Source organism: Bos indicus, chromosome 14 (genome assembly GCF_029378745.1).
Source record: "Bos indicus isolate NIAB-ARS_2022 breed Sahiwal x Tharparkar chromosome 14, NIAB-ARS_B.indTharparkar_mat_pri_1.0, whole genome shotgun sequence".
Lineage (NCBI taxonomy): Eukaryota > Metazoa > Chordata > Mammalia > Artiodactyla > Bovidae > Bos > Bos indicus.
In genome coordinates this window covers 73,194,977-73,740,807 of record NC_091773.1, presented here as the reverse complement: position 1 = coordinate 73,740,807, position 545,831 = coordinate 73,194,977, and the positions used below count along the sequence as shown (strand labels likewise).

Genomic DNA, 545,831 nt, shown 5'->3' with positions numbered 1-545,831 from the left:
AAGTGCTGCACTCAATCTGTCAGCAAATATGGAAAACTCAGCAGTGGCTACAGGACTGGAGTCTGTAAAACACTAAAAGGTGTTTTCATTCCAATCCCAAAGAAGGACAAGCTGAAGAAAGTTCAAACTACCATATAACTGCACTCATTTCACATGCCAGCAAGGTTATGCTTAAAATCCTTCAAGTTATACTTCAGCAGTACATGAACCAAGAACTTCAGGTGTGCAAGCTGGGTGTTAAAGAGGCAGAGGAACCAGAGATCAAATTGCCAACATTATTGGATCATGGAGAAAGCAAAGGAGTTCCAGAAAAACATTTACTTCTGCTTCATTGACCATGCTAAAGCCTTTGTGTGGACCAAAACAACTGTGGAAAATTCTTAAAGAAATGGGAGTACCAGATCACTTTACCTGTCTCCTAAGAGACCTGTATGCAGGTCAAGAAGCAACAGTTAGAATTGGGTATGGAACAACTGACTGGTTCAACACTAAGAAAGAATACAACAACACTGTATGTTGTCATCTTGCTTATTTAACTTACATGCGTAGTACACCATGTGAAATGCCAGGCTGGATGAATCACAAGCTGGAATTAAGATTGCCAGGAGAAATATCAACAACCTCAGATATGCAGATGATACACCCTAATGGCAGAAAGTGAAGAGGAGCTAAAGAAACTCTTGATGAGGTTGAAAGAGGAGAGTGAAAAAGCTGGCTTAAAACTCAACATTTAAAAAACTAAGATCATGGCATCTGGTCCCATCACTTCTTGGCAAATAGATGGGGAAACAATGGAAACAGTGACAGACTTTATTTTCTTGGGCTCCAAAATCCCTGCGGATGGTGACTGCAGCCATGAAATTAAAAGATGCTTGCTCTTTGGAAGGAAAGCTCTGACAAACCTGGACAGCGTATTAAAAAGCAGAGATATCACTTCACCAACATAGGTCCATGTAGTCAAAGCTATGTTTTTTCAGTAGTTATGAACAGACCTGAGAGTTGGACCATAAAGAAGACTGAATGCTTTTGAATTATGGTGCTAGAGAAGAATCTTGAGAGTCCCTTGAACTGCAAGGAAATCAAACAAGTCAATCCTAAAGGCAATCAACTTTGACTATTTCATTCGAAGGACCGATGTTGAAATTGAAGCTCCAATATGTTGCCCACCTGATGTGAAGTCAACTCATCAGAAAAGACCCTAATGCTGGAAAAGATTGATGGCAAAAGGAGAAGGAGGTGATGGAGGATGAGATGGTTAGATAGTATCACCTACTCAGTGGACATGAATTTGAGCAGACTCTGGGCAATAGTGAAGGACAGTGAAGCCTGGCATGATGCAGTTCATTGGGTCTCAAAGGGTGAGATACAAATAGCGACTGAACAATAGCAACATGTACTGTTAAGATAAAATGAAATAAAATTAATAAAGTTTGATATAATAAAGTAAAAATTTTTAAGCTATAGTATTCTATTGTTTGTGAAATAAATATGTAGGACAAGTATTTTCTTCCCTTTCCAGAGATGAGTTACACACAGTGAACAGCAGGGGACACAACATTCAGAAGTTATTCTCTACATAGCAACGCACAATGAAATCTCAAGTTGCAGTGGAAAGCAGATGAATTTTGGAGGCAGACAGACTGTTTGATTTCAGCTTGCTCCATCACACGTAAGCTGTGTGTGTTGTGCTCAGTCTCTTAGCCATTTCTGACTTTTTGTGACCATTTGGACTGTAGCCTGCCAGGCACCTCTATCCATGGGATTTTTCAGGCAAGAATACTAGAGTGCGTTGCCATTTCCTCCTCCAGGGGGTCTTCCAGACCCAGGGACGGAACTTGTGTCTCCTGCATTGAGAGCAGACTCTTCACCACAAACCATTGGGGATGCCCACATATAAGCTGAGTGACCTTTAATTATTTAACCTCTCTTGACTTCTTGGAATTATGATAACTATAACATGGAGATTAAACCAGTATATGTAAGGCAGCTCAATAAACATTAGGGTTTTTTTCCTCCGGTGCTTACTATATAAATATGTGCGTGTACACCGAAACCACACTGAACAAATGCAAACTTAGATTTTATAGTAATTTTTCCAAACCATGAACATGGAAATGGCTATAGTTTCATGACAGAACAGAAACACAAGTATAGCTAGATCAAAAATAAAAGCTAAGCAAAAGAAATGAGTTGTGTATGAGTTGCTACTCACATCCAATCAAGGCTTTTTCTATATATTAAAATGTGAGTGCCAGAGAAAGTGCACCTGAACATGTGCTGTGTACATTTTCAGCAAGGCTTAGTACAGAGTATGGTCCAGGAAAACCCAGGATCTCTACTGATCCAGGAAAACCCAGCATCAGAATTAACAGGGCGTGCTTGTTGTCTGCAGTTGCCTATTCTACACAAAATCTTTTTCAGATCTTTGGGAATGGCACGTCAATTTCCTCTGGCAAAGGAGAAACAAGAATACTTCCTTCTTAGGATTCCTGTGAATATTAAACAGCACATGTGAAGCTAGCACCGTATTTGCCATATATCACTAGAATTCTTTCTTTTCTTCCAAATTGACACATGTATACTCACAAATGACTTGCTCAAAAACACCTGATCATGGTTCTATCTTTTCCCTCTTTAATAAGAACTAAGGCCTTTTTTTGTTTGTTTGTTTTTTTGCTACTTTGGTGCACAGGGGACAAATAAATCCTTCCTTTTCTGACTAGTGGCTATATTATATTCTTTCCAATAATATTTTCCCAGCACTTTGTGTTCCACTTCTGTTCTAGTCACTGGAAGATATGTTCTATTTTAAATAACACTAGTATAAGGTGTCATAAATTTGGATGTTCAGTTCAGTTCAGTTTAGTCACTCAGTCGTGTCCGACTCTTTGCGACCCCATGAATCGCAGCACGCCAGGCCTCCCTGTCCATCACCATCTCCCGGAGTTCACTCAGACTCACGTCCATCAAGTCAGTGATGCCATCCAGCCATCTCATCCTCTGTCGTCCCCTTCTCCTCCTGCCCCTAATCCCTCCCAGCATCAGAGTCTTTTCCAATGAGTCAACTCTTCGCATGAGGTGGCCAAAGTACTGGAGTTTCAGCTTTAGCATCATTCCTTCCAATGAAATCCCAGAGCTGATCTCCTTCAGAATGGACTGGTTGGATCTCCTTGCAGTCCAAGGGACTCTCAAGAGTCTTCTCCAACGCCTCAGTTCAAAAGCATCAATTCTTCGGCGCTCAGCCTTCTTCACAGTCCAACTCTCACATCCATATATTTGGATGTAGTTACTTAAAAATATAATTCATATATGACTAAGCTTGAATATATAATGTGCTAATTTTAAACTTAAAGTTTTAGGAATTAAATTCATTGGCTTGGATTTTAATAAATTTATTTTAACTCTTTAAGAATCTAAATGACAATGTAACAAATATTGATGTGATCATCACTTAGCATTTGTACCTGTTTATCAAAAGGAAACTTATGACTTTCCAACTATTAATCTAGTACAGAAATAAAGTAAAAATCAGTTATCTTTTATCATGCACAGAAAACTAATTCTTACATTTAGTGTTTAATTATCCTTAGTTTCTTCAACACATAATATATAAAACTACTTTTAAGAAATGAATTATACTCTACAGATTCTGACCTGATTTTGTCTCACAATATTTTGTAAACCATTCCAATTGAACAGATGAAAAATTTAATTACTGCGTGTTGTTTTACAGTATAGATATACCATAAATTATTTCACCTGTGCATGCTCAGTTACTAAGTCATGTCCATCTCTTTGCGACCCCATGGACTGTAGCCCACTAGCCTCCGCTGTCCATGGGATTTCCCAGGCAAGAATACTGCAGTGGGTTGTCATTTCCTCCTCTAGGGAATCTTCCTGCCCCAGAGATTGAACTGGGGTCTCCTGCATTGGCAGGCAGATTCCTTACCACTGAGCCACCTAGGAAACCCTGATTTATTTCACCTAGTCCACATGATTGAATTTTTAGACATTTTCTTCTTTTAACCCCCATTTTAAATAAAAATGTGATAAACATTGTTGTACATACATATTTAATATTTTATCCATAACATCTTTAGGATAAATTCTTAAGAGATAGAATTACTAGGTGCAAGAATGTGTGTATTTGCCCATATCTTCAAAACTGCAGGAATATTCCAATACTTCTGCTCTATTTTACTTTTGTTATGGTAGGTTAAATTTTTTTCATATAGTTTTTAATATATAGTCTTTGACTGTTAGCAAATTTTTAAAAGATGATGTTTATTAACTACTGTATTTCTTCTTTTTTGAATGGCTTTAGCATATTAAAACGGAGAAGGCAACGGCACCCAACTCCAGTACTCTTGCCTGGAAAAATCCTATGGATGTAAGAGCCTGGAAGGCTGCAGTCCATGGGGTCGCTGAGGGTCAGAAACGACTGAGCGACTTCACTTTCACTTTTCACTTTCATGCAATGGCGAAGGAAATGGCAACCCACTCCAGTGTTCTTGCCTGGAGAATCCCAGGGACAGGAGAGCCTGGTGGGCTGCCGTCTATGGGGTCGCACAGAGTTGGACACTACTGAAATGACTTAGCAGCAGCAGCAGCAGCCTATTAAAAAACAGAGACATTACTTTGTCAACAAAGGTCCGTCTAGTCAAGGCTATGGTTTTTCCAGTAGTCATGTATGGATGTGAGAGTTGGACTATAAAGAAAGCTGAGCGCCGAAGAATTGATGCTTTTGAACTGTGGTGTTGGAGAAGACTCTTGAGAGTCCCTTGGACTGCAAGGAGATCCAACCAGTCCATCCTAAAAGAGATCAGTCCTGGGTGTTCATTGGTAGGACTGATGCTGAAGCTGAAACTCCCATAATTTGGCCACCTCATGTGAAGAGCTGACTCATTTGAAAAGACCCTGATGCTGGGAAAGATTGAAGGCGGGAGGAGAAGGGGATGACAGAGGATGAGATAATTGGATGGCATCACCGACTCAATGGACATGAGTTTAGGTAAGCTCCAGGAATTGGTGATGGACAAGGAGGCCTGGTGTGCTGCCATTCATGGGGTCGCAGAGAGTCAGACACAACTGAGTGACTGAACTGAACTGAATCATGCCTTTAGTCCCTTCTCATATCAAAAAGATTAATTCTTTATACTATTTTTTAAAAGATCTTCCCCAGTTTGTCCTTTGGATTTACTTATGATTTTTTCTTTTAATCATACAAGTTATTACTCCTTTCTATTAATTTTTTAAAACTGAAGTATTATAATGACTTACAATATATTTCAGGCATGCAACATAATGATTTGATATTTTAATACACCACAAAATGATCACCATAAAAAATCTAGTTACCACCTATAACTATATTACTATTAAATATTATTTACTATATGCCCTATATTAAGTTATTGATCATGACTTATTATATTCCCTATGTTATACATCACATCCCTGTGACTTATTTATTTTGTAATTGAAAGTCTGTACGTACCTCTTAATCTCTCTCATCTATTTCACTTATCTCCCTCAGACCCTACTTATTTGCTTTCTGTATCAATGAATCTGTTTCTGTTTTGTTTGCTTTGTTTTTTAGACTTCACATATAAGTGAAATCACATGGTATTTGTGTTTTTCTGACTTATTTCACTTAGCATAATACTCTCTAGGTCTATGCATGTTGTCACAAATGGCAAGACTTCATTCTTCTTTCACAGCTGAGTAGCATTCCATTTACTATGCATGCCACATCCTCTTTATCCATTCATCCTTTAATTGACACTTAGGCTTCACCCATGTCCTGGCTATCATAAATAATGCTACACTGAAAATAGGAGTACATATACCTAATGCTTTTCTTTCCTTCACAAAATACCCAGAAGTGAAATTGCAGCATCCCATGGTAGTTCTATTTTTAGTTTTTTGAGGAACCTAAATACTGTGTTCCATGTGTCTGTACCTATTTGCATTCACACCAACAGTGATCAGTAATTCCCTTTGATTCACATCCTCACCAATACTTGTTATCATTTTTATAATAAATATTCTGTAAGTTTGTATCTTGTAGCTCTGGTTTGCATTTCCCTGATATTAGTGATACTGAGCATCTCCTCATGTGTCTGTTGACCATCTATATGTCTTCTTTGAAAAATGTCTATTCAGGTCTTCAGCCCACTTTTTTTTTTTTTTTTTGATGTTAAGTAGTATGAGTTTTTTGTATATTTTGGGTATTAACCTAGTATCAGATGTATTGTTTGCAAAGATCTTCTCCCATTCAGTAGGTTGCTTTTTGTTCTGTTGATAGTTTCCTTTGCTGAGAAAAAGCTTTAGCTTGATGTGGTCGCATTTGTTCATTTCTGACTTTGTTTCCCTTGCCTGATGAGACATACCCATGAAAATATTGCTAAGACTCAACTCAAAGAACATACTGCCTATGTTTCTTCTAGGAGTTTTATGGTTTCAGGTCTTACATTTAAGTCTTTAACTCATTTTGAGTTTATTTTTGTATGTGATATGAGCAAGTAGTCCAGTTTGATTCTTTTGCATCTAACTGTTCACCATTTATTGAAGACATTGTCTTTACCCATTGTATATACTTGCCTTCCTTCCAGATTAACTGACCACATACGTGTGGATTTATTTCTAGCTCTTGATTCTTGATTCTATTAATAATGTGTTTGTTTATTTGCCAGCATCATACTGTTTTGATTACAGCAGCTTTGTAGTATAGTTTGAAATTGGGGAGCATAATATCTCCAGTTTTGTTCATTTTTCTCACAATTATTTTGGCTATTCAAGGTCTTTGTGTTTCTGTAAAATTTTAGAATTATTTGTCTTAGTTCTGTGAAAAATGCCATTGGTGCTTTGATAGGGATTACAATGAATCTTATTTTAGCAGCATTAATTCTTCCAATATATGAGGATGGCATATCTTTTCATTTGTTTGTGTGGTCTTCAATTTCTTTCATTAATGTCATAGTTTAATGAGTATAAGTCTTTCACCTCTTGTAAAAGATTGATTAGATTTAGTCCTGGGTGTTTTATTCTTTTTGATACAATTACAAAGGGATCATTTACAAATGATCCATTACAAAAATGGGGTTTTCTTTCTGATCAGTTCAGTTCAGTCGCTCAGCTGTGTCCGACTCTTTGCAACCCCATGAATTGCAGCACGCCAGGCCTCCCTGTCCATCACCAACTCCCGGAGTTCACTCAGACTCACGTCCATCGAGTCAGTGATGCCATCCAGCCATCTCATCCTCTGTCGTCCCCTTTTCCTCCTGCCCCCAATCCCTCCCAGCATCCGAGTCTTTTCCAATGAGTCAACTGATAGTGTATACAATTCAACAGATTTCTATATATTAATCTTTTGTCCTGCAAGTTACTGAATTCATTTATTAGTTTTAGTAGTTTTTTGGTGGTGTCTTTAGCATTTTCTGTATTTGCCTACCAGGCTCCTCTGTCCATGGGATTTTCCAGGCAATAGTACTGGGGTGGATTGCCATTTCCTTCTCCAGGGGATCTTCTCAACCCAGGGCTCAAACCTGGGTCTCCAGCAATGTACACAGATGCTTTACTGTCTGACCCACTAGGGAAGTCCATTTATATATATAGTATCATATAATTGGTAAACAGTGACAGTTTTACTTCTTCCTTTCCAGTTTGGATTCCTTTTATGTCTTTTCTTTATCTGATTGCTGTAGCTGTGTGTGTGTGTGTGTGTGTGTACGCGCACTCAGTCGCATCCAACTCATTGCAACTCCATGGACTGTAGCCTGCCAGGGTCTTCTGTCCATGGGATGTTCCAGGCAAGAATACTGGAGCGGGTTGCCGTTTCCTACTCCAGGTGATCTTCCCTGCCTTGGGATCATATCCACCTCTCTTGCATTTCCTGCATTGGCAGGCGGATTCTTTACCACTAGCGCCACCTGGTGGCGGAAGCCCCGATTGCCATAGCTAGGACTTGCAGTACTATGTTGAGTAAAAGTGCCAAGAGTGGACACCTTGTCTTTTCCGTTATCTTTGAGGAAAGGCTTTCAGCTTTTCACTGTTGACTACGATATTTCTGTAGGCTTGTCATATATGGCTTTTCTTATCTTGAGGTATGTTCCCTCTACACCCACATAGTCGAGAGTTTTTTTTTAATCACAAATGGGTGTTGAATTTCTTATTAATATCTGCTTTGAGGTTCTACTTGGAAAGTCTTTCCTTATCACAAGTCTATACAAATATTTACCTACACATAGTATATAAGAATTTAACATACCAATTCATTCAATCATTTATTCACTTGTGCAACAAGCATCTATTGAACACATACACACTAAGCATTGTTCAAAATGCTGGAAATAAAGCAACAAATAAGACCAAGTTTCTTGCTATCATGGAGTTATATTCCAAAAGAAATATGATCATACAGGATATAATTTAATGTGGTTTAAAGTTAATGGGGGAAGGAATGTATTATTCAGTATACAATGCTGCTACAACTAGTCAACCATTGAGAAAAAAATAGATTATTTCATACCTAGGATCAAGTATATTACAAATGGATTTAAAATCTTTATGTTTAAATATTTAAAATAAAGCACAAAAATACTGGAAAAATGTAACTGAATATTATATAAAGGAACATCATATGCATTCTTGAACATGACAACTTTAGAGTAAGATCTCAAGGCAACTTTGGAAAGACTTTTTTTTTTTAATGGAATAGAACAAGGTAATTTTTGAACAATAATCTTTATTAGTGTATTTTCAAAGATACATACAATCCTGAGCTAGTGCATTTATACATTTATCATTTACTCCGTGAAGTTTATGTGCATTTTGCCCCAAACCCTCTGATGAGTACATTGTTATACTAATCAGGAACATAAATAGTTAAAAATATTATTCTTATCCCTGGAATAGCCAACTGATTTACTCAGATCACCTCATTATCTAATTCTATTCAGTACTACTTCAAAAGCTTTAGAATATTACCTTTCAGCTAAGTAATTTCTTTTTAAAACTACAAAGATGGGCAGTGCAAGAGGTGATTCTTTAAATCCTAGTCAATTCCTAGAAAAGAACATTGCTTTTTGTCTTTGATCTGTATTTGGAATAAATTTGGCAATCATTTTGACCAGCTATCTTTGAGAAGGATGATAAAATTAACTACATTTAATCTTGATATTTTAGCCCGTGTACAACGTCACAGGCTTCCTTCACATTTCAGTATTCCATGTGTGTGTGCAGTTGTGTCTGACTCTGTGTCTCCGTGGAACTGTAGCCCTCCAGGCTCCTCTGTCTGTGGGATTTTCCAGGCAAGAATACTGGAGTGGGTTGCCATTTCCCCCTCCAGGGAATCTTCTCAACCCAGGCATCGAACCCAAGTCTCTTGCATCTCCTGCACTGGCAAGCAGATTCTTTACCACTGTGCCACCTGGGAAGCCCCAAGTATTCCATAAAGTAGGGTTAGGGTTAGGGTTGGGCATGGCATGGGTAGGGCATGGCAACCCACTCCAGTATTCCTGCCTGAAGAACTCCATGGACAGAGGAGGTGGCAGGCTACAGTCCATGGGGGTGCAAAGAATCAGACACGACTGAGCGACTAAAACACACACACCCCCCCAATAAGAAAAATTAACCATGATCTAATGAAAAGGAGGACAATTTGATATAGATACATTTTTGTAAACTGTTAAATATTATGAAACATGTTATGTGAAACACTTTCTTCAAGTTCCATAAAGGAATACATAGAGCTGGTTAATATTAAATTTCATAAATCTAGGCCAGAACTTTTATAACTAGAACATTTTCAAACAATAACAAAAATGAAAGACAAAAGTCCTGTGATCTTTGAGAACAGACATTTATCCAACATATCTCCAACGGTGGACAAATAAATATTTTTATTCTTATATATTAAATTACTATCAAAATATTATTTATTTCTACAAACAACATAAAACAAGCATACAGTATCTAGAAATGGTCTTTATCTGACAAGAATGTCAAGTCTTTGAAGGTACACTAAACATTTTTTTTTCCTGAACAATGTCACTATGATCTTAGGTTAAAGTTACTATAAGCAGTTCAAGCAAAATGCATATTGCTTAGATTTAAAGCAAGCAAGTGTGATAGCTTAATTAAAAAGTGAGTATAAATGTGAAGCTATTACAGCAATATTTATAAACACTCCTTGAGAATACTCACAGACCAGCAAGTAATAGAATAATTGATTTAAAAATAATGAAAGTGTGGTGTTAAGTGTAATGATTGGGAACAAATCAAAAATACCTTTAAGAGATGTAAAAGAACATGAAGACCAAGCTTTATTATTTGGAGCTTGAAAACTTAGCAGCAAAACAAACTATTTGCTTATAATGTAGTACAATAAACGTTTGTTCATCTAAGGCTCCCAGTCTTAAAACTTCATACATAAATGAAAATGAAATCCATTAGGTAAATGATTTAAAGATGTCCAGAGTAGCTTATCAAGAACTGCTAGATACCCTCAACTGCATCACAAAGTCATAAATAAGCTTATGCAAAACTGTGTTCTGGATAACTCACTCTTATGGCTCCCCAGTAACAAGCTCGGATAAGGCAGACCAAACCTAAGAGATAAGCAATTGCCCAAGAAACATAGGTTGCATGAAATCGTCTTGCAAAATCTTGGGTGCCAACCTAAAATAAAAAGCAATATAAAAATAAGAGGTTACAAACTCAGAATTTGTGTTGGCTTTTTTGGTGATTTTTATGAAACATATTCCCGAGATGACAAAACATGAGTTGCTGCATTTGCTGACTAACACTGACAGAGCGAAATTTCATAAAATGACATAGCAGGTTATGTTAATTATAGATTTTATCAAATCAACAAAAATTCCATTAAAACATTTATAAAGGAATTTAATCTATATCCCTGATGCCATCCCCATGTTGATGATAAATCTTTGTTTGACTTGAATAAAAAGAATTTTTTTAGACCATCGTAGCTGAATGAGTATTGCTTCAGCTCTGGCCATGGCAAAACTGGTGCTGGCACTAAATAAAACAAATGGACTTTTTGTTAAATGGATGATAAAAGTTCCCATATCAAGAACCTTCAGAGGGATCCCAAGACATGACTTCACCCGGATGGGCAAACTCTGCTGAGAACAAGCCCATGGATTGCCTTCAGATTGCTCAAAATTTTTTAGAAGCTTCTGGCCTGGTATGTTAGGGAGGCAGGTTCTTTAGGGCTCAATGGAAGTTGTTCCAAACCTCACCATTTACTACTGATCAAGTTAAGAGGAAAGAATTCTAACAATGAACAGAGTAATACTCACAGTTAATCCAATTCCAATGAAAATGCACATCATTCCAATGGTAATATATGCACAGCAGCGCCTTCGAGGCAGTGCACTACCCACTGAAGAACTGTAAATTCAGGAGAACAAAACAGAATACTAAGTATTTACATGAAGGTTCTCCATATCATCATTGCGAGTACTAATTCACAGCTTCAGTAACACATATACTTCCATTTATTTCTTCAACTTGAGAGACAAGAACGTGCATAATAAGAATGATATTTTGGGGGACTTCCCTGGTGGTCCGGTGGTTTAGAATTCACCTTTCAATGCGGGGGACATGGGTTCAATCCCTGGTCAGGGAACTAAGAACCCACATACCGCAGGGCAATTAAGCCCTCGAGCCAGAACTAGAGAAGCCCGCAAACTGCAACAAGAGAAGCCTTCTCCCTGCAACTGGAGAAAGCCTGCGCACCGCAACAAAGAGCTTGCAGGCCACAACGAAGAGCCAGCGCAACCAGAACAAAAATGGTAAAAAAGAATGATATTTTTAATGAGCTATCTAAATCATAATTAGTGAGTTTGTGTGTGACTCGTTGTAGTTTTAAACAAAATACAAGTCTTGGTCATTGACAATATCCACAAAAACCCACAATAGAATGATTTTCCAAAATAAAATTTTATTTCCAAAAAACTCTATTTCAGAATGGAAAATAGGTGCTATCTTAAAAATAGCATTTGATTCTCTTACATTTATAACTGTTGGCATATGTTTAGTGTAGAAAATAAGAATAAAGAATAAAAAGGAAAATTACCTATAATTTCACTACCATGAATACTACTGAACATTTTGCCTATTTTTCTACAGCCATCTTTTCTAACTTACCAGTTTAGCATAAGCATTTTCTTACATCATTAGGTATTCTCAAACTAGAACTCTGAAAGATGAATATAAGATAACTTAATGAATTCCCTACTATTGGACACTTAGCATTTTCCTTCTTGTAAATAATGCCAGCCAAGCTTCCTTGGTGGCTCAGCTGGTAAAGAATCCACCTGCAATGTGGGAGACCTGGGTTCAATCCCTGGGTTGGCAAGATCCCCTGGAGAAGGGAACAGCTACCCACTCCAGTATTCTGGCTGGAGAATTTCATGGACTGTATAGTTCACGGGGTCACAAAGAGTCGGACATGACTGAGTTACTTTCACAAGCAACATCTAAAATCATTCTGCTTTTTAAAAAATGGAAGTAGAGGTGATTTACAATGTTTTTTTTTTTTAATTTCTGCTGGCCAGCAAAGTGACTCAATTTTACATATATATATATATATATATATAAGTTCTTCTTTACATTCTTTTCCATTATGGTTTATCACAGGATATTGAATATAGTTCCCTGTGATACATAGCTGGGCCTTGTTGCTTATCCATTCTATATATACTAGTTTGCATATGCTGACCCCAAACTCCCAATCTGTTTCTCCCCTACCCCACCACTATGGCACCAACTTACCCTCCCAGGAACAGTGTAGGAGGGCTCCCTTTTCTCCACTCCTCTCCAGTATTTGTTATTTGCAGAATTTTTAACAATTTCTATTCTGACCAGTGTGAGATGGGACCTCACTGTAGTTTTGCTTGCATTTCTCTAATAATTAGCCATGCTGAACATCTTATAACGTGCTTTTTGGCCATTTGTCTGTCTTTGGAAAATGCCTATTTAGGTCTTTTGCCCGTTTTTCAATTGGGTTGTTTTGCTGCTGTTGAGTTCTTTGCATATTTTGAAAATTTAGCTCTTGTCAGTCACATCATTTGCAAGTCATTTTCTCCCAGCCATTAGTTTTTCTTTTCATTTTCTTAATGGTTCTTTTGCTGTAAGTTTCATTAGGCCCGTTGTTTATTTTTGCTCTTATTTCTATTGCCTTGGGAGACTGACCTAAGAAAATATTGGTACAATTTATACTGGAGGATGTTTTGCCTATGTTCTCTTCTAGGAGTTTTATGGTGTCATGTCTAATATTTAAGTCTTTAAGTCATTTTGAGGTTATTTTTGCACATGGTATGACAGTGTTTCTAATTTCATTAGAGATATAGCTGTTCAACCTTCCCAACACCCCTTGCTGGACAGACTGTTTTTTCCCTATTGTATATTTTTGCCTCCTTTGTTGACGATGAATTGACCATAGGTGTGTGGATTTGTTTGGGGGCTCTCTATTCTGTTTCATTGATCCATATAAGTTTTTGTGTCAATATCTTGCTGTTTTGGTTACTGTAATTTTGTAGTGTAGTCTGAAGTCTGGGAGCATTATGCCTTCAGCTTTGTTCTTTTTCTTCAGGATTGCTTTGGCAATTCTGGGTCCTTTATGATTCCATATGAATGTAAGAATTATTTGTTCTAGTTCTGTGAAAAAGGTCATAGGTAATTTGATAGGGATCTCTTTAAATCTGTATATTGCTTTGGGTAGTATGGCCATTTTAACAATACTGATTTTTTGCATTGTTAGAATTAGGATTACAAAATTAAAGAGGTTAAACTTTTAAAAATCTTAAATACATATGCAAGAAGCCTATGGGAAATTCATAAAATATATCTCTCAACTGAAATTCTAAATTCAATAGTTTTCAGATCTCTCTATTTCTAATTTTTTAAAAAATTTCAGAATAGTAAAAGTATAGCAAAGGTCAAAAAGCCAAACTGGTACTTTCTCCTTTCCTAAACAAACATACATTAACACATATCATATATCACATATTGTGTTAGTGGATGATATTACTGTTGTTCAGTTGCCCTGTTGTGTCTGACTCTTTGGGATCCCATGGACTGCAACACACCAGGCCTCTCTGTCCCTCACCATCTCCCGAAGTTTGCCCAAGTTCATGTCCATTGCATCAGTGATGCCATCCAGCCATCTCACCTTCTGATGCCCTCTTCTCCTTCTGCCCTCAATCTTTCCCAACATCAGGGACTTTTCCAATGAGTTGACTATTTGCATCAGGTGACCAAAATACTGGAGTTTCAGCTTCAGCATCAGTCATTCCAATGAGTATTCAGGGTTGATTTCTTTTAAAATTGACTTGTTTGATCTCCTTGCTGTCCAAGGGACTCTCAAGAGTCTTCTCCAGCACCACAGTTGGAACGCATCAATTCTTTGGCTCTCTGCCTTCTTTATGGTCCAGCTCTCACAACCACACAAGGCCACGGGAAGACTATAGCCTTGATTATACGGACCTCTGTCGGCAGAGTAATGTCTCTGCTTTTCAGCACGCTGTCTAGGTTTGTCATAGCTTTCCTGCCAAGAAGCAGTGGTCTTCTGATTTCATGACTGCAGTCACCATCTGCAGTGATTTTAGAGCCCAACAGGAGGAAATGTTATTATTTCCACCTTTTCCCCTTCTATTTGCCATGAAGTAATGCAGCCAGATGCTATGATCTTAGTTTTTTTAATATCTAGTTTTAATCTGGCTCTTTCGCTTTCCTCCTTCACCCTCATCAAGAGGCTCTTTAGTTCCTCTTTGCTTTCTGCCCTTAGAGTGGTGTCATTCTCACATCTGAGGCTGGTGGTGTTCCTCCCACCTGTCTTGATTCCAGCTTGTAACTCATCCAGCTTGGCATTCTCATATTGTCCTCAGTGAACAGGTAAAACAGGGTGAGAGCAGACAGCTATATATATGTGTGTGTATATATATATATATATATATATATATATATATATATAATTATCTGATTTGTCTGTGTCCAGCCAGGGTCAACATTATACCTACCATGTGGTAAATTACTCATAGAATGTCTATTGAATAAATGAAATATAGAAATGCATCACTTACTAGGCATAATTTAGGAGTGTGCTATTCCAAAAAGGTTACTTTTGCATAACAGAAAAGTAACTTCCTTTAAGTCCCAAATCTTTTTTAAAATTGATGAACATTGTTGCAAATATGTATCATAAAAATTCCTGCATACTTGAACCAAAACAGAAACATCTGGATGATCTGGGGGTGGGGGTGGTTATTATTAATTGGGTAGTATACAGCCTATTATCTGGAGTTAATAGGGAATCTGTGATTCACTCCCTATATGTTATATTTAACCTTTGACTACTTTTAATAACCATGTGTGCATTTGGTTATTTCTGTGTTATATCTCACAGGTGGCTATCATTTCTCATTTACCTACGTATCTGCGTTTGGCAGTCTAATCTACAATGGAAGTGAAAATGAAAGTTGCTCAGTTGTGTCTGACTCTTTGTGACCCCATGGGCTATACAGTCCATGGAATTCTCCCAGCCAGAATACTGGAGTGGGTAGCCTTTCCCTTCTCCAGGGGATCTTCCCAACCCAGGGATCAAACCCAGATCTCTCTCATTGCAGGCAGATTCTTTACCAGCTGAGCCACAAGGGAAGCCCAATCTACCAAGGATTAGAAGGCAACTGAATTTACTAGAATAAGTCAAACGTTTCTAAGTGAATGTTGTAGCAGCTTTTCTATGAGGCAAAGGAACACACTTTTGTGTTTAAAGTGTGTTTAAAAACACACTTTAGTTTTCTAATACTTAGAAAACCATGCTCATTTTTCATCACTCAACGTAAACAGTCTCTACCTCTGGAAAATCTTCACAGGAAAGAAATAATTTACCGCTACTTTACAACCCAAGTGCCATCTTATCACAAGGAAAGGCAATGACCAAAAACACCTACTGCATGGATAATAAAATCTCTTATACATTTAATACAAATGTGGTATCTGTATGTAACACATAATATTGTTTTGCAAGTGTTAAAACTTTTTACAGATACATGTATTAAACTGTTTGCTTCTGTGACTTGTTTTTATTCCCCTTGATACTCTACATGACTTTTCCATATTCACATGCAGAAATTTACTTCATTCATTTCCACAACTATCTTCCATTATACACACACACACACACACACACACACACACAGAGCTTGCTCATTCTTCTTGTTGATGGACAGTCAGGGACTTAAAAAATTTTTTTTTTTGCTATTATAACAAGACTGTTTCAAATACACTCTAAATGTTTCCTTACGTAAATATGCAGGAATTTATCAAACATATACCTAGGAATAGAATCGCTGGATTGTACGTTAGACATATCTTTAATTTTAACAAATGCCAAATTTATATCTCACCAACACTATATGAAAACTTTCATAGTTCTACCTATATCCTCATTAACAGTTCAAAACTTGGTAATGTTCTCAGGTTTGAGAATTTCATGAATGTGAATGGTATTTCATTGTGGATTTATTCTGTATTAATATAGAACTAATTTGTAGTGAGGTTGGACATCTTCTCATATGCAGGTTGACTACTGATTTTTTCTATTAATTGCTTGTTCATATCTATTGTCTCTTTGTCTTGGGCTGTATTTAGATAATTCATAGATGATATTTATATAATCTGCATACTATTCCACACAGCTATATATACCACACATATCTCTTTTTTTAAAGGATTTTTTTAATATGGACTATTTTTAAAGTTTTTATTGAATCTGTTACAACAGTGCTTCTGTTTTGCGTTTTGTTTTTTTGGCCACGAGGCACGTGAGGTCTCAGCTCCCTGACCTGTGATTGAAGCCACAGCCCCTGCACTGGAAGGCAAAGTCTTAGCCACTCGACTGCCAGGGAAGTCCCCATACGTATCTTCTTATAGTCTGTTTTTACAAATTCATCTTTAATAACATATTTTGATATGAGTATTTACTAGTGATACCAATGTAATACAAAGTACTTCTAATATAGTCAAAACTACCAATCTTTTCCTTTAAGGTTTGTACTTTTTTAGGAAATTCTTTTCTACTTCCGTCATAAAAATATTTTTCTACCTTTTCTTCTAAAAGTATTACAATTTTGCTTTTTGCATCGCCAGTTACAAATTGGCACTTGCCAGAGACCTCTACAAGGATTAAATCATGAGCTGCTGCAGCTTACTGACCTTCAACACTCCCTGAAAGGAGTTCAGGGTGGAGTTCCGGAATGAGACACTGTTCTCTGAGAAAATCTGGCAGACCGGGTCTTCAGATAAATCTTTTCAGGAGAAGATTTTATGAGCCCAATTCTTGCAGCTCCTCATTTCTAGAAAAGCACTAATGTCTACTCTTCTTATGTCTACTAGCGGTAGTAAGAGTCACTAGTAGCAACTAATGACTTCATAAGACCAGTAGCAATCTTCTGCAAAAATCGGTGCTTGATTGCACGTACTCCCCCTTCACCAAAATCACACATATACTGACCTTCCTCCCTACCTCTCTGGAGCAGTATCTATCCCTGATAAAACTTAACTCTGAACTCTCACACTGTGCCTTTTTTTTAGTTGACAGCATTTATGTTGATTGTCAAGAGCACAGTTCTTATAATTATTCATTTTTATTTTATATGTATCAAAGTTAGATTACTTGTTGCACACAAGTTTGGAATTTAAATTTCCAATGAAGTGACCATAATGACAATAATACCCTAAAGCATATGAGATAATTAAGGTATATGCTAAAATGCTATAACAGAGAAATCTATAAAACAGCAGCTTTATTTCTCTTGCATATAAGAATTCAAAGGTGAATGTACACCCAAGGGCTGGTAACCGTTCTGTTCCATGACTGCCCCTCACTCAATATGGTAACAAACATCCTGTTGCAGTTACCTTCTCCAAACAACTGGAAGAAGGGAGTAAAAAAGCAGGACAAGCAGGTTTTGTCTTTAAATAGAGTCCCAGGAAGATGTATTCATCACTTGTGTTCATATTCCATGGTCCTCAACACAAACACATGGTCACAACCATCTATCTGCAAGAGAGGTTAGGAAGTGGAGTCTCTAGCTGAGCAGCCGTTAAGACTGACAGTTCCACTGCAAGGAAGAAAAGAACAGCAGTGTCTGCGATTTTACCTGGTATTACTATTGCTCTTTTACTGTTGGTTAGTGTTTGCCTGGTATACCTTTCCTTTCGGTTAGCGTTTCACGGTTTCACCTTTTACTTTTATTCTATGTTCTCATATTTTATGTTTCATCTTCAAATTGAATATAGATGTACTTAAATCTAGTCTGACAATTTCTCACAAGTTTTATTAAGTTTATATATATTCTGACAACTAATATATGTTGATTATTTCTTCTTATTTTGGTTTTCTACTCTCTGTTTTATTTACCCTCCCATCCCCTTTTCTAGATTTCTTTTGGATTGACTCTGACGCTCTTCAGAGAAGGCAATGGCACCCCACTCCAGTCCTCTTGGCTGGAAAATCCCATGGACAGAGGAGCCTGGTGGGCTGCAGTCCATGGGGTCACTAAGAGTCGGACATGACTGAGCGATTTCACTTTCACTTTTCAATTTCATGCATTGGAGAAGGAAATGGCAACCCATGCCAGTGTTCTTGCCTGGAGAATCCCAGGGACGGGAGAGCCTGGTGGGCTGCTGTCTATGGGGTTGCACAGAGTCGGACACGACTGGACCGACTTACCAGCAGCAGCTGATGCTCCTATTTCATTTGCTGCCTACTATTTTGAATTTTAAAGATGTATCAGTTCAGTTCAGTTCACTTGCTCAGCTGTGTCTGACTGTTTGCGACCCCATGAATTGCAGCACGCCAGGCCTCACTGTCCATCACTAACTCCCGGAGTTTACTCAAACTCATGTCCATTGAGTCAGTGATGCCATCCAGCCATCTCATCCTCTGTCGTCCCCTTCTCCTCCTACCCCCAATCTCTCCCAGCATCAGGGTCTTTTCCAATGAATCAACTCTTCACATGAGGTGGCCAAAGTATTGGAGTTTCAGCTTTAGCATCAGTCCTTCCAGTGAACACCCAGGACTGATCTCCTTTAGGATGGACTGGTTGGATCTCCTTGCAGTCCAAGGGACTCTCAAGAGTCTTGTCCAACACCACAGTTCAAAAGCATCAATTCTTCGGCGCTCAGCTTTCTTCACAGTCCAATTCTCACATCCACACATGACCACTGGAAAAACCATAGCCTTGACTAGATGGACTTTTGTTGACAAAGTAATGTCTCTGCTTTTTAATATGCTATCTAGGTTGGTCATAACTTTCCTTCCAAGGAGTAAGCATCTTTTAATTTCATGGCTGCAATCACCATCTGCAGTGATTCTGAAGCCCCCCAAAATAAAGTCTGACACTGTTTCCCCATCTATTTCCTATGAAGTGATGGGACCAGATGCCATGATCTTAGTTTTCTGAATGTTGAGCTTTAAGCCAAATTTTTCACTCTCCTCTTTCACTTTCATCAAGAGGCTTTTAGTTCCTCTTCACTTTCTGCCATAAGGGTGGTGTCATCTGCATATCTGAGGTTATTGATACTTCTCCCAGCAATCTTGATTTCAGCTTGTGCTTCCTCCAGCCCAGTGTTTCTCATGATGTACTCTGCATATAAGTTAAATAAGCAGGGTGACAATATACAGCCTTGACGTACTCCTTTTCCTATTTGGAACCAGTCTGTTGTTCCATGTCCAGTTCTAACTGTTGCTTCCTGACCTGCATACGGGTTTCTCAAGAAGCAGGTCAGGTGGTCTGGTATGCCCATCTCTTTCAGAATTTTCCACAATTTATTGTGATCCACCCAGTCAAAGGTTTTGGCATAGCCAATAAAGCAGAAATAGATGTTTTTCTGAAACTCTCTTGCTTTTCGATGATCCAGCGGATGTTGGCAATTTGATCTCTGGTTCCTCTTTCCTTTTCTAAAACCAGCTTGAACATCTGGAAGTTCACAGTTCATGTATTACTGAAGCCTGGCTTGGAAAATTTTGAGCATTCCTTTACTAGCATGTGAGATGAGTGCAATTGTGCGGTAGTTTGAGCATTCTTTAGCATTGCCTTTCTTTGGGATTGGAATGAAAACGGACCTTTTCCAGTCCTGTGGCCACTGCTGAGTTTTCCAAATTTGCTGGCATAATGATGTATATTTCTATTTAATTAACAGTGGAACTTAATTTTTAATATGGATACCTTTTAAAAATTATAATCATTTGAAAAATCTATCTTTCCAACAAATGCAAGGATCTTAGGAAGCTTTAACTCCAAATACTCCACTCCCATGTTACGTGTTTTTGTTCTTCAATGTGTCAGTTCAATTCTATTTTTGTTTCTCCAATTTTGTTAGCATTAACAGTATTTCTGTTATTGTTTTCTCATAATTTTATTATTTATCTATTTTTATTAAACAAATAATTTACATTTATTGAATTAATAAATTAAATCTATTAAATAAAATTATTAAATTAATAAATTAAATTTATTAAACAAAAATGAAAACTTTTATTATTTATTTATTTATTTAGGCTGCTCTGGGTGTTTGTTGCTGTGTGGGTTTTTCTCCGGTTGTGGCAAGCAGGGGCCACTCTCCAGTTGTAGGGTGCAGGCTTCTCACTGTGGGGGCCTGGCCTGTTACAGAGCAGGGCTCCTGGGCATGTGGGCCTCAGTCCTTACAGCGCATGGGCTTCTTTGCTCCAGGGCAGGTGGGATTCTCCCCGACCAGGAATCAAACCCACGTATCCTGCAACTGACAGATGGATTCTCTCCCACTGAGCCACCAGGGAAGCCCCTGTTATTGTTTTTTTTTAATTTATTCATTTTGGCTGCGCTAGGTCTTCGCTGCTGCGCACAGGCTCTCTAGTCGCAGTGAGCCGGATCTATGCTCTGGCTGTGCTGTGCAGACTTCTCACTGCCTGGCTTTCCCTGTGCTGGAGGACAGTCTCTCGGGCGTGTGGGCTTCAGCATATGCCGGGCGTGCGCTCAGTCGCTGGGGCTCACGGCCTCCAGAGCACAGGCTCAGTACCGTTAGCGCTGGGACTTACTTGCCTCCCGGCATGTGGAGAAGGAAATGGCAACCCACTCCAGTATCCTTGCCTGGAAAATCCCATGGACAGAGGAGCCTGGCGGGCTACAGACCATAGGGTCGCAAAGAGTCGACACGACTAAGCGACTTCACTCACTCACTCACTCACGTGGGATCTTCGTTCCCAGATCAGGGATGAAACCTGTGTCCCCTGCACCGGCAGGTGGACTCTTAACCACTGGACCTCCCGGGAAGTCCCATTGTTGCTGTGTTTGCTATTTTACAGTCAGTGCTTCTGACGAATGTTTAGCATTTACTGGTTCATACTTTCTTTACTCGTGGAGTGCAGAAATTTCTTCAGGGATATTTCCCCTAACTTCATCTTTCATCAGTCTCTTTAGTGAGGGTTTCAGAATGGTAACCACTCTGTTTTGGTTTTTACTGCTGGTGGGAATCTGCCTACAACGTGGGAGACCTGGGTTCGATCCCTGGGTTGGGAAGATAGTTCTGACTAGTTGGTTAGTTCTACATTTGCCAATATCTTTTTTTAAACTTCATTAGCCTGTGATGGTTTAGATAGGTCTACAACAGTTTGACAGTTGATTTCTCTTAGAACTTTGAAGTATTTTTAAACTTTTTGGCTTCCCTTGTTGCTATTGAGAGGCTTGCTGCCAGAACTGCTATCTTTTTCACACTAAAAATCTGCCTTTTCTGTCTCTGCTTTTAATATCTTCTATTTATCTTAGTTGTCTGCAATTTCACTATAACTCATTTATTTATTGGGTTTCATTGTGCTTTTTGAATCTACGGGAGCATATCTATCATATCTCTGAAAATCCTTAGGGATTATCTCTTCACAATACCTCTATCCCATTCTCTAGTTTTTCCTCCTAAATTAGAAATATATCAGATGTTCTTACATATATTCCTTTTAATTTTATTTTTATATTTCTCTCTGATGGATTCTAGGTAATTTACTTGATTCTGTCTTCCAATCCACAGCTTCATCTGTCAAATTAATCCGATCTGCTGTTTAGCTTGTTCTACCGTATTTTCACTTCTATAACTTTTAATTTCTAGAAGTTTCATTGTGTTTTTAAAAACCTGCCTGCTTATTGTTTGGGTTAATTAATTTTTTTTGTTTTAGACAAATGTCGACTCAAAAGCCATTAAAAGAAACAATTCAGAGAGATATCATTTGTTCTCTAACCAGTTTCCCCAATGGTAACATTTATACAGTATTATAACCAATGTATTAACAGTAATACAATCCACTGATATTCATATTTCCTATTTTATTTATATTCATTTGTGTGTCAGTACTGAAATCAGATTGATTATATTATATTCTTTGCAGCCAAAGATGGAGACGCTCTACAGTCAGGAAAAACAAGACCAGGAGCTGACTGTGGCTCAGATCATGAACTCCTTATTGCAAAATTCAGACAAAGTGAAGAAAGTAGGGAAAACCACTAGGCCATTCAAGTATAACCTAAATCAAACCCCTTATGATTATACAGTGAAAGTGACAAACAGATTCAAGAGATTCACTCTGACAGACAGAGTGCCCGAAGAACTGTGGACGGAGGTTCACAACATGGTACAGGAGGCTGTGATCAGAACCACCCCAGGAAAAAGAAATGCAACAGGCAAAACGGCTGTCTGAGGAGGCCTTACAAATAATGAGAAAAGAAGAGAAGCGAAACGCGAAGGAGAAAAGGAAAGATATGCCCATCTGAATGCTGAGTTCCAAAGAAGAACAAGGAGAGATAAGAAAGCCTTCTTAAGGGAGCAATGCAAAGAAACAAAAAAACAACAGAATGGGAAAGACTACAGACCTCTTCAAGAAAATTAGAGATACCAAGGGAACATTTCATGCAAAGAAGGGCACAATAAAAGACAGAAACTGTATGGACCTAACAGAAACAGAGAGATTTAAGAAGAATACATAGAAGAACTGTATAAAAAAGGTCTTAATGACCCAGATAACCATGATGGTGTGATCACTCAGCCAAAGCCAGATATCCTGGAATGTGAAGTCAAGTAGGCCTTCCAAAAGCATCACTATGAACAAAGCTAGTGGAGGAGATGAAATACCAGAGGAGCTATCTCAAATCTTAAAAGATGATGCTGTTAAAGTGCTGCACTCAATATGCCAGCTAGTTTGCTCATTATAATCTCATCTGGAGTTTTCAAAAAAGTAACAATACCTGGGCTTTTGTATTTTTCAGAAAATTCCAAGATAATTATAATGTACATCTGGATTTTAAAGAGTGATTATAGATTTTTATACTAAATGATAGTGTTAGTGATATATAATTCTATTATTTTCTGTGATATATAATTATAAGCATAATTAGATACATATAGAGTGATATATAATTCCATCATTTAGTTCAACATATTAAAATGAATAATAGTTACATAATCACTATCGGAGAAGGCAATGGCAACCCACTCCAGTCCTCTTGCCTGGAAAATCCCATGGACTGAGGGGCCTGGTGGGCTGCAGTCCATGGGGTCGCTAAGAGTCGGGCATGACAGAGAGACTTCACTGTCACTTTTCACTTGCATGCACTGGAGAAGGAAATGGCAACCCACTCCAGTGTTCTTGCCTGGAGAATCCCAGGGATGGGGGAGCCTGGTGGGCTGCCGTCTATGGTGTTGCACAGAGTTGCTGAAGCGACTTAGCAGCAATCACTATAGTAAAAGATATTTATCATTTTCACAATCAATAGCCAAACAACAAAAAAAGATAATTACAGTTGCAAGCCATAATGGAAACATGATTAACCCAATAGCACTGACACGTGTACATTACCATATGTAAAACAGATGGCCAGTGCAAGTTCGATGCAGGAAGCAGGGCACCCAAAACTGGTGCTCTGGGGCAACCCAGAGGGACGGGGTGGAGAGGGAGCTGCAAGCAGAGTTCAGGGTCGGGGGACACATGTATACCTGAGGCTGATTCATGATGAAGGAGGGCAAAAACACCACAATGTTGTCAAGTAATTGTCCTCCAATTAAAATAAATAAATTTTTAAAATATTTATATACGATTTGGGGGGTTAAGTAGAGTGATGTGGTGAGTGGAAGTGCATACATGTACATTTTCATCTACCCAGCCAGTCTAGGTCTTTTGGTTAGTGCGTGCATGCTAAGTCGCTTCAGTCGTGTCCGACTCTTTGTGACCCTATGGACTGTAGCCCGCCAGGCTCCTCTGTCCATGGAGATTCTCCAGGCAAGAATACTGGAGTGGGTTGCCATGTTCTCCTCCAGGGGATCTTCCCGACCCAGGGATCGAACCAGTGACTCCCATGGCTCCTGCATTGCAGGCGGATTCTTTTCCACTGAGCCACTGGGGAAGCCCTTGGTTAGTGCATGTAATCCATTTACATTTAAGTTAGTTATCAGTGTGTATGATTCTATTACAATTTTCTTAATTGTTTTGGGTTTATTTTTTATAGGTCTTTCCCTTCTCTTGTGTTTCCTGCCTTGAAAAACTGCTTTAGCACTTGTTGTAAAGCTGGTTCAATGGTGCTGAATTCTCTTAACTTCTGCTTGCCTGGAAAGCTTTTGACTTCTCTGTCAAATCTGAACTAGAGTCTTGCTGGGTAGAGTATTCTGGGTTGTAGCTTCTTCCCTTTCTTCACTTAAGTATATTGCATCACCAGTCACCTTTAATATCCCTCTTTCCTGGAAGCTTCCTTTCATATTCCCTTTCCCTCCAGTCTGGATTAGGATCTCTTCAGAGCAGAACATGCTAGGTATAACCTTCCAAAGCACTTTATCGTACAACTTTATTGTAATTGTCTGTTCTCTTCCACATATCCATAAGATAAAGTTCCTTAAAGGCAAGATTATATCTTTATTTTGAGCAGCTAGTACCCAGCACAGGACTGTTGAATTAATGAGTAATTATAAAAGAAAGCACTAACCAGAAAAGTAAAATGATAATTTATGAGAATTTATTGCTGTTGTTTAGTTGCTAAGTCATCTCTGAGCCCTTTGAAATCCTGCAGACTGTAGCCTGCCAGGCTCCTTCATCCCTGGGATTTCCCAGGCAAGAATACTGGAGTGAGTTGCCATTTCCTTCTCCAGGGGATATTTCTGATCAGGAATCGAACCCGTCTCCTGCACTAGGAGGCAGGTTCTTTACCACTGAGGCACCAGGGAAGCCCCAGCTTATGAGAATAAGAAGTTTTAAATTGCTCTTGTTTAAAATGGTAGAAAGAGATCCACACAAAAGTACCTCAGTGATGTAAAAGGAATGATATTCATTGATAATTATCATGGATTAAGTCATCATGTCACTAATTGTAAATCCATCAAAACATTTTCATGGAAAAATGGTCCAGGTTGTCATTTCAGAATGCTAGGACTACAACCCCTGTCCAGCATTAGCCACAAGTTGCCTCATCGAAAGAGAAACCTCACCATTAGCTGTTATAGCCTCAGTGATTGTGTGAATAAGAAACAGTGAGATTAAAAACTGTTTCTTGGTCTCTGGAGCCCTGGGGGAAGGTACTCCCCCAACTTGTGAGATAGAAAAATAATGCTAGTTCCATAGCAATGATTTAGTAATTTCTATAAGAAAAAAATAATTTTAGGATATTTGCTATTTGAGTTTAAAAAATAAAAATCTCAGAATCTAACTTCAATAGATGACTCATCATTTTGTTAAGAAAAATATTCAAAGAGAAAAGAAATCTATATACGACCCGTGAGTGTTCATGTGATAACATGATCTTTCCTCAAATAAGTAATGAATGTCCTAAGTCCTCTTGTGTTCAGCATGTGATTCCAATTCTATACACATTCCTCTAAGAATGACATTTAAGCTGATTTATTTCAAGTGAATTTCTAGGCAAATTGTTCCTTAAGAAAGAGATACGAATTCTTCTTACACTAAAACACAGCCTTCTTTTAGAATATCTAAACATTCAATACTTCTTTCTTATTAGCAAAATATTGCCATTGTTCTAAAATAAACCAACCAAGCAAATCACTTGAGCAAAATCATTATCCTTTCTAACAGCTCCTCATTTATAAAATGAGGATAATAATTCCTCCTACCCAGGACCTGTAAAGACTACAAATAATATATGTACATACAAAGGAATGATCACCATGCTTAGCACACAATCTGCTAATCACAAGAAGTCTCTGTTTTTTATTTTCTAAAAGATTTTTTAAAATCCAATTTAATCCTTCTGGTGAGGATGCAATTTAATTGTCTTCATTTTGGGGAAAATATAGGTAACATACAGAAATACGGATTATTCACACACATATTCACACACATGTGTTTGGTATGTCCCTGAAGTATCCATTTTCTGTGCACTTATCTGAGGTTATCCACTTTGCTTCACCATGTGCAGACTTGTCTCAGATTCAGCTAAGTTAAACATTCAGATGATTAATTTCAGAAATAAATAAAAAAGGGAATATCTGTTCCTTTGAAGCTAGAAATATGCTGTAAAGTTATTCTCATAGGATTATATTTAGCTGGAATCATAGCAAGCGCAAATAAAAGGAGATATCTCATTACATATGTTCTACTTCTCAGACATTTTTAAATTCTTTCCTCCTATAAACCATTCTTAGAATTACTTTACTCTCAAAATAGATACAGTATTTACTTCATTCAAAGGATCACAAAAATTTAACTATGAGTTCATACTTTTCAGTTTAAATATTGAATTACCAAAACATTCCAGTTTAATTTCCTTTGCTTACTTTCCACACATGTAAGTGGAAAACAGTAATTTTTGAATTGAAATTTTATTATCAAAATAGATGTTATGCAGAAAACAGTTAATATAGCTGGCCTAAGATTGCTATTCTTAGACAAGCTGGCTGACTCCTGGGAACTTAGATTTCAAAATAGTTCTAACTATTCCCTTGCTGATGAGTGGTTTGCTATGCCTAAATTGCTTGTGCAAAGCAAACTATGGTTTATGTCGAATACTCGCTTTCCTTCTGGGAGTACGGAATTGTGGTATGTGGTATGCAACAGGTGTCTATGTGACCAGCTCCAATTATACCTTGGACACTGAGTCTCCAATAAGCTTCTCTTGTCAAAAACATTTCACGTGCGTGTATGCTTAGGCATGCCCGACTCTAAAAGACTTCATAGACTGTATGCAGTCCACTAGGCTCTTCTATCCATGGAATTTTCCAGGCAAGAACACTGGATGGGTTACCATTTCCTCCTCAGGGGATCTTCCTGACCCACAGATACAACCCACATCTCCTGCATTGCAGGCAGATTCTTTACTGCTGAGCCAAGGGGGAAGTCCCCCAAAACATTTCACATGTTTTGTAACAGTTTACTGATGGAGGAATAAAGCCTGTGTGACTCCACTGGGAGAGGACTCTTGAAAGCTTGCTCCTGGTTTCCTCCAGATGTTGCCGCAAGTGCCTTTTTTCTTTCGCTGATCTTACTTTGCATACGTTCACCATAAAGCTGTGAGTAAACTGTATACTAATTCCTACTAGTTCTCCTAAAATGTCAAAAACTCTTAGGGTTACTTGGGGACTCTCAACACAGATGGCATAAAATGATCAAAATACCTTCTACTTTTTCCCACTTTTATATTGCCTTTTGTTATTTTTTCCTAGGTACACCATTTAGGAACACAGAGAAATTGAACAGTTAAGAGAGATAAATAATTATAAAAACGTTGCCATCCAATGACCTAATTATTAACTCCCCGAAATCTGGCTTTCTCCTAGATTACAGCCCACTTTTAAAAATATAAATTTTAGATTATTTAAAACAAATTATAACTACTTAGAACATTTGAAAATCCTTACTAGGTTACTGTTAGTTTTTGTAATGTCCACCTTCTTAGAAATTGCTTTACCTTTAGAGAACAGGTTAAGTCCAATCATTTTAATTGCAAAATGGAATATATTAATCAGTTCAAAGATGTATTTTTTTTTTAGTTTTGAAAATCATAAACATGTTAACCATGCATACATTCTGAACTATATCTTAAAATCGAAATTGACTTTAGTGAAAATTCTGAACTGTTTAAATTGTTCTCAAATATTTCCCAGTAGTATTGCCAGTGGTACAGAACTTACATTTTTTTGCAGTGTGGGCATTTTGCCAGAGTGTTGAACCTCAATTCCATCCACTGTAAAATAAATGAGAAGAGAGGTTGACAAGAAAAACAACTGAAAACTATCCAATCTGATAAGGTGTTTCTTTTAGTTCAAAGGTTCTCAGGGATCACGACAGAAGCCATCAACCTTTTCATGTTTATATGAGCTTTCCCCCTCCAGCTCATGTCCCCCTCCCTTAAAATAAAGGTTACACTTCCCCTCCGAAACAGTTCCCAAGGTTTCCCCAGTTTTCTGACGCAATCTCGGTTTGCTTTACAATGAAAACTGAATGTCATGTCATAATTGGGTCATTTTATTCAGCTCTATGTCTCACTCCACTGCCAGAAAATAAAAACATATGTCATGTATCTCCAAAGTTGTTTCTTCTCCGAATATTAATGCCTAGATTTTTAAAATACATGGATATTGAGTCAATACTAAAATACAATTATTCTATTTATGAAGAAAATCCACAAGGTAAATAAATAAAACAAATTAGATACAAGTAGAACTAGTGGCCACCTGATGTGAAGAACGGACTTATTTGAAAAGACCCTGATGCTGGGAAAGAGTGAAGGCAGGAGAAAAAGGGGACGACAGAGGATGAAATGGTTGGATGGCATCACCGACTCGATGGACATGGGTTTGAGTAAACCCCAAGAGTTGGTGAGGGACAGGGAGGCCTGGCATGCTGCAGTCCATGGGGTCACAAAGAGTCGGACGCGACTGAGCTGAACTGAGAACTAATGCGAGGAAACTGCTTTCAGCTTATAGTTGCTTATTCTACGTAAAAAAATACACTCCTATAAACAACTTTCTTTCAGTTTTCTTCCCTGTGTTGTTGTTGTTCAGTCAGTCGTTGTGATCCCATGGACTGCAGCATGCCAGGCTTCCCTGTCCTTCATTATCTCCTGGAGTTTGCTCAAACTCAACGTCCATTGAGTCAATGATGCCCTCCAACTATCTCATCCTGTGTTGCCCTCTTTTCCTCCTGCCTTTAATTTTTCCCAGCATCTGGGTCTTTTCCAATGAGTCAGTTCTTCATATCAGGTGGCCAAAGTATTAGCGCTTCAGCTTCAGCCTCAGTCCTTCCAATGAACACTCAGGACTGATTTCCTTTAGGATTGACTGGTTGGATCTCCTTGCAGTCCAAGGACTCTTGAGAGTCTACTCCAGCACCACAGTTCAAAAGCATCAATTCTTTGGTGCTCAGCCTTCTTTATGCTCCAACTCTCACCTCTGTACATGACTACTGGAAAAATCATAGCTTCGACTTTATTACGTATATCTTCCCTGTAATATAGGCAGTAATGTGGGCTACCTTCCCCACAGTACTGTTATTCAGATGCTTGAAACAGCTTACTGGTATTAAAAGTAGGTTAAAGTGTTTGAACAGATGTGCAATATAAGTTTAAAATAAGTATTAATAGCACTGACATATATACACTACCATGTGCAAAATTGCTAGCTACTGGGAAGATGCTATATAGCATGGGGGGATGGTAGGATGGCAGTCAAGAGGGAAAGGATATATGTATGTATAAGTATATATACATATATATATATATATGGCCAAATTGCCAGGGGCTCAGAGGTTAAAGCGTCTTCCTGGAATGTGGGAGACCCAGGTTCGATCCCTGGGTCAGGAAGATCCCCTGGAGAAGGAAATGGCAACCCACTCCAGTACTCTTGCCTGGAGAATCCCGTGGAGGGAGGAGCCTGGTAGGCTACAGTCCATGGGGTCCCAAAGAGTTGGACATGACTGAGTGACTTCACTTTACTTCACATATATATATATATACATATATATATGTATATTCAAAAGTAGAGACATTACTTTGCCAACAAAGGTCTGTCTAATCAAGGCTATGGTTTTTCCAGTGGTCATGTATGGATGTGAGAGTTGGACTGTGAAGAAAGCTGAGCACCGAAGAATTGATGCTTTTGAACTATGGGTTGGAGAAGACTCTTGAGAGTCCCTTGGACTGCAAGGAGATCCAACCAGTCCATTCTAAAGGAGATCAGTCCTGGGTGTTCTTTGGAAGGACTGATGCTAAAGCTGAAACTCCAATACTTTGGCCACCTCATGCGAAGAGTTGACTTATTGGAAAAGTCCTCTGATGCTGGGAGGGATTCGGGGCAGGAGGAGAAGGAGATGACAGAGGATGAGATGGCTGGATGGCATCACTGACTCGATGGACGTGAGTTTGAGTGAACTCCAGGAGTTGGTGATGGACAGGGAGGCCTGGTGTGCTGCAATTAATGGGGTTGCAGAGTCGTACATGACTGAGCGACTGAACTGAACTGAACTGATATACATATAGTTCTGAGTGATTTTCATTGTTGTATGGTAGAAACCAACGCAGCATTGTAAAGAAATTATCCTCCAATTAAAAAATAATAAAAAAGTAACTCTTCACCACAAAAAAATGTATTTCCTCAGCCACTTTGCTTCTTTTAACACAGAAAAACTTAAATTTGTTATTTATAAATAACATTTGCAATGACATTACAAGTTCAACAAGGGTTTCCCTTGTGGCTCATCTGGTAAAGAATCTGTCTGCAATGCTTTTGCCTCCCATCATTTGCTTTTCTATATATCTTCTTGTAAAGTGTACACTTCCTTTATAGAATTCCTTCAAGTACATTAACAGTTTTATCATCAACATAACCTTTCTTTCATTAATATTAATTTTTGTTAATTATTCTGGGTCACTCCTTTTTTCTTCATAACTCTCAAGTTTTAGGTATAGTGGGGCTTCAATAAGTCATGCATATTCAAATGTTTTCCACACAATAGAAGATAATGTTCAGAAAATATCTGATACATGATTTTTTTCTTTTTAATTTTTTAATGATTAACTTTTAAAAAGACAAATCTGAGTTTGGACTTCTTTTTAGTCATTTTAATTTCAAACTTTCTGAAAGTTATGTAACCTTGAAATAGTCTCTCTCAATCACAGTAGGAATATACAGACCCAAGGTAAACAAACTAGAAATGAAACTTTACATGAATGTTCACTCTTTTCACAGTGATTATTTTTCAATATTTGAGAAAGCTAAACCAAGGCTACAGTTCTTTCAAGCACCATTAACTGTTTCTTTCGCTACTTATTTTGTAATGAATTTATTTCAAAGCTTATTATTAATAGTAAAAATGCTAAAATTAATGCACTAAACAGAGACTTACATAGATATCTACAGAAATTGGCATAGAACATTAAGAAGTGAAGAATACAGAAATCTTACTAATTACTTTTCTGTATTTGTAGTTATAAGATAGTTGTTGAACTTGTAGTGAGAGTGCAAGTCACTCAGTCATGTCCGACTCTTTGCAATTCCATGGACTATATAGTTCAAGAAATTCTCTAGGCCTGAATACTGGAGTGGGTAGCCTTTCCCTTCTCTAGGTGATTTTCCCAACCCAGGGATCAAACCCAGGTCTCCCGCATTGCAAGCGGATTATTAAACAGATGAGCCACAAGGGAAACCCTTGTTGAACTTGTAATGTCATTGCAAATGTTATTTATAAATAACAAATTTAAGTTTTTCTTTGTTAAAAGAAGCAAAGTGGCTGAGGAAGCAATTATGAAACCCCTTAAAGCTGAAAGCTGAAGCCGAAACTCCAATACTTTGGCCACCTGATCCAAAGAACTGACTCATTTGAAAAGACCCTGATGCTGGCAAAGATTAAAGATGGGAGGAGAAAGGGACAACAGAGGATAAGATGGTTGGATGGCATCATCAACTCGATGGACATGAGTTTGAGTAAACTCTGGGAATTGGTGATGGAAGAGAGGCCTGGTGTGCTGCAGTCCATGGGGTCACAGTCACACATGACTGAGGGACTGAACTGAACTCAAAATCCAAGTTTGAAGGCTAATACATTGGCAAAGAAATTCTAGAATTTTTAGATGACCAACCTACAGGAGATTAGTCAGGTTTTATCATTTCAGCACAGATTATGCATGATGCTTTTGAACTGTGGTGTTGCAGAAGACTCTTGAGAGTCCCATGGACTGCAAGGAGATCCAATCAGTCCATTCTAAAGGAGATCAGTCCTGGGTGTTCTTTGGAAGGAATGATGCTAAAGCTGAAACTCCAGTACTTTGGCCACCTCATGCAAAGAGTTGACTGATTGGAAAAGACTCTGATGCTGGGAGGGACTGGGGGCAGGAGGAAAAGGGGACGACAGAGGATGAGATGGCTGGATGGCATCACCGACTTGATGGACATGGGTTTGGGTGAACTCCGGGAGTTGGTGATGGACTAGGAGGCCTGGCATGCTGCAGTTCATGGGGTCGCAAAGAGTCGGACACGACTGAGCGACTGAACTGAACAGAACTGAACTGATGCATGATAAATTTGATTACAACTGACAACTAAGACTCAGTTGTATAATTAGTAACATACAGGGAGCAACTTAGCATATCTGGTTTTGTTGTTATCTATAAGAATTCTTTTAAATGTAGCAAACTAAGACTAGAAAAACATGTATTATTAGAAATAACTTTGTCATAATCTATTTGAATGAATGCAAATACCTGTCCTTTTGAAAGGATTTACCACTGTTCTCTTATCTAAAATGCAGCCTCTGCACTCTTAAATAAATTTTATTGCCAAACCTTGAAGTGTCAATATAAAAAAATATCTGATTTTTCCTGTTTTTAATTGGATAAATTTGATAGGTAACATTGTGTAAATTTAAGGTGTACAGTCTACTACTTTGATACATTTATATCTTGTAACATGGTTGTCACTGTAGTGACATTTATCACATTACATAATTATAATACAATATTACTGTCTATATTCATTATAAACTCCAGGAGATAGTGAAGGACAGGGAAGCCTAGCATGCTGCACTCCATGGGGTTGCAGAGTTGGATACAACTGAGCCCCGAACTACAACAACAATATTCATTATGCTGTGCTTTATTTAGATCTCCATGACTTATTTACTAATTGTTACAAGTTTGTACCATGAGTCTTATCCCCCACCTCCCATGTTCTGATATCTTCTGGTACCTACAATTTTCCTATTTTTACAGGTTCAATTTTTTTCCACTCTATAATTAAGGGATATCATGCAGCACTTCTCTTTCTCTGTCTGACTTACCTTTTTTAGCAAATGTGCTCAAGGTCCTCTGTGTTGTCATAAATGGCAGAATACCCTGATTCCTTGTAGGAGTAGTGTTAGTTGCTCAGTAGTATCCGACTCTGTGATCCCATGGACTACAGCCCGCCAGGATCCTCTGTCCATGGGATTCTCCAGGCAAGGATACTGGAGTGGGTTGCCATGCCCTTCTCCAAATCATTTCCTGTGGCTGAATAATATTCCACTGTGTATTTTTGTTTGCGCTCAGTCACTCAGTCATGTCCAACTCTCTGCGGCCCCAGGGACTGTAGCCCACCAGGCTCCTCTGTCCATGGAATTTTCCAGGCAAGAATACTGGGGAGGGTTTGCCATTTCCTACTCCAGGGGATCTTCCAGACCCAGGGATCGAACTCACATCTCTTGCATCTCCTACACTGGCAGGCAGGTTCTTTACCACTAACGCCACCTGGGAAGCCCCACATCCTTTTTATCCATTCATCCATTGTGGGCATTTGCATTGTTTCCACATTTTGGCTATTATGAAAATTATTTTCTATCAGAAAGGTTAAAAGCAACTTCTCTAAAACCCAATTGTTTTTAGTAGAGGTCTTCCAATGTTTGGCTTATTTCTAACCATTCTATAATATATAATAGATAACTTAGATTCACCAAGGTATATTTTTAAATTGATCATAGGAGGCACATAAGAAAGTTATACTACTAAAAACTAGTCAGCTGATAGTACCCTACTAGATTTTATTTTCTAATGGGTTCAACACACAACTGGGGTCATTTGATCTCTGGGTTGGAAAGACCCCCTGGAGCAGGAAAAGGCAACCCATTCCAGTATTCTGGCCTGGATAACTCCATGGACAGAGGCGCCTGGGAGGCTTCAGTCCATGGGGTCACAAAGAGTCAGGCCAACTGAGCGACTGAGCACACACACATGTCATTACTTTAAAGTGTGTTCACTGCTGTCACTCTGCTGAGCAACCGAACTATAGAACCCTATGAACAAGTGAAGAAAATCGAAACCTGTCTGAAGGTACTATACTGGCCCACTTCAGGGCAAAGTTTGAACTATCATCTATGATTCAGGTATGTATGATAGGTTGTGTTAGATTTTCTGGGAAATGCCAACCGTACCCAGCACGTGGACCTGCCTTCCATCAGTAACGGAAAACACCTAGCCCACACAGACGCAGTTAAACTCTCTGCTGTTTAATTGTCTTAAGAAACCTCTTTATGTTCATGTAGAACCAGTCTGTAACACTTTTATTCTTCTGGAAAAATACTTTCTAAACAAAGTCCCCCAAACATTAGTCTGGTTAGACAATCCCCTCAAAACTGTTTCGACATCTTAAAATGTTTATACATACTACATAAAGCTTCCTCTTGGATCTGAATATTATTTAATCATTTATAAGAAATTAAGTTTAATTATTTTAATTGTAATAATTATTTAATAGTTTAACATTAATATTTAATTATTATTATTTTAACACATTATATACTAAAAGTGCTAAAGAATATACCTATAAAAATTCTGCTTAATTTTTTTATCCTAGCAATTCCTTATAATCTTGGAACTCTTTACTCACATAATACTTATTATTATCCTGTAAAATGAGCATTCTAATGAATATGCTTTGGAAAATGCAAATTTAGCTTTTCTCAACACTATCCACGGTTCCAGACAGGCTGTTAAATGAATACTGTGAATAGTGTGAATTTCTAGTAAATACAATTTTAGCATTATGGCAGTGATATTATATTACATTGTATTATTTGTTATAAATGAAAAATATCATTGAGGACACAGTCCATTATAATTTTAACCCATGGGAATGATTTTGTCTTAGGTCTCAGTATTCCAGTAAAAGCTGTGAAGTTTTCAGAAAACATCACAAATATCTTGTAATAGATCATGTTTTCTTCTTTTTATTAACCATAGAAGGCTCACTGTTAAAATTCAGTCAAATTTTAACAACTGCACAGGACTGAATATTATGCATACTTATATTCTTATATATGACTTCATCATATTTCTGCCCTATTTTTCATCTTCTTGATTTTGCATGTTTTAATTTTCAAAGCTACTGGACTTTGTAACTTGTCTCAGTTGCTTATGGGCCTTGTAAACCAAGGCTGAAACAAGGTATGGAATAAGTAGATGAATTTTCCTATTAGTTAAAAGTCTGAAGGACAAAGACTAACACGGAGAATCTAAGATTACTTGGATTGGCATAATAATAATAATGATGAGGTGATGTTCTCAAGTGAGAATGGAGGGCTTATTCTTTGTAACCCTCAGCATCCATCATTAGTCTGAGACTCTCAAAGGTAATAGCCACCCTAGAAGTATCACCAAAAACTTTGTTTTCTGGGAATTTTGAAATCATCTTTAAATACCATGGGTGTTAATACAAAACACCCGTTCCTGCCAAAGACATAAAATTTTAAAATCATAATTACTATGCTAATAAGATTCACGTGCTTGCACTGAATGTTAAGTAAGTTACAAGTTCATTTCTGGCTTACATAAAACTTAGTGATTTTCTTCCAAGGGGAAAATATTTAAACCCCAAATTTTTTACGCATAAATGTATAAAGTTATGTCACATATATCTATTTAACCTCTTGACTTAGATCATTCTCTAGAATTCATTTCTAGATGATTCCAAAAATTAAATATAAAGCTTTATAACAGCTGTTTTTAATTTTATTTTTTCCTCATACCCTTATCTATCCTAATATCAGTTTGGCCAATTCTCTCTCAAATTCTTTATGCTATTCATAACCACTGTCATCATTTTTCTGAATAATAAAGCCTAAATATCTTATGTCTCTTCAGACTTGCCCATATGCAATAAATTATATACATAACATCCACAAATACATTTTAATTATAAATCTCTGTTTTAGCTTTCCATTACTCTTAGGATAATGTCACTTCAGCTAGCCTAGATGCTTCTATATATACACTAAGAACATTCTGTATTTCCCTGCTGCAGCCTAAATGCTGCTGGTGCTGCTGATGCTAAGTTGCTTCAGTCATGTCTGACTCTGTGCGACCCCATAGATGGAAGCCCACCAGGCTCCGACGTCCCTGGGATTCTCCAGACAAGAACACTGGAGTGGGTTGCCATGTCCTTCTCCAATGCATGAAAGTGAAAAGTGAAAGTGAAGTTGCTCAGTCGTGTCTGACTCCTGGCGACCCCATGGACTGCAGCCCACCAGGCTCCTCCGTTCATGGGATTTTCCAGCACATAATTCTTGTTTTAACTGTCTTTCTCCTGCTATTATTGGAAAATCCCATGAGGGCAGGAACTGCACTTTCCTGTTTCCCAAGCATGTAACCCAGTGTCTGGTACACACTCAATATTTATTTTTGAACAACTGAAGTCAGCTCACTTATAATGTGGTTTGCAAAGATGGGCTCGATAAAGGACAGAAATGGTAGGGACCTAACAGAAGCAGAAGATATTAAGAAGAGGTGGCAAGAATACACAGAAGAACTGTACAAAAAAGATCTTCACGACCCAGATAATCACGATGGTGTGATCACTGACCTACAGCCAGACATCCTGGAATGTGAAGTCAAGTGGGCTTTAGAAAGCATCACTAAGAACAAAGCTAGTGGAGGTGATGGAATTCCAGTTGAGCTATTTCAAATCCTAAAAGATGATGCTGTGAAAGTGCTGCACTCAATATGACAGCAAATTTGGGAAATTCAACAGTGGCCACAGGACTGGAAAAGGTCAGTTTTCATTCCAATCCCAAAGAAAGGCAATGCCAAAGAATGCTCAAACTACTGCACAATTGCACTCATCTCACATGCTAGTAAAGGAATGCTCACAATTCTCCAAGCCAGGCTTCAGCAATATGTGAACTGTGAACTTCCTGATGTTCAAGCTGGTTATAGAAAAGGCAGATGAACCAGAGATCAAATTGTCAACATCCACTGGATCATGGAAAAAGCAAGAGAGTTCCAGAAAAACATCTATTTCTGCTTTATTGACTATGCCAAAGCCTTTGACTGTGTAGATCACAATAAACTGTGGACAATTCTGAAAGAGATGGGAATACCAGAACACCTGATCTGCCTCTTGAGAAATTTGTATGCAGGTCAGGAAGCAACAGTTAGAACTGGACACGGAACAACAGACTGGTTCCAAATAGGAAAAGGAGTATGTCAAGGCTGTATATTGTCACCCTGCTTATTTAACTTACATGCAGAGTACATCATGAGAATCACCGGACTGGAAGAAACACAAGCTGGACTCAAGATTGCCGGGAGAAATATCAATAACCTCAGATATGCAGATGACACCACCCTTATGGCAGAAAGTGAAGAGGAACTGAAAAGCCTCTTGATGAAAGTGAAAGAGGAGAGTGAAAAAGTTGGCTTAAAGCTCAGCATTCAGAAAACGAAGATCACGGCACCCAGTCCCATCACTTCATGGGAAATAGATAGGGAAACAGTGGAAACAGTGTCAGACTTTATTTTTTTGGGCTCCAAAATCACTGAAGATGGTAAGTGCAGCCATGAAATTAAAAGACACTTGCTCCTTGGAAGAAAAGCTATGAGAAAGTTCAATAGCATATTAAAAAGCAGAGACATTACTTTACCAATAAAGGTCCGTATTGTCAAAGCTATGGTTATTCCAGTACTCATGTACGGAGGTGAGAGTTGGATCATAAAGAAGGCTGAGTTCTGAAGAATTGATGCTTTTGAACTGTGGTGTTGGAGAAGACTCTTGAGAGTCCCTTGGACTGCAAGGAGATCCAACCAGTCAATCCTAAAGGAAATCAGTGCTGAATACTCATTGGAGGGACTGATGCTGAAGCTGAAACTCCAATACTTTGGCCACCCAATGTGAAGAACTGACTCATTTGAAAAGACCTTGATTCTGGGAAAGATTGAAGGCAGGAGGAGAAGGGGATGACAGAGGATGAGATGGTTGGATGGCATCACTGACTCAATGGACATGAGTTTGAGCAAGCTCTGGGTGTTGGTGATGGACAGGGAAGCCTGGCGTGCTGCAGTCCATGGGGTTGCAAACAGCTGGACTCAGAGACTGAACTGAAATGAACTGAGTTTATTCCCTTAACTCCAAGTTTCATATTTAAAAATCAGAAAAATTTTGATAAATTGTAATAAGAATATTTCTTGAATCTAGAATCAAGCAAGGCCATTGCATGAGGCTGTACGTTTTGTGCTCTACTAAGGAGGTGAGGGTAGGAGGTAGGTTCAATTGCTCACTAAGCCAAGATACCCAAGTTGCTCTGCCTAGAGGACAAGGTGCTTGTTTATTATTGGCCTATCCAGAGAGGCCCTTTTTGCAAATGAATGAGTCAGAGGATTCACCTTATATGTAATTTACAAATAATGCAGTATATTATTAACTGCAGTTCTGATTAACTATCTTTCTTTAAAAAAAGGCTTTATTTTAATCTGTTGGTCAATTTGCACTTGGACCAAACTATAAGACTACAAGCAGTGGTCAAATCTGTGTGATCATGACCTACATTGAACAGACTGATGTCTCTGACAGATGTCTTGTTACATACCAGGAATGTGTTTCCACAGTGCCCACACACGACCCTTGTACCTTCTGGTTGCACGGGCAATGCAGGTTGAGCGGGCTGCTCTTCAGAAACAAGCATTACTGGGCCAAGGTTAATTATGCGTCTACTGTGGAAAGAGAAAGGGAAAACCTCATTATCCCACAAATGGAGAGAGGGCAAAACCTATAATATACGGCCCAAACATGTGATACAGCATTGAAAATAAGATACTCTTGCTTTATAAATTAAGTGAATTAAGTTTCAGCTTTTAGGGCCAAAATCATAGAAAATAGCAATAGTCAATATTTTAAAAGTAACAAAATAAGATGGAATTGGACCTAATCAAATCACCTTAGTGAGTGAGTATAGTGAAGTCACTCAGTTGCGTCCAGTCTTTGCGACCCCATGGACTGTAGCCTACCAGGCTCCTCCCTCCATGGGATTCTCCAGGCAAGAGTACTGGAGTGGGTTGCCATTTTCTTCTCCAGGGGATCTTCCCGACCCAGGGATTGAACCTGGGTCTCCCGCATTGCAGGCAGACACTTTAACCTCTGAGCCACCAGGGAAGCCCTTAGGAACCATTTAACTGCTCCATATAATTTCAAATCTTATCATTCCTCATCTTACCTTATCTTATCCTATCTAGGAAGACAACCTGAGTTTGATAAAAGACTAAAGAAGTTAAAATATTCTAAATTAACATTTATATGTGAGCCATGAAGATACCAAAGTGCTGAGTCAAACAAAATTTTTCTGGGTAGGCCAGTACTCCTTAATATGTATTTAATAAGAGTTGGACAGAAAAGAAAATGGTAGGCTCCTTTCCTTTCTGTTTCCCCCGCTACCATTACCTAGGGTTTCAACTGACTAACATTAAAAATGACAGAAATCACAGGGAAAAAGTACAGTTAAGGTTTTGATATACTCCTGTTTGGGCACTACATATGGCATTTGGCAGGGGCAAATAACTATAGAATTTATTTAAGTAGATTATACTTAACAAGGACTTCCCTGGTGGCTCAGACGGTAAAGCGTCTGCCTACAATGCGGGAGACCTGGGTTCAATCCCTGGGTCAGGAAGATCTCCTGGAGAAGGAAATGGCAACCCACTCCAGTATCCTTGCCTGGAAAATCCCATGGACGGAGGATTGTGGTGGGCTACAGTCCATGGGATAGCAAAGAGTCGGACACGACTGAGCAACTTCACTCACTCACTCACTCATACTTAGCAAAGACTAGTGTATTAACATGTGGTAAAGTGCACAATGATTACTAAAACACTTCCAAATCAAGATGAAATATGTCAAAGGTTCAAAGATAAACTAATCAGTTATTTTTAGTTAAATATAATGAGTCACTGATTTATTACAGTGCATTAAATAGTTATATAACATCAAGATAACTTGAATTGTTCATTCAAGAATATTGGTTTATGAATACTTGTAACCATTAATTTCAAACTAAGCAGTATCACTCCTTTAACAAAGAAAAAATACTGAAGGTCTTATAATTACTTTGAGGATAAAGACTGTTTAGAACAAACCCTGCCACATAATGAATCTTTAATAAGGACTTGTCAAATGAACAAATGAATGAATAGATGAATCTTTATGTCTTACCAATTGGGTCTTGGACATCCTATTCGCCGTGATGTGTCCTTACAAATGAGGAGACAATTACAAGGGCATCTAACGTATTTCTTCCCTGCTGGGGGATTTTTGATTGGCTAGATAAGAGAAGAAAATACAAACGAAGCGAATTAACTGAAGTACAGATTGCCAAAGCTTGCTTGTGTATAAAGAGGAAATGAATCCTAAAAACCTAAAGCTGCACATAGTGCTACCAAAGTACAAATTAAGGAAAATTGCATCATAAATGATTTATTTCATTGAAATATAGTTGATTCACAACATTGTGTTAACTTCCACTGTACAGCAAAGTGACTTGGTCATACACATACATATTCTTTTTCATATTCTCTTCCATCATGGTTTGTTGATGGAATGTTTCACATTCTCTTCCATCATGGTTTGCTGACAGAATAGTGAATATAGTCCCTGGTGCTATACAGTAGTGCCTTGTGTACCCATCATATATACCAGCGGTCCACATCCTTTTTGGTACCAGGGGCTCGTTTTGTGGAAGACAATTTTTCCATAGCCTGGGGGGAGGGTGCGGTGCCAGATGTTTCAGGTGTATTACATTCATTGTCCTGCTGCTGATCTGACAAGAGGTGGAATTCAGGCAATAATGTGAGCGATGGGGAGCAGCTGCAAATATAGAGGGAGCTTTGCTCACTCTGCCGCACTCACCTCCTGCAGCGTGGCCCAGTTCCTGACAGGCCACAGACCAGCACCAGTCCGTGGCCCAGGGGCTGGGGACACTGGGGACCCCTGCTGGGTCTAAGAGTTCGCATCTGCTAGTCCCAACCTCCCAGTCCTTCCCTTCCAACCCCCTGCCCTTTGACAAGCGCAAGTCTGTCCTCCATGTCTGTGAGTCTGTTTCTGTATCATGTCTTAGACTTGCCACTTGTAAATGGCATCAGATGGTGTTTGCCTTTGTCTTTCTGACTTACTTCTCTTAGTATGGTAATCTCTAGGTCTAGACATATGTATATCTCACCTCTTCTGTATCCATCCATCCATCAGTGGATGTTTAGGCTGTTTCCATGTCTTGGCTATGGTAAACAGTGCTGCTATTCTACCTTTCCAGTTTAGATATATGACTAGATATACGCCCAAGAGTAGAACTGCTTGATCATATGGCAACTCTGATTTTAGTTTTTTTGAGGAACCTGCCACACTCTTTTCCATAGTGGCTGCACCAGTTTCCATTCCCACTAACAGCGCATGCTGCTGCTGCTAAGTTGCTTCAGTCGTGTCCGACTCTGTGCGACCCTATAGACGGCAGCCCACCAGGCTCCGACATCCCTGGGATTCTCCAGGCAAGAACACCGGAGTGGGTTGCCATTTCCTTCTCCAATGCATGAAAGTGAAAAGTGAAAATGAAGTTGCTCAGTCGTGTTCGACTCTTCGCGACCCCATGGACTGCAGCCTACCAGGCTCCTCTGTCCATGGGATTTTCCAGGCAAGAGTACTGGAGTGTGTGGCCATTGCCTTCTCCAAACAGTGCATGAGGGTCCCTTTTTCTCCACACCCTCTCCAGCAATTATTACTTGTAGTCTTTTTAATAATGGCCATTCTGACAGGTGTGAACTCATTGTAGCTTTGATGTGTATTTCTCTAATAATTAGCGATGAATCATAAGTGATTTTAAACAGCTCAAGTATTTGGAAACACTCTATAAAATCTGGGGGACCGCAGAGATTGAATTATGAAGGGCATGTTTCAAAATTAGTTTGTATTGGCCTGGAATTGTTTTCCATTTGAAGTTCACAAGACAGGATCATCTATCTGCCTGGCCAAGGGTTTCTGCACATGTCTGAGGAAAGCAAGCTCAAGAAGAATAGTAGGGAAAGAGGAGCTTATCACAAATTTGAGACTTATTATAGCTCTTAATGCAAGTATTTCTTCACAGTAAATTTAAAAGCTAGACTAAGTAACACTAAAGAAAACACTCCTTTCATTACAAGGATGTAAGCTTGTTAAAGTAAATAAGCTATAGTGCAGAGAGAGGAACAGAACACCACTCCTGTGGCATACTTGCCAAAGATGTATAAGCTGAATCTAATCATGAGAGAGCATCAGACAAACCCGAACAAGGAACATTCTACAGAATATCTTACCTGTATGTATAAACTCGAACCCAAAACAATAAAGTAAATGGCATTGGGATCATACTTATCAGTAATTACCTTAAACGTAAATGGGTTGAATGCCCCAACCAAAAGACAAAGACTGGCTGAATGGATACAAAAACAAGACCCCTACATATGTTGTCTGCAGGAGACCCACCTCAAAACAGGGGACACATACAGACTGAAAGTGAAGGGCTGGAAAAAGATTTTCCATGCAAATAGGGACCAAAAGAAAGCAGGAGTAGCAATACTCATATCAGATAAAATAGACTTTAAAACAAAGGCTGTGAAAAGAGACAAAGAAGGTCACTACATAATGATCAAAGGATCAATCCAAGAAGAAGATATAACAATTATAAATATATATGCACCCAACACGGGAGCACCACAGTATGTAAGACAAATGCTAGCAAGTATGAAAGGAGAAATTAACAATAACACAATAATAGTGGGAGACTTTAATACCCCACTCACACCTATGGATAGATCAACTAAACAGAAAATTAACAAGGAAACACAAACTTTAAATGATACAATAGACCAGTTAGACCTAATTGATATCTATAGGACATTTCATCCCAAAACAATGAATTTCACCTTTTTCTCAAGCGCACATGGAACCTTCTCCAGGATAGATCACATCCTGGGCCATAAAGCTAGCCTTGGTAAATTCAAAAAAATAGAAATCATTCCAAGCGTCTTTTCTGACCACAATGCAGTAAGATTAGATCGCAATTACAGGAGAAAAACTATTAAAAATTCCAACATATGGAGGCTGAACAACACGCTGCTGAATAACCAACAAATCACAGAAGAAATCACAGAAGAAATCAAAATTTGCATAGAAACGAATGAAAATGAAAACACAACAACCCAAACCTGTGGGACACGGTAAAAGCAGTCCTAAGGGGAAAGTTCATAGCAATACAGGCACACCTCAAGAAACAAGAAAAAAGTCAAATAAATAACCTAACGCTACACCTAAAGCAACTAGAGAAGGAAGAAATGAAGAACCCCAGGGTTAGTAGAAGGAAAGAAATCTTAAAAATTAGAGCAGAAATAAATGCAAAAGAAACAAAAGAAACCATAGCAAAAATCAACAAAGCCAAAAGCTGGTTCTTTGAAAGGATAAATAAAATTGACAAACCATTAGCCAGACTCATCAAGAAACAAAGGGAGAAAAATCAAATCAATAAAATTAGAAACGAAAATGGAGAGATCACAACAGACAACACAGAAATACAAAGGATCATAAGAGACTACTATCAACAATTATATGCCAATAAAATGGACAACGAGGAAGAAATGGACAAATTCTTAGAAAAGTACAACTTTCCAAAACTCGACCAGGAAGAAATAGAAAACCTTAACAGACCCATCACAAGCACAGAAATTGAAACTGTAATCAAAAATCTTCCAGCAAACAAAAGCCCAGGTCCAGACAGCTTCACAGCTGAATTCTACCAAAAACTTAGAGAAGAGCTAACACCTATCCTGCTCAAACTCTTCCAGAAAATTGCAGAGGAAGGTAAACTTCCAAACTCATTCTATGAGGCCACCATCACCCTAATACCAAAACCTGACAAAGATCCCACAAAAAAAGGAAACTACAGGCCAATATCACTGATGAACATAGATGCAAAAATCCTAAACAAAATCCTAGCAATCAGAATCCAACAACACATTAAAAAGGTCATACACCATGACCAAGTGGGCTTTATCCCAGGGATGCAAGGATTCTTCAATATCCACAAATCAATCAATGTAATACACCACATTAACAAATTGAAAAACAAAAACCATATGATTATCTCAATAGATGCAGAGAAAGCCTTTGACAAAATTCAACATCCATTTATGATAAAAACTCTCCAGAAAGCAGGAATAGAAGGAACATACCTCAACATAATAAAAGCTATATATGACAAACCCACAGCAAACATTATCCTCAATGGTGAAAAATTGAAAGCATTTCCTCTAAAGTCAGGAACAAGACAAGGGTGCCCACTTTCACCATTACTATTCAACATAGTTTTGGAAGTTTTGGCCACAGCAATCAGAGCAGAAAAAGAAATAAAAGGAATCCAAATTGGAAAAGAAGTAAAACTCTCACTATTTGCAGATGACATGATCCTCTATATAGAAAACCCTAAAGACTCCACCAGAAAATTACTAGAACTAATCAATGACTATAGTAAAGTTGCAGGATATAAAATCAACACACAGAAATCCCTTGCATTCCTATACACTAATAGTGAAAAAACAGAAAGAGAAATTAAGGAAACAATTCCATTCACCATTGCAACGGAAAGAATAAAATACTTAGGAATATATCTACCTAAAGAAACTAAAGACCTATATATAGAAAACTATAAAACACTGGTGAAAGAAATCAAAGAGGACACTAATAGATGGAGAAATATACCATGTTCATGGATTGGAAGAATCAATATAGTGAAAATGAGTATACTACCCAAAGCAATTTATAGATTCAATGCAATCCCTATCAAGCTACCAACAGTATTCTTCACAGAGCTAGAACAAATAATTTCACAATTTGTATGGAAATACAAAAAACCTCGAATAGCCAAAGCGATCTTGAGAAAGAAGAATGGAACTGGAGGAATCAACCTACCTGACTTCAGGCTCTACTACAAAGCCACAGTTATCAAGACAGTATGGTACTGGCACAAAGACAGAAATATAGATCAATGGAACAAAATAGAAAGCCCAGAGATAAATCCACGCACATATGGACACCTTATCTTTGACAAAGGAGGCAAGAATATACAATGGATTAAAGACAATCTCTTTAACAAGTGGTGCTGGGAAATCTGGTCAACCACTTGTAAAAGAATGAAACTAGAACACTTTCTAACACCATACACAAAAATAAACTCAAAGTGGATTAAAGATCTCAACGTAAGACCAGAAACTATAAAACTCCTAGAGGAGAACATAGGCAAAACACTCTCTGACATTCATCACAGCAGGATCCTCTATGACCCACCTCCCAGAATATTGGAAATAAAAGCAAAAATAAACAAATGGGACCTAATTAACCTTAAAAGCTTCTGCACATCAAAGGAAACTATTAGCAAGGTGAAAAGACAGCCTTCAGAATGGGAGAAAATAATAGCAAATGAAGCAACCGACAAACAACTAATCTCAAAAATATACAAGCAACTCCTACAGCTCAACTCCAGAAAAATAAATGACCCAATCAAAAAATGGGCCAAAGATCTAAATAGACATTTCTCCAAAGAAGACATACAGATGGCTAACAAACACATGAAAAGATGCTCAACATCACTCATTATCAGAGAAATGCAAATCAAGACCACTATGAGGTACCATTTCACACCAGTCAGAATGGCTGCGATCCAAAAGTCTACAAATAATAAATGCTGGAGAGGGTGTGGAGAAAAGGGAACTCTCTTACACTGTTGGTGGGAATGCAAACTAGTACAGCCACTATGGAGAACAGTGTGGAGATTCCTTAAAAAACTGGAAATAGAACTGCCTTATGATCCAGCAATCCCACTGCTGGGCATACACACTGAGGAAACCAGAAGGGAAAGAGACACGTGTATCCCAATGTTCATCGCAGCACTGTTTATAATAGCCAGGACATGGAAGCAACCTAGATGTCCATCAGCAGATGAATGGATAAGAAAGCTGTGGTACATATACACAATGGAGTATTACTCAGCCATTAAAAAGAATACATTTGAATCAATTCTAATGAGGTGGATGAAACTGGAGCCTATTATACACAGTGAAGTAAGCCAGAAGGAAAAACACCAATACAGTATACTAACGCATATATATGGAATTTAGAAAGATGGTAACAATAACCCTGTGTACGAGACAGCAAAAGAGACACTGATGTATAGAACAGTCTTAAGGACTCTATGGGAGAGGGAGAGGGTGGGAAGATTTGGGAGAATGGCATGGAAACGTAAAATATCATGTATGAAATGAGATGCCAGTCCAGGTTCGATGCACGATACTGGATGCTTGGGGCTGGTGCACTGGGACGACCCAGAGGGATGGTATGGGGAGGGAGGAGGGAGGAGGGTTCAGGATGGGGAACACATGTATACCTGTGGCGGATTCATTTTGATATTTGGCAAAACTAATACAATTATGTAAAGTTTAAAAATAAAATAAAAGTAATTAAAAAAAAATAATATCTTACCTGTACTCTTCAAAATTGTCAAGGCAATAGAAGACTAAATTTCAGATTAAGGAAGATTAAAGAAACATAGTAACCAAATGCAATATATAATTTGTATATAATTTTATAATTTTAATAGTATTAAATATACTTATATTTATATATCATATAACATATTAAATGTATTTAAATTTTAAAAATATTTTTTAATTGACTTCTGGATCTGATTTTCTTTTTTCACTGAAACAATTGGGCAAACATGAATTAACTCGGGACACTCCCAGCGGTCCAACGACTAAGACTCTGCACAGAGCTGGGGTTTGCTAACTGGCCAGGGAGCTAGATCCCACATGCACAACTAAAGGTCCTGTGTGCTACAACTAAGACCCAGGACAGCCAAATAAATACATAAAAATAAATATTAAAAAAAATCATGAATTAAGTCAAAAGATTAGATAACTATTATATCAATGTTAATTTCTGATTTTATAATTTACTATAATTATATAAGTGAATGCTCTTTTTATTTTTTTAAGGAAATTCACATATTTAGGGCTTGAAGTGCACAATGTCCACAATTACCTTAAAAGGTTCTTAAAAAATTATTTATTTATTTGGAGACAGAAAGCTACTTTGTAAAATATCAATATTTACAGAATGTGGGTAAAGAACCTACCCTATGGGAATTCTCCATACTATGTACTATTATTGTTCTAGCTTTCTATAAGTCTACAATATGTGTTTTTTTTAAGATTTAAAAATTTTAAGTAAATAACCTTGGGAGAAATATGTATAAGTCAGCAATACATCAACTGTAATTTATTAAACGATATTATAATAGAATCTGACAATATAAAATATCCAGAATATATTGCTATACAATATAAAGTATCAAGAACCAGAATTTGTGTTAATTTCTCTAAATTCATATTTACCATTAAGTAAACATGTTGACAGAGCTTCCCTGGTGGCTCAGACAGTAAACAATCTCCCTGCAATGCAGGAGATTCGGGTTCTATCCTGGATTGAACCAGGGGTTCTCCATGGGTTGGGAAGATCCCCTGGAGAAGGCAATGGCAACCCACTCCAGTATTCTTGCCTAGAGAATTCCATGGACAGAGGAGCCTGGTGGGACATGACTGAGCAACTGACTGACTGACAATGGAATGTTACCCAGCCATAAAAAGAATAAATAATGCCATATGCAGCCACATGGATGGCCCTAGACATTATCATACTAAGTGAAATGTCAGGCAAAAAAAAAAAAGGCCCATATCATACATTATTGCTTGTACATGCAGTCTGAAAAAAATGATACAAATGAAGTTATATGCAAAATATAAATAGACCCATAGACGTAGAAAACAAACTGATGGTCATCAAAGTGGAAAAGGTGGAGGAATGAAGGATAAATTAGGAGTTTTGGATTAAATACACATACATACCATATATAAAACAGATAACCAATAAGTACCAACTGTATAGCACAGAGAATACACTCAATATTTTATAATAACCTATAAGGTAAATGAAGATGAAAATTTATGTATATATATATATATATATATATATATATGAATCACTTTGCTATACACTTCGAAGTATCTCAGCTGGTAAAGAATCCCCCTGCAATGCAGGAGACCCCGGTTTGATGCCTGGATCAGGAAGATCTGCTGGAGAAGGGATAGGCTACCGACTCCAGTATTTTTGGGCTTCTCTGGTGGCTCAGCTGGTAAAGAGTCCGCCTGCCATTAGGGAGACCTGGGTTTGACCCCTGGGTTGCTAAGATCCCCTGGAGAAGGGAAAGGCTACCCACTCCAGTATTGTGGCCTGGAGAATTCCATGGACTGTACAGTCCATGGGGTCGAAAAGAGTCAGACACAACTGAGCGACTTTCACTTTCACTTTCAAACTAATACAACATTGTAAATCATACTTCAGTAAAAAAAAAAAAAAATTGCAAGGTAAAGTAACAAGTTCTGATGTAGAAACTGCAGCAAGCTATTCAGAAGATCTAGCTAAGCTAATTAATGAAAGTGGCTACACTAAACAACATAGTTTCAACATATTTTCTTCTTCCCTATATAGTAAAAACATGTTATCTAGGATCTTCACTTTCACTTTTCACTTTCATGCATTGGAGAAGGAAATGGCAACCCACTCCAGTGTTCTTGCCTGGAGAATCCCAGGGACGGGGAAGCCTGGTGGGCTGCCGTCTGTGGGGTCGCACAGAGTCGGACACAACTGAAGCGACTTAGCAGCAGCAGCAGCAGCAGGATCTTCATAGACAAAAAGGAAAAAATAGTGCCTGATTTCAAAGCTTCAAAGGACAGGCTGACTCTCTTGCTAGGGGCTAATGCAGCTGGTGACTAAGTCGAAGCCAACGCTCATTTACCGTTCTGAAAATCCCAGGGCCCTTAAAGAATTATGCTAAAACTGCACTGCCACTAGAACAAAGTCTGGACGACAGCACATCTGTTTACAGAATGGTTTATTGAACATTCTAAGTCCACTGTTGAAACCTACAGCTGAAAAAAGATTCCTTTCAAAATACTACCTCCTATTGATAATGCACCTGGTCACCCAAGAGCTCTTATGGAGATGTACAATAAAATTAAGTTGTTTTTCATGCTTGCTAACACAACATCCATTCTGCAGTCGATGGATCAAGAAGCAATTTCGACTTTCAAGTTTCATTTTTTAGGAAATAGATTTTATAAGGCTACAGCTGCCAGAGATAGTGATTCCCTTGATAGATGTGTCACTGTGGATTTAACCAACAGTCTAAATCCAGTTCTCTGAAGTGATGAGTTCATACAGGATCAATAAAATTTGGCTACTTCTGGACATAAAGACGGAGAAGGCAATGGCAGCCCACTCCAGTACTCTTGCCTGGAAAATCCCATGGACGGAGGAGCCTGGTGGGCTGCAGTCCATGCAGTCGCTAAGAGTTGGACACAACTGAGTGACTTCACTTTCACGCATTGGAGAAGGAAATGGCAACCCACTCCAGTGTTCTTGCCTGGAGAATCCTAGGGATGGGGGAGCCTGGTGGGCTGCTGTGTATGGGATCGCACAGAGTCGGACACGACTGAAGCGACTTAGCAGCAGGACATAAAGAAAACTGGACTGGAATTTTTATATGATTGGTTGTTGTTCAGTCACTCAGATATGTCTGACTGACTGTGACCGCTTGGACTGCAGCACGCCAGGCTTCCCTGTCTTTTACTATCTCCCAGAGTTTGCTCAAACTTACGTCCATCAAGTCAATGATGCCATCCAACCATCTCCTCCTCTATCATCCCCTTCTCCTCCTACCTTCAATCTTTCCCAGCATCAGGGTCTTTCCCAATGAGTCAGCTCTTAGCATCAGGTGGCCAAAGTATTGGAGTTTAGGCTTTAGCATCAGTCCTTCCAATGAAAATTCAGAGCTGATTTCCTTTAGGATTGACTGGTTTGTTCCCCTTGCTGTCCAAGGGACTCTCAAGAGTCTTCTCCAGCACCACAGTTCAAAAGCACCAATTCTTTGTCGCTCAAACTTCTTTATGGTCCAACTCTCACCTCCTTACATGGATACTGGAAAACCCATAGCTTTGACTAGAGGAATCTTTGTAGGCAAAGTGATGTGTCTGCTTTTTAAAATATGCTGTCTAGGTTTCTCATAATTTTTCTTCCAAGGAGCAAGTGTCTTAATTTCATGGCTGCAGTCACCATCCAATGTCACTTTGGAGCCCAAGAAAATCAAGTCTGTAACTGTTTCCATTTCCCCCCATCTATTTGCCATGAAGTGATGGGACCAGATGCCATGATCTTAGTTTTTTGAATGGTGAGTTTTAAGCCATCTTTCTCACTCTCCTCTTTCATTTTCATCAAGAGGTTCTTTAATTCTTCTTTGCTTTCTCCCATTAAGATGGTAAAGTATCTGCCTGCAATGCAGGTAGACCCGGGTTTGATCCTTGGGTTGGGAAGATCCCCTGGAGAAGGGAATGGCAGCCCACTCCCAATATTCTTGCCTGGAGTATTTTGTGGACAGAAGAGCCTGGTGGGCTACAGTCCTTCAGGTGGCAAAGAGCTGGACACGACTGAGCAACTAACACTTTACATGATTACTACCCCTAATAAATAAAGAAACGTAAATAATTGTGAATATTCTAGAGAAAATGAATAATATTTAATTAGATTGCCTTGTATGGAGTTAGTAATATTACAAGGGAGGAAAATAAGGTGGAAAGAGAGAACCCAACACTTTAAGGAATGCTCTCAGGCTTCCCAGGTAGCACTAATGATAAAGAGCCTGCCTGCCAATGCAGGAGAGGTAAGAGATGCGGGTTCAAACCCTGGCTTGGGGAGATCCCCTGGAGGAGGGCATGGCAACCCACTCCAGTATTCTTGCCTGGAGAATCCCATGGACAGAGGAGCCTGGCAGGCAACAGTCCACAGGCTCCTCTGGAAAGAGTCAGACACAAATGAAGTGACTTAGCATGTACGTATATTTAAGTGTTCAACTGAAAAAGAAAATAGCTGGTTTTGTAGGTATGATTTATTTATAAAATAAAGTTCCCTAAATGATATCCCTTATAAAAATGAAATATATTGCTTCATGACTGAAGGTTTTATTTTATAACTTTTCCATAAAACATATAAAGTCCTCCATATTCATCTTTTATGGTTCTTAGAGACACAATAATCATTGGTTGACTTTTTAAAGACTTTTTCTAAGGAGAAAAAAATGCAAATGCCAAAAATAAAATTATTAATTAATTCCAAATTTTGAGAGATTGAAAATTTTAAACTAAAGCCTAACCATGAAAGCAGAAATATATTTAATTTAACCAGTATACACTTAACCAGTTTATTACTTAAAATCTTAAAAATCTTACTTAAAATTTAGTTGCTCTTCCCAAAGTTCAGGAAAAAAAAAATGCCCTTAAATTTTTTAAAATATTTCACTAAATTAATATAAAAAATGGAATAATATACAAGCTGTTAATAAGCACTTCAACACAAATGTCAGTAACAAACTCACAGTCACAAAGTCCCAGAAAAACTATATATCCTACAGGTGTAAACAAGTTTAAATAATTTTCCACATAAGAAGTACAAAGTTCACATTTATAGGAACTTCAGTATATTTCATTTTGGTAAAAACCAGAATAGATTCAGTTCCGATGTGGATAACACTGAAGATAATTATAAACGATTGTTCACATTCAGCCTTATTTTTGAAAATAAAGAGCCAAATGGCATTACATTTAAATAATTCCTCATGAAATTTTCATAATGGAGTTAGCTTTAAACACTGGAGGCATCCTTGTATGATAAAAGAGAAACAGCCAGAGAGAAGAAAGAAACATTAAAAAAAAAAAAAAAGGCCATCTCTGTATCCAGCCCACATCTACTTTTAAGTAACATTATTGACACACTTTTTTAGGGACAAGGTTTTAAATAATAATTTGGGCTTTATTAATGAAAATCCCCACTTACCGTAGCTTCATTGCAAACTGTGCACTTAACCACATGCTGGTGAAGCTTGCCATCCAAATTGATGAGAGACTGGCACACACGGCAGTTTATGACTGGGATTCCGCTGGCATCTGGGCTGACAATGGCTGTATACGGAGGCGGGAGTTCCGCTGAAAAGACAGTAGCCACCGAATCAGAGTCTCAGAGCTATTACGACTGATTTGAGCATATGAGCAATAGAAGTAAAGCAGGAATCTATTAATAAATATCTCCGGTTCTTTATGTTTTTAAAGCTGGCCAACATTATATAGTTTCAGAACAGAAACACACATAGAACTATATCATAAAGTAGAATAATTCCTAACTCCTAAAATCCAAATCACACTTACCTGGGTTCACACCTTTTATTAGCCTATACTCAAACCATCCACTCCATTCCCATGTGCAAATGCCTAGAGTTTATAATAGGAAAGTGATGATTTATGTCTAAAGTAAAAAATCTTACACTAATGATCTGACTCCTATGAAACAGAAATAGTCAATGAGGACAGAGTTTCTAAATCACTTATATATATGCATAAATGGTGTAGTTGCTGAGCTCTGTTTATACTAGAACCAGTGTAATAACTGCTGAGTATGACAAGAACAAAACAGGGGTTTGGTGGCAGTCAAGAAGAGATAAAAATGAACTTAGGAAAACTAAACTTATCAACAAGGAACATGTTCTAATTTAATGGAACTATGCTAGTTTCAGACAAAAACAAGAATGAAATAAATTCAACAATTTTTGTCTCAAACTTTCACCTAACATTAAAATTCTAGGAAATGCTTCAATGTATTTATGGGTAAAAATATGTTACTTGGGATTTAGTAGAAATGCTGCAAGAAAAAAATGGTTTAATAGATGAAACAAAAGCAGCAAAATGATGATATTTATGAATATAAAGACACAGAAGATATTTTCTTCTTACTACTTTGTGTGTGTTTGAAAATTCCCAGAATACAAAGATACACAAGCACACACACACAAACATACATGCACACACACAGACACACTGTTTTTTGAGAGTCCTTAAGTTGACCGATTGGGTGATTGGGTAAAGGGTAGAAGCCCAACTTCAGAATTGTGTTCCTCAACCAGAAGTATTATTTGTTACAAAAGTCAGAGGAAAGGAAATTAAATATACTATACCAGGATGGAATTTCTAAAGGGGACTTGCCTAACCTCATTGTGTGGCTATTTTAACTGCAGGCATAGGAGGCCCTTTCAAGGCAAAGTCTTGTCACAGGCCACCTAGAAAAGGCTACACCTCAATACATGATCGAATCCCCGGTAAAGAGAACTGATACATTCAGAGGCTTCTGTGACACTATAAAATACAATCACTGTAGCTAATCATGAAAGGAGATATTTTTGAAATAGAGATTTTTCTATCCACTGGATTAGATTCTGAACTCTGTGATACTTTGAGCTGATAGAACTGAGTTAGAGAACAGCACATTATGGTATGTTCAAAATACCACATCTTACACCTGGCATGCTTGGGGTACATCATGGAGATATTTTTAGACTTAAAAAGGATTAGCAACAAGTGATATTCATTCAAATATTCATAATAAGCCAAATTTCTGCAGCAGCCAAGGCTCTGAAAGAGGCCACATTGGAAATGATAATATGCACACATCTCTGGGAGGCTTATACCAGAATTCTGCCAAACACTGAACTTAAAAAGAAGCTATAGATATCTAAATTATAAAAATAGTTTTAAATCCTTGGAAGAATTTAAGGCTCATACACAGTGACCTGTAATGTATTAATGAAGAAGAAAAAAATGGGTTAAAGGATCAATGTGTTAGCAGTACATTTGAGCCCTTGCAATTTGTAGATTACTTTATCAGAACTCAATAAAGAAAGGATTGTCCCGGCAAATAGAATACACACCTTACTAGAAATTCAAGACACACTGCCTGGTATGCAACAATAAATATTGTTTTAATAATATTAGCAATACCATTATTAATAAAAGCTTCTTCTTTTGCCTTGAGGATGAGGGGGAAAGGCCACATATTAAAGCCACAAATAAGGATGGCAAAATCCATCCATTTCAACAGGCAAAAGTTTTGCTCAATGGAATCTCCTAAAGAGTTCAATGGTTGATCTTCTGAAGCATTTGAAGTCTATCAGAACCAACAAAATCCTGTGAACTTTTCCTTTAAGATTTGCACTACTTAATTTTTACCCTGTAAAAAAAGAAAAACTTTCAATGACAAAAATACGCTCAAACCTTCTGGAGGTTTGGGAAATCGAAGGAATGTGTAAAGAATGAGTGAGGATGAGAAGTCTAATGGGACTCATGGGAGAGACTAAAGCCTCCACGAGGCTAGGGCCATATCTGACTTGCTCAGGTCAGATTCAGTGCTTGTCATAGTGCCTGGTCTATGGCAGATGCTCACTACACATTTATGGAATGAATGGTGGGTGAATAAGTGAATCACTGAAATTTAATGGACTCATCTATTTCTCTTGGGAAAGTGACACTAAGTATATTACCACCACTCTCCTTAAAGAGGAGCTGGGATCCTAGCACCGGAGCACAGCTTGATTGTGAAAAAGGCTTTCTCCTACATGTAGACTAACCTCTCCAAAACATGCAGAGACCGGGAGGGGATTAGGAGACACTGGCCTGGTCCACCATATAAGTACAATCAATCCAAGAGATCAATAGAATGACAGATGTTACAGCCTAATTGCTCCACTAAACAGTGCTTTCAGGCCTACCGATTCAATTTTCTGTCCGTTATTTCAGCCCTAAACTGATTTAGAGATATATCTTGTACTTTTATCTTAAGGAAACCTTTACCTACAACTACAACTCCTCTTGAAAAGGACTTGTGATTCTAGAAATTTGTGTCACAGTCTGTAAACCTGCAGTAATTAGCAACTTAGATGGTTCATTTTATTTCCTTTCACTTTAAAGCAGCCAACAGATCACCACTATTATATCTATTTTAAATGTTTGCCCTGGATAAAAAGTCCACGGCAATTTCAGAATGTGGGATCATTGGATATTAAGAGACACAAAAGTTCTTCATTTTGGAAGAGTCTTACTTGTTATTTAAACAATGATCATTTTTTCTATGGAGGTTGTCTATGTGAAAAATCTTTTTCCTCCATATGAACAGTATTTATTAGAGCAGTAGTCTTCAAAGCTGAAACCACCCCCTACAAAGTTCCAGAATTATACAATGTTAGAAATTTATGCAATCTTAGTCTAATACATAGCCTAATTTATTCATTTTATGGAAGATAAAACTGAAGCCCTAAAATTCTACCTTTTGGATAGACTTTTATACAGCACTTCAGCAAAACCAAGAGCTGACTCTTCCCTAGAGGTCTCTCCATGATGAAAGCTACTTCTCTTAATGAATAATGATTTAATATATGGAAAAGACGTAAGGACTAGTTAAAGGGGATTTGGGGATAAGAAAGAATACTCAGGGAAAATGAAGATTAGAATATGATATGAATAAACAATTAGTTCATGATAAAAATTTCATAGAAAAACAGACTCGATAAAATAATATACACCACAAGGCACACATAATGGTCTTCCTTAAAGCACTCAAAAAGAGCCATTATTATTCTGTAAACCCAAGTGATCAAATTACACTTTCCCATCATAAACAATGACCTGAAACGTATCTATTTCATGCCAAAAAAGTCCCTCTTTCCAGCTAAGTCATTCTGGTAAAATAATCCCTACTTCATTTTTTACCAGATGTACCCAGATACAGCATTTTAAAGGTTGAAAATGTTTTGCTGTAGAACTCTGGTCTTTATTACCTCAGTTATCCCTTTATAAATCTCTGCAATGACAATATTGTCCAGTTTAATTCACTTACTTCACTAATATACTCTTTATATGCAGTCGTTCAGGCTCTTGACAAAGATATTGTATTGGAATCGAAAAGTAACGTCAGATTAAACTAAGAGATATTTTATAACACTATGATTATAAGATGAGCAAGAAAAGTATAAAGAACCAGCCAGTAAGGAAAACTCTGGCTTTATCTCCTCATAGGATCTTTGTAAAGAGTCAAGATAGGGACAGGGTGCACCCAGGTGCTATGGAATACGTACTTTCTGTATAAAATGTCTCCAGTCCAGCTCAACACAAAGAAAGGGAAGACCACCTTCTGTTCCTACCCTCTCTGAAACCAAAGGAATAAGATTATTCCAAGAGACTCCTTGGTTCTTCTAGAACCATTATTCTCTCAGAAGGATTCATCTGGCTAAAGCCAGTTTGCAAGGTAAATGAGCTAGCTATTAGGTTATCAACTCTCAGCTCCAAATTCACATTCTACACTTTGTCATACTGGAACTAAAACTCTGCAAACCACATTTTTTCTTTGCCAGTTGGCTGCAGCTTATATTCTGTTAATAGAGGTGATTAAACAGAAACTGCAAGGTTAAAGAAAAAAGAAGGGACTCGCAGCACGTTCCCCAGGTATATAAAGTCTTTCTCCAGAGCTCAGAGACATCAGCACCAGCTGGTTGGTCCCTCTTGGAAGTCATGTTTCAATTATGTTCCACTAAATTACTAAATTTTTTTTTTAATTTATTTTTTAATTGGAGGAAAACTGCTTTACAACATTGTGCTGGTTCCCGCTATACAACAATGAAAATCAGTCATAATTTTATATATATATATATATATATATATATATATATATATATATATATATATATATAAATGCTCAAAATTCTCCAAGCCAGGCTTCAGCAATATGTGAACCCTGAACTTTCTGATGTTCAAGCTGGTTTTAGAAAAGGCAGAGGAACCACAGTTCAAATTGCCAACATCCACTGGATCATGGAAAAAGCAAGAGAGTTCCAGAAAAACATCTACTTCTGCTTTATTGACTATGCTAAAGCCTTTGACTGTGTTGATCACAATAAACTGTGAAAAATTCTGAAAGAGATGGGAATACCAGACCACCTGATCTGCCTCTTGAGAAATTTGTATGCAGGTCAGGAAGCAACAGTTAGAACTGGACATGGAACAACAGACTGGTTCCAAATAGGAAAAGGAGTATGTCAAGGCTGTATATTGCCACCCTGCTTATTTAACTTATATGCAGAGCACATCATGAGAAATGCTGGACTGGAAGAAACACAAAGCTGGAATCAAGACTGCCAGGAGAAATATCAATAACCTCAGATATGCAGATGACACCACCCTTATGGCAGAAAGTGAAGAGGAACTCAAAAGCCTCTTGATGAAAGTGAAAGTGGAGAGTGAAAAAGTTGGCTTAAAGCTCAACATTCAGAAAACGAAGATCATGGCATCCGGTCCCACCACTTCATGGGAAATAGATGGGGAAACAGTGTCAGACTTTATTTTTCTGGGCTCCAAAATCACTGCAGATGGTGACTGCAGCCATGAAATTAAAAGACGCTTACTCCTTGGAAGGAAAGTTATGACCAACCTAGATAGCATATTCAAAAGCAGAGACATTACTTTGCCAACAAAGGTCTGCCTAGTCAAGGCTATGGTTTTTCCTGTGGTCATGTATGGATGTGAGAGTTGGACTGTGAAGAAGGCTGAGCGCCGAAGAATTGATGCTTTTGAACTGTGTTGTTGGAGAAGACTCTTGAGAGTCCCTTGGACTGCAAGGAGATCCAACCAGTCCATTCTGAAGGAGATCAGCCCTGGGATTTCTTTGGAAGGAATGATGCTAAAGCTGAAACTCCAGTACTTTGGCCACCTCATGTGAAGAGTTGACTCATTGGAAAAGACTCTGATGCTGGGAGGGATTGGGGGCAGGAGGAGAAGGGGACGACAGAGGATGAGATGGCTGGATGGCATCACTGACTCCATGGACGTGAGTCTGAGTGAACTCCGGGAGTTGGTGATGGACAGGGAGGCCTGGCGTGCTGCGCTTCATGGGGTCGCAAGGAGTCGGACACGACTGAGCGCCTGATCTGATCTGATATACACACCCTCTGTCTGTCCCAGCTCCAGACCGGGCTCCCTGTATCATACTGCAGCTTCTCACTAGCCATCTGTTTCACGCATGATCGTGTATATATGTCAATGCTGTTTTCCCAATTTGCCCCATCCTCTGCTTTCCTTGCCACAAGATCATTCTCTACATCCGTGTCTCCATTTCTTGCATGCAAATAGGTTCAACAGTACTCTATTTCTAGATTCCATATATATGTTTTAATATACGTTATTTGTTTCATTTCACCCTAGGTTCATCCACCTCTCTACAACAGACTCAAATTTGTTCCATTTTATTTTCCAGCAAAGGTCCATCTAGTCAAGGCTATGGTTTTTCCAGTGGTCATGTATGGATGTGAGAGTTGGACTGTGAAGAAAGCTGAGCACCAAAGAATTGATGCTTTTGAGCTGTGGTGTTGGAGAAGACTCTTGAGAGTCCCTTGGACTGCAAGGAGATCCAACCAGTCCATCCTAAAGGAGATCAGTCCTGGGTGTTCATTGGAAGGACTGATGCTAAAGCTGAAACTCCAGTACTTTGGTCAGCTGATTCGAAGAGTTGACTCATTTGAAAAGACCCTGATGCTGGGAGGGATTGGGGGCAGGAGGATAAGGGGATTACAGAGGATGAAATGGCTGGATGGCATCACCGACTCAATGGAGATGAGTTTGGGTGAACTCCGGGAGCTGGTGATGGACAGGGAGGCCTGGTGTGCTGCGATTCACGGGGTCACAAAGAGTTGGACACGACTGAGTGATTGAACTGAACTGAACTGATGGTTGAGCAATATTTCAATCCTCTTCATCCATTCATCTGTTGATGGACATCTAGGTTGATTCCATGTCCTGGCTCTTGTAAATAGTGCTGAAATGAACACTGGGGCACATGTGCCTTTTTGAATTGTGGTTTTCTCAGGGTATATGTACAGTAGTAGGATTGCTTGGCGATATGGTAGATTTATTCTTAAGTTTTTTATGGAATCTCCATACTGTTCTCCACAATGGCTATATAAGTTTGTATTTCCACCAACAGTGCAGGAGGATTCCCTTTTCTCCACATCTTCTCCAGCATTTATTTGTAGAATTTTTAATGATGGTCATTCTGATTGGTGTCAGATGATACCTCATTTTAGTTTTGACTTGCATTTCTCTACTAATGAGTGATCTTGTGCATCATTTCATGTGTTTATTGGCCCTCTGTATGTCTTCCATGGAGAAATGTCTGTATGTCTTCTGTCAATTTTTTTATTGAATTATTTGTTTTTCTGATATTGAGCTGCATGCATGTATATTTTGTATATATTTGGCGGATTAATCCATTGTCAGTGGCTTTGTTTACAATTATTTTCTCCCAATCTGAAGGTTGTGTTTTCACCTTATTTATAGTCTCCTTTGCTGTGCAAAAGCGTTTAAGTATAATTAGGTCCCATTTGTTTATCTTTGTTATTGTTTCCACTACTCTAGGAGGTGGGTCAGATAGGATCCTGCTGTGATTTATGTCAAAGAGTATCAGTTCAGTTCAGTTGCTCAGTCGTGTCTAACTCTTTGCGAGGCCAGGCCTCCCTGTCCATCACCAACTCCCGGAGTTTACTCAGACTCATGTCCATTGAGTCTGTGATGCCATCCAACCATCTCATCCTCTGTAATCCCCTTCTCCTCCAGCTTTCAATCTTTCCCAGCATCAGGGTCTTTTCAAACACCCGTGTTTTCTTCTAAGAGCTTCATGTGGTGGTTTAGTTGCTCAGTCATGTCCAACTCTTGCAACCCCATAGACTGTAGTCTGCCAGGCTCCTCTGTCTAGGATTTCCCAGGCAAGAATACTGGACTGGGTTACCATTTCCTTCTCCAGGGGATCTCTCTGGCCCAGGTATTGAACCCAGGTTTTATACTTTATGGTATTACACTTAAGTTGTTAATCCAGTCTGAGTTTATTATTTTCATATGGTGTTAAGAAGTATTCTAATTTCATTGTTTTACATGTAGCTCTCCAGTTTTCCCAGCGCCACTTGTTGAAGAGGCTAGCTTTTCTCCACTGTATATTCTTGCATCCTTTCTCAAAGATAAGGTACACACATATGTGTGGGTTTATCTCTAGGTTATATATATTTTTCCATTGGTCCATATTTCTGTTTTTGTGCCAATACCATACTGTCTTGATGACTGTAGCTTTGTAGTAGAGTCTGAAGTCAGGCTGATTTCTCCAATCTGTTTTTCTTTCAGAAAGATTGCTTTGGCTATTTGGGGTCTTTTGTGATTCCACACAAATTGTAAAATGTTTTTGTTCTAGTTCTATGAAAACACCATTGATAATTTGATAAAGATTGCATTGAATATGCTGATTGCTTTAGGCAGTATAGTCATTTTCACAATATTGCTTCTTCCAACATAAGAACATATTATATCTCTCCATCTGTTCATGTTATATTTTATTTATCAGTGTCTTATAGTTTTCTGCATACAGGTCTTTTGTTACTTTATGTAGGTTTACTCTGAGATATTTTATTCTTTTTGTTACAATGATGAATGGGATTCTTTCCTTACTTTCCCTTTCTTATTTTTCAATGTTAGTGTTTAAGATTACAAGGGGTTTTTGTGTATTAATTTTATATCCTGAGCCTTTGCTGTATTCATTGATTTGTTCTAGGGATTTTCTGGTGGCCTTTTTTGGGTTTTCTATGTATAGTATCCTGGAGAAGGCAATGGCACCCCACTCCAGTACTCTTGCCTGGAAAGTCCCATGGGCGGAAGAGCCTGGTGGGCTGCAGTCCATGGGGTCACTGAGGGTCGGACACGACTGAAGCGACTTAGCACCAGCAGCAGCAGCCTGTATAGTATCATGTCAGCTGCAAACAGTGACAGTTATATTTTTCTTCTCCAATCTGAATTTCTTTTATTTCTTTTTCTTCTCTGATTGCTGTGGCTAGGACTTTCAAAACTATGTGGAATAACAGTGGTGAAAGTGGGAAACTTTGTCCTCTTCCTGATCTTAGAGGAAATGATTTCAGTATGTAACCACCGAGAACAATGTTTGCAGTGGGTTTGTTGTATATGGCCTTTATTATATTGAGGTAATTGTTTCTATGTTGATTTTCTAGAGGGTTTTTTTTTTTTTAATCACAAATGAGTATTGAATTTTGTTGAAAGTTTCTCTTCATCTATTGAGATGATCTATGGTTTTTGTCTTTCAGTTTGTTAATATGGAGTATCACATTGATTGACTTGGGTATATTGAAAATCCTTGCATCCTTGGGAATAACCCCACTTGATCATGCTGGATGATCCTTTCATATGTTGTTAAATTCTGTTTGCTAGAATTTTGTTCAGGATTCTTACATCTATGTTCATCAGTGATACTAGCTTATAAGTTTATTTTTTTTTTTTGATGTCTTTATCTGGTTTTGCTATCAGAGTGATGGTGGCCTCATAGAATGAGTTCAGAGTTTTCTTCCATCTGTAATTTTTTGGAAGAGTTTGAGCAGGAAAGGTATTCAGTTCAGTCGCTCAGTCGTGTCTGATTCTTTGTGACCCCATGAATCACAGCAAGCCAGGCCTCCCTGTCCATCACCAACTCCCAGAGTTTACTCATACTCATGTCTATCGAATCAGTGATACCATCCAGCTATCTCATCCTCTGTCGTCCCCTTCTCCTCCTGCCCCAAGTCCCTCCCAGCATCAGGGTCTTTTCCAATGAGTCAACTCTTTGCATCAGCTGGCCAAAGTATTGGAGTTTCAGCTTTAGCATCAGTCCTTCCAATGAACACCCAGGACTGATCTCCTTTAGGATGGACTGGTTGGATCTCCATGCAGTCCAAGGGACTCTCAAGAGTCTTCTCCAACACCACAGTTCAAAAGCATCAATTCTTCGGTGCTCAGCTTTCTTTATAGTCCAACTCTCGCATTCATACATGACCACTGGAAAAACCATAGCCTTGACTAGACGGACCTTTGTTTACAAAGTAATGTCTCTGCATTTTAATATGCTACAACTTTCCTTCCAAGGAGTAAGCGTCTTCTAATGCCATGGCTGCAAAAAAAAAAAAAATAGTCTGACACTGTTTCCACTGTTTCCCCATACATTTCCCATGAAGTGATGGGACTAGATGTCATGATCTTCATTTTCTGAATGTTGAGCCAACTTTTTCACTCTCCACTTTCACTTTCATCAGGAGGCTTTTTAGTTCCGCTTCACTTTCTGCCATAAGGGTGGTGTCATCTGCATATCTGAGGTTATTGATATTTCTCCCAGCAATCTTGATTTCAGCTTGTGTTTCTTCCAGCCCAGAGTTTCTCATGATGTACTCTGCATATAAGTTAAATAAACAGGGTGACAATATACAGCCTTGACGTACTCCTTTTCCTATTTGGAACCAGTCTGTTGTTCCGTGTCCAGTTCTAACTGTTGCTTCCTGACCTGCATACAGGTTTCTCAAGAGGCAGGTCAGGTGGTCTGGTATTCCCATCTCTTTCAGAATTTCCCACAGTTTATTGTGATCCACACAGTCAAAGGTTTTGGCATAGTCAATAAAGCAGAAATAGATGTTTTTCTGGAACTCTCTTGCTTTTTTGATGATCCAGCAGATGTTGGCAATTTGATCTCTGGTTCCTCTGCCTTTTCTAAAATACTGCTATATAACTGGAGATACTGGCATGAAATGCCCAACGATCTGCCAATGACCAATTCCTGGATGACAAAAGCTTCTGCTCCATCTATGTCTCATTAAGCAATGTTTTTATCTCATTCTAGTGCCTTTCATCAGTGGCACTAGTGCTTCCTTCAAGTATTGAGAGCTAATCAATTACATATTCTTCTCTCATTTCATCAACTACTACACTTATTTTTATTGAAAAAAGGAATTTTTTCTGACCCTATATATGTGAAATCATACTGTTTGTATGCATGGCTCCATTCTTAACTTGTTGTTTACAATATTGCTTCCAAGAAAGTATGTGTTTCAAGAAAAATAGAGACTCTTTTTTAGTACAGAAAAATAATTTCCAAGGCAAAAAAACACTTGCCTAGAAATTTAGACGCTTCTCCTACAGCATGAGGAGAAAACAAATTCCTCCCCTGTCACTCTTCCTAGACAGCTCATTTTCACTGTCACAGATTGTGCTCATTTTCTGAGAGAAAGCCAGCCACTCCTTTGCATACAACTAGGTATACACGCTAAATGACAACTTGCAGGTCACAAGTATTCATGAGTCACAGCTTTAAAATACATGATATGCAGATGACACCACCCTTATGGCAGAAAGTGAAGAGGAACTCAAAAGCCTCTTGATGAAAGTGAAAGTGGAGAGTGAAAAAGTTGGCTTAAAGCTCAACATTCAGAAAACGAAGATCATGGCATCTGGTCCCACCACTTCATGGGAAATAGATGGGGAAACAGTGGAAACAGTGTCAGACTTTATTTTTCTGGGCTCCAAAATCACTACAGATGGTGACTACAGCCATGAAATTAAAAGACGATTACTCCTTGGAAGGAAAGTTATGACCAACCTAGATAGCATATTCAAAAGCAGAGACATTACTTTGCCAACAAAGGTCTGCCTAGTCAAGGCTATGGTTTTTCCTGTGGTCATGTATGGATGTGAGAGTTGGACTGTGAAGAAGGCTGAGCGCCAAAGAATTGATGCTTTTGAACTGTGGTGTTGGAGAAGACTCTTGAGAGTCCCTTGGACTGCAAGGAGATCCAACTAGTCCATTCTGAAGGAGATCAGCCCTGGGATTTCTTTGGAAGGAATGATGCTGAAGCTGAAACTCCAGTACTTTGGCCACCTCATGCGAAGAGTTGACTCATTTGAAAAGACCCTGATGCTGGCAGGCATTGGGGGCAGGAGGATAAGGGGACGACAAAGGATGAGATGGCTGGATGGCATCACTGACTCGATGGACATGAGTCTCAGTGAACTCTGGGAGTTGGTGATGGACAGGGAGGCCTGGCGTGCTGCGATTCATGGGGTCGCAAAGAGTCGGACACAACTGAGCGACTGATCTGATCTGATCTGAAATATAACTGATCCCAAAATTTGCTTTAAAACATTTTAGATGAGAAAATATGGGGAGATAAACTCAGTGTGTGGAAGGGAACAAGCTCAACTGGATTTGTGATGTGTTATTTGCTTAAACACATGAAACAGCACAGCATAATGTTAAGCTCTGATGAAATTAGATGATACGATAGATGAAGGATAATATTACACTCAATAGTTTTCCATTTTGAAATATTTCACTCATTAAAAAAAAAAAGACCTAAGGATTAATAGATTATAGACAAAAGTTGTTGTTCAGTCACTAAGTCTTGTCCGACTCTTTGTGACCCTGTGAACTGCAGCATGCTAGACTTCTCTGTCCTTCAGTATCTCCTGAAATTTGCTCAAACTCATGTCCTTTAAGTTGGTGATGCCATCCAACCATCTCATCTTGTCACGCCCTTATCTTCCTGCCCTCAGTCTTTCCCAGAATAAAGATCTTTTCCAACGTGTCATCTCTTTGCATCAGGCAGCCAAAGTATTAAAGCTTCAGCTTCAGCATCAGTCCTTCCAATGAGTATTCAGGGTTGATTTCCTTTAGCATTACCTGGTCTAATCTCTTTCCTGTCCTAGGGACTCTCAAGAGTCTTCTCCAGCACCACAATTCAAAAGCATCCATCCTCTGGTACTCAGCCTTCTTTGTGGTCCAACTCTCACATCAGTACATGACTACTGGAAAAACCATAGCTTTGACTCTACAGACTATTATCAGCAAAGTGATGTCTCTGCTTTCTAATATGTTTTCTAGGTTTGTTGTAACTTTCCTTCCAAGGACCAAGTATCTTTTAATTTCATGGCTGCAGTCACCGTCCAAATTGATTTTGGAGCCCAAGAAAATAAAACATTACTGCTCCCACTTTTCCATTTCTATTAAAATATAAAAACTGAGAAGCCACTAAAAAAAAAATCCAAAAGTTAATCTATTAAGTGTGGGGAGTTCCTCATTGTAGCCAGCTGGAAGTACAATGGTGGAGCTCCTATCCACGTTTTCTTCTCATGTTCTTCCAGCTCCTTATAAAACCTTCACTCCCTGAGTGACTTCAAAATCACCAGCAGCATCCTTCTTTGTTTTCTCATCCTTTCATTCATACAACTGATAACTTGTTTAATGCCTAGAAATATAAGATCAAGTGCAAGGGAACAGAGATGAAAGATCCAAGAATCCTGTCTCCCTCCTTGTCTTCCTCGATAAGGTCATGCACACAAATAAGTTTTAAAATATATAGTAGAAACATTGAGAGATATTGGTTTGGGAACAAATATTGTCCAGTAACAGAGATTAGAAAGGATTACACAGAAAGAAAGGACTTTGATGAATGGATAGAATTTGAATGCTTCATTTTCCAAAATCCCTTTCCTACTAACCTACCCACAGTAAGCAAAAAGTCAATCTTTGTCTAGAGTAGACTAGAAGTGGCTAATAAATGACACTGGTGTGAAGCAGTGAGTGTGGTCTTAGGAAAAACACACACATAGTGATACATGTGCATCTGCACGATCCCCATGTGAAAACAGGGTCCTTCCTATTAAAGTCTTGACCAGTTGGAGCAATGGACTAAATCAAACACAAAGAAATGCAAGGTTCCACTCCAGGGGCCAGTACAGAGGGGTAGGGATAGGGTCTAAAAAATAGCACATGCTAAAGTACTCAGGGTCCCAGTCAAGGATAAAATCTACAAGAATCAATAACACCATGTGGCCAAAGTGCTTTCTAATACATTAAATTTTTATAAGTAACACATTTTCATGACCCAAAAATCAATATTCATGCAAAAAATGTATACTTAGAAGTGTTACTCCAATTTCTGTGTTAATTTATCATGGCCCACTTCAAAGATTTCCAGGTAAATCATTTTTTTTAAGTCCTTTCAGTGTTTCTTAAGCCCAGTACAGGTAATATTAATACACACACACACACACACATTCTCATTTCTCCGTTTTTGTTAAAAAGAAAAAAAAAAGGCCTTCATCGTTCTTCACCTGACGTTTTTCATTTTATTTTATATCCTGGCAATCTTTCCATAAAGGTATGTAGGACTTCCTCATTTCTTTTCCAGCTGCACAGTGTCTCCATTTGTGTATATGTCACAGATTATTGTGGTGGTTTTACATATGGCTGCAAAATTCTTTGACACTCATCTACACTTGAGTTAGATTTGAAGTCTATATTTCTTCACCTTACATGCAGGTGACTTATAACTGTTTTGACCAATTAAGTGTGGCAGAAGTGACTTCTTAGACTAGGTCATAAAAGATGTATGTCTTCCATGAAGCCCAGCTTATTTTCAGGCATGTCTGGTAGATTTAAAAATAACCTATGTTCTCATTAGAGACTGTCAGTAAATGGAAATACTACTTTTGTTGTGCAAGGCATTGCACAAAGCTTTCTATGTAGAGAACCAGAACAGGATCCCTGAATTCTGTAAATCTGGAAAATAGTTTTCTTATAAATTTAAAAAATAATTTTGTATTAACTGGTAGAACCTATACAGCTCAGTAGAGATCAGTGTTTATTTGGGAAATTCCTATGTGTGTGTATGTGTTCGTTGCTTAGTCATGGCCGACTCTTTGCAACCCCATAGACTGCAGCCCACAAGGCCCCTCTGTCCATTGGATTCTCCAGGCAAGAACACTTGAGTGGGTTGCCATTTCCTTCTTCAAAAGGAACTATAAAAAGAAAGAAAGTAATGTCGCTCAATCGTGTCTGACTCTTTGCAACCCCATGGACTGTAGCCTACCTGGCTCCTCCATCCATGGAATTTTCCAGGCAAGAGTACTGGAGTGGGTTGCCATTTCCTTCTCTGGGAAATTCCTATGCTCTAGGATTAATAACCACTCAGGTGTTGGTGAAAGTCTCTTATTTTAAGTCTGTTCACTATCATTTCTAAGTATTGCTTTTCCTCTGGATGGTGAATCTTAGCACTTTAATCTCTGAAATTTTAAAACTTCACCTGTTCAGATGCAACTATTAGAAGCTTTCTGTATACAGGTTTTAAATTTGTATTATGGATATGCAAAGCTTAAATATCTCAACTTGACAAAGCATGGGAGGAAAAGAGATTTTTCCACTGCCTTTAGAAATACATGCTTTGAATCAAATGCTCTAATGGTCATATGGCACATACAAATACTTTCTACAGAAGAAAAAATATCATATGCTAGTTGGCCTTCTGATGCTTAAAAGAGCTATGTAGCACTCCTTAATGCTCAATATATTGTCTTTGCAATTTTCAAAAGTATACTGGAAGAAATAGTAATTTTAGTTAAAAAGGGACATTGGCAGTGAAAGAGTGAAGTAAAAACAAAGATAATAACCAGTCCCTTGGACAGCAAGGAGACCAAATCAGTCAATCCTAAAGGAAATTAATCCTAAATATTCACTGGAAGGACTGATACTGAAGCTGAAGCTCCAGTGCTTTGGCCACCTGATGTCAAGAACCGACTCATTAGAAAAAACCCTGATGCTGGGAAAGACTGAAGCCAGGAGGAGAAGGGGACAACAGAGGATGAGATGATTGGATGGCATCACTGACTCAACTCAATGGACATGAGTTTGAGCAAGCTCCAGGAGATGGTGATGGACAGGGAGGCCTGGTGTGCTGCAGTCCATGGGGTCGCAAAGAGTCGGACACGACTGAGCAACTGAACAATGACAATATTTTAAAGTTATAGATATTTTTATCTTAGGTATATCTAGATTCCTTACCAAGAACAATTATGTCATGAGATGAAAAAGCAAAAGGGAACACATTGTACTACTTCTTCTCAAGTGAAAACGGAGGCCTAGAGTTGTAAAGTAACTACTCTGAGGTCACAGCTATTAACTGGCTGAAAGATTTCAAAAGTGTCAGGTCCCTGTAGGCCAAACTACACCCGGTGGCGAAGGCAATGGCACCCCACTCCAGAACTCTTGCCTGGCAAATCCCATGGATGGAGGAGCCTCGTGGGCTGCAGTCCATGGGGTCGCTAAGAGTAGGACACGACTGAGCGACTTCACTTTCACTTTTCACTTTCCTTCATTGGAGAAGGAAATGGCAACCCACTCCAGTATCCTTGCCTGGAAAATCCCATGGATGCAGGAGCCTGCTGGGCTACAGTCCACGGGGTCACAAAGAGTCGGACACTGAGCGACTTCACTTTCATGCATTGGAGAAGGAAATGGCAACCCACTCCAGTGTTATTGCCTGGAGAATCCCAGGGGCGGGGGAGCCTGGTGGGCTGCCATCTATGGGGTCGCACAGAGTCGGACACGACTGAAGCGACTTAGCAGCAGCAGCAGCAGCACAGCCGGTGGCAGATTATCTCAGGCTACTCAGGAATTCAGTTACACAATGCCTGAGGAACTTACCTGAAGACCAGGAAGAGGAGACACATTTTTCATTTATTTTTTACATATTTATTTGTATTCTTTCGGAGAAAAAGAAATTCACTTTATAATAGGAAAAGGAAAAAATCTAGGGACATGCCAAAGCAACACAAACTCTGATGCACTCTCCACCCAACCTCAAAAAAAGAAAAGTAGAAATTCTCTCAAAAGAACAGAGCAGCAGGCAGAATGCATTCCCTTTTAAAATTGATTAAAGGGTTGTCATTCTTAGGTTGTACAATATCTCTTCATCCTTATAAAAAGGAAACTTGTAACAGCTGAGCATAAAGCTGTATTCAGGGTTGTCGGCTTTCCTCCAAAGTGGAAGGCTTAGGGTTTCCACTGATCACTTCCCAGACAGATGCTTACTGCTCTGAAATATAGTTGTGAACATACATCCTGCTATGAGTCTCCTCTCTAACATCTGTATATATCTATCTAACATCTGTATCCATCTGGCAAATCTTGCAAGATTTTAACAGAATGCTGTATCCTAAAAGTCTGACATTTCTGAAGAGTATGAAGAATCCTTGGGAATAGATGAGAAGCTGAAAATATCATCTCCCACTACAGCAAAGCCTTACCATACATCTAATAGGTAACTGTTGAATGAAATGTATTTCTCAGGCCTGATCTCTCCCCAGATTCCAGACTTGCATATCCAACTGCATACTGGACACTTTCAATAGAATGATGACTGAAGGTATTTCACACTCAACTTGTCTGAAACAAAATATTTATTTCCACTGTCCTTCTTTCTTCTCATCCCCCTCCACACACCAAACTCTTTCAGTTTTCCCACTTTAGAAAAAAAGTACATTTTTTACCTAGCTTTTTAGCTCAGTTTTGGACATGTGTGATTCCTTTCTTTCCACTGATTCAATCCTTCACCAAGTCCTGCTGCTCTTTGCTTAAAATATGTCTTGAATCTAACCATATTTTACTGCTTCCATCACCTCTACCTTGGTTCAGAGCACCATTACCTCTTGCCTATTTCACTCCAACAGCCTCCTGATTAGTTTCATGTCTTATTAGCCTCTTCTCATTCCCTGCCCTCCCCCCCAATAATTCATTCTCTAAACATCAACCAGGATGATCTACTTAAAGCTAAAACATTTCACATTTCATGTCTCTCATTTGCTTCAAAATTTCCATGGCTTCCATTACCCTGAGCACACAGTCCCGTCTCTGATGGTGGCCAACAAAGCTGCCATGAAACCTATTACCCGCCATCTGCCTCTACAAGGATGAAGTCCTAGCCCCTGTAGTTGCTGACTTTCAGCACGCCCTGAAAGGAGGTCAGGGAGGCGATCAGGAATGAGGCATTCTGTATTTGGGGGACAAACTGGCAGAACAGGCCTTTAGAGAGGTAGGTATTCTCAAGAGAAGATTTTACGAGCACATTTTCTTGCATCTTTTTTTTAAACAGATGATTTTATTGATTTCATTTATTTTTCTTTTTTGACTGTGCTGCATTTTTGTTGCTCTAGTTGTGGCAAATGGGTGCTACCCTCTAGTCGCTGTGTGGGGGCTTCTTGCTGTGGAGGCCCCTCTTGTTGTGGAACACGGACTCTGGGGGCACAGGCTTCAGCAGCTGTGGGGCCTAGGCTCTAGGGCAGATGCTCAGTGGTTGTGGTGCATGGGCTGAGTTGCTCCAAGACATGCGGGATCTTCCCAGCACGTGAGATCTGGGATCTTCCTGCCCCGGGGACTGAACCTGTGCCTCCTGTACTGCAAGGCAGATCCTCTACCACTGAGACACTAGGGAAAGCCCTTGCATCTTCTCATATCTAGAAAAAAGACTAAAATCAGTAATGGAGAGACTTCTGCTCCTCATGACTAGCAGCAACATTCTGCCAAAAGGAGTGCTTCGCTGCACGCACACCCCTTTCACTAAAATCACATATGTGGGACTGCTCCCTTACCTCTCTGGAGCAGTTCCTCAGGGCTATCTGAGGGGCTGTCTCCCAGGCTATGTTCCCCATTTAGCCCCAAAGAAAGCTTAACTCATAACTTTCACTTTTTGCATTTTTTCATCAACAAAGCTCTCCTGGTGTATGCTAGCCTAGACCCATAACACTTTCTACCATACTTCCCCCAAGTCACTACACTAGGAACAACTGTCCTCTGCTTTAAAACAGAATGTTTTGTGCCCGTTGTTCCAGCTGCCTGACACACTCCTCCCTTAATCTTCCAACGACTGATCTCAATTTCTTTTTCAGGTGTCTGAGCAATGGTCATCTCTGAGATACCTTTTCTGAACACATTGCCTGAAATACTCCCCACACGGCCAGTTAACTATCCTCATGATACTTAATTCTCTTCAGTTTCTGGAACTGTAAAGCTTAGCAAAGGCATTTGTCATGTTACACTGAAATGTAAGCTCCTTGTCATCTGGATCTGTGTAACAGGTGCTCAAATATTTGAAATGGTTGAATGAAATATGCCTTGATTAATGTTTTCAAGATGTTTGGTAGAGCCAGGAGGCTATGCGGGCATTATAAAATGGAATAAAAGAATCATGGAGCTTTATTCATGGAGCCTGCTGAATAGGATTATAACAGAAAAGGATTATAATAGGAAACAGGCTTGCCAGAATATTGGAAACCTGGAAGAAGATATACTTCAGTAATGTTTGGGCTCTATTTTCCCTTCATAAGGATATGGTCTCAGTGAAGCAGATTTTGATTCAAGAACTGTTCTGTACAAGCAGAGCACAGGGACCTATATTCAATATCTTGTTAAATTATAATGGAAAAGAATCTTAAAATTATATATATATACATATGCTGCTAAGTCGCTTCAGTCATGTCCAACTCTGTGCGACCCCATAGATGGCAGCCCACCAGGCTCCCCTGTCCCTAGGATTCTCCAGGCAAGAGCACTGGAGTGGGTTGCCATTTCCTTCTCCAATGCATGAAAGTGAAAAGTGAAAGTGGAGTTGCGCAGTCGTGTCCGACTTTTTGCGACCCCGTGGACTGCAGCCCACCAGGCTCCTTCATCCATGGGATTTTCCAGGCAATATATATATATAACTGAATCACTTGCCTATACACCTGAAACAACATTGTAAATCAACTATATTTCAGTAAAAAAACAAACAAAAAAAGAATTATTGGGGAAAAAATCTCCTTAAATGGAGGATGAGCTTCAGCACAGCACAAAATCAAGCTTTCCTACCTTCTCAGTATCACAGCAGATACACACCCTTACTGGGAGCTTCAGGTAGCTGCTTTTAAATATGCTGCATCTATTTCCCCTCATGGTGACAACTGGTTTCTAGTGGGTTTTCAGAAACCTTGGCAAATAAAATGAGAATTTAATTTAATCTTACAGGAGGTAAGTGTAGGTCTCTGGGTCGACCTTATCTGTTCCTGCCAATCCACAGCCAACCTTAAACTCTGCAAGGATGCAAGGTTCAGAAACTTAAGACTGTCCCAAGAGATTACAGAATGCTAGCTCAGTGCAATGGACTGAATGTTGTGATCCCCTCACCATTCATATGTTGGATCCTACCCACCTCCAATATGATGGTATTAGGAGGTGGGAACTTTGGGAGATAATTAGGTCACGAGAATGGAGATCTCATGACTGAGACTGGTGTTCTTCTGAAAAGAACCCAAGAGAGCTTTCTTGCCCTCTTTCTGCCACAGTGAGGATACAAGGAGAGGTTGGGGGCTCTGCAACCCAGAAGAGAGCTCTCACTAGACACCGAATCTGCTGGATCCTCCACCCTGGACTTTCCAGACTCCAGAACTGTGAGAAATAAATGTTTGCTGTTTAAGCCATCCAGTCCATGGTATTCTGTTATAACAGCCTGAATCAAGGCACTCTACAGCGTCTAGTGAAACTCTAGCCTAGTGTAGGACGTAGCTCTAAGTGAAATAAACTTTGCCCCACTGTAAAGACGTTGAAGTGAGGAACCATTTTCACTTAGATTTCTTCAGGGAGAGGACTTAAGAGAACCACTAAAATATACCTTCCTTATTGTACAATTTCTAAGTAAGATGTACAAAGGCTCATATTAAATAACTTATCTCTCCAACCAGGAGTCAATTTATTTTCTAGTCACTGAAAACATTTCCTCAAGCAACTATGAATTTATACACTTTTTAAAGAGAAACAAGGTGAAAAGGAAATGTCAATGCCTTCTAAAATGTTTCATAGGTAATCTAAGCTTGTTTTCACAATAAAGGAGTATTAACCTCTTTATTGAAGTTGATTTGAGGTAATTTTATGATTAAAATAAATGTAATTAGCATATTACATTAGATGGAAATGAACAGTTCCTCAGTTCTCTTAAAAAGGATTTGCATATAAACATATCTAAACAATTCTCAACAAGGTCACTGATAACTTTCATGACACTAAATTCAAATGACATTTTTTAGATTATATCTGTTTGTCCTTTCTTGTAGCTTTTGACATGTTTGATCATTCCCTTTTTGAAGTGTTTTCTTCTCCTTGATTCTGTAAGAGTACAGTCTCCTGGTTTTCACCCTACGTCACTGGAAGAAACTTATCAGCCTTTTTGCAGGTTCATCTTAATGTAACTGGTCATTGAATGTGGGAGTTTCTCAAAGCTTTGTCCAAGGCTCTCTCCTCTTCTCATGTTGTTCTTTCTCTCTAAGTGGGCTCAGATAAAGCTTCCAACTTTTAAACATTTTGGTACACAGAGAAAATGAAAATCTTTGTATAGATACTCAAAGCTGGAGGCCACTGGCCTAAAGGCTTCTGCTACTCCACAGATAGAGGATAATTAACATCTTAACACATGTATGTTCTATCTCATCACAATCTGTGTGGATCTGGGCAACTCTAAATTAAGATCCATGTATTTGGCTATCACCAATATGTGACACAATTTTATATTTTCAGCCCAGTCCTCATTATTAGCCCTGCACCCCTAGATCCAATTGCCTATGTGAGATCTTTTTTTGGATATTGGAAAGTACTTTAAATACATCATGTCTAAAACTAAGCTCATGATTTGTGTTCTTCAAAACTTGGTCCTCTTCTGGTATTCTCTATGTCTCAGTGTAAGCATACCAGGCTGTACAAGCCAGAGTTCTAGGAAATAGCCTGACACTTCCTTCTCATTCCTACATTTAATCTATCATCAGCCCCACGTCAGCAATCCCTAATGTCTTCTTATCTCTCCACCTCTACCACTACCTGAGTCCAGGTTATCATCATGGCATCCAGTCCCATGACTTCGTGGCAAATAGATGGGGAAAAAACAGAAACAGACTTTATTTTCTTGGGCTCCAAAATCACTGTGGTTGGTGACTGCAGCCATGAAATTAAAAGACACTTGCTCCTTGGAAGAAAAACTATGACAAACCTAGATGGCGTATTACAAAGCAAAGACATTACTTTAAAGGCAAATGTCTGTATAGTTGAAGCTATGATTTTTCCAGTAGTCATGCATGGATGTGAAGTTGGACCATAAAGAAGGCTGAGTACAGAAGAATTGTTGCTTTTGAACTGTGGTGTTGGAGAGGACTCTCAAGAGTCCCTTGGACTGCAAGGATACCAAATGAGTCAATTCTAAAGGAAATCAACTCTTAATACTGGAAGGATCGATGCTGAAGCTGAAGCTCCAATACTTTGGCCACCTGAAGAGAAGAGCTGACTCACTGGAAAAGACCCTGATGCTGGGAAAGATTGAGGGCAGGAGGAGAAGGGGACCACAGAGGATGAGATGGTTGGATGGCATCACTGACTCAATGGACATGAGTCTGCGCAAGCTCCAGGAGAGGGTGAAGGACAGGGAAGCCTGGCACGCTGCAGTCCGTGGGGTCGCAAAGAGCCGGACACAACTGAGTGATGGAACAACAAACGCTACAGGAGAAGAGCAAAGTAATACCTCCAGGAGGAATGAAGAGTCTGAGCCAAAGCAGAAACAATGCCGAGTTGCGGATGTGTCTGGTAGTGAAAGTAAACTCCGACGCTACCACAAACAATACTGCATAGGAACTGGAATGTTAGATCCATGAGTCAAGGTAAATTGGACGTGGTCAAACAGGAGATGGCAAGAGTGAACACTGACTTTTTTAAACTCAGTGAACTAAAATGAACCAGAATGGGCGTATTTAATTCAGATGATTGTTATATCTATGACCATGGGCAAGAATCCCTTAAAAGAAATGGAGTATCCTTCATAGTCAACAAAAGACTCTAAATGCAGTACTTGGATCCAAACTCAAAAATGACAGAATGATTTCAGTTCATATCCAAGGTAAAAAACTCAACATCACAGTAATCCAACTCTATGCCTGAAGCACTAATGAAGATGAAGCTGAAGTTGAACGGTTCTATGAAGACCTACAACACATTTTAGAACTAAAGGAAAAAAGATGCCCTTTGAAACACCGGGGACTAGAATGAAAAAGCAGGAAGTTAAGAGATATCTGGAGTAACAGGCAAGTTTGGCCTTGGAGTACAGAACGAAGCAGGGCATAGGCTAACAGAGTTTTGCCAAGAAAACACTCGTCACAGCAAACACCCTCTTCCAACAACACAAGAGAAGACTACATGTGGACATCACCAGATGGTCAATATCAAAATCTGACTGATTATATTCTTTGCAGCTGAAGATGAGAATCTCTATAGAGTCAGCAAAAACAAAACCAGGAGCTGACTGTAGCTCAGATCATGAACTCCTTATTGCCAAATTCAGACTAAATTGAAGAAAGTAGGGAAAACCACTAGGCAATTAAATCATGAACTAAGTCAAATCCCTTATAATTATACAGCGGATGTGACAAATAGGTTCAAGGGATCAGATTTGATAGACAGTGTGTCAGAAGAACTAGGGACAGACGTTCGTAACATTGTACAGGAGGTGGTGATAAAAACCATCCCCAAGAAAAAGAAATGCAAAAAGGCAAAATGGTTTTCTGAGAAGGCCTTATATATAGCTGAGAAAAGTAGAGAAGCAAAAGGCAAAGGAGAAAAGAAAAGATATACCCATCTGAATGCAGAGTTTCAAAGAATAGCAAGGAGAGAGAGTCTTCCTAAGCGAACAATGCAAAGAAATAGAGGAAAACAACAGAATGGGAAAGACTAGAGATCTCTTCAAGAAAATTAGAGATATCAAGGGAATATTTCATGCAAAGATGGGCACAATAAAGGACAGAAATAGCATGGACCTAACAGAAGCAGAAGAGTTTAAGAAGAGGTGGCAAGAATACTCAGAATCTAACTATACAAAACAGGTTTTAATGACCCAGATAACCATGATAGTGTGGTCACTCACCTAGAGCCACAGACATCCTGGAATGTGAAGTCAAGTGGGCCTTCAAAAGCACTACTATGAACAAAGCTAGTAGAGCTATTTCAAATCCTAAAAGATGATGCTGTTAAAGTGCTACACTCAATGTGCCAGCAAACTTGGAAAACTCAGCAGTGGCCACAGGACTGGAAAGGGTCAGATTTAATTCTAATCCCAAAGAAGGGCAATGCCAAAAAATGTTCAAACTACCATGCAGTTGCACTCCATTCACATGCTATCAAGGTAATGCTAAAAATCCTTCAAGCCTGACATCAACTATATATGAACTGAGAACTTCCAGATGTACAAGCTGGATTTAGAAAAAGCAGAGGAACCAGAGATCAAATTGCAAACATCCATGGATCATAGAAAAAGCAAGAGAGTTCCAGAAAAACATCTACTTCTGCTTCACTGACTACACTAAAGTCTTTGACTGTGTGGATCACAACAAACTGGCTTAAAGAGACGGGAATACCAGACCACCTTACCTGCCTTTTGAGAAACCTGTATGCAACTCAAGGAAGTAATAGTTAGAACTGGACATGGAACAACAGACTGATTCAAAATGGGGAAAGCAGTACGTCAAGGCTGTATAATATCACCCTGCTTATTTAACTGATATGCAGAGTACATCACGCGAAATGCTGGACTTGAGGAACTCAAGCTAGAATCAAGATTGTTGGAAGAAATATCAATAACCTCAGATATGCAGATGATACCACCCTTATGGCAGAAAGCAAAGAGGAACTAAAGAGCCTCTTGATGAAAGTGAAAGAGTAGAGTGAAAACCTGGCTTAAAACTCAACATTCAGAAAACTAAAATCATGGCATCCAGGCCCATAAGTTCATGGCTAATGGATGGGGAAAAAATGGAAACAATGACAGACTTTACTTTCTTGGGCTCCAAAATCACTGTGGACAATGACTGCAGCCATGAAATTAGAACGCACTTGCTCCTTGGAAGAAAAGCTACGAGAAGCCTAGACAGTGTAGCAAGGACATCACTTTGCCGACCAAAGTCCATCTAGTCAAAACTATGCTTTTTCTTGTAGGCATGTATGGATGTGAAAATTGGACCCTAAAGAAGGCTGAACAGAAAAGAATTGATGCTTTTGAACTGTGGTGTTGGAGAAGGCTCTTGAGAGTCCCTTGGACAGCAAAGAGATCAAACGAGTCAATCCTAAAGGAAATCAACCCTGAATATTCATTGGAAGGACTGATGTTGAAGCTGAAACTCCAATACTGTGGTTACCTAATGCAAAGTACTGACTCATTTGAAAAGACCCTGATGCTGGGAAAGATTGAGGGCAGGAGGAGAAGGGACAACAGAGGATGAGATGGTTGGATGGCATCACCAATTCAATGGACATCAGTCTGAGCAAACTCCAGGAGATAGTGAAGGACAGGGAGGCCTGGCGAGCTGCAGTCCACGGGGTTGCAGATAGTCGGATACAACTGAGCTTCTGAACAACAGCAAAGCAAAAGCTAGAAGACTTCTTGTGGCCTAGTCTCCAGTCATCCAGGTCTCTATTACAATATTCTGTGGCCTAAAAGCAATCACAATATCAGTCCAGATTCAAAGAGAAGAACTATTCTAGGAGTTGAATATCAAAAAGCATAGTTCTTAGGAGAGGAGGAAAGTCTTTGGAGAACATGAACCACAGCACCCTCTCTCCTCCCATTCTGCATTTCATCTCCTATTGCTGTTTCTGCTTTCACCACACTGGCCTTCTCTCTGGTCCTGGTACTCACCATCCTCTATCCTGCTACAGGCTTTTGCACACACCCCCCCCTTTTTTTTTTTTGCTTAGAGTGTTCTTTTGATCCCCAGTTTGACAAATGAACTACTGTTCAGTTTTCATACCTAAATCAAGTCTGACGAAAGCCTTTCCTAATCAGGCTAAATCTTTTCATGATATCTTCTATACTCTCAGGGCATGGGATATATTTTTAGCACTGTCCTCTTCCCCACTGCACTTTGTATTTGTCTGAATGACTATGTAATTTTTGTCTTAATATCCCCCACTAACCTGGAAGAAGAGCCATGTCTGTTTTTTCCTTTCTTACCACAAAGCCTGGCTAGTAGTCCAGTATTTATTTTCTGAATAAATAACAAACAGAAATAAACTACACAAATGAAATATCTCTGCATAACAAAGTACCCTTTTCCCTACAGAATTATAGTGAAGTAGATAATCACATTCCCATATTCCATGCATAAATAATTAGACAACCCAAATATAAACCATTTTTCACAGATGACGTCTCATGAATTTAGATGTCATATTCATTTGCCACATCCTATCTATAAAATTAGCAGATGTATAAAGAAAGCAAGTACATATAGCTAAACTGAATAAGTTTTGCGGTATGTTTCTAATCTCCTTTCAAATGAGGCTAAAACTCTTTGACTTTAATTTCTATGATTTAAAAAAAGCAGAAAAGTATACCAAATGGAGAGGTGATTTCCTACTCTACACAGGAATCCAGTACTGATAGCAAAGACCACTAGAAGCATTCTACTTAGAAACCCAGGGGGATTTGATACACAAGTGAAACGAGACCCAAATACGAACTGCCTCTCACAATATTATCAATAAAAAAGTGAAAGTGTCAGTCGCTCAGTCATGTCTGACTTTTTGTGACCCCGTGGACTGTAGCCTGCCAGCTCCTCTGTCCAGGGAATTCTCCTGGCAATAATACTGTAGTGGGTAGCCACTCCCTTCTCCAGAGGATCTTCCTGACCCAAGGATTGATCCTGTGTCTCCTGCACTGCAGGCAGACTCTTTACCATCTGAGCCATAACTTGTCTACAAGTAAACATTCTATCAAGTTTCTATTTGAAATGAAATATTTCATCTTCTGGTGGGATCTCACATCCCTGTTCTTAGAAAGTTACACAAAGGGTGGAAGGTTAAATTGGAGGAAATATTCACTGTGCTTAGTCATTCAGCTGTGTCCGACTCTTTGTGACCCCCATGGACTGTAGCGCACCAGGCTCCTCTGTCCATGAGGATTCTCCAGGCAAGAATACTGGAGTGCATTGCCATGCCTTCCTCCGGGAATCAAACTCAGGTCTCCCGCATTGCAAGCAGATCTTTTATCATCTGAGCCACCAGGGAAGCCAAATATTCACTAGTTATGGCTATTAACCCACCTATAACTACCCAGACTTTAAACATTTTTTTTTGTAGAAGTGGTTAGTAGCTGTAATATTCACTAGTTATGGCTTTTAACCACTTCTACAAAAATTTTTTTAAAGTCTGGATAATTATAGATGGTAATTATCATAAGCCAAAGTTCTTTATCAAAAAGTACGTTTTATTTCTGGTCTTTTGAATCCCAAGCCTCTCAACTCTGATTGATGTCAACTACTGAAAATATTTGGCCTAGTGAAAGACTGTTTCTTGCAATCGGAAGTGATTCAACCACGTTTGTACTTATGCTTTCTCCACATTACAGTGTGGATTCCGTGACGGCATGAATTCGGTTAGTTTTGTTTACCTAGAGCAATCTCTGGCACATGGTCCTGACCAATGAATTACTGAATGAGTGACTAGCACTGGTCTTCTAGAATCAGATCCTATGTATTTCGCAAAATATTTATCAATATTCTTATTTGTTATTTATTAAGAAAAAATATTTTGCCAAAAATTAAAAAAAAAAAAAGCCTTTTACTTATCATTTATGCTTCTTGCTTCCTGGGTATTATGCCATATAAAATTAGTGTTTCTAATTATCTAACTCGTCTCAATGACCAGTTAAGAAAAAAATTCTACAATAGGTGAAAAGAGCGTTTGGCTAAGTCAATTGTTAAGAACAAGACAACAAGCCCGAACTGGAATCACTTATGTAGACCTGGGTTCAACCTCTGGGTCAGGAAGATCCCCTGGAGAAGGAAATGGCAACCCACTCTTACCTGGAAAATCCCATGGTCAGAGCAGCCTGGTAGGTTACAGTCCATCAAAAAGAGTCGGACACGGCTGAGTGACTTCACTTTCACCTTTCACCTTTCATGCTTCTCCCAGAAATGAAATGTTAACCTAATCAATCAGGAATCTCCTGATCAGCACTAGTGAGACAACCTGCCTGATAGAGACCTGCCATCCTTTAAAGAAAAGTGACCTTGCCACAATCAATCCACTTTTTGCTAGTATAATTTCCCTGTCCCACTGCCTTTTGCCTATATCAGTCTTTAAACTTTGTATGGATAGCTCTCTGGAGTTCCTTTCTATATGCTAGATGGGAGGCTGCCTGATTCATGAATCAATAAATGAAGCCAATAAGACTTTAAAAATTTACTCAGTTGAATTTTATAACACATTGAATTTCTTTGATTGTTAAAAGTTTTCTGGAATAAAACTTCATTTTCTTAGTGCCTTAGCTGGAACTTTTACCTTAGTGTGTGATTTCAGAAGTCTTATCAGATTAAACAACTGCATGGCAAATGATAAAGAAATCTACAAGCAGATCCATGAGTATGACCATTTTTGTGGGATGATTTAGCTACTATTTGACTAAAAATTAAAAAAAAAAGATGCCAGATAGAAGGCATGAAAATCTGTTATAAAACAGTTTCTTAAATCTAAACTCTGTCTCTCAATAAACTGTCAAATATTTTCTTAAAAAGGTGACTTGATAAGTTGAAACAGTCATTAATAAGTGTTTAAACCTAATGGAGACTATAAAATTTAGATAATAGTAAATATATTAACATCAAATTTGCCCAGTAAAGGAAATTCCCCCAAGTGGTCCTCTAACACATCTTTAATGCTGGCCAACAAACATGACTTGCGGGTTTTCAGTGTGTGAGTATCTGTACAGTTCACACCTTATTTCTCAACTCATCAATCACACTAAATTATTCACAACTAAACATCTTTTTCCTTTGTCCTGCTTCTTGTTAAGTGTGGATTAAGAACTAGATTGCTGTTCTTAAAGTTATACAGTGCTAAACAGAAATTTTAAATACTCGACAAGTTCAACTTGCTCTACAGCTGCTCCAATTTCAGACTTGAACTTAGAAAAAGTTGTGTTACAAGAAACATGATCCACTCACATTTTCAAAAGCATTATTGTGTGCTTCCTTAAACCTCTCACATTTATCCAAAAAAGAGAGATACACAACCTACATTTGCAAGAGCCATATTTGACCAATCTTTTCACTAGTCTAAGTGTTTTTTCAGTCTAGCCTTCCATTTCCTATAACCCCTGACTCTGCTTTCCAGTTATCTTTAACTCCTGACTCCGCCTTATTTCTACTACAGGCTTAGAACAAGGATAGTTACTGGAATAATTGAATGGTTTGCTAAATAGATTCCCCCTCATTTTCTTCAGATCCCACTGCCATCAAATCTTTCTTGATTCCACCTTGAGAAAAGAAATAAAGAGAAATATGCAATGTTATAGAGTCCATTTCAGTCTTAGATATGCATCAAAAATATTCCATCTTGCCTTCTATTCCTTTGCATTTACGACTCAAATTAACACATACTCCTTACAAGCAGGAGTAATAAGGACAGAGGTTTCAGATATATTAGTAACGTCCATTCCTTTTGGTAAGGCAACTCCCTGATTGAACGGAGTATGGTAGAAGATGCATATTTTTTCAAACTAAGCCCTTTCAAGGACAGACGCCAAGGTTGAGCAGTACTCCCGGCTTCTCGGCCACCCAAAGGAACTGTGAATGACTACGGAAGATCTGCACCAAATCATCCAGATGCAGTTCAGGAGCTGCTGTGAAACAGCAAAGCCCAGCCTGGGAAATTCATGTCACATCCCGTACGTGGGTCAGAAGTGGCGAAGTACAGACACACAGAGCAGTGGATAAGACAGGGTGCACACGCACACATCCCATACCGGTGGGGAGGAAGGGGCGAAACACACATACACACACACCCCCCAAACTACACCCCGAGAAAGCCCCTGGGGGGCCTCCCGGGCAGGCGGGCTCCCCTTCAGGGGGCACCGCCAGCCTCCGTCTTTCCCAGCCTCCGCCTCCCAAATCGCGGTCTATTGAACGTCCGAGGCTTCTCCCCTGTGAAGTGGAGAGGTGCACGCCGGCCTTACCTCGGGGGCTGCTGTCCTGGAGGTACGGGGGCGCCGTGGGAGTGACACTCCCCGAGTGGGACGCGGACAGCAGCGGCGAGCGCTCGTCCACGCCGTCAGCAGCCATGACTGCGGCAGAGGCGGCCGCGCAGGCCGAGTCCGCGGCCCCTGGAGGCGGTGTCGGCGCCGCGGCCGCTCGGAGGACCGGGCTGTGTCACACGGTAGGAGGCGGCGGGGCGGGGCGGGGAACTGGGGGCGGAGGAGGGCGGGGTGCGGAGAGGGGAGGGCCCACTGGGGAAGACCGCGAGGGAAAGGGGCCAAGTCACCGAAAGCACCGAGGAGCTAATGGAGGCAAGGGCTACCAAAACCTCAGAGGAGCCGAGTGGGATGCAAGGGTCACCAAAAACACAGAGGAGCTAATGGGATGGAAGGGTCAGCAAAACCTCAGAGAAGCAAGTGGGATGGAAGGGCTACCAAAAGCAGAGGAGCTAAGTAGGATGCAAGGGCTACCAAAACTTCAGAGGAGCCGAGTGGGATGCAAGGGTCACCAAAAACACAGAGGAGCCAAGTGGGATGGAAGGGTCACCAAAACCTCACAGGAGCTAAGTGGGATGCAAGGGTACGACTCTTTCCTCTTTGTACTTGACTTTTCCTTGGCTAAGGAGAAAGAAGGGGAAAGAGGAAGCCTGTATGGGGATAAAAAGGCCTGTGGCTTGATGACAGGAAAACTACAGCCAGCACAAATCCACGTTTAACTCCTCCAGGGCGGAAAGAGGAGTTCTTTGCTGTCAAACTTGCTGCGGTTATCTGAAGAGACCATATTTAACCCTAAGAAAGCTTAGGGTTATGAATTCCTTCTCGAGGGCTGCTGGTTTTGTCGGGAAATCATTTTTCAACCTCTGATAGCTAAGAGGAAGTAGATTTTTGGAGTATCAGTGCCATTCCCTGCTTTTCCTTGTTAATTTTTAAATATGTTTGGCGCTCTAGTAACAGTACCTTATGGAGACGATGCATAGTGTGTTGGCTTTTACAAGTTTCATTTTACAAAATGGATTGTCATGTTAGTTTTGTTTTTGTACTGTATTGTCGCTGACACACATATGATAATAAGTTTATGAATAATGCAAGACAAAACTGTTTTCTTTAGCTAGTGGTTTAAAATAATCTGTCACATGTAAAAGAGAGCATAGAAAACAAGTTAGGTCACAATTCTCATCTTGCTTGTTTTCTTTTTCTTTTCTTATTTTGGTGGCTCACTAGAATGGCTTTAAATCAAAGTTTTGACCATGCCCAGATTAAAAAAAAATGCAATGGGAAAATAGTCATCATCTCAAACCAATAATTTTTCTGCAACAGTTCTGAGTCATTCATCACATATTTATCACGTGGTCACTGGTCTGCAAAGATGAGTAGGGCATGGCCTTCATCTTCAAGATGCCCATGAGGCAGCAGAGTCAAAAACAAATGAAAAAATGGGGTCGGTAGTCTTTAAATGGGCTGTGGCTTTAAAGGAGCAAGGGGGAAAGCAAACTGTAGACATTTGAAACTACCTCTTATATTACATGCCCTCTGAGGATGTTCTTTATTCTGAAAAACCCATTTAGGCGTCAGCCAGAAATTCTAAGGGAAAATCAAAGTATAATGTTTTCTATTATGTAACATCTTTCGTGGGTCAGTAGTATCAGAATACAATAAAATATAAGGATTCCTATAGGATATAATCAAAGGGCATTTATAGGTCTCTGAAACCTGGAATGTGAGGGCTCAAGATGTAGCACTCACTGCAAGAGGGAACAATTTACAAAAGAAACAGCATTGTTTTTACATTTGCAGCCTAGAAGCTATGGAGATAAAGAAACCTTTAAGACGAATCAACAAAATCCTATTTCTATAAAGTCAGTCCTTCATATATGTGGGTTTCCACATCCACAGATTCAACCACAGTTATTTTTGGAGAGAATTTTTTGGAGAAAAGATTTCAGAAAATTGAAAAAAGCAAAATATAAATTTGTCAGGTTTAGGCAATTGTTTGCATATCATCTACATTGTATTTTACAAATATTTACATATCGTTTACATTATATCAATATTAGGTATATTGCAAGCAATGTAGAGATGATTTAAAGTACATGGGAAGATGTACATAGGTCACAAGCAATACTGTGTAATACTGTGCCATTTTATGTAAGGGACTTGAGCATCCAAAGATTTCGGTATCCTTTAGGGGTGGGATGGGATGGTCTGGAACCAATCCCCCAGGGACAGAGAAGGACAAGGGGCGACTGTAGTGTCTTATCCTGTCATCTATCCCACTTTATTGTAATACTGTGTTTACATTTTCATGACCCACTCACCTTTTACCCCCAGCTGACTTTGTGAGATCAGAAACCAACTCTATATCATTCACTATTACATCTCCAGTATCTAATACAAGGCACAGCACATTAATAAGCACTCAATAAATGCTTGCCAAATAAATAACAAATGAGTGTATGAACAAATGCCACGCAGTCCCAGAATCTTACTAAAATAAATCGTTAACAGGAAAAAAGTGAAAAGAGTATTTCTTGACGTTTTGATATCAGAAGACTAGAGTTTTGTCATCTGACTATGTTATTGTTGTTATATTTTTACAACTAGAGTTCCTTTATTGCCCAGGTATAATGATCAGTATCAATTCTTTTTCATTCTTTATTTCTTTATGTGATTTCTCTATTCATTTCAGAATTCATATGAGGATGATACAGGTAATGGGTATATTGAGATTATATTTGCCACAATGTCAAATTTTACCAAAAGTAAAAAAACTTTTTTTAGATGAGTATCACTTCATTCTAGTTTAAAGATAATATTATAGTTTATGGTTACTCAGTAAATGTTAAATGGTGGTGGTTTAGTCGCTAAGTCGTGTCTGACTCTTGCAACCCGGTGGACAGAGGAGCCTGGCAAGCTGCAGTTCATGGGATTCTCCAGGCCAGAATACTGGAGTGGGTTGCCATTTCCTTCTCCAGGGGATCTTCCCAACCCAGGGATCGAACCCAGGTCTCCTGCATTGGAGGCAGATTCTTCACCAACTGAGCTGCAAGGGAAGCCCAAAATACTGATCAATCTAAGGCATTTTATGATTATGACATTTTGCCATCACTATTTACTTTCACTTTTGGAATAATAGCATGGTATAAGCAGATATGTATGTAATAACAGTATGGGATAAGCATCTTCGTGCATCTTGTCATCTGAATCAATCCAGGTTTAGACAAAGTTCTTTGAATATGATTCCGCAGATTCAGCTCCTTGAGCGCAGCACTTGTTTATTCAGGGAGCCACGAACTGAAAAAAGACAAATGATGTGCCTTCCTCGTCTCCGTCTGCCCCAGTCTCCAGCATTTAACAGTGAAACTGAAGAGGATAACAGCCATAAACACTCCGGTTCCGTCAGGGGAGGGGAGGGAGATGACTTGCATTTAGAATGGGAAAAGCGTAACATACGCTGAACCACAGACTCCTGAAATCCAGTTGAGCATATGTCACTAGTCGCCTTCCACTGAAGCCAGGGAACGCTCCTCTATTAGGGGTGATTCTGCTCCCGGTGTCCTTAAGCTTCCTCACCTATTGCTCTCCTTGCCTCTTTGCTCTGTCACTGAGTTCCTTCTTGTCCATAAGGTATGGCTCCTGTTTGCAGCTGAATAACTTCTCAGCCTGCCTCCTGTCTAACACTGGAGGCCCAGAGGTCTTTTAAAAATTGTGGGGAACACACGTATACCTGTGGCGGATTCATTTTGATATTTGGCAAAACTAATACAATTATGTAAAGTTTAAAAATAAAATTAGAAAAAAAAAAAGAAAGAAAAAAAATAAAAAATAAAAATTGTGAAATGTCTCTTTTCCTTTTAATCCAAGTTTATAAACTCCATTAAAATCTTTACAGGCTTCTTATAAATCTGATTAGGGTTTACTTCCTACTCCCACAGCTACAGACATAATACTTTATGGAAGTGAAGCTAAGCCAGATTTGAGACGCTTCAGATTTGTGGAAACTCCTTTGTCTTAGCTAAGGAAGTCTTCAGGTCACTGCTTGAATCTTTCTGGTGCCTTCACAAGGGGTTTTATAGCCATCCCTTGGATTAAAATTTTATCCTGAGGCCATTTCTTGTTAAAAATCTCTTACTGGACTGGTCTGAGCCCCCTCTGCTTTTCCTCTAAATACTGTTGTAAACTCAAAGTTCTTTTTTTAGTTCATCTCTGTGATAGGCAAAATAACGACCCCTCAAAAGATGTCTAATGCGAATCCCTGGAACCTGGGAAACTTTACATGGCAAAAGAGATTTAGCACATGTGATTATGGAATGCAGATCTTACCATAGGGAGGCTAACCTAGATTATCCAGGTGGGCCAGTGAGTCTTTAAAAGCTGAGAACCTTCCTGGTCGTAGTTAGCAGTATTCACAGAAGGAGGAGGAGAGATTAGAGGTGTGAGAAGGATACAGCCTACCACTGCTGACTTTGGGGGTGGAGGTAAAGAGTATGGGTGGCCTTTAGAGCTAAGAGTGACTCTCAGCTGACAAGCAGCAAGGAAGTGGGGATTTCAGTCCCACAGCCACAAAGAACTATATTCTATAAACAACTTTAATGAGCAAAGAAATCGTGAGCAAAGAAGAATAAAAAGCATCACTCATCACCCACCTATACAAGGGTTAAGCTGAAACCCACTGCAGTGTCTCCTGAGAGGAATCCAAAATGAAAAGCAGGATGAGGCACTCTGTGCTTTGGATAAACAGGCCCCTAGATCGAAGCACGTCGTAGGAAGAATTTCAATGACCCCAGGTTCTTGCATCTTCCATATATGGAAAAGCAGTAAAATAATTAACCTGAGATGTTTGTTCTTTGTGATTAGCAATAATCTTTTATCAAGATTTAAGTTTGACTGTTTGTATTTCCTAGTGCTTCCTCCCCACCCCACCTCCCCAAAAAACATATATATATTCTGGCTCCTCCTCTACTTCTTTGGAGCACTTCCTCAGAGCTGTCTCCCAGGCTACACTCCTCAGTAAGACTCTGAATAAAACTTAAACTCACAACCCTTTATGTCTTGTGTTTTTTCCAAGGTGACATACAGATCTTCCCCTAGAGCTTGTAAGGTAGAACACAGCCCTGCTAATCCCTTGACTGTGGGCCAGGGAGAACTACTGGACTTCTGACCTACAGAAGCATTAAATTAGAACAAAAGAGAAACCAGGTTTGAAAATCCCACATGCAGACAAAAAAATCATTTAAGTTACATAAGCAAAATAAATCTAGCTTATTTCATGAACAAAAGTAAAAATCAACTTAGGTTTTTTCTTATAAGTGACTTATAATCATCTTCCTAAAATGGTATAAGATAATCACTTTAACCAATCCTCTACTACCTGGAAACCCCCATTGTAATAGCCAATCACTGTAAAAGTTAAACAATTTTCTTGCTTCCACTTTATAAAATCATCCTGTGATGTCATGCCTCTGAGCTTTACCTCAGTGTTGGATCTGAAGATGCCCAGTTTGCAAACTATCCTTTCGTACAACAAAACTCTTACTTAATATTATTTTAGTTATCTAGTTTAAATTTTTATCATCCCTAGACTTTGACAGAATTATAAAATGATAAAATTATGTTGTTTAACCTTCTAAGTTTGTGATAATTTTTATGGCAGCAATATAAAATGCCACCTTTTATCAAACACCTTTATCTTATCAAATACCTTTATCTTATAAATGAAGCTAATTGTTACTTTCTGTATCATGGATGGAAATTAGCAAGATCAACAAGTTCATTATGTGCATTTTCTACCTTCCAAGTTACCACAAGCAGTAGTTCATTGGTAAACCTCTGTTATCACGTCTTTGTAGCAATTTCCTCCCTGCTTTTATAGCTTCTACTAAAAGTTTCCCCTCTACACCTTCCAGCATTCTCAGTCTCCCTGGTCAGTGGCATACCATAAACTTGGGTTTTGTTAGAGCAATACCAATTTCTGTTGCATTTATTTATTTATTCGCACTTTAAGTACCAATCTCTGTTGGATTTATCTTTTGATTTGTACTTTCAGTGAGTGAAGTCGCTCAGTTGTGTCCGACTCTTTGCAACTCTGTGGACTGTAGCCCATCAGGCTCCTCCATCCATGGGAGGAATGAATACTGGAGTGGGTTGCCATTTCCTTCTTCAGGGGATCTTCCCAATCCAGGGATCGAACCCGGTTCTCCCGCATTGCAGGCAGACTCTTTAACCTCTGAGCCACCAGGGAAGCCCTGGTACTTTCAGTACCACTTTTTATTGCTTTGTAAAAATCCAGCTTCTTACAACCTCGTTGGTTAAAACAGCAATGCTTTACTTTTCAGAAAGATGCTTTCACCTGGTGGATGAGCTGGGTACTAAGAAAGCTGCATTAGCTAAATCCCTGTCTACAAATGCACTTTTACCCTGGGCTTCTTCATTCCATGTCAGTCTCAAAACAGGGTACCTAGAGGGCAAAGACACAGCTGCCAAGGCTTTACAAGCCCAAGGTTTTGGAACATGTACAATGTTACTTCTTCCATATTATATTGGTCAAAGCAAAGCACAAGGCCCGCCCACATTCAGACAGGCAGAGGGACAGATTCAGTCTCTTGCTGGAAGATGTGGCATGTTACATGCAGAGGAGCATGTATGCAGAGAGGTGTAATTCACTGGAGGTCATTTCATAATCTATCACAAACACACAAAGTATTTTGTGTAAAAAAAAAAAAAAATCCATTAAGAAAGACAAAGGAGAGTTCTTCAAGGGACATAATGCTTTGGAGAAGTTCGATTTGAAATTCTTTGCTTCTTTCTATCTTTCTCTCCACGAATCGGCACTGAGGAAATACCATGAGAATAAACAGTGAGAAGACAGCTGTCTGCAAGTCAGGAAAAGAGTCTTTACCAGAAACGGAGCTCCTGCTCTGAGACTTCCACAGATTTCCAACTGTGAGGAAAGAAACTTCTGTTGTGTAAGCTGTCTTTTGCATTTTGTTGTGGCAGCTTGAACTAATGCAATCTACTAGAATAAAGCTGCTTTGTAAAAATCCTTTTAGCCCTCGGAGACACACATACACACATTTCATAGAGAAACCTATTTAAGACCACAGAAGCAGTTGATTAATGTAAAAACACATTTTATGATAAGAAACCTACTTTTCCCACGGCTTCAGAAGCCAGCTGTGTTACTGAGCTGGGCCCTGTGGGACCTTCCCCACCCTCCTCTGCTTTAGCTTCTCTCTGAAGCACCTAGGTAACAGTATTGGCTGCATAATTCCCCAGCTGTTCTGCAGAAGTGAAACCCCCCCACCAAATGGAAACTGTTAACTACTTGATGACCATAAGCACATAGCCCTAGGCCTCCTGGAGCCTAAGGACTGATAAAATTAACCCCACCACGCTGTTCCCTCACCATCAGCCAGTCAGGGAACTGGGCATGAGCTGATCAGCTGACCACAAACCCTGCGACCACGCCACCACCTGGCATTCAAAAGTGTTTTGTCAAAACCCTTTGGAGAGCTCAGGGCTTTTTAGGGCGTGACTCACCAGTCTCCTTGCTGGGCCCTGCATTAAACCTTTCTCTGCTCCAGACTGACGTTTGGATTTGTTTGGCCTCATTGTGCATCAAGGAGTGTGTGTGTGTCCCCAGGAGCCTAACACTGCACGCTGGTCCCCTGCCCTCCCCCACCCCTCATCTCCCTGCATCCTCCGCACCCCCCTTGTCTCCCTTCCACCCTCTGGTATTTGGGATAGTCCTGCTCCAGGCTTCCTTCTCAAGTGGAAGCCAAGAGGAGGATCAGGATGAGTGAGTCTCAGATTTCAGCAGTGATTGCGACAGTTCACAACTCAATAAACGGTGATGAGGTTAAAAAAAAAAAACAAAAACACAAAACTTAAACACATGAACTTACAAGAACAGTTCTGGTGAATGAGCGCAAGTCTGGTTCTGTGCCCGTGGCAGGTCGACCTTGGCTGGGGATAGGCCCTTCCCTGAGCCCCCTGCAGCTGCTGGAACCGGTTTTGCTCCAGGGATCTCAGAGGGACTATCCCCAAAGGGCACCAGCGACCCATGGCACGAGGCTGTCTGGAGCCGGGGAAAGTCTGGATCTGCAGGCCACGTTTGGTGTCTTTGGGAGTGACTCACTCCAACTTGCCCAGGCTGGGAATTCTCTCCACTCCATTTGGGCTGCTTCCTTTGTGAGAAGTGGGCAACTTGATCAGTGCTCTTTCTCGATCTGGGTCTATGTGTTTGGAGACCTCCGTCTGGGAATAGAGGTGGAATTTGAGATTATACTTCCTTTGATTTTTTGTTTTGGTGACCACAGCTTAGTTGTTGTTTGTGTTTTTGTGGGTATCATTCTGGGGTGAGCCACTTGTCCTTCATTCTTTTTTTTTGGGAGTCAGGCTACTCTGCAGCCTCTGTCTACTTAAAAAAAAAAAGATGCACAACATGTTATGAGAAGCTTTATTTGGGGCAAAATGAGGACTGCAGCCCAGGAGAAAGCACCTCAGATAGCTCGGAAGTGCTCAAAGAGGTAGGAGGGAAGGTCAATACATGTGATTTTGGTGAAGGGGGAGTTCATGTGATCAAGCACTTATCTTACGAAAGATTTTCTGCTAGTCACGTGGAGCTGAAGTCACCATGAAGGCATTTAGTGGTTTTCTAGATGTGAGGCGATGCAAGGATTGGGCTTGTAAAGTCAGATCCTGAAAATATCTAACTGTTCCACACTTTTCCTGGAGCACAAAGCTCCTCAATCCTGTTATCCATGCTGGATTCCCTTCAGGGTGTGTGGAAGGTCATCAGCTGTAGCAGCTTACGAGTCAGTCCCCTCAGAGGTAGATGGCAAATCCCCTTGGCAAGTGACAATTTGTAATTGATAGGACCCCCTTGTGTTCACAAATGCAACCATACTTTGGGAAGCATTTCATGACGATTTCCTCCCCTGGGGCTAGGAAGGCTCTTTCCTAGGTCTGGTGAAGATTTTTCTGATAGGCCACTACTGGACTAAGTCTTAATAGTCAAAGGTCTCTGGACACCTATCTTCTAGCTATAGAACAGAAAGGTGTTCCCTCATATTGCACCTTCCCATGTCTAGAGTTGCACGCCTATAATCATTGATCACATAACAAGCTATATATTTGATCAACTGCTACAAGTCACCTGCTGCTGCTGCTGCTGCTGCTGCTAAGTCGCTTCAGTCATGTCCAACTCTGTGCGACCCCATAGACGGCAGCCCAACAGGCTCCCCTCTCCCTGGGATTCTCCAGGCAAGAACACTGGAGTGAGTTGCCATTTCCTTCTCCAATGCATGAAAGTGAAAAGTGAAAGTGAAGTTGCTCAGTCGTGTCTACTCTGTGCGACCCCATAGATGGCAGCCCACCAGGCTCCCCCATCCATGGGATTTTCCAGGCAAGAGTACTGGAGTGGGGTGCCATTGCCTTCTCTAACAAGTCACCTAGTCATCATTATTTTTGTTGGAGGCTTAGTTAGATATTTGGTAATTGCAAGAAACAACAATCTTGTAAAATAAGCAAATACCAATAACACAGCTAGCCATATTATTAAAGTCATAAATGAGAATTATGACAAGAACTTCCATTACGTGGAGCCCAGTGTATCCTTAGGTTGTCTGAGTTGGTCTATTCTGTACCAATCTTTATTTTTTATTTTTTTTAGGGAAATTATACATTGGCACTCCTAACCCAATTTTCCAGTGTTACTAGGCTGATTATCCTTCAGTTCAGTTCAGTCGCTCAGTCATGTCCAACTCTTTGCAACCTCATGAATTGCAGTACGCCAGGCCTCCCTGTCCATCACCAACTCCCGGAGTTCACTCATACTCATGTCTATCACATTGGTGATGTCATCCAGCCATCTCATCCTCTGTTGTCCCCTTTTCCTCCTGCCCCCAATCCCTCCCAGCATCAGGGTCTTTTCCAGTGAGTCAACTCTCCGCATGAGGTGGCCAAAGTATTGGAGTTTCAGCTTCAGCATCAGTCCTTCCAATGAACACCCAGGACTGATCTCCTTTAGGATGGACTGTTTGGATCTCCTTGCAGTCCAAGGGACTCTCAAGAGTCTTCTCCAACACCACAGTTCAAAAGCATCAATCCTTCAGTGCTCAGCTTTCTTTATAGTCCAACTCTCACATTCATACATGACCATTGGAAAAAACCATAGCCTTGACTAGATGGACCTTTGTTGGCAAAGTAATGTCTCTGCTTTTGAATATGCTATCTAGGTTGGTTATAACTTTCCTTCCAAGGAGTAAGCGGCTTTTAATTTCATGGCTGCAGTCACCATCTGCACTGATTTTGGAGCCCCCCAAAATAAAATCTGACACTGTTTCCACTGTTTCCCCATCTATTTCCCATGAAGTGATGGGACCAGATGCCGTGATCTTCGTTTTCTGAATGTTGAGCTTTAAGCCAACTTTTTCACTCTCCTCTTTCACTTTCATCAAGAGGCTTTTGAGTTCCTCTTCACTTTCTGCCATAAGGGTGGTGTCATCTGCATATCTAAGGTTATTGATATTTCTCCTGGCAATCTTGAGTCTAGCTTGTGCTTCTTCCAGCCCAGAGTTTCTCATGATGTACTCTTCATATAAATTAAATAAGCAGGGTGACAATATACAGCCTTGATGTACTCCTTTTCCTATTTGGGACCAGTCTGTTGTTCCATGTCCAGTTCTAACTGTTGCTTCCTGACCTGCATACAGGTTTCTCAAGAGGCAGGTCAGGTGGTCTGGTATTCCCATCTCTTGAAGAATTTTCCACAGTTTATTGTGATCCACACAAAGGGTTAGTATAATTTTATTGTTCCCAAGATAAAGGAGGGGGGCTTTAGAATGTAAACGACCACAGTCAGGTGTTAACCACATCAAGCAATCCCATAATGGTTGGAGGTTTTATTCCTTGGCTGAATTTTTGCTTATTGTTCTGATTGAGCTTGAGTAACTTTGGAAGAAAATTCATATTTCTGGCCATGGTCAGAACAGGCATTACTAGTTGGCCAGGTAAGAGGATCCTATCTACTAATATCAAGAGTAGCCTAAACAAAATTGAACTTTCTTTCTTCTAAATAAATTTCCTAAAGGCCATTTTCCAATTAGAGCCTTGGAGTTGAGTGAAGCACCAAGGTAATTTAGAAACACTTGACACAGGTAACTAGCCAAACACTCAACAGTTCGCTTCCCTGATCACTCAGTTGGGCTTCCCTGATAGTTCAGTTGGTAAAGAATCTGCCTTCAATGCTCAAGACCCTGGTTCAATTCCTGGGTCGGGAAGATCCCCTAGAGAAGGGATAGGCTGTCCATTCCAGTATTCTTGGGCTTCCCTGGTGGCTCAGCTAGTAAAGAATCCGCCCACAATGCGGGAGGTCTGGGTTCAATCCCTGGATTGGGAAGATCCCCTCAAGAAGAGAGAGGCTACCCAGTCCAGTATTCTGATAGTCCATGGGGTTGCAAAGAGTCAGACATGACTGAGTGAATTTCACTTTAACTTTTCAACAACTGGACTGATTTTTTAAAATTAGCATAGGGTCATGTTCACGATAGAAAACTTTTGATTCATATGTAAAGATCCAAGAAGTCAGGAAAACATTGTAAACGATCATGAGTCAAGTCCAGCATCTTGGGTAAGCTGTCTACTTCTGATGTCTTCTCAGTTCTTTACCAAATTACTGTAAGTCATAATTAGTTTGAGGAGAAGGTATTCCTTACACCTGGAAAACACAGATTCAAATCAGTAATTTTTCAGATGGAAACCATAAAAGTTATAAGCCTGTTCACCAGTTCAGTCCTTTTGTTAACCTTTCGTGATACCATCAAGTTTCCCATTAGTTTCCTTTAATTTCTTACCCAAGTCAGCATTATGGTCTTAAAGTTAGAAACTTGTGTTTATCTGTAAGTCCTTTCTATAAATCTTCTTGAAAGGAATCATTTTTGCAGAGGAATTAGAATAAAACAATAACTGTATATAATGACAAAAGTCTTAAGACATGTTTAAAATATTTTTTATTTAAATTCATTTATTTTAATTAGAGGCTAATTACTTTACAATATTGTATTGGGTTTGCCATACATCAACATGATCTGCCATGGGTGTACAGGTGTTCCCAATCCTGAACCCTCCTCCCACCTCCCTCCCCATACCATCCCTCTGGGTCATCCCAGTGCACCAGCCCCAAGCTTCCTGTATCCTGCATCAAACCTGGACTGGCAATTCGTTTCTTATATGATATACATGTTTCAATGCCATTCTCCCAAATCATCCCACCCTCTCCCTCTCCCACAGAGTCCAAAAGACTGTTCTATACCTCTGTGTCTCTTTTGCTGTTTCGCATACAGGGTTATCATTATCATCTTCCTAAATTCCATATATATGTGTTAGTATACTGTATTGGTGTTTTTCTTTCTGGCTTACTTCACTGTGTATAATAGGCTCCAGTTTCATCCACCTCATTAGAACTGATTCAAATGTATTCTTTTTAATGGCTGAGTAATACTCCATTGTGTATATGTACCACAGCTTTCTTATCCATTCATGATTATAATGCAATTGACAAAGAAATTTGGTTACTGTAGTGACAACACTTTAAGATAGTAACTCTAATTATGACTGATAGCATTGTTTATCAGGATGTATCAGAATTTTAAGAACTCCATATAGTTCTAGGATATCCATATTAGTAACATTTACCATTTAATGTAACCTGAGGAGACTTATTACTCATTTGACAATCCTTCCCATGCAATTAAACATACTAAATGAACCTAATTAGTTTAATATCTCTCTTTTGGATGTTTCAGGGGCCCTTTGAGGCATCCCAAAGTTAGCTAGAGGTTAAAGGGCTTCATTAGAACTTGATTTAGGAAGTTTTGTCAATAGATATCAAAATGGGTTTATAACAGTCAGTCAGATAGGATTACAGGTCACTGTAAAACAGTATTTATTGCCTAGCCAAAATAACAATAAAAGATTTCAAAGGCATATACATAACAGATCAATTAAGAGGTAATGAAGCATAAAATCTATTATTGAAGACAGTTTAACATCTGAAGAAAGCTTGTCCTCTTCACAGAGAGAAAAGCCAAATTCAAGCTTTGCACCAGCTTACTTTTAAATTGATTTACTTAGCGAAATTTATTTTAAGCTTAGTCAATCCTGAACATACACAAAACTCTCTTATTAGGGTCAACTGTCCACAAATATTTTTATCACTTTCTATGTTAATAACTTTGTTCTTCCATTCAGAAACAGACATCCGTGTCAAACCTACTTCCTTTTCGCCTAACAAAATGCAATTCCATTCTTCATACCTTTACTAAAACACACATTCTACTTTCCTTCAGCAACCATGAATGGTCCTTTATGCTAACATTCTGTAGATTGGTCAACATAACTACCGCTGATAATTTCTAAAAAAACTTTTGGTTTCTTATAGAGAATGTCTTAGGATGGCACCAAACATATTCATTAATAGTACAAAATCACTTTAGTTTCTCTGTAAGAGGAAGTTCAGTTCAGTTCAGTCGCTCAGTCATGTCTGACTCTTTGCAACCCCATGAATTACAGCACGCCAGGCCTCCCTGTCCATCACCAACTCCCAACTCATGTCCATCGAGTTGGTGATGCCAGTGTTCAGTAATTAATGTTTCAGGGTCTTATTATATTTGGAAATGACCTAGCTATTCAATAATCTTCTATCACTTAGTTTAGGATAACCCTAGAAATTCAAGTTACCAAAATCTAGAGAGACTATTTTAGACAGAAATTCTGGTCCAACATGATTGTTCTTAATAGCATTTATCTGAAAGTTCTTATCTCATTTACATTTTCTTTCCTAAGAAGTTTCTTCACATCAGGTTACTTTCTTTGGTGACAAATTTATAACAGATATAACAAGATTTTATTTGACTTATATTAAACCTAGGAAAAATGAAAATACTATGCTTAACGTTAATGACTCTTAGACATATCTGTATTAATTAGATCAACAAACAAACATTGATTTGCTGTTGTTCAGTCACTCAGTCATGTCTGACTCTTTGTGAATCAATGTGACAGCACCCCAGGCTTCCCTGTCCTTCACTATCTCCCAGAGTTTGCTCAAATTCATGTCCATTGAGTCAGTGATATTATCTAACTTTCTCATCCTCTGCTGCTCTTTCCTCCTTTGACTGGTCTTCAGTCTTTCCCAGCATCAGGGTCTTTTCCAATGAGTCAGCTCTTCACATCAGGTGGCCCAAGTATTGGAGCTTCAGCTTCAGTATCAGTCCTTCCAGTGAATATTCAGGGTTGATTGCCTTTAGAATGGACTGGTTTGATCTCCAAAGGACTCTTGAGTCTTCTCCAGCACCACATTTGAAAGCGTTAATTCTTTGGTGCTCAGCCTTCTTCGGAGAAGGCAATGGCAACCCACTCCAGTACTCTTGCCTGGAAAATTCCATGCACAGAGGAGCTTGGTAGGCTGCAGTCCATGGGGTCGCTAAGAGTAGGACATGACTGAATGACTTCACTTTCACTTTTCACTTTCATGCACTGGAGAAGGAAATGGCAACCCACTACAGTGTTCTTGCCTGGAGAATCCCAGGGATGGCGGAGCCTGGTGGGCTGCCGTCTATGGGGTCGCACAGAGTTGGACACGACTGAAGCGACTTAGCAGCAGCAGCAGCCTTCTTTATGGTCCACCTCTCACATCCATACATGACTACTGGAAAAACCGTAGCTTGGACTATACGACCTTTGTCAGGAAAGTGATGTCTCTGCTTTTTCATACATGTCTAGGTTTGTCATAGCTGTTCTTCCAAGGAGCAAGCATCTTTTAATTTCATGGCAGCAGTCACTGTCTGCATTGATTTTGGAGCCCAAGAACATGAAATCTGCCACTGTTGCCTCATTTTCCCCATCTATTTGCCATGAAGTGATAGACTAGATGCCATGATCTTAGTTTTTTGGATGTTGAATTTTAAGCTAGCTTTTTCACTTTCCTCTTTCACCTTTATCAAGAGGCTCTTTAATTCCTCTTCACTTTCTGTCATTAAAGTGGTGTCATCTGCATATCTCAGGTTGTTGCTATTTCTCCTAGAAATCTTGATTCCAGCTTATGATTCATCCAGCCTGGTATTTCACTTGATGTAGTCTGCATATAAGTCAAATAAGCAGGTGACAGTGTACAATCTTGACATACTCCTTTCTCAAGTTTGAACCAGTCCATTGTTCCATGTCTGGTTCTGTTACTTCTTGTCCTGCATACAGGTTTCTCAGGAGGCAGATAAGACGGTCTGGTATTCCCATCTCTTTAGGAATATTCCACAGTTTCTTGGGATCCACACAGAAGCTTTAGCATAACCAGTGAAGCAGAAGTATATATATATATATATATATATTTAATTCCCTTGCTTTTTGTATAATCCATGGATGTTGGCAATTTTATCTCTGGTTCCTCTGCCTTTTCTAAATCCAGCTTGTACATGTGGAAGTTCTCAGTTCATGTACTGTTGAAGCCTAGCTTGAAGGATTTTGAGCATAATCTTCTAGCATGTGAAATGAATGCAACTGTCCTGTAATTTGAACATTCTTTGGCATTGCCTTTCTTTGGGATTGGGATGACAATTGACCTTTTCCAGTCCTGTGGCCATAGTATGATAAAATGATAGTATGCTGCTAGTTTTCTTTTTAATTTTTGTTGGAATATAATTGATTTACAATGTTGTGTTAGTTTCAGATGTACAGCAAAGTGAATAAGTTCTGCATATACACATGCCCACTTTATTCATTATTTTTAACTTTTTATTTTATTTTGGCGCATAGCCGATTAACAATTTTGTGATGGTTCCAGGTGCACAGCAGAGTGACTCGGCCACACGCATACACGCACCCATTGTCTCCCAGCCTTGCCTCCCATCCATGCTGCCACACACCTAGTAGAGCGTCCTGTGCTTCCTGGTAGGTCCTTGTTGATTATCCATTTTAGGTACAGGAGTGTGTACATGACTATCTTATAACCCCGAAGTATGTTTCCCCCACTCTTCCCCCAGATAACCATAAGTTCCTTCTCATAGTCTGTGAGTTTGTTTCTGTTTTGTGAATAAGTTCATTTGTGTTGTTTCTTTTTAGATTTTGCTTACAAGGGATGTCATACAATATTTCTCCTTCTCTGCGTAAAACTTACTTCACTCGGACGACAACCTCTAGGTCCGCCTATGTTGCTGCAAATGGCGTTATTTCATTCTTTTTAATGACTAATATTCCATTGTATATATGGACCATATCTTCCTTTTCCATTCCTATGTCAGTGGGCATTTAGGTTGCTTCTGTGTCTTGGCTGTTGTAAACAGCGTACAGTGACCACTGGGGTGCACATATACTTTTGGACAATGTTTTTCTCTGGATATACGCCCAGGAGTAGAATTGCAGGGCCATATGGAAGCTGTATTTTAGTTTTTTAAGGAACCTTCATACTGTTCTTCATAGTGGCTATACCAGTGTACATTCCCACCAACAGCGTAGAAGGCCTGCCTTCTCATGACTTCTTATCATGACTTCTCATGATAGTCACTTTGACTGATGTTAGGTGATATCTCATTGTAATTTTGATTTGCATGTCTCTGATAACTAGTGGGGTTGCTCCTCCCGGCCGCCACCCCTGACCTCGGATGTGAGGTAGCTCCTCCCGGCTGCCGCCCCAGACCTCAGACATGGGGTAGCTCCTCTTGGCCGCTGCCCCTTGGGCATGGGGTCCTCCTGGCTTCTGCCCCTGACCTTGGACATGGGGTAGCTCCTCTGGGCCATGCTTGTGCGCCGTCGCAGCCGACATCCGCTGGACCATTGCAAAAGCAAGGGCGTTCCAGAAAAACATCTATTTCTGCTTTATTGACTATGGCAAAGCCTTTGACTGTGTGGATCACAGTAAACGGTGGAAAATTTTGAAAGAGATGGGCATACCAGACCATCTGACCTGCCTCTTGAGAGACCTATATGCAGGTCAGGAAGCAACAGTTAGAACTGGACATGGAACAACAGACTGGTTCCAAATAGGAAAAGGAGTACATCAAGGCTGTATATTGTCACCCTGCTTATTTAACTTATATGCAGAGTACATCATGAGAAACGCTGGGCTGGAAGAAGCACAAGCTGGAATCAAGATTGCTGGGAGAAATATCAATAACCTCAGATATGCAGATGATACCACCCTTATGGCAGAAAGTGAAGAGGAACTAAAAGCCTCTTGATGAAAGTGAAAGAGGAGAGTCAAAAAGTTGGCTTAAAGCTCAACATTCAGAAAACGAAGATCATGGCATCTGGTCCCATCACTTCATGGGAAATAGATGGGGAAACAGTGGAAACAGTGTCAGACTTTATTTTTTTGGGCTCCAAAATCAGTGCAGATGGTGACTGCAGCCATGAAATTAAAAGACACTTACTCCTTGGAAGGAAAGTTATGACCAACCTAGGTAGCATATTCAAAAGCAGAGATATTACTTTGCCAAGAAAGGTCCATCTAGTCAAGGCTATGGTTTTTCCCGTGGTCATGTATGGATGTGAGAGTTGGACTGTGAAGAAAGCTGAGTGCTGAAGAATTGATGCTCTTGAACTGTGGTGTTGGAGAGTCCCTTGGACTGCAAGGAGATCCAACCAGTCCATTCTGAAGGAGATCAGCCCTGGGATTTCTTTGGAAGGAATGATGCTAAAGCTGAAACTCCAGTACTTTGGCCACCTCATGCGAAGAGTTGACTCATTGGAAAAGACTCTGATGCTGGGAGGGATTGGGGCCAGGAGGAAAAAGGGGATGACAGAGGATGAGATGGCTGGATGGCATCACCGACTCAATGGACGTGAGTCTCAGTGAACTCTGGGAGTTGGTGATGGACAGGGAGGCCTGGCGTGCTGCGATTCATGGCGTCGCAAAGAATCGGACATGACTGAGCGACTGAACTGAACTGAACTGAACTGAATAATTAGTGATAGTGAACATCTTTTCATGTGTCTCTCAACCATCTGTTTGTCTTTTTTGGAGAAATGTCAGTTTAGACCTTTGACCATTATTTATTTATTTATTTTTTATTGAAGGATAATTGCTTTACAGAATTTTGTTTTCTGTTTTTTTTTTTTTTTTTTTTTGATTGTTTTCATAATATTAAGCCTCATGAACTGTTTGTAAATTTTGGAGAATATTTTATCCCTGTCTTTTGGTTGTTTTTTCATTTTGCTTGTGATTTCCTTTGCTTTGCAAAATACTTTGAGTTTAATTAGGCCTCATTTGTTTATTTTTTGTTTTTATTTCTGTTATTCTGGGAGATGGGTCAAAAAAGATCTTATCACAATTTATGCCAGAGTGTTATGCCTATATTTTTCTCTGGGAGTTTTATACTGTCTGGTCTCACATTTAGAGCTTCCCTGATAGCTCAGTTGGTAAAGAATCCACCTGTAATGCAGGAGAGCCTGGTTCAATTCCTGGGTTGGGAAGATCTGCTGGAGAAGGGATAGGCTACCCACTCCGTTTTTCTTGGGCTTCTCATGTAGCTCAGCTGGTAAAGAATCCACCTGCAGTGTGAGAGACCTGGGTTCAAACCTTGGGTTGGGAAGATCCCCTGGAGAAGGGAAAGGCTACCCGCTCCAGTATTCTGGCCTGGAGAATTCCATGAATTGTATAGTCCATGGGGTCACAAGGAGTCAGACACAACTAAGTGACTTTCATTTTTCTGTGCATTCTTGACAGATCTTCTTAATCTCTTCTGCTTCCATTAGTTCCTTACCATTTCTGTCCTTTATTGTGCCCATCCTTGCATTAAAGGCTCTGTCGATATCTCCAATTTTCTTGATGAGATCTCTGATCTTTAGTCTTTCCTATTCTGTTGTTTTCCTCAATTTCTTTGCAATGTTTATTTAAGAAGGTCTTCTTATCTCTCCTTGCTATTCTCTGGAACTCTGCATTTACTTGGATTCCTCTTTCCCTTTCTCCCTTGCCTTTCACTTCTCTTCTTTTCTCAGCTATTTGTGAAGCCTTTTCACACAACCACTTTGTATTCTTGCATTTCTTTTTCTTGGGGATGATTTGATCACTGCCTCCTGCACAATGTTACGAACCTCTGTCCATAGTTCTTCTGGTCTAATCCCTTGAATATATTCATTACTTCCACTGTATAATCATAATGGATTTGATTTAGTTCATACCTGAATGGTCCAGGTCTTCTCTGGTGGCTCAGGGCAGTGCAGGAGACTCTGCACTCAATTCCTGCATAGGGAAGATTCTGTGGAGGAGGGCATGGCAACCCACACCAGTATTCTTGCCTGGAGAATCCCATGGACAGAAGAGTGTGGCAGGCTACAGTACATGGGGTAGCAAAGAGTAGGGCACGACTGAGTGGCTAAACCTACCTATCTGAATGGCCTAGTGGTTTCCCCTTCTTTCTTCAATTTAAGCCTGAAGTTTGCAATAAGGAGCTCATGATCTGCGCCACAATCGGATCCAGGTCTTATTTTTGCTGACTGTATAGAGAGTCTCCATCTTTAGCAGCAAAGTATATAATCAATATGACTCTAGCATTGACCATTTGGTGATGCCCATGTGTAGAGTCATCTTTTGTGTTATTGGAAGTGGGTGTTTGCTATGACCAGTGTATTCTCCTGGCAAAACTGTTAGCCTTTGCCCTGCTTCATTTTGTACTCCAAGGCCAAACGTGGCTGTTACTCCAGGTATCTCTTGACTTTTTACTTTTGCATCCCAATCCCTTATGGAGAAAAGGACATCTTTTATGGTGTTAGTTCTAGAAGTTCTTTTAGGTCTTCATAGAATAAGTCAACTTCAGCTTTATTTGGCATTAGTGGTTGGGGCATAGACTTGGATTACTGTGGTGTTTAATGATTTGCCTTGGAAACAAACTGAGATGATTCTGTCATTTTTGAGACTGCATCCAAGTATTGCATTTTGGACTCTTTTGTTGGCTATGAGGGCTACTCTGTTTCTTCTAAGGGATTCTTGCCCACATTAGTATACATAATGGTCATCTGAATTAATTCACCCATTCCCATCCATTTTAGTTCACTGATTCCTAAGATGTCAGTGTTCACTCTTGCCATCTCCTGCTTGACCACGTCCAACTTTCCTTCATTCATGGACCCAACATTCCCAGTTCCTATGCAGTGTTGTTCCTTACAGCATCAGACTTTATTTTCATCACCAGACACATCCACAACTGAGCGTGATTTCTGCTTAGACCCACCAGCTTCTTTCTGGAGCTCTTAGTAATTGCCTTCCACTCTTCCCCAGTAGCATATTGGACCCCTTTGACCTGTGAGGCTTATCTTCTGGTGCCATAACTTTTTGCCTGTTCATATTGTTCATGGGGTTCTCTTGGCAAGAATCCTTGAGTGGGTTGCCATTCCCTCCTCCAGTGAACCATGTTTTTTCAGAACTCTTCACTGTGACCCGTCCATCTTGAGTTGCACTGCATGCCATGGCTCACAGCTTCGTTGAGTTATGCAAGTCCTTTTGCCACCGCAAGGCTGTGATCCATGGAGGGATTTTTTTTTTTTTTTAATGATAGGTTAAAGAAAAAATTTCATGAAAGAAGAAGAAAAGTAATTTAGCAAAAAGGATTCAGAAATGGGCAAGAAATGAAAATGTGAGATTTTGAAACATTGTAACTTAAAATATTTGAACAAAGTAAAACAGAATATAAATCAGAAGACGCCCTAGAAAGTTAAAAGACCAAAAGAGAAAGTTCTTTAAGGTGTTTCTTTTTATTTAATGGCATTCTATTATTTGCCATTGGGTAAAAGCTCATTGATGAGACAAGATCTGATCTTTCATCTTATAATCACGGCTGAGAAATAGTGAAGGTAAAATGTAAGAAAATATTTCTATAACTGTTGAATTCAAAGATAAGAGAAACCTTAAATGCTCTTTTATCTGCGTTTGCTATTGCTAAGTGATTATCAGTTCAAGTTTGATTTATTAAAATGTTTACTGAAGGGCTTCTATATACCAGACACCATACTAGGTAATGAGAACACACACGAAGAAGACAGATCTAGTTAGTCCATGCTTCATGGAAATATATCTAAGTGCAGGATTCAGAGAAGACAAAAATATTACAAAGAAGAAAAATAAGGCACTTGCAATAGAGAATGAATGTATAAGATTGTGAATTACTTTTGATAGTGTGGTGAGAGAGTGATAACAGATCTATATTTGCAGTGTTGAGAAATCACTGTTTCCAAAGGTATTCCATTCCTGGGAAAAAAAGCATGGTAGTTCAAGATACCAAATTCCAGATGGCTTAATCAGATTGTAACAGAGTGTGGCATGGGATGAGACTGGTGATGGCCCTGAGAAGCAAGCTAAAAGCTACACACTTATTGAAAAACTAAAGAGTTGGAAATCTTAAATACGGCTTGAATTTTTAAAGATCACTCTGTTGTGTTATAAAGAATAAACACGAGAGCAGCATGTTTTTGTAGTACAGGTGAGAAGTGGTTAAGGCTCAGACTTGGACAGGTGCCAGTGAAAGTTGAGGAAAGTGGGTTGATATAAGATATAGTTAAAAAGTAAGACTTAATGATTTGTTGTAAGTAAAGTAGTCAAGAATGATACCCAGGGTTTTTTTTTTTTTTTTTAATTGAAGGATAATTGCTTTACAATATTGTGTTGGTTTCTGCCATACATCAACATGAATCTGCCATAGGTCTACATATGACCCCTCCCTCTTGAGCCTCCCTCCACCTCCCACCGCTCTAGGCTGTCCCAGAGCCCCAGTTTGTTCCCTGAGTCATACAGCAAATTCCCACTGGCTGCCCATTTTACATACGATAGTGTACATGGTGGGTGTCCCAGGTGGCACTAGTGGTAAATGCAGGAGACATAAGAGATGTGGGTTTGATCCCTGGGCTGGGAAGATCCCCTGGAGGAGGGCATGGCAACCCACTCCAGAATTCTTGCCAGCAGAATCCCACGGACAGAGGAGCCTGGAGGGCTACAGTCCATAGGGTTGTGAAGAGTCAGACACAAGTACTCCATGGACGCACGCAGTCTATATGTTCCCACGCCACTCTCTCCATTTGTCACACCCTCTCCTTCCCCCGCTCCCACGTCCATAAGTCTGTTCTCTACGTCTGTATTTCCATCACTGCCCTGACAACAGGTCCATTGGTGCCCTCTTTCTAGATTCTTCATATATGTTAATCTACAGTACTAGTTTTTCTCTTTCTGACCTACTTCACTCTGTATAATAGGCTCTAGGTTCATCCACCTCATTAGCACTGACTCAAATGTGTTCCTTTTTATAGCTGAGAGGTATTCCATCATATCCACGTACCACAGCTGATAACATTCATCTGTCAGAGAATACCCAGGTTGCTTCCACGTACTATCTATTGTAATAGTGCTAGACTGGGGGTACATGTGTCTCTTTCAATTATGGTTTTCTCAGGGCACATGCCAAGTAGTGGGATTGTTGGGTCATATGGTAGTTTTATTCTTAGTTTTTAAAGGAATCTCCATATTGCCTTCCTTAGTGGCTGTATCAGTTTACATTCCCACCAAAAGTGCAAGAGGGATACCCAGGTTTTTGATGTAAGTAACTGAGGACAGTTATTTATTGATTGATTTGTTATAATTTACTGTATGTCAATTATACCTCAATGGATAAAGCTTTAAAAAGATAAAAGGTTAAAAGAAGATGCTATCAGAGAGGAAGCAGGGGACAGCAGGTAAAGCGATTGGCAGTGCCTTGAGAGAGGTGCTATATAGTTGATGGCAGGGGTGCCATGTAGGTTTTGAGGCATCTTTGACAAAGTGAAACGTATGCATTTTTACCTGAATAGAAGGCTAGCTTTAAAAAATTTGTATTTTTCCCAATTTGTAAAAGTACCTTGAGAAAAACTTCTGTGGCAAGAAGAAACAGAGAAAAAGATCAAAATTGCTAAGGTCTGGGATTGGGAGTAGATGGGATCAGACGTGAATGCAGGAACAAAAACAGGTGGGGTCTTCTAAGATATGGAGTGATGCCATTTAATGAGTTCTTAAAAAATCCTGAAAATATGTAAATTTTTTCAAAAAAGAAAAAAAACCAAACCAAAAAATCTGGAGGACAGACTTAGAGGACTTTAAGTACGTTAAGTCTGAAGTGCCTGTGGGGCGATCCAAGTGAAGTCAGCCAGGAAGCTGTGTATGTACGTCTGAGCCTGGCACTTGGAAGACAGGTTCAGTTGGCACATAGATGCAGTGGTTACAGCCGTGGGAAATGAAATTGGCAGGAAGAGTAAAGAGTGACAGGTGTGCTTGGGAAAGAACCCAAAGGCATCCAGCAAATCGTAGTGAGTGATAGAGAAACAGCAAAGGAGAAAAAGCAGGAGAGGCTGTGTCACAGAGGCCAAGGGGGAGATAGACGACGCTGAAGGAAGTGTATATATATGTATGTATTCCACATAGTGATAACTGTTAGCATTAAGCAGGTTAAGCAAGGCAATAGGAAAGCTAGGTGGGGAGGGCACATTGCTTTTGGTTTTGTTTTGTGTAGAGGGACAAGGGCAGGCTTATTCATGTTTGAGTAGAAGTGTGGACAGGAGGGATAGTCAATGGTGTCCAATATTACTTAGAAAGTAAGCAAGTTACAGGCTGAAAAGTGATGGTTTTGACAGTTGTCTTATGTTATGGGAAAATATGCAGTATTAAAAATGCTTTACTGCAAGTGAACAAAAAGCAGAAATTTATATATATATTTTATATCATCTAAATATGAAAAGTAATTTAAAAGTAATTTCCAGTAAGAAATATCCTGTTCTCAGGACATCCTTGCATGGTGGGTAACACTTATCATCATCTACAATTTGTTCAAAATTTCTGCAGAAATATTTTAATTAAAAAGGTAAAATAACTTTATTTTTCTGTTAACATGAACATGCTGATGAAAGATAAAGAGATAAAAAATTATCCAAAAGGCTACCACTCAGATGTAGGTACTGTTAAATTTGCAATATCCAAATATTTTTCTACATTTTCTAGATAGATGGAGAGACAAAGACATTGAACATTAAAAAAAAGTAAAAGAAGTATTATTATATCTGCTTTTGACTTTTATTTAGACTTTTTCTTTCCTGTATGTCATGAGACCCTTTCCTTTATCCATCAGTAGAGAGCTCTCTCTTCTTAACAGTTACACATTAATGTATGTAACTAACATCTTATACCTGGACATACACATTGTCTCTAATTTTTATGGATTTTCACATACTCTTCTATTGTTATCCAGGATAAATTTCAAGAGATTAAGTAGTTGGTTTTGGTATAAATTATTATGCTACCTTCAAAAGTGTAAAAGGTTAATCACACTGAAATAATTTATTGATCATTTCATCACTATTGTATTATTTGCTCCATTTCAAATCACTTGGACCCTATTTTCTTTATCTCTAGCATAGGATTGATGATGGTAATAGTTTTTTCTTATCTTAGTGAACTGAGATTTTAAAATAGTAATAATATATAAGGACTTTATAATCATAGAGCACTGTGCCCATTTTAGCAATCATAGAAGGCATATGATGGAAATTAATTGAATATCTGCAGTTCTTCTTTAAAGAAAACTGTGTAGAAGTTCAGTTAAAATCTCTTAAACTCAAACTTCCAAGTTGATTTTCATTCCATGTTTTTATTATTATAAAATATTTAGTGTATAATAGCTGAGTAGGCAGGTTGCTGCCTAAGGGCTCAGTGTTGGTAAACTAGTAGTTGCTTAGGGCTGCGCGTCTCAAAATGCATGGCCTTCCCATTTTGCTGTAGGTTTAACTGGTGGTGGTGGTTGTTTAGTCTTGGTTTCCCCGCTAAATTCATATGTGGTGGTGGTAATTTAGTAGCTAAGTTATGTCCGACTCTTGTGATCCCACGGACTATAGCCCTCCAGGCTCCTCTGTCCATGGGATTTCCCAGGCGGGAATGCAGGAGTGGGTTGCCATTTCCTTCTCCAAGGGAGCTTCCTAATTCTGGTATGGCTGCATAAGGAAGTAATTAAATGAGGTGATAAGGGTGGAACCTTAATTCAATCAGATTTGCCTGTCTGACGTGACCCCATGGACGAATACTGGAGTGGGTAGCCTTTCCCTTCTCCAGGGGATCTTCCCAACCCAGGGATTGAACCCAGGTCTCCTGCATTGCAGGGGGGTTCTTTACCAGCTGAGCCACAAGGGAAGCCCAAGAATACTGCAGTGGGTAGCCTTTCCCTTCTCCAGCATCTTCCCGAACTATCAATCAAACTGGGGTCTCCTGCATTGCAGGCGAATTCCATAGCTCTGACTATATGAATCTTTGCTGACTAAGTGATGTCTTTCCTTTTTAATAAGCTGTCTAGGTTTGACACCTATTCTTCCAAGGAGCAAGTGTCTTTTAATTTCATGGCTGCAGTCACCATCTGCAGTGATTTTGGAGTGCAAGAAAGTAAAATCTGTCACCACTCCCACTTTTTCCCCTTCTATTTACCATGATGTGATGGGACCAGATGCCATAATCTTAGTTTTTTGAATGGTGAGTTCCAAGCCAACTTTTTCACTCTCCTCTTTCACCTTCATCAAGAGGCTCTTTACTTCATCTCCACTTTCTGCCATTAGAGTGGTGTCATCTGCATATCTGAGGTTGTTGATATTTCTCCCAGCAACCTTGATTCCCGCTTGAGTGTCATCCAGCCTGGCATTTCACATCATCTACTCTGCATATAAGTTAAATAAACAGGGTGACAATGCACAGTCTTGACATACTCCTTTCCCAAATTTGAACCAGTTAGTTATTCCCTATAAAGTTCTAACTGTTGCTTATTGACCTGCATACAGGTTTCTCAGGAGACAGGTAAGGTAGTCTGGTATTCCCATCTCTTGAAGAATTTTCCACAGTTTGTTGTGATCCATATAGTCAAGGCTTTCTCATAGTCAATGAAGCAGATATTTTTCTAGAATTCCCTTGATTTCTCTGTGATCCAACGAATGTTGGCAATTTGATCTCTGGTTCCTCTGCCTTTTTTAAACCCAACTGGTACATCTGGAAGTTTTCATTTCACATACTGCTGAAGCCTAGCTTGAAGGATTTTGAGCATAACCTTACAAGTATGCAAAATGAGTGCAATTGTTGGGTAGTTTGAACATTTTTTGGCACTGCCCTTCTTTGGGATTGGAATGAAAATTGACCTTTCCAGGGTCAATAGGGGCTTCCCTGGTAGCTCAGCTGGTAAAGAATCTGTCTGCAAAGCAGGAGACCCCAGTTCAATTCCTGGGTTGGGAGGTTCCCTTGGAGAAGGGATAGGCTACACACGCCAATATTCTTGGGCTTCCCTGGTGGCTCAGATGGCAAAAAATCTGCCTGCAATGTGGGAGACCTGGATTTGATCCCTGGGTTGGGAAGATCCCCTGGAGGAGGAGGGCATGGCAACCCACTCCAGTATTCTTGCCTGAAGAATCCTCATGGACAGAGGAGCCTGGCGGGCTATAGTCCATGGGATTGCAAAGAATTGGACACAACTGAGCTAGCGACTAAGCACAGCACAAGAAGATGCCAGAGAGCACATTCTCTCTCCCATTCCTGTATCTTTCCCTCCCTTCTCCTCACCCTGAAACACATCAGGAAACAATGAGAAGGCTGCTGTCTACAAGTCAGGGAGAGAGTGCTCATCAGAAACAGAATCTCTTGGCATTTTGACCTTGGACTTGTCAGCATCCAGAACAGTGAGAAATAAATGTTGTTTAAGCTACCCAGTCTATGGTATTTTGTTATGGCAGCCCACATAGACTAAGAAATATTATTTTATTTTCCTTTTTATCATCATTAGTCTTTAGGATGACTGGCTCAAAATTGCCAACTAATAAAAACTAAGGCCCACTTCCCTTCTGCTGTGTGTAACCCTGCTGAGGTAATTTGTGACCCCTGACTATCAATCTCATTTCATAAATAGTTGCAGTCTAGCCAACCAAACAGAAAATGGAAACCCTCAATTTTCCTGTAATTTTTTTTGGCATATAGATTCATACCATCGTTTAATCCTCCTGCGAGTTCTTTAAAATGAACAGTTGGGATCAGGTATTTTAGATTTCAACTCCTCCTGTTTCTTATTGGGAATATTCTCCTGCCATCCTAGAGAGGATAATGAAATAATGATGCTAGTAAGCTGGATTTTCTGGCTCAGTGCCAACAGAAGAGCATACAGCAAAGTCTGCTGAGCAGTTCATGGTAACCATGGACAAGTCCTTCAGAACCTTTGTATTGATCCTTGAATCTGTGGCAGTCATCAGTGTTGTACTCTCTACCAAAAAAAAAAAAAAAAAGCCAGAATTTTTAGGTTTCATTAGTAGAAATATGGCTTCCCAAACTCAAGTTGAAAAAATACTGAACAAAGCATGTTGTTAGCATATACTTATTTTTCACAGATTGTGAATTCATTTACTAAAATTAGTAACTCTGAAATCAGAACTAATGGCATATTGATGTGCAGAGCAGCAAAAAAAAAAAAAAAAAAAAAGTCACCTGATGAAATGGAACAAGGTGACAGCCTATCTTGTCTCAGTTCTCATACTGTAAACAGGTGTCCTTCTCAGAATACAATTACTGTGATTTTTGGAATTTTGTGCTTTTTATGAGTGATTTTGCTGTTTTAAATGGTCCCTAAGGGTAGTGTATTGTTCTTAAGTACTTCATAGAGAAAATATGTGTTAGGTAAGATTAACTGCCTAGAGCAAAGTCAAGTCCTGGAATGCAAAGTCAAGTGGGCCTTAGGAAGCATCACTATGAACAAAGCTAGTGGAGGTGATAGAATTCCAGTTGAGCTACTGCAAATCCTAAAAGATGATGCTGTGAAAGTGCTGCACTCAATATGCCAGCAAATTTGGAAAACTCCGAAGTGGCTACAGGACTGGAAAAGGTCAGTTTGCATTCCAATCCCAAAGAAAGGCAATGCCAAAGAATGCTCAAACTACCACACAACTGCACTCATCTCACACGCTAGTAAAGGAATACTCAAAATTCTCCAAGCCAGCCTTCAACAGTACATGAACTGTGAACTTCCAGATGTTCAAGCTGATTTTAGGAAAGGCAGAGGAACCAGAGATCAAATTGCCAACATCTATTGGATCATTGAAAAAGCAAGAGAGTTCCAGAAAAACATCTACTTATGCTTTATTGACTATGCCAAAGCCTTTGACTTTGGCAAAGTCAAACTCTGGAAAATTCTTAAGAGATGGGAATACCAGACCACCTGACCTGCCTCTTGAGAAATATGTATGCAGGTCAGGAAGCAACAGTTAGAACTGGACATGGAACAACAGACTGGTTCCAAATTGGGAAAGGAGTACGTCAAGACTGTATATTATCACCCTGCTTACTTAACTTATATGCAGAGTACATTATGAGAAACGCTGGGCTACATGAAGCAGAAGCTGGAATCAAGATTGCTGGGAGAAATATCAATAACCTCAGATATGCAGATGACACCACCCTTATGGCAGAAAGCAAAGAAGCACTAAAGAGCCTCTTGATGAAAGTGAAAGAGGAGAGTGAAGAAGTTGGCTTAAAACTGAACATTCTGAAAATGAAGATCATGGCATCTGGTCCCATCACTTCATGGCAAATAGATGGGGAAACAGTGGAAACAGTGGCTGACTTTAATTTTTTGGGCTCCAAAATCACTGCAGATGGTGACTGCAGCCTTGAAATTAAGACACTTGTGCCTTGGAAGAAAAGCTATGACCAACCTAGATAGCATAGTAAAAAGCAGAGACATTACTTTGCCGACAAAGTTCCATCTAGTCAAAGCTATGGTTTTTCCAGTGGTCATGTATGGATGTCAGAGTTGGACTGTAAAGAAAGCTGAACACCAAAGAATTGATGCTTTTGAACTGTGGTGTTGGAGAAGACTTTTGAGAGTCCCTTGGACTGCAAGAAGATCCAACCAGTCCATCCTAAAGGAAATCAGTCCTGAATATTCATTAGAAGGACTGATGCTGAGGCTGAAACTCCAATCCTTTGGCCACCTGATGCAAAGAACTGACTCACTTGAAAAGACCCTGATGCTGAGAAAGATTGAAGGCAGGAAGAGAAGGGGAAGACAGAGGGTGAGATGGTTGGATGACGTCACTGACACAATGGACGTGAGTTGGGAGTTGTGATGGACAGGGAGGCCTGGTGTGCTGTGGTTCATGGGGTCACAGAGAGTCAGACACGACTGGGCGGCTGGACTGAACTGAATGAAGATTAACTGAAGCCATGAGTTACAGTTCTATTGGCCATGGGTTTGATGTCAGTGAATTAACAACAGTACTAAATAAGGTATCTTAAAACAAGGTTATGCATCCATCATTTGGTGATAGTAATGTGATCAGAGGCTTGTAGAAACCTAATTCTGTATTTCTTCTAGGGACAGTGATATAGTATTCACTAATTCAGTGTTTCTTAAGAAACTTTAGAGAACATAACTACCACCAGTTGCAAAAATTAACTAGATACAGACATGTAGTAGTGAATCACAAAATTAGAATCAATAATGGAATAATGTGTGCTACTACAGATTTTCTATAAAGTTAAAAAATCTAAAGTGTTAGCACAGTTGTGTCTGACTCTTTGCGATCCCATGAACTGTAGCCCACCAGGCTTCTCTGTCCATGGAATTCTCCAGGGAAGAATACTGGAGTGGGTTGCCATTCCCTTCTCCAGGGGATCTTCCTGATCCAGGGAATGAACCCAGGTCTCCTGCATCACGTAATTCTTTAAAGATAAAATGTTCTCCTACTCATTATTTAACTCAGTGATTGTAGTGCATTATTTTTGGTTTAATTCAGTTGAAACTATAAGTTTGAATATATTTCATTCTTCTTTAACAACTACCCATCAAATATAGGTATAGCCCTTAAGGTTTAACCTCCTTTTCTTTTTCTTCTATTTCCTATCATTGTTTCCAGGGTGATTTCTGATGGATACAAATGCCGGCTTCAAGTCAGAAAGCTAAAACCTAAATTTCCAATCATGACATCTCTTCTGGCTCTGGACCTGAATTTCTAAATACCTGTCTGACTTATTCAGAAATGTCCCTGTCATAAATCATGCTCAACATGTTACAAACAAAATTCATTTTCCCCTCCATGAGCCAATATTTTCTGAACTATGTACCTTACCTGAAGTAATGAGCTTTATTCATTATGTGAATTTTTTCCTCACAACAATCTTCTACGTAGGTGTTGTAGTATGGATGAAGACAGGATTGTATAGATGGTATAAACTGACCTTGAGGTCACATTTGGTTCTGATACTTACTATGTGGTCTTAAGCCAATTACCTTTTTTGAGCCTCATTTTCATGGACAGTAGATACAACATAGTTTTTATTATTGTTCTTCTTGAAAGTGTGGTAGGTACTCAAAGTGGCAGCAACAACACCCCACAGGGACTCACAAGAAATCTCAACTTTACCCTAAACTTAGTGAATCAATATTTGCATCTTAATATGATCTTCCCTCATAGCTCAGTTGATAATCTGCCTGCAATGCAGGAGACCAGGGTTTGATTCCTGGGTCGGAAAGATCCCCTGGAGAAGGAAATGGCAATCAACTCCAGTATTCTTGCCTGGAGAATCCCATGGACAGAAGCACCTGGCGGGCTACAGTCCATGGAGTTGTAACAGTCAGATACGACTTAGTGACTAAACCACCACCATGATCTTCCCAGGCAACTGGTTTGCATATTTAAATTTGAGCATCACTGGTCTGGTTTTCCATTGCTAACAGAAAGGTGTTATATTGCCTTCAGGGGAATAGATCATTCACGAGTCAAAAAGTCCTGTAACTTACTAAAGCTATTATTACAATTATCACCAATGCTCTTATCTACCTGTTATCAATTATATATAGCTGCTGTAAATGGGTATTTTATTCAGAAACCTTGAAATATCTAATTTCAATCTACTTCATGGTTATTTTATTTACTAGAGAAAGGTTCATTCTTTCATTCTCCTTTATCTTTTTTATGCATTTTTGGGCTGTTCTGGGTCTTTGTTGCGGTGTGGAGGCTTCTCCTGTTGCAATGCAGTGCAAAGACTTCTCTTCGGGCTTCTCTGTGCGTGGGCTGAGTGAGCACGCACACCCAGTAGTTGTGGCATGTGGGTGTGGCATGTGGGATCTTAGTTCCGTGACCAGTGACCAAACCAGCATCCCCTGCATTGGGAAGTGGATTCCTAAGCACTGGACCACTGGGGAAATTGTCTTCCTACCATTTTACATTGGACTCCTTCAACGTTTTAAAATTTGGATTGCTCAGTGAGTTTTCCTTGTGTTCCCTCTTTACAAAGAAAAGCAGAAGCACTAGTTCTCATCTGAAGTATTTAGAAAATGAGCCCAAATTGTTGATTTAAAGAGGGATGCTGCAACAGCCTAGTTTAATCACAAAATCTCTCATACAATAACACTGCTTGAACGAACCTGTTTCTAGATTCTAACACTATTTAACACTTACTAAATGTTCATAATGTACAATGCACTGTGTGGACTGAGCTTTATAGATGCTTAATAATACAGTTCATAATCTAATCTGTGCCACTGTTACCTTGATGTACCACGTTCCTAACAAGCTCCTAGGCAATGCTCACGCTGCTTTTCTGAGGAGGATACTTTTCAATAGATTGTAGAGCAAGAAGAATTATATAGATGTCTGAGAAAGGAATAACAAAACAGTGATGGGGAGAGGGGCAGGTTGGTGGTGAGGGTTGAGAATTTAGCTTCTCTTTCTTTAAAGAGTCAACTGTTAAGTCCTTAGAATTCATTATGGTAAAATTCAGTTGTGAAAAATCTGCCACTATGGTTTTTACAGTAGTCATTACAGACTGTGAGCACTGGACCGTAAAAAAGGCTTGAGCACTGAAAAAACGGATGCTTTAGAATTGTGGAGCTGGCTCTTCAGAGTCCCTTGGACTGCAAGGAGATGAAACCAGTCCATCCTAAAGGAAATCAGTCCTGAATATTCATTAGAAGGACTGATGCTGAAGCTGAAACTCCAATCCTTTGGCCACCTGATGCAAAGAACTGACTCACTTGAAAAGACCCTGATGCTGGGAAAGAGTGAAGGCAGGAGGAGAAGGGGGCTACAGAGGATGAGATGGCTGGATGGCCTCAATGACTCGAAGGACATGAATTTGAACAAACTCTGGGAGATAGTGAAGGACAGGGAAACCTAGTGTGCTGCAGTCCATGGCGTTGTAACTGAACAAGTTAGCAACTGAACAAGAAGTTAACTGTGGCACTTAGAAAAGTTTATATTGAAGTAAATCCACTACTTAGAATTGGAAGGTAGCAAAATTTACAAAGTTCAGTAACTAGGTCTTTCCTAGGTGCATATGCCATTCTTCACCTAGTATTCTCCTTCCTAGCTCCCTGCCTTTTGTACATCCATCCCAGAATATACAACACATAATGTTCTTATTGTTGCAGTTCCTAAATTATCACCATTTATTATAATCTATTTCATAACAGTAAAAATTTTCAAATATGTTATTTTTCAGCATTTAACTTAGCTCCTAGGCTTTTTTGTAATGTGATAATTTGTGATTTCTAGAAATATATTAAAGTTTTCTCTGCACCCTAGTATAAGATCACTTAGAAATGTTTCAGGACAATTTGAAAATAATGTAAATGCACATACACCTCTAAACTATTTACTTAATTATCTCAACTTTTCATTTATTTGGCTTACTAAATGGTTTAAGTATTGAAGTCACAGTCTAACAGTTTTTGCGATGTGTATTTTCTTTAAAGGATTACTTTACTAATTCTAAGTACATAAAGTGTACCAATTATAAATGTACAATTTTTAAAAACATGTATACATCAGTAAAGCTATCACTCATAGGAAGACATTGAACATTTATTTTACAATGAATGCCATGTTATCTACCACATAAAGCATCTTAACTGTACAGTATATTTTATAAATATGTTATAGCTTGAGTTGTCTAATAAAAATATTGCTTCCTTATAACTCATTGTTTTCATTACCTTTAAACTCTTTTACGGTTTTCTACAAATGTGGGTATCCAGGATTATAGATCGATTTTTGACCCAATTTCAATCTTTTAAAATAGGAATATTTAACCAGTTTGAGTGTGGTAACTCAGCAGTACCTGTATCAATCTATTTTATGCCAATTTTAATGCTTCCTTGCTGTTTTTCACCACTTCCCCTACAATTTGAATATGTCCTATTTGTAGCATTTATTGTCAAATTTACCTACAATGATCTACTACATAAAGCAGTAGGTACTGATTTTCCACAGGCAAGATGTACTTTAAATAAGGTTTCAATCCACTACCACCCCAATCAATGATTTATAAAGTTTCTTTTTACACTACTAGTATTAGCATTACAAATTTGCTACTTCCCCACTCCTATAATTAAAACTAGAGGAAATAAAACTGTACTACTGGTTTTCCCATTTTGTTAGGTTAACATTTGATATGCCTTTATTCTACAGGTTCTGTCCACAGTGACAAAGTCCTTTTATTTTACATGTTTAACTTAAGAACATGCATATCTTTACATGCTAAAAATAAAGCAGTATTTTTTTTTTACATATTGAACATTTAGCATGCCTTTTAAGCTTATAAAGACATAAGCTGAAATTTTAGACCCAGTTTACATATTTGTTTGCATTTAGTTTTATAATTCTATGTAACATTGTAACCTTAAGGCTGTTTAACTAAATCTTACACCAATTTTTTTATACCGTTGCTTCCTTACTCTTATTATTTTAATCCATGTTATTTGTTGGCTGCAATACATCACTTAACAAAGTTTTCAATGGCAGTACTTAAAAGATATACCTTCTCAACCTCTGCATATGTGTGAATGCTTCCAATTGCCTTGGTACAGAAATAACTTGTCAGGACATCTAATTGGTTCAAAACTATTCTCCCTTAAAACCATAGATGGGCTTCCCACGTGGTAAAGAATCCACCTGCCACCAATGAATGAGGCAAAAGAGACACCTGTTCCATCTTTGGGTGGGGAAGATCCTCTGGAGGAGAAAATGGCACCCCACTCCACTATTCCTGCTCGGAGAATCCCACGGTCCAAGGAGCCTGACAGTCCATGGGGTCGTAAAGAGCAGGATAATACTGAGCCTCTGAGCGAAAACTGTAGACATTGTTTTCTGGCATTTACAGTTCCAAGGGAAAAATGTGAGGTCAGGCTAACTTTCATCCTTTTATAAGTGGCTTGTCTTCTCTGAGATACTTGTGGACTTTTTTTCTTTACCCTTCCAATTTAAAAAAACTAGCAGGATATATCTAGGTACTGCTTTCTTTTCACTAAAACTTAATGGCACCCTTCGAGCCTTTTCTACTTGTAGATCTAGTTTGTTAACTCTGAAAATATTTCTTCAGTTAGTTCCTTAATTACAGTTTGACCTTCATTTGCTTTGTCCTCTGTTTCAGGTATTCCTATTATGCGTAGATTTTATCACCTGGACAGGTCATCGAGGTCTTCCTTCTTCTCTTTACTTGATTCTTTCTTCTGTTTTTCTTTTTCTTTTTTCTGCATGCTGTGAAAATTTCTCGTTTTGCGTTCACTTCAGTAATTCGATTTTGTGCCCCATCAGACTTGAACATTTCTGTTCTCTCAGCTCTCTCACACTTTTCAAGTGCTCCGACAAGAGCAATTTTGATCATTAAGCACAGGTCTTTAAGCTCTGGTGCGATATGATACTTAATCCTTGCTATATCTGTTTCCACCGCTATACTCGTTTCAAGAGGCGGCATTTTCTCAATTAGCTGTTTTCCTTTGGACCTACGGTATCAGGACCTTGAAAATAAGAAAAAGAACTTAATTCCCTACTGTTTGACTGAATCAACACAAAGATTTCCAATGAGAATTATTCAAGCTTTTGTTGAAATGTTTTTTCTTTCTTACCTTTTGAACAACTCTTCTGAACAATGGCACCAAAAGGGAAAGATGTTTTGATTAACGAACAAAACAAACGTCCAAAACGGTTCCTCTCTACGTAATCTCTGCACGCCTCAAGCTACGTCATCTCTGCACGCCTCAAGTCAGGGCCAATAGACTAGCGCTCACATGCAAACATCAGCTGACGGAGCCACCCCGCCGCCCCGCCCAATCAGCGCGGGTCAAGGGAGTGCGCACGCGCATCCTCTTTACTTGCGCTCCTGTACCGCCTTAAGGCGGGGCTGGATGCCAGTCGCGTCCAATGGCGCGCGGGGTGAAGGTTGAAAGGTGGAAGGAGGCGCTAGGCCGTGGCTCTGGTTCTCAGCGCGTGTGTTGGGCTGCCTACCTGTCATGGAGGCAGTCTTGACTGAGGAGCTTGATGAAGAGGAACAGCTGGTGAGACGGCATCGCAAAGAGAAGAAGGAGCTGCAAGGTGACGGGGGAGTGGGGAACCCAGGAGTCGCCAGGACCCAGGGAAGGGAGCGTGGCGCGTCGGTTCTGGGGAACGTTGAGGGACTTCTGAACCCTTCTAGGGTTCTTCAGGGTAGCCAGTGACCTACATCCCAGGCCCCCTTAATCCCCTCGACCTTCAAAAGCTTCCTCTCTTCGGGTGCACCACGTTCCCCCATCCTGCGAGGCCGCCGGGGTGCGGGTTTCTGAAAATCCTTGTAAGCCACCGCCTTGGACTCAGGCCCCCCCTTTCCTGTTCCTGCCCTAGTTAACCGACACTTGACCCTAATGGGTGCGTTTCGAAATATCTCACCTCAGTTTTAAGGACTCGGAAAGGACAGTTGAAAGATTTAAACGTTTAAGTTTCCTCCCCGCCGCCCGCCCTTTCCTCATCCCATACCAAACTCACGGTTATGTTATTATTATTATTTTTTTTTTGAGAGAGGGTCTCGGCTTCTTCTGGACTCTTCTCTGTAGCTGTCTGTTTTGTAATTTGTCTTTTTACTTTCATAATTACCTTTTTTCCTGTATCCTTTTCTTCTTACCATCTCCTTACTGCTATTATTTCTTATTTCCTCTTAATCCCTGGGTTTTTGACGTAATGATTTTGGTGGCTTTTCAGCCAAAATACAGAGTATGAAGAATGCTGTTCCCAGGAATGACAAAAAGAGGAGGAAGCAACTTACAGAAGATGTTGCTAAGTTAGAAGCAGAAATGGAACAGAAACATAGAGAGGAGCTGGATCAGTTGAAGTTGACTTCTAAAGAGAGTAAAGTATGTGAAATTAATGTTTCTCCTTGTCTACAACATCGGAAAACAGTCGGCCACTTCTGTTACACGGTTAACTATGAAATCGTAAAACCGGAGGGAAAGAAGGCACTTAGTCATGCTCAGGCATCACCTTTCATTGTTATTTTTGTGATCAGATTTATATGGTAGTGTGTTTTTTAAGGAAGGTCAGCAAAGAAAGTCTACTGCCCCAAAGATGAACAGATTCATAAAATGGGCTAGAGGAAGCTTTACCAAAAGAAGGTGAAAGACCAGTCTCCTAGTGTCAGAATTGCTATTAAGTAGTATTTGAACCTGGGCAAATTTACGTAATCTTCTCGAGCATCAATTTCTTCACATATATGATAGAAATACTACTGCTGTTTAAGCACAAGATTTTTCTAAGAAATAGAATAAATGTGACATCATTTTTTAAGTTATGAAAGTGCTTTATGAGCAAGTTGTAATAAATAGAAATGTACTGATGTTTCTTGGGTAAATTGGAGCATGTTAACTGTCATCAGTTTAGCCAATAGTATTTCATCATTATAGCTGCACAGTGTTTTGTATGCCACATACTTTGTTTAACATATTGCATTCATTTTCTCAGATAATTCTCACAATAACACACTAGTCAGTGTTACCTCTGAAGTAAGTGTAGATAATCCCATTTTTAAAGTGGGAGACAGATTCAGAGAGATTAAAAACTTCCTTCTAAATTTATAACAACTCTTAAGTACCAAAGCCCGAATTCAAATTTAGAGCTGTCTTACTCCAGAAGGTAAATACTGAATTCGGTTATAATTTTTATCTAGAGTGATAATTTATTTCATGGGTTTTAGATGTCAAATATCATAGACTCCCTAATCTCACTCTCATTTTTGATAGTTGAAAAGTTCTTATGTCTATGCAAGATTTTATCTAGTAGTAGTAGTCGTAGTGAAGTCGCTAAGTCGGGTCCAACTCTTGTGACCCCATGGACTGTAGCCTGCCAGGCTCCTCTGTCCGTGGGATTCTCCAGACAAGAATACTGGACTGGGTTGCCATTTCCTTCTCCAGGGGATCTTCCCAACCTAGGAATCGAACCCAGGTCTCCTGCATTGCAGGCAGATTCTTTACCAACTGAGTTATAAGGGAAGCCCAAGACTTTATCTACCATAAATAAATTTCATTTGGTTTATTTTTGGTCTGCTGTTGACAGGGAAAATGGCTTGTTTATACTAATTTACAGGTATTGAACTTAGTTTTATTTTCTTGAAGTTTTTTTGCCATTCATCAAGATCCTGGCCTTCCTTGCATTTAACACACTTTATTAAAATCCAAGTAACAAGGCATGCTTCCAGATGTTTGTATTGTTAGAGTCATGGCATTCCTAATTATCTCCATATCTTTTCTGTTAGTGAGATAGTTTAGTTTCAGGCCCTTCAATTGTGAGATTTCTTTCCTAGGTCTCGAAGGTGAAAAATGTTTGATTGTTAAGCTACATATTGTCCAACTGTTAAAATACAAACTCCCCTCCTACTTTGAACTATTATCTTTTTTTAATTTTAACTGAAACTTGTTTTCTTCTAGAATGTCATCTGAATTCTTTTGTCGTTTCTTTCTCTTTTTTTCCCCAGTTGTTTCTTTGTATCTTGCCTTCAGTATGGCAGTTTGTTAAATTTTAGCACATTCCTCTGAAAAACTGTAAGAATCCTATTTCACTCTTTGAAGTCTTAATCTTATTTTGACATTTTGATCATTTGGGCCAAAGAGATGTAGAGACTGCTGACTCTTGTTATTAGAGGCTTTGATATGTTCCATGTATGGGTCACCTAAAAACTAGCTTAATATATAGTTGTGGTAATAAAATACTAGCTGTTAATCCTGATAGTAAATAAGTCTAACATCTGTTTTCTTTAGCAAACATATAACAGTCATTTGATGATTCAGACTGGTTGTAATGTATTAATGATAACTATAAATTAATAAATTTCTACTAGGGTCAAGAAGCATTGCTGCTCAGGTTCTGGCTAATTATGATGGAGGAAGGCCTTTGCCCCCACTTTTGAGGTTATGAAAGTAGTATAAACTGAGCCAGCACGGTAATATATTACTTTATATGTTCTATAAAGTAAAACATTTAGAGATGGGAAGGGTGGCGCGCTGAATGAATTGGCACTTGTAGGAAGTATTTATACGAATGGAGTAGGCATTCTGAGAAGGAAGGAAACCATGCAGAAATAAGCATTGTCTTGGTAGAGCTATAAGGAAAGTTCTTGGGAACCTGACAAATTCTCTCTAAAATATAGAGAAAGTATATACAAGCATGTCATTTAGTATTGTATCTAGTGCTGTTATTCAGATTTGAATTGTGGAATGACACATAATATGTGATTTGCAATAATAATTTAATAATCTAATACTTTGAATAATAACTTAAAGGTATTTTTCCTTAACTTGGTAATGTTTTTTGTTTCCTTTAGATCGATTCTGTTGCTGTTAATATTTCAAACTTGGTTCTTGAGAATCAGCCACTTCGGATATCAAAAGCACAAAAGAGACGGGTATGAAAGTCGCCTAGTATTTATTAGTGCTGTATGTGTAATACTATCTTAGGTGTTGTATTGGAAGGGAATAGAAAAAAAAAGGGAATTCCCTTGCCAAAGGACCTAAACTAACATTTATTAGGCTTTGAAGTGAACTCGCTCAGTCGTGTCCAACTCTTTGCGACCCCGTAGACTGTAGCCTACAAGGCTCCTCCGTCTTTGGGATTCTCCAGGCAAGAATACTGAAGTGGATTGCCATTTCCTTCTCCACGAGATCTTCCCGACCCAGGGATTGAACCGAGGTCTCCCACATTGCGGGCAGACACTTTTACTTTCTGAGCCACCAGGGAAGCCCTATTATTAGGCTTTAGATTATATGAAATCTCATTTAGTCTTGACAGTAATCCTGTGAAGTAGGATTTCTTATCCTCATTTTATAGATAAGAAAATAGGCATATGTCCAGTCTGCAGTTCTCATAGGAGGGTGGATCTAGGAAAGGGGGTGTGAAAAGGATATTTTTTACAAATATATTATTCCAGACTTAATTTAGAATCTGAAGAGTGTGAGCGCAGGTGATTCTGATGTACAGTTTTGGTTAAAAACTATGATATTAAGTGGTAAAAGAAGAATTTGAACCTAGAAAATTGACAGGATTATGTAGTTATATATGTATTGGTTAGTTGTGATGAAAATTTAGAGAAGGAAAGATTCACTCTGCTACGTGTTAAATAGTTGGTATTTGGTGGAAATATAATTATTTAGTTAGGCTATTTGGAGTGAGACATCTTGCACAAAAACAAATGGGAGAATGAAATTTTGCATCATCAAAGAGCTATAAGGAAACTGATTTATTGGATGTAATAAGTTTATGATATCAAAATTATGGGAATGCAATTAGATAGGAAAGGGCTTTTCACTTTGAAAAAGAACAAGAAGTTTAAATCCAGTCTTTTTATTCTCAAATATTGTTTTTATTAATACAGTGTTTTCTAGAATTTAAATGTTTATTTTTAAACTAGCTTGTATCTTATAATTTAGTAGTAAATATAATTTAGTATGTACATTTAATTGCACATGGAATTGATGTCAGTCAGGTGGAGATTTTAATCCCACTGTGGTGGCTTTGGATAAGATTCTTAACCTTTCTAAGCCTTAGTTTCATATGTATGAAATGACAGTGGAAGTGTTAGTTGCTCAGCCGTGTCTGATCCTTTGGACTCTTTGCCACCCCTTGGACTGTAGCCCTCCAGACTTCTCTGTCCATGGAATTTTAAAGGCAAGAATACCAGAGTGGGTTGATACTCCCTTCTCCAGGGGATCTTCCTGACCCAGGGATTGAATCTGGGTCTCCAGCATTGCAGGCAGATTCTTTACCATCTGAGCCACCAAGGAAGCCCATGTATACAATAGGAGAAAATAGTACCTACTTCATAGAGTTATTGTGAATGTTAAATAATTTACTGTTTCTAGAGCCCTAACACAAGGCCTGAAGAATGCTGGGCCAACAAATGATACTGTTTGCACTGTGTTTAAGCACTGCATCGTGTACCGCTTAAGAAATTCAACCTAAGACAATTTGTTTGAAAGTTGCTTAAGTTGCAAATTGTCAAGCATTTCTTGTACTAATGTAAAATTTTATTCTTGAGTAATTATTGTGAACTTCATAGACTTCATAGAAATTTAGGTTTTATGGTATCTTAGAGGTTATCTTGGAGAAGGCACTGGTGACCTACTCCAGTACCCTTGCCTGGAAAATCCCATGGACGGAGGAGCCTGGTAGGCTGCAGTCCATGGGGTCGCTAAGAGTCGGACAGGACTGAGCGACTTCACTTTCACTTTTCACTTTCATGCATTGGAGAAGGAAATGGCAACCCACTCCAGTGTTCTTGCCTGGAGAATCCCAGGGACGGGGGAGCCTGGTGGGCTGCCGTCTATGGGGTCGAACAGAGTCGGACACGACTGACGTGACCTAGCAGCAGCAGAGGTTATCTAATTCACCAGCTCTCTACTTAACGACATATGTTCTTTCTGTTATAGTCTTATAATTGTCATCTATTTTCTATAGGTCAGAAGTGAAGGGCAGAAATTTTGCATAACAAAATATTTGCTGGAATTGCCTCTGCTTAGTGTATAGTAGTATATAGTATATACATAACTTAGAGTGTGTGTGCTCAGTCATGTCGTGTCCAACTCTTTGCAACACCATGGACTGCAGTCCGCCAGGCTCCTCTGGGATTTCCCAGGCAAGAATACTGGAATGGGTTGCCATTTCCTTCTCCAGGGGATCTTTCCCACCCAGGTCTCCTGCATTGCAGACAGACTATTTACTGTCTGAGCCACCATGGAAGCCCCTGTATCTTATTAGAGTAGCAACTATTTAGTTCTAGAAAACAATACAACTCCTTTCTATCAAAATTTGTTCACTCTACCTTGTCCCTTAGGCAACAAAACAAAGGCTTACCTTTCTCAAACGTTTTGTTACTTCTAAAATATTGCATAGCTGAAATGCATACTTTTTCCAGCTAAAGTGTCAAAAAATGTATATTTTTATAGTCAGCAGATTGGCAACACTTCTCTGCCAAGTCAACACTTGGCAGAGAAAACACCCACGTAAGTAACGCCCAAAGTTTCTTCCTGCTTTGTTGTGTTAATAGGATTTTGGAGCAGAAAACACTGAGTTTATAGTATTTGAGAAAATGGGACCTGAAAACAAGGGTAGATAATTGGGTCTTAGACTTATATTGAACTACTTCCCACCCCACTCCCCACTCCTGCCCACCCAGAGGCACCAAGGAATGAAAAGTCAGTTAACTAATGATGTTTATCTTTGTGAGAGATACAACTCTCTGGTAGAAAAACAAGCAAAATTTTATGCAGATTTATTACTGGGATATCTTAAGAGCAAATCCCATATTTTCAATTTAGAAAAGCATAGGGAGTATTTTATTTATCTCAGACAGCTTCAGTGAAAACTCATTGGTGTGGTAGAAACAGCCTGAAATAGAACGTAGAACTGGGTTCCAAAAATTTGAAATTTGAGAGCTGGAATGAGATCTCCTTCAGTTTCTTTATATTATAAACAAGAAAGCTGAGGAGGCTCAAGCTGTCTCAGTGGCATGCTAAAAGTTTACAACTGCTGCACTAGTTCCCAGCTCTTAAGATTTATCTTCAGATTTGTTTTTGCTGTTGCTATACCAGAATGACTTGAGTTTTACTGAGAGTGTATTTTTGAGTTATTGTGCTATTGTGCTATTTTCACCTTACATACATTTTCATTAGAGTTTATTGATGCAGTTCTATCTCCAGGACTAGGGCTGTAAAATGAAAATTGCTCATGCCATGGAAAACTGCCGTTGGAAAACTTCATATAGTAGAAGAATGTTGGGAAAACAATCCTGTGTGTTTTTTACCTGGTGTCCTGGAAAGGAAATATAGTTGCTTTGTAATATTGAAGCAGAGCATGAGGGAAAAAAAATGAGATTCTTGGATGAGTATTTTAGAGGCTTAACTTAAGGTTTTACAGATAGTGTAAAGTTCCAGTTTTCCGGTAGTGCTTGACATCATTAACTCCAGCTCCCATCTGCTCCAACTTTGATTCAGGTGCCTGGATAGAAGGAGCTCTCTGTGTTGTCCCTGGTCCCTGCTCAGCTTCTAACCAACTCTAAGGCCTTTGGAAATCTTTCTTCATGCTGTTTTGGAAATCTTCCTTTCCTCAGAAGAGGAAAATGAGGGGTTTTGGCTTAGATGATATTCACGGTGCTTATTCTTCCTCTCCCCTCTGAAAAGTGTTTTCTGTGGTCTTTTAAAGTAATAGTGCCACCTTGTGTTTTAAGGTTTTATGCCACTGTGATCCACACTTGCAGATATGCTGTGAAATAAATTGTATCATGTTACTTTTGGCATGGTTTGAGTTGGAAAGAAAACATTTAAATAGGTTTATGTTTTATTAAGATAATGTGCTTTTGATTCAGGTAACTTAGGAAGCACTAGCTTTATCTGGCATGGCATATAACAAGCATATAGTAGAAGCAGGTGGCATTAAATCAAATTGGAATGAAATTTGCCTTTCCATTCATATTTTCTGCCCTTAAGGAAAGGTTAGAGCTGGGGATATAAAAATTTTTACCTGTATCTTCTTTTTCTTGGTTTATCCAAATCCTTCACTGTAGTTTGCTATCAGTACATCAAAATTTATAGAATGTAGTTTAACTTTTTATTCTCTTAAGTTGAAAATATTTGCTCTCAGCGTACAAATAAAACATACCATGGACAGCTAGAGAGCTGTTTACACGCACAGACAGGCACATGTGCTACGTGCTCAGTTGTATCTGACGCTTTGTGACCCCATGGATTGTAGCCTGCCAGGCTCTTCTGTCTGTGGAATTTTCCAGGCAAGGGTACTGGAGTGGGTTGCCATTTCCTCTTCCAGGGGATCTTCCCCACCCAGGGATCGAATCCCATCTCCTGCATTGACATTTTACCATTGAGCCACCTGGGAAGAGACCGTGGTACCCAAAAGGAACTGTGGGGATTCAGAAACATGTTCACACACACACACATGCAGGCTCACACACAAAACAAAACTTACTTTGTAATCCTACCATCCAGAGAAAAGCACTGTTGTATGGATGTCCTTCTGGTGCTTTTTGAACTATGTATGCGTAGACTTTCATATTATTAACTATGCACCGTCTTTTGCCTCCCACCTCATCTCTTGACACTTTTCTCTGGTATTCTAGCTATATGAACTGTGTTCAGCCATGAATGAAGCATACAGTGCTTTCTGTCTTTTGATCCTTGTTATTCCAAGTGTCAGGAATTTTCTCTCTTTTTCCTAGCCTTCCCACTCTTCTTCCTATCCATCCTTCATGTCATAAATCTCTCTTTACCTTCTCCTCATCCCATCTTTGCATATGTTGGCATGGGAAGATTTCTTAGGAAATTTGAATAGAAGGAAAGCAAGTTGAAGAATGTAATGTATGATAGCACTTTTGTTAAAATACTGTTTTCTATAGATTTTCTATGAGTACATCTGTATTTATTAAAATGCATAGGAAAAAAGTCTAGAGGGATACATATCATATCTCTAGAGCAGGCCCTGAGAGATTGGCAGTGGTCCTTAAGGGGGACTTTAGATTATCTGTAATAATTTTTTTTAATAGAGAAGAATGTTTTTATCTGTTACTTAAGCTAAATGTGTGTGTGTTTGTATGTGGTCATTTTTGTTAAATGCCAGCTAAATAGAGCTGCTATACCCTTCTAAAGACCTGAACAAATTAATGCCTTGCTCATGAGCTGGTGATCTAGCACATTAAGACCTCACTGGTGGAATAATAAGTTATAAAGCTTGGACTTAAGTATGATAATGATGTTACTTTAAGGCCTAGGACAGCTCAATCTACCATAGTACTTTGAAATCAGTAAGTCAAGTTTTTAGAAACTTGGCATGTAGTTTCAGACAGACTTCACAGAAAAATTTGAGAGCCTTCTTTTGTTCCAAGACAGAGCTCAGTGCTGGGTACGCACAGATGAGAAATATTGTTTGCCTTTAGAAGAGTTCACAGTATCGAAAATTCTACAGGTGATGAGATCATCTATCTCATAGTGCTTGTGGGAGAAGGGAGAAAAATGTTTTTGAGAATCTTATATTTCTGTCCCCAGGATAAATGTAAATGAGTCTTAATTATTAGGAATTAACTTTCCTACATTTTACCCTCTGCATAGGACAAAAAGGCTGCATTGGAAAAGGAGCGGGAAGAAAGGATAGCCGAAGCTGAAATTGAAAACTTAACCGGAGCTAGACATGTAGAAAGTGAAAAACTTGCTCAAATATTGGCAGCTAGACAGTTGGAAATTAAACAGATTCCATCTGATGGGCACTGTATGTATAGAGCCATTGAAGATCAGCTGAAAGAGCAGAACGGCGTTCTGACTGTGGCTGCCTTAAGATGTCAGACTGCTAACTATATGCAGAGTCATGTGGAAGACTTTCTGCCATTTTTAACAAATCCTAATACAGGAGAAATGTATACTCCAGGTAATTTATTTTTCTCTGCTACGTCTTGTTGCTGTTGTAGCTGTGATGGTTATTAAGTAAAGTGGTTTCTGTAACTGAGAATGAAAAAAAAAAGAAAGCCTGAATAGTCCTATGGGGGGAAAAACATCTAACATTTAGGCAAAATTATTTTCTATGACTTTAGTAGATGAGAGCACATTTTTGTTTATCAAGATCTTTTTAAGTACTTAACTATTTTGTAGTTGAAATATTAATCTTAAGATAAAAATAGGAATAGGGTTCGTATTACTAGTTTAAAAAGTGTGTGAATAAGTTCATATTTCACAAAGTTAAGCTTTGTCTAGTCTCTGCAAGTATCGGGTCTGAAGATGATCAGTAGAGAATGGTTAGGAAAACTAATTCCTCCTCTTATCCTGTACTTTGGAAGATTTAATTTTATTTTTGATAAGTCATAATATTCAGGCAGAATTTGACTGCAAAACCTGCCTTATTATTCTGTATAATATCTTTGATAGTTGGGAAAGTTAAAAAAAAATGCATAACTAGCAAATAAAGGAGGAAACAAGTAAAAATTTGAAAAGTTTCTGAAAGCGAAAGGGGAGTAAGGGAGAAAAAGTTAGTCCTTGAGATAAGACAGCAGACATGGCAGTATTCCCTGAGAGTAAGTCCTATGTTCAGGGTGGATTGAAGAGGGGAAGGCTAGGGTTGACTTTTGTTTAATGAAGTCCCCAGCTGTGCTAGTTGTAGGGCAGGGGAGAGGAGGTGATACCTCAGCTTGGTGAATCAAAGAAAAAGACAAAAGCTGTAATTATCCCCAGTCCTTCAGTCAATGTTTATTGAGGGCTGCAGCATGCTGATGCACTGTTCTCATCACTGGGAATGTGAGACAGTGAATAAGATGAGCACACGGGACGTGTTTTCTCCTAGATGCCCATATTTTTTTTTCCTCTTCCTCTAAACACCAAGGGTATTAGTGTTTTTTCTGACTTTAACTTTCTGTATAACAGCAGTGTGTATGCTCAAGATATGCCATTATAAACTCTGAAGTTAGGTCTTTTACCTCCTCTCAAGCCTGATACAGGAAGACCTTTTTTTGGCTAGAATAATAAATATTTCCAAAATATGTAGGCACTGTTTGATGTCACTGTCACTGTCATCAAATAGTCACGGGAAAGGAGTTTCAGCTCATTTGTACTTTAATTCTCTTCTCACATTTCTTATAGGGTTTTTCAGAGGATGCATCTTTTAATCTTTTAGCATATTCTTTCAGATGCAGATTTGGATTTTACAATGTGAATGTGGTGGCAGTTTTGGGGTCAGTGCTTGGATCAAGAGAGAGGTAGGCTTATAATTTAGTTGAGATTGCTAGACCTCAGGTTGAGGGAGAGAAACAGAGATGAATTGCTTTGCTCTTAGATGGAAAGTTGGAGTGAGTTAAGTTTGGATTTGGGAAATGGATTAAATTCTGGAGGATATAGGTGAAGAAGGAGGAAGTTCGTAACTTGGGCAGTTTCATCAGGCATTGTGGGAGTTACAAAAGGGATCTAATACGAATTCTAAAAAGTGCTGTATTCTGATCTGTTTCCAACAGAAGAGTTTGGAAAGTATTGTGATGATATTGTAAACACAGCTGCTTGGGGGGGTCAACTTGAGGTAAGTTTGTTATTCATCGTGAAATTGTTAAATTATTTTTAAATCCCTTCTATAGTTTTTAGACATATTTTTCAGGTGATCCAAATTTTTCTTCGACAATTCCTTTTCTTTATTTATTTGCTATTTCTCTACTGATAAAACATTGATATAAGGAGTTAATATTCTTAGGCCTTTAATTTAATTATGTACCTTTGGGAACTGAGGCACTATTTAATTTTAAATAGCCCAGTGTTTGATCTGTGAGTTGGTGAAGCTAGTGTTGTGTCTGCATTTTTCCATTTGTGATCTTGCTACAGGCAATATATTTGAGTTTATGGACTTATGAAAGTGAAGATTTTCTCAAATACAGTAAAATTTTACCCAAGATGAAAATCACATTGGAAAACGTCAGAAATAGAAAACAATATTTTAATGTGAGATTACAGGTCAAATCCTACCATAACACATCTATTACAATTGTGTCTTGAGTTCCTAGTTGATACTGACTGATTTGAAAGCAATATTTAATGCATTAAAATTTACTTACAAGGAAATATGTTAGTCATTTGTAGGGAGTTAATAATGATTTTTTTTAAAGCTCTAATTATTTATCTTAACTGTTATCTTTGTTTCATTAAAGGAAAATAAAACCCCTGAGTGTGCAGGTGGTGATGAGGTAGCTTGGGGTGTTAGAAGTCAGGGAGTAACAGGGAAAGTCTGGGGGCTGGGTGCTGGTTCCTTCTACTTCTCAGTTTTCTGACTTTGGGGGAGTCAGCCAACCTCCTGAGCTCCAGTTTCCTGATGATTGAATGAGGATAATAAAACCCCATGTGTACGTGATAGTTCATTTGTATATATTAAACAAAGCAAAGGCTATATGCATTGAAGTTTGAAGCTAAAGTGCTACATGGATGAATCTAACAGTATTATTAATATTACTGTGTAATGATGATATGCTGCTGCTGCTAAGTTGCTTCACTTGTGTCCGACTCTGTGTGGCCCCATAGACGGCAGCCCACCAGGCTCCACCACCCCTGGGATTCTCCAGGCGAGAACACTGGAGTGGGTTGCCATTCCCTTCTCCAGTGCATGAAAGTGAAAAGTGGAAGTGAAGTTGCTCAGTCGCGTCCGACTCTTCACGACCCCATGGACTGCAGCCTACCAGGCTCCTCCATCCATGGGATTCTCCAGGCAAGAGTACTGGAGTGGGGTGCCATTGCCTTCTCTGGTAATGATGATTAGCCATCTCAAATAGTTTGTGGCTTTGAATATTTCACTTCAAGAGTTAAATTTGAAGATAGGACATGATTGCTTCATCAAAGTGTTTTTCTTAGCAGTCCTATATTTGTACCTCTTCTCAGCCACCAGAGGGAACTTGTTTTATATGCCTTAATGTTGTATATGCCTCTCCTGGGTCTTTGAAACTTGGGAAGGTTAGCTTTGTGACTACATTAGGAGTAATTAAAGGTGCTTGAACTTTTAATAAGAATCTCAAATCAATGTGAGTTCTAGAGACATAAGTGACTCTTTTTAAATTGAGAAAAACCTTTAAACATCTTTTGAAGGACATTTTCTCTTAAATCATTTGTGAATTCATTTGAAATAAGAGTTGCTGTTTTCACAATGGAGTAAATTTAAATTATTAAAGAGAAATTCTGTGTATGATTTCTGAAGACTTAGATGGGATGCTGGGAGAAGGCAATGGCACCCTACTCCAGTACTCTTGCCTGGAAAATCCCATGGACGGAGGAGCCTGGTGGGCTGCAGTCCATGGGGTTGCTGAGGGTCAGACATGACTGAGTGACTTCACTTTCACTTTTCACTTTCCTGCATTGGAGGAGGAAATGGCAACGCATTCCAGTATTCTTGCCTGGAGAATCCCAAGGACGGCGGAGCCTGGTGGGCTGCCGTCTAAGGGGCTGCACAGAGTTGGACACGCAGCAGCAGCAGCAGCAGCAGCAGATGGGATGCTAAGATGTCCAGAGCTTGTTTTGTACCCTCCATTCCGTGCCCTTTTACTGAGCTCTTGATGTGTATTAAGGAATAGAAGTAGATGCCTGCTCTGACTGGTTGCCCTGTTCATGCATCAACTCAGTAGTTTATGATTTGAATAAGATTTACCTCTATTTCTCTTATATATGTATATATATAGTTTCCATTTTGTCTTTTATAGCTAAGAGCCCTGTCTCACATTTTACGAACACCAATAGAGATAATACAGGCAGATTCTCCTCCTATAGTAGTTGGTGAAGAATATCCAGAAAATCCATTAATACTTGTGTAAGTACCTAGAAATTCCTGATGTTAATATTTTTCATAATTAAGACAAAAGGGATTATGAAAAATTTTAGGTTATGTATGTTGATTAATCAAAACAAGTCTATTTTCAGCAGCATTAATTATGCTTATTTCATGTTAAAGGTAATTACAGAATTAGAAAGCATTGTCAAAATACATGGTTTAGATAACTGTTTAAACCTTTTGTGATTTATTCTTATGTATGTGTTAACAATAAAGTCATTTCTAAAGGTTACAAAATTTTAGGATTATTTTTAATGTTTTTCTGGTTTGACATTAATAATGCTAAAAGTTTTAGCAAGTGTAAAAGCTGAAATACACTCATGTTGCCTTATTGTTTATTCTTTAGAGATTTTTTTCTTCATATTGTCAAAGTATTTTACATAATTGAGAGTTCTCTGAAACACAGCATGGAGAATTCGCCATCTCAGTCTTTTTTTTCACTCTAATGATTGTGTTTTACCGGACAACCTCAGCAGAGTTATTGAACCATATTTTACTCACTGATGATGCTTTTTAAATGGTGTTAAAGTTTTAAGTAGTGAAGTCTATTGAATGGTACTGCTGTGAAGTGATTAATTCAGAGTACTTGGTTTTAAATACATAAAACATTTATATACAGTGAAATACTTTTGTCTAAATTACTTATTTCTCCTTTTTCCATTTCAGTTATATGAGACATGCATATGGCTTAGGAGAACACTACAATTCTGTTACACGGTTGGTGAACACAGCTACTGAAAATTGCAGCTAGTCTATAAAATGTTGCTATTATGTCAGTGTGCTGATCTGAGTATTAATACCAAGTATTGGATTATTCTCAGTGTTTCTGAAAAAACACAACTACCTTAAAAGAGTTTTATGGCAAAGCTACTAATAGGTTTTAAAAAAACGTGTCCGAGAGAAACTTTAACCAGTGTCCCCTTAATGGTGTTTTAAAAAACACTTGTAAGTTCTTTGTGGAGAATATCATTTATAGACCAAGATGGTACCCTGATTGTTGATATTTTTATTAAATATAAGATTCTGAACATTCTATTCTGTGTTGAAGTTGTTAAAAAATTTTTTTTCCTCCTTATTACCGAAAGCTTTCAGTAACCATATCAATGTAAATTTTCGTGAAGAAGTGAAATGACTCAGTCTCTTTGACATTGCAATAATGTGATGGTGATAACAAATTTAATTAATGTTTATAAATAATTCGATTGCAGTAACATTGCTGTTGATGGGATTAATGCTGTGACTTTTTAACATTTATTTTTAATTGGAGGATAATTGCTTTAGAACGTGTTGGTTTCTGCCATGTAACAACATGAATCAGCCCTACGTATACATATAGCCCTTCCCTCTGGAACCTCCCTCCCATCCCTACCCTTCCCACCCCTTTAGGTTGATGCTGTGACATTTTTGTAACCCCATCAAAGTGCAGCTAAGAAGGTTGCTTTAATAAAAATAAAAATAAGTCTTTTATTTGTATATAACTTTAAAAGATGCAGCACATTATTGCTTTTCTAATTCATTGATTATTCCGTGTTATTTCTCAACTTCAGAATGGTTGTGACAACATCATTTCTTGATTATCTTAACTATAAATTTTTATATTCTTTGTTGTACTTTCTCCATCACTACTCAGCTGCTTTGCTTTCCTTGCACCCTTTTCCACTGAGAAATAGTTATTAGCTTCTGTTATTCTTTAACTTGTGCAAATTGAAGGAGTAGCAATTTGTAAATTTGTAAAAGGGTCCAAGGCCAAATTTACTTCAAATTCTTCTTTTCCAATTTGTCTCATAAGGTCTCTCTTTTTGCTTCATTCTCTAGGATTAGGGAAAGCCTTTGTTACTTACTATTTTATTAGCCTTATTAATTTTATCTTTCCTCAAATATTTGAAAATATTTGTTTCAAATATCTGGGAATTTTTATGTTTTATATATAGGGATAAAGCTGAAAGCCACTGTTGAGTCAAGACTGTATAATAAAATCAGTACAGTACTTTTCAGTTGAATGATTTGTCAGATCAGATTTTAAGTTATTTATAAAAATATTTTAAGAAGATGGTACACCCATATGTACAAATGTTTGTGATAATTTGTTATGTAAGGGGTTTTATGCTAATGAGACCTTTTTGGTTGATCTGTTTTTCTCAGATAAGTAACTAATAACATTTTACATCAAGTGTATATAAAGTTTGAATTTTTTCTCCATGAATGCAACTAATTTTTCTAAGTAAATACTGGGTTTTATGAGCTTCCCCAGTGGCTCAGTGGTAAAGAATCCACCTGCAATGCAGGAGATATGGAGACCAGTGTTTGATCCCTGGGTCGGGAAGATCCCCTGTAATGGGAAATGGCAACCCACTCCAGTAATCTTGCCTGGAAAATTCCATGGACAGAGGAGCCTGGTGGGCTGTATAGTCTGTGGTGTCACAGAGTTGGACACTCCTGGATAACTAAGTAACAACAACTGGGTTTTATAACATAAAAAACAGGGTATCAGTGTTATGTATTCAGCAGGCAACAGTGTGTGGAACTATTGAGCAGATAAATACTGCATGAAAGTATTATACACTTGCAAAGATTAAGAACCATTCTGCCTGCTAAGCAAAATATATTCTGAAGCCTGCTTGTTTTGTAATGCTGGATCTGGATTTCTTTGCAAAGGAGGGGCGGTGGGTAATCTGTTACTTTAAAATTAAAAGAGAAGCATTAAGCAATAAAATAAGATACAGTGAAATCTAGTTATTGTAAATTCCCACTATACTTAAAGTATTGTAAAATAACTTATTGGCTTTTTTTTTTCTAGCAGGGTGAATAGAATTTTCTTGATTATAGGTATATTTTTTATTTTTAAATGGCCAATATGGTTATGGACAGGATTTGTATGTTTCAGCCTCTGTTCTTTCATAAAACTTGAGATAAAAATTATTTTAGCTGTGACCTAAAATTAAAGTCTGAAAAATGGCACGTATTAAGTTAAAAGCAGCATATACTAGTTTAGTTTGCTGTATGATGCTGATCTTGTAGGAAAATCTGATAAGCTTTCTTTTGTCCTGACTTAGAAAAGTATGTGTCAGAGTTCTGGAATATGTCTAATTTACTTCAGTGAATTTATCTGCTTAAGTATGTTTATAACATATAAAGCAAATAAGGATGTGTAACTATAGTTAACAGTACAATTTTGTCCATATTATCTAAACGTTTGCTAAAAGAAAAAATAAAAGATGAATTAAATCAGCATTGTTCAAATTGTTATTCTTTAATACTTTTAGAATATAGAAGTAGAGAAAACTTTTTGAGAATTTTATTTAGTTTTTATTTTGTCCTCATGTATAATTGAAAATAATAGAGATTCTAATATTTATGTATTATTTTGTTATTTTAAAATAAGAAAGGGCAAATTAGAAGACTATCCAAAACTCTTGGATGTTAAAAATGAATACACATGAGTAAGAAAATGAAGCAGTAAGAAGGAAATCTGTGCAAGTTACTGCAGGCACATACTTGTTTATACATGGTCTTGGTAGAAGTTGTTAGGAACTAGCTGAAGCAATAGGTCAGGGTTTTTTTTTTTTGAAATTTAATTTGTAATTTCATACTCTTTTTACTGTTACTGAACAAATGAGCTTTTTCTTCCTGTCTTGTGTATTTATATACATTGATTTTTCTAAGTCTTATTTGAAATATATCTTTCTCCATCTTGTGGAAAAGTAGAACTCACAGGGTTTCTAATTCTGTTTTTAAAGTAAGTTTCAGAAGCAGCAGTTCTTTATATTATCCCACCTCGTTCCCTCCTGCAAAGCTTTTGAACTAACACTTGAAGTTGGGTTCAACTTGCTTCACCTAGTTTATTGTCTTCCTGGTCTCAGCTTAAATAGCTCCTACTTAGGTAAGCTCCCCAGACTTCTCCCACCTGGGCTAGGTTAGGGACCCCGGGTCATACATGTTACTTTCTACTAACTATACACTTAATAATAGTTATTTGCATTTAGTTGTTTATTATTATTGTTATTGTTTTCCCTTAGTCTTTAAGTGCTTAGAAACAAGGACTTCACTATTAAATGTCTATCACATTGCTAGGCCTATATATTATAAAGTGCTTAAGGTTTGTTAATAGTTATAAGATCAATTCAGTGGGTAGGATATGACTTTTAGGAGTTTCATTAGGCTAATAGACTGTTAAGAATAAATGAGATAGTGACTTAGAATTCTTCTTGCTCACAGAAGGGCTGTCTTTTAATTTTTATTACCCTTGGTGAATTCTTAAGTCTTCTGGTTAGTTGAAGAATGGAACCCAAGAGAGTTTTCCTTTTTTAAAACTTCTGATAGTGCGTTACAGTTAATTTACCTTCATGTGTTGATTAGGACAATCTGATTTTAACAAACCTAAAAAACAGTAACTTCTGAAATAAGTGTGGGTATGTGTGTGTGCTCAGTTGTGTCTGACTCTTTACGACTCCATGGACTATAGCCCACCAGGCTCCTCTGTCCATGGAATTCTAGGGAAGAATACTGGAGTGGGTTGTCATTTCCTCCTGCAAGGGATCTTCCTGACCCAGGGGTTGCTGAAAATAAATATACAGACCCAAATAAAAAGCTTTGTTAATATACTGAACAGGAAAAAGTTTATGATTGTCTTCTTTCAGTATACTTGGGTGACTAATATGGCTTACTGAAACAAACTACTGCTTTTGCACAAGGCTGCTGAATTTATTATTTTTTTTAACAGGAATGACTTACAATCTTGCTCTTGATTTAAAAAAAAAAAAAAATACCAAGCCCTGCCTTTGATAAGGACTAAGTAAGTCCACTTCCATAAAGAATTTAGCACACTGCCTGATATGTAATAAATGCTCAGTAAAAGTAGTTATTTTTTGTGCTGTTTCCTGTAGACGTTTAAATAGAAATCTTTAGCTTTTGTTAACTCTCAAGTGTGCAGGCACTACTCTTGGGACTTAGAGAGGTGCTAACACCATGGAGCACTGAGGCACTAGGGACATAGAAATGAACAGGACAGGGCACTTTTTTCATGAAGCCTGTAGCTTCTCCCACTTCTACCAGATCTTTTGCTTGAGCTTCTCTGAATTCTGGGGTAGGCACAGCACCAGACACAAAGGCAACAGACCTACACAGATGGCTTCCCCAGCTTCTGTAATTACCTAAAGTCAAACTGTGTGGTTCCTAGTTGGTCTTTTTCGCTGATTGAGCCCTGAAAAGAATTTGGTACCGTAACAAAATACTTAAACCATGAAATGAGCTTTGGGACTGGGCCTCGGGTGTAAGTTAAAAAGCCCTAGAAGAGATTGTTAGCAGGAGCCTGATGTTGGTAAGGAATATGAGGAAACTATTAGAATTTGGAAGAAAAGTAACTTCTGTTACATAGTAGAAGAAAGTTTAATAATGATGGCAGTAAGCATTAACATGGAAAATAAGTATATCTCATCAGCTTGGGTGATCTCCCTGAGGAGATTTCTAGAGAGTATTGAAGGTGCTATCTGGATTCTTCTAGATGGAGGAGAAAGGCAAGCAATAGGGAATGGAGTGAATTATGAACTGTTTCAAGGCAAACTTAACAAAATTTTTTAAAGGGATTGATTGTATCAATTTGGGTCAAAAGCGACAGTAAAAAATGAAAAGATAAGCTTTTATACATTGCTGGTAGGAATATAAACTGATGAAGCCACTTTGGTAAACAATCTGGCAGTTCCTGAAAGGGTACCATATGACCTCTCCTAGGTATACTCCCAAGAAAACTGTACATAGCACTGTTTGTAGTAGCCAAAAAGCAGAAACAATCTAAATGTCCATCAACTGATAAGTGGATAAATAAATATAGTATAGGATGGAGAATTTTTATTCAATAAAAAGGACTGAGGTACTGGTGCATGCTATAACTCTGGATGAACCTTGAAAGCATTATGTTGAGTGAAAGACACATATATTCTCATCTGTATAAAATGTTTGGACTAGGCAAACATATAGAAAGGAGATTAGTAGTTACCTAGGGTCTGGGGTTGGTCATCCTGGTGGCTCAGCAGTAAAGAATCTGCCTGCAATGCAAGAGACCCGGGTTCAATCCCTGAGTCCAGAAGATCTCCTGGAGAAGGGAATGGCACCCACTTCAGCATTCTTGCCTGGAGAATCCTCTCGGCAGAGGAGCCTGGACAGAGAAGGAGAAATTAAAGATGTTTACCAGATTTTCTAGGTTAGGAAAATTAATTAAAAAAAAAAAAAAGCAGTAGTAGATTGTATTGGCCTGTTCACCCATTTAAAGCAGGGAAAAAATGGCCCATTTAGACAGTGTCAGCTGGAGTCCTAGCCATGCAGCATTACTTTAGAGGAGGTGAGTATTATGAGATTTCTTTTTTTTAAAACAAAGTTTTATAATTTGTTCAGATAGTAACATCATGATTGTTCTTAGGAAACTAAAACAGTATAAAAATAAAGACACTGGAAGATAGGTTTGGAAGGTTTGGGAGAGATATTTGAATAAAAAGAGCAGTGATTAAGTACCTAAAAAATGATGATTCTAGCAATTGGAACTCTATTAATCAGCACCTTTTATTTTACTGTTATGATGATACCGATGTTCATTATAATAACCTGTATAAATTTAATGATTCTTCTTTGGGCCTTTGGCACTTGCTTCACCATCTTATTTGGAAAAGCTCCCATCTCTGATAGCACCCTTGCAGTGAAGCCTTCTCAGGTTACCCTAAAATTGCAAACTCCTTACCTGTTTTATTATTTTTTTCCATAGCATCTAATGCCGTCTAACGCCTAGGTTTACTTATTTGCTTGTTTTTTCTCCTCCTAGAATGTAATTTCATTGAGATATTTTTGTCATTTTAATTCATTCTTCTATCCCCAGTGGAACAGTGTTGCACATAGTAGGTACTTCTAAATGTTTGTTGAATGAGTAAAGGGAATTACAGAGGAAGATGGAATTGTGTTCTGAGTACTTTGAATGCAGAATGCATTTTATAGTGTTCAAATTTTTGGAACTGAGCCTTCCAGATGTGGTACATATGTAGCCCAAATGCCTCCAAGCCTCATAACTGGCCCAAGTGGGGTTCTAATCAGATATCTTTGCCCTTATCTCTTTTTCCTTACTCTTTTGCCTTTGTCTTAATCATTCATTTGGAAATTTTCAAAGATTATACAAAAAACAGTAAGAATAATATAATGAACCCCTAGTACCCATTACTGAGCATTAGTAATTACCAATGTTTGGTCAGTCTTATTTGATCTATTTTTTCCACTCACTTTTCTGCCCCACTTATTAAAAAAAAATTCACCTGAAAATTCAGATGCATTTCTAAATGTTAGGTACATTTTAAGAAAATAGTACCACCATGTCATTATTATACATAACAAAATTAGTAATTCCTGTCATCTGATACTTTGTCCATGATCAAATTTCCTCAGTTGACTCTGGAATATTTTTATTCAAATCAAGATCTAAACAAGATTCACAGAGTGCATTTGACTGTTGTTTTTCTTAAGTCTCATTTTTTCATAACAGTTTCCTCATCTTTTTATTAATGACATAACTTGTTGGTTAAATATTGTATATCATTTGCCTTATAGAATTTCCCAGTTTGGAGATTTGGCTGACTGCTTCCCTGAGATTAATTTAGCTTTTTTCTATTCCTCATATTTTCTGTAAATGGTATTTAGATATAGAAGCATGATTAAACTCAGATTCAAGAATATTTAATATTGGTACTGTGTAATTTTTATTGTATGACACCATGATTGTCTCAATTTTAGTGATGGTAAAACTGAGTAGTAGGTAATTAACCTGATTTCGTACTTGGAAAGTTCCCCGTCAACCTCTCACCTAATGCATTTAGCATCCAATTATGATCTTTATATATATATCCATTATTTCATTAGGTTTGCAAAAATGGTGATTTTTCTAAATATTTTTTTCTTCCTCATTTATTGGCTTCAATTTTTCAATGAGTAAGAACTTTATTAGGTTACACAAAAACATGATTTGTACTGAAAAAGCAGAATAAGTGCTTCATTTTTTTCCATTTATTATTTTTCAGTCTTAAGAGTTGGTTCCCCAGCAAGTTCCAATGTAATTAGAGGCTTTCTTTTATTTTTATGATACCATGAGCTCTAGATTTTAATTTATTATGGTTCATTCGTCATTCTTTGTGATTCTCAAATTTTCCCATTTTAGACTAATGGAAGCCCACTTGTATGTTCTTTTGATGTGATCTCATTAGTCTTTGGTAATGTCATGTTTCTGGTATAAGATATTCTAGGGTCATCTTGTACATTTCCTGCCGCAAACCTGGAATCAGTTATTTGCCTTCCCTACCTTTTACACAGGGAATTATCCAATGCTACCACCTTCAGCATGATAGATCTCAGAATGTTTTTGTTTCCATGACACACCAATTCTGCAATTAGAGATTCCAAAGATGGGTAGTAAGGAACCTGTTTCTCTTCCATACCCATGGCTGAAAGGTTGTTAATAAGAGCACTGAAGGGCGGTAAAAACACTAAAATGGTTATCTTAAATGGAAAGAACATAACAAAGATGCCCTCAGTGTTAGAAAAACTTCCAGGCCTGAAGACACTGTACCTTCAGAATAACCAAATTTCCAAAGTGTGCCCAGAGATAAGCAGCTTGACCCAGGTGAGAAACAGCGTTATCTTTTTCAACTAAGGATGAAAAGAGAGGATAGGAAGAGAAAAAAGAATTAAGAAGGCTTCAATCACTGGAGACTTAGCTCCCTGGAGAATTAATGTGGATAGTTGCTGGAACAGCATCAGATGGTTTTCTCTTTTAGTGAATTACATATGGTAGGGGGAGATGTTTCAGTTTATTCATATGCTCTGTGGCCCACACTTGGCATCAGAGGGTTAGGCCTCTGCAACACTTATTTTTCTGGAGGCTGTCATTTGGAGAGGGCTTGGGAGCCTGGATCTACTTGTCTACCTTGGGGCTCCATCTCAACATGGGTTTGAAGATCCCCGAGAGGCTGTACACCCTGGGGACTATCCTGAAGCTGTTGTGTATGGAATGAAGAGAGACATCTGATGTAAGAAGGGAGTTCTTTTCAATTTCCTAGAGCAGGCTACACTTTGAAATGGAGTATTGGCAGGAAATGGGAAGGACAGAACATAGATTTCTTATGAAGTAGGCTTTAAAAGAAACTTAGCATTTTAAATAAAGAATATCCTTTGTAAAGAGCAACAAAATGAATCCTAGATGCTTGTGTTAAGTATTTCTGATGAACGACATTTCTGTGAAACTCCAGCTGCTAAAGATCTTAAAGTTGGGAGAAGGCAAGGGATATTAACTTTGTAGTTTTCTTTTTGTTCATTTCTAAACTGTCATCAGCACTGAAAGAATCTCTAACCAGCTAAGTAATAGTAATTCATTATAGTTCATTAGTTTTGAGTTGAGAGTTACTAAAAACAACTCTTATTTTCTTACCTTCACCTACTTCATTTCTTAGGTTTACAAAATTATTTGAGTTTGTAATCTGTGCCCATGTCTTTCCAAAAAATAGGGGAATACTTCAAAACTCCCCTTCAATAACTTCCAAAAGTACCTTCGAGTTACAGAACGATAGTAAAGATTTGGACTTTTCTAATGTGACAGAGGAGTTTTATGCAAAACAATTTGGAATTTGAGTGAGCCAATTCTCCACCTCTGTGTGATTTTTTTTTTTTAATTAGCGTAACAGTCCGTTTGTTCTTAAATCACAATTTTGACCTCCATATATAACTGCTTTTAGTTCTTTTCTTGATATGTCCATTTAAAATATCAATCTTCATCATCTTCCAAATATAAATTAATGTTTGGTTTCTTCATAGTTATCTTTGAAATTTAATATTGTTGTACGTTTGTTTCTTTCTTTGATTAATTTTTACTGGAGTATAGTTGATTTATAATGCTGTGTTATTTTCTGATGGACCACAAAATGAATCAGTAATACATCTACATATATCCACTCTTTTTTAGATTCTTTTCCCAGATAGGTCATTACAGAGTATTGAGTAGAGTTCCTTGCGCTGTACGGTAGATACTTCCTAGTTATCTGTTTTATGTATAGTAGTGTGTATGTGTAAGTCCTAATCTCCCAACCTTTGTTTATTTTTCATCAACTACAATCTTTTTACTCTCCACTTGGTAAGGTGGCAGTGTTAGCATCTGTAATCTACTTTCAGCTCACGTTTTCTCTTCCTCTTCACAAATTAAAAACTTCTTACTTTTATGAGGTGTATAGTATTTACAGTGTACCCAGTTATAACAATGATTAAATCTTTGTCTTGGAGAATTCTAAAATTCTAAAATGTATATTGTTAATAAGTAAATATCATTTTGTTCAGTGGCTCAGTTGTGTCCGACTCCTTGCGACCCCATGGACTGCTGCATGCCAGGCTTCCCTGTCCTTCGCTATCTCCTGGAATTTGCTCAAACTCATGTCCATTGAGTCAGTGATGCCTCCAACCATCTTGTTCTCTGTTGTCCCCTTCTCCTCCCACCTTCAATCTTCAATCTCTGTTGTCCCCCTTCTCCTCCCACCCAGCATCAGGGTCTTTTCTAATGAGTCAGCTCTTCATATCAGGTGGTCAGAGTATTGGAGCCTCAGCTTCAGCATCAGTCCTTCCAATGAATATTCAGGGTTAATTTCCTTTAGGAAATTTACATGGAGCCAATCAAAGTACTAAGATTATATTTTCTTCCTTATATACCGTTTTTGTTACCTTGGAGTTCCTAATGTCTTTCACTTATTCTTGTACCTTTTTCCTTTGTCATGGCCTCATTTTAAACTTGATCATATTACATATCCTATCAAATGTACTTTTTCCTTGAGTGACTTTCCCCAGGAGCCTCCATCCTCCTGCCCCAGTTTAAGCTAATCTAGGTTAGGTGGATACTTCCTGCTCAAATATCCTTGTGCAGTTCTCCTGAATTGGAATCAGTGTTTCCTGTAACCATATTTTCTTCTTTTTTTTGGTTTACTCACTTATTTTCTAGAAATAATTCTCCAGGCATCATCCCGATCTGCGTGTATCCTAAGTCTCATATCTAAGTCTTTGTGACCCCTTGGACTGTAGCTCGACAGGCTTCTCAGTCTGTGGGATTCTCCAGGCAAGAATATTGGAGTGGGTGGCCATTCTCTCCTCCAGGACATCTTCCCAACTCAGGGATGGAACCTGAATCTCTTGTCTCCTGCATTGACAGGCAGGATCTTTACCACTAGCACTACCCGGGAAGCCCCATCCTAGACTAGGTATGTGGTAATTAGGTTTTTTGAACTCTTGCGTATTTGAAAACATGTGTATTCTTCTCTCCTGTTTGATTAATAGTTGTTTAGTAAGAAGTATAGATTGCAAAATATACTTCCGCAGGTAAAAAAAGGTGATGAGTCTGATCATTCGTTTGTCTTCTTGTGGCTCCCTCGTTACTTTCCTCCTCATCCTTTGACTATTAGGAGAGGCTCTAAATTTTGACTTCCCAGCTCAGTTTCCTTTAACAGGGTGTTGGCTCAGCTCAGCTCTTAACTTTTAAAGAAGAAATCACATGTTACTTTTAAAGAAGAATTCAGCTGATTAGAAATTAGGCTTTTTGTGGTCCATCTTTAAAGTGCTTTACAAACAGATGCAGGCTTATGGCATTATTGTTTGACTCTTATGAACTAGCCAATATTTTTTCATATAGAATCTCCAATGTTGTAGAATTTCGGAAAAAAAATGTATTTCCCTTTTATAATGGGTGTTGAAGAAGCATCTCAAATAAAATATGCTAGAAACCCTCAAATGAGGGGTAGAGATTATTTACACAGTTCTTTTCCAGGGGATCTTCCCAACCCGGGGATCGAACCCAGGAGTCTCTCATGTTGCAGGTGAACCTTCTGAGCCACCAGGGAAGCCCATTCTAGAAGCACCTCAAATAAAATGTGCTAGAAACCCGCAAATGATGGATAGAGGTTATTTACACATTTCAGAAATACTGCTCATTTTGCCAGCTGCTAACAGAGAAAACAAAACTTTCAGAAAAGAGAGTGCTTGGAGCGCTGAAAAGAGCCCTGGATAAGTATCTGGAAGTCCTGGATACTTCAACCTGTTCAGCTATTCACCAACTAAACATAGGTATTTAATCTCACTGGGCCTCATTTTCTGCTTTCACTTATTCAAAGCCACACTTAAGTGTTGAGTACCGTCTGTGTCTCAGGTAACTTAGCAGTTAAAAGCAGATGAAAATACCTGCCTTATGGAGCTTATGCTGTAGTCAGAAGAGATGCACGAAACACAGCAGAACAAGTAGGAATGGGAGGTAGTGATTAGTGCTAAGGAAAAAAAATAACAGAAAAAGCAGGCAGGGCACGTTGTGGCGTTCAGGTGAAATTCTTCGAGAGTCCTTGTGGTCTTCATAACTTGGTCATGCTTATGTCATAGTTCAAAGATGGTAATTTTTACTCTTAACAATTTTGTATAAAATCCAGGAATGTGTTTTTCTAAATTCTTTTTTGTGTTGCTACAGGTTGTAGTTTTATTAATAATGACTGAAACTCCCCCTATGATATATATATAAAAACACTTACATGGCATTAAAATAGTCTTGATGTTTAAATTCCTAATTCAAAAGTAATGTTTCAAAATTTTTGTACCATTTTGATACAAAATGGTATCAGATAGAATAACAGCATCCCCCATATATTGAGAGCTGGCACAATGCTAGGAACTCTGTCCATTTTCAAGGAAGTTATTATTATCACTGATATGATAATAAAATTTATGATTCAGTAAGAGATTAAGTCACTTGTCAAGGTCAACCAGTGAATACATGTATAAAATGAAGTCTCTTTTGAGGTGCTCTCAGCTCTGTTGTTTTATTATTTTATACACTTACAAAACCTGAGTTATCTGAAGATGGTAGTTTTAAATACTATTAATACTTATATTGTTCCAACTCTCCATTTTACATGTCCATTCTTTTGACAGATACTTATCATTCATCATCTTGTGTCTATGCTGGTCCTGAGGATACAGATGTGAAAAAAACAAGGTCTTTGTCTTCACACTTGAGAATTAAATGTTAATCTATAAAAAACTCAGTACTAGACATTGGAACTATTAAATAAATTAGTGTTGCTATTAAAATTATCACCTTTATGGTCTGACTAGCAACACAAGGATAAAATGGAAGCAGAGTCTTTAGAGAATACAAGATTTTATCTCTTTTTTTCTTTGCTAATTGACTCGTGAAACTGGAAATTTTCAAATCGCTTCTAATGACTTGAAAGAAATAGTTGATGTCCTATAATTTATTTTGTATTTTTATTGGAGTATAATTGGTTTACTGTGTTCTGTTAGTTTCTGTTGTACAACAATCAGCTATATGCATACATACATCCCCTTGCCCTTAGACCTCCGTCCCTCCCCCATCCCACCCATCTGTATCATCACAGACACTGAGCTGAGCTAGCTCCAGGTTCCCACTAGCTGTTTTACATATGTAGTGTATATATATATGTCAGTCCTAATCTCCCAATTCATCCAGCCCTCCCCACCCTGCCTTTGTATCCACACGTCCATTCCCTATGTCTGTCTCTATTCCTGCCCTGCAAATAGGTTTATCTATATCATTTTTCTAGATTCCATATTAATGTAAGATGTTTGTTTTTCTCTTTCTGACTTATTTTACTTTGTATGACAGGCTCTTGTCCATCAACATCTCTACAAAGGGTCTGATTTCATTCCATTTTATGGTTGAGTAAAACCATTTTATGGTTGAGTAATATTCCATTGGATATATGGACCACAACTTCTTTATCCGTTCATCTGTCAGTGGACATTTATGTTGCTTCCATGTTCTGGCTATTGTAAATAGTGCTGCAGTGAATACCGGGGTACGTGTTTCTTTTTGCATTGTGGTTTTCTCGGGGTATACGCCAATAGTGGGATTGCTAGGTAATAAAATAGTTCTAGCTTTTTAGTTTTTTAAGGAACTTCCATTCTGTTCTCCATAGTGGCTGTATCAGTTTACATTCCAACCAACAGTGCAAGAGGATTCCATTTTTTCCACAGCCTCTTCAGCATTTCCTGTGTGTAGATTTTTTTGATGATGGCCATTCTAACCAGTGTGAGGTGATATCTCATTGTAGTTTTGATTTGAACTTCTGTAGCAATTAGTGAGGAGAAGGCAATGGCACCCCACTCCAGTACTCTTGCCTGGAAAATCCCATGGATGGAGGAGCCTGGTAGGCTGCAGTCCATGGGGTCCTAAGAGTCGGACACGACTGAGCGACTTCACTTTCACTTTTCACTTTCATGCATTGGAGAAGGAAATGGCAACCCACTCCAGTGTTCTTGCCTGGAGAATCCCAGGGACAGGGGAGCCTGGTGGGCTCCCGTCTCTGGAGTCGCACAGAGTTGGACACGACTGAAGCGACTTAGCAGCAGTAGCAGCAGCAGCAATTAGTGATGTTGAGCATCTTTCCATGGGCCATCTGTATGTCTTCTTCAGTGAAATGTCTGTTTAGATCTGCTGCCTATTTTTTTACTTGGGTTTTTTGTTTTGATATTGAGTTGCATGAGTTGTTTGTATATTTTGGAGATTAATCCCTTGTCAGTTTCTTCATTTGCAAGTATTTTCTCCCATTTTGAGAGTTGTCTTTTCATCTTGCTTATACTTTGCTGTGCAGAAGTTTTCAATTAGATCCCATCAGCTTATTTTTATTTTTATTATGCTAAGAGGTGGGTCAAAAAAAATCTTGATGTAATTTATATTAAAGAGTATTTTACCTGTGTTTTCATCTAAGAGTTTTTATAATCTAATCCTTTTTGAGTTTATTTTTTTTGTGTTAGGGAGTGTTCTAGTTTCATTCTTTTACATGTACTTCTCCAGTTTTCTCAGCACCACTTTTTTAAAAAATTAATTTTTTGCTTTTTAATTTATTTTTAATTATTATTAAATAATATTAATATTATTTATTGTTAATTTATTGTTAATTGAAGGATAATTGCTTTGCAGTGTTGTGTTGGTTTTTGCCAGGCATCAGCATGAATCAGCCGTAGGAAGCCGTCCCCTTCCTGTTGAAGCTCCTCTCCTCCCACCCGTTCCACCCCTCTAAGTTGTCACAGAACCCTGGATTCGAGCTCCCTGATTCATCCAGCAAATTGCCACTGGCTCTCTAATTTTACATATAGTAATGTTTGTCTTAATGCTACTCTGAATTCTCACCCTCTGCTTCTTCCCGCCGTGTCCACAAGTCTGTTCTCTCTGTTTCTGTCTCTGTTGCTGCCCTGCAGGTAGGTTCATCAGTACCATCTTCTTAGATTTCATGTATATGCATTAATGTATAAATATTTATCTTTCTCTTCATGACTTTATATAATTGGCTCTAGGTTCATCCACCTCATAAGAGCTGAGTGAAATGTATTCCTTTTTCTGTCCAAGTAATATTGTGTATATGTACCATAACTACTTTATCCATTCATCTTTCTAGGTTGACATCTAGGTTGCTTCCATGTCTGGCTATTGTAAATAGTGCTGTGATGAACATTGGTGGTACATGTGTCTTTTTCAATTATGGTTTCCTCAGGGTATATGACAGATAGTGGGATTGTTGGGTCATTTGGTAGTTTTATTCCTAGTGTTTAAAGAAATCTCCATGAACTCTCCATACTGGCTGTATCAGTTTGCATTACCACCAACTGTACCAACAGTACAGTTCCCTTTTCCCCACCCCCTCTCCAGCATTTAGTTTGTAGATTTTTTGATGACGGATAGTCTGACTGGTGTGAGGTGATATCTCATGGTAGTTTTGATTTGCATTTCTCTAATAATGAGCTTTTCATGTGTTTGTTAGCTATCTGTATATCTTTTTTGGAGAAATGTCTATTTAGGTCTTCTGTCCTAAACTTTTTGATTGGGTTGTTTGTTTTTCTGATATTGAGCTGAATGAGCTGCTTGTATATTTTGAAGATTAGTGCTTTGTCAGTTGTTTTATTTGCTGTTATTTTTTCTCATTCTGGGGGATTTCTTTTCACCTTGTTTATAGTTTCCTTTGCTTCCAGCACCAGTTATTGAAGAGACTGTCTTTTTTCCATTGTGTATTCTTGCCTCTTTTGTCATGGATTAGGTGACCATAAGTCTGTGGGTTATCTCTGGGCTTTCTATCCTGTACCATTGATCCATATTCCTGTTTTTGTACCAATACCATACTGTCTTGATGACTGTAGCTTTGTAGTATAGTCTGAAATTGCGGAGCCTGATTCCTTCAGCTCCACTTTTCTTTTCTCAAAATTGTTTTGTCTATTCAGGGTCTTTTGTGTATCCATACAAACTGTAAAATTTTTGTTCGAATTCTGTGAAAAATGCCATTAGTAGTTTGATAGAGATTACATTGACTGTATAGATTGCTTTAGTTAGTATAGTTGTTTTCACAATATTGATTCTTCTGATCCAAGAACATGGTATGTATGTCTCTCCATTTGTGTCATCATTGATTTCTTTCATCAGTGTCTCATAGCAGCATCTGCTTAGGTAGGTTTATTCTTGTGTATTTTATTCTTTTTCTTGAAATGGTAAATAGGATTGTTTTCTTAATTTTTCTTACTGATCTTTTGTTGTTAGATTATAGGACTACAAGAGATCCTGCAGTTTTACCAAATTCACTGATGAGCTCTAGTAGTTTTCTGGTGGCATCTTTAGGATGTTCTATAGCTGTGAAAAGAAGAGAAGCGAAAAGCAAAGGAGAAAAGGAAAAATATAAACATCTGAATGCAGAGTTCCAAAGAATAGCAAGAAGAGAAAAGAAAGCCTTCTTCAGCAATCAGTGCAAAGAAATAGAGGAAAACAACAGAATGGGAAAGACTAGAGACCTCTTCAAGAAAATCAGAGATACCAAAGGAACATTTTATGCAAAGATGGGCTCGATAAAAGACAGAAATGGTATGGACCTAACAGAAGCAGAAGATACTAAGAAGAGATGGCAAGAATACACAGAAGAACTGTACAAAAAAGATCTTCACAACCCAGATAATCATGATGGTGTGATCACTGACCTAGGGCCAGACATCCTGGAATGTGAAGTCAAGTCGGCCTTAGAAAGCATCACTATGAACAAAGCTAGTGGAGGTGATAGAATTCCAGTTTAGCTATTTCAAATCCTGAAAGATGATGCTTTGAAAGTGCTGCACTCAATATGCCAACAAATTTGGAAAACTCAGCAGTGGCCACAGGACTGGAAAAGGTCAGTTTTCATTCTAATCCCAAAGAAAGGCAATGCCAAGAATTCTCAAACTACCACACAGTTGCACTCATCTCACATGCTAGTAAAGTAATGCTCAAAATTCTCCAAGCCAGGCTTCAGCAATACGTGAACCGTGAACTTCCTGATGTTGAAGCTGGTTTTAGAAAAGGCAGAGGAACCAGAGATCAAATTGCCAACATCTGCTGGATCATGGAAAAAGCAAGAGAGTTCCAGAAAAGCATCTATTTCTGCTTTATTGACTATGTCAAAGCCTTTGACTGTGTGGATCACAATAAACTGGAAAATTCTGAAAGAGATGGGAATACCAGACCACCTGATCTGCCTCTTGAGAAATTTGTATGCAGGTCAGGAAGCAACAGTTAGAACTGGACATGGAACAACAGACTGGTTCCAAATAGGAAAAGCAGTACGTCAAGGCTGTATATTGTCATCCTGTTTATTTAACGTATATGCAGAGTACATCATGAGAAACGCTGGACTGGAAGAAACACAAGCTGGAATCAAGATTGCCGGGAGAAATATCAATAACCTCAGATATGCAGATGACACCACCCTTACGGCAGAAAGTGAAGAGGAACTCAAAAGCCTCTTGATGAAAGTGAAAGTGGAGAGTGAAAAAGTTGGCTTAAATCTCAACATTCAGAAAACGAAGATCATGGCATCCAGTCCCTTCACTTCATGGGAAATAGATGGGTAAACAGTGGGAACAATGTCAGACTTTATTTTTGGGGGCTCCAAAATCACTGCAGATGGTGACTGCAGCCATGAAATTAAAAGACGCTTACTCCTTGGAAGGAAAGTTATGACCAACCTAGATAGCATATTCAAAAGCAGAGACATTACTTTGCCAACAAAGGTTCGTCTAGTCAAAGCTATGGTTTTTCCTGTGGTCATGTATGGATGTGAGAGTTGGACTGTGAAGAAGGCTGAGCGCTGAAGAATTGATGCTTTTGAAGTGTGGTGTTGGAGAAGACTCTTGAGAGTCCCTTGGACTGCAAGGAGATCCAACCAGTCCATTCTGAAGGAGATCAGCCCTGGGATTTCTTTGGAAGGAATGATGCTAAAGCTGAAACTCCAGTACTTTGGCCACCTCATGCGAAGAGTTGACTCATTGGAAAAGACTCTGATGCTGGGAGGGATTGGGGGCAAGAGGAGAAGGGGACGACAGAGGATGAGATGGCTGGATGGCATCACTGACTCGATGGACGTGAGTCTGTGTGAACTCCGGATGTTGGTGATGGACAGGGAGGCCTGGTGTGCTGCGATTCATGGGGTCACAAAGAGTCGGACACGACTGAGCGACTGATCTGATCTAATCTGATCTGATGTATAGTATCATGTCATCTGCAAGTGAACAGTTTTACTACTTCTTTTCCAATTTAAATTTTTTAAAATTTCTTTTCCTTTTCTGATTGCCTTGGCCTGGACTTTCAAAACTACATTCAATAATAGTGGTGAGAGTGGACATCGTTGTCTTGTTCCTGATCTTAGACAAAATGATTTCAGTTTTTTACTCTTGAGAATGATATTTGCTGTAGCTTTGTTTTAATGACCTTTATTATGTTTAGGTAGGTTCCCTCTATGCCCACTTTCTGAAGAGTTTTCATCATAAATGGGTTTTGAATGCTGTCAAAAGCTTTTTCTGCATTTATTGAGATTATCAGATGGTTTTTATTTTTTGTTAATATGGTGTAGCACACTGATTGAATTGTGTAAATGTTGAAGAATCTTGCCTCCCTAGGAAAAATCCCATGTGATCATGGTGTATGATCCTTTTAATATGTTGTTGGATTCTCTTCACTAGTATTTTATTGAGGATTTTTGTGTCTGTGTTCATCAGTAATATTGACTTGTTATTTTCTTTTTTTGTGTGTGCTGTCTTTGTCTGGTTTTGAGATCAGCGTGATTGTGCCATCATAGAATAAGTTTGGGAGTGTTCCTCCCCATGCAATTTTTGGGAAGAGTTTGAGAAAGATAGGCATTAGCTCTTCTCTAAATGTTTGGTAGAATTTGCTTGTGAAGCCATCTGGTCCTAGACCTTAATTTGGAAGATTATAATTACAGTTTCAGTTTAATTACATATGATTGGTCTGCTTAAATTTATATTTCTGGTTCCGTCTTGGAATGTTGAACCTTAGTACGAATTTGTCCATTTCTTCTGGCTTATCCATCTTGTTTGCATATAGTTACTTGTAATTTCTTATGATCCTTTGTATTTCTGCAGTGTCAGTTGTAATTTTTCCTTTTTCAATTCAAATTTTATTGATTTGAATCCTCTCCGCCCCCCCCCCCTTTTTTTTTCTCTTGAGGCATCTGGCTAATGGTTTATCAATTTTATCTTCTTAAAAAACCAACTTTTACTTTTATTGATCCTTGCTCTCATTTTCTTCATTTTTGTTTCATTGATTTCTCCTCTGATCTTTATGATTTCTTTTCTTGCACTAAGTTTAGGTTTTATTGTTCTTTCTGTGGTTGCTTTAGTTGTAAGGTTAAATTGTTTGAGATTTTTCTTGTTTCATGAGGTGAGGTTGAATTGCAATGAACTTTCCTTTCAGAAGTGCTTTTACTGCATCCCATAGGTTTTGGGTCATCATGTTTTCATTGTCATTTGTTTCTATGTATTTTTAAAATTTCCTCTTTGATTTCTTAAGTGATCTCTTGGTTATTTAGCAATGTACTGTTTAGCTTGCATGTTTTTGTCTTAATATTTAATCTTATACTTGTTTTCTAGTCTCATAGTATTGTGGTCAGAAAAGATGCTTGATAAAATTTTGATTTTGTTAAATTTACTGAGGCTTGATTTGTGACTCACGATGTGATCTATCTTAGAGAATGTTACATGTGCACTTGAGAAGATACTATATTCTGTCACTTTCAGCTGGTATGTCCTATAGGTATCCATTATATCTACCTGGTGTATTGTGGCATTTAAAGCTTGTATTTCCTTATTTATTTTCTGCCTTGAAGATCTGTCCATTAGTATATTTAAGGTGTTAAAATACCTTACTGTTTTGATTTCATCTTTTACTGTTGTTAGCATTTACCTTATTTATTGAGGTGCTCCTATGGTGCTCCTGTGGTGGGTGCATAAATATAGTTGTTAAATCTTTTTCTTGGTTTGATCACTTTATCATTATGTAGTGACCTTCTTTGTCTTTTGAAACAGTCTTTATTTTAAAGTCTATTTTGGGGAGGACTTCCAAGATGGAAGATTAGTAAGATGGGGCCATCATCTCCCTTCCCACAAGTGCATCAAAAATTCATCTGCATATGGAACAGCTCCTTCTGAACACCTGCACACTGGAAGGAGAACCCATACTTCCAAAAAGGCAAGCCAATCTCCTTAGAATGAGGTAGGGCAGAAGATAAAGATTAAAAACAAAAGAGAAAATTTCAGGATGGGGACCTGCATTCTGGGAAGGGAGTCATGAAAGAGGAAAAGTTTCTGCACACTTTGAAACCCCCTCATGGACAGGGTGGAGGGAAGTGCAACAGCAGGTGCTCAGAAGGCAAAATGGAGAGAATTCACCACAAAGATCATTGCTGAACAGCATGTAATAGCCAAAGAGTGGCTTGCATGCCTGTGCCTGCAGCCCACCAGGCTCTGCTGTCCATGGGATTCTCCAGGCAAGAGTACTGGAGTGGGGTGCCATTATGACACAATTGGGGGAGCTAAGGGAAAACACTGGGCATCCCAGAGAGGAAAGAGATCTTTGTTCCCAGGCCATTCTTAACTGTGCAGTCACAGACAGTGGCTGTGTGCCCAGCAGTGGTCACCAAAACTGGCCAAACCAGTAAGAGTGCTGCTGGCATTAGATGTGACTGCTGTTTATGATCCCAGAGCAGGAAACATAAGCCACAATCTACTGCCAAAGCTACGGGAAGTGCCTGACAACAGACAAAACACTGCTGCTGGGGTCCCAACCCCAGGTAACATCTGCCACCAGGCGGTGAGCAGGCACAGGTTGCTGCCCACACCTTGCCCAGAGCTTGAGCAGCTTGGCTCTTCCTAGGGACTCATGACCCAACGCCAACTCCTCTGGGAGAGCACACATGACGTCTCAGACTGTAACAACATACTGCACGTTCTACTGCTGCAGACACTCATTGATACATCACACTGAGTGATGCCATATACTACTTTCTCCCCAACCCAATTGAAAAGTGGCCCTAATAAGCCTTGGTCTTTGACCCATCTTGCCTAGGTGGGGAACAGACACTGGAGAGCAACCTACAAGCAAAGATTAGCCCAAAACCAAAGCTGAACACCAGAGGCTATGTGACTGAAGAATAGAAAGGGAATTAGCTCCTGCAGCTTCAGGTATAGCAGACTAAATCCTCGTGATTAGCCTGAGACTGGATTTTAGGGTTAACTATGGCCTTGAACAGTATGAAAAGGCAAAATGATAGGATACTGAAAGAGGAACTCCCCAGGTCAGTAGGTGCCCAATATGCTACTGGAGATCAGTGGAGAAATAACTCCAGAAAGAATGAAGGGATGGAGCCAAAGCAAAAACAATACCCAGCTGTGGATGTGACTGGTGATAGAAGCAAGGTCCAGTGCTGTAAAGAGCAATATTGCATAGGAACCTGGAATGTCAGGTCCATGAATCAAGGCAAATTGGAAGTGGTCAAACAAGAGATGGCAAGAGTGAATGTCGACATTCTAGGAATCAGCAAACTAAAATGGACTGGAATGGGTAAATTTAACTCAGATGACCATTATATCTACTACTGCGGGCAGGAATCCTTCAGAAGAAATGGAGTGGCCATCATGGTCAACAAAAGAGTCCGAAATGCAGTACTTGGATGCAATCTCAAAAACGACAGAATGATCTCTGTTTGTTTCCAAGGCAAACCATTCAGTATTACAGTAATCCAAGTCTATGCCCCATACAGTAACTCTGAAGAAGCTGAACGGTTCTATGAAGACCTACAAGACCTTTTAGAACTAACACCGAAAAGAGATGTCCTTTTCATTATAGGGGACTGGAATGCAAAAGTAGGAAGTCAAGAAACACCTGGAGTAACAGGCAAATTTGGCCTTGGAATACAGAATGAAGCAGGGCAAAGACTAATAGAGTTTTGCCGAGAAAATGCACTGGTCATAACAAACACCCTCTTCCAACAACACAAGAGAAGACTCTATACATGGACATCACCAGAAAGTCAACACCGAAATCAGATTGATTATATTCTTTGCAGCCAAAGATGGAGAAGCTCTATACAGTCAGCAAAAACAAGGCCAGGAGCTGACTGTGGCTCAGACCATGAACTCCTTATTGCCAAATTCAGACTTAAATTGAAGAAAGTAGGGCAAACCACTAGACCATTCATGTATGACCTAAATCAAATCCCTTATGATTATACAGTGGAAGTGAGAAATAGATTTAAGGGCCTAGATCTGATAGATAGAGTGCCTGATGAACTGTGGAATGAGGTTCATGACATTGTACAGGAGACAGGGATCAAGACCATCCCCATGGAAAAGAAATGCAAAAAAGTAAAATGGCTGTCTGGGGAGGCCTTACAAATAGCTGTGAAAAGAAGAGAAGTGAAAAGCAAAGGAGAAAAGGAAAGATATAAGCATCTGAATGCAGAGTTCCAAAGAATAGCAAGAAGAGATAAGAAAGCCTTCTTCAGCAATCAATGCAAAGAAATAGAGGAAAACAACAGAATGGGACAGACTAGAGATCTCTTCAAGAAAACTAGAGATACCAAGGGAACATTTCATGCAAAGATGGGCTCGATAAAGGACAGAAATGGTATGGACCTAACAGAAGCAGAAGATATTAAGAAGAGGTGGCAAGAATACACAGAAGACCTGTACAAGTAATGCTGTAAAGTAATGCTCAAAATTCTCCAAGCCAGGCTTCAGCAATATGTGAACTGTGAACTTCCTGATGTTCAAGCTGGTTTTAGAAAAGGCAGGGGAACCAGAGATCAAATTGCCAACATCTGCTGGATCATGGAAAAAGCAAGAGAGTTCCAGAAAAACATCTATTTCTGCTTTATTGACTATGCCAAAGCGTTTGACTGTGTGGATCACAATCAACTGTGGAAAATTCTTCAAGAGATGGGAATACCAGACCATCTGATCTGCCTCTTGAGAAATTTGTATGCAGTTCAGGAAGCAACAGTTAGAACTGGACATGGAACAGCAGACTGGTTCCAAATAGGAAAAGGAGTACGTCATGGCTGTATATTGTCACCCTGCTTATTTAACTTCTGTGCAGAGTACATCATGAGAAACACTGGATTGGAAGAAGCACAAGCTGGAATCAAGATTGCCGGGAGAAATATCAATAACCTCAGATATGCAGATGACACCATCCTTATGGCAGAAAGTGAAGAGGAACTCAAAAGCCTCTTGATGAAAGTGAAAGAGGAGAGTGAAAAAGTTGGCTTAAAGCTCAACATTCAGACAACGAAGATCATGGCATCCGGTCCCATCACTTCATGGGAAATAGATGGGGAAACAGTGGAAACAGACTTTATTTTGGGGGGGCTCCAAAATCACTGCAGATGGTGATTGCAGCCATGAAATTAAAAGACGCTTACTCCTTGGAAGGAAAGTTATGACCAACCTAGATAGCATATTCAAAAGCAGAGACATTACTTTGCCAACAAATGTCTGTCTAGTCAAGGCTATGGTTTTTCCTGTGGTCATGTATGGATGTGAGATTTGGACTATGAAGAAGGCTGAGCGCTGAAGAATTGATGCTATTGAACTGTGGTGTTGGAGAAGACTCTTGAGAGTCCCTTAGACTGCAAGGAGATCCAACCAGTCCATTATAAGGAGATCGGCCCTGGGATTTCTTTGGAAGGAATGATGCTAAAGCTGAAACTCCAGTACTTTGGCCACCTCATGCGAAGAGTTGACTCATTGGAAAAGACTCTGATGCTGGCAGGCATTGGGGGCAGGAGGAGAAGGGGACGGCAGAGGATGAGATGGCTGGATGGCATCACTGACTCGATGGACGTGAGTCTGTGTGAACTCCGGATGTTGGTGATGGACAGGGAGGCCTGGTGTGTGATTCATGGGGTTGCAAAGAGTCAGACACAACTGAGTGACTGAAGTGAACTGATGGCCTTTGGGAGCAAGTACAGGCTGGAGTAAGGCCAGGTCTGATACTATGCTGATCCTACTCTGCCCACACAGGTCCAGAGACCTTCCTAGAAATACTAGAGAACTTTCTGAGTAAAGCAGATTGACTGGAGCACACTGTGTGGAATGGAAAACACAGGAATCATGAGGACATTCCTCTTACTACCACTCTATATAATTTTCTTTTTTTCTTTTTCTTAGTATTCTAGTGTTCTTTCTATATTATTCCATTTTTATTTTGTATAACTTTTTATTTTTAAAAACTATCTTATTTTTAAATAAATTAATTTTATTTCCCTATTTTTACAGTTGTTGTTATTGTTCAGTTGCTAAGTCATGTTCAACTCTTTGTGACCCCATGGACTGCAGCACACCATACTCTCCTTTCCTTCACTATCTCCCAGTGTTAGTGCAAAGTTATGTCCATTGAGTCAGTGATGCCATCCAACCACCTAATTCTCTGATGCCCGCTTCTATTCCTGCCCTCAGTCTTTCCCAGCATCAGGGTCTTTTCCAATGAGTTGGCTTTTCGCATCAGGTGGCCAAGATATTGGAGCTTTAGCTTCAGCATCAGTCTTTCCAATGAATATTTAGAGTTGATTTACTGTAGGATTGACTCGTTTGATCTTGCTCTCCAAGGGACTTTCAAGAGTCTTCAGCACCACAATTCGAGAGCATCAATTCTTTGGTGCTCAGCCTTCTTTATAGTCCAACTCTCACATCCATACATGACTACTGGAAAAACCATAGCTTTGAATAAATCGACCTTTCTTGGCAAAGTCAACAAAGTACCCTTTAGTTATGTTGCATTTTTTGCTATGCTTTTGATTTTGTATTCTTGCTAGTCTAGGTTTTGTTATTCATTTTCATTTATGGGTTTATTGACTTGATTGCTCTCTTCTTTTTTGACTCCTGTTTTTATCCTCCCCCCCCCTTTTGTTTCTTTTTCTCTTTTTTCTCTTCTTTTTTCTTTGTAAGGATGTGAATTTCTTTAGGTTTTCTGGGCTGTTCAGTGTGCTTTCACCATTAATCTTGAGGTCTTGTCTTCTATGCTATATGGCCTGTGAAGTCTTGGTGCTACAGTAAGGCGTCAGACCTAAACCCCCAAGGTGGGAGACCTGAGTCCAGGACTTTGGACCATCAGAGAACTCCCGATCCCATGGAATATTAACTGGCATGAGCTCTCCCAAAGGCCTGCATCTCAACACTAATGACCAAGCCCACCCAAAGGCCAGCAAGCTCCAGTGCCAGACACCCTACACTAGTCCTTCAGGAAAACAGGAACACAAATCTGCACATTAGCAGACAGGCTGCCCAAAGCCATACCAAATATACAGACACCCCAAAACACACTACTGGACATGCACTGCCCTTCAGAGATACAGGATCTACCTGTATCCACCGGAACACAAGCAAAAGTCCTCCCAACCAGGAAATCTTCACAAGGCACTTGTCCAACCCCACCCGTGTGGGACAGACTCCACAATTATTAAGAAGTGTGATCTTCCAGCTGACATAAAGAAGACATAAAACACAGTAAATTAAGCAAAATGAAGAAGCAGAGATACGTGTAGCAGATGAAGGAACATGGAAACACCCACAAGACAAAGAAATGAAGAGGAAATAAGCATTCTACCTGAAAAAGAATTCAGAATAATGATAGTAAAGTTGATCCAAAGTCTTGAAAATAAAATAGAGGCTCAGATAAATAGACTGGATGCACATATCAAGAAGATATGATAAACGATTTACAAGACCTAGAAGAAATGAGACAATTTGCAATGTGCAACAGAATTACTGAGATTAAAAATACACTAGGTGAAACCAATAGCAGAAAAATTGAGGGAGAAGAATGGATAAGTAATCTGGAAGATAGAATGGTGGATAAAGGAAGCAAAGCCAAATAAAGACTAAGCATAAACAAGGACCATCTTAGAGACCTCTGGGACAATATTAAGCATGCCCATATACAAATTGAAGAAGAGGACAAAAAGAAACAGTACTGAGAAAATATTTGAGGAGATTCTATTAGAAATGTCCCTAACTTTTGAAAGGAAATAGCCATTCTAGTCCGGGAAGCCCCGAGAGTCCCATACAGGACTAAGCCAAGAATAAACATGCCAAGACATACTAATCGAGCTAATGAAATTTAAACACAACAAATATTAAATGCACCAAGGGAAAATCAGCAAATGAAATTTAAACACAAAGAACAAATATTAAATGCACCAAGGGAAAAGCAGCAAATACAAGGGGATCCCTTTAAGTCTAACGGCTCATCTTTCAATAGCAACTTCAGGCCAGAAGGGAGTAGCTTGATATACTCAAGTGATGAAAGGAGAAACCCTACAACCAACATTATGCTATTGAGCAAGGTTCTCATTCCTATTTGAAGGAGAAATCAAAAGCTTACAGACAAGCAAAAGTTAAGAAACTTCAGCAACACCAAACCAGCTTTACAAAAAATATAAAGGGATGTGTCTAGAGAAGAAATACAAGAGAAAAGGCCTACAAAAAACCCCCCAACAATAAAGTAAGTGGTAATAGGATCATGCTGCTGCTGCTGCTGCTAAGTTGCTTCAGTCGTATCTGACTCTGTGCGACCCCATAGACAGCAGCCCACCAGGCTCCCCTGCCCGTGGGATTCTCCAGGCAAGAACACTGGAGTGGGTTGCCATTGCCTTCTCCAATGCATGAAAGTGAAAAGTGAATGTTAAGTCGCTCAGTTGTGTCCGACTCTTCACAACCCCATGGACTGAAGCCTACTAGGCTCCTCTGTCCATAGGATTTTCCAGGCAAGAGTACTGGAGTGGGGTGCCATTGCCTTCTCTGTAATAGGATCATACATACCAATAATTGCTTTAAATGTAAGTTGAATAAATGCTACCACCAAATCACACGGAATTACTGAATGGATACCAAAACAAGACCCCTATATATGCTGTCTACCAGAGACACAATTCAGAGGTAATGACACCTGTAGAATGAAAGTGAAAAAGATAATCATGCAAATGGAAATCAAAAGAAAGAGTAGCAATACTCAGATAAAACAGACTTTAAAATAGTTACAAGAAATAAGGAAGGACACTACATAATGATTACAGGATCAATCCAAGAATATGTGACAATTAAAAATATATATGTACTCAACATAAGAGGACCTCAATAAATAAGGCAAATGCTAACAACAATTAATGGGGAAATAGACAGTAACAAACTAATATTGGGGGACTTTAACACTTGACTCACAACAATGGATGGATCACCCAGACAGAAAATTAATAAGGTAACATGAGCTCTAATGGATACATTGGACCAGTTGAACCTAATTGGTATCCACAGGGCATTTCATCCACAAACAACAGATTTCACTTTTTCTCAAGTTCACATGGGGCTTTCTCCAGGATAGATCACCTCTTGTGTCACGAATCAAGCCAAGGTAAATTATAAAAAAATTGAAATTGTTTCAAGCATGTTTTCTGACCACAATCCTCTAAGATTAGATACCAAATACAGGAAAAAGAAAACAACAATAAGACAAAACTATAGAAACACAAAAACATGAAGACTAAACATCATACTTTGAATGAACAAGAGGTCAGTGAAGAGATAAAAGAGGAAATGAAAAACACTCATCTCAAGACTTAACAAATGCAATTAAAGCAGTGTTAAGAAGGAAATTTATCACAATACAAACGTACCTCAAGAAACAAGAAAAACATCAAATAAGCAACCTAACCTTATACTTACAGTAAGAGAAAAAGAAGAACAAAGCTCCAAAGTTACCACAAAGATCAGAGCAGAAATAAAAAGAAATGAAGGCGGCAATAGCAAAGATCAATAAAACTAACAGCTGGTTCTTAGAGAAGATAAAATTGACAAACCATTAGCCATACTCATCAAGAAAGAAAGGGATAAGACTCAAATCAATAAACTTAGAAGTGAAAAAGGAGAAGTTACAACAGACAGTGCAGAAATACAAAGGATCATAAGAGGCTACTACAAGTAAGTATATGCTAATATATTTCAAATAGACAAATTCTTAGAAAAGTATAACCTTCTATAATTGAACCAGGAAGAAATAGAAATTAAGAACAGACCAATCACAAGCATGGAAATAGAGTAGTAAAATATCTTCCAACGAACAAAAGCCCAGGGTCAGAGGGCTTCACAGGCAATTTCTACCAAAATCTTTGAGAAGAGCTAACACCTATATTTGGAGAAGGCGATAGCACCCCAGTCCAGTACTCTTGCCTGGAAATCCCATGGACAGAGGAGTCTGGTAGGCTGCAGTCCATGGGGTCGCGAAGAGTTGGACTCAACTGAACGACTTCACTTTCACTTTCCACTTTCACACATTGGAGAAGGAAATGGCAACCCACTCCAGTGTTCTTGCCTGGAGAATCCCAGGGATGGGGGAGCCTGGTGGGCTGCCGTCTATGGGGTTGCAGAGAGTCAGACACGCCTGAAGCGACTTAGCAGCAACACCTATACTGCTCAAACTTCTCCAGAAAATTGTAGAGGAAGGAAACTGAACTGAACTGAAACTAAACTGAACATACGAGGCCACCATCACCCTGAATCCATCCATAACCAAAGATGCTAGAAAAAAAAAGAAAACTACAGGCTAATATCACTTATGAACATAGATGCAAAAATCCTCAATAAAATTCCAGCAAACAGAATCCAACAGCACATCAGAAGGATCATACATTGTGATCAAGTGGACTTTATCCCAGGGATGCAAGGATTCTTCAATACATGTATATAAAACAATGTGATGCACCATATAAACAAATTGAAAGCTAGAAGTTGTATGATCATCTCAATAGATGCAGAGGAAGCTTTTGACCAAATTCAACACCCATTTATGATTAAACAAACAAAAAACCCTCTGCAGAAAGTATGTATAGTAGGATTATACCTCAACATAATAAAGGGCATATATGATAAACTCACAGCAAATATTCTCAACAGTGAAAAACTGAAAGCATTTCCTTAAGAACAAAAGGGTACCTACTCTCACCACTATTCAACATAGTTTTTGAATTCCTAGCCACAGAAATCAGAGAAGAAAAAGAAATGAATCTTTATTGAAGAAAGAAGTATTAATAAAATTCTCATTGTTTGCCGACAAAGGTGCATATAGTCAAAGCTATGGTTTTTCCAGTAGTCGTGTGCGGATGTGAGAGTTGGACCATAAAGAAGGCTGAGCGCCGAAGACTTGATGCTCTCTAACTGTGGTACTGAAGACTCTTGAAAGTCCCTTGGACAGCAAAATCAAACCAGTCAATCCTAAAGGAAATAAATCCTGAATATTTACTGGAAGGACTGAGGCTGAAGCTGAAGCTCTAGTACTTTGGCTGCCTGATGTGAAGAGCTGACTCATTAGAAAAGACCCTCATGCTGGGCAAGACTGAAGGCAGGAGGAGAAAGGGATAACAGAGGATGAGATAGTTGGATGCCATTTCTGACTCAATGGACATGAGTTTGAGCAAGCTCCAGGAGATAGTGAAGGACAGGGAAGACTGGCAGTGCTGCAGTCCATGGGGTCACAAAGAGAAATGACTGAGTGACTAAACAACAATCAGAGGTGTGAGCATTCTCTTCCTTAGAATGGAAGAGAATAATAGCAGATGAAACAACTGACAAAGGAGTAATCTCCAAAATATACAAGCAGCTCATTCAACTCACTGTCAGAAAAACAACCCAATCAAAAATTGGGCAGAAGACCTAATCAGACATTTCTCCAACGAAGACATACTGATGGCTAATAAATACATGAAAAGATGCTGAACATCACTAGTTATTAGAGAAATACAAATCAAACTACAAAGAATATCACCTCATACTGTTCAGAATGGTGAACATGAAAAAACTTACAAAGAAGAATTGCTGAAGAGGGTATGGAGAAAAGGTAACCCTCTTGCATTATTGCTGGGAATGTAAATTGATTCAGTCACTATGGAGAACGGTATGGGGATTCCTTAAAAAAAAAAAAAAAAAAAAAAAACGAGGACTAAAGCTACCATATGACCCGGCAGTCCCACTACTGGGCGTATACTCTGAGGGAACCATAATTAAAAAGACATGTACCTCAATGTTCATTGCAACATTGTTTGCAGCTAGGACATGGAAGCAATGTGGATGCCCATCAGAAGATGGATAGATAAAGAAGTTGTGGTACCTATATACAATGGAATATTACTCAACCATAAAAAGGAACACATTTGAGTCAGTGCTAATGAGGTGGATGAACCTACAGCCTATTATGCAGAGTGAACTAAATCAGAGAAAAATAAATATTATATATTAATGCGTATATATGGGGTCTAGAAAGATGGTACTGATGAACCTGTCTTTAGGACAACAGTGGACACTCAGACATAGCAGACTTGTGGACACAGGAAGGGAGAGGGGGGGACAAATTGAAGGACTGATACTGAAAGATATACATTACGGTATGTAGAATATTTAGCCAGTAGAAATTTGCTGTATGATTCAGGGATCTCAAATTTGGTGCTCTGTGTCCATCTTGATGGTTGAGATCAGGTGGGAGGTGAGAGAGAGATTAAAGAGGGAGGGAACCCATGTATACCTATGGCTGATTCATGTTGATGCATGGCAGAAACTGACAATACGATAAAGCAATTATCCTCCAAGTAAAAAATTCATTAAAATATTGTCTATTTTATCTGATACAATTATTGCTACGCCAGCTTTCTTTTGATTTCCATTTGCATGTAGTATTTTTTTTCCATCCCTTTACTTTCAGTCTGTATGTGTCCCTAGGTCTGAAGTTGGTTTCTTGTAGATAGCATAGATGCAGGTCTTATTTCAGTATTGAATCAGTCAGTCTATGTCTTTTGGTTGGAGGCGTTAATCCATTTACATTTGAAGTAATTATCAATATGTATGTCCCTGTTGCCATTTTCCTAATAGTTTTGGATTTGTTTTTGTGAATGTTTTCTTTATCTTTTGTCTGTCTAGATAAATTCCTTAGCATATGTCAGAAGGCTGGTTTCATGGTGCTTAGTTTTCTTGGCTTTTGCTTGTCTATAAACCTTTTGAATCTGAATGTAATCCTTGCTGGGTAGAGTAATGTTGGTTGTAGGTTTTTCCCTTTCATCACTTTAAATATATCCTGCAATTATCTTCTAGCCTTCAGTTTCTGCTGAAAAACCAGCTGATAAACTTATGAGGATTCCTTTGTATTATTTTCCTTTGCTCCTTTCAATATTTTTAAATTTTAATTTAGTTTTGTTGGTTTGATTAATATGTGATTCAATATATTTCTCCTTGAGTTTATCCTTTATGGAACTCTGCACTTCCTGGACTTGGTTGACTATTTTCTTTCCCATGTTAAGGATGTTCTCACTATAATCTCTTCAGATATTTTCTCAGACCCTTTCTTTTCTTCTCTAGGACTCCTATAATTCAAATGTTCTTGTGTTTAATGTTGTCCAGAGCTGTCTGATACTGTCAGACCGATTTTTTTTTTTATTCTGTTCCTTGACAATTGTTTCCACCATTCTATTAATATTTTCCAGCTCACTTATTTTTCTGCTTCAGTTAATCTGCTATAGATTCTTTTTAGGGTATTTTTCATTTCAGTTATTGTGTTGTTCATTACTATTTGTTCTTTAGTTTTTGCTTTTTAGTTCAGTCACTAAGCCGTGTCCAACTCTTTGTGATTCCATGGCTGCAGCCACCAGCTTCCCTGACCTTCACTATCTTCCTGAGTTGGCTCAAACTGATGTCCACTGAGTCAGTAATGCCATCCAACCATCTCATCTTCTGTCACCCCCTTCTGCCCTCAGTCTTTCCCACCATCAGGGTCATTGCCAGGGAATTGGTTCTTCATATCAGGTGGCCAAAGTATTGGAGCTTCAGCATCAGCATCAGTCCTTCCAATGAATATTCAGTATTGATTTCCTTTAGGATTTACTAGTTTGATCTCCTTGCTGTCCAAAGAACTCTGAAGGGTCTTCTCCAACATCACAGTTCAAAAGCATTAATTCTTTGACACTCAGCCTTCTTTATGGTCCAACTCTCACATCCGTACATGACTACTGGAAAAACCATAGCTTTGAGTATATGCACCTTTGTTGGGAAAGTGATGTCTCTGCTTTTTAATATGCTATCTAGGTTGGTCATAGCTTTTCTTCCAAGGAGCAAGTGTCTTTTAATTTCATGGCTGAAGTTAGTTTCAAGTCTGTAGTGATTTTGGAACCCAAGAAAATAAAGTAGGTCGCTGTTTCCATTTTTTCCCCATTTATTTGCCATGAAGTGATGGGACCAGATGCCATGATCTTAGGTTTTTGAATGTTGAGTTTGAAGCCAGCTTTTTCACTCTCCTCTTTCATTTTCATCAGGAGGCTCTTTAGCTCCTCTTCACTTTCTGCGATTGGGGTGGTTTCATTCTTTTATCTGAGGTTATCGATATTTCTCCCACCAATCTTGATTCCAGCTTATGATTCATTCAGCCTGGCATTTCATATGATAAACTCTGAATATAAGTTAAATAAGCAGGGTGACAATATGCATCCCTGACATACTCCTTTCCCAATTTTGAACTAGTCTGTTGTTCCATGTCTAGTTCTAACTATTACTTCTTGTCTTGCATACAGATTTCTCAGGAGGCAGGTAAGTTGGTCTGGTATTCCCATCTCTTTAGGACTATTCTAGTTTGTTGTGATCCACACAGTCAGTGGCTTTAGTCAAGCATTTTAGTCAAATGCTAAACATTTCTTGTATTTTCTTGATATGTGCCTCCATTTATTTCTGAGGTTTAGAATCATTTTTACTATCATTACTCTAAATTCTTTTTCAGTAGGTTTCCTATTTCCTCTTCATTTATTTAGTCTTGTAGATTTTTTCCTTGTTCCTTTGTCTGTACCACATTTTTTGTAATATACTTTTTTTGATGTGGGGCTGTATTCCTGTCTGGTTGGTTGTTTTGCTTGAGGTATCTGGCATTGGAGTTTGCAGGCAGTTGGGTGAAGTTGAGTCTTGGTAAGGAGATGAAAACCTCCAAAACAGCTCATACTGATTAATATTCCCTTGGGTCTGAGGTTCTTTGTTAGTACAGTGGTTTGAACTCAGCACTTCTGCCACAGGAACTCAGGCCCCACAGCAGCCTGGGAACCAAGACCCCACAAGCTGCACAATGGAAAAAAATATAAAATAAAAGGCAACAAAGAAAAAGGGAGCAGAACAATAACAAAGAATAAAAAATAAAATTAGAAGAATTTAAACATTTATTAGAAAAAACAGAAACACAAATGAAAACAACAAAGCAAAAGAGAATCAGAACAGCAATGGGAAGGAAAAGATCATGGTGGCAGGGGCAGGCATAGGCTCAGGGCCCTTGTAGTCAAAGGGGCCCAAAGGTTCAGGCTGGGAACCCAGCAGGCTTGTGATGCTGGCCCGTTTTATGTGCCGGTCATGTCCCACCTCCACTTCCCGCCCTCTACCACGTTCTACCTGGTCACGTGGGGATTCTTCCCCTACCTTAGAGGTCTGAGGTCCCCTCCCCATGCCTGGTAGTTAGCCTGGCTGTGAGGAAATGTGAACTCAGCATCCTCGTGCTCTTCCATCTTGACTCTGCCTCTGTCCTGTAACATGGGATGAACGCATTTGGCCTGGGACTGTTGAAGTGCTGGGATATCAACAGTGTTCAAAGAAGCACTTTATTTTAACTCTTGAGGGTGGAGACCTTGTTTTGCCCCTATTGACTGGCACTAAGTAAACCACTGAGTGTTGACTTTGGATGGGATGTAAGCCATTCTCAAAGTCCAACTTAATCAAGCACAAGGCTGTCATGATTATGGCACCATCTAGAAACTAAGATCCTTTATGGGTAAGTCATTCAGAGTTTTAAAATCCTGACAGGAAACAAATAGCCTTTATTTCTAACTCTGTACAGCGTATTTTGACATGCATCATAAAGTCCAATGGTAGTACAGCAATGATCCCCTTGAGTGGCTCCATGTGTGGCTACCCAGGACAAAGATATGGTCTGTGATAGCTTTTTATTTGACCTTAAATAATTGACAGTAAATAAGGGCAACTCTCAGCAGAGTTGGGTAGTTTGTAAATTGTCCTTATAGCCATAGTTTCTATTTTTAATACTTTTACCGTCCTTTTGGATGACCCCTAACCCAATCACCTCCCTCCCTGAATGCCTTCCTCCCTTCCTGCCTTCCTCCTTTCCTGTGTTTAACAAATAGTTCTTGTGCCTGCTAATAGACTAGCACTCTGCTAGATACTGACAATACGAAAAGGAATGAAAACATCTGTGGGTCCCTACTCTTAGGTTTACTGGGGAAAGGTAGTCAAATATACAAATAGATGTAAAATTATAATTGTGAAAAGTGTCATGAAGAAGAATTATATTGTGTTATGAGGAACTGTAGTCGGAGAAATCAGGGATGGTAGACCTGTGAAGTGCAACTGAGGTGAGATCTGAAGGGAGTTATGCAGAGAGACACAGGGGGAAAGCCTTTGCAACAGCTTTCCTTATCTCACCTTTGGGCACTCTGGGTCTCACGAAGCCTGGCAGAACACTGGGGACCTGATGTTGTTTGTACTGTTTGTCCACGTCAAGCCTGTCCTTTTTCCTGTCTCGTTCACTGGAAATGCGCTCTTCCTCCGTCAAGCATAGGCAATGCCTTCTGTTTGCCAAGCCTGGCTTTGCTATCAAAACAGGGCCTCTGTATACTGTGTACCCTGTCCTGGCACCTAGTGAATTCCTTCTCTCTACCCTACTTTGATTCCTCCTTTTGCCTCTGCTTGTAATGCAGCCCAAGGCTGCATTAGACCTCTTGAACCCCCACTGGAACTTCTGCTTCTTCCTCTAGCTGTCAGATCTCCAGAAGAGCACCAACCCTCTTTTCTCACTTTGCTGACTGAGTACATAATGTCTCTGTGCCTCCCTTGACTCATCTTGTGCAGAGTGCCTTACCAACGTTAGCTATTCGTAAAATTTTAGCCCCTATCCCCACTCAAACATCCAAATGCTTAGCTCTTCCAAACATTTAAAGTTTTACATTTTAATGGAATGAGTTTTGTGTTGTAATTCCTCTTTTTTGGAATTTGGAACTCTTATCCTTGCTTCTTTAGTCTTTTCTTTAGAAGCTTTGGACAGTATGATAAAATGCCTTGTTAACGCTTGCGCTAAGACTGCCAGAGATTCTTTCCAACATTGTTGAATAAGAAATGCCAGTTCCCATAGGATTAACTTTGGGCTCTAAAGGGATAGTTTTTAGAGGTCACAGGGATCCTCTAGAGATTAGATGTCATGCTTGACCTTGAAACGATTTCCAGTGAAACTGTAATTGTTTTGAGAAATCTGACTTGATATATTAAGTTACTGAAAAATTAAATAATCATTTTGAAATAAAATTATTCAAATAAACATTCTTTCAGGAGCAGCTGGACTCAGAAGATGAATTAGGCAATTGTACTGAACTGAGGTGCCAGATTCCTAAAAAAAGGGGGGGGGGACATTTATAAGAATTAACATACATTAAACAAACATGGTTCCTAGCGGGTAAGGGGAGGGAGAGATAAATTGGGAGATTGGGATTGACATGTACACATTACTATATATAAAATAGATAATTAATAAAAACCTACTGTATAGCACAGGGAACTCGATTCAGTACTCTGTAATGGCCTATATGGGAAGGTGTTGAAAGTGAAAGTATTAGTCCCTGAGTTGTGTCTGACTCTTTGCAACCCCATGGACTGCAGCCCACCAGACTCTTCTCTCCATGGAATTTTCCAGGCAAGAATACTGGAGTGGTTCCCATTCCCTTCTCCAAGGGATCTTCTTGACACCAGGACTGAACCCGGGTCTCCTGCATTGCAGGCAGATTCTTTACTGTCTGAGCCATCTGGGATATATGGGAAAGGAATTTTAAAACAAAGTGCATATATGTAAATGTATAACTGATTGACTTTGCTGTATACCTGAAATTAACATAACATTGTAACTCAACTATACTCCAATACAAATTTTAAAAAGTAAATTGTCCGTTAAAAAAAACGAATTAGCAAACTGAGACCTAATGCTGCCCTCTTCCACATACCTTGGCCATACATGTACTAATTAAAAAATGTAAAGATCTTATTTTTCTTTTATTAATTTGATTCAATTATTTTTATTACATAGTTTACAGAACCTGACATGTACTATTTAGGTATATGGAATGGAAATATTTAGGTATAGTGAATGGAAATATTCACTGTCCTTTAAGAAATTTAAGGACTAGTGTTTCAAATACCAGCTCAAACATATTTGTACATGTTTCAGGTGAATGATTTAATAGTTTATTCCAAAATGGTGTCATCAACTCATGATTCAGTTTAGAAAGACTTCCAGATAAAAATGGACATTTGAGTTGGTTTGTTTTTCCCAGTTAATCTTGGATATCATCTTAAAAATAAAAAAAGTAATTGAAAGATATAATAAATAGCATAGAATTTCCTAATAGTAATTAATAGCTGCAGGCAGAGTCGGACATGACTTAGTAACTAAACAACAACACACACATAACATAATTAAATATTAGGAGAAGCTGCCTGGCCCAAGTTCTAGGATACATATTTTAGGCACTACCCTGAATTGAAGATAGGGTTTAGTGAGAATGAGCAGATGGCTAGAATAAAGCAAGCATACTGCCCATTAGAAAGGAGTAAATCCAGCTGGGTAGATTGGTGTTGACTGAGCTCAATAGAGTCTTGATTTTGGAAAAAAACAAATGATGTGGAGCCATAATCACAGTTTTAACCACTGGCTTTTTAGAGAAATGATCTAAGGCAGCATTGAACTAATACTTGTTGAACAGCTATTATATGCCAGACACGGTTTTCAAATGCTAGATGAATGACAGCATTGCAAACAGGCCCTGTTTTTGCAATATTTCCAACTTTATAGTAAAGGTAGGATATATACATGAGTCACTGTAATACAAAGCAGAAGATAATAATTGGTCATAGGAAGTACACAGTGCTATGCAACCTCAAAAGGAAGATAGCTTCCTGGTGAAGGTGATACATGGAGAAGCAAGAGGGAGTGTTAAACACAGATATCCATTATAATAATTGGAGAACCAAGGTATAGTAATAGTTTAATGGAAATTCTGCACACATTATCATTGTAGAAACAATAAAGAGGTTTCCAGCAAAATTAACTGTTTAATAGAAAGTCATTATTCTGTGGCCAACAGAATAACAGATATTTTTATCTTTCCTGAAAATGTCATTCAAAAGTGGCTGTGAATTTAGAAACCTTTGGGAAAATGAGTTAGAAATCATTAAGAAAACAAACAGGCTCAAAATTTGAAAACTGAGTCGAAGCATCAACATAGAAGCACTCCTAGCACCATGTGTGTCTAACATCTTGTTCCGTGGTCTTCTCCTAAGTCCAAAAGATTATAGTTAGCATTTTATAATATCCATTATTTGCCAGGTACTTCATTATATTGTCTCTAATCCTTAAGACAGCCCTGAGAAGTAGATGCTAGTATCTCCATTTAAAAAATAGAAAGGGCGACTTAGGAATTTGAGTGACTTTCTTGAGATCCCAGAGCTAGTACATCGCGTAGCAGATGGTCTCCAAAGCCTGTGCTTTGCCTACTGCAAAATACTGACTAGATGGTGTAACCTGTAGAAAAAGAATAAAATGAGAGATCCATATATTGCATACAATTCCATTGTGTGTGTGTAATGAGTGTGTGTATGTATTATGTGCATATATATGATCATTCTGAACAGCAATAAATTCTTTTTAAAAATAGTTTAAAATTGCTGTAAATAATGTATATAATGTAGAACCTAAGAGTATAGGCCTATGAGTGAAGTAAAACTGCCTAACGAAATAAAAAGCCACTCATTACCGAGTTCATGAAGAAAATATAATAGTTGCTCACTTGTATTTTATCTGCTGCACTAGGTGACTTATGAAAAAGCTTTTCTTTTTTAAATATTTATTTACTTGGCTGCATTGAGTCTCTGTTGCAGGATCCTCCAGTGTGGCACACGAACTCTCTAGTTGTGGGGCATTGGCTCAGTAGTTGTAGTGTGTGGGTTTAGTTGCTTTGGTGCCCCAAAGATACACACATCCTAATCCCCACAATCTACAAATATGTTAAATTGTATGTCAAAGGGGAAAGAAGGGTGAAAATGAGATTAGAGTTGTCGGCTGATCTTGATATAAGGAGATTATCCTGGATTACCTGGGTGCACCCAGTGTAATTATGAGAGTCTTTAAATGTAGAAGAGAGCTTCAGAGTAATGTGATCTGAGAAGGACTTGACCAGCTGTTGCTGGCTTTGAAGACAAGAGGGGGATCAGATGTCGAGGAATGTGGGCAGCCTCTGGAAGCTGGAAAAGGCAAGAAAACAGATTCCCTCCTAGAGTCTCCAAAATACACACACCCCTACAACACATTGATTTTAGGTCGATGAGACCCATTCTGATAGCTAGTCTGCAGAGTTGTAAGATAATAAATTTGTATGGTTTTAAGCCACTAAGTTTGTGGTAATTTGTCATAGCTGCAATTGGAAACTAATACAGTCACTGACTCTGGATTAAGTCTTTGAGTAGCATAGCTAAATGAATATATTTTAACTTAAGCTTCACAAAAGAATAAGGACCCCAGGATGGATGCATTATTTTTTTGTTTATAGGATAATGGTAATTCTCAGAGGAAAGCATGAATTTCTGAAGTAAAATCTTTTCGATGAATTCTAAGGACAGGGAATTTTATTGTAAATATATCTAGGTCTCCTTTATATTAATTTAAATAATTAACATACATCCATACCAAATACCAGGTGGTATTTCAATATAAACCACAAACTGCCTTAATTTTCTTTTTAGTTATTTTTCTTGTCTAATGTAAACTCAATAATTTGTTAAACTCCCATGATTCCTTTTCTTTTACCCTTTAATATTAAAATTCTGAAGTATGGAAGTTGTAATGCAATCTGAACAGTAAGCTGTGCTGCTGCTGCTGCTAAGTCGCTTCAGTCGTGTCCGACTCTGCGACCGCATAGACAGCAGCCCACCAGGCTCCCCCATCCCTGGGATTCTCCAGGCAGGAACACTGGAGTGGGTTGCCATGTCCTTCTCCAGTGCAGGAAAGTGAAAAATGAAAGAAGTCGATCAGTCGTGTCTGACTCTTAGCGACCCCCTGGACTGCAGCCCACAAGGCTCCTCCATCCATGGGATTTTCCAGGCAAGAGCACTGGAGTGGGGTGCCATTGCCTTCTCTGATGGTAAGCTATGTTTAGGAGTAAAAGAAAAGATTCCAAATCTTGAAAGATACAATTAGATTTCAAATCAGTGAAGAATACCGTCTTTAGGGAATAATCGTGTGTCACGGATTTATTGGATTAGAGGATCTTTCTAACTTCTTTATGTATGGTCCCTCCTGTGTCTGACCAGTCTGATGTTAGTAGGTACATGTGGAGCAGATCTTCCCTACCCTACCCATCATGTTAATAGTTTCTGGTATGAACTTTGTGATCACAGTGGTGTTAATGGCTACCTTCCTGCTCTACCCCAACCCATGTCTTACTGGCCTAAGTGAAAAAGTTCATTTGCGGTTAATATGAGAGAAGGACCTCAGATCTTTGGCTAATTTCTGATTTCAGGAAATTAGCCCCTTTGCTGAGTTTTAAATGATTCTCAGTCTATGAGTCACAGTGTTAGGATACTCTTGAGTTGCTCAAGTGAGTTATGAATGGATCATTAACTGTGTTTTTAAATACCCTTGAAGTGGTTTGTAATAAAATTTTAATGAAATTATGTACTTTAATTGAGAACTTGTGCTTAAAGTGAACATGAAACTCAAATGAATTTTATTTATAAAGATAATTTTAGGTAATGTGAAATAATTAAGGTTATGATGATTTTTTTTTAGGTTATATGGATCTCAGAAAAGTGGCTTAATTATTTTTTTCTCATTTGAAGGTAGATAACGAGTTTATTCAGAGAAAGCAGTACTTTTGCCTGGAAAACCCCATGGATGGAGGAGCCTGGTGGGCTGCAGTCCATGGGGTCGCTAAGAGTCGGACACGACTGAGCGACTTCACTTTCACTTTTCACTTTCATGCATTGGAGAAGGAAATGGCACCCCACTCCAGTGTTCTTGCCTGGAGAATCCCAGGGACGGGGGAGCCTGGTGGGCTGCCGTCTATGGGGTCACACAGAGTCGGACACGACTGAAGCGACTTAGCAGCAGCAGCAGCAGCAACGAGTTTATTATGAGTTTATTAATCTCTATATGTTTGCAGTTGACAGCACTAAATCTGGGAAACAACCTTTTAGAAGAAGTTCCAGAAGAGATGAAATACCTTACATCCCTGAAGAAGCTCCATTTATTTAGAAATAAGATACATAGATTTGCATCTGGAGTATGTGGTAAGTTAGTCAAATAAAAGCACGTTTATAGTGTCAAAGTTAATTTCCTTATATTGAACAATTTGGAACTAAAGTGAAAAAGGAATTTTAGTCTTTTTTGGTTTGAGATATTTACACTTGAAATAGAGAATTTGGGGAACAACTTTTTTAAACTACTGGATTATATATTTCTTTACATGTAAATCTAAGAAAATAAGTAAGTGTTAAATTAATGTTAGCAAATTTTACCCTTTTCAGAATCAGGGTACACATAGACTGTCAAATCTGAGCACCCTTTTTCTGGACTGGAGAGAAAACTAGTTGAAAATCAAATCAAGAAACATCTCCACAGTTCTTGTTCTTTATACTTTTTGCACCATCTTAACTACTAAGTCACTATCTTTGTTTAAGATGTGAAGCTGCATTTGAATCAGTTCTAAAGAGGTGGATGAAACTGGAGTCTATTGTACAGAGTGAAGTAAGTCAGAAAGAAAAACACCAATATAGTATATTAGCGCATATATATGGAATTTAGAAAGATGGTAATGATGACCTTATATGCAAGACAGCAAAAGAGACACAGATGTAAAGAACAGACTTTTGGATTCTGTGGGAGAAGGCGAGGGTGGAATGATTTGAGAGAATAGCATTGAAACATGTATATTATCATATGTGAAATAGATCGCCAGTCCAGGTTCAAGGCATGAGACAGGGTGCTCAGGGCTGGTGCACTGGGATGACCCTGAGGGATGGGATGGGGAGGGAGATGGGAGGGGGCTTCAGGATGGGGGACACATATACAGCCATGACTGATTCATGTCAATGTTTGGCAAAAACCACTACAATATTGTAAAGTAATTAGCCTCCAATTAAAAAAAAAAAAAAAAGATGTGAAGCTTAACTTAATCTGGGGAGAATTTTAAAGAAAAGATATGAGGTTAAATAAATGGCATTTCTTCTTCGTGTTTCCCTTAAGCTAATAATTTCTCCATTTAATTTGACATTTTTCCTATTTAATATAGGTAGAATATGCTTAAGGATAGAACACATGACAAAGAGATCCAGATAATCTTTATAGCTTCATTAACTCATGTAAGGCACTTCACTACTTCATGTGTCCCCAAGAGTAAAATCAGAACTATAGAATAGAATTTAAGATGTCCTGTGAACTTCTGAGGCATGGGTACTGTATATTGTCATCATTATCACTGAGCAGCATTTATTAAAGGTATAATTTCATGGGGTCTCAGTTGTGGATATATAACAAAAACACAAGTAGATTCTAGTACTACCTCTTTAAAGTATTTTAAAATATTAGATCATGTGTCTTGGAGAAATATTTTTCCACAAAATAAGAACTGTAATAAACTTATTAATGGTATGTACATTATATATACAAACTTATAGATACAGGGTTCAATTATAATTTACTTGCAAAGAAAACAGTTTATAAATAAGAAAAAATTAAGAGCATGCAAAAAAGTACATAGTAATATTTATGATCTACACTGAGGGGCAAACAGGTAAAATCTGATGTATATAAATGATATTAAGCAACCTGGTTCATGCTACTTTAGGCTTCTGTAAAGAAATTTTTTCTCATGTTGCTCTTAAATTTGAGGTTTAAAAAATATATGTAATCTGTATACAGTACCCTACCCCTGAAGGTCTGTAGTTTCTCTATTTCTTGATCTGGGGCTGTCAAACTTTGAAAATCTCATGTGAGTGACATAAATTATGTTCTATGCCAGGTCTTGATTATCCAAAGGCAGAAGCAGTTTGGTGTCCAACATGTATTGCATGGTGCTGTTCTTGCCCCTCTCCCTACCCCATCAGAGTAGACTGGACCAGGGTAAGACGTGTCCCAAGCTGAGTCAGTCACATTCTCTTTCTTGGGGTTTATGACATAATCTAAAACAGTTTTTCTGGTCTGAGCTAACCACATGAACTAAGAGAAAAGTTGCAAACTGGTGACCTGCGGGATGAATCTGGTTTACAAATAGGTTGGTTCTGTTTTGTCCGCCTCTCTTAAATTTGAATTAGGGTCAAAGCCAGCTTAAAACTCAATATTAAAAAAATGAAGATCATGGCATTTGGTCCCATCATTTCACGGCAAATAGATGGGAAAAAGGTGGAAGAGTTGACAGATTTCCTCTTCTTGGGCTCCAGAATCACTGCAGCTGGTGACTGCAGCCTGGAAAATAGAAGACAGTTGCTTTTTGCCAGGAAAGCTATGACAAACCTAGACAGTGTGTTAAAAAGCAAAGACGTCATTTTGCCAAGAAAGGTCCATATAGTCAGGACTATAGTCTTTCCTGTAGTCATGTACAGATGTGAGAGCTGGACCATAAGGAAGGCAGAGCACTGAATTTGAACTGTGGTGCTGGAGAAGACTCTTGAGAGTCCCTTCCTTGTATAGCAAGGAGATCAAATCCGTCAAACTTAAAGGAAATCAACACTGAATACTCGTTGGAAGGACTGATGCTGAAGTTGAAGCTCCAATACTTTAGCTACCTGATGCAAAGAGCCAACTAATTGGAAAAGACCCTGATGCTAGGAAAGACTGAAGGCAGAAGGAGAAGAGGGCAACAGAGGATGAGATGGTTGGAGGGCATCACCGATTCAGTGGACATGAACTTGGGCAAACTCAGAGAGATGGTGAGGGACAGGGAAGCCTGGTGTGCTGCACTCCATGGGGTCGTCAAGAGTCGGACACAACTTGGCAACTGAACAACAACCCAAATTTGCAGATTAAGAGAGTTCATATAGAAGTCTGGATCTCTGGCTCTCTTTTGTTTCTCTGAGAAAGAAAGATCAGGCAACAGTGGACTCACATTCCCATGTGACACCGGTTGCTGGGCTGGCCGAAACGCGGGTCCCCGTGGCAGAAGGCACTGCTCGCCAGTCCAGTGCCCCCCTGCCAGGCGGACCCCTGCAGGCCCAGCGCTGTGCTTTGCGTTAATCTTCTCGGTTCCTGCAGGCATTTCAGTCTGAGAACTCCATCTGCTCCATAACCGTTCAAACGCAGGAGTTGTGGGACAGCTATATGGGTACATGGAAAAGTAGAGATAATATGTTTAAAAGTGAAAGGATAAGGAGTGAAGGAATGCGGGAGAGAGAGAATATAAATATGAAGCTTAGAGAAGCTATAACAAAAAATGAAACTCTATGTTCTGCAGAGATTCCCAGAGAGTATAATTGTCCAGACTTGGAGAATCTCCTGGAGAGAGACAGACTGTTAGCCTGGAGCTAGTGTGGGGGTCTCCTTGACCGTCACAACCCAGTTCAGTGATTCTGAGGGAGCATCAGAAGCCCAGGAGACCCTCTGTGACTACCAAGAGAAGTCAAAGGACTGTGTATATATTTGTACCCAACACATACAGTTGGCCCTTGAATGACACAGGCTTGAACTGTGGGTCCACTTATACCAGGGTATTTTTTCAGTGGTAAATACTGCCCTACTGCAGGTTCCCTGGTTGGTTAAATCCTGGGGTGCGGAGGAAGAACAGATGGGAGCGCCCACTAGAAGTTATAGGTGGATTTTTCCACTGGTGGAGGATGGGTGCCTCCACGGGACTGTGATAGATATATAGACACACGTGTAAAATTACATATTATGTCTGTTTATACACATATTTCTATTAACGTGACTCTCGCCACACCGCAGGGCCCAGCATGTTGGAAACAGGATAGGGCGGGGCAGGCCCAGGCAGCAACGGACTTTCTCCGCGCAACGGACTGGGAGGTCTGAGGCCAAGTCCAACCAGGGGACTGCTGGGGAGACGAAGAGGTACCTAGAAGCGGGGTATACCAGTCTGGAATCACCTACTTCAAGGCACTAGTAGTGGGAGATCGACCTCCTCAAGGGGCTGGGAAGCATCGGCGCGACGGTGTCCACGAGTAATGTGGGCAAGCCCGGGGCCCTGCACGCAGGAGGGGTGCCCGAGGGGAGCCATCACAGTACCCGGCACGGAGAGCGGGGAGAGACCTTAGTACTCGACTTCGTCTTGGGCCCTGCGCAGACGCTGGTGACCGAAGAAGGCCTGTTCTCCATGAAACACCGCACAGAATTTCCCGGATCCTTCCAGTCTCCGGGGAAGATTAGAAACTAACTGTTTAAAGGGCCGATGCACATCTGCTCCTTCCGCCCCAGGGAGACCCTGGCTCTGGGCTTGCACGGAGTGGAGCACGCTCTGCGTCTACTTCGCTCTCTTCGATACGGAGTTCAGCCTGCCTGGTCCCCAAGAGACTGCAGACCCCGGGCGGAAGGTGCCTGCGGGCCGCGGGGCCTTTGGCGGGTTTTCTGTTGGGTGAATGGGTGAATGAGTTCTGTGGATCAAGAAGACCCTTTGGACTTGATTCATGGCGCTTTGCAAACATTTATGGGGCTCCTCTTGCAAGTCTAAAAAACAGAACTAAAACAGCCCTGAGTACCGGTGCCTTTGAGTTTCTGCTTCGTTTGTGGTGAGTTTGGCGGTACTCCTGTGTCCTCAGGGGCCACGATTTAGCTTTGTAACTTTGTGGTAAGGTGTACCTTTTTGCTTAAACTAATTTAAGAGGGTATCAGTTACCAGCACCCAAAGAACCTTGGCCAACGCAAGAAAATAAGGAGAACAAAGGTGTATGGGAAAGTGACTAAACATTATTTTCTAACAGATAGCTAAAATGACTGAAATTATTTTCTAACAGATGGTTTACAAAGTTTGATCCTGCTTAATCTGAACAACAATCAGCTTACATGGATTCCTCAAGAAATTAGCAGGTAATTTTGTTATAATGAGAGATGGTTACTTTTTCCCTCTCCCCCTTCAGCTGCCGTGTCCCCCCACCCTGTTATTAGAACACTGTAGACTCAAGTCCTTGTGAGATTTATACATAGCAAAGAGCAATTGAAAGACTGAGGCAAGCCACTAAGTTTAAGCAGATGGTTCTTTAAACACTTCAGAGAAATGAGAAACCACATGATTTGGTAGTCTAAGTATAAAAGTGAGGGTTTGAAACAGTTCTAAAGTTGATTGTTACTGATTTCCTAACTGTGGGGTTCTTGGAGCTTGCTCTGCTATAGAAATGGGGACTTTACAGTAAAACATTTTCAGCTTGATGGAATAGGTAATGTGAAAATAATGGCTTTAAAATCAGTATGTCATTTTCAAAAAAAACAAACAAACCCACATTTTATTATCACATTTGCACGGAGGAGCTGCTGTTACAGGGGCTTTCTGGAGCCAACTGAGGGTCTTGTCCTTCTTCTGGCAGAACACCCTCTTGGGCTTTTCTTCTGACTGTTGGAGAGAGAAACCTTTAGGGTTACTTTGGAGACTCCTTATTGCCTCTTGAACAGAAACAGATGTATTACAACATAAAAACATCCAGATTTTTGAAGGAAGGATCCAAAACTATGAATGGTTCTCAACAAAAGGCCTTCTGCCTTACCTAAAGTTTATTCCAATTTACTTGCCTATACCTCTACCCAATGTATTTTTCCAAGATAGATTTTTACAGAAAAAGTAATGTGTTAAATAAAAGCACCTAGAAAAATATTTGAAGCTATCTCATTTCTGAAGAAAAGGAATATTTATAGTAATAAAATGCCAGTAGTTGTCTTCTTGCTTTTTCACTCATTGAGTTTATCAATTGATTTATATGTTGGTGATGTAATGAAAAAAATGACACTTTGGAAGATCTGGTGAATTAGGTTTAGGTCGTAACTTTGTGCAACTAGCCTTATGACGCTGGCCAAGTATTTTAACTGTCTTGGATCTTGGTTTTCTCATCTCTAAAGGAAGAATTTTGAGATGAACTTCAAAATTCTTGCAACTATAACATATTATGAGTTCACGATTCAGTAAGCTTAGCTCTTTTTGGAGAACAGAGTACAGTATTGTCTTTCATTAAATGTATTCTTAACTATTTTATGTGTTTTCTGATGTTATTGTAAATGGAATTTTGAAAATATTATTTTCCAGTTGTTTGTGGCTACAATATACACATAAAATAAATTTAAAATAGAGACTTTGTAGTCTGTGATCCTGCTTTTAGTTCTAGTAGGTTTGGATTTTTTTTGCATTATTTCTCTTTACTATTTTAATATTTAGAGTTTTGCCCATCTTTTTAATTTTGAAATACTCTTCTCCCATACCTTTAGAAATTACTTCTTAACCTGGTTTATCTATTTTTCTGCTCTTGCCTTCTCTGAGTGCCTTTTGGGAGGGGATCAGATGTTCATATTTCTCAAGAATCTTTCCAGTGGCTTCCTCTCTGTCTCTTTCTGCCCTTTGTTGTTGTTCTTTCTGTCAGTCTCGTCTATTCATATGGCTTCCACAATCGAGATCATAGAGTCTTTCCATATTTCTTTCACTCGCACCAACTATTATCCTAAGCTCCAGGCCCCATTTATAACTGCCTAGAAATGGCACCTCATTCTGTTATTACTTTAACACCTTTAGAGCATTATAAATCCTCATTCTTAGCTTTGCAAGAAGACATTTGAATCTTGACACTGTTTTCTGATAGTTAAGTTAGACAAGTTATTCACTGCTTCTGATCCTTCATTTTCCTTATTTCTGGATTAAATGTAATAATTCCAACCTTAAGGTTGTGCTGTTGATTAAATTTAATGCACAAGTACATAATTGGTGCTCAGTAATGCTTATTTTAGCTTCCCTGGTGGCTCAGAGAATAAAGCATCTGCCTGCAATGCGGGAGACCCAGGTTCGATCGCTGGGTCGGGAAGATCCCCTGGAGGAGGAAATGGCAGCCCACTCTAATGCCCTTGCCTGGAAAATCCCATGGACAGAGAAGCCTGGTGCAGGCTACAGTCCACGGGTTTGCAAAGAGTCAGACATGACTGAGTGACTTCACTTTTCACTTTCAATGCTTATTTCTTCTGGCTTCTTTATTCAAAATACACTTAATATTTTCTCAAGGAAAATATTACTCAAGGCAGATTTACTATGCCTCCTTGTTGCCCTAATTTTTTCAGGCCAAGTTCAAAATTTTGGTTCTTCCATAGTGCTTGTGAACCTCAGGTACTGTATCTGCAATTACAGGCTCAAATGTTAATCCTTTTCTCACTGTTGGTATCTGCTCTCCTTGTTCTGTGTCTCTGAGATCTCCTTCTAGACAATGATATATATAAGGGTAGAATTTGTGGTCAACCTGTCTTTGCATATTTCACAGCATCTAAATGGTACAGAATATATGATTTTTATCTAAATCTATCCCTATCTGTATCTATATCCATATGTGTGTATATGGCATTTGGCCTCTGGCTTCCTCTTCAGTATAAGGAAAGGAAAGTGAAGTCGCTCAGTGGTGTCCGACTCTTTGTGACCCCATGGACTGTAGCCTACCAGGCTCCTCTGTCCATGGGATTTTTCCAGGCAATAGTACTGGAGTGGATTGCCATTTCCTTCTCCAGGGGACCTTCCCAACCCAGCGATCGAACCCAGATGTCCCACATTGTAGACAGACACTTTATTGTCTGAGCTACCAGGGAAGTCCTCTTCAGTATAACTATTAATAAAGTATATGTACAAAGACTGAAGACAGAATTTTCTTTCTCTTAAATCTAGGTTGTGATTATATAAAATACTTTAAACATGAACCATCTGATCATAAAATATCTTTAAAAGTTAAATTACAGCAAAGGTTATTTTTTATCCTCTAATGATTCATTGTAGTTGTGAACACTTGACTGGAGAAAAGCTCAGATGAGCTACAAAAAATATGAATTGATACGTGGCTCTGATAAATGATATATGTACATATATGTACAATGGACTTCCTTATTCTTGTGAATTTCATTCATATATTTTGTTTATTTTTTAGATTAAAAAATCTTAGATGTTTGAGTATAAATCATAACCAGCTAGCCAGCATTCCTAGAGAACTTTGTTTCCTTGAGAATCTTTCTGAACTTCAACTTAACTACAATCAGCTTGTATGCATACCCAAAGAAATTAAGTTCTTGAAGAAGCTCCGGAAGCTTCTTCTGTCCAGGAACAACATTAAATCTTTGCCAGAGGTAAGCAAAAGATGGAACCAAATTTTCTTTTGTTGGTGAAGAACTCATTACACCATGATAGAGAGCAGTTATAGACTAGATTAGGGTGTCTGAATACAAGCCATCATTTGCTTTCCCTCTGATTATATATAATAAGTTCCCAAATCACTATGACAAAAAAAGATTATAACTTGGATTTTTCTTTTTTACAAAGCTAGGTATGCTAGACTTTGTAAATAAAAATACAAAATGCTTTAATTTGAATTTCAGACTACCAAAGAAGAATTCTTTTAGTATAAGTATGCTCCAAATATTGCATGGGACATACTTATACATTTAAAAAACTCTTATCTTTTTTGTCTGAAATTTAAATTTAAGTGAGTCTCCTGTATTTTTATCTGGCAACTTTGTATATAGCACAAATAATAAGTACTTTTTGATTTTGGAATATATGCTAGATATCTTCAATTTTTCCTTTATATCCACTGTCCATCCTTTTCCAACCTGCTTTTCTCTTCTGTGTCTGGGAGACTGAGAATGAGCATCAGTGAGCTCCTTTGTCCTCTGATTTCCTCTAGGATATGTCCAGTGAGAGGCAGTGTCAGGAGGTGAAAGGGCAGGAGAAGATTGAGTGCGTGCATGCGCACTTGCTCAGTCATGTCTGACTCCTTGTGACCCCATGGACTGTAGCCTGCCAGGCTCCTCCTTCCATGGGATTTTCCAGGCAAGGGTACTGGAGTGGGTTGCCATTTCCTCCACAAGGGATCTTCCTAACCCAGGGACCAAACCCTCATCTCCTGCGTAGGCAGGCAGCTTCTTTGCCACTGAGCCCCCTGGGAAGCCCTGGAGACTGAGTACCAGATGGTTTTCCCGTGGTGCTGTCTCTAGAAGGTTGCTGTGAGCTGCCTGCATGCCTCTCTGGAGGGTCATAGCAATGTCCTGTGATCATCAGAACATCGTCGTATGAACATTCTTACATTCCCTTGGCTCTTTAGACCTGTGGTGTTAAAGAACTGTCTGCTGTTCCTAGCTTTTGGGAACTTTGTAGGTTTAGGGAACTACTTTTCTTGGCTTAGGGAACCTTGTTGGTTTCCCTAAAGCCTGTCAAACTTTTATAAACAGTGACTTCATTAAACCCCCCCTCAATTTTTCCAGTTTGAGAGTACTGTTTCTTGTTAGGAACCTGTCAACAGATTTACCTTCCTTATTAGGCAAATTAGAATTAATTTGATAGGAGGAAAGGCATGGCATGCAGTAAACTGAGGGATAAAAATAGATTAATTCCTACTATTTCGCTTTTCTCTAAAGTAGATGTTTCTTTTAAAAATTCTTTGCACACTGTAATATGTAAAAATATACCAAGGTATAGGCTGTAAATAAGTATATTTCAAAAATTTATTCATATATTCCTTAAAATCCTACTTAGTATAAACAAGTAAAATATCTTGAAATTATAGAATAAACCTGTTAAAAGCATGTCTCTCTTATTTGAAGGAAAACAACAGCAGCAGCAACAGGATCATCATGAAGCATTATGTTATTTTGTGTTTATAACAACTTTATCATATATCTCTTATTAAACTAATTTTAGAATAAAGATCAGGGTGGTTATGTGACTCAAGCATAGTTTGCAAAGGTCAAGGAAGGATCTTAGATCCATGCCTGTCTAACGTAAAAGTCCATATTTCAAATCAATAGTCTTACTACAAATTTATAAACCCTGAAGCTTTTAAACTTTAAAAAAACTTGAATGCTAGTAAATCCTGTCCTGAATTATCATGCAAAGAATGCCTGTAATCATTTATATCCTTGTAAATTTAATATGATTCAGTCTATCATTGTTCTTTTTGGTCTGTATTATAAATGATAAGGCATTGCAGAAAATAGTCATTTGTTTTGATAATGAATGTACTGTGAATCATTTTCTGGTCTGTTGTAAATCATGTGTATGTCTGCACACATGTGTCTGAATGTATATGCCTATCCAGTCCTGTTGGGCATGTGGCTGGACTAATGGATTTCCTTTATAAGGAAAGGGTTGTGTCAGCTCAGTGCTACACAGGAAGTAGTTGTGAAGTAAGTGCCAGTGGAATTATGTCTGTTTTTTGTCTCCCAAAGATTCTTTCTGTTTTAATGATAGAAATGTCTACTAAATGCTCAGTATCTATTAAACCCTTTAGTAAGCACTTTCTGATTAATAATTTGTTTAATGCATTCAGTGTCCATATTGAAGGTCTGTTCAGTTCAGTTCAGTTGCTCAGTCGTGTCCGACTCCTTGTGACCACATGGACTGCAGTGCGCCAGGCCTCCCTGTCCATCACCAACTCCCGGAGTTTACTCAAACTCAAGTCCATTGAGTCGGTGATGCCATCCAACCATCTCATCCTCTGTGGTCCCCTTCTCCTCCTGCCTTCAATCTTTCCCAGCATCAGGGACTTTTCAAATGAGTCAGCTCTTCGCATCAGGTGGTCAAAGTATTGGAGTTTCAGCTTCAGCATCAGTCCTTCCAAAGAACACTCAGGACTGATTTCCTTTAGGAGTGACTGGTTGGATCTCCTAAGCTAAAGTACAAAGATTAAGAAATTTGCCCATAGATATATAGTAAGTGTCAGAGGTGAATTTGAACCTACAGATATTTACTACAGATAGTCTAGTTCTTGGCCACCGTGTTATGTTGCCCTGGAGTGGTCAGAGGAAATGGAGAATTCAGAGAATCTGGTGCTTCATTCGTTGTGATTTCCTTGGGGAGAGTACTGATCAGGTAATTAGGAAAGGTGATTAGCCTCATCAAGTTTAAACTTACAAGAGATGTTTATGATACTACATATTAGATTTGTTAAAGCTCTCTTTCTCTCTTTTGTTTCCTGACACAGGGACTTTGTAATCTTTTCAACCTGAGAATTCTAGACGTAGCTGGAAATGTTATTCAGATGTTTCCACCAGGAGTAAGTAGAGTCAACTTGTATTATAATTGAAAAATAATTTTGTTTATTGGGAATAGAAAAAACAGCGTCAGTCGCTCAGTCGTGTCTGACCCTTTGCAACCCCATGGACTGTAGCCTGAAAGGCTCCTCTGTCTCCCTTCTCCAGGAACTGAACCTGGGTCTCCCACATTGCAGGTAGATTCTTTACCGTCTGAGCCAGAGGAAATTCCCTGTGAAAAAGTAGGCAGCCAGTAAAACCTACGGTAATTGGAACCTTGAATTAATACAAATAACGGAAAGATTTGCTTTGTTCTAGAACTTTGGAACTTGTTCTCTTATTCCTTCGTTTTCTGTGCTTGCTGAACTTGTTTGAATTGAGTGAACTCTGATTGTTATCATAAATGTTTTAATATATTATCTATGGTTAAGTGTTTTTTTTAAAAAATCACATACTGTTTTTGGTCACTTCAGACTTTTTCAAAGTATTGCTTTCCAGAGCATAGATTTTTATCCCTTGCAGTTGAGAGTCCCTTAGACTGCAAGGAGATCAAACCAGTCAATCCTAAAGGAATCAGTCCTGAATATTCATTGGAAGGACTGATGCTGAAGCTGAAGCTCCAATACTTTGGCCACCTGATGTGAAGAACTGATTCATTAGAAAAGACCCTGATGCTGAGAGCTGGTGATGGGGAAGCCTGGTGTGCTGCAGTCCATGGGGTCACAAAGAGTCAGACACGACTGAGCGACTGAACTGAGTTCGTCCAAAGGAGATATTTATTAGTTGCTTTTAAGCCACGGACAATGAGGAATGCACTTTTTTTTACTTGGAGATGAATTTTGACTTTGCTTTAAGTAACTGGTCTTAGCAACTTGTAACTTTTCAGAAAGAAGCTATAGTTTTTCATGTTGGAGTGAATGTGTTTCCACTTCAAGGTAATTAGAAGCCCAACGATCCAGGAGGTATTCAATAAATAGTTGTTGATCCATCACTTTTTCTGATTAATCAATACAAAATTGAGATTATCGTCCTTTTTACCCTCTGAGTGATATTTAACAAAGCTTATCATTTTAACCATTTTTAAGTGTATAGTTGTAAGTCACTCTCTCTCTCTCTCTATATATATATATTCATGTTGGTGCAGCACCATTATCACCACCTATCTCCAGAAGTTTTCTATCCATTCCTCGCTCCCTCTAACCCCTGGCAACCAGCATTCTACTTCTTGTCTCTGAGAATTCGAGTACTCTGGGAATCTCATATAAATAAGATCGTACCATATTTGTCCTTTTATGACTGGCATATTTCACTTGGTATAATGTCTCCACAGTCCATCTATGTTATAGCTTGTGTCAGATTTTCTTTTTTATGGCTGAATAATACTCCATTGTATGTAATGTATATGCATTAAATGTATATATATTTTGTATTTTCATTCATCTGCCCACGGACAGTTGGATTGCTTGCTCTTTTTGGCTATTGAGAATAATGCTGCTGTGAATATAGACGTACAAATGTCTGCTCAAGTCCCTGCTTTCACTTCTTTTGGGCATATACCCCGCAGTGGAATTTCAGAGTCATATTCCATATTTTAATTTTTTTTTTAGGAATTGCCAAACTGTTTTCCAAAAACATGCAGTTTTGAATGTTTAATAAGCACTGGATGTTAATACTGACCCTGCAAATCCTACAGGATTTTATTTGTCCTGCTACACGATATTATCCATGTCTCGGTATGACTGTTCTTCTGCCCTATGTTACCTGCCTTGATTGCCAAAGCCGCCCATGTCTTCTCTGGCACCTCTGTGGTTCATATATACCACAAAATAGAAGAATACTTTTCAAGTTGGTCTTCTCAATAGACTGTAATCTTCCAAAGGAAAAGAGTACTCTTTTTTACCTTTATACCAGCAGAGTCTTGAATTTCAATCAAATGCATGTGTGCTAAGTCACTTCTGTCATGTCTGACTCTTTGTGACCCGGTGGACTATAGCCTGCCAGGCTCCTCTGTCCGTGGCGAGTCTCCAGGCAAGAATACTGGAGTGGGTTGCCATGCCCTTCTCCATGGGATCTTTCTGACCAAGGGATTGAACCCGTGTCTCTTATTATCTCCTGCATCGACAGGTGGACCACTAGACTACCTGGGAAGCCCTTGAATTGAATAAATATTTGTTAAACATATAAATAAAAATAATTTTCTTTAACTATATTCAGTATTTGACTTAGTAATACCATGAATTCAAAGTTCCTTCTATAGTGATACTGTAGTTACAATTTTGCTGTTTTAATAAAACACCAGCCCATTAATGTAGGGTAATTGTGAAAGAATATGACTTAGTGTTGCATTTGGAGCACCTATTTCAGAATTTTTTGGGCGCATTGAAGTAAAATATTCTGTGAATTCATCTGAGGTTTGGTCCAACTAGTCCAAATGAATAGAATTTTCCACATTTGATAGATAAGGCCACTATTGTGGTAAATGATGAACACAGAGGAGGAACCAACCCTAGGCCATTCAGGTATGACCTAAGTCAAGTCCCTTATGGTTATTCAGAGAGTGTGACATAGATTCAGCCTGATAGAGTGTTTGAAGAACTATGGATGGCGGTTTATAACATTGTACAGGATGCGATGATTGAAACCATCCCCAAGAAAAAGAAATGCAAGAAGGCAAAATGTTTGTCTGAGGAGGCATTACAAAGAGCTGAGAAAAGAAGTGAAAGGCAATGGAGAAAGGGAAAGATACACTCAACTGAATGCAGAGTTACAAAGAATAGCAAGGTGAGATGAGAAAACCTTGAGTGACTAATGCAAAGAAATAGAGGAAAACAATAGAATGGGAAAGACTAGAAGTCTCTGCAGAAAATTAGAGATATCAAGGGAAGATTTCATACAAAAATGGGCATAATAAAAGACAGAAATGGCATGGGCCTAACAGAAGCAGAAGAGATTAAAAAGAGGTGGCAAGAATACACAGAACAACTGTAAAAAATGTCTTAATGACCAGATAACCATGATGGTGTAGTCACTCACCTAGAGCCAGACATCCTGGAGTGCGAAGTCCGGTGGGCCTTAGGAAGCATTACTATGAACAAAACTAGCAGAGGTGATGGAATTCCAGTGGAGCTATTTCACATCTTAAAAGATGCGATTGAAGTGCTACACTCAGTATGCCAGCTAGTTTAAAAACTCAGCAGTGGCTGTAGGACTGGAAAAGTTTAGTTTTCTTTCCAATCGCAAAGAAGGATAATGCCAAAGAATGTTCAGACTACCATACAACTGAGCTCATTTCACATGCTAGCAAAGTAATACTTAAAATCCTTCAACCTAGGCTTCAACAGTATGTGAACCAAAAACTTCCAGATGTACTAGCTGGATTTAGAAAAGGCAGAGGAACCTGAGATCAAGTCGCCAATATCTGTTGGATCATAGAAAAAGCAAGAGAGTTCCAGAAAAACATCTGCCTCTGCTTCATTGATTATAATAAAGCCTTTGTGTGGATCACAGTAAACAGTGGAAAATTTTTAAAGATATGGGAATACCAGACCACTTTACAGGCCTCCTGTGAAACCTGTGTGCAGGTCAAGAAGCAACAGTTAGAACAGGACATGGAACAAAGGACTGGTTCAAAATTGAGAAAGGAGTATGTCCAGGCTGTGTATTGTCACCCTGTTTATTTTAACTATATGCAGAGTACATCATGTCAAATTCTGAGCTGGATGCAGCTCAGGCTGGAATCAAGATTGCCAGGGGAAATATCATTAACCTCAGATATGCATATGACACGACCCTTATGGCTGAAAGTGAAGAGGAACTAAAGAGCCTCTTGATGAGGGTGAAAGAGGAGAGTGAAAAAGCTGGCTAAAGACAACATTTATGAAGACCATGGTATCCATTCCCATCACTTCATGGCAAATAGATGGGGAAAAATAGAAACAGAGACAGGCTATTTTCTTGGGCTCCAGTATCACTGTGGACAATGACTGCAGCCATGAAATTAAAAGACACTTGTTCCTTGGAAGAAAAACTATGATAAACCTAGATAGCATATTAAAAAGCAGAGACATCATTTTGCCAACAAAGGTCTGTATAGTCAAAGCTATGGTTTTTCCAGTAGTCATGTATGGATTTGAGAGTTGGATCATAAAGAAGGCTGAGTTCTGAAGAATTGATGCTTTTAAACGGTGGTACTGGAGAAGACTCTTGAGAGTTGCTTGGACAGTAAGGAGATCAAACCAGTCAATCCTAAAGGAAGTCAGCCCTGAATATTCATTGGAGGGACTGATGCTAAAGCTGAAGCTCCAATACTTTGGCCACCTGATGTAAAGAGCCAACATGTTGGAAACGACCTAATGCTGGGAGAGACTGAGAAGAGGGTGACAAAGGATAATATAATAGGATGGTATCACTGACTCAATGAACATGAGTTCAAACAAACTCTGGGAGATGGTGAAGGATAGGGAAGCTTGGCATCCTGCAGTCCGTGGGGTCACAAAGAGTCAGACACGACTTAGCGACTGAACAACAGTATGGTCCTATTACCATTTTCTTAATTGTTTTGGGTTTATTTTGTGTAGGTCTTTTCCTTCTTTTGTGTTTTGCGCCTTGAGAAGTTCCTTTAGTATTTGTTACAAAGCTGTTTTTGGTGGTGCTGAATTCTCTTAACTTTTGCTTGTCTGGAAAGCTTTCGATTTCTCCATCAAATCTGAATTGAGAGTCTTGCTGGGTAGAGTATTCTTGGTAGTAAGTTCTTCCTTTTCATCACTTTAAATATATCATGCCATTCCCTTTTGGCTTCTAGAGTTTCTGTTGAAAAATCAACTGATAATCTTATGGGAGTTCATTTGTATGTTATTTGTCCTTTTGTCCTTGTTTTTTATATTTTATCTTTGTCTTTAATTTTCATCATTTTGATTACTATGTGTCTTGGTGCATTCCTCCTTGGGTTTATCTTGCCTGGGACTTTCTGTGCTTCCTGGACTTGGTTGACTATTTTACCATGTTAGGAAAGTTTTCAGCTATTATTTCTTCAAATATTTTCTCAAGTCCTTTCTCTCTCTTTTGGGATCCCTATAATGTGAACATTGGTATTTATAATGTTGTCCCAGAGTTCTCTGAGGCAGTCTTCATTTTTTTCATTCTTCTTTCTATATTCTGTTCTGTGGCAGTGATTTCCACCATTCTATCCTCCAGGTACATATCTGTTCTTCTGCATCACTTATTCTGCTATTGATTCCTTCTCGTGTATTCTTCATCTGTGTTTGTTTGTTCTTTAGTTCTAGGTCTTTGGAGGACATTTCTTGTATCTTCTCAATCTTTGCCTCCATTCTTTTTCTGAGATTCTGGATCATCTTCGCTGTCATTTTTCTGAATTATTTTTCTAGAAGGTTGCCTATCTCCACTTCATTCGTTTTCTGGGGTTTTATCTTGTCCTTTCATCTGGGACAAAACCCTCCACTTTTTCATCCTGGTTAACTTTCTGTAATGTGTTTTTGGTTCTCGCTGCTGAGGGATTGTGGTTCTTGCTTCTCTGTCTGCCTTCTGGTGGATGAAGCTAAGAGACTTGTATAAGCTTCCTGATGGAAGGGACTGGTGGTGGGAAAAACGGAGTCTTGCTCTGGTGGGCAGAGCCTGCTGAGTAAAACTTTAATCCAATTCTCCACTGATGGGTGTGGTTGCACTCACTCTCTGTTAGTTGTTTGCCTCTGTTAGAGACAACCCGGCCCTGGGGTCTGCTGGCTCTCTGGTAGGGTTAATGGTGACCTCCAAGAGGACTTATGCCAAGGGGCCCCTTCTAGGCCTGCTGCCGCCAGTGCCCTCACCCCCACAGCGAGCCCCTGCGGACCCACACCTCCACAGGAGACCCTCCAACGCTGGCAAGTAGGTCTGGTTCAGTCTTCTGTAGGGTCATGACTCCCTTCCCCTGGGTCTTAGTGCACACAAGATTTCGTTTGCCGCCTCCAGGAGTCGAGTCTGTTTCCCCTTGTCCTGTGGACGTCCTGTAATCAAATTCCATGGGCCTTGAAGATCAGATTCCCTGGGGATTCCCAGTATCTTGGCTGGATCCCCAGGCTGGGAAGTCTGACATGAGGCTCAGAACCTTCACAGCAGTGGGAGAACTTCTTTGGTATTTACTATTCTCCAGATAGTGGATTGCCTACCCAGCAGGTATGGGATTTGATTTTATCATGTTTGCACCCCTCTTACCATCTCATTGTTGCTTCTTCTTTGTCTTTGGATGTGGGGTACCTTTTTTTCATGGCTTTCAGCATCCTCCTGTTGATGGTTGTTCAATAGCTAGTTGTGATTTGGTGCTCTGATTATAATGACATATCAGATCTATATTTTGAAAAGATCATATTTATGAAGTGTGGAGTACACAACGGAAGGGTTGACAAAGGGAACTGGGTGGACATCTGGTAGACTTTTGCTGAAGCGAAGTAAATGATAGTAAGTTGGTCTAAGGTGGTGACAATTGGGATAGAAGTATCTGAACAAATTCAAGAGACATTTAAGAGCTAAATTTAGAAATGGTGATGAGCTAGTGAGCTTTCTATAGAGTAATATAGAAGACACAGGAAAAATACCAACTTCAGGAGGGCAGATCCTGAGTTCAGTCTTGGATAGAGTGAGTTTAACATATATTTATGATACCCAAGTGAAGATTTTGAGTAGGCAGTTGGCTGTAGGGTGTGGAACCTGAGTCATCTGCATAGAGGTTTCACTGAAGTCATGGATATGGTTCAGATTGCCTAGGGAAAAAATAAAGTGAAAAGAGAATGTACTAGGCTTAGGGGAGAACTATTTCATTGTTAAGCAAAAAAGATGAGCCAGCAAAGAAAACATGGAGTTGTATTGACTAGCATGTTGACTAGAGGAGAATTTCTGGCAACCACTGAGGGCGTGTTGGAAGTCGGTGAAGATGAGTTTATTGTGATTCTTGCATCCCTAAGGTATAACTGCAAATAGCACTTTTTTACTTTGGTGCAGAGACAGGGAAAGCTGATGGTAGGGGTGATCTCTATACATAGATAGTGATAAGGCAGAGTACCTGAGTATTATGTGTGTAATGTAACTTGTCATACATTGTTCAATATAGGAAGGTTTTTAAAATTTTAAATAATTCTGAGAAAATTATATATACATATTTGCTCCCATTTCAAATATTTTTGGATGACATAGTCCCAATACTTAAAATCTTACTCTTTTCACAAATAACTGTTAGCATATTTATCATTTCCAATTCTTGCTAAAGGGTAACCCTGTGAGCTTTGAGATGGTCTAAAGGGCATGTGGTTATTTGCCATCACTTACTTATCAGTTCTGTTTTTGAGTTCATATGAAATTTCAGCCTCCATTCTCCTCATTTACACTAACAAATGTCTTCCTAAATTAGCCCCCTTCTGATCTCCCCCATTACTTAAGACTGGTATGAAGCAAATGCTGAACTTACACATTGTCCGTAGGACTGGGGCTTTTCAGAATGCTTGTAACAATTGAACAAGTCTAGAGAAGAAGGCCCTCGCAAATCTTGAGTACCCAGGGAGAGCTGTATGTGATTGATTATTTATTGGGCCTCAACTGTGTACTAGGTACTATTTAGAGCTTACGTTAAATAGTCACTTACAACGCAGCTCTTAAAAAGACCAAAACCTGGTAAATGAAGAGACTTTTCAACAGTGATTGCCTCATAGTATTTACAGGTGGTATGATTAATTTGGGAGTTCCCAGGTGGTTCTAGTGGTAGAGAAGCCACTTCTCAATGCACCAGATGTAAGAGACCTGGGTTCAATCTCTGGGTTGGGAAGATCCTCTGGAGAAGGGAATGGCAACCCACTCCATTATTCTTGCCAAGAGAGTCCCATGGATAGAGGAGCTTGGTAGGCTACAGTCCATGAGGTCGCAAAGAGTCAGACATGACAAAAGTGACTTTGCATGATTCATATATGACTTATATGATTAATTTACATGTAAGGCCTAAGGAGATATGGGAATATTTGGTAGAAGTTGCAAAAACTGAAAGTGAAAATGTTAGTAGCTCAGTTGTGTCTGACTGTTTGCAACCCCATGGACTGTAGCCCATCAGGCTCCTCTATTCATGGGACTCTCTTGGCAAGAACACTGGAGTGGGTTCCATTCCGTTCTCCAGGGGATCTTCCCGACCCAGGGATCAAACCCGGGTTGCTCACCTTGCAGGCAGGTTCTTTACCATCTGAGTCACAAGGAAAGTCAAAATGCTTATGGGGTGATATTTTAGTCATGAAGTGAAGATCCAGGAGTGTGTTGAGTAGTGGGCACAGCACAAGCGATAATTATAAGACACTGGCCTTTTCTGAGACCCTAAGTTCTACAGGATGGCTGTTTTATAAGGGTAACAGTAGAGCCTACCAGGATATATGGTTGTTAAAACAGGCCAAGGAGAACCAAATATGATATACTAGGACTTGTGAATTTATCCTATGGACATAAGGGAACCTTGATAATTTTAAGCAAGGATGTATTATGAATAAGTTCTCATTTTAAAAGACTACTTTGGGAGCAAAAGCTTGCAATATATGAACTGTTGCAGTAGTTCATATAAGATGAGGGCCTTAATCAAACCAGAGAGATTAGTGGCGGGGGCAGGGAGCAGGAAAAAGGATGGTGCAGAGGTGCTGAGGAGGTGGGTGGGATGGGGGATGGAAAGAAAGGATAAATTCCAGAAGTTTTAAGAAGGTGGAATTGATAGAACAGGAGGTTGATGACAGAAGATTTGATGTGGGTAATAAGGAAAAGGAATGAAGAAAATATGGGAGAAATGGATTCGATTCTTGAATGTTAGAATTTATGGTGACTGTGGGACTCCCATCTGGAGATGTCCAGGAGACAGCCAAATATTTGAGAATAAATATTACTCAAGTTGTTTTAAAAATGTGGTCAACATAGTCAACTTAGGCTCAAAGTCCCTGGATTCCTTGACTTTGATGATGTTTTCAGGTCTTCACTTTACGGTCCCATCATGTCTGTTCAGCTGCTCTCAGTATGAAGAATTAAAGTCCAGTTTGGCAGGCTGACCTCTGTTTCTCCCACGGTCCAGTTCTCTTGTTGCTTTATCGCGGTATCTTTCCTTTGAGATCACTGAGACTTCATGTCTCTCCACGCTTCCTTTTACTTTCAGTCCCTCAAAACTTTGTACTGTTATTTCTTTTTCTGTCTGGTCCAAACGCCAAAGAACCCAGTCCAGTTCGCTTATGTCTTAGTACGTATGAGCTCATTCCCTGCTTTCTGGTATATCCTTCTGCAGATTCTTAATGCATCTGGACTGCTGGGTGCCAAAGGAGCACACAGTCTATGGACAGGGACTGCTCCACATGTGTGGATTCCAGTGGGTCCCTCAACACCCCTGTATAATATTTTTGCTTGTACCACGTCAGGTTCCTTTTCTAAAACCTACAGCATATCCCATACTTTTCCATACTTTTCCCACCTTTTTCAAGGCTTCTCCCACATTAGCAACTTGCTAATAACTTCATAACTCAGTTAGCAGATGGTCTATTCTCTATTCCAAAGGAAAAATTGAAGGGATCACGTCTGACTCCTTCACATCCAATTCCACACCTTCAAATTTATTCATGTCTGCATCTTTTCTTCTAGCCATAGAGACAGGATAATTGAAAGATGTTAATATTCAAAGGTCTTTGTGTGTCCTTCACCTGAGCATTACTCTTTCAATTATTCTTTCTCCTCTAAATTAATCTCTCTGTGTTGGTACTTCTACATGATCAAGTCTTCTTTAGATTAAAAAAATAAAACCCCTCATTTGAACCTTCATTTTCCTCCAGCTGCAAATCCCCTTTCTAGATAAGAGGGTCAGTGAATGTTTATGACCTTGTACCTCTAAACCAGGGTTTTCTCAACATCAACACCACTTTGGGGCCTGATAATTCTTTGTTGCGGGGGCTGCTGTGTGTATTATAGGATGTTTCTCAGCATCCCTAATATTTACTACATAGATGCCAGTAATACTGCCCCTCCCCCACTTGTAACAATGAAAAATATCTGTAGACCCTTGAGGGGGAGGGGAGGAACAAAATTGTTCCAGTTGAGATTAAAGTCATGACAGTGTTTGTTTAAGCAGGCCTATGCACAGAGCCTCTGAACAGCTATAATGATATTTTATTAGCAGGAGAGATTGTGCTATTGGAGTGATGATACTAGCAAAGAATATTGTTGTCTTAAAAAGTTAGACTGACAGGAAGGGCTTCTCAGCTGGCGCTAGTGGTAAAAAACCCGCCTTCCAATGCAGGTAGACATAAGAGACACAGGTTTGATCCCTGAGTTAGGAAGATACCCCGGAGGAGGGCAAGGCAACTTATTCTTGCCTGGAGAGTCCCATGGACAGAGGAGCTGACAGACTGCAGTCCATAGGGTCGAACAGAGTCAGGCACTGCTGAAGTGACTAGCACGCATGCACTGACAGCAAACCCAGTAGTGCATGTAGAAACAGGGTATTAAAAAGTGCTGCTCTGGGGAATATTCAGAGTGGACACCGAGACATTGTGTGACTTCAGATTGCTGAAATTTACCTGCTACAAAACACATGCTAATGACTTTCATTATTATTTTCCTTTCATTAATTTCTTTCTGATATATTATGTGTAGTAAGTTAGCAAGCTGGATAACTCATTACCATGTTTAATGGAAGAATAATTACAGGATTTGAAGGAAGAAAAAAATGATCCCTAAAGAAAAATATATGCTCTTTGGACCATGGTCAGCTTTGAAATGAGGTTCACATCTGTTAATGCTTTTGAATATCCCAAGATATTCATTTGTATCAGTTTTTTATAAAAAGACTGAGTTTAAGTATAAATAATAGAATGTTATTCTCCAGGACCAGAAGGAAGAAAGGGTGATTCCATTAAACACAGAAGTGCTCTTTTCATTTTAGCACACCCAGCACTTACCTGAGACTACCATTGGATTCAACTCTCTGGGTTCTCCTTGTTGATGGATACCAGAGGAAACTGAATTAAGAAAGACAGAATGTCTAAATGTGATTCCAATGAGGTCTTGAACCCTGTATTTTATTTTAAAATCTTGTCTATGTTGTAGAAATTTCATGAGAATTTTGGGACCTGATGACATGCTGCCCTGGAGAGATGTATTAAAATCAATTATTTTTTTAAGCCCTGGGCTGAAACCAAGGAAGTATCTCTACTTCTTTCATAAGTGTGAAGTGCAGTGATGTAATGGCATTGCTCATCCTGGCTCACTCCTACCGTGGCTGGAATCAGCCCTTGTAGGACTATTGACACCTTTGAATGAAAACATGCCACAAATCAGAGCTTTTTTTTCCTTTCCAAAGAGCCATTTTATCTGCACACCACTGAAGACAGGTATTATTTTCCCTATTTCACAGTTGAATCTAAGGCTCAGAAAAGTAAATCCCTAAATTAGTTTAATTTTGAAAACCACATAAGTTCTTGGGAATCAAAGCATAATATTAATATAAGAGAATTCCCTATTTTTCTATGCAAAGGGTAGAATCCAGCTGAATTTTGGTTTTCTTCAAAGAAGAGTTAATACCCTTGTGAATTGTACATTTTCTTTTTTATTTTCATTGTGCACAACAGGTAAATCAACTGTACTTCAATAAAATGAGAATTTTTTGATATTTCTCTATTCCCCTTACCTTCCTTCCTGATCATAAATAAATGAATCATAAGACAGTATGTGATATCTAGATGTTGGTGTGTATTAGAGTGTTATTTTACATCATGCATGAGTGCGTGCTGAGTCGCTTCAGTCGTGTCTGACTCTGTGCAATCCAATGGACTGTAGCCCTCCAGGCTCCCCTGTCCATGAGGATTCTCCAGGTAAGAATACTGGAGTGGGTTGCTACGCGCACCTCCAGGGGTTTTTCATCATACTTGGTTCCTAACAAACATATTAGTTGCAAACTGTACCCAGCATTTGATTAATTAACCCTTACTCTATTAGTAAGCAGCTCTATGATCCTGAACAAGCTTTCTCAGCTGTCTAGTTTGGGGGATGCCACCAATGACCTCTAAAGTCATTGCCACCCTTGGTAACATGAAGATCCTTATGCTTTTAATAACTTGAGTATGCCTTGCTATTAAAATACTAATGTGGAATATAGATCTTAAATAAAGTAATATTTTTTAAAAATATAAATATTTAACTATTTTAAATTTTAAAGTAGACTTTTTAAAAAGTCTAGTTTTGTTGATGATGAAGGCTCCGAAGTGAAGTTTATTTTGTTGTGTAATGAAGTTTTTATTTTGTTTTTGAAAGTTTCAAGATTTGAAGCTGAGGGAGTTCTACTGTGAGGGAAACCCGCTGTTCCTGAAGCAGCCAGTTAGTGCTATAAAACAGGAGGACGTCTGGAGTTTACAGGTGAAACCTTATGTCATTCACACAGGTCTTCGAGCTAAAGCCATGATTTAAGTTTTAAAGAGTTTTCTTCTAAAGGATTCTTACCAAGCCAGCAAATGATTAATACAACCATAATCCATTGGCATTGTGGAGCCTAGTCATAATCTTTTTGACTTGCTTGCAGAATCCAATGTGATCCTTCCTGATTTCCAGAGTGACCACATTCAGAGACATTTTAAACATTTTGTTGGATCAAAAGAGAGGAATTTGTGTTCGCTTTAGCATCCACATATTTTTTCAGTATTATCTAAAGATATATTTGATTTATTCTTACTGGGGTCTTTTGCCTCTTCCATCCCCTTGTCATTTATCCCCATTCCTAGGGGATGAAAGAATATGATCCAGAAATTGTGTTCCCTTTAGTCAAACAAGTTGATGATATTAAAAGAAGGAATAGGGAAGTATATTAGAGGACTGGCTGTGTATGTCTTTTGGTGATAGACACATCGAAGATTACAGATTTTACCACATTTGAGTATGAGTCTCTGCTGTGAATGTGGATTTCGCAGGTCCTTTTAGCTGAACATGCAGAATTGTCTTAAAACTTTCAAGTATTGGGAAGGGTTCAAGTTTCCTGACTACAGGAAACAACCAACATTGTTTAATGGTTTAGTTTTTTTAAAAAAATAACTTTTCCCTTATTGAACAAGTAATATATGTTTAATACAGAAAACTAGAAAATATAGATGAGCGAGGAAGAAAATATTAGTTATAATGCCATGTGTGTTAGTCACTCAGTTGTGTCCAACTCTTTGCGATACTGTGGACTGTAGCCTGCCAAGCTCCTCTGTCCATGAAATTCTCCAGGCAAGAGTACTGGAGTGTATTGACATTTCCTTCTCCAGGGGATCTTTCCAACCCAGGAATTGATCTGGGGTCTCCTGCATTGCAGGCAGATTCTTTACCATCTGAGCCACCAGTTGAAAAATTATTTTAAAAGTAATACAAGCTTATTTAGAGAAATCAGAGAAAAGGCAATAAAAATTGATAAAAAATACTCAAAAATCCAGTGTGCAGAGATACAATCACTGTTCTGACATTTATTTTGCTAGAACTTTTCAAAAATCCAGAAGTTTTTGATATCAAAGCTTTGTTCAAGCTGTGTACTATTTAGATACTTCATTTTTTACTCAAAATACTGTGAATATTTTTCCAGTCAGTAAAAAATAAATCCATGACATCTCTTTTGATGATTACATAATAATATACTGGTATACGATTATACCAGAATATTTTAAACTACTTTCCTACTGTTGGCTGTTTAGATATTAAAAATCTTATAACTTTTTGGCCTTTATAAACAAGGCTATCCTCTTCTCATGTCCATATTATCCCTGTGAATGAAATCACTAAGCCAAAGGACTTTCATCTTTTCAAGGCTGATTAACTCTTTTCCAATTCTCTTCCAGAGACTCAGTCTATATTTCCATAAACAGTATTATTTCCCTCTCCTATGTGAATAAAAACTTATTTGAAGTTTAATTATAAATGATTTTAAAATTGAAGTATTAAATTTAATTCCTCATGCCCTAATTGTTCTCCTTGAATCAAACATTTCAGAACAATGGTAATAAAATAATATTAATAGTAATAATAAAAATATTAATAGACAACTAATACTTATTATGTTTACCATGGGCAAGGCATTGTTCCAAGCACTTAATGGAAATGAACTAATTTAGTCCTCCATTAACTCTCAAAAAGAAGACACCATTATTATTCCTCTTTTATAGATAAATTGAGCCTTGGAGAAGGTAAATCACTTGTCCAAGTTCACAGGTCTAGTAAGTTTTCGAATGCTGATGCCGTTCTAAGCAGTTGGCCTCCAGACTCCATGCTGCAGTATTGCCTCAGAAAGGGGCTGCCAGAAGTGAGGGAAAGGGAAACAAAGGTAGTCTCTTGTTGGAAGAAATTCTGGTCTGTGGAGGGGACTGGATAAACAGTTAGCCCGAGGTGGCAGGGCTATTACAGGGAGCTTGAGAGCAAGAGTGCTGCTTTGAGTCTGGGGCCCACGTGCAGGGTGAGAGAACAGCTCTTCCCTCAGTTTCAAAGCTTTAAGGACCCAGAAGCACAACAGTTTGGGTGTTTTGTTTATTTAGTAGGAGCGATGACTTTTACTTATATAAATGATTGGTTGTTTTTGAGAGTATCTCTAAGAATTTTTCTTAGAAAGGTGACAAATTTACTATAATTTTATATTTATACTTAAGTAAAAGTCATTTCTACTGGATATTTGGTTACCATTATAACATTACTGATTAAACTACTTGGACTTTCAAAAACTATAAGGATTTGTTTCAGGATATTCCTTGGTTAAGATTTTTAAAGACTTTTCCTTACCTCGGAGATATGTGAACTAAAATTTAATATTGATAACTATATTATAACAATATACTAACCAGAGTATACTCTGTCAGCAGATGCTAGACAGAGTTTTACCTGTATTATATAATTTAATTCTCTGAACTCTGTGTGGTGGGGTTGGAAACAAAATTCCTATTTTGTAGGTGAGGTATTCCAGATCAGAGAACTTAAGGACTTGTCAAATAGGGTCACACTAGTAAGTCATAGTAGAGAAGGCAATGGCACCCCACTCCAGTACTCTTGCCTGGAAAATCCAATGGACAGAGGAGCCTGGTGGGCTGCAGTCCATGGGGTTGCTAAGAGTTGGATACGACTGAGCGACTTCACTTTCACTTTTCACTTTCATGCATTGGAGAAGGAAATGGCAACCCGCTCCAGTGTTCTTGCCTGGAGAATCCCAGGGACGGGGGAGCCTGGTGGGCTGCCGTCTATGGGGTCGCACAGAGTCGGACATGACTGAAGCGACTTAGCAGTAGCAGCAGCAGTAAGTCATAGAGCTACACGATTTGCACTTATCTATATATCTGACTCTGACTCAGTATGTTTGCTCTTGATGCTGTGTTTTAGTGCCTGTCATACAGCAACAACTGATCATACAGCAGTTCCAAAGTTCATCATTCCTTCTGATTCACATTTGTTTCTATGTTTTATGATTTTTAATATTTATATATAAATATATGTAAGGATAACCTTATGATTCAAATCAAATCAACATGTATAAGGAAAACTAAAAGAAACACCTTAAACTAATTTTAATCTATGATTGTTTAAACATAGAAATAATCTCTGACCTACATATAGTTAGCTAACAAATATTCTAACAGAATAGCATATAAGCTATTCAAAAGGGATAATTTATTTTTCTATAAACGATTTCTTGACTTTTAAATAACACTGAGGTTAAGCCATCATTAAGTAGTATATTCTGAAAAACTGCATTGCGTGTGTCTTCATGGTACAAATTTCCTAAAATTTACTATTGGTCATGCCAAAAGTATCTTATTATTTATGTGTTTGTGTGTGTTTCTTCAAATAATAACTTTACATTTCAATGATATATGTTAGTCTTCCAAGAAGGAAATGGCAACCCACTCCAGTGTTCTTGCCTGGAGAATCCCGTGGACGGAGAGGCCTGGTAGGCTGCAGTCCATGGGGTCGCACAGAGTCGGACACAACTGAAGCGACTTAGCAGCAGCAGCAGTCTTCCAAAGCAACACATTGGCAGCAAGTAGGAGAAAGATATAAATAATGGGTAATGTAAGAGTTGTGCAACAATTCCAAGTGCAACAAACATGATTGGTTCCAGAAATCATAAATGGAAAATGGCAGCTGTGTGAATTGTTGTTGTTCAGTCGCTAAGTCATGTCCGACTTTTTGTGACCCCATGAACTGTAACCCGTCAGGTTCCTCTGTCCTCTGAAATCTCCCAGAGTTTGCTCAAATTCATGTCCATTGAGTCGGTATCTAGCCATCTCATCCTTTGCTGCCCGCTTCTTCTTTTGCCTTCAATCTCTCCCCATCATCAGTGTCTTTTTCATGGGACCTATTCATTGGTCCCGTGTATTTCAGCAGACTCTTCTACTGTCTGCTATTTTGGGTTTGAATTCTTCTCTATTTTCTGTGGCTTTATAGTGAAACTAGCCATTGAATTCTGGTAGCTAAAACTTACCTCTAAAATCACCATTTCATTCAGAATCACAAGCTATGTTCTGTGTAATTAATTAGAGGGAAGCGATAATATTCATTGAATTTAGAAGTCCTGTAATATTAGTGTGAAAGGGCAGTTTTTCAGAAAGGATGACTTCATCATGTAACCATCCCAGAGAATAAGCTGAAGTGTGTAGGAGGTTATGCTGCTGAAGGATCAGGCAGTTAAGGAACCCATGCTCAGGGCTGTTTCTGTACAGAGGCAGTGTTCCCAGATGTTTGCTGAGTGCAAGGGATAGAGTAATAAGGAACAGGGAGACAGAGATTTATAGGATTTGTTATTATTTTTAAAGATTTTAATTGGGATAGATGAGTGAAAGGTTATGTTTGTATGTGTATATTTATGTATGTATGTTTGTATTTCCACACAGACTATCTTAATACCACTGAGAAATCTTTCACTTTGGCCAAAAAAAGGTCTTATACACTATTAAAAATTCATGCAGTGTTTTTGTAAAATTTACATAGAACTTCATGCTCTTGGCACAAGAGAGGCATTTAGTGGAATGAATCACATGTTTATTTTGTTTGCTTGGTCAGTGGAGATATATATGTATTTTATAATTTTTTATTTTAAGATGGTGATATTGTCATAGTGACCATCCTCACCACCTATTCTATTGTTTAGTAATGGTATTATCTAAAGTGTAGTTTCTGTATGTATTTATGTGGCTAGGTTTAATATATACTGAATTCAAAGATTTGATTCATAGAAATCAATACTCTTTACTAATTTGGCTCAATGCAGGTACTCAGTTTAGTAGATAACTTAGTCTAGTACCTCTCCAACTTTAACACACATACAGAATACCTGGGGAACCTTGTTAAATTGCGGATTCTGGCTCAATAGATCTGAGTGCAACTAAGTCTGAATTTCTAATAAGCTTCTAGGTGATACAGATTCTACTGATTCTGCAGCTTAAGTAGTAAGGATTTAGACCTTAGTAAATGTGACAGACTCAATTTTTGAGTCTAGTCTGAATATTTGTATAGTCCTTTCCTATTGTGATGAGAGACACAAAATTTGAACCTACACTTTAATAATGTAAATTTATTATAATCTGAATTCCTATATGTCAGAAATATTACAATGGAAGTAAATTGCTTTTTGTATATGCTGAAAACTAAACTTACAATGCCAGGTTTGACAATATAATTCATTATATATACCATGGAGAACTAATTTAACAGAAACTGTGAGGAATAAGCCAAAAATATAAATTAGTGAAATGGGAATCAATGTAACATAAAACAGTTATTTTGAGAATAATCTGAGGAACCATATTCTTTTTTAATATAGGAAATAACATCAAGATTTATAATGAATCAGCTAGCAGAAAAGAATCCTTTCCTAATGAAAGCCATAAAATGGTACCCACAGGTCAGGAGCATAATCTCTCAGGGAAGAAAGTGTGCAATATGTGAGAAGTTCTTTTTAACCATATGGCTGGAATGTGTTGAGTTTTTTCCTCCATCAAAGGTAAATGGTGTTTTCTGTATGAATATGAACATAAGACCACCTCTTATTCTTTGTCCTTGTCTAAGTTGATCAATATAAACTACATTTGTATCTAAGAATTGACATCTATGATGATATAATGGGTTTTTCACCAGCTTTATTGATTTATAATTGATAGATAACATAGTGTAAATTTAAGGTGTATAACATGTTAATTTGATACATTTATAAATGCAAAATGACTACCACCACAGTTATCACCCACATCTCCATCCTGTCACATATCATCATTTTTTATTTTTGTGGTGAGAACACTTAAAATCTACTTTCTTAGCAACATTCAAATATATGATACATATGTAATATGTATGTGTATATGACTAATATATATCATAAATATGTATGATGCATATGTATACTTACATATCATAAACATGATATATGTATATTGTATTAGCTGTAATCACCATGCTGTACATTAGACCCTCTAACTTAATCTTATAACTGAAAATTTGTACACTTTGACCACTATCTCCGCATTTCTCCCAACCCATAACGTCAGGTAACTATCACTTTACTATTTCTCTAAGTTTGTCTTTTTTATATTCCACATATAAATTATTGTGCAGTATTTATTTTTTCTCTGATTTATTTCACTTAGTGTACTTCCTTCAGTGTCCATCTAAGTTGTCATGAATGGCAGGATTTCCTTATTTTCCTTAGCTGAGTAACATTCAGTGGTGTATAGATATACACCACAACTTCTTTATCCATTCATCTGTTAACAGACATGCATAGGTTGTTTCTATATCCTGGCTGTTGTGAGTAATGCTGCAGTGAACACGAGAGTGCAGGTATCTCTACGACATCCCGATTTCAGTTTCTCTGGATATGTAATAAAGTGGAATTGATGGATGATATGGTGGTTGTATTTTTAATTTTTTGAGTGACCTACATACTTTTTTCTATACTGTCTGTACAAGTTTGCATTTCCACCAACAGTGCATACAGTTCAGTTCAGTCACTCAGTCATGTCCAACTCTTTGCAACGCCATAGTCTGCAGCACGCCGGGCCTCCCTATCACCAACTCTCAGAGTTTACTCACACTCATATCCATTGAGTTGGTGATGTCATCCAACCATCTCATCCTCTGTCGTTCCCTTCCCTTCCTGCCCTCAATCTTTCCCAGCATCAGGGGCTTTTCAAATAAGCCAGCTCTTCACATCAGGTGGCCAAAGTATTGGAGTTTCAGCTTCAGCCTCAGCCCTTCCAATGAACACCCAGCACTGATCTCCTTTAGGATGGACTGGTTGGATCTCCTTGCAGTCCAAGGGACTCTCAAGAGTCTTCTCCAACACCACAGTTCAAAAGCATAAATTCTTCAGTGCTCAGCTTTCTTTATGTCCAACTCTCACATCCATACATGACTATGGGAAAAACCATAGCCTTGACTAGATGGACTTTGTCAGCAAAGTAATGTCTCTGCTTTTTAATAAACTGTCTAGGTTGGTCATAACTTCTCTTCCAAGGAGCAAGCGTCTTTTAATTTCATGGCTGCAGTCACCATCTGCAATGATTTTGGAGCCCCCCAAAATAAAGTCTGTCACTGTTTCCACTGTTTCCCCATCTATTTGCCATGAAGTGCTGGGACCAGATGCCACAATCTTAGTTTTCTGAATGTTGAGTTTTAAGCCAACTTTTTCACTTTCCTCTTTCACTTTCATCAAGAGGCTCTTTAGTTCTTCTTCACTTTCTGCCATAAGGGTGGTGTCATCTGCATATCTGAGGTTATTGATATTTCTCCTGGCAATCTTGATTCCAGCTTGTGCTTCATCTAGCCCTTCATTTCTCTTGATGTACTCTGCATATAAGTTAAATAAGCAGAGTGGTAATATACAGCCTTGATGTACTCCTTTCCCAATTTTGAGCCAATCCATTGTTCCATGTCTGGTTCTAACTGTTGCTTTCTAGGGAGGCAGATCATATGGTCTGATACTCGCATCTCTTTAATAATTTTCCACAGTTTGTTGTGATCCCCACAGTCAAAGGCTTTAGTATAGTCAATGAAGCAGAGTAGATGTTTTTCTGGAATTCTCTTTGCTTTTTCTATGATCCAGTGGATATTGGCAATTTGATCTCTGGTTCCTCTGCCTTTTCTAAATGCAGCTTGAACATCTACAAGTTCTTGGTTCACATGCTGTTGATTTTGAGCATTACTTTGCTAGCATGTGTAATGAATGCAGTTGTGCGGTAGTTTGAACATTCTTTGTCATTGCCCTTCTTTGGAATTGAAATGAAAATTCACCTTTTCCAGTCCTGTGGCCACTGCTGTGTTTTCTAAATTTGCTGGTATATTGAGTGCAGCATCTTAACAGCATCCTCTTTTAGGATTTGAAATAGTTCAGCTAGAATTCCATCACCTCCATTAGCTTTGTTTGTAGTGATGCTTCCAAAGGCCCACTTGACTTCACACTCCAAGATGTATGACTCTAGGTTAGTGATCACACCATCGTGGTTATCTGGGTCATTAAGATATTTTTTGTATAGTTCTTCTTCCCTGGTGGCTCAGCTGGTAAAGAATCCATCTGCAATGTGGGAGACCTGGGTTTGATCCCTGGTTGGGAAGTTCCCCTGGAGAAGGGTATGGCTACCCACTCCAGTATTCTGGCCTGGAGAATTCCACAGACTGTATAGTCCATGGGCTCACAGAGTCAGACATGACTGAGAGACTTTCACTTCACTGTGTATTCTTGCCATGTCTTAATATCTCTTCTTCTGTTGGATCATATTGTTTCTGCCCTTTATTGTGCCCACTTTTGCATGAAATGTTCCCTTGATATCTCTAATTTTCTTGAAGAGATCTCTAGTCTTTCCTATTATATTGAAAAAGGAGACACAATCACAAATGGGCCTTGTTCTTGATTTAAAAATCTAGAAATAACTAAATATCAAATTGTAATGCATCTACTCATGTGAATGTGAAATTATGCCATAATTATTTTATGAATTAGTTAGATGAGGATTGGAAAATATTTGATGAAAAATTTTTCTGAATCTCAAATATTAACTTTCACCATAATTCATTCAGATGCCTTTGACTTTTTCATGTGTTATAGCTCTTGCTGTCTGAGTTTTGTTAGTCCTCAACATTTACAGAATTATCATTAACTTCAAGTAATTGATACTTAAGTATTAACTACTAAGGATATAATGCTTCAAAGCAACAACAAAAATTAGTCCTTTTTAGTTACCACCAACTTGGATCGTAACATCTATGTTGATGGTACTTGGTACTACCAATGAAATAGTCTCATAAAATTCTTTCCAAATACTGCATTCCAAATAGTGCCAAAGATATGCATTCAATGTTTTCATTTTGTATAGTTATGTTAACTTAATAGTTATAGTTATGTTGAACTTAATATTTTCCTAGATTCCTTTAAAGTTGAAGAGTTTAGGGAGGGAATAATTTGGAATATGAACTGTCAGTCCTGTATTTAGTGATGTAATTTAATGAGGGCTTCCTTCAAAAGAGTCTCAGTCGAGTAGGTTTCACTACACATGAGTGAAAAAGCTGATCTACTTTATGAAAATAATTAAAATTTCAGTCTTAATTCCTTTTTTATAACAAGCTGTCAGTAATGAAACATAAGATTGCATTTAATAATTTTACTCATTACATATAGAGCAAAATCCTACTTTGTAACAAAAAGTTATTATTACTTGTATACCACTGACATTCATTTATGAAACTGATAATTTCAACCAGTCAGCTGTGAAAATGAATGTTAGTTTTAAAATATTTATGCAGTGGTTAGTTAATTTAAAGTAAATTACACACTTAGGAGATCAAGGATACCACATTTCTAATTGTAAATAATCATGACAGTAATATATATTTATTCAAAAAATTGAAATGGCATGAATGTTTCTTATCACTTAATTTGGAAAACAGTAAAACAGTTAGAGTATAGATGATCTTGCCGTTCATGGCCCACAGCTTTGTTGTGGCAAAGGGGCTTGCATAACTCAATGAAACTATGAATCATGTGGTGCAGCACCACCAAAGATGGATGGGTCATGGTGAAGAGTTCTGATAAAATGTGGTTCACTGCAGAAGGAAATGGCACCCCACTCCAGTGTTCTTGCCTGGAGAACTCCATGGACAGTATGAAAAGGCAAAAAAATATGACACTGGAGGATGAGCCCTCCCCTCCACCCCCCAGGTCAGAAGGTGTGCAGTATGCTCCTGGGGAAGAGTGGAGGGCAATTACTAATAGCTTTAGAAAGAGTGAAGTGGCTGGGCCAAAGTGGAAATGGCACTCAGCTGTGAGTGTGTTTGGTGTTGAAAGTAAAGTCTGATGCAGTAAAGAACAATATTGTATAGGAACTTGGAATGTTAGGTCCATGAATCAAGGTAAATTGGATGGAGTCAAGCAGGAGATGGCAAGATTGAACATCAACATCTTAGGAATCAGTGAACTAAAATAGATGGTAATGGGTGGATTTAATTCAGATGACCATTATGTCCACTACTGTTGGCAAGAATCCCTTAGAAGAAATGGAGTAGTCCTCACAGTCAACCAGAGTCCAAAATGCAGTACTTGGGTGGAGTCTTAAAAATGACAGAATCATCTTGGTTCTTTTCCAAGGCAAACCATTCAGCATCACAGTAATCCGAGTCTGTGCCCCAACTACTGATGCTGAAGAAGCTGACCAGTTGTAAGAAGACCTACAAGGTCTTCTGGAGCTCACTCCAAAAAAAGATGTCCTTTTCATTATAGGGGATTGGAATACAAAAGTAGGAAGTCATGAGATACCCAGAATAACAAGCAGATTTGGCCTTAGAGTACGAAATGAAGCTGGGCAAAGGCTAACAGCTTTGTCAAGAGAATACACTAGCAACAGCAAACACCATCTTCCAAAAACACAATAGATGACTCTACGTGGATATTAATGGTCAATACCGAAATCAAATCGATGATGTTCTTTGCAACCAAAGATGGAAAAGCTCTATGAGATCATAAAAACAAGACCTGGCTGACTGTGGCTCAGATCATGACTGAAGTTCAGGGTTAAATTGAAGAAAGTAGGGAAAACCTCTAAGCCATCCAGGTATGACCTAAATCAAAGCAGTCAATATGTCAGAATATTTGGAAAGCCCAGCAGTGGCCACAAGACTGGGAAAGGTCAGTTTTCATTCCAATCCCAAAGAAGGACAATGTCTAAGAAGGTTCAAACTTCTGTACAATTGCGCTCATCTCACATGCTGGCAAGGTCATGCTCAAAATCTTCAAGGTCAGCTTCAGCAGTATATGAAATAGGAACTTTCAGATGTAAAAGCTGGGTTTTGAAGAGGTAGAGAAACCAGAGATCAAATTGCCAATTTTTGTTGCATCATGGAGAAAGCAAGGCAATTCCAGAAAAATATCTACTTCTGCTTCACTGACTATGCTAACGCCTTTGACTGTGTGGATCACAACAAACTGAAAAATTCTTCAAGAGATGAGAGGACCAGACCACCTTACCTGCCTCCTGAGAAACCTGTATTTGGGTCAAGAAGCAACAGTTAAAACCAGGTGTGAAGCAACTGACTGGTTCAAGATTGGGAAAGGAGCATAACAAGGCTGTATGTCGTCAGCCTGCTTATTTAACATATACAGAGTACATCATGCGAAATGCCAAGCATGATTCCAGCTTGATGAATTTCAAGCTGGAATCAAGATTGCCAGGAGAGATATCAACAACCTCAGATATGCAGATGATACCACTCTACTGGCAGAAAATGTAGAGGAACTAAAGAGCTTTTTGATGAAGGTGAAAGAGGAGAGTGGAAAAAGCTGCCTTAAAACTCAACATTCAAAAAACTAAGATCATGGCATCTGGTCCCATCACAGCAAATAGAAGAATAAAAAAATGAAAGCAGTGACAGATTTTTATTTTCTTGGGTTCCAAAATCACTGTGGACAGTGATTGCAGTCATGAAATTAATAGATGCTTGCTTCTTGGAAGGAAAACTATGACAGACCTAGACAATGTATTCAAAAGCAGAGACATCACTTTGCTGACAAAGTTCCATCTAGTAAAAGCTATGGTTTTTCCAGTAGTCATGTATGGCTATGAAAGTTGGACCATAAAGAAGGCTGAGCACCAAAAAATTGATTCTTTAGAACTGTGATGTTGGAGAAGACTTTTGAGAGTCTGTTGGACAACAGGGAGATCAAACCAGTCAATCCTAGTCAATCAACCCTGAATATTCATTGGAAGGACTAATGCTGAAGCTGAAGTTTCAATACTTTGGCCACCTGATGCAAAGAACTGACTCATTGGAAAAGACCCTGATGCTGGGAAAGATTGATTGGGAGAAGGGGGTGGCAGAGGATGAGATGGTTAGGTAGCATCACCGAACCCATGGATGTGAGTTTGAAAAACTGGGAGATGGTGGCGAACAGAGGAGCCTGGTGATCTATAGTCGGTATATGACTTGGCTACTGAACAACAACAGCATCATGAATGATCTCACATACTGTCTCTTGATTGCTTCTACTTCTATGGAAATTCATTGAATTCTCTTTTCCCTTTAAGGAACTCTTTTCTTAAACTGCTAGGTAGAGTTAACAATTGTATTCAGTATACACAATTTTTTTTTTCCTTCTAAAGAATCTTAAATTGCATTCAACTGCAGCACATTTATCTGCTGTGCATTACCAGAATGTTTGAACCTCCATGTGACACTCAAAAGCCATTGATTATGCAGAGGTGGTGATGAGAGGGCAGTTATCACTCTGTACTGGAGAGAATGTTGCATAGCTAGATGGGTCACTGAGTCATGAGCAAGATTTTCTTTCTGATTTCTGCCCTTATTACAGTCCAAACTGCCCTAAGGGTGGAATGACCATATATAGTATATCATGTAAGTCAAGATTCTTTTGAGAGTAAAAGTAGACAGCATTCTTAATAACTGAAAAATCAGGAAGCCAGGACTGTCCTAAGCAAAACTGAATATTGCTACACTTCCTAATTGAAGCAGTTAACTTTAGAGGAGTGGTCATTCCTGGTGCTTATGCAGAATAGAGGAGTTGTCATTCTGAATGTTCATCTTGTATTTTTAAACTTACTTTCAGGGCTTCCCTTGTGGCTCAGCTGGTAAAGAATCCACCTGCAATGCCGGAGACTGGGTTTGATGCCTGGGTTGGGAAGATCCCCTGGAGAAGGGAAACGCTACTCACTCCAGTATTCTGGCCTGGAGAATTCTATGGAGAATTCTATGGACTGTATAGTCCATGGGGGTCACAAAGAGTTGGACAGGACTGAACGACTTTCACTTTCACTTTTCATTTTCACTTTCAGTCATTCCATAAATATTTGAGACCTTGCTTTAAGCAGGAAAATCTGGATGCTAAATACCATGCAAACAAATAGGGTACCTAGTTTGTCTCAAATGGTTAAAATCTAAGAGTTGAAACTCTGAAGATGTAAAAGACATTAGCTATAAACTCAAAATGTTAAATGAGACTAGTTGCTTTAGGGATTCAAAGTGTAAGATGAGATTGCTATAGGTTGTCAGGCCTATGAAGTGCCTAGGCAGATGCTGGAACTTGTGCAGGGCATTGACATGGTTAGAATTCAGATACATGGAGAAGGAAGCAGGAAAGATATTCTAGGAGAAGAGAACAGTATGGAGGAGAATGAGTCATGTTTATAGGCAGTGAATCAATTAAGGTGATTTGTGGCTAAGAGTAGGAGAAAGAGACAAAAATATTAGGGTCAAATTCTGTGAACATGTGAAAGGATAGAATAAAGAATTTGAACTTGATCCTGTTTGGAAATGGAGTTCTCCTGAATGTGTGGGGATGAGTCAATGCTATAAAAAAGAATTTTAGAAGGAATCATTTGGGATTTAGAAGGAATCATTTATGCTAGAGTAATTGGAGTTTGAAGGGAAGAGAAACTGAAGAACAGAGAGCTGTTAGAGTGCTTGCCTGGTGGGGTGTGAGGGATAGAAGTAGAAATGCAAGGAATGGAAGCGCCATGAGGGAGGAAGGAGAGCAGAATGCGGTGACTGATTGGACGTGGGAAACCCAGAAGGTTCCAGAGGGATCTGATTTGGGGCAGGACTTCAAGTTTCATTTTAGACATGTTGAGTTTCAAGTGATATGTGGATAATTGAAGTCACTATGTTTAGCGATCAGTTGGAGACAGACTAGAATAGCAGAACAATAAACTTCTATGCTTTATTTGAAAATATGTGCACTTTCCAATAACTGTTCATTCTTCCAAACAGTTCTGTAAATTATTATTAAACTCTAATCAAAACACTACATTGGAGAAAGAAGCTGGGAGGTACTCTATGACTAAAACGATCTAGAGTTTAGTGAACTTAGATTCTAGTCATGTCTCTGCCTCTAACTATGAGGCCTAAGGTAAGTCACCTTCCTTCTCATTATATCTGGACCAGTTTCCTCATCTGTACAATGAAGTGAGTAGATTCAAAATCTCTCCTAGCTCCAGAGTGCCTTGATTCCTTAATTGGGAGAGTGGCTATGATAGTCATGCTTTTCGTGGTCCTGCTAATTCAGAACATGATACTAGTATTCGTTTCCCATTGCTGCTGTAACAAATTTCTAATAATCTTGATGTTTTAACAACAAAAATGTATTAGCTTGTAGTTTAGTAGGTCGGAAGTCCAATATGAGTGTTATTGTGCTAAAATCAGTGTCAGGAGGACTGCGTTCCTTCTGGAGGATTCTTTCCTCCAAGAGAGAATCCATTTTTTCACTCTTTCCAGGATTTAGTGGCTACCTACCTTCCTTGGCTCATGGTCTCCTCCCTCCATTCTCAAAGCCAGCATTGGCAAGTCTAGTCCTCCTCAGACCACATCACTTGGACTTTCTCTTTTGCCTCCTTCTTCCACTTTCAGTGGTCCTTATGATGAAATTGGGTCCACCTGGATAATTCAGGCTAACCTCTCCATCTTGAGATCCTTTTAATCTTTTTTTTTTTTTTTAAAGATCTTTAATTTTATCACACCTGCAAAGTCTCTTTTTCCATGTAAGATAACATATGTAGTCATAGGTTCCAGAGTTTAAGACCTGGATATTTTGGGGGAGCCTTTTTCCTGTCTACCATGATACCTTTTCCTAAGAAAAAAGAAAGGCATCTATCTCTTCTTTCCTAGTCCTTGCACTTCATGAAATACTGAAACTTTATCCAAAGCTCTGCTTTATACTATATGATATAAATATATATTTTGATACTTTTTGATTTCTTAAAGCTTAAAATATGGTAGTTGTCACTCAGGCATATTTTAAAAACAACTCTCAATTCCACCATTCAATGAATATAAAACTTAGTAAGCATGCATTTTCAAACTTAAAGTGGAAGACTATTTTTCCTTAAAATACAGAGAGGATTATAATCATGTTTATTTCCTTTATGAAATAATGCATTTTACTGTAGAGATTAAAGAGAAAATTAGACTTTAGTATAGCATTTCACATTTTAAAGCTTTTTGCTAAAAAGATATAAAATCATAAACCAACTCCTTTTCTTCTTCTCTGACTTTGGCTTGATAAAAAGGATGTTTAAGCGTTTCAGTTTCTAACTGTAAACAACAAAGCAGTATTTATCTTTGATGGAGTTACGAGGTTTTATTAGTTGAGGTTTTTGAAGACATGTCTACTCTGTGTGTCATAATTCCTTTGTAAATGCTTATTTCAAATGGATGTATGTTATACAAGTAGAAATATATGTCATACTGGTGACAGTGCCACAAATGGAAATAGAAACTTAAATGGTATCAGGAGTCAAGGTATTAGAGACTTTCTTTTCTCATGTAAGCATTACTGAGTTCAGTGGCTTTAGATGGAAAAGTATATTACCAAGGAATTATATTGAGTCCATTTTTCTCAGTAAAATTTCCAGGAAACAATTAATAGCCGTGAGATATATGATGTTATAAATAGTAATTATTAACTTAGAGAATAACCACAAGTTGTTCAATACAAAGCTGATAATGGCTTTTGGTAAAATAAGATTAAATACATTTTAATAAAAAATTTATGAAAAAATTTAAATAAAACATTGTATTCTAATTAAACAATAATACCCTCCAGAAAAGGAATGAGGAACACAGACATCTTGCATTCCTGCTTGCAGCAAGTGCCAAGTCAAATTCTGCTCATGCAGTTTCTTAAAGACACGAGGGAGAATGGCTAAAACCACGGCGGAAATAGGAAATGCTTTTAATAGTTTCTGTTATGAACTTTTCACCTCATGGAGAAACTGGACAAAGAGAACTGGATCACTCTATGGCCAAGTTGCTTTCTTGGTTTGTGTTTGTCTTTCTTCAACCTCCTCCTCTTGGTTCATGGCTCTGCTCTTTGTCCTGGTTTCTTAAACAGAAGCTGAGTGAAGTGCATGTAGCATGGTATATTTTGATAGCCTTTAGTTCTGGATGAGATGTGTTACAGTCGTCGACAGGAATAGTTTATTAGATGAGAGGGTTATCTACTATGTATATGGAAAGGCCACATTTAGATTTCGGCTTTTGTCATTAGTTCTTTAAGTACCATTTCAACATTTAACCATTATAAGCTATTAATCAATTTGATCTCATATAGAGTAGATTTGAATTATTATACATAATGTGTCTGATATTGTACAACTACTTATGAATTCTTTTTATCTTTAGACTAATATTTATTGTTGATGTCCCATGAGTCAACATTTTATGATCTGTTTATTGTTTATATAGAGAGTATATTGTTTCCCCAATACAAAATGAACATTCTTGAATTACTGCTCTCATAGTTAACCTTTTCTATTAAAAAATGTCTTTTTGTATCTTCTCCAGGTAGCCACATCCTAGACATCCTTAAAACCCTAGTCCACTGTTTTGTTATAATGTGAAGTCTTGCTTCATATGCAGCCTATGGTGATGTGTCTTTTCTCTGCACCCATGCAGAACATATCAGTGGATTGAGCCTTATGTTTATAGTTATTTTTTTGTGTTTATGTCTTACATTTCCAACTAGTTGCTGAAAGATTCTTAGAGGCAGGGATTGTTCCTTATATATCTTTGTATCTTTGACACTTTTGCCTAATAGGGTACAGGTTTTTGGTTGTTTGTAATTTGTCATAACTCCTAGCTGCAAGTAAAAGAAACCCACCTCACACACTAACTCAAGTAATGAAGAAGGTCTAGGGATAAGTCTGGCTGAATATTTAGTCATGCTGGGTTGGGTATCCAAATTTATTCATCCAGAATTTGTCCTCCTGGTTTCCTTTGTTTTGGCTTTTCTCTCAGATTGTGTCGGAGAAGTCAATGGCACCCCACTCCAGTACTCTTGCCTGGAAAATCCCATGGACGGAGGAGCCTGGTAAGCTGCAGTCCATGGGGTCGCTAGGAGTTGGACACAACTGAGCAACTTCACTTTCACTTTTCACTTTCATGCATTGGAGAAGGAAATGGCAACCCACTCCAGTGTTCTTGCCTGGAGAATCCCAGGGACGGGGGAGCCTGGTGGGCTGCCATCTCTGGGGTTGCACAGAGTCGGACACGACTGAAGCAACTTAGCAGCAGCAGCAGCAGCTCAGATTGTGTGCATGTGTGCTAAGTTGCTTCAGTCGTGTCTTACTCTTTGTGATCCTGTGGAGTGTAGCCCACCAGGCTCCTCTGTCCATGGGATTGTCCAGGCAAGAATACTGGAGTGGGTTGCCATGCCCTCCTCCTGGGGATCTTCCTGACCCAGGGATCGAACCTGCATCTCCTGTGGCTCCTGCTCTGTAGGTGGATCTTTACCACTGAGCCACTGGGGGCGCCCTTGCTCTCAGGTTAGAGTTCTTTCAATTGTGTCTTCTGGCTGTGGAGGGAGCACTTCTTCTCTCAACAGATTCAGGGAAAGCTTTGGGGCTGATGATTATCGGTTTTCTTGGAAGCTCTTGGGCTATGTGCTTACATGGCTGTGGTAGTGGGATCAGTTGCCCTCTCTCTTTCATAACATTTGCACTGAAATTGGAGAATGGGTAGTTCCTTAAAGGAAGAGGTGGGCTTTTGTGCCAGCTGGTGGGAAATGGGTGCTGACAGACAAAAAATAAGATTCCCATTAGGGAATTTCAGTCATGTTTCCTGGTTGATCACATAAACTTCTAGGAAATAAGTCAGGTTTGTAGAGATTCCAATTTTCACCCTCATCCAAAATATTTTATCATTAGAATAGTGCCATGTATTCTCTGAGCCTTTGGCTCTTCATTGATTTATCACCAAGGTTGAAAGGTTATTACTCTCTTGAGGGTGGATTAATAGCTGTATTTAGGTGCTTTAACCTTTAAATAGGCCCAGGGTGTTCTTTTATGGAAGAGTGAACAGAACAGTAATGAAATCTCTTACTGTGGATTGTGATAATGATAGCCCAGTGGGTTGGTTAATGATAAAACTAAGTAGCGTTATCAACCAATTAAACTTTGACTCTGTTTTGGACTCTCTCACTGAGACCTGTGTTGACCTCAGAAGTTGCTTATAAAGCAAATAAATGGTAAGCTTTGAGGTTGCCATTATTTCAAATATAGTGGTCAGAACATGTACACTAAGAGGTCAATACTTTGGCCACCTGCTGCAAAAAATCGACTCATTTGAAAAGACCCTGATGCTGTGAAAGGTTGTTGGTGGGAGGAGAAGGGGATGACAGAGGATGAGATGGTTGCATGGCATCACCGACTCAATGGACATGAGTTTGAGTAAACTCTGAGAGTTGGTGATGGACAGAGAGGCCTGTCTGCTGCAGTCCATGGGGCTGCAAAGAGGCGTATATGACTGAATGACTGAACTGAATTGAATTGAAGTGGTCAGAACATGTACACCAACTTAGTGTATATGTTCTAAAATTCCTTATTTGTACATTTAGAAGTAAGATGAGAGATATTGTAAGTACAAAAACTTAAGTCCTATATTGATCAACTTGCTTGAAACCTAGCCCGTGAAAATCTTAATGAACATTGCAGACAATAAACAGAGTTCTAGGAAGATTAATTTCCATGAGAAATGGATGCTAGGTAAAACTGAGATGTGTATCGAAGTGTTCAGTTAGTCTCTGTTTATTGATCAGTTTAACATCCCTGTAGATCAGAATCAGGTTTGTATGGATTCTGTATCATTTTTTTTGCCTTCATCCCAGAAACTTTACAACTAAGCAATACAGTAATATCTTTGGATAAAAGCCTAGATAATCTTTTATCATTTGAATTTTATTTAGTGTTGAGTATGCCCTTCTTAGGGCTTCAGTGGTGGCTCAGGCAGTAAAGAATCCACCAGCAGTGAAGAAGACCTGGCTGTGATCCTGGGTTGGGAAGATCCCCTGGAGAAGGGAATGGCAACTCACTCCAGGATTCTTGCCTGGAGAATCCCCTGGAGAGAGGAGCCTGGTGGGCTACAGTCCTTGGGGTCACAAAGTGTCAGACACAACTGAGCGACTAAGCACAGCACATAGCAGCATGCCCTTGTTAACTAGTTAAGTTTGTTTATTTGTGTGTGGGAAAAGAGCAAATCAAGCATAAACAGTTTAGTATGTACTTTAGAAATCAATATTCTGAAATCTCCGAGAAAGCTAATATTTATTTTATTTACTTAAAATACTTAAAATATTGTAAATGTTTAAAATATTTATTGAGTAGTGCCTTAATTTTATTTTTAATCTTTACTTTTTAGAACTGGAAAATAAGCAGAAATCTACAGCTGGTACCTCTTCGAATATTAATTTGTTCTTATAAATGTTTTTACCAACGTAACCCTAACATCTTTGGAATTGCTCAGGTATAGAGCAGGTAAGTAGCTCATTTAGAGCCTCACATGACTTACCCATCAGCTCTACGCACATAGTCAGATTATGCCCAGCTTATGATACCCTGCTCTTTGTCAATACCTTAAGTAAAGGAAGAAAAGAAAAGTAAAGGACCAGTTTAAGCACCACAGTCTAACTTTAGATTGTTTAGACTCTTAAGTGTGCTGAAAAATAAAATAAAAATAGAAAAATCAGTGTGTGTGGCAATTGAGTGTCATTTTTTTCTGTCATTTTATTTTGATGGGGTCAAGTATTTATTTTATGGGTATTTTGCAAGTGAAAGAGAATCACATTTTAGTGCTAGATAGTTCAATTATGATTTCAGTTGCGTTCTTATTTTCTAAGAGGCACTAAAATCTTTCTTTTCTGTCTTTATTAAGGTAATATTGGTTTATAACATATAAGTTTGGTATAGTCAACATTCTGTTTCAGCTCCTGTGCACACTACCAGAAGTTTAGTCTCCGTTCACTGCCATACGGTTAATCCCCTTTATCCGCTTTGCCCTCCCCAACCCCCTTCCCTTCTGGTAATCACTAGTATGTTCTCGGTATCTGTGTGTTTATTTTGCTTGCTTATTTTGTTTTATATTCCACATATGAGGGAAATCGTATAATATTGGTCTTTCTCTTATTTCATTTAGTGTAATCCCCTCAAGGTCCATCCCTGTTGTAGCAAATGGCAATATCGCATCTTATTTTTTTATGACTGAGGTGAGAGTTGGACTGTGAAGAAAGCTGAGCGCCAAAGAATTGATGCTTTTGAACTTTGGTGTTGGAGAAGACTCTTGAGAGTCCCTTGGACTGCAGGGAGATCCAACCAGTCCATTCTGAAGGAGATCAGTCCTGGGATTTCCTTGGAAGGAATGATGCTAAAGCTGAAACTCCAGTACTTTGGCCACCTCATGCAAAGAGTTGACTCATTGGAAAAGACTCTGATGCTGGGAGGGATTGGGGGCAGGAGGAGAAGGGGACGACAGAGGATGAGATGGCTGGATGGCATCACTGACTCGATGGACGTGAGTCTGAGTGAACTCCGGGAGTTGGTGATGGACAGGGAGGCCTGGCGTGCTGCGATTCATGGGGTCGCAAAGAGTCGGACATGACTGAGCAACTGAACTGAACTGAACTGAGTATTATATAATGGAGAAGGCAATGGCAACCCATTCCAGTACTCTTGCCTGGCAAATCCCATGGACAGAGGAGCCTGGTAGGCTGCAGTCCATGGGGTCGCTAGGAGTTGGACATGACTGAAGCGACTTAGCAGCAGCAGCAGCAGTATTATATAATATCCCATATCTTCATCCATTCATCATTCATGAACACTTAGGTTGTTCCCATATCTTTGCTATTTGTAAATAATGCTGCAATGAACATAGGGGGCATATGTCTTTTCAAATCAATGTTTTTATATTCTTCAGATAAATATACAGAAGTAGAATAGCTGGATCATGTAATAGTTCTATTTTTAATTAAAACATTTTTGTACTGAAGTATAATTGATTTATAATATTGTTAATTTCAGTTCAGTTGCTCAGTCATGTCTGACTCTTTGTGACCCCGTGGACTGCAGCATGCCAGGCCTCCCTGTCCGTCACCAACTCCTGGAGTTTACTCAAAACTCATGTCCCTTGAGTTGGTGATGCCATCCAACCATCTCATCCTCTGTCATCCCCTTCTCCTCCCACCTTCAATCTTTCCCAGCATCAGGGTCTTTTCCAATGAATCAGCTTTTTGCATCAGGTGGCCGAAGTATTGGAGTTTCAGCTTCAGCATTCATCCTTCCAATGAATATTCAGGACTGATTTCCTTTAGGATAGACTGGTTGGATCTCCTTGCAGTCCGAGGGACTCTCAAGAGTGTTTGAGCATCTCCTGTGGAGGTATGGGTCGGCAGTGGACTCCCGCAGGGACAGGGGCTCTGGGTGCAGCAGACTTGGGTGTGGCATAAGCCCTTTTCAAGGAGGTCGCCGTTAACCCTACCATAGAGCTGCCAGAACTTACAGAGGACTGGGAAATAGATTCTTGGAGGGCATAAACAGAACCTTGTGTGCACCAGGACCCAGGAGAAAGGAGCAGTGACCCCACAAGAGACTGACCCAGACTTGCCCGTGAGTGTCCAGGAGTCTCCGGTGGAGGTGTGGGTTTGTAGTGGCCTGCTGCAGGGTTGGGGGCACTGAGTGTAGCAGTGCATGCATGGGATCCTTTGAAGGAGGTCGCCATTATCTTCATCACCTCCACCATAGTTTGGCCCCAGGTAAATAATAGGGAAGGAACAAAGCTCCACCCATCAATAGAAAACTAAAGATTTACTGAGCATGGCCCCACCAATCAGAACAAGACCCAGTTTCCACCACAGCCAGTCTCTCCCATCAGGAAGCTTCCATAAGCCTCTTATCCTTATCCATCAGAGGGCGGACAGCCTGAAAAACACAATCTGATCACATGGATCACAGCCTTGTCTAACTCAATGAAACTATGAGGCTGCAGTGTAGGGCCACCCAAGACGGGCGGGTCATGCTGGAGAGTTCTGACAAAATGCGGTCCACTGGAGAAGCGAATGGCAAACCACTTCAGTATTCTTGCCTTGAGAACCCCATGAACAGTATGAAAAGCTAAAACGATAGGACACTGAAAGAGGAACTCCCCAGGTGGGTAGGTGCCCAATATGCTACTGGAGATCAGTGGAGAAATAACTCCAGAAAGAATGAAGAGACGGAGCCAAAGCAATAACAACACCCAGTTATGGATGTGACTGGTGATGGAAGTAAAGTCCGATGCTGTAAAGAGCAATATTGCATAGGAACCTGGAATGTTAGGTCCATGAATCAAGGTAAATTGGAAGTGATCAAATAGGAGATGGCAAGAGTGAATGTCAACATTTTAGGAATCAGCAAATTAAAATAGACTGGAATGGGTGAATTTAACTCCGATGACCATTTTATCTACTACTGTGGTGAGAATCCCTTAGAAGAAATGGAGTAGCCATCATAGTCATCAAGAGTCTGAAATGCAGTACTTGGATGCAATCTCAAGAACGACAGAATGATCTCTGTTGATTTCCAAGGCAAGCCATTCAGTATCATAGTCTATGCCCTGACCAGTAATGCTGAAAAAGCTGAACGGTTCTATGAAGACTTACAAGACCTTCTAGATCAGATCAAATCAGATCAGATCAGTCGCTCAGTCGTGTCTGACTCTTTGCGAGCCCATGAATCGCAGCATGCCAGGCCTCCCTGTCCATCACCAACTCCCGGAGTTCACTCAGACTCACATCCATCGAGTCAGTGATGCCATCCAGCCATCTCATCCTCTGTCGTCCCCTTCTCCTCCTGCCCCCAATCCCTCCCAGCATCAGAGTCTTTTCCAAAGAGTCAACTCTTTGCATGAGGTGGCCAAAGTACTGGAGTTTCAGCTTTAGCATCATTCCTTCCAAAGAAATCCCAGGGCTGATCTCCTTCAGAATGGACTGATTGGATCTCCCTGTAGTCCAAGGGACTCTCAAGAGTCTTCTCCAACACCACAGTTCAAAAGCATCAATTCTTCGGCGCTCAGCCTTCTTCACAGTCCAACTCTCACATCCATACATGACCACAGGAAAAACCATAGCCTTGACTAGACGGACCTTTGTTTTCAAAGTAATGTCTCTGCTTTTGAATATGCTATCTAGGTTGGTCATAACTTTCCTTCCAAGGAGTAAGCGTCTTTTAATTTCATGGCTGCAGTCACCATCTGCAGTGATTTTGGAGCCCAGAAAAATAAAGTCTGACACTGTTTCCACATCTATTTCCCTGAAGTGGTGGGACCGGATGCCATGATCTTCGTTTTCTGAATGTTGAGCTTTAAGCCAACTTTTTCACTCTCCTCTTTCACTTTCATCAAGAGGCTTTTGAGTTCCTCTTCACTTTCTGCCATAAGGGTGGTGTCATCTGCATATCTGAGGTTATTGATATTTCTCTTGGCAATCTTGATTCCAGCTTGTGTTTCTTCCAGTCCAGCGTTTCTCATGATGTACTCTGCATAGAAGTTAAATAAGCAGGGTGAGACCTTCTAGAACTAACACCTAAAAAAAGATGTCCTTTTCATTGTTACTTTCAGGTGTATGGTAAAGTGAATCTATTACACAAATACATATATCCATTCTTTTTTAGATTCTTTCCCCCATAAGCCATTACAGAGTACTGAGTAGAGTTTCTTGTGCTATACAGTAGGCCCTTAGTAGTTATCTATTGTATATATATGCCATTCACAGCAACATGAATGGACCTAGAGTCTCATACTGAGTGAAGTAAGTCAGGCAGAGAAAGACAAATATCACATGATGTCACTTATACATGGAAACTAAAAAAAAGGCTACACATGAACTTTTAAACACATATGTATTCTTAAAAACTAAAATAGAGTTACACATGTAGAAAATAAACTCACGGTTATGGGGTGTAAAGGGTGGGAGGAGCAGATAAATTGGATGATTGCATCGACACATACATATTTTTAATTTTTTGAAGAACCTCCATACTGTTTTCTGGAGAAGGAAATGGCAACCCACTCCAGTATTCTTGCCTGGAAAATCCCATGGAAGAGGAGCCTGGTGGGCTACAGTCCATGGGGTCGCAGAGTTGGACACGACTGAGTGACTTCACTTCACTTCATACTATTTTCCACAGAGGCTGCACCAATTTACTTTCCCACCAACAGTGTGTGAGGGTTCCCTTTTCTCCACATCCTCGCCAGTGATCGTTGTTTTTCGCCTTTTTGGTAGTATCCATTCTAATGGGTAGGAGGTGATATCTCATGGTTTTGATTTCCCTAGTAATTAGTGATGTCGAACATTTTTTCATATGCCTGTTGGCCTTCTGTATGTCTTCCTTGGAAAAATGTCTATTCAGATCCTCTGCCCATTTTTGAATCAGGCTTTTTGTTGTTGAGTTTTATGAGTTCTTTACATATTTTGGATGTTAATGCCTTATTTGATACGCAAATGTCTTCTCCTGTTGGAGGGTGTCTTTTCTTGGTGTTGATGGTTTCCTTTGCCTGCAAAAGCATTTTAGTTTGATGTGGTGCTGGTGGTTTAGTTGCTAAGTCGTGTCCAACTCTTTCGACTTCATGGACTGTAACCTGCCAGGCTCCTCTGTCCAGGGATTCTCCTGGCAAGAATACTGGAAATTTATTTTTGTTTTTGTTTGCTTTCCCTGAAGAGACATACCTAGAAATATATTGCTAAGACCAGTGTCAAAGAGTGTAATGTCTGTGTTTTTTCCAGGAGTTTTATGGTTTCAGGTTTTACATTCAGTTCTTTAAAGCTGAGTTATGTGTACGATGTAAGATGATGGTCTATTTTCGTTCTTTTGTATGTGGCTGTTCAGTTTTCCAGTACCACTTATTGAAGAGACTGTCCTTTCTCCATTGTATGGTTTTTGCTCCTGTATTGTAAATTAACTGTCCATATATGTGTGGATTTATTTCTGAGCTCTCAATTCTGTTTCATTGATCTGTGTATATTTTTCTGTCAATACCATGATATTTTGATTACTTTAGCTTTGAAGTACAATATGAAATGAGGACAGTGATCCCACCATCTTCTTTTTCTTAAGGATACTAAAGTCCTCTTGACTAAGACAAAACCTTCATTCCACTTAAAAATGAGTAGAAGCTGAAAACCCAGGCTTGGTTACTCCTAACATCACTTTGTTCTTGCTTTTAAAGCTTGTCAATTTTTTTTCCCACAAGAAAACCATGGGAAGTAGTGCTGGGATGAGAATTTGGCTCCTTTTCTCTGTGGGACAACAGAAAAGTAGGGGGGAAAGTTATGAGAATGTGTAGTACAGTTTGCATAGATGAGTAGCTCTTGGAAGTGTTCTGTCCAGCAGCATCCACATCACTTGAAAACTTGTTGGAAGAACAAATTATCTGTCCCCACCCAGAACCACTGAATCAGAAACCAGGAGAGTATAGTACAACAGTCTGTGATTGAAAGCTCCTCCAGGTGATTTTGATGCACATGCTTGTTTGAGACCCCAGGGACAGACTAAGATAAATTTGCTGTTTATCTTAGAAAAGCAAGAAATTTAATTATAATTTATTTTTAAACCCCACTATTCATGTGACTAATTGGTGGTGGTTCTTATGGAAAGCTGAGTGATTTTTCATCTTACGTATGTTTTATTACCATGTTACCTTCCTAACTGGGCCTTTTTTTAGGTCACTTCAGGACATGGTCGTTCATGCAGCAGGGTTGCCTCTGGCATACCTGAGAAGCTAAATAAATGGAGCTTAACTGAGAGGCTCTCAGTTCGGTAGAATGCAGGAGTCAAGCCCCACTGAGACAGAGTTGCTCCAGGAAAATTTCTAAAGGCTCCATTAACCAAGAATGCATTTTAAACAAACAAAACAAACAAACAAACAAAAAGGTACAAATGAAAGTCATAGGAGCTCACTTAAAAATGAGTTGCAGGAATAAAATGTGTATGTTTGCCGAGGGAAAACTACTGAGAAAATTGATTTTGATTAGGGAAATGCCTTATGCAACCTATGTTGTTGAAAAGCATGTTTGTTTACCATTTTAATCTCATGACTTCAGCTACAATTTATGTACCAACCTTGGTTTTGGGGAGAAAATTGTATTCACTCATTTATCTATGTGTTCACTTATTCACCAAGCATTTCAGGTATTCTTGAAGCTCAGGGGACATGGAGACTGTTGACTGTCCGCCTCCACATTTTTTACCCCCCACTTCATATCTCAAGTTACGGAGACTTTGTTTCTGCCAGATTATTCCAAAAATGGCCTTTCAGAGTTCATCAGTGACTTCCTACCAATCCAGCTGCTCCTCATCTGGCTGTTCTGTAAGTTTGGTCTTGTTTGAGCATCTTCTGCCTCTTGGAACTTTATGCCTTAGGATCATTATTTTCCTGATGGCCTCTTGCCCATAGCTTAACTGAGTTGTCTTCTATATCTTCACACAAGACCAACGGTTCTATGAGGAGATTTCTCTTAGTCCCATTTTATTGTCTCTTCGCACTTTTTCTTTACCTGAAGGAACTCACCTATTCCCACCAGTTTCATTTAGATTCACTTACCGCAGCTAGGGGAGTAGCTGCTAAATCTCTTTCTTCATTTTTAACCCAGGTTTCCAAGCTTCACTATCCAAAATAGAATTGATTCTATTCTTCACAAATTATTTATTCATGTATTAAGCAAATATTTATTGAGGGGCTCCTGTCTACCAGGCACTGTTTTCTGTTCTAGGAATATAGCAGTGAACAAAACTGGCAAGTCTCTGATTTTAGAAAGCTTATATTCTGATGGGGTTGGGGAGGCAAACAATAAAAGCCAGACAAATAATATGGTGATATGTACTTTGAAGAGAAATAAAATAGGATTCAAGAGAGAGAGAAATGATGAGAACACTTTTTAAAAAGCATTTTGGCTGCACTGGGTGTTCACCATGGTGTGTGGACTCTTCCTTGCATCACTTGGCCTTTCTCTGGGGGCTGCACATGGGCTTAGCTGCCCTGCCACATGTTGGGTCTTAGTTCCCCAACCAGGGATCAAGCCTGCCTCCCCTGCTTTGGAGGGTGGATTCTTAACCACTGGACCACCCGGAAAGTCCCCAAGGATACATTTTATAGAGAGTAATCTGGGTCTGATAGGGTAATATTTGATCAAAAATCTGAAACAAGTGAGGGAATGAATTCTGTGGGTATAATGAATAGGAATCAGCTGAGTCTTTGAAAGGCAAAAAGTGCAGGAAGAACGCTAGAAAGCATCAATAACTAAATGTGTGCTAAAGAGAAAGCATGACTCTGAGCTCAGGAGACTTAGTTTTGCTGAATGCATGATCGTGCATGATCACAGGAAGGATGCATCTGGGGAAGGATGCATCTGCTTCTGCCCTATGTTCAGAACCATTTAATTAAATGAGATATATATGGCACATATATATGGGTGTCCATTGGCATATGCATGCAATGCTGGAGACCTGGGTTCCATCCCTGGGTTGGGAAGATCCCCTGGAGAAGGGAAAGTCTACCCACTCCAGTATTCTGGCCTGGAGAATTCCATGGACTGTTGAGTCCCTCGGGGTCACAAAGAGTCAGACACGACTGAGAGACTTTCATTTTCATTGGCATATGAGATTGTGGTCTCTTCTTGCCAATCTATAATCCTTCTGAAATTCTAGCATTATGTTAGAATCTGAAACACTGCAAAATATTTTCATTTTCTAACAATTACAACAAACTTTTATTTACTCAAATGAAGTTGAAGCAACTGAAGCATTAACTTTTTGTGAGTTATTTGGATTTAGTATTTCTCTGTCTCTTTTGTGGGTCCTCTCTGGAATTTTTTGGTTCACTCACACTTGCCTCAGAAAGACATAGCTGAGTAAAAAAGAGAAACTCATCTCTTTTACTGTTATAAATTTGTTATTGTCTGTGTTGTGGGAAGGTAGATTCAAATAGAAAGACGTATATTTTAGGATTATTAATAAATTCTCTTTGTCGCCAGTTACTAATTCCATGGTACAATGAGCAGAGAGGAATTCCTTTAAAATAAACTGGATCAGTCTCCCACCTCAGTCTCCACTTTCTCTCATCCCCCATCTGATGGCTCTTCTCTCAGATGTGCCTGCTCAGTCCCCCCAGCCTATGGGAAGTGCCTCCCTGGCCGCCATATTTCAACTGTGAGTTTCACCCCCAGCTCCTACTTCACCCCTTCCCTTCTGATTGCTTCTCCCATTCCTTCTATTTCACTCTGTAATTTACCTACTAATTTTATTTATTGCCCGTCTCCCTCTACTATAATGTAAGCTCCATGAGAGGAAACAAGACTTTTCCCCCCCTAACATTTTATTATAAAAATTCTTAAGCATGTAGATAATTTGGAAGAATTTTACAGTGAATACCCATAAGTCCATCATCTAGATTCTACAGTTAACATTTCACTCTATCTGCTTTATTACATCCCTCTAGTCAACCATTGATCCAGTTTATTTTTTTAATTTATTTTTGAAGTTGCAGACATCAGTGGTTTCCCTTCTAATATTTCAGTGCGCATGTCACTAATTAGAGTTCAATATTTGTTTCTCTCTTTCTTCTGAGGTAACTTTGATATTTACATTTTTTAAAACAAATTAATTAATTTATTTTAATTGGAGGATAATTACTTTACAATGGGCTTCCCTGGTGACTAGGCTTGTAAAGAATCCGCCTGCAATGTGGGAGACCAGGGTTCCATCGCTGGGTTGGGAAGATTCCCTGGAGAAAGGATAGGCTACCCACTCCAGTACTCTGGCCTAGAGAATTCCATGGACTGTATAATCCATGGTGTCGCAGAGTCAGACACAACTGAGCGACTTTCACTTTACTTTACAATATTGTGGTGGTTTTTGCCATAAATCAACACGAATCGGCTACAGGTGTATATGTGTCCCCTCCATCCTGAACCCTCTCCCACATCCCTCCCCACCCCATCCCTCTGGGTTGTCCACCACTCTTTGGGTGCCCTGCTTCCTGCATTGAACTTGCACTGGTCATCTATTTTACATATGGTAATACATGTTTCAATGCTATTCTCTCAAATTATCCCACCATCACCTTCTCCCACTGAGTCCAAAAGTCTGTTCTTTACATCTGTGTCTCCTTTGCTGCTGTGCTTGTAGGATCATTGGTACTGTCTTTCTTGATTCCATATATATGCATTAATACACAGTATTTGTCTTTCTCTTTCTGACTTCCTTCACTCTGTATAATAGGATCCAGGTTCATTTATCTCATTAGAACTGACTCAAATGTGTTCCTTCTTATAGCTTAGTAATATTCCATTGTGTATATGTACCAAAACTTCCTTATTCATTCATCTGCTGATGGACGTCTAAGTTGCTTCCATGTCCTAGCTATTGTAAATAGTGCTGCAATGAACATTGGCATACTTGAGTCCTTTCAATTCTGGTTTCCTTAGGGTGTATTCCCAGCAATAAGATTGTTGGTTTACATGCACAAATTTATATGACTTCACCAAAAATGCATTTATAAGCCCTCATCAAGATGGAGCGTTACCATCATTCCAGAAAATCTTCTCATGTCCCTTCCTTGTAGTTTTGCTAGATTTTACAGAACACCCAGTTAAATTTGAATTTCAGTGAAGCAATGGATAAATATTTAATATAATAATGTCTCAAATGTTCCATAGGATATACTTATGCAAGAAAATTCTTTGCAGTTTATCTGAAATTCAAATTTAACTAGAAATCCTGTATTCTATCTGGCAGCTCTACTTTCTAGTATATTCTTGCATCATTTCCCAGAGGAAGTGAACTATTCTGATGTTTTTCCACCATAGATTTTGCCCATTTCAGAACTTCATATAAAAGGATTGCACTATATGTATTTTCTGTAAGGCATTTTTTCACTCAGCATAACGGTTTTGAGATTCATCCACAGTGTTTATGTGTATCATGAATTTGTTCCTTTTTATTATTGACTATTGTTCCATAATATAAATATACTACTATTTATTCATTTATTCTTCACCTTGGATTTTTTTCCAGTTTCCTTCTATCATGAATAAGCTGCTATGAGCCAACAATGGCTGCCAATTAAGTTCTTGACAAAGTCCCAACTCTTTAACATGGCTCATTCTGTAATTTTCTTACCTCCCCTCTGATCTCAGCACACACCACTCTTTTCTTAAGCTCACCACTCTCCGATCATACTCCCTTCAGTGTCCTGAAGCTTTCATGCTGCTTCTCCCATTGGCCTTTACACGCAGTTCCTTCCATCTGCATCATGGACTCAATGGCCTTGAGTTTGAGCAAACTCTGGGAGATGGTGAAGGACAGGGAAACCTGCCTGTGAGTTTTGCATGGTAGAACTGTACCTAAGCTGTCTCCCTCAGGTATCAGGTGGAGAAGGAACAACTGGAGGAGAAAGAAAGAAATCTTACAGGACGTATTTTTGCTCTTGTTTGGGACTGATTATAGGGGCTCTGGCATGTGCTGTCTAATAAATTATCCATGTGGCTATTTTCACTCATTCTTATCAGGAGAAAAAGAGAGCATCATAATTCTCACCAGTCTAGGAACATTGTGAAATAATGTCAGTCATGAGATATTTATGAAAACTCTAGAATGGAGGAGAGTCTGGGGAAGGAAAAACTGTGAAAGGTCTGGGAGCCACAGAAATATTTTGATGACGGAGAATCATTGGGGATTTAAAATATGTATGTAAAAAAGTTTGGTTCTTTAAAAGGAAAAATTCCTAATGGATGTTTGAAATGTGTGTATGTATTTCTCAGAAACTCAGGACGTATTTCTAGCAGTCATTGATTAATAACTCTTGGGTTATATCTGAGTCAATATATTACCAGTTTTAATGCCATTTTTACTTAATTTAACTGTTTGCCACTATGCTATGCTAAGTCTCTTCAGTCATGTCCGACTCTGTGCGACCCCATAGACGACAGCCCACCAGGCTCCCCCGTCCCTGGGATTCTCCAGGCAAGAACACTGGAGTGGGTTGCCATTTCCTTCTCCAATGCATGAAAATGAAAAGTGAAAGTGAAGTCACTCAGTCGTGTCCGACTCTTAGCGACCCCATGGATTGCAGCCTAACAGGCTCCTCCGTCCATGGGATTTTCCAAGCAAGAGTACTGGAGTGGGGTGCCATTGCCTTCTCCGCTGTTTGTCACTAGGCCATGGAATTCTGGCTTTGGATGTCTATAATGGTCTCATATAAGAAACAGATTAAGTAGAATCAGAGTAAAATCTCCCCAAAGGCTATTTGGGATTCTTAATTTCTCTTGATGTCTTTGGAAGTGAGCAAAAGCTGCATTATTCATTACTTCTTAAAAATTTTACTCACATTATAGGAACTATAAATCTCTTATCTCAAGAGGCTTTCAGGACAGAAGCTATAAAATACAACTGGAGTAGACACTGGTCCAGCTAATTCAGAAACAAAATTTGTAATTGAATATTTATATCTCAATTTGAATTTCAGGAAAATAAGATCTTTTCTTTTCCAAAAGAAAATCATAGATCCTCTTGACAGCATGAGGATGAAAACAGAAACTTCTAACCTGAATAGAAGGAAAATAATTTGAAGCTGGTAATTGAGTAAATCTCAAGATTCAGATTTCCAGTTCTCCCCACTCCCTCCTTCCCTTCTGCTGGGATTTTTGGAGAATAGTAGAGTTAGGAGAAACTGTGAGAAGTTTGAAAACTATGAGTAATTTTATAATTAAAACAGTCAGAATTTGTTTCTTTGAAAGCATATGTTAGACCGTCAGGTAAAGTTAGGTAAAAGCAGAGATAGCTGAGACCCTTTTGGGAGTAGTGTGTGCATCATTTTAATGCAAAGTGAGACTAATTTGATATGCTATATTGTAGAAAATATGAAATACCATCAGAAGTCATCACTGACATAGTAAAGTCTGTGTAGATACAAGCCCTGGCAACCTTTATCCAGGTGTTCTTAATTGTTTGTTACTTACTTGACAGAGGACAGAGGATGAGATGGTTGGATGGAATAACTGACTCAGTGGACATGAGTTAGAGTAAACTCAGGGAGATAGTGAAGGACAGGAAAGCCTGGTGTGCTGCAAGTCACGGGGTCTCAAAGATTCAGACACGATTTAGCGACTGAACAACTGACTTGACAACCACTAGGTGACGCTGTTGCTTCACCAAGTTAGTGCAGGAGGCTCCAGGAACTGCTCCAGAGCAAGTGCTGCTGCTTACGTTAGCCTGAAAGTGAACTGATACTGATCATCAACAGAATTACAAGCAGTTCTGACAGTACCATCTATTATATGTAATGTACGCATGCTTATAATAAAACAAACTACTAAGTACTGCTGCTGCTGCTGCTGCTGCTAGTCACCACCAGACCAATGTCTAGTATGTGTCAATTCTGTGATCACCTTTGTGCTCTGTAGTTTAACTTAATCCTTCTGTTAATCATACTTGTGGGAGATTACAAATCTAAGAAGTGGCAGAACCGGGTATCCTGGCTGCTTTATTGACAGATGTGGCCACTAGTCACATAGCAAGCTAGTGGTAGGATGTGACATCTCCGATGGTATGTGTTTCCAATCAAGTTGCCTATATCAAAATAAGAGCGCCTGTGGAAAAACAGTGAAGTGGGTTAACATAAACATAATTTCCTTTCCATTATTTTTTAAAAGATGTTCTTGGAAACTCATATTTGTGGGAAAATTCTATTTGATATACCTACTAATGTTTTCATTCACAGCAGATAACTTTAACTTAGGATTGCTAGATAAAACATGATTCCTATATAAATTTGTTTCAGATAAATACTAATAACTTCTTAGCCTAAGTGTGACCCATGCAAAAATCTGTATGTCTGGTAAACAATAAATATATTTACTTTTTGTATAAGTATGTTCCAAATATTGAATGGGGAATATCTATATTAAATAAAAATTATTTCTTATTTATATAAAATGCTAATTTACCTAGGTCTCCTGTATTTTAATTTGGTAAATCTGTCAACATTACCTTACTTTTCTTTTTAATTTGGGGAAGTTTAACGAAGCTCAGTCAATTTTCTCCCTCTCTATTTTGGATCCTCTCTCTTCTCTATCTACCCCTCTGTTCCTGAGGAATATATCTGTCCTTTTAAAGGAGCATCCTGTGATCTGACTGTTAAATGCTTCTGCTTCTCGCCAGACGTGCTCCCAGAGAACGGAGGTTAGATGTGAAAGTGCCTGTACATACAGTGCTGCATCAGATTCAGAAACTGCTTTGTTGCTTTCACTGTACTCACTATTTTTCGCATTATCTGCTGAAGTTCCTGATTAGAGTGTGGGAAAGAGCATACATACAATCTGCCTTATTCCTAACCTCAGAAATCAATTCCAGAAGGAAGTTTAGACCTTGAATTTTTAAATCTACTGTTCTTAGTTTTACAATCCTAATTATGTTAAGTCTCCTAAAGTGTCATGCTCCCTCATTCATGGGACCTCCCTGTGAATGAGTAATCCATGAGATTTATCAGAAAACATTCTGATCATATATGTAGTTTTTAAAGTAGCCAATCAAAACAATGGCTTCAAATAATAAAGACTGTTCACTGGACTGGAGACTTTGAGAGTATAAACTTAATTTCATTCCATGGAGTTTTTCTTTTAAGTACAGGTTAATAGGCTGCCCCCGAAAAGTAATCCTTTCTGTACAGACAGGTAAAAGAGTTGAGAGGTATAAACACTATGTGCTACTAATAAGCATATTCATCACTGCTTACTTCACGCCAGTTTTAAGATTCTATGTAATTTTTATAGATTAGAATGAGACCCCCAGTCAATTTATTCAAAGCAATTTATAGATGAAAATATTTCTCCTGGCTGACATAAAGAATTGCCTTAGATTAAAGACAACCAGAACAATCATGGCAAATTTACATTCCCACCAAACCATGGTGATATTACTAAGAGATCTATGCAAACTTTCTTTCTGAGCATGGATGCAGTGCTTCAGAATTCTTCTTAACTCCTCAGTTCATTAATTCAATTGAATTAATTCATCTTTGTTGACCCAGAGTAGGGATGACCTTTTAGTTAATCATCTTCAGAATGCAGAGGATATAAATACCAGAAGATTTTTAAAAAAGGCAAGAGTTTAAGTATTTAGAACCAACTTGAGGACATGGCAATGTTTAGACTCTGAAGAAGAAAAATGAAGTTGGCATTTTTGTTGCTGTTGTTCAGTCCCTAAGTTGTCTCCAACTCTTTGTGACCCCATGGACTGTAGCACACCAGGCTCCTCTGTCCTCCACTGTCTCCTGGAGTTTGCTCAAATTCATTCCGTTGAGTCAGTGATGCCCTCCAACCATCTCATCCTCTGCTGCTCTCTTCTCCTTTTGCATTCAATCTTTCACAGCATCAGGGTCTTGTCCAATGAGTCAGCTCTTTGTATTAGGTGGCCGAAGTATTGGAGCTTCACCTTCAGCATCAGTCTTTCTAATGAATATTCAGGGTTGATGTATTTTAGGATTGACTAGTTTGATCTCCTTGAAGTCCAAGGACTCTCAAGAATCTTCTCCAGCACCACAGTTTGAAAGCATCAATTATTCAGTGTTCAGCTTTCTTTTCTTTCTTTCTCACATCTGTACATAACTACTGGAAAAACCATAACTTTGACTATATAGACACTTGTTGACAAAGTGATGTCTCTGCTTTTTAATACTCTGTTTAGGTTTGTCATAGCTTTCTTCCCAGGAGCAAGCATCTCTAAATTTCGTGATTGCAGTCACCATCTATGGTGATTTTGGAGCCCAAGGAAGTGAAATCTGTCATTGCTTCCACTTCTCCCTCTTCTATTGGCCAGAGATTTGGCATGCAGATCTTCAAACTAAGCAGAGGTATGTGACCATTTTTTTGAAGATAAATAATGTTGTAGTCCAATTTAGAATTCTGAGTTCAAGCAAGGCAGATAGAAGTATTGGGTTGGCCAAAAGATTCTTTCTTTTTTTCCTGTAAGATGGCTCTAGTAGCACTTAGTTGTCTTTAACTTAATTTGAAACAATTTTGTTAGATTGTATGGTAACAGCTGTCGTATCAGCATGTATTTTTTAAAAAAACTTACCAAAATTGGTAAATTTTTCTATAGCCATTTCATATTGAAGATGGAAGAAAAAAGCAACATATTGGCATATTATGCTTATTATTTCAAGAAAGGTAAAAGTGCAACTGAAACACACACACACAAATTCTGTGCAGTGTATAGAGAAGGTGTGACTGATCAAACTTGTCAAAAGAGGTTTGTGAAATTTCGTGCTGAAGGTACCTTGCTGGACGATGCTCCATGGTCAGGTAGACCAGTTACATAGGTCAGGTTAACAGTGATCAAATGGAGACGTTAATTGGAACAGTCAGTGTTATACCTTGCAAGATTTGGTCAGCATACTCAAAATATTCAAATCAAGTATTGAAAATCATTTGCACCAACTTGGTTTTGTTAATCATTTTGATGTTTGGGTTCATCATAAATTAAGCAAAAAAAAAACACACAAAAAAACCCAAAAAACAAACAACACCTTTTCTTGATCATATTTCCACATGAGATTCTCTACTTAAACATAATGAAAACATTCTGTTTTTTAAAACAAATTGTGACAGGTGGTAAAAAGTGGATACTGTACAATAATATGAGATCGTGGTGCAAGTGAGATAAGCCAACACCAGCCTCACCAAAGTCTTCATCCAAAGACGGTATTGTGTATATGGTGGGATTGGAAAGGAGTCCCCTGTTATAAACTCCTTCTGGAAAGCTGAATGATTAATTTCAACAAATACTGCTCACAACTAGACCAACTGAAAGCAGTGCTTGATGAAAAGTGTCCGGAATCAGTCAACAGAAAACACGTAATCCTCCATCAGGATAATGCAAGATTGCATGCATGTTTCTTTGATGACCAGGCAAAAACTGTTAAACTTGGCTGGGAAGTTCTGATTCATCTGCTGTATTCACCAACCATTGCACCTTCAAATATCCATTTATTTTGGTCTTTACAAAATTTTCAATGGAAAAAATTTCAGCTCCCTCAAAGACTGGAGATAACACCTGAAACAGTTCTTTGCTCAAAAGAAAAAGTTTTGGAATGATGGAATTATGAACTTGCCTGAAAAAATGGCAGAAGCTAGAGGAACAAAATCAGTGAATATGGTGTCAATAAAGTTTTTGGTGGAAATAAACAATGTGTCATTTATTTTTACTTAAAAAAAAAATGAAGGACCTTTTTGGCCAACCCAATAGATTTGGCTTGTTATTCAATTTGGAATCTAAGTAGGCTGATTTGTGAAAAATATAAACTGGGTAAGATTGTCCATTCCAGGAGAAGAAAGCATTCCGTTCTAATTGAGTAGTGATTGGAAGTAAGACACCATTGAAATATATTATTCAAGTCATCCTAGCAACTAATGAAAGAAATATATAGGAATTAAAAACTAACATTTATCAGTGCCTCTCCTATATGCCAGATATTGTCCTTGGTACTCTACTTATCAAAATCCTCCCTTGAAAGACCTTGAAAAGTTGGCATCAAATTTTAGCTTTGCTTGCCAACATGCTGGTTGATTATCTGGCTTCACGATACAGTGCTTCAAATATTTCTTTTTTTCATGTTCTCCTTTTGACATGAATAAAAAGTAATATTCCCTGGGGCTTAATTTGTCTGCTCTAGTTGTGTGAGTGTGTGTGTGTGTGTGTGTGTGTGTGTGTATATATAACTGCCCAATATATAGTGATTATGTTACAAAATATCTTTGTAATCTATGTGCAATATAGATCTTGCAACTTTTCACATAAATTTTAGTTACACCACTAGTTAATTGGGAGAATGAGAATTCTGGTACTATTCCCATTCCCTATGTGCTACTTCTTGAAGTGAAAGAAATGCTTTATGGAAGGCCTAAAATGTACCTCAAAGTTTTGAATTTTCAATAAACTAAAAACTAAAATTATTTGAGTATTTGTTTTCAGTTCAGTTCAGTTCAGTCGCTCAGTCGTGTCCAACTCTTTGTGACCCCATGGACTGCAGCATGTCAGGCCTCCCTGTGCATCACCAACTCCTGGAGTTCACTCAAACTCACGTCCATTGAGTCAGTGATGCCATCCAACTATCTCATCCTCTGTCGTCCCCTTCTCCTCCTGCCTTCAATTTTTCCCAGCATCAGGGTCTTTTCTAATGAGACAGCTCTTCGCATCAGGTGGCCAAAGTACTGGAGTTTCACCTTCAACATTTGTCTACATCTTTCATTAAATAATATCTTTTTTATTTGTTTGACTCTGATACCTGAGTTATACTTAACTACCCAATTTGACTTCCTAAGGACAGGATGTTAGCCCAAAAAAGCCTCATTGAAGCATTATTAGTAAGATGTGTATCCCAGTGTTACCTTAAAAAAAAAATCCACGAAACTGGAAGAACCAAAGTATCTACTCCTAGGAAAATGATTATGTGGGAACATTTCATGTAAAGATGGGCTCGATAAAGGACAGAAATGGTATGGACCTAGCAGAAGCAGAAGATACTAAGAACAGGTGGCAAGAATACACAGAAGAACTGTACAAAAAAGATCTTCAAGACCAAGATAATCATGATGGTGAGATCGCTCACCTAGAACCAGACATCCTGGAATGTGAAGTCAAGTAGGCCTTAGAAAGCATCACTACGAACAAAGCTAGTGGATAAAAAGCACTTCCTGTTGCAAGTAACTGAGACCCTAAGGGTAATTAATTATCAGTCCTAAATCTTAGACTAGGCCCTATTTCATGCATAAAAACCTGTGACTGTTTTTCTGGAATGCTATAAAAATGATTTCCACACAGTTTGAATCCTCTTCATTAGGAGTCACTCCTAGTACTATTTCAACTTTAAGACTTAAAAGTTAATGAGGTAACACTAAAATATCCTCGCTAGCATTGAATTTCCACTAAAAGTGATTGCATAAATCAAAAACTGTTTTACAGTGTTGGGGAAACTTGCTTTTTTGGATGATCCCTTTGCAGCAATATTGACTATATGGAGTATTTTAGACATTTTTCTTCTGAGTAACACAACAATTCCAGAGTCTGTTTTTTTCCTCTGTTATTATGGATGATACCTTCTAGTTGAGTACTCTGTACCCAGAGTGATGAAGTTATTCAGTTCATTTGTCGCTCAGTTGTGTCCAATTCTTTGCGACCCCATAAACTGCAGCACGCCAGGCCTCCCTGTCCATCACCACTTCCCGGAGTTTACTGAAACTCACGTCCATCGAGTCGGTGATGATGTCCAGCCATCTCATCCTCTGTCGTCCCCTTCTCCTCCTGCCCCCAATCCCTCCCAGCATCAGAGTCTTTTCCAATGAGTCAACTCTTCGCATGAGGTGGCCAAAGTACTGGAGTTTCAGCTTTAGCATCATTCCTTCCAAAGAAATCCCAGGGCTGATCTCCTTGAGAATGGACTGGTTGGATCTCCTTGCAGTCCAAGGGACTCTCAAGAGTCTTCCCCAACACGACAATTCAAAAGCATCAATTCTTCGGTGCTCAGCTTTCTTCACAGTCCAACTCTCACATCCATACATGACTACAGGAAAAACCACTGACTAGATGGACCTTTGTTGACAAATTAATGTCTCTGCTTTTCAATATGCTATCTAGGTTGGTCATGACTTTCCTTCCAAGGAGTAAGCGTCTTTTAATTTCATGGCTGCAATCACTATCTTCAGTGATTTTGGAGCCCCCCAAAATAAAGTCTGACACTGTTTCCACTATTTCCCCATCTATTTTCCATGAAGTGATGGGACCAGATACCATGATCTTAGTTTTCTGAATGTTGAGCTTTAAGCCAAATTTTTCACTCTCCTCTTTCACTTTCATCAAGAGGCTCTTTAGTTCCTCTTCACTTTCTGCCATAAGGGTGGTGTCATCTACATATCTGCATATCTAAGGTTATTGATATTTCTCCCGGCAATCTTGATTCCAGCTTGTGTTTCTTCCAGCCCAGCGTTTCTCATGATGTACTCTGCATAGAAGTTAAATAAGCAGGGTGACAATATACAGCCTTGACGAACTTCTTTTCCTATTTGGAGCCAGTCTGTTGTTCCATGTCCAGTTCTAACTGTTGCTTCCTGACCTGCATACTGGTTTCTCAAGAGGCAGGTCAGGTGGTCTGGTATTCCCATCTCTTTCAGAATTTTCCACAGTTTATTGTGTTCCACACAGTCAAAGGCTTTGGCATAATCAATAGAGCAGAAATAGATGTTTTTCTGGAACTCTCTTGCTTTTTCAGTGATCCAGCGGATGTTGGCAATTTGGTCTCTGGTTCCTCTGTCTTTTCTAAAACCAGCTTGAACATCTGGAAGTTCACAGTTCACGTATTGCTGAAGCCTGACTTGGAGAATGTTGAGCATTACTTTACTAGCATGGAAGATGAGTGTAATTGTGTGGTAGTTTGAGCATTCTTTGGCATTGCCTTTCTTTGGGATTGGAATGCAAACGGACCTTTTCCAGTCCTGTGACCACTGCTGAGTTTTCCAAATTTACTGGCATATTGAGTGCAGCACTTTCACAGCATCATCTTTTAGGATTTGGAATATCTCAACTGGAATTCCGTCACCTCCACTAGCTTTGTTCGTAGTGATGCTTTCTAAGGCCCACCCGACTTCACATTCCAGGATGTCTGGCTCTAGGTGAGTGATCACACCATCGTGATTATCTGGGTCATGAAGATCTTTTTTGTACAGTTCTTCAGTGTATCCTTGCCACCTCTTCTTAATATCTTCTGCTTCTGTTAGGTCCATACCATTTCTGTCCTTTATCGAGCCCATCTTTGCATGAAATGTTCCCTTGGTATCTCTAATTTTCTTGAAGAGATCTCTAGTCTTTCCCATTCTGTTGTTTTCCTCTATTTCTTTGCATTGATCGCTGAGGAAGGCTTTTTTTATCTCTCCTTGCTATGAAGTTATTAGATAAGTTTTAATAGAGGTACCAGATTGAAAACTTCCATGCCTATTGAAGACAGTCTATTTGGTTTCAGTAATAAGTTTGATACAAATTCTTAAGAGACTTGTGTGGACAAAATTTAAAAAAAGTCCTGTTTGACTGTTCTCAATTTCTACTAAAGAATAAACTTGAATCTGAAGGACAGAGTCTAGCCGATGTATCTGGGTTTTCTTATTTGCTGATGTAATAAAGACTTATATGACATGCATAATCAGATTTTGAGTAATACTATGGACCATGTTATGCCCCCACCCCTGAATTCATATGTTAAAGTACTAACCCCCCAGTATGATGGCATTTGGAGATGGAGCCTTCAGGAGATAATTAGCTTTAGGTCACATCATGAAGTGCTGATTCTTTCTTTCTGTTATGTGAAGAAGAAAGTGAGATGGCAGCTCTTTGCAAGCCAGGAAGAGAGCCCTTATTAGGAACCAAGTTGGTTGGCTCCTTGATCTTAGACTTTCCAGTCATCCAGAACTGTGAGAAATAAATTCCTGTGGTTTAACCTAAGCAGTCTGTGGTATTTTATTATAGTAGCATAAACTGACTAATAATACAGGTGACAATGTTTGGTGTGTTTCAGGAAAAAACTGATTCCGTGTTGGATCTGTTTCCTTAACCATTGCTCTTGTTCACTGAAAGGATACTGTTTATACATAATGGCCTGCCTCTAGGAACCCTGCCCCTCTGCCTGAATATTAAACCAAAGTGCCTTGTTCAGTACCCTGTCACCTCTGGATGGCTACAGGAAGAAAGAAATTAACACAACTTTAATACAAAAGAAAATGGAAGTATGCAGTTGTAAGGTCCTTATACTAAATGTGAAGTGGTATGTTATCATTTGAAGATAGACTTTAATAATTAAAGATGTACACTATACACTCTGAGGGCTTCCCTGATGGCTCAGCAGAATCTGCCTGCAATGCAGGAGACCTGGGATCTATCCCTGGGCTGGGAAGATACCCTGGAGAAGGGAATGATAACCCACTCCAGTCATTGCCTGGAGAAGCCCATGGACAGAAAAGCCTGGCAGGCTACAGTCCATAGGGTCACAAAGAGTTGGACATGAATGAGTGACTTAACACACTTACATACTCTAAAGCAGTCATCAATATAAGAGTTTAGTTAATAAACCAACAAAGGAGTAAAATAAAATACTAAAAATGATCCAAAAGGTGGTAATAAAAAGAAAAAAAAAACCCTGATAATTATAAAATAAATTACAATGATAGTTTTAAACCCAACCATATCAATAACCATGTTACATATAAATGGTCTATATACTCCAAATAAGGCAGAGGTTGTCACACTGGATTACAAAAGCAAGACCCAACACTATGCTGCCTACAAGAAATCCACATTAAATAGAAGGACATAAAATATTTACACTTATTTCCCTTAGTACAAAAAAATGTTATTATTCCTAGAAATAGGACGTCTGAAGCAGCAGTTATAGATTCACAATCATGCACTTCTTAGGAAGTGAATTTCTATTGGATAATCCCCTCTTTTGGTATCATCAGATCTTTTCAAGTTCTGCTATTTCCCCGGCTATAGTTTAATTTGCTTACCATTTATCAATTGTTGGTCAGAAATGAGAAGGGGTTTTTTTTTTTACTAATACTCAGTGAACTGTTATTGTATTTTTTCCCCCTTGCTTTTTACTCCATTCTTTCTTCCCTTTCTCCCTTCCTTTTTTTTTTCAGTTCAGTCTCCTGTAAACAAAAACATCACAGACTGGGTGGCTTAAATAACAAACATTAATTTCTCACATTTCTGGAGATGCAGAAGCCCAAGATCAAGACACCAAGAGATTTTGTGTATAGTGAGGACCTTCTTCCTGGACTTGTAGATTTCTATTTTCTTGCTGTATCCTCACATGGCTGAGATAGTAAGCTCTAGTATCTTTCTCTTCTTATAAAGATACTAATCCAACTGTGATCTCCACCCTCATGACCTTGTATAAAACTAATTATTTCACAAAAGCCCCACCTTCTAATACCACCTCATTGGCTGTTAGGGTTTCATCATAAGAATATTAGGGAGATGCAAACATGTAGTCCAAACGCCTTCTGTCCTGCCTCCCTCTCTTTGCTCCCTGCCCATGCCCTCCTTTTTCTTTGAAAATGCCTTGGATTCTTGTAAATATACACTTGAAAGTACAAGTGATTTTTTTCACTTCACTAGAACTGTCTCCTTTTGACCCCTCAGTTCAGTTCAGTTCAGTCGCTCAGTCATGTCTGACTCTGCGACCCCATGAACTGCAGCACTCCAGGCCTCCCTGTCCATCACCAACTCCCAGAGTTTACCCAAACTCATGTCCATTGAGTCGATGATGCCATCTAACCATCTTATCCTCCGTTGTCCCTTTCTCCTCCTGCCCTCAATCTTTCCCAGCATCAAGGTATTTTCAAACGAGTCAGCTCTTTGCATCAGGTGGCCAAAGGACTGAAATTTCAACTTCAACATCAGTCCTTCCAATGAACACTCAGGACTGATCTCCCTTAGGATGGACTGGTTGGATCTCCTTGCAGTCCAAGGGACTTTCAGTGTTTGGCTGAGCAAAGGCTTTCTGGTCTCTAAACTGACGATAACGAACCAGTCAGTATCCAAACTAGTTCTTCCCAGTGTCTTTTCCGTTGGGGATAACCCACTTAGTGCCTGACTTGAATAAAATCTTCCCAGTCCTTCAAATGAGGATGTCACTCAGTATTTAAACTGAGCAACCCAGGTACCTCTTCTTGAAATCCAGGACTGATTTCCTTTAGGATGGGCTGGTTGGATCTCCTTGCAGTCAAGGGACTCTCAAGAGTCTTCTCCAACACCACAGTTCAAAAGCATCAATTCTTCAGCGCTCAGCTTTCTTTATAGTCCAACTCTCACATCCATACATGACCACTGGAAAAACCATAGCCTTGACTAGATGGACCTTTGTTGACAAAGTAATGTCTGCTTTTTTAAGATGCTGTCTAGGTTGGTCATAACTTTCCTTCCAAGGAGTAAGCATCTTTTAATTTCATGGGTGCAGTCACCATCTGCAGTGATTTTGGAGCCCCCCAAAATAAGTCAGCCACTGTTTTACTGTTTCCCCATCTATTTGCCAAGAAGTGATGGGACCAGATGCCATGATCTTAGTTTTCTGAATGTTGAGTTTTAAGCCAACCTTTTCACTCTCCTCTTTCACTTTCATCAAGAGGCTCTTTGGTTCTTCACTTTCTGCCGTAAGGGTGGTGTCATCTGCATATCTGAGGTTACTGATATTTGTCTGGCAATATTGATTCCAGCTTATGCTTCCTCCAGCCAGTGTTTCTCAGGATGTACTCTGCATATAAGTTATATAAGCAGGGTGACAATATACAGCCTTGATGTACTCCTTTTCCTATTTGGAACCAGTCTGTTGTTCCATGTCCAGTTCTAACTGTTGCTTCCTGACCTCCATACCGGTTTCTCTAGAGGCAGATCAGGTGGTCTGGTATTCCCATCTCTTGAAGAATTGTCCTCAATTTATTGTGATCCACACAGTCAAAGGCTTTGGCATAGTCAATAAAGCAGAAATAGATGTTTTTCTGGAACTCTCTTGCTTTTTCAGTGATCCAGCAGATGTTGGCAATTTGGTCTCTGGTTCCTCTGCCTTTTCTAAAACCAGCTTGAACATCAGGAAGTTCACGGTTCACGTATTGCTGAAGCCTGGCTTGGAGAATTTTGAGCATTACTTTACTAGCATGTGAGATGAGTGCAATTGTGTGGTAGTTTGAGCATTCTTTGGCATTGCCTTTCTTTGGGATTGGAATGAAAACGGACGTTTTCCAGTCCTGTGGCCACTGCTGAGTTTTCCAAATTTGCTGGCATATTGAGTGCAGCACTTTCACAGTATCATCTTTCAGGATTTGAAATAGCTCAACTGGAATTCCATCACCTCCACTAGCTTTTTTGTAGTGATGCTTTCTAAGGCCCACCGACTTCACATTCCAAGATGTCTGGCTCTAGGTGAGTGATCACACCATTATGATTATCTGGGTCGTGAAGATCTTTTTTGTATAGTTCTTCTGTGTATTCTTGCCACCTCTTCTTGTGCTTCTGTTAGATCCTTAGCATTTCTGTCATTTATTAAGCCTATCTTTGCATGTAATGTTCCCTTGGCATCTCGAATATTCAGTTCAGTTCAGTCACTCAGTCATGTCTGACTCTTTGCGACCCCATGAGTCGCAGCACGCCAGGCCTCCCTGTCCATCACCAACTCCCGGAGTTCACTCAGACTCACGTCCATCGAGTCAGTGATGCCATCCAGCCATCTCATCCTCTGTCGTCCCCTTCTCCTGCCCCCAATCCCTCCCAGCATCAGAGTCTTTTCCAATGAGTCAACTCTTCGCATGAGGTGGCCAAAGTACTGGAGTTTCAGCTTTAGCATCATTCCTTCCAAAGAAATCCCAGGGCTGATCTCCTTCAGAATGGACTGGTTGGATCTCCTTGCAGTCCAAGGGACTCTCAAGAGTCTTCTCCAACACCACAGTTCAAAAGCATCAATTCTCGAATATTAGGGGGATGCAAACATGCATCGAAACACCTTCTGCCCTGCCTCCCTCTCTTTGCTCCCTGTCCATTCCCTCCTTTTTCTTTGAAAATGCCTTGGATCTTGTAAATATACATTTGAAAGTAGAAGTGATTTTTTCAGTTCACTAGAACTATCTCCTTTTGACCCCTATTATAAGTCAAAATAAGTCACGGAATAATGGCAGAAGGAAAAACATGTTAAAGAAACATACTGGAAGGTGTTATTTAAATCAAAGAAAACAAAGTAAGTTACATAAGCAATCAGCACTGGAAGACTAGAATTTTGCTCATTCTATTATACTGGTTGGCCTGTCATGAGTAAAACATGAAATGCACTGTTTAGGACTGTAATGACGTATATGTGCAGCACGTTAAAATGTCTCAGTATTTCTAAAACTGTACCACCAAAAACCAGAGCTTTTTAGGGATAGCACTAAAGGAATTAGTCCTGAACAGTTGCGCATGTGATAGGAATTAGGATAAAGACTGAAGAGTGGACATTTTAAATGGTAGATATTGGCTCAGTAATTAGGAATAATGTTCTAACAATTAGATTGTCTGAAAATCGGAATTAGTTATTTTTCTGATGTGGGAGAGACCTCCTTGGAGCCCACTCCTGGCTGAGGTCCTGTTAGGTCCTGGAAGTTCCCTCTGCCAGCATCTGATTAACCCCGGGGGAAGTGACTGTTTCACCAACCTCAGGGTTTGCTCCCTGATACAGAAAAACAAAACTGTTATTATTGTTGCCCTTGGGAGGGAACAGTAAGCAGCAGGTCATTTGAAAGTCTGTGTGAAATGAAAATATCTCCCTCCATATTAGTAAATAAGAAATGTCACAGCCATCAGCGATTTCTGGCCTCCAAATGTGGATGAGAGCTCCCCAAACTGTGATCCAGCACATGTTGCCCCTCTACCACTGGTTGCTGAAGAGCTGGGGGAATGCGAGAAGGTAGGAGAACAGCTTTGGCCTCAGATAGCTGAGGTGCAAAAGAAAGGAATGAATTCACTGAGCCTAGAGGCTTGCATCGGAGAAGGCAATGGCAACCCACTCCAGTACTCTTGCCTGGAAAATCCCATGGACGGAGGAGCCTGGTGGGCTGCAGTCCATGGGGTCGCTAAGAGTCGGGCACGACTGAGCGACTTCACTTTCACTTTTCACTTTCATGTATTGGAGAAGGAATGGCAACCCACTCCAGTGTTCTTGCCTGGAGAATACTAGGGACGAGGGAGCCTGCTGGACTGCCGTCTATGGGGTCGCACAGAGTCAGACATGACTGAAGCGACTTAGCGGCAGCAGCAGCAAAGAGGCAAACCAAGTTATGTGAATAATATCTGCACTCAAATAATTTACAGTCTCATGAGCCAAACTGGATAAAATCACACACAATAAATTTCAAACAAGAAAATCAATAGACAGTGAAAATGACTACAGTTGTACACCTATGAATAACCTGAAGGTTATCTAGATCTTTGGCATATAGGAAGAAGGGAACTGTAGGGAAGCCAGGGAAATTTTCATTAAAAAGTTACATACTGAGTAAGTGTTCAGACAGGGAAAAAACTAGGAACATGGAACTAGGGAAATCTGTATAAAACCAAAGAGTCGGTGTGCAGCAGATAGTATACAAATCTGCTAGAATACAAGCAGGATGGGAAGTGTTTTTTCTCAGTGGGAATGCAACTCTCCATTCTGAGCTCCTGTAACATTTGTTGTCTGACTTGATTGTTAATTTATTCTATTCTGCCTTTTGCATTAAATAATCCTTAGAAAATAGACAATATCTTCCTCTCCCCCATGCTTCTATTGCATTTCACACGATCTAGCAAAATGTGATTGATCGGTAAATACTTGCTAATTTAAATAGAGTCGATAAGTAGCTGGTAGAGGAAGGGTAGAGAGTAGAGAAAGGATCACATGTTTACGCTAATGAGTTTGAGTGTAATATTAAAAATTGCTGGAAGTTCAAACATGTCAGAGATAATGATCAAAATATTCTAGGAAGGAGGATTTTTTTGTTGTTTTACATGGGGATAATGAGTTCATCTTTTTATTTGTAAAGCTGTTGCCTGAACATTTGGGAAAGAGATGTCCCATATAGATGATATGTAGTACTGAATTTTAAGCTAATTTTAGCCATTGAAATTTTTGAATAAATATGTTTAGCTTTGAATTTTATGGGCTAGGTAAAGTGCTCTGAATGTCTCACGGGTGTGCATAAATTTCTTCACAAAAGCTTTTTTTGAGTTTCTGATTATAATCAATACTACACTTGATAGCATGCTTTAGAGTGAGATTTTGGCATGTTTTAAATAATGTCTAAGCACATGGAATTGGAAGAAAACCTGGAGTTTAAAAAATATTTTTAGGAAAGATCTACTCTAACTTTAGGAGGTTTTGTTTTGTTTTGTTTTGTTTTTTTTAATTGAGAGACTTCAGAACTATTTTATCAAACATTATTTTCCCTCCTGGTCTTAGAATGAAAATGAAAGTGTTAGTTATTTAGTCATGTCTGACTTTATGCAGTCCCACAGATTGTCTCCTCTACTGATGGAGTTCTTCAGGCAAGAATATTGGAGTGGGTTGCCATTTCTTCTCCAGAGGATCTTCCCGACCCAGGGATCAAACCCAGGTCTCCTGAATTGCAGGCAGGTTCTTGACTGTCTGAGCCACCAGGGAAGCCTTCCTGGTCTTTGGATGTTTTAGAGCAATTGTTGGCACTAATATGCTTAGATGTTTCTATATAGATTAATCTTCAATTCCAAAAATTCTGTTCATATGAATTCTTTGTTACTGGCATTTAACACAAAGTTTTTTTTAACATGATTGAAATTGCACAAATCATAGGTGTTGACTGTTTATTTCAGTATTTAAGCTTTCAATTACTTTTTTCATTTCTTAACTTGGATTTGAATTTTTAACCTAAATATATTTTGAGAAAAGAATCATTAGTATTAATTTTGATTATAAAAGTAGCAATACTCAGTTTATATATAGCTTCTGAATTTCTTTGTTTATGTAATGGGTGAAGTATATAAAACAAAGTTAGATTGCTGTTTGTGAAGAAAAAGCAACATAACATCTCTGTTAAAGGTGAATTTACTTATCTGATGAATCTACCTCTCACACTAAAAGAATAGGGCTAAAATACTATGAGTCTGTGGTGAGACTCTAAATCTAATGAAATGTTCATAAATGTAGCATATGTAAACAACTGGAAAAATACGAAGAAAATTCTATTCTGTACCTATGAATAAACTGTACATATATTGCTATATATTTAGGATTCATTGCATTTAAAAAGAAAAGTATTTTTGCACAGATAGAAGGCCAGTGATGTCATTTGTGGAAGACTGAGAGAGTAAAGTAATGCTCAAAATTCTTCAAGCCGGGCTTCAGCAATATGTGAACCATGAACTTCCGGGTGTTCAAGCTGGTTTTAGAAAAGGCAGAGGAGGAACCAGAGATCAAGTTGCTAACATCTGCTGGATCATAGAAAAAGCAAGAGAGTTCCAGAAAAAAACATCTATTTCTGCTTTATTGACTATGCCAAAGCCTTTGACTGTGTGGACCACAACAAACTGTGGAAAATTCTGAAAGAGATGGGAATACCAGACCACCTGACCTGCCTCTTGAGAAACCAGTATGCAGGTCAGGAAGCAACAGTTAGAACTGGACATGGAACAACAGACTGGTTCCAAATAGGAAAAGGAGTTCGTCAAGGCTGTATATTGTCACCCTGCTTATTTAACTTCTATGCAGAGTACATCATGAGAAACGCTGGGCTGGAAGAAGCACAAGCTGGAATCAAGATTGCCGGGAGAAATATCCATAACCTTAGATATGCAGATATGTAGATGACACCACCCTTATGGCAGAAAGTGAAGAGGAACTAAAGAGCCTCTTGATGAAAGTGAGCTGAAAGCTCAACATTCAGAAAACAAAGATCATGGCATCCAGTCCCATCACTTCATGACAAATAGAGGGAAACAGTGAGAAACTTTATTTTTTGGGTGCTCCAAATTGCTGCAGATGGTGATTGCAGCCATGAAATTAAAAGACGCTCACTCCTTGGAAGGAAAGTTATGACCAACCTAGATAGCATATTCAAAAGCAGAGACATTACTTTGCCCACAAAGGTCCATCTAGTCAAGGCTATGGTTTTTCCAGTGGTCATGTATGGATGTGAGAGTTAGACTGTGAAGAAAGCTGAGCACCGAAGAATTGATGCTTTTGAATTGTTGTGTTGGGGAAGACTCTTGAAAGTCCCCTGGACTGCAAGGAGATCCAACCAGTCCATTCTAAAGGAGATCAGTCCTGGGTGTTCATTGGAAGGACTGATGCTAAAGCTGAAACTCCAGTACTTCGGCCACCTCATGTGAAGAGTTGACTCATTGGAAAAGACTCTGATGCTGGGAGGGATTGGGGGCAGGAGGAGAAGGGGACGACAGAGGATGAGATGGCTGGATGGCATCACTGACTCGATGGACGTGAGTCTGAGTGAACTCCGGGAGCTGGTGATGGACAGGGAGGCCTGGCGTGCTGCAATTCATGGGGTCTCAACGAGTCGGGCATGACTGAGCGACTGAACTGAACTGAACTGAGAGAATAGCTCTTCACCTTAACCTAAAAACAATGGGAAAAATTACAGCCAGAGACACTGGAAGTATCCAAGGTATCCAAGTAGCAATATTTTGTTATTTTAAAGACTTCCAGACAGATCTCTACTCTGGTCAAATAGGCATTGAAAGGGCTGCAGCAAACTATGTACATGCTATTCTTGTTGGCGTCACATTTTTTGTTAATGTATTAGCTCTTTGGTTTAATTCGAATGGCACAGTCTTCATAAATGCAGGCCTTTTCTTTTTGGAGCTAGGCCTTACAGTGATAAAATAAAGGTCTTTGACAGCCTGACTATTCCATTATTAAATGTAACATCCTTTCTGAAACAGAGAAACCCCCCAAAAGTCATGTGAAAAGAGGGCAGAATCATAAAAAATGTTGGGAACTCTTCAAACAATATTATGAACCATATGTTATTCCTGAGAAATTTCAGTTAGGATAGTGCTAAGTGTGAGAATTATATGACTTGGAAAAATAGAGAAAACTGAGTGAACCATTCAGACACAAAGAAGAAATATTGCCACAAATAATTGTTCAATGTAAGCTTATTTTCTTAGCCCATGAAATGAAATTTCTGTTTGTTTATGAGAACTGGCTATTCTGTTGCCAGACTGGGCAGAGGCTGTCTGAATGTTTCTGTATGAATGAAAATCTCCTCTCCCAGGGGAAAAAAAGATAAGAGCATTTAGCAAAGCCTCTTAGGTTTCTGAATATTTCAGAAATGGCAGTCATTTGATATACTGAAAATACCCACTTCCCAAAGAAGTAAATCTAGATTCTCTGACTACATCTTGCACAACTAAACCTCTCTGGTTTTTGATTTCGCATAGTTTGTCTGGAGAAGGCAGGAATAGCTGAATGCTTCCTGGTTTCTTTAGCATAACCCAGCCCACTTGCAACACATGCCCAGAACTACCTCATTAGCCACTGGGATATAAGCCAAAACATAAGACTACAGTCAGTATAAGGGGAATTACTGGCAAGAGAGCTCTACACCAACTTAATGCTGAATGCACTACTTTTCCAAGATCAGAAAATATTACACTAACAAGAGGTACCATTTCTCATCTCATTCAGATAAAAATTCATGGTTTTAATCTGCATCTTTTATCTAGAATAATTAGCTGTACCATAATAAAACTTGCAGCCTAGCTGCATATGTATGTGTGTGTGTGTGTATATATATATGCTTTTGTTAATCTCTCTCTTATTATTTCCCGGATAGCTTTGACATTGTGAACCACAGACGATTTGGAGCCTGGCTTTGAAGGGAGGTGTTCTACAACACTTTTTTTCTTGTTTAAAGAAGTTTAATCTACAAGAGGTAATCTGAAAATGACGGGGGCAAAGAGGAAAAAGAAAAGCTTGCCCTGGAGCAAGATGCGTATCCCCCGTTGTGAAGACTTTAAACAGTGGTGTAGACGGCGGCTGCCTATTTTGGAGTGGGCGACACATTACAGTCTGAAAGAAAGCTTGCTTCCGGATACTGTTTCTGGGATGATGCTGGCAGTTCAACAGGTAGCACAAGGTAATGTACTGCATTTGATTTTCCTGTTTTATACACAGTAGATATCACTTTGCTTTCTTGGAAGAGTATTGTGACCTAGGGTCTACTAACAAAATTGACTTTAATTAACTTTCGGAGAATAAACACACTGAATATCTGTGGAAACACAAGTAGGAAGACACAAAAGTTTTCCTACTTGTCTTTTGCTTTCTTTCTTTTTGCTGTTTTTGAGAGATATTAAGCATCAAACCAATTTTTAATGGCATTGTATATTTGCAATGTTAAAATTCATACTATATGAGTAAAAGATCTGTAATTGTGGGACAATGAGTTTTTGTAGTTTGACCTTATTGATACAGTTTTCTACTTAGGCTGAATCCAGCTATAAAATATCACCTGGCTTGAACATATCATTTGTAAACCTAATTAGCAGCATACAGTGACCTGTTGTAACCTTGCGGGTTGCTATAAGCAAGGAATAGAGCTTTCTGTACATAAAGGAGGCTCTTGGCCAAGATCATTATTTGCAAAGAGAATCCTCTGTCCTTAGAGCTTACATTTTACTGTGCATGCCAATTTAATTCTGTATCACATTATGTACTGTTTATTTCTCAATTATAAATTTAAACTGATGAGAAGTCTGATTTTAACTTTCCCAAAGCTGTTTATAAATGATATTCTAGATTTAGATAGATGTTTCTCTGGGAAAAAACTATTAGGTAATTGGTGTGCATGCAGTGTATCAGCGTGTGTGTGTGTGTGTGTGTGTGTGTGTGTCTGTGTTTTTTGTTTTCCTCAAAGATATATTCATTGTATTTTTAAAAACTAGTTCAGGTAATAGCTTCCTACCTTAAAGACATATTCCTTGTATTTTTAAAAACTAGTTCAGGTAATAGCTTCCTACCTGTAGCAAGAAAAATCTCAAGATTTTTCAGCCTTGAGAATTTGTAAAATGTTCCTTGGCACAGACTCTTTAGATTTATATTTTTTTGCAGTTTTACTACCTCCTGGCTTGAACTATTTTTCATACCATTAAATTATATGCACTTTTCTAATTCTGTAGCTGGAACAAACTGGTTTGTGAGTTTGTGTTTTTAGTATGATTAGGAACATCTGCTCTGGTTGCTTTAAGATCTATAGTACTATCATACTTCCTGTGGTTCCATTTCCCTGAATAGTCTCATATTTTTAATGACCAGTTTGCTAAAAGCAAAGCATAGTAGTCTTTCATAAAAATGCAAAGTAAATAACACATTAGGCCATTTTTTAGGATTATTTTTATTCAATTTTAAATTCAGAGGCACTACCATGGACTTTGAAACTAAGATGATGAATTTACAAGAGCTTTTTTGCCAGGTAGTTTCAATATATTTTATGAATTTATTTTCTTTCATTTATTATAAAGTAAAAGAGAAATTATTTAAAAAAATTTGTTTTTTCATCTTTCTGAAATATCAGGTTAGTTAGAAAATTTGGGGATATGATAAAGATACCTGTGATATATTATTAGTATTTTCATTTATCTGTCTTTGGTAGTTGACTGTATGACTTTTCTTTGGGTATGGAAGTTGAGGTGTTTTGTTTAATGAGTCATGCATTTTACTGGTTATGAAGAAATATGTTGGCCAGCCCCCAATTGATGAGAAGCACAAAGCTTACTCAACTCTTGTGTCTTGGAAATTATGGATCTGGCTCTTGATTCTCCTAGAAGACTCCCAGTGATTGGGCAAGGAAGGCTACACTACTAGAAAGAGCTTAAAGGTTTTTGTTGGTGTATGGAAAGACCAATTCTGGACAGGGAGTTGGTGATGGACAGGGAGGCCTGGCATGCTGCAGTCCTTGGGGTCGCTAAGAGTTGGACACGACTGAGCGACTGAACTGAACTGAATTCTTCCAAAAGTACTTATTCTTTAAAAACAATCCTCAAACTTTCTCATGATTACCCACGATGGGTAAATATCATAAGCTACTATTTGTTGTAAGGGGCCTTGTGCTAAATCCCTTATGTGCAATATCTTCTCCTGTCCCAACAAAATCCTAAGTGACAGTGGTCCTCCATTTCCCACTTGAGAAAGTGGAAACTTACACAAGTAAATAATTTTCTCTGGACCTTATACTTGATAAGTGGTAGAGTCAGGACTTGATTGTAATGGTAACACTCAACATTTTATGCTTTATGCTCTACACTGCCAAAATAAGTAGACCTTTTCATAATTCCAGTCTTAGTAACAGAAGGCATTTCTTGGGAAAGGTGCAAATGTCCTTCCCTGTAAATTACCTTTGGGTTTGGGCTTCCTAGGTGGCGCTAGTGGTAAAGACCTAAGAGATGCAGTTTCGATCCCTGGGTTGGGAAGATCCCCTGGAGGAGGGCAGAGCAACCCATTCCATTATTCTGGCCAAGAGAATCCCATGGATAGAGGAGCCTACTTGTTTTTTTTTAAATTCTTCTTTCTCAATATATGCAATTAAAATTAAGGTTAATGGAAACTAAAATTTGAGTCTTTTCTATATGTCAACTATCAAGGAGCCATTTTAAATTACTTTATTAAAGATTTCCCAATTGTTACATATAGATGCTTGTTAGTCAGCGTGTAGTATGCAGTATTTTCTGTGTTGACTGTACTCTCTCTAAAATCATTTCCTCTCTTGAGCTTTAGACATTGCTTTTCTGTTCACCTTCTACTACCTCTCTGGCCTCTCATTATTAGCTTTGGCAGATTTTGCCTCCTCTGTTGTTGTTCAGTCACTCAGTCGTGTCCAACTCTTTGCAACCCCAGGAACTGCAGTGCTCCAGGCTTCCCTGTCCTTCACCATCTCCTGGAGTTTGCTCAAACTCATGTCATTGTCAGTGATGCCATCCAACCATCTCATATGTCACCGCATCTCCTCTTGCCCTCAGTCTTTCCCAGCATGGCTCCTACTCTATCTACCCATTAAACACTAGCATCCTGGAGTTGATTCAAACCCTGGGCCTTCTCTGAAAATGCCTCAGGCTATTTCATCTGTGTAAGAGGCTCTAGCCATCATCACTGTACTTTCTTCTCAACCAGAGATCCATATATTCAACTAGACAAACCTAGAATTGCCTGAAAGCATTACAGATGCAGCGCTAGTCTTCTGGAAGAAACAAACTGAATGAAACCACCATCCTTACCAGAATTATAATAATAAATAATAACAGCTAATTTTTAGACACAAAAGAACACTTGACATATATACAAAACCGAGGCTCACAGAGGATAAGTAATTGATTAAAGTTACATAGTAAGTGAGTTAGAAGTGACAGGATTTTAACCCAAGTAGTCAGGCTCCAGGGACTGTGTGCTCCCCTTTCCACCAAGCTTTGTACTAGACTGCCTCTTATATAGTCTCAAGTCATTCTCAGCTCCTCCCTCTCTTTCGCTACTATACCTGCCAGGGTACAATCACCCACCAGGTCCTGGTGTTTCTGTTTCCTAAATATCTTTCCAACCAAGCAATCTCACTTCATGTCCCCTGCTACCGCCCTGGACCCCTAAACTATTGAAACCATAATCTTGTGGGTCTTCATTGTCTGTCTCCTCATGTAGGCCATTCCATGCTGTATCTAACCATATCAGTTCTACGTTCAGAATTCTTCCGTGACCCTCTGTTTCCACTGGGATAAAGCCCAATTCTTTAGAATAATCTGTTAGATCATTAAAAATCTGGGCCCCTTAATACAAAGGTCTACTCAAAGAGATCTTTCCTCTGAGAATCCCTGCCAATCTTCTGGAAAGATGTATCTCCTACTCCCTTTGTACTTTTTATGTATCTCTATGATGCGCCTTAACAGATTGTATTGTATTCTTTTGGTACAATTCTTTATGCACTGGTGGGTAAGCTTTGGAAAGAATGTTTTAATCTTTATACTCTCACCAGTTTATATATTACCTGGCGCATAGACACAGGTGTTCAGTAAATGTTTCTTGGAATCATGAAGCAGTTTGCCTCCTAGAGACTTTTATTATTTTACAGTATCTTGCTGCCACTCTCGGAAGGGACATTTAAATTTATTTTTATATTTTAAAAATAAATGTAATAAAGATACTGATAGTAAAAGATACATTAAAATATGAATAATTAATTTCTTCCAATTCTCCTTACTTTTCTGAATTTATAAACTTGTAGCCCCCCAGACAAATATGATAAAAGGTTTACCTGCATTCCCTTTGTCCCCGTGTTTAATTTTTTCTCGAGCCAACATTAACCCATCTAGATGAAAATCTAGATGTCTGGCTTCTCTTGCAAAAGGGAAACAGATGGCCATAAGGGTCTTATGTTTCCATGTGGGAAAAATCTTTTGGCTCCCTCTGTAGACAGGGCATGTGCTTTATATTTTGCCGCAGTCCCCATCATTCACACATCTGCTGCCACCCTTTCTCCTAGTTTCCCGCTAAGTGTGAATCTGTCTCCTCTGACAAGGCGCTTGCTAACATGTTTTGTTGAAATGCCTTGAACTCCCTCTTGAATAAAATCTTTGAGAGGGAACTTCCAAGTGGCAATGTTGGTGATGGGCAGGGAGGCCTGGTGTGCGCAGCCCATGGGGTCGCAAAGAGCTGGACGCGACTGAGCGACTGAAACGACTGACCCCAAGGTGGCGCTAGCAGCTTTGCAGCCCATGGGGTCGCAAAGAGCCGGACGCGACTGAGCGGCTGAAACGACTGACCCCAAGGTGGCGCTAGCAGCAAGGAACCTGCCTGCCAACGCAGGAGATGTGAGAGGCGCAGGTTCAATCCCTGGGTCGGGAAGATCCCCTCAAGGTGGACAGCCCACTCCAGTATTCTTGCCTAGAAAATCTCATGTACAGAGGAGTCTGGCAGGCTACAGTCCATAGGGTCGCAAAGAGTCGGACATGACTGAAGCGACTTAGTGTGCAAGAGCATGCGTGCGCGCGCGCGCGCACACACACACACACACACACACACACACAAAGATTAGGTCCTTAAATCAACAGGAACTTCAGGTCTGTGAACCTGCGTCAATATATTTTAATATACTTCATTTCTTTATAATTCTATAATTCTCTATACTTCTATTTTCTTTTACTTATTTTAAGAAAGTATTCTGGAAAGGAGTTTATAGACTATACAAGATTGCTAAAGGGATCCCCAAAATATTTCCTCCCCAAGGTAAAAGCATAAAGGTAGATGTGCTCATTTTAATGAAAAAAAGAAAAGGAACTTTAGGTCATTCTTTCACCATGTTCAAATATTTCTTAGAAATGATTTGTGTGTTTTTTTAAATATTAAAAACATTGGGAGCACTCATCACTAACATCAGGTGAAAACCATTATAGCTGGCATGTACCAAAATGTTCTTTAATTGACATCTCGCTGCAGAATGTAGTTTGAGGATCAACAAACGTTCTAGAGAATGTCATTAATTTAAACATGTCACCGACATGGTTGGCAAGTTAAGCAGTATAAAACTCCTAGAGTATAAATACTTTAGTTCACATTCTACCCTGGATGACCTCTTGAGGGAAAATTTTTTTTTTTTTCAAACTGAAAACTCAAGCATTGGGACAGGGTGGAGACCTAAAATGCATGACTTACCATATAAGTACCTAATACACTGAGGAGGAATATGAGAATGTTTTGACTTGCATTCCGTGGGATCACCTAGAATTTTTGTTGCCAAATCATGAAAGTTTTATGCTGCCATAGGGCTCTCTGATGTTCAAACCACAGTGTTCTGGGCCACAGACAAAGGATGGACGTTCCTTATAATAATGCAGAACTTGTGGCATTACTGGTACCAAAATATGTGGAAGCTGATCTTCTTTGTACTCCTGAGGGCAGCTTAGTGACATGTGGAACAGTAAGTGGAATTCCTGGAAGCATTCACTGTGAAAATTAAAGGCTTGTCTGAGAATTTTCCCTGCGTGGTTTCAGCCTTGAAGATTAAGAGACGTAGCATTAGCTACATATCTCTAACCTCTTAATCATTATAAACATGTAGATGATAATTTAGAGAAATTATAATGATTTGTTATATTTATTGAATGGTAACTATTCTCTAAGAACAATGGCAGCCAAATATTGCTAAATAAATCTAAAGTATACTTGCCCTGGGGCTTCCCTTGTGGCTCAGCTGGTAAAGAATCTGCCTGCAGTGCGGGAGACCTGGGTTGGGAAGATCGCCTGGAGAAGGGAAAGGCTACCCACTTCAGTATTCTGGCCTGGAGAATTCCATGGACTGTATAGTCTATGGGGTCGCTAAGAGTCGGACATGACTGAGCAACTTTGATTCACTCACTCACTCATACTTTCCCTGACCTCCGTAAAAATGTACCCAGGAGCAAGGAACACTGCTGGTTTTTCACTTCTCTATTTTCTCTCATCCCATGATGCATGCTCTCACCCAAAGCTTTGGGCTTCATCCAGCATTTCTGATTTTCTTTCTCTCTTAAATGTAAATTAATGGTGATTTTTGTGTTAAAAGGTTACTTTTATATTTCTGCAGTTAGAATAATACTCCCTGTAATATTTAGACCAGTTCACATGGAAGAACCAAGACTTTCCATTTTAGAGTGTTGAAAACTTGGGAAGGTTTGCAACAAAATAGATTGGCAGTGGTTGTGAAGATAAGGTATGTGGTCTATATAATAGTACAATATAAAATATAAAATACAAATTATCCTGTTTTTGCCAGCCAGGATCCATCCCTGCTTTTAGTAATTTTTGTAATTAATTACTTTTAGTAATAATACAAGAATTGTTCTTAGTAGTTCTTGGATTTGTTTTAAGGAACAACCCCCCTGCCCCTTCCATTTTTGGTATACACGGTTTAAGTGAGGTTCTAATTTTGGCTCTAGGCTGATCAGCAAAATAAGTATCCCTCAACCAGGATTCTCAATTTTTGGGACCCTTTGGAGCCAGCTTGGTGACTAAAAGAACATTGGTACCTGAGTCTGAACTCAAACTGGGAAATCAGATTTCCCAGGAGGAGTTCCCAGACATGGAGGACATTGTGATTCTTCTTTTTTCAATTGTCCCAGATCGTAATGTGGGACAGTGTTGACAGTTGCATCCAGACAGTTATTAGTCCAGGTGAAGACTTGTGGCTCATGTTGATAATGAGCACTATTCCATTCACCAGGTCAGTTACTGGTTCAGTCGTGACGTTTTCTCCTCTAGGCACAAGGAGGGTTTACTATACCACAAACCAGTCATTTCTTCTTGAAAAATGGTGATGGCAATACATGTCACCTGAGAGTGGCCCACTCAGTCTGGATCTTGGAACATGTGCAGAACCTTTGAGGAAAAAAAGGAAAAGGCATCTTCCTTTGTGCTGGGACTACTGACAGTAAGGATGACATTCCTCTACATCTTCCCTCAGCTTCGAAAGCCTGGAAATGAAGCCAACACAGCAAAGGGAACAGTAGAGAGACACTGAGTCCTGATGATGGCTAGTACACGTCTGACTTTTCACTTGCACGTGCAAACACTTTGTTGTTAATTAGGTTTAAGTTGTGTTACTTCCAGTCACCTTAACTATGCATTTGAGTGTCATTCCAATTTAAATGTTACACAAATTGTCTCCAATTTTCTAAACCCATCAAGATAGATATATATACTTTATATTCATATTCATTTTCATGAGAAGAGGTGACTGAGGTTCAGAATTGGGTATCTTGCCCTCAGTACTGCTAAGAGAGACTGAAATATAAATCTACCAGGCTCCACCCCGCATCCCTCGCTGTCTTCTGTTCTCCAGTTTGCCTTGAGTACAGCAGACATAACCTGAGCGGGACTAGGAATGACACTGAGAGGCACACTGCACATCAGCCCCTGAGTCTGCCCCATCCATGATGACATGTCAGCTTCCTTGATAAAATAAAACCCGGAGATTCTGGCTGAGAGGGGAGAGGAGTGTGGCAGGGGGAAGCAGTACCTACACCAGAGCTCCTGTTCTTTCCCTTGAAAGCTGCTCATGCCCCCTGCTAGACTAGCTTAGGGTGAGGGACGGAGGAGAGACGTGCTTTAATACTGGCCTGCGAATTCAATAAACAATAAATAGCTTTTACCACATGGCAGAGGTGGCTCACCCCTTCACAGATCACAGCCTTGTTATAGCAAAGGGGCTTGCACAACTCAATGAAACCATGAGCTGTGCCAGGCAGGGCCACGCCAAATGGATGGGACAAAGGGAAGAATTTTGACAAAACATGGTTCACTGGGGTGGAGAAGGAAATGGCAACACACTCCAGCATTCTTGCCTGGAGAATCCCATGGATGGTATAAAAAGGCAAAAAGATGTGATGCTGGCTGAGCCCCCCATGTTGGAAGGTGTCCAGTATGCTCCTGGGGAAGAACAGATGGCAAGTACCAAGAGCTCTAGTAAGAATGAAGTGGCTGTCTCATTTTAAAATTGAGTGTTTTTCCCCTTTATTTAAATCTAATTATCTAACAGCAAATATTCCTGAATGGAAATAACAGGCCGAAGTTGAGTGGTGCCTGCACCCTTTCTGTGGGCGTGGGCTTTGCAATTTGCCATAATCCCCGATATCCCCTATGCTTTTACATTAATTCTGCTTCACTGCTGTTATTCATCCTCTTCAGGTCTAGAGTAGGAAGTTCTCAAACTCAGCTCAAAGACACCTTGATTGTCCAAACCCATCAAGGCATTCAGAAAAACAAGATATTTATATAAAAAGCGGACTATAAATAGCCAACTTTTCTCTTTTTACACAGGCATGAACTCATGAAAAGGTTTTTTAAGGCCCTTTAGTACCTGGATCTCATTCATCTTGTTTTCATCCTATGTTCTGGCTGCTCTGAGCGGATCTTAGTGTTCTAATCTGGCTGCTCTGAGCAGATCTTAGTGTTCTAAAGGGCCATACTTGTTTTGCCTCAGGACATTTTCACGTACTGCTTCCTCCTAAATGGACAATCTTTCTCCCCTCACCCTCTTTATCTGAGTATATTTTCTCATACTTAACCTGGGTTAGGTTAGTAGTTCTCAACCTTGCTTGCATATTTTAATCTCTTTTGGCACTTGAAAAAATACCCGTGCCCCAACCCTATCCCAGTTAAATAAAAATCTCTGAGAATTTAGGGCAAATCATTTAATGTTTTGCACCTCAGCTTCCTCAAGTGATGATAAAAATAAAGTAAAATGAGCAGCTAGGGTTGAGAGCTATGGATTTTCAGAAAGTACTTGATAGATACCTTATTTTGCTTTCCCATGGTACCCTCACTTATCCACTTCACTAACACTGTCATGTTGTTTTTGATTTATATTTGACTTTTCTTCTAGGCTATTAGTTCTTTGAAGGTGTAGACTGTTTATAGTCTAGGTTGACCAATCGTTCTGGTTTTAGCGATAAACGTCCTGAGTCCTAAGAAATCCTTTCAGCTCCTATCAATGTATTTGGCACATAGTAGGTGCTCAAATGTTTCTTGATGGTAAAAAAATCATAACTCAAATGATAGGATAGGGCTTACCTGTGCCCACTCTTTTGGTGGATACTCTTCTCCATAGACTTAATCTCTTACTGTTTCCAATATTTAAGCTCATAGATCTGTTGATCATGAAGCTTTTTGACCATGATAATTCTTTATTTTCACTCTTGTGAAATTTCATCTGTACAATATGTTACAGCATGAACCTATTGCCTTAACCTGTCTAGTGATTAGAACCAATGATCTTTAACAGTACTTGTTTGTGAACCAAGAGAATGTATATCTATAGGAATTTTGTTTTCATACAGCTATATTTATTGGATAGATGCAAATTTACCCTGGGAGATCCATTCTTAATATCACTTAACCCTGAGCCCATTGATGCAGTGAACCAGACAGCTGATCACATTGTGGTTTATTAATAACAGTGCTAAGACCACCATAAACAGTTGCCAGAGGGAAATAATGTTTCTCATTACCCATACAATTTGTGTTCGATTTTTTAATATGTAATTCTTGGGAGAACCTACTACTACCTAATTATTTTGTTTTTAAGAATACTAATGTGTCTTCTAGGGTTCTTTATTCATTTCTATTTTTTAAAAGTACTTGAAAAAATACAGGCTTTTGCTATGTTTTTGGAAAGAGAGAACAAAAAGGCAATAATCTAGCCCACAAGGGCCTTGTTTTTCCCTGTCTCAAATTTGTACAAAAATATATGAGAATATGATCTTATTATTTCAACCTTGAGGATATTCTGGTGTGGGAATGGAAAGGTCGGAACATTTTCTTAACGAAAATTTGCAAAATATTAGTTTCAGCCACTTTCTGAGTAGCTTGTATAAATCCAGGGAGCTGCCAAATAATATTGTGTTTTTATTTGGAAAAATGAAGAACGTACAATCTTATCTAATAAGAATGACATGAAATTAATATTTGGTGATAAAAACTGGGTGAACATAGAGAAAAAATGACAGTCTTAAAAAAAAACTGGCAAGACTTGAATAGCTAAAGATACCTGGTATTATAAGATTATAAGATACCACTTCAGCATTCTTGCCTTGAGAAGGCCATGAACTGTATGAAAAGATAAAAAGATATGACACTGAAAGATGAACAACACCCTCCTCAACCCCCACCAGCTCAGTAGGTGTCCAGTATACTACTAGAGAAGAGCAGAGAAATAGTTTCAGAAGTAATGAAGAGGCTGAGCCAAAGCAGAAATGACACCCAGTTGTGGATGTGTCTGGTGGTGAAAGCAAAGTCAGGTGCTGTGAAGAACAATATTGCATAGGAAGTTGGAAACTTAGGTCCATGAATCACGGTAAATTAGAAGTGGTCAAACAGGAGATGGCAAGAGAGAACATCAACATTTTAGGAATCAGTGAACTAAAATGAAAGGGAATGGGTGAATTTAAATCAGATGACCATCATATCTACTACTATGGGCATGAATCTCTTAGAAGAAATGGAGTAGCTTTCACATTCACAAAAGAGTCTGAGATTGAGTACTTCAGTGCAATCTCTAAAACAACAGATGATCTTGGTTCACTTCCAAGGCAAACCTCAATATCACAGTGGCCAAGTCTATACCCCAACCACTAATGCCAAAGAACCTAATAGTGAGTGGTTTTATGATGACATACAAGACCTTCAGAAACTAACACCAAAAAAAAAAAAGAAAAAGATGTCATTTTCAACATAGGGAACTGGAATACAAAAGTAGGAAGTCAAGAAATCCCTGGAGTAACATGCAAATTTGGACTTGGAATACAGAATGAAGCAGGGCAAAGGCTAACAGAGTTTTGCCAAGAGAATGCACTGGTCATAGCAAATATTTCCCTCTTCCAGCAACCCAAGAGGTGACTATACACAAGGACATCACCAGATAGTCAATACCAAAAACAAATTAATTGTATTCTTTGCAGCTGAAGATGGACACTCTACATAGTCAGCAAAAATAAGATTGAAAGCTAACTGTAGCTCAGATCATGAACTCTCTATTGCAAAATTCATACTTAAATTGAAGACAGTAGGGAAAACCACTAGGCCATTCAGGTATGACCTAAACGAAATTCCTTATGATTATACAGTTCAGTCAGTTCAGTTCAGTTGCTCAGTTGTGTCTGACTCTCTGTGACCCCATGAATTTCAGCATGCCACGCCTCCCTTTCCAACACCAACTTCTGGAGTTCACCCAAACTCATGTCCATCAAGTCGGTGATGCTATCCAGCAATCTCATCCTCTGTCGTCCCCTTCTCCTCCTGCCCCCACCCAACCCCTCCCAGCATCAGGGTCTTTTCCAATGTGTCAACTCTTCTCATGAGGTGGCCAAAGTACTGGAGTTTCAGCTTTAGCATCAGTCCTTATAAGAACACCCAGGACTGATCTCCTTTAGAATAGACTGGTTGGATATCCTTGCAGTCCAAGGGACTCTCAAGAGTCTTCTCCAACAACACAGTTCAGAAGCAAAAATTCTTCGGCACTCAGCTTTCTTCACAGTCCAACTTTCACATCCATACATGACCACTGGAAAAACCATAGCCTTGACTAGATGGACCTTTGTTGGCAAAGTAATGTCTCTGCTTTTGAATATGCTATCTAGGTTGGTCATAACTTTCCTTCCAAGGAGTAAACATCTTTTAATTTCATGGTGGTAATCACCATCTGCGGTGATTTTGGAGCCCCAGAAAATAAAGTCTGACAGTGTTTCCACTGTTTCCCTATCTATTTGCCATGAAGTGATGGGACCAATGCCATGATCTTAGTTTTCTGAATGTTGAGCTTTAAGCCAACTTTTTCCCTCTCTTCTTTCACTTTCATCAAGGGGCTTTTTAGTTCCTCTTCACTTTCTGCCATAAGGGTGGTGTCATCTGCATATCTGAGGTTATTGATATTTCTCCTGGCAATCTTGATTCCAGCTTGTGCTTCTTCCACCCCAGCATTTCTCATAATGTACTCTGCATATAAGTTAAATAAGCAGGGTGACAGTATACAGCCTTGATGTACTCCTTTTCCTATTTGGAACCAGTCTGTTGTTCCATGTCCAGTTCTAACTGTTGCTTCCTGACCTGCATATAGGTTTCTCAAGAGGCAGATCAGGTGGTCTGGTATTCCTATCTCTTGAAAAATTTTCCAGTTTAATGTGATCCACACAGTCAAAGGCTTTGGCATAGTCAAAATAAAGGAGAAATAGATTTTTTCTGGAACTCCCTTGCTTTTTCCATGATCCAGTGGATATTGGCAATTTGATCTCTGGTTCCTCTTCCTTTTCTAAAACCAGCTTGAACATCTGGAAGTTCACAGTTCACATATTGCTGAAGCCTGGCTTGGAGAATTTTACGGATTACTTTACTAGCATGTGAGATGAGTGCAATTGTGTGGTAGTTTGAGCATTCTTTGGCATTGCCTTTCTTTGGGATTGGAATGAAAACTGACCTTTTCCAGTCCTGTGGCCACTGCTGAGTTTTCCAAATTTGCTGGCATATTGAGTGCACCACTTTCACAGCATCATCTTTCAGGATTTGAAAGAGCTCAACTGAAATTCCATCACCTCCACTAGCTTTGTTCTCAGTGATGCTTTCTAAGGCCCACTTGACTTCACATTCCAGGATGTCTGGCTCTAGGTTAGTGATCACACCATCGTGATTATCTGGGTCATGAAGGTCTTTTTTGTACAGTTCTTCTGTGTATTCTTGCCACCTCTTCTTAATATCTTCTGCTTCTGTTAGGTCCATACCATTTCTGTCCTTTATCGAGCCCATCTTTGCATGAAATGTTCCCTTGGTATCTCTAATTTTCTTGAAGAGATCTCTAGTCTTTCCCATTCTGTTGTTTTCCTCTATTTCTTTGCATTGATTGCTGAGGAAGGCTTTCTCATCTCTCCTTGCTATTCTTTGGAACTCTGCATTCAGAAGCTTATATCTTTCCTTTTCTCCTTTCCTTTTCACTTCTCTTCTTTCCACAGCTATTTGTAAGGCCTCCCCAGACAGCCATTTTGCTTTGTTGCATTTCTTTTCCATGGGGATGGTCTTGATCCCTGTCTCCTGTACAATGTCACGAACCTCATTACATAGTTCATCAGGCACTCTATCTATCAGATCTAGTCCCTTAAATCTATCTCTCACTTCCACTGTATAATCATAAGGGATTTTATTTAGGTCATACCTGAATGATCTAGTGGTTTTCTCTACTTTTTTCAATTTAAGTCTGAATTTGGCAATAAGAAGTTGATGATCTGAGCCACAGTCAGCTCCCAGTCTTGTTTTTGCTGACTGTATAGAGCTTCTCCATCTTTGGCTGCAAAGAATATAGTCAATCTGATTTCAGTGTTGACCATCTGGTGATGTCCATGTGTAGAGTCTTCTCTTGTGTTGTTGGAAGAGGGTGTTTGCTATGACCAGTGCGTTCTCTTGGCAAAACTCTTAGCCTTTGCCCTGCTTCATTCTGTATTCCAAGGCCAAATTTGCCTGTTACCCCAGGTGTTTCTTGACTTCCTGCTTTTGCATTCCAGTCCCCTATAATGAAAAGGACATCTTTTTTGAGTGTTAGTTATAAAAGGTCTTGTAGGTCTTCATAGAACCAACCATTCAACTTCAGCTTCTTCAGCATTACTGGTTGAGGCATAGACTTGGATTACTGTGATACTGAATGGTTTGCCTTGGAAACGAACAGAGATTATTCTGTTGTTTTTGGGATTGCACCCAAGTGCTGCATTTTGGACTCTTTTTTTGACCATGATGGCTACTCCATTTCTTCTAAGGGATTCCTGCCCGCAGTAGTAGATATAATGGTCATCTGAGTTAAATTCACCCATTCCAGTCCATTTTAGTTCGCTGATTCCTAGAATGTCGACATTCACTCTTGCCATCTCCTCTTTGACCACTTATTTGCCTTGATTCATGGACCTAACATTCCAGGTTCCTATGCAATATTGCTCTTTACAGCATCGGACCTTGCTTCTATCACTAGTCACATCCACAACTGGGTATTGTTTTTGCTTTGGCTCCATCCCTTCATTCTTTCTGGAGTTATTTCTCCACTGATCTCTAGTAGCATATTGGGAACCTACCGACCTGGGGAGTTCTTCTTTCAGTATCCTGTCATTTTGCTTTTTCATAGTGTTCATGGGGTTCTCAAGGCAAGAATACTGAAGTGGTTTGCCATTCCCTTCTCCAGTGGACAACATTCTGTCTGACCTCTCCACCATGACCCGCCTGTCTTGGGTGGCCCCACACGGCATGGCTTAGTTTCATTGAGCTAGACAAGGCTGTGGTCCTAGTGTGATTAGAATGAGCAGTTTTCTGTGATTATGGTTTCAGTGTGTCTGCCCTCTGATGCCTCTCACAACTTCTACTGTCTTACTTGGGTTTCTCTTACCTTGGACGTGGGGTATCTCTTCTCGCCTGCTCCAGCAAAGCTCAGCCGCTGCTCCTTACCTTGGATGAGGGGTATTTTCTCACAGCCACTCCTCCTGACCTTTAACTTGGAGTAGCTCCTCTCGGCCCTCCTGCGCAGGCACAGCCACCGCTCCTTGGACGTCAGATTATACAGAGGAAGTGACAAATTGATGCAAGGGATAACATCTTGCAGAGTGCCTAAAGAACTATGGATTGAGGTTTGTACAGGAGGCAGTGATCAAAACCATCTCCAAGAAAAAGAAATGCAGAAAGGCAAAATGGTTGTCTCAGGAGGCCTGACAAGTAGCTGAGAAAAGAATAAAAGTGAAAAGCAAAAGAGAAAAGGAAAGATATACCCAACTGAATGCACAGTTCCAGGGAACAGCCAGGAGACATAAGAAAGCCTTCCTCAGTGATCAGTGCAAAGAAATAGAGGAAAACAATAGAATGGGAAAGACTAGAGAGCTCAAGAAAATTAGAGATACCAAGGAAACATTTCATGCAAAGATGGGCACAAAAAAGGACAGCAGCAGTATGGACTTAACATAAACAGAAGATATTAATAAGAGATGGCAAGAATACACAGAAGAACTGAACAAAAAAGGTCTTAAAGATCTAGATAACCACGATGGTGTGGTCACTCACCTAGAGCCAGACATCCTGGCGTGTGAAGTCAAGTGGGCCTTAGGAAGCATTACTACAAATAAAGCTAGTGGAGCTGTTAGAATTGCAGCTGAGCTATTTCAAATCCTAAAAGATGATACTATTAAAGTGCTGCACTCAATATGCCAGCAAGTTTGGAAAACTCAGTAGTGGCTATGGTACTAGAAAAGATCAGTTTTCATTCCAGTCCCAAAGAAAGGCAATGCTAACGAATGTTAAAGCTACTGTACAATTGTATTCAGTTCAAATGCCAGCTAAGTAATGCTCAAAATCCTTCAAGCTAGGCTTCAGCACTACGTGAACCGAGAAATTCCAGATGTACAAGCTAGATTTAGAAAAGGCAGAGGAACCAGAGATCAAATTGCCAACCTCTGTTGGATCATAGAAAAAGCAAGAGAGTTCCAGAAAAACATATTTTCCTGCTTCATTGACTACACTAATGTCTTTGACTGTGTGGATCACAACAAACAGTAAAATATTCGTAAAGAGATGGGAATACCAGACCACCTTACCTGTCTCCTGAGAAACCTGTATGCAGGTCAAAAAACAACAGTTAGAACCAGACATGGAATAACGAACTGATTCAAAACTGTGAAAGGAGTAGGTCAAAGGTTATGTAACTTATATGTCACCCTGCTTATTAAACTTGTATGCAGAGTACATCATGAGAAATGCTGGGCTGGATGAAGCACAAGCTGAAATCAAGATTGCTGGGAGAAATATAAACAACCTCAGGTATGCAGATGACACCACCCCTATGGAAGAAAGTGAAGAGGAACTAAAGAGCCTCTTGAGGAAAGTGAAAGTGAAAGTGTAAAAGTTAGCTTAAAACTCAACATTTAGAAAACTAAGATCTCAGTATCCAGTCCCATCACCTCATGGCAAATAGATGTGGAAACAATGGAAACAGTGATAGACTATTTTCTTGGCCTTAACAATCACTGCAGATGGTGACTGCAGTCATGAAATTAAAAAGATGCTTGCTCCTTGGAAGTAAAGCTATGATAAACTTAGCATATTAAAAAACAGAGACATCACTTTGCTAACGAAAGTTGGTTTAATCAAAGCTATGGTTTTCCTGTAGTATGTATGGATGTGAGAGTTGGGCTGTAAAGAAGGTTGAGCACTGAAGAATCGATTGTTTTGAACTGTGGTGCTGGGGAAGACTCTTGAGAGTCCTGTGGACTGCAAGATCAAACGAGTCAATCCTAAAGGAAGTCAGTCCTGAATATTCATTGGAAGGACTGATGCTGAAACTGAAGCTTTAATACTTTGGCCACCTGATGTGGAGAGCCAACTCATTGGGAAAGACCCTGGTTTGGGGAAAGATTGAAGGCAGTAGGAGAAAGAAACAACTGAGGATGAGATGACTGGATGGCATCATTGACTTGATGTACATGAGTTTGAGCAAACTCTGGGAGACAGTGAAGGACAGGGAAACCTTGCTTTCCTCTATGGCATCTCAAGGAGTCAGACATGTGAGTGACTGAATAACAACATGGTATTATATGAAATAGAATTTTAAGAAATCAAGTCCTACTAATCACTGTTTCTCTGGAGAGGATCTCAGGGGAACTCTATACACAGGTTACATTTAGGGACTACATCCCTCTTTATTAGCTGAATTATCGTTTAAAACATAGATCTAGTAAAGTTGGAGTGGAGCACAACAATTTAGGCCTGACATTGAAGAGCTATTAATATTTCTTTTTTTTTCATAAAGCTGAGATTTGAATGTGCTTGTGGAAAGAAAGAGACATATCACAGTTAGTCTTGAGGCAGGTCCTGGTCTTTTATTATCACATCAGTAGCAAAATGGTTCAGTTCAGTTCAGTCACTCAGTCGTGTCCGACTCTTTCTGACCCCATGGACTGCAGCACACCAGGCTTCCCTGTCCATCACCAACTCCTGGAGCTTGCTCAAACTCATGTCCATCAAGTTAGTGATGCCATCCAACCATCTCATCCCTGTCGTCTCCTTCTCCTCCCACCTTGAATCTTTCCCAGCACCAGGGTCTTTTCCAATGAGTCAGTTCTTCGCATCAGGTGGCCAAAGTATTGGAATTTCAGCTTTAGTATCAGTTCTTCCAATGAATATTCAGGACTGATTTCCTTTAGGATGGACTGGTTGGATCTCCTTGCAGTCCAAGGGACTCACAAGAGTCTTCTCCAACACCACAGTTCAAAAGCATCAATTCTTCAGTGCTCATCTTTCTTTATGGTCCAACTCTCACATCCATACATGACTACTGTAAAAACCATAGCCTTGACTAGACAGACCTTTGTTGACAAAGTAATGTCTCTGCTTTTTAATATGCTATCTAGGTTGGTCTCAGCTTTTCTTCCAAGGAGCAAAATAGTAGAAAAAATAGCAAAAATACATATATGGGTGGACATGGCCTTTCCCATCATGAAATGCGTCTCCTTCAGACTGTCCTACTTTGACCCTCCAATCTGCAGCCCTCCTCTTGGATAGAGGAAGTGGGAGGTGGTGGAGAGGAATCTGAGGACCTGTGCTTTGCCACTTGATCTGAGGTGGTGGCACTGTCACTATCCTAGAGAGATGTGGATGGAATCCAGATATTTGAGAAGGTGGAATTGAGGTCAGATGCAGGGAGGTTAGCAGAAGCATACAAACTCACAAAGCCTGTGAGTATAAAGTTTAGTACCTGGGTGTCAACCAGTGGGGACCAGGACCTGAAAGGTCAAACTAGAAAAAAATGTCAGAAGCTCAGTCAAAGTGTAAGAACAACTCAGAATTAGTACCTGGCTCCAAGATTCTGGGTGAAAAAGGTCTAGATTGCATAGTCTTGTCTAATTCCTACCAGCATATGCTGTTGCTGCTGCTGCTAAGTCGCTTCAGTCATGTCCGACTCTGTGCGACCCCATAAACAGCAGCCCACCAGGCTCCCCTGTCCCTGAGATTCTCCAGGCAAGAACACTGGAGTGGGTTGCCATTTTCTTCTCCAGTGCATAATAGTGAGAAGTGAAAGTGAAGTCGCTCAGTTGTGTCCGACTCCTAGCGACCCCATGGACTGCAGCCTACCAGGCCCCTCCATCCATGGGATTTGCCAGGCAAGAGTACTAGAGTGGGTTGCCATTGCCTTCTCCGACCAGCATATGAGCAGGCCTCAAATTTCGGTATGTGGGACTGAGTCCACAGGAGTCAGTGAGAAGATGCACCTACCTACGAAGAGATATGAAAGGGCAGGAGACATTATCTAGCAGTCAGTGTAAAGTTGGGAGGAAAGTTCTTATCCTTTGCTGATCTCTGGCCTAGTGAGTGGTTTAGAGGGGTGTTATATAAACGTGGTCTTCAAAAAAAAAAATCCACCAAAATATGCCTTAAGGCCATTCCTGTTCAACTTTACTTGGATAGAGTATTCAAGGGGAAAGAGTATTAGGACCTCTGAGAAGCCTTGATATCCCCAGTCACGCTCTGCCCTCTGTGATCAGTAGCTCCTAAAAAATTAGCATTCAACACCTTTGAGCTGGTGCTGGTTTCTGCAATGAACTGCTCACTAACTTCATTTCCTGACCTCTTTATAACCTTCTGAACCATTTAACCTTGCTTGTGCCTTCATTCACCTGATAATCAAGGCTTTGCTTTGCTTTGTTCCTTTGTTTTTCTTCTCATAGCCTTCATAGCTTTGGATAAGTGTATCATTTTACTCCTGGGTCTGTTCCTGTGTTTATCAGCACTCCATGAAAGAGATGCTAGTACTTTGCTTGACACACTAGTTTACTTATAAATGGAATTGATTCTTATTCAGTTCAATTCAGTTTAGTTCAGTCATTCAGTCGTGTCCGACTCTTTGCGACCCCATGAATCTCAGCACGCCAGGCCTCCCTATCCATCACCAACACCCGGAGTTCACTCAAACTCATGTCCATCTAGTTGGTGATGCCATCCAGCCATCTCATCCTCTGTTGTCCCCTTCTCCTCCTGCCCCCAATCCCTCCCAGCATCAGAGTCTTTTCCAATGAGTCAACTATTATCTGTTGCCTTACTAATATATCTCACAATATAACTGGAGACCTGGACAAAAAAGCAGGTTTTTAGAATAATTTTGGTACGCCGTATGAATGAAGAATGTACAAGGTACAGCAATAGCACTGATAACATTATCATCTCTTCCTAGAGTGGCGATGAGATTGGAAGTCAAGAGGAAATTATACTTTAACTGAATCTTGAAGGGTAATATGAGTTTTCTAGGTAGCTCACAGATGCAGGGCACTGTAGAAAAAAGAAAAATATGCAGTGATAAGAAGAATAAAAGACCATAGTTTATTTAAATACTTGTCAATAACCCCACTTGGTAGGAGTTGTAGCTGGAGAGGTTAGCAGAGTCCAGATCATAAAAGTCTTATTGAATAACATGGAAAAAGTGTTTAGGCTTATTTTCCATGAGGACATTAGTGGATCTTGAGGGATGACAGGGGGTGACAAAGGTTTGTATTATAAAAAAATTAGTCTGGCATCAGCTTATATTATATACTTGACAGAGGCAAGAGACTAGTTAGGAAAGACTATTTAGGAGAGATCTTGTTCTGTGGTTGGAACAGAGAAAGGCAGGAGTAGCAGCAGTAGGAGAGAAAAATCCACCAGTTTTAAATGGAATAGCTAAGGTGATCAATGTACTCAGGGATGTGAGGGTGAAAAAGAAAAAGCATGTTTTTGATAACTTCTAGGTTTCTGAATCTGGTGACTAGCTGGGTGACAGTGTGATTTTCTGAGATAGAGGTTATGTGAACAGGGAATCAGCTACATTTTGTGTTTGTATTTAATGCTATACTGTTTTGCTGTGGTGGTGGAATTTATGGTGGATGGGATCAAGATAAATAATTAATAAGCAATTTTCATTTGGGATTTGTTATATGAGTGCCCGTGGGATTTCTAGTTGATATACCTCTGGATCTAGAGTTTAGGGGAATATTATTAAGATATTTGAATTAACCATGATTATCCCATCCAATCCCATGACATCAATCATGCATGGATAGTCCTCTAGAATAAACAGTGGAATCAGAATGGAAGAAACCTTAGGAAACAGTGATATTTAAATGGATGAGAAGCTAGCAAAGGGGAATGTGGTCCATGAATATCGTGGTGCTCTGGGAGTCAATGGATAAGAGCTTTAAGAAGGGTATAGTTGACAGGGTAAGTTATATCAATGAAACACAGAGCCCCCAGGACAAAAGGAATAATATTTAGAAGCCAAAAAAATGTGACAGTCAACAAAAGAGCCCTAGAAAATATTCTTAATGACAAAATCAATTTTATCAGAACAAAGCGCCTCACAGCTCTTTAGGAACATGGGCAACCTGTGGAAAAATCTTGTAAAAATTCTGTCCATGTTTTAACCCACACAATTGTAATCCTCCAGTAAAAGTTTCTATGATCATATCTCTCACAGCTTCTTCATTTTTAAAGTTTGACTACACTGATCATTCTAGAAACTGAACATAAATTGTTTAATGTTGGATAATGTTTGTTTCAGGCAAGGACCTTACAGTTCATATTTAATGTTCCTTTAATTCTCTCATGGAATTTAATAAGTGGATTTGGTTTCATAGTAGAGCTGTATAAGGCTTCCCTGGTGGCTCAGGCGGTAAAGAATCTGTCTGCAATGCAGGAGACCTGGGTTCAGTCTTGGGTTTGGGAAGATCCCCTAGAGAAGGGAATGGCTACCCACTCAAATTTTCTTGCCTGGAGAATTCCATGGACAGAGGAGCCTGGTGAGCTACAGTCCATGGGATCACAAAGAGTCAGATACGACTGAGTGACTAACAATTTCACTTTCCAGTATTCTTGCCTAGAAAATTCCATGGACAGAGGAGCCTGCCAGGCTGCAGTCTGTGGGATTGCAAAGTGTAGGATATGACTGAGCATACACACACACACACACACACACAATTCGTGTATAAAACATATCACATTTATTTTTACATGCTCAATATATATCTTGTTTAGTCCTGCATCTGCATTTGCATGTGCCTCTTCCAAGACCAACTGTCTTCACGTGATCATATATTTTTGTAAAATTTCCAAAGATATTTTAACAGAAATTAGTAAGACCACTGTCTTGTCCCAACTCATCTTCCCTTGAGTCATGGCTGTAGGTATGTATATTTTTAAATTATGAATGTATGATAACCCATTTACAGGATACTTGGAGAATACAGAACAAAGCTGCATATTGTTCCTATATATATATATTAAAGTGATTTCCCTGGTGGCTCGGTTGGTAAAGAATCTGTCTGCAATGCCAGAGACCTAGGCTTGATCCCTGAGTCAGGAAGATCCCCTGGAGAAGGGAATGGCAATCCACTCCAGTATTCTTGCCTGGGAAATCCCATGGACAGAGGAGACTGGCAGGCTACATATAGTTCATTAGGTCGACATGACTGGGCAACTGACACTCACTTCACTATATATTACAATTATTTTTCTAAGTAGATAAGATTTTTAGTTGGAGTTTAAATATCAAATTCTCAAAAATTAATAGAATGAATAGACAGAAAAGTAGAGGATATAGTAGACCTGAAAAGCACTATGGACCAATTCAACATAATTAAGATTTATACAATTTTCACACAACAGCAGGATACAAATTCCATTCAAGTTCCCATACACTATAAACCAGGAGACACTGGAACATACCCAGGGATGTAAAAATGTAAAACAACATGCAAAAGTTTCATGGCCTAAAGGTAATGAAATCATACAGAGTCTGTTCTCGTATTACTGTGGAATTATATTAGCAAACGATATTAAGAGATATTTGAAATAAGAGGCATATTTTCAAGTGCCATGTTATACTTACCAAGAGAGATCTTTGACATACTTATTGAAAGCCTCAATAAAGTTAAAAGATTGAAAAAATACAGAGGGTGACTGCAGAGTAGAAAGCATTTAAATGAGAAATTAGTATCAAAATGAGAAATTAACATAGCAGATACTTAAAATCCCCATATATTTGGAAATCAAGTGTCCACTTTTAAATGACGGATGTATCTAAGAGCCATAACAAGGAAAATTAGAAAATATTTGTAATGGAATAAAAATGAAAAGAGAATTTATCAGAATTTGTTGCATGCAGCTGAAGCTGCTCAATGCAAATAAATATAAGGTGGCATCTTGAATAAGGTATAAAAACAAATAATGGCTACTAGCATAAAATTTTGTGAAATTTGAAAAAAATCAATACTTTAGTTAATAATATTGTGTCACATATTAATTTCTTATTTTTTTTTTTTTTTTTACAACATGGTGTTCCTTTATATTCTCAGAATTGGGTTAGAAGTTTCAAGACTCATCAAATATTTTTTTTTCAAAAATCACTAAAATAATAAGGTTTCTAGACTTCTAGCAGTCATACTGGATATCAGAATAAACGGAATTATATGCAAGTTTTGAATGACTATAAATTAGAAATCTAGCATTATATTCATACTTAGTCAAACAAGTAGAACCAAAATGTCATACATTTTTTAGCTAAGCAAAAATTCATGTTTTCTAAAATATATATATTATACATCTATCTATCTATATATGTATATAAAAGCTTTTCTACTACACATGATAAAGGCTTTAGAAAGAACAACAATAAAAAAAAGAGACAGAGATTGGAAAACATAAACTGAATGAAATGCGAGCACTGAATATGAAACATAAAAATGGAAACAAACTAGATAAAAGTAAACGATCATCATCTAGTCCAGTTGTTTCTGAACTTGGATGCTCATTGGAATCGTGTCAGCTGCAGATATTTTTGTGGTCTGGTCGAGATTAAGTTGCCACAAAAAATTAACTTGATGAACATCGAATAAAGCTCCTTGTAAGGCACTATATAAAGGACATTGTCATGGAACTGGTTAATTCTCAAACAATATTTAAGCTTTTGCATACAAAAACTTGAAATGTTTTGCAATTTTGTATTTATCAGCAATTCTAATAGAGCTTTTCTCAGTTTTTAACTTGTTACAACCCTAAAATAAAACTTTATTAATAGAGAAATACATTTAAATATGCTTTAGTCTGACTCTTCAGAAATAGGAGCTTGAGACAGAGGAATTAGGTACTACTTTATCGTTAGGGAGTGCATGCCCAGAGGGCAGACATCAGGTGGGAGGAGCAGAGAAGGCTTGTTACGTGTCTGGCTGCCCCTAGGTAGGGTAAATGGCTCTGTCATTGGAGCATCCTCCTTACGACTGCTGTCATGTGCACAGTGTTTTTACAAAGTTGCTTGCCCTATCAATGCCAGGAGGTGTTTGTTACAGGGATGGGGAAATATTTAGCCTTACAGTGCTAACCTGGCTTAGAGATATGAACCTTTGCACCCCCTTTCTCAACAACAAGATTGCTGCCTCTCACTCTGCTGCTGCTGCTGCTAAGTCACTTCAGTCATGTCTGACTCTGTGCGACCCCACAGACGGCAGCCCACCAGGCTCCCCTGTCCCCGGGATTCTCCAGGCAAGAACACTGGAGTGGGTTGCCATTTCCTTCTCCAGTGCATGAAAGTGAAAAAATAAAGTGAAGTCGCTCAGTCGTGTCCGACTCCTAGCGACCCCATGGACTGCAGCCCACCAGGCCCCTCCGTCCACGGGATTTTCCAGGCTCACTCTACCTGTGTGAAATTCTAGAGCAGCATCTGCCGCTCACTCTTCTATAACCACTTTTTATTTGTTTTCATGAGACTTTTAGGAGTACATTGTTAGTAAACAAGCGATGCAAGTAGGTTTTTAAAAATTAACAACGGACTAGTCATTGATAGATTTTTCATACATTTTAATCATAACAACTATCCTGTACTGCTTGAAAAAAAAATTGATGTAGAGCTAGAGTTTATTTTAAGGAAATTAACTTTAAATTAGTAAAAGTTAGGCAGTAAAAAAGTGCTGATCTGGGAACCAGAGTACCAGGCTCCATAGTGTGAATAATTAACTGACCTAACATTCAGGTAATCTAGATTATAATGCTACCTCCTTCCTCAAATCTTTCTGTAGCTTGTCAAGTCCACTATGTCCAATCAAATGGCTATCATTATATTGTACAAATTTGAATGGGTTATCAGAACCCAGCTGAACTAGCTGTTTAATGCCAAGGAACAGCCACAAGGAACAAGATTACTTTAATCAGTTTATCCTTGTGCATACTTTGGTCACAATTAAATGGCTAGTGTTAATTTAGACATGTCTAGGAAAAGTTTTTGTGTGCCTGTAACAATCAAACTAGGCAGGCAGTAGTATCTAAGGAGAATAAAAAGGAACAGTTTTGAATTACTCCTTACTTATCTTTGAATGGATAAAGTTGATTTTTTTTCATTCTAAGAAATTATACCTGCATATATAGGCTGGGGTCCAGTAATGAGACATGCATGGAGTCACATGCTGGTTGATACACAATCTTAGGCTAGTCGACTAGTCAGTCAGCCAGGCAACTTTGAATGTGTGTGTCCCTTTTGACCCAGCATCACTCACCTTTCATGTCAGGCTTCTTATCTGTCCACGGTATTGCTTCTACTTCGGTCAGTCTCACAGGTGCTATCGTGTGAATAGAATGAACATGTGAAAATGATTCTCTTAAGTGTGTGTGGAGATGTTTTGCTGCGATGCTACCACTTTTAACAGGAAGACACTCTGAGCTAATGTCTTCTTGTAGACTTCTTGTAGCCAAGGTAAAATGTAGTAGGCCAAAAAGAATGGTTTTAGAATTGAAATGTAAACAAGAGCTAATGAGTAAATTTTCTGATATTTGGGACAATGTTGCTAGTCTCTCCCTGAACAAGTAGAATAAATAAATTGTGGTTCCTTTCATCATTAATAAGCCAATACCCTTCTGCTTTGTAATGGACTGTATCTTGAGGTTAAAAGATGGTCCTGTTTACTCCTGTATTCTCAGGGCTGGCCTTTGCTGTTCTGTCATCCGTGCACCCGGTGTTCGGCTTGTATGGGTCTCTGTTTCCCGCCATCATTTACGCCATATTTGGAATGGGGCGTCATGTTGCCACAGGTAATCATTTCTGCCTGTTCTTATGCTTCCCATGTTCCTAATGAAAGGGACTCAGAGTGATCATTTGTTAATGATAACATTTCCAAAGCAATTCCCACTTTACTATTGAAAATATTAGGGCAAATATTATCAGCAAATAATATCAGTAATGTGGATGTGAGAGTTGGACTATAAAGAGAGCTGAGTGCCGAAGAATTGATGCTTTTGAACTGTGGTGTTGGAGAAGACCCTTGAGAGCCCCTTGGACTGCAAGGAGGTCCAGCCAGTCCATCCTAAAGATCAGTCCTGGGTGTTCATTGGAAGGACTGATGCTGAAGATGAAACTCCAATACTTTGGCCACCTGACGTGAAGAACTGACTCATTGGAAAAGACCCTGATGCTGGGAAAGATTGAGGGCAGAAGAAGAAGGGGAGACAGAGGATGAGATGGTTGGATGGCATCACGGACTCGATGGGCATGAGTTTGACTAAGCTCTGGGAGTTGGTGATGAACAGGGAGGCCTGGCGTGCTGCAGTCCATGGGGTTGCAAAGAGCTGGACACGCCTGAGCGACTGAACTGAACTGAATATCAGTAAATATTAGGATAAAATATTTAACTTTTTGTGTCCAATACATACTGTGACTTATTGCTATATTCCTATGTAACCAAGGTTATTGTTAAAGATTCCATTCATTTTTAAGTTGTAAGAGAAGGGCAATGTTCTCAATTTACAATGAAATGAAAATAAGCACACTGAGGAAAAGAAAAGACTGTATAAAACTTAGTCACTCAAATGTTAAAATTTATTTTCCACACATTTATATTGGATTAGGACTTCCCAGGTGGCACGGTGGATAAGAATCCACCTGCCAATGTAGAGGACATGGGTTCAATCCCTGTTCTGGGAAGATTCCACATGCACCGCAACCCCTGAGCCTGCACTCTAGAGCCGTGAGCCTCAACTCCTGAAGTCTGCGAGCCTACAGCCTCCACAGCACGGGAGAAGCCACTGCAGTGAGAAGCCTGTGCACAGCAACGAAGAGTAGCCCCCACTTGCCGTAACTAGAGAGCTCCTGCACAAAGCAATGAAGACCTAGTACAGCAAAAAAAAAAAAAAAGGATTATACAATCTTTTAGGTTTCTTCCAAGCTAGATTCTACATGCCCTCTCATTAGTATACCTCTTGTCTTGCCTAACATTGCATTATCAAGTAAAATGTGAATCACAAGTAATCTGATAATAGAGTAGGCTGGTTAAAAACAAAGACTTGGAAGTTAGATAGATCTGGGTGTGAGTCACATTTGTTCTTTGCTATCTGCATGACCTTGGGCAAAGTTTTAAAGATCTATTTGCTGCTTTCTTGATAGTAAAATGCCAAAAAAAAAGTCATGATTTTAGTGAGCATTAGATGAAATAATTGATGGGCAAGTATCTAGTGTGTTACTTGCTACATAAAAATTAATAAAAGCTGTAATCATTACAGAACAGTCGCTCAGTCGTGTCTGACTCTTTGCGACCCCATGGACAGTAGCATACCAGGCTCCTTCATCCATGGTATTTTCCAGGCAAGAGTACTGGAGTGGGTAGCCTTTCCCTTCTCCGGGAGATCTTCCCAACTCAGAAATTGAACTGGGGCCACCTGCACTGCAGGCGGATTCTTTACCAACTGAGCCATGAGGGAAGCCCAGATTACAGATGAGATGTGGCTAAACCTGAAGCCCAAGCTTTTCCTCTTTTCAAGCAGCTGCTCAAGGATGCAGTTTCCTTTTGTGCTGATATAAAGGGAAAAAAGCACAATAATGATTTAGAAGTTCTTGAAGCCTATTATATTCAAATTTTCCCGCTCTCTAATTTCCTAACAATTTATTTTCGTTCTTCAAAACAGTGAACTATGTCACTAGCATGAAAAAGTAGATTCTTGTAGAGCTGACCTTGAAGCATGTCCTCTGTTAAACAAAGGATACATGAACAAGGTAAAAAAATTTCCCAATAGACCATACTTACTTTACAAAGTCTAAAATACTTAACTTGATATATGTAAGTATGAGTTTACATACACCACTTTATTTCCTAAGGAATCATTATAGACATTTTACCGGTGGCATTGTGAAACTGCCATTTATATATTGTATTTAACAGATATTGTTAACAGCTAACAGTTAATAAATATTATTAACAGGAATATTGTACTCTACTAGGTTAATAATATACATTTCAAAATATGTATAATTTACAGATTTTACTGTAGACACCGTGTAACACAATAAATGCTTAAGGCATTTTATTTCTGCCTATGTATCAATACTTCTCCAAAGGACAGAGTCAGCTGGACCTTCTCATTTCTCTATTTATCCTAACAGATTTAGAATTCTTTAGAATAATATTAAAACATTAACACTGTGTATCTATTTATACTCAAGAAATATACTGATTATTTTTTGCTCTCCTATGATCTGAAATTTAGGAACCAAGTGAATCTCACCTAAATTTCCTAAAAATATTTAGTATAGAGAGCATATTTTTCTTTTAAATAATTTTGTTGTACTTTAGTATAGAAGTGTGTGAAGTTTTCTATTTTCATTTTACTATTAAAAGACTGATGTTGCTTTCATAAAGAACAATTACTTTATCTGGGATTTTAACTCTAATTCAGGTAGTCAGAATGCAATAATGAATTAGGAAATGCAATAATAAATTATGCTTGAGGTATGTTTAAAAGAAAATAATTTAAAAGCCAGACTATAAAGATACCAAATGTACTGTTTTTTCACAATGTAATTTTTTTCTTATTTTAATTTAAAATACATATATATTTTTTAAAGGATTAAATCACTGATTGCTTCTTGTGACTTGCTAAGAATGTCTTAGAATAAAGAGGAAAAGAACAGAAACTTGGGTATCAATCCAGTGGAAACAAAATTGTTAAAGATAAACCTTAAGTGACAATTTGTAAGATCTAATTATCTTCTAAAATTAGAGAAAAATATTTTTAAAGAGAAAAATCTATTCAGCAATTTAGAGAAAAGATTAGGGAGATCGTCAAGGGTAGTCTTTAGAAGAAAAGTAAGCAAATATTTATTTACCAAATGGGGTAGGACTTGTGATATGAAATGAAATCTCATTTAATCTCTACCCAAATTTTATGACTAGATGTTTATCATCATTTTACCAATAAGGAAGCTGAGTGAGGTTAGATAAGTCGACCAGGAATTTGAACTTAGGTCTGTCCAATCCTGAGGCCCTGCTACCTACGGTACTCTAAAGCGACTAGATGGGTTTAGTGGTTGTGGCTCGGATGGTAAAGATTCTGCCTGCCATGTGGTAGATCTGGGTTGGATCCCTGGATTGGGAAGATTCCTGGGAGAAGGGAATGGCTATGCACTTCAGTATTCTTGCCTGGAGAATTCCATGGACAGAGGAGCCTGGCAGGCTACAGTCCATGGGATCACAGAGAGTTGGACATGACTGAGCGAGTAACACTTTCACTCACTTTCAAAGTTACCACTTGTAGGCTTCAAGTTGACAAAGTGAGGGAAGGAGCAGAGGAGAAGTGGGGAGGAGATCAAGACGAAGCCAGACCAATAAGAGAGAGAAGGTCAAATGTCATTCACAGCACCCTCATATAGTCACCACAGCCTCACATCCTTGACTGTCATCAGCTGTCTCAGAAACAGCAAAGCAACAGCCTTTGAAAAGAGGCAGTACTTCCATAACCGTGTTGGCACAGTGTACCCTGTACCCTTTCTGGGAGTCTCTCTCTCTAGAGACACATCTTGGGATGTGATTTTTTAGATGGCCTTTTTCTCTTACCGTTCAAGTCCATCTTATCTTCTTCCAAGTCCTAGGAAAGGTAGGCCTAAACTTAAAAGTTAACCCTAGACCATCTTTGTTCTCAGTTCTCTAGTCGTCTGTTCAGTGGCTTTCGTACAAATCATTTTTCTCTATGTCCTAGACTTAAAGGCCAAAAGACACACTTCTTTACTCTCAGGACTATCAAACTTTGAGAAATTTTATTGTAACATATTTGGAAAAAATGACTTATCAAGAACAGATTCTATGGCAGATATTCTTTATTTGGTATTTCCTATCCTTGATGACAGAACCTTGTCTCTAATCATTAGATATATTTGTTCTTTGATGTGTTCTTAATTTAATAATTTATGATGAGAACAGTGATCGTGACAGTTGATATTTATTGATGATTTACAGAGAATGCCTTAGCTTCCTGAGAGAACTATATTCAGTTTTCTTCCATTTTTATGTACCATCAACTCAATGGAACAGTTAATATTGAATAAGAGAGCATTTTGGTTTTAATCTCATTATGACTTATTTTTTTTAGGTGCCATATGTTGTGATATGTGGCATATATATAAATATGTGTGTGTGTGTGTGTGTGTATAATTTTTTAGTTCCTAAGTCATGTCCAGTTTTTCTGACCCCATGGACTGTAGCCCACCAGGCTTCTCTGTCCATGGGATTTTTCAGGCAAGAATACTGGAATGGGCTGCCATTTCCTTCTCCAGGTGATTACATGATTTACGTCTCATCACAACCCCATTGGGTGAGGAATACTTTCTGTTTAGATAAAGAGATTGAGATTCAGTGTGCTGGGATTTAAGGTGAGGTGTATTGGAGGCTACCATCATCATACTATTCTGAATCACAGCACATACTGCCTTCTCCTGTGAAACCAAGGGATTGCTTATGCTAGGTTTTTACTGAAACATTGTCTCTGTTTGAATTGGCTCTCTTGCTGTATGAGGCTGCATGCCATTTGTTGAGATGTCTACACCTTATGATGTAGACTCTTTTCCACAAAGTGTCAGTTATGATCTGGGGCAAACTAAGGTCTTTAGGTAGTGAGCTGGAATGTTTGCACAATGCTGCAATTTGTTTCTTTAATCCCAAATTGCTACACCCTCTCTGTGGGAACTGGCATCCGCCTGCCGGTGTGGCTGCATTCTCAGACATGCTGTGCCAAGATAAGAGCATCAGAGCTCTTGGCAGAAAGAGAGGAACACGCTGAAAATAATCCTGCATTTCTGTGAGGCCAGGACAATTCTTGGGAAATACCTTTGAACCATATCTAGGTATGGTAGACAGGAATGGTGCATGGGCCACAGCATATTGTTGTTTCTGTGCCCTGAATAGAAAGATTCAGCCTGGCCTGGAAGGTCTGGGATGGATCTATGTTGAATATGGGATTTGAGCCAAACAAGGAAAGACAAGAGTCGATTGTCTAAGTAGATTGGAGGAGCAAGCATTTCAGCAGTGAGTCTCAGATTCAGCAAAGGGTCCTGTTTTCCAAATGAGCTTATTGAGGTATTTATCATCTCTTTCATATTCTTCTCAAACTCTAGAATATAGGCATTATTACCCTCATTAAAAAAAAAAAGCAGAGACATTACTTTGCCAACAAAGATCTGTATAGTCAAAACTATGGTTTTTCTAGTGGTCATGTATGGATGTGAGAGTTGGACCATAGAGAAGGCTGAGCATGGAAGAATAGATGCTTTTGAGCTGTGGTGTTGGAGAAGCATCTTGAGAGTCCCTTCAATTGCAAGGAGATCAAACCAGCCCATCCTAAAGGAAATCAACCCTGAAGGACTGATGCTGAAGCTGAAGCTCCACTATTTTGGCCACCTGATGCAAAGAGCCGACTCATTAGAAAAGACCCTGATGCTGGGAAAGATTGGAGGCAGGAGCAGAAGGGAATGACAGAGGATGAGATGGTTGGATGGCATCACAGACTCAATGGACATGAGTTTGAGTAAACTCTGAGAGATGGTGAAGGACAGTTAAGCCTGGTGTGCTGCAGTCCATGGGGTTGCAAAGAGTTGGACACGACTGAGCAACTGAACAAGAGCAACAGCAACACCCTCACTTTATGGATGAGGCAATTTAGACTCAGAGTAATGTACTTTATGTTGCGATAGTGATAGATGGAGGAGCTGGATTCAAGTCCATACCAAGTCCATACTAGGATCTTTATCCTTGTCCTGCATTCTCTATATAGATCTTCAGAGAGGTGGGAAAACATACGGCCTAGGAGGGAATAGCAAGTAGATGGTGTGGCTGTATGTGCAAGAAATATGTGTATATAAAGGTGAGTTTCTGTTTATTCTATAGAGTGAAGGGTGGAGTAGTGGGGATGTAGAGGAGAGTGCTTCTAATAGATCTGTTTTGGTTTTACAAGATATGCTAAGTCACTTCAGTCGTGTCCGACTCTGTGCGGCCCCATAGACAGCAGCCCACCAGGCTCCCCCATCCCTGGGATTCTCCAGGCAAGAACACTGGAGTGGGTTGCCATTTCCTTCTCCAGTGCACGAAAGTGAAAGTGAAGTCGCTTAGTCTTGTCCGACTCTTAGCGACCCCATGGACTGCAGCCTAACAGGCTCCTCCGTCCATGGGATTTTCCAGGCAAGAGTACTGGAGTGGGGTGCCATTGCCTTCTCTGTTTACAAGATAGATTCACCTTTAATGGTGGAATACAATAATGTTTATTCAGTCTGATACTAACAGAGGATCCCTTCCCTGTTTTAGGCACGTTTGCCTTGACATCCTTAATATCCGCTAATGCAGTGGAACGACTTGTCCCTCTGAGCAGTCAGAACCTCACCACACACAGCAACACAAGTGTCCTGGGATTATCTGACTTTGAGATGCAAAGGATTGGTGTTGCTGCAGCTGTTTCCTTTCTTGGCGGTGTGATTCAGGTAAGTATACTGAAAGTTGTGGGTAAAGAAAGGGAGAGAGTGGCCAAGAAAAGGAAATTGGTGCTTTATTAAATTAAACTTTTCTTCTCAATTGAATTTTTCTTCCAGTTTTATTGAGATAATTGGCCACAGTACTGTATAAACTTAAGGTGTACAGCATAATTATTTGATATGCATACATCATGAAATTTAAGTTTAATGAACATCCATCTCCCTGGTGGCTCAGTTGGTAAAGAATTCACCTGCAATGCGGGAGACTTGGGTTCAATCCCTGGGTTGGGAAGATCCCCTGGAGAAGGGAAAGGCTACCCGCTCCAGTATTCTGGCCTGGAGAATTCCATGGATTGTATAGTCCCTTGTGTTGCAAAGAGTCGGACAAGACTGAATGACTTTCACTTTCACTTAGAGCAATGAGGTGTTAATTTCAAAGCAAGGTGGAACCATTTAAAATGCCAGTATCAGTATTTTTGCTGGGGAAACAAGCACTCAGTAAAAATTATGGCAGTTTAAAAACCAAAACAACTTTTATCTTTTCTCTGTAGCTTTTATTGTCCTCTATAATAAGCACTTTGCCTTTTTTCCTTTTTCCAAGAACTTAAAGGGGTCTGGGATTACCTTTGGAAAATTTCCCAAGCTTTACTTTTCTGAAGCAACCTCTGGACAAGATTTCTGCCCCAGAGGACACAGGAATATACAGCTCCTTTGACAGTTACACAAGACATAGCTGGGGGTATTTAGTGACAGAGCCTTTTATTATTGTACTGATACATTCTGGAAACACATAGTCTTATGTCTTACAGGATGATAAGAACAACTGCAGACCCAAATAAGAGATTCTCCACTTACTTTTGATTTTGTACTAGATACTTTTTTGCATCTTTTAAATAAAGGGATCATGAGTATAGAAAGGATTTAAGATGTTAACTAGTTTAACCTGCCTATTCAACAGATCATTCTTAACTCCTTCCAGAAAAATCAATTTTATTCTATTGTAATGCTCGGGGAGGACAATCTAAAGTTCCTTTTAATGATGTTTCACTGTTTCATAACCATTACAGACAATAAGCCATTACTGTTTAAATCTTTCCAGCTGTGCTTCCACCTAGTAAAGCAAAGACACAATTCACTTAAAATTAGAATTAAAATCCTTAAAATTATAAATTGAAAATTCCTCACATTAAAAATAGTAATTATATTTATTATCCTACTATGTGCTAAGCTCTGTTTTTAAGCTTACTGCATGTATTCATGTATTCAACCTCTGTCAGTATTTTATGAAATAAATATTCTTCTTCCCATTATACTGATGAAGATACTGAAAAGTAAAGCAACTTATTTAGAATCTCATAATTAGGAATTGGCAAGGTAGGAGTTGAATTCAAAAATACAGTTTCTTAAGTGCTATGCTGCAGAGCTTTTTAAACTAATACAGTGAAAGGAAGCAAGGAAACTCAGCTCACCTTTTCAAGCCAGACACTACGCTAGTGTCTCCCACACTTTATCTCCTTGACAATAGCAGCAGCCGTGATTTAGGCATGGTTCGTCTGGTGGGCAATGTCCTTGGTTATATAACTGTGTGTCCGCCGTTCTTGAGACCTTCAGGGTCTTTTTCATACCGCTTATATGACACCGCTTGTACTTCTTTCAAGGCTCAGCTCAAAGGTAATCATCTCAGAGAAATATTCATTGACATCTCTGGACTTCCTCTAAAAGACTTTGGATGTGACTTACATGTTAGGACTTCTCGATCTACCAGAAAATATTTTCTGGGTATTTGCCTCTCTATCTGGACTTAGTCTCTAGAACTGTTGAACTCCATATTTCTAAGAGCTGGTACAGAATAAATGTGAGTTGAATCATTTGAATAAGAATAAAGTCAACAAAATGTTCGTAGCATTATCGTGTCAAATAGGCAAAATTAAATTGGGAATTTATTTTTGTGTCTTCTGATTTATCATTTTCTCTTTCCACCCCCCACCAGAAGATAAGGAATGGGTATATATCTGTTTAAATTGTAACACAATTCTTAATGAAAAAGGAGTTAAAAAAAATGTATTATAATTTTTTAGTTTGGTTATTGATTTTGTCAGATCCATCTAGCTAAAAGGTGAAGACTTTTTCAGTGAAATCTCCCACCTCTTCTCCCAACTATCCCCCAGCCAATGCCTGAAGAAAAATAGAAGTACAACCACTCCTACAACTCCCCAACTCCTCCGTGTCTTTTAATAATATCATGCTCCAATCATCCCATTTTAAAACTTAGTTGTTTTCTTTAGCTAGGGCAGAATTCCATTCCTATAGCATGCATGCATAATCACTAAGTTGTGTCTGACTCTTTGGACTCTAGCCTGCCAGGCTCCTCTGTCCGTGGGATATTTCAGGCAAGAATACTGGAATGGGTTGCCACTTCCTCTCCATCGACTATGCCCGATCCAGGGATCAAGCCTGCATCTCCTGCATTGCAGGCAGATTCTTTTAACCGCTGAGCCATCGAGGAAGACCAGTGGAAGGGCAGAATGGAAGGCCAAAGAGTCAAATTGTTGTACACCCCTTGCAGTTCTGATTCTCACTGCCGCTTACATTAGAGGCTATTTTCTTTTCTACAAAAGTCTGAGAACTGAAAAGATTATGGTTGAGCCTTCAACCATGCAATTCCAAATAAAAATAATTCTTAAGCAGTGAATTTCTAATCTCAGTTCAGTTCAGTCGCTCAGTCGTGTCCAACTCTTTGCGACCCCATGAATTGCAGCACGTCAGGCCTCCCTGCCCATCACCAACTTCCGGAGTTCACTCAAACTCATGTCCATTGAGTCAGTGATGCCATCCAGCCATCTCATCCTCTGTTGTCCCCTTCTCCTCCTACCCCCAATCCCTCTGAGCATAAGGATCTTTCCCAATGAGTCAACTCTTCACATGAGGTGGCCAAAGTACTGGAGTTTCAGCTTTAGCATCATTCTTTCCAAAGAACACCCAGGGCTGATCTCCTTTAGAATGGACTGGTTGGATCTCCTTGCAGTCCAAGGGACTCTCAAGAGTCTTCTCCAACACCACAGTTCAAAAGCATCAGTTCTTCGGTGCTCAGCTTTCTTCACAGTCGAACCCTCACATCCATACATGACCACTGGAAAAACCATAGCCTTGACTAGATGGACCTTTGTTGGCAAAGTAATGTCTCTGCTTTTGAATATGCTATCTAGTTTGGTCATAACTTTCCTTCCAAGGAGTAAGCATCTTTTAATTTCGTGGCTGCAATCACCATCTGCAGTGATTTTGGAGCCCCCCCAAAATAAAGTCTGACACTGTTTCCACTGTTTCCCCATCTATTTCCCATGAAGTGAATTTCTAATCTATTCTGTAATAAAAAATAAAATATGAATTGTGCTGGTTTCCTAAACATGTTTACCTACTGAATGATCCAGTATTTGTCTCAGATCTGTTATCCATTCTTGCTGTGTACAATGTAGGTGTTTTTGTCTCTTTTACTCTTGCTACTCCTCTCACGAGGAGAAGGGGGTGACGGCGGACAAGATGGTTGGATGGCACCATTGACTCAGTGGACATGAGTTTGAGCAAACTCCAGGAGATAGTGAAGGGCAGGGAAGCCTGGTGTGCTGCAGTCCATGAGGTCACAAAGAATCAGTCATGACTGAGTGCCTGGACAACAACAACAACAACCGCTCTTATACTGACCTTTTAAACAGCCAGTTGTTTCACACAGTGTCATCAGACTCTGCCAAAGCACAGCTTGATTTCTGAGCCAGCGTGCAAGGTTGTTGTCATTGCTCAGTCCTTCCAATGAGTATTCAGGGATGATTTCCCTTAGGAAAGCAGCATACTTGTTTGCAAAATTAGGTGTTTAATAAAAATATGGAAGAGTGATGTCACTCACACTTGGAAAACTCTTATTTTCACTGCATGTTGTTGTTATTGTTCAGTGACTCAGTCATGCCCGACTCGTTGCAACCCCGTGGACGGCAGCATGCCACGCTTCCCTGTCCTTCACTACCTACCAGTTTGCTCAAACACATCTCCATTGAGTCAGTGATGCCATCCAACCATCTCATCCTCTGTTGCCCGCTTCTCCTCCTGCCTTCAGTCTTCCCCAGCATCAGGGAAAGCATCACTGCTTCTAAAGTGCTTTATATTGTGACATCAAAATGGCTTGCTTTAATGTTATTACCACCTTTTGGCTAGTTATGCTTCTTCTAAACTAACAATGTTGTGTCTTCCATACATAGTCTATGCTATCCTGCTTTATATGCGTATTCTTCCCTCTTTCTGCAATGCTTTCTTTTTTGTTTGTTTTGTTTTTATTTTAATTTTTTTTAAACTTTACAATATTGTATTGGTTTTGCCATATATCAACATGAATCCACCACAGGTATACACGTGTTCCCTGTCCTGAACCCTCCTCCCTCTAATAGCCTCTTTCTTCTTGGATTCCTTAAGGGTCAAGATATAATTATATTCCGGTCTAGCAGTATTGCATTCTCCTTCTGAAAAACTGGTGGCACATTCTCTATTCCTCTCTTTTATCTGTGTGCAGGTTTGTCTCGGTGTAGTTATCTGCACACATCATGTCTCTGAAACCCAGCTGCCTGGAGCTTCTCCTAGAGTCCCTCTTTTCCCCTGTCCCTAAGTATGTGGAACTTGGGAACTCGTATTGAACAACGCATGCATGTTGGTGAAATACAGACTTACTTGAGGCTTCCGTGAGAGAGGTAGAGGAGGTTTTTTTCTCTTTTTCTTTTTTTTTTAACAAATTTCTTGAGTTAGATTTTTTTTTAAGTAAAGTTGCAAAGATAGTACACAGTTGCCACGTATCCTACCCACCCACAATTTCCCCTATTATTGATATCTACATTAGTCACAACTAATGTATCAGATTATATACACTGCTTTTAAGTAAAGTTCATATATTGTAATCGGATTTCCTTAGATTTTACCTGATGTTGTTTTCAGTTCTAGAATCCCAGGTGGTACACCACTTTACTTTTAGTTGTCTTGTCTCCTGGTAGGGTCCTCTTAACTGTTAAAATGTCTGAGACTTTTCTTGTTTGTGATAATCTTGACAGTTTTGAGGACTATTGGTCAATAGTCTCTAGAATGTCCCCTAACTGGGACAATTTGTCTGATGTTTTTCTCATGATTAAATTGGGGTTGTGGGTTTTGGAGAGGAAGATGAGAGAGAGAGAGATTCTCATCACGTCTTATTAAGAGTACAGACTCTCAACTTAACTTACCACTCTTAATGTTAACCTGGATCACCAGGTTGGACTAGTGTTAGTTTGTCAGATTTCTTCAAATTACTCTATTTTCCACTTTTCCAAACTGCAGTTTTTGGAAAGAAGTCAATATGCATTGCCTACTCTTAAGATATGGGAGTTATATTAAAAAAAAGTTAAGATAAAGAGTGGGGAGTATATACATAAATTACTGGAATTCTTCTGAACAGGAGTTTCCCAACTCTCTCATTTTAAAATGTAATCAATCATTTATATCAGTATGGACTCAGAGTTATTTATTTTATCCTTTGGGTTATAATCCAATACTGCTTTATTTATGTTGTTCTTCACATTGTGCTGGCTTTGAGCATTGGGAGCTTTTTTCAGTTGGCTTCTATGTCCTTCCTTGACATGCTCTCATTTGTTTATTTATTTGTTAGTTATTTTTGGAGCTCTTTTTTACTCTCTGGCACTACAAGATGACCCATGCTCATTGTATATATTTCCTACCCTGGTCATAGAATCAGCCATTTTTCGAAGGACACCTGATTTCTGTTATTGGCGAATGCTCCTAGAAATGAAGGTTTATGTGCTACGTGTGCTCTCTGCCACAGAGGTGTTGTCACTTCTCAGCTTACACAAGCAAGGAAATGCATGTGTATCAGCCAATAGGCTTCCTTGGTGGCTCAGATGGCAAAGAATCTGCCTGGAATTCAGGAGACCTGGGCTCAGTCCCTGGGTCAGGAAGATCCCCTTTATAAGGGAATGGCTAGCCACTGCTGTAGTCTTGCCTGAAGAATTCGATGGATAGAGAAGCCTGGGGGGCTACAATCTGTAGGGTTATAAAGAATCAGACATGGCTGAGTGACTAACACTTTCACTTCATGTCAACCTATGTATGTAAACATATCTCTCTAATTTCTAAATATATCCATCTATATCTGTGTTAAACATGATTTCCTACTGAGGTCCGCAATTCTTATCCCTTCCATACTGATCATTTTAACCTCCCCTTGCTTGCTATGCTATGCTATGTTATGCTACGCTATGCTAAGTCACTTCAGTCATGTCCGACTCTGTGAGACCCCATAGACGGCAGCCCACCAGGCTCCCCCATCCCTGGGATTCTCCAGGCAAGAACACTGGAGTGGGCTGCCATTTCCTCCAATGCATGAAAGTGTAAAGTGAAAGGGAAGTCGCTCAGTCGTGTCCGACTCTTAGCGACCCCATGGATTGCAGCCTAACAGGCTCCTCCATCCATGGGATTTTCCAAGCAAGAGTACTGGAGTGGGGTGCCTTTGCCTTCTCCATTGCTTGCTATAGATTTCTTAAATAGTGAGAAATCTGGCTCCCACCATCTACTATCCATTTACTTCATTTTTCAGTCCCAGTGTATACTTATAATGGTTTCAGAATTATTAACCTCTACACCCATGGGAATTAACTTTATCTACTCAAGGACAGTATCTTTATTACCTTTGGTTTTACATACTTTGGGCTTCCCTGGTGGCTCAGCTGGTGAAGAATCCGCCTGCAATGTGGGAGACCTGGCTTCGATCCCTGGGTTGAGAATATACCCTGGAGAAGGGAACAGCCACCCATTCCAGTATTCTGGCCTGGAGAATTCCATGGACTGTATAGTCTATGGGGTCACAAAGAGTTGAACACAACTGAGCAAATTTCACTTTCACTTTACATACTTCACTCATTTTCAGAGTTATTCATGTGAGCACATTTTTTGCATCCCTTTCAATGAGGTTTTTTCATACCTTTAACTAATCTGAAAAGTCTATATATTGTATGAGTCCATTTAAATGCTACTTAGAAAAGGCAAACATAAAAAGAGAGTAAATGCAGCTTTGGTTGTCAGATTCTTTGTCACATTCTGCAGCCTACCCTGGGACCTCCCAACCTCCAAATAATTTTCTAAAAAATTCATACACATTAAGGTTCATGGTTTTGATAAATGCTTACTCTCATATACCTACCATTACAGTACTGTACAGACTAGTTTCACCATTCTTAAAAATTCCCTGTGTTTCACCTAGGACATTCTCCAAGCCCCTGGAAAATAGTGATCCGCTTACTGTCTCTTTAGCTTTGCCTTTTCTAGAATGTCGTATAATGCAATCATGCAATATGTAGCTTTTCTAGACCATCTTCATTCACTTACAGTATTAAGATTCATTATTCATTCAAGTCATTGCATGACTTGATAGGCCATTTCTTTTTATTACTGAATAGTATGGAGGAGGGCTGAATTCCACAGCACACAACTTCATAGGTGTCCTTTTGACGTTGTTTCTCTAGCTCTCTGGTCACACAGAGCTTTTTCCCTGCCATATCCCTGGGGAGCACTCGGTTGTTCTCCTGTTGTTAATTGCTGAGTCATGTTGAACTCTTCTGCGGGCTCACAAACTGTCGCACTCTCGTTTCCTTCTGTCTGTGGGATTTCCCAGGCGAGAATACTGGAGTGGGTTGCCATTTCCTTCTACAGGGGATCTTCCTAACCCAGTAAACCCATGTCCCCTGCAATGGATTTAGGAAGGTTCTTTACCACTGAACCACAGGGAAAGCCAACTGCTCTATTACCAGGAGCAATTTAGTTCTCTTCCCCAAGTCTGCATGCAATGCTCGGTAGAGAACAAAGGGCTTTTCGAGTTTTCGCTCCCACTCAGCTTCTTGGTCTTTACCTTCCTCGTGACAGCTACACGGCAGTTCCTTACACTCCTGGTTAACAATACCTGCTCCTAACACCAACACTTTGCCTCACTTTATAATGTCTTTCAAAGTATGAACTGTATCTTTATCTCTGTGTTCTGCAACAATATTGTGTCCTGCCCCTAGTAGGTATTTGATAAATATGCATTGAACAAACAAAGAAATGATTTGGTATAATATAATTTTACAGACTGCAAACCGATAAAACCTGAAATGCGTGCAGTATTCCATCCACTTGGTCAGTGTAGTTGTTTGCTATGCACTCTTCTTTTTTCACTACTTGAAGGCCTCTTGTAAAAAATGGTTTGAGATCTGAGATACATTCAATTTATATAGAACACATGGTGTTTATAAGAGCATTACCAAATAGTATCATGCTAGTGAACCTTGGTAATGTGTGTCAGAGGTTTTCAGCATTAGCCCAGAATATCAACATTACTACAAACAGCTGAAATATATTGTATGAAATTAATTTTCTCATAAACTGTTGCATGGGCAAATTTTGGGAGTTGGCTAGCCAGATTATAATTATTATCATCCCCATTATTAGTAAAAGGAGTTGATGTGGCTGTTTATTGTCATTGCTGCTGCTGCTGCTAAGTCGCTTCAGTCGTGTCCGACTCTGTGCGACCCCATAGACGGCAGCCCACCAGGCTCCCCTGTCCCTGGGATTCTCCAGGCAAGAATACTGGAGTGGGTTGCCACTTCCTTCTCCAAAGCAGGAAAGTGAAAAGTGAAAGTGAAGTCGCTCAGTCGTGTCCAACTCTTAGCGACCCCATGGACTGTAGCCCACAAGGCTCCTCCGTCCATGGGATTTTCCAGGCAAGAGTACTGGAGGGGGGTGCCATTGCCTTCTCCATTATTGTCATTAACCTAATGTTTTTTGACATTGGCATAAAATTTAAGTATTAGGCCTCCAAGCAAAATATTCTATAAGAGTCCTCATTTTACATACTTAAGTTCCAGGATAATCTTGGAAACTTCAGTTCCATCTGTGGATACCTCCTACAAAGCCTGTGTGTTATAGGTTCTTGCTGCCTTCAACTTGTGCCCCTCAGCCTCTGTATACTAGAGCCCTCATTTTGATGTGGGTGGTGAGGAAAGAGATGTTCTTAAATTTCTCCTTCTTCTTTTTCTCTTCCCATCCCTCTTTTTTCTTCTTAAAATGTCTGCCCTTGTCTTGGGTTATGGAGAATGTCGTCATCCAGAAGAAAGTAATTTCTCTTTAGTTAAATCTCACATGTTTGCAATCATCCTTCACATACACGATGTTTTGTATCAGAAGGGAGGTCTTAAGGGGCTTGGTGAACTTTTAAGAGTCAAGAAGTCTCCATTTCAAGAATTTATCCATTACTGGGAAGGTTTTTTCTAAAGCATAAAAATGTGTACAAGAAGAGTATTACAAAAATACATGTGGTCTTTGGATAAGTTTTACAGGAGATTACTGCAAACTTTTTGGTTTATATCGTGAGGTAGGTATATATATTTTCAAGATTTGAAATGGCTTAGCTCTTTATGTTTTGAACTTTTCCTATATCTTTCTATTTGTAGCAATCTGGTTGTGGAAATGACAAAGAAGTTTTTACTAGAAGATAGTGGTTAGCTGGAAGTGGTTGGTGTATCACTTCAGGTTAGGTGACCTTTGTTTCTCAGTCATGAGAAAATACTAACCCCTCTTAGTAGGTGCTGGGTAAGAAACAAATAAAAACCAGAATGTAAAATGGTGATGATATATACACGTTCTCTCAAAGGAGTTTGCTTCTCAAAACAAATGAAAATAAGGTTTCTTCGCATACAGATAAGAACTTTCTGACATTCCACATATGTGTAAAGTTCCATGTAGGCAAGCAGGTTTCCAATTTCAAAAATTTGGATCGCTTGTATGCTGCATTTCAGTGAAATGAAAACTCAACTCTCAATAATATTTTATTTTTTCCTAATTTTGCCTCAATAATATGCTAGTTTCATCCTCATGGCCTGTAAGAATTAGTGTCATAATTTGGAGCTAACTAATAGAAAGATACGTGGAAAAAATTGGTTCCATATTTTTCTTAACTAATTGTGTTTTTAGGGTAAAAATCAAAAGATTATGAATCAGTGTGTTCCACTTGTAGCTACACCACTGATTGATTGGATATTTCCCTTGGGACATTTCTATTTGACAAACCGACACAATTGCTGAAAAAAAAAACTGTTGGTAATAGAAGCTGTTGCTCTGGTTTCATATTTTGGTGAAAGAATTGCCTGATTTCTATGTTGGCAACCTGTACTGTTTTCTTTATTACATACTGAATAAAAGGGGGTTGCAAAAATGCAAGCAATTCAAATACATTTCTTTCTGCACTGATGAATTATTTCATGCTCTCTAGAGTTGGAAAATTCGGTGTGGCTTTTTTACATTGCAAATCTAGCACCTAGTTTTCCATGCATGTAAATATATATGGTACCCTATGACATTCCAGGTACAACACACATGTTGCAATTTTATGGGTTTCAACACTCTTTCATGTGTTATTTCACATTCTCAACAATTCTGAAAAATCAATAGAGCAGACTTCATTCTCATTTTTTATAGATGATTAAGTGAGGCTTGGAAAATTTTAAGAGATATTCTAAAGGCAGAAAACTAGGATATGGTAAAGTTAGAATCAGAAGTCAAGTTTTCAGATTTGAGCCCAGAAAACTCCATCCTAAATACAAGTTTAGAGTATTATTGTTTTTGGTCAAGGGGCATTGTGATGTGAAGGAAATGATATATTTTGCAGTGTATGCTCTGGGAGTATTTAGCACTTTATACTTCTCATTTTTATTACTATGTCATCTTGATAGAAGGAAATTTCATTGCTATTCTTTCCTTTGATTTCTTTAATACTTAATTTTATTTTCCAACAAGAATTTTAAGACCTGACCTAAATATTATAATTAACACATTAAGAAGATATAACCCACTTTGTGTTCCCTTTTTCAGTGTGAATACTCATAAATATAATTTAATGTTACTTTCAAAACGGCAAATTTCTATGACTGTTTACATGGATATAGTGGATGTAGTCAGAGAGTGGGCCATCTCCTCAGAGTTCTTTCTCTTCACTGATCATTGCAGTGTTAACAGTGAGAAAAGAGACTTGATTCTTGCTGTCATCTTTTGCCCAGAAGAACTCAATGCACAGGCTTCTGCTTAGATGAGATGATTTTGTCTGGTCATGAAGCAGTTTTGCAATGGAGTATAATGTTATGAGCAGAAAGGAAAAGTTTATCGAAAATGACTTTCCTATTGATTCCTGGGTTTCTTAAGGCATATTCCTTAAACCTATCTCTTTTGTCTTTTCCTCTTCTCCATAAACACTGATGTCTTCTTATTAACGTAGGCCCTTTACAGCTCCTTGACAGAGTATCTCGTCAAAACAGTATGTTTCCGTTTCTTAGAACCTGGCAGAAACTCAAGAAATGGACTTTTCTCCTCAATGCTTTTGAAATTTTAAGCCTATTGGGTATAAAGTCATGAATTATGTCCTTTGGACTTTTAAAAAAATTATAGATAATGCAAGTTTTATTTTTCACCCACAGACTGCCATATATTAACTGATTTGAACATATTTCCGTTCTTGTAACATGCATTATTAGGAAAATAGGAAAAAAAAATTCAATGTTCAAAAAGTAACTGTGTTAACTTTAATCGAAAGACTTGTAATTGTACCCCAAAACATTTGGAAAGTCTTGGAACCTACTAAAGAAAACCAATCTGTTGAATGAATGAAATTTAAAGAGCACATTTCACATCATTTCTCTGTGTCTGTGTGCTGAAAATGAAAATGTGTCAGATATGAAACCCTCTAGGAAGCCTGGGAAGTCTCACCTTTCTTTGTCCTCTTAGGTGGCCATGTTTGTGCTCCAACTGGGCAGTGCCACATTCCTGATTACAGAGCCTGTGGTCAGTGCAATGACAACTGGGGCTGCCACCCATGTCGTGACTTCACAAGCCAAGTATCTCTTGGGAATGAAAATGCCACATATATCTGGACCACTTGGATTCTTTTATGTGAGTTTTCCCTTGTATCTTTGTTCATGTGTATATTTGGGGCATGTGTGTTTCACATAGTAAAATTTGGTTAATTATGATGCTGAGATTTTTTGAATTTTAAAGCAACCTGGGCTTAAATAAAATCTTTTAGGATATTTAAATACGACTGAGGGTATGAAAGTAGTTTATGAGTGAAACCTACTAATTAGGGAGCAATTCTTTGTAACACACAATTAAACAGTACAGTTTGGGAACATGGTCAAAAAAATATAGCTTGAATTTTTTTGTTGCTAATTGTTAATGAAACCATGTATCAGGCTTGTGACCCAGTGTAACAACAGTACACCCTACCACATTCTTTCAGTATAGTGAACCCAGGTATAGATCATGTCAGTTCAGTTCAGTCGCTCAGTCCTTTCCCACTCTTTGCGATCCCATGGACTGCAGCACGCCAGGCCTCCCTGTCCATCACCAACTCCCAGAGCTTGATCAAACTCATGTCCAGTCAGTGATGCCGTCCAGCCATCTCATCCCCTGGGGTCCCCTTCTCCTCCTGCTTTCAGTCTTTCCTAGCATCAGGGTCTTTTCTAATGAGTCAGTTCTTCGCATCAGGTGGCCAAAGTATTGGAGCTTCAGCTTTAGCATCAGTCCTTCCAATGAATATTCAAGACTGATTTCCTTTAGGATGGACTGGTTAGATCTCCTTACAGTCCAAGAGACTCTCAAGGGTCTTCTCCAACACCACAGTTCAAAAGCATCAATTCTTTGGCACTCAGCTTTCCTTATAGTCCAACTCTCACATCCATACATGACTACTGGAAAAACCGTACCTTTGACTAGAGGGTCTTTATTGGCAAAGTAATGTCTCTGCTTTTTAATATGGTGTTTAGGTTGGTCATAGCTTTTCTTCCAAGAGCAGCATCTTTTAATTTCATGGCGGCAGTCACCATCTGCAGTGATTCTAGAGCCCCCCCAAAATAAAGTCTGTCACTGTTTCCATTGTTTCCTATCTATTTGCCAAGAAGTGATGGAAGTGGTTACTATGATATTAGTTTTTTGAATGTTGAATTTTAAGCCAACTTTTTCACTCTCCTTTTTCACTTTCATTAAGAGGCTCTTCAGTTCCTCTTCATTTTCTGCCATAAGGGTGGTGTCATCTGCTATCTGAGGTTACTGATATTTCTCCTGGCAATCTTGATGCCAGCTTGTGCTCCATCCAGCCTGGCATTTCGCATGATGTATTCTGCATAGAAGTTAAATAAGCAGGGTGACAATATGCAGCCTTGACGTACTCCTTTCCCAATTTGGAACCAATCTGTTTTTCCATATTCTGTTCTAAATGTTGCTTCTTGGCCTGCATACAGATTTCTCAAGAGGCAGGTAAGTGGTCTGGTATTCCCATCTCTTTAAGAATTTTCCATGTTCTGTTGTGACCCACACAGTCAAAGGCTTTAGTGTAGTCAGTGAAGCGAAGTAGATGTTTTTCTGGAATTCTCTTGCATTTTCTATGATCCAATGGATGTTGGCAATTTGATCCTTGGCTCTTCTGCCTTTTCTAAATCCAGCCTTGAACATCTGGAATTTCTCAGTTTACATACTGTTGAAGTCTTGCTTGGACAAAAGAGTCTGACATGCAGTACTTGGGTGCAATCTTAAAAACGACTGATCTCTGTTCGTTTCCAAGGCAAACTATTCAATATCACAATAATCCAAGCCTACACCCCAACCACTAATGCTGAAGAAGCTGAAGTTGAACGGTTCTATGAAGACCTACAAGACCTTCTAGAACTAACACCCAAAAAGTATGTCCTTTTCATTACAGGGGACTGGAATACAAAAATAGGAAGTCCAGAGATACCTGGAGTAACAGGCAAATTTGGCCTTGGAGTACAAAATGAAGCAGGGCAAAGGCTAACAGAGTTTTGCCAAGAGAACACATTGCTCATAGCAAATACCCTCTTCCAACGACACAAGAGAAGACTCTACACATGGACATCACCAATGGTCAATACCAAAATCAGATTGATTATATTCTTTTGCAGCCAAAAATGGAGAAGTTCTATACAATCAGCAAAAACGAGACCAGGAACTGACTGTGGCTCAGATCATGAACTCCTTATTGCCAAATTCAGACTTGAGTTGAAGAAAGTAGGGAAAACCACTAGACCATTTTCAGGTATGACCTAAATCAAATCCCTTATGATTATACAGTGGAAGTGACAAATAGATTCAAGGGATTAGACCTGAAAGACTGCTTGAAGAACTATGGATGAAGGTTCATAATATTGTACAGTAGGCGGTGATCAAAACCATATCCCAGAAAAAGAAATGCAAAAAGGCAAAATGCTTGTCTGAGGAGGACTTAGAAACAGCTGAGAAAAGACTATTGAAAGGCAAAGGAGAAAAGGAAAGATACATCCATCTGAATGCAGAGTTCCAAAGAGCAAGGAGAGATAAGACAGCCTTTCTCAGTAATCAATGCAAAGAAATAGAAGGAAACAATAGAATGGGAAAGACTAGAGATCTCTTCAAGAAAATTAGAATATTTCATGCAAAAAGGAGCACAATAAAGGACAGACATGATATGGACCTAACAGAAGCAGAAGATAGTAAGAAGAGGTGGCAAGAATACACAGAAAAACTACATTAAAAAGATCTTAATGACCCAGATCAAATCAGAGGCCTGGTCAAAACCAGGGGTTGGAGCCCAAATAGCAGACAACCGGTTATCAAAAGTCACTTGAACTTGAGAGAGGAACATGTTTCCAGTTTCAACATATCATCCTAATAATTCTCCATTGTTTCTGGTCTCTTTCTGAAGCTATGCTAAAATCTGTGACTACTCAGGAACTCACATCCTATTGGAATTTTACAAGGAAATCAGTGTCTTGTTAACGAAGTTGAGTGCAACCAGGCTTCATTTTATTTACTTTTGTATTGTAGAGAAAGAGAAGTATCTTTCCTTCTACATTGAGGAGCTGAGGCCCCTGTAGCAGAAGACAAATTAACAAAGAAAAACAAACAGATTTATTAGCATGTGTACTACCTTAGCATCTCAGTGTTAAAGAAGCCATCCGTCAATGCAGGAGATATGGGTTCGATCCCTGGGTGGGGAAGATCTTCTGGAGAAGGAAATGGCACCCCACTCCCAGTATTCTTGCCTGGAGAATCCCATGGACAGAGGAGCCTGGCTGGCCACGATCCATGGGGTCACAAGAGTCAGAACTGACTGAGCAGCTAACACACAGACACACACACACATTTCATACGTACATAGGAGAAACTCTGGGATTAGTAACTTGTATTGCTTCCCATCCTGCTCATAGCGCCAGCTGCCTCGCTGTTCACACTGTCCACACAGTTCCTGAACCCAGGGTGGGCAAGTTGCGCGCTAAGAAGCTGGCAGGAAATGCGAGGAGCCGCAGCAACTACAGACAGGTTTATTCTCTTCTGGCAGGCATAGCACCCGTTCAGATCAGTTCAGTCACCCAGTCGTGTCCAACTCTTTGCGACCCCATGAATTGCAGCACGGCAGGCCTCCCTGTCCCTCACCAACTCCCGGAGTTCACCCAAACTCATGTCCATGGAGTCGGTGATGCCATCCAGCCATCTCATCCTCTGTCGTCCCCTTCTCCTCCTGCCCTCAATCCCTCCCAGTATCAGTCTTTTCCAATGAGTCAACTCTTCACGTGAGGTGGCCAAAGTATTGGAGTTTCAGCTTTAGCATCATTCCTTCCAAAGAACACCCAGGACTGATCTCCTGCAGCGGACATAACACAAAATGATGCGTAGCAGCATTCGCGTGCATTCTCTCCTTTCATGGCTGACGCAGCCGACACAGCCGTGAGGCAGCCGCAAGCCCGGCTGCTTCCGGGTGGAGCTCGTGCGTCCCTGCAGCAGGGCGGGAGAGCTGGTGACGCATGTGCAGTGCTGTATGTAGTTCAGCGGTACATAGTCACCACCGAACGTGGGTTGAGAGAGCCTGACCGCCATCTTCGCTAATTTGCTCTTTCCTTACGTAACTCAAAAGAAGTGGCTAGGAGGTGGGCTTAAATGACGTAATTCCAAGCTCCAGATAAAACAAAAGCAGACTAAAGCAGCTGTGCATTATCGGGTGACTGGCTAAGCTACAACTTTTGGTGACACCAGGTCTGCGCCAGAAGCCACTCAGTACTAGATTCTCTTGACCTCCTGGCTGCGAACAGCATGCTTATCTGTGCATGAACTACGCGTAAAGAAATACACGCCGGTTACAAATTGGTCACCTCAGTCATGTTCACGTTACACAAATAATCATTCCTCTTTTCATTACTTGTGTTGAAAGAATCTGGGTAGCCTGATACGAGAACAGCATTTGACCTTTCAGCTTGTTTCTCTGGTGGCAGTGTACATAAAATGCTATATTGAAGTGTATTGTGTATGATTTTTTTTTTTGACTTCTTGGAAGATACACCTCAAGCTATATTTTCTTTACTTAGTAGATCAGACGTTGTAATTTGACTTTTGGGGGTCTTTTGTAAGTTCTTATACTGAAATGGAATCAGATTTAGACACATTTTTAGATGGCTGACTAAATTTGCATAACTCAATTGGTAGAAGTTGCTAAGCTTTGTGAAGATGGAAAACAGAAAAGTTACTCCTGATTTTCAAAGTCACATATCCCCATACTATTCAATGTCTAGGTTGGAATGATGCTTTGGTTCTTTACCAAGGTTTCAAAAGTAATGTTGATATTGCAATGTCAAAAATTATTGCAATCTGAGCATTACATTCAGAAATAAATTTTGTATTTTGTATAGGTTACACTGGGACATTTGGAAGGTGTGCTTTGGTGTAGTTAGGCTAAAAAAGAATCTGATGGTGATAACGTAAACATTAACTTGCCATCGGTCATTTAGGTGGGATGTGAAAGAGAGAGGTGAACTCAGCACAGAGGTATAGAACAGAGGACAAAATAGAGGCCTTGATCATCAGATAAGAGAACCTAGAGGAGGCTCATTTCACACATTTTTGGATTTTTCCTTCTAGGTTCTCATAACTGTTATATCATTTACTAAAATTACTCAGGCTGATGAAGGATAAAGAATCTTCTAATGATATTCCTTGGAACATAAATTAATATCTAGAATATTTGAGACTCTTATGCAATGAGGCAGTCACCACTCCTTAGTCTTAGCTGGAACACTCAGATTTCCTGAAAGAATTCAGACTTGGCCAATCAAAATGTGCGTTGATTAATCTAGGAAGAATAGTGCTTCTGGGCAGTTTTGAGAGAAAGCATAGCCTTCTGCATTTATTCTGTTCTGAGGTCACTGTGTATTGGGTATCTTCCATCTGCCACTACAAGGGCATCTATAGTGTTTTCTCCTGGTGGCTGCCTGATTATGTTCTACTGCGTGTGCTGTGTGCTGTGCTCGCTCACTCAGTCCTGTCTGACTCTTTGTGACCCCACGGACTGTAGCCCACCAGGCTCCTCTGTTCATGAGATTCTCCAGGCAAGAGTACTGGAAAGGGTTGCCATGCCCTCCTCCAGGGGATCTTCCTGACTCAGGGATCGGATCTGCATCTCTAAGGTCTCCTGCATTGGCAGGCAGACTCTTTACCACTAGTACCACCTGGGAAGCCCCTGTTGTCTAATAAGAGGACTAATTCTCTAGTCTGAAAAGTGAAAATCTCTGTCTCTTTGGTTACATCCCTAGTGAGTAATCTGAAATCATATGTTAATGTTACATGCTCAGTTCTGCCCTCTCAGATTATTGGACAAGCTTCCAATAATTTTTTTTCTGAATTTTAGTTGATTTACAGTGTTTCAGGTGGGATTCCTTCTCAGATTCTTTTTCATTAAGGTTCTACAAGGTATTAAATATAATTCCCTGTGCTATACAGTTGGGCTTCTCAGGTGGCTCAGCAGTAAAGAATCTGCCTGCCAATGCAGGAGACACCTGAGATGGGAGTTTGATCTTGGGTTGGGAAGGTCCCCTGGAGAAGGAAATGGCAACCCTCTCCAGTATTCTTGCCCGGCAAGTCACATGGACAGAGGAGCCTGGCAGGCCAGTCAATGGGGTTGCAAAGGGATGGACACAACTGAGTGAGTGAGCATACTATACAATAGGTCCTTGTTTGTATATTTTATTTGTAACAGTTTGTGTCTGTTAATTCCAGATTCCTAATTTATCCCTCACCCTTACCCTCTTTCTGTTTTGGAAGCCACAAGTTTGTTTTCTGTGTCAGTGAGTCTGGTTTCTGTTTTGAAATATGTTCATTTGTATTATTATTATATTTGTAGATTCCACATGTAAGTGATATCATATGATATTTGCCTTTTTCTTTTCGCCTTGAGGGTAGACATAGCCCGATATTTCGCCCTTTGCTACATCTGAAATGCAGGGCTCATGCCACCAGCTCCAGTTAGGCTCAGGTGTTTAGGCAACTCTTTCTCTTCTGGCTGAAAACTGTTAACCAGCTTCCTCATGTGAGGGATTCCCCCAGAAGTGTTAAATCCTATGAACGTTATCCATTGGTCCTTTGAGTAGCTCTCCCAGCATTTCTGGGGTCTGCATATTCAAAGGGAGGTTCTGGAATACTGTCATGACCTTATTTCTTTAAAAAAGTGAATAGAATTAGGTCTAAACCATCATTTATCCTAATTCCCTTTACATATAATATTTTATTTTCCCTTTGTTATTCAAATTTTACCTTTAAATTCATATACTTCTAATAAAACTTTCTTTTAATGTTATAGCTGTTTCATAGTGAATTTAAAATATTCCTCTTCAGTTATATGTTGGGTAAAACTTAGTTTTTCCCTCTAAGTGAACTTTTAGCTCTGATGATTTTATTAGGGCCCATGCAATCAGGTAGACATTAATTGATCTGTGTTTTTTCCCTTAGAAAGAGGCAATAGAACTAGAACTTTAGAATCAGAGCAATCCTAAGTAAGATCATGGCTCTACTCTTGATTAAATGACCTTGTAACTTTGACTTCCAGTTGTCTACTGTATGAGTTGGTGATAATAATACCAATTGGGATTCATTCCCAAAATAAACTGCCTGGAACATGGTAGGTATACATTTAATGGAAGTGATTATCTTTGTACTGCTGCTGCTGCTGCTAAGTCGCTTCAGTCGTGTCCGACTCTGTGCAACCCCAGAGACGGCAGCCCACCAGGCTCCCCTGTCCCTGGGATTCTCCAGGCAAGAACACTGGAGTGGGTTGCCATTTCTAGTAGTGAATAGTTAATTATAACAAATTAGAGAGTTTTTAAAAGTGCTATGTAAATAATAGATACGAATTCTTTTCCTCTCTAGAAGACTGTTAATCAGATAAAACAAATCTAAGCAATATAACAATATTATGTTTATTTTTTGCAACTTACAAATAAAGATGATTCCAAAATTTATAAAACTTATAAAAATATCTGCTATTAATGAGGGCTAGTCAGCTGGAGTGGAGAAGGCAATGGCACCCCACTCCAGTACTCTTGCCTGGAAAATCCCATGGATGGAGGAGCCTGGTGGGCTGCAGTCCATGGGGTCGCTAAGAGTCAGGCACGACTGAGCGACTTCACTTTCACTTTTCACTTTCATGCATTGGAGAAGGAAATGGCAACCCACTCTAATATTCTTGCCTGGAGAATCCCAGGGACAGGGGAGCCTAGTGGGCTGCCGTCTATGGGGTTGCACAAAATCGGACACGACTAAAGCGCTTTGGCAGCAGCAGTCAGCTGGAGTAAAGGAATGCCATATTTTTTAGTTTATTTTAAAATATTTCCATCTATTCAGCTTAGTTCCCTCAAGAAGTTATAAATCCCTTTAATAAATTATGAAAAATTCTGCAGTATATTTAAAAATAATCAGAAGCAATATTATTGTAAAAGTCACTTCTGTCTTGGGACCGTGGCTCACCAGTTAAATCATTTTATTCTTGTGTTCTCAAAAATGTTTTTCTCTATTTTGTTATATTTGTAATTTTACTTTTTAGACCTCACATGTACATGATATAATATATAATACAGTATTCATCTTTCTGTGTCTGACTTACGTCACTTAACATAACACCCTCTAAATCCATCCATGTTGTGGCAAATAGCAAAATTTCATTCTTTTTTATGTCCGAATAGTATCCATATCTTGGCTATTGCAAACACTTTTGTTATGAACATTCTGGTAAATGTGATTTCTGGAATTAGCATTTTCATTTTTCGGGGATTAATTCCCAGGAGTGAACTTACTGGATCATATGATAGTTCTGTTTTTGGTTTTTTTGAGAAGACATCATACTATTTTCCATAGGAGCTGTACCAATTTACATTTCCACTAACAGTGTACTAGGGTTACCTTTTGAGAGATTAAAAAATGAAACTTCGAAGTTTTGTACTCATTAGAAGTCAAAATTCTCTAACTGATAAAACCAAAATGTAAAGAAAAAGTCTAACTATGTGACTTTTTGAAGTCCAAACACATCTGGAGAATGCAATAAGAGAGGAAGAAGATTGGTCAAAACCAAATAAAATTTTTTATCAAATTTAAAATTTCTGATTGATAGTTGGTCCCACAAGAGGGAAAGGTTTAATGATTCTTTTCAATTAAAATTGATTTTTATATTGAGAACTAATGTATCTTTTTATTAGAAGGTTGTTTTCCCTATAAGGCACAATAAAAGTTACAAAAATTCTTAGCTCATATTAGCACTTGTGAATTTCTTTGAAGTGGTGCCAAGTGTCTCAGCCTGTAGTAGCCTATGATAAATTTGGCAAAGCTGTTTTCATTTGCATGACTTTATAAGAGTATCCTTCAATATAATTATGTACAGTTCTGTTCATTAAACCCAAAGTACAAGCCAAGCTTGGCAATATATTCAACTAACTTTTTGGGAAATTTGTATTTCCTTTCTTAAAATTCAGGTTTTCAGAACCAGAAAGCAATTTCATTCTCATTCCCATCCATGAAGTGCAAGCAAAGCATTTTTCTAGTTTGAATATCCCTGAAGGCTATGAAGCAGGAACCAAGAAAGTTAACAAAATGGGACAAAAACATCAGAAGGAAATCAGAACCAATGAAACATTCTCTTTTATAGAGAATGAAATCACAATCAAATACGTACAAATAAGAGTTATATGTGGAGAACAAATCTACTTTGAAGACACAGGCCCCCTGAGATTTCTGAATCAAGAACACACTTTGGTGGTTTATGGAAACCCACATTTTCTCCACAGTTTTTGTGACATTTCTGTTGTGACTTTTGAGAACATTCAGTTCACCCAGAAAAATGGGCAGAATCAATTGAAGAGGAGAGAAAAGGAATATTCATCTGCAGCTTGAATCAATCAGTGACACAGGGGATAGAAAATGTTGCAGGTTTAATTTGGATATGAGACAATTATATGGAAATTAGTAACAAAGATTACCTTAAAATTCTAAATCTTATAAGGCAGATATTTTAGCAACTCAATTATCTTGGACTAAGCTCTCCATCCCGCACAATTCACCAAAGAAATACGTCACCATAAAATGTAGTTGTTTAACTGACTCAAATTAAACTTAGTTTTCTAAAGAAGGGATGGCTGGATGCCTCGTGGACCTTGGCGTGCTTGGCTGTGAGTTCAGGCCGAGTGAGTTTTGTGCTCCCGTGTTGTCTCTAGTTGATGAACATACCATACTTCCTCTATGTCGTGTTTTGTTTGAAGATTTACTGTATCCCTTACAGCAGTAGTTTCCTGGGATAAATTCCCAATGTGAGATGCAGTTATTGATCAGGACTTTGCATATAAAATGATGTAAAGAATAATAGAATGTTGTGATTTTTTCTTCCTTTTAGAGTTGTGTTTGTATTCATGAAAACACAGACTGGGGTTGAGCTTTAAACTTAATATCAGTCTTGTTTTCCTATTAATGTGTGCTACTTTGGGAAGTAGAGGCATTAGGGGAGCTTGATTTTAACAACAACTATTCTAAGTTATTTAATGATATAATGATATGTAGGCAAAGTTTATAGGTGACATTACATTCTTAAGAACAAAGAGAACTTTTACCAACATCAATTTTAGGATTATTATGGATGGCTCTAATGGTCCCTAAATAGGAATCTAGATTTGTTTAGTGGTAGATTTAAAATATAATCAAGTTAAAAGCAAGTTGGGGCAGAGAGAGGGTATTCCTGGGAAATTGTGGCTCATGTTTAAAGACTCCAGGGATGTGAAAGCTACTTTAAAAAACAAAAACCAAGGCTGGCAGCAGACTTTAGTCTCCTCACCTGCAAAGTGGAAGAATCAGACTAAATATGAGGCTTCAAAACCAGAAATTCTCAACAGAATAATCCACAAATGGATGGGAAGAGATTAGTATGCATCCTTGATTCAAGAATTGCTATAATAGATTTATTCAACAGATGTTGATTGACTACTTCATAGGCGATGAGGATGCAGTTGAGAAGTGACACCCCTTTCCCACAGCTGCTGCTGCTAAGTTGCTTCAGTCGTATCTGACTCTGTGCAACCCCATAGATGGCAGCCCACCAGGCTCCTCTGTCCCTGGGATTCTCCAGGCAGGAGTACTGGAATGGGTTGCCATTGCCTTCTCCGCCTTTCCCATGGAGTTTTATTGAAATGCTGAGGGGGAGGATGTGAAATAGGATAGGAGGAGACACATTGTTGAACAAGGTAATCTCAGATAGTGTTAATGAAGGAAACCAGGCAGTGTAATTAAAGGCAGATAATGTGATAAAGAAGTAATTATGCTCACTTTGTATTAATTGGGAAATTAAATGAATCACTGCATATAAGATGGCTAGTCTAGCACCTGGAAATGTTAGTTCTCCAACTCTTCTCTAAAGTGCTGAAATTTAAACAATTTCACCCATTTTTCCCACCCCAGTCTGCCCTCAAACCATATGTTTGTGGTGAGTGAAAGTGAAAGTCACTCAGTCATGTCCAACTCTTTACGACTCCATGGACTATACAGTCCATGAAATTCTCCAGGCCAGAACACTGGAGTGGGTAGCCTTTCCCTTCTCCAGGGGATCTTCCTGACCCAGAAATCTAGCTGGGATCTCCCGAATTGCAGGAGGATTCTTTACCTACTGAGCTATCAGGGAAACCATGTTTGTCAGAGGGTTATGCCGGGGTCCAGCCCCGGTTGATCCAGGGAATTCGAAGCAGGGATGGCGTCGGTGATCAGGAAACTTCAGCTTATTTAAATGTAATTAAAGATGTAAAGAGTGGTTAAATAAGGATAGCTCAGTGAGGAAATTCAGTGGAGAAAAGAGGCTGAATAATTCAGCCAGAAGGTGAGAGAAAGAACGACATGGGGAGACAAAGTTTCGGTGAACAAGGCCTGCACTTTATTTTCCAAAGTAGTTTTTATACCTTAAGTTATGCATAGAGGATAATGGGGGAAGGGGTAGAGTCATGCAGTAAGCCAGGCTTTCTTCCTGCAAATTTATCATATCCAAAAGTTTAGGTGATTTGCATCATCTTCTGGCCCGGAGGCCTGTTAACATTTTAAGAAACTTATTTTTCTCTATAGGTGATTATTCTAAAGTCAGGCACCACCCTCCAAAAGCATTAGATAAAGTTGCGTTCCTATAGGGCAAAGGTGTGGTGGGCTGTAACAAGAAAAAGAATTAACTCAAGGGTCCAACGTTACAAACATTAAAGCTACTACTTACACCAATTATATTAATCAATACACTGCCAGGGACACAGCAGATAAGGGATATGGAGACTTAGCAGCAAACATTGGCCCAACAAGTGAAAAACCCTTCACCAATACAATTTCTAATCAATCTTTTAACTGCTCAAAGGAATCTGTATTCAGACAGTTTAGAACATCTCATGCCTCTCAGTTGGGAGGCTCTGAGCAATCACATGTGGCCGGAAAAACCTATTCAGGCAGGCTAGAGGATTTCCAAAGGAGTTTGTAGGTTGAAACACTATCACACCCAGGAACTTTGTTAACTGGAGCTATAAGTTAACTCTTTTTTCAGAGAGAGGTAGTGGGGAACAGCCCCCCGTAAAGTCAGGTGTAGGTAAACAAAGCAGAAAGTAGGCAGACTCTGGTTTTGGGGGTAGATGCTTGAGAATTTCCAGGGGGACTCCTGAGGCTCGATCCCGCCTTTGGTATGCCGAGCCTCCTTCCTCATGACCTTTGTCATGGGTGGAGCTCCTGCTCCAGGCAGGGTTAATATAAAAGTGTCTTGCAATTTGAGGTGGTGAAAAGGAATTAAAGTGATTGCACTGTATAGACACAAGTATACTTTCACCAAATGTGTATATGTTAAAAAAAAAAGAGTCATGGTTCCCTCTTCTCACAGTTTTTGCATTCAGGTAGGAAGGCTTTGTTTCTTTTCTTTGACTGATGTGATCCTGCTGCTGAAGAGCTTGTTTGCTGAGAAGCAGCCAGGTGGGGGCCACCACTAACCAGGATCAAAGATTCCACGTTCCATGATAGTCTCTCTTTCAAAGTGTGGCATCTCCACTGCACACATCCTATGGGGAAAAGGAAGCACCAGGGAAGTATGGAAAAATTGTTTCCTGAATTGAAAGAAGAGACTAGTGTGTGAGGGATTGGTAAAATGGTGAACGTGTTGGTCAGGCGTTCAGAGAACCTGTGTCATGGTCTTGACTCTCACTCACAAGTCAACTCACCTGGGATAGGTAAGTTACAGATCTTTGCAACCTTGGCTTCTACGTCTGTAGAAATTCTTAAAGATGTGGGAATACCAGACCGCCTTACCTGCCTCCTGAGAAACTGTATGCAGGTCAAGAAGCAACATTTAGAAGCGAACAGGAACAATGAGCTGGTTCAAGATGAGGAAAGGAGTACATCTAAGCTATATATTCTTACCCTGCTTATTCAGCTTATATGCAGAGTACATCAGGCAAAATGCTGGGGTGTATGAAGCTCAAGCTGGAATCAAGATTGCTGGGAGAAATACCAATAACCTTAGATATCTAGATGATACCACCCTAATGGCAGAAAGCAAAAAGGAACTAAAGAGCCTCTTGATAAAGGTGAAACAGGACAGCGAAAAAGCTGGTTCAAAACTCAACATTCCAAAAAATGAAGATCATGGCATCTGGTCCCATCATTTCGTGGCAAATAGGGAAACAATGAAAACAGTGGCAGACTTTATGTTCTTGGGCTACAAAATCACTGTGATGGTGACTGCAGTCATAAAATTAAAAGATGCTTGCTCCTTGGAAGAAAAGCTTTGACCAACTTGGATAGCATATTCAAAAGCAGACACATCACTTTGCCAACAAAGGTCCATATAATGAAAGCAATGGTTTTTCCAGTAGTCATGTATGGATGTGAGAGTTGGACTATAAAGAGAGCTGAATGCTGAAGAATTGATGCTTTTGAACTGTGGTGCTGGAGAAGACTTTTGAGATTCCCTTGGACAGCAAGGAGATCAAACAGTCAATCCTAAAGGAAATCAACCCTGAATACTCATTGGAAGAACTGATGCTGAAGTTGAAGCTCCAATACTTTGGCCACCTGATGCAAAGAGCCTCTGTTTTGGAAAAGACCCTGATGCTGGGAAAGATTGAAGGCAGGAGGAGAAGAGGATGACAGAGGATGAGATGGTTGTATGGCATCACTGATTCAATGGACATGAGTTTGTGCAAACTCCGGGAGACAGTGAGGGGCGGGGAAACTTGGTGTGCTGCAGTCCATGGGGTTGCAAAGAGTTGGACAGGACTGACCGACAGAACAATAACAACAAGAATGAGTTACACTCAACTGGTTGATTTCTAAGGTCCTTCTAGCTCTGATTCTAAATACTGCCTTTGTTAGGCACTATAGCTGAAATCCTTACCAGAGCTATTTGCCACGCTTATTTGTCTGTGATAGATATTTAGTCAGTTGTCTGTTTCTCTTAATGGTACAAAATTATTGTTTAAAGAAATTATTGATTTATTCGTTTATGGCTGTGCTGGGTCTTCATTGCTTTGCATGGGCTCTCTCTAGTTGCAAGTGGGGCTACTCTTTCTTGCAGTGCTCTGACTTCTCATTGCAGTGGCTTCTCTTGTTGCAGAGCACAGGCTCCAGGCGTGGGGCCTCAGTAGTTCTGGCACACAGCCCAGCTGCTCCACAGCCTGCAGAATCCTTCTGGACTAGAGATGGAACCTGTGTCCTCTGTACTGGCATGTGGATTCTTATCCACAGCGCCACCAGGGAAGTCCCTCTTAATGGTAGTCATTGTTTAGTCACTATTACTAAAAGCTTTCTGTTTCATTTTTTGTTTTAAAATACTTTTATCTTGGTTAACTTGAAGAGAAAGGAATTTATTAGGGCATAGGGAAGTGAAAGTGAAAGTTGCTCATTCGTGTCTGACTCTTTGAGACCCCACGGACTGTCCATGGAATTCTCCAAGCCAGAATACCGGAGTGAGTAGCCTTTCTCTTCTTCAGGGGATCTTCTTTACCCAGGATTGGATCCCAGGTCTCCCGCATTGCAGGTGGATTCTTTACCAGCTGAGCCACAAGGGAAGCCCAAGAATACTGGAGTGGGTAGCCTCCCCCTTCTCCAGCGAAGCCTCCCGACTCAGGAATTGAAGTGGGGTCTTCCACATTGCGGGCAGATTCTTTACCTACTGAGCTATTAGGGAAGCCATATAGGGAATTCCAAAAATAAATACTGTGAGTCCCTTTGTCTTCTGTATTGCTAGGGCTGCCATGACAAACTGGGTGACTTAAAAAATGGAAATATATGTCCTCCCAGTTCTGAAGGCTGGAAGTGCAAGGTCCAGGTGTCTTAGGACTACTTTGCTCTGAGGCCTCTCTTTCGCTTGTGTGTCAGCATCCTCCTGCCTGTTCACATGGTAGGACCTCTGTGCATGTGCGTTCCTGGTGTCTGTCTGTCTGTCTGTCTGTCTTCATCTCTTCTTTTTATAAAGACACTGGTCAGATTGGATAGGGGCCCACCCTAAAGGGGTCATTTTAACTTAATTACCTTTTTAAAAGCCCATCTGGTTGGATGGCATCACCGACCCAATGGACATGACTTTGAGCAAACTCCAAGAGATAGAGAAGAACAGGGAAGCCTGGCATACTGCAGTCCATGGGGTCACGAAGAGTTGGACGTGACTTAGGGAGTGAACAACAGCAAGTGTTCGTAGTGAGAAAAGAGGAATGTGAGTTCTTTCTCTCCATGTTATTATGCTTATTCAGGGTAAAAGCTATTCCTATTTACATTTGTTACTATTACCATATTAAGTGAAAGCTTTTATTAATTCAGTATAGAGTGCCTGATATCTGCCAGACACTATTTTAGGACTTGAGACTCCATCATTGAAAAAAAAAAGGATTAGGAATGACAAAATCAGATAAAAACACATTATAAAGTAATGTATATGTATAAATGTGTTTGTGTATGTAAATATCTGTTAAGTGCTTCAGAAAAATCTTCTCACTAAAGAAAATAATGAAAAATTATATATATATATATATATATATATATATATGATTGATAGGCTATTTCATTCTTTGAAATATCTCAAAATTGATTTGTTTATGTGTACCAATGTATTTTTTATTTCATGCCAAATTATATTAAATGGACAATTTAAAGAATTACTCGGAGAAGGCAATGGCCCCCCACTCCAGTACTCTTGCCTGGAAAATCCCATGGACAGAAGAGCCTGGTAGGCTGCAGTCCATGGGGTCGTGAAGAGTCGGACACGACTGAGCGACTTCACTTTCACTTTTCATTTTCATGCATTGGAGAAGGAAATGGCAACCCACTCCAGTATTCTTGCCTGGAGGATCCCAGGGACAGGAGAGCCTGGTGGGCTGCCGTCTATGGGGTCATACACAGTCGGATACGACTGAAGTGACTTAGCAGCAAAGAATTACTAGTATTATAGTCTCAAAGTGAGCTAAACTCATATTTTAAAAAACAGATTGGCTTGGTTTTGATGAAATAGTTTACTTATTTATCCATACATACATTTATCCATACATACATGAACTATCTTTGCTTCTCTGAGGTCTCAGTTCAGTTCAGTTCAGTCACTCAGTCGTGTCTGACTCTTTGTGACCCCATGAACCCCAGCACACCAGGCCTCCCTGTTCAACACCAACTCCCAGAGCCTACCCAAACCCATGTCTATTGAGTCAGTGATGCCATCCAACCATCTCATCCTCTGTCGTCCCCTTCTCCTCCTGCCCTCAATCTTTCCCAGCATCAGGGTCTTTTCAAATGAGTCAGTTCTTCGCATCAGGTGGCCAAAGTATTAGAGTTTCAGCTTCAACATCAGTCCTTCCAATGAACACCCAGGACTGATCTCCTTTAGGATGGGCTGGTTGGATCTCCTTGCAGTCCAAGGGACTCTTAAGAGTCTTCTCCAACACCACAGTTCAAAAGCATCAATTCTTCAGTGCTCTGCTTTCTTTATAGTCCAACTCTCACATCCATACATGACTACTGGAAAAACCATAGCTTTGACTAGACGGGCCTTTGTCAGCAAAGTAATGTCTCTGCTTTTTAATATGCTGTCTAGGTTGGTCATAGCTTTTCTTCCAAGGAGCAAGTGTCTCTAGGCAAGAATAAAGCAGATTCTTTACTGCTGAGCCACCAGGGAAGCCCTTAACAGAGCTTATAGTTATTTGAGAGCCCTTATTTGCTCTTAATAGTGAATCTGCATGAGTTTTAGATCTCTGCCCATTGAAGTGACTGAGAAGTGTTGTATTGTCCTTATATAGGAAGGAATAAACACTGAGTTTGGTGGACGAATCAAGGGGAAAGCAATTCTGTACATGCAAATGAATCATAGCCTTATCTATATCAGCCCTGACTGATACACCCTTCTACACCCCACTGTTTCACTCCTCTCCCTTTCAGCTGTTTTTTTGCAAGACATCACAGAGTTCATCTGGGGCCAGGTTTTAATTTTGGTATATTGTGAATGACCCTGAAATTTGTTTGTATTTTTCCTCATTACTGTAGATCTATGCATATATCTTTAAGAACATCAAGTCTGTGCAACTTGAAGCGCTGCTCTTATCCTTGCTAAGCATCGTGGTGCTTGTACTGGTTAAAGAGCTGAATGAACAGTTTAAGAGGAAAATTAAAATTGTTCTTCCTGTTGACTTAGTTTTGGTAAGTACAAAACGAACGTTTAACTTTCTTCTCTGCAATGCTTGCAACTGCTGTGGATAATGTGCAAAGGCCCACCTTACTGTCCATAGGAACCCACAATTAGTCCTGTCTCTCATTAAAGCAGGACAAATTTGGCTATACATTCATGTAAAGACAGGAAATATTTTGAGTCAATAATTTAAAAGAGGCACACATGTTTCTCATTTTTGCAGAATTTCTCATATGCTTGTATATTTTCAGATAAATAAGAGAACATATAGCCTAAAATTCTAAATATGGAGACATTTCTAAGGATGAGACTCAAAAGATCTCTGGCATGATTCTCCATAAAGCAATAAAAAGTGAAACCACATCTTTTTGATATGGCATCTATATGCTGCATAAAGTATTATCAATCAATAAATGTCCATTAATGGTTGATAGATTTTTTATATTTACTGACCTAATTTTTCTTTGTTGAAAGGATATTCTCATAATTTTCAGTGGCCAAGGCTGATTCTCTGAGATATTTTTGTTGCTGTACTTGGCAAAGCAACAAATTGTACTTTACTCCTAAGGCTTATGAAATTAAAAAATACATTTTGAAATTTTAAGAGCCTCTAATGGGAACTCTTTTAAAAAATTATATTTATTTATTTTTGCTTGATTGGTGATTGCTGTACAATATTGGTTTGACTTTTGCCATACATCAACATGAATCGGCCATAGGTATACATATGTCCCCTCCCTCTTTAAACTCCCTCCCATCTCCCACTCTTTCCCACCCCTCTAGGTTGTTACAGAGCCCTGGTTTGACTTTCTGATGGGAACTCTTAACTAAACAAAGCATTACACTGAAAATAAAATATTAAGCAAACCAGTCTTCTAATTTACTTATTATTAATTGGCTTTAGTTTCTTTTTATTGGTGATAAGTAGTGTCTAAATAATTTCACCTATTGAAATATTACTTCATACTATTGAAATAGTATAGGTTTTATTTATATGAACATAAGGCTCAGTTCAGTTGCTCAGTTGTGTCCGACTCTTTGTGACCCCATGGACTGCAGCACAGCAGGCCTCCCTGTCCATCACCAACTCCTGGTGTTTACTCAAACTCGCGTCCATCGAGTTGGTGATGTTGTCCAACCATCTCATCTTCTGTCGTCCCCTTCTCCTCCCACCTTCAATCTTTCCCAGCATCAGGGTCTTTTCTAATGAGTCAGTTCTTTGCATCAGGTGGCCAAAGTATTGGAGTTTCAGCTTCAGCATCAGTTCTTCCAATGAATATTCAGGACTGATTTCCTTTAGGATGGACAGGTTGGATCTCCTTGCAGTCCAAGGGACTCTCAAGAGTCTTCTCCAGCACCACAGTTCAAAAGCATCAATTCTTCGGTGCTCAGCTTTCTTTATAGTCCAACTTTCACATCCATGGATGACTACTGGAAAAACCATAGCTTTGACTAGATGGACCTTTGTTGACAAAGTAATGTCTTTGCTTTTTAATACGCTCTCTAGGTTGGTCATAACTTTCCTTCCAAGGAGTAAGCGTCTTTTAATTTCATGGCTGCAGTCACCATCTGCAGTGATTTTGGAGCCCAGAAAAATAAACTCAGCCACTGTTTCCACTGTTTCCCCATCTATTTCCCATGAAGTGATGGGACCAGATGCCATGATCTTTGTTTTCTGATTGTTGAGCTTTAAGCCAACTTTTTCACTCTCCTCTTTCACTTTCAAGGGGATCTTTAGTTCTTCACTTTCTGCCATAAGGGTGGTGTCATCTGCATATCTGAGGTTATTGATATTTCTCTCAGCAATCTTGATTCCAGCTTGTGTTTCTTCCAGCCCAGCGTTTCTCATGATGTACTCTGCATATAAGTTAAATAGGCAGGGTGACAATATACAGCCTTGACGTACTCCTTTTCCTATTTGGAACCAGTCTGTTGTTCCATGCCCAGTTTTATCTATTGCTTCTTGACCTGCATACAGATTTCTCAAGAGGCAGGTCAGGTGGTCTGGTATTTCCATCTCTTTCAGAATTTTCCACAGTTTGTTGTGATCCACACAGTCAAAGGCTTTGACATAGTCAATAAAGCAGAAGTAGATGTTTTTCTGGAACTCTCTTGCTGTTTCGATGATCGAATAGATGTCAGCAGTTTGATTTCTGGTTCCTCTGCCTTTTCTAAATCCAGCTTGAACATCTGGAAGTTCACAGTTCATGTATTGTTGAAGCCTGGCTTGAAGAATTTTGAGCATTACTTTGCTAGCGTGTGAGTGCAGCACTTTCACAGCATCATCTCACCTACAATGGGATTCATGGGTATATACATGGATATTTTTGCCCCAGCACCCAAACTCCAAACACATCTCCACTTTTCACCCACACAACTGTCCCTTGGCCTTTCCTTGGACCATGCTGGAGGGGGAGACCTGGGGAAGGTATCTGGAAGCAGACTTTGGCAGGAAATTATAGATTCCTGGGAATTCAGTGTATGATACAGAAATATGAGGTTTGAGTTAGGTACCTCCCTTTGTCCCCACAAAACTCCCACTTTATGGGAAGAGTTACAGTTGGAAGATGGCAGGTTAGAACCTTCTAAAGCACTGTCTGAAAGACAAAGTTAGTGACTTAAGTTACTTAATTGTAATATCGGCTCTGTGTATTGAACACCATGCATTCTTCCATTTTCAATAAGGATTCAGCATCTTGTGGCTATGGTATATTTTCTTTTACAGCTCACAGTATTTTCTGATGATGTAAATATTTCATGAAAATTATTAGCAATTAAAATGTATTAACTGGCTTAGAATTTTTTGAATACATTCTGATTTTTGAAATCAGAAATTTTTGAATACTTCTGATTCCAACCTAATAGCCTGAGTTTTTTACTACTACTGTATTTAGAAAGTACAATTATGTCATAATATTTATAAAGTTTGAAACTATCACCTGTCAAGTTTTATTGCCTTTAAAAAAATTCTCAAGTCTCCTTTGTTTTTTAAGTCTATTTAATGTTTTAAGAAATCTTATAAATTCAGTTAAATATCACAAAGAAGAGAAATATACAGTAAAAATCCCTACAAAGTAATATTATTGGACATTGTTAGATATTCCTTATTTTGCTAGTGTGTGTTTTAATACCTTTTTTCTGACCATGTATATGGTAAATTTATACTTTAGGTAATTAATGTGTTTCTTTTTAACAAAAAAGCATAGTATAGAAATGATTAAACACATATCAAACGGATAGATAACCATGCAAAATTTCCAGTACCTATTAAATAATCAAAAGAATGAAGACAATGTGAAAATGGATGGAAAACATTAAGTTAATATGACTGGTGAGAACAAGTCCTGAACAGAATTCTGAACAGACATTTTAAAGGGGACTGTGGATACTTGCAGAGAACACATGGCCTTGCTTGTCGTGTGTCATACAATAGAGGGTCAGGCTCCTTAAACTCCAGGGAGGTAATTCAAAAAATATTGGGTTCAACACATTATTAACTAGCATGTTTTTCTCCAAGAAATAGCAAAAGCTCAAAATTCAAGATTATTCAAGGAGACTGTAAATCATCAATTACTAACCTACATTAGGAATATTGATGCAGCATCTTAAACTCTTTGGTGACTACTCCAATGAAAGGAAAATGTTCTGTGTTAAAACATTCTTTCATATCATGAGAGACAAGTATTTAGGTAGGACTGTGGTATGTGCGCACACACACACACACACACACACAAACTCACATTCATATATTCTGTATTCTGCACCCCCTCAGAATCAGACATAATTGGGTTGCTATAATTGGAAAGGATATAATAAAAGTTGTATTATTGTAACACCATTTAATTTTTGAGACTGCAGATTAAGTGCTCTCAAATCTCAGAGGGATTTTTTAATTTACATATTTCCTTAGTTTTTAAAAATCTGTGCAACTGCTATATTACTCTTGATAATCATGGAGCACATGAATAATGTTTGCTTTTAAAAATAGTTTTAAGATGTTCGAGAGACAGGAATAATTTTATTTTTCTCTTTTTCAAATGGAACCACACAGATGATTGCTGCATCTTTTACTTGTTATTGTACCAATATGGAAAACACATACGGATTAGAAGTAGTTGGTCATATTCCAAAAGGGTAATGTAGTCTTTTTTCTTTCTCTCTTTCCTTTTGTTTGTTTGTTGATGGAGGAAGCAAATAGGGAGTAAGTGGGTATGAATTTTATTTCTTTCAAAGGCTATATGTGGTACAAAATTCTAGTTAATTTCTATTTTACAGTGATAGAAGCAGTTCACAATAAAGAAAAATAACTTCTTAAAGTGTGTATCTATTATTTGAAAAGTTGATAACTATTTTTTACAGTATTGCTTCAAGTAAAAGATTTGGAGATTATTAATGCACATCACTTGAAAAAGAAAGCAGAACACTGAATTTCCAAATTAGAGTCATGCTCTAGTCTTCCCTCTTCCACTCACACATTCCTATGACTATTTTTATTTCACTTAAAATATAGTAAAAATACACAAGCATCATCTGAAATAGCAAACATATAGACATGAATGGTGTGCACTGGTGAAAGACAGTGGAAATAGAAAAGAGAGCATGTTTCCCACCTGTCTTAAAGCCTTCCTTTGGACATGAAGAGAAGATTAACAAAAGGAAGACGTGTTCACCCTGAAAATACAAAATAGTTTTCCAAATATAGCCTGAAAGAAAGCAACATCATCTTAGGGGAGAAAGAGGATGTCTTATGAATTATTCTCTTTTAATGGGCTGTGCTATATACCAATATTTATAGATTTGGGGCAAAATTAGAGTTGTTGGCTTCTCTATATTTTTATCTTCCAGACATAGGCCAATAGTGATTATTGGAATCATCTTGTGTTTTCTGAAGGGTTCTCTACTTTACCTTCAAATTCAGTTTATTGTTTTTTTATTCCTATAGGTTAATTTGTCATTATTAATAATTAGGCAAGCTTGATTTTCATGAAACAAAATTTCGTATAGTTTGAAACACTTTTATGTATATATCTTAGGGCCTGTAATGGTACAAATAAGTTTGACTTAGGGTTAAACTTGAGGGAGTGGCCAAAAATACCTTGCCTCTCCTTCATCTAGTCTAGTTATCCTTTATTTTGAGTGACTTTTACAAACTCATCTTCTTAAAGAATCATAGAAAAAGTATGGCATTGATAAGAGATGGAGCTAAGGTTGAATCCCAGCTCTACCATCACTTTGTGATTAAGATACATTTTTAAGAATGTTTTCTTCTCTATACATTACACTCATGGTACTTGATGTGGGGATTGTGGGGAGAATTTAATAAAACTGCTACTGTGAAAGTGCTGAGCATTCAGTTTACATGCTCAGTATTACATCAATGTAAATTATTTCCCCCTTTTCTTCTACTGTTGCCCCAGAGCGATTTTTCTTTAAAGAGAGGAGGTAAGTGTCACATAGCATCATCAGGGATAAATAAACAATGATACTTTGGCTCAAGTGGTTTTCAAAAAAAAAAAGACAATAGGTATTAGTTGGAAGAAATATTTTAAACAGTTGTTTAAAACTGAGAAACAGAAGTTGCACAAGCCTTGTAGCCTTATCCACCAGAGGGCAGACAGAAGAAGCAGGAAGAACTACAATCCCACAACTTGAAGAACAAAAACCACAACCACAGAAAGTTAATCAAAATGAAAAGCCAGAGGATTTTGTTCCAGGTGAAGGAACAAGATAAAATCAAACTAAAAGAACAATTAAATGAAGTGGAGAGGGCAAGCTTCCGAAAAAAGAGTTCAGAATGATAGTAAAGATGATCCGAGATCCTGGGAAAAGAATGGAGAAGATGCAAGAAATGTTTACCAAAGACCTAGAAGAGCTAAAAGACAAAGAAATGGAGATGAAAAATCCACTAGAAGGAATCAATAGCAGAATAACTGAGGAAGAAGAATGGATAAGTAACCTGAAAGACAAAATGGTGGAAATCATTGCAGCAAAGCAGAATATAGAAGAAAGAATGAAAAGAAATGAAGACAGCCTAAGAGACTTCTGAGACAACATTAAATGCACCAGCATTCAAATTATAAGGGTGCCAGAAGGGGAAGAAAGAGAGAAAGCACCTGAAAAAATATTTGAAGAGATAATGGTTGAAAACTTCCCTAACATGGGAAAGGAAATAATCAACCAAATCCTTGAAGTGCAGAGAGTCCTAGTTAGGATAAACCCAAGGAGGAATACACCAAGACACATAGCAATCAAACTGACAAAAATTTGAGACAAACATAAAATGTTAAAAGCAACAAGGGAAGAATGACATATCCCCTTGTATGTTTTATGTATTATCAGCTGATTTGTCAACCAGAATTCTACAAGTCAGAAAGGGATGGAACAATGTATTTAAGGTGATGAAAGGGAAGAACTTACAACCAAGAATACTCTACCCAGCATGACTTTGTTCAGATTTGATGGAGAAATCAAAAGTTTTACAGACAAACAAAAATTAAGAGAATTCACTAGTACCAAATCAGCTTTACAGCAAATGCTAAAGGTACTCTAGGCACAAACTTAAGACAAGGAAAAGATTTACACATATAAACCCAGAACAATTAAGAAAATGGTAATAAGATCATACATGTTGATACTTACCTTAAATGTAAATGGATTAGATGCGCCAACCAAAGGCAATGGATTTGCTGGGTGGATTAAAAAAAGACCCATATGTATGCTGTCTATAGAAGACCCACTGCAGACCTAGGGACACTCACAGACTGAGAGTAAAGGAATGGGAGAATGTATTCTATGCACGTGGAAATTGTAATAAAACTGGAGCAGCAATACTCATATCAGAAAAAGTAGGCTTTAAAGCAAAGGCTGTTGTAAGAAACAAGGAGGACACTACATAATGATCAATAATTCAATCCAAGAAAAAGATAAAACAATTATAAATATATATGCACCCAACATAGGAGCACCTCAAAACAGAACCCATTTGCAGAGCAGCAGTGGAGATGCAGACATAGAGAAAAGACTTGTGGACTAGAGGAGGGGGACAAACTGAGAGAATAGTGTGTAAATATACACATTACCAATGTAAAATAGAGGGCAAGTGGGAACTTGCCGTGTGACATGGGGAGCTCAACGAAGTGCTCTGTGACAAACCAGACGGGTGGGATGGGGTGGAAGATGGGAAGGGGGCTCAGGAGGGAGGGGACATGTGTATACCTGTGGCTGATTCATATTGATGTACAGCAGAAACCAACACAATATTGTAAAGCAATTGTCCTCCAATTAAAAAAAACACAAACGTGGCAGCTAAACAATATGCTACTAAATAAGCGATGGATCACTGAAGAAATCAAAGAAGAAATTTAAAAACTAGAGACAATAAAAACAAAAGTTAAACCTTCCAAAACCTATGCTGCTGCTAAGTCGCTTCAGTCATGTCCAACTCTGTGTGACCCCATAGACGGCGGCCCACCAGGCTCCCTCGTCCCTGGGATTCTCCCAAAATCTATGGGATGCTGCAAAAGCAGTTCTAAGAAAGAAGTTTATAGCAATATACTCCTACCACTCTTACCTCAAGAAACAAGAAAAAAAGCCTAACCTTACACTTAAAACAACTAGAGAAAGAACAAATAAAACCTGAAGTTAAGTAGAAGGAAATAAATCATAAAGATCAGAGCAGAAATTAATGAAATAGAGACAGAGAAAATAATTGTAAATACTGATGAAACTAAGAGATGGTTCCTTGACAAGCAAAATTGATAAACCTTTAGCCAGACTCATCAAGAAAAAAAAAAGGGAGAAGACTCAAATCAATAAAATTAGTAGTAAAAAAAGTTACAACTGACTCCACAGAAATACAAAGGATCATAAAAGACTACTGTGAACAACTGCGTGCTAATAAAATGGATGACCTTGAAGAAATGGACATATTCTTAGAAAGATACGGTCTCCCAAGACTGAATCAGGAAGAATCAGAAAATATGGCAGACCAGTCACAAACACTGAAATTACAACTGGGAATAAAAAACTCCCACCAAACAAAAGTCCAGGCCCTGATGGCTTCACAGTCAAATTCTATCAAACATTTAGGAAGAGCTAACACCTATCCTTCTGAAACTGTTTCAAAAAATTGCAGAGGAAGGAACATTTCCAAACTCATTTTATGAGGCCACCATCACCCTGATACCAAAATCAGAAAAGGATACCACGAAAAAAGAAAATTACAGGCCAATATCACCGATGACCATAGATGCAAAAATTCTCAACAAAATACTAACAATCTGAATCCCACAATACATTAAAAAGATCATGCCCATTGATCAAATGGGCTTCATACCAGGGATGCAAGTATTTTTCAAGATCTACATATCAGTCAATGTGATAAACCACAATAAATGAAGAATAAAAAACTCATGATCATCTCAATTAATCAAAAAAGGTTTTGATAAAATTCAGCACCCATTTTTGCTAAAAGGTCTCCAGAAAGTGGGCATAGAGAGACTAACATCATAGTCAACAGTGGAAATCTGAAAGTATTTCCTCAAAGATCAGGAAGAAGACAAGAATCCCACTCTCATCACTTTTATCGAACATAGTTTGGAAGTCCAATCCATGGTAATCAGAGAAGAAAAAGAATAAAAGGAATCCAAATGGGGAAAGAAGAAGTAAAACAGTCATTGCTTGCAGATGACATGATGCTATACACAGAAGATCCTAAAGATGCTACCAGAGAGCTACTGGAAATCATCAGTGAATTTGGTAGATTACAAAATCTACCAAATTTGTAATCTGCAGGTTACAAAACTAACAGAGACATCACTTTGCCAACAAAGGTTCGTATGGTCAAAGCTATGGTTTTCCAGTAGGCATGTATGGATGTGAGAGTTGGACCATAGGGAAGGCTGAGCACTGAAGAATAAATGCTTTTGAACTGTGGTGTTGGAGAAGACTCTTGGGAGTCCCTTGGACTGCAAGGAGATCCAACCAGTCCATCCTAAAGGAAATCAGTCCTGAATATTCATTGGAAGGACTGATGCTGAAGCTGAAACTCCAATACTTTGGCCACCTGATGCGAGGAGCTGACTCATTTGAAAAGACCCTGATGTTGGGAAAGATTGAAGGTGGGAGGAGAAGGGGATGACAGAGGATGAAATGGTTGGATGGCATCACCGACTCAATGGACATGAGTTTGAGCAAACTCTGGGGGGTAGTGAGGGACAGGGGAGCCGGCTGCAGTGCAGTCCATGGGGTCGTAAAGAGTCAGATACGACTGAGCAACTGAACAACAAGAAAGATTTGCAAGTTACAAAATTAATACACAGAAATCACTTGCATTTCTATACATTAACAATGAAATATTAGTAAGAGAAATTCAAGAAACAGTTCCATTTATTATCACACCAAAAAGAATAAAATACCTAGGAATAAGCTTATTTGAAGAGACAAAAGACCTATACTCAGAAAACTATAATATGCTGATGAAAGAAATCAAAGACACAAAGAGATGGAAAGATATAACATGTTTGTAGATTAGAAGAATCAATATTGGCAAAATTACCATACTACCCAAGGCAATCTACAGATTCAATGCAATCCCTATCAAATCACCAGTGGCATTTTTCACAGAAGTAGAACAAAAAACCTTAGAATTTGTATGGAGATGCAATAGACCCAGAATGGCCAAAGCAATCTTGAGAAAGAAAAACAGAGCTCAAAGAACCATGTGCCCTGATTTCAGATTATACTACAAATCAAAACAGGATAGGACTAGAATAAAAATAGAAACATTAATGGAACAGGATTGAAAGTGCAGAAATAAACTCACACACTTCTGGTCAATTAATCTATGACAAAGGAGGCAAGACAACATAATGTTGGAAAGATGGTCTCTTCAACAAATGGTACTGGGAAAATTGGACAGCGACATGTAAAAAATGAAATTTGTGTGCTGTGTATTTAGTTGCTTAGTTATGTCCAACCCTTTGCTACCCCATGGACTGTAGTTCACCAGGCTCCTCTGTCCATGGGGATTCTCCAGGCAAGAATACTGGAGTGGGTTCACATACCCTTTTCCAGAGATCCAACCTAGAGATCTAACTCAGGTCTCCCACATTGCAGGCAGATTGTTTACCTGAGCCACCAGGGAAGCCCAAGAATACTGCAGTGGGTAGCCTATCCCTTCTCCAGGGGATCTTCCTGATCTAGGATCAACCCAGGGTTTCCTGTTTTGCAGGTGGATTGTTTACTAGCTGAGCTACCAGGGAAGTCCTGGAGTGGGTTGCCATGCCCTCCTCCAGGGGATCTTTTCCACCCAGGGACTGAATCCAGGTCTCCCACATAGCAGGTGAATTCTTTACCTTCTGAGCCACCAGCAAAGCCCACATGTTAAAAAGTGAAATTAGATCATTCTTTGACACCATACAGAAAAATAAGCTCAAAATGGTTTCAGTTCAGTTCAGTTCAGTCGCTCAGTCGTGTCCGACTCTTTGCGACCCCATGAATCGCAGCACGCCAGGCCTCCCTGTCCATCACCAACTCCCAGAGTTCACCCAGACTCACGTCCATCGAGTCAGTGATGCCATCCAGCCATCTCATCCTCTGTCGTCCCCTTCTTCTCCTGCCCTAAATCCCTCCCAGCATCAGAGTCTTTTCCAATGAGTCAACTCTTCGAATGAGGTGGCCAAAGTACTGGAGTTTTAGCTTTAGCATCATTCCTTCCAAAGAAATCCCAGGGCTGATCTTCAGAATGGACTGGTTGGATCTCCTTGCAGTCCAAGGACTCTCAAGAGTCTTCTCCAACACCACAGTTCAAAAGCATCAATTCTTCGGCACTCAGCCTTCTTCACAGTCCAACTCTCACATCCATACATGACCACTGGAAAAACCATAGCCTTGACTAGACGGACCTTTGTTGGCAAAGTAACATCTCTGCTTTTGAATATGCTATCTAGGTTGGTCATAACTTTCCTTCCAAGGAGTAAGCGTCTTTTAATTTCATGGCTGCAGTCACCATCTGCAGTGATTTTGGAGCCTAAAAAAATAAAGTCTGACACTGTTTCCACTGTTTCCCCATCTATTTCCCATGAAGTGATGGGACCGGATGTCATGATCTTCGTTTTCTAAATGTTGAGCTTTAAGCCAACTTTTTAACTCTCCACTTTCACTTTCATCAAGAGGCTTTTTAGTTCCTCTTCACTTTCTGCCATAAGGGTGGTGTCATCTGCATATCTGAAGTTATTGATATTTCTCCCGGCAATCTTGATTCCAGCTTGTGTTTCTTCCAGTCCAGATCTAAATATGACAATGAACACTATAACATTCCCAGAGGAAAACATAGGCAGGGCACTCTGATGTAAATCACAGCGCTATCTTTTTTAATCTGTCTCCCAGAATAATGGAAATAAAAACAAAAATATGCAAATAAGATGTACTTAAACTCAAAACTTTTGCTTAGCAAAGGAAACAATAAAGAAAACAAAAAGACAGCACACATACTGGGAAAAAATATTTGCTAAGAATGTGACTGACAAGGAATTAGTTTCCAACACTTACCAACAGCTCGTGATACTTAACAGCATTAAAATAAATAATCCAGTTTAAAAATGGGCAGAAGACCTAAATAGACATTTCTAAAAAGAAGATATACCAATGACCAAGAAGCACATGAAAAGCTGTTCAACATCACTAATTACTAGACAAAAGCAATTCAAAACTTCAGTGAAATATCATCTCACACCAGCCAGAATTTGTTGTTATTTAGTCACTCCATCGTGTCCGACTCTTTGTGACCCCGTGGACTGCAGCATGCCAGGCTTCCCCTGACCATTTTCCAGCCAGAATGGTCATCATCAAACCACAATGGTCATCCACAAACAGTAAATGCTGGAGAGGCTGTGGAGAGAAGGGAACCCGCCTACACTGTTGGTGTGAATGTAACGTGGTACTGCCACTATGTAGCACAGTATGGAGGTTCCTTAAAAATCTCAAAACAGAGCTACCATATGATCCTGCAATCCCACTCCTGGGGATATATCTGGAGCAAAATATAATCTGAAAGGGTACATGCACCCTGTGTTCATTGCAGCACTGTATACACTAGCCAAGAAATGGAAGCAACCTAAATGTCTATTGACAGTAATGGATAATTGTATGTGTATACAATGAAATATTACTCAGCCATTAAAAGGAATGAAATAATGTCATGTGCGGCAACATGGAAGGGCCTAGAGATTGTCGTAGTGAATGAAGTAAGTCAGATAGAGAAGGAGAAATATTGTATGATATTCTTTATATGTGGAATCTAAAAAAAAAATGATACAAATGTACTTACAGAACAGAAAGAGACTCACAAACTTAAAGAAGAAACTTATGGTTGTTCGGGGGAAAGATTGGGGAAAGGGTAGTTAAGGAGTTTGGCATGGGCATGTACACGCTGCTCTATTTAACATGGGTAACCAGCAAAGACCTTCCATAGCACATGGAACTCTGCTCAATATTAGCAGCAGCCGGGATGGGAGGGGAGTTTGGGAAAGAGTGGATACATATGTATGTATGGCTGAGTCCTTTTGGGTCCCACCTGAAATTATCACAGTGTTGTTAGTCTGCTACACTGCAATAAAAAATAACAAAAAGTAAAACTGAGAAACAGTGTTAGCTCTTATGTGGTCCCATGTTTTGCAACAGAGGGTAGATGGAGCCTATATAGATATTTTTCATAAGATGTGGTACATAGAGTCACAAAATAAAATTCAACTAAGTACATTTAGAGGTCTGTTGGGTTTATTCAATAATTCCTTAATTGAGCAGCAGCCCATCTATCAAATCGAAAGGAGCTCTGAAGAGCTAAACAAAATAAAAGGTGTTTTAGTCAGAAGGAGGACAGGAACAGGGAGTTTTAGCAGAGTGGATTGTTTCAGGTAAGTTCACCTTCCTATGGGGTATGGAAGGGCACATTACCTCACTGGTGTTGACCAGGTGATTCCAGGCTGACTGACTCAGGTTACATTCCTGGAATAAGGTGAAATTTCACTTAAGTTAGGCATTAATTCCTGATTTGCTTACGTGGGGCTTAGCACGAATGACTCCACAGTGGGTCTGTTGTCTCTTTTTTTAACAATCATTAAGTGCACCATGAAAGGATCAAGTTAAAAACATAATTAACTCAATGGTAAACTTAAGGATTGGCTCAAAGAATCACAGCTCACAGTAGACTAGTGTTTGCATACAGCACTGTGGCATTCAAGGCAGGAAACACAGTTTCCAGTGCCAGCCACATAAATGTTTCAAAAGATTCAATAAAAGAATGTTCCGAATGTGCTTTTGTTCTGATGCAGGAAGTTTTTGTTGAGTCAAAGTTTCTGTGCTATAACTTAAATTTCCTGGGAGTAAATGCAAGTTAAATGCGTGGTGCTCTCTCTTTGGTGTTCTTTGTGATTTTGCTTTTCTCCAAAAAAACGTGGAGAATCAAAGGCTTCTAAGGGCAAGCTTCTTGGTTTTCTCAGGGGTGTTTCATGCATTTTGTGTCAACTTCAGAGTCATTACCATACTTGAATTTGCTGCAAGTTGTTAAAGAAATTACATGTGAGTTGATGAGTTCCGTATGGTCTTTCTTTCACAGAATTCCTCCACCTCGAGCTCCCCCAATGAACATCCTCTCTGCGGTCATCACTGAAGCCTTTGGAGTGGCACTTGTAGGCTATGTGGCCTCATTGGCTCTTGCACAAGGATCTGCCAAAAAATTCAGATATTCAGTTGATGACAATCAGGTGTAGTATGTCCCAGTGCCTCTCCACACCTCTCCATAGCTACTGTATCATTTTGACGTATACTCCCAGATGCTGAAAATGTTGACCTTATGAAAAATACAGCTCTCCTAAGTGTGTAACAAGAATGGGTAGGACAAACTGAAACAAAAATCTGTAAATCATTGATAGAAAGGTGAAAATTTGAGCTTCGTGGGTTGGTTATGGTACACTTTTGTTTTTAAATAGAGGGATATCTTGATGTTCCTTTTGTTTTTAGGAGAAAATCTAAATATATTTATGATTGCCTGCCAACTTTTAAAAAAAGTTCGGATTTCAAAGTACAAATAACAGTATTACTCTTCTTAGTAAAAAACCAAAGGATGAAAGGGTTTCTTAGCATACAAAGGATGAAGATTTTATTGAGACTGTTTCTGAATCTACTTCTGCTAGTGTTTGGTCTCAAACCCCATGGCCCTACATTCCTACACAGGTCTGCACACATAGCTGTGCAGTAGTGGTTAGAAGGCCAAAGTACCTATGTCTAAATCTCACTCTGAAATGGTTTCTATGCCGCAGTTTTCTCATCTGTAAAAAAGCAGATTTATTCATTCAACAGATTTGTTTTGAACCCTACTGTATAGCAGACACCAGTCTAGGAACAAGGGATACAATGGTGTATAACACAGACCATGTCTTTATTCATCTCAAAATCTCCCAGTGGCTTCCCATAGTACTTAGATTAAAAGCCTATTGCCAAGGCTTCCAAGGCCCTACCTGACCTTGCTACCATCCCTTTTCCTCTATGATCTCATATTTTTTTTGTAGCCTGTTCCAGCCTCACTTCCTTCCTTGTTTTTTACTTGAGTTTACTAGCTATGTTGCTAGCTCAAGATGTCTGTACTCGCTGTTCCCTTTTCCAGAAATTCTATACCCTCAAGTAGCTGCATTCCTCCTTTATTTAAATATTTCCTTCTTAGAGAGGCCTTTCTTGGTAAGCTAAAATCCTAATCTCCAAAACTTATCTGCTCTCTGTTTTACTTTCTGTATTCATCTTCTTTATTGGTAGCAGCCCTCCACTAGAACACCAGTCTGTGAGGGCAGGGTTTTGTATCTGTGTTCCTGGCAACAGCAGAAGCAGAAAAGTATTAGGAAGCTTCTGCAGGAATCCAGGTGACATCCGATGACTTGGACCAGGATGTAGCAATGAAGGAGGTGGGAACTGGATAGATTATGAATTGGATGTGGGCACCATCTGGGCAAAGGGGAAGTCAAGACTCTGTCTAAAGCTTTTGGTCCAAACATATAGAGCTTGAGGTAGGGAAGGGTGTGGGAGGACCAGAGTGGGAGTATGTGGAGCAATAGTCTGATTAATTAAGCTTGGGATAACTGTTAACCATTCAAATGAAAATGCTGAGTAATAGGTTGCCTATATCAGTCTGGAGTTCAAAAGAGTGGTCTAGGCTTGGAGATATAAATATGGCAGCTGTCAACATGTTTTTGGGTAGCTCAGAATAGAGAAAGAAGTGGTTCGATATTTGCGATTGTTTGTATGAGAAGGGGCCACAGAGGAGGCTGAGAAGTGGTGGCCAGGGAGGTCGGAGGAAACCAGGAGGGTGAGAGGCTCAAGAAGGACCAGGAAGGAGGCTTTAAGGCGGAGAATGTGAGCGATTGTGTCAAATGCCACTTTTACTGCCAGGGGAGGTAGGAATTAACCATTGGATTTAGCACTCTGGAGGTGATAGGTGGAGTGGTGGGAACAAAACCCTTTATTGTATTAACTTGAAACCTGAGTAATTGGCAACGGATACAATAAATACCTTGTGTTTCCCTGTAAAGTTGTTATTGTTACAAGGATCAAATGAGTAAAGGGCTCAGAGCAGTTTCTGGCTCACTGTAAGCACTCAATAAATGTTAGCTATTGTTAGAATGATGGTTAAATTACAACTAGTGGAGAGAACAGAAATAGAGTACAAAAGACGTCTCATTCTATGACAAGCTTTATCTGTGGCCTCTAAATTTTGGGCTTCCCAGGTGGCACGGTGGTAAGAATCCACCTGTCAGTGCAGGAGACGCTAGCGATGCAGGTTCCATCCCTGGGTCAGGAAGATCGCATGACGTAGGAAATGGCAACCCACTCCAGTGTTCTTGCCTCAATAAACAGACTCCTCCATGGACAGAGGAGTCTGGCCGGCTATAGTCCATGGTGTCGCAAAGAGTTGGGCATGACTGAGCACACCTCACACACACACACACACACACACACACACACACACACACGCTGAAAGTGGATTGTGATTAGGAAATGATACATTTCTCTGTTATCATTCCTATAGGAATTCCTGGCCCATGGCCTCAGCAACGTGATTGCTTCATTCTTCTTCTGTATACCAAGTGCGGCTGCCATGGGAAGAACTGCTGGCCTGTACAGCACAGGAGCAAAGACACAGGTAACTTCATTCTTCAACAGGCACAGAAGGACTGAGAAGGAGAGGAGTGCGCGTCTCTCTAAATTCCTGAGACTATTGCTATTTCTTCAGTCTCTTAAAACTAGCATCAAGGCAGTTTATCTGTTCTCTTTCTTAGAAACGGTCCTTGAGAAGCTGAATGAGCAGAAAAAAGGGGAAAAAGTCCTGTACTAGCGGCAGTTTTCTTGTTGTCAATCGTTGAGCAAAAGCTCCCTCTAGTGGTGCCTCTGATTTTCCTTTTTGCTAATCTAACCCGTCAGTTTGAAATTTTAAAATCTTAGTTCATTTCCTTTAAATAGAATGAAAACCATTGTTGCAACATCAGTCCTTGATACTGACATTCCTGTCTATAGAAATGTACAAGTATATGAATGAATAATACAATGTCTATGCACATTTTGGCTTAATGAAACAATTGTGTGTTTTAGGAACTCAAATCAATTTGACATTTTAGAGCCTCCTGTACACTAGTTATTATGCTGGATACTAGTAAGATATCATGAGAAGGCAATGGCACCCCACTCCAGTGCTCTTGCCTGGAAAATCACATGGACAGAGGAGCCTGGTAGGCTACAGTCCATGGGGTCGCCAGGAGTTGGACACGACTGAGCGACTTCACTTTGATTTTTCACTTTCATGCATTGGAGAAGGAAATGGCAACCCACTCCAGTGTTCTTGCCTAGAGAATCCCAGGGACGGGGGAGCCTGGTGGGCTGCCGTCTATGGGGTCGCACAGAGTTGGACACGACTGAGGTGACTTAGCAGCAGCAGTAAGATATCAATGGTGATAATTAAGATGATTCTGTGATGGTGAGGATGGTGGTGGTGGTGGTGGAAGCATATATTGAGTTATATGCCAGGAATTGCATGTCATGCTTTTTTAAATAAATGAACTTTAATATTTTAAGAAACTCAATGAAGGAGGCATAATTATTATCATAGGTTTCCACATGAGAACATTCAGGAAAAGAGGGTTAAACTAACTTACCTAGGTCACGGAGCTAGGAAGTGGCAGAGCTGAGATTTTAATCCAGATAGATTTACTCCAAATCTTGCATTCTTAACCACTGTTCTATACAAGGAAATTCATGTGTGTGTTTATTTAATAAATTAACATGAACAGCTAACCACTGTTAAAACAATTCATGCATATTTTATTTTATTTTTAGGACTTTTAAATTTTATTATTTGGCGGTGATGGGTCTTTGTTGCTGCACACAGGCTTTCTCTAGTTGCAGTCGGTGGGGGGCGCTCTTTGTCGCCCTGCGTGGGCTCCGCACTGCAGCGGCTTCTCTTGTTGCAGAGCGTGCGCTCTAGACATGGGCTTCAGGAGTTGCAGCACGTGGGCTCAGGAGTTGTGGCTCACAGCTTTGTTGCTCTGCGGCATGTAGGATCTTCTTGGACCAGGGATCCAAGTGGTGTCTCTTGCATTGCAAGTGGAACCTTTACCTATTGAGCAACCTGGGAAACCCATTTTTTAGTAGCCTACCTTATATTAAGTCCTTTTGGGGGTGTTGTAGAAGAGTAAATTTGAAAAGTGTATATTCTTGACCTTGGGATAAAGTGGGAAGAGAAAGATGGGTAAATGAACATTAAAATGTAGCATACAAGTAATAAAATTATTGAATGTACCATGGTGCAGAGGGGAAGCAGTAACAAAATCTGAATCTATAATAGTATCACATATTATTGCCACAACTCATCAGCAAAGATGTGTAATTCTCATTCACCGTTGTTTTACATGACAGTTTGATTTTTAGGCAGCTCGTGATTTAAAGCATAAGTTCATAATGTGCATTGGCAGAAACATTTTTGCAAACTCTCAAATATTTGTAATCTAAATTTGAATGTTTAATACATAGTGTAATCACATATCATTCCTTGCTCTGAAGACTTACAGCTATAAAATTCTAGGATTCTATAGTGATTTCCACCTGGTTTCTTACAAGGATGAGTGTGTGAGATTTCCTTTCATCAGTTCTGCATGGTATTCTCTTCGTTAGACTTCAGAAGAAATAAAAGGCACCTAACAGAAGCAGAAGATATTAAGAAGAGATGGCAAGAATACACAGAAGAATTGTACAAAAAAAGATCTTCATGATCCAGATAATCACGATGGTGTGATCACTGACCTAGAGCCAGACATCCTGGAACGTGAAGTCAAGTGGGCCTTAGAAAGCATCACTATGAACAAAGCTAGTGGAGGTGATAGAATTCCAATTGAGCTATTCCAAATCCTGAAAGATGATGCTGTGAAAGTACTGCATTCAATATGCCAGCAAATTTGGAAAACTCAGCAGTGGCCACAAGACTGGAAAAGGTCAGTTTTCATTCCAATCCCAAAGAAAGGCAATGCCAAAGAATGCTCAAACTACCGCACAGTTGCACTCATCTCACATGCTAGTCAAGTAATGCTCAAAATTCTCCAAGCCAGGCTTCAGCAATATGTGAACCGTGAACTTCCTGATGTTCAAGCTGGTTTTAGAAAAGGCAGAGGAACCAGAGATCAAGTTGCCAACATCTGCTGGATCATGGAAAAAGCAAGAGAGTTCCAGAAAAACATCTATTTTTGCTTTATTGACTATGCCAAAGCCTTTGACTGTGTGGATCACAATAAACTGTGGAAAATTCTGAAAGAGATGGGAATACCAGACCACCTGATCTGCCTTTTGAGAAATTTGTATGCACGTCAGGAAGCAATAGTTAGAACTGGACATGGAACAACAGACTGGTTCCAAATAAGAAAAGGAATACATCAAGGCTGTATATTGTCACCCTGTTTATTTAACATATATGCAGAATACATCATGAGAAACGCCGGACTGGAAGAAACACAAGCTGGAATCAAGATTGCCGGGAGAAATATCAATAACCTCAGATATGCAGATGACACCACCCTTATGGCAGAAAGTGAAGAGGAACTCAAAAGCCTCTTGATGAAAGTGAAAGTGGAGAGTGAAAAAGTTGGCTTAAAGTTCAACATTCAGAAAACGAAGATCATGGCATCCCGTCCCATCACTTTATGGCAAATAGATGGGGAAACAGTGGAAACAGTGTCAGACTTTATTTTGGGGGGCTCCAAAATCACTGCAGATGGTGACTGCAGCCATGAAATTAAAAGACGCTTACTCCTTGGAAGGTTAGTTATGACCAACCTAGATAGCATATTCAAAAGCAGAGACACTACTTTGTCAACAAAGGTGCGTCTAGTCAAGGCTGTGGTTTTTCCAGTGGTCATGTATGGATGTGAGAGTTGGACTGTGAAGAAGGCTGAGTGCTGAAGAATTGATGCTTTTGAACTGTGGTGTTGGAGAAGACTCTCGAGAGTCCTTTGGACTGCAAGGAGATCCAACCAGTCCATTCTGAAGGAGATCAGCCCTGGGATTTCTTTGGAAGGAATGATGCTAAAGCTGAAACTCCAGTACTTTGGCCACCTCATGCGAAGAGTTAACTCATTGGAAAAGACACTGATGCTGGGAGGGATTGGGGGCAAGAGGAGAAGGGGACGACAGAGGATGAGGTGGCTGGACAGTATCACTGACTCGATGGACATGAGTCTCAGTGAACTCTGGGAGTTGGTGATGGACAGGGAGGCCTGGCATGCTGGGATTCATGGGGTCGCAAAGAGTCGGACATAACTGAGCGACTGATCTGATCTGATCTGAACAAAATACTAATTCAGAGAAGGAAAGCTCAGCAGCACTGTATTTTTGTGCTGTTTTGCTTGTTGAGATCGTCCCTAATCTGCTCAACTAGTCCCATTAAATTGAACAGGGAAGTAATCTGATTTAATGTGCCTACCCCAATTGCGGATGTTTTCCCATGGTAGTCGTTTTGGCATTTACAACTATTAAGTTTACTCGGGGATAACAGACATGATTTGAAGAAGGCACTGGGACAGCCAAGTCTTAAAAGTTTTGTTCTAAATAGGCTATTTGTGAAACCAGCTTTCCATGTGACAAGACTTCATAAAGTGAGCCCTTAAAATATCTTTCTCTCGTAGGTACTAGACTTATACCCAGTAAGTTAATCTAGAAGAATGAAAATCTTTCAACTTTCAGGCTAATAATAGCCAATCATTTCACCAATCGACTCTTTCTCCTTCAGAAACACTATGAGTATTTCTGTAGAAAGAAAGCTTTTAAAATGAGATGTGGCCTTGTTCCTTCCTCCCAGAGCCCGTGAAAGGTCTTAGCTTTCTGACCTTTCAGCTACGCAAACTGTGTGCTTCCCCCCGCAGCCTCATCCTGGACTGTTCGCCTCACTCTCAGCTCTCTAGTCACCGCAGCTCCTTCCTCGTGACTCTGGTGTCTTCCTTTTATCCCTTTTATCTCTGTGGCTGCTTCCTCTTCCCTTCTAAGTTAACTCCTCCCATTCATCAGATTTCACCAAGACTTCTAGGCCAACTGTGTTCTTAAACTTTATATGTTTATCAGTGTGATTATACAATTGATGTCTGCCTTCTGCTCTTGACTTCAGCTCCTAGAGAGTCCCTGTCTGGTTTTGTTCTCCATATCGTGAGTGTCCAGCCCAAGACCTAGCACATGGTAGGTGTTCAATAAGTGTGGAAAGAATGAATGAAAAATGAAAGTATTGGATGATTATAAAACTAGTCAATTTTGCTGATTTAAGAAGGGACAGATCAAGTCAGGCAAGAGCTTTTATTCTCACTTAATATAGTACATTTAAAATCAGGAAAAATGCTTTCACTTGAAATCAGGCTTAGGATCATAGACTTTGGAGAAGCACTACTGAATAGTGTCAACTTAAAAAAATGAACAACAGGAGAGAGTTGTGAGTTCAGTTTTATGTGGGCGGAAAATGAGGACTGCAGCCCAGGAGCCAGCACCTCAGACAGCTCTTGAGAAACTGCTCCAAAGAGGCAGAGGGAAGGTCAGTGTACACTTGATTTTGGTGAAGGGGGGATACATGCCGTCAAGCATCTATTTTTTCCAGATGGTTTCTGCTAGTCTCATGAGGCTTTCTGCTACTCACAAGAAACAGTCACCACCATGAAGGATTTTAGTGCTTTTCTAGTTATGAGAAAATATAAGAATTGGGCTCATAAAATCAGCTCCTGAAAATATCTAACTATCTGAAGACCATCCTGCCAGTTTTTAGCACAGAGGGCCTCATTTCCGCTCTCCACCCTGAACTTTCTTAGGGAATGTTCTAAATCAGCAGCTGCCATAACTCATGATTTCCTCCCTGTAGAGGCAGATGGCCAGTGCCAATTTGCAGTGGACCATAGAAACACAATAGCCACACAGGTACTTGAAATTTTCAGGTAGTTATATTTTAAAAAGTAGAAGGAAACTGGTAATATTAGTTTTAATACTGTATTTTAATTTTTTACTTAATGAAGTAAAAGTATTATTTCAACAAATATCTTATGTAAAAACTATTAATGATGTATTTTATAATCTTTTTTTAAATTAAGATTTCAAAATCTGGTGTGTATCTTACATTTACAGCATCTCCTACACCCACCAGCTGCATTTCAAATGCTCATGGGTCACACGTGGCTATATGAGACAGCACATTTGGGACCATTTTATATACAAATGAGTTGGTTGTTAAGCCTTTCAGTACTTTATAAAATCAAATAAAAGCATTTGAATTGAAACAACAAAAGATACTAATCGTTGAATACCAAGTGCCATGGTCAAAGGCCCAAAGACATTTCTGTCCTCCACATGTCAGAACGCTTTCACTGTGATTTCCTTTAGATGAGGCCTGCAGAACGTGGCTATCTAAGAATAAGAAAGTCTTGGTGCTGCCTAGACATGCAGCACAAATAAGTGTGGTGGGTCTCTCTTCTTTCCTTGCCTTTAAAGAATGTTAATTAGGGGAGAAAGCACTGTAACCCTCCCCACCCCTATTGCCCTGTGTTATTATTATTATTATTACTATTTGCTTCTAACAAAGTGGACACAATGTTCTTCGGGCAGTTTGAGAGGCACAGTCAAGCCATGAAGGGTGAGAGGCAGCGCCTGTTGCAGGCAGAGCTCAGCCACAGCTGAAAATGATGGCTGGCATGGTTTCTGTGGCACTGAGATTGCCCCTGGGTCCTAATTTGCCAAACTATATTCCTTTATTCTTTCAGAGTTTGTCTTATTGCTTCCAACTTCGTTTAAATCCTTTTTAATCTAGCCTCAGTTACCAGGTACTCTCTTCTTCTCTTTCACCACTTTCTGGACTCTTACTGCCATTCCGCTGCTTTCCAGAAGGCTGTGTAGACTGTGAGTGCTAGACATCCTTTGCATTCTTTGGAAACTACTTAGGAAGGAAATGGCTAGCATGCCCTTCTCCCTCCAGCCATGTCTACAGGTATAGGTAGGTTGTGGACTTAAAACATATTCACAACCTAAAAGTTTAGAATTATGTTTTATTCAGTGGGAATTCTTAAGACTTCAAGCATCTCAAGCAACCCTGATACAACTGCTCTGAGGAGACAAGGGGAGGAGCCAGGTTACAGAGAAGTTTTGCAACAAAGGGCAGGCAGTCTGAACATCAAAAGATTATTGTTAATTAAAGGAAGACAGATATCTCAAGTTAAGGAATTCAGCTCTTTTCTATGTATGGGAAGATGCAAGAGTCCAGGCTCATTGACATCATTCTTTCCACATGCGTCTCCATCTCCGCTATCTGGGGCCAGTGTCCCTTGTTTCTCATCGCCTGGGCTTCCTTGAGGCACACCATTAGGGTGTGGTTGAGGTCTCCTGGCCGCCAGGTTGCAGTTGTTCTCCTTCCTGAGTGCCCTTAGGGCCGGAAGCTCACGGGGGAGGGCTGCAATCACCAACGACTGTGACAATCCTTGTGTACTGATATGGCAGGAAATACTCCATTTTTCAGTCCCTCCCCTTGGTCAGGAATTTGACCAATATTTGGGAGACATTTCATGACCAATTTTTGTTCCACAGTGCTGGGAAGCTGATCCCAGATTAGGTGAAAATTCTCGATATACAACTCAAGGTATTAACTTCTGGATTAAGCCTACTGATAGATAATAATAAAAGACTCTCTGTATGGTCTATCTTCTAATCTATTATGATCCAGGAGATATTTCCCTTGTTGCCTTTTCCATATCTAGAATCACACTATTACAATTATTGATTGCATACAGAACTATATGTCTGATCAATTGTTTCAAGTTGCCTAGTCACCTACATTTGTTGGAGGCTTGGTTACACACTGTAAGAGACAACACTCTTATAAAATAGACAGAAGTAATGTAGCTAGTAACATTGACAAAGGCATAGTGTAGCAGAAACACAATGCACAAAAAATTTGGAAACAAGCAGCAAATTAATGATTAATATAACTAGTTGCAGTCTAGTTCCAGTAAACCATCAACTCCGTAGGAGAATCAGCTACAGAAGCCAAATTCTGGCAGGATAAGGTAGAGAGTAAAAGATAAATGTTTTATCTTTCCTTAGAAAGACATACATTATCAGCTTGTTTTAGATCATGGCATAAGAGAAAAAGGTTTACCAGAAAACAGATTCAAGGAAGTATGTTTTAAAATCAAAGTTATAGATCATATTTATCAATTTATTTACTTCCATATAATTGATTCCTGTTGGTCTGCATGAAGTAATCAGGTCTTCCATTAGAGTTCATCATTTGTTACCCAGTTCAGTGTCATTGTCTAAAGGCTATCAGAAACTTACATTTGTTTAAAAGGTTCTTTTTATAAGTCTTCTTGAAAAATCTTTATTTTGTAAAAGCAGTGTAAAATTATGATTGTCTATAAAGGATATAACTTAAAATAGCATGGTTAAAGATTTGAGTACAGTGTAACATTTTAGGATAATAATTAGAATTATGACTGATAACATTTTATCAGAACATATCAGATGTTAGGGTTTCTATATAAATTCTGATTCCCTGGTGGCTCAGACAGTAAAGAGTCTACCTGCAACATGGAAGATTGAGTTCGAACCTTGGGTTGGGAAGATCCCCTGGAGAAGGAAACGGCAATCCACTCCAGTATTCTTCCCTGGAAAATCCCATGGACAGGGGAGCCTGGTGGACTACAGTCTATAGTGTTGCAAACAGTTGGGCACGATTGAGTGACTTCACTTTCTATAAATTCTAGAATATCTATATTAATGGTATTTATTCTTGCACTATAGCCTCAAGTTTATTTTCAATTATTTGACTGTATATCTGAATTAAAAATGCCAAATAAACTTAGTTTAACATTCCTCTCTGAGATATCTCAGAGATGTTTCTTCAAAGTGTCCCAGAGTTATCTGGAGATTAAAAGAGCTTTAGTTAGATTTTGATATTTGGGAAGTTTGTTAGAAATACCAAAATTATTTTAAAACACAGCAGGATCATAGGTCACTGAAACAATAACTATTTATTTAACCAAAGTTACAAAAATAATTAAAAGAAAATAAATATAGATCACTTAAGGGTACAGAAACTCATAGAATCTGTTATCCCAAAGGAGCACTTTTAATAGAAAGAGAAATCAACTTCCAGTCTGCATTGGCTTACTTAACAAACCCACTTAGTTAACTTCAATCTAAATTTAGTTAATCCTATGTCTAAAACTTCTTCCTTCTCAGGCTTCCTTTCCACACTCTGTCATCATTTTCTGCATCCAGCCTGTCTCTCATTTTCTATCCAAATAAAATCAGCTAGCTCTTTATCTTCTTTTTCCTCAGTAAAATGTCTGAGCTGTGGAGAGCAATATTGCATAGGAACCTGGAATGTTAGGTCCATGAATCAAGACAAATTGAAAGTGGTCAACTAGGAGATGGCAAGAGTGAATGTCGACATTTTTAGGAATCAGTGAACTAAAATGGACTGGAGTGGGTGAATTTAACTCAAATAACCTTATATCTACTACTGTGAGCAAGAATCCTTTAGAAGAAATGGAGTAGCCATCATAGTCAACAAAAAAGTCTGAAATGCAGTACCTGGATGCAATCTCAAAAATGACAGAATGATCTCTGTTCATTTCCAAGGCAAACCATTCAATATCATGGTAATCCAAGCCTATGCCCCAACCAGTAATGCTGAAGAAACTGAAGTTGAACGGTTCTATGAAGACCTACAAGACCTTTTAGAACTAACTCCCAAAAAAGATGTTCTTTTCATTATAAGGGACTGGAATGCAAAAGTAGGAAGTCAAGAAACACCTGGAGTAACAGGCAAATTTGGCCTTGGAGTACAGAATGGAACAGGGCAAAGGCTCATAGAATTTTGCCAAGAGAACACACTGGTCATAGAAAACACCCTCTTCCAACAACACAAGAGAAGACTCTACACATGGACATCACCAGATGGTCAACACCGAAATCAGATTGATTATATTCTTTGCAACCAAAGATGAAGACGCTCTGAATAGTCAGGAAAAACAAGACTGGGAGCTGACTGTGGCTTAGATCATGAACTCCTTATTGCCAAATTCAGACTTAAATTGAAGAAAGTAGGAAACACCACTAGACCATTCAGGTATGACCTAAATTAAAAATGTATATGAATAGTGATTCAAATAACTAAGATTCAAGAGGCCTCCCCATAAAAGACTGGTAGAGGATGTAACCTGAATCATGAGAGTTTACTTTTAAAAACAGTATGGCAAAGGCCATGTTTTCAAAACCCAAACAAACAAAATGCACAAGTGTTACTGAGTCCAAGCTCTCTCTGCTCACCTCATGAAAGGCCAATGAACCTGAGAGACATGGTGTCGAGACAGGGAGGAGACTTTAAGTGGGGAGCCTGCAGACCGAGAAGATGGCAGGCTAGCACCTCAGAATAACCATCTTACTGGGGTCTTGATGCCAGTTTGTTTTATAGATCAGAGAGAAGGAAGCAGTGAGGAAGAAAAGTCAGAAGGCAGAATAGAGAGGGAGAGGCAGTGGGGAAGTAAAGTGAAAGGGTCTTCAGTCTTGCAAAACATCTCCAAAGGTATGGCCAGCCTTTAAAAAGGGTATATTAATCTCTTCTATTCACAGGTGGGCAGGGAAAAATTATCTCTCCATCAGCTGAAAAAATGCACTTTAGTTTACAGTCAAGCAGTGGGGCAGGGTTCTCCAGTCATTGAGTATGATTAAAATAATCACCCATAGGTTGGCCTCAGGTCAAAAACAGGGAGGGAACACAGCCATGACCATCAACAGAAAATTGGATTAAAGATTTACTAACCATGGCCCTTTCTTTGGAAGGAATGATGCTAAAGCTGAAACTCCAGTACTTTGGCCACCTCATGCAAAGAGTTGACTCATTGGAAAAGACTCTGATGCTGGGAGGGATTGGGGGTAGGAAGAGAAGGGGACGACAGAGGATGAGATGGCTGGATGGCATCACTGACTCGATGGACTTCAGTCTGAGTGAACTCTGGGAGTTGGTGATAGACAGGGAGGCCTGGCGTGCTGCGATTCATGGGGTCGCAAAGAGTCAGACACGACTGAACAACTGAACTGAACTGAACCATGGCCCTGCCCATCAGAACAAGACCCAGTTCCCCCCTCAGTCAGTCTCTCCCATCAGGAAGCTTCCATAAGCCTCTTATCCTTATCCATCAGAAGGCAGACAGAATGAAAACCACAATCACAGAAAACTAACCAAACTGATCACATGGAATACAGCCTTGTCTAACTCAATGAAACTATGAGCCATGATGTGTAGGGCAAAGGCTAACAGACTTCTGCCAAGAGAACACACTGGTCATAGAAAACACCCTCTTCCAACAACACAAGAGAAGACTCTACACATGGACATCACCAGATGGTCGGCACTGAAATCAGATTGATTATATTCTTTGCAGCCAAAGATGGAGAAGCTCTATACAGTCAGCAAAAACAAGACTGGGAGCTGACTGTGGCTCAGATTATGAAGTCCTTACTGCCAAATTCAGACTTAAAGAAAGTAGGGGAAACCACTAGACCATTCAGGTATGACCTAAATGAAATCACTTGCGGTTATAGAGTGGAAGTGAGAAATAGAGTTAAGGGATTAGATTTGATAGACAGAATGCCTGAAGAACTATGGTGGGAGGTTTGTGATGTTTTATAGGAGGCAGTGATCAAGACCATCCCCAGGAAATAGAAATGCAAAAAGGCAAAATGGATGTCTGAGGAGGCCTTACAAATAGCTGAGAAAAAAAGAACTGAAAAGCAAGGAGAAAAGGAAAGATATATACATTGAAGGCAGAATTCCAAAGAATAGCAAGGAGAGATAAGAAAGCCTTCCTCAGTGATCAATGCAAAGAAATAGAGGAAAACAATAGAATGGGAAAGACTAGAGATCTCTTCAAGAAAATTAGAGATACCAAGGGAACATTTCATGCAAAGATGAGCTCAATAAAGGACAGAAATGGTATAGACCTAACAGGAGCAGAAGATATTAAGAAGACATGGCAGGAATACACAGAAGAACTGTACAAAAAAGATCTTCATGACCCAGATAATCATGATGGTGTGATCACTCACCTAGAGCCAGGCATCCTGGAATGTGAAGTCAAGTGGGCCTTAGGAAGCATCAGTACAAACAAAGCTAGTGCAGGTGATGGAATTCCAGTTGAGCTATTTCAAAGCCTAAAGATGATGCCTTGGAAACGAACAGAGATCATTCTGTCGTTTTTGAGATTGCATCCAAGTACTGCATTTCGGACTCTTCTGTTGACCATGATGGCTACTCCATTTCTTCTGAGGGATTCCTAGTGCAGTAGTAGATATAATGGTCATCTAAGTTAAATTCACCCATTCCAGTCCATTTTAGTTTGCTGATTCCTAGAATGTCGACATTCACTCTTGCCATCTCTTGTTTGACCACTTCCATTTTGCGTTGATTCATGGACCTGGCATTCCAGGTTCCTATGCAGTATTGTTCTTTACAGCATCGGACCTTGCTTCTATCAGCAGTCACATCCACAGCTGGGTATTGTTTTTGCTTTGGCTCCATCCCTTCATTCATTCATAAATCAGTGGAGTTATTTCTCCACTGATCTCCAGTAGCATATTGGGCACCTACTGACCTGGGGAGTTCCTCTTTCAGTATCCTATCATTTGCCTTTTCATACTGTTCATGGGGTTCTCAAGGCAAGAATACTGAAGTGGTTTGCCATTCCCTTCTCCATTGGACCACATTCTGTCAGATCAAATTGCCAACATCCATTGGTTCATGGAAAAAGCAAGAGAGTTCCAGAAAAACATCTATTTCTGCTTTATTGACTATGCCAAAGCCTTTGACTGTGTGGATCACAATAAACTGTGGAAAATTCTGAAAGAGATGGGAATACCAGACCACCTGACCTGCCTCTTGAGAAATCTGTATGCAGGTCAGGAAGCAACAGTTAGAACTGGACATGGAACAACAGAGTGGTTTCAAATAGGAAAAGGAGTACATCAAGGCTGTGTATTGTCACCCTGCTTATTTAACTTACATGCAGAGTACATCATGAGAAACACTGGATTGGAAGAACCACAAGCTGTAATCAAGATTGCTGGGAGAAATATCAATAACCTCAGATATGCAGATGACCCACCCTTATGGCAGAAAATGAAGAGGAACTAAAAAGCCTCTTGATGAAAGTGAAAGTGGAGAGCGAAAAAGATGGCTTAAAGCTCAACATTCAGAAAATGAAGATCATGGCATCCGGTCCCATCACTTCATGGCAAATAGATGGGGAAACATTGGAAACAGTGTCAGACTTTATTTTTTGGGGCTCCAAAATCACTGCAGATGGTGACTGCAGCCATGAAATTAAAAGATGCTTACTCCTTGGAAGGAAAGTTATGACCAACATAGATAGCATATTGAAAAGCAGAGACATTACTTTGCCAACAAAGGTCCGTCTAGTCAAGGCTATGGTTTTTCCTGTGGTCGTGTATGGATGTATGAGTTGGACTGTGAAGAAGGCTGAGCACCGAAGAATTGATGCTTTTGAACTGTGGCGTTGGAGAAGACTCTTGAGAGTCCCCTGGACTGCAAGGAGATCCAACCAGTCCATTCTGAAGGAGATCAGCCCTGGGATTTCTTTGGAAGGAATGATGCTAAAGCTGAAACTCCAGTACTTTGGCCACCTCATGCGAAGAGTTGACTCATTGGAAAAGACTCTGATGCTGGGAGGGATTGGGGGCAGGAGGAGAAGGGGGCGACAGAGGATGAGATGGCTGGATGGCATCACTGACTCGATGGACGTGAGTCTGGGTGAACTCCAGGAGTTGGTGATGGACAGGGAGGCCTGGCATGCTGCGATTCATGGGGTTGCAAAGAGTCGGACACGACTGAGCGACTGAACTGAACTGAACTGAAAGATGATGCTGTGAAAGTGCTGCGCTCAATATGCCTGCAAATTTGGAAAACTCAGCAGTGGCCACAGGGCTAGAAAAGGTCAGTTTTCATTCCAGTCCCTAAGAAAGGCAATGCCAAAGAATGCTCAAACTACTGCACAATTGCACTCATCTCACATGCTAGTGAAGTCATGCTCAAAATTCTCCAAGCCAGGCTTCAATAGTTCGTGAACCATGAACTTACAGAAGTTCAAGCTGGATTTAGAAAAGGCAGAGGAACCAGAAATCAAATTGCTGTCATCTGCTGGATCATCGAAAAAGCAAGAGAGTTCCAAAAGAACATCTACTTCTTCTTTTTTGACTACGCCTAAGCCTTTGACTGTGTTGATCACAACTAAGTGTGGAAGATTCTGAAAGAGATGGGACTACCAGACCACCTGACCTGCCTTCTGAGAAATCTGTTTGCAGATCAGCAAGCAACAGTTAGAACTGGACATGGAACAACAGACTGGTTCCAAATCGGGAAAGGAGTATATCAAGGCTGCATATTGTCAACCTCCTTGCTTCACTTATATACAGAGTACATCATGTGAAATGCTGGGCTGGATTAAGCAGAAGCTGGAATCAAGATTGCCGGGAGAAGTATCAATAACCTCAGATATGCAGATGACACCACCCTTATGGCAGAAAGCGAAGAACTAAAGAGCCTCTTGATGAAAGTGAAAGTGGAAAAAGTTGGCTTAAAGCTCAACATTCAGAAAACTAAGATCATGGCATCTGGTCCCATCACTTCATGGGAAATAGATGGGGAAACAGTGGAAACAGTGAGACAAACAGTCGGCATCACCGACTCAATGGACATGAGTTTGGGTAAACTTCAGGAGTAGGTGATGGACAGGGAGGCCTGGTGTGCGTGGTTCATGGGGTTGCAAAGAATCAGACACAACTGAGTGACTGAACTGAACTGAACTGAATGCTGTAGAGGAGTTCCACTAAATATGGAAGGAGCTTGTATCAGTTTCTTTCTGTTTTATGATTTTGAGTTTCATCATGCTGTTACATGTGTCAATAGTCTATTCTCTTTATTATTGAGTAGTATTCTATTGTAGTGATATACCAGAATTTATCTGTTCACCAATTGGTAAACAATTTAATTCTTATATTTTTGGTGTTTAGGAATAAAGCTGTTATAAATATTTACATGTACTTTGATAGGCATATCTTTTCATTTCTCTTAGGTAGTTTTAGGTCAGACAGTACTTCATGAGAAACTGCAAACTTTTTTTGGAAGTGGCTGCACCATATCTTAAGTCCCACTAGCAGTGTCTGAGAACTCAAGTTGCTCTGAGACCTTACTATTGATTATTTGTCTATATATTTATTTTTAACCACTCCAATAGGCTTCCATTTCATTTGATTCCTCCATAAGGATATTTTAGGTATTTTTTTGGTCCTGTGAAAGCCTCTTTTCTCTTAGTAGGCTGACAGATTGGCTAAATGTTTCTATTAAGACATGAACATTTGTTTATGTGAAACTGGTTCTCCATCAGTGGAGCTTAGTTAGAAGTGAGCTGTTTTGAATTGCCTTTTGTCAACATATTGAGTTGGTTAAAACACAATACTAATGATTTTTTAAGGTTAATAAAATTAAGTTTGTTTCACTGCAGAGACTGCTTCCATAATCCCATATACCTGTTTCATAGTAATGAAAGACTCCTAAGAAGAGCACAAAGGCTTCCATGGAAATTTGTCATCAGCCCAGAAAACCTCTAAAGCTGTGTGTACTCAGTTATTACCCACATAACTAAGAAATGAGAAGGGAGGTCAGGCTGAACAACAGTAGTCTTAAGTACAATTGAAGTGTCATTTTCACCATTAAACAAACAACAAAAAATTGTGGTGTGTGATAATAGTCGATGGTGTCCTATTTCTTTGTGTAGAATTGCTTTTCTCGCATTGCTGACTTAATTTGATCATACTAGTTTGTCAGCTGTCACGTTTGGGTTCCTTCAACTACAAAATACAGATAACAACAGTCTATATAACTTAACAATCACGTACCAACATTTTGTTTCTTTTTATCAGGAAGAACTAAGAATTATCTTTCTCCCCCTATAACTTAGGAATAACAAAAAAATTCAAGGATTTCTTTTTCTGCCGGTCTTGTATTTTACAGGTGGCTTGTCTAATATCTTGCATTTTTGTCCTGATAGTCATCTATACAATAGGGCCTTTGCTTTACTGGCTGCCCATGGTAAGTAATACTTTTTATTATTTAATTTTAAATTTTAACATTAATGAGAATCATTCCATTTTAAACATTTCTTTGAAGAACAGCCTCAATGATCCTAAATCTGAAAAGGTATGTGACATAAGTAATGGTTGTATAGAGGAGAGGTAGAAAGAGCCCACACTGATGGGTAAGGTATGGGAGAGTACCATGGCTGTTCTCATTTAATTAGATTTATTCTGTATTCAGTTGGAAGGTAGAACTAAGCAATCTCTGTTATAATAAATAGACTTTGGAAGAATTTTATAAAATTTAGACTCTTAGAAAATGCGTGCTGGGCAAGAGAGTAGGGAACAAAATATTTCTTGCCACCCTTGATACATCTTTATACAAAGTGACTCAGAACATTAGTATGGGTATCTGCCTTGCTTTTCACAAGCCTGGGGCACTACAGCAAGATACTGGTCCTCAGGGATCCAGAGAGAGTTCTTGTTCTAATTCTTCATTCATGTAATAAGAATAAATCATTTTCATGAGAGGATCTTCCAATAATCAAGTTTATTTCTCAAGAGACTTATAAATATATTCTGATGCAACCAGAGAATTTATACTCAAGATGATTAAAGAAATACATGGTATACTGAATGTTTGCAATAAATTGCAAACAAATGGCAATGAATAATTATTATAAAATTAAGAGGACATTCAGTCTTATCACATTCACCCTTATAATTCACTACTTTTCTTTTTATTTCCTCCTTTTTTTGAGAATGGAATAACATTTACCCTGTGACTTTTCTAGAATTGATATTATGTTCTTAAAGTACAATAATAAGTTAGTTCTAAACAAAATGAATATTACTTTAATCTTCTAAATGATGATAAATTTTCTCTAGTAAGTATTTAAAAAACAATGACATAAAATACCTTGATTCTTTTAAATTTAGATTAAAATATTTATCTTGCATCTTCATCAGCTTGTTTTTTATTTGTAGTGTGTTCTTGCGAGTATTATTGTTGTGGGACTAAAGGGAATGCTAATACAGTTTCGAGATTTAAAAAGATATTGGAATGTGGATAAAATTGACTGGGTAAGTAGAAGTTTGACCTAAAATTGCTCTCTTGGCTTAAACACATGTTACAAAATAAGCTTTAATAGTTTCATTTGCAGAAGATAGTTTTAGCCATTTGAGACTTACATTTTACAAACAGTTTTTACTTATTTACAAACTATAATTTTTTTCAAAGTCTTAAGACATAAAAATGTAAAATGTTTTTATAAGAACAGAAATGGAATTATATCAAGTTTTGATTGATGTGCTGTTTAAGAACTTTTTAAAAAATGTTATCACTTGAATGGTTTGTGAATTCCCAATTTCCATTATAAATTGATTATAGAAGTTAAGATCATCAAGAAACAGCTAGTAGAAATGTGACTATATATAACATATATGGAAAGCCAGCATTAATTTCCAAGAAACAGATGCTTCATTGACATAGGATAAACATATTAATAGTGACCATGTGCTGAGTTGCTTAGTCATGTCCAAGTCTTTACAGTCCCATGGACCATAGCTCCCTAGGCTCTTCTGTTCATGGGATTTCCCAGCCAAGAATACTAGAGTGGGTCGCCATTTCCTTCTCCAAATGGTGACCATATTCATTCTAAATACTTTGTTTAAAAAAAAAATGATTTGTTTTTTTAAATGAGTTACGTTGAGAAGAATGTTATGTTAATAATATATTGCTAGGAACAGACTTTTCTGGCAGCTCAGGTGGTAAAGAAGCTGCCTGCGATGTGAGAGACCAGAATTCGATCCCTGGGTTAGGAAGATCCCCTGGAGAAGGGAAAGGCAACCCACTCCAGTATTCTGGCCTGGAGATTTCCATGGGCAAAGGAGCCTGGTGGGCTACAGTCCATCATCGGGCTGCAAAGAGTCAGACACGACTGAGTGGCCAACAACATAACATAAAGGAACAGATTAAATTATACTATAAAATATGGATTCTACTAGCATCAGTTTTTATTATGCTTGTTTTAGAGAAATGTGTCAATGTGAGAACATTCGGTATTTTCTCCCTCACACAAATGGATGAACTATTTCATGAGTAGACTCTGCTTAGCTCTATTATGGCATTTATCATATGTACATATGTACATATTATTGTATGTATCATATGTATCATATCATATGCAATTATCTATGTACTCCTCCTTCAAGTTCTTTACTCTGAGAGACTTTGGAGGATTATTTATGCTGGTGCCTAATTTAATAATACTCCTTTTAAATCTCAATATTACTGAGCTTCTACCAAGGTACAATACTAGGTGTTATGTGGAAATGCAGAGATGAATAAAGAAGTACTTATCCTCTTCAGACACTAATATCTGTGCAGCAAGCAGACACAGACACAGTAACTGTTATGTGGGGCACGATACAACATAACGGAAGTGAAAGTAAGAACTTGGCACTGGAGAGGAGTGGAAGCTGAAACATTTAATTTTGACTGGGTTAATACAGAAGAGTTACAGCAGAGCCGAAATGTGAACTGAGACTTAAAGGAATAGTATTTTATAGGCCGTCCAAGAGGCCAAAATTAACCAGGCTGATGAAGGAACGGGACTTTTTTAAGGTGATATATATGAAGTGGCACATGGAAATAGAAAAACTGAGAGGATGCAAAGTTATTTAAGAAGCTATTGATAATCCCATGATAAAGGTCATAAGAAACTTATTAATCACATAAGGGGGAGGACATTATCATAATGGAAGGGGAGAGATGTCAAGGAAGTGTCAGAGGATGAGATGGCATCACTAACTCAAACTAACATGAGTTTGAGTAAACTCAGGGAGATAGTGAAGGATAGGGAAGCTTGGCATGCTGCCATCCATGGGGTCACGGAGTTGGACATGACTTAGCAAATGAAAAACTATTTATATGTATATATATATATATATATATATATATATATATATATGCAATGCTATATCATTCAGCTATAAAAAAGAACAAAACTGCGTCATTTGTAGAGATATGGATTGACCTAGAGACTGTCATAAGGAGTGAAATATGCAGAAAGAGAAAACCAAATATCATAGAATAATGTATATATGTGGAATGTAGAAAAATGGTGCAGATCAACTTATCTTCAGGGCAGGAACAGAGATGCAGAAGCAGAGACTGGACATGTGAACACAATGGGGCAGACGATGAGGTCGGATGGGTTGTGAGACTGACATAGATACCCTACTGTGTGTAAGGCGGAAAGCCAAGTGGGAACCTGCTGTGTAGCTCAGGGTGCTCAGCTCAGGGCACTGTGGTGATCTGGATGGGTGGGATGGAGATCCCAGAGGGTGGGGATATATGTAAAAGTTCAGTTTAGTTCAGTTCTGTCGCTCAGTCGTGTCCGACTCTGCGATCTCATGGACAGCAGCATGCCAGGCCTCCCTGTCCATCACCAACTCCCAGAGCTTACTCAAACTCATATCCATTGAGTCAGTGATGCCATCCAACCATCTCATCCTATGTCATCCCCTTCTCCTCCCACCTACAATCTTTCCCAGCATCAGGGTCTTTTCCAATGGGTCAGTTCTTCGCATCAGGTGGACAAAGTACTGGAGTTTCAGCTTCAGCATCAGTCCTTCCAATGAATATTCAGGACTGATTTCTTTTAGGATGGACTGGTTGGATCTCCTTGCAGTCCAAGGGACTCTCAAGAGTCTTCTCTAACACCACAGTTCAAAAGCATCAATTCTTCGGCACTCAGCTTTCTTTATAGTCCAACTCTCACATCCATACATGACTACTGGGAAAACCATAGCTGTGACTAGATGGAACTTTATTGGCAAAATAATGTATACTTACGGGCTGATTCAGTTTGTGATACAGCAGAAACTAACACAACATTGTAAACCAACTATACCCTAATAAATAAAAGAGAGCCTTATGCATCATTAGTAGTAAGCTACCTTAATTCTTTTTATAGCAATCCTAGAAAAGAGAATGCTATTGAAAATGACCAAAAATATTCACAGTTTTATTTGTAATATTATTACATTAAATGAGAAAATAGTGGAAAATTATGGCATACTTTTGAATCAAACACATCAACCAACAATTTGCAGATTTTAAATAGAGTGTTTTTGAGGATTGAATTAGCAGTTGGCAGCATCTCTATATAAAAGACTGCACTTTTTCACTTTGCCTTTCCATTAACTTCTGCCACAGGGAGTCTGGTGGAGTGTGGATTTGTTTCTGGACTTTGTGTGTGTGTGTGTGAACATATATTTTTATTTCTCTCAGGTAATTACCCTGTAGTGAAATGGGTCGGTTATGTGGTGTGTGTATATATGTATGTATGTGTGTATATATACATATATATATATATATATATGTATATATATATGCCTCCCTGTAGCTCAAATGGTAAAGAATCTGCCTATGATGCAGGAGACCAGGATTTGATCCCTGGGTCTGGAAGATCTGCAGGAGAAGGGAATGGCAATCCACTCCAGTATTCTTGCCTTGGGAGAATCCCATGGACATAGAAGCCTGGCGGGCTACAGTCCATGGAGTTGCAAAGAGTTGGACACGACTGAGTGACTAACACACACACACACACACACACACACACACATTTATATAATTTAATTTATAAAAATATGCACTGGGATGACCCAGAGGGATGGTATGGGGAGGGAGGAGGGAGGAGGGTTCAGGATGGGGAACACATGTATGCCTGTGGTGGATTCATTTCGATATATGGCAGAACCAATACAATATTGTAAAGTTTAAAAATAAAATAAAATTTAAAAAATATCTACAATTTATTTTTAATTGGAGGATCATTGCTTTAGAATGCTGTGTTGCTTTCTGCCATACAACAATGTGAATCAGCTATAAGGGTACATATGTCCCCTCTTTCTTGAACCTTCCTCCCACTCTCCAACCCATCCCACCACCCCTGGTTGTCACAGGGCACAAGTGTGAGCTTCCTGTGTTATACAGCAACTTCCCACTAGATATCTATTTTGCATATATTAATGTATATAATGTTTCAATGCTACTGTCTCAGTTCATCCCACCCTCTCCTTGACCCTCTCCTTCTCCTTGTGGACTCTTTGTCCCCAAGCCTCTTCTCTATGTCTGTATCTCTATTCATGCCCTGCAAATAGGCTAATAATTTATAGTTTTTTCAGATCCCATGTATATGCATTAATATCTGATATTTGTTTCTTTCTTTCTGACTTACTTCACTCTGTTTAACAGGCTGTAGGTTCATCCACCTCACTAGAGCTGACTCAGATTTGTTCCTTTTTATGGTTAAGTAATATTCCATTGTACTGAAACATCTTTATCCATTTATCTGTTGATGGACAGATTGTTTCCATGTCCTAGCTGTTGTAAATTCTGCTGCAATGACTACTGGGGTACATGAGCCATTTTGAATTATGGTTTTCTCAGGGTATATGCCCAGTAGTGGAATATCTGGGTCTTGTAATATTTTTATTCTTAGTTTGTAAAAAAATCTTCATAATGGTCTCCATAGTGGCCGTATCAATTTACTTTCCCACTAACAATGAAAGAAGTTTGCCTTTTTTCCACATCCTCTCCAACATTTATTTTTTGCAGATTTTTTTATGATGGCATTTTTAACTAGTGTAAGGTAATACCTCATTGTACTTTTGGTTTGCATTTCTCTAATAATGAGTGATGTTGAGCATTTTTTTTCCCTGTGTTTGCTGGCCAGCTGTATGTCTTTTTCAGAGAAATGTCTGTTTAGGTCTTCTGCCCATTTTTAGATTGGATTTTTGTTTCTCTGATATTGAGCTTGCTGCATGAGCTGCTTATATGTTTTGGAGATTAATCCTTTGTCAGCTATTTCATTTCCAACTATTTTCTCCAATTCTGAGGATTGTCTTTTCATCTTGTTTATGATTTCCTTTGCTGTGCAAAGGCTTTTGAGTTAAATTAGTCCCATTTGTTTGTGTTTATTTTTGTTTTCATTACTTTAGGAAGTGGTTCAAAGAGGATCTTGCTGTGATTTATGTCGAAGAGTGTTCTGCCTATGTTTTCCTCTAAGAGTTGTATAGATTTTTGGTCTTACATTTAGGTCTTTAATGTATTTTGAGTTTATTTTTGTGTACAGTATTAGGAAGTGTTCCAACTTCGTTGTTTTACATGTACTTACACTTGTCCAGTCAGAGAAGGCAATGGCAACCCACTCCAGTACTCTTGCCTGGAAAAGCCCATGGATGGAGGAGCCTGGTAGGCTGCAGTCCATGGGGTCGCTAAGAATTGGACACGACTGAGCGAATTCACTTTCACTTTCATGCATTGGAGAAGGAAATGGCAACCCACTCCAGTGTTCTTGCCTGGAGAATCCCAGGGACGGCGGGGCCTGGTGGGCTGCTGTCTATGTGGTCGCACAGAGTCGGACACGACTGAAGTGATTTAGCAGCAGCAGCAGCAGCAGTATTGTCCAGTATTCCCAGCATGACTTCTGGAAGAGGCTGTCATTTCTCCACTGGTCTATATTTCTGTTTTTGTGTCAGTATCTTCCTCTTTTATTTATTCATTTTCTCTGACAATGCAAGGGATTTTATTAGGAAGGGATGCCTGAGTGGAGAGCAGTAGGGTAAAGGAATCCAGGAGAACTGCTCTGCCACATGTCTCACAGTCTTAGGTTTTATGGTGATAGTATTACTTTCCAGGTTGTCTTTGGCCAATCATTCTGACTCCTTCCTGGTGTTTCCTGGTGGCACACGCATTGCTCAGCCAAGATGTATGACAGAGAGAAGGATTCTGAGAGGTGTTCGGACATGTGAGTACCATCTTGTCTTGATCACTATAGCTGTAGAGTACAGTCTAATGTCAGGAGAATTGATTCCTTTAGCTCCATTGTTCTTCCTCAAGATTGCTTTGGCTCTTTGGAGTCTTTCTATGTTTCCACAGAAATTGTAAATGTTATTGTTCTAGTGCTGTGAAAAATGTCAATGTTAATTTGGTAGAGTTTGCATTGAATCTAAATTACTTTGGTTAGTATAGTCATTTTCACAATATTTATTCTCCCAGTCTAAGAACATGGTATATCTCTCCATCCGTTTGTGTCATCTCTGATTTTTTTTTCACCAGTGTCTTAATTTTCTGCATACAGGTCTTTTGTCTCCTTAGATAGGTATATTCCTTGGTCTTTTATTTTATGTGTTGCAATAGTGAATGGAATTGATTCCTTAATTTTTCTTTCTGATTTATCATTGTTCGTATATAGGAATGCAAGGGATTTCTGTGTATTGATTTTGTATCCTGTGACTTTATTAAATTCATTGATAACCTCTAGTAATTTTCTGATAGGGTCTTTAGGGTTTGCTATGTATAGTACCATGTCATCTGTAAACAGTGAGAGTTTTACTTCTTTTTTCATCTAGATTCCTTTTATTTCTTTTTCTTCTCTGATTGCCATGGCTAGGACTTCCAAAGCTATATTGAAAAATAATGGTGACAGTGGGCACTCTTGACTTGTGCCTGATCTTAGAGAAAATGCTTTCAGCTTTTCACCATTGAGAATAATATTTGCTGTGGGTTTCTCATATATGGGCTTTATTAGGTTGACATAGGTTCCATCTATGCCCATTTTCTGAAGAACTGTTATCACAAATGGGTGCTGAATATTGTAAAAAGCTTCTTCTGCATCTGTCAGAATATCGTGTGATTTTTATGTTTCAATTTGTTAATATGGTGTGTAACATTGATTGATTTGCATGTATTGAAGTATCCATAGGATTAAACCCTAATTAATCATGGTGCATGATGTTTTTAATGTGTCATTGGATTCTGTTTGCTGGAATTTTGTTCAGAAATTTTTCATCTATGTTCATCTTTGATATTGACCTGTAATTTTCCTTTTTTGTGATGTCTTTTCCAGTTTTGGCATCAGGGTAATGGTGGCCTTCTAAAATGAGTTCATTAGTGTTCCTTCCTCTGCAATTTTTTGGAAGAATTTAAGAAGGAACAGCATTAACTCTTCTCTAAACGTTTGATAGAATTCACCTGTGAAGCCATGTGGCCCTGGGTTTTGTTTTTTGGGAGATGTCTTTTTTTATCACAATTTCGATTTCCATGCTTGAGATTGATACGTTTGTATTTCTGTTTATTCCTTGTTCAGTCTTAGAGATTGTAATTTTCTAAGAATTTGTCCATTTTTTTCCAGGTTGTCCATTTTATTGGCATATAGTTGCTCGTAGTAGTCTCTTATGATCCTTTGTATTTCTGTATTGCCTGTTGCAATCTCTCATTTTCATTTTTAATTTTGTTCATTTGAGTCTTCCTTCTTTTTATCTTGATGAGTCTGTCTAATGTGTTATGGATTTTGTTTTTCTTCTCAAAGAACCAGTTTTTAGTTTTATTGATCTTTGGCATTTTTTCTTTCATTTCTTTTTTATTTATTTCTCTTTTCATCTTTATGATTTATTTACTTCTACTTACTTTCTGTGTTTTTTGTTTGTTTTTTGTTCTTTTCCCAGTTGCATTAGGTTGTCTATTTGATATTTTTTCCTACTTCTTGAGATAGGATTGCATTGCTATATACTTCCCTCTTAGAACTTCCCAATAGGTTTTGGTTTTCAGTGTCATTCGTCTATAGATATTTAAGAAATCTTTTTAGTAACCTTTTGGCTATTAAGAAGTATATTGTTTAAATCTCCATGTGTATGTTTTTTTACAGTTTCTTTCCTATTATTAATATCAACTGTTATAGCATTGTGGTCAGAGAAGATACCTGTTACAATTTCAATTTTCTTAAATTTAGTAAAGCTTGATATGTGACCCAAGATGTGGCCTATCCTGAGAATGTTCCATGTGCACTTGAGAAGAAAGTGTATTCTTCTGCATTGGATGGAATGCTCTGAAGATATCCATCAGGTTCATCTGATCTAATGTGTAATTTTCAGCTTGTGTTTCCTTATTAATTTTCTGCCCGGATGATCTGTCCATTGGTGGAAAATCCCCTACTATTATTGTGTTACTATTGATTTCCCTTTTATGTCTGTTAATGTTTGCCTTATGTATTGAGGTGCTCCTATGTTGGGTGCGTGAATATTTACAATTGTTCTATTTTCTTCTTGGATTGATAGCTTGATTGTTATGTATCATCCTTCCTTACCTCTTGTATTGTTTTTTATTTTAAGGTCTATTTGTCTGATATGCAAATTGCTACTCTGGCTTTCTTTTGATTTCCATTTGCCTGGAATACCATTTTCTATGCTCTTACTTTCAATCTGTATGTGCCCATAGGTCTGAAGTGGGTCTCTTATAGAGAGCATCTATAGGGGTCTTGTTTCTGTATTCATTCAGCCAGTCTGTGTTTTTTGGTTGAGGCATTTAATCCATTTACATTTAAAGTAATTATTGGTATATATGTTTCTTTGGGCGTGTTCTTAATTGTTTTGAGTTTATTTTTGTAGGTCTTTTCCTTCTCTTGTGTTTCCTGCCTTTAGAAGTCCCTTTAGCATTTGTTGTGTAGCTGATTTGGTGGTGTTGAATCCTGTTGACTTTTGCTTGTCTGTAAAACTTTAGGTTTCTGCCTCAAATCTGAATGCAATCCTTGCTAGGTAGAGAAATCTTGATTGTAAGTTTTTTCCTTTCGTAACTTTAGGTCTAATCCTGCCACTACTTTCTGGCCTACAGAGTTTCTGCTGAGAGATCAGCTATTAACCTTATATGATTTCTCTTTATTTTACCTGTTGCTTTTCCCCTTGATGCTTTTAGTATTTTTTTTCTTTGGGTATAATTTCTGTTAGTTTGATTAATAAGTGTCTCGATGTGTTTCTCCTTGAGTTTATCTTTATGTGAAACTCTCTGTGCTTCTTAAACTTGTTTGGCCATTTCCTTTCCCATGTTGGAGAAGTTTTCAACTATAATTGCTACAGAATTCTTTCTCAGGCCCTTTCTTTCTCTCTTCTTCTTCTGTCCTTGTTCAGTCACTAAGTTGTATCCAACTCTTTGTGACCCCGTGGACTTCTGCTCACCAGGATTCCCTGTCCTTGTTTTGTGTGGATCTGTGTATTCTTTTCCTGGTCCTGGTTAGGGACTCCTGCCAGTACTCAGCTCGTGTTCTGCGAGATCTTCTACATCTGAAGATGTATTCCTGATACATTTGTGGAGAGAGATGTACTCCACATCCACGTAGTCCTCTATTCTCGCTGAGAGATTTCATCACAGGAATGTTGTAGAACAAGACTGTGAGGAACTTAGCAATCGGGAGAAAGATGAGCATACCAAAGGATGCATGTATCCTGTCTCCTGTTCTCTTTCAGGGCATATGGGTCAGCACATACATATTCACAATATGTTTTGCTGCCAATGTTGGGCTGCTGTTTGGTGTTGTGTGTACCACAGCTATCGTGATTGGTCGCTTCCCAAGGTAAGATATTATTTAAATGCTGTATATTCTGACACAGCAGCAAATATATGGTGTTGTCAGGTACTTTTATTTCTGTGGAATAGATAGTATTATAATCTCATGTTTTTAGATTTAGAGCTAGAAAGAGAATATTTTTATCTACATGTGATATATAACAATGTTGGTCTTAATGGAGAAGAAATGGCCTTAATGGAGGAGAAGTATTTTGTTATAGCTATAAAATAGAATATATAAAATCTATTAAAGTGAATAAATTAGCATCATTGCCATATACTGCATTAGAGTTACTTTTTTTTTTTATTAAGGGAATGTTTATAGTATCTAATGAGACACAAACCATATAGCAATGTAATCATTTGAAAAGTTAAATAACCTCAATAAATTTAACTTTTCCGAAGTTGTATTAATTTACCTACTTTTTCTACATAGCTTATTAAAAAGTACATTCTTTTTGTTTTTTACTAAACATCTATAAAGCCCTTCCATATTTTGATTATTTTTCTGTTTTCTCAATGTTCACCATTTGATAAAGCTTCTACTCACATCTCATCCTTCTTTTGAAATTCTTTGTAAAATAATATATTCTTAAAAATTAAAGTTTTATCTCTATAGATTCAATCTTTATAGAGTCTATCAGTTCAGATCAGTTCAGTCACTCAGTGACGTCTGACTCTTTGCAGCCCCATGGAATCCAGCATGCCAGGTCTCCCTGTCCATCACCATCTCTCGGAGTTTACTCAAATGCATGTCCATTGAGTCAGTGATGCCATCCAAACATCTCATCCTCTCTTGTCCCCTTTTTCTCTTCCTTCAATCTTTCCCAGCATCAGGGTCTTTTCAAATGAGTCAGTTCTTTGCATCAGGTGGACAAAATATTGGAGTTTCAGCTTCAGCATTAGTCTTTCCAAAGAATATTCAGGACTGATTTCCTTTAGGATGGACTGGTTGGATCTCCTTGCAGTCCAAGGGACTCTCAAGAGTCTTCTCCAACACCACAGTGCAAAAGCATCAATTCTTCAGCACTCAGCTTTCTTTATGGTCCAACTCTCACATCTACACATGACTACTGGAAAAACCATAGCTTTGACTAGATGGACCTTTGTCAGAAAAGTAATGTCTCTGCTTTTTAATATGCTGTCTAGGTTGGTCATAACTTTTCTTCCAAGGAGTAAGCATCTTTTAATTTCATGGCTGTAGTCACCATCTACAGTGATTTTGGAGCCCAATAAAAGAAAGTCTTTTATGGTTTCCATTGTTTCCCCATCTATTTGCCATGAAGTGATGGGACCAGGTGCCATGATCTTAGTTTTTTGAATGTTGAGTTTTAAGTCAACTTTTTCACTCTCCTCTTTCACTTCATCAAGAGGCTCTTTAGTTCCTCTTCACTTTCTGCCATAATGGTGGTGTTATCTGTATATCTGAGATTATTGATGTTTCTCCTGGCAATCTTGATTCCAGCTTTTGCTTCATCCAGCCCGACATTTCACATGACGTACTCTGCATATAAGTTAAATAAGCAGGATGACAATATGCAGCCTTGGTGTACTCCTTTCCCAATTTGGAGCCAGTCCTTTGTTCCATGTCCAGTTCTAACTGTTGCTTCTTGACCTGCATACAAGACGGATGAGTCATAGTGAAGAGTTCTGACAAAATGTGGTCCACTGGAGAAGAGAATGGCAAACCACTTCCATATTCTTGCCTTGAGAACCCCATGAACAGTATGAAAAGGCAAAAAGATATGACAGTGAAAGATGAACTCTCCAGGTCAGTAGATGCCTAATATGCTACTGGAAAAGAGTGGAGAAATAACTCCAAAAAGAATGAAGAGACGAAGCCAAAGTGAAAACAATGCCCGATTGTGGATGTGACTGGTGATGGAAGTAAAGTCTGATGCTGTAAAGAGCAATGTAGCATAGGAACCTGGAATGTATGTCCATGAATCAAGGCAAATTGGAAGTGGTCAAACAAGAGAAGGCAAAAGTGAACATTGACATTTTAGGAATCTGTGAACTAAAATGGACTGAAATGGGCGATTTTAATTCAGATGACCATTATATCTACTACTGCTGGGAAGAATCCCTTAGGAGAAATGGAGTAGCCCTCATAGTCAACAAAAGAGTCTGAAATTCAGTACTTGGGTGCAATCTCAAAAATTACAGAATGATCTCTGTTTGTTTCCAAGGCAAACCATTGAATATCATAGTAATCCAAGTCTATGCCCCAACAACCAGTGCCGAAGAAGCTGAAGTTGAACAGTTCTATGAAGATGTAGGAGACCTAATACCAAAAGAGATGTCCTTTCATCATAAGGGACTGGAATGCAAAAGTAGGAAGTCAAGAAACACCTGGAGTAACAGGCAAGTTTGGCTTTGGAGTACAAAATGAAGCAGGGCAAAGGCTAACAGAGTTTTGCCAAGAGAATGCATTGGTCATAGCAAACACCCTCTTCTAACAACACAAGAGATGATTCTACACATGGATATCACCAGATGGGCAATACCAAAATCAGATTGATTATATTCTTTGCAGCTGAAGATGGAGAAGCTCTATACTGTCAGCAAAAACAAGACTGGGAGCTGACTGTGGCTCAGATCATGAACTCCTTATAGAGTCTCTCTCTACCCCCCCCATATATATATATATATACATATATATATATATATATATATATATATATATGCACATTGTTATCTGATCCTATCTTGTTATTGATTCCCTTTTTACTTCCTGTATTTTACATAAGATTTCTGAAAAACCATATGCTTCCTAGCCTTTTCCCTTATTCCTCACTCTTTTTTGTCAATTTACCTCCTATGCCTTAAAGATATGATAGCTGGGAGTCCAGGTGAGATAAATTACATTTTAAAAATCTCAGTTTAGATGTCTGTGCTGTTATTTTTGGAGAAGGCAATGGCACCCTACTTCAGTACTCTTGCCTGGAAAATCCCATGGACAGAGGAGCCTGGTAGGCTGCAGTCCATGGGGTCGCAAGAGTCGGACACGACTGAGCGACTTCACTTTCCCTTTTCACTTTCATGAATTGGAGAAGGAAATGGCAACCCACTCCAGTGTTCTTGCCTGGACAATCCCAGGGATGGGGGAGCCTGGTGGGCTGCCGTCTATGGGATTGCACAGAGTCGGACACGACTGAAGCAACTTAGCAGCAGCAGCAGCAGCAGCTGTTACTTTATTTCTGAGGATCCCACAGAGATACACATTTACCAGTGTCTTATGAACAGTTGGGATGTAGCATGGAAACCACTCTGGATACTTTCTAATTGTTATAATAAAGTGACTCATCCTTTTTAGTTTGTTGTGGTTAATGTAGTAACTTGGAAATTATATATTTTATATATGCTTTCATTCTAGAGCAAAGACTCTGAGTACAAAAAATATGAAAGAGATGGAGTTTAAAGTGAAGACAGAAATGGATGATGTAAGTTTCCTTTTCCTTTGTGTAATTAATAATTTTTGTAGGTCAGATAGTTTCAAGGTATAAGAAGCAGATAAGTTACTAATTTTACAATGATAATTCTGTTTTTGATTAGTTTGAACTTTTAAAAGTATATCTAACCACTACATATATGGCAGTCAACATGCAACAAATCAGTAGAACAACAACAGAAATCTTGTATCAGCATTCAAATAAAAGAATAACATGGCACATAAAAATACAGTAGTATCATGGTCCAGATTAGTTCGGGTATTTGGAAACCTGTTTTCCATTTGATGTGTCTGTTAGTTTGTGTGTGTATCACTTAGTCGTGTCTGACTCTTTGCGACCTCATGGACTTTAGCCCACCAGACTCCTCTGTCCATGGAATTCTCCGAGAATACTGGAGTGGGTTGAAATTTCCTTCTCCAGGTGATTTTCCTGACCCAGGGGTCTCCTGCATTGCAGGCAGATTCTTTACCATCTGAGCTATAGGGAAGTCCCAACTATTAGTTTAGTTTGACATATAACAGTCAAACTAAACTAATAGTTTATTCCAAATTAAATGATGGCAGAAGATGGGGAATGGGAAAGGGAATAAAGAAAAGTGGGATCATGGTATTTGTTAACACAGTCAATGAATCTTATTATCAGCAGAGTGTAATTAATGACTCTAGGCCTGGTTTCTTGCACAGTGGACACCTTTTTAAGGAAATAACTTATATAAATTATCCCACCCTCAGGTGGCGCTAGTGGTAAAGAACTCACCTGCCCGGACAGGAGACGTAAGAGACGCAGGTTCGATCCCTGGGTCTGAGATTCCCTGGAGGAGGGCGTGGTAACCCAATCCAGTATTCTTCCCTGAGGAATCCCATGGACAGAGGAGCCTGGCTGGCTACAGTCCATAGGGTTGCACCGAGTCAGACACGACTGAAGTGATTTGGCAGGCACGCGCGCAGTCCATGTCTAGGCAGGCCAGTCGCGCTTGAATTCCAGCTTCTTGTTCTGAAGGACGACACAAGTTTAAAAGGTGAAGAAAGAAAATGTTGACTGAGATTCTTGTCAGTTAAAAAAATTGGCCTTACTTTGAAACTGCTTTGTGATGTTTGACTAACCTTTTTTGTCTTTATTTTTCATTTTTACTTGTTTTAATACCTCATGATTGTCCTCAGAACAGACAGAACTAAACTCCTACCAGAAGGATCAGTGTCAGGGTATTTCTGAGTAGACTGGAAGTAAAAAGTAAGCAACAGGAGTCCTTCTCTGACCCCCAGGGAAATGGCTTGTGTTTTTAACAAGTATGGAAAGATTTGCTTCATAGAAAGCTATCAGAGTTCAAAGACTTTGAAGGTGTCCCAGACTCAAGTTTTCCACCAATGTTACCTTTCTTTCTTTCCTGTCCCTTTTTTTTCTTCCTTTAAAATTTTCAGGTGCCAAGTCCCAGACTGACTCAGGCCTCTGTGTATCCACCCCACACATGCAGCTGTGTACCATAGCCTTGACATTCTTAGCTTTGAAGCAGCTAAGAGTCTGTCCCTCTCCCTCTCCTTCTTTAGGTGAAAGAATCTGGAAGGTCTCTTTCCACTCGGGGACTTCAGCTCTATTGAGAATTTCTTTTCTGGCCCAACTCCATTCTTTAATAAATGCCTATCTTTAAAAAGCATACTAACTCAAAACATACTGGTGCAATCATATGGTGAGATTAACGAGACAATCTAAGCTGCAGGGGCTTTGTCATAACTAAACACCACAGGCCGAATGTTTGATTTTGTCTTGTAAGAGATTTCCTCTTTATTAAAAGTTCCTTGGGTAACATAAAGGTTTTTATTTTCTTGAATTGTTTAGTTGTGGCAAATCTCCTCACTTTCTAGAGCTTAAACAGTTGTGTAGCTATAGAAACTTTTTGAGATTATCCGGTTTAAAAATGTACCTGCTTTAGCTCTCATGATTCCAGTAGGGGAAGGAGGAGGAGGCAACGAGCAGAGCCGTTGGGGGTGATGGGGGGCGGCTGTGGTTTCTGCAAGGCTGCAGCACCGTCTCTGCGCTGCTGGGACGGGAAAGGAAGTGAGGATCCCGTCGGAGCCAGCGGCAGTGCTGCTGCGGGAGGGCAGGCATCGGAAGGCGATGGAGGATCTGGATGAACAGCACTGACAGCATCATCCAATGGCTGCTCCAAGCGAGAGGGTCCAAGCCTGGCGAGAACGTCCAGCTACAGGGGCAGGAAATCAGAGGACTGTGATTGTTAAAGTCCCGAGAGAGCTTTCTCAGTCAGCCTACTGTCCTACACCGTTCAAAATATGAGGTGATATCCGTGGGCAATCCTATATGATTTGCTGTGACTTTCTGAGTACAGTGGTTTCCCTCCAAAAGCAATTACTTGTTTCTTGGGGACTATGTGAACAAGGGAAAGCAGTCATTGGACACTCTCTGCCTCTTACTGGCTTACAAAATCAAATATCTCTAGATTGTTTTCTTCTCGGAGGAAACCACGAATGTGACGGTATTAGTAGAATTTAGGGATTTTATGATGAATTAAAAGAAGATATAACATTCAAGTAGGGAAAACGTTCACAGACTACTTTACCTGTTTATGGATAGTAGTCATCCTGGATGAGAAAATATTCTGCTGTCACGGAGGTTTATCACCAGATCTCCAATCTATGGAGTGGATTTGGTGAATTATGCAGCCAATCGGTGACCCAGAACAAGATTGTCTTTGTGATCTTTTGTGGTCTGACCCAGATAAGGATGTTTTTGGCTGGGGTTTGAAAATGACAGGGGGTCGTGCTTTGCACTTGGTGCGGAAGTGGTTGCAAATTTCTCCATAAGCGTGATTTGGATCTTGTATGTAGAGCCCATCGGGTGGCTGACAATGCATAGACGTTTTCTGCAGACAGTTGGTCACTCTGTTTTCTGCATTCAGTTATTGTGGAGAGCTTGACAAAGCCGGTGCCATGATGAGTGTGGATGCGACTCTAATGTGTTCTCTTCAGATTTTACAGCCTGCAGAGAAAAAGAAGTCAAGTGCCCCGAGACATGAAATACCTCCAAAGGCTATGATCACAAAGCAAGCAAAGCAATAAATGTCATTTTGACACTGCCTAGTCGGGGCTTGTAACATATATAGCTTTTATTTTTAAAGCTGTAATGTGTATAGGTCAGCGTACTTAAATAAGGTTTGTGGGCCCCGTTCCAGTTTTTACTTTATCAGTAGTATTTGTTGATTTTAACAGCAAATAAAAGATTCCCCACTGTCAAGGAAAGATGTGTTATTTTGTTGAGTTCTCTGTTCCTTTTGCAAACAATTTTAATGGTAGTGCTAAAGCTGTACACCCCAGGACAGTTTATCCTGACTAAGGGGTGAGTGTACAATTGAGCTTTCTTTAAATTTGGTACAGCTCATGAATAATGTAAATACCCATTTTCTTTAGGATATAAAGAGAGATCTAGGATGCTCAGTGTGTGCATGTTATTGTCATAAAACGCATACGGTTGGATACAAAACACTGTGAACCTTTTGTTTGCTTGCTTCAAAGAAATTGCTCTTTTTCTTGTCTTGTCATGTACAAACTAGTTTTAGAGTTATCAAAATTAAGAATAACTTTCAACCTTGCCAGCATCACTTGTATGTATATTTAATTAAAGTACACTTTCCCCTGTGATACACTTAAATGACAATTAAAGCCATTATTTTAAATGTTTGTGATTCTTTCCTAAAACCAAAGATTCTGTTGAAATATATATGGACACTCTCCTTAGTACAAGGTGACATGATTGTGTATCCCTGCTGCCTTCTTGGGGATTCAAAAATAGGTTTTTAAGTTTGAATAGCAATTAATAACATAGGCCTGTTTACACTACTCATGATTAAAGTTAACAACGTTTTGTAGTATTTTCAGTCTATTCATTAAGTAATCTTTTTACAATTACATCAGGACTGAACCTGTCCATTCAGAAAGCTTCAAAATTGTAAAAACAATACTGTTCTATATGTGTGACTGATTATGCTTTCTTTGGCCTACATTCTTTATTCTGTGATGAAGTTGAAGCTTGTAAGTCAAAACAAAGCAACTAACTTACTATCCACCAGTTTCTACAGAACTCACAGTATCTATGACTTTTTAAAACTAATATCTGTTTTAAAAAAGGGAACGCAGTTTCACCAGATGACCATGTACAATACCATGGGGGGAAAATGAATTCAGACTTATTTAATGATGAACTTGTTAAAAAAAATTACCTACTTTAAAAAACAAGGAAGCTAAGAGAGGTTAAATGAATAATCCAAATTCACATTATCTATTATTTTCCTATCTTTCTCTCTCTTGTCTGTATGTGTCTGTAAATAAACCAGCTTTATTTAGTTGGTAAGGAATTATCATTTCATAGAGCTCCCATTTCTCTCAGTTTCTAAGATAGACCGCTGCTCCAAAGGTCAGGGTGCTGTGCTGTGCTTAGTCACTCAGTCGTGTCTGACTCTTTGTGACCCCATGGACTGTAGCCCGCCAGGTTCCTCTGTCCATGGGGATTCTCCAGGCAAGAATACTGGAGTGGTTTGCCATGCCCTCCTCCAAGGGATCTTCCCAACCCAGGGATTGAACCCAGATCACCTGCATTGCAAGTGGATTCTTTACCATCTGAGACACCAGGGAAGCCCAAGGTCATGGCAAAGATGGTATTGCCAGGAAGACCTGGGCAAATGGCTGCAGCAGACAAATTTTGAATTGAAATTTTTCCTTCTCCATTTCTTCATGTCTTGTCTACATCCTGGCAATCCATAATCTAGGCCTGCCCAAAGTGAAATTACCTTCCTGATAATACCTGTTGGTTTCTTTCTCCCAATTAGAACTATCAGTCACTTGTAAGGTGACTTCCAGGCAAAGGAAGGCTACATCAATATGAGGTAAATGATTGACAGTTGACCTTTCAGGCCATATTTTCATTTTAAAAGCTACGGGATGGCTAGGTAAAGGAATTTTAAATATCTGGATTGAGTGGAAGAGGTACTTTTAGGAGGATAAGTCTTTCTGATACTCTTTTGATAGTCTTTTGCCTCCCCAAAACTCAGTAGGAATAAGGGGTATTTTCTGAAAGTCTACAGACTTATCTAATGGTTGCTAATGTTTCTTAGTAAAGAAGTACATATTTTCCTTGAGACATATGGTAGTATATTTAATCCTCCAAAATTTTTTAATAATGAAAACATCAGCAAAGAAATTGTCAATCATGATTGAGTGACATTTGTACTTACAGGGTTTCAATTCATTGTAGGATTTATTTCATTCAGAACTCTGAATCTATTCATTTGTTTCCTCTAAAAGGAAACCCTGCAGCAGGTGAAAATTATCTCAATAAACAACCCGCTTGTTTTTCTGAATGCAAAGAAGTTCCATAATGATATAATGAACATAATCCAAAAAGAAAATATTGGAAACCAACCACTTGATGAAATCAGAAAGGTAAGGTCAACTCTTTTGATTATATTATGCTACAGGTAATCCAAAATTATCTCAATAAACAACCCACTTGTTTTTCTGAACGCAAAGAAGTTCCATAATGATATAATGAATATTACCCAAAAAGAAAATACTGGAAACCAACCACTTGATGAAATCAGAAAGGTAAGGTCAACTCTTTTGATTATATTATGCTACAGGTAATCCTATATCTTGATACCCCAAAAAGGAATCATGTATATATAATACATTATAAAAATGTTTAGAGGCCTCTTCCCTCAGTAAAATCTTATATTATGTTATAATTTTTATTTGGTTTGTAGTTAGTCTTTAGGTAATCACTCTTGTTCATTCATTTGTTCATTTACTCATTAATTCAGCAAATGTCTAAAGGACATGTGTGTTGTGCTATTCTGTGCTTAGTCGCTCAGTTGTGTCTGACTCTTTGCCACCCCAGGCTCCTCTGTCCATGGACTTCTCTAGGCAAGAATACTGGTGTGGGTTGCCATGCCCACCTCCAGGGGACCTTCCCAACCTAGGGATTGAACCCACGTCTCCCACATTTCAGGCAGATTCTTTACCAGCTGAGCTATCAGGGAAGCCTATGTACTAGGTGCTATAACCCTGGGAGGAATAAATAAGACAATTCGCTTAAAGGATATTTTTACCAAGAGAAAGAAGAGTTAGGTCTACCTCCAAAAGAGAATATAGTAGATGACTCAAAGAGGTATAAACTGTGGGCCTCATTATGATAACATTGTCTTAAATTGCCATCATTTTTTATCTCCACAAATTATCTCAGTTAATAGAGATAACAAATAAAATGTGCATGAGAAAGAGCTATGCGTAATCATTTGAATCTTTAAGGCCTCTGCAATGTTAAGAGCGTGGACTTTGGAGCTAAACTGCCTGGGTAAGCTACTTAAAAGCTATTAGACCTTCAGTTCAGTTCAGTTGCTCAGTTGTCTCTGACTCTTTGTGACCCCATGAACTGCAGCACGCCAGGCCTCCCTGTCCATCACCAACTCCCGGAGTTTACTCAGACTCATCTCCATTGAGTTGGTGATGCCATCCAACCATCTCATCCTCTGTCGCCCCTTCTCCTCCTGCCCTCAATCTTTCCCAGCATTAGGGTCTTCTCAAATGAGTCAGCTCTTCGCATCAGGTGGCCAAAGTATTAGACCTTAACCAAAGTATTTAATCTTTTCTATTTAAGTTTCCTAATCAGTACTATCAACAATAAAATAAGTTAATATATACAAAGAAGTTAGATAGTTCCTGGCCTACTTAATACTCTAAAATCTTAGCTAGTATTACTAGTTTGACTGAGTGCAAATAATATCCTCCCAATGAAGAGTTTCTTGACTGTTGTAGATCACAAAGTTCTCTTCTTTCTCTTGTATCCTTGAGCATATACTATCTCTGTCAGTCAGATGCATAGGAGACCCTGGTCCTCCCATTTCTGGTATCTCAGGAACTAACTCCACATTCCTGTCTCTGAAGCTTTATGTGTCTGTCCCTGGGCCTCATGCTGATCCACACTACAGAGACTCTAGATATAAGATCAGATATGAAATTTGCTGGGCACAGTTCAAAATGAAAGTGTGAAGTTCTTTGTTCAACAGTTGTTAGGAATTTCAAAATGGTGTCAACACAGCATTAATTCAAATGAGAGACCCTTCTAAGCTTGAGGTCTTATGTGACTGCACAGAACTCTAGCCCACAAAACTGGCCCTGCCTGTATATCTCCAGTCCTTCTTACCACTCACTGAGCTCTTTTAGATGTCAGTTTCATCAGAATATTAGGAGCCACCATCTGTGATTTTGGGTTGAAAAGAACTTGCTCTTATGCTAAAGGGGGAGATATATACCTAATTGTTCAAGTTGTATTAATATATTAGGCCTGTTTTTTATCACAAAGCCATTCTAGACCTGTATATGAGACAGGTATGTTCTTGTGGCTGACTTTAAGCTCATAACCACCATGTATAACAGCATTATGGGAAAATCTGTCTAGAGCTTCATGTAACCTAATTAACTACAATTAACTAATTAATTAATTACAAGAAGTTTGTGGTCTTGTTTTTCCAAAATGTAAACTTACTTCTTGAAATAATATACTAAATTGTGGGCTTTATCATTGCTAGTAGAGTACCTGACATGGCAATTCTTATTACTAGTTATTTATCAATAGTTGATAGTCTCTTCCTTATTTTCCTGCAAGATTAAGGTTGCTCCAACCTGTTTTCAGAAATTGCAAAATGACATGTGTTTACCTTTAGTACATTGTTACCTTAGAAACAAATCTCACTAACACAGTCTTTTGTGAGAAGTTTCCACATAAATGATTTTTCCCACTTGGGATTTCAGAAAATTGAGTCTAAAAATCAAACAAGGTTCATTGAATTTAGGTTATTAGTAGATGAAGGCACTCAAAAGGATTCTTCAACTCAGAACTTATGATGGTGAGGAAGAATTTGTTGAAACTGTGTTCCACTATAATGATAATGATGCAAATATTGTATGTATATTTGTATGTTGTGAGTTTTAAAGGAACACCAAGGATTCAGATGGCAATCTGGAAGCCCTGCTCTCAGAGGAACCTGGGATAAACCTTTATTTGGAATGGTTAAAAGGATAGTCTTGAGCTTGAGTGCTCTTTGGGGCATTTCGTATTATTCTTGTCAGACGCTGTCAAGGACATCTACTTGTCTTGAGGACTATGCACTTACTCCAAGTTCCATCTTAGAGGGAGATGTCTGCAGCCGTTAATCGCTGCTGCAGCTTTGCCTCCCTTTATCAGGCTGCACATAACAGTCCACAGTTGTGCCTTCAACTGGAGTGCTCTGCCAGGGCCTCGATTTTCTCTTCTCTGACAGCTGTGTTTTCAACAGATGGTGGTGATGGAAGGACATTTAAAACACTCCAGATCAGGAAGATTCACATCCCATTCAAAACACGAATTGAAAAAGGATCCTCTGTTAGGTTATATAATGATATACTTTTATATTGCTATACTTCCTATATGCTCAGTTGTGTCCAACTCTTTGAGACCTCATGGACTGTAGCCTACCAGGCTCCTCTGTCCACAGGTTTTCCCAGGCAAGAATACTGGAGCAGGATGCCATTTCCTACTCCAGGGGTTCTTTTCGACCCAGGATTGAACCCGCGTGTCTTGTGTCTCTTGCACTGGCAGGTGGATTCTTTACCACTGAGCCTCTATATCACCATTAAATATCTCCCTGAATACAGAAGCTTAGAAGGATCTCAGGCTGCTAGTGTTTGATGGATTTGTGCTTATTATTATATAGAGCTACAGGTATTCACTATTCATTACTATTTTGTGCTCTCACCTTGCAAGAGAAGTTTCAATCTACCATTTATCTAAAATTTTCTTTTGCTCAGGCAAGGTGTTTTTCAAAACTAGACTTTGTTTTTGAAACAGTGTTTTAGATTTACAGAAAAATTGAGTAGTTAGTATAGAGAGTTCCTATATATAGAGAGAGTCCCTATATATACCCCACATTACAGTTTCCTCTATTATTAACATCTTGCATTAGTGTGACATATTTATTATAATCAATCAGCCAATATGGATACATTATCATTAAGAAGAGTCCATGCTTTATCTGGGCTTCTCAGGTGGTGCTAGTGGTAAAGAACCCATCTGCCAGTGCAGGAGACTTAAGAGATGTGGGTTCGATCTTTGGGTCAGGAAGATCCCCTGGAGGAGAGCATGACAACCCACTCCGGTATTCTTGCCTGGAGAATCCCATGGACAGAGGAGCCTGGCGAGCTATGGTCCATAGGGTGGCGTAGAGTCGGACAGGACTGAAGCGATTTAGCACACATGCTTTATTTAGATTTACTTAGTTCTACCTGATACCCTTTCTCTGTTCTAGAATTCCATCCGGTATATCATGTTACATTTAGTTGTCTTGTCTCCTTAGTCTCCTCGTGACTGTGACAGTTTCTTAGGCTTTCCCTTTATTGAATGGTCTTGACAATTTTGAGTAGTACTGGTCAGATATTTTGTAGAATGCCCCTCTGTTGGAATTATGTCTTATTTTTCTTGTGATAGCACTGGGAATATGGGGTTTTTTTAGGAAGAAAACTATAGAGGTGAAGTGCCATTTTCATCACATTTGTATCAAGGGTATATAATATCAGCACTATTTCTCACTGTAGATATTAATCTCGATCTTCTGGATGAAGTAGTGTTTGTCAGGTTTCTCCCCTATAAAATTACTTTATCTCCCCTTTTGCATGCTGTGCTCTTCGAAAGCGAGTCACTGTGTGCAGCTTGTATTTAGGGAATGTGAAGTCATGCTCCACCTTCTTGAGGGTGGAGTATTTGTATAAATAATTTGAAATTCTTCTGCAGAAGAGGTTTCAGACAAGGCATTTTTAAGAGGAGAAAAAGGAAACTCACACTCATTGGCTGTGTTTCAGGGGCTCGTCTCTTTACCTGGGTACTTGTCGTCAGCCCCATGATGTAACTGACTTTATTTGAATGTTACAAAAAGAAAAAAAGATTGAGACTTAGAAATGTAAAATAACCTGGGGAAAATTATTTGGTAACTGTCAGAATCAGACTTAAAATATATAAGCTGTGCCAGTGGGTACAGTTCCAGTGGCTTCCCGGGTAGCACTAGTAGTAAAGAACACGCCTGCCAATGCAGGAGACCTAAGAGACACGGGTTCGATCCCTGGATAGGGTTTGATCCCTGGGTTGGGAAGATCCCTTGGAGAAGGGCATTGCAACCCACTCAAGTATTGTTGCCTGGAGAACCCCATGGACAGAGGAGCCTGGTGGGCTACAGTCCATGGGGTCGCAAAGAGTTGGACATGACTGAGCGACTAACACACGCACACACAGTGGGTATTAAGAAGGGAAATTAATATTCTATGGTCACCCTCCAAGATGAAAACTGATTTAATGGGAAAGTAGTATAATGTAGCAGTTTGGAGCAAGAGGTACAGCGTTGAAAGACATGAACTTAGGTTTTAACTCAATTCTTGCTAGCTTTATGACTTTGGTCAAATTATTTAACCATTTCCATCATTAGAAGTCTTCCACATTTAAAATTTTTCTGACATTCATATGGAAAATGATGTCAGTAACTTCATAGGATTATTCTGAGAATTAAATGATTAATGTAAAGTTCTTAGTATACAGTAAGTACTCAAGTAATAACAATTGCTATCGTCATGAACAGTAATAACAATAAGACATTTTTGAGAAATATATAGCATGTTTTAATTTTAAAGGCATCAATTATTTTTAATTTCAAAAAAATTTAATTGTAGGATATAAAGTAATTTTCATTCTCCAGCATTTCCATAAACTGGAATTTTTTTCTTGGACATTTTCATGAAGCTTCAGGTGAACAGCTAATTTTTTTAAAAATTATTTATTTTTATTGAAGTATAGTTTATTTACAATGGTTTGTTAGTTTCAGGTGTACAGCATAGTGATTCAGTTACATATACATCTTTTTTTCCTGATTCTTTTCCCTTATAAGTTATTGCAAAACATTGAGTACAGTTCCCAGTGCTATGCAGTATGTCCTTGTCGCTTATCTATTTTATATATAGTAGTGTGTGAGCGACTGAACTGAACTGAACTGAGTGTGTTTGTTAATTGCAAACTCCTAATTTATCCCTCCCCACCCTTTTCCCATTGGTAACTGTAAATTTGTTTTCTATGTCTGTGAGTCTGTTTCTGTTTTGTATGTAAGTTCCTTTCTATCATTTTTTTGATTGGATTCCCCGTGTAAGTGATATTATATGATATTTATCTTTCTCTGTCTGGCTTACTTCATATTACTCAGCCATAAAAATTACAATAATGCCATTTATAGCAACATGCATGGACCTCATACTAAATGAATAGCTGACTTTTGTAAAATATGAAATACACATTTGGTGGCTCTCTCTTTGAGTGCTGTGTTAATGAGGTTAATTTCTGATTGGATACATACATGAAAAACACGTGTAAATGTTCACTTCCTGATGAAAAAACATCAAAACAATCTTGCAGAAAATGTTCTGAAAAAGAGAGTCTGACTTGATAAATTATCAACTGAGCTAACATAAACTTAGAGCTAACTTATTATTTCCGTTTGTTGTATTTATCATTCTGAAAAAAAAGCTAGAGAAAATAATTATTGGAGACTATATTTTTTGTTGTTGTTATTGTGGAGAAAAGAATGATGTTCTTTTTTAGGGACAGAAATGAGTTTTTATAATGTTATTCACCTTCTTATGTGTTTTTATTTCAGTATGAACAAAGCACATTGGTCAGTTCTCTGAGTGGCGTTTGCAATGGTGAGTTAGCGTACAGGACATCTAAGAGTTCTGACTTGACTACAGAGCAGAAGATGAAACCTTTGCCTTCTCCTTGCGGCCTCCTGCCTCTGTTCCCCTTCCTCTCTCCTCCTCGTCTGCTTCTGCCTCCGCTTTCCTCCCTGCTTCTCGCCTGTTCTGTCCACTTGGCTGTTTCCCTCCCTTCCTCTTCCTCTCCTCTGCTCCTACTCTGTCCTCCCCATCCCTCCTTCTCGTCTTTGTCTTCCTCCTCACACTCCTAACTTATTTTAGAGATTAAGTTCAGATGTGTCAGCCTACAAAGGATGAAAGTATAAAAATTTATTATGAGGCATTACGAATACCTGAAACACTTAAATTAATGGTATTTTTTTAAATGGAAGGAAATACAATGTCCATCGATCAGAATACACAACGTTGAAAAGATGTCAATTCTCAAATTTTGTTATAGATATAAACTGAGTCACAATTAAAATTCTGATAGGACGTTTTAATGGCAGTTGATAAAATCATTCTAAATTTTGTACAAAACTCAAATGGCCAAGAATAGGCACAGCTGTTGAACTATATGAACAAGTCCCTTGATCAATTAATACTTATGTATATATAAATGTATTATAAAGCCCTAATAATCAGTGCAGTGTGCTACTGGTTCAGAGATAAATGAACAGGTCAACAGGACAGAGCAGAGAACACAAAAGTGAGGAAAAGCTCACGTATATTGGTGTTTTACTTGTGACAAATGTGGCACTGCAGAGCAGTGAGCAAAAGACTGTCATTAATATACAATGATGAGACAATCACACACCCATGATAAATGGAATTAGACCTTCATCCTATCCCATCCCATCCCATCCCATCCCCCAAGTCAGTACCAGCTCAAAGTCCTAAGAGTGGTAGACAAACTATAAATTTAAAAGAAAATACAGGAGAATATGTACAAGAAATGTTAAACATTATCCTTAAACTTCACTAGATTATGAAGAGTTTTGTTTACCAAATGTCATCATATGAAGCATGAAAAGATAAGCCAGAGTAAAAGAAGATAGACGTAATTTATAAAATGGAGAAAGAATTGTACTCCCTAACATATGAAGGAGTAAAAATGGCAGATGACCTGTTAGAAAACTGCACAAGAGATATGAACAGGCATTCCACAAAAAAAGACATTTTCAAATTTACTAATGAGCATATGCAGATATGCTTACTTAAACTCACCGATGTTATTCATAATACTTGAGGAAATATAGATTAACTTTGCAATAAATAACACAATATATGTGATTGATAGTTTTTTAAAATCTGACAGTACCAAGTATTGGTGAGGATATAGAGCAACAAAAAGTCTTTTGCAATGGTGGGAGAGTAAACTGTAGAAACTACCTTGGAAAACAGTTTGGTAATATCATATAAAGTTGAAGATACACGAGATACACAAACCGGCAGTTCCACACCCAGTTTACATTTTAACAAGTTACATAAACAAGGATGTTCAAACAGTATTGTTTTTAACTATCCAAACCTGGAAACAGTTCATATAAAAAAAAAAAAAGTTAGCTGGTATGTATAAGTATGGAATATTTATACATTTGAATTTTTAGTTGATATATTTATTATATGGTACACATATACAATAATGAAAACTAGATGAGTCATAAATGTAACTGGGCCAAAATGAAAAGGCAAAGGAAAACATAAAATTCAAATTCTATTATATAAGCTTAAAAAAAAGAAAGCAGGAAAAGCTGACATACTGATTTTGGCTCTTCTAAAGACAGTAGTAAAGGAGCCTCTTAATATCTGCACCTGGAAACATATACAAGATTGTTCATAGTAACTGTTTATAATCCTCCCAAATGCAGGAAAATTAATACTTTTTAGAAGTACAGTGGATAAAAGAACATGTGGAACATTTATATATAAATATATATTATAGTATCTGTCATATTACTTTAAAGTACTCTAAATAAATGTATAAATATAGAATAGGATAAAATAAATATCATATAAATGTACAAATTAATTCCATGGCCCGCATCAACAGGATAGCAGTCAGATGCTAGCTTCTCTGGTCTTTTCTGATTTCTCATGACAAATTCACTTTCTTCTGCTTTGTGCTCTGAAAGGATCCTTATATGATCCTGGTATTGCACTTATTTAATGGTTGTTTTTTGCAAGTCTTTCTCTTCTGCTAGCCTGAAAAGTTTACAAGGGCATTCTCACCTCTGCATCCCTAGATCAGGCCCACTTTGCAGAGAGCAATAGCTGATCGACATGGTCACCCTTGCTGTGTCCCTGGGAAACCTTTGGTACCCAGTTACCCTTTTATAGTAGTTAGGACTGGTTGACTAGAATGTTTTCCTGGTATCCTCCTTCTCTCTCTTCTGACACTCCAGAGTATCCTGAGTTCCCCTACCTCTCTCTCTTGTTCAGGAACAGCATCCAGCTGTCACTTCCCTGTGCTCTAAATGCTCAGGTTTCTTTTATTGCTCATGTTCTTGATTTCCTCTCAAAGTTTAAATAGTAAAACCTATAACTCTTGGTTTTGTTGTGTTTACATTTTCACTTCTGTTACTCTGATTCTGTCCTTAACCGTATTCAAGATGGATTAGTATGACTTTCCTATTTTTTTTCTGCTATGAGACAGTCTTTGTCTTACTCCATAAGTAGAGAACATCCAGTTTCCTGTGATTACAGAAGATAAAATTAATTGATCAAGGCACTTCCTCCTATGAGCCAAAGTAACCTGAGAGTCTTCTAAACAGGGAGCTGTAATAAGCTCTTACAAACGGCTGGTGTTGACTGGGATTTGGGGATGAACAGGGAAGCCTGGCATGCTGCAGTCTATGGGGTCGCAAAGAGCCTGACGTGGCTGAGCAACTGGACTGAACTGAACTGACACACAAGCTGAGATGCAGTTGCCATCCTAGCTTTATTCCATTCTGTGATGACAGACTAATCCTAAAAGAAAACAAAAAACTTCTTATGCATTAGTGATCTCTTCAGAGCATCAAGTGCCTAGTCCTCAGTCTGATACCTAAAACCCTTCCGTATCTTCTTAAACTGATTTCCCTTTTACTACACATTGCACAAGTTCTCTATACCAGTCAGATGAATCAGTTTTCATGGCTCCTACACCTAATTTAATCATTCTTGGATCTAATTCTTTAAAAAAATTTTATTTATTTTAATTGGAGGTTAATTACTTTACAATATTGTGGTGGTTTTTGCCATACATTGACATAAATCAGCCATGGGTGTACATGGGTCCCCCCTTCCCAAACCCCCCTCCCACCTCTTTCCCCATCCCATCCCTCTGGGTTGTCCCAGTGAACCTGGATTTAAATTCTTTATTCATATTCTCCCTTCTAGAACCATCTACTTGTTTGCCAATCCAAATATTACACTTTCTTCAAGGTTTAATAGAGAAGAAAAGTAAGTCAAAGGGACGTATTCTTTGGCAAACTCACTAGGTAGAAAAGGAAGTCAACCAGATCCATGGAGGCAAGTATACAATGAAGTGCCGCTTAGCATTCAGTTCCTTCAGCTGTAAAATGGAAATTTGGTAACATGGAGAGACTACCACATGTCTCACTCAATCACATATCACTTTATATACTAATAAAATTGTTTTATTCATGCACATTTTCCTAATTATATTTTTAAGGGAAGAGATGCATTTTTAATGTCCATGCATTATCCTTCGTTGTCCAGTGAACACTTGGTCAGTGAATGAAAATTAACACTGCTGATATTTGTATAGCACTTCCAAGTTTTCAAAGGATATTCTTCTAAATGGATGAAATAGATAAATGGTAATTATCATTTTCAAATAGGTAATAGGATACTCTTAGTTTTACTGATGAAGAAATTGAGACCCACTCTTGCTTTCTGAGGGGGTCTTTATGCTGCTTATTGAATGTGTATCTCTCTAACTAAACTTCAGTTCACTTCAGTTCAGTTGCTCAGTCATGTCCGACTCTTTGCGACCCCAGGAATTGCACCATGCCAGGCCTCCCTGTCCATCAACAACTCCCGGAGTTCACCCAGACTCATGTTCATTGAGATGGTGATGCCATCCAGCCATCTCATCCTCTGTCGTCCCCTTCTCTTCCTGCCCCTAACCCCTCCCAGCATCAGGGTCTTTTCCAATGAGTCAACTCTTCGCATGAGGTGGCCAAAGTACTGGAGTTTCAGCTTTAGCATCATTCCTTCCAAAGAACACCCAGGACTGATCTCCTTTAGAACGGACTGGTTGGATCTCCTTGCAGTCCAAGGGACCCTCAAGAGTCTTCTCCAACACCACAGTTCAAAAGCATCAATTCTTCGGCGCTCAGCTTTCTTCATAGTCCAACTCTCACATCCATACATGACCACTGGAAAAACCATAGCCTTGACTAGACAGACCTTTGTTGGCAAAGTAATATCTCTGCTTTTGAATATGCTGTCTAGGTTGGTCATAACTGCTTTCCAAGGAGTGAGCGTCTTTTAATTTCATGGCTGCAGTCACCATCTGCTGTGATTTTGGAGCCCCCCAAAATAAAGTCTGACACTGTTTCCACTCTTTCCCCATCTATTTGCCATGAAGTGATGGGACCAGATGCCATGATCTTCGTTTTCTGAATGTTGAGCTTTAAGCCAACTTTTTCACTCTCCACTTTCACTTTCATCAAGAGGCTTTTTAGTTCCTCTTCACTTTCTGCCATAAGGGTGGTGTCAACTGCATATCTGAGGTTATTGATATTTCTCCCGGCAATCTTGATTCCAGCTTGTGCCTCTTCCAGCCCAGAATTTCTCATGATGTACTCTGCATAGAAGTTAAATAAGCCGGGTGACAATATACAGCCTTGACATACTCCTTTTCCTATTTGGAACCAGTCTGTTGTTCCATATCCAGTTCTAACCGTTGCTTCCTGACCTGCATATAGGTTTCTCAAGAGGCAGATCAGGTGGTCTGGTATTTCCATCTCTTTCAGAATTTTCCACAGTTTGTTGTGATCCACACAGTCAAAGGCTTTGGCATAGTCAATAAAGCAGAAATAGATGTTTTTCTGGAACTCTCTTGCTTTTTTGCTGATACAACGGATGTTGGCAATTTGATCTCTGGTTTCTCTGCCATTTCTAAATCCAGCTTGAACATCTGGAAGTTCACGGTTCACAGCTTGGAGAATTTTGAGCATTACTTTACTAGCGTGTGAGATGAGTGCAATTGTGCAATAGTTTGAGCATGATTTGGCATTGCCTTTCTTTGGGATTGGAATGAAAACTGACCTTTTCCAGTCCTGTGGCCACTGCTGAGTTTTCGAAATTTGCTGGCATATTGAGTGCAGCACTTTCACAGCATCATCTTTCAGGATTTGAAATAGCTCAACTGAAATTCCACCACCTCCACTAGCTTTGTTAGTGGTGATGCTTCCTAAGGCCCACTTGACTTCACATTCCAGGATGTCTGGCTCTAGGTCAGTGATCACACCATCATGATTATCTTGGTCATGAAGATCTTTTTTGTACAGTTCTGTGTATTCTTGCCACCTCTTCTTAATATCTTCTGCTTCTGTTAGGTCCCTACCATTTCTGTCCTTTATCGAGCCCATCTTTGCATGAAATGTTCCCTTGGTATCTCTAATTTTCTTGAAGAGATCTCTATTCTTTCCCATTCTATTGTTTTCCTCTATTTCTTTGCATTGATCGCTGAGGAAGGGTTTCTTATCTCTCCTTGGTATTCTTTGGAACTCTGCATTCAGATGCTTATATCTTTCCTTTTCTCCTTTGCTTTTTACTTCTCTTCTTTTCACAGCTATTTGTAAGGCCTCCCCAGACAGCCATTTTGCTTTTTTGCATTTCTTTTCCATGCAGATGGTCTTGATCCCTGTCTCCTGTACAATGTCACGAACCTCATTCCATAGTTCATCAGGCCCTCTATCTATCAGATCTAGTCCCTTAAATCTATTTCTCACTTCCACTGTATAGTCATAAGGGATTTGATTTAACTTCATGACTGCAGCCATGAAGTTAAAAGCTATTTACTCCTTGGAAGGAAAGTTATGACCAACCTAGATAGCATATTCAAAAGCAGAGACATTACTTTGCCAACAAAGGTTCGTCTAGTCAAGGCTATAGTTTTTCCTGTGGTCATGTATGGATGTGAGAGTTGGACTGTGAAGAAGGCTGAGCACTGAAGAACTGATGCTTTTGAACTGTGGTGCTGGAGAAGACTCTTGAGAGTCCCTTGGACTGCAAGGAGATCCAACCAGTCCATTCTAAAGGAGATCAGCCCTGGGATTTCTTTGGAAGGAATGATGCTAAAGCTGAAACTCCAGTACTTTGGCCACCTCATGTGAAGAGTTAACTCATTGGAAAAGACTCTGATGCTGGGAGGGATTGGGGGCAAGAGGAGAAGGGAACCACAGAGGATGAGATGGCTGGATGGCATCACTGATTCGATGGATGTGAGTCTGGGTGAACTCTGGGAGTTGGTGATGGACAGGGAGGCCTGGTGTGCTGTGATTCATGGGGTTGCAAAGAGTCGGACATAACTGAGTGACTGAACTGAACCTGAATGGTCAGTGGTTTTCCCCACTTTCTTCGATTTAAGTCTGAATTTGGCAATTAGGAGTCGATGAACTGAGCCACAGTCAGCCTCCAGTCTTGTTTTTGCTGACTGTAAAGAGCTTCTCCATCTTTGGCTGCAAAGAATATAATCAATCTGATTTCGATGTTGACCATCTGGTGATGTCCATGTGTAGAGTCTTCTCTTGTGTTGTTTGAAGAGGGTGTTTGCTATGACCAGTGCATTCTCTTGGCAAAACTCTATTAGCCTTTGCCCTACTTCATTCCGTATTCCAAGGCCAAATTTGCCTGTTACTCCAGGTGTTTCTTGACTTCCTGCTTTTTCATTCCAGTCCCCTATAATGAAAAGGACTTCTTTTTTGGGTGTTAGTTCTAAAAGATCTTGTAGGTCTTCATAGAACCGTTTAACTTCAGCTTCTTCAGTGTTGCTGGTTGGGGCATAGACTTGGATTACTGTGATATTGAATGGTTTGCCTTGGAAATGAACAGAGGTCATTCTGTCAGTTTTGAGATTGCATCCAAGTACTGCATATCAGACTTTTGTTGACTAGGAGGGCTACTCCATTTCTTCTAAGGGATTCCTGTCCACAGTAGTAGATATAATGGTCATCTGAGTTAAATTCACCCATTCCAGTCCATTTCAGTTCGCTGATTCCTAGAATGTCGACATTCACTCTTGCCGTCCCCTGGTTGACCACTTCCAATTTGCCTTGATTCATGGACCTAAGATTCCAGGTTCCTGTGCAGTATTGCTCTTTACAGCATCGGACCTTGCTTCTATCACCAGTCACATCCACAACTGGGTATTGTTTTTGCTTTGGCTCCATCCCTTCATTCTTTCTGGAGTTATTTCTCCACTGATCCCCAGTAGTATATTGGGCACCTACTGACCTGGAGAGTTCCTCTTTCAGTATCCTATCATTTTGCCTTTTCATACTGTTCATGGGGTTCTCAAGGCAAGAATACTGAAGTGGTTTGCCATTCCCTTCTCCAGTGGACCACATTCTATCAGACCTCTCCACCATGACCCGCCCATCTTGGGTGGCCCATAGGGCATGGCTTAGTTTCACTGAGTTAGACAAGGCTGTGATCCATGTAATTAGACTGACTAATTTTCTGTGATTATGGTTTCAGGATTCTTATCTCAGGATTCTTAATTTAATCAAGTCTGCAATATTCCTTTGGCCATGTAAGGCAACATATTCCACAGGTTCTAGGGGTTAAGCTGTGGACATCACTGGGGGCCATTTTTCTTCTACAATATCAGGTCTTTCCTGTACCTCCTGAGCGCTTTCTGCATAATTTTCCAGCCTTGGTAACACTTCAGATTACTAGTGCAACTGACTGGTTTCTCAGTTTACTTGTGAGTCTACTGAGAGTAGGGACCATTATCTCTCTTGTCCATCATTCTACTTGTATTTCTTAGGACAGCACTTAGAGTAAGCACACGCCACATGTATATTAACCAATTGCTTGAATGAATGAATAAAAGAGATAATGTACACAATAATATGTACACATGTTTTCCAAAGATAGTGTTTTGGTTTGTTCTAAATATTTCTGATTCCTTATTTTCTTTAGAAGTTAGAGATATAAATCTGTTTCTCACTAATTACTTGATATCAACAGAAAACACCTTCTTTTAAAGAATTATGAGCAATTCACAAACTGCCAGAAACTTTTTGAAGTATAAAAAAGCACTCCTAAATTATGCATCTATGAATACTTTTTAATTAAACAAGTTAATGAATATTCCACAGGAGAGAGCTGGTTTGCACAGTCTGGAGTTAATCATCCACCCACACCTGATGGTTAATTTCTTTCTTTATTTTTCTTTGATTTTTGTAGATAAAGCTCATCATTTACCACATCCCCCATGAGTATATATTAGTTATCCCCTTTGCAGATGCTCCAAACTTACCTCATTTTGCTTATGGCGTATTAGCTGTTCATTCAGTTTTCTACAACAGTATGAATTTTATTGCACTGACTGATTTACTCAGAAGCTTAGAACACAAGTATATATTAATAGTCATAGAATCAGCACAATGACAGAACTGAGAGGATAGTATATAAAAGAAAACTTCACTTATTTTTGGAAAGATTTCAGAAATGTCCATTGTATTTAAATTTTCACTTGAGGGAATTGGTAACTTTGCCATTAACAATGTCTTTTTTATTTACAAAAAAAAAAAAATGAACTGCTTCTCTTAAAAAAAAAGCTTACTTACATTATTATCCACAACTACATGGCACAATTCTTTTATTTCTTTTGGACAGTCTGAAAATGTGCATCCATTTTGGTTAAAGGAACACAAAAGAGGAACCTCAGGTGTAAAAATGAAGGACAAAGCAAGCACATTCTGAAACAAAAGAAAAATTTTTGTTTCACTTTTGATTAAACCCAAACATTTTTAGTTAGCAATCTATCATCACTTAAATTATGAAATAACTACAGGAAAATATAGAGAACGGCAAGTATAATTTATAAGTGAAATACATAGGATAGAAAAGAAAAAAAACACCTTTCTTAAATAATTTTCTGTATCCATTTACCACCATTTCCTAGTCATTTAGGTTAGTGATCAATCTCTCTAAATAATATGCATAGTTTTTTCACTGGATTATTAAGTTCAGATTGACAAGTAAAATTGCTTATGAACTAGTAGTGACTTTCTGAAGCACTGAATTGATAGAAATTCTAGGGTCTTCTTTGAACTGACTGGGAAAAAGTACCGTGATTGATTAGCCATGTTTGGCTTGTTAAAGAATAGGGATGATAGAATGCATGTCATAAATTTAGTTGCAGATAATAATTTATGTATCTCCTTCATGAAAAGCAATTATAAATAAAATAGTTGTTAATTTTTTTCTGGATTATATTGAGTATATATATTGAATTATATTCAGTTTTACCAATGACAATTATGTTTTCTAGTAAATGAAGAATAAGGCTTGAAGTGAAGTCGCTTAGTTATGTCTAACTCTTTGCAACCCCATGGACTGCAGCCTACCAGGCTGCTCCATCCATGGGATTTTTCCAGGCAAGAGTACTGGAGTGGGTTGTCATTTCCTTCTCCAGGGGATCTTCCCAACCCAGCGATCGAACCCAGGTCTCCTGCATTGTAAGCAGACGCTTAACCATCTGAAAGATAAGGCTTAAAGATCTCAAAGAATTCATAATTTAATTTGGGTGGATTAGATATTAATGATAACTTTTTCTACATAAATTTTTGGACTAAGAATTTTAGATTTAGCTTTTTTGTATGTACTGTACTATAAAAGACTATAAGGAGATGGAAAAAAGACTTCATTAATTTTTTTATCAAATTACATCATCACTGTCATTTGAAGATCTATTGCTAAATATGTCAGAGGTTTAAGTCATTTATTTAATCCAAGCTATTGAATTTTTTAAAAATTACTGATTATTTTCCTGGTGTTTAGTAAGAGTTACATAATGATTTACATAATGATGTGTTGGTAAATCCAAAAAACTCTTGGAGTGGAGACTATGGCATGGGGTGGTAGAGAAGTGTGATTTGTTGCACTTGCCAATTTCCATGGCGTAAATATTTTCAAGCTACCACCATGCTCTCATTAAATGTGGAGCTTAGAAAGATATGTACACAGTTGACATGCTGAAAAGATGTCAAAATAGCTGGACTGAGTTGTCTTCGAAAAAATCATATACGTTTTATTTTCTAAAACAGATATATTCAGAAGTATTGCATAGAAACTCTTCAAATTTTGAACTCCATGGTACATTGCAAATGATTAGTCTTACTAAAGCTTTTTATATCTAACTTTGTAAGGATACATCTAATCCATTATATATATTTTATGCATATACGCCATGTGGATTATTGAACTTTTGTAGGAAAGCTTATCTGATATTCAATTGTTAAAGATTCTTATACTCTGAAAATTCAACAAAATGTTTCCAAATTGGATAAAACATGTTTATGAATCATAAAAAATTTGCAAGGAAGTACATATCACAGGCAAATAATGAGCCAAATGTCTCAGCAAATCTTTTAATATTTCTTTAGTCATTCTTCTTCTGTAGCTCTAAATAAAATGAAATAAAAGTATTTCTAAACTAATTAATGTAGTGCCAACCTATTTATATATGTTTGTGTGTGTCTGTCTGTGAGACTAGGAAATAAAAGGAATAAATACCAATCAATGTTCCACTGTTTGTCCTTACCTAGGATTCATATTTTTATTTTTCCTGCAATCTTAAACCCACTCTCCAATCTCTGATAATAGCAATGACATATTATATCTGAGGCTGTAAATAAGAGCCCTTCTGTAGTAATGTTAGGTCCTATTTTTAGGCAAATATTGAATGATAATGATTACTACTGAGTGGTCAGTGGATGAGCTAAGTTGTGGTCACTTTTCATTTGGCTTGAAGTTCTAATTTACCATTTTGAGCCAATGGTAGCAGAGCCTGAATCTATACGTACCTTCATAGCTTCTTCTCACAGGAGAAAAAGAGAAACAGAGGGCACCACTGGAGTACCTGGCATATGGTACTACATTTATGAAAACACACTTTTTAATTCATTTGGCTGTGCTGGGTCTTGGTTGCGGCACACGGGATCTTAGATCTTTGTTGCAGCGTGTGGGATCTTTAGTTGTGGCGGCGAACTTCTGGTCGTAGCATGTGAACCCTTAGTTGCGGCATGTGGGACTAGCTCCCTGACCAGAGATCAAACCTGGACCCCTGCATTGGGAGCATGGTGTCCTAGCCACTGGACCAACCAGGTTAGTCCCCCTAGTCAAATAAAAAATATTGATTGAATGGGACAGGAAAATTGTGAGATCTTAAACTGTCATCTACTTTTGGATAGGCTATTAAATTCAAAGCTACTTTTGCATGAAGCCTTCCCTGGTTGCTCCAGAAGGACATCTTATTGTAAATTTTCATTGTCTTTCATTTTTAATCATATGACATTTACCAATATTATCCTTGGCACTCAAGTTATGTAGTAATAATTACCTGAGATAATATTGGAATAATCAAAAGTCAGAGTTCAAAAATAATTAGTAGCCAACTGAAAATGTAAAATTAAAAGTGTTTGGAATTGATTTTGTTAAACATTCCCTGAGCCATCCAGGGATTCCCTGGTGCCTCAGATGGTAAAGCGTCTACCCGCAACGCGGGAGACCCCGGTTTGATCTCTGGGTTGGGAAGATCCCCTGGAGAAGGAAATGGCAACCCATTCCAGTACTCTTGCCTAGAAAATTCCATGGATGGAGGAGCCTTGTGGGCTACAGTCCATGGGGTCACAAAGAGTTGGACATGACTGAGTGATTTCACTTTGTTAAAACATTAGGCCACTGTTGATCTTCCCAATGTTCAACAAAGTCAATAGTGAAAATCTCTAAGAATTCTCTCTGATTCAGCTCTGTTCCTCTTACAGAAGAAGCTACCCAGCCCTGCCTGAATCCAAAGTGTTCTTTAGTCCTGGATTGCAGTGGATTGACCTTTTCCGACTATACTGGAGTCTCCATGCTTGTTGAGGTATTTGTGCAGCTTGTGTTTGGACTGATTCTTTCCCTTCTCTTTAGGAACAGTGTTTTTACGGACTCTTTCTCACCTCTGAGGTTGTGACCCTGCTCATCTCACCCATTCTCCCCAAAAGACATAGACTTTGTGCCTCCCGCTACAGTAGATTTCCTTTCAGATTTCATGAAGTTTCTAGCTGTGCGTGTATCAGGAGGGTGTAATGGGAGTAGAGTAGGTATTCACGTGGTGCATGAGTTTTTACATTTTCAGTTAACTACTAGTTATTTTTGAACTCTGACTTTTGATTATCCCAATATTATCTGAGAATATGCATTTGAGATGTAGGGGGCATAGTACATGCTGGGCAGTCAACTCCTAGGCTTCCAGAAAGAAGGAGAAAAGCCCCTTCCATGAGCAAGTGCCCTGAAGTTGGCAAGATATGGTCTTTCATATCATGGATGGGTACAGTCTGACCTGAAACCATTCCTGGCCTGAATTATTGAGAAACCACCTCACAGGCAGGGACAGGTGGAGCTTTGGAAGCTCAGAGGAGAGCACAGCAACAGGTGTGTGGAAGGCAAAGTAGAGAGATTTCAGCACAAAAATCGGCACTGACCAACGTTTCCCAGCCTGAGATGCTTGACTGCACGGCTGCCCACCATGGCGAGGGGGGCTGGGTGCTGAGGCGCAGGGTTCAGGGGTCTGACCCCTGGGAGAGGACTGGGATTGACTGTCCTGAAGACACTCAGAGGGGGCTCATACGACACAGCTGAGGGAAAAGCCTGGGACTGCCAGAGGGGTGACAGGTCATTGCTTCCATCTCTGCATGCTCACAGATGTTAGGACACGTGAGTGTCCTTCGTGAGTGCCTGTGGTGGGACTGGCTGCAGCTGCTGTCTGCAACCCCAGAGGGGTTTTGGCTGGCTGCTAGCAAGGCCAACGTGAGTGCCAGAGGCAGGACAAGTCATGGCTCTGGTCTGCAGCCTCAGAGGTGGACACGCTGGCCAGCCACTGGAAAGGTTGGCATGAGTGCCAGAGGCAGAACTAGTCACGGCTCTGGTCTGCAGTCTCAGAGGCAGGCACACCGGCCAGCTGCCGTCAAGGCCAGTGGGAGTGCCACAGGCAGGGGATGAGCAGCGCCGCAGGCCCAACCCCAGGGGTCGCAGGTGCAGGAAGCTGCGAGCAGGCACAAGTCATAGCCCACACCTTCCTGGAGCTCGTGAACCTTGACATTGCCGAGGTTCCCATGACCTCGGGCCAGTTCCCCTGGGAGAGTGCTTGACCTGCCTCAGGCTGCAGCAACTCCGAAGGCCTTTACCGCCCCAGGCCCTCCTCGCACGTTCCACTTTGGCCTGCCATTTCCCTCCCTCTTCCCAGCCCAGCTGAGTGAGTGAGTCCGATACGCCTCTGTGTCTGCCCCATCTTGTCTGGGTGGGAAACAGACACCAGAGCGTAGCCTACAGAGGCAGGGCAAAACCAATGTGTGAGCCACAGAGGCTGTGTGACCAAAGAGGAAGTGAATTTCCTCCTGCAGCCACAGGAGCAGCAGATTAAATGCCCACAATTGGCTTGAAGGTGTGGCGTTTGGGGGCAGTTGTGGAATTTGGAAGCAAGTACAAGTTGGAGTGTGGACAGGTTTGAGTCTGAGCTGACCCCACAGTGCCCACAGCAGGTCTGGAGACCTTCCTAGAAATACTGGAGGTCTTTTTGATGAGGCACATTAGCTGGAACTCACTGTGTGGCAGGAAAACTGAGAACTGAGGCCACAGGAAAATAGTCTTCTTACCACCCCTCTCTCTCTTTTTTCATTTTGTTCTGTTGTTCTTTTTTTATTAGTACTTTAATACTTATTTATTACTTAATTTTTCCTTTTGTAAAGCTTTTATTTTTAAGTAAGTTTATTTTATTTTTTCCTATTTCTACACTAGTATTTTGTTCTGTTGTACTTTTTTCATGTTTTGGTTCTGAATTTTTTCTAGACTAGTTTATTGTGTGTGTTATTTATGGGTTTGCTTATTGGTTTGGTTGCTCTCTTCCTTTGTGGTTCCACTTTTTAAATTTTTATTTTAGTTTTTTGTCTTATTTTCTTTTTTTTGAGTATGAGTGTATGAGTCTCAATGTATGTTCTTGTCTGTTCAGTGTTACTTTTATCATTTGTTTTGGGGATTTGTCTGTCTGTTCATTTTTTGTTCGCATGTTTGTTTTTCTATTTATTTCCTTTTCTCTTCCATGCTGTGTGGCTTGTGGAGTCTTGTTGCTCCAGCCAGGGGTTGATTTTGAATCTCCGAGGTAGAAGGTCCAAGTTCAGGATGCTGAATCACCAAAGATCTCCTGACGCTGTGAAATATTAATTGGCAAGAACTCTCCCAAAGGCCTCCATCTCAGTACTAAGACCTGGCTCCACCTAAAAGCCAGCAAACTCCAGTACTGGACACCTCATGCCAAACAATTAGCAAAACAGTAACACAAACCTACCCATTAATAGACAGGCTGCCCAAAGCCATACCAAGCTCACAAACACCCAAACACACCATTGGATATGACAGTGCCTTTCAGAGGAACAAGATCCAGCTCTGATCACCAGAACACAGGCATCTGGCCTCTTACCAGGAATCCCCCATAAGGGACTAGTCAGAACCCACCCACTTTGGGGCAGACTTCAAAATTAAGAGGAACTAAGGCCTTACAGCCTTCAGAAAAGAGACCCCAAACACAATAAATGAAGTGGAAAAAACAAAACAAAAACAGAGAAACATGCATCAGATGAAGGAACATGGTAAAAACTCACAACACCAAACACATGAAGATGAAATAGGGTGTCTACTAGAATTCAGAGGAATGATAGTAAAGATGAACCAAAATCTTGGCAATAAAATGGAGGCATAGATAAGTAGAATGGAGGGATGGATTGAGAAGATACATGAAGAGTTTAACAAGGACATGGAAGATATAAAGAATAGAATATCAGCAATGAACAATACAATAAGAGAAATAAAAACACACCAAAGGAAACCAATAGCATAATAACTGAGGCAGAAGAAAGTTTAAATGAACTGGAAGAGAGCATAGTAGAAGCAGAGCAGAGCAAATAACTGAAGCAGAGCAGCATAAAGGGAAAAAAGGAAAAGAAATGAAGACAGTCTCAGAGACATCTGGGACAATATTAAGCACACCAACATTCAAATTAGAGGGATTCCAAAAGAAGAAGAGAAAAAGAAAGTGTATGAGAAAGTACTGAAGTATAGTCAAAACTTTCTCTAACATTAGAAAGGAAATAGTCACCCAAGTCCAGGAAGCACAGAGAGTCCTACACAGGATAAACACAAAAACATGCCAAGATACATATTAATCAAACTAACAAAAATTAAACACAAAGAAAAAAGAAGCGAGGGAAAAGCAACAAATAACATACATGGGAATTCCCATAAGAGTAACAGCTGACCTTTCAGCAGTAACTCTGCAGGCTAAGAGGGAGTGGCAGAATATACTTACAGTGATAAAAGGGAAAATATGAGACCAAGATTACTCTATATAGAAAAAATCTCATTCATATTTAACAGAGAAATCAAAGGCTTTACAGACAAGCAAAAGTTAAGAGAACTCAGCAACAGCAAACCACCTTTATTTACAACAAATGCTAAAGGAACTTCTCTAGACAGGAAACACAAAAGAAAAGGCCTACAAAAACAAACTCAAAACAATAAAATAAATTGCAATAGGATCATACATATCAATAATTACCTTAAATGTAAATGGATTAAATGCTTGAATCAAAAGACACAGACTAGCTGAATGGATACAAAGGCAAAACCCCCTATATATGTTGTCTATAAGTGACCCACTTCCCACATAGGGACACAAACAGACTGAAAGTTAGAGGCTGGAAAAAGATTTTCCATGCAGATGGAAATTAAAAAAAAAAAAATAAAGACTTTAACAACAGACAAGGAAGAATCTTAGATTGATCAACGGATCAATCCAAGAAGATGATATAATAATTATAAATATATATGCACCCAACATAAGAGCACTCCAATGCATAAGGCAAATGCTAACAGACATAAAAGGGGAAATCAACAGTAACACAAAAATAGTGGGGGACTTTAACACTTCACTCACGCCAATGGACAGGTCATCCAGACAGAAAATTGAATAAGGAAACACAAGCCTTAAATGACATTTTGGACCAGAAGGACCTAATTGATATCTAAAGGACATTTTATGCAAAAGTAGTAGAATTCACTTTTTTTTTCAAGTGCACATGAAACATTCTCCAGGATAGATCAAATCTTGGGTCACAAATCAACCCTTCATAAATTTAAGAAAATTGAAATTGCATCAAGCATTTTTTTTCTTACCACAATGATATAAGATTAGATATCAATTACAGGAAAAGACTGTAAAAAACAAAAACCACTTGGAGACTAAGCAATATACTTCTAAATAACCAAGAGGTCACTGAAGAAATCCAAGAGGAAATCCAAAAGTACCTAGAAACAACAAAATCACAACAACTCAAAACATATGGGATGCAGTACGAGCAGTGTTAACAGGAAAATTTATGGAATAAAGCTTAACTCGGGAAATGAGAAAAATATCAAGTAAACAACCTAACCTTACACCCAAGGCAACTAGAAAAAGAAAGAAGGGAAAAAGAAAACCACCAAAGGTAGTGAAGGAAAGAAATTATGAAGATCACTGTACAGTGTTTTAATCACTCAGTCATGTGACTGACTCTTTGTGAGTCAATGTCCAACTCTTTGTGATGCCATGGACTGTAGCTCTCCAGGCTCCTCTGTCCATGAAATTCTCCAGGCAAGAATACCAGAGTGGGTTGCCATTCCCTTCTCCAGGGGATTTTCCCAAACCAGGGATTGAACCTGGGACTCCTGCACTGCAGGCAGATTCTTTACCATCTTTTTATTTACTTCTGCTCAGATGAAGATCAGAGCAGAAGTAAATTTAAAATTAAAAAAATGAAGGAAACATTGCCAAATATTAATAAAAACAGAAGCTGCTTCTTTGAGAAGATAAACGAACTTGACAAACCATTAGCCAGACTCATCAAGAAAAAAAAGGGAGAAAATTCAAAACAAGAAAATTAGAAATGAAGAAGTTGTAACAGACAACACAAAAATAGAAAGGATCAAAAGAGAGTATTATGAGCAATTATATGTCAATAAAATGGACAAACTGGAAGAAATGGGCAAATTCTTAGAAAAGTACAACCTTCCAAGACTGAAACAGGAAGAAAAAGAAAATAAGAGCAGACCAGTCACAAGCACTGAAATTGAAACTGTGATCAAAAATCTTCCAACAAACAACAGCCTAGGGCCAGATGGCTTAAAAGGCAAAAAGTAGCAAACTTTTAGAGAAGAGCTAACACCTATCCTGCTCAAACTCTTTCAGAAAATTGCAGAGGGAGGAAAACTGATGAAAATAAATGCAAAATTCCTCACAGTAATATTAGCAACAACACATTAAAACTGGCATAGAAGGAACCTACCTCAACATAATAAAGGCCATATACATCAAACACAGCAAACATTATTCTCAATTGTGAAAAAATGAGAGCATTTTCTCTATGATCAGGAAAAAGACCAGGGTGCCCACTCTTGCCATTATTATTTTGTATAGTTCTGAAAGTGCTAGCCATGGTGCTCAAAGAAGGAAAAAAAAAAATAAAAAGAATCCAGATTGGAAAACAAGTAAAACTCTCAATGATTGCAGATGACATGATGCTATAGCATCCAAACCCTAAAGATGCTACCCTAAAATTACTAGAGCTAATCAATGAATTTAGCAATTTCCCAGGATACAAAATTAAAACACCGAAATCTTTTGCATTCCTATGCAATAATAATCAAAAATTGAAAAGAGAAATTAAGGAATCAATGCCATTCACCATTGCAACAGAAAGAATAAAATATCTAGGAATAAACCTACCTAAGGAGACAAAACACCTATATTCAGAAAACTATAAGATACTCATGAAAGAAATCAAAGATGATAAAAACAGATGGAGAGATAACCATGTTCTAGGATTGGAAGAATCAATATTGTGAAAATGAGTATACTACCCAAGGCAGTCTACAGATTCAGTGCAATCCCCATCACATTCAGCTCAGTTCAGTTCAGTTGCTCTAGTCATGTCCAACTCTTGGCGACCCCATGGAATGCAGCACACCAGGCTTCCCTGTCCATCACCAACACACAGAGCTTACTCAAACTCATGTCCATCGACTTGGTGATGCCATCCAACCATTTTATCCTCTGTTGTTCCCGTCTTCTCCCACCTTCAATCTTTCCCAGCATGAGGGTCTTTTCAAATGAGTCAGTTCTTCTCATCAGGTGGCCAAAGTATTGGAGTTTCAGCTTCAGCATCAGTTCTTCTAATGAATATTCAGCACTGATTTAATGGCATTTTCCACAAAACTAGAGCAAATAATTTTACTGTTTGTATGGAAACATGACGACCCCAAATAGCCAAAGCAATCTTGAGAAAGAAAAATGGAGTTGGAGAAATCAATCTTCCTGATGTTTGACTATTCTACAAAGCTACGGTAATCAAGACAGTACAGTACTGGCACAAAAACAAAAACATGTGTCAAAGGAACAAGATAGAAAGTCCTGAGATAAACCTACATGCCTATGGACACCTTCTCTTTGACAAGGAGGCAAAAATATACAATGGATAAATGATAATTTTGTCAGTAAGTGGTGCTGGGAAAACTGGACAGTTACATGCAAAAGAACGAAATTTGAACACTTCCCAACACCATACATGAAAATAAACTAAAAATGTATTAAAGACCTAAATATAAGGCTAGAAACTGTAAAATTCGGAGGAAAACACTATGATATAAATTGCAGCAAGATCCTCTTTTACCCACTTCCTAGAGTGATGGAAATAAAAAAAAAAAAGTAAACAATGGGACCTAATTAAACTTATAAGCTTTTGCACAGCAAAGGAAACTAAATAAGATGAAAAGAAAACCCTTAGAATGGGAAAAAGTAATAGCAAATTAAGCAACTGATAAAGGATTAATTTCCAAAATGTACCATCAGCTCATGGAACTCAGTATCAGGAAAACAAAAACCCCAATCAGTCAAACAAACAATAACAACAACAACAAAAAAACGGGCAGAAGACCTAAAGAGAAATCTCTCCAAAGAAGACATACAGATGGCCAACAAACACAGGAAAAGATGCTCACCATCATTCATTATTAAAGAAATGCACATCAAAACTACATTGAGATGCCACCTCAGACTGGTCAGAGTGACCATCATCTAAAAATCTACAAGCAATAAATGCTGACAAGGATGTGGAGAAAAGACAACCCTCTTGCACTGTTGATGGAAATGTAAATTGATAGAACCACTCTAGAATAGTATGGAGATTCCTTAAAAAAAACACACACACACAAAACTAGAAGTAAAACTACCATATGACCAAGCACTCCCACTACTGGGCATATGCCCTGAGAAAATCATAATTCAAAAAGATACACATTTACCCCAATGTTCATTTCAGCACTGTTTACAATAGCCAGGACATGGAAGCAACCTAGATATCTATCAACAGATGAATGGATAAAGAAATTGTGGTACATGTGTTCAATGGAATATTACTCAGCCATAAAAAGGAACACATTTGAGTCAGTTGAACTCAGGTGGATGAACCTAGAGCCATTATACAGAGTGAAATAAGTCAAAAAGGGGAAAACAAATATATATTAATGCATATATATGTAATCTAGAAAATGGTGCTGATGAACCATTTGCAAGGCAGCAATGAGACATAGATATAGAGAATGGATTTGTAGACATAGCAGAGGAAGGAGAAGTTGGGATGAATTGAGAGAGTAACTTTTAAATATTTACTCTACTAGTGTAAAATAGGTAACTAGTGGGAAGTTATATAATACAGGGAGCTCAACCTGGTGCTCTTGGATGACATAGTTTGGATGAGATGGGAATGGGACGGAGGCTTAGGAGGGAGGGAATATATGAATACTTATAGCTGATACATGATGTTGCACAGCAGAAACAAACATGACTAAATTTAAAGCAGTTATCCTCCAATTAAAAAATAATAATAAAAAAATAAGGAAAGAAGGAAAAAAGTCCCTTCCCTGGGCAAATGGCAGGATGTGGTCTCTCATAACATAGATGAGACCTGAAACCCTTCCTGGTCTCTGAAATAATGCCCAGTGCAGTAAGGCGCTTTGCTCCATTCTGTATTGGGTCCCTACAATCCTGGTTGCAAAAAATAAAACAGTTTTATCTCTTTAAAACTGAAGTCTTCATTTTTCAGATGGAATACTTAATTTTGCCAATTCGAGGGAAACTCAGAAACTTCTGGGCTTCCCTGGTGGCTCAGATGGTAAAGAATCAGCCTGCAATGTGGGAGACCCTGGTTTGAGTCCTGTGTTGGGAAGATCCCCTGGAGGAGGGCATGGCAACCCACTCCAGTATTCTTTCCTGGAGAATCTCCATGGACAGAGGAGCCTGGCGGGCTACCATCCATGAAGTCGCAAAGAGTCAGACACGACTGACTAAGGATGTGCACACACAGACACCTCCATAATTGTTTTCTTTTTATTTTTTTAATTCAAAGTCAATAAGGAATGTACTCCCTTTCTTATTTCCACTTATTCTCTCCCCCAATACCCCAAATATGCAGGAGCATCTTGAGGATTAGCCCATGTCTGTTCCTCAGCTTCCCTCAGCCGCCCATTAGCTTCTGCTGTGTGGAACTTGATTCTCCTCACCTCGGCTGTTTCCTCCCCAGTGGTTCTCTTACTCTGGGCTCAAACAGTCTCCTGCTGTGTGAGACTTTGTATTCTGTCAAAAACTTAATCATAGCCTTTGATAATTTCTGGGGCTCTTTCCCTACCTATTTCCCTCCTTTCCATTATTCTTGCTCATCAGTGTACCCACTTGATCCTTCCTGAATGCCAATTCTGTCTTCTCAGCTCTGTGAAGTGGCTGCATTTTGCATGGGTCCCCTATCATGTAGTGGCCCACAAACTGCAGCAGAAAGCTGAGATGATCTGAGAGCTGGCCTCTTTGTTTTCTTTCTCTCAGAGAACTCAATCCCTTGCTGCCTGTCCCCATTGCTGGAAAGCAGTTTATATATTTTGTCCAGTTGTCTACTTACTTAGGGAGGATAGGATAGTCTTTATATTGGTTACTCAGCATGGCCAGAAGTCAAAATTGAACATTGACTTTTAAAGAATTAAGACCAGGGCAGTCTTTAGAAGAACTTTTGTAGATTTTGATTATTTCCTCATGGTGTTGCATAACTATGTCTCCACTCATATTTTAAATTTGAAATGTCCAAACTTTGAAACTCAAAATAGTGCAAAGGTCAGCTTTAGTCTGGCTTTCCTGTGAAGATAGACTGGGGCTATGTGAAGGGAAGGACCTTAAATATGTGACAGTTAGAATATAGTCTCAGATCTAGCACACTTACTGGGAGGTGTTAAGGAAATTGTCTAACCTGTCTGGATCTCAGTTTATTCATTTTGTGAAAATGAGGGAATGACTTTGTTTCATATTTTAAAAAAATTATGCAAAAGAACTGGGTTGACGTTTCCTAGGCCTTAAATCCAGTGGCTATTTTTGGTAAGTCATCCTTTTCCTCATGTAATATGCTTTCATATTCTTGTTGCTCACTACAAAAACTTCTCATAATTTGACATACAGTTCAACTTTGGTTCTTTTCTTGCATCTAAATCTAGACTGGAAACAGATAGTCCCTCATCACTGGAGGGCTTCTATGTTCCACACTTTTACTTACTGTGTTGCCAAGGTCTGGAAGAGCACTGTTAAACCAGTTTTTATAAGGATCACATGGGGAGCTTATTTAAGATGTAGTCTTCTGATGGTAACCTATAGTGATCATTTTGAAAAGTATTTGTTGTGTTTTCCAGTTGCTAAGTCATGTCCAACTCTTTGCAACCGTGTGGACTGCAGTAGACCAGACTCCTCTGCCTTCCTCTATCGCCCAAAGTTTGTTCAAATTCATATCCATTGAGTTGGTGATGCTATGAAACCATCCCATCCTCTGTCATACCCTTTTCCTCTTGCCTTTAATCTTTTCCTTCATCAGAGTCTTTTCCAATGAGTCAGCTCTTCACATCAGGTGGCTAAAGTATTGGAGCTTCAACAAAAATCCTTCCAGTGAATATTCAGTGTTGATTTCTGTAGGATTGACTGATTTGATCACCTTGCTGTCCAAGGGACTCTCAATAGTCTTTGAAAATATCACAATTCAAAAGCATCAGTTCTTTGGTTCTCAGCCTTCTTTATGGTCCAACTCTCACATCTTTACTTGACTTCTGGAAAAACCATACCTTTGGCTATCCAGACCTTTGCTGGCAAAGTGATGTCTCTGCTTTGAATACCTCATGTAGATTTGTCATAAATTTCCTTCCAAAGAGCAAGTGTCTTTTAATTTCATGGCTACAGTCACCATCTATAGGGATTTTGGAATCCAAGAAAAAATGCCATTGCTTCTACTTTTTCCCCTTCTATTTGCCATGAAGTGATTAGACCAGACGTCATGATCTTAGTTTTTTAAATGCTGAATTTCAAGCCATGTAGATCTGTACATGACTACTGGAAAGACCATAGCTTTGACTATATGGACCTCTAGTCTTTCCCATTCTATTGTTTTTCTCTCTTTCCATTGTTCATTGAAAAAAGCCTTCTTCTCTCTTCTTGGTATTCTCTGGAATAGCATTCAGTTGGTTATATCTTTCCCTTTCTCCCTTGCTTTTCACTTCTTTTTCTTCAGCTATCTGTAAAGCCTCCTCAGACACCCACTTTGCTTTCTTGCAATTCTTTTTCTTTGGGATGGGTTTGGTCATTACTTCCTGTACAATGTTATGGACCTTTGTCCATATTTCTTCAGGTACTCTGTCTATCATATCTAATCCCTTGAATGTATTCATTACCTCCACTGTATAGTCGTAAGGGATTTGGTTTAGATCATTCCTGAATGGCCTGTAGGTTTCCTCCATTTTCTTTAGTTTAAGCCTGAATTTTGCTATAAGGAGCTGATGACCTAAGCCACAGTCTTGTTTTTTCTGACTCTGTAGTTTCTCCATCTTCAGCTTCAAAGAATGTAATCAATCTGATTTTAGTATTGACCATTTGGTGATGTCCACGTGTAGAGTTATCTATGACCAATATGTTCTGTCGGCAAAATTCTGTTAGCCTTTCCCTGCTTCAACTTGTACTCCAAGGCCAAACTTGCTATCTCTTGACACCCTGCTTTTGCATTTCAATCCCCTATGATGAAAACGACATCTTTTTTTGGTGTTAGTTCTAGAAGATCTTGTAGGTCTTCGTAGAATCAGTCAGCTCCAGCTTCTTCAGCATTGGTGGTTGGGCACAGACTTGGATTATTGTGATGTTGAATGGTTTGCTTTGGAAACAAACTGAGATCATTCTATCATTTTTGAGATTGCACCCAAGTACTGCATTTCAAACTCTTTTATTGATTATGAGGGGTACTTCATTTCTTCTATGGGAATCTTGCCAACAGTAGTAGACATATTGGTCATCTGAATTAAATTCACCCATTCCCGTCCATTTTAGTTCACTGGTTCCTAAGATATCAGTGTTCATTCTTGTCATTTCCTGCTTGACCATGTCCAATTTACCTTGATTCATGGACCTAACATTCCCGTTTCCTGTGGAGTATTGTTCTTTATAGCATCGGATTTTGTTTTCACTACCAGGCACATCCACAGCTCAGTGTCATTTCTGCTTTTGCCCTTCTTGTATTTCTTTTTCTTTGGGATTGTTTTGGTCATGCCTTCTGTACAATGTAACGAGCTTCCATCCATAGTTCTTCAGGCATTCCATCTACCAGATCTTATCCCTTGAATCTATTAGTCACTTCCTCTATATAACAGTAAGGAATTTGACTTAGGTCATTCCTGAATGGCCTAGCGATTTTCCCTACTTTTTTCAATTTAAGCCTGAATTTTGCAATAAGGAGCTCATGATATGAGCCACAGTCGCCTCAACTGCCGGTCTTGTTTTTGCTTACTATACAGAGCTTCTCCAACTTTGACTGCAAAGAACATAATCAATCTTATTTCAGTATCGACCATCTGGTGATGTCCATATGTAGAGTCGTTTCTTTAGTTTTTGGAAAAGGGTGTTTGCTATGACCAGAGTGTTCTCTTAATAAAACTCTGTTAGCCTTTGCCCTACTTCATTTTGTACTCCAAGGCCAAACTTGCCTGTTTTTCCAAGTATATCTTGTCTTCCTACTTTTGCATTCCAATCCCCTATGGTGAAAAGGATATCGTGTGTGTGTGTGTGTGTGTGTGTGTGTGTGTGTGTGTGTGTGTGTGTGTTAGTCTTGAAGGTATTGTAGATCTTCATAGAACCAGCCAACTTCAGCTTCTTTAGCGTCAGTGGTTGGGATATAGACTTGGATTACTGTAATGTTGCATGGTTTGCCTTGGAAATGAACTGAGATCATTCTGTCATTCTTGAGATTCACTCAGGTGCTGAATTCTGGATTCTTCTTTACTATAAGAGCTACTCCTAAGGAATTCTTGCCCACAGTAGTGGATATAATGGTCATTTGAATTAAATTGTCCCATTCCCATACATTTTAGTTCAGATTCCTAAAATGTCGATGTTTACTCTTGCCATCTGCTTGACCACATCCAATTTACCTTTGTCCACTAAAAAACTAGTCGCAACCTGAAAGTAGAGAGTTATTTGGTGGGAATGTGGCCGAGGAGCCAGCAGGTCTGAGCCTTGAGAAAACTGCTCCAGAAAGGTGGGAGGGGGAGTCAGGCTATATGCTAGTTTGAAACAAAGGGGGCAGGCAGTCTGAACATCAAAGATTATTGTGATATAAGGAAAATTAGATAGCAAGTAAAGGAATGTAGCATTCTTCTGTGTTTGGGAAGATGCAAGCCTCCGGGCTCACTGAATTTATTCCTTTCATATATACTTCTGCTATCTGGAGCCAAATCCTGTTCCCTGATTGTTTGCATCCTTAATTCCCTGTTCACCCTACGGGGTGGCAGACATGGTGGATGGCTGCTTCCTGTATTCCCCCAGGCTCCTCAGCAGTCACCATGGAGTGTGGTGGCATCTGCGGGATCACAGGCACAGTGTTCCCTTTTGGGAGCCCTCATCCACATTTGGAAACTGGAAATTGCTGGTGGCTGTGACATTTCTTGCCCACCAATATGGCAGGAAATATTTCATTTCACACCTTAATTCATGGACCTAATATTTCAGGTTCCTATGCAAAATCGTTCTTTATAGCATTTACTTTCACCGCCAAAGTCATCCACAACTGAGTGTCATTTCTGCTTTGGCCCAGTGGCTTCCTTCTTTCTGGAGCTATTCGTAATTTCCCTCCACTCTTCTCCGGTAGCATGTTGGATACCTTCTGACTCAGGCAGCTCATCTTCCAGCATCATATCTTTTTTGCTTTTCATACTGTTCATGGAGTTCTTGTGGTGAGAGTACTGGAGTGGGATGCCATTTCCTCCTCCAGGGAGGCATTTTGTTAGAACTCTTCACTAGGACCCATTCATCTTGCATCGCCCTGCACAGCATGGCTCACAGCTTCATTGAGCTACACAAGCCCCTTCACCACAGCAAGGCTGCGATCCAGCATGGGGTTGAAATGTTTAGAAATATTGAAACACTATGTTGTGTAACAGGAACTAACATAGTATTGTAAGCCAGTTATACTCCAACAACAAAGAAACAAAAACTCATAGAAAAAGAGGTCAGATTTGTGGTAATCACAGGCAAGGGCTGAGGAGAGGAAGGAACTGGATGAATGCAGTTAGAAGTACAAGCTTCTGTTATAAGATAAATAAGTACTTGGGATGTAGGTATAAATATAATTAACATGGTTTTATGCTGCATATGAAAGTTGTTGAGAGAATCAATTCTGAGAGTTCTCATGACAAAGAAAAATATCTTTTTGTCTATTTCTTTAATTTTGTATCTATATGAGATGATCAATGTTCACTAAACTTCTCGTGGTCATCATTTCAGATTGTATGCAAGTCAAATCCTTATGCTGTACACCTTAAACTTATACAGTGCTGTATGCCAGTTATAACTCAATAAAAACGGAAGGAAAAAAAATACGGACTTCCGAATCCTAGTCCTGGCCCAGTAATCTTCAGTTTAAACAGTGTAGGTTGTTTATGGATGATAAACAACATAGGTTGTTTATTGTCCAAGGTTCGTGTTTTGAGAAACACTAGACCAGCATTGTACTTTTACTGGTAAAAGCCACTATGTATATTTGTTATCCAATTGTATTTAAACTTTGTTTTTGAATATACCCCAGTATTTATTAGCTACCTCTCTAGATACTGCAAATCGAGACTTAGAGTTAGTAACTATGAGGCAGTGGTTAACTATTCCCACTGAGTTTAAGATCTAAGGTTGAAAGTTCAGAGGAATTCAAAAAATCTAAGTACTGGCAATGCTAAGAAAAAAATTTTTTTAATTTGTCTTATTTAAAAATGCTACACAATAGAATGAAGGAATAAACCAACTGATGCATAAATTTGAAGAAAATGACATTTGTGCTTCTGTATACACACAACCAGCTGTTTTTACTAGTTTGCTACTTTTAGTTTCCTTATCACTGTTTATTTCATTATGATTACAGTAAATTATGATATGTGTTAAGAACATAGACTTTAAAGATAGACAAATTCTGGGTCCACATCTTAGCTGGATAACTAGTTCTAGGATCTGGATTTTAAGTATTTGTTTGCTCAAGTTGCTACTACTTGAGAATCTCTAGGACTTAAAGAAGGCAGGACCCTGCAGTATGCCAAGAAAATTAGTTAGGATCTCTCATCTTGATGGACCATAAAAATGGAAGGTAGGCATCAAATTTGACTTTGATTGCAGTGAGGTTTTCAATTTACCATCCATGGATGGAGTTTAGAGACACCATGAATATATATAAATAACAAAACATTAAAGTAAGCAGATTTCATCGTTTTCACAAATGGGTCCTTGACTTCCAATAAGACAGTTGAAAACAATTTTATATTATTCTTACAGGGAGGGAAAGGTGGGGTGTTTATCTTTATTAAATAAACTGGAGAACACAAGCAGCAAAACTGAGTTATATAAACGGCAAATGTTCGCTGGCATCCGTCTTCCTTCCCGAAGACACAGTGCCACCCCCTGGTGGTACAGCATCAGTTTTTAAAAAATTTAAATTTATTTATTTTAATTAAGCAATGGCACCCCACTCCAGTACTCTTGCCTGGAAAATCCCATGGACGGAGGAGCCTGGTAGGCTGCAGTCCATGGGGTTGCGAAGAGTCAGACACGACTGAGCAACTTCACTTTCACTTTTCACTTTCATGCATTGGAGAAGGAAATGGTAACCCACTCCAGTATTCTTGCGGAGAAGGCAATGGCACCCCACTCCAGTACTCTTGCCTGGAAAATCCCATGAACGGAGGAGCCTGGTAGGCTGCAGTCCAAGGGGTCGCTGAGAGTTGAACACAACCAAGTGACTTCCTACTTTCACTTTCCACTTTCATGCATTGGAGAAGGACATGGCAACCCACTCCAGTGTTCTTGCCTGGAGAATCCCAGGGACGGGGGAGCCTGGTGGGCTGCCGTCTATGGGGTCACACAGAGTCGGACACGAATGAAGCAACTTAGCAGCAGCAGCATTTTAGTTAGAGGCTAATTACAATATTATATTGGTTTTGCCATACATCAACATGAATCCGCCACGGGTGTACACGTGTTCCCAATCCTGAACCCCCGTCCCAAAATTCTCCTTTCTGAGCTTCTTATTTCTTCCTGTCAGCTATCCTGAATTAACTATGGGTGTATTATTTTAATTCTTCCAGGTTTACATGGACTGTAAGAACAAGAGTGTGGATGTGTCTTTGGTCCACTGCACAGGTAAGGGAGTATCCTTGACTAACACTGGACCTGATCCTTCTGCTGCTCCATGAATCCTTATATCACTTGTGCTTTCTTATAGCTTCCTTGATAAAAGCAATGAAATACTGTGGAAACCTAGATTCAGAGAAGCCGATTTTTTTTGAATCAGTATCTGCTGCGATAAGTAACATACATTTAAATAAGGTGAGTTGAACAAGTTGGTGTGCCAGAATCATAAGAAGATTGGAATGCAGAATCAAGGGTTTTGTGATTTTTATATTAGACTATTATTCCATTTGCATCTGAAAACCTATTAAAATGTGTCCCCTCCTCAGAGTCCTCTGCTCCAAGCAAAGAAATTTTTTCATTCCCTTTTTGGACAACGTATGAACATTGTTTAAAAATTTGGAGTTTCCAGCAATATCACTGTTTAAAGGATCTGGTGATCACCTATTAAGTGCAAACTGCTTGATTATAAAATAAATGCATCTTCCAGGATCCACTATCCTGGAAGTTGGAATCTACCTCTGTCAAATAAAAAAACCCAAAATGTAACCAAATAACTCTTAACTGCTCTGATACCCTTTACTCTAAGCTCATATATATTGCCATTTTTGGAAACAGTATTTGCAGAAGCCAGCACTCACGTGGTCTGAAGTGTCAAAGTTATCTTCTAATACTGGGCTGTATGGTTAATTTTCCACACAGTCAAAGGCTTTGGCATAGTCAATAAAGCAGAAATAGATGTTTTTCTGGAACTCTCTTGCTTTTTCAATGATCCAGCGGATGTTGGCAATTTGATCTCTGGTTCCTCTACCTTTTCTAAAACCAGCTTGAACATCAGGAAGTTCACGGTTCACATATTGCTGAAGTCTGGCTTGGAGAATTTTGAGCATTACTTTACTAGCGTGTGAGATGAGTGCAATTGTGCGGTAGTTTGAGCATTCTTTGGCATTGCCTTTCTTTGGAATTGGAATGAAAACTGACCTTTTCCAGTCCTGTGGCCACTGCTGAGTTTTCCAAATTTGCTGGCATATTGAGTGTAGCACTTTCACAGCATCATCTTTCAGGATTTGGAATAGTTCAACTGGAATTCCATCACCTCCACTAGCTTTGTTTGTAGTGATGCTTTCTAAGGCCCACTTGACTTCACATTCCAGGATGTCTGGCTCTAGGTCAGTGATCACACCATTGTGATTATCTGGGTCATGAAGATCTTTTTTGTACAGTTCTCCTGTGTATTCTTGCCATCTCTTAATATCTTCTGCTTCTGTTAGGTCCATAAACTCCAGTACTTTGGCCATCTAATGTGAAGAGTTGACTCATTGGAAAAGACATCTGATCTGATCTGATCTGATGGTTAATTTTAGAACTATCCCTAGAAATTTGATTTCCCACATTTTTTTTTTATCTTGAATTGTTTTCAGTTCAGTTCAGTTCAGTCGCTCAGTCGTGTCTGACTCTTTGCAACCCCATGAGTTATAGCACGCCAGGCCTCCCTGTCCATCATCAACTCCTGGAGTTCACTCAAACTCACGTCCATTGAGTCGGTGATGCCATCCAGCCATCTCATCCTCTGTCGTCCCCTTCTCCTCCTGCCCCCAATCCCTCCCAGCATCAGAGTCTTTTCCAATGAGTCAACTCTTCGCATGAGGTGGCCAAAGTACTGGAGTTTCAGCTTTAGCATCATTCCTTCCAAAGAACACCCAAGACTGATCTCCTTTAGAAAGGACTGGCTGGATCTCCTTGCAGTCCTAGGGACTCTCAAGAGTCTTCTCCAACACCACAGTTCAAAAGCATCAATTCTTCGGTGCTCAGCTTTCTTCACAGTCCAACTCTCACATCCATACATGACCACTGGAAAAACCATAGCCTTGACTAGATGGGCCTTTGTTGGCAAAGTAATGTCTCTGCTTTTGAATATGCTATCTAGGTTGGTCATAACTTTTGCCTTTGCTTATTCCTGGAACAGCATTTATTGTCTCCCTGGGTCATCCTCATTACATGCAACCAGAACAGTATGCATTTACAAAGTAATAAAAATTTAAAAATAATAATGCTATTATTATTATTTCTACTGCTACTACTACTAAATATTACATATTATGAACATTCGTTGAGTGCTCATTATGTTCCAAGACTATGCTAAGAGCTTTACCTATATTTCTTCACTAAACTCACCACAAGCTTATGAAGTAGATACTATTATTTAACCTATTGTTAGAAATGAGGAAACTGAGGTTCAGGGAAGTTTACCATTTGTAAATGGTAGAGCCAGTTTCAAAGTCAGCAGTCTGACCTGGCACTTAGGGCTATAAACTTCTATACTGTGATGCCTCAGAGAATTTCCATTTTCTTAGCTTGACAAGACAGCTGGCTTCAGTTTCTAATGTTCTTTTACCTACGGTTATCAACTTAAAGTTAAGTAGCAAGTGGGGCTTCCCAGGTGGCTCAGTGGTAAAGAATCCGCCTGCCAATGCAAGAGCCACAGGAGACGCAGATTTGATCCATGGGTCAGGAAGAGCCCGTGGAGGAGGAAATGGCAACCCACTCCAATATTCTTGATTAGAGAATTCCATGGACAGAGGAGCCTGGCAGGTTACACTCTGTGCGGTCGCCAAGAGTCAGACGTGACTGAGTGACTGAGCACACACATACACACACACACACACACACAATAAACCCAGTATTCTTGCCTGGAAAATTCTATAGACAGTGGAGCCTGGCTGGCTGCAGTCCATGGGGTCATCCATGGGGTCAAGAAAACAACAAGTAGCAAGTGCTAATTTCTTTCTCTTCTGTTTCAGAATTTGAGCATACTCAGTGACCACAGTGAAATCTGAGACTCTTTTGCTGCAGTACCGTTCTTTTAACAACTTCCCTGAAAAGGCCATACTCAAGTGTTTTGCACAAACTTTTTTGTTGTGTAGAACCTACAAATGACCCTTATGACAAGTGTGTGACTTTGTAACTGCATAACTGCTCAAGGTTTGCCAACAATTTTATCTAATCTTTGTCAGTAAGTAAATTCACTTTGTAGGTTGCTGTATAGTTATCTTATGAAAATCAGTATGCATTTAGTTTTAGTGTACTGAAAGGTAAACGTGAATTTATTTCCTTTTTTTTAATACCACAATATTTTGTGTTAATTTAGTTTTGTTGTAAGTTGATTTGTAAAAGTGAGAAGTACTTTGTCCTATTACAGGAGATTTAGGACATTTGCAAGTCATCTGTAAAAATGCAGGATCATATGTAACTAATACAAAGAAACAACTTATCAAGTGTGGCATTTTCCCCTACCAAAAAAGCCATTAAATATCAATAATCCATGAAATATTCATGTAATATGATACAAAATTCACAGAAAGTAAGTCAAGCAAAAACAAATGACAAATTGGAAACCATTCTTCTTCATATCTTTCCATGCATGGAAGTCTTCAGGAATGTTTTCACGTCACTTTTATCCCAGTGAAATCAGGTTCTTGACTTTGGTTTTGTTGTGACTGTTAAAAATATTTAGGATCTTCAGACCTTAGGCCTAGTTTGCACATCCCCACCCATAAAAGTCTCTATTTTCAGCTTAAGTTTTGTTGGAACTAGAAAATATGGAAGTTGCACATTTTATGTTTTTTCACAAATATGATTTATAGATGAGAAAGTATCAACAGCAGAATAACTTTGTGCTATTCCAATATAGGATTAGCTATAGTAGTTTGAGACTTTCCTATTTCAGAGATGGTCAATATACTATAATACATTTATCTGTCTAAGATAGATAGATCTCTATAGAATGCTTGATTTTTTTCTTTTGTTAGAGAAGAGCTTAGATAAATGCTTATCTGTAAATCCACTAAACCAACAGAGTAATTGACAAGTAAAACCACAGGCTAGGCTGACTTGTATATATGTTTCTACATATATTTTAAATCACATATAGTTTTATATGTTTATCTACCAATTTGATTTACCTATGAAGAAATATCACTTTCAAAAATAGGTATAGACACATGCATTAATCTTAAGGCATTTTAGCTGTTCTAGAAATTACCAATTAACAAAAAGCCAAGTACTTTGAAGTGAATTTGAGAAAGAGTTTGCAAACAAAATTAAAAGGCTTTAATTTTAGGTCACTTAGGTGTTTTTCTGGACATCTGTAAGAGAAAATGCTAATATTTGCCAAGTGATTTAATGGTCCCTAGCAAATGTATAACAAACATTCATATGGCCCTTGTTTTTACCATTAAATCCTAAGCAGACAGTGTAAAAGAGGAATAATAAACATTTCAAATTTTCATAACTTATTTAGCTATGTTAATTTTGATTGACATGAAATACAAAGATAGTTTTTGTCCCACAGGAAGCCTCAATCCCTTCATCACTAATTTGGACTGAAATGAGTGAAGCCAATTTTCCTTCCCATCAAATACTGTTCCAAGAAAAGGTGGAAGTAATAGCTGAAAGTAAACTTTCCTTAAAAAGAGGAATTTCACTCTGCTTTGTCTGATTAAATTATTCCAGTTGTGGATGGTGGCAACACTCACTGTCTCTAATCCATTGGTCAGGGGCACATAAATGGATGTATTTCTATGCAACTTTGGCCTATTATTAAATTTATGCACTGTAGACATTTTCTAATTTGTTAGAGATTATGGACTGTAGATGGAATTAAAATCATTACAGTTAATCGACAGATAGTTTCTTCTATTTTTTTATTGAAGCTAGCACACAATTCCTTGAGAAGATGTATTTGAATGCATTTCAGGGTTTATAGTAGATATTTAATGGATAAAGCTTAAAAGTCATAACTTTCATCAAATATTATTGTTTTCAAAGTAAAAGAAGATCAAAACAAAGGTACCATAAACCCTTTGCTCTAAGGTTTATCCTGCATGCTAAGGTCACAGTGACTATAGACCTGGAGGAGCTCCCTGGAATTAAGTTTTGAGAGCCCAGAGACTCAGTATGAGTTTCACACACACAAGATCCTAAAATATAAATGTTTATTTCAAAACAGATATTGACAATAGAAAAACTACAATGAGGTCCTGATGCTAGAATGTTCCTAATCATGTTGAACTATTTTTATGAGATTACTTATTTTTGTATATGGTAAGTTACTTACATATTACTTATTATGGTAAAATAAAATAGGGAAAAATTAAAACTGACCTATAAGAGTGTTAAGGATTTAACGGAGTGATATACAATATACAAATTAACCATAAAGCAAATAACCAGGAAAAGACTGTTAATATTACATTTATACAGATTAAATGTCCTTAATTTACCATTTGTCTTTCATTTTAAAGATTATTTGCCCCCAATTGTATGATTCCAGTGTTAAAAGTCTAACTTGAATTACTTTGCAGTAATTTATTTGACAGATCTCTATTGTGTAAATGCGTAATGTAATGAGAAAAGAGATCTCTCTTTTTTAATGAAAATGTAAATGTGTTGATACCCTGTATGGATGATGTTTGACATTTAGTGTTTACCCAAATATGTTTTTGAATAGGCATATGACTGGAGGTACTTGTTCTGCATTCTGCAATAGGGATGATCATCTAATTCAACATAGACAGTCCTTCTGGTATTGATTTTGTTGCCAGTTTTTCAATAGGGAGTTTAGTAAGGCTTGCACAATCTAGAGATTTCTAGTTACAAATCATATTATCTAATATGTCACACTTATATTTTTATGTTTTTCAATATATTTAATTACTTTTTAAATAATCCTTTGCACTGACTCAGCATATAACAACCAATTTACATGGAAAATAAACTGAAATATGATTACTGTGTTAAATGGATTTCTGACTATTATTTCAAAGTACTTACTGAAGAGCAAATAGTACATTTTTCCTTGCTTAGACTGACCTACAGAGTATTATGTGTTGAAAATTACTGGATTCAATATTCTTTGTAATTTATTCCTACAAAATTTCAGCCTAAAATTGTGAAGTGTTGTATGTCAATTTACAGAAGTTTAATAAAACTACTTTTTGCTGCAACACTACTTTTATGCAGTCCTTTAAACACCAAGTTTAAATCCTTTCTTGTTCTAATTTTAATTAATATGTAATTTAATTTGTTAATTTGTTTGGCTCTTTGTTTATATACTGTTGTTTGTCTTTTCTGAGTTTCTAGGCTGAGTTCAATATTCTCCAGCATTTTAAAGGTTATTGTTCAAAGAACAAGAACATAAGGCTCTCTTCCAGGTGTTGGAGATATGGCAGTGAATTAAGCAGAAAAAAAATTTAAAAAATCCCTGCCTTTATGGAGCTTACATCCTTACTGGGGAAGACAAAATAAATGGAATAAATTTTACATACCTTTATTTAAGTTAAATGAAAATGTGTGCTAAGAATAGGAATAAATTAAGGAAAGAGGATAAAATGTGTGGCAGAAGGTGGGCGCTGTGTCCCAAGGTAGACTGGTAGGCATGGCGACTAATGAGAATGTCTTAGGAAGCTCAGGCTGCTGTAATCAAATAGCACAGACTGGAGAACTAAACAATAGACATTTATCTCTCAAAATTCAGTAGGCTGGGGAGTCAAAGAGCAAAGTAGCACCTGACTCAGCTTCTGGTGAAAGCTTATTTTATGTCTTGTAGACAGCTACCTTCTTGCTGTCCTCACATGCCCTCACATGTTAGAAAGAGAGTGCTCTCTTGTTTCTCCTCTAAAGGATCCTATAATTCTGTAAGCTTAGGATTTCACCCTTATGACCTTATTTAACCTTTATTACTTCCCTGTATGCTCACCCTTCACATACAGTTACACTGAGGGTTAGGGAAACACAAGTCCATAGCAGGGAGTTATAAATATCTTCTATATTAAAACATTCCTTTTTATGTCTGAAAATTAGGCTTGCTGGAATTTTATGTTAGGTTGGCTAAAACATTCATTTGGGTTTTTCTGTAAGATGTTACAAAAAACCCATGTGAACTTTTTGGCTGACCCAATAGTGGAGGTGATGGAATTCCAGTTAAGCTCTTTCAAATCCTGAAAGATGATGCTGTGAAAGTACTACACTCAATATGCCAGCAAATTTAGAAAACTCAGCAGTGGCCACAAGACTGGAAAAGGTCAGTTTTCATTCCAATCCCAAAGAAAGGCAATGCCAAAGAATGCTCAAACTACCATGCAATTGCACTCATCTCACATGCTAGTAAAGTAATGCTCAAAATTCTCCAAGCCAGGCTTCAGCAATATGTGAACCGTGAACTTCCTGATGTTCAAGCTGGTTTTAGAAAAGGCAGAGGAACCAGAGATCAAATTGCCAACATCCGCTGGATCATAGAAAAAGCAAGAGAGTTCCAGAAAAACATCTATTTTTGCTTTATTGACTATGCCAAAGCCTTTGACTGTGTGGATCACAATAAACTGTGGACAATTCTGAAAGAGATGGGAATACCAGACCATCTGATCTGCCTCTTGAGAAATTTGTATGCAGGTCAGGAAGCAACAGTTAGAACTGGACATGGAACAATAGGCTGGTTCCAAATAGGAAAAGGAGTTCGTCAAGGCTGTATATTGTCACCCTGCTTATTTAACTTATATGCAGAGTACATCATGAGAAACGCTGGACTGGAAGAAACACAAGCTGGAATCAAGATTGCCGGGAGAAATATCAATAACCTCAGATATGCAGATGACCCACCCTTATGGCAGAAATTGAAGAGGAACTAAAAAGCCTCTTGATGAAAGTGAAAGAGGAGAGTGAAAAAGTTGGCTTAAAGCTCAACATTGAGAAAATGAAGATCATGGCATCTGGTCCCACCACTTCATGGGAAATAGATGGGGAAACAGTGGAAACAGTGTCAGACTTTATTTTTCTGGGCTCCAAAATCACTGCAGATGGTGACTGCAGCCATGAAATTAAAAGACGCTTACTCCTTGGAAGGAAAGTTAGGACCAACCTAGATAGCATATTCAAAAGCAGAGACATTACTTTGCCAACAAAGGTTCATCTAGTCAAGGCTATGGTTTTTCCTGTGGTCATGTATGGATGTGAGAGTTGGACTGTGAAGAAGGCTGAGCGCCGAAGAATTGATGCTTTTGAACTGTGGTGTTGGAGAAGACTCTTGAGAGTCCCTTGGACTGCAAGGAGATCCGACCAGTCCATTCTGAAGGAGATCAGCCCTGGGATTTCTTTGGAAGGAATGCTGCTAAAGCTGAAACTCCAGTACTTTGGCCACCTCATGCGAAGAGTTAACTCATTGGAAAAGACTCTGATGCTGGGAGGGATTGGGGGCATGAGGAGAAGGGGACGACAGAGGATGAGATGGCTGGATGGCATCACTGACTCGATGGACGTGAGTCTGGGTGAACTCCGGGAGTTGGTGATGGACAGGGAGGCCTGGCGTGCTGCAATTCATGGGGTCACAAAGAGTCAGACACGACTGAGCGACTGAACTGAACTGAACTGAGTGTTTAACATAATCCTTTTGCATCAAAAACATGATAAGTAATTGTGAACTGTCTTGCTAAAGTATTTTAATTCTAGAGACTGTAGGTTAGCATAAATATTACCAGCCATATCAGGCTACTGAGATGAGATCCTGGCTATGAAACATAGTGAAGTGGTCAGGAACAGGTTTGCAATATACCAATGGCTATTCGAAAGCTGAGACATTATATTCTGGTGATGGTTTCTAAGGATTAGCCATCCTGTTATAAAGACAGAACTGAATTAGTTAGCTTTCCTTTAACTGTCATATTGTTTTAAAGAAAATAACAGAGATGTGCTTAATTCTACCAGCTGTCACAGAGACAGACGAAGAACAGAGTCCTGATGCTAACCGCACTGAGAGCTTTCCACGTTTTTGTTTGTTTTTTGTTTACTAAAAAGAAAAGAATAGTAGGTTCCTGCACAAATGAGCTAAGTGCTGTGAAATGATGGCTTTCAGGGTGCTCATTATGTAAAAATCCTCAGTCATTTTCTACTGATTCCACACTAGGAAGTTCATTTTGGTCAAACTTACTTCCTTTCTGTCCTTAATAATAAAGTCCATTCTCTCCACCAAGTATAGAAGGCTTTTTAGTACTTTTTTTTTTTTTCCTATTTGGAACCTTGTATTTTTATGGCCACATTTAGAAATTGGCTAATAAATAAGTCTAGTGAGAATTTATACTTAACAAGAACAATTGTTGCATTAAAAAATAAAATGATTCAATTAAAAAAAGCTAGAACTGTGTCTTTATCTCCTTTGCTACTAGAGCTGCCGTTTTCCCCTTCTTGGTTTTGAAGCGGTTTATGGCCTTGTGAGGGCAGAAAAGTAAGGAAAGGCAGATTCTTCTAGACTAGAGTCTGTTTGCCTCAACTTCCATATTTAACACCCCTATCTCCACACTTCCTTTCACCTTGATTTATGTCCTACAGAGTTCTCAAGCTTACCTGCTCCCTGTTTTCTTAAATTTGTATTAATAGTAAGAGATCTATTGCTTAAATAAAGGTGCCTTTCCTCAGGCTAATGAAGCCTGAGAGAGTGTGAGGAAGGGAGGGCAGTGAACGCAGTGCCTGGCCAACGGATGGCTTTGGGGGAGAAGGAAAACAGGGTAAAGGCAGGTAGTGAGAAGATGAGGAGAAAGTCGGGTAGGAAGACTAACCCTATGATTTTAGGAATTTCTAGCTATCTTCTGAGTCCAAATATATGCTTCATTATTCGTTTATTAAATTAATTTATTTGTTTTAATTGGAGGCTAATTATTTTACAATATTATTCTTTTACGAGGCCTGAGACTCTCAGCATTAACACTTGTTGCTGTTGTTCAGTCGCTCAGTCATGTCTGACTCTTTGCAGCCTCATGGACTGCAGCACTTATTTAGGGTGAAGTAAATACTTTAAGAAAGGAAGAATACATGTAAGCCCTGCAAGGCACTGTGTTAGTCTTGGAAAAAGCTAATTCATTCAATAAGCTTATGACATTGTTGGGCTTCTCTGGTGGATCAGACGGTGAAGCATCTGTCTGCAGTGCAGGAGACCTGTGTTCAGTCCCTGGGTCTGGAGATCCCCTGGAGAAGGGAATGGCAGCTCACTCCAGTATTTTTGCCTGGAGAATTCCCTGGACAGAGGAGACTGGCAGGCTACAGTCCATGGGGTCGCAAAGAGTCGGACACGACTGAATGACTGACGCACGCACATGATGTTGTCATCAAGGGCCAGAGAAAACAAAGCCAGGATAAATTGTGATGAAGATTGGTTGCTAGCACCACCTGGAAGATTGGTTAGAACTCTCTTTTGGAGTTCAGGGTGCTGCTGAGGGCAGGATGAGAATGGTGATGTGGTTTGGGGATACAGGCTGAGCAATGTGCCTTAAGCATGCATGGATGACCAGGGCCCTCCCCTCATCACCCACTCCAAAGACACAGACATGGTGGAACTAACTGGTGTTCCTGAAGTCAAACACAATTCTTCCCGTATACCAGCTTTTCTTGGCGCTTGGACCCATGCCTTTCGCTTTGGCTCTGGAATTAAAATTTAACAGAAGCAGTGTAACTGCCAAAAACAGAATCGACATACAACTTTTATCTTGCGTGAACCTAGTTTTTCAATCCTTCCTTTCCACTCTGCCAATGGAAAGATTAAAGTAGTGTGAGTCTCACCAGAGTAGGGGTTTAATCAGTTAAAACCAAGCAAATGATGGTGCCAGGTCTCTCCTAAATCTTGCTTGAAGTGTGATCCTTACAATATCTGCACAAGAATCACTGTGGATATTTTCCACGTACGTAGATTTACGCACTCCACCCCAAACCTAGAGGATCAGAATTTCTTTGGGGTGAACTTAGAATAAGAATTGTAAAACAATCATTCACTTTCATTTTATATACTACAGTTTGGAATCTCAGTCACAAAGGCTTTCTTTAGTATTTGAAAAAAGCCCTGTACTCTGAGCCTTTGGCACACATGTGTTCATCATTTGCTTTATTTGGGCTTGTGCGACAGTCACAGGGTGTTGTGGGTGTATACTGGATCTACAGTGCTATTCTTCAGTAGCCGGAACTGAGTGTAACATGGCAAAGCACCACGTCAAGTTCACCATAACTTTTGATCAACATGGGTTTGTCAGAGTCCGAAAGTATCTGAAACACACTGTCCCTTTTCGTTTACTCTTGGGTGGATTTCCTAAGACTGGAAATTTGTACTTAGTCTCTTTCATCATGGAAAATTTCAGTTTCTTCCTTGTTTCACAAATTTATACTGTTTCTGAAAGATATTCACGTAGTCATAGAAGAAAACAGTCTCATCCTCCAAGTTGCTCCTCACACATTTCCTTTAGAAACACTTCATAAAGAGAGATTTCTCTTCAAGCCTAAGGCTCCTTGGGTAATTATTTTCTTTCAGCCCCTTCATTGAAATTTCCTGTGAAATGCTACCAGAGTGAACTGTAGTTAAAATCTTTCATTCTGCACGTACGGAGCTGGGATACAGTGATGGTGGCAGTAGTTATATTACTCAGCTATTTTTAGTTTGGGAATGGGGCTGATATAAACCACCGTAACTACAGAGAAAATGATGTTCAATTATGAATCACTACCAGCTGTGTGAATTTATATCTTCAGGTTTAATTTTTCTAGAATATTCTTACTGCAGTATATTCTTTATCCACTTTTTAAGTTGATTTTCTTTCTATGGGTAATGGATTTAATTGCACTAAATGTTCAGGAGATCCAAAAATTAATAAAGTATGTATTTGTACTCACAAATTTCACAATCCTTTTTTAATTTCTTTTTTTTTTAAAGAAATCATTCATGTGTTCAAAAAGTATTTGAATATGTATTGCATTCCACATACCATGCTGGTTGATATGGATACAAGAATGAGTAGTTTTTTACCTTTAAGGTATTAGAAGGGCTTGCCAGGTGGCGCTAGTGGTAAAGAACCCGCCTACCAATGCAGGAGACATAAGAGACATGGGTTTGATCCTGGGTCAGGAAGATCCACTGGAGAAGGGCATGGTAACCCACTTCAGTATTCTTGCCTGGAGAATCCCATGGACAGAAGAGCCTGGCGGGCTACAGCCCATAGGATCGTGAGTCCAACATGACTGAAGTGACTAAGTGCACACATGCACACACACACATACACACACACACATGATATTAGATAACTCTGGGCAAGACATAAACTAGTAAAAGAAAGAATTATAATCCCACATGCTTAGTACACACAGTTTAAAATGCCATTCAAATATCACCCAGGCTATCTTTTATGATCACCTGTCTGTGGTCACAAGATAGCTACACTTACTCAAAATTTGGTTTGAGACTGATGGTGAGACATAGACACCAGGACGTTTTGAAAATGTTTGTTACTTACATAATCAGCTTTCTGTGGGTAGCAGGGCAAGCCTCTTAACTCTGGTTAAAAAAATGATTTGAGAGGTCAAGGGAAGGAGGTGAGTTTGAGATTTTTATGGAATTTATGGGGGGTATGGTCAGGGTGGTGCTAGTGGTAAAGAACTTGCCTGCCAATGCAGGAGACATAAGTGATGCAAGTTCCATCCCTAGGTTGGGAAGATCCCCTGGAGAAGGAAATGGCAACCCACTCCAGTATTCCTGCCTGGAGAACTCCATGGACAGAAGAGCCTGGTGGGCTACAGTCCATGGGGTCTTAAAGAGTCGGACATGACTGAGCAACTTTCACTTTCACTTTTTCAGGGAAAATGTTCTTGAACTATGCATAACAAAGGAGGAAGCACTCAAGCCTCCTTGTAAGTTTGCCCAGATGTGGGGCAAAAGGGCGAGAGGTGTTTGGCTTAAAAACTGTCAGCAGTAGTCACATGATGGAGTCTTAAGTCTTTTTTATAATTCACCCAGTTTACATTAGATGACTACCCATTCCTTCCTCTATGGTTACACTGACAGTATTTCATCATAATTGTTCATTTATATGCTTTAAAGGTGAGGCATCAGCTGTATAGTAAGCACTGTGTTCCTGGTTCATTGAATGTTATGTTTAATGTGTTTGTTGAAGGGATGAATGAAGTGATGTCAATCAAAATTAACACTATATAAAGATATTAAAAACCTAGGAATCAACTAAGGAAAAGAAGTCCCTTCAAGGGACTCAGAAGACCAGTGTGTTTAGGAAAGAATAAAAATGTCAGTGATTTGAAATAATTCTGGGGATATAAATAGAAATTTCTTCATGAAAAAGTTACTCTCTCTGTTGAAAAATGTAAGCCCGCCAGTTTCCAGTAACAATTACACTGTAGCGTACTAATCTTGACTCCAGAGAACGAATTTCTAGTTTCAGGTGGAGTAAGCAGGTATCTGTAAGATGCCATCTGAGGGGGGATCAGAGGTTTCAGTTCTCCAAATACTTTGCCAATTTGTGACAGTTCTCAAAATTTTTACTGATAAAACTCTCTTTCCCAATAAAGCATTAATTCCATATGTCATCAATAAAATACTATAATATGAAGAGAAAATCAAGATATTAACTTACTATTACAATTTACTATGTTTTATTGCCTACCAAAACCTGGGACTAGGGTAAGTGGAACTTACAGGTAGGACATATTGGATCAATAGAAATATCTTTTTGTCAGTCAGTTGTACTGTTAATTATCCATTTCTTCCTAACAAACTCACTCCAAAACATAGTGGTTTATCTTCTCATGATTCTGTTTGTCGGCTGGATTCTGCTGGGCTCCCCTGGGTTCACTTATGTTGTGTTCAGTTGGTGAGTTAGCTGAGGGCTGGGCTTCTTCACAAACCTAGAAGTCTTAAGATCCGAGAGAATGAAGGCAGCAGTTGCAAGGTCTCTTAAGGCTCATGATCAGAAACTTAAACATGTCACTTCCACCACATTTTTAACACCACAAGGCTAGCTCCATTTTAAGAGAAGAGAAACAAACTCCATCTCTGTATGGGACAAGCTGCGGAGCCGCTTTGCAAAGGAATGTACACAACTTTTTAGCCATCAAACAGTGTATCAGAGTCCACTTCTGATTACACAAATTAATCTTCAACATGCAAAACGTGCTTGCTCACAACCAAGGCTTCCAGATTCTCACCCCTATTATAGCGTTAGTCCAGGATCTCATAACTAGTCTCTGGTTCGGTTTGGGTGAGTTTCTCAGCTTCAGTTCCTCAGGTCAGCTCCTTTTGATAAGAGCTGGGAGCCAGAAACAAGGTTGTCTTCCAGTCTCACATTCATTATACAATGGTAAGAGAGGGGCAGAGTAACCATAATAGACACTCCGGTTCAAAAATTAAGAATGGAGCCATAGGCATATTCAACACCTAGATCTTGTTTTCTAATTCCATTAAGCAGTAGAAGGAACCAGAGCTCCTTGGAAAATGACTGATTCTAAGCCATTAAAAAGACAAAGAAACTTTAATTTGAGGGTCAAATGCCCTAGTTTGTCTTCAATATACCCGGCCAGTACACCTCACAACTGTCAAGGCTGTCAAATAAAAGACTAAGATACCTTCATACCAGAGGAAACTTAAGAGTTGTAATGACTGAATGCACCATGATTATCTTGCAACATATCCTGAAACAGAATATTAGGACGGTGGGAGAAATAGTAAAATCAAAATACACTGTAGAGTTTCATTATTAGTAATGTAACTACTATATTGAAAGTGAAAAAGTGAAGAAAGTGAAAGTCACTCGGTTGTGTCCAACTGTTTGCGACCCCATGGACTATATATTCCATGGGATTCTCCAGGCCAGAATACTGGAGAGGGTAGCTGTTCCCTTCTCCAGGGGATCTTCCCAACCCAGTGATGGAACCCAGGTCTCCTGCATTGCAGGCGGATTCTTTACCAGCTGAGCCACCAGGAAGTCCAACTACTATATTACTATATTGTCAATGCAATATTCTTTCCTTAGTTGTGACAAATGCTTCATGGTTATACAAGCCATTCATGGTTTGGGAGAGTGGATGAGGAGTATATGAGGATTCTCTGTATTATTCTTCCAGCTTTCCAATAAATACATAAAAGTACTCTAAAATGAAAAGAACTATTTATTTAAGAAAAAGAGACTGAGTGGAACACATATGTCAGTTATGATTTTCTAGTAATTTTGAAAGGCAGTTGGGTACATATCACCAGCTTTCCCTTCTCTGGGGCCAAAGCAGATTCCCTAATTAGGTTCAAGTTCTGCAGCCTGGGTTGTTGTTCAGTTGTCCATTCTGACTCCTTGTGACCAATGGACTGCAACGTGCCAGGATTCCCTGTCCTTCACGATCTCCCGGAGTTTGTTCAAACTCATGTCCATTGAGTCAGTGATGCCATCCAACCATCTCATCCTCTGTTGTCCCCTTCTCCTTCTGCTTTCTATTTTCCCCAGCATCAGGGTCTTTTCCAAGGAGTCAACTCTTTGCATCAAGTGGCCAAAGTATTGGAGCCTGGGAGTAATTCTCAAATCCTTTGTTCTTGGATCTTGACTTTGCTTTTGCTCTCTAAGAAGTCTTCTGTTTTTATAGCAATAACTGGTTTTCAGCTGACTGGCTGCCTCAGCCTGCTCTCCATTTCATAGAAAGTTAAAGTCCTTTTGGTCCAAGGAGTAGTGTTTGCATCAGTATCATTCTCTTCAAATTATTATGAATCTTATTGGGGTTGATCAGATCAGATCAGATCAGATCAGTCGCTCAGTCGTGTCTGACTCTTTGCGACCCCATGAATTGCAGCACGCCAGGCCTCCCTGTCCATCACCAACTCCCGGAGTTCACTCAGACTCATGTCCATCGAGTCAGTGATGCCATCCAGCCATCTCATCCTCTGTCATCCCCTTCTCCTCCTGCCCCCAATCCCTCCCAGCATCAGTCTTTTCCAATGAGTCAACTCTTCACATCATGTAGCCAAAGTACTGGAGTTTCAGCTTTAGCATCATTCCTTCCAAAGAAATCCCAGGGCTGATCTCCTTCCGAATGGACTGGTTGGATCTCCTTGCAGTCCAAGGGACTCTCAAGAGTCTTCTCCAACACCACAGTTCAAAAGCATCAATTCTTCAGAGCTCAGCCTTCTTCACAGTCCAACTCTCACATCCATACATGACCACAGGAAAAACCATAGCCTTGACTAGACGAACCTTTGTTGGCAAAGTAATGCCATGCCCCAAAAGTGATATACATAATTCTTTTCAGAACAGATCTCTATCTACTTTGAACACATAAATATGTTGTTGGAAGACACTTAATTTTTAGAAACCTTTTTGACTGATTAGGGGTGTTGACTGAAAAATATAGTTGTAACCTGGAAGTACAGAGTGTTTTATTTGGTGGAAATGTTTAGGACTTCAGTCCTGGGAGGCAGCATCTCAGGTAGCTCTGAGAAAGTACTCCAAAGAGGCAGGGCAAGGAGTCAGGACAGATAGAGGTTTGTAACAAAAGGGGAGGCAGGCAGTCTGAGCATCAAAGATTATGTTAATGAAGGAAAACCAGATATATTATGGAATTTAGCGGCTCTTCTATATACGGGAAGATGCAAGCATCTGGGCTCACTGAAATCATTTCTTTTATACACATCTCAGCTCTCTGGGGCCAGCATCTTGTTTTTTCATGTCTCACGTCCCCTGCAGCTCCTCAGCACTCACTGTAGTGGGGGAGAAGTGAGGTATCAGACAGTTGCTGGATGGCAGGCATTGTTTTCCCTTTGGGGGCCCTTCATGCTCAGAAGTTCACAAAATTGAAACTGCGGATGGCTGTGACATTCTTGTTTACTGACATGACAGGAGATATTCCACTTTCACAGGGGTCAACTAACCACCATCTTAAGTCTTTCTGAGATCTTAACAAAGGATTTTATAACACATATTTAAGTAGATAATTGTCTTAAGATCATTTCTTACCTTGAGAATCTTCTACAGCGTGGCAATGCGAATCAGTTTCATATTTCAACCAAGCAATTCTTTCCTATATTTCCTTTACATTCTGTTTTCAAACTGAAACTTTGTTGCTAAGTTCAACTTGCCCTTTCCTTAAGAGAAAGACACCAATGAAGGGCCATTGGGATAATTTTATAGTTAATATCGGGTGTGGGTGTAGGTGCTTCAAAATAGAATGTGCATCCCTGTGTCGAAGTTTCTGAATGGATAACTAGTCTTGGTGCACTGGGAATGCATCAGCAAAGTTTTTATCACTGTTTGGGGACTAATAGAACATAGAGGCTACTTGACCCTAATGATTAATAAACAATATATATTACCTGCAAAGCCCATGATGACAGAGTGATTTACTCATACTGCCGTCCTGGGTAGAGTCAGTGAAAATACAGGAGAAACTGTAAGGACCCAAGATGGCATCATTTATGCTAACAGCCATACATGGCCTGTTTCATGAACTTATTAGCAAAATTCTTTGGTTAGGATATTCATATTGCATCCTCTTTCTTTCCATGAGTAGGGGTGGAAAGTCAAATTAAGGAGAAGCAAATTGAAAAAAAAGGAAAAAACTTATTCAAGCCACTGTTTTAAAAACAATATAACATGTCCAGAGGTTATTCTTTTCTTCATCTTGAAAATATTGAAGATAAAGAAGACAAAATCAATATTTAAAGTGATAAGGCGATAAACTGAGGATGTAAAGAACTAAATATATTTCTAGGTTATAAGGTACACTGGATTGATTCATCTTATAGGAGTGTTGGAAGGTGAAAATATTGAAGAATACCCTCTGAATTGAGAAGAAAATTTGAGGCCAAAAAAAAAAAATCAGGCAGCTCTATAAAATGCAATTGTAAAGATTATTGTGGGCAATTAAATGTGGGCAGGATTGGGATGATGATGGTCCATAGGCTCTTGCAGCTGCACTCTGTGCTGAAAGGGGTACAGGAGGATTTAAAGGGGTCAAAGCTAAAAGTAAAGTCCAACCATGAAGGAGAAACACATCTGTACCTGCCAGGGATCTCATGGCCACTATCTGCATCAGCAAAAGGCATTCTTCCAGTTTTCATATCAGATGAAGGCAGGGTAAAGGTTGAAGGAAACATAGGTCTTGGACACATTTCTTATGAGGCTGAAGCTCAGTCATCTAGAAGGGAGTGGGGCCTAAGATGGAGCTGACAAAATGGAGAAAGGCTAAGCCATAGAGTGTCTAAAATGTTTAGGGGTAAAATATAAATGATCAGTTTTGGCTTGCCTCCTTCAAATTATTATAGTAATTTGAAGCCAAAAGCAACTCTATGATATAGAAGGTTTTCCTCAAAGTTCTTCTTCTTAAATTCTGGTTAAGGTAACCAAGGATATGAACATTCTTTGAAAACTCTAGGAATATCCACATTTTCTTCTCTGTATTTATCTTTATATGTATCTATTTATTCTAAGGGAAAATAGGTGGATTCATACACAATTTTGCTTTAGTTTGTGCTTTTTCCCCTTTAGTGTAGTTTATGCTTGGGGATACTTTGTTTAAGTTAAGAAGTTACACAGCTTAAAATCATTAGTTTTCAAACCACAATGACATTCAGAGATAAAAGTTTTAGACTATCATAGTCTCTTCTGATTTTTCATATAAATATAAAGATGAGATTGTAAGAAAAATATGACATAATATTACAAAGCTTCCCTTGTAGCTCAGTCGGTAAAGAATCTTCCTGCAGTGCAGGAGACCAGGGTTCTATTCCTGGGTCGGGAAGAGCCCCTTGAGAAGGGAGTGACAACCCACTCCAGTATTTTTGCCTGGAAAATCCCATGGACAGAGGAGCCTGGCAGGCTACAGTCCATGGGGTCACAAGAGTCAGACATGACTTAGCAACTAAACCACCAACCACCAAAGGTTTTGTGAAAACTTTTTATATAATTTTTGCCTATCATATAAAATGCTCAGATCCAGTAATATGGGAAGTGCTATGTCACCAAATATTTAGAAGCCAATATGCAAGTGGTCTCTATTTTTTAAAATTTCCCCAGTATCCCAAAGGTCAATGACTATTCAAGATCACTGCAGATGGTGACTGCAGCCATGAAATTAAAAGATGGTCGCTCCTTGGAAGAAAAGCTATGACAAACCTAGACAGCATATTTAAAAGCAGAGACATTGCTTTGCCAGCAAAGGTCCATCTAGTCAAAGCTCTGGTTTTTCCAGTAGTCATGTATGGATGTGAGAGTTGGACCATAAAGAAAACTGAGCACTGAGGAATTGATGCTCTTGAACGGTGGTGTTTGTGAAGATTCTTGAATGTCCCTTGGACTGCAAGGAAATCAGATCAGTCAATCCTAAAGGAAATCAGTTCTGAATATTCATTAGAAGGACTGATGCTGAAAGTGAAGCTCCAATACTTTGGCCATCTGATGCGAAGAGCTGACTCACTGGAAAAAACCCTGATGCTGGGAAAGATTGAAGGCAGGAGGAGAAGGGGACGACAGAGGATGAGATGTTGGATGGCATCACTGACTTGATGGACATGAGTTTGAGCAAACTCCGGGAGTTAGTGATGGACAGGGAAGACTTCTGTCCATGGGGTCATAAAGAGTTGGACACGACTGAATGACTGAACTGAATTGAATGACTATGCGAAGATAGCAACGTAAGGACATGACCTAAAATCACAAAGAGGTGATGTATGAGAAGCGATAGGAGTATTCACACTATATAGGGTTTTGCTTTTGGCAGAGCAAACTGTCCCAGGCAACTTGGGCTACCATTAACAAAGCACCACAGTTGGGGTAGCTTAAACAATAGGTATTTGTTTCTCAGAGTTGTGGAGACTGAAAGTTTGAAGTCAAAGTGACAGAGGATCAGTATCAGGTGAGAGCTCTCTCCTTGGATGTGTTAAAAAAAAAAAAAAAAAGGCTCAATGTGAGAGTTGTTTTATTTGGGGCAAAACCAGGGCTGTAGCCTGGGTAACAGCAACTCAAATAGCTCTCAGAGACTGCTCCAAGGAGGTGAAGAGAGGAGCTAGGACACATGGGAATTTTGTAACAAAGGGGAAATGGTCAGGAATGTCATAAGATTATTGTTAAAGAAAACCAGGTATCTCAAGTTAGGAAATTCAGGGCTTTTCTATGTATGGGAAGATGCAAGAGTCTGGGCCCACTGAAATCTTTTTTTTTTTTATATTCATCTCAGCTATCTGGGGCCAGTATCTTTATTATCACATCCTGTTTCCTCAGGGTTCACAGTAGGGGGTGACATCAGATATTCTTTTTCTCCCTGCCTTTCCTCAGAGTTCACCAGCTCATGTAGGAGGGCTGCAAACTTTGATGACTGTGGCATCCTTTGTTTACTGTTAATAGCAGGAAACGTTCCATTTTTTAGGCTTTTGGTATCTGCCTTCTTGCTGTGTCCTCACGTGGCCTTTCCTTGGTGCCTTCCATTGGAGACAGAGAGGAAGCAAGCCCTGTGAGGTCTCTTTTTATAAAGGCACAAATTCCATCCTGAGGTCTCCACTCTAATGAGGGATCCACATCTAAACTTAATTTGAGGGCAAGAGGAGAAGGGGGAGACAGAGGATGAGATGGTTGGATGGCATCATCAACTCAATGGACATGAGTTTGAGCAAACTCCAGAAGATAGTGAAGGATAGAGAAGCCTGGCGTGCTGCAGTCCATAGGGTTGCAGAGAGTCAAACACAACTGAGGGACTGAACAATAACAACAACAAAGCTTAATTAACTCCTAAACACCTTATCATCCCGTTGGAAGTTAGAGCTTCAATATATAAATCAAAGGGTAGGGGGGGCCCAATTCAACCCATAGCAGAAACTTCATTGCTTTCTCTTTTAAAAACAATCCATATATCTTTATTAGCTTAAGTTAGAAGCCTCAGTAAAATACAGCAATGATTCCTTTTAAATTCTAACCAAAGCTCCATCTAACCAACTGCTATCATTCATGCAGCTTTAACTCATACTGAGGTGTTAAAACAGAGTGAGAGTTTTATGCCCTGGGCTTGTATATAGCAGGAGCTATATATACGGTGGAAGCATGTGTCTTGCCTTTTCCTTTTTTGATCTACTTTACTCCAAGTTGCTGGAGAGCTACTAAGCTGAATATAGATGATGAACACTTGAGAGAAGTAGCTCTAAAGAGACACTGAAAAGGATTGCGTATTGGTCAAAATTGTGAAAGATCCTTTTAAAAATCACAAACAATTCTAAGTATCTATACCAAACTGATGTTATGAATCTGTGAGTTTGTCAAATGAGCATATAGTGGATAAGACGATGGTCTGAAGTCCTACAGAATTGGTTGGCTTTGGATTTTACCATAGGCATTTATTAGCTGTGTGATCATGGGCACATTGTCCTCAGTAAACTCACAGGAAGATTATTCATTAAATGAGAGAATTAATACAAGGCATTTAGAACATTGTTTCATCTAATGAGTGGTTATTAAGCACACCAGTCATGGGCCAGGTTCCTTGTTATGTGTTGTGTATTGACTGGGGACTGAAAAGGAGCTGGAACCTGACCTTTATTATAGTAAAGAAGAGACAAAAATAACCAACGCTTGAAAGTGCCTTAGGAACTAAACAAGTTATCACCATGGTAGAGAAGAACACAGCTGGGAAGGAGGAGGAGAGAGGAGCAATTGATTGAGACAGTTGCGAACCTAACACTTCTCAGAAGAGATGATTTTTAAGTGAAAATTTGTGGAGAAGCAGGAGTTACCAAAAAAAAAGTCCAGGGTGGGTGAAGCTGACACAAGATGACTCTAAAACAGGAAAACTCAGCGGCATGAAAGAACACAAGTGTTAAAATGCTGAAAGGACCGTAACATGGCTTGAGGGTGATAGTATGGGGGTGAGGACAGAAGCTGGCATGAAGGAAGTATTTACAAATGCTTTTAGCTTTTATTCTTGACATTTTTATGAGAAAGAGACAAGATAATGCATGAAAACCATCTAGGAGAGTGCTTGAAACATAATGGGTGCTCAATCAACAGAATTAATCGTAGCTGTTATTTTTAGCAGTCCTAGTAGCTTTGCAATTTTCTGAAAACAGTTTCTCTTGATTTTGGTCATACGCAGAAGTGAGCAGAGGCTAGAAGCAAGGTCTTAGTTCCCAGACCGGAAGCCCTAATAACTGGCCCACAGAGACCAGCTCTGAGGGCCCCTCATTTATGCCTGCTTTGTCAAGAAAGAGTTCAGGTGAGGAGGTAGAAGGTAAAGAGCAAAGTAAAGATTATTGAAAAAGAAAAGTACATGCGGAAAGATGCATGGAACTCAGAGAGAGAATGGCAGCTTTAGGAAGTTTAAATCCTTTAAAAGTGTTATAGGTAGTTAGAATAGGAAAAAGGAGTTCAGAATGGCAGTGGCTAAAAGACAAGGGAGGGAAAAGCCCATGAAAATAGAACAAAGGGAGGTCTGAGGACTGGAATGAGGACCTCAGGTAAAACAAACAGCCCTCCTGGCTACCCCAGATTACAGAGGGCAGACCCAGGGGGAGGAGGAAAAACATATAGAAAGAGGAGCCAAAATTGGGCCAGGGGCCTTTCTTCTCTTTGTGTCTTTTGGGTCAGCATGCCCTCATGCCTCGAGGGTGTATTTTCCTTTACTTTCTAAAAAAACTGAGCTCTAACATGGAGCTGTAACACTGGTCCCCCGAGGGCTGTACCACTGATCCGGCCATCGCTTCACATTTTTGTCGCCATGAGACAGAACCAAGGAAACTACACATTCCCCCAACAAAAAGGAGCAGTCTTCCGGATCTTTGTCTTCTTTCTGACCAATCATTTTGTTTTGACTCCTATGGCTAATTTGCCTCTGGACCCTCCCCAGGGTGTGATGCACCACTCAGTTAAGATCAGTCCCACTGTGGAGACTTATTCCAGGGGATAGCAAAACTTATATGTCTGGCATCCCCTGCCTTTTTGACCCCATGAAGGATTTTGTGCATGCATAGTGTCCCCTGTTTTAGAAAAGGCAGAGGAACCAGAGATCAAATTGCCAACATCTGCTGATCATGAAAAAGCAAGAGAGTTCCAGAAAAACATCTATTTCTGCTTTATTGACTATGCCAAAGCCTTTGACGGTGTGGATCACAATAAACTGTGGAAAATTCTGAAAGAGATGGGAGTACCAGACCACCTGACCTGCCTCTTGAGAAACCTATATGCAGGTCAGGAAGCAACAGTTAGAACTGGGCATGGAACAACAGACTGGTTCCAAATAGGAAAAGGAGTATGTCAAGGCTGTATATTGTCACCCTGCTTATTTAACTTATATGCAGAGTACATCATGAGAAACACTGGGCTGGAAGAAGCACAAGCTGGAATCAAGATTGCCAGGAGAAATATCAATAACCTCAGATATGCAGATGACACCACCCTTATGGCAGAAAGTGAAGAGGAACTAAAAAGCCTCTTGATGAAAGTGAAAGTGGAGAGTGAAAAAGTTGGCTTAAAGCTCAACATTCAGAAAACGAAGATCATGGTATCTGGCCCCATCACCTCATGGGAAATAGATAGGGAAACAGTGGAAACAGCATCAGACTTTATTTTGGGGGGCTCCAAAATCACTGTTGATGGTGATTTCAGCCATGAAATTAAAAGATGCTTACTCCTTGGAAGAAAGTTATGACCAACCTAGATAGCATATTCAAAAGCAGAGACATTACTTTGCCAACAAAGGTCCATCTAGTCAAGGCTATGGTTTTTCCAGTGGTCATGTATGGATGTGAGTTGGACTGTGAAGAAAGCTGATCACCAAAGAATTGATGCTTTTGAACTGTGGTGTTGGAGAAGACCCTTGAGATTCCCTTGGACTGGAAGGAGATCCAACCAGTCCATTCTGAAGGAGATCAGCCCGGGGATTTCTTTGGAAGGAATGATGCTAAAGCTGAAACTCCAATACTTTGGCCACCTCATGCGAAGAGTTGACTCACTGGAAAAGACTCTGATGCTGGGAGGGATTGGGGGCAGGAGGAGAAGGGGACGGCAGAGGATGAGATGGCTGGATGGCATCACCGACTCAATGGACATGAGTCTGAGTGAACTCCGGGAGTTGGTGATGGACAAGGAGGCCTGGCGTGCTGCGATTCATGGGGTCGCAGAGTCAGACACGACTGAGCGACTGAACTGAACTGAACTGAAGTGTCCTTTTTGCTCTAAAGGTGAGGAGTGTGTGACTTCTTGATCTTTCAACAGGGTTTAGTCCCACTCTGTCCTTGCCATAAAAATGCCCAGTGTCTGGTTATTCACCCCATTGCTATTGCTGGTTTTTATATTGGAGTGGGTTTGCTTGGAGAATTTCCATGGACAGAGGAGCCTGGTGGGCTACAGTCCATGAGGTCTCAAAGAACTGGACATGACTGAGCGACTAAACACAAGCACAGATCTCAAAATATAGGCAGCATTTCAGTGCTAAATATGAAGTCCTGGAGTCCTTTGTCTCTTGCCTCAGGAAATGTAAGCAGAGGGTTGGTGATAAATGTCCTGCCTGGAGCTCATCTTCTCACCCCAGGAGACTTGAACAGGAGGCCAGTTGTAAGTACCTAGCCTGGAGCCCATCTATCTCCTGCCTCAATCTCACTTTGAATGTCTCCTTTTGATAATGCTCTCATCTGTCTGTCTTTCTGTCAGTCTCCATGACCCTCTTGCTTTTCGTGCTTACCTTTAGAGTATCTATATTAAGCTATCATACCCTCCAGATATTCTACACAGAGCTGGTAGTCTCTTTGGAATATTTGTTTCTCAAAAACATTTACGCTTGTACTTTAACCAAAGAGTTTTGCTTTATTTATTTATTAAGACCTATTTTTAAAGAGAAATGACTAAAGAACAATTTTAAAATCGAGTTAGTTTGATAAGATACCCTATATTTGGTATTGAGAGGAATGATCATAACTCTGATTATCTGACAAAAATTAGGAGACTTGGTCTTGTGAGTGGGATTTGGGAACGCACCAAAATTTGTCCCTCTTCAAGCACAGGGAGGCCTGCTCCTCTCTGCAAACTGTCTTGAATGATTGATTTGAGATTCTGGATTCTTCAGAGCTTCTTCCAAATGAACAAAAGACAGTCATGCTTAGAGTCTTGATGGCATTTAGTCAGCCCTTTAATGTGATTCTAATGGTTTGTGTGTGTGTGAAAATTAACAGTAAATTCATTATGAAAACCCATTTACCACAGGGTTGACACCAGCAAAAGCCTGAGGCAGCTCAGGGAATTCTGGGACACGCCATCTGTTTCGCTGAACATAAGTCAGACCGTCCACATACATGCTCACTCACTGGGGCTTAATAGCTTCTTGCATAGCTCCTTCTCTCCTTGGGACATGCACATTCAGACACAGAAAACCATAAAGGCCAACTGTCTTCTTTTACCCTCCAAGGCTTAGTTAGATAAAGGGGAACTGTCAAGAGCCATAGCAACTAGCTATGTGAAAATAAAACAATAAGAAAAAGAAGAAAGAAAGAAAAGAAGTCAGTTTGATGATTTAATTCAAGATCCTATTTTTCCCTGTGTTGATGCTTTTGCATTAAATTTTTATGTATATTTAAAATAGAAGGTATAATTTGATTATACATACTCTTATTTTTTACTGTTAATAAGTTTGTTGAAGTGTAAATGGCCTCATATACTAATTGGGTGTTCTTCCTGTGACATATGCAAACTGACTTAGAAACTAACATATGCTGTTATTACTCATAATACATCAGCTTTGTCTGAAATATTTGTACCCAAAATTACCATTTGGCATGTCTCCAAATTCAAATCCACCTTCTGCCCTGAGATGAAATTCAAGGATTTGTTTTCTGTTTTATATATTTTGGAGAGGCTGCTTTCACTGCTATAATAAGGCGTGTTCAGTGTTTACATTATAATGACTATTTATGGAGGTTTAATATGTTGCTTGTTGCAAATCACATCCGACGGAAGCTTGGCAAAGCAGCGCAGAGATGTGGGACCACATTCAACTATATTTAACATCATATCATGCAGTTGATCTTTTGAAAATCTATGGTGCTAAATGATATTTATCATAATCTTACTCTTTCATCTTTTGCTTTGTAGAAGTTAAAAACGGTTCTGAGTCTTATGGCATCTTTGCCAACAATTTACTAAGGTGAAAAGACAATGAGAGAATCTAAAATCAACGGCTTGATTTTTTTCCATTTTTTATTGGAATATAACTGCTTCACAATTTTATAATGTAATTTGTTTCTGCTATACAACGGAGTGAATCAGCCATATGTATACATATATTCCCCTCTTCTTGGACCTCGCTCCCACTCCTACCCTCATCCCACCCAGCTAGGTCATCACAGAGGACAGAGCTTTCTGTGCCTTATAGCAGGTTTCCACTAATTATTTGACACATTGTAGTGTATATATGTCAATACTATTCTCCCAGTCTGTCCCACCCTCTTCTTTCCAATCCTAATCTGATTCGGCCTCCCCAATTTGAGCCCATGTATCCACATGCCTCTTCTCTAAATTCGCCTCTCTTCCTGCCCTGGACATAGATTCATCTGTACCATTTTCTGGATTCCACATATATGGATTCATATATGATATTTGTTTTCCTCTTTCTGACTTACTTCACTTGATATGACAGACACTGCATGCACACATGTCTGTACAAATGACCCTACTTGGTTCCTTTTGGTGACTAGCATTCCACTGGATATATGCACCACAGCTTCTTTATCCTCTCACCTGTCAGTGGACATTTGGGTCATTTCCTTGTCCTGACTATTGTAAATATGCTGCAATGAACACTGGGATATTGTTGGGGAAATAAAATAGAAGTGGTCTGGTTGAGGCTTCAGAGGCAAAGGAGCAGAGCGGGCCTCTGATTTTGCTTCTGACCTACCTGGACACTGCCCTGCCTACTGCTGTGCATGTGTCAGCCACACCCGCTGTGAGTTTTGGAAGAGAGACACAGTAGATAGATAGGAGGCACAATAGATAGGAAGTGGACCTTGGAATCTGTTACACCCCTGGAGGAGGTCTTCCCTTGTGGCTCATCTGGTAAAGAATCCACCTGCAATGTGGGAGACCTGGGTTCGATCTCTGGGTGGGGAAAATCCCCTGGAGAAGGGAAAGGCTACCCACTCTAGTATTCTGGCCTGGAGGATATAGTCCAAGGGGTTGCAAAGAGTCAGACATGACTGAGCCACTTTCACTCACTGGAGGAGGTCTGGCCAGCCACTCCTTGGACTTAGCAACATTCCAAGATTTACAAAACAAAGCAAACAGCGTTATAAAAGTTAACATGATACCAGAGCTGCAGTTTTGCTCGCAAACTAATAACGATATTGGTTTGTGGCCTGGGGATTATAAGCAGGGGCTCGAGAGACAGCAGTCCGATCTCACCCGTGGAGTGGACGCACTGCCTGGGACCTTCTCCCAATTGGAACTCCGGACTGCTGTCACATGGGACTTCCCAGCATTATTTAAGTCTGGATGTCGGCAAATCCAGTTTGGTGACTTGTGTATTATTGCTCTCTTCTGCTGTTTCTATTTCTTGTTTTCTTTTAATGTTAGTACATTGAAGGTAGACTAGGTAGTTCTCTAGTAAATATTTGTATTATTTATTTGCATATAGCAAGTGGCTTATCTTGTTAACAAATCCTTTGAACCTGAGATGGAAGTAAACACTTTTGGCAAAACAAATACATGTATCTTTTTGAGTTATTGTTTTCTCAGAGTATATGTGGAATAGTGAGATTGCTCAGTCATGGTAATTACATTTTTAGTTTTCCAAGGAACCTCCATGCTCTTCTCCACAGTGGCTGCATCAATTTGCATTGCCACCAAGAGTACAAGAGGGTTCCCTTTTCTCCACATCCTCTCCAGCATTTGTTTGTAGACTTTTTGGTGATAGTCATTCTCACTGGGGAGAAGGCAATGGCACCCCGCTCCAGTACTCTTGCCTGGAAAATCCCATGGACTGAGGAGCCTGGTTGGTTGCAGACCACGGGGTCGCGAAGAGTCGGACATGACTGAGTGACTTCACTTTCACTTTTCACTTTCATGTATTGGAGAAGGAAATGGCACCCCACTCCAGTGTTCTTGCCTGGAGAATCCCAGGGATGGGGAAGCCTGGTGGGCTGCCGTATATGGGGTCGCACAGAGTCGGACACGACTGAAGTAACTTAGCAGCAGCAGCAGCATTCTCACTTGTGTGAGGTGGTACCTCATTGTAGGTTTGATTTGTATTTCTCTAATAGTTAGTGATGTTGAGCATCTTTTCATGTGTTTGTTGGCCATCTGTGTGTCTTCTTTGGAGAGATGTCTTTTTAGGTCTTCTGCCCTTTTTTCTTTGATTGGGTTGTTTGTTTATGTGATACTGAGCTGTATGAGTTGCTTATTTATTTTGGAGATTAACCCTTTGTCAGTTGCCTCATTTGCAGTTTTTTTCTCCCATTCTGAGGGTTCTCCTTTCATCTGGTTTATAGTTTTCTTTGCTGTGCAAAAGCTTTAAAATTTAATTAGGTCTCATTGTTTACTTTTGTTTTTATTTTCATTACTCTAGGAGGTGGGTCAGAAAAGATTTTGCTGTGGTTTATGTCAAAGAATGACCTTTCTATGTCTTTCTCTAAGAGTTTTACTGTGTCATCTTACATATAGACCTTTAATACATTTTGAGTCTATTTTATGTGTGATGTTAGGGAGTGTCCTAATTTCATTCTTTCACATATACCTGTACAGTTTTCCCAGCACCACTTATTGAAGAGGCTCTATTTTTCCCTTTGTGTATCTTTGCCTGCTTTGTCATAGGTGCCCACAGGTGCCCAGGCTTATCTCTAGACTTTCTGTCTTGTTCCATTGGTCTATATTTCTGTTTTTGTGCCAGTGCCATACAATCTCAATTACTGTAGTTTGTAGTATTCTCTGAAGTCAGAGAGCCTGATTGCTCCAACCACGTATTTCTTTCTCAAGATTGCATCGGCTATACTGGGCTGTTGTATTTTCATACAAATTGTAAAATTTTCTTGTCCTAATTCTGTGAAAAAATGTCATTGGTAATTTTATAGCAAGTGCATTGAGTCTGTAGATTGCTTTGGGTAGTATAGTCATTTTCACAATATTGAACCTTCCAATCCAAGAGCATGATATATCTCTCTTCTGTTTTGTCATATTTGATTTCTTTCATCAACGTCTTACAGTTTTACAAGAACAGATCTTTTGTCCCATTAGGTAGGTTTATCCTAGGCATTTTATTCATTTCGTTGCAATGGTAAATGTGATTGTTTCCTTAATTTCTCTCTCTGATCTTTCCTTATTAATGTATAAGAATGTGAGAGATTTTTGTGCATTAATTTTGTTTTCTTCAGCTTTACCAGGCTTCCCTGGTGGCTCATATGGTAAAGAATCCTCCTGCAATGTGGGAGACATGGGTTTCATTCCTGGGTGAGGAAGATTCCCTGGAGGAGGTCATGGCAACCCACTCCAGTATTCTTGCCTAGAGAATCCCTATGGACAGAGGAGCCTGGTGGGCTACAGTCCACAGGGTGGCAGAGAGTCGGACACGACTGAGTAACTAACACTTTCACTTCCTTTCATTTTCAACTTTACCAAATCCATTGATTAGCTATAGAAGTTTTCTGGTGGCATCTTTAGGACTTTCTATGTATGTCACCTGCAAAAAGTTTTGCTTCTTTACCAATTTGGATTCCATATACTTCCTTTTTTAAACAAAAAATTAATTTATTTATTTTAATTGGAAGGTGATTACTTCATAATATTGTGATTTTTTTTGCTGTGTATGAACATGAATCGACCATAGGTATACATGTGTCTCCCCCATTTTGAACCCCCCTCCCACCTCCCTGTCCACCCTATACCTCTGGGCTGTCCCAGAGCACTGGCTTTGGGTGCCCTGCTTCATGCATCAAACTTGCACTGGTCATTTATTCTACATATGGTAATGTACATGTTTCAATGCTGTTCTTTCAAAGCATCCCATCCTCTCCTTCTCCTACTGATTCCAAAAGTCTGTTCTTTATATCTGTGTCTCCTTTGCTGCCCTTAATGTAGGAATTCAGTACCATTTTTCTAGATTCCATATATATATGCGTTCATATACAGTATTTGTCTTTCTCTTTCTGAGTTACTTCACTCTGTATTATAGGCTCCAGGTTTATCCACCTTATTAGAACTGACTCGTGTTCCTTTTTAAAACAGAGTAATTAATATTCCATTGTGTATATGTACCACAACTTCCTTATCTACCAATGGGTATCTAGGTTGCTTCCATGTCCTAGCTACTGTAAGCAGTGCTGCAATGAACTTTGGGGTACATTTGTCTTTCATTTCTGGTTTCCTTGGGATGTATGCCTAGCAGTGTGGTTGCTGGGTCATAATCAGTTCTATTCCCAGTTTTTTAAGGAATCTCTACAATGTTCTCCATAGTGGCTGTACCAGTTTTCATTCCCATCAACAGATGTAAGAGGGTTCCCTTTTCTCCTCACCCTCTCTAGCATTTATCATTTGTAGACTTTTTGATGATGGCCATTCTGATCAGAATGAGATGATACCTTATTGTGGTTTTGATTTGCATTTCTCTAATAATGAGTGATGTTGAGCACTTTTTCATGTGTTTATTAACCACCTGTATGTCTTTGGAGAAATGTCTGTTTAGGTCTTTGCCCACTTTTTGACTGGGTTGTTCATTTTTTTGGTATTGAGCACATGAGATGCTTATATATTTTGGAGATTATTTGTCAGTTGTTTCATTTGCTATTATTTTCTCTCATTCTGAAGGCTGTCTTTTTCACCTCGCTTATAGTTTCCTTAGTTGTGCTAAATCTTTTAAATTTAATTAGGTCATATTTTTTTATTTTTGTTTTTATTTCCACTTCTCTGGGAGGTGGACCATATAGGATCTTCCTGTGAGGATGTCAGAGAGTGTTTTGCCTATGTGTTCCCCTACGAGTTTTGTAGTTTATGGCCTTAAAATTTAGGTCTTTAATCCATTTTGAATTTATTTTTGTGTATACAAAAGGCAAAGGAGAAAAGGAAAGATATACCCATTTGAATTCAGAGTTCCAAAGAATAGCAAGGAAAGATAAGAAAATCTTCTTAAGTAAATAGTTCAAAGAAACAGAGGAAAAGAAAACTACAGGCCAATATCACTGATGAACATAGATGCAAAAATCCTTAACAAAATTCTAGCAATCAGAATCCAACCACACATTAAAAAGATCATGCATCATGACCAAGTGGGGTTTATCCCAGGGATTCAAGGATTCTTCAATATCCCCAAATCAATCAATGTAATACACCACATTAACAAATGGAAAAATAAAAACCATATGATTATCTCAATAGATGCAGAGAAAGACTTTGACAAAATTCAACATCCATTTACAATAAAAACTCTCCAGAAAGCAGGAATAGAAGGAACATACCTCAACATAATAAAAGCTATATATGACAAACCCACAGCAAACATTATTCTCAATGGTGAAAAATTGAAAGCATTTCCTCTAAAGTCAGGAACAAGACAAGGGTGCCCACTTTCTACAAGGGTGCCACTACTATTGAATAGTTTTGGAAGAGTTTTGGCCACAGCAATCAGAGCAGAAAAAGAAATAAAAGAAATCCAAATTGGAAAAGAAGAAGTAAAACTCTCACTGTTTGCAGATGACATGATCCTCTACATAGAAAACCCTAAAGACTCCACCAGAAAATTACTAGAGCTAATCAATGAATATGGTAAAGTTGCAGGATATAAAATCAACATGCAGAAATCCCTTGCATTTCTATACACTAATAATGAGAAAATAGAAAGAGAAATTAAGGAAACAATTCATTCACCATTGCAACGAAAAGAATAAAATACTTACGAATATATCTACCTAAAGAAACTAAAGACCTATATATACAAAACTATAAAACACTGGTGAAAGAAATCAAAGAGGACACTAATAGATGGAGAAATATACTGTGTTCATGGATCTGAAGAATCAATATAGTGAAAATGAGTATACTACCCAAAGCAATCTATAGATTCAATGCAATCCCTATCAAGCTACCAATGGTAGCTTTCACAGAGCTAGAACAAATAATTTCACAATTTGTATGGAAATACAAAAAACCTTGAATAGCCAAAGCAGTCTTGAGAAAGAAGAATGGAACTGGAGGAATCAACCTTCCTAACTTTAGGCTCTACTACAAAGCCACAGTCATCAAGACAGTATGGTACTGGCACAAAGACAGAAATATAGATCAATGGAACAAAATAGGAAGCCTAGAGATAAATCCATGCACCTATGGACACCTTATCTTTGACAAAGGAGGCAAGAATATACAATGGGTTAAAGACAATCTCTTTAACAAGTGGTGCTGGGAAAACTGGTCAACCACTTGTAAAAGAATGAAACTAGAACACTTTCTAACACCACACACCAAAATAAACTCAAAATGGATTAAAGATCTAAATGTAAGACCAGAAACTATAAAACTGCTAGAGGAGAACATAGGCAAAACACTCTCTGACATACATCACAGCAGGATCCTCTATGACCCACCTCCCAGAATATTGGAAATAAAAGCAAAAATAAACAAATGGGACCTAATTAAAATTAAAAGCTTCTGCACAACAAAGGAAACTATAAGTAAGGTGAAAAGACAGCCTTCAGAATGGGAGAAAATAATAGCAAATGAAGCAACTGACAAAGAATTAATCTCAAAAATATACAAGCAACTTCTACAGCTCAATTCCAGAAAAATAAATGACCCAATCAAAAAATGGGCCGAAGACCTAAACAGACATTTCTCCAAAGAAGACGTACAGATGGCTAACAGACACATGAAAAGATGCTCAAAATCACTCATTATCAGAGAAATGCAAATCAAAATCACAATGAGATACCATTTCATGCCAGTCAGAATGGCTGCTATCCAAAAGTCTACAAGCAATAAATGCTGGAGAGGGTGTGGAGAAAAGGGAACCCTCTTACACTGTTGGTGGGAATGCAAACTAGTATAGCCACTATGGAGAACAGTGTGGAGATTCCTTAAAAAACTGGAAATAGAACTGCCTTATGACCCAGCAATCCCATTACTGGGCATACACACCAAGGAAACCAGAATTGAAAGAGACATGTGTACCCCAATGTTCATCGCAGCACTGTTTACAATAGGCAAGACATGGAAGCAACCTAGATGTCCATAAGCAGTGAATGGATAAGAAAGCTGTGGTACATATACACAATGGAGTATTACTCAGCCATTAAAAAGAATACATTTGAATCAGTTCTAATGAGGTGGATGAAACTGGAGCCTATTATACAGAGTGAAGTGAGCCAGAAAGAAAAACACCAATACAGTGTACTAACGCATATATATGGAATTTAGAAAGATGGTAATGATAACCCTGTATGCGAGACAGCAAAAGAGACCCAGATGTATAGAACAGTCTTTTGGACTCTGTGGGAGAGGGTGAGGATGGGATAATTTGGGAGAATGGCATTGAAACATGTATAATATCATATGTGAAACGAATCTCCAGTCCAAGTTCAATGCTTGATACAGGATGCTCGGGGCTGGTGCACAGGGATGACCCAGAGGGATGGTATGGGGAGGGAAGTGGGAGGGGGGTTCAGGATGGGGGACACGTGTATACATGTGGCGGATTCATGTTGATATATGGCAAAACCAATACAATATTGTAAAGTAATTAGCCTTCAATTAAAATAAATAAATTTATATCAAAAAAATTCTAAGGAATAGAGCCATGATAAAAAGAAAGAAAGAAAGAAAGAAATAGAGGAAAACAATAGAATGGGAAAGACTAGAGATCTCTTCAAGAAAATTAGAGATGCCAAGGGAACATTTCATGGAAAATGGGCCCAAGAAAGGACAGAAATTGTACAGACCTAGCAAAAGCAGAAGATATTAAGAAAAGGTGGAAAGAATACATGGAAGAACTGTACAAAAAAGACTGTAATGACCCAGAATAACTACGATGGTGTGGTCACTCATCTAAAGCCAGACATCTTGGAATGTGAAGTCAAGTGGGCCTTAGGAAGCATCACTACAAAGCTAGTGGGTGTGATAGAATTCCAGCTGATTTCAAATCCTAAAATATGATGCTGTTAAAGTGTTGCACTCAATATGCCAACAAACATGGAAAACTCAGTAGTGGCCACAGGACTGGAGAAGGTCAGTTTTCATTCCAATCCCAAAGAAAGGCAATGCCAAAGAATGTTCAAACTACTGCACAATTATACTCATTAAACATGCTATCAAAGTAGTGCTCAAAATTCTCCAAGCTAGGCTTCAACAGTATGTGAACTGAGGACTTCTGGATGGTCAAGCTGGATTTAGAAAAGACAGAGGAAGCAGAGATCAAATTGCCAACATCTGTTGGATCATTGAAAAAGCAAGAGAATTCCAGAGAAACAACTACTTTTGCTTCATTGACTATGCTAAAGTCTTTTACTATGTGGATCACAACAAACTGTGGAAAATTCTTAAAGATATGGAAATACCAGACCACTTTACCTTCCTTCTGAGAAACTTGTATGCAGGCCAAGAAGAAACAGTTAGAACTGGATATGGAACAGCAGACTCTATCAAAATTGAGAAAGGATTATGTCAAGATTGTATATTGTCATCCTGCTTATTTTACTTGTATGCAGAGTACATCATGAGAAATGCCAGGCTGGATGAAACACAAGCTGGAATCAAGATGGAGGGGAAACCTCAGATGTGCAGATGACACCACCCTTATGGGAGAAAGTGAAGAGGAACTGAAGAGCCTCTTCATGAAGGTGAAAGAGGAGAGTGAAAAACTGGCTTAAAACTCAGCATTCAACAAACTAAGTTCATGGCATTCAGTCCCATCACTTAATGACAAATAGATGGGAAAACAACAGAAACAGAGACAGACTTTATTTTCTTGGGCTCAAAAATCACTGCAGATGGTGATTGCAGCCATGAAATTAAAAGATGCTTGCTCCTTGGAAGAAAAGCTAGGACAAACCCAGACAACTGATTAAAAAACAGAGATGTTACTTTGCCAACAAAGGTCCATCTAGTCAAAGCTATGGTTTTTCCAGTAGTCATGTATGAATGTGAGAGTTGGACCATAAAGAAAGCTGAGCACCAAAGAATTGATGCTTTTGACTGTGGTTTTGGAGAAGACTCTTGAGAGTCCCTTGGACTGCAAGGAGATCAAACCAGTTTATCCTAAAGGAGATCTGTCCTAAATATTTATTGGAAGGACTGATGCTGAAGCTGAAGTTCCAATAGTCTGGCCACCTGACTTGAACAGCTGACTCATTGGAAAAGACCCTGATGCTGGGAAAGATTGAAGCCGAGAGGAGAAGGGGATGACAGAGAATGAGATGGTTGGATAGCATCACCGACTCAAGGGACATGAGTTTGGAAGCCAGTCATACTGCAGTCCACGGGGTCACAAAAATTCAGACACAACTGAGTGACTGAAGAACAACAATATATGATGTTGGAAAGCGTTCTAGTTTCATTCTTTTCCACATAACTGACCAGTTTCCCCAGCACCACTGTTGAATAGACTATTTTTTATCCACTGAATAGTTTTGCCTCTTTGTCAAAGATAAGTTATCCATAGGTGCATGGATTTATCTCTAAACTTACTATTTTGTTCTGTGGATCTATATTTCTACCTTTTTTTGATTTCTTTCATCAGTGTTTTATAGTTTTATCTATACAGGTCTTCTGTTTCTTGAGATAAATTTGTTCTTAAGTATTTTATACACAAGATGATTAATATAGCAAATTTCAAGTTAGAAGAGGGTGGCAGACAATGAGATGATTGTATAGCATCACTGATTTAATGGACATGAACTTGGGCAAGCTCTGCGAGATAGTGAGGGACAGAAAGGTCTCACATGCTGCAGTTCATGGAGTTGCAAAGAGTCAGACACAGCTTAGTGACTGAATAACAACAACTCTGCCTATAAAGTAAATAAACAGGTTGACAATATACAGCCTTGATGTACTCCTTTCCCAATTTTGAACCAATCCATTGTTCCATGTCTGGTTCTGTTGTTACTTGACCTGCATACAGGTTTTGCAGGAGGCAGGTAAGGCGGTCTGGTATTCCCATCTCTTTAAGAATCTTCCACAGTCTGTTGTGATCCATGCAGTCAAAGACTTTAGTAGTAGTCAAAGAAGCAGTAGTAGACGTTTTTCTGAAATTCCCTTGCTTTTTCTATGATCCAACGAATGTTGACAATTTGATCTCTGGTTTCTCTGCCTTTTCTAAACCGAGCTTGTACTTCTGGAATTTCTGTACCATGGAAACCTAGCTTGAAAGATTTTGACCACTACCTTACTAGCAAGTGAAATGAGTGTAATTGTGCGGTAGTTTGAACATTCTTTGGCATTGTCCTTCTTGGAACTGGAATGAAAACTGACATTTTCAAGTCCTGTGGCCACTGCTGAGTTTTCCATATTTGCTGGCATATTGAATGCAGCACTTTAACAGCATCTTCATTTAGGATTTGAACTCGCTCAGCTGGAAATTGATCACCTCCGTTAGCTTTGTCCTTAGTAATGCTTGACTTCACGCTCCAGGCTGTCTGACTCTAGGTTAATGACTGCACCATGGTGGTTATCCGGGTCATTAAGGTCTTTTTTGTATAGTTCTTTTGTGTATTCTTACCCCCTCATCTTAATCTCTTCTCCTTCTATTAGGTCCTTACCATTTCTGTCATTTGTTTTCCCCATCTTTGCATGAATTATTCCCCTTTGCATGAATTATTCATCTTTGCATGATATCTCTAATTTGGTTTGCCATATATGGCCTTTATTATGTTGTGATAGTTTCCATCCATGCTCACTCTGGAGAGTTTTTTTTTATTATTATCATAAATGGGTGTTGAATTTTATGAAAAGTTTTTTTCTGCATCTACTTAGATGATCATTTTTATTTTTTAATCTGTTAATATGCTGTATCTTACTGATTGATTTGTGTTATATTGGAGAATCCTTGCATTCCTATGATACATCTCACTTGACCATGGTATATGATCCTCTAAATGTGTTGTTGGCTTCTGTTTGCTAGTATTTTGTTGAGATTTTTTATGCCTATTGTTCATCAGTTATATTGATCTGTAATTTGATTTCTTTGTAATAGTTTTGTCCGATTTTGGACTTTACTTTTTTAAAAACTGTTAATGCTTTGGTAAGAATATTCAGGGACACTCTTGACTCCTGCCAATTGCTTTCCCTGACAATTATTTTCAAGAATCATCAATATTCCTTTGAGGTTAAACACTAGCTGGATATACTATTGTTTACATGATCTGATTCTGATTCAGTGATCTTAACTCTTCGAAAATCTAGAACATTTAACCTGTTTACACAAATTACAGCTTATGAAATGATGAAGAATCTACTTCTTTTCCTACATGTCTAAAAGTTTAGATTTTACAATTTAGTGTAATATTTCAAACTGTTTTAGTATAATATAAACTGCTCTTGTACAAACCAACCATTTAATTTTGGCTATTGTGTTATTCTTTCCCATATACACATTTCCCCCCTGCCCCCAGTTCAGTTTCTGCCTCCATCTTTTACTCAGCCACAGGGGGATGTGCTAACAGATAAGACAAAAACACAGAAGTCCAATAACAATCCACAAAGCAAGTGTCCCTGAATACTCTTGCAATGTGTATAAGCTGCCGGGTTTATCCACGTTCTGACCCTGAGCACTCGTCTTAGTTAGCTACATGGGCCCCTAAGGAGGTCCAGATGACCACATGATGGCCTCCTTCCCTAGTGGAAGGGAACTGGCTTGCTTGCTGCTTGGTCAGGGATTGCTGTAGGCCTCCATGTGGGCCCATGGGGTTGCCCACAGGACGTGGGGGCCCAGGATCCGGCACCACTGTGCTGATGTCCCTACTGTGCGCTCTGCTGTGAGTGATCAACTGTCTCATCTGCATTTGACATCTATGGAATGGTAGCATGTTCATTCCCTCCCTTTCTCTTTTTGAGATTCCTCCTTGACAAATATATTTTGAAAGATCCTCCCTGCCTCCCAAATTTTGCGCCTAATTATATAAGAATTGTACATTGGCAAACAAAGTATAATAAACAATAGAAGACATTTTACAAAGAATATAGACATCACTCATTTTTAAAAATCATTGAATAACATTTATTAGAGCAGAGTTAATGAATGAATAATAAATTTCCCATTTATTGGCATCTATGATGTACATTTTTCTCAATAGCCTATAAGATCAGTATTATTATGCTGTTGTTACATACCAGTTTGTATTATTTGTTTTTCCCGCTACAAATTTTGTGTGCTAAAACATTTATTTTCAGGGATTCAGTCTGTCACCTCCAGGTGTGGCTGTTGTACACTTTTCATTCTACTGCTCTGCCATTCTGAAATCATAAGCTATATTTTTGAGATAAAATCAGGATTATGAATCATCATTTGAGCAAACATCACTGTCATGGGATCTGGACTGTTTCTAATAAATAAGGTAAGATGTTTCAGATAAACTTGATTGTTCACATTAGTAAGTAACTAAATAGTCCCCTAAAGGTTGATGTTATTTTAAATAAACTGATTTATGGTGAATTCAATTCACCTCAAATTTTTATATAATAGGATTTAGTTTTGCCAGACTCCTCAGTGCAATAGATAAACGATAAAATCTGGGTTAAGTGAAGGGACCAGATGGTCTGGGGTGGATAGGATAGCATAGTCCCCTTAGGTATATTTGATATACCATATTTAGGATTTTCCCAGTTCTAATGCTGCTGGCTGGCTCTACTATAATAATGTAGTGACAATAAACGAAGGAAGCCAGTTGGTTCTGCGGTCACTGTGGTTAAATTGATAAAACACTACTTGCTGCAGGCAAATAAATTAATACGTGATTGAACATCTACCAGGGCTCTGTAGCATTTAGCCAAAAACTATAAAAGCGGATTCTAAGATGTCCTGGGGAAATAGGGGTTGTGGACCCTTTTGTATCCTAACAAGGATACTTCTAAAATGTTGCTTTGGAAAATCACCATCTTCTGTGCTTAAAATGGGAACATTCTGAGCAGTTTCAATTCTCAGGAAGTTCTATTTATACAAGATGGAGTCTGACTCTGCATACAGAAATAACCTAGGCTGGCCTGGTTGATTGAATCTACTGCCCTTAGGCATTGTAAATAATAAGAAAGTAGGTCTAGGCTCTGTGGGAACTGGAGTTTAAACTATCGGAAGTGACCTCGCAAATCCAGAAAAAAGATTATGATATTAGGTACAAAAATAAGTATTTAATCCTATTAGGTAAAAAGTTAAACAGTTTAAAAATGTCATAAAACTGACAAATATCATAAACACTCCCAAGCTTAGAAAAATAACACTGTTTTAAATCAATTAACCTCTGTGTTTACTTCCATAATTTTTTTTTTTTTTTTGGCCATGTATCATGACATATGGGGTCTTAGTTTTCCCCAGCCAAGGACTGACCCTATGCCCCCTGCATTGGAAGCACCTCAGGACCACCAGAGAAATCCCACTTTTAAAATGTTTTTAAAACATTTTTCCCTGCATACTCTTTAATCACCAATTCAAATGACAGCAATTATGTAAATTTTTAAACATTGAAAACTTATTATTTCTTTTAACATGGTTGAGTAGGATTTGTATTCTTGCATTGGTAATTTTGAAAATATTTTAAATTTGTAATTTGGATTAATAATGTCATATGGACATTTGGAATCTTGTCAAAGTTGTGAAAATCCATATCAAAAAATTTTTATTCATATATTAGCTATCTCATTTCAGATCATTTCAGGTTTTGTTGTGCAATGACCACTTTCTTTTTATTTATTTATTTATTTTTGTTTGCCCTAGCCCCACCCCCCCAACCCAGCAACAATGACTACATTCAAGTGGTCTTTGGATTGACAACTGGCATTAACTGGTTTGTCATTGGTATTTTTGTTGTACTGTAGAATTTTGGGTATTTTATTATCTTTCTCCTTGTTCATCTTGGTTAAATCAGAAGGTAGTTTAAATCTTCTCTTCAAATGTATTAATATGATTTACTTCTTTTCATTAATTGAATTCTTAAATAAACCAAGTACCTAGTCATTGTTTCTATTTGGAAATGATCCTGTCATATTAAGAGCTACTGACTTCAGTATTATGTGAGTTTTTTGTTGTGCTGAAATTTGTTTCTTATTATGGAAATATTGTCCTAATTTCCTTGTACATATTTTTGATTCTGTTTCCTACTCCATTAATTTTTAATCTGAGTTTAAAAAGCATGTTTAATAGGTAAATTTAAAACAGACAAAATATAAAGTCAAATCAATTATCTGCAATTTCCGTGTGTTTTATTGAAACCTTCTAAAACATCTTTCTCTATTTCATTCAATATGGCATATCCCCAGCTTACCTCTTCCTTAGCCAAATCCTAAAATATGGCCAGTGTATAGTCCTAGCCATGCTAAAGCCACAGTCAAAGATAAAATGTATGGAGGGGTCCTAGGAATGGAAAGAGACACCTGTCTTAATCAAGTCAGGTTAAAAGGTCTGACTTTTGAAAAATGTTATTAAAAAGCATTCCATCATGTGAATACATTAATGAAACCTTTCTCAGGGACTTTGAAAGGACTCATGCACATGCAGGGTCTTGAAACTTTACGCTTCAGCAGCTCATGGTAAACGGGCCTCTGCTGCCCACCTGAGGAGGAATCCAGCCATAAACCATCCCAAGAGGACGTGGGCTCTGAAGTTGCAGGTGGCTCCCCTGCTAGCCTAGTGACAACTTGGGCGCAGTTGAAGATTGTAGCAATCTGAGAAGCACATCAACAGGACAAAGTTAAAAATATGTGATTTAGGGACATTTTTACCTATGCTCCCCTAGTGCCTTATCAAGACAGCTCAAAATAGTCTCAGAATTGGGTAACTCTTGAGGTCAGGGTGCTGGGAGCCTCTAACCTTTCCTAGGTTACACCAGCAGAGAGTCACTTTGGCCTTCCCATGTCTACTGCTACCTCAAGTTTACTGCAGGCCTGGCCGTGTTGTACCACAAAGAGAAGAGGAGCCAGGATTAAGGTTTCTAACAGGCTAGGGGTCAACAGTACTGACTTTTCCAAGACTGAGGTGTTTCCTTGGAGAAAAGAGGAACATCTCAGTTAAAACCAGGATAGTCCCAGGAGAATCAGGGTGCTGGGTCCTCTAAATCAGAAAGGCTGATCCTTTAAATGGAACCCTATATCACAATATTTCCTAAACGGCAGGATGTGGATTTTGGAGTAAGCTACAGAGAGTTTGAATCTAGTTTCTGGTTACAGAACTTGGGCAAGTGGCTTAAACTTTCTGGGCCTCATTCATAAGCCAAAGATGACAATGTCCATTTCATAGAATTTTTGTGATTAATAAATTCCCTACTAAATGCAAAGGTTTTAGTATAGTACCTGATAATTTGAAAGCTGGTGATTCCCATATCACTCATACCATCATCATCCAAGGAGTTAGACCTGGTGAGTGAAGTCGGCCGCAGTTTCCAGGTGATGAAGACATTTTCAACCAGGTAAACTGCAGTATCAGGACTCACAGAGTCTGTCCAAATAAAAGCTACTAAATATAAGGGTCTCTGAGAATGTCTTGGGGTACTGGTGAACAGGCTTCTGTCTTGGAGAAAGGAATTGGCAAGAATCAGGCAAATGACACAAGTCAGCTGAATGGACCGGTTTCAAGGGAGCGCATCAATCCCGCTGGGGAATTAGTACCACAAGCAGAAAGTTGAAAAGGTTATAATTTTGGGTTTGTGCCCTTGGGTAATAAAAACTTCTCTGTACCTATGCTGTAGAAGAATTTGTTAGTGGAGATTGGTACTGCTGCTGCTAAGTCGCTTCAGTCATGTCCGACTTTGTGCAACCCCAGAGACAGCAGCCCACCAGGCTCCCCCGTCCCTAGGATTCTCCAGGCAAGAACACTGGAGTGGGGTGCCATTTCCTTCTCCAATGCATGAAAGTGAAAAGTGAAAGTGAAGTCACACAGTCGTGTCCGACTCTTCACGACCCCATGGACTGCAGCCTACCAGGCTCCTCAGTCCATGGGATTTTCCAGGCAAGAGTACTGGAGTGGGGTGCCATTGCCTTCTCCAGAGATTGGTACTAATGAATGCTAAATTCCTGAGACTGAGTCTGAGTCCTGGTAGGCACCAAATAAGTGGAAAAGAAAGGCAATGCAGGTGACCCATCCTCAGCCCACTAGGCTTAGGAGTTAGGTACCACCTCTAGAGCCCATGACAAATGAGCTAGTTACCCAGGTGCTGAGTGTCGGGCATGCAGGGGTGTCCCTTGGCTGATTCCACATTGGTCCATCTATTCTGTATTGCCAATCTGGGTGCCAAAGTGTCTGAGATCAGCTCTGCTACCCAAACAGAACTTTGGGATAAAGTGTCCAAATTCTAGTGAGCAGTTGAGCTAAAGAGACTCAAGAGGGAGTGCCAGTCAGAGCCTTAGCAAGCTCTCAACCTAGATATTTGAGAGAGTGTAATAAAGGGATAATGGTAGGTAACACAACAATGACTGAGCTAATTTGTTTGTTATCTCAACAATGGCAGTTCCACCCCAGGAGGGCAGTATTTGTTTGTTGGTTTTGTTTCTGGTGTAAGCTGGAGTGTTAGTAAAGTCTTTTAGAAGTTGGGGAAGGGAGAGGATTGAACTTCTGTTGGACACTTTCTTGGCTTCATGGGATAACTGGGGACAGTGAGTGCATAGAACTTCACAGGTTTCTTTAGATTGAGGCTTGTCCTTTGTTTCAATTGTGGCTTCTGTTCTGGGATCTGGAAGGGCAATTAGGTAAGCAATATATCATTAGTGATAAGAGAGTCCAATACCACTGGAGAGCAGCAAATGTCCTTATATCTTTCTATTCTTGTGCTTACTGGTGTTGAGAATGCCAGAGAAGCATGCTTTGGGCAAAACTGAGGGAACCATTTGTGTTAGAGGGAGCTGAGACCTCCCAGGAAGAGCACCCCGAGGCCTTTGGGAAAAAGTATGTTCCCTGGTACAGTGACAAGCTTGAAGAAGGGTCCAATAAACATTTTTTCAATGGTTGAACAAAAAATGAACAAATAAGTACTCTGGTTTTCAAATACCCTAGGTGATTTTAGGCACAGTTTCTCCATTCAGTGATTGGCTAAAAACCCAGAACATCAGAAAACTGAACAAAAACATAAAGTTGTAGAAAACAGAAGGGAATCACATTCTGGCATTTCTTAGTTGTTTAGTTGCTATGTTGTGTCCGACTCTTTGTGATCCCACGGACTACAGCCCATCACGTTCCTCTGTCCATGGGACTTCCCAGACAAGAATACTAGAGTGGGTTGACGTTTCCTTCTCCAGGGGATCCTTCTGACTCGTGGATCAAGCCTGCATCTCCTGTATTGGCAAGAGGATCCTTTACCAGCAGCCACCAGGAAAGCCCATTTCTTAGTTGCCACACAATTATTTGACTGAGTGAAGTAGGCTGTCTACCGTTGTTGTACAGATTTGGAGCTGAAGAGTATCTTCACTTGAAATTATTTTGACTGATTTTATGAAACCTTATAGTCACCGTAGAATAAATCTCTGGTTCTGATGCATCTAAGGGAGCAAGACTGGGTTTCTCAGGTGGTGCGGTGGTGTAGAGTCCACCTTCTAATGCAGGAGACTCTGGTTTGATCCCTGGGTTGGGAAGATCCCCTGGAGCAGGAAATGACAACCTCCTCCAGCATTCTTGCCTCAAGGAAAACTCCTTGAACAGGGGAGATTGGCGGCTATATAGTGCATAGCATCTGTAAGAGTCAGACATGACAGAGCAACTGAGCCGCAAGAGAGCAAAATGGGTTTGTGGTATATAAGGGTTGGGGTTAGCACAAAATAAAAGTGCAAAGTGCAAAAGTTCACCCATTATTTTACAATTTTTAAGAAAATGATTGCATTCTAAAACTTTCAAGAGTGAAGAACGTTGCTTTATTTAATCTTCCCACTGCTGTCCTTTATAAGGGCTTATAAAGTAATGTAATTTTCTCCATTAGAGAAAAATGCAAACTTTCTAAATTAATTTAAGCTCTGTGCTTTGTTGTCCATCACCTTTGGCGTATCATGTAGCAAACCTCATACTAAATCAGCATGTGGAGCATTATCACAATTTATAAAGTCCTCTGGAGCAGAACATGCAAAACCCACTTTTCACTAATCAAAGAATCATTGTGGAGTTGGCTGATGATCCTATGATAAATGACCTTCATTGTTGCTCAGAAAGTATATGCTTTGTAAATACAGTACATTTCACATTATCTGAAACTCAGTATTGAGGAAAGAGGCTCTTTTTAGTCCAGCAAGAGAATGAAGGATGACTTTTTACTTAATTTCCATGCCTTGGAACATGCCTCTAGCAAAACTGTTGGACTTTCCGTGTTTACATTCATAGAAGACAAATCCTAACCCGATTAGTAAGAGTGCAAAAAGCATGAATTTTGCACTTGTGATTAATTCAGAAACTTTCTTTGCAGAAACTAATTAAACCATAGAAATTTAGATAGACTGACCTACAAATTTCATTTAATCCAAACAGACCAAGATTCCTAAATATACACTATTTTTTCCCCTAGAGTTGGGAAATCCATTCATAATTCTAGCTAATAATGGTTTTGTATTGAAGATTATTAATATTAAGTAGATTAAATCATCAATAAACCACTGTTTCTATTATTAGTTTTAAAAGCTAAATAAGAAACTTTCTTGTCTTTGGTCATGATACCTAAAGAAATTTACTTATTAAGTGGGTAATTTTATCTACTTAAAGACAAATATTACTGATATTACTTTGAAATATATTAAAGAACCAAGATAAGCACCTTGGAGGACATATATTGGACAAATAGTTGGCAACCAATATTATTTGTGTAGGATAAAATGGGAAAAATGGATTAAAAAATAGAAATCATTCAACACCCACATGAAAATTTAGGGGAGCATCTGCACCTTGTAGACCTAACTTCTAAGTCCATGACTCTACCAAACGAGCCAGGGGAGGCCGGAGCGCACAGAACTCTGACACAGTGCCATCATACCCTAGAATAGCTAAAGCCGTATTCTGAGTCAGCATCTCCTTTTGAGAATAATATATCAGGGTAACAGTATTATAAAATTCTGAATAATTTTTCTGAGAATTGTATTCATAAAGAAAATAAAACATTATAAAAATGTTTCTAAGACACTAGAGATGAATATTTATGCTGTTTTATTACATTCTTTTTGTTTCAAATGATTCATCTTTCAGAAAAAGAAAAACTCACAATCCTCTAAATATGATCCATATTGCTGAGTTGGACTATAGAACAATCATTTAAACATGCTGGCTTGCCATTTACTCTTTCAATTATTTAACAAATTATGACTGAGCAGTAACTAGGTCAGCTAAAAAGGAAGAAAGACACTCCTAAGGAGCTCTCAGGTTGCAGTTAAGAGAGGGCTTCCTGGGAAATAAACTTCTTAGGAAGCTATGGTTTTGCTCTTGGGTTTGTAAGTCCAGGAATTTCATTTTTCAGTTTACCCATGGGGCTTCCTAGGTGGCCCAGTGGTAAAGAATCCATCTGTCAATGCAAGGGATACAAAATACATGGGTTGGATCTCTGGCTCTGGAAGGCCCCCTGGAGGAGGAAATGGCAACCCACTGCAGTATTTTTGCCTGGGAAATATGGACAGAGGAGCCTGGCGGGCTATTATACATAGGGTTGCAAAGAGTTGGACACAACTGAGCAACAGGCATGATATAGCATAGGTAAGCTGACTCAGGAGGATAAATGCACGAGATGCACAAATAAAGAATCTTAAAAGCATCACAATAAAAAAAAATGTCTTGGTATAGATCATGGCATCTGGCCCCATCACTTCATGGGAAATAGATGGGGAAACAGTGGAAACAGTGTCAGACTATTTTGGGGGGGGCTCCAAAATCACTGTAGATCGTGACTGCAGCCATGAAATTAAAAGATGCTTACTCCTTGGAAGAAAAGTTATGACCAACCTAGATAGCATATTGAAAAGCAGAGACATTACTTTACCAATAAAGGTCCATCTAGTCATGGCTATGGTTTTTCCAGTGGTCATGTATGGATGTGAGAGTTGCACTGTGAAGAAAGCTGATCACCAAAGAATTGATGCTTTTGAACTGTGGTGTTGGAGAAGACTCTTGAGAGTCCCTTGGACTGCAAGGAGATGCAATCAGTCCATTCTAAAGGAGATCAGCCCTGGGTGTCCTTTGGAAGGAATGATGCTAAAGCTGAAACTCCAGTACTTTGGCCACCTCATGCGAAGAGTTGACTCATTGGCAAAGACTCTGATGCTGGGAGGGATTAGGGGCAGGAGGAGAAGGGGACGACAGAGGATGAGATGGCTAGATGACATCACCAACTCGATGGATGTGAGTTTGAGTGAACTCTGGGAGATGGTGATGGACAGGGAGGCCTGGCGTGCTGGAATTCATGGGGTTGCGGAGAGTCAGACACGACTGAGCGACTGAACTGAACTGAACTGAACTGATACAGGGGTTCTTTCATAAAATTATTAGAGGATTTTGCAGCAGAAACATTACAAGCCAGAAGGGAATAGGATGATACAGTCAAGACCTGAAAGAAAAAAAAAAAAGCAATGCTTGCCAACCAAGAATACTAAATGGAGCAAAGAAAATGAAAAGTGAAATTGAAGTCGCTCAGTCGTCTCCAACTCTTTGCGACCCCACTGTAGCCTACCAGGCTCCTCTATCCATGGGATTCTCCATGCAAAAATACTGGGAATGGGTTGCCATTTCCTTCTCCAGGGCATTTTCCCGACCCAGGGATCGAACCCAGGTCTCTCGCAAAACTGTCCTTCAAAAATGAAGGAAAAATAACGAACTTCCCAGATAAAATCTGAGGGAACTCATCGCTGCTAGGCTTGCCTTAACAAGAGTTGCTAAAGGAAGTCTTTCAAGTTAAAATAAAAGACCCTAGGCAGTAGCAGCAGCAGGCAGGAACACAAAAGGATATGAAAATCTCCCTGGTAAGGGAAATATATAGATAAATACAGAATCCTTTTCAATTCAGATATAGAGCTTAAATTATAAAAATATACTTATAAAATATATTAATGGATTAAAAATATTAAAAAGATGAATTTTTGACATTGATAACATAAAGGAGTGGTGAAGATTTAAAGAAGTGGGGTTGTTATGTCACTATAGTTAATTTGTCATCAGTTTAAAATTGATTATTTTAGTTATAATACATTTTATATAATCCATATGGTAACTGTAAAGAAAATACCTGTAGAATATGCACAAAAGAAAATGAGAAAGGACTCAAAGTCCATCATTGCATAAAAATAAAACACAGAGAAAGGCAGTGAGAGGAAAAGAGGGACCATGTAATTATACGACATACAGAAAACAATAAACAAAATGACAATATAAAGTTCTTTTCTATCACCAATTACTTCAAATATAAATTATTTAACCTCTCCAGTCAAAGGACATAGAGTGTATGAATGGATGAAAAACAAGGTCAAATTATATGCTATTTAAAAAGACAGCATATATATTCTTTAGATATAAGGATATGACTAGGCTTAAAGTAAAAGAACGGAGAAATACACATGAAGCAAATGGTAACCAAATGAGAATAGGGATGGATATACTTTATATCAGATACAATAAATTTTAAGTAAAAACTGTTATAAGATACAAAGACATTTTGTAATCATCTATAATCAATTCACCAGGAAGACATAATGCTTGTAAATACTTATGTTCATGGTAGCAGAGGATCCAACTACATGAAATAAACACTGACACAATTGAAGGGGGAAATAGTGAAAAGTAAGAGTAGATTTCAACACTCTACTTTTAATGAATAGATTAATCCAATCAGTAAGTGAACAGAGGACTTTAACAATGCTGTAGACTGTTGAACCTAATAGATATATACAGAATATTTCAACCAACAAGAGCAGACTAGATATTCTCATGGACACCTTGAACATTCTCCACATATTAGACAACAAAACAAAATAGCTGTCCTTTCTGCCTCCTTATATCTAGGCATATAAGGCATCTAGATATATGCCTTAGATCTAGAAAGGCAGCTCCTTTCTGCCTCCTTATATCTAGTAAGAGAATCACTAGCCCACTTCACTGGAAATGTACCAAAAAAAAAAAAAAAAGGAGAGGGGGGGGAATATAATTTAGTCAAGTAGGCAGTTTACAAAGTCACCAGTCATCTGTTAAGTGTAGAGTTCTGTGCAATATGCTCTTTATATTCTCATTTTCACAACTGCATATTCAACCATAGATCAAAAATATATTTTAAAAAATCAAGAAAATTTCTGAAAGCAAAACTTGAATTTGCCCTGCACCAGGAATTATTTATTTTTATTTCAGAATTTACTATTTACTATTTATTTCAGAATTTGCCTTGTGTTTACAACTATTTACATAGTGTCTGCATTGTATTAGGCATTATATTAATAGGTAATCTAGAGATAAGTTAAAGTATACGGGAGGAAAAGTGTAGGTTATATGCAAATACCACATGATTTTGTATAAGGAGTTTGAGCATCTGTATGGGGTCCTGGAATGAGTCCCCAGAATTTCAAAAGACAATTGCATTTTGTTCTCTTCTTTTCTCACCTTACATATTCTCCTGGCCACCTCAGTCTTCTCTATGACTTTGACTACCATTTCTATATGCTGCTGCTGCTGCTGCTAAGTCGCTTCAGTCGTGTCTGACTCTGTGCGACCCCATAGAGGGCAGCCCAGCAGGCTCCCCCATCCCTGGGATTCTCCAGGCAAGAATACTGGAGTGAGTTGCTATTCCCTTCTCCAATGCATGAAGGTGAAAAGTGAAAGTGTAGTCGTCCTGTTGTGTCCAACTCCTAGAGACCCCATGGACTGCAGCCCACCAGGCTCCTCCATCCATGGGATTTTCCAGGCATGAGTACTGGAGTGGGGTGCCATTCTCTATATGAATATTCTCCAACTTTATATTCCCAGTTTAGATGACTATAGTCTTCAGCTATAGTCTTAGATAACCAAGATGCTGATAGACATCACCTCAATATCTCACATAATCTTCAACTTGTTCAGGCTGGATTTGTCTCTTTCCTCTTTGTCTCATTTTGGTTAACAGTACCATTATGTACCTAGCACTCAAACCAGAAATCTTATAGTCACTCCATATAGTTTTCCTTCTCACATACGTATGACTAGTGAATACTAGTTCCTATTTACTCAATTTCTCCTAAATTACTACTGCTGTTATTCTGATTCAAACCATTATCATCTCACATATAGATCAAGGCAACCACCTCTGGCCACCCTACCCTCTCCATTTACTCCATCATCCTTTGTGCTTTAAGAATAGAAACCTGATCTATTACTTTTCTATTGAAAGCCCTTCACTGATCCCCTTTAAGATAATGGGTGAAATCCAAATGTTGCATAGCATAAAGAATTCTCAATAATCTGACTATGACCTACCTTATCTGTAATCATGTTTGTAGCCATTATATTTGCTTCCTTTTTTAAGACTCAAACTGGACCTATTTTATTATTACTCCTTCCCTGGAGGTTCTCATTCTGCAGCTGGAAGAAAAAAATCTTTCTTCTCTCTTGATGGAATCATTAGCATGTGAGACTCTAACTCCCTGTGCTTATGTTCTTTACCCTGTAGACAGATCTCTGCATAGTGAAAAGGAACAAATGATAAGATGCAAAACAAAGAAGAGATTAGAGACAAAAATGGAGAAACAGTACTAACAGAAGTTGTGTCTCTGGACCCCATTGTCCTAGACATTATTGTTGACTTTTTGTAGTTCAGATTTTTCTTATATGTTTAAGTTCACTTGAGCTGTATTTCTCTTTCATCAAAGGAGTACTGATTTATATACATAATTGAAACTCATACATTCAATGTGTAGCCATAAAGTACCACATTAACACATTCCCATTATATGCCACTGTGTCTGATACAGAATTTCCCTTCATTTTTTAAGTGAATGAGCTTGAAGAGTTGGACCATAAAGAAAGCTGAGCACTGAAGAATTGATGCTTTTGAACTGTGGTGTTGGAGAAGACTCTTGAGAGTCCCTTGGACTGCAAAGACATCCCACCAGTCAATTCTAAAGGAAATCAGTCCTGAATATTCATTGGAAGGACTGATGTTGAACCTGAAGCTCCAATACTTTGGCCACCTGATACAAAGAATTGACTCATTGGGAAAGACCCTGATGCTGGGGAAAATTGAAGGCAAGAAGAGAAGGGGATGACAGAATGAGATGGTTGGATGGCATCACTGGCTCAATGGACATGAATTTGAGCAAGCTCTGGGAGTTGGTGATGGACAGGGAAGCCTGACATACTGCAGTCCATGGGGTTGCAAAGGGTCGGACAAGACTGAGCAACTGAACTGAACTGAACTGACTGTTAGACACTATGAATTAAGAATTTTAGGTGTCTTGTTAGTAGCTATGTTACAATGACAATATAACTAACTCCTTCCCACAGAGCTCAGTGCCACAGAGAATATCTAAGAACTGCTTAGATAACATGACATACTTAAGCATATTGGTAAACCAGAAAGGAGAAAGCCACTTGGACTCCTAAATGGTGCCAAAGGATGTCAGCTTCCTGAGGGCAGGGACAGGGTCCACTGTCCCCAGCACAGTGGCTAACACATACTTGATACTCATGAAATTGCTCATCATACACATTTTCTCATCCATGCAAAATAACAGCTCAATTAACTATAGCAGATAACTATGAATACAACTCACTGGCTACCTGTGCCTTTGAAATCTTTAAGTGCTGGCACATATGAAGAGAGGTGTGTTAGTTGGCATTTATGGAGAAAGGGATGATGCAATATGAGACCTGGAGGTTCTCCTGGAGACTCCCCCCTTTCTGATGCTGTGAAGTGATTGTTGTACAAATGGCACTGAAACGATAACTTCACCTCACTAACATCAAACAAAAGCAGTCCCTGGATTTTCTGACAGACCAGAAATAATTTGCCAGGTGTAGGCAATAGTCTCGTGGTGGCATTTGTAAGTTCTTACATGTGGTAATAAATATTAGAAAGCAGCCATGCCAGTTGTCTTGGGGGTGGTGGAACCATAGTTATTGGATTTATGGTGTTCCAGGTCCAAGCAGAAACTACCTCCTTGCCTTAACTACATGCAGGGATTCTTGGTAATATGTAGAGTCAGAATGGAGCTTACATAAACCTGCTTTCATTGGCTTTTACTCTTGCATTTGGTTCTGCAAAGAAACTGAAAATGACTAAAAGCAGTAAATAAAACCTGTGGCTAGATCACAGCTATGCAGTTGTTTGGCAAAGATTAGGCACACTGAAAACTAGGTAAGTTTTCATCCCAATCCCAAAGAAAGGCAATGCCAAAGAATGCTCAAACTACCGCACGTTTGCACTCATCTCACACGCTAGTAAAGTAATGCTCAAAATTCTCCAAGCCAGGCGTCAGCAATATGTGAACCGTGAACTTCCAGATGTTCAAGCTGGTTTTAGAAAAGGCAGAGGAACCAGAGATCAAATTGCCAACATCCGCTGGATCATGGAAAAAGCAAGAGAGTTCCAGAAAAACATCTGTTTCTGCTTTATTGACTATGCAAAAGCCTTTGACTGTGTGGACTACAACAAACTGTGGAAAATTCTGAAAGAGATGGGAATACCAGACTTCCTTACCTGCCTCTTGAGAAATCTGCAGGCAGGTCATGAAACAACAGTTAGCACTGGACGTGGGACAACAGACTGATTCCAAATAGAGAAAGGAGTACATCAAGGCTGTATATTGTTACCCTGCTTATGTAACTTATATGCAGAGTACATCATGAGAAATGCCAGGCTGGATGAAGCATAAGCTGGAATCAAGATTGCTGGGAGAAATATCAATAACCTCAGATATGCAGATGACACCACCCTTACAGCAGAAGGTGAAGAGGAACTAAAGAGGCTCTTGATGAAAGTGAAAGGGGAGAGTGAAAAAGTTGGCTTAAAGCTCAACATTCAGAAAACTAAGATCATGGCATTTGGGAAAACAATGAAAATAGTGACAGACTTTATTTTTTGGGGTTTCTAAATCACTGCAGATGGTGACTGCAGCCATGAAATTAAAGGACGCTTACTCCTTGGAAGAAAAATTATGACCAACCTATACAGCATATTAAAAAGCTGAGACATTACTTTACCAACAAAGGTCCATCTAGTCAAGGCTATGGTTTTTCCCGTGGTCATGTATGGATGTGAGAGTTGGACCATAAAGAAAGCTGAGCACTGAAGAATTGATGCTTTTGAACTATGGTGTTGGAGAAGACTCTTGAGAGTCCCTTGGACTGCAAGGAGATCCGACCAGCCAATCCTAAAGGAAATCAGTCCTGAATATTCATCGGAAGGACTGATGTTGAAGCTGAAATTCCAATACTTTGGCCGCCTGATGTGAAAAGAACTGACTCCCTGGAAAAGACCTTGATGCTGGGAAAGATTGAAGGCGGGAGGAGAAGGGGATGACAGAGGATGAGATGGTTGGATGGCATCACTGACTCAGTAGACATGAATTAGAGCAAGCTCTGGGAGATGGTGATGGACAGGGAGGCCTGGTATGCTGTAGTCTGTGGGGTCTCAAAAAGTTGGACACAACTGAGTGACTGAACTGAACTGAACTGAACTGAGGCACACTTCGTGAATAGCAAAAGGAAAACCACCTAGGAATCTATAGATTGAAAAGATTCAAATGCACTTGTTCTAGCATGTACCCTCATATAGCTTCTTTTAATAGTAGGATAGCTGGTGTGCAGGGTCGCATGTTATGGGGATATTTGGTATAGATGACAATTAAGAGAAACGTCATTAAATCCTACTTGGAGTAAAGCCCAATACTCATTCTCTTTATTTAACAGATTCTCAGCGAGCATAGCAGAGTTGAGATGTCTCAAGAAGTGAACTGAGCTGAACTGAACCATCACTTAGGGTTTGGAACAAAATGGAGAGTGGGATTATTAGATATCAACAGGGTGTAAGGAAAACAGAGATGCCCAGGTTTAAGTGGTTTACTACTCATCTCTTGACCTATATTTAAACCACAACATCCTGCTGGTCAGGCCAAAACGGGAATGCCTGGAGTAACCCTGAACAGGACAAGGAGGGAATATGTGAATGATATTAACGCATAATGTCTGAAGTCTACAAAGTTAATTTCCCCCCAAGGCTTATGGTCATGAGGTAGAGTGAAGGAAACAGAAGATAAAAGTGGAAGTTACTTTGGCAGGAAATGGATCATGGGGAGAAAAGCCATCATGCCTCTTCTGTAGGAATGCTGCTTCCTGAAGGAACTCCTAAAGACCTCTGATGGACACTGGGGTCCCTGTGGCTTTGGCCATACAGAGGATGCTAATGCAATGACAGCCAAGCAGACAGAGGAAAAAGTGAGAAAATGAGTACACTCAGCCTCAAGTCCTCCACGAGCTGTCCTGCTTTGTTCAGAATCACTCTATCATCTCCTTTGAGAGGGTCCCATCTTGGAAAATCTCGGTGGTTCCCTAATAGTTCAGTTCAGATCAGATCAGTCGCTCAGTCATGTCCGACTCTTTGTGACCCCATGAATCACAGCATGCCAGGCCTCCCTGTCCATCACCAACTCCTGGAGTTCACCCAATCTCATGTCCATTGAGTCGATGATGCCATCCAGCCATCTCATCCTCTGTTGTCCCCTTCTCCTCCTGCCTCCAATCCCTCCCAGCATCAGAGTCTTTTCCAATGAGTCAACTCTTCGCATGAGGTGGCCAAAGTACTGGAGTTTCAGCTTTAGCATCAGTCCTTCTAAAGAACACCTTTAGAATGGACTTGTTGGATCTCCTTGCAGTCCAAGGGACTCTCAAGAGTCTTCTCCAACACCATAGTTCAAAAGCATCAATTCTTCGGTGCTCAGCCTTCTTCACAGTCCAACTCTCACATCCATACATGAACACTAGAAAAACCATAGCCTTAACTAGATGGACCTTTGTTGGCAAAGTAATGTCTCTGCTTTTGAATATGCTATCTAGGTTGGTCATAACTTTCCTTCCAAGGACTAAACGTCTTTTAATTTCAGGGCTGCAATCACCATCTGCAGTGATGTTGGAACCCCCCAAAAATAAAGTCTGACACTGTTTCCACTGTCTCCCCATCTATTTCCCATGAAGTGATGGGACCAGATGCCATGATCTTTGTTTTCTGAATGTTGAGCTTTAAGGCAACTTTTTCACTCTCCTCTTTCACTTTCATCAAGAGGCTTTTTAGTTCCTCTTCACTTTCTGCCATAAGGGTGGTGTCATCTGCATATCTGAGGTTATTGATATTTCTCCCAGAAATCTTGGTTCCAGCTTGTGCTTCTTCCAGCCCAGTGTTTCTCATGATGTGCTCTGCATAGAAGTTAAATAACTGGACTTCTTCTGGGCCCTTCCCTGAAGATTTGGTTAAAAAGTTCTGTAGTGGGACTTAAAAATTTGTGTTTTTAAGTTGCTGGTTGATAATAGTCTTGGTGGTTCTGGCAGCAAACTTTGAGACCCACTGCCTTACAGGATGCCAGGAGGTGTTTGTAGGTGGCTTTGATTTGGTAGAGATTTGTTTTTGCCTCAGCTTCCCTGATACCATGAAAAGGCTAGGAAGAAAAAGTAAGTAAAAAGTAAACATGTAAATGTTCAATAATTCCCTGGAGTATGACAACTGGCAGTTTTGCCTGTGATATATTTTGTTGTGTTTCATTTGTCCATTGGGAATATGCAGATGATATCACTCTAATGGTAGAAAGTGAAGAGGAAGAGCCTCTTGATGAGGGTGAAAGAGGAGAGTGAAAAAGCTGGCTTAAAACTCAGCATTCAAAAAGCTAAGATCACAACATCCTGTCCCATCACTTCATGGTAAATAGAAGGGGAAAAAATGGAAGCAGTGACAGATTTTATTTTCTTGGGCTCCAATATCACAGTGGATGGTAACTGCATCCATGAAATTAAAATATACTAGCTCCTTGGAAGAAAAGCTATGACAAACCTAGTGAAAGGGAAAGTCAGTTGTGTCTGACTCTTTGTGACCCTACGGACTGTAGTCAGCCAGGCTCCTCTGTCCGTGGAATTCTAAAGGCAAGAATACTGGAGTTGGTTGCTATTCCTTTTTCCAGGGAATTGTCCCAATTTAGGGATTGAACAGGAATCTCCTGTGTTGCATGCAGATTCTTTACTGCATGAGCTACCAGGGAAACTCTAGACAGCATATTAAAAACAGAGACATCACTTTGCCAACAAAGGTCCATGTAGTCAAAGCTATGGTTTTTCCAGTACTCATGTATGGATGTGTGAGTTGGATCATAAAGAAAGCTGAGGTCTGAAGAACTGATGCTTTCTAATTGTGGTGCTGGAGAAGACTCTTGAGATTCCCTTGGACAACAAAGAGATCAAATCAGTCAATCCTAAAGAAATCAAGCCTGAATATTCATTGGAAAGACTAATGCTGAAGTTGAAACTCTAATACTTTGGCCAACTGATGCAAAGAACTGATTCACTGGAATAGCCCATGATGCTGGGCAAGGTTGAAGGCAAAAAAAAAGGGGGGGCTGAAGAGGATGAGATGGTTAGATAGCATTACTGACTCAGTGGACGTGAATTTGAGCAAACTCCGAGAAATAGTGGAGGACAGGGGAGTCTGGTGTGCTACAGTCTATGTGGTCGCAAAGAATTGGACTCGACTTAGCGGCTGAACAACAACAAATTCTGCTGTCTCGCCCCTCTATCATGACAGTTTTTCTAGCTTCCCATCTCAAATGGCAGGACCAGATTACTGGAGGCTTGTAATGTCAAACCTCCAACCTTCCCTGTAACACTATTGCTATGCCACCAGAGCAGCAAAGAAAATTCAATGTGAGTGACTGGCAGAGATTATACATTTCTCAAGAGACTCTGATGCATTTTTTGCACAACCAGCTTAATTAAGAATCCTTGGCAGTATATTAACCACAAGCTTATGGATCTCAATATGCCAATCAAACATAATGAGATAAATGCAAATGTCAAAGTACAGATTCTTTGCCTAGGAAGTTCCAAAGGCTTAAAGCTGTATCTTCAGTCAGTTGTCAGAAAGCAATGGGAATACCTGGGCCTGGTGAGGCTGGGGTTTGCCCATTAAAATTTAAATATATATGAGAAGGAAATGGCAACCCACTCCAGTGTTCTTGCCTTGAGAATCCCAGGGACAGGGGAGCCTGGTGGGCTGCTGTCTATGGGGTGGCACAGAGTAGGACACGGCTGAAGGGACTTAGCGGCAGTAGCAGCAGGCATGACCTCCAGGACTGAGGTATGCTGTTCCACGTGGGATTTCAGGATATGGAATGAAGATAAAAGTCTTTGGCTTACAAACTCACATTACGCTAACAACAGTAACAACAGTAGTAACATACCCCAAGATACTTCTAGAGAATAGGCCTATCAGTCAGGAGCCAAAATCAAACCTGCATCCAGGTTTGTCTCTATAACAGACAGGTCAAGTGACAGCTCTGTGTCTGCATATCTAATAAAATAGAAATGATAGTAGCTGCCTGTATTTGTTTTATAATAATTCATATCAGAAAAAAGAGCAGTACATTTAATCATATTAATTTGTCTTTTTAATGACTGCACTAACAAATGGCTACACTATAGAACTGTTATCTACTTGGTGTATCTGGTTCTTGGCTAGATTTGATAATCTATTAACAATTGAACAACTTGAAACTTAAAACAGGCTAACAGATGTTGTTAACCCAGTGGTGTCTACCCTCCTTACTCAAGACCTGAATGGAAAGTACAGCGATCACATTTATGTGTGATACAAGTTTGAAAGAGATGGGTAATAGTTTCTATGAATGAATCAAGAGCCAAACATATTTTCTTTTTAATTTGGCTTTAAGGTGAATTTAATCAGTTGCACTTTAATAGAGGAAATAAAAGGATCTTCACGAAGATACAGAAAAAGAAATTCAAACAACAATTTCCACCTTATGGATAGGTGACTTAAGAATATTTTAGGTGGAAGAGACTTTAAAATTTCACTATGAAGCATTAGTGTGTTTCAGATTCTAAGACAGTTAATGTGATCTTTGTTGTCTTTAATGGATTATAATGTACAGAATGAAAGAAGTGATGATGTTGCTGTAAATTAGCTGGACGATCTCTGGAGTATCATTCTTAGCTCTGGATACCACGCTGTTGAGTAAAGAGACAAGCAATCAGGTCAAGCAGAGAATGGTTTCACATAAGGTGAAGTTGAATGAAAAGGGACTTTGCTCTTAAATGCAAATTGAAGGAAGAACAAGATCTCTGGTTTAAAGTACTTGAAAGATAGTCATGATAATGAGAAACTGTCAGTATTTTTATATGTTGAGTCATGAAGAGGATAATTAGGACCAGAAGGTAGAGAGGCAAATAATAGGTCAGAATAAAAAAAAGAAATTTTCTTTCAACTGCTTATTGTTTTTTTAAAAAATGTTCATTAAAATAATTCATGCACACAGTTTACAGAGACAAATAACAGTGCAAAGCATGTAATTTAAAACAACAGCTATCTTCTTTTTCTTCATCCTAATCCTTGCTTCCCAGAGCAAACTTTATGGACTGTTTCACTTATTCTTCTAATATTTCCCTCTATTTTCTAAATATTATGCATATTCTGCTCTAAAAACATTAAATCTAAACACTTTTACTATCAGATCAGATCAGTCGCTCAGTTGTGTCCGACTGTTTGCGACCCCATGAATCGCAGCACGCCAGGCCTCCCTGTCCATCACCAACTCCCGGAGTTCACCCAGACTCACGTCCATCGAGTCAGTGATGCCATCCAGCCATCTCATCCTCTGTCGTCCCCTTCTCCTCCTGCCCCCAATCCCTCCCAGAATCAGAGTCTTTTCCAATGAGTCAACTCTTCGCATGAGGTGGCCAAAGTACTGGAGTTTCAGCTTTAGCATCATTCCTTCCAAAGAAATCCCAGGGCTGATCTCCTTCAGAATGGACTGGTCGCATCTCCTTGCAGTCCAAGGGACTCTCAAGAGTCTTCTCCAACACCACAGTTCAAAAGCATCAATTCTTTGACGCTCAGCCTTCTTCACAGTCCAACTCTCACATCCATACATGACCACAGGAAAAACCATAGCCTTGACTAGACGAACCTTTGTTGGCAAAGTAATGTCTCTGCTTTTGAATATGCTGCCTAGGTTGGTCAAAACTTTCCTTCCAAGGAGTAAGCGTCTTTTAATTTCATGGCTGCAGTCACCATCTGTAGTGATTTTGGAGCCCAGAAAAATAAAGTCTGACACTGTTTCCACTGTTTCCCCATCTATTGCCCATGAAGTGATGGGACCGGATGCCATGATCTTCGTTTTCTGAATGTTGAGCTTTAAGCCAAATTTTTCACTCTCCACTTTCACTTTCATCAAGAGGCTTTTGAGTTCCTCTTCACTTTCTGCCATAAGGGTGGTGTCATCTGCATATCTGAGGTTGTTGATATTTCTCTTGGCAATCTTGATTCCAGCTTGTGTTTCTTCCAGTCCAGCGTTTCTCATGATGTACTCTGCATAGAAGTTAAATAAACAGGGTGACAATATACAGCCTTGACATACTCCTTTTCCTATTTGGAACCAGTTTGTTGTTCCAGGTCCAGTTCTAACTGTTGCTTCCTGACCTGCATACAAATTTCTCAAGAGGCAGATCAGATGGTCTGGTATTCCCATCTCTTTCAGAATTTTCCACACTTTATTGTGATCCACACAGTCAAAGGCTTTGGCATAGTCAATAAAGCAGAAACAGATGTTTTTCTGGAACTCTCTTGCTTTTTCTATGATCCAGCAGATGTTGGCAATTTGATCTCTGGTTCCTCTGCCTTTTCTAAAACCAGCTTGAACATCAGGAAGTTCACGGTTCACATATTGCTGAGGCCTGGCTTGGAGAATTTTGAGCATTACTTTACTAGCTTGTGAGATGAGTGCAAACGTGCGGTAGTTTGAGCATTCTTTGGCATTGCCTTTCTTTGGGATTAGAAAGAAAACTGACCTTTTCCAGTCCTGTGGCCACCGCTGAGTTTTCCAAATTTGCTGGCATATTGAGTGCAGTACTTTCACAACATCGTCTTTCAGGATTGAAATAGCTCAACTGGAATTCCATCACCTCCACTTGCTTTGTTCATAGTGTTGCTTTCTAAGGCCCACTTGACTTCACATTCCAGGATGTCTGGCTCTAGGTCAGTGATCACACCATCGTGATTATCTGGGTCGTGAAGATCTTTTTTGTACAGTTCTTCTGTGTATTCTTGCCATCTCTTTTTAATATCTTCTGCTTCTGTTAGGTCCATACCATTTCTGTCCTTTATTGAGCTCATCTTTGCATGAAATGTTCCTTTGGTATCTCTGATTTTCTTGAAGAGATCCCTAGTCTTTCCCATTCTGTTGTTTTCCTCTTTTTCTTTGCATTGATTGCTGAAGAAGGCTTTCTAATCTCTTCTTGCTATTCTTTGGAACTCTGCATTCAGATGCTTATATCTTTCCTTTTCTCCTTTGCTTTTTGCTTCTCTTCTTTTCACAGCTATTTGTAAGGCCTCCCCAGACAGCCATTTTGCTGTTTTGCATTTCTTTTCTATGGGAATGATCTTGATCCCTGTATCCTGTACAATGTCACGAACCTCATTCCATAGTTCATCAGGCACTCTATCTATCAGATCTAGGCCCTTAAATCTATTTCTCACTTCCACTGTATAATTATAAGGGATTTGATTTAGGTCATACCTGAATGGTCTAGTGGTTTTCCCTACTTTCTTCAATTTAAGTCTGAATTTGGCAATAAGGAGTTCATGGTCTGAGCCACAGTCAGCTCCTGGTCTTATTTTTGCTGACTGTATAGAGCTTTTCCATCTTTGGCTGCAAAGAATATAATCAATCTGATTTCGGTGTTGACCATCTGGTGATGTCCATGTATAGAGTCTTCTCTTGTGTTGTTGGAAGAGGGTGTTTGTTATGACCAGTGCATTTTCTTGGCAAAACTCTATTAGTCTTTGCCCTGCTTCATTCTGTATTCCAAGGCCAAATTTGCCTGTTACTCCAGGTGTTTCTTGACTTCCTGCTTTTGCATTCCAGTCCCCTATAATGAAAAGGACATTTTTTGGGGGTGTTAGTTCTAAAAGGTCTTGTAGGTCTTCATAGAACCGTTCAACTTCAGCTTCTTCAGCGTTACTGGTTGCGGCATAGACTTGGATTACTGTGATATTGAATGGTTTGCCTTGGAAACGAACAGAGATCATTCTGTCGTTTTTGAGATTGCATCCAAGTACTGCATTTTGGACTCTTTTGTTGACCATGATGGCCACTCCATTTCTTCTGAGGGATTCCTGCCCGCAGTAGTAGGTTTAATGGTCATCTGAGATAAATTCACCCATTCCAGTCCATTTGAGTTTGCTGGTTCCTGGAATGTCGACGTTCACTCTTGCCATCTCTTGTTTGACCACTTCCAATTTGCCTTGATTCATGGACCTGACATTCCAGGTTCCTATGCAATATTGCTCTTTACAGCATCGGACCTTGCTTCTATCACCAGTCACATCCACAGCTGGGTATTGTTTTTGCTTTGGCTCCATCCCTTCATTCTTTCTGGAGTTATTTCTCCACTGATCTCCAGTAGCATATTGGGCACCTACTGACCTGGGGAGTTCCTCTTTCAGTATCCTGTCATTTTGCCTTTTCATACTGTTAACATGGGAATTTGGGTGTCTATCATTTCCCCTCCTTTTCTTTTCTCCAAGCAAGTTAAATAACTGTTTCTGGTTAAATCAATATTTAGAATGTGTTTTATATAAATAGCTCATGATTGAGTCACATAAAGTGTTGAGGATATTTTCTGTTTTACACAATGTTTTGTTTTTCTTAGAATTAATGATTATCGTATTTTTGCTATTTCCCCTGGGTACTTTTGTTAATTCATCCTCCAGATTCTCCATCAGAGCTGTAGGGCTTCAGTCAATGCAGTAATCGTGCTGGTCAGTCTTTCAATGCCATTTTTTTTCTTAGGAAAATCGTCTTTGGAGTCTTGAGCTCACTGGCTCCTATCTGGCATCTGTGGGTCTTTCCAACACTCCTTACTTCTTTCTGAAATAGTAACAGTATCCTATGTCTTGTTCTATTTTCCTATTTCAAAGGAAGATTTTTCCCAGTAAGCTTCCTCAGAAAGGACGTATGATAAATAAAAATTTTGAAACCTGACAAACCTGTTTATGTTCTTTTCTAAAGTTGATTAAGAGTGTTCCTGGGACTAGAATTCTGGATTGGAAATTACACTCTCTCAAATTTTTAAGGCATGGGTTGCATTATTGTTTTCTAACTTTCAAGATTGTTGTTAAGAACCTGAGAATACCGTTTGCATATATGTTACATTTATTTTTTTATTCTCGTGGAAAATTTTCAGTAAATGCTCTTTATACTTTGTTATTGTTCAGTCGCTCAGTTCTGTCTGACTTTTTGTGACCCAATGACTGTAGCATGCCAGGCTTCCCTTACCTTCACCTCTCCTGGAACTTGCTCAAACTGATGTCCACTGAGTCAGTGATGCTATCCAACCATTTTGCTCTCTGACGTCCCCTTCTCCTCTTGCCTTCAAATCCTTCCCAGCATCAGGGTCTTTTATAATGAGTCAGCTCTTCAGCAGGTGGCCAAAGTACTGGAGTTTCAGAGTCAGCATCAGTCCTTCCAATGAATATTTGAGATTGATTTTATTTAGGATAGACATGTTTGATCTCCTTGTTGTCCAAGGGACTTTCAAGAGTCTTCTCCAGCATCACAGTTAAAAAGTATCAATTCTTCAGCGTTCAGCCTTCTTTATGGTCTGACTCTTACATCAATACATGACTACTGGAAAAACCATAGCTTTGACTATATAGACATTTGTCGACAAATTAATGTTTCTGCTTTTTAATATGTTATCTCAGTTGGTCATAGCTTTTCTTGCAAGGAGCAAGTGCCTTATAATTTCATGGCTGCAGTCACCATTTGCAGTGATTTTGGAGACCAAGAAAATAAAGCCTGTCACTGTTTCCACTGTTTCCCCATCCATTTGCCATGAAGTAATCATGCAAAGATTTGACTCATTGGAAAAGACTCTGATGCTGGGAGGGAGTGGGGGCAGGAGGAAAAGGGGACGACAGAGGATGAGATGGCTGGATGGCATCACTGACTCGATGGACATGAGTCTGAGTGAACTCTGGGAGTTGGTGATGGACAGGGATGCCTGGCTTGCTGCGATTCATGGAGTCGCAAAGAGTCGGACACGACTGAGCGACTGAACTGAACTGAATGGGACTGGATGCCATGATTTTCACTTTTTTTGAATGTTGAGTTTTAAGCCAGCTTTTACACTCTCCTCTTTTCACCTTCATCAAGAGGCTCTTCAGTTCCTCTTCACTTTCTGCCATAAGGGTGGTGTCATCTGCATATCTGAGGTTATTGATATTTCTCCTGGCAATCTTGATTCCATCTTATGCTTCATTCAGCCTGGCATTTTGCACGATGTACTCAGCATATAAATTAAATAAGCAGGGTGACAATATATAGACTTGATGTACTCTTTCCCCAATTTTGAACCAGCCCATTGTTCCGTGTCTGGTTCTCACTGTTGTTTCTTGACCTACATACAGATTTCTCAGCAGGCAGGTAAGGGGGTCTGGTATTCCCTTCTCTTTAAGAATTTCCACAGTTTGTTGTGATCCACACAATCAAAGGTTTTAGCATAGTCAGTGAAGCAGAAATAGATGTTTCTCCAGAATTCTCTTGCTTTTTCTATGATCCAATGGATATTAGCAACACTTTGATCTCTGGTTCCTCTGCCTTTTCTAAATCCAGCTTGAGCATCTAAAAGTTCTTGGTTCATGTACTGTTGAAGAATTGCTTGGAAAATTTTGAGCATTTCTTTGCTAGCAAGTGAGATATGGAGGTGACACCACCCTTATGTCAGAAAGCAAAGAAGAACTAAAGAGCCTCTTGTTGAAAGTGAAAGTGGAGAGTGAAAAAGTTGGCTTAAAACTCAACATTCAGAAAACTAAAATCATGGCATCTGGTCCCATCACTTCATGGCAAATAGATGGGGAAACAATGGAAACAGTGACAGACTTTATATTCTGGGGCTCCAAAATCACTGCAGACGGTGACTGCAGCCATGAAATTAGAAGACCCTTGCTCCTTGGAAAAAAAGTTATAATCAACCTAGACAGCATATTAAAAAGCAGAGGCATTACTTTGCCAACAAAGGTTCATTTAGTCAAGGCTATGGTTTTTCCAGTAGTCATGTACGAATGTGAGAGTTGGACTCTAAAGAAAGCTGAGCACTGAAGAACTGATGCTTTTGAACTGGGGTGCTGGAGAAGACTCTTGAGAGCACCTTGGACTGCAAGGAGATCCAACCAGTCCATTCTAAAGGGAATCAGTTCTGAATATTCATTGGATGGACTGATTCTGTTGCTGAAATTCCAGTCCTTTGGCTACCTGATTCAAAGAGCTGACTCATTTGAAAAGAGCCTGATTCTGAGAAAGATTGAAGGCAGGAGGAGAAGGGGATGACAGAGGACAAGATGGTTGGATGGCATGACCGAATCAATGGACGTGAGTTTGAGTAAACTCCGGAAGTTGGTAATGGACAGGGAGGCCTGACATGTTGCAGTCCATGGTTTCCAGAGAGTTGGACATAACTGAGCCACTGAACTGAGCTGAACTGAGATGAGTGCAATTGTGTGGTAATTTGAGCATTCTTTGGCACTGCCCATTTTTGGGATTAGAATGAAAACTGACCTTTTCCAGCTCTGTGGCCACTGCTGAGTTTTCCAGATTTTCTGGTATATTGAATATAGCATTTCAACAGCATCATCTTTTAAGATTTGAAGTAACTCAGCTGAAATCCCACCACCTCCAGTAACCTTGTTCATAGTGATGCTTCCTAAGGCCCACTTGACTTCGCACTCCAGGATGTTTGGCTCTAGGTTAGTGATCAGACCATCGTGATTATCTGGGTCATTAAGATATTTTTTGTATAGTTCTTCTGTGTATTCTTGCCACCTCTTCTTAATATCTTCTGTTTCTGCTAGGCCCATACCATTTCTGTCCTTAATTGTGCCCATCTTTGCATGAAATGCTCCCTTGTGTCTCTAATTTTCTTGAATAGGTCTCTAGGTTTTTCCATTTTATTGTTTTCCTCTATTTCTTTGCATTAATCACTTAGGAAGATTTTCTTCTTATTTTTTATTATATTTTATATAATATTTCTTATTATTTTTTCTTTTTATTATTTCTCTCCTTATTATTCTTTGGAACTCTGCATTCAAATGGGTATATCTTTCCTTTTCTCCTTTCACTTCCCTTATTTTCTCAGCTATTTGTAAGGGCTCCTCAGACAACCATGTTACCTTTTTGCCTTTCTTTTTCTTGGGGATGGTCTAGATCCCTGCCTCCTGTACAATGTCATGAACCTCCATCCATAGTTCTCTAGGCTCTCTGCCTATCAGATCTAATCCCTTGAATCTATTTGCTGCTTCCACTGTATAATCGTAAGATATTTGATTTTGGTCATACCTGAATCGTCTAGTGTTTTCTCTACTTTCTTCAATTTAAGCCTGAATTTGGCAATAAGGAGTTCATGATCTGAGCCACAGTCAGCTCCTGGTCTTGTTTTTGCTGATTGTATAGAACTTCTCCATTTTTGGCTGCAAAAGAATATAATCCATCTGATTTCAGTGTTGACCATCTGGTGATGTCCATGTGTAGAATCTTTTATTGTGCTGTTGGAAGAGGATGTTTGCTATGACTAGTGCATTCTCTTGGCAAAGCTCTGTTAACCTTTGCCCTGCTTCATTTTGTACTCTAATAACAAACTTGCTTCTTACTCCAGGTATCTCTTGACTTCCTACTTTTGCATTGCCGTCTCCTATGAAAAGGACATCTGTTTTGGTGTTAGACTAGAAGATCCTGTATTTCTTCATAGAATCATTCAACTTCAGCTTCTTCAGCATTAGTGGTTGGGGCATACACTTGAGTTACTGTGATACTGAATTGTTTGACTTGTAAATCAATAGAGATCATTCTGTCTTTTTTTGAGATTGCACCCAAGTACTGCATTTCAGACTCTTTACTAGTCTGAAACTTCTCACTGATTTGTATTAATGTGGGGCTTTTTTGTTCATTGTGTGGGATACTTCAGAAACTCTTGGCCTGCAGTTTTGAGACATTTTCTCATGTTCTCTATTAGTTTTTTTTTTTTTTTTAATTTGTATTTTAAAAATTCCTTTTCTAGTAAAATGCTGTGCCTCCTGGATCTAATTTTCTCATGCTCTTTCTTAATCTCCATCTTTTTTGTGTTTTGCTTTATATTCCGAAGAGTTACACAATTTTATCTCTCAATCTATCAGAATTTTTATTTCTATTAATGTATTTTTAATTCTCAGGAGTTCTTCTTTGTTTTCTGAAAGTTCTGTCTTAGAGCATCTTGTTTTTCATTTTATGAATAAAATTTATCTCTTTGAGAAAAATTTAGCTTAATATTCTCTGCACTATCTTTCTCCTCTAAGTTCTTTTTTGTATCCTCACTTTGAATTGATCTGGACTCATTCTTTCATGTTAGAGTCTTTCCTAAAAATAAAGGCTGAGATGCCCTTTCAAATTCTAGAGTGAGTCTGTTAGGTCAGGTTCCCTGGGAAATAGACTGTATAGTAAGTTTACTTGGGATTTCCTTGGGATCAACACCTGAGGGGGAGAGAGAGAAATTGGTAGAAATACTGTTTCAGTCACTTACCAGGGAATAACAAGGAAAGCTCTGGTACTGGGATGACACCTCAGAGATATACTAAATTGAAGCAAGTGTGCTGGATTTGGGTTTTTCTCTGGGAAAGATTGTAATCATCTATAAATCACTGGATTGGGTTTGTCCTCTGGGCAAGGCAGCTGTCTTCATTTGGGGTAATTTCCATAAAGGAAATCAGCTATGATCCATAAGCCACTAATGCATCCAGCAACTGGGAGAATCACCTCAGTCCTGAAGGGTGAATCCACAATCCACAACAGCGAGGCAATTAAATGCTCTGATGTGCATGAGGTTAGGCAAATGGTAGACCTCACCACAAGGTGATCATTTTGGGGGAGAGACCACTTAGGGAGATTCTTAATTGTCAGTATCAGAGATATTTCCCTTGGGCTGTTAAATTTCCACAGATGAAACTGGGGAAGGAGTTGGGTGGTGGCTACTGTGCTAGAAGCCCATCTGAGGGGCTCAGTGTTCAATATGCAGATCTACACTTAATCCCTTGTTTTCAGAAGGTGCTTCACAGTCCTCTGTGCCTGGTGTCCAAGTGACAATCTTTATGGTTCAACATCTTCAGAAAGTAAATCTATATGCCTGGGTGGGTGGCAGGACAGTTCACTGGCTTTATGAGGTGTGAGGGAGAATCTGGGTGTCTGAATTTTTTTGAAACAACCTTTTGATAAATTCTCATTTTCAGCTCTATATCACACCTCCGATGTACCTGAGCCTTTCCATGGTTTGTCTTCCCCCTTGCAGATTTAGAACTCAGTTTTTCTATTCTGCCAAATCAGCTTCCAAGGTTTCATTAACATCCCTGGCTCTTGTGAGATTTTTCAAAAGCAATTCTTTACTTGTTTTCTTGGGTTTTGGTGATGAAGAAGGAGATAAATTGGTTACTTATTATTTCATGTTTGACTTTAGTTACAGTAATTACTTTCTATAAGACACCATGTGCTATTTCAAGAGGTGATGTTTCTTAATCACTGGAGGTGCTCAAGCAGAGAATGGACAATCACTCAAGGGGAATGCTGACAGGATCCTTGCCTTATTGGAATTAGGAGATCATTTCACCCAATCCTGGGGCTTCCCTTGTGGCTCAGCTGGGAAAGAATTCTGCAATGTGGGAGACCTGGGTTTGATCCCTTGGTTGGGAAGATCCCCTGGAGAAGGGAAAGGCTACCCATCCCAGTATTCTGGTTTGGAGAATTCCATGGACTATATAGTCCATGGGGTTGCAAAGAGTCAGACAGGACCGAGTGACCTTCACTCACTCACTGACCCAATCCTGAACTTCTACAGTTCCACATAATATAGGAGAAACAACTTTATTATAAGAAATGGTACATGATAGTCAAAGAACAAGACTCTATGTATTAAACTTCTCCATTTGATAGGTAGACTTAATATTCAAGGCCCTTTTTGATTTTTTTTCTGTTTATCCTCTGGGTCCAGCTCACAATACTACTCAACACAATTTATTCCAATCAATCAGATGTACCTAGCAATGTCTGAATATCAACAGCGAGAATAATTAACCAACCCCCAAGGCGAGATCATACATACATAAGAAGGAAAAAATGAATTGCAATTTCAGTTGTGTATATAAACTCATTAATGGATAAGTTAGTCAAAGTGATCAGTGGCCATGGAACTCACTTTTGGGCTATTTATACTCTAGGAAGGCTTCCCTGGTAGATTTGATGGTAAAGAAAGTGAAAGTGAAAGTCACTCAGTCGTGTCCGACTCTTTGTGACCCCATGGACCATAGAGTCCATGGAATTCTCCAGGCCAGAAAACTGGAGTGGGTAGCCTTTCCCATTTCCAGGGGCTCTTCCCAACCCAGGGATTGAACTGTGGTCTCCTGCACTGCAGGCAGATTCTTTCCCAGCTGAGCCACAAGGGAAGCCCAAGGCTACTGGAGTGGGTACCCTATCCCTTCTCCAGCAGATCTTCCTGACCCACGAATCAGACTGGGGTCTCTTGCATTGCAGGTGGATCCTTAACCAACTAAGCTATCAAGGAAGCCCCCAGATGGTAAAGAATCTGCCTGCAATGCAGGAGCCTGAAATGCAGGAGACCTGGGTTTGATCCCTGGGTCCAGACGATCCTCTGGAGGAGGGCATGGCAACCCACTCTAGTATTCTTGCCTGGAGAATTCCATGGAAAGAGGAGCCTGGTGCACTACAGTCCATGGGGTCACAGAGAGTTAGACACGAGTAAGCAACTAACACACACACACACACACACACACTTTCAATTCAGTTCAGTCGCTCAGTTGTGTCCGACTCTTTGCAACCCCATGAACCACAGCATGCCAGGCCTCCCTGTCCATCACCAACTCCTGGAGTCCACTCAAACCCATATCCATCAAGTCAGTGATGCCATCCAACCATCTCATCCTCTGTCATTCCTTTCTCCTGCCCTCAATCTTTCCCAACATCAGGGTCTTTTCCAATAAGTCAGCTCTTCGCATGAGGTGGCCAAAGTACTTGAGTTTTAGCTTCAACATCAGTGCTTCCAATGAACACCCAGGACTGATCTCCTTTAGGAAGGACTGGTTGAATCTCCTTGCAGTCCAAGGGACTCTCAAGAGTCTTCTCCAACATCACAGTTCAAAAGCATCAATTCTTTGGTGCTCAGCTTTTTTTATCATCCAACTCTCACATCCATACATGACCATGGGAAAAACCATAGCCTTGACTAGATGGACCTTTGTTGGCAAAGTAATGTCTCTGCTTTTTAATATGCTGTCTAGGTTGGTCATAACTTTCCTTCCAAGGAGTAAGCATCTTTTAACTTCATGGCTGCAATCACCATCTACAGTGATTTTGGAGCCCAAGAAAATAAACTCAGCCACTGTTTCCACTGTTTCCCCATCTATTTGCCATGAAGTAATGGGACTGGATGCCATGATTTTGGTTTTCTGAATGTTGAGCTTTAAGCCAACTTTTTGACTCTCCTTTTTCACTTTCATCAAGAGGCTCTTTAGTTCCTCTTCACTTTCTGCCATAAGGGTGGTATCATCTGCATATCTGAGGTTATTGATATTTCCACACATACTTTAGGAGTCAAATTTAGGTCAAGTTTTCCACTCACATCTCTTGAAATTATTTGGGAAAGTAGACCAAGTGTTCTGTTTGATTTCTGTGTTATTACAATTTAGATAATTCAGTACTAAAAAGTAATATTTATATAGCCCTTACCTTGCCAGACAGCGCTGTAAAGCTTTGTATGCATAAACACATTTAAACCTCACAATAAAGTCTCATAATAAATTCTCATAATAAAGCTGTGTGAGATAAGATAAAGTTTTATTCTCGTTTATAAATGATGAAACTGGGTCACAGGAAAATTAAGTAACTTGCCCAACACCACACAGGAAGTGAAAGAGCCAAGATTTGAACCACTTTCTGATTTTGCCCTAGATCCCAAGTTCCCAACTGCTGGGTCACTCTGATCTTTGTAATCAAGGTCAGAAACTTTTAAACAATGAGAAATATGTGGTACAACATACTGTGTCATGCAATGTATTATACAGCAGTGTACAATTCCAACAAATTCTGCAAGTACAGCTCCCAATTAGACCAGCCGAAAGCAGCTCTCAGTGAATAGCATCTGGAATTAGTCAACAGAAAGCATACAGTCTTCCCTCAGGATACTGGAAGACCACATATTTCTTTGATGACTGGACAAAAGCTGTTACAGCTTGGCCGCCAAGTTCTGATTCATCCACCATATTCACCAGATATTGCACCTTCGAATTTCCATTTATTTTTGTCTTTACCAAACTATCTTAATGGAAATATTTCAGTTCTCTGAAAGACTGCCAAGGGCACCTAAAAGAGTTATTTGCTCAAACAGATAAAAGTTTTGGGAAGACGGAGTTATGAAGTTGCCAGAAAAATGGCAGAAGGTAGTGGAACAAAACAGTGAATATATTGTTCAATCAGTTCTTGGTGAAAATGAAAAAAAAAATTAAAAAAAGAGAGAGAGACTTTCCCTGGTGGTCCAGTGGTTGAGACTCCAGGCTTCCAATGCAGGAGTGTGGGGTTCAATCCCTGGTCAGGGAACTAAGATCCCACTTGCCAGGCAACGTGCGCCCCCCCCAAAAAAAAACATTATACACGCTTGTAAACTAAACACAGGAAAGTGAAAAGGGAGTAATAGGATAATTATACCTTCAACATGTAAGGGTTGTTTCCCATCAGTCCACTAAGGTGTCTCACCCATATTTTTCTATTAATACTTGGCAATAACTTCGTTGCTCTTTTGTCCCCATTTTACTAACAGGGACAGACAGAGAAATTAAATGACTTCTCCACTTTCACACGGCTGCTGAAAGCAGAATTCTAGCCCAGATCTGCAGGAATCCATGTACAAGATCTAAACTACCTTTCAAAACTCTCTCCATGTCACCTCTCCTCCTCTGCCTAGACGAAATCCTTGGCTTTATTTGACTGAGAGTTTGCAGTACACAGCAGTAGCAAATGACTCACATTCCAGGACGTGTAGCACGATTAGTAATCATGGGAACATTTACGCTTTGTGACTGCTATACGGGCACCAGGCTAGACCATCATTCAGTACTGTGTGGTTATTCACTATTCATATTTAATTATAGATTAATATAAAATTTATATGGTACATACACATTTTAATATTTGCACATCTATTATGGTCTAGATTAAGCCCTCATGAACATTATAAAAGCATGTTTCACTTTTTTCCAGATTGACAGACCTCACAAATTTTTCTTGTGTGTTATACATATGTAGCTATATTAAATATATAATATGTAGATATATAATTAATACTAATACATAGTCAATATATGTCTGTATGTACATTGTATATAAAATCATACATAATTGATATATATATGTATTATATCCACATATATTTATAGTTAATATAATATATATAGTTATACATAATATAATACATATAATATGTAGTTAATATAGCATTATAATATATATTATATAATTAATGGGCTATACATAAAGCATATAATATATAATTAATATATACATATACATACATATATATATGAGTATGTTTACATATCTCTGAATTACCATATTGCTTGTGACTTTCAGATTGCATTGCTCAAATGGCTAGAATGATAGAAGATACAATTCCTTGTAATCCATTTTGGGGCTTTTTTTTCTTTAAGATTTATTGCTCTGGACATTAACTGAAAAATCTCATTTCATTACAAAGGCACACTTTTTCTCTAGGGAAAGAATGTATATTTCAAACACTTATTTTGAGGGAATAAATATGTTGATGACTATTTGTTCAGATAAAAATATTCCACCAGATGTCACTGTTTCCCTTTCAGTCGAAATGATTTGCCATCAAATAGTTTATAAGATATTTTAAATAAAATAAAATGAAGTAAAGAATTCCCTTGTATATGGGTGAGTCAGTCAGCACAACATTTTGTCGACGAAGAAATGCATGTTGATATCCAACATCCAACAGCCCTGCATGTCAACTTTAATACGGGTGCAGGACCGCTTTCTAAGCAAAGAGCTTGATGTATATGATACTGCTACACATGAAAGACAGGGATTCAGGTATAATTCAAGGGTACCTTTAGCTCTTAAGAAAAATGTAGGTACAAGTAATTTTCTTGTTAAAAAGTAAGGATTTCAAAAAAAAAAAAAAAAGTAAGGATTTCAATTAGTCCACAAAGCCTCACAGCCACCTTATTGTTTTCTTCTTTATTTTGGGGGGATTGTTGACCCTTCCCAACTTTGTTCCCAAATATAGAAGACTAAATTATAAAAATACCAGAAAAGAGATTAAGAGAGATATACAAACTTCCCCATCTTATCATTAAGAGCCCTAAATTTTTTTGTATCATCTTTCTGTGGGATTATCTGCCATCCATTTCAATTAACCAGATCAGGTATGGAGAGCTTAATTTGATTGTGCATGGGATAAGTATGAGGGTCAGTTTTATTTCAAGCTGTTTTCTTGTCATATTTTATTTTCCTGTCTAAAATGCCTTAGCCGTGAGTCCTTGAGGGCAGATAAACAGAGTGGTGATAAAACACAAAATAAAACATTTCAAATTGTGTGTGTTTTTTTTTTTTTTTTAGAAGTCAGTATTCTTTCTAACAGACATGTTGGAAGACACATAACTTGCTAAATCAACAAAAAAAGTAGTTTGATGACCTTATGTGAATGGATGACATATATTAATTCTTTTAGCAAGTATTTATTTAACTTTGCTACACTTCCAATATTTTGATAGGAAGTGAAGATGACATGAAGACATGAAAGATAAGATCCCAGTCCTCTGAGAGCTTCCAGTCTAATGAGGAAGAAGGACAGGAAAAGGTGTGTAATAGGCTCTTAGGGCATCGGCAGATGTATCCATATATGTAACATTGTAGACTGACTGTTTAGAGTGAGGGGTTCTGAGTTCATACTCCAGGAGTCCTACCTGCCCACTGAGGTTTGCTTATGACATTTCACTAGCAACAGACCTTGAAGGAAACACCTAGTTCAGGATATAAATAAACAGGTAAAATAAAGTTGAAAACAGGTACATTATATAACTGGTAATTATATAATTCCACAGGTCAGGAAGAAACAGTTAGAACTGGACATGGAACCACAGACTGGTTCCAAATAGGAAAAGGAGTATGTCAAGGCTGTATATTGTCACCCTGTTTATTTAACTTATATGCAGAGTACATCATGAGAAATGCTGGACTGGAAGAAACACAAGCTGGAATCAAGATTGCTGGGAGAAATATCAATAACCTCAGATAAGCAGATGACACCACCCTTATGGAAGAAAGTGAAGAGGAACTAAAAAGCCTCTTGATGAAAGTGAAAGTGGAGAGTCAAAAAGTTGGCTTAAAGCTCAACATTCAGAAAACGAAGATCATGGCATCCGGTCCCATCACTTCATGGGAAATAGATGGGGAAACAGTGGAAACAGTGTCAGACTTTATTTTTTTGGGCTCCAAAATCACTGCAAAAGGTGACTGCAGCCATGAAATTAAAAGATGCTTACTCCTTGGAAGGAAAGTTATGACCAACCTAGATAGCATATTCAAAAGCAGAGACATTACTTTGCCAACAAAGTTTCGTCTAGTCAAGGCTATGACTTTTCCTGTGGTCGTGTATGGATGTGAGAGTTGGACTGTGAAGAAGGCTGAGTGCCGAAGAATTGATGCTTTTGAACTGTGGTGTTGGAGAAGGCTCTTGAGAGTCCCTTGGACTGCGGGGAGATCCAGCCAGTCCTTTCTAAAGGAGATCAGCCCTGGGATTTCTTTGGAAGGAATGATGCTAAAGCTGAAACTCCAGTACTTTGGCCACCTCATGCGAAGAGTTGACTCATTGGAAAAGACACTGATGCTGGGAGGGCTTGGGAGCAGGAGGAGAAGGGGACGACAGAGGATGAGATGGCTGGATGGCATCACTGACTCGATGGATGTGAGTCTGGGTGAACTCCGGGAGTTGGTGATGGACAGGGAGGCCTGGCGTGCTGCGATTCATGGGGTCGCAAAGAGTCAGGCATGACTGAGCGACTGAACTGAACTGAACTGAAGAGACTTATTTCACAACAGTGTTTTATTCCAGCAGAAATGAAAATAAATTTATCTTTAAAGATTTCCTAATATGCTCATAGGTTTAATACCACCCCATCTGCTTGAATTTAGAAACACACGACACTGCTCTCCACAGTAAGTAATCTGTTTATTTTAATAACATAAATCTGAATGTGGGTAAAGAGAGGATGTCAAGTCTTCTTTTCCTCTGTAAATGCTTAATAGGTGTTAATATAAAATAGAGGATTATTGGTCATTTTATTTAATTTTTATAGCAAGATAACTGCATAGATTTTAATCAAAAGAAATGACTGTTTTTCTTCCCATTGGAGTATTAAGTGTTTTATTTCTTGGCTAAGATGAGGAGAGTCTTTATTTTAGTTTTGCATTGTCTATGTACAATGCACCCACTTATCTACAGTTTAGTATTTTCCTTTGCTATATTTTGAAGCTTTGACAAATTAAAAAATTAAGAGAAAATATCAGAAACCAGCTTCACCAATTATAAAAGAAATAAATGAAGAGAGAAGCAAAAGGAAACCAGGTATCTGACTATTAACTATTGCTTATATAGATAATAAGATATTCATAGTATGGAATAGTATGCTATCATTAAAAATGACTTTATAGAACACTAATTAATGATAAATAATAAGCATATTCATGAAATATAGTATAAGTATATAAATTTTAAAGTAAGTATATAAGTTAAAAAGTAGATTATAAAGCCAGATATGATATGGTTCAATTTTTTAAAACTAGTTTTTATAATCTGTAATTTCTTAATTTAGTAAAAGGAATTCATAATCTATTTGTAATAAAAAATGTAATAGAGTTTGTGTACTTCCCTTTTTTAAAAGGAATAACTGCTGTTTATTCTGATTTTTAAAAATTCTGTTATTTCAAAGAGAGACATTCTATCTTAGAGCCATAGTATATAGATACTGAGTGAATACTTTAAAAATATTTCTTTGTTGTTAAATTTTAGTAATAATAGTTATTAATTATATCCCTGAGGGAAAGAGGCCTCAAGTCACAAAATTCTCAACCACTTGGATATTCAGGGAATATATGCAAAGGTTTCATTACAGAGAAGCGCCCAGGATTTTTTTTCCCCCCCATAATAATGTTTGTCCCCAAACTTCTAAACCATTAAAATCCATTGCCAATATGTGCTTCTCAAAAGCTTTCAGTTCTCCTTTAAATCCTAACTTGCTTCCTTCTGGCCTTCTTCTTACTAGACCTCAACATTTTCCTCTTAGTAAAAGCTGTACTCCCTACATCTGTGACTTTGATATTAAAGTCAGTTGGGTCTCCTTCTGGAGGGAGGAGTAACTTCCATGAGATGTTTGAGTATACTTTGTTGAAAATGGTGTCTGACTTGCTTTTTGAATAATTTTCTCTAATCTCTCATCTCCTGGCTATAAAACAAAAGCACAGTACATGGGCTGCCAAAATATATGGAATATTATTAATGAGTATAAGCAACATAAGCAACAATAAACCTCTATGTGAAAACACAGAGGCTTATACAGCACGAGAGTAAGAAACATGGTTCTTTTGATGTGATCCTGGTTTGCATCAGAAAATGTCCTAGATTACCCCTGCTTTGTTTCTTGACTCTCACTGTTCAAATGTCAAAGGGCAGTTATTCTCTTTGAATGGGTATTATTTTGACTAGAAGTCAAATGATCTACTCATTTATTTACTTATTTTTTTAATTTTATTTTTTAATTGGAGGATAATTACTTTACAATATAGTGCTTTCTGCCATACATCAACATGAATCAACCACAGCCACACACGTCTCCTTCCTTCTTAAACCTGCCTCCCACCTCTCTCTACATCCCACCCCACTAGGTTGTCAGAGAGCACCGGCTTTGGGTTCCCTGTCTCATTCAGCAACTTCCTGCTGGCTATCTATTCTACATATGGGAATGTATATGTTTTATTACTACTCGCTCTCATCTTCCCACCTTCTCCCTCCCCCATGGTAACCAAAAGTCTGTCTCCTCTTCATGTCTGCATCTCTTTTGCTATCCTACAAATAGGATCATTAGTACCATCTTTCTAGATTCCATACATGTGCATTAATATAATCATATTTGCTTTTCTCTTTCTGTCTTACTTCACTCTGTACAATAGGCTCGAGGTTCATCCACCACATTAGAACCGACTCAGGATCGTTCTTTTTTATAGCTGAGTAATATTCATTGTGTATAGGTATCACAACTTCTTTTTGTTGCTGTTGCTGTTAGCCTGGGCTTAAAACATTTTGCTTCCAAGGTCTCAGGCCTTTCCTCCACAGGCTGTTGAAGAGAGATCTGTAACATCTCAAAGGTATGTCTCTACCCTAACACACTTGGCTATCTCCTACAGTAACGATTCCCCATGCCTGCTCGGTCCTCACCAGGGTTATGTCTTCCTGTTCTTTCCCTCACAATCATCCCAGGGCTCCTTCTCTTCTTCCAATAGGGTAATCACATCTGGTTTAGACTTGGAAGGTCCTGCTAGTGGGATGAAGTTGCTGTCATTCTCTCAGGTCACATCCCTCTAAAAGTCCCTCCATGCCGAGTACAGGAATTCCCATTCATCCTGTGAGAAGTCTATGGCCACATCTCTAAATGCCACTGAACCAGTCCAGGAGAGGAAGATACCACACATCATGGAAGGCCACATAGGGGATGCACTCAGGAAAGGAGGAACAAGCAGGATGTGGGTCATTGTTTGAAACTGCAAGAACCAGTCAGTCCTTTTCAGGATTTCTCTGTTGAAGAACTGTGGAGTCCAGATAAGCAAGATATCGCTCAACTGAAACCAACAAGGTGTATCACAACTTCTTTATCCATTCATTCGTTGATGGACATATTAGGCTGCTTCCATGTCCTAGCTCTTGCAAACAGTGCTGCAATGAACATTAGGGTATATGTGTCTTTTTGAATTATGGTTACCTGAGGGTATATGTCCAGTAGTGGGATTATTGGGTCATGTGCAAATGTGAGATCTGGACCATAAAGAAGGCTGAGCATTGAAGAATTGATACTTTGGAACTGTGGTGCTGGAGAAGACTCTTGAGAGTCCCTTGGGTAGCAAGGAGATCAAACCAGTTAATCCTAAAGGAAATCAATCCTGAATATTCATTGAAAGGACTGATGCTGAAGCTGAAACTTCAATATTTAGACCACCTGATGGGAAGAACCGACTCATTGGAAAATAGCCTGATGTGGGGAAAAATTGAGGGCAGGAGGAGAAGGGGATGACAGAGGATTAGATGGTTAGATAGTATCACCAACTCAATGGACATGAGTTTGAGCAAACTCTAGGAGATAGTGAAGGACAAGGAAGACTGGCATACTGCAGTCCATGGGTTGCAGAGTCAGACGCGACAGCAAATGAACAACAAACAACAACAAGGGTAGTTTTATTCCTAGTTTTTAAGGAATACTGTAATGGCAACCCACTCCAGTATTCTTGCCTGGAGAATCCCAGGGACAGAAGAGCCTAGTGGGCTGCTGTCTATGGGGTCGCACAGAGTTGGACACGACTGAAGCGACTTAGCAGCAGCAGTGCTTCCTAAGGCCCACTTGACTTCACACTCCAGGATATCTGGCTCTAGGTGAGTGATCACACCACCATGGTTGTCCAGGGCATTAAGATCTTTTTTTTTTTTTTTGTATTGTTCTGTGTATTCATCCAGTTTCATCACTTCATAGCAAATAGATGGGGAAACAATGGAAACAGTGATAGACTTTATTTTCTTGGGCTCCAAAATCATTGCAGATGGTGACTGCAGCAATGAAATTAAAAGACATTTGCTCCTTTGAAGAAAAGCTATGACAAATCTGGACAGCATATAAAAAACAAAGACATTATTTTGCTGAAAAAGGTCTGTATAGTCAAAACTATGGTTTCTCCAGTAGTCATGTACAGATGTGAGTTGGACCATAAAGAAGGCTGAGCACTGAAGAATTGATGCTTTCAAACTGTGGTGCTGGAGAAGACTCTTGAGAGTCCCTTGCACATCAAGGAGATCAAACCAGGCAACTGTCCATTTAGTCAACTGCTTTGTCAGTTGTTTCATTTGCTCTTACTTTCTCCCATTCTGATAGTTCTCTTTGCACTTTGATTATGGTTTCCTTTGTTGTGAAAAGCTTTTAAATTTAATTGGGTCCCACTTGCTTATTTTAATTTTTATTTCCATTACTCTAAAAGGTGGGGTCATAGAGGATCTTGCTGTGATTTACATCAAAGAGTGTTCTGCCTGTTGCCCTTTAAGAGTTTTATGGTTTTCAGCCTTACATTTACGTCTTTAATTCATTTTGAGTTTATTTTTCTCTTTGATTTTAGGAGGTGTCCTAATTTTATTCTTTTACACCTACCCAATTTTCCCAGCATCACTTATTGAATAGACTGTCTTTTCTCCATTGTATATTCTTGCCCCTTTGTCAAAGATAAGGTGCCCATACATCTGTGGATTTATCTCTGGGTTTTGTATCTTGTTCCATTTGTCTATAATTTCTGTTTTTGTTCAAGTACCATACTGTTTTGATGACTGTAGCATTGTAGTATAGTCTGAGGTCAGGGTGGTTGATTCCTCTAGCTTCATTCTTCTTTCTCAAGATTGCTTTGGCTAACTATTCTGGGTCTTTTGTGTTTCCATACAAATTGTGAAATTATCTGTTATAGTTCTGTGAAAAATACCATTGGTAGTTTGAGAGGGACTGTGTTGAGTCTATAGATTGCTTTGGTATTATAGTTGTTTTTAGAATATTGATTCTTCCAGTGCAAGAACATGGGATATTGCTCCATCTGTTGATGTCATCCATAATTTCTTTCATTTGTGTCATATTTTTCTGCATAAAAGTCTCTTATCTCTTTAAGTAAATTTATTTCTAAGTGTATTATTCTTTTATTGTTGTTGCAATGATAAAAAAATCATTTCCTTAATTTCTCTTTAGGATTTTTCATCATTAGTGTATAGAAGTACAAGGGATTTCTGTGTACTAATTTTGTATCCTGTGCCCTTACTATATTCATTGATTAGTACTAGTAATTTTCTGGTGGTATCTTTAAAGTTTTCTATGTAAACAATCATGTCATCTGCAAACAGTGAGAGTTTTACTTCTTTTCCAATCTGGATTGCTTTTCTTTTCTTCTCTGATTGTTGTGGCTAGAACTTCAAAACTATTTTGAATATTAGTGGTGAGAGTGGGCACCCTTGTATTGGTCCTGATTTTAGAGGAATTTCTTTCAATTTTTCCCCATGGAAAATAATATTTGTTGTGGATTTTTTGCATATGGCCTTTATTATGTTGAGGTATATTTCTTCTATGCCTACTCTCTGGAGAGTTTTTTTCTTTTTTAGCTCATAAATGGATGCTGAATTTTGTCAAAAGCTTTCTCTGCATCTATTGAGATGATCCTATGGTTTTTATTTTTCAGTTCATTAATGTGGTATATCATACCGATTAATTTTCATATATTAAGAAATCCTTGCACTGCTGGGATAAAGCCAACTTGGTCATTATGTGTGATCTTTTTAATGTGTTGCTGGATTCTGTTTGGTAGAATTTTGAAGATTTTTGCATTCATGTTCATCAGTCGTATTGGCCTGTAATTTTCAATTTTCTTTCTTTCTTTCTTTTGCATCTTTGTCTTTTTTGGTATCAGGGTGATGGTAGCCTTGTAGAATGAGTTTGGGAGTTTTCCTTCCTTTGTGATTTTCTGGAAGAGTTTGAGTAGGATAGATGTTAACTCTTCTCTAAACTTTTGGTAGATTTTACCTGTGAAGCTATCTAGCCCTGGACTTTTCTTTGTTGGAAGACTTTTGATTACAGTCTTGGTTACTGTGTTTGTGATTTATCTGTTCATATTTTCGCTTTCTTCTTGGTCATACTTTTAGTTCTAGAAGGTCATACTTTTCTAAGAATTTGTCCATTTCTTCCAGGTTTTCCATTTTATTGCCATTAGTTGCTTATAGTAGTCACTTATAACCCTTTGTATTTCTTTTTTGTCTCTTGTAATTTCATCTTTTTCATTTCTAATTTTATTGATTTCAGTCTTCTCCCTTTTTTTTCTTGATGAGTCTAACGGTTTGTTGTTTTTATCTTCTCAAAGAACTAGCTTTTCGTTTTATTGATCTTTGATATAGTTTCCTTCATTTCTTTCATTTCTGCTATGATCCTTATGGCTTCTTTCCTTAAACCAACTTTGAAGTTCTTTTGTTCTTCTTTTCCTATTTACTTTAGGGGTAAGGTTGGGTTGTTTATTTGATGTCTCTCTTGTTTTTTGGGGGGAGGTTTGTATTGCTATAAACTTTCCTCTTAGCACTGCTTTTACTGTATCACATAGACTTTGAGTTGTTGTGTTTTCATTGTCATTGTTTCTAGGTATATTTTCATTTCCTTTTTCATTTCTTCAGGGGTCTGTTGGTTATTCAGAAGTGTATTGTCTGGCCTCCATGTGTTTGTTTTTTGTAAAGTTTTCTTTCTTGTAGTTGTTATTTAATCATATAGTGTTGTGGTCAGAAAAGATGCTTGAAGTTGTTTCAATTTTTAACAATTTACTATGCCTTGATTTATGGCCCGAGATGTGATCTATCCTGGATAATGTTCCATGTGCACTTGAGAAAAAAGTGAAATCTATTGTTTTCAGGTGAAATGCCCTGTAGACGTCCATTAGGTCCCACTGGTCCGATGTATCCTTTAGAGCTTGTGTTTCCCTATTAATTTTCTGTCTCAATGATCTGTTCATTAATGTGAATTGGGTATGAATATCTTCCACTATTATTATGTAACTATAAATTTCCAATTGAATAATTGTTAGCATTTGCCTTACGTATTTTGGTGCTCCTTTGTTGGGATTGTGAAATTGTTATCTGCTCCTTGGAGTGATCTCATGATTATTATGTAATGCTTTTCTTTATCCAAACCCATGTCCATCGAGTAGGTGATGCCATCCAACCATCTCATCCTCTGTCATCCCCTTCTCCTCCTGCCTTTAATCTCTCCCAGCATCAGGGCATTTTCCAATGAGTCAGTTCTTCACATCAGTTACCATTTACTTTATTGTTTTGTGCTTGTTTTGGTAGACTTTTTTCTTATTTCCTATCTAGAGAATTTCCTTTAGCATTCATTGGAGAGTTAGTTTGATGGTTCTAAATTCTGTTAACTTTTGCTTGTCTATAAAGTTTTTCATTTCTCCTTCACATCTGAATGAGATCCTTCCTGGATAGAGTAATCTTGGTTGTAGGTTTCCACTTTCATCACCTTAAGTATATCCTGCCATTCCTTTCTGGCCTGCACAGTGTCTGTTAAAAGATTATCTTTTAGCTTCACGGGAATCCCATTGTATATTATTTGCTGCTTTTCCTTTTCTACTTTTCATATTCTTTGTGTTCAATTTTTATTAGTTTGATTAATATGTGTCTTGATTTGTTTCTCCTTGGGTTTATCCTATATGTAGCTCTCTGGGCTTCCTGGACTTGGGTGGCTATTTCCTTTCCCATTTTAGGTAATTTTTCAACTATAATATCCTCAAATATTTTCTCATGCCCTTTCCTTTTGTCTTCTTCTGGGATCCCTGTAATTCTAAATGTTGGGTGCTTAATGTTGTCCCAGAGGTGTCTGAGACCATCCTCGTTACTTTTGATTCTTTTCTTCTTTATGGTGTTCTGCTTCAGTTATTTCCACCAGTGTATTTTCCAGCTCACTTATCTTTTTCTGCCTCAGTTACTCTACTGTTGGTTCCCTCCAGTTTACTTTTACTCTCAGCTATTCATTGTTCATTACTGTTTATTCTTTAATTCATCTAGGTCCTCGTTAAATATTTCTTACATCCTCTTGATCTGTGCCTCCAGTCTTTTTATCTGTGCCTCCAATTTTACTTTCAGGATCTTGGATCATTTTTACTATCATTACTCTGAATTCTTTTTCAGTTGGAATGCCTATTTCCTCTCCATTCATTTGGTTATGTGGGTTTTTACCATGTTCCTTTATCTTCTGTGTCCATCTTTGACTTTTCATTTTGCTTAATTTACTGTTTGGGGGGGGGGTCTCTTTTCTGGTGGGCTGGAAGGTGGTAGTTCCTCCTAATTGTGGAGTCTGCCCCCAGTGGGTGGGGTTAGGCCAGTGCCTTGTTAAGGTTTCCTGGCTGGGGGACTTGTGCCTTTGTTCTTGTGGATGGAGCTGCATCTGTCTCTCTTGAGGGCGTGCCATGTCCAGTGCTGTGCTCTGGGGCGTCTGTGTGCTCAGTGTCTCAGGGCATCCTGTCTGCTAATGTGCAGGATTGTGCCCCTTTTTTTCTGAAGGATTGACATGGGGTGTACATCCCTGGATTTGGCTGGCTTTTGTGGGGGGCTCTCACCTACTAAATTTTCATGAAGCTGGAAGTTCTCTGGTGGTCCAACGTCCTGGAGTTGAGTCTCTTGCCTCTGGGTTTTAGGTCCAACCACTTACAGTAACATCAATACTTCACAGACCACACAGCCCAGAAGTGAAACACCTGCAGCTGCTGCTAAGTCACTAGACTAATGGTAAAACAGCTCTCAACAGCCAAGAATACCCCAAAAGTTTCACACACTTATCTAGGAAAAAGAAGAGGGAAGTAGGAGGAAAGGGGAAAAAAGGATAAGAGGAGTCAAAAGAGAAGAAGACAATCAAGCCAATAATCAAACTCTAAGTAAAAATCAATACTAAAAGTTAGACTCTCAAAGATACAAAGTTAAAAACCAAAGATCAATGAACAAAAATAAAAAACATGGAAAAAGTAGTTTCTCAAAAATACAAAAACAGGGCTTCCTGGTGGCTCAGTGGTAAGGAATCTGCCTGCCAATGTAGGAGACATGGGTTCAATCTCTGATCCAGGGAGATCCCGCATACCGTGGGGCAACAAAACCTGTGGGACAAAACTATTGAGCCTGTGCTCTAGAGCCTGGGAGCTGCAACTACTGAGCTCATGTGCCCGCAACTACTGAAGCCCGTGTGCCCAGGAGCCACCACACTGAGAAACTTGCACATCACAGCTGCAGAGGAGCCCCCTTTCTCTGCAACTAGAGAAAAGCCTGTGCAACAGGGAAGGCCCAGCTCAGCCAAAAACAAGTAAATAAATAAACAAAATTTAGAAAGAAATACAAAATCAAAAATCAGAAATAAGACATACAGATGGCTAACAAACACATGAAAAGATGCTCAACATCACTCATTATCAGAGAAATGCAAATCAAAACCACTATGAGGTACCATTTCACGCCAGTCAGAATGGCTGCGATCCAAAAGTCTACAAGCAATAAATGCTGGAGAGGGTGTGGAGAAAAGGGAACCCTCTTACACTGTTGGTGGGAATGCAAACTAGTACAGCTACTATGGAGAACAGTGTGGAGATTCCTTAAAAAACTTGAAATAGAACTGCCTTATGATCCAGCAATCCCACTGCTGGGCATACACACTGAGGAAACCAGAAGGGAAAGAGACACGTGTACCCCAATGTTCATCGCAGAACTGTTTATAATAGCCAGGACATGGAAGCAACCTAGATGTCCATCAGCAGATGAATGGATAAGAAAGCTGTGGTACATATACACAATGGAGTATTACTCAGCCATTAAAAAGAATACATTTGAATCAGTTCTAATGAGGTGGATGAAACTGGAACCTATTATACAGAGTGAAGTAAGCCAGAAAGAAAAACACCAATACAGTATACTAACACATATATATGGAATTTAGAAAGATGGTAACAATAACCCTGTATACGAGACAGCAAAAGAGACACTGATGTATAGAACAGTCTTTTGGACTCTGTGGGAGAGGGCAAGGGTGGGATGATTTGGGAGAATGGCATTGAAACATGTATAATATATATGAAACAAGTCGCCAGTCCAGGTTCAATGCATGATACTGGATGCTTGGGGCTGGTGCACTGGGACAACCCAGAGGGATGATATGGGGAGGGAGGAGGGAGGAGGGTTCAGGATGGGGAACACATGTATACCTGTGGCAGATTTATTTTGATATATGGCAAAACCAATACAATATTGTAAAGTTAAAAAAAAATAAAATATAAAAAAAATTAAAAAAATCAAACACATGGAAATTATTTTAAAAATAGGTTATTTTTTTAAACAAAAGAAAAATAGTTTATAATAAATAAAAATTAAAAGAATAATAAAGAACCATATTAGGACAATATTAGGAAAAATTTTTTAAATGACAAAAGGGAGGAGAGGCAATACATATATATATATATATATATATATATATGTCCAAATGATTCTTCCATTTTCCTGTTCCAGTCTATTTGCCTACTCAGAAAGTCCTCCAATATTTCTAGGAAGGTCTCTGGACCTGTTTTGGGCAGTGTGGAGTCAGCTCAGATCTTCCCTTGCTCCAAGTTTTAATTGTTTCAAAGTCTAAAGTTGCCCCTCAAACACACAGTCTAATGCTAATTGTGGGGATTTAAACCAGGGCTTCTCTGGTGGCTCAGATGGTTAAGAATCTACCTGCAGTGCAGGAGACCCGGCTTAATTTCCTGGGTCAGGAAGATTCCCTGGAGAAGGGAATGGCTACCCCCTTGAGTCTTCTTGCCTGGAACATTCCATGGATGGAGGTGCCTGGTGGAATACAGGAGTCACAGAGTCAGACACAGCTGAGCAACTAACCAACCATTGCACCTGCCACTTCCAGGACGATTTCTCCTTTTTTCCGTTGCTCATGCAGACTTGGCATTCTGCTTTGGTTTTTGGCCTGCCTCTGCTTGTAAGTCTCTCTTCAGTGTGTCCTCTGCTTCATTTTCACTTTCATGCACTGGAGAAGGAAATGGCAACCCACTCCAGAGTTCTTGCCTGGAGAATCCCAGGGAGGGTGGAGCCTGGTGGGCTGCCGTCTATGGGGTCGCACAGAGTCAGACATGACTGAAGCGACTTAGCAGCAGCAGCAGCAGTCGCTTATTAGGGCTCACTTGTTCAGTTATGCTGGGAAGGGGTAAGGGTACAGCAGACACCACTAGGGTGGGGAGTGTTCTCTGTGGTTGGTCCCTGTGAGACGTTGGCATAGTCTGAGGCAGGTCGTGCATTTCCTCAGAGGAGTTGGTTCCAGGCTGTGGGACTCTTGGCAGAGCCACGCTTCTAGGGCTCCCAGATGGCCCCTGCAGAGTTGCCCCAGCCTGAGGCAGGTTGTCCACTTCTCCAGGGGGAGTTGGTCCTGGGTGGTGACATGCTTGGCAGAGCCATGCCACTCAGCCTCCCGGGAAGACATGGGTAGCGACCCATGGCCACCTACAGCTTGGGGGTAGTTGCAATCTCTGGGGTCAGGACCTTAGCAGTCCCCTGCCTTCCACCTCTGGGATTCATGCTTGCCTCTGGGGCCATAGACTGCAGCTTGCTTGGCCCCTTTTTGGCATTCACTAGGGTGGAGTCCTTTGTTCTATGAGCATGTGGGGTTAGAGCATGGTGTTCTAGTCTTCTCGTGGGAATGATCTTTTGTTTCGCTGGTATTTTCCTTGGTCTGCCTCTGCAGGGTCATGTGAGCCTCCTCAGAATATCTTCATGGCAGCCAACCCCAGTCCTTTAGCGCAATCTCTGTGGTGATTTTTCTCCATTTCGCCTCTGGAGCACCTGTCGCACTGTGCTTCTCTCTGAGGTTCCGAAGCTACACCCTGACCTCGCCTGTGAGGGGGTTTTCTAGTGTGCAGAAACTGTTCCTCATTCACAGCTCCCTCCCAGGGATGCAGGTCCCCATCTCAGACTACTTTGTCTCCCTTTTGCCTTTATTTTTGCCCTACCTTATTCCAAGGAGGCTGGTTTGCCTTTCTGTAAGTCTCGGGCCCTCTGCCAGCATTCAGATGTACTGTGATTGTGAAAGGGCCATTTACTTCTTGACTTGGTCCTGGGACATAGTCTTCCCATTAGGTGTCATCTGGAGGCACGCACACTGTGGGCCTCTAACCAACATCTATGACTTTTGTAGTGGGAAAATAGTTTATAAAACTTACTGATGTGACTTCAGTCTTGCAAATCTATAGTTAATTATGCATCATGCTTGAACACTATAGGAACTATTTATTCAGATCACAATTGCTTTCCACCATTTTTCTCGCTTTGTGACTTTTTATGTAAGATTACATTTCTCCATTCACATGTGTTTGCTCTCCTTTCTCATTTAAAAAATTATTGGAACATCTAAATACCCTATATTTAGACATGGATTCAGAACTGCTTCATGTTGAATAGCTCAGGTTTGAAGGGTCAAATCCTCCAAGGATTTTCTGAATTGCTCTTCTTTTTTGGTGTGTTTTTCTCACATGAATCAAGATATTTCACAATGTAGTCACACAGAAATGTTTATTAGGATGTGAGATGGTCTCCTCACTTCTTGACAAAGCTATTCCCTCAGTCTGGAAGGTTTTTCCTACTGTCCACTTTGACTTAACTAACTCCTATCCCAAATTAAAATGTTGATTCTTTTATTAAAGGTGTCTTTCCTCAACCCTCCTTCCCCAATTTACTCCCACAATACAAGCATCGACTTGGAAAGTTGCAGAAAATATTACTCTAGATCCAGGCAATTTTGGTTGATTCTATTTAGGGATTTAATTTTTTTTTTCTCCTCTAGTTGATAGGACAAGGAAGGGTAAGGATGAGGATGAAGATGAGGGTAGGGAAGGAAAGCCCTTTAGTGTCCCTCCTCCTTCACTCTCCATCACCCATAAGAAAGTCCCTTTCCAACCAACAAAAGGTGATGAGCAAAAAGTTACTTTGGGAGTGGCGGCTCAGAGGTTAAATTGTCTGCCTGCAATGTGGGAGACCTGGGTTCGATCCCTGGGTCGGGAAGATCCCCTGGAGAAGGAAATGGCAACCCACTCCAGTATTCTTGCCTGCAGAATCCCATGGAAGGAGGAACCTGGTGGGCTACAGTCCACAGGGTCGCAAAGAGTTGGACACGACTGAGCAACTTTACTAATTGGAAATATAAAATAAATTTCTACTATGATTGTCTTAGAAGCACAAGATAATTTTCTCTAAACTGGTAATTACTTCTGCTTCAAAATAACTTTTTCCTTACTTCTGCCCACTCTTGATTCTTCCCTAAATATATTCATTATCAAGCCATTAAGTCCTTTTTCTGAAATATTCCTTTTCGCCCTTTCCCCAAGACAATGACTTACAATAATTCTCCTTTTTTTTCTCTTTACAAACACGCCATCATTTCTTATATTTTAATGAGTAACCTTGTTCCTTAGTGACTTTTCTCCAGTTCTGGCTCTAGGTCCTCAGGGCCTGGGGCTCAGCAATCTTTCTGGGAAGGCCTAGTAATGTTCTTTTGGGTTTTGGTTGTGGTTTCCTGAAACCTGTTTCTCTCAACTCTCTTTACTCTTTTGTCATGCATTGAGACTTGCTATTTAATTACATCTTGACATATAATTCTACATTCCTTTGCAGGTGGTATTTACTCTTTCTGAATCTCTAGTTACTACTACTCCTTGCTACTATTGTGATATTTCAAAAATGTGTGATTTGGTGAGATATATTTCTCATTCTGTTGTACTGGGCACTTGATGAGCACTTTTAATCAGTAGAATAATGTATAATCACTCTAAGAAATTTTCTTCTACAAGTGATTTATGAAGTATTATACTTAATGGTTAAGAATGAGAGTTCTGGAATTCTGAAGCATGCTATTTGATATTCAGCTCAGTTCAGTTTAGTCACTCAGTCATGTCGAACTCTGTGACCCCATGAACCGCAGCACACCAGGCCTCCCTGTCCATCATCAACTCCTGGAGTCCACCCAAACCTATGTGCATTGTGTCAATGATGCCATCCAGCCATCTCATCCTCTGTCATCCCCTTCTCCTCCTGCCCTAAATCTTTCCCAACATCAGGATCTTTTCCAATGAGTCAGTTCTTCACATGAGGTGGCCAAAGTATTGGAGTTTCAGCTTCAGCATCAGTCCTTCCAATGAACACCCAGGACTGATCTCCTTTAGGATGGACTGGTTGGATCTCCTTGCAGTCCAAGGGACTCTCAAGAGTCTTCTCCAACATCACAGCTAAAAAACATCAATTCTTCTGCATTCAGCTTTCTTCACAGTCCAACTGTTACATCCATACATGACCACTGGAAAAACCATAGCCTTGACTAGATGGACTCTTGTTGGCAAAGTAATGTCTCTGCTTTTTAATATGCTCTCTAGGTTGGTCATAGCTTTCCTTCCAAGGAGTAAGCGTCTTTTAATTTCATGGCTGCAGTCACCATCTGTAGTGATTTTGGAGCCCAGAAAAATAAAGTCTGACACTATTTCCACTGTTTCCCCATCTATTTCCTATGAAGTGATGGGACCAGATGCCATGATCTTAGTTTCCTGAATGTTGAACTTTAAGCCAACTTTTTCACTCTCCTCTTTCACTTTCATCAAGAGGCTGTTTAGTTCTTCGCTTTCTGCCATAAGGGTGGTGTCATCTGCTTATCTGAGGTTATTGATATTTCTCCCAGCTATCTTGATTCCAGCTTGTACTTCTTCCAGCCCCAGTGTTTCTCATGATGTACTCTGCATAGAAGTTAAATAAGCAGGGTGACAATATACAGCCTTGACATACTGCTTTTCCTATTTGGAACCAGTCTGTTGTTCCATGTCCAGTTCTAACTGTTGCTTCCTGACCTGCATACAGGTTTCTCAAGAGGCAGGTCAGGTGGTCTGGTATTCCCATCTCTTTCAGAATTTTCCACAGATTATCGTGACCCACACAGTCAAAGCTTTGGCATATTCAATAAAGCAGCAATAGATGTTATTCTGGAACTCTCTTGATTTTCTGATGATCCAGTGGATGTTGGCAATTTGGTCTCTGGTTCCTCTGCCTTTTCTAAAACCAGATTGAACATATGGAAGTTCATAGTTCACATATTGCTGAAGCCTGGCTTGGAGAATTTTGGACATTACTTTACTAGCGTGTGAGATGAGTGCAATTGTGTGGTAGTTTGAGCATTCTTTGGCATTGCCTTTCTTTGGGATTGGAATGAAAACTGACCTTTTCTGGTCCTGTGGCCACTGCTGAGTTTTCCAAATTTGCTGTCATATTGAGTGCGGCACTTTCACAGCTGCGTTTGATTTTAATATTTGATATTAAGCAATTAAAAAATATTTCTTTATTCAGCCATAAAAGAGAATGAAATAGTGCCATTTGCAGCAACATGGAAGGACGTAGATATTATCATACTAAATGAAATAAGTCAGACAGAGAAAGACAAATATTATATCACTTATTTGTGGAATCTAAAAAATAGTACAAATTTCTTATTTACAAACAGAAAGAGACTCACCGACATAGACGATCATTACCAAAGGAGAAGGGAAGGAGGAATACATTGGAAGTATGGGATTAACAGATGCACACCATCATATATAAAACAGATAAATAACAATGACTTAGTGCATAGCACAAGGAACTACTTTCACTGTCTTATAATAAGCTACAGTGGAAAAGAATAAGATATATATTTTTTGTATATATGTATATGTATAAACAAATTACTTTGTTGTACACCTGAAACTAACACAATATTGTAAATGAACTATTTGCTGTTGCTGTTTAGTTGTTAAGTTATGTCCAACTCTTTTGTGATCCCATGGACTGTAATCCGTCAGGCTCCTCTATCCATGGGGTTTTCCAGGCAAGATTACTGAAGTGGGTTTCCATTTCCTTTTCCAGGGAATCTTCCTGATGCAAGGACTGAACTGCCTCCTCTTGCGCTGGGAGGTGAATTCTTTACCACGGAGCCACCTGGGGAGCCCACATCAAATATACTTCAATTTTTAAAAAGCAGCCACAGAAAATATGTAAACAAATGAAAATAATATATCTGTTTCTCAGTTATCTTGTCTAAAAATTGCGATAATAATGTAACCCTATCTCACTGAGGTCTTGTAGGATTAAACAGTTTTAATTTTATTGAAAATTACTTAGAAACATTTGACTGCTATTGTTCTAGAGAACTCTGCAATAGTAGTCATCCATTTTTTAAAAATTGCTAATAGATTTTATGTACATATGATGAACAGAAGCAGTTGATTTTTCCAAAATATCTCTGAAATAGACAGGTGTAATCAGATTGCCTTTTTTCTTCTTTATTTAAAAAATTTTTTTAAATTATTAAAGTATGATAACACATTTAGAGGAGACTTGGAAATTACAGAGCAAGGTTACACACAGTTGTATATTAAAATTATTTTTTAAAGTAGATGAAAATTTTTGGTTGAAATTTCAATATCAAACTCTCAAAAATCAATAGACTGAATAGACAGAAAAGTAGACCTGAGAAGCATTATGAATCAATTCAACATGATTAAGATTTATACAATTTTCACACAGGATGCAAATCTATTCAAGTTCTATTCATAGATTACAAACCAGGAGACACTGGAACATATCCATAGACATAAAATAAGGTACAAAATTTCATGGTCTAAAGGTATTGAAATCACACAGAGTCTGTCCTTTTATCATGTGGAATTATCTTACAATTCAATATCAAAAGTATTTGAGAATAACTCACATATTTGAAGTGCATTGTTCTGTTTACTGAGGCCATATTTACCCACCTGCCATTTACCACCTTGCCCTTTATAAACTTTGCAGTTCAACAAAGACATTTCTGATAGTTTCATGAATCTTTTCTATTCTTTCAGTGCTTCAGTGCTTTGCCAAAGGAGAACCTTCATTCTGCATAATGATCTCACACCATTTTTATCCATGCCAGAGATGAGAACATTAAAATCCGTCACTAAGTGACATTATTTGGATTTGTGGCCCCTCTCTGGAGGCCACTGCACTCATAAAACAATGAATTGATTAGATTCACTCGAAAGAGGAGTTGTTCACTTATGACAGATGTAATATTGATCATATCCTTCATTTAATAAGTCATCCAAGTATAATCCAATGCAAGCTACTAGCATAAATTACCATCCATATTCATCTTATTTGACTGTTTTATAATACCAAAGAGGAGCAAGAACAACAGCGTAAAAATTTCATGCTGCAGTGTAAACAGTGGGCAGCTTCTACAGCAGGACTGGGCATTTCTGCTGTGAGAAGTGACAGAAGTCTGGTCTTTGTCAGAAAATCAGATCATGCACGTCTAGCTGCATCTGGCTGTGAGTGATTTGTGATCAGACAGGTAACAGTAGGGAAAGGATGGAAGTTCTTTAAAAAGGTCTACCAAGTCTGTCCTCTCTGTCACTACACGAATCTTTCCCACTGTGCCCCTTTGTAATGGATTTCTGCTTATTCTAAGTCACTGCGATTTAGAACATAGGCAGTAACATCTGTGCTTTTCAGAGCGTGATGCCAATGAACTGACAGACAACCTGAGAACAGTTGAGAGAACCAGTGAGAAAAAGATCAAAATCTGAATGAAGTGAATATTCTGAACAGAGTGTCAGATGAAGTAGAGATTATGTGTAGTATGATTATATGCTATAGAAGCTGGTGAAGAAAAGAACATGTAAAAGCAGAATTAGACTCACTGTTTTCATTTCTGTACCTCTAACTTTCTATTTTAACACCGCAAACTGGCACAGACCACACTACTAAGGAACCGCACTCACTTTCATCACTTTTTGTAGTTCATTTGCTCAGTTGTGTCTGACTTTTTGTGACTGGACTGCAGCACTCCGGGTTTTCCTATCCTTCACTATTTCCCAGAGTTTGCTCAAACTCATGTCCACTGAGCCGATGATGTCATACAACCATCTTATCCTCTGTCGCCGCCTTATCCTCATGCCTTCAGTCTTTCCCTGCATCAGGGTCTTTCCCAATGAGTTGGCCTTTTTCCATCAGGTGGACAAATTATTGGAGCTTCAGCTTCAGCATCAGTCCTTCCAATGAATATTCAGGGTTGATTTCCTTTAGGGTGGACTGGTTTGATTTTCTTGCTGTCCAAAGGATGCTCAAGAGTCTTCTCCAGCACCAAATCGAAGGCATCAATTCTTCGGCACTCTAGCTCTCACAATCATTTGTGACCACTGGGAAGACTATAACCTTGACAATATGGGCTTCTGATGGCAGAGTAATGTCTCTGCTTTTCAACACACTGTCTAGGTTTGTCATAGTTTTCCCCCAAGAAGCAAATGTCGTCTGATTTCATGGCTGCAGTCACTATCCCTAGTAATTTTTGAGCTCAAGAAGAGGAAATTTGTCACTCCTTCCACCTTTTCCCCCTCTATTTGCCATGAAGTAATGTGGCCAGATGCCATGATCTTAGTTTTTTTTTAATATTTAGTTTTAACACAGTCATTAAAATGGCCATAAGCCACAACACTGGCAACACCAAATGCTGACTGAGGTGTCAGCAATAGGAACCCTCCTTTATTGGTGATGGAAATGCAAAATCGTTTAAACATTTTTGAAGACAGTTTGATTTTTTTTTTAACAAAACTAAGCATATTTTTACCATATAATCCTACAGTTATGTTCCTTGGTATCAGCTCAAAAGAGTTGAAAACTTATGTCCAGAACAAAATCCTGCACACAGGTATTCAGTTCAGTACAGTTGCTCAGTCGTGTCCGACTCTTTGTGACCCCATGGACTGCAGCACGCCAGGCCTCCCTGCCCATCACCAACTCCCAGGGCTTGCTCAAACTGATGTCCATTAAGTTGGTGATGCCATCCAATCATCTCATCCTCGGTCATCCCCATCTCTTCCCACCTTCAATCTTTTCCAGCATCAGGCTCTTTTCCAATGAGTTAGTTCTTTGCATCAGGTGGCTGAAATATCAGAGCTTCAGCTTCAGCATCAGTCCTTCTAATGCAGACAGATAGTGGATTGGCTAAAATGTTAATTTGGTTTTTTAAGTAAAAATAAAATCATTTTTAATTTTCATCAAGAACTTTATTGAACAACAGATTCACTGTTTTGTTCCATCATCTTCTGCCATTTTCCAGGCAACTTCATAGTTCCATCTTCCCCAAAATTAATCTTTTTGAGCAAAGAAATATTCTAAGTGCCTTCTACAGTCTTCCAGAGAAATAAATTTTTTCCATTAAAATAATTTTGTAAAAACCAAAATGAATGGAAATCCAAAGTTTCAGTGTCTGGTAAATACAGTGGATGGATCAGAACTTACCAGCTAAGGTGTAACAGTTTTTGCCTGGTCATCAAAGGAAGATGCAGTCTTGCATTATCCTCGTGGAAGATTATGAGTTTTTTGTTGACTAATTTTGACACATTTTGTTGAGTGCTACTTTCAGTTGGTCTCCTTGGGAGCAGTACTTTTTTCTTGAATAATTTTATTTTATCATTTGGTCTGGTTTTTAAGGAAAAGAAAGTGTAGAACTTAGCATCTGGAAACAAAATTAATATTTACAAAGCTATACTGAGAGGTAATTGAAAAGTTTTTTGCCACCTGAATTAACTCATATCTCCAAATGAATCTTGGTCAAAGATGACTCAATGGACATCTTTGGAGTTAAAGGACATTTACAAATTCAGAAACACTTATCAATAAGCAACAAAGTACATGAATAAACTTTGTGCAATACTGAAAGATGACCTTCAAGCTAAACATATTACCTTAAAATAAAATAATATGCATTATGTTACAGTAAAGTTCTCCTTTCCTCTCTCCTCACAGTCTTTCTTTTTTTTAATTGAATTAATTTTTAAATGAAGCAAAGATGAATTTTTTAATGATAAAAGGTACAATTCACAAAGAAGATAGACATCATAAACCATTAGGCACCTAAAAACAAAGAAACAAAGATACATAAATCAAAAATCAGAAGAAATAGAAGAAAAATATATATAATCATAGTGAGACATATTAACATTTCTCTGAGAATATTTTATCAAGTGCAGAAAAAATAAAAGCAGCTTGAATTATGTCATTAATAATTTAAATGTAATAAATTTCTATTTATATTAATTTATATTATTCTTATATACTATACAAGTATATTTAAAATTTTGTATCTCCCACATTATTATTAGGTGTCCATAGGACATTAGAAAAACTGGCAAAAAGATAAAGACTACTAAATTTCATAAGGTAGAATTTTTTTGTGATTTAATTATACATATACACATATTATTTTTGAAATTATTTTTCATTATAGGTTATTATAAGATATTGACTATAGTTTACTATAGAAAACTTTTGTTGCTTGTTGCATATCTATTTTTTAAATTAGAAAAATAGCATCATATTCATAAGTCAAACAAGTGGAATGAAAATGTCAAATGTTTTAGCTTTAGGCTAAATGTTTAGGCAAAATTACTAATTTTCTAAAATATATGTTATACATATTATTTATATGTATGTATACAAGAGATTTTCTACTTTGCTTAATAAAAGCTTGAGAAAGAATGTTAAAAAAGTGGAGAAATTGGAAAACATAAATTAAATGAGATCACTGAATATGAAATGCAAAAAGTGAAACAAACTAGATAAAAGTAGGGGTCCTCATATAGTCCAGTTCAGTTCAGTTCAGTTGCTCAGTCATGTACGACTCTTTGTGACCTCATGAACTGCAGCACGCCAAGCCTCCTTGTCCATCACCAACTCCCGGAGTTCACTCAGACTCACATCCATCGAGTCAGTGATGCCATCCAGCCATCTCATCCTCTGTCGTCCCCTTCTCCTCCTGCCCCCAATCCTTCCCAGCATCAGAGTCTTTTCCAATGAGTCCAATTGTGGCTGGAACTCATTAGAAACATATCTGGAACTCTAGTCAAAAAAAGAAGCAATACCTGGATATTTGTATTTTTCAAAAAAATTCCAAGATAATTCTGATATGAGTCTGGATTTTAAAAAGTGATTACAGGTTTTTCTATAAAATGGTAGCTTTGATTATATAGAATTCTATTATTTTTCTGTTGACCAATCATGATACAATTGTATTAAGTGAGAAATAGTTACATAATCACAATAGCAAAAGATGTTTATCAATTTTCACAATGAATAGCCAGACAAAAATAAAAGATAATTACAATTGCAAGCCATAATGGAACATGATTAGCCTAACAATATAAAATAATATCATGCAATTTGGGGAGTCAAGCAGAGTGATGGAATTGCATCCATGCACACGTTTTCATCTGCTCAACCAGTCTATGTCTTTTGGTTGGTGCATTTAATTTGTTTACATTTAAGGTAATTATCAATATGTATGATCCTGTTACCATTTTCTTAGTTTGTTTTGGGCTTATTTTCTATAGATAGATATTTTCCTCCTCTTGTTTCCTGCCTAGGGAAGTTCCTTTAGCATTTGTTGTAAAGCTGGTTTGGTGGTGCTGAATTCTCTTAACTTTTGCTTGTTTGGAAAGCTGTTGATTTCTCCGTCAAATCTGAAGGAGAGTCTTGCTGGGTAGAGTATTCTTGCTTGTAGGTTCTTCCCTTTCATCATTTTAAATATATCATGCCATTTCCTTTTGGCTTGTAGAGTTTTGGTTGAGAAAACAGCTGATAGCCTGATGGGCATTTCCTTGAATGTTATTTGTTATTTTTCCTTTGTTGCTTTTAATATTTTATCTCTGTCTTTAATTTTTGTCAGTTTGATTACTATGTGTCTTGATGTGTTCCTCCTGGGGTTTATCCTGCCTGGGACTTTCTGTGCTTCCTGGACCTGGTTGACTATTTCTTTTCTCATGTTAGAGAAGTTTTCAGCTATTATCTCTTCAAATACTTTCTCAGGTCCTTTCTCTCCCTCTTCTCCCTCTGGGACACCTATAATGCAAATGTTAGTGTGTTTAATGGAGAAGGCAATGGCACCCCACTCCAGTACTCTTGCCTGGAAAATCCCATGGATGGAGGAGCCTGGTAGGCTGCAGTCCATAGGGTTGCTAAGAGTCAGACACGACTGAGCGACTTCACTTTCACTTTTCACTTTCATGCATTGGAGAAGGAAATGGCAACCCACTCCAGTGTTCTTACCTGGAGAATCCCAGGGACAGCGAAGCCTGGTGGGCTGCCGTCTATGGGGTCGCACAGAGTTGTACACGACTGAAGCGACTTAGCAGCAGCAGCAGCAGTGTGTTTAATGTTGTCTTAGAGGTCTCTTAGGCTGCCTTCATTTCTTTTCATTCTTTTTCCTATACTCTGTTCTGTAGCAGTGATTTCCATCGTTCTGTCAACATTTCATGCATGCTCTCAATCTTTGCTTCCATTCTTTTTCTGAGGTCCTGAATCGTCTTCACTATCATTATTCTGAATTCTTTTTCTGTAAGGTTGCCTCTCTCCCTTTCATTTAGTTGTTTTTTCTGGGGCTTTATGTTGCCCCTTCATCTGGGACATAACTTTCTGATTTTTCATGCTGGTTAATTTTCTGTAATGTGGCTTTTGTTTTGGTCAGTGTGGGACTGTGGTTCTTCCTTCTGTCTGCCCTCTGGTGGAGGAGGCTAAGAGCTCATGTTAGCTTCCTGATGGGAGGGACTGGTGGTGGGAAAAACTGGGTCTTGCTCTTGTGGGCAGAGCCTTGCTCATGTGTGACGTCACATCAGTTGTGCCTTACTCTTTGTGACCCTTTGGACTGTAGCTCTCCAAACTCCTCTCTCTCCGTGGGATTCTACAGGCAAGAATACTGGAGTGGGTAGCCATTTCCTTCTCCAGGTGATCTTCCCAACCCAGGGATCAAACCCACATCTCTTAAGTCTTGTGCACTGGTGGGTAAGTTCTTTACCACTAGAGCCATCTGGGAAGCTCTGCTCAGTAAAGCTTTAATCCAATTATCTGCTGATGGGAGGGACTGCACTCCCTCTTTGGTAGTTTTTTGGCCTGAGACAACCCAGCCCTTCAGTTTGTGGTCTCTATGATCAGGTTGATGGTGACCTCCAAGAGAGTTTATGCCAAGGGGGACCTTTCCAGACTGGTGCCCCCATCCCTGTGGTGAGCCCTTGCCAACCCCCAACTCCACAGGAGACCCTCCAACACTAGCCGGTAGTTTTGGATCAGTCTCCTTGGGGTCACTGCTCCTTTCCTCTGAGTCTTGGTGCATGAAAGGTTTTGTGTGCACCCTCCAAGTCTGAGGCTTCCTCCAGTCCTGTGGAAGGCTTGCAGTCAAATCCCTCTGGCCGTCAAGGTCAGATTCCCTGGGAATTCCCAGTTGCTTTGTCAGGTCTCCAGGCTGGGAAGCCTGACGTGGGATTCAGAACCTTCACAAAAGTGAGAGAACTTCTTCGGTATTATTGTTCTCCAGTTTGAGGGTCATCCAACTGGTGGGTATGGGATTTGGTTTTATCATGATTGTGCCCCTCCTACCATCTCACTGTGGTTTTTTCTTTCTCTTTGGATGTGCGGTGTCTTTTTTTGGTAGGTTCCAGCATCTTTCTGTTGATAGTTGTTCAACAGCTATTTGTGATTTTGGTGCTCTCGCAGGAGGACATGAGCTCATGTTCGTCTACTCTGCCATCTTGAACCAGAAGCTCCTCACAGTCTCAGTACTTGTATTAATTGGTTTTCTGGAAGGAGCTCATAATAGAGGGCTCTCTTCTAATACCACTATATACACAATAGCTTTTTTTCTGAATGCAGATTGGCCTTTGATTGTGGCTTATTTTGCTTGCCTCACAATCTCTTCTGTTCCACATTATTGTATAGTGTCCGTTTTTCATTGCCTATCACAATTTCTTTTAAAAATGAAGTGTTTTCATTATGTTTAAGTCAAGAATATGGTCACGTTATATTTAAGTGGAAATATAGTTAAGAAGGTTTTTTTCACTTAACTTATGTGAAGCCCAAACATCAAACTGGTGCAGATGATTTTCAACACTTGATATTTGGGCTATGTCAGCCATCTCCTGCATTGTAGAATGTTCAGTTCAGTTCAGTCGCTCAGTCGTGTCTGACTCTTTGCGACCCCATGAATCGCAGCATGCCAGGCCTCCCTGTCCATCACCAACTCCCGGAGTTCACCCAGACTCATGTCCATCGAGTCAGTGATGCCATCCAGCCATCTCATTCTCTGTCATCCCCTTCTCCTCCTGCCCCTAATCCCTCCCAGCATCAGAGTCTTTTCCAATGAGTCAACTCTTCGCATGAGGTGGCCAAAGTACTGGAGTTTCAGCTTTAGCATCATTCCTTCCAAAGAAATCCCAGGGCTGATCTCCTTCAGAATGGACTGGTTGGATCTCCTTGCAGTCCAAGGACTCTCAAGAGTCTTCTCCAACATCACAGCTCAAAGGCATCAATTCTTCGGCACTCAGCCTTCTTCACAGTCCAACTCTCACATCCATACATGACCACAGGAAAAACCATAGCCCTGACTAGACGGACCTTTGTTGGCAAAGTAATGTCTCTGCCTTTGAATATGCTATCTAGGTTGGTCATGACTTTCTGTGCAATTAGTAAGCATCTTTTAATTTCATGGCTGCAGTCACCATCTGCAGTGATTTTGGAGCCCCCAAAAATAAAGTCTGACACTGTTTCCACTGTTTCCCCATCTATTTCCCATAAAGTGATGGGACCAGTTGCCATGATCTTTGTTTTCTGAATGTTGAGCTTTAAGCCAACTTTTTCACTCTCCACTTTCACTTTCATCAAGAGGCTTTTGAGTTCCTCTTCACTTTCTGCCATAAGGGTGGTGTCATCTGCATATCTGAGGTTATTGATATTTCTCCCGACGATCTTGATTCCAGCTTGTTCTCAATTCATGTCTCAATTTGATAGCAGTCAACTTCAACTGGTCTACTTGACTGTGGAGCATGGTCCAAGGAGGAATATCTACACAAAATTTTGCAAACCACTTTTGACACATTGGCTCAGTCCGAGCACTTTCTCCATATATTGCACACATTTTTTTTTCTTTTTTTGGATTTCAGTTGTGCTTTTATCTTTCTTGAAATAATAAATCAAATGTCAAAATGTTATTTTCTTCCATCTTCAATATTAAAATAACTACATAAATATTAACCAATTTTGATTTTTTTTAATGCACACCACTAGAGCCATTTTTTAGGAAAAAAATAAATGAACTTTTTGGCCAACCAGTATTTATGGCTGTTTCATATATAATTGCCAAAATTTGGAAGCAACCAGTGTCAGTCGCTCAGTCATGTCCTACTCTCTGTGACCTCATGAACTGTAGCCTGCCAGGCTCCTCAGTCCACGGAAGTCTCCAGGCAAGAATACTGGAGTGGATAGCCATTTCCTTCTCCAGGGGATCTTCCAACCCAAGGATACAACCTGGGTCTCTTGCATCTCAGCAGATTTCTTTACCATCTGAGCCACCAGAGAAGCCAAGAAGCAACCAAGATCTCCTTTAGTAGGTGAATGGATAAATAAACTCTGATCCATTCAGACTCTGGAATATTTTAGTGAGAAAAAAGAAATGAGCTATAAAGCAATGAAATTACGTGGAATGAATTTTACAAAATGAAAGGAGCCAATGTGGGAAGTAATACTTTCCATACTATATGATTCCAAGTGTATGACATCCTGGAAAGCAAACGAGGAGACAGTAAACATATCAGTCTTTATGAGGAATTGAGGAGTGGGGAGAGATTAATGTGCAGTGTATAGAAGACTTTTAGGGCAGTGAAAAAATCCTGTATAATGCTGTAATGATGGATATATATCACTATACACTGGTGCAAGCCCATAGTATGGACAACATCCAGGATGAACCCCAATATAAACAATAGAATTTGGGTGATTATGCTGTGTCAAAATAGGTTTATCAGTTCTAACAAATGTACCACCCACTCTGATGGATGATGTTGATAAAAAGAAGTTATGTATGTGTCAGGACAGGGAAAATATGGGAAACTGGAAAAGTTATGTATGTGTCAGGACAGGGAAAATATGGGAAATCTCTGTACCTTCCTCTTGATTTTACTATGAATCTAAAACTGTTTTAAAACATTGACTTTTAAAAAATAACTAGAATTTAATTTCTGTTTTTTAGGGTGGAGTTGTTTTTTTTCCCCTCTTGTGAATGATCCTTTCTTTATTCTGGGAAGGTTTATCTTTGGAGAGTTTTTTTTTTTGAAAGTTATTCAGACATACAGAAAGTTTATATACTTCTTGTTAAGAATATCTTGATGTAGGGAGGTAATCTACATGCAGACACTTAAGACTAAGATAGCAAATGTTCTTTGTTAATGAGGTTCTGATTTAGATTGCCCTTAGTTAGTACTATTATTTCTTCACTTGTTTTTATGTGATACATGTGTTTGTGAGTTTTCTCATGCAAGCATTTGCTTGCAAAATGCTGGAAACAGAAACTAAAGTGTTACTACCTAGCCCCAACATTGTTGAGTCCATTGATTTTTTGTTTTTGAATATGTGATGTTCAGCATTTTGGGAAATACACAGGAATTTTGTATTGTGGAATTGTCCTTAGGTACTTGGGTAGACCAATATCTCAGGAAGGGGAAGGATTTCTCCCTGAAGAGAATGCATGTGCCCCGTGAATCAGAATAGGAAAGGTCAATCAAGTGCAGAAGTTGAGGTCTCCTGAGGGAGTCAAGAGGAAAGAAAGCTATGTCTTTTCTCTTTAGCCTCAGGAAGTTGGCATCTAGCTTATAATAGAAGAGGTATGCTTCCATTTATCAGGAATTAAACTGAACTGCATGAAATCAGAGAAACAAGAGATGGCACAGAAGGTTGATTTTTAGGACAGTGAAGCAGGACAAAATCTAAGGGGAAAAATGGCTCCAGGAGACCTTTGACTTCTGGCTTGAGATTGTAGATTTTAAAAACAACCATAACCAAATCTTTTTTGTATTATAGATCCCTTATCTTGTTTCTTCAGGGAATAGTCTTATTAAATATTGTGTAGTCCTGTTGTGCTTCAGAGAATTGAGAGATGAGTTTGCCACTATGCTTGAGGTGAAGTTGAAGAGGAGGAATCCCTCCAGAGACACATATGAATTGAAGTTCAACTCAGAACTGGGGAACAGGGTCCAGAGTCGGGGAGCAGGGTCCAAGTAACTGGTGAGTACCACAAAAGATTCTTGGAGCCTGTGTTTTGAGAGCATAGCATATGTTTTCAGGATCCCCAGAGGCACCTGGGAGAAGGACATCTAAATAAAAGACTAGTGTCTCCAAGTTGAATAGAACTTAGCAACAGAACAGCAACAACAAACACTAAGTCACACACGATGAGTGCTGCACCAAGACGAATCAGTTGTAAAAAAAGGAAGTGCTACTTTACTTTGAAGTCACAGACTTCTGAGGCCTAGAGAATATGGGTTAAATATATTTTCAATTTTTCTTGAATTTTTTTTCTTTTCAATTTCTCTTGTTCTTTATCCAGTTCCTAACAAAACAAATGCTTTAAAATTTCTGTCTATAGGTGGAAATACATTCCTGGAGGAGGAAATAGCAACCCACTCCAGTATTCTTCCCTGGAAAAATTCCATGGACAGAGGAGACTGGCAGGCTACAGTCCATGTAGTCACAAAGAGCTGGACATGACTGAGCACACATATAGAGGATGAGATGGTTGGAGGTCATCACCGACTCAATGGACATGAATTTGAGTGAACTCTGGGAGTTGATGATGGACAGGGAGGCCTGGCGTGCTGCAGTCCATGGGGTCGCAAAGAGTCGGACACTACTGAGCAATTGAATTGAACTGAGCACACGTGCATACATACATCATTCTGGTGAAGTCTGATTACATTGGAGAAAAAGGCGAAAAATAGGGGTCTGTTTTTAACAGTGATGTTTAGAACATCTGAATAATTCTATAGCTTATTATTGAAAATACATTATTTTTAAAAATTAATTTCTGAACTTGGAATTAATGTTATATATGCATTAATTTTATGTGTAAAACAAGCCTAGCTATACTTATCATAACCTTATTAAACGGATTTGAAAATATCTAGCATAGTAAAACTATCAGAAGATCTACTAAAACAAAAGCCCATTTAATTTTAAAAAATTGTGTAGAGACAGAAATATTGACAAACAGAAATGAAACATATTTTATTTCAGTTCAATTCAGTCACTCAGTCATGCCCAACTCTTGGCAACCCAGGGACTGCATCATATCAGGTCTCCCTGTTCATCACCAACTCCTGGAGCTTACTCAAACTCAAGTCCATTGAGTAGGTGATGCCATCCAACCATCTCATCCTCTGTCATCCCCTTTTCTTCTGGCCTTCAATCTTTCCAAGCATCAGGGTCTTTTCAAGAGTCAGCTTTTCACATCAGGTGGCCAAAGTATTTTATTTAGGATAGTGTAAATATTCATTGGAATAACTTTTGAAAATATTTACTTTAAAGTTCATCTTAAAAGTAGGCAAAAAGGTTGTTTTCATTGTCACTCAGTCCTTCCACTCCTAAATTCTCTGAGCTCTCTAAGTTCTCTGAGATCTCTTACCAGGAACTGACATAATAATTTGTGATACTTTCCAGAAAAACAAACAAGAAATGTAGAAAAACTACCATGTCATTTAAGAAATGACTATGAACTCAGGCAAAATGTAGCTGTAGAGTGGAGAAGAAAAATCTTGACTGCTGGGATATAATGAAAAGGACCGGGTTTGATGCAAAATGTTAGGATTTTCTCATGATGTAACGAGGTAGAGAATTTCCAAGTTCTCTTCCAGATCTTAGGGTTGTATGAATTTGACAATCTTTTCTACCATTACATATTGAATGACTCTGGAGTAGGTTTATGCATTTATTTAGCTGTTAATATGATTGCCATCTTTGCAAGGCATCCTTTATATTTTTGTGATTTTTTTAGGCTTTTCTTTTGATTGACCAAAGGCAAATACATTCAATATAGATTCTGTCCATCACTAACATTCAAAAGAAAATAGATAAGTCAATCATGCAAATGCTTTGTGCAACTTGATACTAAATATTCAGAAGAGGGTGGGACTTTAAACATCCATTCTGTTAAAGGACAGTGATTAAATTATTGTGACTATAGGGCCTTCCTCATGGCTCAGTTCGTAAAGAATCAGCCTGCAATGCAGGAGACCCAGGTTTGATCCCTGGGTTGGAAAGATCGCTGGAGCAGAGAATAGTTCTTGCCTGGAGAATTCCATGGACAGTGGAGCCTGGCGGGCTACAGACCATGGAGTAGCAAAGAGTGGGACATGACTGAGCAACTGACACTTTCACTTTCATGCTGAGCAAAAGAAAGGGTGTGATAACTCTATAACCTGTTTGTTTTCCCATAATCTGAATAACAATAACAGAGAAGTCCGGGATCTGGGCTGCTGATTTTTATTTTATCATTTTGGCATTTTATGATTTACAAAGACTGTTTCTATCTCTTATTCATTTAATCTTACCACAGAAGGGTGAAGTGGACATTGATAATTGTATTTTATAGATGAGAGAGAGCGAGAGATGAGAGAAATAGGCTCAGAAAGTTAAAGCAGCCCAAGGTGACATAGCTAGTTAATGACAGAGTAAAACTGGTTAGTAGGTAGCAGAGGCTTGAGTCCAAGTCTTCTGGCTCGAAGATTTATTTCCCCTTAGCATTAGACATTGGTTCTAGCCCAGTACCTTTTTTGGGAAGATAGGTGTTAGAATTTATAATTTAATGTTTTCACACCTCAGATGATACTGTCAGAATCTGAATTATTATCAAATGCAAGAAAAATTATGGTGTAATTAGAATATGGCAAGACATATTTATGACCACTTAGTTTAATATTACTTTCTGTGCTTTTACACAAAGGAAAAATGCTGAATGTTGGCATTTTCTGATCAAAAAAATTGTCTGTTTCCTCCTTTGAATCAATTAATCATGCTTTCAGTATCATACTGGTTTTCAGCTGAGCTTTTATTTGTAAAGATAGAAGCTTCTTGAGACAATTTCTGTTTGCGATCAATAAAACATTTCCCTCTTCTCCTCAGCAAATTTCCACTAGCTGTGACAGGGGTAAAACATCTCTGCCTTAAGCCAGGAGTCCTCATAGGTTTAAGAGAGGAGCAAGGGGCCTCATGGAAGACACAAAATAATATTAATGTTTTTCCCCATCCTTTGTTAGTCTGAATTTGAGGACCATGATATAATCTTTAAAAATATAAATTAATATGACTGTTTCCATTAAAAATGTCAAATACCATCAAATATAGAAAAGAAATTATTTTGATTTTCATTCCCATATATTAGTTGACTATTAAGTTAAATGCTTTGGCGTCATATACACCTTAGCATTGTCTACATGATGCCAAATGGCTTGTTGATTAAAGAAAAATGCAAATAAATGAATAATATGATGTGTTGCACCACAACTTTCCCAACCTGGGAAACCCTACTGGGAAAGTTGGGGGCTTCGCTGGTGGCTTAGATGGTAAAGAATCTGTTTACAATGTGGGAGATCTGGGTTCATTCTCTGCATTGGGAAGATCCCCTTGAGAAGGGAATGGCTACCCACTCCAGTATTCTTGCCTGGTGAATTCCATGGACAGAGGAGCCTGGCAGGCTACCGTCCATGGGGTCGCAAAGAGTCAGACATGACTGGGTGACTTTCACTTTCTTTTCTTTCACCACAACTTTAATTTTCCTGATGCTAGGTATTACATATTTTTTGAAGCAGAAAAATTGTATTAGGCTTTTTCTTTTTTATATATAAAAAATTAAGGTTATTTTTCTTGATTCTTTAAATAGTGAGAGCTTAATTGTTTAGGCATCTAATCTAAAAATAAGATATAATATTAAAGAATTTGAGCTGAAATTACCAATTCTCTATAAATTTATGCTGTATTGACCATAATAAATAAAAGAAAAATTAAGAAGACAACAGATTAAATATATATCTATACAAGCTATATATGAGCATGTAATGAATACTAGAATTTGGGGTCAGATGATTTTTATCTATGAGTAAAATTGGAAATAGGAAATGGATTTACACACAAGAAAAACAATATAATTAGATGTTTCTTTAGCATTCAATAGACCAGGGGTCCCCAACCTCTAGAATGAAATGCCTGATGATCTAAGGTGGAGCTGATATAATAATTGTAGAAATAACATACACAATGAAAGCAATACAGTTGAATCATCATGAAACCCCCCCCACCCTTCCATGGAAAATTGCCTTCCACAAAATTGGTCCCTGGTGCCAAAAAGGTTGGAGACTGCGGCACTAGAATATATAAAGTCAATCAAGGATGAATCACCAAGTATGTACTTTACACAGTTACAGGGACTTGTGGGGGACACCCTTCTCTCTTCAGTTGAGGAAAAAAATTAAATTCATTAAACAGTGTTGGAAAATACATAACAGAGAATAAGTGCCAAGTATTAAATTCTATAATTGCTTATGACGTCCCGAGGAATAAAAGATTGATGAAGGTTCTGTTGGGGGAGTGGTGTTCCAGCTGAGCCTCAAGGCAAAGGTTGAGTTTGAGTTGATAGAGGTGAAGAATGCCTTTCTCAAAGAAGACATTCCAGATGAGAAAGTCTCTGTGAGGGAAATCCTAAGGGTGAAAATAAGCAAAGGCCATATTTTCTTTTTGTTTGTGGAAATATACTGACTGTCTTTACCTAAATGGCTTGAGATGGTTTTAAAAAATGTCTTGAATTTCCATTTCCTTTCTGAATTTGCTGATATTGTCATTGTTGACTTAAGAGCATAGTAAGTAATACTAATGTTCATTAGGCAGTAAGAAAAAGTAATAATGATCTATCAGTAATCTGCTTGTCATATTATTTGTCTAATCAGCTTTTATGGTCTTCAGTGTCAATATATGTCAATAAAGAACCATCCTTAAATGTAATTTTCCAAATCTATTATACATGATGAAGGTAACATGGACTTCTGAGGCTCTGAATTATGATTTAGGGGCTGAGGTAAGGGGAAGAGAAGGTGCAGGAATGTTCCAAGACATACTATAAAAACTGAACTTTCTGCACTAGTGAATGTTGGACCCTTTATTTTCCCTAGGTTTCTTGAAACAAAATTTTTGTTCCCAACAACTAATGGGTAACGAATAGACCTCTCATGTTAGGTGTATGGGGTATGCCAAGTGACAGTCTATCTGTACTCAGATAATATAATAGGCTACAAGATTATATTATACATGTATATATACTATAATATGCTCTAATATAAACTATAAGATTTAAAGTTTTAAGATCATGAGTCTTGCTGCAGAGGTAGTGTGGCATTTAGAACATTCAAGCTAATTACTGAGAGCATTCCAGACAAAGGTTTAAAATCAATGATGTCAACCACAAACTGGCACTTGCCGTCTATCTCTACAAGGATTAAATCATGTGCTGCTGCAACTGCGGACCTCCGACACTCCCCAAAAGAGCTCCGGATGGAGAGCAGAAATGAAGCACTCTGTGCTCTGGCAAAACTGTCAGGACTGGTTCTCAGATGGTTAGGTATTCTTAGGATCTGATTTTATGAGCCCAATTCACCTCATATCTAGAAAAGCACACAAATCCTTCATGGTGATGACTATTTCTCATGACTAGTAGAAACTTTATGAGACCAGCAGAAGCTTTCTAAAAAATAAACCTGCTTGATTGCATGTACTCCCCTTTTACCAAAATCACATACTGTCCTTCCCTCCTCCCTTCTTGGAACAGTTCCTCAGAGCTATCTGAGGTGCTATCTCCCATGGTACAGTCCTCATATTGCTCCAAATAAAACTTACCTTCAAACTCTCATGTTGTGCATTTTTTAAGTTGAGAAAGGAGCAAAAGAAAGAAGAAGTAAGAATCACTAGATTGAGGATTATTCATCAAGAACATCAGTTGATATGCTAGACAATTCCTCCTAAAAAAATATGATAGGTGAAAAAATTTCTTGGTAGTTTCAAAGCAACCTTTTGATTTTAATAGCTATGTGATGAATATCTTACATATGTAATGAATATCTTACATATGTAATGAATATCAAGAGCCTCTTGATGAAAGTGAAAGAAAAGAGTGAAAAAACTGGCTTAAAACTCAACATTCAGTAAACTAAGATCACGACATCTATCACTTCATGGCAAATAGATGGGGAAACAATGAAAACAGTGAGACACTTTATTTTGGGCCCCAAAATCACTGCAGATGGTGACTGCAGCCATGAAATTAAAAGATTCTTACTCCTTGGAAGGAAAGTTATGATCAACCTAGAAAGCATTTAAGAAGCAGAGACATTACTTTGCCAGCAAAGGTCCCTCTAGTCAAAGCTATGGTTTTTCCAGTAGTCACATATGGATGGGAGAGTTGGACTATAAAGAAAACTGAGTGCTGAAGAATTGATGCTTTTGAACTGTGGTGCTGGAGAAGATGCTTGTGAGTCCCTTGGACTGCAAGGAGATCCAATCAGTCCATCCTAAAGGAGATCGGTCCTAAATATTCATTGGAAGGACTGATGTGGAAGCTGAAACTCCAATATTTTGGCCACCTGATGTGAAGAACTGACTCATTTGAAAAGATCTCGATACTGGGAAAGATTGAAGGTGAGAGGAGAAGGGGAGACCAGAGGATGAGATGGTTGGATGGCATCACCAACTCAGTGGACAAGTTTGAGCTTGAGCAAGCTTCAGGAAATGGTGAAGGACAGGGAGGCCTGGCGTGCTGCAGTCCATGGGGTTGCAAAGACTTGGACCCGACTAAGCGACTGAACTGAACTGAACTGAAAGTTTAAATATAGTACTTTCTTGTGTAAAAATGTAAACACTTTGATTTTGCAAGCATTTACAAATGACAAAATGAAAAGAAAAAAGAAAGAAGGGAGGAGAAAATGCAGTTTAATGAATACTAATGTATAACCAGGGCTTCCCAAGTAGTTCAGTGTTAAAGAACCTGCCTGCCAATGCAGGAGACGTGGGTTTGATCTCTGGGTTGGGAAGATCCCCTGGAGGAGCAAATGGCAACCCAGCCCTATATTCTTGCCTGGAAAATGCCATGGACAGAGGAGCCTAGCAAGCTATAGTCCACGGGGTTGCAAAGAGTCAGGCACGACTTAGAGACTGAGCATGCACACAACATATATCCAAAGGACCATTTGGAAAATTCACCATCAAAAAATTAAATGATAGTTTGAGATTATCTTGTCTAAAGTTGACGGTCTGAACCTCACCATTACAAATAACCTGGTTAAAAACTGCAGAACAGAAAGATCTTTGACTTAATGACCCAAGCATAGAAGTGTTTTCCAGGCAGCCTAAATTAATGGACACTTTGTTCATTAAACTCTCAAAACCCTGCCTTAGATATTTTTTGTCTTGTTTTATTTTTCATATTTGGCAGTAATCTAATTTGGACATTCATTGTGCCACTGTCTATAATCAGGGAACTTTTGCAAATCTCAAGGGATCATACTCTCCTTTACAGAAAATACCAAAAATAGTTATTTAAGCTCTCAAAGACAAAGAAGATGTGACATTCTGTTTTTTTCTCCTAGACTTTAATAGTATCTGAATTATCAGTTTATCATGGAAATGCCTACAGGCAAACTTAAATATTTAACAGAGTAGTTTTTGGATATGAAGCATATTTAACATTAAGGAAATAGATGTCTATCAAGACATTTGGGACATATGTGGGACACTATGAGATGCTATGAAATACCAGGAAATATATAGAGAGCTAAGAGTTCTTCAAGATTGATAGAAGCCAATGTAAGAGGGGAAAAATAATTATCCTTCTTACATTTTGAGTTTTAGAGGCTCTTGTAATAAAACACAGATTAACAAGAGATAAATAAACAGAAATTTACTAACATTAATATCTCATGTATGCATGGGTGATACTCAGGAAAATTGAGTAATTCAAAGAGGTGGCTTTAGAATTTAGGGTTAAATACCATTTTAATAGGGAAAAGGAAGAGGGGTATAAGCCTTGTAGGAAAGAGTAAGCAATTTTTAGGGAAGATGAATGGGTCTTTAGAAGAATAAACAAGAAGTATTTGTGACAAAGTTTATCTGGGTGACTCTAAAGCTGAAATTCCAGTACTTTGGCCACCTGATGCAAAGAGCTGACTCATTAGAAAAGACCCCGATGTTCAGAAAGATTGAACATCGGAGAAGGGGATGACAGAGGATGAGATGGTTGGATGGCATCACCGACGCGATGGACATGAGTTTGAGCAAGCTCTGGGATTTTGTGAAGGACAGGGAATCCTGGCATGCTGCAGTCCACTGGGTCACAAAGAGTCAGACACGACTGAGCCACTGACTGAACTGTGCCAACTTCTAATCTCCTCTCATGTGATGAGTCAATTTCCCTGGTTGGTGAAAATCTCAGGGAGGATACCTTTGGCAATGGAGTTCCTTTTGGTCGATTTGTCTTTAGGTAGATAATAGGAATTCAGAGAAAGCCTCTCCTTGAGTTTTATGTTTTTCCAGTGTTTACAACCCCAGATTAATTACTATACCGAGCAGCATAATTTGAAATAGCGTATTCTGATGCCCTTTACCAGCACATAATATTTTCAAAAGTCTTAAGGAACTAAATATGGGCTAAATACACTGAGGCACATCATAGCAACATTGTTAAAAACCAAAAATTAAAAAAAAAAAAGTCCTGAAGCAGTCAGGGAAAAAAGAAATACGTGAAGAAAAAAAAAAAAGCCAACAATGACAGTAGACTTCTTATAATAAAATAAGCCAAAAAATGAAATGACATGTTGACTGGGTAAAGAAAACAAAACAATTTGTCAGCTGTTATAACCAACAACATTCTCTTTAAAAAATAAAGGCAAAATAAATAATTTTCAGACTGAAAACACACTGAGAGAATTTATCACCAACACACCTGTACTAGAGGAAAGATTAAAGTAAGTTTTGCAGTCAGAAAGACTATAAGCTGGTTAGAAATCTGTCTACACAGAGAGATGAATTAGCACAAAAAAGGTAAAAACGTGAGTAAACATAAAAGGCAAAAATTATGACACTGAAAGATGAGCCACTCAGGTCAGAAAGTGTCCAGTATGCTGCTGGGAAGAGTGGAGGACAACTCTAACGTGGCTGGGCCAAAGCAGAAATGGCACTCAGTTCTGGGTGTGTCTGGTGGTGAAAGTAAAAGCCTATGCTATAAGCAACAGTGTTGCGTAAGAACCTGGAATGATAGGCCCATGAATCAAGGTAAGTTAAACTTGGTCAAGCAGGAGTTGGCACCAGTGAACATCAACATCTTAGGAATCAGTGAACTAAAATGGGCTGGAATGGGTGAATTTAATTCAGATAACCATTATATCCACTACTGTGGGCAAGAATCCCGTAGAAGAAATGGAGTAGTTCTCACTGCTCTCAACAAAAGAGTCCAAAATGCAATACTCTGATATAATCTTAAAAAGGACAGAATGATTTTGGCTCATTTTGAAGGCAAATCATTCAACATCACAGTAATCCAAGTGTAGGCCCCAGCCAGCAATGTCAAAGAAGCTGAAGTTGATCAGTTCTGTGAAGACCTCGAAGACCTCCTGGAACTAATACCAAAAAAAAAAAAACAATGTCCTATTCATCATAGGGTATTGGAATGCAAAAGTAGGAAGTCAAGAAATACCTGGAATAACAGGCAAGTTTGGCCTTGAAAAACAAAATGAAGCAGGGAGAAGGCTAACAGAATCCTGCCAAGAGAATGCACTGGTTATAGCAAACACCCTTTTTCAACAATACAAGAGATGACTTTATACAAGGACATCACCAAATGGTGAATACTGAAATCAGGTTGATTACATTAATTGTAGCAGAAGATGGAGAAGCTGTACAGAGTCAGAAAAAACAAGACCTGGAGCTGATTATGGCTCAGATTACCAGCTCCTCATACTAAAATGCAGGCTTAAACTAAAGAAAGTGGGGAAAACCACCAGCTCCAGTCAGGTATGATTTAAATCAAATCCTCAATGAACATACAGTGGAGGTGATGAATAGATTCAGGGAATTAGATCTAGTAGACAGAGTGCCTGAAGAACTATGGACTGAGTTCTGTAATATTGTGCAGGAGGCAGCTAACACAACCATCCCAAAGAAAAAGAAATGCAAGAAGGCAAAGTGGTTGTCTGAGGAGGCCTTACAAATAACTGAGGAAAGAAGAGACGTGAAAAGCAAGGGAAAAAGGGAAAGGCGCACTGAACTAAATGCAGAGTTCCAGAGAATAGCATGGAGGGATAAGAAGACCTTCTTCAATGAACAATACAAAGAAATAAAGGGGAACAACAGAATGGGTAAGATAGAGTCGCTTCAAGAAAATTGGAAGTATCAGAGGAACATTTCATTCAAAGGTGGACACAATAAAGGACAGAAACTATAAAGATCTAATAGAAGCAGAGGAGATCAAGAAGAGATGGAAAGAATATACAGAACTATACAAAAAGGATCTTAATAACTCAGATAATCACAGTGGTGTTATTTCTCACTCAGAGTCAGACATTCTGGAGTGTGAAGTCAAGTGGGCCCTAGGAAGCCCTGCTGCCAATAAAGCTAGTGGAGGTGATGGAATTTCAGCAGAGCTACTTAAAATCCTAAAAGATGATGCTATTAAAGTGCTGCACTCAATATGTCAGCATATTTGGAAAGCCCAGCTGTGGCCACAAGACTGGAAAAGGTCATTCCTCATCCCAATTCACCATAAGGGCAGTACTAAAGAATGTTCAAACCACCAGACCATGGCATTCATCTCCCATGTTAGTAAGCTGCTGCTGCTGCTGTTGCTTCAGTTGTGTCTGACTCTGTGTGACCCTATGGACAGCAGCCCACCAGGCTCCTCTGTCCACGGGATTCTCCAGGCAAGAATACTGGAGTGGGTTGCCATTTCCTTCTCCACATGCTATTAAGGTTATGCTCAAAATCCTCCAAGCTAGGCTTCAGCATTACATGAACTGAGAACTTCCAAGATATTCAAGCTGGGTTTAGAAAAGGCAGAGGGACCAGAGAGTAAATTGACAACATTCACTGGATCATGGAGAAAGTAAGGGTAAAATTGTGAGTAAACATAAAAGGCAAAAAGTTATGACACTGAAAGATGAGCCACCCAAGTCAGAAGGTGTCCAGTATGCTGCTGGGGAAGAGTGGAAGACAACTCTAATGTGGCTGGGCCAAAGCAGAAATAACATTCAGTTGTGGATGTGTCTGGTGGTGAAAGTAAAATCTGATGCTATAAGCAAAATGAACTGAGAACTACCTCTACTTTAGAACTACCTCTAGAAACATCTACCTGTTTCATTGACAACTCTAAAGACTTTGACAATGTGGATCATGCCAAGCTGTGAAAAACTCTTAAAGAGATGGGAATACCAGACCATCTTACCTGTCTCCTGAGAAACCTGTATGCAAGACAAGTTGCAACAGTTGTATAGAACAACTGTATAGAACAACTGACTGGTTCAGAATTGAGAAAGGAGTACAACAAGACTGTTTACTGTCACCCAGTTTATTTAACTTACAGAAGCACATAATGTGAAATGCCGGGCTGAATGAGTTACAAGCTGGAATCAAGATTGCTGGGAGAAATATCAACAAAACCAGATATGCAGAAGATACCACTTTAATGGCAGAAAGTGAAGAGGAACTAAAGAACCTCTTGATGAGTGTGAAGGAGGAGAGTCAAGAAACCAGCTTAAAACACAATATTCAAAAAACTAAGATCATGGCATATGGTCCCATCACTTTACAGCAAATAAGAGGGGAAAAGGTGGAAGCAGTGACAGATTTCCTCTTCTTGGGCTCTAAAATCACTGTGGATGGTGACTGCAGACTTGAAATTAGAAAACAATTGCTTCTTGGCAGGAAAGCTATGACAAACCTAGTTCAGTTCAGTCGCTCAGTCGTGTCTGACTCTTTGCGACCCCATGAATCAATCATAGCACGCCAGGCCTCCCTGTTCATCACCAACTCCCGGAGTTCACTCATACTCACGTCCATCGAGTCAGTGATGCCATCCAGCCATCTCATCCTCTGTCGTCCCCTTCTCCTCCTGCCCCCAAGCCCTCCCAGCATCAGAGTCTTTTCCAATGAGTCAACTCTTCACATGAGGTGGCCAAAGTACTAGAGTTTCAGCTTTAGCATCATTCCTTCCAAAGAAATCCCAGGGCTGATCTCCTTCAGAATGGACTGGTTGGATCTCCTTGCAGTCCAAGGGACTTTCAAGAGTCTTCTCCAACACCACAGTTCAAAAGCATCAATTCTTTGGCGCTCAGCCTTCTTTACAGTCCAACTCTCACATCCATACATGACCACTGGAAAAACCATAGCCTTGACTAGATGAACCTTTGTTGGCAAAGTAATGTCTCTGCTTTTGAATATGCTATCTAGGTTGGACATAACTTTCCTTCCAGGGAGTAAGCGGCTTTTAACTTCATGGCTGCAGTCACCATCTGCAGTGATTTTGGAGCCCAAAAAAATAAAGTCTGACACTGTTTCCACTGTTTCCCCATCTATTTCCCATGAAGTGATGGGACCAGATGCCATGATCTTCGTTTTCTGAACGCTAAGCTTTAAGCCAACTTTTTCACTCTCCACTTTCACTTTCATCAAGAGGCTTTTTAGTTCATCTTCATTTTCTGCCATAAGGGTGGTGTCATCTGCATATCTGAGGTTATTGATATTTCTCCCGGCAATCTTGATTCCAGCTTGTGTTTCTTCCAGTCCAGCGTTTCTCATAATGTACAAACCTAGACAGTGTATTAGAAAGCAAAGACCTCACTTTGCCAACAAAGATCTATATAGTCAGGGCTGTGGTCTTTCCAGTAGTCATGTAAGGATGTGAGAACTGGACAATAAAAAAGACAGAGTGCTGAAGAATTGATGCTTTCAAACTGTGGTCCTGGAAAAGACTCTTGAGAGTTCCCTGGAAAGCAAAGATATCAAACCAGTCAATCTTAAATAAAATCAACCATAAATAGTCTTTGGAAGGAATGATGCTGAAGGTGAAGTTCTAATACTTTGGCCACCTGATGCAAAGAGTTGACTCATTGGAAAGGACCCTGATGCTGGGAAGATTAAGCCAGAAGGAGAAAAGGATGACAGAGGATCATTGGATGGCATCACCGATTCATTGCACATGAACTCAGGCAAACTCCAGTAGATGGTGAGGGACTAAGAAGCCTGGCGTGCTGCAGTACATTGGATTGTGGAGTTAGACATGACTTGGTGAACAAACAACAACAAATAAAAAATTCCATTCTCTCTTTTTAAAATTTTTAAAAAATTTATTAATTTAAGGATAATTGCTTTGCAGTATGCTTTGGTTACTGCCACACATCAACATGAATTAGCCCTAGATATAGTTATATTCTCTCCTGCTAGAATATCCCTCCCATCTCCCACCCTTTCCTACCCCTCTAGGTGGGAAAAACCCTGGTTTGAGTTCCCTGAGTCATAGAGCACATTCCCACTGCCCATGTATTTATATAACGTTGAGTATAGGTTTCCATACTGCTCTCTCCATTTGTCCCACCCTCTTCTTCCACCTACTGTCCATAAAACTGTCCTATATGGCTGCATCTCCACTGCTGCCCTGAAAATAGGTTCATCAGCACCATCTTTCTAGATTCCATATATATATATATGTTCAGTTCAGTTCAGGCACTCAGTCATGTCTGACATTTTGTGACCCCATGGACTGCAGTACGCCAGGCTTCCCTGTCCATCGCCAACTCTCAGAGTATACTCAAACTCATGTCCATTGAGTCGGTGATGCCATCCAACCATCTCATCCTCTGTCATCTCCTTCTCCTCTAGCCTTCAATCTTTCCCAGCATCAGGGGCTTTTCCAATGAGTTAGTTCTTCGCATCAGGTGGCCAAAGTATTGGAGTTTCAGCTTCAGCATCAGTCCTTCCAGTGAATATTCAGGACTCATTTCTTTTAGGACGGATTGGTTGAATCTCCTTGCAGTCCAAGGGACTCACAAGCATCTTCTCCAACACCACAGTTCAAAAGCATCAATTCTTCGGTGCTCAGCCTTCTTCACAGTCCAACTCTCACATCCATACATGACTACCGGAAAAACCATAGCTTTGACTAGATGGACCTTTGTTGGCAAAGTAATGTCTCTGCTTTTGAATATGCAATGTGGTCATAAATTTTCTTCCAAGGAGTAAGCGTCTTAGCCATGAACTTCCAGATGTTCAAGCTGGTTTTAGAAAAGGCAGAGGAACCAGAGATCAAATTGCCAACATCTGCTGGATCATTGAAAAAGTAAGAGAGTTCCAGAAAAACATGTATTTCTGCTTTAATGACTATGCCAAAGCCTTTGACTGTGTGGAATACAATTCAAGGGTAGAGGTGACCAAATCAGATTTAAAGAAGGCCAAAGTATATGCTACTTTAAGAAATTTACCTTAAATATACTGAAATAGATTTAAAATGTAAGGATGAAAATGTATCCTTTACAACAATGAAGAAAAATAGGTATTAACAGAGACAAAAAAATCACAGGGTGAAAAAATTCAATTAAATCAGAAAGGTGCAGCTATCTGAGTAATCCTAGAAACAGGATCTGAAGCACCTCGTGACTTGTTCAATGTGTTCAAAGTGCATGAAGAAAAAGATGATAGAACAGGAAGGAGAAACAGAAATATCTACAATTACAGTTGGAGATTTTCAACACTCCTCACTCAGTAATCCAGAGGACACATAGACAAAAAAACAAATGAAAACCTGCAGTGAAATGAAGCTTTTACTTAATTGGGAAAAATTGTCTTCACTACTTTTAGTCAACATTGGTGGTGGTCATGGAAATCTCTGTAAGTGCAGACAAAGAAAGGAAAAAACATACTGATAATAAAAATATGTATATAAAATTTTCTTCATTCACAGCTCACATGATTATCCACATAGTATACATTTGCTTTCAAAAGCTGCTAAAAACAAGAAGTGGTGAGTAAAGTCATAAGATACAAAGTCAATGTAAAAAAATCAGTTGAATTTCTATATACTTGAAATGAATAATTGGAAATGATAATTAAAAAATACTATACCATGTATGATAGCATCAAAATACATGACATTATCATTGATTTAACAAATCATATGCAATATGTGTATAATAAAAATGACTAAGCATTTCTGGTTAATAAAGGTAGATCATTGTTTGAAATACTAAATATTGTTAATACATTGCCTCCTCCCAAACTGACCTAGAGATCCAATGCAATATTCCTCAAATTCAAAGAAAAACTTTAATGAGAATTTACAAGTTTATTCAAAAATTCATATGAACACACCAAATATTTAGAATATTCCATATAATGTGGATAAAGAAGAAAAAGTCTGGTCACTTACACTGCCTGAGTTAAATACTTACAAAGCTACATTGCTAAGGACAACGCAGTACTGGCATAAGAACAATCATAGAGATCAATGAAACAGATGAGTCCAGAAATACAGTTATACATAACTTGTTAGTTAACTTTAGACCCTAAGATAATTCAATAGGAAAAGGATAATCTATTCAACAGTGTGGATGCAATTAGAGAGAGAGAGAGAGAGAGAGAGAGAGAGAGAGAAGCAATGAACTTTGACAATATAAACAATTCAGTATTAGGAACCATGGACTTGAATGTAAGAACCAAAACTATAAACAACTTCTAGAAGAAAACATAAGAGAAACTTTGTGATCCTGGGTTAGTTAATGATTTCCTAGATAGACTATAAAAAGCATGAAATACAAGAGGAAAAAAAATGGACAACTTCAATTTAATGATAATTAAAGAATTCTACTCTTCAAAAAAACACTCTTAAGAAAATAAAAGCCCACAAACTAGGAAAAGTATTTTCAAAACACATTCTGATAAAGAACTTATGTACAGAGTTTATAAGGAAATTTTACAACTTAGTAACACAATCAACCCATAATATGGATACAAACTTTGAACCAAAATTTTATCAAAGAAGACACATGAGTTGGTATAGTGCATTAAAAAAATGTTCAACATCATTAGTCATTTTGTTGTTGTTCAGCTGCTCAATCATGTCTGACTCTTTGCAACCCCATGGACTGCAGCATGCCAGGGCTCCCTGTCCATCACCAACTCCCGGAGCTTGCTCAAACTCATGTTCATTGAGTCAGTAATGCCATCCAACCATCTTATCCTATGTCATCCCTTTCTCCTCCTGCTTTCAATCTTTCCCAGCATCAGGGTCTTTTCCAGTGTGTTGGCACTTCACATCAAGTGGTCAAAGAACTGGAGCTTCAGCTCTAGCATCAGTCTTTCCCATGAATATTCAGGGTTGATTCCCTTTAGGATTGCCTGGTTTGATCTCCTTGCTGTCCAAGGGACTTTCAAGTTTGAAAGCATCAGTTTTTCGGTGCTCAGCCTTCTTTATGGTCCAACTCTCACATCCATACATGACTACTGGAAAAACTATAGCTCTGATTATATGGAGTTTTGTCAGCAAAGTAATGTCTCTGCTTTTTAATACACTGTCATCGGAGAGGGCAATGGCACCCCACTCCAGTACTCATGCCTGGAAAATCCCATGGACGGAGGAGCCTGGTGGGCTGCAGTCCATGGGGTCACTAAGAGTCAGACACGACTGAGCGACTTCACTTTCACATTTCACTTTTTACTTTCATGCATTGGAGAAGAAAATGGCAATCCACTCCAGTGTTCTTGCCTGGAGAATCCCAGGGATGGGGAAGCCTGGTAGGAGGCCGTCTCTGGGTTCGCACAGAGTCAGACATGACTGAAACAACTTAGCAGCAGCAGCTAGATTTGTCATAGCTTTTCTTTGAAGGAGCAAGGATCTTCTAATTTCATGGCTGCAGTCAACATCTGCAGTGATTTTGGAGGCCAAAACAATGAAGTCTGTCACTATTTCCATTGTTTTCCCATCTCTTTGCCATGAGGTTATGGGGCTGGACACCATGATCTCATTTTTTGAATGTTCAGTTTTAACACACTTTTTCACTCTTCTCTTTTACCTTCATCAAGAGGCTCTTTAGTTCCTCTTCACTTTCTACCATAAGGGTGGTGTCATCTGAATATCTGAGGTGATTGATATTTCTCCCAGCAATCTTGATTCCAGCTTGTTCTTCATCCAGCCCAGCATTCTGCATGATGTACTCTGCATACAAGTTAAATAATCAGGGTGACATATACAACTTTGATGTACTCCTTTCCCAATTTGGAACCAGTCTGTTGTTCCATGTTTGCTTCTAACACTTGCTTCTTGGTTTGCATACATGTTTCACAGGAGGCAGGTAAAGTGGTCTGCTATTTCCATCTCTTTAAAATACAATTTAAAGCGGTAAAGAGATATTCATACAAATGCATTAGAATAATTAAAATTTATAACAAAAAGATCATATATACCAAGAGTTGAAGAAGTTGTGGGCCAACTGGAACTCTGAAGTATTACTGCTGCGAGTGCAAGATATAAAATGATACATCTTAGAAAATAGTTGGGTAGTTTCTTATTAAATTAAACACACACATAAAGTCCAGCAGATCCATTTCTAGATATTTCCCAAAGATAAATTAATGTAGAAAAGTTTTTTTTAGTAGTTTTATGCATAATAGTCAAATTTTTGAAGCAATTCATTTACCTGGAAACTGGTTAATGGTAATCAAGTTGTAATGTGACCATGAAATGGAATACCTCTCAAATAGAAAAATACATGAATATGAGACAACATGGGTTAATATTGAAATTACTATGCTAAGTGAAAGAAGTCACAAAAATCTTTATATTGTATGATTTTTTTTATTTAAAAAATTAAAGGGAAAACTAAGAGAAAAGAAAAATCATAGGTGATTGTCAAGGGATGGGTGTAGCAGGAGAGGGCTGGCCGAAAAGCTGTGTTAGGGAAATCTGGGGGCTGATGAAAATGCTCTGTATCTTGACCATGGTGGTGGGTACATAGTCATATACAGTAACTTTACTCATTGAATTTCTCAACTAAAAAGAGTGAATTTAATTTTATGTAAAGTATACCTCATAAAAATCAGAATAATTCACATTAAAATTAAAAATTTTCAATTCTCCATTCAATTATCTATTAATATTTGCCCCACATTCTGGAATATCAAAAATTTGCAGAAGCTAAGAAATAGCTACGCTCTCTGGTCATGCTTTCCAATTTGCCATAGTCCCCAATAATTCCTATTTTTTCCCAAACTGAGGACGTATGTCAGAACATGTGTTTTTCAAAAGTGAAACAAATGAAAGATAACCTGAGATGGCTTTGAGTTTTCTTTATTGAAAGAAACCCCACTCATATATGCTTAATCCATACCCTGTTTCATTCATTGGTTTATACTTTCTGTTTAGCTCTCATGGATGCTGACCCCATCATAGAGCCAATTATAGAACAGGACATGCAGCTTATTAATTGTATTTCATTTTTCTCTAAAAGACTCCATCTGATCATCTTCAGATACATCTTTAAGGTTGTTCATATCTGTCTTGCAGAAGAAAAAGTTACTGTTTAATCCTGAGTTGATCTTTCCTATACATAAAAGGGGCTTTGGTGGCTTGGATGGTAGAGTATCTGCCTGCAATGCCAGCAGACCTGGGTTTGATCCCTGGGTTGGGAAGATCCCCTGGAGAAGTGAATGGCTACCCACTCCAGTATTTTTGTCTGGAGAGTTCCATGGACAGAGAGGATCATGGCAGGCTATAGTCCATGGGGTTGCAAAGAGTCAGACATGACTGACTTTCCCTCATGTGCATAAAAAAGCTCTCTGGAAGTCAAACTAATTCATTGTGATTATTCAGACTTAAAGCTCTTTCAAGATATTCTGAGTCCCTACCAACTTTTTGCTCATCTCCATTCCAGTCCACAGGCAAAGTAAATAAGTTTTTGTTTATTAGACCCTATAGATTCTTACTTTCTATATATTTGCCTCCTTTGCTATATGATGAGGTTCTTGGAATCTGGGACCTATATTTTCATCTATCTCTGTAAGGTAGAACCCAGTAGAATAACTGGCATGTAATAATATTGAGTAGAAATGGTATGGACCTAACAGAAGCAAAAGATATTAAGAAGAGGCGGCAAGAACACACAGAACTATACAAAAGAGATCTTAATGACCCAGATAACCATGATGGTGTGATCACTGGACTAGAGCCAGATATCCTGGAATGTAAAGTCAAGTGGGCCTTACGAAGCATCACTATGAACAAAGCTAGTGGAGATGATGGAATTCCAGTTGAGCTATTTCAAATCCTAAAAGATGATGCTGTGAAAGTGCTGCACTCAATATGCCAGAAAATTTGGAAAACTCAGCAGTGGCCACAGGACTGGAAAAGGGATTCTGGGTGCAGTTTTCATCCCAATCCCAAAGAAAGGCAATGCCAAAGAATGCTCAAGCTACTGCACAATTGCACTCATCTCACACGCTAGCAAAGTAATGCTCAAAATTCTCCAAACCAGTCTTCAACAGTATGTGAATCATGAACTCCCAGATAGTTAAGCTGGATTTAGAAAACACAGAGAAACCAGAGATCAGATTGCCAACATCTGCTGGAAAATTGAAAAAGCAAGAGAATTCCAGAAAAACACCTAATTCTGCCTTATTGATTACACAAAAACTTTTGATTGTGTGGATCACAACAAACTGTGGAAAATTCTTAAAGAGATGGGAATATCAGACCACCTTACCTGCCTCCTAAGAAATATATATGCAGGTCAAGAAGCAACAGTTAGAACTGGACATGGAACAACAGACTGGTTCCAAATCAGGAAAGGAGTACATCAAGGCTATATATTGTCACCCTGCATATTTAACTTATATGCAGAATACATCATGCAAAATGCTGGACTGGATGAAGCACAAGCTAGAATCAAGATTGCTGGGAGAAATATCAATAACCTCAGATATGCAGATGACACCACCCTTAAGGCAGAAAGTGAAGAACTAAAGAGCCTCTTGATGAAAGTGAAAGAGGAGAGTGAAAAAATTGGCCTAAAACTCAACATTCAGAAAACTAAGATCATGGCATTTGGTACCATCACTTCATGGGAAATAGACAGGGAAACAGTGGAAACAGTGACAGACTTTATTTTTTTTGGCTCCAAAATCACTGCAGATTGTGGTTGCAGCCATGAAATTAAAAGACACTTGCTCCTTGGAAGAAAAGTTATGACCAACCTAGACAGAACATTAAAAAGCAGAGACATTACTTTGCCAACAAAGGTCCATCTAGTCAAAGCTGTGGTTTTCCAGTAGTCATGTATGGATGTGAGAGTTGGACTATAAAGAAAGCTGAGTGCCGAAGAATTGATCCTTTGAACTGTGGTGTTAGAGAAGACTCTTAAGATTCCCTCGGATTGCAAGGAGATCCAACCAGTCCATCTTAAAGGAAATCATTGGAAGGACTGATGCTGAAGCTGAAACTCCAATACTTTGGCCACCTGATGCAAAGAACTGACTCATTGGAAAGACCCTGATGCTGGGAAAGATTGAAGGCAGGAGGAGAATGGGATGACAGAGGATAAGTTGGATGGCATCACCGACTCTATGGATATGAGTTTGAGAAAGTTCTGGGAGTTGGTGATGGACCGGGAGGCCTGGCGTGATGCAGTGCATGGGGTTGCAAAGAATCAGACACTGCTGAGAGACTGAACTGAACTAAATATTGAACAGAAACATACTTAGGAGATAAACATTCTTTCACGGATATCTTAGCTGATTCAAGTAGAAGTACTGTCTCTCAATTATGCAGGGCTCTTGTCCATAAATTTTTTTTAATGATGGATGTACGGATCCCTTTCTTGATTCTGGACACTCAGGATTTCCTTGTTCATTGAGAATGGGGACACAGCTTACTACTCTATGTAAATAATAGGTATTTCCATGTTCCCTTGAGCCCAAGGATTTTCAGGGCTGTTATCAAGTGATATTTGACTAAACAATAAGAAATATTGGCATGCCATGGCCATTTCATAGATGTGGGACATGGGCTTGTGTGTTAGAGTCAATGAGTGTATGCCAAGCCTTCTATAGGAACATTGTGATGTACAATCTTGCTCTTTTTTTCTCCCTTTTCTTTACTCCTATTCATTTACCTTCTTCTCCCCTGAATTTTCCACCTACCAACTAAAAGGAAAAGAAGAAAATTAAAATATGAAATAGGAGAAGGGATATGAAAGAGAACAAAAAATGATTAAACGCAAGAAAATAATGTAGGGAGATAGAGTCTGGAAACAGAAATGATACATCTTTCAAGGAAAAGTGAAATCCAAATAAAATTGTTTTTAAAAAAACTCCATCTGTGAGCATACAAGTTGTTCAGAGGGTGGGAGTGAAGTCAAAAGTATTTGAGTTTTCAAAGTCTTATTATCCATGCAATAATGTACAAAGTAAACTATTTTATTAGACATTGTTAAATGTCTTCCAAAATCGTTTCCTCTAAAAATGGTTTTCCTACAAACAATATTATAAGTAATAAAATTTCAACCTAAAATCTAGGCAAAAACATAGAAGTTCTAAAGATATTCATAGAACCTCAACCGTCTTCTGTTCTATTAAGGACTTTGCACATCTTTGGAATTGATTCAGATAACAGTTTAGCACCATCTGTGTGCCACTTACAGTAGAAAAAAAAAGTATCTTTAAACCATTTATATTATGAGATTTTTAAACTATTTTTGGACAAAGTAGAATCACTTCTGATTTTAGGAAGCAACTTGACCTTAATCAACTTATGCTCAAAGAATGAGCAACTGTGAGAAAAGTTTTGCTGAAGACACCACAATACACACTAGTGTTTGTCATAAGGTTAATGCACAAAAATGCAGGTTACCTGATTAAGTCTATAAACCTGAAAAATATGCTAGAGTGATTGTTAACTTATTGGTAGTCAATAGAAACTAATTCACAAATTTACTCTACAGGACATTAAGTATTTGATTGCTTTCAAGTGGTTATAATGATTCAAAGACATGACATGCCAAGTAGAAATTATAGTCCATTCAACTGAGAGAAATTAAGAATAAAGCAATAACCTGACTTATTTAACAAAATAATTGAAGAGTGGAATATAGTCTGAACTGTGGATTGTTACTGTTTTGAATATTTTATATTTATAATATATTTAGCATGAGCAGTAACATTTCTTCTATCTTTTAATTTTTTTAAATTTAATTTTATTTTTAAACTTTACAATATTGTATTAGTTTTGCCAAACATTGAAGTGAATCCGCCACAGGTATACCTGTGTTCCCCATCCTGAACCCTCCTCCCTCCTCCCTCCCCATACCCTCCCTCTGGGTCTTCCCAGTGCACCAGCCCCAAGCATCCAGTATCGTGCATCGAACCTGGACTGGCAACTCGTTTCATATATATTATACATGTTTCAATGCCATTCTCCCAAATCTCCCCACCCTCTCCCTCTCCCACAGAGTCCATAAGACTGATCTATACATCAGTGTCTCTTTTGCTGTCTCGTACACAGGGTTATTGTTACCATCTTTCTAAATTCCATATATATGTGTTAGTATACTGTATTGGTGTTTTTCTTTCTGGCTTACTTCACTCTGTATAATAGGTTCCAGTTTCATCCATCTCATTAGAACTGATTCAAATGTATTCTTTTTAATAAAGGCTGAGTAATACTCCATTGTGTATATGTACCACAGCTTTCTTATCCATTCATCTGCTGATGGGCCTCTAGGTTGCTTCCATGTCCTGGCTATTATAAACAGTGCTGCGATGAACGTTGGGGTACACGTGTCTCTTTCCCTTCTGGTTTCCTCAGTGTGTATGCCCAGCAGTGGGATTGCTGGATCATAAGGCAGTTCTATTTCCAGTTTTTTAAGGAATCTCCACACTGTTCTCCAGAGTGGCTGTACTAGTTTGCATTCCCACCAACAGTGTAAGAGGGTTCCCTTTTCTCCACACCCTCTCCAGCATTTATTGCTTGTAGACTTTTGGATCGCAGCCATTCTGACTGGTGTGAAATGGTACCTCATAGTGGTTTTGATTTGCATTTCTCTGACTTATAAGCAGATGATTTTTTTAATGATACAAACCATCACAGCCACATACACATAGATTAATTCTTTAATCAAATAGTATTTATTGAAAAGGTAATTCTACATATTTAATAATATTTGTATCACTATTACATTGTGTAGTACATAGAAATATAAGTAATTCACATAAGTGACTTTAATTTTATTTATACATAGTTCATATAAAATCTAAAATTTTTCCTTTCATTTGGCTAGTTTTACAGCAGCTTGCATTTAATACCCACCAGTGGCTATAGCTTTTCATATGTTAGCATTGTTTATCCTTACTATTACCATTACCATCAATAGCTCAAGCACATACACATATTATCACTCGCTTACATTGAATTCCAGAACTTCATCAAGAGTTAGAATTCATTTTTGTAATTAATTTTTTAATTGAAGGATAATTGCTTTACAGAATTGTGTTGGTTTCTGCCAAACATCAATATGAATTTAGCCGTAGGTATATATATATGTCCCATCCCTCTTCAACTTCCCTCCCACCTCCCTCCTCATCCCACCTCTCTAGGTTGTTACACAGCCTCAGTTTGTGTTCCCTGAGTCATAGAGCAAATTCCCATTGGCTATCTATTTTACATATGGTAATGTAAGTTTCCATGTTACCGTCTCCATACATCCCACACTCTCCTTCCTGCCTACCCTCCATGTCCATAAGTCTGTTCTCTGATTGTGTCTTCATTGCTGCCTGGCAAATAATTTCATCAGTAACATATTTCTAGATTCCATATGTATGTGTTCAGTTCAGTTCAGTTCAGTTGCTCAGTCGTGTCCGACTCTTTGCGACCCCATGAACCACAGTACACCAGGCCTCCCTGTCTATCACCAACTCCCGGAGTTTACCCAAACCCATGTCCATTGAGTTGGTGATGACATCCAGCCATCTCATCTTCTGTTGTCCCCTTTTCCTCCTGCCCTCAATCTTTCCCAGCATCAGGGTCTTTTCCAATGAGTCAACTCTTCACATGAGGTGGCCAAAGTACTGGAGTTTCAGCTTCAGCATCAGTCCTTCCAAAGAACACCCAGGACTGATGTCCTTTAGGATGGACTGGTTGGATCTCCTTGTAGCCCAAGGGACTCTCAAGAGTCTTTTCCAACACCACAGTTCCAAAGCATCAATTCTGTGGCGCTCAGCTTTCTTCACAGTCCAACTCTCACAGCCATACATGACCACTGGAAAAACCATAGCTTTGACTAGATGGACTTTTGTTGGCAAAGTAATGTCTCTGCTTCTGAATAAGCTATCTAGGTTGGTTATAACTTTCCTTCCAAGAAGTAAGCGTCTTTTAATTTCATGGCTACAATCACCATCTGCAGTGATTTTGGAGCCCAGAAAAATAAAGTCTGACACTGTTTCCACTGTTTCCCCATCTATTTCCCATGAAGTGATGGGACCAGATACCATGATCTTTGTTTTCTGAATGTTGAGCTTTAAGCCAACTTTTTCACTCTCCTCTTTCACTTTCATCAAGAGGCTTTTGAGTTCCTCTTCACTTTCTGCCATAAGGGTGGTGTCATCTGCATATCTGAGGTTGGATACACAATCTAAACCTTAGGGGAAGCTTGCGTTTGTGTCATTCATTTCTTGAGGAGCAGTGCTAACGGAATCATGGCTAAGAATACACTGGCCTTGGTTCTAGGAATTGATATTCATGTGTTAAAAAGAAATAGCCTTTGTCTCCTATTGTTATCTTTGTGTCTTTCTCTCTTTGAGTTTAATTTTCATTTCTGAATCATTTGTCTTTAATTTTGGAAGCACTTGTCTTTAATATATCCACTGTATTATGATGGGCTTTTGAGTGGGATGTTTACAAAGTAGGAACCAGAAAAAGAATAAAAGGAAAGAATAAATTGTCCTGGATAAAGCAGGCCTTTTTTGTTTGGGGTAATCTGTCTTCTTGGATCATATTATATGATTGTTGTTGTTTTTATTTAGTCATCAAACTGTGTCTGACTCTTTAACGACCCCATGGACTGTAGCCCACCAGGCTCTCCAGTCCACGGAATTTTCCAGACAAGAAAACTTGAGTGGGTGCCATTTCCTTCTCCAGAGGATCTTCATGACCCAAGGATTGAACCCATATCTCCTGCACTGCAGGTGGATTCTTTACCACCGAGCCACTTGGCCTAACCTAGTTTCTAATGTGCAAATACGTTATGTTTGAATTAGCAACACAATGTTGTAGTGATAAAGATAGGGCATTTTCCTGGACTTTTCATTTTTATCTGTCCCTTCAGGAGTTATTTTTATGACCATCAAAATGGATCAGTTTGAAATTTTGAATTTTCTTCCATATTCAAGACAGATCTGATATTGAAGACAAATCTGATAACCCTGATATTTCTTTTTGTAGGTCTGTATGATCCTTCCACTAACTGCAAGTTCCTTGAACAATTTCTTTATGTTTCCCATAGGGGATGTGTAATAGACGTGGAAGCACTTGAGACAGGACAACAGAAACTGGTCCTAAAAATGGGAACTACATATCTAAGGTAATGACATCATGGTTATTTTACTTATAACAATGAAACCAGTTTCACCAGTTCTGATGAAATGATAAGAAGTGGCAACATTTAGCATAAGGTCTGACTTCCTGTTATCCCTTTTACTTAAACAAAGCCTTGTGAGAAAGCAAGGGTGAGGCACAAAGGAAGTTAAAAAGAGAGGGGAGGAAAAAGAATGAGGCATTTTGGAGCAGGACTCAGATACCTTAAAAATGTTGAAAGTGATTTTCTTTAGCGTCATCCTTAGGTTATTGTATTTTTCTGGATCAGGGATAAATCCCTGTCTTCCTTTTTTTTTTTCTCTCCTCCTAACAAAATCTTACTCTTTACACAGCTGTTCCTTCTACTTAGAAATTCTTCATTTTTTCTTGTTGATTTATTTTTTATTCTTGAAGGTTGTAATCCATTGTTGACATGGTACCATCAAACAGATTTGTCTCATCTTTCTTTGAACATTTACAGTATTTGCTTACAATTATCTTTAAGTAATTACCACATTATCTTAAATTCTTATTATTCATGTTCATAATATATTCTTTCTTTTGGTTTAGGAATCATTCTCAATATTTTTCTCAGTGCTTGACAGTAAGTTATCAATAAATTGATGAATAGACTGATAAATAAAAGAGGAATGAATGGTTCTCTGAACCTTAATACACACATTGGTGTAAGTGAGTTTAAGCCAAAATGTAAATGATATTTGATCGCCCGTGCTTATTGTCTTTTAGGAGGCTAGATAAAAACAAAGTAGCCATTGAATGTCCAAAGAGTAAATAGGATGACTAAGCAAGAAAACATACCCCAAAATGGAATGTTTAAGCAAATATGTAAGAGCCTGATAGCAATAGCATATGTCATTCCCTGCTTTAGAGTCAAGAACTGATCCTTATTTATCTTGTTTTTTTTTTTTTTTTTTTCCCCAGTCCTTAACACAGTACCTGGCATAGATAATTAGTGAACATTTATTTCTTGATTACTTACAGCTAATATGTACTGAACCCTTACTATTAATATAAACCCAAAGCTATGCCAAGTGCTTATGTCAATAATATGCTGTTGCTAAGTTGCTTCAGTCGTGTCCAACTCTGTGCGACCCCATAGACAGCAGCCCACCAGGCTCCCCCGTCCCTGGGATTCTCCAGGCAAGAACACTGGAGTGGGTTGCCATTTCCTTCTCCAATGCATGAAAGTGAAAAGTGAAAGTGAAGTCGCTCATTCATGTCTGACTCTTCGCGACCCCATGGACTGCAGCCCACCAGGCTCCTCTGTCCATGGGATTTTCCAGGTAAGAGTACTGGAGTGGGGTGCCATTGCCTTCTCCCATCAATAATATGAATTCTTATTATTATCTTTATTTTATAGATGAAGAAACTGAGGCTTGAAGAATTTTATAAATATACTGAAGCCACACAGAAAGATTAGAGACAAAATTTACTTGCAGAGATCTGTCTATATTGAGAACTTAAACTCATAACTTTGAGGATTTAATATTAATAATATATCTTCAAATTGGCAACATCAAATTGACAACATTCATTGGGTCATAGAAAAAGCAAGGATATTCCAGACAAAACATGTACTTTTGCTCCATTGACCCTGCTAAAGCCTTTGATTGTATGGATCACAAAAAATGTGGAAAATTCTTCATGAGATGTGAGTACCAGACCACTTTACCTGCCTCTTGAGAAACCTGAATGCAGGTCAAGAAGCAACCAAAACGGACATGGAACAATAGACTGGGTCAAAATCGGGAGAGGAGTACATCAAGGCTGAATATTCTCACCCTGCTTATTCAACGGATATGTGGAGTACATCATACAAAATGCCAAGCTGGATAAAACTCAACCTGGAATCAAGATTTCTGGGAGAAATATCAATAACCTCAGGTATGCAGATGACACCACCATAGTGGCATAAAGTAAAGAGGAACTAAAAAGCCTCTTGATGAAGGTAAAGAGGAGAGTGAAAAAACTGGTTTAAAACAACATTCAGAAAACTAAGATCATGGCATCTGGCCCTATCACTTCATGGCAAATAGATGGGGAAACAATGGAAACAGTGGCATCCTTTGTTTTGGGGGCTCCAAAATCACTGCAGATGGTGACTGCAGTCATGAAATTAAAAGATGCTTGCTCCTTGGAAGAAAAGCTATGACAAACCTAGACATCATATTAAAAAGCAGAGACAACACATTGCCTACAAAGGCCCATATAGTTAAACCTATGTTTTTTCAAGTAGTCATGTCCAGGTATGTGAGTTGAACCACAAAGAAGGCTCAGTGCTGAAGAATTGATGATTTCAAGCTGTGGTGCTGGAGAAGACTCTTAGGAGTCCCTTGGACTGCAAGAAGATCCAACCCATCCATCCTAAAGGAAATCAACCCTGAATATTCATTGCAAGGAGTGATGCTGAGGCTAAAGCTCCAATACTTTGGAGCTCTTTGGTGGTAGGAGCTGATTCATTGGAAAAGACCCTGATGCTGGGAAAGATTGAAGGCAGGAGGTGAAGGGGACACCAGAGGATGAGATGGTTGGATGACATCACTGATTCAATGGACATGAGTTTCAACAAACTCTGGGAGACAGTGAAATACAGGGGAGCCTGGCATGCTGTGGTCCATGGGGTGGAAAAGAGTAGAACATGACTGAGCTACTGAACAACAACAATATAAATTGAAGTTTATTTTTACTTGAGTAAGAGAAACAAATTTTATGAAAGAATATTTGAGTCCTACAAGGTCTTATTCAGTCTTATCCTAGCTAGAGATAGGCAATGCATGATGAAGATATGCTTAAATATTAAAGAAATCAAGGAGCCATTTATTAGGCTAGAAACCACATTTTATTCAATTGTATATTATAACCATGCCACTCTACACAATCAATTTATCTCATGAGGAGAAAGATTTAGGGCGCATTGAAAGCTTGCTTTTTTAAACGGCTTCTGGGAATTTCTTACCCTGAATTTAAAAATGTAAGTTCGTTCTCTATAGCAGTTCCCAGTGTTATTTGAAGAACTAATGGGGGTTACTGAGATCATTTCTAATATCAAGAATTAAAAGTAACAATTTTAGGGTGTCAAAGCAATTCAATGAGGGAAGATTTTTTTTTTTTTTTGACAAATGATGCTGGAGAAGCTGACTATCTACATGCAAAATAATGAAGTTAGACCCCCTGTGTGCTAAGTCGCTTCAGTCATGTCCGACTCTGTGTGACTCTATGAACTGTAGCCCACCAGGCTCTTCTGTCTATGGGGATTCTCCAGGCAAGATTACTGTAAGGGGTTGTTGTGCCCTTCTCCAGGGGATCTTCCTGACCCAGGGATCAAACCTGTGTCTCTGATATCTAACCTGCATTAGCAGGCAGGTTCTTTACCACTAGCACCACCTGGGAAGGCTTTGGCCCCCTTACTTCATGTCATATACAAAATTAATTCAAAATGGATTTGATACTTGTACATGAGTGCTAAAATTATAAAAAAGTTTTAGGAAAAAACATAGATGTAAATGTTCATGACCTGTGATTAGCTAATGGGTTCTTAGATATGACATCATAGCCACACACATCCAAAAAGAAATAATAGATGAGTTGGACATCACTGAATTTCAAAACTTTTCTTCAGAGGACACCATGGAGAAAGTGAAAAACCAGCAAGCAGCATGGGAGAAACTTTTTGCAAATCATTTATCTCATAAGAGATGTGTATCTAGAATATATAAATCACTATTACAACTCAATAAAAAATGGCAAATTACCTAATAACAGGTGAATAATGGATCTGAATAGATAGCTCTCTAAAGAAGACACACAAATGACCATTAAACACATGAAGAAATGCTCAACATTATTAGTCATCAGGGAAATGCAAAGTAAAACCACAATGTGATACCACTTCATACTCACTACAATGGCTATAGTTTTAAAAAAGAGAAATAATAAAGTGTTGCATAGTTGTAGAGAAATTAGAATCCTCATACACTGGTAGCTGGAATGTAAATTGGTATAACCACTATGGAAAATAGTCTAACATCTCCTAAAATGATTAAATATAAGGTTACTATGTAACTCAGCATATCCTAGGATAGACCCAAGAATGTAAAGATATGTGTTTACAAATATTTTATATACATTTATGTATATAATGATGTTTATATCATTATTCATAATACAAGTAAGTAAAAATGGCCCAAATGTTCATCAATAAATGAATAGATGAATGAAATGTGATATAGTCAAACAAATGTAGTATTCAGTCATAAAAAGGAAAGAAATATTGATACAGGCTACAACAGGGTTGAACTTTAAAAACATAATAAGTGAAAAAAGCCACTCACACAGGATGACATATTATGTGATTACTTTCAAATGAAATGTTCACAGTAGACATCTATAGAGGCAGGAAGTAAATTACTGGCTGTCTAGGACTGTAGAGGATGAGGGACTTGGGGTGTGATGGTTAAGGGATGTGGGATTTCTTTTCAGAGTAATGAAAGCAATCTGAGATTAATTGTGGTGACAGATACACTGCTCTGTGAATGTACTAAAAACCATTGTATTGTACACTTTAAATGGATAAATTATATGGAATGTGAATTACATTTCAAACCACAAAAATAATAATATTAGAATTTTATGTTATTTTTCACCTTCATTCCCTCACAAATTTAGAGAGACAACCAATAAAGTATCTATATTATAATATTCAGCATCAAATTAAAGATACAAGTAAAGAAGTAGAATAATGAAATCCATAGGCAGAAGATAAATCAGTTAGCAGAAATGAGTTCAGAAATATAGATTAAGTGTCAACAATGTTTTTCTGCAAAGGATCAGAAAGTAAATATTCTAGGCTGTGTATATATATATATATAATTCTTTGTTCATGGACAATTCAAAAACAGTGCCATGGACTGTAGTTTCCATGCCCTTATGGTGACTGGATGAGCATAAAAGAAATTTAAATAGGTATAAATATATTCAACATTAAGGAGATCAAACCAGTCAATCCTAAAGGAAATCAACTCTGAATATTCTTTGGAAGGACTGATGCTAAGGCCGAAGCTCCAATACTTTGGCCACCTAATGTGAAGAGTTGAGTCACTGGAAAAGACCATGATGCTGGGAAAGATTGAAGGCAAAAAGAGAACAGAGTGGCAGAGGATGAGATAGTTAGATAGCATCATTGACTCAAAGGACATGAATTTGAACAAATTCCAGTCCTCCAGTGGAGGACTCTGTAGTCCATCGGGCCACAGAGTCAGACATGACTTAGTGACAGAACAACAATAACAAAATAAATATACTTAAGAAATTAAAAGAAAATATGAACATGATTAGGAGAAAAAGGAAATCAATTTAAAACATAAGCAAATGGAACCTCTTGAGGTGAAAAATAGAATGTCTGAGGCAAAAAGTTCATCAGATGAATGTAACTACATATTACATGCCACAGAAGAAAATCTTTAGTGCCATGAATCAGGACACTAAGATCTACCAGCATTGAAGTACAGAGAGGAAAAATGACAAACAAAAAGGTGAACAGAAACTTAATGGCCCATTGAACATTAATAAGCCCTCTAGAACAGATATCCTACATGCAACAGGAATCCTTGATGGAGAGGGAAATAGGGTATACAATAATTTTGAATGAATAAGGTAAAAAAATTTCCTAAATTTGGTACAATACATAAGTTTATAATCCAAAAATCTCAATGAAACCAAAACAAGGCACAAATGAATAAAACCACATCTAGGTACTTAATAGTCCAATTATTAAACACCAGTGATGAGGAGAAAATCTTCGGAGGAAATGACATGTTACATATAAGAGACCAAAGAAAAGAAAGTCAATTCAATTTCCATTTCATATAATACAAGTCAGAAGAAAATGGGATGATTTCATTAAAGTTGAAAGAAAAAAAGTTGATTTAGAATTCTATACCCAAAAAAAATATCCTTCAAAAATAAAAGTATAAAATTGGAGGAAAAAATTCCCTTGGAAGCCTGCATTAAAATAACTTTAAAAGATTCATCTGGTTAAAGGAAATATTGGTCAGGTAAAAACTCATAATATCTTCCTAAAAGAAGAAATAGTGCAAAAAAATGACAAATTTGTGGGCAAATTTAAAAGATTACTTATTTCAAAATTCTATTAGAATACAGTTTTCTAAATGAGCAAATGTGTAACAGTGGACAAAAGGGTATACAACTTATGTGGAAATAAAAGTACAGACCAGAATAAGACACAGGACAGAAGGCAGAAAAGTATATCAAAGGAAATTGTTCTAACAGTCATACATTATACATGATTTCCATAGCATGCTAAAGACATTATTTCAAAAAAGTATATTTAAGTGGGCATATCATAAAAGATATGATACAGAGAAATAATTCTATATGAAGGTTTTCTTAATCCCTCTGCAGACAGCAGAACATACTGCAAAAACATCTGGACCATACACCAATCATCATATAGTGAAAAGCCAATTAGATTTGATTCTGAAATCTATGTATGAGGAAAAATCCAAGTGAATTATTCTTTTGTGATGGATAACACTAAGCAGATACTCTTGGTTTGAATGAAACACAATCTGCAGAAAAACAGTGCTAAATCTCAATGTTTTACAAATGGTAATATATTATTTGAACCCTGAAAAGGAAATTAAAAATTGCTTTTTCTCACAATTAACAAAAGTGAGGAGAAAATAATTCTACAAAAATGTGATGAATGCCAGGAGAAGAATGTCAGAGAATTCTAGATGACTTATCTTGAATTTTTTTAAAGAAAATATTAAATGCTTTACAGAATTTTTTTAAGAATGAAAAGAACTCTTTCACATATTTTTATCCCATTATGGATGAATTTTGGAAGTTCTTGCAGGTCAAAGAGGATGTTTATCTCATCAGGAGATATCTATGTATTTCTTTGTTCAGTTGTAATAAGTGATAAAATTGGCCTTGAGTGTGTGTATGCTGAGACCCTTAACTCAAGAATGAATGAAAACTGATTTCTGACCACACAAATAAGGTATTTCTTAAAAATTATAGGAGGTGTATCCTTATTTCACGTACATAAACCTGATGTTTAATATTGCTGCTAAGTAGGCTGACTAGCTAATAAATGTTTAAGGTATATTTACTAGAATTCAGTGGCAAGCAAATAAGGTGTATAAATAGCCACAATCATAGGCCACAAAGGTGAACAAATGTTTTAAGACTGAGAGGGATTTTATGTGAATAATTTTACCAGCAAAGGAGTTAATAGTTTGAAAAACAGAAATTCAGCACTAGCAAATAGCTGGCAAGAGATTGCATGGTTATCTCTTTGCCAAGGTAGCAGGCTCGGTTTTAAAGCTTATATAATCATTTATATTTTAAGCAGTGTTTTGAGAAATTGAAAGACAGCTTGAGAGCTGACACTTCTTTCTTCAAAACAGAAAACCTTTAAAAAATACTTTTTACCATGAAGTCAGGAAAGCATGTTCCCTAGTATAAGATGTAAGAAAGTCACTGATTCTCAGATGCTGTTTAGGACCCAGTACCTACTACCATAGTCACTGGAGAGTCCTCAAAGAATAAAATAAAATGTTAGCCCTTCAGGGATGAACATCCTGGTTTGGGGAAAGGCACAGTAAACAAATAAATCTATTTCATATTAGTGCTCCGTAGTACTGTTAGGTAAAATAAGCGAAGTAAAAACATATGAAGACAGAATGGATGGGAGTGCTGTTCTAATTAGAGTGGTCAGGGAAGGTTTCTCTTTTAATATAACATTTGAACGAAACCTTGTATGAAGTAATGTAGTGATATTTGCCTATCTATAAGTATGTGGCTAAATAGACACACATAGGCAGTTGTTGCTTTTCAGTCACTAAATCATTCTGACTCTTTGTGACCACATGGACCGCAGCACACCAGGCTTCCCTATCCCTCACTACTTCCTGAGCTTGCTCAAACTCATGTCCATTGAGTCAGTGATGCCATCCAACCTTCTCATCCTCTGTAATCCCCTTCTCCTCCTTTCCCAGCATCAGGGTCTTTTCCAGCGAGTCAACTCTTCACACCATGTGGCCAAAGTATTGGAGCTTCAGCTTCAGCATCAGTCTTTCCAATGAATATTCAGGGTTGATTTCCTTTAGGATTGACTGGTTTGATCTCCCTGATGTCCAAGGGACTCTCAAGAGTCTTCTCCAGCACACAGTTTGAAATCATCAATTCTTGAACATTCAGCCTTCTGTATGGTCCAACTCTCACGTCTGTACATGACTATAGGAAAAGCCATAGCTTTGACTATATGGACTTTTTTTGGCAAAGTGATGTCTCCGCTTTTTAATACACTGTCTAGGTTTGTCATAGCTTTTCTTCCAAGGAGGAAGTGTCTTAATTTTGTGACAGCAGTCACTGTCCACAGTGATTTTGGAGGCCAAGAAAAGAAAATCTGTCACTGTTTCCATTCCCCCCTCTACCCCGGCCATCTATTTGCCATGAAGTGATGAGATCAGATGTCATGATCTTAGTTTATTGAATGTTGAATTTTAAGTCAGCTTTTTCACTCTCCTCTTTCACCTTCATCAAGAGACTCTTCAGATTCTCAGCTTTCTGCCATTAAAGTGATATTATCTGCATATTTGAGGTTATTAATATTTCTTCCAGCAATCTTGATTCCAGCTCATGAGTCATCCAGTCTGGCATTTCACATGCTGTACTCTGCATAGGAGTTAAACAAACAGGGTCACAGTATACAGCCTTGATATACTCTTTTCCCAATTTGGGACCAGTCTGTTCCATGTCCGTTTCTAACTATTGTTTCTTGTCCTGAATACAGATTTCTCAGGAGACAGGTAAGGTAGAGAGGAGAGCAATTGCAAAGCACATGTGATAGGAATGTGCTTGGCACAGTCCAGGAGACATGAGGAAGACGACACAGCAATGTAGTAAGACAGAGAGAATAATCAGAGATGTAGAGATGAAGAGATGATCGGGCCTCTGTTTATTTCTGAAATAAACAGAGGCCCGATCATGTAGCTTGTAAGAAATAAAACTTGGGAATTTATTCTGAATACAATGAGATGACTTTGGAAATTTTGAGATGAATAACGATAATCTGTGCTGTTCTAATTAGAGTGGTCAGAGAAAGTCTCTCTCTTAATGTTACATTTGAACAAAAACTTCTATGAAATAAGGCAGTGGTATTTACCTATCTATAAATATGTGGATAAATAGACATACATAGACAGTTGTTGCTTTTCAATCATTAAATTGTATCTGACTCTGCAACCACATGGACTGCACCTTACCAGGCTTCCCTGTCTTTCACTTTCTCCCTGAGTTTGCTCAGACTTATGTCCATTGAGTCAGTGATGCCATCCAACCAACTCATCCTGTGTTGCCCCCTTCTCTTGTCTTCAATCTTTCTCAGCATCAAGGTCTTTTCCAATGAGTCAACTAATAATGGACTTCCCTGGTAGCTCAGATGGTAAAGAATCTGCTTGCAATGGGGAAGGCCTGGGTTCGATCCCTGGGTTGGGGCGATCCCCTGGAGGAGGGTATGGCATCCACTCCAGTATTCTTGCTTGGAGAATCTCCATGGACAGAGGAGCCTGGCAGGCTAGAGTTCATGGGGTCACAAAGAGTCAGACACAACTGAGTGACTAAAAACAGTACAATGATAATCTGAGCTTGCTGTGAAATAAATCAATTCTGGCTGCTTTGTAAGGAATAAATAGTAGCAGAGTAAGTAGGAATGGTAATTATAAATTGTTATCATATCCAAGCCAAAAAAAAAGAGAGAATAGTAGTGCCTTGGACCAGGGGTTAATGGTATTGATAAAAAACAATTAGATCCTGGAGATAATCTGAAGTATAACCAATGGGATTCAGTAATGGATTGGACCTGGCCTATGAAAGAGAGGGAACATGGAAGACTTCTAAATAGAAAAATAAAATTGTGATTTATTAACGTAAGACAAATTAGGGAAAATAAATTTAAGGGAGTGGATTCAAGAGTTTGGTTTTAGAAAAGCTAATTTTGAGATGCCTTTTTGACATTCAAGAATTAGTATCAAAAACAGGGTTAAATATTAATAGACTGCCGGACACATTTCAAGCAGAAGTCAGTGTGGATTTGTGAACCTGAGAGTCCTTAGCGTAAATTCAGGGTTTAAAACCAAGGGACAAGATGAAGCGACCAAGAATTTCTTGGTATGAAAAGTAGTGATGCCAGGACTGGATCCTAAGACATTCCATTGTTCAGAGGTTGGAACTTAAGATGGAGACAAGCAAGAAAGCTGAGCTAAGTGAATAAGGTGGGAGGAGAACCAAAAGGGTCCAGTGGATGATGCAGTCCAAGAAGACTGGACTAGTGAGCTATGCCAAATTCTGCTGGCAACTATTCATTGGTTGAATATATCGCAATATGTAAATTATCTACAATATCGCCTTCCCTTTGTTGGATCATAATTATGTCCTACTACTATATAAGCATTACCTCTGTCCTGAATGACAATAGCATGTGGTCAAAAGGGGCAGTTATCCACGGTTCAAGGGTTACAGGAGGTAAAATCTGGTTACATGACGAGTAACACTTCCATGACCAAAGCAACGTGTCTGGTGATAGCTCCTCCTTTGTTCCACTGAACTCCTATCCCTTCAAAAGAATATATGAATCGCTAGAGAAGAAAAAAGCAACATTACATAGTATTACAGTATCTAAAAATATGACAGAAGTCCCTCTTGGGAAAACACAGATACTTTGCCGCGAGACCAAGTCCTTAAAAGAATTAACATAAAGGAAATTCAAACCATTCCATCCATGCACGAACTTTAAGATGGTTTAGATTTCATGGAGTTAAGTATTAAGCTACTGAATTAAAATTGTGCTGTTTTAATATGTAAACTATCCTTATCTAAGATTTATATATTTTTCCTTCATTAACATAAACAGTCAAAAAGAAATTGTGTCTTTAAGTAAGGATAATTCATATTTGAACTACTCTAATAATCATTTTAATGTTTTGTACTTATAACTAGATGAATTTCATCTTTCAAAATAATAGGCTGAGATACTTTGATCAAATATAGTGTATTTGAACATTATACTATGACCATTAAAGTATGGCCTTCTTTAATGACAAAGAATCTGCTTAAACAGAGTGTGGTTACATTTCCATATCATTGGCATCAAACTTTCAAAATCTAATACAAACTTTGGATTACAGAATATATCTAGCATTAAATTAAAGCTAAATATTTGAGAATCTTATTTTAAAAATTAAAATACAATTTGCAAAGAAATCAGAAGTCAAGAAAGAGAGTTCAACCACAACGAATTCCTTGCTCACTAGATATACTGTGAGAGGCCGATTCCATTGTGTCCTCTTGGGAAGGTGTCCAGACAGTAACTAAGACATGAACTGGACCTGGGGCTATGACAGCATGCATGAGACTCAGCCAGGAATGGCCTTTTTAAAACCTCAGGCAAAGACAAATTACAGGCTACTGTGTTCCCGAGACAAAGAAAAATTATAGGCTAGTGTGACTCTGGGTCCCGCTAATGGATTCTCTATGGGGTCTTAGCAATGTGTGTATGGGAAGGCAGAGCATGGATTCATTTCCCACGGTAATTCGATGCCACAAGCAATTCTCTTCTAATGGAGTTATAATAGACTCTTTACTTCAAGCCAATGTTGATGTTAGTGGATGTTAATTTCCATGGTGTTTTCCTGCAAAAGGAGGGATTTTGGTCAGGACAATAAGACACTGTTTCAATTTATTGAGATGAAAGCTTTCAGAGAAAGAGAAAAAAAAAGTCCATGCTTTTATGCTTTAGTCTGGAATTCATCTCAACTCTTCACTGCTTTGCGCTCTGAACATACCTATATTCATATTTACGGTAGAACAACTGATGGCATTACCAAATAGCTGTGTACTAGTTTTTAACAACGCCCTGCGGTCTTCACAGTGTCTGCAATACTCTCATTGATGGTCAGTCTGATACTGTCACTAACAACTATCTAAAAAGGAAAATAAAAAGTACCATATTGATTACATTTTATATTTTTTTGTTTTGCTTTTTAAAAAACTCTTCAGGGCTTCCGTGGTGGTCCAGAGGCTGAGAATCCACCTTTCAAAGCAGGGGATAGTGATTTGACCCCTGGTCTAGGAGGATTCCACATGCTGCTGAGCAACTGAGCCACAACCGCTAAGCCCATGCTCTGGAACTCAAGAACAGCAGCAACTGAGCCCAGACCCTTCAAGTACTGACGCATGCATGCCCAGAGCCTGTGCTCTGCAACAGGAGAAGCCACTGCAGAGAAAAGCCCATGCACCGCAATTGAAGAGTAGCCCCTGCTCACCATATTTAGAGAAAGCCCACACACACAACGGAGATCCAGCACAACCCTAAAAACAAAAACTCTTTGAGTTTATTGGAAAATACCCAATCAAATATTACTTATTAGATGGTATATTGCTTTGAAATTGAGGAATCCATAGGTGTTACTGAAGGCAAGTATCTGGAGCCTGATATATGAGGTTTAGGGTTCTTTGCTTTTCTGTTTTTCAAAAGACTGGGAATTTTATGATAGCAGTAGCCAATCCCAAACTCTGATCCTAGGTTTAATCTCTAACCACTAGGTTGTTGTCTACTCTTGACTCAGAAAAAATTCCTCTTCAAGGAAATAGTATTTAGATTTACAGCCGTCATTCTTTCTCAGTTTCTTAATCCACACCTATATATGCCAAATAGTGCTCTTAATTTTCTTAATTCAGCAAGAGAAATGCTATGGGCTTCTGTTTTTTATAATTGTACATTGAATATGTGTCATGCCAACTACTCATTCTAAAATCGTCTAGTATATTCCCTGAAATTCCATATGCCTTCAGAAGTGTACTGTGTAAGATAGTGAAGTCACTCAGTAGTGTCCGACTCTTTGCGACCCATGGACTGTGGCCTACCAGGCTTCTCTGTCCAGGGGTTTTCCCAGGCAAGAATACTGGAGTGGGTTGCCATTCCTTCTCCAGGAGATCTTCCCAACACAGGGATTGAACCCGGGTCTCCCACATTGTAGTCAGATGCTTCACCATCTAAGCCACCAGGGAATTATGTACTGTGTAAAGTGCAGATAAACCTGTACTTTGCTGCTTCTTAAAAATCATTAGTAGTTTTCCATTACCAACATGATAATATCTAAACTTCTTAACATGATATACAAAGCTTTTCTTGATCTAACCCTTTCTAGAAATATTGCAAAAATAAATCTTGCAATTTATTTACACTCTATGAAATTTCTTACCTGTGCATTTTTATGAATTATTACCCCATGCCTAGAGTTACTTCCCTTTTCCTGTTTCTTTAATTGACTGTTCTACTCACAGAAACAGATTTGGCTCCTCTTAGAAGCCATACCTCACCATCTTGGTTATGCTACTTGCTCCTTTTCTGTGTTCTCACTCTGACATATTTCTGTCACTGCACTTGCTACATTAAAGCAATGTTGTTGTTCAGTAAATAAGTCATGCCCAACTCCTTGCGACCCCATGAACTGCAGCACACCAGGCTTCTCTGTCCTTCACTATCTCCCAGAGATTGCTCAAACTTATGTCCACTGAGTCAGTGATGCCATCCATCCTTCTTGTTCTTTGTCACCCCCTTTTCCTCTTGTCCTCAATCTTTTCCAGCATCAGAGTCTTTTCCAATGAGCCCACTCTTTGCATCAGGTGGCCAAAGTGTTTGAGCTTAAGCTTCAGCATCAGTGCCTCCAATGAGTATTCAGGGTTGATCTCCTTTAGGATGGACTGGTTTGATCTCCCTGCTGTCCAAGGGACTCTCAAGAGTCTTCTCCAGCACCATGGTTTGAAAGCATCAGTTCTTCAGTGCTCCGCCTTGTTTATGGTCCAACTCTCATGTATGTACATGACTACTAAAAAACCATAGCTTTGATTATATGGGGTTTGTTTGCAAAGTCATGTCTTTGTTTTTTAACATTCTGTCTAGGTTTGTCATAGTGTTTCTTCCAAAAAGCAAGCTATTTCATGGCTACAGTCACTATCTGCAGTGACTTTGGAACCCCAGAAAAGAAAAGCACTGTCAGTGCTTCTACTTTTTACCCATCTATTTGTCATGAAGTGATAAGACTGGATGCCATGATCTTAATTTTTTGAATGTTGAGTTTTAAGCCAGCTTTTTCACTCTCTTTCACCTTCATCAAGAGGCTCTTTAGCTCCTCTTCACTTTCTGCCATTAAGGTGGTATCATCTGCATGTCTGAGGTTGATAATATTTCTCCTGGTCATCTTGATTCTAACTTGTGATTCATCTAGCCCAGCATTTCACATGATGTACTCTGCACATAAGTTAAACAAGCAGACTGACAATGTACAGCATTTCCCAATTTTGAACCAGTCCATTGTTCCATATCCATTTCTGACTGTTGCTTCTTGTCCTGCATACAGGTTTCTCAGGGGACAGGTAAGGTGGTCTGGTATTCCCCTCCCTTTAAGAATTTTCCACAGATTATTGTGATTGACACAATCAAAGGCTTTACCATAGTCAATGAAGCAGAAGTAAATTTTTTTTGGAATTTCCTTACTTTTTCTTAAATTAAATTTCACTAATGTTTATTATTATTTCTATTTTTGTCTCTATATCATAGCCCCCCATGCACTATGGTCTTATTGCAAGTAGTGAATATTAAACTTAATCTTTTTGTCAAGAGCAGTGCCTAGCTAAAAAATGAATAACTGTTAAATGTTTTTCTAGTGAATGAATGGTGATAAATAGCACTTAATATCAGACACTATCAGTTTTAATGTGGTTATTTTGTTAATGTGGTTTCATTCAGCCTCTGCTAAATATCTTGTAACAATTTCGTCTTGAAGGATGTACCATGCATTCCATTACGATTTAGTTCAGAAGGAATAATATGCTGTAACAACTGAAGACATTAGTGAGCCCTGAGGAAAGGCACATTCATGCTGAAGTAGAATTGTAATCAAACTGAAAGAAGAGAGTCCTACTGCATGTTTATTGTCTGAAGGTTTCTCGTGTAAGTAGAATTAGTACGCTCTGAGAATGGATCCAAATGATGAAAGATTTCATTACATCAAGGAGCTATACCTCCAGTGCTAAAGATATAGACATAAATTTGTGTTTATTTAATTTACTTGAAAGAGTTTTGATTTTAGACCCAAATTTGAAATTAAATGAATGTGAACAAATGTAAACATTTTTATCTCACATCATTGCCTAATTGCTCTTGCTAGAACTTCCTGTAAAATGCTGAAATGAAGTAGAAAGAGCAGACTTTTTTTTGATCCTGGAGGTATAAGAATTTTAGTGTTTCATAGTAAGTATGTTGTTAGCTCTGGGTTCTTCATTGTTGTTCAGTTACTCAGTCGTGTCTGAGGCTAACTGATGCTTCTTGACCCGCATATAGGTTTCTCCTGCTTCTGTTAGGTCCCTACCATTTCTGTTTTTTATCATGCCCAGCTGCATGAAATATTCCCTTGATATCTCCCATTTTCTTGAAGAAATAAGTAATCTTACCCATGCTATTGTTTTCCTCTATTTCTTTGCATGGTTCATTTAAGAAGGCCAATTAGGTCTAGCTGTTATGTAATGTCCAAATCTTCTAGTCTAGTCTAATTTCCCTTATTTTCTGCCTACTCATCTATCCATTATTCAAAGTGAGGTACTGAAATATCCTAACATCATTATTGAACTTTATATTCTGTCTTTAATTATCTTAGTATTTGCTTCATGTATTTTGGGGCTTTACTTTAGGCAAATGTACATTTATAACATTTATATTTCCTTGATGAATTGACCTTTTTATTACTATGTGATATCCTCTGTATTTTATAAGAAATTTTATCTTAGATTAAAGTCTAATATTAATTATAGACATCTAGCTTTATTTTGGTTCTTATTTTCATGAAACATCTTTCTTTTTCTTTTTAATTTCAACTTATGTGGGCCTTTGAATTTGCAGTGGGTCTCTTGTAGACAGTATCTAGTTGGATCATATTTTTTCATTCATTCTTCCAATACTGACTCTTATTAGTACAACTTTATTTACATTTAATGTTATAACTTTTATAGAATGATTTCTGGCATTTTGCTATTATTTTTCTATATTTCATATCTCTTTTGTTACCAAGTCCTTTATTATTGTCTTCTTTCATGATCTGTTGTTCAGTTACTCAGTCATGTCTGACGTTTTGTGACCCCATGGACTGCAGCAGGCCAGGCTTTTCTGTTCTTTATCATTTCCCACAGCTTCATCAAACTCATGTCCATTAAGTCGGTGATGCCATCCAACCAATTCATCCTCTGTCATCCCCTTCTCCTCCTGCTTTCAATCTTTCCCAGAATCAGGGTCTTTTCTAATAAGTTGGCTCTTTGCATCAGGTGGCCAAAGTATCGGATCTTCAGCCTCAGCATCAGTCCTTCCAATGAATATTCAGGATTGATTTCCTTTAGGATTGACTGGTTTGATCTCCTTGAGGTCCAGGGGATTCTCAAGCGTCTTCTCCAACACCACAGTTCAAAAGCATCAATTCTTTGGCACTCAGACCTCTTTATTGTCCAACTCTCACATTCATACCTGACTCCTGGAAAAACCATAGCTTTGACTATATTGACTTTTATTGCCAAAGTAATGTCTCTCCTTTCTAATATGCTGTCTAGGTTGGTCATAGCTTTTCTTTCAAGGAACAAGGGTCTTTTCATATCATGGCTACAGTCACCATTTGCAGTGATTTTGGAGCCCAAGGAAATAAATTCTCTCTCTGTTTCCATAGTTTCCCCATCTATTTGCCATGAAGTGATGGGACCAGATGCCATGATCTTTATTTCTGGAATGTTGAGTTTTAAGCCAGCTTTTTCACTCTCCTCTTGCACTTTCATCAAGAGGCTCTTTAGTTCTTCTTTGCTTTCTACCATAAGGGTGGTGTCATCTGCATATCTCAGGTTATTGATATTTCTCCTGGCAATCTTGATTCCAGTTTGTGCTTCATCCAGCCCAGCGTTTCTCATGATATACTCTGAATATAAGTTAAATAAGCAGGATGACAATATGCAGCCTTGACATACTCCTTTCCCAATTTGGAACCAACCTGTTGTTCCATGTCCAGTTCTAACTGCTGCTTCTTGACCTGCATACAGATTTCTCAGGAGGCAGGTAAGGTGGTCTGGCATTTCCGTCTCTTGAAGAATTTTCCATAGCTTGTTGTGATCCACACAGTCAATGTCTTTAGCATAGTCAATGAAGCAGAAGTAGATGTCTTTCTGGAATTCCCTTGCTTTTTCAATGATCCAATGGATGTTGGCAACTTGATCTCTAGTTCCTCTGCTTTTTCTAAATCCAGCTGAAACATCTGAATGTTCTCAGTTCATGTACTGCTGAGGTGTGGCTTGGAGAATTTTGAGCATTAATTTACTAGCATGTGCTGCTGCTGCTGCTAAGTCACTTCAGTTGTGTCCAACTCTGTGCGACCCCATAGACGGCAGCCCACCAGGCTCCCCCGTCCCTGGGATTCTCCAGGCAAGAACACTGGAGTGGGTTGCCATTTCCTTCTCCAATGCATGAATGTGAAAAGTGAAAGTGAAGTCATGCAGTCGTGTCCAACTCTTTGAGACCCCAGGGACTGCAGCCCACCAGGCTCCTCCGTCCACGGGATTTTCCAGGCAAGAGTACTGGAGGGGGGTGCCATTGCCTTCTCCGTACTAGCATGTGAGATGAGTGTAATTGTGCAGTAGTTTGAACATTCTTTCACATTGCCTTTCTTTGGGGTTGGAACAAACACTGACCTTTTCCAGTCCTGTGGCCACTGCTGAGTTTTCCAAATTTGCTGGCATATCGATTGCAGCACTTTAACAGCATCATACTTTAGAATTTGAAATAGCTCAGCTGGAATTCCATCACCTCCACTGGCTTTGTTCGTAGTGATGCTTCCTAAAGCCCACCCAACTTCACGTTCTAGGATGTCTGGCTCTAGCTGAGTGATCACACCATCATGGTTATCTGAGTCATTAAGGTCTTTTTTGTTCTTCTATGTATTCTTGCCACCTGTTCTTAATATCGTCTTCTTTTAGGTTCATACTGTTTCTGTCCTTAAGTGTGCCCATTTTTGCATGTAATGTTCCCTTGGTATCTTTAATATTCTTGAAGAGATCTCTAGTTTTTCCCATTCTATTTCTTCCCTCTATTTCTTTCCATTGATCATGTAGGAAGGCTTTCTTTTCTCTCCTTGCTATTCTTTGAAACTCTGCATTCAGATGGGTATATCTTTCCTTTTCTCTTTTGTCTTTCACTTCTATTTTTTTCTCAGCTGTTTATAAGGCCTTCTAAGGATGGTTTTGATCACCGCCTCCTGTACAGTGTAACGAATCTCCATACATAGTTCTTCAGGCACTCTGTCTATTGGATCTAATCTATTTGTTGCTTCTACTGAATAATCATAAGGCATTTGATTTAGGTCATACCTGAATGGCCTAGTGGTTTTGCCTACTTTATTCAATTTAAGTCTGAATTTTGCAATAAGGAGCTCATATGAGCGACTGTCAGCTCCCAGTCTTGTTTTGCTGACTGTATAGAGCTTCTCCATCTTCGGCTGCAAAGGATATTATCAATCTGATTTCGGTATTGACCATCTGGTGATGTATATGTGCATAGTCATCTCTTGTGTTGTTGGAAGAGGGTGTTTGCTATGACCAATGTGTTCCTCTGGCAAAACCATGTTAGCCCTTGCCCTGCTTCATTTTGTACTCCAAGGCGAAACTGGCTTATTACTCTAGGTATCTCTTGACTTCCTACTTTTGCATTCCAGTCCCCTATGATGAAAAGGACATTATTATTATTATTTTTTTTTTGGTTTTAGTTCTGAAATCTTGTACGTCATCATAGAACTGTTCAACTTCAGCTTGCTCGACATTAATGGTTGGGGCATAGACTTGGATTACTTTGATATTGAATGGTTTGCCTTGGAATTGAACAGAGATCATTCTGTTGCTTTTGAGACTACACCCAAGTACTGCATTTTGGACTCTTACGTTGATTGTGAGGACTACTCTATTTCTTCTAAGGGATTCTTGCCCACAGTAGTACGTATAAAGGTCAGCTGAATTAAATTCCCCCATTCCAGTTCATTTTAGTTCACTTAATCCTGAAATATCGATGTCCACTCTTGCCACATCCTGTTTGACCACTTCCAGTTTACCTTGATTCATGGACCCAACATTCCAGGTTCCTACGCAGTATTGTTCTTTATAGCATCAGACTTTACTTTCACCACCAGACACATCCACACGTGGCTGTTGTTTCCATTTGGTCAGCCTCTTCATTCCTTCTGGAGCTATTTCTCTGCTCTTCTCCAGTAGCAAGTTGGGCACCTACTGACCTGGGAAGTTCATCTTTCAGTGTGATATCTTTTTGTCTTTTCATACTGTTCGTGGGGTTCTCAAGGCAAGAATGCTGAAGTAGTTTGCCATTCCCTTCTCCAGTGGACCACGTTTTGTCAGAACTCTCCACCATGATCTGTCCGTCTTGGGTGGCCCTACACAACACGGTTCATAGTTTCATTGAGTTAGACAAGGCTGTGGTCCATGTGATCAGTTTGGTCTGTCTTCTGTGCTTGTGGTTTTCATTCTGTCTGCCCTCTGATGAATAATGTATGCTTGAAGTCTTTATTGAATTTGTTACAGTATTGCTTCTGCTGTTTATGTTTGGTGTTTTGGCCATGAGGCATGCGGGATCTTAGCTCTCTGCATGTAGTCTGCCTGGCTCCTCTGTCCATGGGAATTTTCCAGGCAAGAATACTCTTGTGCATTGCCATTCCATCCTCCAGGGAATCTTCCTGATCCAGAGATTGAACTTGCATCTCCTTCATTGGCAGGCAGATTCTTTACTACTTGAGCCACCTGGGAAACCCCTTTTTTATGATAAATATATCTTTTCTACTGCAACAGTTTAATTTTTTGTCCTTTATTCTACTATGTACTTTTAAATGGTTTTCTTAGTATCTGACCTGGGGATTACAACTAACATTAATTTATAGCAATCAACTTAGTGATTAAACAGCAGACTCAGTAGCAGTTTGGATTAATACCAAATAGGTTTAATAGTATATAAAATCTTTGCTACTGTATAGCTCTATATCCCCCTTTATGCTTTTATTTTTATAAATTGCATCTGTAGTAATTATCCATCAGAATTAGATTTATTATCATTGTTTTATGAAGTTGTCTTTTGAATTGAATATGAAGCAAGAGATATTACAAGCAAGAGATATGAGAACACTGACTTCTATATTTGCCTGTGTATTAGCCTTCACAGTGTTCTGTATTTCTTTAGGTGAGTTTGCCTTACTGGCAAGCATGCTTCCATCTCATCTTGAACAGCAGGGCAAGCACAGCGGCAGTGATTTCTCTTAGTTTTGTTTTCTGGGAATGGCTTAATTTCTCCTCTATTTTTGAAGGATAGCTTCATCAAATATAGAATTATACGCTGGCAGGTTTTTTTTTTCTTTCTCTCACCACTTTGCATATGTCATCCCACAGTCTTCTGGCCTTGGAATTCTGATAAGCAATCATCTATTATCATACGGAGGATCACTTTTCCGTTACTGATTTCATAATACTCTCTTTGCCTACATCTTTCAACACTCTGATTATAATGTACCTCAGTGTAGATTTCTTTTCGTGTGTGCATGCTCAGTTGCTCAGTCATGTCCAGCTCTTTGAAACTGGCATCTCCTGCATCTCTTGCATAGGCAGGCAGATTCTTTTGCCACAGAGCCATCTGGGCGGACCATAGATCTCATTTAGTTTATCCTATTGAATTCACTGAGCTTAAATGTGTACATTAATGTTCTTTTTTTCAAGTTGGGGAAGATTTTTATCATTAATTCTTCAAATATTCTTTCTGCTCCTTTCATTCCTTTTCTTTTGGGACTCTATTATCTATATACAAATACACCTGAGAGTAGCAAACTGGTTTCCTAGGCTCTGTTCACTTTCCTTTACTCTTTTTCCTTTCTGTTTCTCAGATTGAATAATTTCCACATATTAAACTTCTTGTCTATTGACTCTTTCGTCTTCCTGCACAAACACGTTATTCATGTTTGGGGCTTCCCTGGTGTCTCAGACGGTAAAGCGTCTGCCTGCAATGTGGGAGACCCGGGTTCGATCCCTCAGTCGGGAAGATTCCCTGGAGAAGGAAATGGCAACCCACTCCAGTATTCTTGCCTGGAAAATCCCATGGATGGAGCCTGTAGGCTACAGTCCATGGGGTCACAAAGAGTCAGACACGACTGAGCAACTTCACTTCACTTCACTTCAGTCAATTTTTAAGCAAAGAGTAACTAAAGAGCCTCTTGATGAAGGTGAAAGTGGAGCATGAAAAAACTGGTTTAAAACTGAACATTCAAAAAACGAAAATCATGACATCTGGTCCCATCACTTCATGGCAAACAGATGGGGAAACAATGGAAAACAATGGCAGACTTTTTCTTGGGCTCCAAAATCACTATGGATAGTGACTGCAGCCATGAAATTAAAAGAAAAGTTATGACAAACCTAAACAGCGTGTTAAAAAGCAGAGACAACACTTTGTTGACAAAGGGGCTTACAGTCAATGTGTGGTTTCTCCAGTAGTTATGTATGGGTGTGAGAGATGGACTGTAAAAAAGGCGGAGCATAGAAGAACTGATGCTTTTGAACTGTGCTGCTAGAAAAGACACTTGAGATCCTTGGACTGCAAGCAGATCAAACCAGTCAATCCTAAAGGAAATCAGTCCTGAATATTCATTGGAAGGCCTGATGCTGAAGCTGAAACTCCATACTTTGGCCATCTGATGCAAAGAGTGGATTCATTGGAAAAGACCCTGATGCTGGGAAGGATTGAAGGCAGGAGGAGAAGAGGACAACAGAGGATGAGATGGTTGGATGGCATCACCAACTCAATGGACATGAGTTTGAGCAAGCTCTGGGAGATGGCAAAGGATAGGGAAGCCTGGCATGCCTCATTCCATGGGGTCCCAAAGAGTTGGACATGACTGAGCGACTGAAAAACAACAACAATCTGGGGTTTGCTCAAACTCATGTCCATTGAGTCAGTGATGCCATCCAACCATCTCATCCTCTGTCACGTCACCTTTAACTCCTGCCCTCAATCTTTCCCAGCATCAGGGTCTTTTCCAGTGACTTGGCTCTTTGCAGCAGGTGACCAAACTACTGGAGCTTCAGCTTCAGCATCAATCTTTCCAAAGAATAGTAGGAGTTGATTTCCTTTGGGTGCTAGGTTGCTTCAGTCACGTCCAATTCTTTGCGAACCCATGGACTGTAGCCCACCAGGCTCCTCTGTCCATGGGGTTCTCCAGGCTAGAATACTGGAGTGGGTTGCCATTTCCGCCTCCAGGGGATCTTCCTGACCCAGGGATCGAATCTGAATCTCTTATGTCTCTTGCATTGGCAAGCAGGGTATTTATCACTAGCACCACCTGGGAACTCCCTTGATTTCCTTTAGGATCGACTAGTTTGATGTCCTTGCAGTCCAAGGGACTCTCAAGAAACTTCTCTAGCACCATAGTTTGAAAGCATCAATTCTTGGGTGCTGAGCCTTCTTTAAGGCCCAACTCTCACATCTGTACATGACTAGAGGGAAAACAATAGCTTTGACTCTACCGACTCTTGTCAGCAAAGTGTTGTCTCTGCTTTTTAATATTATGTCTAGGTTTGTCATAGCTTCTCTTTTGAGGAGCAAGTATCTTTTAATTTGAGGAGCAAGTATCTTTTAATTTTGTAACTGCAGTCACTGTCCACAGTGACTCTGAAGCCCAAGAAAAATGAAATTTGTCACTGTTTCCAATTTTCCCCCACCTATTTGCCCTGAAGTGATGGGACCAGATGCCATGGCCTTGGTTTTTGAATGCTGAATTTTAAGCCAGCTTTTTCATTCTCCTCTTCCACCTTTATCAAGAAGCCCTTTAGCTTCTCTTCACTTTCTGTGATTAGAGTGGTATCATCTGCATATATGAGGTTATTAATATTTCTCCTGGCTATCTTGATTTCAGCTTGTGGGTCATTTGGTCCATCATTTTACATGATGTACTCTGCATATAAGTTAAATAAGCAGGGTGACAATATACAGCCTTGACGTACTCTTTTCCCAATTTTGAACCAGTTAGTTGTTCCATGTCTGTTTCTAACTGTTGCTTCTTATTCTGCATACAGGTTTCTCGGGAGACAAGTAAGATGGTCTGGTATTCCCATCTCTTGAAGAATTTTCCATACTTTGCTGTGATCCACACAGTCAAAGGCTTTATTTAGCTTAGTCAATGAAGCAGAAGTAGATGTTTTTTCTCTGAATTCCCTTGCTTTTCTATGATCAAAATGATGTTGGCAATTTGATCTCGGGTTTTTCTGCCTTTTCTGATCCAACTTGAACATCTGGAAGTTCTCAGTTCATGTACTGTTGAAGCCTAGCTTGAAGGATTTTAAGCATTACCTTGCTAGCATGTGAAACGAGCACAATTGTATGGTAGTTTGCACATTCCTTGGCATTGCCTTTCTTTGAAATTGGAATGAAAACTGACCCTTTCCAGTCCTATGGCCACCGCTGATTTTTCTAAATTTGCTGGCATATTGAGTACAGCACTTTAACAACATCATCTTTTAGGATTTTAAATAGCTCAGCTGGAATTCCATCATCTCCTCTAGCTTTGTTCCTAATGATGCTTCCTAAGGCCCAATTGACTTCACACTCCAGGATGTCTGGCTCTAGGTGAGTGACCACACCATTGTGGTTATTTGTGTCATTAAGAACATTTCTGTACAGTTTTTTTTTTGCGTATTCTTGCCACTTCTTAACCTCTTCTGCTTCTGTTAGTCCTTGCAGTTTTTGTCCTTTATTGTGCCCAGCTTTGCAGGAAATATTCCCTTGGTAGCTTCAACTTTCTTGAAGAGATCTCTAATCTTTCCCATTCTATTGTTTTCCACTATTTATTTTCATTTTTCACTTAAGAAGACTTTCTTATCTCTACTTTCTATTCTCTGGAACTCTGCATTCTGTTGGATATATCTTTTTCTTACCAAGATTCTTTTCTTTTAAACATAGTTTTACCCTGACTGTGAAGGTATTTTGACTAATTTTTAGAGCTCTGAAAAAGTTTATTCCAGCCACTTTTTGCCAGATTCTCATTGCCTTTATTGAGGGATAGAGTTTCAGAGTTCTTTCCTACTTTTACTGAAATCACTCTTTAATAATGTTTTATAGTTTTATTTCTTATTCATATGCTAAATACCAAAGGAAGAGTTTCTCCTCTTGGGATAACTGTAGATAAATTCCAAAGAAAAACAACTGTAAAGATAATTTTAAGGAAAGAACTTGAAAGTAGTAAACCAGAGTTTTTTGTTTTCAAATTTTTTCCCATTCAACACATAAAAACTGGCAGGTAGGATTAAACAGTAAAATTTTGCCATAATAAAAAATAGATATACTCTCCAATTTTAGACAACTTAATTTACAAATGCAATAAACATCACAGAATTACTACTTACTTTTCCTGATGCTCCTTTCTCTTATCATTCAAATAATGATTTAAAAATTAATGAATGAAAAATAAAGGTCTCATTGTTGATTCAAAACTCCATGCCATGCCTTTTTGCATGTACCTTGCCCAGACCCAAGACTATAGTCAAAGTGGAAACAATGTAAAAACAATGCATGTAATGAAATGCTATGAGAAGATGGAAAACTGTGGAGCATGCAGATTGCTAAAAACAATTTAGAAAACTTTCACCTTTTCCAGTCCTCTCCCTTAATACTTCACTCTTATGATTTGTTTTCCTCTCCCATTAATCAGACTGATCTGTTATTGGTCACTAATATTCTCAGTTCAGTTCAGTTCAGTTCAGTCGCTCAGTCATGTCTGACTCTTTGCGACCCCATGAATCGCAGCACGCCAGGCCTCCCTGTCCATCACCAACTCCCGGAGTTCACCCAAACTCATGTCCATCGAGTCGGTGATGCCATCCGGCCATCTCATCCTCTGTCGTCCCCTTCTCCTCCTGCCCCCAATCCCTCCCAGCATCAGAGTCTTTTCCAACGAGTAAACTCTTCTCATGAGGTGGCCAAAGTATTGGAGTTTCAGCTTCAGCATCAGTCCTTCCAATGAATACCCAGGACTGATCTCTTTTAGGATGGACTGGTTGGATCTCCTTGCAGTCCAAGGGACTCTCAAGAGTCTTCTCCAACATCACAGTTCAAAAGCATCAATTCTTCGGCGCTCAGCTTTCTTCACAGTCCAACTCTCACATCCATACATGACCACTGGAAAAACCAAAGCCTTTACTAGACGGACCTTTGTTGGAAAAGTAATGTCTCTGCTTTTGAATATTCTATCTAGGTTGGTCATAACTTTCCTTCCAAAGAGTAAGCCTCTTTTAATTTCATGGCTGCAATCACCATCTGCAGTGATTTTGGAGCCCCCCAAAATAGTCTGACACTGTTTCTCAGAATGAATTTAGAGATCAACCTGGTTTGGCTGAGGCTGTTAGCAGCCATTTTCTAAGAGCTTTAAGATGTCAGTTAGCATGTTTAGTTGAAACAATATGATATACAGTTATAATAGGATTTTTAAACACAGTTTGTCATTGGGAAAAGTAATATTTTTATCTGTATGTGTTAACTGGTTCTCTGTGCATTACACTGGGAAGTTCTTTAAAAATGTTTATTAAACATTCAAAGGAAATTTAAACAGGACATTTAAAATTTAAAAATTGTGTAGGAATAGAGTACTCATATAACATATTTACAAGTGAATTTTTGGAATCTAGATTATTCATAAGTTATGGAACCCTCATAAATCAGAAGTCTCTTTGGTATGACCACAGCTTTGTTCTTACTGCAGTCACAGGAACAACCAGTTTTGCTTTAGCTCAAAGTTGTTTCACGCATGCTTATCTCTTGACAGCATTTCAGACACTCCATGAAGGCCTCTGTTTATATAGCTGCTGGAGTGCGGAAACTCACCCAAGTGTAAACCAGAAGTGCTCTGAAGGACAGCTCTTTTACTCGTGATAGACACGAGCACATGGATGGAGTCTTCCTCCTTTATACTCTACAGACAGTCCTAAAATTTACTTCATAAAGTTCTTCAAGAGGTCTTATGTGATGAAATAACCAGTTGGAACAGCCAGTTCAGGGAGACATCTTGAATTGACTTTTCCCTTCTTCTTCACTCCCTCATCTCTCATTTCTGCCTCCAGAACACATTTTCCAGTAAAGCACTTCCACTTTGTATCCGGTCTTGATTCCTGAGGAAGTCAGTCTAAGGCACCCTAATCTTAAAATTATCCATGAATAATAAAGAATTATATCCATATAGAGTTTTAAAATAAGATGTAAACAAACAAATTATAAATATAGAAATTACCTGCCTTTGCTTAACTCAGTATATATGAACAATAAATCAGAGGACACACACACGGGCACACAACAATCCCTTTTATTTCATCTGATCAAATAATTTTAATTCAGGAACGTGGTGTTGCAACTCAAGCATGGAATTCTTGGTCCAGTGCTGTTCACTGGATAACAAAAAAGAAAAGGTTCTCTATGCAAAGTACAATATTAGCTGGGGTATTCAACAGGTTAAACTTTTTAGGATGAAGATTGGAACAAATGAGTTCTCAACCCTAGAGGGACAGAGTACATGATGCTACTTTTAAATCTTTCCTGATAAGAAGATAAACGGTATTTGACTTTCAAGTGTCAGAACAAGCTATCATGAGACAATTGTGAACAAAATCCCATCATCAGTACACCCAGAGCTGAAAGCTTTGCTTAGTATGTCAAGCAGAATGTGATGCAGGCTCATTCTGATAGGCACTATCACATTTTATTCACACAGCACCACATGTTCACACTGACATCCAAACCCATGCACTTTAGCAGTTTGGCCGGCTCCCTGGAAGATCACACATGCTTCACTCATAGACTGAGTGCTCCATATGCAGCTTTCAGGGACCCAAAGCAGCAACTATCTGAACTGCCTCCCATGCAATGAAAGCTCTGTCACTTTGTATCATCACTGGCCCTACTTTGGCTAAGCTTAGACACTTTGTTTTTTGCTGCTAAAGGAGAATCTTGAGAAAGCTATTGAGTGACAGCTATGGTATCAGCAGATATCACTTGGCATTCCTAATTCATATAAATCATGCTTCAGTCTTGAATTTTAAATGCTGATTTCCTATAGGGTGTTTTTTTTTTCCTGGTATAATTCACTCTCAAACAGTAGACTTAAGTTCCTGAAGAAGGAGAAAATAATCAGAAAGCTTATATGTCCCTGGTAATATAATCAGGGCTGGTCAAATATGATGGCAAAAGACATGATTATCTTCATGGTCTGTCATCTTAAGAACAGGAAAAGCTTCCAAATAACTCCCTCAGAGCAAAATGAGTGTCTGAATTTTCATCACTATTTGTTTGTATAGCAATTATGTGCAGTCAGAACACTTGCTGTTTGAGTGACGGAGGTGACACTTGATTGTGTGTGACTCTGATAAATGGTATAATGTCTTTTACCCTTGTTTCCACTACCTGTAAACTTTGAACCATAATACTAAGACCTGCATGATCACTTTGCATAGCTGTTTATGGAGATAAATTAAAAAATAAAGGCAAAATGATATTCCAAACTATAAAATATATGCAAAATAATTTTATTCTTATTATAATTAGTAAGTTGTCTTATATTAACATAAATTTGCAAAATATCAGTTATTCATATCTTTATGTGAACTTGAAGGACCTAAAGGTATATTTCAATGGGATATATATACAGCCCAGGGCTTCTGAGACAAGGTGGTGGGGAGGGTGTTAAATAAAAGTGAAAAAGATCCAGAGAAAAGTCTGAAATTCTGAAAATAAATTTGACTATTTTTTAATCAGGCTAAGATTAGCTTTTTTTTTTTTACTTCCATCTTTATTAACAATGAATGTGACAATATATATTGTACCTTGATAAATTAGCTAGTCATAAGATTAGTTTTTGATAGAAATAATCTGTACTGCCCTTCCCTCATCTGAAAGGATAGTGGTCGGTACACCAAGTGCACTGACAGTCAGCGTTTGCATGTGTGCTAAGTCACTTCAGTCATGTCTGACTCTGCGACCCTGTGGGCTGTAGCCCACAG

General features: G+C 39.0%; 4 protein-coding genes, 1 long non-coding RNA gene and 1 pseudogene across 8 annotated transcripts; 4 read left to right on the top strand and 2 right to left on the bottom strand.

The window, feature by feature from the left end:
- Positions 1 to 8,272: 8,272 nt before the first annotated feature.
- On the bottom strand, positions 8,273 to 82,210 carry PIP4P2 (phosphatidylinositol-4,5-bisphosphate 4-phosphatase 2). Its single transcript, XM_019974051.2, has 7 exons — positions 82,022 to 82,210; positions 52,294 to 52,442; positions 40,492 to 40,598; positions 38,876 to 38,999; positions 28,183 to 28,235; positions 11,325 to 11,415; positions 8,273 to 10,680 (listed from the first exon to the last, which is right to left on the bottom strand). The coding sequence occupies exons 1-7, from the start codon at positions 82,125 to 82,127 to the stop codon at positions 10,537 to 10,539; spliced, it is 774 nt and encodes a 257-aa protein (XP_019829610.2). The 5' UTR covers positions 82,128 to 82,210; the 3' UTR covers positions 8,273 to 10,536.
- A 32,486-nt stretch (positions 82,211 to 114,696) lies between these two features.
- Positions 114,697 to 117,188, bottom strand: LOC109568490 (uncharacterized). Its single transcript, XR_002182256.2, has 2 exons — positions 116,956 to 117,188; positions 114,697 to 116,847 (listed from the first exon to the last, which is right to left on the bottom strand). It is a non-coding gene; the product is annotated as an uncharacterized lncRNA (long non-coding RNA).
- A 43-nt stretch (positions 117,189 to 117,231) lies between these two features.
- On the top strand, positions 117,232 to 133,912 carry OTUD6B (OTU deubiquitinase 6B). Its single transcript, XM_019973814.2, has 7 exons — positions 117,232 to 117,421; positions 118,061 to 118,212; positions 120,672 to 120,752; positions 126,460 to 126,772; positions 128,343 to 128,404; positions 130,557 to 130,663; positions 131,351 to 133,912. Exons 1-7 carry the CDS (start codon positions 117,340 to 117,342, stop codon positions 131,433 to 131,435), a joined length of 882 nt encoding a protein of 293 aa, XP_019829373.1. The 5' UTR covers positions 117,232 to 117,339; the 3' UTR covers positions 131,436 to 133,912.
- Positions 133,913 to 134,057: 145 nt separating this feature from the next.
- LRRC69 (leucine rich repeat containing 69) lies at positions 134,058 to 229,531 on the top strand. Of its 2 annotated transcripts, XM_070802930.1 has the most exons (9): positions 134,058 to 139,331; positions 171,346 to 171,472; positions 176,141 to 176,213; positions 179,282 to 179,477; positions 182,330 to 182,401; positions 194,676 to 194,777; positions 200,188 to 200,367; positions 214,053 to 214,168; positions 229,400 to 229,531. In XM_070802930.1, the coding sequence occupies exons 1-8, from the start codon at positions 139,149 to 139,151 to the stop codon at positions 214,161 to 214,163; spliced, it is 1,044 nt and encodes a 347-aa protein (XP_070659031.1). In that variant the 5' UTR covers positions 134,058 to 139,148; the 3' UTR covers positions 214,164 to 214,168; positions 229,400 to 229,531. The 2 variants fall into 2 exon arrangements, with proteins under 2 accessions (XP_070659031.1, XP_019829374.2); XM_019973815.2 differs by lacking the exon at positions 229,400 to 229,531 and having other exon boundaries at positions 214,053 to 214,379.
- Positions 229,532 to 245,198: 15,667 nt separating this feature from the next.
- On the top strand, positions 245,199 to 396,680 carry SLC26A7 (solute carrier family 26 member 7). Of its 3 annotated transcripts, XR_011570674.1 has the most exons (19): positions 245,199 to 245,391; positions 270,765 to 270,875; positions 277,403 to 277,575; positions 289,396 to 289,560; positions 306,493 to 306,645; positions 310,686 to 310,768; positions 320,250 to 320,397; positions 322,710 to 322,823; positions 338,271 to 338,348; positions 339,320 to 339,415; positions 348,641 to 348,747; positions 352,117 to 352,183; positions 357,502 to 357,639; positions 363,921 to 363,966; positions 375,966 to 376,066; positions 391,954 to 392,008; positions 392,091 to 392,194; positions 394,798 to 394,978; positions 396,348 to 396,680. XR_011570674.1 is itself a non-coding variant. In XM_019973813.2 (18 exons), exons 1-18 carry the CDS (start codon positions 245,199 to 245,201, stop codon positions 394,831 to 394,833), a joined length of 1,968 nt encoding a protein of 655 aa, XP_019829372.2. In that variant the 3' UTR covers positions 394,834 to 396,680. The 3 variants fall into 3 exon arrangements, 2 of the variants coding, with proteins under 2 accessions (XP_019829372.2, XP_070659030.1); XM_019973813.2 differs by having other exon boundaries at positions 394,798 to 396,680; XM_070802929.1 differs by lacking the exons at positions 245,199 to 245,391; positions 270,765 to 270,875; positions 277,403 to 277,575; positions 289,396 to 289,560; positions 310,686 to 310,768 and having other exon boundaries at positions 306,512 to 306,645; positions 394,798 to 396,680.
- On the top strand, positions 352,190 to 357,494 carry LOC109568162 (serine/threonine-protein phosphatase PP1-gamma catalytic subunit A-like; annotated as a pseudogene).
- Positions 396,681 to 545,831: the final 149,151 nt, after the last annotated feature.

Coding starts and splice junctions, on each gene's coding strand:
- PIP4P2 (XM_019974051.2), bottom strand. CDS start 82,127: ATGGCTGCTGACGGCGTGGACGAGCGCTCGCCGCTGCTGTCCGCGTCC. Junction 40,599..52,293: donor CAGTTTGCAATGAAGCTACG/GTAAGTGGGGAT, acceptor TCTCTTATCTAG/CCAATCAAAAATCCCCCAGC. Junction 39,000..40,491: donor GGATGTCCAAGACCCAATTG/GTAAGACATAAA, acceptor CTCTTTCCACAG/TAGACGCATAATTAACCTTG.
- LRRC69 (XM_070802930.1), top strand. CDS start 139,149: ATGGCTGAAAGGTTGTTAATAAGAGCACTGAAGGGCGGTAAAAACACT. Junction 139,332..171,345: donor AGATAAGCAGCTTGACCCAG/GTGAGAAACAGC, acceptor ATATGTTTGCAG/TTGACAGCACTAAATCTGGG. Junction 176,214..179,281: donor ATTCCTCAAGAAATTAGCAG/GTAATTTTGTTA, acceptor TTTATTTTTTAG/ATTAAAAAATCTTAGATGTT.
- OTUD6B (XM_019973814.2), top strand. CDS start 117,340: ATGGAGGCAGTCTTGACTGAGGAGCTTGATGAAGAGGAACAGCTGGTG. Junction 126,773..128,342: donor AGGAGAAATGTATACTCCAG/GTAATTTATTTT, acceptor TGTTTCCAACAG/AAGAGTTTGGAAAGTATTGT. Junction 130,664..131,350: donor GAAAATCCATTAATACTTGT/GTAAGTACCTAG, acceptor TTTCCATTTCAG/TTATATGAGACATGCATATG.
- SLC26A7 (XM_019973813.2), top strand. CDS start 245,199: ATGACGGGGGCAAAGAGGAAAAAGAAAAGCTTGCCCTGGAGCAAGATG. Junction 245,392..270,764: donor AGTTCAACAGGTAGCACAAG/GTAATGTACTGC, acceptor CTGTATTCTCAG/GGCTGGCCTTTGCTGTTCTG. Junction 270,876..277,402: donor GGGGCGTCATGTTGCCACAG/GTAATCATTTCT, acceptor TCCCTGTTTTAG/GCACGTTTGCCTTGACATCC.